Source organism: Cydia pomonella, chromosome 5, assembly GCF_033807575.1.
Source record: "Cydia pomonella isolate Wapato2018A chromosome 5, ilCydPomo1, whole genome shotgun sequence".
NCBI classification, from domain to species: Eukaryota; Metazoa; Arthropoda; class Insecta; order Lepidoptera; family Tortricidae; genus Cydia; species Cydia pomonella.
In genome coordinates this window covers 20929397-21506112 of record NC_084707.1, presented here as the reverse complement: position 1 = coordinate 21506112, position 576716 = coordinate 20929397, and the positions used below count along the sequence as shown (strand labels likewise).

At 36.1% G+C, this 576716-nt stretch overlaps 13 protein-coding genes across 15 annotated transcripts; 4 read left to right on the top strand and 9 right to left on the bottom strand.

The window, feature by feature from the left end:
• Positions 1-27520: 27520 nt before the first annotated feature.
• On the top strand, positions 27521-28165 carry LOC133518238 (uncharacterized). Its single transcript, XM_061851870.1, has one exon. It carries the CDS (start codon positions 27521-27523, stop codon positions 28163-28165), a length of 645 nt encoding a protein of 214 aa, XP_061707854.1.
• Positions 28166-184800: 156635 nt separating this feature from the next.
• On the bottom strand, positions 184801-186848 carry LOC133518332 (chymotrypsin-1-like). Its single transcript, XM_061852002.1, has 3 exons — positions 186084-186848; positions 185509-185654; positions 184801-184989 (listed from the first exon to the last, which is right to left on the bottom strand). The coding sequence occupies exons 1-3, from the start codon at positions 186489-186491 to the stop codon at positions 184818-184820; spliced, it is 726 nt and encodes a 241-aa protein (XP_061707986.1). The 5' UTR covers positions 186492-186848; the 3' UTR covers positions 184801-184817.
• A 19393-nt stretch (positions 186849-206241) lies between these two features.
• Positions 206242-504883, top strand: LOC133518075 (dual specificity calcium/calmodulin-dependent 3',5'-cyclic nucleotide phosphodiesterase 1). Of its 3 annotated transcripts, XM_061851645.1 has the most exons (13): positions 206242-206323; positions 208080-208551; positions 434580-434736; positions 444671-444784; positions 466716-466760; positions 468768-469017; positions 475841-475957; positions 480726-480866; positions 482354-482523; positions 498027-498252; positions 499002-499278; positions 500047-500139; positions 501154-504883. In XM_061851645.1, the coding sequence occupies exons 2-13, from the start codon at positions 208335-208337 to the stop codon at positions 501222-501224; spliced, it is 1878 nt and encodes a 625-aa protein (XP_061707629.1). In that variant the 5' UTR covers positions 206242-206323; positions 208080-208334; the 3' UTR covers positions 501225-504883. The 3 variants fall into 3 exon arrangements, with proteins under 3 accessions (XP_061707629.1, XP_061707631.1, XP_061707632.1); XM_061851648.1 differs by lacking the exons at positions 206242-206323; positions 208080-208551 and adding an exon at positions 425256-425748; XM_061851647.1 differs by lacking the exons at positions 206242-206323; positions 466716-466760 and having other exon boundaries at positions 207926-208551.
• On the bottom strand, positions 266462-271329 carry LOC133518080 (maltase A1-like). Its single transcript, XM_061851654.1, has 9 exons — positions 270710-271329; positions 270251-270430; positions 270012-270169; positions 269344-269925; positions 269158-269265; positions 268918-269068; positions 268509-268704; positions 266852-266989; positions 266462-266596 (listed from the first exon to the last, which is right to left on the bottom strand). The coding sequence occupies exons 1-9, from the start codon at positions 270858-270860 to the stop codon at positions 266527-266529; spliced, it is 1734 nt and encodes a 577-aa protein (XP_061707638.1). The 5' UTR covers positions 270861-271329; the 3' UTR covers positions 266462-266526.
• LOC133518076 (maltase A1-like) lies at positions 271468-278393 on the bottom strand. Its single transcript, XM_061851649.1, has 10 exons — positions 278182-278393; positions 277445-277624; positions 276853-277010; positions 275619-275744; positions 274681-275136; positions 274328-274435; positions 273953-274100; positions 273188-273383; positions 272270-272407; positions 271468-271764 (listed from the first exon to the last, which is right to left on the bottom strand). The coding sequence occupies exons 1-10, from the start codon at positions 278336-278338 to the stop codon at positions 271608-271610; spliced, it is 1824 nt and encodes a 607-aa protein (XP_061707633.1). The 5' UTR covers positions 278339-278393; the 3' UTR covers positions 271468-271607.
• LOC133518077 (maltase A1-like) lies at positions 282579-291424 on the bottom strand. The gene is given in 9 exon segments (XM_061851650.1): positions 282579-282700; positions 283566-283703; positions 285926-286121; positions 287687-287837; positions 289342-289449; positions 289532-290113; positions 290194-290351; positions 290502-290681; positions 290797-291424. Coding segments are annotated over 9 exon segments (1761 nt in total). The 5' UTR covers positions 290978-291424; the 3' UTR covers positions 282579-282633.
• Positions 291986-295349, bottom strand: LOC133518078 (maltase A1-like). Its single transcript, XM_061851652.1, has 10 exons — positions 295169-295349; positions 294905-295084; positions 294641-294798; positions 294430-294555; positions 293886-294341; positions 293686-293793; positions 293461-293611; positions 293155-293350; positions 292810-292947; positions 291986-292149 (listed from the first exon to the last, which is right to left on the bottom strand). Exons 1-10 carry the CDS (start codon positions 295332-295334, stop codon positions 292083-292085), a joined length of 1746 nt encoding a protein of 581 aa, XP_061707636.1. The 5' UTR covers positions 295335-295349; the 3' UTR covers positions 291986-292082.
• LOC133518079 (maltase 2-like) lies at positions 296405-303956 on the bottom strand. Its single transcript, XM_061851653.1, has 12 exons — positions 303879-303956; positions 303387-303562; positions 302814-302993; positions 302067-302224; positions 301543-301668; positions 300585-300841; positions 299215-299416; positions 298726-298833; positions 298498-298648; positions 297964-298159; positions 296913-297050; positions 296405-296539 (listed from the first exon to the last, which is right to left on the bottom strand). Exons 2-12 carry the CDS (start codon positions 303541-303543, stop codon positions 296470-296472), a joined length of 1743 nt encoding a protein of 580 aa, XP_061707637.1. The 5' UTR covers positions 303544-303562; positions 303879-303956; the 3' UTR covers positions 296405-296469.
• Positions 328781-333355, bottom strand: LOC133518073 (uncharacterized). Its single transcript, XM_061851643.1, has 7 exons — positions 333054-333355; positions 332702-332753; positions 331822-331911; positions 331028-331057; positions 330165-330203; positions 329248-329268; positions 328781-328965 (listed from the first exon to the last, which is right to left on the bottom strand). The coding sequence occupies exons 1-7, from the start codon at positions 333081-333083 to the stop codon at positions 328847-328849; spliced, it is 381 nt and encodes a 126-aa protein (XP_061707627.1). The 5' UTR covers positions 333084-333355; the 3' UTR covers positions 328781-328846.
• A 3546-nt stretch (positions 504884-508429) lies between the features above and the next one.
• Positions 508430-510401, bottom strand: LOC133518081 (protein arginine N-methyltransferase 1-like). The gene has a single exon (XM_061851656.1). The coding sequence runs from the start codon at positions 510273-510275 to the stop codon at positions 508716-508718; it is 1560 nt and encodes a 519-aa protein (XP_061707640.1). The 5' UTR covers positions 510276-510401; the 3' UTR covers positions 508430-508715.
• Positions 510402-510405: 4 nt separating this feature from the next.
• Positions 510406-520321, top strand: LOC133518074 (intraflagellar transport protein 80 homolog). Its single transcript, XM_061851644.1, has 14 exons — positions 510406-510645; positions 512316-512483; positions 512785-512891; positions 513675-513853; positions 514148-514237; positions 514426-514563; positions 515062-515186; positions 515507-515755; positions 515843-516003; positions 516385-516594; positions 517434-517578; positions 518720-518873; positions 519396-519536; positions 520221-520321. The coding sequence occupies exons 1-14, from the start codon at positions 510551-510553 to the stop codon at positions 520266-520268; spliced, it is 2010 nt and encodes a 669-aa protein (XP_061707628.1). The 5' UTR covers positions 510406-510550; the 3' UTR covers positions 520269-520321.
• A 136-nt stretch (positions 520322-520457) lies between these two features.
• On the top strand, positions 520458-538253 carry LOC133518082 (carbohydrate sulfotransferase 11). The gene is made up of 4 exons (XM_061851657.1): positions 520458-521026; positions 521538-521795; positions 530993-531197; positions 537569-538253. Exons 1-4 carry the CDS (start codon positions 520766-520768, stop codon positions 537796-537798), a joined length of 954 nt encoding a protein of 317 aa, XP_061707641.1. The 5' UTR covers positions 520458-520765; the 3' UTR covers positions 537799-538253.
• A 10858-nt stretch (positions 538254-549111) lies between these two features.
• On the bottom strand, positions 549112-570301 carry LOC133518071 (protein-glucosylgalactosylhydroxylysine glucosidase). Its single transcript, XM_061851642.1, has 14 exons — positions 569983-570301; positions 561269-561600; positions 559052-559357; positions 558606-558706; positions 557860-557995; positions 557023-557170; positions 555815-555962; positions 555477-555567; positions 555096-555183; positions 554711-554908; positions 551887-552055; positions 551294-551465; positions 550897-551037; positions 549112-549779 (listed from the first exon to the last, which is right to left on the bottom strand). Exons 1-14 carry the CDS (start codon positions 570156-570158, stop codon positions 549679-549681), a joined length of 2307 nt encoding a protein of 768 aa, XP_061707626.1. The 5' UTR covers positions 570159-570301; the 3' UTR covers positions 549112-549678.
• Between the last annotated feature and the right edge of the window lie 6415 nt (positions 570302-576716).

Here is a 576716-nt window from a genome sequence, read left to right as displayed (position 1 = left end):
TCTTTATTCGCAAAGACGAAACGTCGCAAGCCATTGTTCTGAAAGACCTGTCTTCAATTAGTCGACTCTTATAAGTGGCGTCTTTAGTTTATTGTTTACTTTTTTAATTGTAGTGCATGAATTTTAAATTATTATTTTTACCGTGAATAACTTAACTGTGTACTATCAAAATTCTAGAGGGTTGAATACTAAAACCATAGAATTTTTATGCAATGTTTCTGTTAATCAATACGATATCATTTGTATCACTGAAACGTGGCTACAGGATAATATAAGTGATGGTGAGTTGTTCGATGACAGATATAATGTGTACAGGCGTGGACGAAATATTGATAGTCCATCAGCTAAAAAAAACAGGTGGAGGTGTTATGGTTGCTGTAAATAAGAAATTAGTGTCTTACAGAATGTATGAATTTGAAACACAATTAGAAGACTTGTGGATAGCTGTAGAGAACAGATCTAGAGGTTGTGTAACAAAAATATGCTTATGCTGTGTATATCAACCCCCACCAGTAAAATTTAATGATCTGGAGCTGTTCTTTGATAAGGCTTCTGCAAATGTTATTGGTTTTACTGAAGCGTTAATATTAGGAGATTTCAATTTGTCTTCCGTTGATTGGATTGCAAGCAATTCCGATACATCTATGTTACCTGTAAATAATTCTTGTAACGTATACCAAGCACTTATTGAATTCATGGCCTTTTGTGATCTAAAGCAGTATAATAATGTTATGAACATCAATAACAGGTTACTTGATCTTGTGTTTTCAACAAATACAGTCTCTCTAGATCGAAGTAAAAACCCGCTGAGCATTGTTGACTCTTTTCACCCACCGTTGGAAATGTACTTAGATTTAAAACTTGAGATTACCCTTTCTCCTACATTACGTCCAAAATTAAATTTTTATAAAGCAAATTATGATGAAATAATTAAATATTTAAACAATATTGATTGGTGTTTATTGTTAGAGGCACGTCAGGATGTTGATGAAATGGTGCATAAACTATATCAGACATTACAAGTCGCTATAAAAAAGTTTGTTCCATTAACTAGACCTAAAGGAACTAAATACCCAGTCTGGTTTACAAAAAATCTAATTCGGATGTTACATGAAAAAGAAAAAATTCGAAAACGTTATAAAAAATATAAAAATCCATTAGATAAAGTTTCTCTCGATTTGCTTAAGAAACGATGTACCGATCAAACCTTAAACTGTTACAATCAATACTGCAGAAAACTTGAAATGAATATAGCGCAAAACCCAAAAAAATTCTGGTCATTCATCAAACATAAAAGGAAAAACAAATCATCCATACCATCTAATATGAAACTTGGTAACGAACAGGCCTATGACTGCAAAAGTATCTGTGAATTATTTGCGAGAAACTTCTCTTCAATTTACGAATCAAATGTTGATAATTCTGACAACACAAACCTCATACATGAACAATCCGTGTTGACCAATTCATTACACAAAATAATTTTTGATGAAAATATGATCTTAAAAAAAATTAAAGCTTTGGATCTAAATAAGGGACCTGGTCCAGATTGTCTACCACCGATATTCATTTCTAGGTGTGCGGAAGGCCTGATACAACCGCTAAAATTTATATTTAACAAATCTTTGGAAACTGGCATTTTTCCTCAAACATGGAAGGAGACAAAAATAGTCCCGATATTTAAGGATGGCTCGAAATCTGACATAAAAAATTACAGGCCTATTTCTATTTTATCTGTTATGCCTAAAATTTTCGAATCATTGGTCTATCCTTTCTTATATACCCACTTTGCTCAACAACTTACAGATCGACAACACGGATTCGTGCAGTGTAGATCTACTGGCTCAAACTTGGTGGCCTTTGTCGAAAGTCTTACGAAAAATATAGACAAGCGTGTGCAGGTAGATGCTGTGTATACGGACTTCAGTAAGGCTTTCGATAAAGTCGATCATACCATTTTGATAAGTAAATTGGGAGATTATGGCGTTTCAGGGTCACTGTTGTCCTGGTTCGGGTCCTATCTGGCCAATCGCACGCAGTATGTAGCAATTAATGGTGAACAATCCAAGCAATTTTTTGCAACCTCAGGTGTCCCACAGGGATCACACCTAGGTCCATTATTATTTTTAATTTTTATTAACAGCATAGTGACCTGTTGCGTTAATTCCGAACCTTATCTCTACGCCGATGACCTTAAAATTTTCAGACCTATTAAAAATTCTACTGATAGTAGTCTGCTTCAAGACGACTTGGATAGGTTAAGTAATTGGTGCTCCCTGAATAAAATGACGCTGAATGCCAAGAAATGCTTTTACGTCTCTTTTACTCGCAATAAAAATATTGTGCCCACTTGTTACACTATCGGAGGCACGCAACTTGAAAAGGTTGATACAATCCGTGACCTGGGAGTAACAATAGATAGTAAATTGAATTTCAATGCCCATTACACAAACATCATTAAAAAAGCGTCTCGTATGTTAGGTTTTCTATTAAGAAACGCTGGACAGTTTAGGTGTGCTCGTACTAAAGTATTGCTATATAATACATTAGTCAGAAGTAACCTAGAGTACTGCTCCCAGGTTTGGACACCTTATTACGAGGTACATAAGAATCGAATTGAGAAGGTACAGAGACGCTTTTTAACACATTTAGGATATTCTTCTTCCAAAAGCCGTAAACTCACATCATATAGTAAACGACTGAAATTCTTTCGATTTATGTCACTAAGTAACAGGAGAAAAGTGCTAGATTTAATGTTCCTTTATAAATTGGTTAATAGTACGGGGCTGGATTGTCCAGAATTGTTAAGTAAAATTAAAATAACTATTCCTGCTAAGCTACCTCGTCCTGGTTTGTATAAGCTGTTTAGAATTCCATTTGGGAAAACAAATTTAGGTCGTAACTCTGCCCTTTTAAGAATGGCAAAATTATACAATCATATCCCTGGCTCTGCGGGAGTTGACATATTCAACGATAGACCAGAACAGTTTAAAAGAAAGGTGATGAAATATGTTGGCTCACTGGATATCACAAATAATTCGCCACAGATTCACAGATGACTTAAAAATACTTAATAAAATATTTATATAAAATATTTGTATATAAGTAGTTAATAATTGTTATCAACTATTTACCATCATCCTAGTTGTACGAATAGCATTAGTTAATGTAATGTACTGGTACTAATTAATTTAACCGTAAGATTACTGCATGTTCACTGGTAGAAGACACTTATATAAGATGTGGTTACCTATAATTAGATAAGCATCAGTCCTGATTGTCATATAGATTTAAGAGCATGTAAGATGTATTATCTGTTGGTAATCCTAAATAAATAAAAATAAAATAAAATAATAATAATTTAAAAAATCAATATTCTGACTGGAAAAATATAAATATCTACCCAAATATCCCTTGCTGCATAAAATTTTCCGCCACGTTATTTTCCTCTCTTATCTATCCTTTTCTCAGAGTAAAAGAAAATGAATGGAGATAAATCACTGCATATATGAAAAAATCATCCATGTATCCAATTTTAGTATTCCCCAACGAGATGAATGTACAAAGAAGCCCTTTAGCAAAGGTCAAGTGACCTTTCTCACCCTTTTTGGAACGGCAAAGGGAAAATTGGTCATTACTTTGCTTCGGTTAAAACGCTTGCTTTTACACAAATATAAATTATTGTGATTTATAATGATGCAGACATTATACAAAATATATGGATTGAATGAAAGTATAATGTGAGAAAAGCACAAACATTTGTATTTCTGGAGTGCAGGGGCTATCGACCAGATTCAAACAAAGATACGTCAAATGTTAGGTCTAGATACGATATGGATAGTATATGTCAGTATCACTTTTGACACTGATATATCCGATCCACATCGTATCTAGACCAAATTTTTTTACGTATTTTAAAGTTCGAATCGCGCTGTAAATGATATCTTTTAGATATCATTCTGATGTTAGTGTACGTTCGAATTTGTCTGTAAGTCTTTCAATGACAAATTACTCTGAGTATTTTCTCGTATCTTACACTCAAGTACGTAACGAGTATCAAAAAGTGATAGATCGTGTTATTCACGTAGACGCGCAGATTTGTGCAATATGAGTGAAGGTAAGCGTCTTCGTGAATGACACGATGTTTACTTGTATGTTTTTAATATGTAGACACCGTTTGAGTCTAATCAAATTCAAAATTAATTGTTAATAAGCTTGCTAGTTGCTATTGATTCAACCACTTAAAAAACGCAGTGGAAAGTAAGGAGCATTTTGCTCCGGTTAAATTTAATATTTTAATTAATTTGTGAATTCCTTGTTTGACATTCGCAATTAGTATTAATTGGACGTAATTAAAAGGCTACGCGTACTAATTACCCGTGGGGAAAATAGTAATTGATACGACAGAGTTAACGTTTGACTCAAATTACATACCTACGTTAATATAATTAAGTTTAACGGGTGCATATTTTAGACAGATTAGACAGCGATTACGTCTATGTAGCAGTTACTATCACTATCAGATATATGTAAGTGGCCAAGGTGCTCAAAAATAAATAAACATGCACTTTAACGTTTTAATGACCGGTCAGACAGAAATAGTGACCCTGCCTATGAACCCCATGGTCTTGGGTTCAAATCCCGGTAAGGGCATTTATTTGTGTGTCAAAATATTTGATTCTGAGTTTATAGGTGTTTTCTATGTATTTATGTATCTGTTTGACACGATGGTTGACTAGTAGATAATGCCTTTTGGCATTAAGTTCGCCATTTGTACATTTTTCTTTATGTGTGCAATAAAGTTTAAATAAATAAATATAATACTTTATCGTTGTCTGAGTACCCACAACACACGCCTTCTTGAGCTTACTGTGGGACTTAGTCAATCTGTGTAAGAATGTCCTATAACGTTTATTTATTTATTAAACGTCTTGATGATAAATACATGATTTATGATAATTGTACTAACAAATGTTTTAGATATATTTTTTACAACAACTGCTCGTGAAGTCTCTTTTTTTTAACTTTCATTTTATCCACAAGAGTGCAACCAAAGTAATAATACTGACTTGCCGCAAAACTAAGTGGCGCGTTAGGTCATAATGCCATCTCTTTCACTCTTAGTTGGTCTTATCAAGGGTAAAGGAGATAGAATTATGATCTTATTCGCCAGTTAGTTTCGGGCAAGTATAGATTTTTTTTTTTTATCATGTTGGCTGATGGAATTTAGTTTGAAGTGATAAATGTTATTGAATAGCATTCATTTTTATTTGATTTTTCATGTTTTAGTAGGTAGTTTACAGCTAGTATTTTCCACGTATTCGTGTGGTGAAAAAAGTGTTTCACATGGTAGCAAAGTTCGTTTAAATCTTGTGCCTTGAAACCCTCGCAACTCTCAAGATTTCACTTTTTGAACCGCTCGTGGCTCAATTTTGGAACGAGGAGTTCAATTGCAATTTTGTTCTCTTGTAAATCAAATAATTAATTTTATAACAAGCTGTTATTAAACTTATTATAGCTGCGGCTTTACTGAAAAGGGGTACAAGTCCCGAGAAGTACAGATGAAAGGCTATGGAACTAATACCTTTGTTAATCAGCGCTGCGTGAGATTTGTAACCCTTTAGAATAGAATAGAATAGAATAGTTTATTGCATATCACATTACAAGCATGGATGGAATGGAACATATAGGTATACATGTGACACCCTGTAAGGGCACAGCAATATAAGAGGGCTACAGTAGGTAATTAAATTACAATTATTTCGCACATCATTAAAATAATATTACACATACATTCACGCATGATCATTTGATTGTATTATAACATTATTTCCTTACATAAACGAAGCACGGTAATATTTTCATTTACTGACTTTATCAAAATATTCATTAAGATTATAAAAACATCCATTAATTAAAAACAGCTTCAGGTGTTTTTTAAATTGACCTACATTGTCCAGATCTTTGATAGAGTTTGGGAGGTGGTTGTAGATTTTCATAGTCATATAATGTGGGCTACTTGTGACAAGTTTTAATTTTGAAAAAGGCACTTTTAGTTGATTTATGTTGCGATTATTTCTTTTGATTTGAGTTGTATCTTTGAATGAATATAAGTTTAAATGTTTCCTAACGAATTTACATGATTCGAATATGTACATAGATGCAACGGTCAGTATTTCATGTTTAATAAAATAAGGTTTACACGACTCCATTTGATCAATGTTTACTAGAATTCTGATGCACTTTTTTTGCAGAATAAATATTTTTTTCAATATCGCAGCTATTTCCCCAAAGGACCAGGCCATATGATATTCGCGAATACGCATATGCGTAATATGCCGCAAGGGATGTCTGTAGGTCTGTAACTCGCTTTAGATGCTGAAGGGCGTATATAAAAGACGATAATTTTTTTGACAATTTTAGAATATGGTCTTTCCAGCTCATATTTGAGTCTAATTCTATTTTGAATTATTATATTTAAAGTCTATTGGCAATGATGATTTTTGATGTGGTTTAAATTGGATAATTTTAGTTTTATTTATGTTGAGCTGTAGGTTGTGGGATTGCAACCAATTAGTAATTGTATTTAAGGTTGACTGTAATTTATTCTGAGCTTCTAAAGTAGTAGCGCATGGCAATAGTATAGATATGTCATCTGCAAAAAGCGTGCTATGCTCATCAAGTATGTCGGGAAGATCATTTATGTAAATAATAAATAGAACACAGCCTAAGACGCTACCTTGAGGGATAGAGCCCTTTATGGGGACTCTATCAGATCTAATGTGCTGTATTATTGCTCTATCAAAGTCTCTATGCTCTATTTCTACATATTGGGAGCGATCACTCAAATAAGACTTTTTCACTGGTGTCACAGTTAGAATACATATGTGAACCTGAACTAGAACCATATTCTAAGGTTAAATACCGCAATTCAGCAAAGAAAAGAACTTCCTGAAAATATCTATGACGACCGGTTTGGCCTAGTGGGTAGTGACCCTGCCTACGAAGCTGATGGTCCCGGGTTCAAATCCTGGTAAGGGCATTTATTCGTGTGATGAGCATGGATATTTGTTCCTGAGTCATGGGTGTTTTCTATCTATTTAAGTATTTATAAATATTTATATATTATATATATCGTTGTCTAAGTACCCTCAACACAAGCCTTATTGAGCTTACTGTGGGACTTAGTCAATTTGTGTAATAATGTCCTATAATATTTATTTATTTATTTATTTATTTATTTATTTATCTATATAATATCTGTTTCTAGGGTTCCATATACCCAAAGGGTCAAACGGGACCCTATTACCGAGACTTCGCTGTCCGTCCGTCCGTCCGTCCGTCTGTCACCAGGCTGTATCTCATGAACCGTTATAGATAGACAGTTGAAATTTTCACATATGATGTATTTCTGTTACCGCTATAACAACAAATACTAAAAACAGAATTAAATAAATATTTAAGGGGGGCTCCCATACAACAAACATAATTTTTTTTGCCGTTTTTATAAATAATGGTACGGAATCCTTCGTGCGCAAGTCCGACTCGCACTTGGCCGGTTTTTAAGGGTTTCGTAGCTAAAAACCCTTATAGTTTCGCCATGTCCGTCTGTTCGTCCGTCCTCGGCTTTGCTCTGTGATCATAAGTGCTAGAAAGCTGCAATTTGGCATTAGGAGTAGCTTAGGTCCTCTGTTGCTCTGTCGTATTTTAAATGTTTTTCTCGACTGTGTCTCTGTGTTGTTTTTTGCCAGGTGAGGTTGCTGTAATACTATCAACACTATTAAGTTGTCCCCATCACACGTTATATAACATTTTATAACAGCCAATAGGGGAACACCATTAAAGATAAATTTATCAAACTATGAACCAATACGTCACTATCCATCGTGACGGCAGTGAATGGCTACACATTGATTAATGAATAGAAATAAGATGATAAAATGTTATAAAAACGTGTCTAGACGCGAGACTTAAGTATAGGGACAGATTTATGATCACTCATCGTAAACAAGCGTATGCTTGGGTGTGAATCTTAGTCATAGGTACTACCTATGGGTTTCGTATTGATCTTGAATTCACATGGTTAATTGTATTATATCTACTATAATAATCAATGTCTGGGAGACCGAGCTTTGTTCAAAAAACATATAAGCTCAAAAATGCGCGTTCCCCAAAGAAAATACCAACATCGATTTATCGCCGCCGAAAACCCTTATATAGCAAATTTCATCAAAATTTTGTCAATATTGGTAAATTTATAATTTGTGAACAATATGTGATACTTCAGATTTGGAAAAGTGGTAAATTCAATTTGTGTGGAAGTCAACTAAGTCTATTTCTATATACTACTAATATCCTATTGTACATTACTATAGAGGCCGGGTAACGATGGGTTGCAGGCTAAGTAGATATAGATTATTTATAATTTAATTCCAAGTTTGGTGGCACAAGTTGACATTTAAAAACAGAAGAAGGTTGCTTTACAGGCCTAGGTGTGTAAGGCTGTATGTAATTCCTTTACATATCATCTTCACTCATCGCACCGGATACTTAGTATTTCCGGACCTAATTTGAAGTAAGTCATGAGAGCGTTTCATTGCAAGTTTGAGAAAGCAATTTTTTTTTATGCCACTAATGCAAATGTTGCCCTGCCTATATGTAAGCAAACGAGCTACGTAGACGTAGCAATGGCTACGAAACCCGTAGCTAAGGCTTCTACGCCACAAAGACAAGTACTAGGGCAGTATAAAATCAAGAAATCTATGACCGGCGCTTGAAAGTAAAAGCGAGGGGTACTCGCTACTTTAGACTTAGTTAGAACCTGCTAAGGTTGAAATTTGATTGTACGTCAGATTTCCATACCCTTATTATTGTGGTAAATATTAAGCTTGTAAAATCTTTGAACCTTGTAGAATCCGCATAAAATATTCCGGACAGTGTTATGGATTCCAGATAGTAATAAAGTGAGAAAGGATAGCATTTGGGTAACTGAGGCAAGCTCCTATTTTATTTTAGCATAAATAATCGGGAAAAATATTATGCTAAAAAACAAATAAAGCTCAATTATTAACAGCCTACTACCATAAAAATACAGTAAACACAATTACATGTATCCACATAAAAAGAATAATCACTTACTGCTTCGTTTTCTTTGTTCAGTAATTGGCACAAGCCTCGTTAAAACCTCACAAGCTACTTAACCCTAAACAAAAACAAAATTTTATGAGCTTCGTCAAATTCTAACTTGTGTACAGTCAGCATCAAAAGTAGCAGATCAAACAACGCTTCATAAGTATCATTATGTAACAGCTTAACAAAAAGTTGTCTTTAATATAGAACAACTAAGACTGTAAAAAATATACTTTTGAATGTGAATTTTAGAAATGTATCTATATTTGGAAAAGTTATCTGGGATGTTAGATAATTTTGGCGCGTTGTTTCATCCGCTACTATTGATGCTGACTGTACATACTAAATGTATGAGGAATATGATGCTAATTTTGAGTTGTTTCCTTATGTCAGCTGAAGGAATTCGCTCTTAAGTGATGAGTCCATATAATAAGTATGACGTGAGTATAACCACTGGCTGAGGTTTTCGATAGAGGGGTAAGCTCTTAAAGGCGACTCTGGTTGGTTAAATGCTCCAAGAGGTTGAAAGAATGTACATAATACACTAAAGAGGTTCGTGCTCTTTGAAAAAGTGAAATAATATCATCCTATTTGGAAGTATTTGGATTTCGGGCTTCTATCGGGCAACAAACGTCAAACTTTGGCAAGTCTCTGAGTCTGCTATTTTCATAATAAAATATTAATAACTTACCAACTTCCACGAAGAAGAAAGTAATTAATCAAGCGAGTGGGAGAGAATAGAATTTGGTGTTTTTTAATTCAATATCAGAACTTCAAGTGACATGGGTTTGTTTCGGACGATTCAAGTAAAAAATTAAGCAAAAAATAGTTCGGGGTGTTTTCTGTTTTGTAACTGTAATAAAAATATATTTTGTAACAGTGACAAATTTGATTTTACTATTACACGAATTGGACACTACCCGAAGTAAAATAAACGTGTTTGATATCCGAGAAAGAAACCGACTCCATTTACCCAGATGACCCGGGGTAAGTAATTAAATTACTCTTACAGATTCTACCTAGTTAAGAAAGTTACTTTTACTTTTGTATATCAACAAATAAAATACTCATGTTCCGATATTTCAAGGTAAAAGGTAGTTTTTAAACAACAAATAATGAATCAATTGTTTATTTGGCAAAATATTCAACTATTCAAAGTATATACATAAATATTTCAAATGTCACCAACCTTACACGAAGACGTCTCGTTCCGAAGTGTGTCAACTGTCAACCGTGACCGACCGGTTGACGTAGCCATTGGTTCACTATGACGTTAGCTAGCAAAGTGTTGCCAGTGCAATATTAATAGTCACGTTACAGTCGGCCATCCTTCAGGAACGAGCCTCTTCGTTCTAGATTTTATTCTAATTCGATTTTACAAGTACGCTACAATCACAATATTCGCAATTCATCTAAAAATCAGAATCTAATAATTCATCTAAGAAAACATAACGGAATTCATGTCTCAATTGAATATCATATATAATTTCACACTAATCTATTTGATTTATGAATATCACTCCAATTATAGTCATGAAGTAAGAAAGTTGTTCCCCACAACTGCCTCACTGTCATGACTGCGATGTTTGGAACCACTCCTGGGCGGTGAGTTCATACACCAATCATACCCGATTCCAGACACCCTCCCTGAGTGTGGAAGTTACTTCCTTCACAACCACACAATCAATTATGGATATGATTGAGCCACTCCTGGGCGGCGAGTTCATACGCCAATCCTGCCCGACTCAATCATTCCTCTCTATAATCAAGTCACAAATGTTGGCAGTTTGAGCCACTCCTGGGCGGCGAGTTCGTACGCCAATCATGCCCGACTCAAACATTACTTAATTATTATCCTTTGGTTTTACAAATATCACCTTATTATTAAGTATAAATATTACAAGACTTAATCAATAGACATTTGTGGAATTTGAGCCAATCCTGGGCGACAAGTTCATATGCCTATCCTGCCCGACTCAAATAACACTCATTCAAAAATGACTTTCACGATTCAATTAAATTTAAAGGTCGATACGTTACATTTTATCAATTAGTGCATCATATCAATCACAGTTCTATAATTGTCAAGTCCGTATATTTTGCGACAGTGAAGATGGTAAGAATTCATTTCAAATTTGAAAATTTAGATTTAAATAAAAAAAATACTTTTTATCTAATGAACAGAAGAATCACTCGTTATCGCTCCCATCATCCTCACTATCTTCACTTGAAGAGCAAGCAGCGGTATTAAAGCTAAGCCAAGGGAATATTTTATCAATTGCGACAACTGTCTCATACCTAGCTCCCTTTTTGGTTAAAGGAGTATCTTCCACAAGAAAACGATCATTTGGTAAAACTTTTTTTATTCTATAAGGGCCTTTACATTTGGCCTCCAGCTTTTTAGATTGACCTGGTCCCGTCACTACTGCCCTCGCAATTCTAACTAAATCGCCTTCTTTGTATACTGTACTTTGTTTTTTGTTTTTATCATATCGCTCTTTTGTTTTTTTTTTTTGATTTTCTTTTATGTTATCCGAAGCCTGAGACCGAATGTCCTGTATTGTTCTATTGTCTACGTTTTGATCCTCAATATCGTCCGCGATTTCGTTTAATATGCCTTGTGACGGGTTTGTGAGTGTTCTACCAAACAAGAGTTCCGTTGGCGTTTTTCACCCGACTTCTTTTTGACTAATACGATTGGGCTCGCGTAGGGAGATTCGGACTCACGCACTATTCCATGATCCAACATATCACTAACCATGTCCTGAACTAGCTTACGCTCGGAATGAGCTAAACGATACGGTCTATATACTACCGGAGTAGTGTCCTTAAGGTGAATCTCCATCTCAGTTACGTTAGTAAACCCTAAGTCGTGCATTCCGGTTGAGAAACAATCTTTAAACTCACTTAGTAACTCTTCACATTGGCGTTTCTGGCTGTCAGTTAACTGTTCTCCACACTTGGGTCTCACGGATTCCTGAGGGAGCAACTCATTTGAAATATGCAAAACGCTCTTACTACTTCCTACAAATTTGGCACGTGTAATAAGGGTGTTTTCTTTAAAGTGCAACAACGTTGAACTAACATTTTGAATAAAAAGATTGCAGTTAACACCTTTAACTTGGTATTCGCCTGGCATGAGGTAGTATTCTTGCCCAACAGGGCCCCTAACCGACCCATTCACATAAAAATTGCCATGACAAGAAATGTTAGCCTTTACTGGAACAGATATCATTTCACCTACATCTATGGAGACATCACAAGCCGTATGTAATTCAACTTTCAAGTCATCAACATGTTCTGTTCGTTCAAACTTCAATTCTATCGGAGTTTTAATAATCGTCAACGTAGGTCTCTCCGTGTAACTATGGCCAAGTAGGACGTTACATTTCATTAAATGGTCATCTACTATAAATACTTCTACATCCCTTTCTTTAATGCCCTGAACCTCTATATCAGCTAAAGCAAAACCCAATGGTAAGTATGGGACGTTGCCTAGGCCTGTCAGGTAAGGACCCGTAACTTCTTTCCAAGTAATACCCAATTGCAAAGCAGCATTTTTCTGAACAAGAGTAGCCTCACTTCCTAAGTCTACTTGGCACAGTATGGGAATACCGTTTACGTTTATTAGAATCCTATATTTGTCGCTCGTATTTTCAGACACTGAAACTCTAAGAACACTTTTCTCTTTAGGTAGATTTTCTTTCGTTTTTTGTACAATGTAGAGAATCGTGACCAATAAAATTACAAGTAGTACACTTTACTAGGGGTTTGGGACATTTAAAGCTGGGATGTCCCATACTCTGACAATTAAAGCACTTAATAGTTCCCTTTTGGCTATTACTTTTAGATGCGCTACCGTTAACATCACTGAGCTTTGATGAATAAGTATTTGTGTTACCTGGACGCCTATCACGGTTCATATTATTTGCGTTGTCTAATTGGTTTCTATTATTCGATTTTATAGTTTTAAAGAATTCAAGTACATCTTCAGGCTTGTCAAATTTAGCTGCCTGGGCGCCTACACGCACATCTTTGTCATCAATCGCGTAAAGTAAACAGTCCACAGCTTGCTTTCCAAATATCTTACACCTATTTAAAAGATTAATTTTTGCAAAGTAATACATCTCAAATGATTCCCCAGGGCGTACCCGTCGATTAAGCATATCAGTTAATAATTCAGCTAAATTTTCAGTGGCTGGAAATGATTCTCTTAATAATTCTTTCCACTCAGTCCATGTATGCTTAATTGAGGGTAGACCCTGATACCAGGTCTTCGCAAGTCCAGTAAGTTTTGGCAGGGCGTAGTGAATCGTTTGTTTATCGTTCCAATTATAAATTTCTGAGCATTCCTCGACTTTGTCGAGCCATACATTTACTGTCTGCTCTTTTGACATAGGGTCAAACTCAGGTATGACATTATTTAGACTCGAGCCAGAAAACGATTCGCTATGCCCAGTCTTTGATTTTAATAATTTTACAAACTCATCAAATAAACTTGATGTTGATTTATGCTTCTCATTTCTATTTCCATCAAAGTTAGGGCTGCGTTCCTTAGCAGGTGTTGTTAGACAACGATCACGAATATGACGGCGGTTTCGTGGCGAGTTTTTGCTACGGGCTTGGCCACGAGAGGCACGCATCGATGGTAAAGAACGCACTTCACGCTCGTCATTTATTCGTGAACGTTTACAACGTACCTCACTTTCAAGAATCCTGAGCTGTTCTCTTTTCCGTCTGAGCTCCCGCTCTCGCTCTCGCAGTGATTCAGTGCTGTCGACGCTCGAACTTCGGCGACGATTGCGACTGCGGCTAGGCCTCGTCCGCGAAGCGCGATCATCACGACGACTGCGACTGCGACTTGGCCTTGTCAGTGAGTTGCGGGGTCTGCGTAGGCTGCGGCTGCGGGTATGTCGCGCACGCGTACTCCGATCATCACAGCGACTGCGCCCACGGCTGCGTCGCGAACCTCCAGGCCGCTTCCTTTCAGTATCTTCGTCACTCATTTTCTGAAACTCATAGGTTTTATGTGAGCTCTTGAAAATTGAAAATCCTTAACAATTAATTAACAGAGTGAAACACATAAAAGTTCCATTTTTCGGTCTGACATTAGATTAATTTTATGTCTGAATAAGATAATCAATCATGTATTATTATTGTTATGAATATGAGGGTAAGTCACAAAAACACGTTATTGTGAGGTTATCTATTCACCCCATAATATCATGACTATTTCCTTTAAATCCATGTTTATCCAATCCACCTCTATTTATTTTTACGATTAATTGTACATAATGTATATAAATATATTCCTTCTTTCTATTGTTAACTATATTTTTGTATTTTATCGATATTTGAAGTAATAAAAAAAAAAAACTAACAACCGGTTTTCTTTAATCCATCTTCATCTGCTTCAAAATGTATTATTTTTACAATTATAAACACTAAATTCATATAATATTGTTAGTTCTTTAATATTTCACTTATATTTTTGCAATTAACTGACTGTTTAAAAAAAAATTAAACAATGTCGGTAGGATTCCGATTTGAGATCCATATGCATCAGTTCACTAACGGATTATTTTTAAAATAAACGGTACTTAATATGTCTAAATATTAATATTCTTTCTGTTTTCACTCATATTTTTGGTATAGATAACACTTTTATTTATTTATTTGAATTCAATAACGTTCGAGCTAGTGGCGTGGTACGTACGAAAAGTTTATTTATTTTTTTCGCAACGATCCCTACTTCTGATATGTTCCGATATTTCAAGGTAAAAGGTAGTTTTTAAACAACAAATAATGAATCAATTGTTTATTTGGCAAAATATTCAACTATTCAAAGTATATACATAAATATTTCAAATGTCACCAACCTTACACGAAGACGTCTCGTTCCGAAGTGTGTCAACTGTCAACCGTGACCGACCGGTTGACGTAGCCATTGGTTCACTATGACGTTAGCTAGCAAAGTGTTGCCAGTGCAATATTAATAGTCACGTTACACTCAGGTAGTATAATCTTGGACTCTGGTTTCGAAGGGGAAGCTTAAATGAAATACATTGTTCAATTATAACCAGATGTATGTTTAATCTGGCTGAACTATTATTTATAAAAATCTTCTTACCAAAACACAAAACAAGATTAATATCTTATAAAATCCACGATACACAACCGTTAGCTGGTTGTAGAAAAAAAGTGACATTGCCGGGAAATTGAGTATGTACACGGTTTTAAGTAGACGTCTTATACACAGGTTCATGGAAATTATATTAATGTCCACTTTTTGGGACATTTTCTTTGGGTGACCAGATGCCTGCACAAAAACCTTAAGATTATGGATTACCGTTCCAAAAAGGAACGTTTTGGTGAAAACAGAGCAAAGATCAATACCACTCCAGATGTGAATGCAGCATGCTTAAGAGTAAACGCCAGTACGTCAGATGCATATGCAACGGTTCAGCTCCGCTTAGATACGTCAGTGAAACGCCGATGGTAATGTTTGGAAAACAGATTAAAATCATATTAGTGTTAGTTAAGACACAAGTCCTTTGTGTCTTCTGCTTTAAGACTCAAATCAGCTTTTCAACACGATTTGAAACACGATTATTTTTATTTTGTTTGTTGACCTCTTCAACTAACTTAAACACATGCATTGTTTTATGTAAAATTCATGGATTATTAGGTGCACAAAATTAATAATTATTCTTTTACTGTTATTTAGATTAAACTTAAAAACTAAAATTGTTGATTCGGAAGCACGAGTCCTTGCCAAGTTGCGCTTATTTTATTATTATTTTACATTAAAGTGATATCTAAATTGCCATATTGTTTTCATTCGCTTGTGCGTATCACCTGCACCAATATATGTACGGACAAATACAAATGAAATGCACACGCGAATGATAACCAAATGACATTTAGATATCAAAATGTGCGTTATAATTGGCCACTCAAGAACCAATACTAAATTATATGTCAGCTGTCAACTCATCTGCTGCAGCAGTTTTTATGGCTCAGTTTCATTAGTCGATAGGGCCCGCGTGCGATGTGCGGGAGATTTCCATAAAGCATGCCATAGGGCCCGCATACGGGGAACTGTTTTCATTGGTCGATAGAGCCCGCATGCGGGGTGCGTGAGTTTCACTTGTCATTACACCACTTTACCGCCCCCGGGAGTCATGCGCGTGCTGTATATTGACCGAACTATTGACTTATGAGTTTCACTAGTCGTTATACCGCCTGCGGGGAGTCCCCACACTCTTTATATTGACCGTAGTATCGACCAATGAAACTGAGCAATTAGGCTATCACATCGCTTGCGTTATGTACAGTCCCCCAATTTGAATCCTAGGCCACTATAGAACCTTATCGCTTTAACTACTCTATACATGACATGCATCACTCAATGAGCACTGTCGTATAAGTCATTAGTCATTATGATATGGTTCTATAGTGGCCTAGGAATCAAATTGGTTGACCGTACCTGTAACATAAACTCGCTATTGCTATGATTCTGCCGAAAATAAGAATTTCCCAGTAGTTAAGTATTAACTTTCTTTAAGACAGTTTTTATATCTATTTTCTAAATTTAGAAAGCAAGAAAATAGTATCTCGTATTTTAAAATAAGAAATGATAAAATAAAGTCAGTATATTGAAACAAATTAAACTTCTCTTGAGTTCTTTCAGAAAACTAAATAGTGCTTTCTTCGTGGAAACTTCGTCGCTAGAATTAAATGAAAACTAATGTTTCTTTCTATTTTTGACGTGTCTTGAATCGTTTCTTTTTAATTTAAAGCTATTTATATTCGTTGAGTATTTTAGTTTCATAGTCCGTTCATTTAAATCGAAATAAATGACATGTAGTCAAGAAGAACAAGTAGCCAAGGTCTCTCTCTGGTGCCCAGGGCTGGAATTGGAGCAGCGTCCTCTGTTATCGGGACGGTGCTTAAGCACTTGGCCACGGCGACATATGTCGAGTTTTTACAAGTATATGCAAATTCCCGAGGGCTTCTGGCACCCCTTGGCCCTCTTTAAGGTAGAACAGCATAGTGTCTGTTTATTTTTTTATATGATATTGTACAGATACAGAGGTCATACCATAAAACAAATAAACATGAAACGATGAGGCCAAGGGCATAGGCATTTGATGGGACTGGATGGGGGGGGGGGGGGCAGTTTATATAGCCGATGGCCAAGGGGAGGGATGAGGCCTACAGAGATCATACCGTAAAACAAAGAAACATGAAACTATGAGGACTATTCAGATTACCTATTTTCAACTAGAAGATGTGAATGTTGACAGCTGGCAGATCATATTCATAACCGTTTCATAACCAGATTATGGGTCATTTTTTATAATGGTTCTTCGACATTGGCTGTTATAAAATGTTATAAAATATCATGATAGTATTGATAGTCATTTATTAATGTCGTCCCTCTCAAACGATGTTATATAAACAGCCATTGTGGGAACAACATTAAGTAAAATTTGGTGGATACTTATAATTTCTTGTTCTGTACATAATAAGCGCAATTTCACTGTAAGTATGTAGTAAAAAATCTACCACTGATTTACAAAAACGTAATTCGTGACTCAATGGAAAATTAAATACATTTCAATTTCGTATTTATTCCGCTATAGCTCAGAATAACAAGCTCTTCAAACATGCTTATCCAAATCCAACGAAAAAAAAAACAAATAAAAAATCGGCCCTTAGTTTGAATTGCCCTCGATCTCTGTTAGGCCATTATTTAACTTCTCTACCCAAACCGTCTGGTTGTAAGCCAATGCTAATTTATAAAAACAATGTATAACAAACAGATATCCCGAAAAGGAAATCAAATACAACTCTATTACTTTTTGATCTCCAGGTCCTGCCCGCGGGCCAAACAATACCTCAAATACCAGAACCAAAAGGCCGCATGTCCATTATAATGGACAAATTTATACACCCAAACGGCTTCTCAGGTCCGAAATTTTGTTTCATTTTAATTTGCTACTATTTGCTGTAGCGATGATGCGAGATAATGACTACTTACTTTTGAAATATCGCATTGAATTAATAATTGCCTTAAAATAAAAACCGTATTCCGTGAAAAATAGAGCTCATATTTAAAAGCAACGGAAGATACAACAGACGTTTTAAATGAAAGTGTTAAAAATGGAAATCATGTCAATCATCTTTGTTTATTGAATAAAATAATCAATCATCTAGATAGCACAAAAAATATTATGGTGATTTTTACGTTCTCTTGGTAAATTAGAGGATATTTCTTTTACCCTTGAATTATTTTTAAACACATTAATAATAATGTGCTTTTATTGTGAACGCATCTGAGCAAGTTGTTTCTCCGGATATTATTTGCTTTGGTTTTCATTAGGAGCGATTCGATGTAGGTTATATTTACAACTTTAAACCTAACTACATATAAATTAATTCAAAATGAAATATGTTGATTTAATATAGTATACATATACATAATATGTTCATCAAAATAAAACAGCTATACAATACAATAACATATTATTGTTTTATTGTTAAACCAAAAAAAAAAGACTTAAAGGACGATTTAGATATAGAGAGGGCGCAGGGCATTGTCAGTTAAAGCGAACATGCTAGCCCGCAGATTTGCTCGGTGTACAGATAAAGTCAAAATCTCTCTCTTTAAGGCTTACTGTATATCATTGTACACGTCAAGTCTGTGGGTTAGATATACTCACAATGCCTTGCGCATTCAATACAATAATGCTTTTAGGATGCTGTTGAGACTTCCGCGTTTCTGCAGCGCATCGTTCATGTTCGCCGAGGCGCGCACAGACGGTTTTGATGCCGTGTGGCGCAAGAAAACGGCCTCACTGCTTGACAGAGTTCGCGGGATTAGCAACAGCATTCTAAACATGATAGCTAATAAGCTACATTATTGTCCTCTGTTGTGGGCAATGGGGCAGCGGAAAAAGTCGCTATTGTTTATATATTATTTATAGTACGAGTACATTGTGCAACGAGGGAGGTAAGTGAAATTTAGCATACGAGGGTGATTATTCCCGACAGCCGCAGGCTGGAGGGAATTAAAGACCCGAGTTTGCAATATTCTTATCCCCGGAGTCACACACAATATTTTTCAGTACACTTGCTACGAAAAAACTAAAATTTAAACGAAATAATTCTTAAATACGGTGACATATCAAACATTCGTCCGCCATTTTGTAATTTCTTGACAGGTTAGCATCGAGGGCACAGACCTATCCGGCATTCAGCCACGATTAATAATTATGTAAAAATATTTTAAACGGCTGTTAAATTAATCGAATTATTTAATTTTAAACATAAACAAAAATATTAAATTATAAACGTCATAATTTTAATGGTAAAACTCATTTATGCTACTTGGTTTGTATGAAAAAGTGACTTAATTAAAAAAAAAGCTTCCCGCGGGAACAAAATAGGCCTTTGTCCTTCAGTACACCTGCATGAAATAAGAACTTTTTGGAGCAAGTGTGATGAAAAAAAAATTATTAGGTTATTAGCACATATTGAAATATAAATAATACTTACTGGTAAGTTAGCTATATAAATGTATTTATTCCCTTCATATAACCAGCGCCATCTATTAATCGGAGCATAAACTAGCGACGCGCTAGCTAACATATCCCCCTTCGTTGTTATGCCGTATGCGTAGTTCCAAACGCTTCAAATAGGTGGCACTGTTAGCATATGTAAATGTTCTCACATTTTATACTTATTTCATTAACATTTTAGTCAAATAGGTTTTTTACATAATCAGTTAAAACTATTTTAATCTACTTTTATGCTACGATATCATGCGATTTATAAATGAATAAATTAACAAGTTTAGTTTTATACGCACAAAGTCAGCCCTCGTCACAACGGAGGGTGGATACGCGGAACAGCGCGTGCGCGAACTTCCTTGTCTAACCCCTAACATTTTCTTTCTTTCTCTAAGACACCCCTTGCTTAGCTAACTCTTCGTACGTCATGATATCCTAGTACCAAGTAGACATTTTCCGCTCTAATCGGGATTTCCAGAACCTATTAACCATAGGTGAGAATTAGATTTTCCCTTAATCCCAGCCCCTCATCCCTCGTCGGGTTTTCCACCATATCTGAGGGTTGTTGTTCCATCTTCGGGTTTATGTTCGCCTGGTACTTTTTCCCGTAACGCGGAAGCCTCAGCTACGAGTGACCGCTACGAGCTCTCGTAGCTCGTATTACAGCTACGGTTTAAGCTACACGCCTTCTACTTAGTGGCTGTGTATTGGTTAAATTTAAGAGCTTTAGAGCTTTATTAAGAATTGTATTATGTTGTGTGTTTTACATTTAAATTATCGAAAAAAAAAAACAATGCGATCATCTAAGAAACATTGATTAATCCTTTTTCAACATCAATACAAAAGTCTAAATAAAGTTCAAACCTTCTCGGCGCTCAATAGTTGGAATGGCTCTGCCTAGGAAAAAATACAAAAAGACGATAATTTGAACAATAACTTAAAATTATTTTATCATGCGACTAATTACGGCCCGATTCGAAGAATGACATACGATAGCGATAAGTTCTGGTTTAGATAAGTTCTCATTTAGATATCGCTTGTATGTCGTATAAATGACAGAACCAGCTCGATTCGGGCAACCACTGTCACTTTGACGTTAGAAACAGCGGAATTGAAATAAACGCAATAATTTTGACATGTCGTTTAGTTGTCGATCTTTCCAAGATCTTAAACGTAGCTTAATCATTCTTCGAATCGGGCCGTCAGTAATCATGTACCGAATGGCCTACAATTACGTTGTTTTTTTTAACGTTTTTTAATATATAAAACTACAACCATTTAACTGAAACATAACTTACTATCTTCAAAATATTATACTTTTGGTTTTGATACACAAATACCAACGTTTCTAAATATAGACGGACGGACAGTGGAGTCTTAGTAATAGAGTCCCGTATTACCCTTCGGGTACGGAATCCTAAAAAAATAACTAACCACAATAATAATAACATTAATAAAACTTTGAAAAATCTTTGTCAACTTATTTTTGCGCCACCCACTACCAGACTAGTCAAAACCCTGTTGGTATTTCTGATCTTCTCTGAGCTTCTAGTACAAACGCCATCAGATATATGGCGGCCAAGGCTCTCACAAATATCTGAACACGCCTCTATTGTCAAGGCGTTAGAATGCGTGTTCAGATATTTTTGAGCACCTCGTCCGCTCCCATATATCTGATAACGACTATCTTGTTTACAATATTGTTTATAGAAATTTCAAGTTAAAGCTAAGATCATCAATCATGGATGCAAATACTCGGGTCGGCCGTAAGCCCGCATTATCGACGCCAAATGAAGACGGATAGGCTGATGGATAAACAACGAGCGATGGATTGGTAGGCATTTGGCAAAACTTTATCAAAATAGAGTTTAGGTAGGCTTTAGGGCGTCTGCTAGCTGGCGTGGGTACACGGTAATGATGATATAATTTTAGTGAAATTTTCTTAAATATTCTGATACAAACTTTCATGTATGTAATCTTGACGATCCTTAATATTAATTATTTTATATTGAAAATAATTTATAATGCAAATTTGACGACCGGTTTGGCCTAGTGGGTAGTGACCCTGCCTACGAAGCCGATGGTCCCGGGTTTAAATCCTGGTAAGGGCATTTATTTGTGTGATGAGCATGGATATTTTGTTCCTGAGTCATGGGTGTTTTCTATGTATTTAAGTATTTATACATATTTATATATTATATATATCGTTATCTATGTATGTACCCTCAACACAAGCCTTATTGAGCTTACTGTGGGACTTAGTCAATTTGTGTAATAATGTCCTATAATATTTATTTATTTATATAAGAACCTAAGAAATGTTTTTTGCACTTTTTCTACGAGAAGGGCGTATGTGCTTTCAGCTGGGTTTCAAACAATACTTGCCGCATATATTTTAAGGCGCTCTTATAGACAGATTTTAGGTTTTTGAGGGGGTGAAGCAGACGAAGTGGTAAAGCAGGCAGGCGGGCGCCCCGCGCGCCGCGCTCGCAGCAAGCCTACGTCCTTATTCTGACGCCATCCGTATTCTGGTTTGTTAGTTCTGGGATCTTCTCCGGAAATTTATATTGATTATGATTTAAACTTAATGAAATTAAAAAATTGATAATTATATATAATACTAGACTATACCGCGGCAAATTGAGAACCTAGTAAAATGATACCAAATCGTTTTGTGTCGCAATAATATTACTTACTAATTCAGACAAAAGTTACAACTGTCTGCTTTAAATCATATATAGATACCTATTCAAAACTTAGTTGACCTTAAAAATGCAATAGAAGTCAATTTCGGGCAAGTAGTGAAAAAAGGAAGAATACTAGCAAAGCTAAGTAATTTGTGGAAGTGAACGTAAAAAGGTAGCATGTTTTTGCTGGTATTGAGATAACTGAAAACATAAGCATAAGGTTTGCACAAGCATATGTAGCTCCAAAAAGTAGATAAATTATGCTATCTTCTCAAAAAAGAACCATGACTGTAACTGTAACGACTATTTCTATATTATTTTTTGAATTGACGACAATGAAGACGATTATAAATTTTAAATGCAAAAGTCGAGAAAACTGCTATTATTATTTATTATTTAAAGTTTATAATGGCAAAAATGCACTTATACTACTACTACTACTTCGAAGTTATATAGTAATGAGTATAATAGACTGACTTTAATTAATGTCTAATAAAGAATCAGTCTGTTGTCTGTCTACTCTGTCTGTAATCAAATATTACAAGTATATTTGACCCACTGAGGTTTCAGATGAAGTTGAAAATCTGCATACATATGTAAGTAGGGTGACAATGAAATATTATGGTACCATCGAGCTGATCTGATGCATGAGAGAGGAGGTGGCCATAGGAACTCTGTGTCAAAATATCGCAACCAAATTGCGTTTGAGGTTGTTAGAATTGTCTCAATGAGTATTATTTTCCTTTGGAAAGAACTGTTAAGACCTGTTCCGTAAAGTTAATTAACATACAAAACTTTCCGATGAACAAAATTATTTTATCGTCAACTATGTTATTTATCCCTTCAAGTGGTGGCCCACCACTCACGGGTCGATGCGATAGCCAGAAAGCTGTCGGCCAACAGAGGGTGGTTAGTGAGGTGTTGCCATATTTAGTGGCAAAATTAAAGGCTTTGAAGTATATTTACGCTCTTCTAGCGCCCAAAAGTAGCTAGCAAGTTAGACAAGGAAAACATACATACACACGCTTGTTAACGCTTGGTTGCTAAGGACCGTTCATCCGGGATCGAACGCCTAGGTCGAGTTCTGTCTTGATTTTTAAAGAGGTTATTTTGTAAATACACGGTACCCTCGAGGAAACGGAAAGATTTTAACAGTATATTCCGGATCGTATTTAGAGGCAAAAATGTCATATAAACTTTTTTAATTCGCCTAGTTTCAGAGTTAATACCAATTTAAAAAAATATTTGTCGTTGTGTTTTAGTGCATAACGCCTTTTTGATGGCTATATCGCCAGTCGCCACTTTGGGACCTAGTCTAGACTACCTTCTTAACAGATATCAAAGTCACAAGGTACCATTTGAATAGACTAATTTTTACGAAAAAAAATGTACCAATTTATATTAATCCATAAATTTTCCAAGAACATGATCTTAATATGTTTAAAAACATACAAAAAGTAAAAAAAAAAAACAATTTTTTTTTGCGGAATTGACTTAAACTTGTACATGAAATTCTTCTTATGACCTCAGGAATACGTGGTTAAAAAAATTCCGTTTCCTCACGGGCACTTTTTATGACTTAACCTTTGAATTTTAAGCCCTACGTAGAAAATTAATACCTCCAATCATAACTTTGTTTTGTGGTGGTAGTCATTTTTAATAAGGAAACTGGAAAACTGTCACTGTTGCTAGGTTTGATTAGTTAGGTGCATGTGGCGAAATGCATAAACATTACAATAATTTAACAACAACAAGGACAACTTCAACAGAAGGACATGATGTCACGATCCTCAGCATTGAGGGACCAAGAAGAAGAAGACAATAATTTAATTGTTCTAATCGAATAGCGTATTTAGTGCTTATTATTTAATAATAGTGTATACCATATGAAAGTTAATAAACCAGAAATACCAAACAAATTCAACACTTATAACATAAACTATTACAGCCATTTGAGCACTTCCACAAAAACGTGAAATGGTACCTTTCACTAAGCACTATTTAAATCCAGTATATCTCCTGCATCCTGTATGTGTTAAAAATGAAGCTGTTCCAATATAATGAGTTATATAAATTAAACAAGCGGATTAATTTTATTTGTTTACGTTTAAAAATAGGTATTCAATTTGATTATTACTGTAATAGCCATTTAAAATATTATTTTACCTAAATTGATAATTAAAAGTACGAAATAAGTACTACTGAATTTTATACTTAGCAGTGTTTTTTAAAATGTACATGTATTTTACCTTCCTCGTATTAAAAATGAAAAGTAGAGTGTTTCACTCGGGTGCAAGGCACCATTTCATCATTTGGTTAATCGTGGCTGTATGCCGGACAGGTGCGTGTGTAAAACTTGTCAAAAAAGATAATATGACGGATGGATGTCTGAAATGTCACCGTATTTAAGAATCAATTAGCTTAAAAATTAGTTTTTTCTTCGTAAGAGTGATGAAAACATTGTGTGTATAACATATTTGTGTATTTATAGTGTGATTATCCATTTTATGTAACGTCCGCTAAACTAGCACAGGTCCGACGCTGACAGTGGTCACGGGCGTACTGGCGTACTGACGGTATTGCCGCGCAGGGTAACGTTTAGTAGACAAAATGTTGAATTCATAATTATGAATGAAAAATTTAACGCATCGATAAACTGACAAGCAAAATGTTAGAGTTACTTAAAAGCTATTGAATGAAGTAAATTTCATATTGATATTCATCATAGTACTTCTAAAATATCGAAATAAATACAGTTTTAAGCATATTTTCAAAGCAAAAATCTATCGAGAAAAAGATGAGCCATCGTGTTTCTGACAAGCATACGGCTAGTTCAAAGACTGAAGTTATACATACTAGAAAATAATCGATGAAATCCTTGTACAGGCCTGTAAATATCGATTTAAAAATAGCGCATTTTACTATACACCGCGCCTTAACAAGCTTTTATTTAACTTGACATGTTCGTATGTAACTTTTTTTCAATAACTTAAGATATCCGACTTAACTGAAACTTTGCATACATATGTAAATCGGATGACATCAGTGCAATACCATGATGACATGGAGCTGTTCTGATGATGGAGACAAGAGGTGGAAATGGGAACTCTGTGGAACCTAATTGTGTTTGAGGTTTACAAAATTGTCTCGATAAGTATTAGTTGCCTGTGGAAGAAACGTACCGCCAGCGACAAAACCTTGTACCAAAAATTTTTTTTTTGCTAAAAACGTATTATCTATTGTTATTAGGTTGGTTGATTGTATGTGGTGCAAAAGTCCTTATTGTAAAAGTGATTACATATTTCCCCACACTCCTCTATCTCCTGAAGGGGCATGCAGCCCTGGTATTTTAGACCGGGATGCGGAAGGCTTTGCTACGGTTTCCATAGCAGGCGCTACGATGCTACGAGTGCGAGACGTGTCAAGTTTACTACAAGCTAAGTTTTGGAACTATTATTTATAGCTGACAGCTGGACACTTTTGCAACAACAGTTCTGCCTATGAAGATTTCATTCCTTACCTCTATCTTCCATACTGACAGGCCAGGCCAAATCCAACAATATAATTTGATACTGATCTTACATATATACATCCAAGATGAGATGGCTCCAATCTACTTTAGAGGACCTGCTGAATTGCGCTTTATGTCAACCTTCAAACAAAAAATGTCGCTTTGATACTGAAAAATCAGTATCAGATCAATATCAGATCAGTATCAGATAAGTATCAGATCAGTATCAGATCAGTATCAGATCAGTATCAGATCAGTATCAGATCAGTATCAGATCAGTATCAGATGAGTATCTGATCAGTATCATATCAGTATCAAATCAGTATCAAATGAGTATACGATCAGTATCAGATCAGTATCAGATCAAAATCATATCAGTATTATATCAGTATCATATTGGAATGAGATACACGGCCCGATTCGAACTTTCGGATACGACAAAAATTTCCTAAAGATACATTAGTGTCAGTGTCAATAGTGATTTTTTGTTTAAAGAAACGTTACTTATGGCAGTAACATATCTAACCCATATCGTATATTCAGGAAATGTTTGACGTATCTTAAAGTTCGAATCGGGCTGTTAATTACTAAAACTCGAATTGGCCTGTGTATTTCAGTCAGAATACATAAATTGACGCACTAGTGAATTTAGAAACTACATAATTGTACATAACATTCTAGTTTGTATTTATGTTATATTTACTGTGGACAAAAAGCACAGATATGAATGCGTATCTAAGAATTACAAAAATACATAAATATACGTTGTACATTTGCGCTTATTTTCATTCCTTTCTAGCTTTACTTGGTTTCTACTTCCCTGATACATTTGTCCGGGATGCCGAAGACTTTACCACGAGTATCGTAGCAGGCGCGACGCAGACGTGTGCGAGACGGGGCAAGCTTGCTGCGGGCTGAGTCAGACTATCATGCGTTTTCTAATTTTAATAGCAGGATGAAATCAGATCTGTCAGTGTCAAAACCGACATTTCTTCAACCATAACCGTCACTTTTGACAGTGACAGATCAGATCCATATCCAATCCAGATCTTAATTTATATCCTGTTATTAAAATTAGAAATAGCCTATCTGCCCGATTTAAATTTTAAGATACCTCTAAAATGAATTTTCCAAAAGTGACGTTTTTGTATGAAGAAACGCCATTTTTGACACTGATATATCTAATCCATATCGTATCTTTAGGTAATGTTTGACGTGTCTTCAACTTCGAATTGGGCCTTATATATATTGATACCTACTAATTTATCAATTTATTTTTGTTTTGAAACGATTGTGATGATTATCTTGGGGATTAGCGTGAATCACTTCATTTTGCACCAATCAGCGTCGATGTTCAAGGTTCTAATAAAAGAAAATCAAAACGGTAACAATTTTTTTTAATCAAACTCGGGTTCAGTATGCCAGTTGCGTATTAAGAACAATACTCTGAAGAATGTAGTAACCAAAAAAATGTGTGTAATCTAAAATTGTTAGTTTTTACTTGGTTTTGTTTTACAAAGAAACATCATACAAAAGGTGGGTTAAAAACATTATCTACCTTCGAAAAATATTTATAAATTCTAAGCTGATGAATTACAATTAAATATGCTGATGATATGGTGTTGCTGGGGCCGTCGGTGAGGTCAATCAGAGATCTCGTCGCGATTTGTGAAGCCTATGCGACGGAACACGGGCTCAAATATAACTCGGACAAGAGTGAACTGCTTGTTTTTAAGAGCGGGAAAGTGAAGCCAATGAATGTTCCGCCCATTAAGCTGAACGGCAGCGCACTTCAGGTGGTGACCCAATTTAAGTATTTAGGTCATGTAGTCACCGAAGACCTGAAAGATGACAGTGATCTTGAAAGGGAGCGTAGAGCGCTGGCAGTCAGGGGTAACATGATTGCTCGCAGATTTGCTCGATGCTCTAAACTGGTTAAAGTGGCACTTTTCAAGGCATATTGCCAATCTTTTTACGCGAGCAGTCTGTGGGTGACATACACTCGTAAGGCTGCCAGTGTTCTGCGCGTCCAATATAACAACATTTTCAGGATGCTGATGCAGCTGCCCCGATTCTGTAGCGCGTCAAGTATGTTCGCGGAGGCGCACACAGATGGGTTCCACGTAATTATCCGCAAGAAAGTGGCCTCCCTACTCAGTCGCGTTCGAAGCAGCAGCAACAGCATCCTGGGCCTGTTTGCTTATAGGTTTGACTGCCCCATTTATGATAAATGGAGGCAAATAATGCTCGGCCTTGTGTAAAAATTATGTATTATATTTTGAATTATTAATTTGATTATTTTAATTATTTGGTTATTGTGGAATATTATAATTATTATTGTTGTTATGTATTATCTATTCTAATTTATAATTATTAACAATTTCATTGTAATTACTTTTTGTATACGAGTAGGTGCTAACATAATTTAAGGAATTGTAACTAACATTTTTCTTTATGGGCCCCGGCCTGAAATAAACGGATATTTAATTTAATTTAATTTAATTTATTACATAACATTTAATTTGAAATACTCATAATAAGCAACCTTAAGTTAATCTATCATAAAAATATGACATAAAACTACCACAAAAATGCATATTTGGTAAGTACATTAAAATAACATAAAATCAGGATTTCGAGAGCGGTTGTCCAAGGGACAAAAAACCGTAACCATGGCAACGAGTGACACTAAAAAGTTGATCCACTCATAAACAAACAAATAATTAAGACTTATATCGTTTTAGCAGTTTGTTCGAAGAAAATAGCTCGAAAAGTCGGATCTGAGCGAGACTTTTAAAGGTAATTCTCCTCACCCCTGTAACTACCCTTCATTTCTGTGGCCTTGGTACATTTGTACAGAATGCGGAAGGCTTTTGCCACATGTTTCGTAGCAGGGGCTACGCCACAAGGTAGCCCCTACGGGACTTATACGCACTAACTGCACGTGGACGTGGGCCATTTAATTTAAGGTGCAGTAGACTTAGACGTGTTTTTAGATAACAATACGATTGTCGATAACTTAATTTGCAATCTGGAGGGCTAAGATGGTCGGCTCTTTATCATTTGTCACCATAGCTGTCACATTCTAACAAGTATGTAAGCGCGAAAGTGACGGGCACAGTGACAAGTGATAAAAATGGAACCATAATACCGCCCCTGGAGGCCTTCTTCTAGGGACTTCAGTGATTTGAATCCTAGGACTTTCGTTTGATAGAATAAACGCACGAACATACGTGTAACAAAACAATTACAGAATATGGTTTCAGGAAGGCTAAGATGGTCGGCTCTTTATCATTTGTCACCATTCCTTTCACGTTCTAACAAGTATGAAAGCGCGCAAGTGACGGACATAGTGACAAGTTATAAAAATGGAACCATGCTGCCACTGCAGATTAGGTTATATTGAATCTGTTTCTTGTATTATAAAATTTATAAATAGCTTCTTTACGAAAATACAATGCTATGTAATCATATTATAGTGCTTCCAGCTTAAGCTAATAGGTATAACATTTTGATTGAGCTAATATATGACGTGACATGGTTAAAAATTTTGCCTACTTATTCGGCCATTCGCAAAAAAACGTCTTCTGTCACATCTGAAACACTTTCATAGCTCATTTCCTGCATAAGAAAAACCATTGTGTTTAAATCAAAGCTTCTTTTGCTGCCCTCCAAAGCTCCTCCCGTTATATGCGACCCTGGTACATTTGACCGGGATGCGGAAGACTTTTGCCACGAGTTCCGTAGCAGGCGCTACGTTGCCACGTGCGAACCGCTACGAGGCTATGCCAGGGGTAGCGAACTGCAGCTCTGCCGCTGCGGAGGTAGGAGTCGCTAGCGGGTCTTTTAAGCTTCTCGCATTGAATGATGGTCCTTGTGACAGTTTCTTCAAGTTTGTTCTGGTTGAGCTTAATTTCAAAATAATTTAAAAAATATGTTTTATTGTATTTTTTTACCTTATACCTAGTTTAAATATTACACTTCTAAATAAATTAATGTGCTTAACTCATTCAGCACTAATCACGAAACGTTGTTGATTTGCCTCTACAAAAAATTTTCGCTACATATTGGGAAATTAATGTTGCGCTACGATCGCCAAAAACATCTGCTAATAAAGTGACAGCTACTTCATATAAACATGAACTGCCATAGGGACTATAATTAGACGCGATAAGCATAGCCGTGCACCCTTATGGCTCCTTTCTTAAGATTCTATGCAAAGCATCTAATGTGGCCCTCTAAAGCTCCTCCCGTTATATGCGACCCTGGTACATTTGACCGGGATGCGGAAGACTTTTGCCACGAGTTCCGTAGCAGGTGAAAGTGGTGAAACGCTACGAGGCTACGCCTGGGATCGGCAAACCATAGCTATGCTCTGGATTTTTTTAAAGTGCAGTAACGGTTTTTGTTAAGGTGCTCGCATTGGACAGTTTTTTTTTTCAATATTGATGGTCATGAAAAAACAATTAATGACTTTAAAATACATGTCGATATTTTTTATCTTTTACTGCGTTTGTGGTCAGCGCGAGACTGAGGAACAAATATATTCATATTTAATTTTGACAAAATTACAATGTGCATAAAAACTCATCATTAGTACAAAGGTGAACTTATCCCTTTCAGTTAACCACTGAACAATTAAGGGAGAATTTTTGCCAGAATACATTTTAAACTGCATCAACGTGCTAGAATAATATTGAAACCGCATCAGCGATTAAAAAAAAAAAACTTACATTGGTGCTTTAGCACATTCACTACCAGCGACCCGCTAGGCGGGTTTTCTGTTCGTAAGCGTGTTCCCGTGTTATGGGCTACGAACGTAGCGCGTAGCTCATGTTGGCAGTGAATGCCTTAACTACAGGCCAGCAGACAAATTTCTAGCCGATTCTGGTGCCCTGGTACATATCGGCGGGACGCGGAAGTATTTTGCCACGAGTTCCGCGACAGGCACTGAGTTTTTAAAAAACGAGGCTGACTTTATAACTTTTAAAATTCAATTCAATTCAATTGTTTCTCAAGATAGAGACTTCAAAGAGGCCTAGCAACAAGTGCTTTTGAATATCGGGCTATTAATATTTAAATTTCATTTTTACGCTTAAACAACATAATTATTGTTAATTTGCGATGACACAAAACAATTTATTAAAAAATATAACTTCTGTAAAATTTCTTAATAAGTGTTATTTTTTAAATTTTAAAGTGTGGCTTATGTACAATAATATACATATGGTGATAAACTATCAACTATAGTTTCATAGTACTATTATACTAACGTAAAATTGTTATAAATAGCTAGGTAGAAATATCAGCCTGAAGTGCCCCGTACAACCTGTTCTTACTTATGCAACCCTGGTAGGTTTCCCCGTAGCGCGAAAGCCTTCTGACTCAGCGGGTGGCATCGTTTAGAAAGTTTTGTTACACCCCGTATAGTCCAAATAATTTCAATACTTTGCGTTAGATGGCGCTGATATACAAAAATATTTTCAAATTTTATCAAAATCTAGGTGGATTTTAGAAATGGGGTACTGAGGGCAGCTACACATCCCGTGCTGAAATTAACGATTCCTGGCATTTACAGATTCTGGAAAAAAATACTGTTAGCGACAAAATCTTCAACTTTGACAAAGAAAAATTTAAGGCAAACGATCCCACTTCTATCCAGGACCAAAAGTTTCTTGGCACTAGAAACGCTATAAATGTATAAAAATGGTTTACGTACATTTGGTATGAAAAAAAAAAATCATGCCAATCAGTGCTTTTAATCACAATCAACTTATTTGAGGGTGATTTTAAATAATTTATTGTAGGTACAGGTAATGGAATATATTTGGACAAAATTATCCCATTTGTGACTTTTCTAGTGCCCTAAACTAAGTTGGTCTCTAAGATGCTTTTGATATCAGAATTTATGTAGGCTACAAAGTTAAAGGTCTTTTTAATTTTGACGTGCTACGGTTCTCAGTGCCTCATCAAAAGAATCCAACATTTATAACAAATATTTCGTGCGCGAGTTCCCATGTAAAAATGCGCATATTTAGAAGCGATTTTCATAGTTTTTATGCATAAAAAAAAACTAAATATTAAAGTACGTTTTAGACCTATGTTCGTGATTGTCCCTTTAGAACATCCTCAAAATTACTAATGAAATTTTTGATAAACGTATTTTTATCTAAAAAGCAGTACGATTTTTCAAATACTCCGTTCTCTGAAACTACGAAACCTTAACATTAATATTTCGTTTCAGCATTTCGGTATATGAATTTCCATTTTATTTCTATCTGAAATTAAGACCCATTTAAAATTATTTGGGAATTGTAAACATTAAATAGCTTTCAATGAAATACACATATAAATCTACCAATTTAGTCTTACTGTTTTGAAATATATCTTAATTTTATTTTCAGTTAATTTTTTTATTCACCCTCAACGTATAAACCATTTGTACTAAATGGAAGAAAACTTCTCTAACGGCTGCCGCTCTGGTGCTAGTCAGCTAAACGCGGAAGCCTGCTCGCTACGCGTTGCCACACCGTCACCTGAGGGCTTGCCCTTTTAATGACGAATCCTCACCGGCTACGCCTTAAAAAGATATAAGGTATTTTCGTCCTTATCGGGTCTTTGAATTAAGTACAGTAAAGGGTGGAAAAAATCAAAATGACATTTTACTTATTCCATATCATCGCAGGGAATAAAATAATAGTTTTGTATTTTTAACTTTTATAATTCTTGAAACATCATGATCGAATAATAAGTGTATCGTTAACGAATTTTGATACTATTTGACAACATATGAAATTGTTTAAGAATACAACCGGAACATAGATAGTAAAATAGATGAACTATAAATAAATAAATAAATTTTCACGGTATGGTGGCACTAGATGCTCAACGAAAGCCTGTTTCTATGTACGATCCTCCCGTTTCTGTTGCCTTAGTACACTTGCCTGAAACGCGGAAGCCTGACGCTGAAAATCGGCTGGCTATTACTGAAAACCACCTGAAAACAGGCTGGATATTTCTTAGAAGTGCTAAACTTTAGAACTCTTCTCCTAATTTTTGTAGTTCCGTGCCAAATTCATACAGTCACGTCTGAAAATATCGATACGGAAAATGTGCCAAAAATTTCCAAATGGCACTTACACATTTGGCCATTTATACATATTTTTGGCACTATATTTTTGTATCGATATTTTCACACGTGACCGTACAAAGTTAGCTCCAATATTCAAATAACGATGAAGTTTTCTAGCCGCCCAGAGGCCTAAAAGAGGTCTTCCATTCCATTCTATTATGAATCTTTATTTTGACTAATCAAAGATGCATTAAATGTGTCTTGGCATTTTTTGACGTGTGAGCGGCAAGAAGATATAAAAAATGTGGCCTTTCATGCCTAAAGGGTTCATGTACATAAGGACCTTTGTCTGATTATATAATTTTCTTCCACATAGAAACATTTCCGATTTTGCTACATTTTAGCGTATTCAATGTGATTGAATCATTATTCATTAGTATATATGGAATTTTATTTTTATTTGAACACCTCGATCGTTTTGCCTCTACGAAGCATTTACTCAACATACCGGGAAACGTATGTTATCGGCTATGACGTAGCGCTACGACCGAATCTCAAGGGTTAATCTGTTAAACAATGACTTATCGTTACTCTTAAATATTTGTTACTTGGCACAGTGACAACTAATATGAAAGCCGCTAGCAATCTCAAATTATTGTAACCGGATCAATGTATGAAGTAGCACAGAATGCAAATTCCGTTACGGTAAACAGCAAGACTTATTTTCTATTCAATACTAAACACGTTGAACACTTGTGTAATGTAGTAGTGTCTGAACAAGTGTATACGAGTATGTCGGAGTGCTTGTGCACCTTTGTAGGTGTTAGTGCCTGTTAAATCTCAAGAAACTCTTTACGTTTCTGTCACCCTGGTACCGTCTGGTAAAACGCGGAAGCCTGCTGGTTTGAGTGGGTGCTGGATCGCGTAGGCGGTAGGGGCACTTGGATCATATACAGGTTTTGAAACAAGTTTTCACTCCTGAGGACAATGGTATAGGTGAGTAAACCTCCTCACCAGTAGCCAGTAGTAGTAAGTACGAGTGGTGGGGGTAAATAAAGCGATCGCAGCGCATAAGGTGGTAAAAATAGGCACTAACGGAAGGTTGTCTTCAACACTTCATACAAGTTGAAATGGAACTTTAATTTACGATTACTCCTGAGATACTCATTTAAATTGTTTGGTGTAAGGGACTATTTTAATTTGTGTGAAATGCTTAATATAACTATGGTATTTAATTTAATAATTATTAATAGTGTATCCTTGTAAATAGCTTTGCAAATAACACATATTATGAAATCTTTTGTAGAAGATGAGAATGGGTACCTATAGTAAGTTATCCTTAAAGATGATAAATCATTAGATACACTATGATACACTATTAGATACCGCATTGCCGACTTTTTTGTACACCAATCAAAGAGGGCCAATTCTACCATGCATTGTGTTGTTATATCTCAAACGGATTACGCAGCATTTTAGATTAAAGTTCGTAGCCAGCATGATTTTTTTCTGACTTCATTAGCAAATATCGTCATATCTCAACCAATTTAGACAAAACCTTAACAAATTACACGCGTCCCCAAGAATCATTCTATTCACAGATGAAAACCGCATAAAAATTCATTCAGTAGTTTTCACTTAAATTATTACGATTTATTTAACTAAATATTTCTTGCATAACCCTTTACGAGGCCGCAAAGAACCAGCGTATCTTAATACGTACTTTATATACTGTTGCAACCGTATTGAACGCCTGTAAAAAAGTATTTACGAAAGTCGGAGATGTTCCTTTAAACCAGAAATAAAAATGTGGGCTACGGTGATCCCATCGCCTGTATAAGTAATGTCTTGATCAGGCGAAGGGATATATCCCTTTCACATCTTATATCGGTTATCATAGTCAAATTTTAACACCAAATCTCCTACGAAACATTAATATCAATCCTTGAAAGCATTATTTTATGATCTTTATTCAAGGCACGCTTCTAAATCCAATAATGTATTTGACAGCTGCTTAATAATAAAGTGTTCAGGGTGTATCAAAGATACTAGTCGGTACCTAATTCATTTAAGGGCATTTTCGATACGTATTTATTAACACAATCTCACACCTAGACAGGCAATGGGATAAATACTTACCTTATAATTTTTTGGTTTAAGCAACACAATTATTCAATTTTATGATACTATCTACAAGAAGAAATTCTTTAGAGAAAGTCTTTAAAAGGAAATTTTATAGCTAGGTACATGAATTCACTCTAGGTTGAACATAAAAACAGTTTTATTACTTACGTGATTTTTTATGACATAGTTTACTGAAATTAGAGTTCAAGTACTTAAATTTAAACGGCTGCCAAAGATATATTACGCGATTTAGAAGCGTGCTGTGAATGAATATCATAAAATAATATTTTCAGGGATTGACATAATATTTTGTAGGAGATTTGGAGTTAAAAACCTGACTACGGTAACCCATATGTGGGAGAAATATATCCCTTCGCCTGGTAAAGGGTTAATAGTTGTGACAAAATACGGCCCTATAGTTACCTCCGCTGTGTAGCGCTGTCGTCGTTCACGGTCCCAATAGGGAAGAAAATTATTTATTATTAAGCATTACTTATAACCTATATTATATGTGTTTTTCGTGTTCTGTACATAAGCCCATAACGTTTCGAATGTCTACATTATATCTCCTGTACCAAATAACTGTAGTCAATTTGAAACTGACATTTTTATGAACGTGATTCTGTACCCCTAGTGTAACTAAATTCGATTTACAAACGTGACGTACGCGTTTGCGTTTAGTCTCATTTTGTATTGGATTTCGAAAGAGCGCGCCAAGCGGGACGTTTTGGAACCTCAAAATCCTATACAAAATGAGACTTAACGCAAACGCGTTCGTCACGTTATGATGTCGATCAAAGTTACACTAGGGGCACTGTTTCCATTTTATATTTGTATTGCCAACGTTGTTGTCATATCAAAATTCTTACGCGTACGTTTTTAAACAAAACAATGTCGTTACCTCAAACAGCTCAAATTATATTTCCAAGTAAATAAATTGATTGTTTTCGTTTGGCGTTCAATGACCTGAGTTTGTATTTATTAATTAAACAAGTTATTTTGCGACAAATTAATTAAATTAATTACGGACTGCTGTTATTCCCACAGACGGGACTTAAAACCAGGCATTAATTCAGTCTGGTTGATCTGTAAACAAAACTCCGCTGTATATCTTTTAAAATACAGTTTATTTTTCTACGGCTAACTTAAACAGTGTTATGTATCGTTGTCGACACTGTTTATTGACGTTTTGTAAACCTTATTGCAAACATATAAGGGCTAAAAAGGTCAGCAACGAACGTTGCTGTTGGTAATGTAAAAATATTTTTTCCGCCAGTTGTCTCTGGAGAGCTCTCATGGGGCTTATGCATGTATTTTTTTACTTTTTTGACTTCGAGTAAGTGGACATGTGAAGTGACATGTATATTTTGTTGGTGAATAAAAAACGTATGCATATAATGTTATACACATTTGACTATACAATGGGAATTGTAGAAACATTGATTTGTTAAATTATGCTAATAATATTTACATTGGTATTTTGTCTGGAATCACTAGGCTTTTGAATTAAGACTAAATATTTGTATATACTTCAGCACTTTAATCCGTCAATAGCATTACCTACTTAAAGCCTATTGTGACGGGATCAGGGTGACCCGGGACGCAGGCTCTTATTTGAATTTTCATTTAATATAATATATTGTTAAATTTTAAGATGCTATTTAATTTAATTTTATTTTATTTTTATGTAATGTAATTGTATGATGTGTAAATGTATAATGTATATGGAAATAATTTTCTGGATTAAATTAATTTCATTCATTCATTCAAAGCAGTATTCAAATAATAAACTTTAGCAAATAACCGACAGTGTTTTAATATCCGTAATATAATAATTAACAGTATTATATCATATATTTTATTTAAAAAAATGTTATGCTAACTTGGGTAAAGTATTTGATGCAGTCACACAACTTTCTTAAAATTCTCGAATTAAAAAAACTGTATTATATACCTAATTGTTGTATAAAATACATATTTGAAAAATATGCCTTTCGTGTTTTTACCTTTCAAAATTAGCTTTACCTTTACTGAGAATGAATAAAAACACATTTTCTGCCCTCCGGGCGGAAAGCGTCAAGTTTGCTCCCGCTGCGCTAAACGAAGTTGCCGCTTTCCGCCTCCGTCGAGCAGAAAAATAATATGCGCACCACGGGAGGAAACGTAGGACATTCCATCCCGCGTGTTTAACAATTGTACACGCGGCACGCAATTTCCTACTTTTCCTCCCTTGGGACACAAATAACTATTTCTTGCATGCCTATCCTACCAATACGGGTAAAAAGACGAATGAATATTTCACCAATTTACGGTAAAAATTTCAACATAAATCTTCTCGAGAACTCACTATCACGCAACGTGTTTATCCTGGTTCTCACGGATTAGCGAGTATGAGAACGTCATCTTAGCACTAGTATAAGGTGAAATTACTCGTAAAATCCGTAAGAAAAATAAGAAATCAAAAAGTGTTTTATTACTGGCTTATCTTAGCATTCTAAATGCCTACGATCCTACGATCGTCACGTGTTTTGGATGGAGCCCTGTAGACAGGGCTACATTTTGTTGTCAATTTTATTGTACGTTGGAAACAGCAATCCGATTTAAGGCGCGGTGTATAGTAAAATGCGCTATTTTTAAATCGATATTTACAGGCTTGTACAAGAATTTCATCGATTATTTTCTAGTATGTATAACTTCAGTCTTTGAACTAGCCGTATGCTTGTCAGAAACACGATGGCTCATCTTTTTCTCGATAGATTTTTGCTTTGAAAATATGCTTAAAACTGTATTTATTTCGATATTTTAGAAGTACTATGATGAATATCAATATGAAATTTACTTAATTCAATAGCTTTTAAGTAACTCTAACATTTTGCTTGTCAGTTTATCGATGCGTTAAATTTTTCATTCATAATTATGAATTCAACATTTTGTCTACTAAATGTTACCCTGCGCGGCAATACCGTCAGTACGCCAGTACGCCCGTGACCACTGTCAGCGTCGGACCTGTGCTAGTTTAGCGGACGTTACATAAAATGGATAATCACACTATAAATACACAAATATGTTATACACACAATGTTTTCATCACTCTTACGAAGAAAAAACTAATTTTTAAGCTAATTGATTCTTAAATACGGTGACATTTCAGACATCCATCCGTCATATTATCTTTTTTGACAAGTTTTACACACGCACCTGTCCGGCATACAGCCACGATTAACCAAATGATGAAATGGTGCCTTGCACCCGAGTTAAACACTCTACTTTTCATTTTTAATACGAGGAAGGTAAAATACATGTACATTTTAAAAAACACTGCTAAGTATAAAATTCAGTAGTACTTATTTCGTGAGGGGTACCTACTTTTAACTATCAATTTAGGTAAAATAATATTTTAAATGGCTATTACAGTAATAATCAAATTGAATACCTATTTTTAAACGTAAACAAATAAAATTAATCCGCTTGTTTAATTTATATAAGTCATTATATTGGAACAGCTTCATTTTTAACACATACAGGATGCAGGAGATATACTGGATTTAAATATGTGGGATTTAAATAGTGCTTAGTGAAAGGTACCATTTCACGTTTTTGTGGAAGTGCTCAAATGGCTGTAATAGTTTATGTTATAAGTGTTGAATTTGTTTGGTATTTCTGGTTTATTAACTTTCATATGGTATACACTTAAGACTTTATTTACAACATTTATCAACTATTTTATTTTGTAAGGTGAGCAGGAGTGATATTTACCCTTCAAATTCCATTCAAAATTTTGCAAGTACTCGGTTTGGAAGTTCGTATATATTTGTACCTCTCGCCAATATTTTTATTTCACTGGTTAATTATTCTGTAAATTCAAGAATGTCACTAAATTCCATTTTTGATAATGTTAAACATAAAGTCCTTTGTAAAAGTTTGGTATAATACTTTTATACCATGCTATTTCTGTTTTGTATGAAATGAAAACTGGTGACATTTTATTTCTTTTTTCAAGTATAAATTTCGATGACACTCTGCCGTCAATTTCAGGTCTTAGCCAATTTTACCTTCTTCTTTAAAACCTTGGACCTTGTTATGTGATATGCTTTTATTATTTTTCCTGCCAATACAAAATATAAGTGGAAAAATCGATCGAAAGTTTCGCAAAATATATTTTCTTCATTTTTGCATTAGGGTGCTTATGTGAAATATAAAAAAATAAATATATAAAAATAAATAAAATATTTATATATTAAAATAGTTTATTTTGAAATGAATCATTAGTCAAACTTTAAATAATAAATAATAATAGCAGTTTTCTCGACTTTTGCATTTAAAATTTATAATCGTCTTTATTGTCGTCAATTCAAAAAATAATATAGAAATAGTCGTTACAGTTAGAGTCATGGTTCTTTTTTGAGAAGATAGCATAATTTATCTACTTTTTGGAGCTACATATGCTTGTGTATACCTTATGCTTATGTTTTCAGTTATCTCAATACCAGCAAAAACATGCTACCTTTTTACGTTCACTTCCACAAATTACTTAGCTTTGCTAGTATTCTTCCTTTTTTCACTACTTGCCCGAAATTCTATTGCATTTTTAAGGTCAACTAAGTTTTGAATAGGTATCTATATATGATTTAAAGCAGACAGTTGTAACTTTTGTCTGAATTAGTAAGTAATATTATTTCCACACAACGATTTGGTATCATTTTACTAGGTTCTCAATTTGCCGCGGTATACTCTAGTATTATATATAATTATCAAATTTTTAATTTCATTAAGTTTAAATCATAATCAATATAAATTTCCGGAAAAGATCCCAGAACTAACAAACCAGAATACGGATGGCGTCAGAATAAGGACGTAGGCTTGCTGCGAGCGCGGCGCACGGGGCGCCCGCCTGCCTGCTTTACCACTTCGTCTGCTTCACCCCCTCAAAAACCTAAAATCTGTCTATAAGAGCGCCTTAAGCTCTAAGCTGGGTCAATACAGTCCGTTTTAGATTTTCTGGATTTTAAACGAATTTAATGTGTTCGTGCAACACAGTTTGTTGGCACTCGAAATAAAATATTTTTTACTTACCAGTTAAATGTTGTTATCCAAAAGATACCGATGACGGTAGCCGAGATTATTTATCGGATAGAAAATAAAGAACCAGCCAAGAGCATGTCGAGCATTGCTTATTGTAGGGTACCGTAGTGACCCGCTTGTCACAATAGGCTGATTTGAACAGCCCCCGTTCAAATTAGGAATCCTGTGTATAACAAGCAAAAGAGAGTGCCTTAGCAGCACCTTTACTAAGAAGTGACGACTTTTTGCTTTTTGCGTTTTCCTCAAAAATGGCTCAACCTTGCTTTGGCTCAATGGCTCAATGTTCGCTATAGTTTTCATTGAATATATTTACTAAGCTTTACTTGCATGTTTTTTTTTTCATAATGTATGGACTGGATGGTTCAAAACTTGCGAAAATTTTCTCTTTATCAAAAAATGGTTTTTGAAGACGCCTACTCAAGCATGATTTATGTATCCATGCCAAACTGCAGCTTTCTAGCACTAACGGTCACCGAAATCGCGGTCGGACAGACAGACGGACATGGCAAAACTATAAGGATTCCTAGTTGACTACGTAGCTCTAAAAAGTGTAGGTATACATATTTTTTAAGTAAATAAAAACTTTGTCAATTAAAAATAGATTTTTATTACCGAAATAAAGTGTATCGGGACATACATTTATGACAATCTCTTTTATTTACAAAAATTTATCCATTAAAAAGTTTACGTTAAAGAAACTTTTCAGCGTTTTACAAAAATGCTTTTCAGTTTTTCACATTATCTTTTACGTTTAGCTGAATTATTAAGAAAAGTTTGAATGAGCCGAGTTGGGACATTATGTAAAATGTCGTCTCCACGATTGCATAAAGCTTTATTTAAAACACGCCGTTATTGTTAGTGTTTATGTTTTTTATTGTATGTTAGTTGTAAAGTCACCTGCAATAATATGTTATACAACGAAGGCCGCAAAAATATCTAACACGATCTTATTTGTAGACCACAACAGCGTGTCACATATTTTTGCGGGCTTCGAAGAGTAACATATTGTTGCAGGTGACTCTTCAGTATTCGTTGATATTTGTTGCCGCTGGCATAGGCGTAGGCTATGACTGATTACGCAAATATTGTAGGTTATTGTGAGGTCCATGTCCGACGGATGACATTGTCCGTATCACGTATCTAGTCTATAAGGACTTCCAGTTCGAGGCCCATCTTGATAGTTAGCCTTGTGATTAATTCCATTGTTTTTTGCTCATTAATATTGTTTAAAGTGTAATATTGATAGCTTATTATACAGTAAACTATTGTGAAAGATAAAGATAAAGATAAATATAAAAAATGTTTATTGCCCCAACTACCAAAGATACAAAATAAAAATAACATACAACGTGAGATAAAACAAAATACACTTAATTGCACAAAATAAATTATCCAAAAAAAAAACACAAAAAATTTACTATAGCTCTTACCTTTTTACCTATGTGTTTTTTTGGTATAGGCAATGGGTACCTGTCTCAGCTTTATTGCTAGAGATATACCCAGCGCTAATGCATGCGCTGTGCATCGTTAAAGTATGCAGTGAATGGAGAATTAACCTTGAAGCGCGTTTGACCACCATTTTGGAGTCAACGGCCGGTAGTCGACGTGCTTCTTGTAAAGTCCAGCTATCGCTTTACAACCGTATAATTTTAGTCGTATTTAAAGCTCGTAATTTTATTTAATCATTTATTTCAAGTATCTTTAGACTCATAAATATGTTAGTATGCACTTATAGCTATGTTAATATGTACAAACTTATCACTTAATAATTACTAAGACAGCTATGTTTCTAGAAGTACCTAATTAGTGGTTAGACATATTAAGTAATTCTAGAAACATACATATCATCAGAATGCCTCAAATATGGGCAGTCAAACCTCTCGGCAATCGAACGCAGGATTGGGTTAGGGCTGGCCCGCACCCGGCGCACCAGGGATGTGCATCGTTAATACATTGATACTGGCAAAATAGTCCCACTGGACTGAAGCCATAATTTAAAAAGAATGAATGAATCTAGTCTATAGAAGCATCTTCTGCATTTAATCTGTCAAAACATTTTGACTGCCGAACCACTTATAATATTACCTCGCTTTATTTCTCAGCCGGATAAAAACACCGCAAAAGTCAGTCTTCATTCAACACATACCGAAAAATGTCCGTCGAACAAAACCTGCGCTGTTTACAAGAAAATTGAATGCCCGCCCGATGACCGATAAGGTATAAAAATAAACTCCCCGGGCACTCAATCCAATCCCGGGCTCCCGAGATAAGTTGCCGGTCGTTGTTGTTTTAGCCCGGGAATACCGGGATAGAGGTGGCTTTAAACACAACCGCGGGGATTATCCCGGATTCCGGTGTGGAAAGAACGAGGTGGCCTAGTAAAATTTTTAATACAACTTTTCTTATTTGTTTCTGAAAATTTTATATTATACTGCACTATCAGAATTCAGTTTTGCGTTAACCCTTGTTTACATGCAATCTTAGCCTTATCATAATATAAATAATTGGGTACCTGACACATGTTGAATATTATAACAAAATTTTGCTAAATGGATAGAAAATGAGCAATCCAATATAAAAAAGTGGAATTTAAAAATACATATTGAGATTATAAAAAAATTAAAAGTCCAAAGTCAAAGTCAAAAAAAAAAAGAAAATGGTACCATTCGATTCCATACATTTTATTAAGAAATAAATTATATATCAACTCAACACTTAAACACAATATTCAGTCACAGTCAAAATAGCAATTTACTTGATCTTCATCAAGTGCGAGCGTCAGACTTTAACTCTCATTTCTCATCGATTGACTTTATTTACAAAAAACTGTCAAGTAGCCAATTATACCACACGTTTATAATACTCGTAGCTGACGATACAAATACTAGGTTTTTTTTTCTTACTATACACAATATCAGGCAGGTATCAGTCATTCCAGTGACATAGGATACCGCTTTTTTTATAAAAAAAAAAGATATATTTCCCCAGGATGTAACAAAAATAGTGGGGATCGATCCGTTCAAGGGCATATTTTGTTTAGGAAAAAGTAGAAGAAAAAATTTTTGACGCATAAAAGAGTTTAGCCTTTGTATAGAAAATATTTTTTAATTGAGTAAAAAAAAAATCTTCCACTTTTTTCCTAATTAGAACACTATATCGAAAATGCCTTTAAACGGATGTCCACTATTTTTCATAATTCAGGGAATCCTGTTCAGTTTATAGCTTTGCAAGCATTACTGTACCCCTAGTGTAAATTTGATCAACATCATAACGTGACGAACGCGTTTGCGTTAAGTCTCATTTTGTATAGGATTTTGAGTTTCCAAAACGTCCCGCTTGGCGCGCTCTTTCTAAATCCAATACAAAATGAGACTAAACGCAAACGCGTACGTCACGTTTCGAAATCGAATTTATTTACACTAGGGGTACTGTTTGACAAAACCGAGCCCAGTTTACCCCTTTAAAATATTTCATATGCTGTGAGTTATTAAAATACTGTACCGGGTCACTCACTTATATCAAATCGACGATTACTCGACGCTCCGTAATTAGGAGCATCTTTAACGGGGGCACGCGTTGATGGACCGACGCAGACTGCGAGCAATCGTCGACTTAAAATACGTGAGTGACCGAGTCTCACGGAAGTTTTTTTATATAAATTGCTATGAGTTAATTTACACTGTAACGTATAGTATTTTTAAAATACTTTATTTTGCAAGCTTTATTCCATGTAAAAACTAAAAGTTGATAAAAATAAAATACATTACTTTAAGTACCTACTATAAAGATAGAAGGAAGGCATATCGTCCGACACAAGAGCTTTACGGTGTCGTATTTTTGTTTTTTCTTGGCACTTCTTGAAAGCAGTTGCTTTCAGGATGCACTTTTTACTCCTTTCCGGCTTTCTTTCAAACGTTTGAGTGAGCGGGCATTTATTTACACCACTTTACACTTAGAAAAATTTTATATAAGAATTTATTTTTTTAATTGTATCTTAAGCGTGCTGTTCATTGATTTTATGAATAAATTACCTGTTAACTATAAAAATATGAATGCAGTGATTCGTATTCTGATTGTTATAACAAATACAGATCAATATCATAAACTGTAATTACAATCAGAATATACCATAGTGACAAAAATGATCCAATCAATTTTTTTGGTATCTGTTAACCATAATTCTATTTTCATATGTTATTTCATACATATACTGTTATATATTATACATCTGTGAGGTAACCTTTTGAAATGAACTTGCCAAAATGATAATGGGTTTGATAAAGGTTGTTTACTTTCAAAGGCTCATTGTAAATGTATGGATTTGATGTAAATTTTTGATTAACAATTCATCACGTCTGAGTAAGTTAGTACCTAGTTATTTTAAGCAGACGCGAGAGATTGAGCCTGAGAAGATTATGTTTATTTAAATTTTATTTTTTAAGGTTCTCCAGAGAGTGACTAGTATTTTTGTTAGTAAATCACATAAGTTATCTTAAATTAAATTATCATGAGCGCCAGTGCTCTAGCGGTATGAGCGTGCCACTTGCATTCCGGAGGTCGCGGGTTTAATCCCCGGCTTGTACGCTCGAAATAACATTTGATATTTACCAGTCGCTTTTCGGTGAAGGAAAACATCGTGAGGAAACAAGACTAATCCCAAGGCCTAGTTTACCCTCTGGGTTGAAAGGTTAGGTAGCAATCGCCTTCGTAAAAACTAGTGCCTACGCCAATTCTAGGGATTAGTTGCCAAGCGGACCCAAGGTCCCCATGAGCCGTGGCAAAAATGTCGACACAACGCGGGGAAGAAGAAGAAGAAATCTCATAAGTTATCCCTTTCACATACACACAAACTCTCACAAAACCAACAAAACTGTAAAGTCATGGTATACCTACATTATCTACGTACAAAGACACCGCAGACATAAGATTTATAAATTAATTTCCATCCAGCTATTAATATTATTAACCTTAACTTGCCTTTATTTATGATTGTATAATATATAATGCATGTATTTATTTTATTAGTATGTATGTATTATATTGTTTGCGTCTTCATTTTGTTGAATTATATGTATATCGGCACTACCCGTTCAATGTTGTAAGTTCATAGTTTCCTGCTACCCAAAGGTTGTCTGAAAGAGATCGCTTCTTAGCGATAAGACCGCCAGTTGTTACCTAACTTTTAAGTGTTTTTTCATTTCGTGTATTTTTTTAACTGTATGGTGCACAATAAAGAATATTTACTTCCTTACTTATTATTATATTTTGTGGACATCTTTTACTGGCTTATTTTTAGGGCAAAAAACGGAACCCTTATGGATTCGTCATGTCTGTCTGTCTGTCCGTCCGTATGTCACAGCCACTTTTTTCCGAAACTATAAGAATTATACTGTTGAAACTTGGTAAGTAGATATATTCTGTGAACCGCGTTAAGATTTTTACACAAAAATAGAAAAAAAAAACAATAAATTTCGGGGGTCCCCATACTTAGAACTAAACCAAAAAAAAATTTTTTTCGTCAAACCCATACGTGTGTGGGGTATCTATGGATAGGTCTTCAAAAATGATATAGAGGTTTCTAATATCATTTTTTTCTATACTGAATAGTTTGCGCGAGAGACACTTCCAAAGTGGTAAAATGTGTGTCTCCCCCCCCCCTTAACTTCTAAAATAACAGAATGATAAAACTAAAAAAAATATATGATGTACATTATCATGCAAACTTCCACCGAAAATTGGTTTGACCGTGATCTAGTAAGTATTTTTTTTTAATACGTCATAAATGGTTCGGAACCCTTCATGGGCGAGTCCGATTCACACTTGGCCGATTTTTTAGTATGCTGAACGCTTGAATAGCATCTGTTTATGACCAAATATATAAATTAAATAAGATAAAAAATGTATGCACATGACAGAAATGTTAACAAAGGATAGAATCTCAAGGACAGTTCCGAATTACCTAATAGTATTTTATACAATCGTGATATAATAGAGAGCTTTTCAGGCGAGTACTGAGTTTAGGCAACTAAGCTTGCCGAATTGCCTAAGTAACGTACGAGATTCATAAGATTAACTATATCACTATTTTGTATACAATACTTTTTCTACGAGTCATCAAAACATTTTTTTTTGTACTATAAAACTAAAATCTAAATAAGTTATTAATGAAAATTGGTAAGTATCTCAGTAGACAAAAATGTAGTGCAAAAGACATAAACGCGCGTCTATTTAGTCCCGCTCCGCGCCCGTTTAATCTTTTCTATGGGAGCGCGGCGGCATGTGATTGGTGGTTTTTTATAGTTGAATAATTAGTTGACTTGGGAGCCCATACAATGAAAAGTACGCAATTATAGTTTGGCATACGAAACCTTCATTCTACTATTACAGTCCACGAGTAGACAAAGAATATTTCAATACGTTTAAATACGTTTGTATCCAAAGGAAATACACAGCTGTAAAAATCATTTTTCATTTTAACTTCCGTAAAGGAACGTTCAAAGCAACGCAATGTAGTGTAGGAATTTGCACGAGAAAGAGCACTTGAGGTTTGAAACACGTATCCGATGTTTTGAGGGAAGAGGAAACGTTGCTTTGTTTTCCTGTTTACCCTTTTACCGAAGTAAAGAGCATAGTATAATTTATTTACTTCAGTAGAAGCTGAGTCGACGATCTATCACCGCGATTAATTGAAGAAATCCATCAGCTTTTAATGCGCTTTTAAGTTAATGTATAAGCTAGTTGCTGACATCATTTTCTTTCTGTATCCCTCAATAATAATAATAAATCAGGCGGTAGGCGGTAACCATGGACACGGCGCGTATACTACGTCGGTTCCTCTCTCTGCGGCCCTGACCACCGGCTTAGGACCAGCCCCGCAGCTGGTGGCACCACTAGGTTAGGTTTTTTATAATGTGTTTATTTTTTGTAATGTTTTGTATGTATTTTCATATTTTATATCATAATATTGTAAATACCTTACCTAAGATAAAAGAAAAATAAAGATTAATAATAATTCAGTCTCTATACATCCTATTGTTGGGCACAGACCTCCTTTCATGTGCGAGCTTAGCCAGGATTTGAACTCGCGACCTCTGAATTGAAAGTCAGACGTCTCTCGGCCATTACCTATTACCCTCAAACTTCTCAAAACATATTAGTATGCATAATTTTAGAACTACGACAAATCCGTTTAAATTGTTGAAATTTGTCACAATAAATTGGGCAATAATAAATTAAAGAGATAATGACTGTTATTTCTGACTTTTATATTGGTTTAATACAATGGATTCCACATATAAATAGATACCTATTCGATCCTCAAACTAGACCGATTGATGCCATTAATTAATTAAAACTTGTCATTATTTACTTAATTACTGCTTACTGCTAGCCATTCTCCGCTGGCGTTTTGTTTGGTTGCTCTTGGCATAATCCTCTCCCATATCTCTCCACGCTTCTGTCCAGAGCCTATCTTCTTCAGAAAGCTCCAGCCACCTGCCTAAACTCATCTTTCGATCTCATTTTTTGTCTGCCATCATTCCTTTCCCCATCTCTTGGGTACCATGTCTTTTGACCATTTTTCTCTTTTGTCTCAGAGCATATGGCCGGTGCACTTCTACTTTAGTCTTTTCATAGTGTGGTTTAACTTGTCATATAGCCTGTTATGACTGCTGGACAAAATCCGCCTATAGGATCTCCACAATGATATTACTACACTGATACTACTTTTCGCACTCTCCATTGCAAAATCCATTTAATCTAGTATTTTTCTTCAGAAAATATATCACATTGAAGGCATCATAACTAATTTACAAGCCTAGACTAATAGCTCAGTCACGTCTCCTGAGTGACCGGTCGTAAATGTTTTACTAGCTTTGAAGAAATGATATCTTGTTGTACAACTCTCTTAAGGTTGAAATATGTCTAAAGCAATCTTTAATAATAAAAATATATAGACTTGAAATTACGTTTGTATTAAAAGATGTTTATAAAAATACTGTTTTGGTATCTTATCTCCAAAGTACAGCCAAATTCAGTCGATGTAAACGGAATTGGTTAAAATGACATAGAGTTAGAGTAATAACTTAACACGATACGTTATAGTATTTTATGCAACCGTTGTATAAGAAGGGTCAAAAAAGGCGAGTGGTGTGGGTTACACTGTGAGCCGGGGCCGTAGACTACTTCGCGTACATTGCATACTTTTTCTACGACTACTGACTTATAAATAAAATGCAATATTAATTTTAAAAACCTTATAAGCGCGGGATACGTCAAAATGAAACACATTGTCCATGGTGACCTTGTTTTTAATTGACGTTCACTAGACGGTGATAACTGATAACATTTAAAAAATTGTTTTTGTAAGTTGGCAGGAATGCACTTAGTTTGAAAACTGTAAATATTATGTTGGTAGCCATTAATCGCAGTATCGTTTTAGCGATTTTAAAGCACAAATTATATTATGAAGAATAAACGATAAAGAATTTCTTCAAACTATTTGTGTATGTTCTTATATTAGTGTCCATCAATGTATAAATTATCAATGACAGATAACAGTAGAGGAGTAAAAAGTTTGTAAAAGCGTTTTTCGGTCGTATTATAATTTTAAGGTGACAGTTCTAAATTTATCCGTCTAGTGATAAGATGTATGAGCGAAAAATATTTCAGATGAACGTGGCTCAGGGGAGAAATAAAACTTTTGCCATTTGCTTTACTCTCAGTTTATGCATCTTTTTTAGGAGCTTTTCATGAATTTAAAATTGACAGAAATTCAATTGAAAAATTTAAGCACAAATAAGACTAAACACTGAAATAGTTATTTTTCTAAAACAGTAATTCAATCATTTTACATTATTAAAAAAAATCAATTTGCATTGAATCACACAATAAATACGTAAAAAGGCAAGCTGAATAAGACCTATTTTCAAAAATAGATTGTTAAAATACATGAAATCAGAAATCATCGCATTTATTCGTGATAATTTATTATATACAAAAGTATAAGACAACAAGGAAATTTAAACATTTTTTTTTCTACTACGAAATGGTCCCCTCCGGTAATAAATGCTTACCCAAAAGTCAGCGCTGATCTTTCGGCGAGACCTTTTGTGGGTCACGAATGCAGCTATACGACACGGCATAAAACTGAACGCGACTTTGCAGCGGCGAAAGGGATTACATAAAATACATGTAATTCTAAAAGATCAAAAGCAGTTACGTTTCAAAGGCCATCGGACCAATTAGGGTTGAGCACAAACACCATTTAACTAAATTGTGACAAATAACACTTAGCATTGCCGTTTTCCCTGTAAATAGAATTACCACTTGAAAAGGGACGTGATTCTCACACAAAGCCTGCCTCGCGACACGACCAAATTACGTTCAGTGCCAAAAGTTGTCGACCCATGACTTTCTTTGAAGCCGAAATAGAAGTGAGCTTACTATAGCCAGTAAAACTGTGGAGAAATGTGTACTTTGCTTTAAACAACCGGCCTTGTGCGAGTTGAACGCCCCAAGGGTTCCGTACTTCCCACATTTTTAACAATATGTTTTTCTTAAATTCGACTCACGTTTGACTGACGACTTGTAGGTTTTCTTATAAGTTGTTCAGTTGTAAGTTAGGTTAAGTAATTTATCAATTTTCAATGTTAACAAATACTTCAGTACAATACTATAATTGACTTCTTTCGGTCGCCCATTATTGTAAAGCAAAGCATGTTAGACAATAATTTTAGTATTATATGTCGGAACCTTGTATAAAGGAGCGAAATTCTCCTAATACAAGTTATTAACTTAAAAGGAAGATTTGACACACCTTTATACCCAGAGCATGTTATACAAATAAATACATTTGCGTTTTTTTTAATCTACATATTAGGTAAAGAATAATAAAATTTTCTGTTTTTGTTCCATACAGTTTAGGCTCACTATAAGTAATTTCAGATATAAGGGGGAGTGGGGAAGACTGCCTATGTTTTTTAAATAAGTTTTTTTAAAGTAATTAACTTAAAATTATAAAAAATATACTTGAGACGTGTACTAAATTTCAACTTCATTCAGTCCAGCAGTTTGGAGCAAATAGGCCATGACAGGCGATAGTCAGACAGACAGATGCACGAGTGATCCTATACGGGTTCATTTTTTTCTTTTTGAGGTGAGAAACCCTAAAAGCACATTATTCATGTTTATTTTGCAAGGCTACAATATGATTACTTGATACGAATGTTTATTAAAGACGAGATTCTGCTTTGAACATAATTTAGCAAGTCGTATCAGACAGAAAAAAATACGATCTACAAGTTTTGATATTGCTTACCACAAGCATGCATGAGCGTGACTAAAGTAAGCACATATCACTGTTTCCAAAGTATTAAATAAATTGATGTAATATAGATAATCCACCTTATTCTATATCGAATAAGGTACATTTCTTAACTTAAGAATGCGTAAAATACGCCTGATTGTGATGAATTTTCGATATTTTGTCGATATCACCGTTTGGGTTGTAGCAACTTTTTGCTTGTTTTATCGTTGGGGCGATAAATTTTGCCTGACACGACCTTTTAATTTCGTATTCACACGTGTTAACGGAGTTCCTTTTTTTGTAGAGATGATGTAATAAAAGTTTTTTTTGTGATTTTTATAAGTACTTATCTACAAAAACCACCATACTTCGTAATGGGAATTTAGTGCAACAGCAAATTCTACAAGATTGATTTCATTTATATTTTGCCTATACATTCTTTCAAAATTCTAGGTACTAGTTGCGATGGTATGTTTGTTAATTAAAATTACATACCTTAAGTTGTGAAATCAATTAAGATATAATAAAATTAACACATGTAATTTTAATAACAGTTTTGAATGATTTACGGTTAGCTTCAATAGACTCAAATCGACCGGGACATCGACAGCTCGAAAACAATACAAAAGGTAATAACACTAATAACGGTCCATATCCCGGTCAATTTAAGTCTATATATAATTGTAAATGGAAGATTACTAAAAGGATTTTGAATATTCTATGAAAAGATTTTTCTGCCCTCCGGAAAGCGTCAACTTTGCTCCCGCTGCGCTAAACGAGGAATCGTAGGACATTCCATCCCGCGTGTTTGACAATTTTGCACGCGGCACGCAATGTCCTACTTTTCCTTCCTTGGGACACAAATAACTATTGGTATCCTAAACACGTAGTAGGTATGTAACACATTATAATTCGTTTTATCTTTAATATGGGTCTTCAGTTAGGTAATTGAATACTTCAGCTTTCTTGTTACTTATCACCGAAAACCGTCGTTTTCATTTAAAATGTCTCATAAATCAGTAACAACTACAACCAATTCTCATCAAACTTCAACAAGCACTTAAACACAACAAAGAAAGCGTTGCAGCTGCGGCTATAAAAATGTTTCACAAATAATAACCGGTCTCGGTACAAGTGCAAAACTAAGCAACAAATATTTTATCCACGTCCTTGCCCGTGATCTTTTCTGTATAAAGCCATTCATGGGCGGATAAATTGTCTACATCGATTCGGTTGAATTGCCGTCTTTACTGCAATGGGGAACTCGGATAGTGGTGCTACTTATGGCTAGTGTAAATCACCAGTTGGCAATGGCTCTAGCCCAATCAGGATATTGAAATCTCATGTTGCCTTGGCAATGGTTTTGTCGCAGTGATCCATTTTTTCGATATCAATATTTTTAACTAAAAGTAATTTTAAACTTATGTTGGTAAGAGTGTGTCTTTAAGATATTTTAATAGGAACATCAAACCACAATTTAACTAAATGTGACACCCGTGTAAAATAATAATTATTACAGAAGCTTTAAGTTTTTTTTATGTTAGTCAAATAAATAGGTTTGTATACCTACATTTTCGGAATTAGTTAACTGACTTTGTTTTATAATAGAAATACGAGTAGAAAACCTAACATCAATATCGTTTACCTTTTAAAAAACATGGCTATAGATTTTGCAAAGTTGACCAGAAATTTGTTAATCTCTCATAAACTATCGGCCCGATTCGAAGAATGAGATACGATAACGATAATGGATAATGGTTTAGGTAAGTTCTCATTTAGATATCGTTTGTATGTCGTATAATTGACAGAAGCAGCTCGATTCGGGCAACCAATGTCACTTTGACGTTAGAAATATCGTAGATAGATCTTATTGGGATCACAGCAGAATCGAAATGAACGTCAATTTTGACATGTCGTTTAGCTATCGATCTTTTAAAGATCTTTCCAAGATCTTAAACGTGTCTTAATCATTCTTCGAATCGGGCCGTATAACTCGCTACGCCCGTGGTTAATTTTGGAATCTGTCGCTTGCTTGAGTATCATTATCATATCAAAAACAACAACTTTGCCCCGTTGTAAAATAATTTTTTTCGTCTACTTAAATAATAATATCGGTCAAGACATTCAGATTTCCAGCTCCGAGCTATTAAATTTGTTTAATCTCAAGTCTCGGGAGTGCAATGAGCGCATTCGATGCTTAAAACATGATCTCGAACAATGCTCTGACGTCTCCGATACTGCTCGGAATGAGGATGCTGCACTTTGAGATGCGGATTTTAAACGATAAATGGCGAAGAAAGGTTAATAGTTCTTATTTGTATATGTTGTATTTTTAATTGATCTTTTTAAAGTAAGAAGCTATTGTTAAATATTTATAACTAGTTTCTGCACGCGACTTTGTTTGCGTGGAAAAATGATAATTGATTTATATTTTGTCAACTCCCGGGTCTTAAACTATCTAAATAAATGAATATTTAAATAGTTTCAGCGGATGGCGTGAAGAGCGACGGACAGTTAGAGGCGTTTTTCGATTATGATAACAGGTTAGGAATTCGATCTGGATTAGTTATGAATCGGATCTGTCAGTGTCAAAAGTAATTTTTTTTCGACCAAAAACTCACTTTAGTTGACAGATTAGTTCCATAACTAGTCCAGATCTAATTTCATAAACTGTTGTTGAAATCAGAATACGCCTGTTACTTTCGTATTTTTTATATAATTAGGGATTTAAATGATAGGGATATAAGATTAAATGCAACAAGCTAAAGTTATATATGCATTAAAAAAATTGCGATAAGATTTTAATAATATTTAACCGCAACGCCTGGTTTATGAAAATTTCTGCACCTTTCTTTAAATGTGATTTTTTTTAAATTACTAACTATAGATCTTAGTGCCAAATTCGAAAAGTATATTTATACTACTTACTTTATACACGACCTTTTAATTTTTAATGCCTTAATCGAGTTAGTAAAATATTCTTTTCTTCAAATAATATCATATCGAGTTTGATTTAAAAAACGAACGAAATTTTAAGTACGTTTAATTCAATGAGCAGTTTACTGAGTTATAAATATACATGTTAGCAAAAAAAAATTAGTTAAATGGATAAAGCACCTTATTTTTTTATTTTAATTTATACTTAATCCTATTTGCAAAATCTTTTGGAAAACTTAATAATGTCATCATTCATTTTATTCGTACTTACTGGTTTGGACCGCCTTTGACGCTGACTCGCATTATATTTATATGTAGAGCAAAACGTTTCAACCAAATATAAACAGCCTTCAAGTTAATTGAGACAATAATAGCTACAAAGTGACGTTAGTCTTTCTCAAACTGAAGTAGTTCAAGAAAACAATTCTTCATTTCTCGTAGTCTGAGAGTGGGTCGTTGTTGTTCTAAAAAGTGTACAGAAAAATATATATTTCAGCTCGCGAGCACTGTAATTTCTTAGTACGTTTATTTCTTTTTTTTACGATAGTCAATAAAATGTTTGTTTAAAATGTATTTATTGTACAATTTTCATTCTGATAATTAACAGTCCATTCTATAAACAATGATATTTTTACCTAAATTGTTCGTTGAAAATACCCTCAATACTAGTAAAGATTATACTTGGCAGTGTTTTTTTTAATACGCCTATTTTACTTTCCTCGTATTCGAAATGAAAAGTAGAGTGTTTAACTCAGGTGACAGGCACCATTTCAGTCTCGGACTATTGGCCAACTACCTCGACAGCAATGAGTGCCTTTCATCCCTTGGTTAACAATCTGCTATAAAAGTACAACGACTAGCACAGATACTTCGTCTCGTTAAAACCAGTGACATTTTGAAATTCATTGACTCGGACAAACCCGTTTGTTCCCGTTTAAGTTGAATAGGTTAATCATAACATTTGGAAGAGCATAAGAGGCTGAAGTTTTTTTTTTTTTCATTATTCTTAGTTTATATTTTATTGCGTAATATGTATTAAAAAAAGTGGCGCTGGTGGCCTAGCGGTAAGAGCGTGCCACTTGCAATCCGGAGGTCGCGGATTCCAACCCCGGCTCGTACCAATGAGTTTTCGGAACTTAATGTACGAAATATCATTTGATATTTACCAGTCGCTTTTCGGTGAAGGAAAACATCGTGAGGAACCGGACTAATCTCAACAAGGCCTAGCTTACTCTCTGGGTTGGAAGGTCAGATGGCAGTCGCTTTCGTAAAAACTAGTGCCTACGCCAAATCTTGGGATTAGTTATCAAGCGGACCCCAGGCTCCTATGAACCGTGGCAAAATGCCGGGACAATGCGAGGAAGAAAAAAATATGTATGAAAAAAAATCATATCCTATTTTTATTTCAAATTACAAATCTTATAACCTCAAAAGTAGTGATCACTTTTTTCCTCCAATATTAAATCTGTAGGGATAATGGTCGGCTCTTTATCATTTGAAACCATACCTGTCACTTTCTAACGATTATTTAAGTGCAAAAGTGACACATGACATGACAGATGATAAAAATGCGACCATGATACCGCTGCTGAGTAACTATGCTCTGAATTATAGTGACGTTTACATTTTATTAGATATTAGATAGTTTAGATATTAGATATTATAGGAACCCTAGCGGTCCGGAAGAAAAAGTTTATTGATTAAATTACCACTACTTTTGAGTTAAGAGAAATTCTAATCATGAAAAAAAAAACGGAGTTTAGTAATTAGAATTGAGAGACTAATGATTTACAGTAACCTTTATTAAAAATATCCGTTATTTTGTACGAAGAAATAGTGACAGTTGAATACATAAGTATCATGTTTTGTTGAGGCAAATTTGTATGCCAAAATATTTTGGCACGGACGACTTCAGTGTTTCAGTGCTAAATGCGGTAAAATAAATAAGGCATATTTATAACTGGAACTAAAAGTTATTTCAATGGACAATGCGGTCAGTTTTATAGATAATAAATATTAGCGCTTGCATATAAACTTCGTTTTTACAAGCTTGGAAATCAGCTTGTGAAATGATTTCGGATTGAGCTGACATTTTGCATACATATGTAAATCTGATGACCTCTCCGGAAGATCAGCGCTGGCCTTCGGGTCAGCATTATGCTGAGATACGAGCCCATAACGTGGTGAATAATGTCAATATCCTTGAATCTTTTTTTAGTAATACACACGGTGTCTGTGTACTTATATAATAATCATAATCATAATCATAATCATTTATTGTATAATATTAATATTACATGTCAATTATTTACAAAAAGTATTGAATAAAAATAAGAAATAAACATCATTAGAAATTTATAATCGAATAAAAAATAATAATAGATGAAATAATATAATCAATTATAATATACTCTAGGTATGTAATTCATAATTTAAGCCTTCAAAAATTCGTCGATGCTATAAAATGTGTGCTCGATAAGCCAAATTTTTAATTTTTTCTTAAAACAAGCTAGAGAAGGAGCCGAGGTGATTGACATTGGCAACTTGTTATATAATAAATGTGTAATATACACATAATATGCATTATTGATCAAACTAGACGCCTTATCCTACAAAACAACATACTAAGCAAAAAACGTGCGTAATCTTACAGAACCAGCCATTAAAGCACATTTAATGTAGTAAATCGACCTTTTTGCACCTATTACAGCCCGCACTCCGCCCACATAAGACCAAGCCGTATATTGCCAAGACACGCTGCCTCAGCGTAATTTATGCCTTCAGTATATTTTTGGGGATTTATAATCTTGTACTTGCGTACAGATATATTTTTATCTTGAGATATATTTTAGCTTAATATTACAGTTAAATGTTTGTGGAAAGCCGCTTGAGTAATGTTGGATAAAACGTAGTTACTTATTGCCATTTGTGCAAGTGGACATAGGGGATTACCACATCTGTAGCCGATGAATCCAATACACTCTAAAATTGTATTGGATTCACCGGCTACGTCCGTAAACTACGTCCAAAAGAGAGGTATGGGCATTTTGAATGTCATCACGCTTTGTGTGGTAGGGCACACCACAGCGGATGTCATTCCAGATCTGGAGCAGAGCCCAACTGGGGAAATACCTCCACTTTACAGCGCTAGACCCTAGTCAGTGTTGTGTTCCTGCCGGTGAGTAAGTTTGCCAGAGCTCAACGAGGTTGTGGAGTTTTAGGATCGGCAACGCGCATATAACTCTTCTGGAGGTGCAGACGTACATATGCTACGGAGACTGCTAACCATCAGGCGGGCCGTACGCTTGTTTGCCACCGATGTAGTATAAAAAAACTGCGATACACAGTACTGCAGGATACAGTGTATTGGATTCACAGGGTACATCTACTCAACATCAATCCTGGATGTCACTTGAAATTGCTGTTTCTGTTATTTCTTGTATATACTTTTTTATCCGTTATTTTTCATAGAGTGAGACCAAGCGGTGCAAGTGTCAAGTAAACGTCATAATTTTATATAAGTTAGACGTTTGAAGTAACCCGTGCATCGTCTGAGCTATCTAAATCGCTGCCAACTTATCTTGGTCTCACTCTACCACATCTGTTTCGAGGGTGATTTGTACGCAAATGCAAAAGTAACTTGGTATTTCTGTTACCTCTCCACGCTTAAATCGCTGAACCAATTTTGATGATAATTGGTACGGAAATAGTTTGAAGCTACATACTACGGAAGGAAGGACATAGGATAGTTTGTTAGGGTTCCGTACCCAAAGGGTCAAACGGGACCCTATTACTGAGACTCTACTGTCCGTCCGTCCGTCCATGCGTCCGTCAACAGGCAGTATCTCATGAATCGTGATAGTTAGCGTGATATTTCTACAGATTATGTACAACAAATACTAAAAACAGAATAAAATAAATATTTAAGGGGCGTCCCATACTAAAAAGATAATTTTAGATATTGCCCTTAACCCTTCGTGCGCGAGTCCGACTCGCACATGATCGATTTTTATTAATCATCACCATCATCTAACGCGAACAAAGTCGCGAGCTGAAGCTAGTTCCACTTCCAAATATAGGTACATTGCTGACACACACTAAAAAAAAATACTGCGTTTTTGCTTATATTTATAATTCTTTCCTTAAGAACCCAGTTAGGAACCACAATTCGTTTAAAATTTTGATTTAATTTAGGGTTCAAAAAAGGTACAAAAGGGACCCTTACAGTGTGACTCTAGTCTGTCCATCCGTCCGTCTGTCTGTCATATTGCCAAATATCTCGATAACTACTTGAGCTATCGATTTGAAATTTGAAATAGTTATGAACAACCAAGACGCATTGAAAATGTTTTTTACTATTTTTTTTCGTATCATGGGATATCATTTTTTATATTTTTAATCCCTCTTTTCTAACCATTGAATATTCTAGTTATTTTAACGCTAGATAAACTCACACCCATAGCTTCATAACCTAATTCTTCTAACCTAACCTAACCTAACTACTACTAACAACTGGTTCTAATAAGAAAAACTAATTTCCGCAGTGACACAAGGCACACCTAGCTACCTGCATAGCTCCTAACTAATTTAGTTATATTTTACTGTACCCCTAGTGTAAATAAATTCGATTTCGAAACGTGACGTACGCGTTTGCGTTTAGTCTCATTTTGTATGTGATTTAGAAAGAGCGCGCCAAGCGGGACGTTTTGGAAACTCAAAATCCTATACAAAATGACACTTAACGCAAACGCGTTCGTCACGTTATGATGTCGATAAAACTTACACTAGGGGTACTGGTCTCCATAACGTTTCACTTTGCACTTAAAACAAATGAATTTTTCCACGTAACGATGTTATGCTGTTTTTACACAAGTGTTGTCTTTCCACCTGCGACAGCTCTCTTGTTTTTGTGTGTTCTGTGTTGTTAGAATTTTTATGAATAAAGTTTAAGTGCGGAAACTTTGGGTGCATTGTCATATTATAATTTAAAATACATAGGTATCAAAATTGGATTGAGAATATAGAGGTTTGTCCGTGCATGGACCAAGTTGACTATGACAGACGTATTCATATACATTTATTTATAATATTTATGATATAACAGGTCCAACCATGGTACAATTTATTTATTTACTGTAAATTATAAAATAAAATAACATAATTAATAATTAACTAAATATTTATAAATTCGTCAGAAGTATAGAACGTGTGCTTAAGAAGTCAACTTTTTAGTTTTTACTAACTCATTAATGAAGGACAGACGAGTGATCCTATTTCTAAAGTTCCTTTTCGTTGAGGTACGGAACCATAAAAAGGCAATGCAACAGGTATCAGATACATTCAGATACATTAAAAGGAGGCCAATTCAAACTTACATTGATAATAAAATGATGTAATTTTGTTATCATTTGTTTCATGTTCAAACAATTACAAGGGAAATGCACGCGTAAATGACACCATTTAAATATCAAAATTTTCGTTCGAATTGGCCTCAAAGTAATAGCAAAAAGTCGTTGAACCGTATAATACTATTAATGCCTAGGCATAAACTCACTTCTTTGTCTGAAATCCCTTTAAGCCCGCGTCCACACTGTGGACATAAACTGTCGTTATCTGACCATTGCAGTCTTAGCTGAACTTTACTTTGTTTGGTTGGACATTCTTTATTTAAAACCGAGAATTTTCTTTTAAGTTAAAAACTATTGACCAGAAAATTAAAATTTTGCTTCGGACCAGCTGATTCTTACACAAAGGCCGGGAAATATTTAACGTATTTGCTGCCTTCTGAACATAAATAATAGAAAAGGAAGCCGTGTTTCAATTATAGTGTACTTTTATGTCAGAAAATGCGTTAATCATAAATTCCAAACCGTGATGTTTCGAGGTCTATTATTTCATTTCAAAATCGACTTAGAGCATGTCGGGCCATTTTCAGTGTAGAGTTCCGTAGTTACCATTCTGTCAGAATAGGCTAAAAGGGGGCTATTAGTAAGTATCATGTACATTACAATCATAAGGAAGTACCTTCGCAGCGCTTTGTTCGTCTTTTTAGTAAGAAGAGAAGTCATTTAGGAATAACTCAAAAACGGTTGGACCGATCATATTTCTTTAATTATAATTGAAAGTATTTTTAAGCTTTTGTTTGACAATTTTTTCATATTTTTTGACCTACGGATCAAAAGTTAGAGATATTGGTTAAAGAGGCGAGTTTTCAGGCATTGCGGATTACGAGTATTAGCAGGTTTCAGAATGTCCGCTTATTTATTAAATGCTGCCCAACCCAGCTGGATTCTCCTGGAGATCTCCTTCTGCTGCTGTATTCTGTCAAATAACAGAATATGTCAAAGCTTGACCACCTATAGTAATTCGTTTCCAACCTTAATGATTGGAATAGATTTACCGGGAATGTTCATCATAACCTTAGTCTAAGACATATTTATCTTAAGCTTAAGACCTACCTTCAAAGAAGCGTGGTTATAGGCTTTCAATCATGTTTTGATGATCTTCCAGGATCTCGGCAAACAAAACAATGTTGTTGGAAAATCTCAGGTACGACCAAAGACACCATGGATATTGATACTCGTATTGTTCCATGCCAGCGTTTTTATGGCGTTTTGTAGTATCGCCGTCTATGATCATTAAACTAAGACTAAATTATTAATCTTTAAAATATTCTCCTTTAGCTTTTAAATAATTTTAAATATACTGAAGTAAAAAAAACCTGTAAAATTTAGTAACCTAGTAGATATTTGTTAAACTCTAAAAAGTTAAAACATACAATGCCAGTAAAGTGTAACGCCTACACCTTTGAAACCTACGCTTTCCTCGTTTAAATTCCCGGTAAGCCCGTGATCACACTGTGGACATAAAGTGTCGTTATCTGGACATTGCAGTCGCAGCAGGTAGACTTTAGGTTACTAAGTCTCTTTGAAATGTTAGATCTGTACCCCTAGTGTAAATAAATTCGATTTCCAAACGTGACGTACGCGTTTGCGTTTAGTCTCATTTTGTATTGGATTTCGAAAGAGCGCGCCAAGCGGGACGTTTTGGAACCTCAAAATCCTATACAAAATGAGACTTAACGCAAACGCGTTCGTCACGTTATGATGTCGATCAAAGTTACACTAGGGGTACTGTTCTTTTATTACTTAATAGATTTTAATACTTATTGGTTTCTTTCAAAGTGAACAATAAATTAACTTGTAATTTTTTACCTAATTTTGAAATTGAAGCTAGCTTTCTACGTAAAATGCAGCGAAGAAGAATGGCTGCGAATAATATTGGTTTCCCTTTTTACCATAAATAATTTTAAGTGTGTTGGAAGAAATAAAACGGAAATTGTATGCTCATATTTTTTCTATTACTTTCATTTTATTACGTTTATGGATTATAAAATTCTCAAAAAAGTGCGTCTATCAGAAATATATATCGAATATTAACCAGTTAGTTATGCGAATCTCTTCATTTGTCAAATGCCTGTAACTGTGTTTTAAAATTAGTTTAAATAAAAAGTTGAAGTAGTTATTTCAATAATGACCATACTGCATAAATAAAATACGATTCAAATTATTAATCGTATAATAAACGGACATTATGTTTTAATAACAATAATGAATGTACACTTATATCTCAATCTTTAAAGTCAGATGACTTTTAAACTTGTTTAAAAAAATCATTATTGTTCTCCTAATTGACTTTTCGTGTATAAACTCGCGCCAAAGTTGACACCGACTTCGTCAACTCAAATTATCAACGATCTCCTGTCAATTAAAAGTTTCGTGATCAAACACCAAGTTGATCAGTCATCACAATTGTAATTTGGTTGAAATTCTCGTGGAATTTTCAATGTCCACTAAAGTTTTGCTTGTTTTGGTCGAGACTCGTATAAATTTACGATTTAATGGTTTTGGCAAGGCTTACCCATGATTCAGCAGGGACGTGTCCTTTAGGCATATAATTACGATTATGATCCAGATATTACGCTGAAACTTGGACTTGAGATTCAAAATCGAGGTTAAGATTATACGATTATACGGACGTGTTGTGAAATTAATATTTATGATTTTTGTACTATCTATCTATATCCACAATATTTACCTAGTTGTGTGATCAAAGTATCAATTTTGTACAAGTTCATTTATGCCGTTTATCTGTACGTCCGGTCTGGCCTAGTAGGTAGTGACCCTGCCTATGAATGATGGTTCCGGGTTCGAATCCCGGTAAGGGTATTTATTTATGTAATGAACACAGATATTTATTCCTGAGACATGGGTGTTTTCTATGTACATACGTAGATATATCGTCGCCTAATACCAATAATAGAAGCTTTGCCGAATTTGAGGCTAACTCGATCTGTGTAAGATTGTGCCGAAATATTTATTTATTTTAAAACAATAAAATAAATAAATTCAATGCATCATTCAAAATTAAATATCAACCTGAGCTCTGTAATAACGCATGTGGATTATTTGTGAAACATTTTTTTACCACAAAACTTAGCAAGTCACTAGAGTCAGTAAGAACTGACGCTTGATGTAGGAAATATCATCAAAGGATATTGGTATATTTTTTTCGACGCAAACGCTTTCTGGCAGTGAGATTGGGCAGGAAATAACCTATATTTTGTAGCGGTTTATACATACGAATAGATTTTTCATCCATAAAACTTGCATGTTAGTAAAAGCCTCTATAGAAAACGAAACAACACGGCACATTTTTTGGACTTACGTCGCGATTATTTTCATAGCTATTATTTTTTATTACAAACTTTGCTAGAAACCATAATTATGTTTATTTTTAACCGTTTTATCGAATGATGTGCTACACTTTGATTTTTACCGATCCTTTATGTATGAAATGACCCGTAAGCTTATTATTTATGTACTTCTTAACTAAAATATAGCTTATACTTTCGAATAAATTGGCTGTGTCCCACAGACGTACGGACGGACGGGCGGACAGGCGGACATGGCGAAACTATAAGGGTTTTCCGTTTTACTAGCATATGCTGGCACCATATCCACGTATGTGTAATAAATCCGTACCTGCCTTGCATACTCGACTACACGTGCCAAGGATAAGCTTCGACACGATTCGAATTTCACGTCTCAATTACAGGTCTACGCTTTGTGCAGTATTGTATGCGTGAGTGGAACATTTGTCAAATTCAGTTTGGATCTCCTAGATTGCTTAACTTGAATGAGTAGTATTTTCAACATATTTCCTGTTCTGACGAACATTTTAAATTTTAGTTCCGATTGGTTTCAAAATGATACATTAGGTACTCTTAATTATGAAGTTTGTAAAATGTACCATACGCGTTTGGTAAGCGGTTTATCTCACATATGCATGTTTCTATCAAAAGTATAACATTAGGCATAATTTAAATATCAAGGTAAGATTTATTGACCTTATCTGTGTATAATAGAAAAGAAAATACGAAAATGAGTAAGCTCTAATACAATTCATAGCGATAGACTTGTAACTATAATAAGTAACGACAATAAGTGATCACATTATTACCAACAATATTGATTCAGGAGAGAGCATCAGAACGCACTTTTCCACTTAAGGCTACTACGTAATTGTTATCAAAACACGTACCAAAAGTACCAATAAATAGTTTCTAAAATTAGACTTAAATTGACCGGCATATTCAAATTGCATACTCGTGAACAAGATGCATGTAACTGCGTCGAAATATCGGGAGCTCCATAAAAACAATATAAAAGATAATCACGGTTTATATACCGGTCAATTTAAGTCTAGTGAAACTAACCGTGAATCATTAAAAACTGTTAGTTGCTAAAATTACTACTGAAATGGGGACATTATCAAAATACTGCTTCATAAGTTACCTACTTAAACACGTGTTACATACGTAACACTAGACGTAATGACGATTGTCGCAGCATAATTATGGTCTCAAAACAACCAGTACAATTCCGATCTCCAATTATATACACCTGTTACGGTCCTTGAGGTCTTACTGGTTTAGCTGAAGCGCTACTCTCACTGCGCGAAATAAACTTTACAGCCCTGTATGTAAAACAGTATTTGCGGCCTATTTTCACAAGCATAAGGACGATATTTCTAAGCATGAGATAAAATTATTTCACGGCTCATAATGTCATAATACGACTACTAACCAAGTTATCTGCAAAACAACTGCGTAATCAAAGTAGAGATGAAAGTTACTGGGAAAGATAATCGCTTTGTTATTTCGATATAAATTGTGGAAGTTTCTGGAGTGAACTTTAAGTGGAATAGATATGTTTTGTCTTTGTATTCCAGGTGTTCTGGTTCAGTTTAAAGATAGAAGGTGCAGATGTAAAGCTTATCGGATAATGATATAATTGATGATGAATGGTATCCTGTTATTCCTAATCAGAGACTATTCCTAATAAGGCTTTCAGAAGGGATTTCATTTTTCACGGTCCAGCGCGGCCTCCGCCAGCTCCGCTTAGCCGAGGCCAACGTATGCAGCCTTTTCCACTGTGCGCCTCCAGGTTGTACGTGGGTGCCCTTGCCCCCTTTTTTCGGCAATTTTCCAAGTCAGCCCTTGCTGAATAGGTAGATGATTGGCCTTCGTAAAAGATTTGACAAGGATGTATTTAAACAAAATATGTACGCAAAGTTTTAATTGGTGTGTCGCTAAATACATACAACAACAATAATCATATTTCAATGTGAGTTTAACAAAATATTGTTTTAAAATTTAAATTTTTTTTCTGCAAGTTGGCCTCAAGGGCTCTTTTACAAGTCAATACAACATTATAGTAACATCATATAGTGACATGAAAAATACATAACAACATTTATAAATACAACAGCCAATACCTGGGTAAACATTACATTGAATATTTTATTTCATTGTTTTAGGTTATAAGCATTATTATTATTTTTTATTCTTTACTGTATTTTATGTTTTCTTTTACACCTTTTATTATGTGCATTGTATTTTTTGGGTTTCTTGCCTGCCAAATAAAGAATTTAATTTAATTTAATTACATTATAATTATCTTAAAATAAATAATTACTACAATACAATAGAGATGTATAGTCTCTATGGTTAACCCTTAACACTTTTGTCTGTGCTGGATTTCTGAAAGAAAGTACTTATTATGGAATACTTTGTTACTTTTTATTACCCTACCGGACTGGTTATGACTATTAGTGAGAAATTTGCGAGAATAACGACTTTCTTTAAACTTAACTGCATAAACTTCAAAAGTGCAACTGCGTTAGTGCAATTAAAATACTTTGTCAACTCAATGTTGCATTCAAATACAATTGAAAATATAACGGCATTGGGGTTAGCTGTGAGCTTAAATTTAGCTCATCTTACAATTAAATATGTTATCTGTAAGTACAGTCAGCATCAAAAGTAATGGATGAAACAAACGCGCTAAAAAAACGCCACCCTCGAATACTTTTATTTATTTATTTATTTATTTAACAGTGATTCTACAGTTTATGTTCCCAAGAATCTGACAAGGTCTTATCTACATATCGATACCCTAGTTCACACTTGTACAGTCACGTCTGAAAACATCGACACGATCGAAGTGCCAAAAATATGTATACACGACCTTATGGCCCATATATTAAGGTAGTGTATACATATTTTTGACACTTTGTCCGTCTCGATATTTTCAGACGTGACCGTACCTACTAATTACAAGTATAGTGCTATAGTGCTAATACAACAAAACTTTCAGTCTCAATTACAACTAAATTTTCCGCATAATCAGTAGGAGTGTGAACTAGGGTGTCAATATGGAGACATACTTATGTATCTATTTTTGTTAAGCTATTAGAGAATAGTTGATACTTTTGACGCATCATCTGATACGTTTCTTTTGATACTGACTGTACAACCGCCGATCATTACGTCAGTTAGCCCAGGTGCTCAAAAATATCTGATCCCGCCTTTTTCCTGTCTAATGGAGGCATGTTTAGATATTTGTGAGCATTTCGGCAGTGGAATGATGGCGAGTGTCCAAAACGTTATTCGTAATTAAGACTCTCGGTAACTACTGTGTAAAATATCCCACTAAAAACATTTTGGTTTAAGTGCTGCCAAAACTAACAGGCGCGTTAATGTTTTCCTTTGAAAGAGTACCGTTTTCAAATGTAGGTACTACAATAATGAAATAATAATAATCCAGCCTATATATGTCCACTATTGGACATAAGCTTCCTCTCATGTACGACGGGGTTTGGGCTATTAGGCCCACTCTGGCCCAACGCAGCTTGGACATTTCACATACACTTCTTGCAATTTCTCCATGAAAGTGTGCAGGTTACCTCACGATGTTTTCCTTTGCCGAAAAGCTAGTGGTAAATATCAGATGATATTTCGTACACAAAACTCCGAAAAACTCATTAGTACGAGCTAGGATCTGTGTAATGTACCTGCTGTCACGGACTTTAATTGTTAAGCCATTTAGGGTTTACTTTACATTGGAGACGTCATAGCGTTAGTTTTGACAACCAAATTATCTTGAACCGTAGATGGGTCAAAAAGTCTGTGTGTACGAGAGGATTTGGGCTCAATAATCCACACACTTCTTGCCAAACGATGATTTGAAACATCGAGGTCACACGGATCTTTGAATTATAAAAAGCAAACTCCTTATAAATCTCGTTGTTATGCGAATATACAAATACAATATATCTATTTTACTACAGCCTTAATGTAGTCTGCAATAATACTTTGTTAGATTTTACGTCCTTAAAATTCAATCGGAAAAATGGCGTATTCGAGTGCTCCGTGTATCGAAACTCTATAAAACGTCGACAAAGTTTCATCGTGTCGTGTTCGGGACTCATACATTATTTATAACGCTAGGGATGTGAATGGTAATATCCAATCATAATTGTGTTTCAGAATTCAATTACGTACGGTTGATGAAATCGTCCTTACTACTCTATGTACAATTATACTAAAAGACATACTACTTCTGCTAGTCACAAGCCTTCTGTCATTGAACAGTCGCGAACTTTCATTGTTGAGCCAGTTAGGGTTTACTTTACATCGGAGATGTCATAGCGTTAGTTTTGACAACCAAATTATCTTGAACCGTAGATGGGTCAAAAAGTCTGTGTGTACGAGAGGATTTGGGCTCAATAATCCACACACTTCTTGCCAAAGGATGATTTCAAACTTCGAAGTCACACGGATCTTTGAAATTCTTTATCAATGAATACTGTGTTTCTTACGATTTATTTTTCACCTATGTATACTAAGGAAGAAATTGACAACAGTTACTTGTTTTACAAAGGGGTATAGTACAGTTGTTGTTTAACTTCTTATGATAATATTGATACCTGAGCAAGTGAAAGACTCCAAATTGAACTACGAGGTAACAATTTAAAATTTGCATCCAATTACTTTTCCAATCTTGTGGATAAAATACATCTTTTTAAACTCTTTTTTTAACAACAAAGGCAGCCTTTATGAGCTGGTGTTGAGAAAAACATTAATTCATGTTTCCAAATTCAATCGTTTAATATTTAAGTTAATTTTGTATCGTTTAAACTTCAAATCACACCTTCTGTGTATATCTGACTATAATTTATTAGTGTATTACTTTTAAAAGTCGTCTCTCGCCACACAAAAACCCTCACAGATCTTCTCCATGACTGGCTAGACGCTCGTCTAAATATTTCCTACGATCTTGACTTGATCGTCGGTCCACCTCATCCCCATCTCTCTTATACACAAAATGCCCCATTCACTGGCCATGAAATTTTATGCGTCCATTAAAATCATAAAGGAACGGATGACAGGCGACCACATTCGGCCAGGTGATACCGGATATTTTCACACGAATGCAGATTCCTATTCCAAATACAAACAAATTACATTTTGGTACTTTAGTATCACTTATCTGGCCAAATAAGTTTCATCTACAATATGCGTCCCATAATAGAAGTTCTTTTTTTTCATCCTGTTCTTAGTGGTATCCCAGCTTTCGGCAGTACTATTCGTACTTGTCATGTCTTCCTCCACTTTGCTTCCATCATGTATCTCAATCATTAATCTTGGCGACGTTTATTTTTGGTTTACTCAGGGACAAGAAGTATTCAGTAATTTCAAAGCATTTTTTATTATTAGTGATTAGTGGGGGTATTTATTTATTTATTGGGAAACAAACAGCTAAAAATCTTTCATAACATGAATTAATATAACACAAGGCAAAACAGTTTCCACTAGTTAATTAAAGCAGAAAAGCTCGGTATTGTATGCCTTTGAGTGCCACGTCGTACAAATAGTGATCTATTGTTACGGCCCTTTAAAGTTCATTACAGGAAATTCCAGATTTTTCGGGCCGTAATGTTCTGTACCTCATAGGTCTGCAATACGTGCCGCCCTAAGTAGATACTTCTTTTGGACATTAGTGGTCGACAGGAACAGAGAATGTGCATTGCAGTCTCTGACTTCTGGCAGAACCTGCATGTCGCATCTTGTTTCTTTCCAATTTGAAACATGTGTTTGTTCAACTTGTGTCCAGTCAATACTCTAGTCACCGCGCAGGTTTTGTACCTTTTGAGTCCTTTGATTAGACTGGTTCTGGGCCGATCACGGGTGTGTCTGTAAAACATACAAATTGAACCTGTACGACTCTATTTTCGTCAATGGACGTTGTCTCAGTTTATTTTATATAAGTCTGATTTTTCTTCTTCCTATGTCAATGTCTCTTTGTGTAACGCGGTCGAGAACCATGTCGGCTGTCATTTGCATGGGACCACAAGTTTTTATTGGCTGTGCCAGCCAATCTAGTAAAGATTTTCAAGTTTACACTGTCAAGGTAACAATCACAAACATTCCTACAACTCGACGTATCCAAAAAAAATTCTACACGCCTGTCAGTCACTGACAATAAGGTCGTGTTATTAGACTTTTGAAACGTTGGTCTGTAAAGATGTTTGTAAACTCAACCAATCGACCATACCTTTGATTGTGTTTTGATGTGGGGTTAGTTAACATCGTAAACACAAGTAATCGGAGTTTAGATGTTATTGACATGTATAATGAGTGCAATTATTGTTCTGCATAGTTTACTGTTAGTCAACGTTCGATTACGCGATCTGTGGGCAGGGGAGGATATTGCGCGGTGACCGCTGCCCGCATCATCTGCAGCGTATAGGCCAAGAGCTAAGCACCTACGGATTTGTATAAAAACTTTTGCGTCAACGTCTTTGTGGAATAATCATGATAATGATTCATAAAATAAAAACTATTCTTTATCCTTCGAGCCTGAAACCATCACCATAGAAAATTTAATCTTAATCGATTTAGCGGTTTAAGCATGAAGAGGTTACAGACATACACATATAATTACTTTCGCATTTATAATATTAAGTAGTACAAATTGTTATGGTTGTAAATAATGCCTTGGTGAGAATATTTCAATTTTAATTCATTTATTACAATCATGTTCATTACTTACAGGTGTTGAACAATATGCGACCGCGGCCGGCAAATTGTCCCACTTTGTCGCCTCGCTTGCCATAAGGACGCCTTGACAGGTTTTTCGTATTAAGGATCAAGGAAATCTTGTCCTTATCGCAAGCGACAATGTGGGACGTTTTGCCAGCCGCGGTCTCAAATATAGTCGGTACATGATACCCTGTTAGGGCACAGCAAATTTTCTTAAATACCTACTTAATTAACTAAACATCTACATTTGGATAAATATAGTACACATTTATAGAAAATTACTTACTTAATAGATATTATTCTTATAGATACTTTCTATTCTATCTACACTATTTCATTCTCGTTAATATTATAATTTAAATATTTATAAGAGCTGCCGCGAGATCTCTACTGATATGTCCAAAATCCCATATAAAATTCGCACCAGCTGTCACGTTTGAATGTATAACTACGAAATCTAGAAGTTATTTTACACGACTGCCCAAAAAAGGGTGTAACGTGTCCAGGGTTCATGTTTGTAGGTAAGTATATAAGTATGAGTGTTGATCTGTATTTTATTGCAATCTTGCTGAACGTTTAGTCACTGAGCTACAATGCAGACGAAAAGACGGACTAATGGACTTCAAATTTATAAATGTTCCTTGTTGCTACGGAACCCTTATAATCTACAAATTCTTTATCAATTTGTATAGAATTTTTACACAATTTTTTTTTTACAATCGATCACAATATTTTTTTTAGTTTATCAATCATTTTTGGATTTAACTCTCAATTTCTTTCCTTCATTCTTCGAAAGCTCTTAGACTACTTTACTGACGTTATCAACCCTCCCATTTGACGTCCGCTTGTATTGTCTCACCGTTGCCTGCTGCGGGCGTATTGCGATGAAAACGGGGCCTGGCTACAGACAGGGAAGTCATTGTAATTGCTTGTCGAGTATCTGTAAATTGAGACTTTGAATGGTCTAATGTTAAAGCAGTTTGTAATCATATAAGGTGTTTTGGGCTTATTACATAAACAGGATATTTACTACTAAATTAAGCGATACTGATATTAGTCGTATACCAGTATCAATTTTCTAGATATATTATGTACCATGTTTGTTTAATCTCCCGCTGCCGTTCTATAGGTATGGTCTCTAGTTAAGATCTGTGCTATAATCCGGGTTCAGAGCCAAGTTCGGGTTCGGGTTCACGCGTATCTTAAATTGTAAGATATAATTTTAGTGATTTTGTAATAACCCCATATTTTTAAACAAAACTTAATGTTAATGTTTATATCTTATGACGTTAGAGACCAAAAACAAGATCTTGAGGTCACGTTACGGTGGAGTGCTAAGAATTTCATTTGTTTTTGCAATGCTTAAGAGAATAAACGGGTTATTTAACTTGTTGGGACGTCAGTTTATTTCTATTATAATAGCTGAAATTGGTCTGATTGGGATGGGATATTTGCATTTATTGTGATAGAATAAGCTTTAAGTTTAATCGTTTACCGTTGCGGTTTGATATATAAGATATACAATATCCAGCTCATTTCGTCGCAGTCTGATAAATAAGACCAAACTTCGTGTAACTTTGTACCAGCGGCGACACGAGCTCGCTTGATGAAAAATTTTAAGCGGTTAAAAAGTTACCGTATTGTGTTTTGAACACAAATTCCTTCAGTGCCTAGGATTAGGATGCAATAGTAGAAACAGATAGATTTTCCTTAAAATAGCACAAATCGATGTTAGATAAATGAGAACAATTCAAAAATTTCACACGTAGGTTACAATATCCGGATTGTAAGTAAAAATATGTATGTTGATATTACGAGTATTACCCGGAAAAAATCGAATACCCGGTATTCTAGAAAAGATATTATTCTATCCGGTTGTAAACACTCAATATTAGGTAGGTATTATGTCCTCTTGCATAGAATGGTATGTTAGCTCACCTAAATCCGATCACTGGTTATGAATAATTAATTCAAAACGTTTTTTGTTTACAGGTAATAAAAATACATTTCAGGCAGGCCAGGAAAATACTCGGGACCGAACATTCCAGGTAATTCATTAAATATACTTTAACAAATATTTTAGCGGTAAAATTTAAAAAAGATTATTTGTAAAATCGATGTGACTTGTAGCCATAGTGTTTCCAGAAGTACAACCTAGCATAAAATGTTTTGCTTTAAAATTCTAAATTCAATTAAAATTTTAAAATGATTATAGGTATTTTGAATAATGCCGATTTAAAATAGATTATCACTATTCTATCTTGTAGCACTTGGATGAAGTGGTAATACAGCTTTAATGTATAAAGTGTGTGCTTAGCCTTTGGACAAAGCTAAAATGTATATCTGCATTATGTGCATTATTTAGAACCAGTATACAAAGATAAGATAAGATAAAAGGAGCACAATTACCCATTGAGAGCAAACTAGGTAAATTTTACATGTATTACGTGAAATACCAAATTGTTAAATCGATTTTATTGGATAAAAGTTAACTCACGAGTTCAAATTAAATGTACAAGCTGAAGGTAAACTTCGGCGGGCAGTCGAAAACCTATTTAACCCATGTTAGTTTGTTTCTATTAGTTTAAAAACTATTTTCCGGGCTAGTGCTCTTGACCCTAAAGTTTGAACCTTTTGAATTTATTATTTCGTCAGTAATTCAGTACCTATTGAACATTTTGAATGACTACATCATGAATTTATCAGCAAATCCGAGTAGATATCTGTGTAAATGTATAACGGCACGATGAACTTTAAGATACGTCAAATATTAGGTCTAGGTACGATAAGGATCGGATATGTTAATGTCAAAGTAACGTTTCTTCAAACAAACAGAAACGTAACTTTGGACACTGAGAAATCCGATCCACATCCTACCTTATATTTGACATATCTGAAAGTTCGAATCGGGCCGTAAGACAATTTAGCATCAATATTAGGGTGTCCTCCTGGTACATGGCTTTCTTTACGATATGCATATATTTTCTCCGGGATCCCGTCAACAGATCCTGACTTGATAGCTTTGGATCAAACAGGAAACAAGGAAAAAGAAGTTTCGTAATCAGTCTTAAGCTTAAGGTACCGTTCGGATTTTACACCAGCATTATACTGTAGCCAGTATTACAGCGCGACATTACCTTCAACTGCATTGCTGCCACATTTGTCAAAAAACCGGGCAACAACATCGATTTGACATTTGCGGTAGTAATATCGCGCTACAATACTGCTGCAGTTGCCTGCATTACTAGGCTCAAACGCTGTTACTGGGCGCTTAGGGCTAAATTGCGCCTTCGTTTGAACTTCGACTGTGGGCAGAAAACGTCAACATTGTCATTTTATCGAGAAAGTTATATTGCATTTTATGTTTCCTGCAGTAATTGAGTCGACTGCAGCAGTGTTGCAGCGCAACATTACTGCCGCAAATCTCAATGTCCATGTTGCTGTCGGGATTTTTGACATTTGCGGCAGTAATGTCGCGTTGAAATACTGGTGCAATCTGAATCTATAAAAGTCTTATATTCATCGAGTTTTTTTTAATACCACGTCCTTGGGTAACAAGCATACGGCCCGCCTGGTGGTAAACAGTGCTGTAGCCTATGGACGCCTGCAACACCAGTGCTTGCCAGTGCTTGCTTGCGTTGCCGACTCTTTAAAAACCTGTACACTCCATTTTTGAAGAACCCCATACTGTAGCCCTACAGAAAACCTCGGCAAGGAACTCATTCCACAGCCGAAGCAAAGCGGGAGGAAATACCTCTTAAACCTTACAGTTATCGGTGAATATACATAATAATAACATGCATAATGAGTAATCGGAAAACATACATAATACAATTTCTTCCTATGTATTGAGAACCGCTTCATTTATTTTTGAATTCGCTTAAGTACAGAAACCCCCGAGCAAACACCGTTTCTAGAGCCACACATCACATTTTAGTGTCTCAGGTAAATGGGAGGCAAGATTTTCAAACAAGTCAAGCAAGTCCATTAGTGGAACAAAGCAAATTTTATAACGTTATTACGTTGTCAAGCGAATCCACTTCACCTGTGGAAAATTCGGATAAAAAGCTCTTGCAACGTTTTGGAATTTCATTACTTAAGATATCCGTCTAAATTGAAAAATAAGGATAATGATCTTCAAAATGATTTCTTCTTATTCTTACAATCCACGTGCAAATACTCGTGAGTGTTTTTTTTTTAAATATTTATCTTTACTTTTACCAGATTTTGTTTAACTTCCAATAATAGCTGGAGAGCCCGCGATGCCAAATATGTAGTGACTCGAGCGTCTTAGAAACCTATTTGAATCAAAAGATAAGACCTGTGGATGAGACGATAGGAAGAAAAAAATGTTATGTAAAGTTTTCTTTTTCAGCGAGCAGAAAATCCTTTTTTTTTAACGTAATTTTACTGTGCACAATGTATATTTAAGAGTCCTTATAATTGATGGAAAACCAAGGACTCTGGGAGACATCGTAGTTATTCAAACACGTTGAATTTATTTATTTATTTAATTTCTACTGTTATAAATCTGTATTGTATTTGCTGAATAAATGTGTTTTCAAATACGTTGAAGCTCATAAAAATATTACCAATATAATATTACTCTCCGGAAGACATAACCTTGGGTCTTTGAAAATTCAATTTCCCTGTCATAATATGACCAATAAACCCTTTCATGAATGAGGTCCAGAAATTACGACGTCCCAGATTTTTATGAGATATTGAAATGCGAAACTGATTTTTACTACCTTGTTAAAAATAGCTATGGAATATTTATAAAACTGAATGGAACGGAAAGGTAATTTAGAATTTAACCTACTTACTTTTTACTTAATTAAATATTGTCAAAAAATGATTTTATATTAAAAAAATAAAACACTTTCCTTTTTAGGGTTCCGTACCAAAAAGGTACAAAAGGAACCCTGGTACGGAACCCTGATGGTGTGACTCTGTCTGTCCGTCCGTCTGTCACATCGCTAAATATCTCGAGAACAACATAAGCTATCGATTTGAAAATTGGAATAGTTATGAACAACGCTAACCCAGACAATTCGAAATAATTACTTTTTTTTTTATCTATGGAAAATGCCCTAAATGAAATTTCAAAGTCCAGTGACTAGGTCAAGTGGAGTATCATTTGAAAGAGCTCAAATTGTACATTCCAACACATTTTTCTTTTTTTTTTGAAGTAGTGAAAAACAATTTATTTATGGAGGAAAATGTGAAAAAAATACCCCCCCCCCCTCCTTATCTCTGAAATTTACTATAAATTGTACAGGAAAAATATTATCAAACCTCTATCTTGGTAACTTTATTTTTAATTAACAAAAAAATTTCCAAATTCAGTTTGCAATTAAACCACTTTTATGTGTGTTTATTACACTTAAAATTTATATAAGATTACATTAAAGACACTTTTATTCAAATAAGAGCAAAATTTTTGAAATCGGTTCACATGATAGAGAATTATCCTTGAAAAACCAACATATGTGCATTACATCGCGCAAATTAGTTAGACAATTTGCCGATAGATGACCCTGTACACAATTATGCTTAGTATAAGATAAGAACGTCTGATCAAAAGCCTTTCGCCTTTATAGTTACACGAGATTTCAAAGTTTGTACGGAACCCTCGGTGCGCGAGTAAAACGAACTCGCACTTGACCGGTTTCTTATTTATAACTAATAACAAAGATATTTGGAAAATATGCCGTCTAATACTTAGTTACTCCGTTGGCTCCGCGACCTAAAATGAGACTTGGCCTCCGACACAAGACAGCGCCACTTTTCTCGGTCCTGTGCGACTTCTCGCCAATTGTTGACTCGAAGACTGCTGTATAAATAAGCCTAGCTATATTTATACATCGATTATGTAGTTATGTACATTTCGTCGTCTAAAGTCGCAAACCTCGTAACTCTATTTCAAGTACATACAGCTCAAGAAAATTAACCCGAATATGGGCAATCAGGGGAAATAATTCGTGTACTAGTAGTTTTGATAATTGGTTTAGTTCCTTTATACCTTGTGAGACCACAAGGTATAAATATAACTAACTATTTCTCTTGATTATATTAATTTTCTTGAGATTATAAGGATATTTTAGGGACACCTTAGCCTACAATACCTGAAGTTAGCATACAAGACCTCTTAAAACTGTTGGAGGAGTTACCAGGTTAGCGACTTTAGGTAACGATTTGTAAGCCTTATATTTCATCGCGATGTTTTTTCACTCATTTACAAATTTTTTTTAATGCAGATTACTCGTTTACTTGTATTATATGATAATTAAGTATTAAACTATGAAGTAAACAATTTAGCTAACGTGTCGCTGATTGATCGGCCGCAGGCGCGGGTCACGTGAGTCCGTCATCAATCAGGAATTAAGTTCTCGGCGGGATAAACATTTTGGGAAAAAATAATTTTTGTTGCACATTTTTTTGAAGACAGTGTTGATTATTCGGATTTTTACGAATACGAGTACTACACCTACAAATTAAATAGCAGTGGTATTGTGGCTAAGGTATTTTATAAAGTGGAGGTACTTATACAAAATGAGACTTAACGCAAACGCGTACGTCACGTTACGCGTTACGCCATCGAATAAATTTACATTAGGGGTACAGAAAAGAACTATATCCAGTGACTAGATGCAAGCAGGTCTGCATGGTTGCCAATAAACTTTCTCTAAGGACAGTCGTGTATTATGTGACGGACCTACTGTAGGGCTCCGCAATCACACTGTGGCAAATAAATAATAAATAAATATTATAGGACACAAATTGACTGAGCCCCACAGTAAGCTCAAGAAGGCTTGCGTTGTGGGTACCCAGACAACGATATATATAATACTTACAAATACTTAAATAGAAAACACTTATGACTCAGGAACAAATACCTGTGCTCATCACACAAATAAATGCCCTTACCGGGATTCCAACCCGGGACCATCGGTTTCATAGGCAGGATTACTAACCATTAGGCCAGACCGGTTGTCAAACGCCACCCGTTTTTAAACATGTAATCGCCACAGTGTCCATGCTCAATTCGAAGACGGTTGATCTGGCACAATTCCATTTTGTAAGCGGAAAATCAGCCAGACCTTTTGTAGGGCCTTATATATTTTTTACTTTCCATGTAAGCATCGTTATCGATTCGATAGTCACAATATTCAAGCCTGCAAAATTCTTACTTATACATTTAGAGACACGGTTTATTGGGCACAAGCGGCCGGGAAGTGTGCAGTTCCGGTAGGTTCGCTGCTCTGTTTGAGAGTCTTGGATACGGAACATTATAAAAGATACACATCCATACTAATATTATGAATGCGAAAGTGTGTCTGTCTGTCCTCTGCACGCTTAAACCGCTGAACCGATTTAGATGAAATTTGGTATAGAGATAGTTTGAATCCCGGGAAAGGGCAGGGTAGTGTTTATTCCAGAAATAACCCTTTAAGATGTTGAAAAGGGGGATGGAAATTTGTAAGGGGAATCAATAACTGTTGAACCTGAACTGCTGCTGAACTGATGGAGATCGTTTTAGTTATGTGAAAGGATATGCAGTGTTTATTAAAAATAAACTACCCAAATTACTAATTCCACGCATACGAAGTCGCGGGTAAAAGTTAGTATCTAATGAAAATATACCCTTCCTTCCTGGTTACGTTGAACAATAGTCTTTAATATACTATTCCAATGGAAAATACTAAGTACTTATTGTCAAGCAAGATGTAATTGACCAACAATGTATTGTGAACTTATCTAACAATGAAAACATACCCTCCTTGTTACGTCTAAAAATAGTTTTAATGAGCCACTTCAATGAGCAAAATGTACTTATCGTCATCGTCAACAATAAAAAGGAGAGAGGTATGGGCACTCTGAATGTCATCTCGATTTGTGTGGTAGGGCACAGTACAGCGAATGTCATTCCAGATCTAGAGCAGAGCCCAACCTTACAGAAAACCGCAGCTAAATAACACTAGTCGCTACTCAAAGTGTTGTATTCCTGCCGGTGAGTAAGGTTGCCAGAGCTCAACGAGGGTGCAGAGTGTCACGGTCGGCAACGCGTATGTACTTAACTCCTCTGGAGTTGCAGGCGTACTTAGGCTACGGAGGCTGCTTACCATCAAGCAGGCCGTATGCGTATTTGCCACAGATGTAGAATATATAAAAAAGTTGATGTATATTTCTATATTAATAAACAAAACATAAAGATTCCCGGAAATGATCCTATAAGTCTCCATCAAATGTAGACAAACAATTGAATGCAATTCAAGTTCAACAACTCTACGAGCTGAAAGCCAATTCAAACTTAAATTGTGACATCAAAACGATATCGAAATGATATCGGTCGTACGTGCATTTCTCTCGTAGATATCCGTACGCAAAATGGTGGATAAACGCGTTTCAAGATTAATTCACCATTCATTGTTCACTGCCACATTAGTTTGCTGTATAATATGCCATTGATATTACACTTCAAACAATATTAAAATTTAAATGAGGAAAAAACAAAGCTATAAATCACGAGGCTAACTACAAGATGGCGCTCGCACCGGAAGATCTTCTATATATATAGGATTTGAATTCGACCTCGATTAGATGTAGATCGGATCTGTCAGTGTCAAAAAAGACATGAGTTTAAGCAAAAATTCACTTTTGACACTAACAGATCCGATCCATATCTAATCCAGATCAAATTCATATCAACAATAACGATAAGATTGTCGGACCGATTCGAAGAATGAGATACGATAACGATAAGTTCTGGTTTAGATAAGTTAAAGTATAATTGACAGAAGCAGCTCGATTCGGGCAGCCAATGTCACTTTGACGTTAGAAATATGGTAGATAGATCTTATTGGGATCACAGCGGAATCGAAATACACGTCAATTTTGATATGTTGTTTAGTTAACGATCTTTTAAAGATCTTTCCAACATCTTAATTATTCTTTGAATCGGGCCGTGTGATAGATACTTTTGAATTCACCATTTTCACCATTCAGTCATTTACCATTTTCTAATAACACAAAAAGCGGTATGTAAGAGGTAGATTGTTACAAAATACTTGTGAACGCAAACAGGGGCCCATTTCTCGGACGGTATGAACTAATATTATTATTAGTCCACCTACAGATTGTCGATTCGTATGGGTGTCCATGGCAACACATTAATAATATTTTTTTTTTTGTGATATAGGATGCAAATGAGCAGACAAATCCCCTGATGGTAAGCTATTACCGTCGCCCATAGACACCCGCAATACCATAGGGGTTGTAAGTGGGAGTGGCCATTAAGATGGGAATACGCTCTTTTCTTGAAGGTAGGTCATCGGTTATATCATTTTAATGTCATAATGTAAATTGGAACTGGTGAACGCATGGTCGACTGATATCATTTTGATATTATAATGTTAGTTTGAATTGGCCTCTAGGGCTCGTTTAAAGCATGACCCATATGGCCCTGCTCCTGGTAGGTCGCCAAACGGCCGGAATCTACAATGGCCCAATCTGCATAATTATTTGTTTTCCCATAGGGCCTGTTTACACGTTGATTATGTAGTGTTTAGTGCGAGTTCTTATATAAAGTACTTGCGATTACAGTGAAACCTTACGAATCCGGACCTTCTCTAATCCGGTGATCGATTTAACCTGGACTGTCACAATCCAGATCTTCTTCTTTTCTGTTTCGCTCTTGACAGAGTGGTCGTGATCAAGTTGAGGCATCCGCATCTGCAGTAGAGGCGGACACAGCTCTCAACCGGGATGCACTCACAATTTTGGCAGGCACGATTATTTGTTTCTTCCCTGACTAAGGGTGCCTTTGCAATTAAGTACTTTGAAGTAGTAATTTGAAGCTGAAGATTATTTTCTGTAAAGTAATTAACTTCCTATATTTAATTACAGAATTATATTAAGACATATAAAATATTTTTTTTCATTTATTTACTAATTGATTTTTCAACCACAAAGCAATCCCAAAAGATAATCCGGAAACCTTCACCCCGTCCCGGTTTTTTACGTCATGCTCTCCAGAAACCCCACATTGCGTTTTGAAATTTTTAACTATATGAGGAATTGGTACTTACCAGAAAAAAATTGTGCCTCTATAGTTTGGAAGTATAAGCCAAATTAAATCGGGGTTGCTGTAGAGCATCTCTCTAGCAACGCCTACTGAATTCCCACAGAGGCTCCAAATTTGTACTCATGATTTTACAAATGTCATAACGCAACATGGTTGATGGAGAGCATGGCGTGTTTTTTTTTCCGTCCGGATTAGTGTGGTCCAACTGTAGTAGCGAATGTATAAACTCGCATTAAACACTTATCATTTTATAAACAGGCCCTAACTCAGGTACTACTACTTTAAGCCAGGGACTGAAAAGGTACCCTTAAAAGCGGTTTTGACCGGTCTTTTTAAAGGGTACCCGACCGTTAAACTAGCATTTCGGTACCGATATCAACGCTTTGGGTATCCAAATAAGCTTCCGTCCAAACGGTACCGTTAAATAAAAGTACCTTTAAAACAATTTTGAAACGGTACCCGACCGTTGAAATAGCATTACGGAAGCGATATCAATACTTTAGGTATCCAAACAAGCTTCCGTCCAAACGGTACCCTTAGACTTTAAAACAATTTTGAAAGGGTACCCGACCGTTAAAATAGCATTCCGGAAGCGATATCAATACTTTGGGTATCCAAACAAGCTTCCGTCCAAACGGTACCCTTGAGTAAAAGTATCTTGCCACGCGATCGGATACCCCAATACAAACCGGTCACTCAATTTGAATGATCGCCCGCCATCTTGGATTTGGCCATTTAAGCTCAGATTAAGATGAAAACTCAATATCTGAGGATACCAGAGGATCTTTATTATGATTCTCAGGTCAAATTTTTAGAAAATGCACGCCATTTTTGATTTCGGCATTTAAGCTCAGATTCAGATATAAATCGATATCTGAGGATCCCAGAGGATCTTTATTATGATTCTGAGGTCAAATAATTAGAAAACGCACGCCATTTTTGATTACGGCATTTAAGCTCAGATTGAGATGAAAATCGATATCTGAGGATCCCAGAGGACCTTTATTATGATTCCAAGATCAAATTTTTAGAAAACGCACGCCACTTTAAATTCCGGCATTTAAACTCAGATCAAGATGAAAATCGATATCTGAGGATCCCAGAGGACCTTTATTGTGAATCTGAGGTCAAATTTTTAGAAAACCCACGCCATTTTTGATTTCTGCATTTAAGCTCAGATTGAGATGAAAATCGATATCTGAGGATCCCAGAGGACCTTTATTGTGAATCTGAGGTCAAATTTTTAGAAAACGCACGCCATTTTTGATTTCAGCATTTAAGCTCAGATTAAGATGAAAATCGATATCTGAGGATCCCAGAGGACCTTTATTATGATTCCGAGGTCAATTTTTTAGAAAACGCACGCCATTTTAAATTTCGGCATTTAAGCTCAGATTAAGATGAAAATCGATATCTGAGGATCCCAGAGGACCTTTATTGTGAATCTGAGGTCAAATTTGTAGAAAACGCACGCCATTTTTGATTTCGGCATTTAAGCTCAGATTGAGATGAAAATCGATATCTGAGGATCCCAGAAGACCTTTATTATGATTCCGAGGTCAAATTTTTAGAAAACGCACGCCATTTTAAATTTTGGCATTTAAGCTCAGATTAAGATGAAAATCGATATCTGAGGATCCCAGAGGATCTTTATTATGATTCTGAGGTCAAATTTTTAGAAAACGCACGCCATTTTAAATTTCGGCATTTAAGCTCAGATTAAGATGAAAATCGATATCTGAGGATCCCAGAGGACCTTTATTGTGAATCTGAGGTCAAATTTTTAGAAAACGCACGCCATTTTTGATTTCGGCATTTAAGCTCAGATTGAGATGAAAATCGATATCTGAGGATCCCAGAGGACCTTTATTGTGAATCTGAGGTCAAATTTTTAGAAAACGCACGCCATTTTTGATTTCGGCATTTAAGCTCAGATTGAGATGAAAATCGGTATCTGAGGATCCCAGAGGACCTTTATTATGATTCCGAGGTCAAATTTTTAGAAAACGCACGCCATTTTAAATTTCGGCATCTAAGCTCAGATTGAGATGAAAATCGATATCTGAGGATCCCAGAGGACCTTTATTATGATTCCGAGGTCAAATTTTTAGAAAACGCACGCCATTTTAAATTTCGGCATTTAAGCTCAGATTAAGATGAAAATCGATATCTGAGGATCCCAGAGGACCTTTATTGTGAATCTGAGGTCAAATTTTTAGAAAACGCACGCCATTTTTGATTTCGGCATTTAAGCTCAGATTGAGATGAAAATCGATATCTGAGGATCCCAGAGGACCTTTATTGTGAATCTGAGGTCAAATTTTTAGAAAACGCACGCCATTTTTGATTTCGGCATTTAAGCTCAGATTGAGATGAAAATCGATATCTGAGGATCCCAGAGGACCTTTATTATGATTCCGAGGTCAAATTTTTAGAAAACGCACGCCATTTTAAATTTCGGCATTTAAGCTCAGATTGAGATGAAAATCGATATCTGAGGATCCCAGAGGACCTTTATTATGATTCCGAGGTCAAATTTTTAGAAAACGCACGCCATTTTAAATTTTGGCATTTAAGCTCAGATTAAGATGAAAATCGATATCTGAGGATCCCAGAAGACCTTTATTATGATTCTGAGGTCAAATTTTTAGAAAACGCACGCCATTTTAAATTTCGGTGTAATACTAATAATAACACTTCTTTTTACTGTAAAATAATATAGAATGAAGCCTAAAATTTCACTCAGTGCATTAAAGAACCATGTATCATCATAAAGAAACCAGATATTTAAAAAAATGCTCGAATCTCGACGTTAAAGTGTCGATAATTGGGTGTTTTACCTTATCTGAGGATCCCAGAGGACCTTTATTGTGAATCTGAGGTCAAATTTTTAGAAAACGGACGCCATTTTTGATTTCGGCATTTAAGCTCAGATTGAGATGAAAATCGATATCTGAGGATCCCAGAGGACCTTTATTATGATTCCGAAGTCAAATTTTTAGAAAACGCACGCCATTTTTGGTTTCGGCATTTAAGCTCAGATTGAGATGAAAAACGATATCTGAGGATCCCAGAGGACCTTTATTATGATTCCGAGGTCAAATTTTTAGAAAACGCACGCCATTTTAAGTTTCGGCATTTAAGCTCAGATTAAGATGAAAATCGATATCTGAGGATCCCAGAGGACCTTTATTGTGAATCTGAGGTCAAATTTTTAGAAAACGCACGCCATTTTTGATTTCGGCATTTAAGCTCAGATTGAGATGAAAATCGATATCTGAGGATCCCAGAGGACCTTTATTATGATTCCGAGGTCCAATTTTTAGAAAACGCACGCCATTTTAAATTTCGGCATTTAAGCTCAGATTAAGATGAAAATCGATATCTGAGGATCCCAGAGGACCTTTATTGTGAACCTGAGGTCAAATTTTTAGAAAACGCACGCCATTTTTGATTTCGGCATTTAAGCTCAGATTAAGATGAAAATCGATATCTGAGGATCCCAGAGGACCTTTATTGTGAACCTGAGGTCAAATTTTTAGAAAACGCACGCCATTTTTGATTTCGGTATTTAAGCTCAGATTGAGATGAAAATCGATATCTGAGGATCCCAGAGGACCTATATTATGAATATAACATAATTTACTTATACTTTTCACTTTATCTAAATCCACGAATTCCATGGTGAATGTCTTGCACTCGCGTTTCGACTCTGGCCTTGTCGGTGTCAGTCTTCCTCATGGGGCGACACTTAGAAATGTAGTTAACATTAGTTAAGATGGAGGCGATTTATATTAATTGAATCGAGACATATCTAACTTTTGCTTAAAGTCGACTTCCGATTATGCAAACTACGCCACCAGATGTCACTATAAAATTGATACAATTTAAATATGGAAGTCGGGCGTAAGGAATACAATCTCCATGTACCTACCAAAAAATGACCGTCCGTCCGTCACTAGTTAGGTGACAAAACGGCGCACGGTGGGCTGAAAATCCGCCTTCATAGAAATAGAACCCGAAGTCTTAAATTTGAACTTTTTTTTATTGGAATAGCTTTTGTTGGGTTTTATTATGTCCCAAAATTAATCTTTAGTAAGTAGCGTCTAAGAATATATTATTCAAAAATAAAAAATAAAAACTACATTCAAATATACCTTAAACAAAACTACGTAAAGCTAAAAAGGAAATAGATTCAAAACTAAAACTACAACTAAAGTTATAAGTAAAAAATTGGCTCCAGCTGGGTGCCTTGTGGGAAGGTGCCTAGAAGTCTGGCGGCATTGCCGCGCTGGACAGCAATGCCAATGCGTTGTGCGAGGTAAGAGCCAGCCCTCTTGTCACCCGTTGCCTACACGAGGCGCTTCGAAAGCTCTTTAAAAATACAAAAAAAATAAAAAAAATACATCTATTTAAAAAAAAAGTGCACCTCGTAGGATAATTCTAATTATGTGGAAAAATCAAGAATAATTGGTTTTAAAATCATCTGTCAGGATATTACGGTTAAATTTTATTTTCGGAGAAAACTCAATTTTTCTGATACCCTACAAAGATTTTGAAAAAAAAATATATTATTAATTATTTTTCCAACCAAATTAGCCAAGATTAATTTTTGGACATAATAAAACCCAACAAAAGCTATTCCAATAAAAAAAGTTCAAAATTAATACTTCGGTTTCTATTTCTATGAAGGCCGATTTTCAGCCCACCGTGCGGCCGCCATCTTGGATTCCAAAATGGTCATCATTTTCGAAATCTGCACTCCCTAAAACCTATAAAACGATATCCATGACGACTTTTATGACAGAATGCACGGCCGCCATCTTGGATTCCAAAATGGTCATCATTTTCGAAATCTGCACTCCCTAAAACCTATAAAACGATATCCATGACGACTTTTATGACAGAGTGCACGGCCGCCATCTTGGATTCCAAAATGGTCATCATTTTCGAAATCTGCACTCCCTAAAACCTATAAAACCATATCCATGACGACTTTTATGACAGAGTGCACGGCCGCCATCTTGGATTCCAAAATGGTCATCATTTTCGAAATCTGCACTCCCTAAAACCTATAAAACCATATCCATGACGACTTTTATGACAGAGTGCACGGCCGCCATCTTGGATTCCAAAATGGTCATCATTTTCGAAATCTGCACTCCCTAAAACCTATAAAACGATATCCATGACGACTTTTATGACAGAGTGCACGGCCGCCATCTTGGATTCCAAAATGGTCATCATTTTCGAAATCTGCACTCCCTAAAACCTATAAAACGATATCCATGACGACTTTTATGACAGAGTGCACGGCCGCCATCTTGGATTCCAAAATGGTCATCATTTTCGAAATCTACACTCCCTAAAACCTATAAAACGATATCCATGACGACTTTTATGACAGAGTGCACGGCCGCCATCTTGGATTCCAAAATGGTCATCATTTTCGAAATCTGCACTCCCTAAAACCTATAAAACGATATCCATGACGACTTTTATGACAGAGTGCACGGCCGCCATCTTGGATTCCAAAATGGTCATCGTTTTCGAAATCTGCACTCCCTAAAACCTATAAAACGATATCCATGACGACTTTTATGACAGAGTGCACGGCCGCCATCTTGGATTCCAGAATGGTCATCATTTTCGAAATCTGCACTCCCTAAAACCTATAAAACGATATCCATGACGACTTTTATGACAGAGTGCACGGCCGCCATCTTGGATTCCAAAATGGTCATCATTTTCGAAATCTACACTCCCTAAAACCTATAAAACGATATCCATGACGACTTTTATGACAGAGTGCACGGCCGCCATCTTGGATTCCAAAATGGTCATCATTTTCGAAATCTACACTCCCTAAAACCTATAAAACGATATCCATGACGACTTTTATGACAGAATGCACGGCCGCCATCTTGGATTCCAAAATGGTCATCATTTTCGAAATCTACACTCCCTAAAACCTATAAAACGATATCCATGACGACTTTTATGACAGCGTGCACGGCCGCCATCTTGGATTCCAAAATGGTCATCATTTACGAAATCTGCACTCCCTAAAATCTATAAAACGATATCCATGACGACTTTTATGACAGAGTGCACGGCCGCCATCTTGGATTCCAAAATGGTCATCATTTTCGAAATCTGCACTCCCTAAAATCTATAAAACGATATCCATGACGACTTTTATGACAGAGTGCACGGCCGCCATCTTGGATTCCAAAATGGTCATCATTTTCGAAATCTACACTCCCTAAAACCTATAAAACGATATCCATGACGACTTTTATGACAGAATGCACGGCCGCCATCTTGGATTCCAAAATGGTCATCATTTTCGAAATCTACACTCCCTAAAACCTATAAAACGATATCCATGACGACTTTTATGACAGAGTGCACGGCCGCCATCTTGGATTCCAAAATGGTCATCATTTTCGAAATCTACACTCCCTAAAACCTATAAAACGATATCCATGACGACTTTTATGACAGAGTGCACGGCCGCCATCTTGGATTCCAAAATGGTCATCATTTTCGAAATCTACACTCCCTAAAACCTATAAAACGATATCCATGACGACTTTTATGACAGAATGACGGCCGCCATCTTGGATTCCAAAATGGTCATCATTTTCGAAATCTACACTCCCTAAAACCTATAAAACGATATCCATGACGACTTTTATGACAGAGTGCACGGCCGCCATCTTGGATTCCAAAATGGTCATCATTTTCGAAATCTACACTCCCTAAAACCTATAAAACGATATCCATGACGACTTTTATGACAGAGTGCACGGCCGCCATCTTGGATTCCAAAATGGTCATCATTTTCGAAATCTGCACTCCCTAAAACCTATAAAACGATATCCATGACGACTTTTATGACAGAATGCACGGCCGCCATCTTGGATTCCAAAATGGTCATCATTTTCGAAATCTACACTCCCTAAAACCTATAAAACGATATCCATGACGACTTTTATGACAGAGTGCACGGCCGCCATCTTGGATTCCAAAATGGTCATCATTTTCGAAATCTGCACTCCCTAAAATCTATAAAACGATATCCATGACGACTTTTATGACAGAGTGCACGGCCGCCATCTTGGATTCCAAAATGGTCATCATTTTCGAAATCTGCACTCCCTAAAACCTATAAAACGATATCCATGACGACTTAAATGACGAGTGCACGGCCGCCATCTTGGATTCCAAAGTAGAAGTCTACTTGAAACGGTACCGTACGGTACCCTTTCAACTGTAGCGGTACCGTTTGAAAAATGTACCTATTACATTTTATTTATTCGGGTACCCTTATAGTTATATAGTTTTTCAATTGATACCCTTAGTTTAGGTATCGGTCTTGTGCGATTTTATTCGGGTACCGTTAGCTTTGGATACCTATTCAATTGATACCCTTTGTGTAGGTATCGGTCGTTTGCGATTTTATTCGGCTACCGTTACAGTTGTATAGCTTTTCAATTGATACCCTTAGTTTAGGTATCGGTCTTGAGCGATTTTATTCGGGTACCGTTAGCTTTGGATACCTATTCAATTGATACCCTTATCTTAGGTATCGGTCTTTTGCGATTTTATTCGGGTACCCTTAGCTTTGGATACCTATTCAATTGATACCTTTATTTTAGGTTACCGGTCTTTTGCGGTTTTTCAGTCCCTGCTTTAAGCTGACCATCGTTGGACGTTATGTCTTTGCAATAAGATTTAATCATTGTCAATTAACAATGAAAACTGTAGCGGGTCGAATTTGGAACGAAACTAAATGTTATCTTTTGAGTAGAGATAGTGAGACATATTTGGGTCAACAGGTTAACGTAAGGCACGTTTCCTTGACCTGACTTAATTCCATGTAAATTTTAGAAGTGAAAGTTTTAATTTTTTTTTTGTTTGTTAAAAGTACCTACTTAAAATGTTCATACCTTATAAGCGTAAGTCCATGATATTCTCTGAGTTTGTGTTTTTTTAACACAGAGGTTTTTGGTAAAAAAAAAAAAAATACAATATAAACATCGAATCTGCATGAATTAACTTTTCTGCGTTAATTAGTAATATTTTTTATAGTTATTTATTATATTTATTTATCTTAAATATTTTTTTTTTTTTTCAAAATATTCATTTTTGCAACGGCTCATGGGAGCCTGGAGTATGCTTGACAACTTATCCCCAGAATGGCGTAGGTACTAGTTTTTACGAAAGCGACTGCCATCTGACCTTCTAACCCAGAAGGTAAACAAGGCCTTATTGGGATTAGTCCGGCTTCCTCACGATGTTTTCCTTTACTAAAAAACGACTGGTAAATATCAAATGATATTTCATACATAAGTTCCGCAAAACTCATTGGTACGAGCCGGGTTCGAACCCGCGACCTCCTGATTGAAAGTCGTATGCTCTTACCGCTAGACTAGAAATAATTGTAAATTATTAATTTAAAATCCTTTATTTCACACCCTAGCCTATTATGTACCTACTTGACCAAATGTAGGACTAAAACGTAAAATGAACATGATTACAATCGAATAAAATGAGGATGTGATGATAGGAACATCTTGATCTCTAACGCTGTTTTATTCATGTCATTTTTACAGATACCAATAAAGATTAAAACTACATTTTAAATAAATTTAACTACTGCAAGTGATAAAAATTGCATTTAAAATGTAAGGATTTGTCACAAACAATTTATAACAGTTTATTTCTACTCAATCGTTAAACTCCGTCAAACATTACTAGTTCTTCAAGCGCTCCGTAAACATCTTGAAAAGTTTCACATTTCTCAAAGAAAACTCTAAAAAGTTTTTCCGCTAAGTTTATTTTCGTGATAAATTGCGTATCCCGGCTCACATTCACTACTTTTCGTTCTCAAATATCAAGCGCGTCTTCAACATAAATTTTTCACTTAGATTCTCTCACTCTATTCCTTTTTTTTGCAAAGCGAAATAATGAAAACTTTGCGGTCTCGTAAAGACGTGCCTCTTTTGATAAAGCTCTTTGAGTGTCATTGTCATTTTCTATTGTTGTTTATAATTATAGAAATTTGTCAACTTGGTTGTTCGGGTGGTCTCTTTTGCTTTTTGTGTAAATTCTAAATGCAAAGTCATTAGTAACATGAATGTTTTATTTCGGCTAGTTTTAATTCAATTCGTTTTTTTAACGAAAGTGTACAATATTCACAATTATTTGTAATAATCTAATTATTATAGACAAAAATTTTTTATAGGACATTACGAGTATTACACAAATTGACTAAGTCCCGCAGTAAGCTCAATAAGGCTTGTTGGTATAGAACCATACGTCTTTTTAAAATATTACATAGGAAATATCTTAAGGGCTTTGCCCACAAACTATGAGATTACGGGCTTTGAGGATGCTGAAAATGCTTTTAAAATTGCTTGCCCGGGCAAACAATTTCCAGACAACCCAAAATCACAAAGGAGCTGGGATAATATTTACTGTGATTTAACTTACAATACTCTTCTAAACAACTGTACAGGTCCAGATCACGCGAGACTTTTGGCGGTCGGAGCCCGGGAAGCCGGCTACTGGCTACATGCCCATCCTTCACCTAATACTGGTACTTTCTTGGATCCGACCTCCCTAAGACTGGCGACTGGTTTGCGACTCGGGGTTTCGGTATGTATGCCACATATATGCTCTTGTGGCACGGACGTGGACCGACTGGGACACCACGGATTATCTTGTCAAAAAAGTGCAGGTCGTTTTTCAAGACATGCGTCGCTTAATGACATAATTCGTCGATCTCTTGCCACCATCAATGTGCCTGCTCTTCTTGAGCCAACTGGCATTATCAGGGATGATGGCAAGAGACCTGATGGGGTGTCCTTGGTTCCTTGGAGCTTGGGACGGATGTTGGTGTGGGATGCTACCTGCGTAGACACACTGGCACCGTCCCACCTCCAACGGACTAATGTAAAAGCGGGCGCAGCGGCGGAAAGCGCCGAAATTTTGAAACGTAATAAATATAAGAGCCTCGGTAGAGAGTACCATTTTGTACCTTTTGGCGTTGAAACCCTAGGTCCATGGGGTCCCAGCGCGCACAAGTTTTTTGGAGAAATCGCGAAACGTCTGGTTGACGTAACTGGTGACCGAAGAGCTGGCGGCTTCCTCGCACAAGGTATCAGTATTGCGATACAACGAGGAAATGCCGCCAGCATCCTTGGTACAATGCCTCAAGGGCCTATTTTAGATATAAGCTAGTTATAGTAATCATCTGTATATATCCATTATGTATATTGTTCTTGTCAATAAAAATTTTTTATAATTGCCAGTTAAATATTACAAAATAAATATAAATATTGGGGACAATGTCACACAACTCGACCTAGCACCAAACTAAGCAAAGCTTGTATTAAGGGCGACTAAGTACGGGTACTAAGGCGGTAAAAAATTACGTTATAAAATGGGAGATACTTTTGACGCATAGTGTGATCCACTACCTGCGATACTGAATGTACTGTTGTAGCTCTTTCTAGCGTTGTAACTGGCATGATATTAATAAATATTTTAATCAGAAATCTCAGATAGAAGATTAAGTAGGAAAGCGGACTCTAGCGCTAGGCCGGGAAAACGCTAGGTTGAAGAAGAAATATCAAATATCAAACATTTATTCAGCAAATAGGCCACAGGGGCACTTTTACATGTCCATTTTTACAAACAGATAGCTTTTTATACCTTTCACTTCTTATAAAACAATGCTATGTGCTCAATTGCGCAGTATTTGGTGATTGATCACGCGACTAATTATTTGAGATTTTCTAGGCATTAGGGAAAATTCCAGCTATATTCTAAAAGTTCTTTATTTCTAATACCGAGATAATCCTAAACGATCAGTCGGATGATGTGCGTCGTAATGAAATTTACGAGATATACACATTGCGTTATTATTATTATTATAGAGAAGCCATATAACACAATGAAATTATAGTAATCGCAACTTGTACCACGCGACCAAAACAAGCATACGGCCCGCCTGATGGTAAGCAGTCTCCGTAGCCTATGTACGCCTGCAACTTCAGAGGAGTTACATGCGCATAAATGGATGCCGGGGAAAGGCTTTCAATGATTTTATGACCAACTTTTTTTCAAAGTAAAAAGAAAATGCCATCGCTCATATCGTAAAACTTCGCCGTCCAATGATTTCAATGTCTGCTGTCAGAAAGTTTATGCGAAATAATCGATATTAATTCACATTTAATTAACGTTTTTGCGAAGAAACTAAGGTAAAGGTCACATGACGGGCGTAAAACAGGAAATGACAAATAATGGTCTTATAAAACGGCTGTGTATTTAGGATCATGAATTCGGCCGGTACCCCGTGAATCCAATACACTCTAACGTCCATAAACACAGTACTGTAGATATAATCGTAATCCTTCGTAAAATTAAAAAAACTTTTCCTCCAGCAAAATATTGTTAAAAGAGTTCCAAGTTCCATTAACTGGAATTTGTTTACCTTACATTGGATTTAATGTCGGGTGACCATTGCAAATGGACCTTCTCATTCAAAAAATCTTCGAAACTCGCTGACTCTAGTTAAACCCAAGTGTCCTAATTTAATAGCACAATAAATAGAAATAAAGTATTGAACAAGTCTGTACACTCATCCTGCCACAGACAGGACACCAGCCGGCGTCCTTGCCCTTGTTGGCTGCCTCCTGCATGGTCAGATTTTTCACTAATCAAGGGCTAGAACGGCATCTGCTGGGGTCACACGGCCTTGTGCGTAATTATGTATACTTCTTGTCTTCGGTTATTTTAGTCTTCTTATCTACAGGAGGCCTTTTCAGATGATAATTTCTTCGTATCTATTTGTAATGGGTAGGCAATATATCATTATATTGCCTGACATAAGAGTTTTTGAACCGGAAATATCATTGTTATAAATGAGTCGCTTAACTGCAAACTTAGATAAATCGATCTTGCAGATTATTCGATTTTGGTAATAGGATAGATATTTCCTAAAGCTAGGCATACACACTGGGGTATGCCTGCGCAGTTTTATCAAGTCACAGGTAAAACGGAGCGTGTGTGGCATTCGACTGTGCAGTTTCCTATACATCTTTACATGTGCAGTTGAACTGTACAGGCAAAACTGCGCAGGTGTACCCTAGTGAGTATGTCCAGCAATGAATATAATACTCACATGGCCAGCTTCGGAGGGTCGAATGGATTTATGTGATTTTGAAGTTAAGCGACAGAAATATCCATTACAAATAAATGGCATAGAATTACTAGATAGATCTCTAGGTATACATTTTAAGTACTTGGCAATTAGGTTACTTACTGTGTTCCGACGTGCTTTTGTTAATGTTGTTGTGTTTTTCTTAAAGCACCAACCTTTCAAAAATACTTATATTTAAATTATGGATATTTTAATTTTATTTTCTACGTTAACGGGTTACATGGTTGTTTTTGATGACATTTGCAGTACATAAGTAATTATTATACCTTGTGCAATAACGGAGATATGGTCACAATGCGATGTACACTATCGGCCCGATTCGAAGAATTATTAAGACACGTTTAAGATCTTGGAAAGATCGATAAATAAACGACATGTCAATTTTGACGTTTATTTCGATTCCGCTGTGATCTACGATATTTCTAACGTCAAAGTGGTACATTGGTTGCCCCAATCTAGCTGCTTCTGTCAATTATACGACATACAAACGATATCTAAATGAGAACTTATCTAAACCAGAAATTATCGTTATAGTATCTCATTCTTTGAATCGGGCCGTATGTTTTTCATCACATTTATGAGGAACCAAAATAATACCTACAAACCTACAAAACAACATATTACATTCCTATTACGTTACCAAGTAAATCAAGCATACCTCTTTGGTAATTAGGCTGTACTTTAAGGGGCTCCCCGCGGCTTCCATCGATTTTCGACTAGTTTTGTGTCGTTACTCCTTTATTTGCACTACAGATAGAATTATAAGACAAACGGCTATCGGTTCTTTAATCTTTTATCTCCATTTTTGTTTGCCGGATTTTGAAAGAAATTAATACTTATATTTTATGATTTTTATAAACATTTTCTAAACAAACACTATTTTTGTAACTAGATTGCTATGAAGGATCTTATATATATGAGATCTACATATTTGGGTTCTTCTTTGACGTCTCTAAAAATTTGTCAGAGAGTTTAATTATAAATTAATTAACAACAAAGTTATGGCCAGAAAACCAGTTCTTTGGCCTAAAATTCTTCAACTTTGATGCCAAATATCTCGAAAATAATGAACTTTGAAGTAAATATTAGATACTGTATTGCTTACAGCCGTTGCTGCTGTTAATATGATTAGCTACTAAAAACATTAGAAAACTAAGGGATTCAGATCGAAGGTCATTGACGTTACGGACCCCCTTAAAGACCCAACTACAACTAAAACAATTGCAAGACGAGTGTGAGCTACGATTGGCTAAGACGGGGGTTTTTCCTTCCATTTAGTCGGATTACAGCGAGTGTTGAACTTGCGGTTCGTTGATTAAAGGGTCGTTCTCTGACAATAGGATATCTGCGGTTGCCTCTAATTGCCACGAGTCTTTTTCATACATTTAGTTTGGACCGTGGCAATTAGACCGCAAACATATTTTTTGAGAATAACCGAAAGAATGTATTTAATTAAACCGTACTTAGCCCAAACCATTTAACTTTTTCATCGTGTTTTTTTAACGTCCGTTAATTTTGAGAGTGCATTCCTGAGCTTAAATTAAATAACTTTCTCAAAGAAACCGGTATTCTACTTAACTCCATTTTGGAGATAATCAATGATTTATTTTTCTCTGATTACGCCTTTACGAGCGTGTTTATTTTCCTTAGCGCCTGTTTACATATACTTAGCCATACCCCGAAATTTAAGAGGCTGTCAATACCTAAAGCGCGCACACTGTCTATTTCTATCGGAGTAAATGAGATAGCACTGTCGCATGTTACTGGGCCTGGGCAAGGGAATAATAAGAAAAATATTTAAATAAAAAAAGTGGATTATTAGTGTAATATTTTACTCAACCACGGTTTAGAGATAAATGTTTTGAAATTGTGATTTTAATTTCAGACCCATAAGTCAAAACAATAAAGACATAGAACCATTTAATTGGGATTTTAAGACCAATCTTTGCAATCTATCGAGCCGATTTCGTTTAATCATGTATCGAGTACAACCACGGTCTTTGAAATATAATTAATATGAACATATATTTTTCTTACTTGACTAAAACAAATAGTCTTTCTTAAAAAACTGTTTAAGTAACATCAATTTCAAGGACATTGGATGTTGACAGCCTCTTAAGGTAAAAAATAGAAACACCGTGTATGCTTAAAAAACATTATAATAAAAAAAAACTGAAACGGGACTTAATCGCGTGCACTTGTACATTATTAATGTGATATTATCTTATCGTGGATTCTTAATCGGATTGGCACAAAAACAAATTCTGAAAACTTAAGATTTTGTCGTGGACTGTATATTTTTCCCAAAATCTGTAAATGCCAATCTTTAATTTAAATGCAAAGGAATATCTCATAACACCATTTTTACATAGCAGTACTACAGTAGGGCTAAGATGGTCGGCTCTTTATCATTTGTCACCATGCCTGTCACGTTCTAACAAGCAGGCGCGAAAGTAACGATGACGGGCATAGTGACAAGTGATAAAAATGGAACTATGCCGCCACTAGGTCGTCGGTTAGCTGCCGTAAGTGATTAATATAAAAACATTTTATCATGTAGATAGATACTTACCGGGATTCAAACCTGTGATATTCAGATTTGTAGACAGGTTAGTGATAACCGACTTTATCTTTAAAAATAAAATGCCTACAAATTTTCGGTAAACAAATTGTGATAAAAATGATGACTTCCTCGTTATTTATTTTCTTTGCCGTTTTCCAGGTTTCTTGCAGAATTCGCGAAACGTTTGGTTGACGTTACTGGCGAACGAAGAGCTGGCGGCTTTCTCGCACTACCAGGAAATGTCGCCGGCATCCTTGGTACAGTTGTCAATTTGACTTTTAAAATAACCTATGCACCGCCTGGACTATCAAAGTCGTTGCTAACTTATCTTGGTTTGACTCTAGTGATGCCAATAACAAAATTTCGGTTTCTTGTTTCGCGATAGGCCCTTAGAACTCGTATTGTGCTAATAGCACCCCCTACGCAGAGTTTTACCTGATATCTGAGTTAGTAAAAAAATTAATTGTAATACCTAATGTAGTAATAGCTTACCTAATAAATAATAGGTATTTCAAGATTAAAACAAAGCTAATAAAACAATCACTTGTCGCCCGTTCTGCTTCGAAGCATCAATCTTCTCGATAAATGGGGTGCGCAAAGTTTAAAGCAAGTTATTCACTATAAACGTATTGTAGACAATGCCATTGCAATATTGTCTTCATCATGAGCCGATTTTCATTTTGGTGCCGTGTTTTTTGTGGTGAATAGTTGAGTTCCCTATTCTGTAGTATATAACTTATATAAGCGCAATTTCGCCGCATGCCCTAAAAAATCCTAAAGATACTAACATTAAAAAAATTTACACAATTTGGGGTTTCGTGTTTATTCCGCCATTCCAATGAGGAGCTCATGAAACTTATCAATTTTTTTCAACATGTGACGAAAATTAAATCAACAAAAAAAAATGAGCCTTCGTAGTTTTTTCCCAGTTTCACTCTAAAGTAACCCGGTGTCCTTTTAATAACCTAATTCCAAGAACTAGCACATATTGCTGTAACCAAAGAGAATTTAGTTAAGAGGTATATTGTCAAAGTAAATTTTGTAGTCAACTAAATTGACTGCCATCTTCATCAAACTCTTAGAATGACATATGGCTATTTGACCCATGTTCTTTCACTCATAGGTTTTAAATATCAAACGGTGTCGCCATCTACTCGAGTATAGGCCAAAAATATATCGCAATCTACTCGAGCATATTTTTTTCTTGATTTTCCGAGGCACGTTTATTTCTTAGATTTTATATATCGCATACGGAATTATATACATACCTAAGCAACTGTCATCTGACCTTATAATTAACAGTTGGTCCTCGTGGTTGGGTTGGTGGTTGGTTGGCAACGCAGAGACCAACACCAGGAGCGGCATTCAAGCAACAAAAAGTTTATTATTGATATAACAGTGCTAGCAGCGCATTTCACTATGATGTTTGAGTACCGTAGAACCACCTTGGTCCAAAAGCTCTGAATTATGGTAAAAATTTAATTCGAACATCTTGGTTCAGGGTATGGCATTTATTTGAATTTCGTTATTTTTAAGGCTAAATATTTTCAATAAATTAATGAAAAATCACAGTTAACACCAAAAAGAAATCTTATCTGTGCGGTTTAAGAGGAATTTCCTCCCGCGAACGCTTCGGCTGTGGAATGAGCTTCCTGCCGAGGTTTTCCCGAGGGGCTACAGTATGGGGTTCTTCAAAAAAGGAGTGTACAGGTTTTTAAAGGGTCAGCAACGCGCATGTAATGCCTCTGGTGTTGCAGGCGTCCATAGGCTGCGGTGACTGCTTACCATCAGGCGGGCCGTATGCTTGTTTGCCACCGTCGTGATATAAAAAAAAAAATCGATACTTGTACACCAAATGTACGGCGGAGTGATGACAATAAGAGAACAAATTGACATTAATTTGTAACTTCGAATAGGTCTCCACCTACTATATTTACAAAATAAGTGGTCCTAATTCTGCACACAATATATTTTCCTAATCGTGGAGCGATTGGTATGATTGTTAAAGTTTCTACTCGTATATATTATATAAGTACATGTGAGCTTTAAACACGAAGCTGTACTGCGTCGATTGTATATAATAGCGTATTTTAGTTAAAATCTCGTCTCAGTTACGGTCTTCTTGTTTCTAAGTATATCGATGTAACCGTTAAATTATCTAACTCGACAGTTTTAAATAAAAATCGCTTTCAAACCTGTTAAGATATTCCAATATTCTGCAATCGAAAACGAATGTAGAACTGGCTCATCTGGCATGACAATAAGATATAATATTGCATAAAAAGTTTTGAGATTCCGATGCCGGGGTCTTCTGCTCGTATAAGTATGTTTTTTATAACGTCTTATCCTGTACATAACTCGTATAGAGTAACGGGGTTACAAAATTTGTATTATCGTGACTCCTAAACGACTAAATAAAATAAAAACCCAGTTGCTGTTAAAGATCCTTTATAAATCGAACATTAACTAAAGTAATGTAGATATCGTAATCTACAATCAGGTTATATACTTACTGCAGACAGAAACCTTCAATATTTATCATACAATTTGCAAATCACAAACAAAATATCTAGGTTACCATTTCCAAAGATAAAAAAACGGGATCCCGAATATTTTCTTTTTTATTCAAACCTATCTCGCAAACTAGAATCCCTTGGCTTATCAGGAGCCCCAACATTAGATTGATCTTCAAATTTCGTCAACACAACTCAAACAAAACTTGTACGTGCTTAGACTGTTGAGGTACCCGAGCTTTAGACTTGAAAACGCCTAAAGAACGCCTTGAACAAGAGAAGAGATTATAGGCAAGCTTGGGTGAAAGTTATAATCCTGAATCAATCCTTAAGTGTGATAAATCATTAGTAAGGTGCATTGGAATAACTTCAAACGTGTGGTAATTTTGAAAATGGCAAATATAAGTAGGTATAAAATAAGGTAATGTATATAATTTTAGTCTTAAGGACAATATTATTGTGTACCTTTACAGGGGACACCCTGTAAGGAGTTATAAACATAAATCGTACATGACAATGTACCTACCGATTTATGTTTATAACACCTTACTGTATTATGAACATGACTACCAATGAAATAAATAATAAACCAGAAGGAATTCATACCTTACTCGTAGCAATACTTACGCTACGGCAACACTAATCTTGCTTACTGTTGTTACAGTAGAAAGTAGAAATTACAATCAAAAATAGGTAACCTTAGCATTGTCCCTAACCTTTATTTATTTACGCAACTATTTTTAAAATCTGTCTACGAAAATAATTCGCTTCATCAATCAACTCGATTTTAATAATACGAGTACCTACATTACTTCCCTTTCGCTTGATATTTGCAAATATCTATACGTAAGGTTTTGAGTTAACATACCCTTTAAATTACGTTGCGTATAGAATTAAAGTATGGAATCAAATGAATATACTCGAACTTACCGTAATACCTATATATTTCCGTAAACCTTTAATCGTCAAAGCGGTAACCTTAAATACTTCAACCAAAAATTATAACAGGCACAAAACGTTATCATCATTCATTTAATTAAATTCATTAATACTTAATAAGACCGAGATAAGAAAACAAAGCGACTTGCCAAAGTATTGCATTCGCGGCTTTTTGATATTATTATCTACCTTTTACGTCAATTTTATGTGTACCTAAACATAGACAACTTGTGTTGGTTGGGTTGTGAAAATGAAAGAGATAGCGATCCTAACTTTAATGGGAACGCACCTGCATGACTAGACTAGAATGGCGATGAAAATGCAAATATTAACGAAATGGAGGAAGAATATAAAAATGAAATAAGTAAATATCTATTCTTTATCAGTCACTACTATTATGGAAGGTATGGTTCATGAGAAAAGACTTTTATAATCAATACTTTTTATAGACTTGCTAAACTATTTTATAGTATTGGTGACTCCTGTAAAATAATAGTTTATGTTCGAATTATCGTTGGATGGGCAATGGGTTAGAAGTCAATGGCATCACATCTTCATTCAGGTCAGACGTATTATAACATTTCAGACTTTTCACCAAAACTTAAATAAACAAATTCTGCTGACACATAAGACAGTGTAAATAACATTTAAAATAAAACTATACTTAATATTATCTTCAACAACACGACAGTTCTACTATTCTGAAACAGTTATACATTGTCCACAGATAAGTACCTATATTATTATTTTAATATAAGTTTATTCAAAATTCAAAAATGTATTCTGTAAGTAGGTCTCAAGGGCTCTTTTACAAGTCAATACAACATTTATAGTAACATCATATAGTGACATGAAAAATACATAACAACATTTATAAATACAACAGCCAATACCTGGGTAAACATTACATTATAATAATCTTAAAATAAATAATTACTACAATACAATAGAGATGTATAGTCTCTATGGTTAAAAACACATTAAATCTGGAGATGTAAAAGGTGCCCAATGTCAGAGTACTAATACTAATAAGACTTGGAAGTGTAAAGTCTCTCCAAGTGTCAAAATAAAATTTATACTAAATAAATAAATCGCATCTGGTCTGGACTGTTAAGCGAGCAGTCTCATAAACTAATGCTACAAAATACATAACTAGTATGTACCAAGTCAAGTATATTATACGACAGAGATGTATAGTCTCCACGGTTAATCCATTAAGTTTGGAGATGTATAAGGTCCCCACGGTCTGTGAAAGATAGTAATACACAATAATAATGACATTAATAAGATTTGGAGGTGTACTTAAAGAATATGAAATTGAATTTAGATATCTTTTTTGTTTTGACGACCTACCCTCCCTCCATTATGAGGGTGCCCCGGCTTATCGCCAGGGCACCTTCATAATGGAGGGGAGGATCATAAACGCTTAATCCCCCTCCCCCCGACGACGTCTATGGGGCCGTGCAGTGCGGGTTCGGTACCCGCTGGCCCTACTAGTGCTCGAGGCGAGCATGGGCTCTCCGCCCTCGACCCTGCCGCCTGCGACGGAGAGGAGGCGCATCCGCAGATGCTTCTCGCTCCCTCTCCGCCTTCTCCTCCTGCGACATGACTTTTTCGCAGAAGGAGGCCACCGCTTCCCATTTCCTCTCGCTACCCAGCATCGCCACAATTATGCTGTGTAGCGAGAGGTCCGCAACCCCCGTCACCGACCTAAGAGCCACTCTTTCCACGGCCCACCGATTGCACTCTTCTACAGTGTGCTGGGCCGTGTCTTCTACCAATTGACACCAATTACACCAATTGATTAAGCCCTGCCAGCCTAAAATTACCAGGATTTGAAGCTGGGACTATCGGCTTCATAGGCAGGGTCACTACCCACTAGGCCAGACAGGTCGTCAATTTGTGTAATAATGTGCTATAATATTTATTATTCATTTATTTATTTTTGTTTTGATTATAATAAGTTTGGTGGAACGTCTTTTTCTGTTATACAATATGTTTAATCATTGACAAAACAAAATGTCAGGGTGTTTGTGCCTCGAAGTAGGGCTTCCAATCTCGGTATACCGAGATCTCGAAATACCGAGATCCCGCACGATTTTTCACTCCCGCTTACTGCGGGATTAGACATGCGGGATCCGCGGGATTTGCGGGATTGAAAAGTATAACGGGGACACATGCTTTTGCGAGCGCTGTCGCTCGGACACTGACGAGCGAGACGACGGCGGCCGGCGGCGCGGCGCGCGCAACGCACACGGACTACGCATGCGTGAAAACTAACAGCTAAGATGCGTTGCGCGTGGTCGCCCGCCTGGTTAATCGTTCGATTGTTTTTGTTAAGAGAACTTATCTTAATTGATTTCTTATTTAATGTTAGTTTGTTAACTTTTAACCTTTTTTTATCAACAAACGCGGGATCCCTTTATACCGGGATCCCGCACCAGAAAAAAATCTTGGTCCCGCCGATACCGAGATCCCGCAAGGGCATGCGGGATTGGAAGCCCTACCTCGAAGTAATTGCTTCTCATTTGTTTACAAAATGTCTCAATTCTTACACTCCCATTCCTCCAGAGACTAAATACGCCGACTCTCAAACGCCTCTTTTCGTCACATGTGTGAACTCTTTGATCACATCTATTTCTGGTGGCTTATTTCATTTGCTTACGCGAGTCGAACAGAAACACCGAAATTTTGATACCTTTAACGTTAGTTAATTTTTCTATGATACAGGAGGCAAACGAACAGACAAATCGCCTGACGGTAAGCGAATACCATCGCCCATGGACACCAGCTACAGCCGACAATTCGAGTAGCTCTTCGTTGGATGCGGTCCAGAGGCAGAAGTTGGTACTGGGAACAGTATTCGACGTGTGGGTGAACCTGCGCCTTATAAAGCTGTAGGTAGTAGCTCGGTGTGGAATACTGTCTCGATTTGTTGAATACCCCGAGATTGTTTGAGCCGCTTAACTGGATTTCACTCAAGATATCGACGCCAAGGATTCCGATACTGGCTGTGGCAGTCGGGGGACCAAATTATCTTAAAGTGCGGTGACAGGATTATTAAACTCAAACTTTTTTGGCGGTTAATGCTCAAACCTGTGTCTTTGTAGGGTTAAATCGGGCTAAGTTAAGACCCCATTCACAGAGTTATTTGAGGAATGTTCCAATTTCAGACACAATTTTGTTTCGGCTCTCGATGACGTTTTCCCAAGAAATATTGGTACTTTAACCTTATTGCTCAATTACCTAAAGTCTGTTTTATCATCTAATGTTTGAAAACCAGAAGACTACTAGTATATCCTCGAATATTTTGCCTCACGACGTACAGTCATCATTACTATTCACTTAGTACCTTTGCATCAAACATTTATGCAGAGGGGAGGGGGTCACTTTTCTCTGTAGCTAACTGTACTTTATTTGAAGGCACGCCCTTTTGCTCATTTGCCTATTTCATGCCATATGAAAGCAAGGAATTGTCTATTTTTGTGGCGTTTTAATTTTTGGAAGGGTTTTAGTGGGCAACTTTATCCACGTTAAGATCTTCTATTCCTATTTCTATTGCTCTTCTTTATTGATAAAGGTTGGTCCCATTTGTACACCGGTTACCAGATCTTTCGATTCACATTAGCTATTGAAGCAATGAAAATGCACGAAGTATACACGGTGAGCAAAGCATGTCTGTGAAGTTGGCATATCAAAGTCTAGCAGATCACGTTTTTATTGGAGTTCTATTAGCATGCACCATAGTTCTAGAGTTCCTGATACTTTATATCAATAGTTCTGGCGTTTTTGTCATAAAAACCAATACTATGGATTTTTACCAAATGATATGCTAACTTCACACACTAGCATATCATTTAGTTACAAATGGAATAAAAAAAATTGTATTGCCTTGTCACGTGACAACAAAGAGTTCCTGACACAAAAAAGACATCTCTGAGACCATTCCTTACAATTATTAATTATTTTTGAATACAATGATATGCTAACTTCACACGTGTTATGCTGATGTAATTTAACAAGGCACAGACATATATTTGGTTTCAAACGATAGCTCTTGCTCTATTGTTCGTAGAACTCAGGAGTTCTCGAAGTTCTCGGTCCTAAATCAAGCGAGCGAGCCAGAAAAAACTTAATTTTAATAATATTCAATTTTAACAAAATTCATATGAAATATAGAAAAATATATTTAAAAGTTCTAGGTATTATTTGCGTATTTATTTATAGCTGAGAGTCTAATTAAAAAACCAAAAGGATTACCCGGCCCCTGTCTCACATTTATGGTTAAAAAAATATTATCTTTGAAATTTGGATTTTTTCAAAATAGAGACGTGATATGCTGAAACATTTTTAGCAGCATTAGGCTTGATTTTGGTCTCCATTGATAAACGTGCGTCTGAATTGTATAAAACAGAGGAGTTCTAGGCAATTGATAAAGTTTAAATATTAAAAACATAAAATAGTTTGAAATTTCGATTTCGTCAATATTCAGGTGTGATCTGCTGAAACATTTTCAATAGATATAGGCTTGAATTTGGTCTTCAATGATAGCTGTTAGTCAGAAGTATATAAAACAGTGGAGTTCTAGGCAATAAATAGACTATAAAAGTAAAATAAAAAATTAAGTTTGAAATTTCGATTTCGTCATTATTCGGGTTGATCTGCTGAAAGATTTTCAGGAGATATAGGCTTGAATTTGGTCATAAATGATAGCTGTTAGTCAGTAGTATATAAAACAGCGGAGTTCTAGGCAATCGATACACTATAAAAGTACTGACTGAGGCCTTTGATATCGCCCGCTTCCTTTCTTAAGCACATCTATGCTTTTAATATAACTTCCGATAGTGCTTCTTAGTAAGCAAGTTTTAAGGTTACAATTGCTTTGGCTTGCTATGAGAGATAAGAGTTTTAGAAGCTTGTTAGTTGATGTTATCGACGCACAACGGGCTGCCAACGCAAACACGCGATCGAGACAATCGACTGACACGTTTGTATAGAGAATGAAAATGATATTGACGAGTGAATACATCGTTCAAGTTGTTTGATATGAGCTTAAAATTAAAGCTTCCTAATTCTGAACTGTAATAGACCTCGCAAATCCTTTTGGAGGGGCTCCAGTATTTTTGATAAAATCCAAAATCTGACTTGGTTGAAATATATTAACTGTAGAGAATCATACGAAATCATTTTAAACCCAGTTAAACGAATCCCGGTTTCTTGATCTTCGCGCTCGTTAGAAAATTTATTTCACTGTTTATATGATATAATGATTTCCAAACAAAAATAATTTTCAGAATGAAGCAATTAATGGGAGGCCACACTGGTGCGTTGCGTTGCATTGCGTCGCGTCGCAGCGTCGTTTTACATATTCTTTTTTATGACATTATACATTAAATGCGTTGCGGCGACGCGACCTAACGCACCAGTGTGGCCTGGCCCTTAGTCTAGCGTTAATTAGGTAAGTAATATATAAACAACTTAAATAGTTTGAAATCATAGGAGGATCTGTGCCAAACGACTAAAACAAGGTCATAACTTCAGTCTTCAGTACCGCATTGCTCAAGAACGTTGATATCGCTTGACCTAAAATATTTGAAACTTGATTTTTATCTATCATCTATTTTTTTATGACTGTACAAATAAAACGATTTTGAAAAAAAATTAGCTTTAAGAAAATTTGAGAACTCTGAAAGCATACGAGTGTATCAAATCTCACGTGAATGTTGCCCACTGATTTATATGAAGATTTATTACTATTACACGTTTTTTAGTTAGCTAACAGCAAAAAGAACGCCTTTAAAAACTTGAGATAAAATGGTTCAAATATTCCCAGAGGTAACATTAGTCTCGTCCGGGGACGCGTTAAGATTTAAACTGGAATGAAATGTAGGACAGTTAAATGTGACAAACGCTTTAACCCTCCTGTACGTGTTGTTAAGTATACTTAGCAGGTGTAACAGCAGATGTAGCCAAATGGGCCAGGAAGTCAAAATTATTTCTACACGTATCTGTTTTCTTGATTATGAGTTGTCATCGGATATTACTAACTATAAGGGCAAAACCGTGTATAGTTAGTTTTACTGCTGTCCGTACTTACCATACTTGTTAAAATTAATTACCTTTAGCTAAATGTTATTCTCTGATATCTCTCGAGACATTTATACCACTTCTATCTGTTTCTGTTCATATAATCTGTTAACGTAGTATAAACAGAAAGGATCCTACTTCTGTTCAGAACATACTGTCAGACCTTTTACACGTGGAGCCTGTGGACCAATACACACAGAAGACTGTCAATGCCCTTCGAGTACAATATATCAACGGATTCAGGATGTTGTTGGGACTACCGCGCTTCTGTAGTGTATAAGCGATGTTTGCGAAGGCTTGAGTGCGATTGTGCGTAAAAGAGTTGCTTCCCTCTTGCGTCGAATGTGCGACAGTCCGAACAGTCTCCTCATCGCTCGTATGTCTGATCCGGCCAGCAAAAGAATGAAACACTAGAAGTTTATTTATTTGGAGTCCAGATGTAATATTTTTAAGTAAATGTAAGTTGAATGATTATATTAAGTATCAAGAGTCTGTCTCATATTGTTGGTACTAACATAGTTGTAAGTTCGTGTAATACTAATAACTCTCATTCTTCTTCCTCGCGTTGTCCCGGCATATTGCCACGGCTCATGAGAGCCAGGGGTCCGCTTGACAACTAATCCCAATATTTAATATTAATAACTAAATTTGTAGATTTAAATACTAATAACTCTATAGACAATAAAGTCTGGAATTAAAAAAAATATTCTTATAACATGAATAGATATAGACCATGCCCTCCAGAGGCTGAGGTCACCTTTTTAATATATGACATCTATGTAGTAGTGTGATTAATTAAAACGCAAATAAAAAATTACAAAATAATTTGACTTATTCCCTTCTTGTAACAGGATCCTATTATTAACGTTTGAAAGTTTAAGTGTTCAATTACCTTAACACAGACTTAAGAGTTTGAAGGAGTTTCAACCAAGTTACATAGCAGTTTATATGAAAGTTAACATGAACTTCCCTGGAATTAACAGCACATTATCAAGTTTATATCGAAACCCGAGACGTGGGCCGTCGTTAACTATGGAATATATTAACATCGATAATACTTCGTTTAGTAAAAGTTTTACTTCAAATTAAAGTCTTATTTGTTTTACAGTTTATTAGTTTTGTATCACTAATAACCCTTTCTTTTATATTTTTTTTAAATAGGTAAATAAACCTTCAATTTTCTGGTATTTGTTATTTGAAACGCGCTGATAGGTGTGCGAATTTTAAGCTGGAGTGCTTAGAACTAGGGAACTAATCACATTGTTTAATTAAGAGTAGGGCGTAGTAGGTTTAAACCTCAGGTGTACTTCTTTTGTAACTTGTATTATAATTAAAATACTTTTCTCCAATATGCTCGGAAATGTTCACCTTATTGTAGCAAAAATAGTACGGGAAGTTCTTCGTTATGGTCAAATTAAAAAAAAATCAAACCATTATTGTCGTGTTTTAGCGGACGTGATTACTGTATTGTTTTTTACTTTTGAAAAACATGTATCCACTAAGAAAAACGCAAACAGCCAATGATAATAGCCGCGGGTATGCGACGGGAATATGCGACGCGGTTAGCATCATTTCAAGCTATGGGATAGAGTCGTGTAAGACCGTCGTATATAATCGTGCGAATATGTTAATAAAATCAAAGACTATATAACTTTTATATTTTTTTACGGATCTCATGCGTGCAAATACAGCTTATATTGCACAATTATATTGAATGATCGAATATTAAATAAATAAATAAATAAAAAAAATAAAAAGCATTTATTTCGGACAATATAGTTGTGCCACTAACTTAAAAAAAAAAATAAGGAGGGAAATTGTTTTTGACGTTTTCGATGTGAAGGTTTTGGTGTGGCATGTTTGGAGAAAATCACTATATATGCCTCGGTAGGAACAGCAATTCGTGGATTCGTCTTCTTTGTCGGACTCAGCTTGGCGTCGGCCGACAAAATCGTAACTCATCCACGATTTGCTATTTCCCGGCCTCTGCAATAATTCACTATTTTTCTACTCGTCGACTGTATTGGCTGAATTAAGATTTCGTATCCCAAACTATAATTGCGTACTTTTCATGTATGGGCTCCCAACTCAACTATAATATTCATTTGGATACGCAGTAGTTAACTATAAAAAATTGACCAACTATGTGCCACCGCGCTCCCTAGACTAAGAGCCTTAACGGCTGGACTTCGCGCGTTTATGTCTTTTGTACTACATTTTTGTCTACTGAGATATTTACCAATTTTCATTAATTATTTAGGTTTTATAGTAAAAAAAGCATTATTTTAAATGACTCGTAGAAAAAAATATTGTATACAATAGTGTATAATCAAACTTTTCAGTCTCGTACCTTACTTAGACAACCAAGCAGGCTTCGTTACCTAAACACGGTACTCGAATGAAAAAAAAAATCGAGCATTATATCACGATTGTATAAAATACTATTAAATACATATATAAATATATTGATCATGTTCTATCTGTAAAAATAAAACTGTGATTTAGAATACATACACTAAACTTCACAATGAAGCACAAACAAATGAAATACCAAAATAAAAGGCCAATTAACACGTAAGGTTTAGCTGTTAGTGCAGATTGAATGAAAAATAAATAAATGAAATGAAATGTAATTCCTTTAACTTTGCATAACACCATAGCAATTAAACAAAGCTTGGCTACACAAGTATTGTTACAGGTGCCTTTTCTTTCTATTTAATTAAAAGGCTGTATTATAATGAACTTACTTTGTGTAAAACACTTGCAGCAGAACTTAGCTAATGAGCGCCGTTTGAAAAATGACGGGTTCAAGAGTAAAAGAGCCTATCTTCTTAAAAGACGTAGTCAATTGGTTCCTTGTTCTTCTGATCCCGTTATGCTAGCGTTGCATGTTCTGCAGGTAAGACAGGGATAAATCGAGGTTATTAATGATGTAGCTACACGGCGTCTAGAGCCGCACTGAAAGCCATTATTTTTCTTGTCAAGCGCGCTAAGCAATCGAAATCATGTCAAATTAAGCGTCTAAACTCTGTATTTAGCTTATTACCCGTTCTTTAATATTTTGTACAATATGTTGGTACAATATTAAGGAGAATGCAAGTCTTTTATTCAGGGACTATAATTTTATATCCACAACGCAGGCTTCGTCAAATGAACTTAAACTCGTAATCAGCTACAAACTTCATCACAATAAAATGGTAAAATCTGCAACAGGCTTCGTCAACTTACTTTGTATATACTTTTACACTAACAAAACCCTACAAATAAAAAACACCCTCCAACTTACCGCCAGCAGGCAGTGTGCCCAGCAGGCTGGCCGCTTTTTCCCGTTGAATGGCGATGCTGATTCATTGGGCAATAATAAATTACTTTTACGAAAAATTCTAAACTAACCCCCCTAATTCATAAAACTTTACGGGTCTGATTTAGTTAAATTATGTTTTATCCCTTTCTTAGAAATATTTAAGTCAAAATGACAGATAAAAACAAACCATTCATGCCTAATTCAGCCATAACGTGACCATTTAATTTAGCCGTAGTAGCACAGAATTCGGTAGTTGCCCTCAGTGCCCAATAAAAAAAACTGGTAGGTATAATATCTTATCACAGTACCTTTATGCGTAGAAGGGTTCAATCGGAAAACTAGGTTTTATATTCGTTAACGTATGTCCATAGGCGGGAAGCGAACTTAATTGCTGCATATGACCCAGATATACAGAGTCCAGTTTTCGTTAAACTAAAATCAGCAATTAATTTCTACCCAGAAATGAAGCTGCAATTTCAATAAACAATGAACTTTAAAGCTATAAAAAGTCACAAAATCACAAACAATGCATCAGAGCTCCAAGTAAATTGATACAATCGCCCCGAGGGAGAGTCGCGACGATCTAGTTACTAATTAACCCTAACTAGACGTGCTCTAATGATAAGCGCGCTTGAGATCAGTTTCTTTAAATTACGTTACTTGTATTACGTACTGCATTGCAGGCATATCATTGAGTCAATATAAGAACCCTTAGAATGTCTTTACATTACAATTTTAAAGCTCACCTCGTTATTTAAGGAAAAAGCTGTATTATGAGTCTCGTTCCCTCCACTACCCTTAATTTTCAGAACAAATTTCACAACAAAATTATCGTCAGTGACTGTTTTACCACAAACTTTAACCGCAAAAATAATTATTCGTGGTACAAATTCAGATCATTTTGCGACCGTGTCATAATTATACAATTTAAAAAACAAGTCGGCATTATCCGTCAAACAAAACACACATCATCGTGTCATGCCGGTTATATTTAATAATCAAACGAACTTACCTGTGAAGTTTGATTACAATTATGCGAGTATCCAAATCCAAGACAACAAATATAATTTACTAGCAGCAGTACACGTTATCGTGCAGTCCAAGTCACACATTTTAGAGATTATAGTATTTAAAAAACAAGTTCGCACTGTCCCTCTCACTCGCTACGCTGCGTTCCTGCTTCGACATCGCTCCTCCAGTACTCATTATTTCAGAGTTATTTTTGTGTTATTAACAGAGACTATTTTATTTTCATTTTTGGGGATGGGGGGCGGGTCTTTGTTGTCTTGGATTTGGATACTCGCATAATTGTAATCAAACTTCACAGGTAAGTTCGTTTGATTATTAATTATACTTCGTATCCAAATCCAAGACAACAAATATAATTTACTAGCAGATGTTCAGAGCTTTGTATTTAAATTCAAATCCTGAATGCGAAAATAAAATAAAATATCGATATCAAATCAGTATGTTACGAACATACTGATATTATTGATTTTGACTAAAGAGAACAACGTACCACCTAGAAGTTATTAATTTATATCCAATTTAAATAATTATTTATGTATCCACATAGTATAAATGTAAAATGTATGTATAGCATAATAAAATTAAGGAGTGAAATTGCTCTTGGTATTTCATTTCGTTAATATTAAAAAAGTATAAAACTTTCTTTGATTTCACTGTAGTATATTGATAAAGTTGTATATATCTTAATATTCACAAGGTACAACTATTTTTATGTCATTTACAAGCCAGGACGCCATTAAGTGTAAATGTGTTTTCAAGCTTTAGTTGGCTCTAAATAAGTTTTAGATGGGCATTTTCTGTCTGTAACCATATAAACAAACCATTTTGTATAATTTAGAATTTACCAACCATTCTCTGGATGTAATTACAACGGAGACAAACAAGCATACGGCCCGCCTGATGGTAAACAATCACCGTAGCCTATGAATGCCCGCTACTGCAGAGGTATATTACATGCGCGTTACTGACCCTAAAATACAATCTAATTTTATGTTACGACACTTTAAAGTTAATTTTGAATACAGCAATCAATACTTTCCTCGGTAAATAGCCTTTGAGTGAGGTAGATAAAGGAGAATTTTCTTCATTGTAAAGCTACCATAAATATCAAGGCTATATGTAAGTACTTTAAAACTAAGTCTGGACAATTACTAGTAGAGTATCCTGTAGGTATTGAGTGTTTGAAACTTATCACTTTGAAAATATAGATGAACTAATTTTAGTTATTACCACAGATCAAGAAATAGTAATATGATATTATTTATAACTAAATAGCTAATCTCATCTGCTTATGTGTATCTGAACGATGATGGCTACTACGCTAACAAGTGGCAAGGAACTTAGGTAGATTATGTGTTGAGTTATGATATATTTGTGAACAAAATATCTGGCATGACTTGTAACTTGTACTTCATTTTAAGGAGTAACATTTTTTAACGTTACCTACAATAAAACTGTACAGTGTGCATTGCGACGAAAACTATTTAAGCTTTCTTTTACAGCAAGACAATATGACAACCCGAGCATTTACATTTCAGACAATAATAATGTTATTGTTAAAGGATTTCAACCCTTTATTGCGATTATTAATCTAGCTACTTAGCGCAAGCGACTGCAACACGTGGCAGCATAACTCTAGTTGCATGGTTGCACAATTTACAGCGCTTATTTCGCGTCGCGGGATAGTGCATCAACGGCGGTTCACCTCTTGTTTGATGCGGCGATGTTCCCCTGAAGTTTGGAGCTGAGAATCCGTAAGTAAATTGTACCGGATTTATTACATTAGGCTCGTTGATATGGTATATTCTTGTCAGCATATCAAAGCTGATAAAAAAAATAACGTAACGTAAATATGATATTAATATTTACGTGAATTGGAATAATTAGTTGACATGTATTTTAATTTATAATAATTTTGAAATTAATTGTGCCTAAATTGTACCTAATGTGACAGTGTATGATTAATACCAAATAAAATCTATCTATCTATCTATCTGACGTTTGAAGTTATTAGGAGTATATAACAGCGTGATATGAGTACGAATCATAAAGGGTGTAGCAGGATAGCCTAGGAAAAATTGCCCCCAGCGATTTTGGGCCGAAACTGTAATCAAACGAGGCCTTTTGGGGAGGTTATACTCTGCACAAAGTTTCATCCCTCTGTTACCCCCTGGGGGTGAAAAAAACCCGATTAACCCCAAAACTGTTTTAATTATTTTTTCCTAAACTATGAAAGTGACGAATTTCAAATTTCGTACAAATATTAATAAGACTAAAAGCTATGTGCTAAAAAAATATTAACCCCCTAACCATTGAAATTCTTGTAAAAAAAACAAAAATAAAAAAAGAATCAACCTGTATATCAAGTTTGGCTCATGGTACCACACCATTTTTTTTTTCAAAAATGAACCAGTTTATATTCTACATGATACAAAAGTTTCATGGACCTACTCCAGAAGGAACATTGCGAAATTAATATGTATTGGCTCTTTGGTGCGTACTATTCATTGAACTCCCACTAAGAGCCTTGCATTATTAATAAACAATGGCTTGCGATCGGACCGCTGGCGCTGCTCGTGCCCGATTTGAAAAAGGTGGGGATAAAGAAGTATGAATCAAACTCATTTGTATTTATAAAAACATTTGTAGGGTTCCGTAGTCAACTAGGAACCCTTATAGTTTCGCCATGTCCGCCTGCCTGTCTGTCTGTCTGTCTGTCCGAGGCTTTGCTCCGTGATCGTTAGTGCTAGAATGCTGAAATTTGGCATGGATATATAAACCAATAAAGCTGACAAAGTCGTACAATAAAATCTAAAAATTTAATTTTTTTGAGGGTACCTCCCCTACACGTAAAGTGGGGGTGAATTTTTATTTTTTGCTTCAATCCTACAGTGTGGGGTATCGTTGGAAAGGTATTTCAAAACTAATAGGGGTCTTCAACAAACATTTTTTGATAAAGTGAATATATTCGGAGATAATCGCTCCGAAAGAAAAAGAAAATGTGCCCCCCCTCTAACTTTTGAACCATAGGTCCAAAAAAATATGAAAAAAATCGTGGAAGTAGAGCTTAAGAAAGACATTAAATGAAAACTATAGCGGACATGATCAGTTTAGCTGTTTTTGAGTTATCGCAAAAAGTTTCCCCTTCATAGTAAAAATACATACTTTAATTAGGTACTGATTATGAAAATTTGCCTATTTGTTTAACTCACGTGAAAGGTACCGTTTCATCCCTTGGTTAACAATTTACTATACTTTAAGCTCCAGTTTAGCTTATTGTGACGGAAAAGTAACTACGGAACCCTACACTGAGCGTGGCCCGACATGCTCTTGGCCGGTTTTTTTAAATTATTTTGTTTTCGGGTCCGAGACGTTGCGTATTAAGCATGATACGAGTATAATGATTAGTATCTACGAAATAGTACGTTTATTTTAATTTCGCAATGTTCCTTCTGGAGTAGGTCCATGAAACTTTTATATAATATAGAATATAAATTGGTACATTTAAGAAAAAAAAAATGGTGTGTGTACCATGAGCCAAACTTGAGATCCATGTACAAATGAGTTTGATTCATACTTCTTTATCCCCACCTTTTTCAAATCGGGCACGAGCAGCGCCAGCGGTCCGATCGCAAGCCATTGTTTATTAATAATGCAAGGCTCTTAGTGGGAGTTCAATGAATAGTACGCACCAAAGAGCCAATACATATTAATTTCGCAATGTTCCTTCTGGAGTAGGTCCATGAAACTTTTGTATCATGTAGAATATAAACTGGTTCATTTTTGAAAAAAAAAATGGTGTGGTACCATGAGCCAAACTTGATATACAGGTTGATTCTTTTTTTATTTTTGTTTTTTTTACAAGAATTTCAATGGTTAGGGGGTTAATATTTTTTTAGCACATAGCTTTTAGTCTTATTAATATTTGTACGAAATTTGAAATTCGTCACTTTCATAGTTTAGGAAAAAATAATTAAAACAGTTTTGGGGTTAATCGGGTTTTTTTCACCCCCAGGGGGTAACAGAGGGATGAAACTTTGTGCAGAGTATAACCTCCCCAAAAGGCATCGTTTGATTACAGTTTCGGCCCAAAATCGCTGGGGGCAATTTTTCCTAGGCTATCCTGCTACACCCTTTGGGTTAAAGGGTTTACAGATATATTTTTTCCTATATGTTGTTTACATACAGCATTTCTTTGTCTGTAAGGGCAATGACATTGCGTACATTTTGTTTAAGGTATTTTAGGCCGCATTAACACCTATTAAATTACCTCAGCGTAACAAGAACCTCCTTTATATTTCATTATTTTTACAAGTCCTGTAAACTTTAGCTTAACCTTAAATATTTTTGCTCTTTAGTCCCTTATATTTACATGCGTAAAGCTACTTCCAATACTATTAAAGTCTTCAATCATTACATTGGCATCAACACTGTTATAGTAGAGCAACGTTATATATCTTTGACGATATCATTTTGAGATATGTATAATGACCGACTGTAGACCGAAGAGCGAAGTGACCGAAGAGCGTAGCGACCGAAGTGCGAAGCGACCGAAGAGCGAAGCGACCAAAAGGAGCAAAGCAACCGAAGAACCAAATGACCGAAGCATTATAACCTCGACACTTAAAATGAAGCACATATAGCCTCGACGCTGCGGAAATGGAGGCCTCGATACGATTATTGTGGAATTGTATAGTACATATAACTTAAAGTGCGGCATATATCTTCGTCACTGCGACAGCTGCGACAGCGGACCCCTTGACACAATTATTGTGGAGTAATGATAGCATCCTCACTATGACGTGGGGCAAACTTAGCCTCAACACTACGACAGCAGAGCCCTCGACACAATGATTGTGGAGTAATGATAGCCTCCTCACTATTAAAGTGGGGTACATATAGCCTCGACGCTGTGAAAGCGGAGCCCTCGACACAATATTGTGGAGTAATGATAGCCTCTTCACTATTAAAGTGGGGCAAATATGGCTTCAACGCTGTGAAAGCGGAGCCCTCGACACAATGACTGTGGAGTAATGATAGCCTCTTCACTATTAAAGTGGGGCAAATATAGCTTCGACGCTGTGAAAGCGGAGCACTCGACACAATGGTTGTGGAGTAATGATAGCCTCATCACTATTAAAGTGGGGCAAATATAGCTTCAACGCTGTTAAAGCGGAGCCCTCGACACAGTGATTGTGGAGTAATGATAGCCTCATCACTATTAAAGTGGGGCAAATATAGCTTCGACGCTGTTAAAGCGGAGCCCTCGACACAATGGTTGTGGAGTAATGATAGCCTCATCACTATTAAAGTGGGGCAAATATAGCTTCAACGCTGTTAAAGCGGAGCCCTCGACACAATGATTGTGGAGAAATGATAGCCTCTTCACTATTAAAGTGGGGCAAATATAGCTTCAACGCTGTTAAAGCGGAGCCCTCGACACAATGGTTGTGGAGTAATGATAGCCTCATCACTATTAAAGTGGGGCAAATATAGCTTCGACGCTGTTAAAGCGGAGCCCTCGACACAATGGTTGTGGAGTAATGATAGCCTCATCACTATTAAAGTGGGGCAAATATAGCTTCGACGCTGTTAAAGCGGAGCCCTCGACACAATGGTTGTGGAGTAATGATAGCCTCATCACTATTAAAGTGGGGCAAATATAGCTTCGACGCTGTTAAAGCGGAGCCCTCGACACAATGATTGTGGAGTAATGATAGCCTCATCACTATTAAAGTGGGGCAAATATAGCTTCAACGCTGTTAAAGCGGAGCCCTCGACACAATGATTGTGGAGTAATGATAGCCTCATCACTATTAAAGTGGGGCAAATATAGCTTCGACGCTGTGAAAGCGGAGCCCTCGACACAATGGTTGTGGAGTAATGATAGCCTCTTCACTATTAAAGTGGGGCAAATATAACCTCGACGCTGTGAAAGCGGAGCCCTCGGCACAATGATTGTGGAGTAATGATAGCCTCTTCACTATTAAAGTGGGGCAAATATAGTACCATGTCGACATTTATAAGAAAATATTTATTTAATATGTGTTTTAATTTTGAACTATTAATTAATGTGCATTATAAAATTACATTAAAACTTTAATCAACACAGTTAATACCGATTTTCTGTTTGATGAATATCTTGTTGCACAGTAAACCTAAGCTTCTAAGTACTCACGGAAAGGAGAATTATTATTAGACGGAGTCCACAATATTACACAAATCAAGTATATCTTTCCATAATATATTTCATTTTAAAATTATATTATATTATGTTAATCAAAGCTGTCTAATAATAACAAAGCGGGTAACTAACTGATGATCAAATTTAGGAGGCGACCACATCGATTGGACCCAAGACTCGACGATACCGCGATGTCCGATTAAAGCCTACTACCTAATCCGTCATGATCCATACGATAGATTCACTATGGCCCTCATATGGGGCATGGGGCGCACGGTATCGGAGCACGCATACCACGTCCCGTTTGTATACGTCGATTAATGGCATTAAACACTTTAAACTGTCAGTCAGACTAAATAGTCTTCCGATGTCTTATAGATTGTGTATTGATTGACATTACTCCTGTATATTTATACCTATAGGTATCCTCATGAGATGTATGTACATTTGCATAAAGACGCGTTTTGTTATCATTCATAGGCACTTATTACCAATCGGCAAGGATTACCATTGTTATCTGTTTTATTGTATGGTAGGGTAGATCGGACATGGTAAAAGCCGCTTTCGTGAAACGATTACCTACCTAGTATATATTAACTTTATTCAGATATGGTTTGTATATTTAAATCTGTACGCGAAAGCATCTCGTAAAAAAAAAAAAAAAAAAATTGTGAGTGAACATTGCATTTTATGCAATCATAAAATGAAATCTAAATAATATTATATTAGTAAATAATACTATAATAGTACGTATAACAATTATTTAAAGTTCAAATTGTAATCTATTTGTAGCCCCATACTTATTTTTTCCGTAATTTGTTTATTCAAAAAAGAAGGTAGTTGTAGTAAGTGATTTCGTATGAACGTAAAAATTACTTACTTGATTTCTTAGGTAATAAGTTTATTACGCTAAACGAATATACCTACAATTTCAAATTGAAAGTTTAACTGCCATGTAAGTATGGCAAACGAGACTAGACTTGCCGAGCTGAATAAACATCAATTTTTCGTTCGAGGGTACGGCGGTCGGCAGTTCAAATAATGTTTTGATTGTATACTTCTTATTCAGCGCACAATAAACATTAATCGAAACACAATTAGGTACACATATTTAGAGGAACACTATTTTGGCGAAAATACGTGTGACTCGGACTAACACAAAAACATGTAATGAGTACTGGAGGAGCGATGTCGAAGCAGGAACGCAGCGTAGCGAGTGAGAGGGACAGTGCGAACTTGTTTTTTAAATACTATAATCTCTAAAATGTGTGACTTGGACTGCACGATAACGTGTACTGCTGCTAGTAAATTATATTTGTTGTCTTGGATTTGGATACGAAGTATAATTACTCGTATTAGTTTGGTCAAATTGATAAATAGTCAAAACATACTTGGAGTATACGTCAAACGTGCAGGACGACTGTCCTCAGGAGGATAACAGCGCCTTCTAAGTCAGTCAGGAAGCACTCTTTTACGTGACTACTACATACATACACACAACACATATACACACACACACTAACACAAATACATACACCTAAGACACACATAGTATGCATTATACTTATAACATCTAAACACAATTTTCACTCTCTATACCTAATCTCCCTGACCTTGAAGCCTCATGTCGAACACGATGATAATCCCGACTGAACAGGGGTTCACTTAATCGCTTGCCGAGCCAAGGGAATTCCCACTTACCAACCCAAGGACAACCTCTTATTTATTACAACATCCTGGGAGTTCAGGAAATTCAATAGTCTCGTAATTCAACAAGCTTATTTTGGAGACTGTTATTGTAAGTAACAATTACAGACGCTACCAATATATTAACAAATTCATGCTGTGTTAAATAACATTGTGAGTTATTTCGTAAAAACTAAATTAATAATAATTGATTATCAAGCAACAGAAGCCCATAGACACATACTTTGCAGACTAATATACACATTTCCAGCACACCCATGGCACCATAACATATGCCATCTGTAATTAAATAATATTCGATTCTATTATCACAAACTTAGAGAAGATTAAAAATTAGAGAAACCCGTGTTTTAAGATGGAGCATAGACAAACATTTACGTGTGTGCACAAAGTTTGCAAACTTTTACATATTTTTTGCACAGTTTGAAGACTAACACACTATCCTTCACTCTACGGGGTTGTTCTAATACAATGCGACCACACGATTATCGCATGTTCGCGCAAATGTTACTCGTGCGAACGCGCGATAAAACATATTGAACTCGAATAGATGTTCTAATTGACAATCGTGCGAGTCGCTAAACGGTTGAGAATACGAGTACACTTCCAAAGCTATTGCTAACGTTTATGTAGCATCCAAAGAATCCATATCCAAATGACTGCTCTTTGCTATAGTTCTAAAGGCCAAGTTATGCTAGAACGAAGCAGAATGGGAATTATATCCGAGGATTATCAAGGGCGCGGCGCTGTTGGACAACTTATTGATTTAATTAGTAAGCAATATATTTGGCAATATTCCATTGATGCTTAGATGATACATTAACATTGTTAAACAAGCTTAGGGTTTGGTATTGAGCTTAATTGGATTAAATCAGCGGTTTTGACGATTAAGACTCATTAGACTGGGAGTATTAATAAATGTATTATTGACGAATTACTACTAATATAATAATAATAATACGTTGGCGTATTAATATAAATTTAAAAATACTTCATAGAAAACGCACAATTTAAAGCATCATATCTGAACCCTTCTTCTTCTTCTTCCTCGCGTTGTCCCGGCATTTTGCCACGGCTCATGGGAGCCTGGGGTCCGCTTGACAACTAATCCCAAGATTTGGCGTAGGCACTAGTTTTTACGAAAGCGACTGCCATCTGCCCTTCCAACCCAGAGGGTAAACTAGGCCTTGTTGGGATTAGTCCGGTTTCCTCACGATGTTTTCCTTCACCGAAAAGCGACTGGTAAATATCAAATGATATTTCGTACATAAGTTCCGAAAAACTCATTGGTACAAGCCCGGGTTTGAACCCGCGACCTCCGGATTGCAAGTCGCACGCTCTTACCGCTAGGCCACCAGCGCTTATAATAATAATAATACGTTGGCGTATTAATATTATATTTAAAAATACTTCATAGAAAACGCACAATTTAAAGCATCATATCTGAACCCTGAAATTTAAAAACTTCTATTTTAAGAAATGCGGCAAGTAATATCATACTCGTATTATTATATAGGCCCCAAATGTTCTGATACGGTAATCCATAATCCATCAATTTTGACGAAGCGCGTAACGACGTCTTGTTATCTAGGTACAGTCTACATTAAATATATTGGGTTTTGTAACGTTTAAGGCTTGATTGCACTCAAGAGCTTTATTGGAGAAAATACAGTGCGATAATCTATAAAAAAAACTAATAGGACACTTAAAAAAAGAAAGGAAGAAAATAAGGTTTTTCTACTCATTGCCAAAATCTACTTAACTTACAATACATTACAATTGGCTTTACGTAATTTAACCGTACACTGAATTCAAAATTTCAACCCTCCAGTTTACTAATTTAAGTTGTGTGTTGAGCAATCAATCAAGAGGCACAACTCAATCTAGTCAACATTTGTTTGAGCACACTAAATTAGGTTCATTGGCGTCATGTATCGTGTTACAAAATAAAGACGCTGAAAAAAGAAAACGAAGAAAAAAATTCCTTGTTTGGGAATAAAAACCATTGTTTTGTTGATAATGAAATGAAAAGCGTATGTTTTTCATCAATGTATATTTAGAGGCTATGTACGAATTGTACGAGTTTTAATTTGACATGTTTGAAGCCTAGCAAGTCATCTTTGTGCCCTTTGTCTTGCGACACCTTATATTGTAAATTGCCTTTTTTTGACGAATCGGGAATGTATTTAAGCACGGTGTGTGTGGGACTCGCCGCTCCTTCCCCTCTCTTGGCAAGTGTGTGTGGGGGGGTATAATTTGGCCCTACCCACTAGACCCACTCCGACGTTTCACCCTCTTTGCCGTTCCACCACGGCGCCCTCCGGCAGCCCTGGCTTATCGCAATGCATCCTCATAATGGAGGGGCGATCAGAAACGCTTGATCCTCCGCCCCCGACGACGTCTATGGGGTCGTGTAATGCGGGTCCGGTACCCGCTGGCCCTACTAGGGCTCGAGGCAAAAGCATGTGCTCTCCGCCTTCCACCCTACCACCTGTGACGGAGTGGAAGCGCGTCAGCAGTCATTTCTCGCTCCCTCTCCGCTTTCTCTTTCTGCGACATGACTTCTTCGCAGAACAAGTCCACCGCTTCCCATTTCCCCGGGACTGGGTAAATTTCTAATATTAATAAAATACATCCTTTTTAATCTATAACAGATGACCACTAGCTAGCAAAAGATGATCTTGGTTATGTCTTAAGGAAACCTAGAGGTGCAGAGTCTTTATACGCTCGCGTCATGCCTTCCTATCATTAGTAATTGAGCGGCATGCGAATGCGCATCAGTGTGATAACTACGTAGTTAAGACGAAAGGAGACGACCGCCCCGAAACCGCTTTTCCATACAAACGTAATCCCCATTTTCCTCTCTGGATAATAACATTAAAAAAAAAATGTGGCATAATTTGATGTGTTTTAATCATAGCTATGCCTGACCTTTTAATTTTTTTCGATTTTTTCGATATTATAAGAGTTAGGAGCATTTAAATAATTGTATGAAACCTGTTTTTCCCTCTTACCTTTTATAATAATAAAAAAAAAACGAAAAATAAAACAAACAGCCGGATCGTTAGCTGTGACTGAAATACACAAAATATGAGGAAAATGAGGACTGTGTTTGTATGGAGCATCGATTGTCCCCTTTCCTCTTATGGTTGATGATGATGATGAATAATTGTAACCATACGCTGACAGGAAGGCTGTGAGGAGGAAACATCGGATTTAAATTTGTACACATGTTAATGTAAATCGTTTCAATTTTAGCATAGAGATAAAGTCGCAACCAATGCGTCATGAAACTTTTTAGATTTTCCTGACACCACCTTACCGCACGACATTGTCACTACATACGCAACTTACATTCCCTTGAACTACCCATGACAGCCACCTGACAGAAGGCAAAGTTAAATTATTATATGGCTCATAATAATAGCAATCAAGCGTACGTCCACTGATGAGGGTCTGCCTGTGTCTGTCACATGTCCGTGGTGACCAGCGCCTAAATTCTATAGGTACTTACTGTTATATCAATTCAATACCAACATTGGCAAAATAATTGCATAAGCAGAATAAAAAGTCACTAACGATGTGAAAAACAGAAAACGGAATGCAGAAACCTATACGAAGTATAGTATTGAACTAACTGTATAGTAAAAATGAATATTATTAGCTAAAATAACAAAACACCAACGAAATACGACCACAATATACGATTGCGGCATTTTTGTCCCGTCTTAGTTGAAGGTGAAAATAGAAGTTGGCGCTTTTGTGTCCAAGCCAAGGTGACAAACGCTTGCGCTACGATCACGAAACGCTTTGTGTCTCACTTTTACATATGAGCGCGATAGTGACAGTCGCGTTTTGTTCGCTACGGATTATATATATATACGGTTATGCATCCTGATCTCCCGTTTGTCTTTGGTATGATCAAATGAAATCTCTCACTGGCTATTGTTTTACTGGTACAGCTGAGGATCTGCAAAAAAGGCAATTAACACAAACTTAGTACCCTTACAATGGCTACGGTGAAGAATAAGGAACAAGAAGCGTGTTGATGTAGGCTGTTCTAATATTGATGAACAATGATAAAGAAAAATAACACAGACTTCAGAAATACAGACAAGATATTGCGTCCTCTGTAAAGGTGCGACCACACCGCTTCTTAAAAAGCGGTGACACTACGGAATCGCGGTGACGCATCGTAAGCGTATCTTTTTTACCGCATGCTCTATACACCGTTGCTTATAAACGCTGACGGTGCGGAATCGCAATGACGCTTCGTAAAAGTCACGATTTAATGCACGTTTTAGTAAAGTCGTGAAGTTTACGGCTCGTTATTGTAATTCCGAACCGTCACCGTTTTTTAAGCAGCGGTGCGGTAAAAACAGTACGCTTAGGCATCACGTGGGGTGACACTCCTCCTTTCGGCTTTTCTCGGCTCCGTTCAGCTCAGCATTGCTCCGAGCAATTACTAGGGCTGGCACACTTGACGTCCCTGTGCGTGCACGACCACGGATAAGATAATGAATTGAATTTTGACAACCCTAAATGACCGAAAGGGATAGTGCCATACATTAGAAAGCGATAGCAAAGGTTTTGTAGGAAGTGTAATTTCTGTACAGTGGTACTATTATTTATTCTGTGGCGTCACTACCATTCCGTACTGTCCCCGTTTTTTAAGCAGCAGCGTTGCACCTTTTATACGGTAACTGGGAGTTTTTGGTTAATATCAAAAGCATTTTTATCCCCTTTATTTCTTTGGGCACATTTTTAAAGATTTTTTAGGATATTTAAATGAAATTTTTGGTTGTCAGGATCCAAATGACCAAAAATATTAGAAAAAATAAAAATTCTTCGATAAAAAATAAAAGATCGCCCTTGTGCCTAGTGATATTGACCCTTTAACTAGATTAATTATTATTCCAATTTAATTTCAATAAGTCAGTAAGGTTTCCAGAACAGAGCCTTGAACCAGCATCGGATATAGCCCTTCATTCTAATCCAATTTATCGCACATTAAATAATATTAACCACACATAAATTCACGAGACAAGAATCAAATGAAAATGTTGTCTTATGACATATACATTATAAAATATAGATGGGTCGTTAAAACGTAACCGATTTTCTTTAGAAAGGAATTATTTGAAATGGTTCATATTATTATGTACATAGTATAACTCAAATGAATATGTATTATGTATGTACATCAGATTCAATAAAAAAAATGTTTTCGTGTCTTGGTCTCGATCAAAGTACGACTTTTCCGTTTGTGTCGTCTGACTCCAAAAAAGACCAGTAGCCTTATCGCGACTGCTTTTACAGCTACCACCAGTTTTGACTTTAACATATTCACTCGTAACGTAACTTACTTTATATACTTAAATCTTGCTTGCACTAAAATTGCCAGTACGAACGAGATGCATAAGAAGTAAGATACGCGCACGCTAATGAATATGTCAGTGTCAAAAATTAAGGTTCAAATATGTCTATTAATTACTTCTTACGGATTCTATGTAATAAATTATTTATGGCGGTACTGATATTTTGTCTTCGGTACTAATATTCAACGCACATGTATATTTTATTTCGGCGTCTAAAAATCTTATCTATATTTTACAACATTCGTGGTCCCCAATCATTTTATTAACGCGTGGAAAAATCAGCACCTGAGAAAATATTCCCAGTGCCCTTCGCCTGAAATATGCGAAATACGAGCCCGGCTATAAAGTAATGCCGCCCATAACTCTTCATTAGCGGAAGAACTCTTGAAAAAACATTGGCCAGAAACGATTAAATTACCACAAAAGGGAGAGCCGGCTATAAAACTACTCGGCGTGATGGCCACTCAAATCTCGACCATTACGCGAGGAGACAGATTTGTGTAGAGCGTTAAACATTAATATCTATCTCCAAATTGCTTAAATATGATTTAACTTAAGGTAAGTTATGATTTTAGTGCAATTAAAAATAAATAATTTAAAGAGGAAGAAAACACATTTATTTAACTTCACAATTTTGGACCCGGGTATGTCCTTAAACTACGTCCACGAGAGAGGTATGGGCATTGTGAATGTCATCTCGCTCTGTGTGGAAGGGCACAGCACAGCGGATGTCATTCCAGATCTAGAGCAGAGCCCAACTGGGGAAGTACCTCCACCTTACAGAAAATCGCAGCCAAATAACACTAGACCCTACTCATAGTGTTGTGTTCCTGCCGGTGAGTAAGGTTGCCAGAGCTCAACGAGGGTGGGAGGGAGTTAGGGTCGGCAACGCGCATGTAACTCCTCTGGAGTTGCAGGCGTACATAGGCTACGGATACTGCTTACCATCAGGCAGGCCGTATGCTTGTTTGCCACCGACGTAGTATTAAAAAAAAATTGTTAAATAAAATAAAATTAAATTTGAAGATGACCGTTTTTTTTTTTAATTAGTACATTAGAAAAATCTTGAATACATTGTTTTAACCGACTATTTACATTAAAGTTAATCGTCATCATCATATCACGAGTACGCCACGTATCCCGGTCCGGAGCAAATCTCATCCAGAAGTGACCCGCATTCTTCCGAATGTCGTCCACCCAACGAGCCAACAGACGCTAGGCACTCCTTTCTTCTGAAAGCGGCCATCATTCCGTTAAGATTTTGGCCTACCTGCCATCGCTCTGCCTGGCAACATGTCCCACCCAAAAGTTAAAAAAATATTAAATTGGCTTCGAATAAGTATCTCATTAAACATTAGTTCGAGTAACAAGTAGTGTTCATCATTTATATCTTATTGCTTTCAAAATACGAGTAAGGTAATTTTATTTTAACAAATCGATTTACTACTTCTTTATACAAGTCTACAAAACCTAATTTTACTACTTATTTATACTCAGTATTCGTTATCTTTTATATTTTTAAAATGTTAAAAAACTTTTTTGATTTAAAAATTATTAAAATTTACTTTCAAAATAATTCCACCCAAATGTACTTTTCTATTTCTTAAATATTCTTCATCTTAAAAACATCGAAAGGCTTAATTAATCAGTCATTTACTTAATTCATTTCCTACAAAAATAATTATCCTATAAGCTTTTTACGAACGGAGCGCAATGCAGTTAGACCGTAGGGGTCGGGCGCGTGCCGATTCGCCAGACGAGCGTTTAGCCTATCGGGGAAAGCACGGCTCGGAGCTTCATCCCATTGACGTGAAACGAATCGTTCAGTGAGTGAAATCGCACTTACAAGTTTAGTGACAGTGAGTGAAATTGTGCACATGTGACTTTGCGTTAAAAAACTTTTTTATCGGTAAGTTGTCTAACTTTTTTTTTGTTTTAATTAGTATTTGTTTGGACGGCGTGCGATGATGGAATAAATTATGTAAATCGGGTAGTTGGAATGCACTGAGTTATTTGAATTTACATGCATATCAAGCCGGCATTTGTACATGAGTTTATGAGAAAATGTTTGGCGGTTTAATAAAATTACGTAAGAAAATGCGGTCGCCGGCCGGTCGGCAATTTTCTTTAGGAATCTGCATATTAAGTACGTTTTCTTGTTCTATAAAATTTAAATGATGAAGAAACGGTTTTATCTTACATAAGAGTATATTTGGAGCCGTTATGAATATTTTATTTAGAGGTTACTTTAATTTATTTATTTTGATAAGGAAACGCGCATGTGACGCCTCTGAAGTACTCTATGGGCTAAAGCGATTTACATGCGTAATTGTAGTTCTGTTCGCTGCCTGATTTCTAACAATAATATCACTTTTTCCTAATTGTTGTGTATACCTATTTCATAAAAATATAAGACCTTTTCTTAGAACCAAGATGCACTCGTAATTATTACAAAATTGTTTGTATAAAATAACTTTTTCGAGGAACTTATTCACCGAGATAAAAAGATTATTTTGAATAAAAGCTACAATATATTTTAAACAAGCAAATCTTACTGCTCTACATTATTTCTTTGGAGGTACAATTAGCTAAGCTCGTTTTAAGATTTAGCTAAGTATTTTTAATTACATTCTGTCGCGCTGACGTAGGCGGGCTGGGTATTGGTGAAATAAGGACAACTGCGGGGTTACTATAAACATAGATACCTAAATCAGTATGCCTATAATATTTGAAGAGTTCCCTCCATTTATTCGTAGTCCCATTATCAGATCCAGACTAAAACATGTTTTTTTAAATGTAATTCAAAATAATTACTTTCGAGTACCGTTAAAAATCATCAAGAGGGACAGTCCAAATTATTTTAATGAATGACAGTTTGTTTAATTCTAACATTAACTATAAAACGTCCGCAAGACTCAAATGGTGTCGTACATAGATTTTAATTTAAATTAGTCATTCCTGCGAACAATGGTTAGCTTGTGTTCAAATAAGCCATTAACTTATTATGGAGGCAATAAGTAGATAAGGAGAAGTTACCACTTTATATAGATAAGTAAAATATAATATAAATAATTTATTCCTAAGAACAAACACTGAGGATAAAATTTTACAAAACAGAAAAACATATGAAGTACATGATGCCACGAAACGGTCTCATCGTAGCATGATATTGGCAACTTCCAGCGCTGATCTTCCGATGAGACCATCCGGTAGAACAATCACTTCAGGAAAGAACAAAAAAAAACACACAATAGACAAAAATAAAGTTATGGTATACTAACGATTAAATAAATGTATACAAAATATATGCTATGTATAGAAAACAGATGATACGTAAGATTACAGTCACGTCTGAAAATATTGGTACGAAAAATGTGTGAAAAATATGTATACACTATCTTAATATATGGGCAATAAAGTCGTGTATATACATATTTTTGGCACTTTTTTCGTATCGATATTTTCAGACGTGACCATACAACGTGTCGAACGGTCTCATCGTATTATGATATTCGCAACTTCCAGCGCTGATCTTCCGATGAGACCATCCGGTGGAATAATCACTACAGGCAAGAACAAAAATACATACAATAGACAAAAATAAAGTTTTGGTAAACTAACGATTAAATAAATGTATAGAAAATATATGTTATGTATAGAAAACATGATACGTAAGATTACAGTCACGTCTGAAAATATCGGTACGAAAAATTTGCGAAAAATATGTATACACTACCTTAATATATGGGCAATAAAGTAGTATATACATATTTTTTGCACTTTTTTCGTATCGATATTTTCAGACGTGACTGTACAACGTGTATTAAGGGCATTAAACAAGAATTTATGAACAAGTGTGAAGTTTACCACCCGTGGCACATACAATGTTTTTCATCACACTAGAGAGGAAAGAAGTGAAATAAATAAAAATTCTGCCTGATTTCATACGTACATTATAGCGCCAGGTCGAAATTTATGATTTATACGGACCGCGTAACTTACCCTCTAACACCTAACACCTTTACCAGCAAGTCTGACACAGTGAAGAAATAGTAAATCGTTATCCAATGGATGAAATTATATGCCTTTCACCCGAGCTAAACTTTTTATTTCGAATACGAGGAAAATAAAATACATTTGTTCTTTTTAAAACATGATTAAGTATAATTTTTACAACATTTCTTGAGGAAACTTTTTAATTAACCTTTTAGGTAAAAGTATCGTTATTCATGGAATGGGGAGTTAAACATCAGAATGGAAATTGTAAAACAAATCCATTTAAAAGCAATTTTAAATTGCTGATCGTAAAAAACGCACTTGGAAAGTAAAACGCTCTAGGGCAGCAACGTATCATTTTCTGCACACTTTTTAGAACAACAATGACCCTCTTACCATTATGAACATTGAAAAGATATATTTATAACTTTAAATTAACTTGCGCTCATGCTTGACGAAGCATGTAACGGATTACCTTTGTGTTTGATTATGAATAAAATATAAAAATAAAATAAAGCTATTCCGTTCGTTTAATTATAGTAATATGTTAATTACCTCAGCTGTCATATCAGATCGAACCCATCTTGGATTTGCATTATGTATACGCGAACTAGAATTACAAAAAACGAGTTTCGGTGTGTTTAAAGGAGATAAAGGTGTACAATAACTTTAGGTATGTCCAACGGGAGAAATTGGAACCTAATTTCTGTGTCGGTTACTAAATAGTATTATATACAATCGTGATATAATAGGGAGCTTTTAGTCGAGTAACGTTTTTAGGCAACGAAGTTTGCTGAGTTGCCTAAGTAAGGTACGACATTGAAAAGCTTGATTAAATGCTTTCGAGCGGCAATGTATTTCGTACATCGTAATCATTTGTGACAGTTGTGATGTCGCGTCATTAATGTGACGTTTTAAATTAAAACAAATAAAAGTCGGCCTTTTTTTATAAACTCTATGAAAGTGTGTTTATTAAAGCCTAAACTAAGTACCCTTTGATTATGTCTTATCGAAAATACACGCTGTATGTAGAACTCATCCAAGGTCACCGAAAAGCAATCTTATGCCGTTGTTAAATAAGAAAAACAAAAGAACAATCTAATCAAACGGAATCGCCGAACGGTTTTCTCAAGTTTCGATCTCTATTTGAGACTTTTTTCGACCTAGGGTTACTGTAGCCCCTTGATGGATGACAGACATGATGAGATGGCAAGATGGATTGGTTGGTGATGACCCTTGTTTAGTGATGTCCCGTGCCGACGAATATTCCCGGGAACATGCCCGGAAATAATCTTGGATCGATGAAGTACTCCTTCACGTTAGGTCACTATATAGAAAAATATCTCATATGTGCCATATATTCTAGTAGCGATGCATAAAATTCTTTTACGAGATGCTTAATAATATTTAAGTTAAATATAATATTAAATGGAGAAATTTCTTAATCATTCAATAATTTAATATACCATCGATATAATTATCAATACATACTAGGTCTTTATTTTCTTGTGAAGATAAAGTATAAAAAATACCGTATTTTTTTCATGACACATTTTTTTACATCAAAACAACTTATTTTTATCATGGTGACATAAACTATATTAAAATTAGCTATGGCTGTAATTTACTGGCCACAAACTATCGCGAACGTCAAATTGTGGCAGATGATTGACCAGAAACCCATAGGCCAGGATACTTGTAAGGAAATGGCGATGGATGGGACACACGCTCCGGACAACCACCTATCCAAGCAGGGTCCCCGCTGGCAATCGACTAGTAGTAGACGGTCGGGGCGGCCTCGTACCACATGGAGGCGATCAGATGAGAAGGAGGCTGGCTCAACTGGACTCGGCTGGAAGTAGCTGCTCAGATGCTGTAATTAAAAAACAAACATGCCTGTAACAAATAAACATGTAACAAGTTCTATAGTAGGTATCAATCTAAGCTTCCAATTTCAACATTTTTATAAACTGAAATAAATGTCATATACTAAATAAAAAGTGAACAAACCTGCAATGGCGAAGGATGGTTCGGTTTTTGTTTAGTAGTGTGACTACACTAATCAAATATTTAATAAAATGAATAATTTGATTTATTCTCAAAGTTCTACACTCTTGTGTTATTATCTTTGCTATACGGAAATATTGGAAATGGGAATATTTACGAAGCTCATCACTAGTATGTACAGTACATCCAATTCCAAATACAAGGGTCACGTCTTTGGAATTGGATGTTGGCATAACAATTAAGCTAAATTTGAATCGTGTACAATTCGAGATGCTTGTATCTCGAAATACCTTTGCAAATTCGATATTAACGATCGTTTAGCTGTATATTGTATTATTATGTGACAATTAAACGATTGTTTTCTGTAAAGGGGAATCAATAACTATCCATCAATTTTTTATTACACATGATTTGTATTTGTATCTGTTCTGTACCCCTAGTGTAAATATTTTCTACAGCGAAACGTGACGTACACGTTTGCGTTAAGTGTCATTTTGTATGAGATTTTTGACTTTCCAAAACGTCCCGCTTGGCGCGCTGTTCAAAAACCCATACAAAATGAGACTTCACGCAAACGCGTACGTCACGTTTCTCTTTCGACTAAATTTACACTAGGGGTACTGATTGTTAGGGTTTCTACTATGTACGCATCTCCTTGCGAGGGGACTCCCTCTAGTCGCATAACAACTTGTGTCGTATTTTTAATCATTGTGCACTTTATGCACAAAACTGTAAGTCATATAAATCTTCAGTCAGAATTTTTCCTGAGCATAACTGGGGTTTTGTCATAAATGAGTTACGTCATAATTTTTATAGTCATAAATTTAATTCGCATACAATTTTATGTTAGGTTCGTTAGGTATGCACAAAAAATATATGACAACTGCTATGTATGTCATCAAACATTATGGCTACAAACGTATGACACAATATAATATGAATTTTCCTTTTTGTATGCGCAATGATGATTATGACACAAGTTGTTATGCGTATCAAAGACATGACTTAAACTTTTATGCAACCCAACTTGGACCCCATATATAACGATATTCGGCTTAATTTTATAATTGGTATGTTTTTAAAATTATGTTACCTACATACAAATAGACTAGTATTTTATATTATTTCTCTTTTAAACTTTCTCAAGAAAATTTATTAAGATAAGTCTTTATAGGATTATTTTGGCTTTTTTTAATGATAGAGGAGGCAAACGAGCAGGCTTAATACAAATTTAATATATAATAATGTGTCACGTAGATTTTACTGTTATTAGTACTTATTCTTGTGACGCTGTACTTAAGCTTAGGTATTAGATAATATTAGATATTTCTATATTTAATTCAGCGATGATAGTCAAGCCTCTTGTTTTGTCACATTCTATAAATAACCTCTAGTTTTATTATTATTATTCTGAAGCCTTTTTTCTCCTTAAATTACAAAATATTTTCATTTTTGTTTGATTGAATATGTAGTTATGTGTATCTCAGTAAGTTAAGGCCCCTGTCCGGGTATAGGCACAGTTTAGTAGCAGGCTTCTAGTTTAGTAAGCATTAATTAAACAGACTTAATAGTAATCTACTAACTACGGGTTCGAGATTTAATTAATTGCCTTAGAAACTATAACTGTAGCAAGTAATTATCATTAGATTCGCTGAAAGCTAAGCTTACCTACATTTTGTAATGTACTTAATTAAATGAAAAAATACTTTATATATTTGTACGGGTCGTACATCTGAGCTGATATGATTCTTGATGGTTGATTGTAGCCTTAATTGAAACACTGATTTTGGTATATGTATTTATTGATAACCAAGGTACATGAGTACTAGCTAGGAGCACGTATAAACGTAAACTAATTCATAAATCGATGTATGGCGTAATCGCAAATACAGCAATTATTATAAAGTCATTATATTTAATTTTAACGCTGACGCGAAAAATGTGCGATGCTTGCATTGTACAATATTATTAGACCAACCAAATTGTTTAGTACCATAATAATTACAATAATTGAAATAAAACATTTACAATAGTCAAAAGAGTAGGGTGCCGTTCATTTATTACGTATGACGATTTTTGCCAGTTTGACCCCCTCCCCCTAATAATCAATTTTGGTATTATTTTCAACTTTTTCTTTATCATTCATCTTTACATAAAATTTTGATCAGTTTAGATGCTTAAAACTCCCGCTCAAAAAAATTATAATAGGTTTTAGTTAGTTATCATTAAGTGCCTGTAATGTTAACTTTACACATTTATGTTGACCTTAGGTTAGAACTATCAAGACTCAATCCCACCCCCTTGTAAGAAAAAACGAGACATGATTGACCCTCTCTCCTCTAAGGCCCTCCGCGCACGAAGCGTAAGCGTAATAGATGCGTAAGCGTATTGTAATACGCGCGTAGAACGAGAGCGCTACGAGCACGAACAACTTCAAACAAGTCCGCACTCGACGCGTCGTCGTAGTGTTACGTATAATATTTCTGTCGGCTTTACAACAGGCGTAGCGTAATGCAGGACTAAAAAACAAAACTTCTAACGTAATGAAACAATAAAAAAAATCTTCTTCATCCGACGATAAACCGACGAAGACATCTGACGTCAGCGTTGCCATGATTTCAAGTAATGAGATTTCATTTATAAAACGATTACGCTTACGCGACGTTTGGTGCCCAGAATTCTACGCGTCTTATACTCGTAACGTTTTTACGATACGCTTACGGGACGTTTACTCTTACGCTCCGTATGTTGAGGGCCTAAATCGTCTTACTTAATAATTAAATGACGCCCAATGTCATAGAGATACAAGATGCAAGTCCATACATAGGCTTGTCACTTGTCAATTTTAAAAATCATATGGTGTTCGCTGTTATTCTGGAACCATACATGTAGACTCAGACATGTCACTTGATCCCCACTTTAAGTTCCTTACTCGCTTAGCTAACCCGTCACTCGCTTCGCCAAACTCGCTCCGCTTAAAAATGGAAGGCGCCGAAATTCCCAGCAAATTGAATTCGCCTGTAAACTTGAAACTAACTTCGTTTAATGGAGCTGACAGAACCTAGTTAACAGCACCGTCTTGCTGCAAATATTTACTCCCAGTGAGAGATATTGAATTTTATAACTGCTTCTGTTTAAATTCACGCTGCAGCTCTTTGTTTTTCTTTCGAGTGGCGATTTTAAATCGAGTTGAAATGCTTTTTGATTTTATCGTATAAAAATTTAAACCGTTTTGCAATGTTTAAAATAATATCTACTTGATAAACAAAAAAATATAATTTCTTAACTCATTTAGGCTTAGGAAGCTACTGAGCGAAAATAATTAGAGAGCCTAGTCAAGGTGACAATCGCTTAGATTCCGTAGCGAACGAAACGCCGACGTCTCTGTCGCACTAATATGGGAGAGTGATAGAGAGAGATTACCGTATCGTTCGCCATGGAGCGAACAATTGACATTTTGCATACGCACCCAGCTATATGTGAAGAAAAGGTTGATAAAAATATATTTCCTGTAAGATTAATTCTCCAAACGGAAGAATTATTAAGTTTCGGTAAAATAAGCCAAGTTGTTAAAATACAATAGTTGTACGATTGTCAAATTATATGTATAGTAGTTGTACAGTCAAGGTATTAAATATAGATACGGACAAAGTGACTAAATATGTACACACTACCTTAATATACAGGGTGATTCATGAGACGTGAGCAGGACTAAGCCTACACAATCAGTAAATGTTAATGAACCGTTCATCATCATATTTAAGTAAAACAATCTCGCTTTATTTCTGTTATTTAACTTTTTGGGATGGACAAATTTGATAATCTACAATCATGGACACCCTACAACACTTAATTAAGAAAGATGAAACCTCTTTAACCGTTGTGGCAGCAGTTTGATTATGAAGAAAACAAAATGTCACACTTGAGTGAGATACGATTTTTCAAAAGTAACCAGACTCTGATGACATTCAATTTGTCACTTGTTATGGATAAAACAAAGAGGGTGACCATACATGGCGTAAATAAATTAAAACATTTTTTTTGAACAGTAAAAAATAAAAGAACGTTAATCTCACAAATACTGGTACGAAACAGTTACTTATAACTTACTGAATGCTCAAGCTTGATCCTGCTCACGTCTCCTGAATCACCCTGTATACGCAATAAGGTCGTGTATACATAGATACATATCTTTGGCTTTTTGACCGTATCGATATTTAATACCTCGACTGTACAACGTACATGTACCTCGACTCTACAAATGTTCATGGTTACCAAATTTTTTATTTGTCATTTATGTTTATTTTTTCTCAATTGGGATTTCAACAGAACTTTATATTGAGTGTAGCGCAAAATGCTCTTGGCCGGTTTTCAGTATTCAACACAGCACGAATATTGCCTTCATACCATTCCTGTATTAACTTAAAACCTCAAAGCGTGAACCGAGCGGAACACAGCTTACGTTTGGTTGCACAGACCGACAAGCTTCAAATAAAATGAATACGTCAGACAGAGCTACTTCATATTAGACTTTATATGGGCGCCCCACGAGCGGTCTAGCCACAGACATATTATCGGTAGACGTCATGTTTAATGTAGGAGACAATGGGCGTGAGGAGGTTCTTATTTTCTCTCTCTTACCTTGCCATTAAGTCTAGCTAGGGTGCAATAATCTCAGCTACTGATTAGGGATAGATACAATTTTTGTATTCTTCAGTATTTACGTCAGACCACGTAACACACATGTCGTAACGTCAACTAGACTAGCACTTTTAGATATATCACGTTTGAAATATGGAATTAGTTTATGAATGCATTTATTAATACATCATACACGCATCAGGGATTAGTTTCAATAAAAATAACATTTAGCACAGACATTGTTGTTTTTTTGGATTTTATTCCACAGTTTTTTTTTAGATAAAGTCTCCGCGGACGTATTGATAGTAAGCTCCTCTCTAGTTTACGTAGCACCATTGGAGCACCACTGCAAAGCATACAAACGTGCGTTTGCTTAGTCTACACCGTTTTTAAGATATATCTGTGTTTCTAGCTTAGAGATTTAATAGAACCGCCGGTATTGTATTCCGGTGTACAGCCAACGACACAACCTAAATATACCTAGTCAACACCAGATACGCCTCATTTCGGTCTAACCCTGCGTTATATATTCCCATTTGTTACTAGAACACAATCTAGTCGAGTTACCGTTCCATAGAGTTACTAAAGACTTAAGTGTTTGGAGATATAAATATCTTAAGAACATGTTTTTTTACCTGAATTTTTTTTTTCTATACGTTACTGCCTGCAACATAAATATGCGAAGCACGTAATTGTATAAATAGCATGTAAGCAATAATAGCCTATAAATAAGTAATGTTTAGTTTTACCCACTCTCTTTATACTTGTAAACCAAGAATACAACACATCTTCAGCAATGTTTGAGTTTACTTAATCTCCATTCGACCCTCCAACATCAACCTATTCGATGATGATTCTAATATGTTACATCAAAAGTTTAGCTGACTTAGTCAACAATTCATTTTCATGACGCCGACACCCGTACCAGTGTATAGTTTGACAAAACGAGCGGTTATGGGGGAGGCAAGCAGGGCTCCCCTGCAACTCCTTGAAGCTCGCGTGCAGACTGTATGCCTGAATCAACAACTCGCTCGCTCAGTAAGCGATGCTAATAACACTCCTGGGGTTAGGAGGCGTATTGTTTCGTGAGCAGACAGTCTTTGTTCGTGTTGGTAACTAATTTATTGTTTGGGTTTATCTAGGCTTCCACGAGTCGGGAGTACGAGGTTTTAAAAAAAGAAGAGGTTATTTATGGCATGACCCAACCGCCGACGTGGTATTAAAAAAAACTAGGTATTTTCTAATACAAATTCATTTTATTTAAAATTATATACCGCATTATTAATTTCTTAATATAATCATAACTTTATACTCTTAAATCTGATCTTGACCTTGCCGTTTGATAACTTTCCGACTCAACTCTTAATCAATATAACATTCATCCGCCAGGGCCCTCAAAAAGAAATTACACCAGGAAATGAGGTTTTTCCGACAGCAAGTCATTTGAGAACCCCTCACCGGCAAGAGTGATCTGAGCACTGGCTTTCGAGGGCAAGGCAATAATTACACCACTCTGTTACCTTCATTCGTTTTGACGTAATGTTTTTTATTAGATTCACAGAAAGTAGTAGTTAGCTTGAAAAGTCCAAAGGCTTTATTTATACAAACTTAATTAATATATTGCAATTTAATTTTGAAAGATGATAGAGATGTTGGACTAGACTATACATCTCTATTGTATTGTATTAATTATTTATTTTAAGATTATTATTATGTAATGTTTACCCAGGTATTGGCTGTTGTATTTATAAATGTTGTTATGTATTTTTCATGTCACTATATGATGTTACTATAAATGTTGTTTTGACTTGTAAAAGAGCCCTTGAGGCCTACCAATTTTGAATTTTGAATATATGGGGTAAATATTTACAAAACGTGACATTTACTTTACGCCTTATCACGGGCTATTTCGACTGCGTATACGTCGGTCTAATCCATTTTACTCTTTCCTATGTAGAATTTCAAAACTTTCTTACAGTCTTTTAGTTTTTGTTAATAATTAGTCTACGATGAAAGATTTAAGCTTACTTTAAAACTTACAATCTTCTCAGCCAAGTAATTTCAGGGAGGAATGTTAAACAACGCTGAAATTATCTGTTTTGATGTTTAAATTACTGACATTACAGAATAGTCTAATAGAAATCCGTTGAGTAAGCCGTGGCAAATGCCGGGACAACGCGAGGAAGAAGAAGAAACTTACAACCGTCAAAGTTTAAGGCATAATCCATACAAAATATCACATTTACAAGTATAACACCTGTTATAAAAAGATAATTTATGAAAATTAGTCGTACGTTCTAATAATGCTTTAAGCGGTGCTCTCGGTGGTGCTTAAGAATCTCACAAAACAGAATTTAAAAGCCCTAGAACATCGGAGTCTAGAAAATTAATTACATGTCGTAAAATAATATCTTCAGTAATCGAGAATGTAACCGTTTGTTGAAAATGAAACTCGAAAGCCAAGTTAAGTATAGTGAAAGTGCCTAAGAATCATATACTGATTTAACTTTTAAAGAAAAGAGTAACTAATATAAAATGAATGCCCTTTTAATCAGAAAATTAGGCTTTTTATGGCCCTTAACTTTGATACATCCACAGGAGAAACGTGAAGTGTTTTTATGACTCAAATAAGTTTTTAGCAAAAACATCATCTTTGATACACGCTTTTATCGCTGACTGTACTTTTCTTATCACAGGAAACTAATACTCATCGAGACAATTCATAAAACTCCAAACACAATTAGGTTGCGTTGTTTTATCATAGAGTTCCTATGGCCACTACCTGTCTCCATCATCAGATCAGCGCGATGGTACCATATTATTGCATTGTCACCTGATTTACAAATGTATGCAAGTTTCCAGCTAATTCGGGAAGTGGGTCAAATTTAGCTTCCAAGATTTGACCCACACTTAGAAACAAACTTTTACATACTCTTGCACCATCCCACTAACACCGGGTTAACCGGTTAAACCTCGAGTTACCATGGTCACCGTACACCAGAACAATTAGACACAGGGTTAGCGGTTTGAGCTGTTAACGCCGGGTGGGTTGGTGCAATTGGCGCTAACAGGGCAAGTTCAATAAAAACTTGTACCTATTATCATGTCCAAAGCAATGGAACCTGAATTAAATGCATGATGATATCGGCTTGCCAATCTGGACAGATTTATCTTGTATTTTAGGGTTATTTGTATGTGTTGAAAGATAGTTGTCGACGACAAGATTTGAGTTAATAATTATAATTTATGAAGGTTCTCCCTCATCTTAGCGTTTATTCCAGTTGCATCTAACAGCTGACTATTGGTTCATAACCCAGCGACCGTTTTCCTTTCGTTCATCTACACTGCATGTCTTTCAAAATGATCTTATAATCATTGTCCCGCATGTTATCCCTCGCAACGTCCAGTTACATCTTTCCACTTCTATTGGGCCCAGGCGGAGTTGGCAAAGCCAGATGTTTTACTCACGTGACTTGACAATTTTTGCAAGCCGTAGCGTACCAGCAAAAGGGCATATTATAAGTACTAAATTCGTATAAGATTTGATTTATTCACAAATAAATCTAAATAAGGTTCGTTTTAAAGGTTATATTTAGAAGACCAAATAAAATAAAGTACTACAAAGCTAACAACTTTTTAAAATTTCGCGCTAACATTTGTCTCCATCCAAATTTTTTATTGTTCTTGTTGTTTCGTAAGTTTTGACATTGTACATTTATAATTTGGATTTCTAAATATTTAACTACATTCTCTTATTCTAATTATATTGACAGTCTTTATTCGAGCTATAATCTTATTTCATTATTATTGTTATTATTTTATATTTTTATTTTAAATTCTTATTTTCAATGCAAACTTATTCAATATAGGTAAATTTATATCTTCCAACGAACTTCAATAAGTTCGTCTAATCGTCAAATGTATTTGTCTTTCATGAAATAAATCATCTAATCTAATCGAATCTATATAATTAATTTTACCGAGGCTTAAAGCCCAACAGTTTAATTTATGACCCAAAAATCCAGAAAAGCAAAGTTTACCTTTTAAAAACAAAAGTCAAATTGGATATTGGCCTAGTAAACCGTGACACACGTGTTTCATGCTCGAACGAATCGTTACGAGTTTCACGCGCCGCCAATAAATAACTCACATAGTCAACACGTCTCTAACACCATTTCAAAGAGATCAACGGGTACCTAAATATATATGCCAACTGTACAAGTACGTTTTAACATGTCACTATGTTTTTATCGACTTCCAAAATGAAGTAATACATCATATGATGTACCTTTTTTACAAGCTTTTATTAAACTTGAAAGCTAAATTTGACCCACTTCCCGATTTCTGATTGAGCTGAAATTTTGCATACAAACGTAAATCGAATGACAATGCTATTTTTTTTAATACCACAACGGTGGCAAACAAGCATTCGGCCCGCCTGATGGTAAGCAGTCACCGCGGCCTATGGACGCCTGCAACTCCAGAGGTGTTACATGCGCGTTGTCGACCCTTTAAAAACCTGTACACGCCTTTTTTGAAGAACCCCATACTGTAGACCCTCGGAAAGGAGCTCATTTCACAGCCGGAGCGTCCGCGGGAGGAATTTTATAATGACATGGAGCTGATCTGATGATGGAGACAGGAAGTGACTATGGAAACTGATAAAACAACGCAAACTAATTGTGTACGTGGTTGTCAGAATTATATATGTGGAAAGAAAAGTACAGTCAGCGATAAAAACTTGTAGCAGAAATGAAATTTTAACAAAAAAGCTTATTAAAAGCTTACATTATTTGAGAGATAGAATCACCCATATTAATCTCCAATTAACCTTATTTAAAATAGTTGAAATTTCTTTAGTAAAAAAGAAAGAGACTGCGTACCTAATTGCATTTGTTTGTTCATTCTGAAGTTGCAATAAAACAGACATTATACGCAGACGCGTATCCCGTGGGTGTTACCGCAATCAAATGCCGGTGTAAGATTCATGTTTGGCTTACTACGCTTTGGCAGAGACCAAACAAAGCAGTCCCGACGTGACTACAAACTTTGTTCATTTCGCAGTACAAAATATTATGTCGCGACAGAGTTGGATAGCCCTAAGCCGGGTATAAAGGAAGTTCGTATACTCGAGTTCAAATATGTACATTTGCCTATTAGGAGGATACGGGAGCTGAGATTTAAATATTTTAGGTGAATATATATATAGACGGATATTCTCCGTCTCGCTAACGGAAGCGGCTCCTAAAACTTTGTAGTGCGATAAGAGCCACGCCAGGTTAGGTGAAAAATCCTGCGAAAACATCTCAAAAAACGATGTTATGTACTCGATTGTTTCCACCTCCAAAACTTAACTAATGCAACGAAATCTTTAGATCTAAATGGTTATGACATTACTTGTATCAGTTTTGAATACCTTGCTTCTCTTTGCGGCCTAAAATAGTAAATTAGGCCGTTTTTGCGAATATTTGAAATGCACTAGCGCCTTAAGAAACACAAATATCAAAGAAGGCAAAACAGTCCGACACAGATATAAATAATAATAATCTGTGTTAAAAAAATAATTGCTCTAGCTTTAAAAACACGGAGGCAACAGTCGACTACGTTTGTATGGAGAATTGACTACTCCTTAAGGAAAGTGTACATATTCTTTATATATGAGATTACTCATATTTGACACGTGTACCGTTTTAGAAATAAACCCTTGACACCGCTTAGACCTTTACAATAAGATGGTAATTTTGAAAATTTATTACGACATTTTGTGAGATCTGGGGATTTCCTTGCCATCCCTTGCTCACTTTGAATGGCATGTCAATGTGTGTGGCGATATAGACTTGTGCGGTGGAAATTTTATTTTTATTACTTAATATTAAACGGATGGGTATAAAGCGCAATACTAAAAAGGATCATGTTTATGATGCAAAGCCTGCTTTTGTCATGATTCTGAATCGTAAACTAGTCATACTGTAGAAATATTGCTTATTATTATATTGCGCTATGACATGGGGTTCTTCAAGAAGCCGGTATTTAGGGTTCTCAAAGGTTGGCAACGCATAAGTGGCTCCTCTGATGTTTTATGTCCATGGGTGGCGATGACTGCTTCCCATCAGGCGGCTCGTCTGCTCGTTTGCAGCCTAATACAACAAAATATATATATATTATCCCCTTTCCCACTGAACATAGGAAAGTTGGTAGGTAAAGCAAAATAAATATATTTTAAGGTTTAATGTGGAATTAAGCGGTGGTGGCCGAGTGGATATGACGTCTAACTTTCAATCCGGAGGTCGCAGTTTCAAATCCTGGCTCGTACCATTGAGTTTTTCGGAACTTATGTACGAAATATTTTGATATTTACCACTAGCTTTTCGATGAAGAGAAACATCGTGAGGAAATCTGCAGACATCTGTGAACAAATTCAAAGGTGTATGTGAAGTCCCCAATCCGCATTGGGCTAGCGTGGGGACTATAGCCCGAGCCCTCTCGCACATGAGAGGAGGCCTGTGCCCAGCAGTGACACGTAAATAGGCTGAATTATTATTTATTATTATTAATATGGAAATGGATAACATATTAAGTATTGCATTAGCTAATTCTAAGTAAATACGATAGTTTTTATTACATATCAAAATAAGATGGATGTTTTAAGTGTTGTTGTCTGGAAGAGATCGCTTTTTAGCGATAAGACCGCCTGTTGTTACCTGGTTCTATTTTCCTTTAAAATTCATTTGTAGTTTTACATGTATGTAAAATGTATAATTGTTGGTGCAATAAGGAATATTTACTTACTTATAGCAAGAATCGATTAAAATCCAATTTTTCTACTAGTCGACTGTAATGTAACTGTGAATTAAGATTTCGTATATCAAACTGCGTAACTGCATACTTTTCATGTATGGACTTCCAATTCAACTATAATATTCATTTCAATACGTGCCGCCGTGCTCCCATAGAAAAGACTAAACGGGGAACGGGCGGGCGGGGGTTTTCGCGTATTCATAATTCATAATCATTAATTTTCACTTAAAAAGGTGTTACAAAAGTTACATGTCCCTAGCCTTTATATCTTTATGTTTGGCATTTAAGTCTCTTGTACTGCATTTTTGTCTCCTGAGATACTTACAAATTTTCATTCATTACTTTGGATTATATAGTAAAAAAGTATTATTTTAGATGACTGGAAAAAAAGTATTGTATACAATTAGTGAAATAATCAAGCTTTTTAATCTCGTACCTTACTAAGGCAACTCAGCAAGCATCGTTTTCTAAACACAGTACTCGACTGAAAAGCTCTCTATTATATCACGATTGTATAAAATATTATTTCATACTCGTTCATAATCACTGCTATCCTATAATGCATACCAAAATTACCAAACCATTGTAAAGTCAAATAAAAAGTAACAACGGTGGATAAGTAATAAAAATAGTGCAGAATTCGGAATATGTAATGAGTTGGACTATCCGCGCATCCACCGCGCTGAAATCGCGGGCGAAAAAATATTGGATGTGACTTCATAAACACCTTTTTCTTTACCAGGCTAACTTATTGATTCATGACTGTAATATCAGCCCCTGTCCTATTTTTTCGTGCCGCAAACTGACCTGACCAGCCAGTATTAAGGCCCTGTGTTAAAACCTCCATATTAATTTAATTGCCTCCTGGTTCCGTGTTACACGGTTCGTTTATTTTTAACAGTCGACGAATGAAGTTACGTGGATGTAGAAATGTCACGACTTTATCACAACATTCGTAAGGTAAATTAATTAAGCGCCACCGAAAAAGTGACCTGTCTCATGAATTGGACCCGGACGGCAGTTGTATTCTATTAAGTAGTTGATTTGTCAGGTTTCCTTATTTCCTTGCTATTGAAAAGACGGATATTTACTGAATTTTCTTATCCTTTTTCCTACGCTGTTTTATATTATTACCTTATTTTTATTTTTATATTACCCTATTATTATTATATTATCTTTACTCATAAAAATGTCTAAGAGGCTTTTAACGAAATTCATAACCAGTTCAGTCCTCTGTTTCTCTCAGTACCTAATTATCTTCTTAGGAAGTGAAATGGGCAGGTATGGTGCATTCCCATCTGTCCCCGCCGGGTACAGATTGATGGGAATAGGCGCTACTTACGATTCATTTCCATCTGTGCCCGCCATTTGTATAGCGGTGGTCACGTGGGGCGGGCACAGATGGGAATACACCACAGGTATAGGTGTGTACAATATAATCGTTAACTATTTAAATAAGTCGGTAAACGTTATTTTATTAACATTTTTTTTTTTTTACTTGTTTGCCTACCAGTGTTAGCCTAACTTATTCTTTTGAATATTTTCTGGTCTTTCTTCATTTTTATTTAATGCATTATATTTTTACGTCGTCTAAAAATGCAGCCCCTCTCCTAATTTAAAATAAATAGAGAAGCATGGCGGGAAATAATAAAAAAGCCTACACTGATAAGAGTTTACGACTGTGAATAAGAGAAAAAGCAGCGCCTTCGACCCGAATAGTACTAGAATCATTTTACAAAATACAGCATCTTCAGCTCAAATGTCAGAAATATTGGCACCGTTTGATAACTTGAGCAGTTCGGATTTGGCACACCACTTGGCACGCAGGGCTGGGGTGTACTCGATAAAACTGTCTAGTTAAGTTTCTCTTGGCTAAGTTTTCAGTGTTTCCTTTATTTTTGGGATATAGTCAGCATCAAAAGTAACGAATCAGACTACTTGTCAATAGTTCTATGATAGCTCAATGAAAAGATATGATATTCTACTAAATTATGGGAATTGACCGTACATAAGTACGTACGTAAACCTTTAGCTAAGGAGATACTTCTGCGGAAATGGTGCTGGATAGGACATGTTTTACTAAGAAATCAGAAATCATCGCATTTATTCGTGATAAACTATAACATACAAATATAGCATAACAAAATAAAGAATTATTAAACATAGAATAAATAAATAGTTTACCACGAAATGCGCTGGACCGTGAAAAATGGAAATCCCTTCTGAGAGCCCTATGTCACTGATGAGGGATAACACGATACCATCATCATCATCATCAAATAGAACAATTAGACTGTAAGGTATCCCTTACAGTGTTACCGTCCGTTAAGTAGTATCCTACTGTAGAACGCGAACTGAAAACAGTTTATGTATTTGTAAAATAATTCCAGGATGGCAGATACGTCTGGTTCTATTGATGGTGTCTGTATGAGTTTTTACTATGTTTTCCGTTTAAATTCTTACTCAGTTTAACTCTGTGGAATCAGATACGTAATCAAATGTATAACCATCTTAATAAATTTAATAATCAAATCTTAGAGTCCCCGGCAAGCTTGGCCGAATTTCACCTTCCTATACAAACGGAGTTTCGTTTTCATTGTAAAACTAAGTGTTGTATTGTAATGAAACTTTGCACATATAATGACATGAGGTATATAAGATTGAAATTGGTTTATATTGATCCACCTTATAAAACAAAGGAAATAGAGCAAAATTTAATATTGGATGAAAATCTTAATTTCGCTGTATTTTTTAATATTACGGTATCATAGTCTATATAAACTAAATATACATCCTATTGTAAGTACAAAGTTTCAGAGCAATCTAGCTAGTCGTTTTGTATGAAGAACCGAGCTTACTGTGCGGACCCCAGCTGTTAAACTATTCAATTTGATATTCGGTAGGTTGTATATACTTAAGCATTTTCTCATTTATCCTTGTACCTATTTAAATACATAATTGCCTTAGCGCCATTTGCACCATCCCACTAACCCGGCGTTAACCGGTTAAACCGTTAACCCAGTGTCAAATTGTACTAGTAACCATGGTAACTCAAGGTTTAACCAGTTTATACTTTATACGCTATACTTACTTTAAAATTTAAAGTTCCTAGTACTTCGGTGTGATCGGTCCTTTATTTACGAGTACACCTCAAGTGACTTTCAAACGCCAATCCATTTGTCTTTTATGCCTAAGTAGTTAAATAAATTATATACTGAACCAATTCTCATATTTTATTCATATTTCAAAGAACGCTAATTACACTAATGAATGTTTTGAAACTTTATTCAAAAGGTTTTATGTTTACGTTTGTCCTGAATAAAATAATGTTGCTAAATTAAATTGGAAGTAGGTAAGGCGACCAAAAAAAAATGTTTCAACAAAACACCTGGGGCTTATTACTTTTCCTGTTTGAGAGTAAGTTTGTTTTTTTTTTTCTTATTTCTGGGACTGAGATTATAAACAGTTAAGACTACTAGGTAACTGGATATCGCTTTAGAAAATTAAACGACTTTCGTATAGGTACTTATGAAAAATTTTAATAAAATAAAAGTACAAATACAAATAATTTATTTATAACGCCAAGTTACATGTCATGTGCATGATGGTTTTCATATCATTAGGTACATATTCAATTTAATTATTACACATTTAATACTCAGTACGCTACTCTGAGGGATAAGATTTTATTAAAATATTAAAGATTAACAATGAGGAGTGCTAGCGCGATGAGCCAATGTAAGTCTTGGCCTCCAACACAATAGTCCGCCATTTTGCTCGTTCCCGAACGAATTAAATTTTTTTTCGTATGGAATCCATTATTTATAAAAACACATGATTTTAAAAAGGTGAAGCATTACGAGTAATAACTTTATTTCGTGGATTGTATGTTCTTTCCTTTCTCACAATAAAATTGAGGAGTAGTATAAAGCAAACAGATAGAATAATAAAAAAGATAGAAAATCAATTTATTTAGCTTCTTTACGTAAGCTTCTAAACTAAAGCTAGCTTAGTAGCTAGCTATTTTCCTAAAGACCTTTTGTAGAAAGATACCACTGGATCTGGTTTTTAAATTACCCGACTGCATTTTGTAAGTCTCTCTAAATCGTTTTTCTCGCATTTTATTAAATCGCATGTAAATAACCGCAACCGTAATCTTCATTTTATTAAGTTTACGTTTTAAAACACTGTTAAAAGGAAATAAGAGACTAAAAAAATGAGGACTTCTAGTACAAAGAAAAAAAACAGCCAGCAATTCCACCTCGTTAAACAACCATTAATTAGATTTGCAACCACCGAGAATCTCGGAGAAAAGACGAAAGAGTGATTAGTCTCATCTTCTAACAACCGCCGTCAGGAAAAACGTCGTTAAACTGGAGAAACGTATTTAAATTGCTCGCGCGGTTGAAAAACGCGCAGACTACGGTGGGGAGTCATCATTATGCTTTTGAAAATTATGGGGGAAGCAGGGTGCTCAAGGATCAAGTGGCCGGATGAATAGGAGAGATGATAGCCCGTCCTATTGTAACCAGTGTTGTTGAAAGACGTGTATGTACTCGTATGTATTATCCGTAGCTCTATGAATAAATATGAATTTCCGCACTACGAGTATCAGGTGACGTGAAATATAGTGAAAAAGAATAATAAATAAATATTATAGGACATTATTACACAAGTTGACTAAGTCCCACAGTAAGCTCAATAAGGCTTGTGTTGAGGGTACAGTCAAGTGTAAGAATATGGGTGTACACATCTTACTCAAAAATATGTCCCATAGCATCTTATTCCAGTGTAAAAAGAGCTTAGTACCATATTTATGAGACGATTCTTTCGATACATATTTTTGCACTTGACTGTACTTAGACAACGATATACACCGTGTTTTTTTTTGATTTGCGTTAATTTCGAGGGTGCATTCCTGAGCTTAAATTAAGTAACTTTCTCAAAGATACCCATATTCTAACTAACTCCATTTCGGAGATAATCAATCATAATTTTTTATATTATAAGGCCCTTACGAGCGTGTACACTTGCCTTAGGGCCTGTTTACTTATTGATTAGTGTTTAGTGCGAGTTCATACATTTGCTACTAAACGTACGTACTATCTCGGACGATCGATGTTAGAAATGACATTGATATATCAGTTTTCAATTGTTTGGTTGAGTTAAATGTAATGCCCGTGTTAAAACAACGCTATATGTAACATTTAGTTACTTTTTATAAAAATAAAAACAGTAAAAAAAAATATATACATTTTTTTTTTGGAAATTAACTAAGCCATTTAGTTTCCTTAAACGTACTTACCGAAACCCCGGAGTTAACGCAATTCAATAAAAACACGGTGTATATAATATATAAATATTTATAAATACTTAAATACATAGAAAACACCCATGACTCAGGAACAAATATCCATGCTCATCACACGAATAAATGCCCTTACCAGGATTTGAACCCGGGACCATCAGCTTCGTAGGCAGGGCCACTACTCACTAGGCCAAACCGGTCGTCTAAAATGAAAAAGAAACCGGACTAATCCCAATAAGGCTTAGTTTAATGACTGAAAGGTATGATGGCAGTTGCTTTCTTAGACTAGTGCCCGTTCCGATTCCTAGGAGTAGGTCGCCGAGTGGAATCCTGGCTCATCATTTTGATTAGTACTTCATTTTAAGCCCGCAAAGTAAAGATCAATGAAATTACACCAAGAAATCATAGAAATTTTCTTTTCATTCCTTTTGTACATATCTAATTACCTACTTTTTATGTGACTTTGTTAAAGGTGACTTTTCTTTGATGTCTTTGGATCAGCGGGTCTTCCTTTTCAAGTCATATTATGAATGCTTTTAAAACGACGAGTTCTGTAAATAGCATTGATAAGTAAAATTTGAGTGGTAAAATCTACTTGAACGACAATTTAAAATTTTCAAATGTGTAATGATAAAGATAAATATATTTTATTATTCAAGTAGGCATATTACAGTGCGCTTATGAACGTCAAATAAAGCTAGAGCGGCTTTAACCCTACACCTCTGACCCGAGAAGATTTAAATCCGCCCTCAATTAGAGGAGGGTATCCCAATAAGGACCGGCAAGAAACTCGGCGCTCGGTATTAGCGCTTTGTATGTCATGTTATTGCTGTTGTTGTGTGTTTTATATTTTATTTCTTGAAACTCATTTCTTTCGGATAACCTTCCATCCTTTACTTTTCTTACTCAAGGATTGCCTGTAAGATAGCTCTTTATGGATTAAACCCCTGTTATCTGCGTTTACATATACTTATTTTGTTATCTGTGGCTGATTCTATTTAAAGGTCTACGTTTGAGCTGGGGCAAAATTGATTTCGTATGTCCGGATTTTTTCATCTACAGGTCGCAACTCTCAACAGATTTTTGTGAATTTTATGAGCAGGTTCGATGATTAAATATAACTTTTTTTAGATTAAATTTTTGAAAAGTTTTCAATATGACAGAGCCATACATTTATTGAGTTTTAAGCTATGCTTGCTAGGTCAATAGCTCACAAAGTAATCAAATGTTATTTGACGGAAATCCAATAGGTAAGTTCAGGCTTGTTTAAGTAACGCAGAAACCAAACCCGGCACGAGCGCTACGCTCTCATTAACGGATATATTGGAAATCGATTCAGATTAGGTCCATTAAGATAAACTAGGCTGGTCTAGACCAGCTAAAGCTATTAACAACACTCTTAAGGATAACTGATTAGTGTATAATTCATGTATTTGCAGTTTTGCAGTGAGGTCTAAAGTCTCTGACGTCGCTTTCGACTATGTGAGACCAGAGTTAATCCAAGCTCAGTCAATTATTTAAAAAAAAATGCGAAATTAACTCTGTCTGTTTGTCTGTCAGTCAGCTCTTCACGCTTAAACCGTGACCGGACGATGAAGAAAAAGCAGAAGCTAGTATACATATAATTATGTCGAATTACCAATCAATTTTATTGTTTTGCTGGTTGTACAGTCGGGTTCATACAAATATCTTAACAAGCCAACGTTCCAAAAATGTATTCACACGCCTCTAATATACCGACAATAAGATCATGTTTACAGTTCACATCAAGCTCGGTTCTCCATACAAACGTAGTTTCACTCTCATTTCAAAATGACTGCCTAGATTGCTCTGAAATTTTGTACTAACAATAGGATAAGTTATATCTATGCCTGTAATTAGTTTATGTAGCTTCAGATCGTTCCAGAGTTAAAAAATATAGCGAGTTTAAGTATTTTATAAAAAATATTTTTTTGTTCTATTTCATTTGTTTTATAAGCTAGAGCTATATAAACTAATGACATACATAGATATACCATATGTTATTGTATATGCAAAGTTTCAGTATAATACAACACGTAGTTTTTAAATGACAACGAAACTCCATTTATATGGGAAGGTGAATTTCGTCCGAGCGTGCTGCGGACCCTTTATATATTTTTGGAAAGTCGGTTTGTAAAGATATCTGACCATTCGAGCGTACTTTTGACTGAGTAAGCAAAGTATACGCCGCAATTAAGTACAAATCCTTTATATATAGGTACGAGTCATTCATTTAAAATGCTAACAAAGTTATAACTTTCAAATAACCTTTACCTTTAATGCTGTAACCATTTCTGGTCAAATATTCATGATCTCAAAAGTGAACTTCTCAACTTTCCATAACCAAACAGACTTATGTGACCAAAAGACTCCTCATACCAAAAAGCTATTAGTACGAGTACATTAGCCATTCAGATCATATGGATACCATTATTTTGGGTTAACCTGGTATGTACATAATAAATAAGTTAAGGGATGTCCGAAACTTTCTTGTTTGATTTTCACAATCCGGTGAACAATATGTTGGGTCCAAGAGGTCGATTCTAACAGGCGTATTCTAATTTTAGTAACAGGTTATGAACTTACCTTATAGGGAATGATTTCGTGTGTTTATAACTTTATTTGTTGCTAAATAGGTATCAACGTATGAAAAAAATAGGCAGTAAGCTCCAAACGGGCTTAGAAATGTTAAATTTTTTTTTACTGTTTAAACATATTTTTTGGCTAGTGTAAAACAGTCCCGTACCCTAAAATCCAGGTTATGGATATGAATTAGATAAAGGATGGTTGTGGATATGATCTTTCAGTGTGTCTGTGGTGAGTAAGGTTGCCAGAGCTCAACGAGGGGAGGGAGGGGTTAGGGTCGGCAACGCGCATGTAACTCCTCTGGAATTGCAGGCGTACATAGGCTACGGAGACTGTTTACCATCAGGCGGGCAGTATGCTTGTTTGCCACCGACGTAGTATAAAAAAAAAGTGTCTAAGTTGACATTTCGTCAACCAAAAACGTCACTTTGACCTTTTTTGTTTTTTTTTGTACATGATTAAAACTTAAAGGTCAAAACTATGCCGTCATACCTTTGGCCTATGCTCTATTAGATGGCGCCACTTTTGAATATTAAAAAATTGAACACATATCAGTGAAAGAGTAAGGATCAAAGTCGAATGGCGTTCTAAAAGTTTTAATCATGTCTCGAAATCTGGCAATAAGTTTACTGTGGTTACATACTTACAAATTTTACTTTGACAATCCACCTCTATTTCAAATTATCCTTGCTTATACAGTGTTAATTCATAACATGTCATTTTATTAAAATCAAAATACGCCTGTAATTTAACAATTAAATGTTTGATTCGACCTTGACAATCATCTTGGTGATTTGCGATATCGTATCAAAATAAGATCAAACCCGTAACAGGTAGTTAAATCTGAATCGAGCTCCTGGGCAAATATAACGCAGTAAACATTTTTGACCTTTGGTCCCAGGTGTACTAAATTGTCGATACGCAATAAAATTGAAGATTGATTCGGAAAAATACATTTACAGTACATATGGTGCTACTTTACCGCACTAGTGAAAAAGTTAGCATATTACGTTACTATGTCGAACATTTAAAGGGCCATAATTTTAAGTACTGTAAAACGTTGTAAGATACATGTGCGAATAGGTAATTCGCAACTCGTGTCGATTTAAAACACTCCCTTCGGTCGTGTTTTAATTTATCACCACTCGTTTCGAATTTCCTATTTTTCGCACTTGTATCGTAATGTACTATTACAGTACAATATGGTGCTACTTTACCGCCCTAGTGCGGTAACTAGCACTATAACTGCGTATGTCGCAAATTTAAAGGTACTGTAAAACGTACAATGCACGTGCGAAAAGGTCATTCGCAACTCAAGGAATCAAGCCCGCGGTCCGTGGCTTTGCTTCCAAAAGGTGTTGTTAAAAGAAATAAAAGAATTAAAATATATGGTTCTATAGGAAAACCGGTTAGTAGCTCCTAATAGCTTATCTCGAAGAAGGTAAACTCCGGTTGAGTGTGAGCTCCAAACGACACTAGATTAATTACTTTCATTGAATTAATACCAATGGTTTTAATAGACGACCGGTCTAGTGCGTAGTGACCCTGCCTATGAAGCCGATGGTCCCGGGTTCAAATCCTGGTTAGGGCATTTATTTGTGTGATGAACACACATATTTGTTCCTGAGTCATGGACATTTTCTATGTATTATTTATAAATTGTATAAATCGTTTTCTAAGTACCCACAACATAAGCCTTTAATGAGCTTGCTGTGGGACTTAGTCTATTTGTGTAATAATGTCCTATAATAATTTATTTATTTACTAGCATACGTTTCTGGTCCCACTAATATGTAATAGTATTTAGTGTGTTTAAGAGCGTACTTATCGCCGTATCTTAAGGCCGGCAACGCACTTAAGTACACCCCCTTTAGGCTGGTATTGCAGGCGTCCATGAGCGAAGGTAATCGTTTACCATTAGACGAGTCGGCTTTTTTGCCTCCTATATATGGCCCCTATCTATGACTGTTGGTATCCTGAATACCAATAAAATAAAAATAAAATTATTCTATTTTTAGAAATTAATGACATTTTTTTAGGAAATTCCATATATAGTAACTTGATTCTGGTTTATCAGTGTACAGTCACCATCAGATATATCGGAGCGGCCAAGGAGCTCACAAATATCTGAACACGCCTCTATTATCAAGGCGTTAGAGTGCGTGTTCAGATATTTTTAAGCATCTCGGCCGCTCCGATATATCTGATGCAACTATATTATAATTTTGATGAATGTGACAAGATTGTATCATTCCACAGCCTTTTCCCCACTTGATATTACGCCAAAATTGTTTCGGCAATATGGTTGGCGCAGTTTCCGGGGACATTGCCGCGGTAATGTGACGTTTATAGTGCTTCTCTTTTCCCTAATATGATGCTAATAACATTTGAGCGGGTAAACATATCATGAAAATCGTGGAAAATGTTACATTAAATATTATGACTCGCACAAAGATTGCCAATATAATTAATAGAATCAGGCATTACTTTGCAGACAAAGAGTTGACACTCACGTTATCTTTTCGCGGATCAGCAAAGTCATATTTTTGTTTTAATTACTGCCACACACACGACACACACACACACACACACACACACACACACACACACACACACGACACACGCGACACGAGCGACGACGTTAGACATGAGCGAGATGCACTGCAAGTGATATAAAATTGTTATAAAAATTATATTCGCGAAATTTACTTGTAACATAATTTCCAAAAAACTCATTGGTATAAATCAAGGTTCGAACCCATGGCCTTCTGTTCGAAAGTTGCTCAGCCTCCCGCTAAACAAATATATATCATATGTTCGTATTAAAATGGATCTAAAGTAATAGCAACCTATCTTAGATAACACGGTCGTAATTTAAGCCCTTGGTAGATAAGGCTGGGATTCATGTTCTAAGGTCAATATTCCACGGTGAATCTTAACAGCGCTTTGTAGAATTTCCATAGGTTTAGAAAAGCAACATGCAACATCTCACTGAGTTGAATACGCGTTAAGTTCGTGCTAATCGACGCTTTATGAAAATGTTTGTATTAATGGAACCTAATAGGTTATCAAAGAAATGGTTTTGTAGTTGTTGGAGCTTGTAGCGCATTTTTTGGTTTAGCCATACAACTGATGTTATAAAGAGTCTTTACTAGTAATACAATAGTACATTCAGCAAAAATGTATTTAGGGTGGTAAGAAGGGAAAATTACTAACGATTGCCAGAAGCGTGACACCAAAGGCACACACGTTTTTCATTACATTTCCTAAGAAAAAAAATTGAATATACAATTACTTTATTAAGTATATTTTTCTCTTCTATATTAAGTAGATTAGACTAGTGCTATAATTTCAACAAAAGACATATAAATATATCTTAAAGCAAAGTTGAGCCATTGTTTTTCCGATTTTTCTGCTTTTTAGGATTTTGTAGTAACCTAGAAACCCTTATAGTTTAGCCATGTCCGTCTGTCCGTCTTGCTCCCTGATCGTTAGTGCTGGCGCATGGCGCGACAGAACAGTAAAATACAAAACTGCAAAAAAATATATTAGGGTAGGTATAGTCAGCCAGTCAGTCAGAATTTTAGAAATTTATCTATATTTGGAAAAGTTATCCGGTGTATCTCCCATACACTTTTTTTTTGATTTGACTTATCCAACCTATCCAACGATATGCCCACACTTTTCGTTCGTTGGATAGGCTAAGGGAAAGCGAATAAGGGTCTCCAAAAAACATTTTTGATACAGTTAATATATTCGGAAATAATCGCTCCGAAAGAAAAAAAAATGTGTACACTTATACTTGTAATGTACATGATACTTAATAACAGCCCCCGCTTGTCCTATTCTGACAGAATGGTAACTAAGGGTACTGGGTTCTCTTCTTCTTCTTTCCATCCTGTTCTTCTTTACCCCTGCTCGGGCTCGAACCATTTTCTTCCACTGACTCCGGTCCTTCTGGGTTAATTTTAACGAAAGTAACTGCTCATTTGTAACACATAAGACAAACTGGACTTTGTGTGGAGCGGTTCGATACTTTCAGTAAATAATGGCAAAGCTTTTCAAACTCATCAGATGTCAATTCGTGACTTCACTCTACTTTCTTCATAAATTACCCAAAATGTGGATTTGTATTGGAAATGTCACCATAAATCTGAAGTCAAATTGGCTTTTGTGTTTGACTGACTTGACTGATCAATAGTTCTAAGGCCTGTTTACCTGTAACCTTCATTCAATAAAAGTAAAGCGGTATTGACAATCCAGCCTTTAAATCCCAGTTGGGCTTTTACGCGCTCCAAAGATCTAATTTACATCGATTTATCATTTTCCTTTTCAATTGTTTCCACTCAAAAGACTCGTGCTTGAGCGCGGACAAAGGGTTGCTCTTATATTTTGTTCTAATTTTATAAAAGGCATATCTTTCTTCAAATCATTAGACAGTTAAGACTTTAATTGCAAATGAATGAGTATTGGCCGTCTACAATTAATTTTCTTCAATAATGAGCTTAAAAGCTGCCTTTTAGGGTTTCGTACATGAAGTGTGATAAACGGAACTTATTAGCCTCTACTGTCCATCCACTTGGCTGTCTTTTCTTTTGTCTGTCCATCTATGTTATACATAGTTCATCTAATGTAATTGGAATACAGGTATTTTTTCGTCGCTGAACAACAATTTTTTTTTCATTTGTCATGTTCTGGAAATGAGTCGTTGTTGTTCTAAAAATGGTGCAGAAGGTTTAAAGGCCGGCAAAGCACTTACAACCCCTCTGGTGTTGCAGGTGTCCATGGGCGGCGGTAATCGCTTACCATCAGCTGATCCGTTTGCTCGTTTGCCTCCTCTACCATAAAAAAAAAGAAAATGATACGTTTCTGCTCTGGAGCACTGTACTTTCTAAGTATTTTTTTTACAATATGGTTAGTTTTTACAATATCAAATTTTGGTTGTAAATAAATTTGTTGAACAATTTCCATTCTGATAATTAACTACCCATTTCATAAATAACGATATTTTTACCTTAATTGTTAATTAAAAGTACCCTCAAGAGATACTACTGAAGTTTATACTTAGCCGTAATTTTTTTAAATGCACAAGTCATGGATTTTACTTGCCTCGTATTCGAAATCAAAAATAGAGTGTTTAACTCGGGTGAAGGCACCATTTCATGCCTTGGTTAACGATAAAATAAAATAAATACCAACCATAAACGAAAGAACAATACTCTGCGTTTTATCTCATTCATTATATTTTCTTAAAAATAGGGAATAATATTCGGACCGGAGAAAAAAATAATCATAACATAATAAAACTTTACAGAATCCTTCCTGACCGAGTCTGAATCACTCTTAATCGTGTTTTCTTTCTTTTAATTTTACGAACTTTTTGCTAAATCATCACTTTAAATTATTTGCTGTTTCACAAATTTTTTGATCAAAGATAAAAAATCATGCTCGGTTGAACTTTATGATAATATCCGAGATAATTTCATTACTTTCCCTAGTATTTAGTTACCTGGTTAGTTTCTATTTTTAATCAAATTCAGTGTGTTATAAACAGTAATCAGGGTTTTGGATGCCACACCGCGGTATATCAAGTTGTAATAGTAACATGGATGCACCTTTAAACCCGCGAAGTGAAACTGAAAACTGAAACTGCTAGAAAAGAAATGTTATTCAAGAGTAGGTAATATAATGTATTTATGAAATGTACGCAATAAATAAAATAAAATTTAGGTTCTTTTTCCCCGAGTGACAACCAAAACCCCGATCACTGGTCATCAAATAGTGGAAGTTGTTATCTTTAATTTGTTTTTGAACAATGAACCCAGAATATATTTTCATATATCATTCATAAAAATCTCGTATTTGTCCTGTGAATTTATTTTATAGTTATAATATTAGCTTGAAATCAAAGATTTTTTTGATTGTCGACTATGAAATGTTAAATACACTAGTGTCATTCAAGCTTTTCCAAGGTCGCTCACTAGAAAAATGAAAGCGATGAGACTCTAGTGCCATTTTAATTTTGCTGCCGAGTCTCGCGCCACTTCCAAATGTAACTCAAGCTTTTAGTTCAAGAGTTTATTTAAGCAACAGCAAAAACAAGTTTGTCTTGTGAAGAAAGATAGAATGATGTCATTAAAATACTGTCTAGTATCGTGGCGTCGGATATGAGGGACGTTTCCTGCCTTCAAAGGAAAAACTAGAAACGAAACACTTTAGGGAGCGCTTTGACATTTCTGGGAAAATGTCTCGTCGAGATAAAGATTTTACCTATTCAATTTTGCGTGACATTATTATTTGGGGCACATTCGGAAATGTGAAGTATAATAATATTTATATATAAATAAGTTAAGTATGGCATTACTGTGTAGCGCGCAGTTTTATAACTTGTGTTGCGATGCTCTAATACTGATATCGTATTGATAGCTGTGTTTTTAAAATATTGTTATGGGTTCTCATGTCAATGTCGCAGCCAACTGGTTAAACTAGCCACAGTCAGCCAGCCAGGTCCTTGATAGCAACGTTTAACCATATGGCTGAATTTCGTGTAGTAATTTAGTCCAAATGGACTTTGATGAATTTGACGTTCGGTTAGGTTAGTATTTTACTGTAAATTTATTTATTATTTATTTATTTTATCGCATGTTATTTAATTTCTTTGAGTTTTTTAGGTTACATACGCCAAGTTATTCAACGTTGAGTTATTTTCTATGGACTAATAGTTAGCTGGTTAATTAGCTATTCTAGGCGACTAATTAGCTGGCTAATTTAACCAGATGGCTGAGACATCAATATCGACATGAATACCTTTTGCTTATATCCGTAGGGAGAGTCATTCAACTGTGTTATTCTGAGCAAATTATCGTTTGGCATTATCGATATTTTAAATTCATACTCGATCACATTTATCTTTATAGCTCATGTACAGTTTTCTAGGAAGTTGAATTAGAATAATGTAGCCCAATGGTAAATTATAACTAAAATGCGCTCGATAGTCACTTTTTTTAAATAATGCATCCTTTTTGAGACGTTAATTAAATACATGGCTAGGTTTGTGTATACATTTGAGTTTAAAAAAATGTATTGTCTCAACACTTGGAAAACGACCGCCGCACGGTGAGCTGAAAGTTGGTACAAAAATCTAAGCATGTCCAAAAATTAGAAATAATTGGTATTGTAAGCAACTGCGAGGATATCAGGGTCTACCTTTTATTCTAATTTTTTCATACCCTCCTCCATATTTATTTATCAAAATCTCGCCCAAATTCACTAATATTCATTTTGGGATATAATTATAGCTAAATAAAGCTTCATCAATAAAAAAAACCAAACACTTTAAAAATTGAGTTTCTGTCTCTATGTAAGCCGATTTTCTGTTCACCGTGCGACCTGCAATAGTAGTGAGCAATACCAACATTTAATTAAAAAGTTAACCAACTTAGATCATGTAAATAGAAGCAAGGAATAAAGATTTACTGCTTTTCAGGCATCCAAAAAGCTGAGCCTTCAGATCCGGAAGATTCGTATCTACGATATGTCTAGATATTCTGGTCGGTTTGTAATTAATGTAAATGAGATATTGACTCATTTGCAGGAACTGTGCTGTGTGGTTAAGGATGTAGGTATTTTAAATAAACATTTTTGAGTGAAGTGTTTTTAAAAATGCTCCAATCAAGCTAGCTCAATAAGGTTTCTGATGTGCATACCTGAGCAAATACTAATGATTAACTTACCTACATGCATTGAACGGGGTGCAAGCCCAGGACCTCCAGTGTCGTAAGCAGGGTCACTTATATCAAATGAGCCATAATCATAGCACCAGGTCTATAGCTGCAGGTAAGTATGCTGATCTCAGAGTAAGAAATTACTATGGAGACAGGCTCATCGAGAAGCGCTTACCATACTTACTCAACGCCTTACCTGCAACTATCAGACAGGAGAAAAATAAAAATAAATTTAAAAGAGCTTACCTTACCTTGATAGCATTTAACACATAACTATCCAATTTTTGCCTCTACACTTAATTAGACTTTATGATTATCATGTACCTAACCTAGTATAGCCCCACGGATCCCACAGTCAAACTTTTCAAACAGTTTTGTGGGACGTTGTATTTAATATTAAGTCAGTATCCACTGTATTTTATAGAAATAATAATAATAATAATGAATAAATAAACTACCTAGTCTATGCCAGGCCTGGAGGCCGTCACAAATGATGAATTAATTTTTCAAATAAACAAACATTTATTCAGCAAATAGGCCACATGGGCACTTTTACATGACAATTTCTTACAATAAATAACAAAATACAATTGAAAATATGCAATGAATTAAATATTAGATACTTTATTAGAGATGTATACAGTCTCTAATTTTCGAGTAACAAAAAAAAAATGATAAAAATTACAAACAATAAATACTAAAATTCTTTAGAGATGTAAGTCTCTAAGTGTCTAGAGATAAATGCAGTGAAACATTGAGCAAGCGTAATTATTATAACATTACTGCGGATTAAATACACATACTATATATGTTATATAGGAAATATATAACACCTTTTAAAAATGTGAAACTATTTAACGAACTTACGTTTCGGATATCTTAGGAGTTATTTTTATGATATTTTGGTTTCATCTCCCTCGCGTATTCTCGGAATTTATGCCACGGCTCATGGGAGCCTGTGGGGTTCGCTGGGCAACTAATACCTAGATTTCGCGTAGGTATTGGTTTTAAGCGACTGCCATCTGACCTTCCAACCCAGGTCTTATTGGGATTAGGCCGGTTTCCTCACGATGTTTTCCTTTATCGAAAAGCGACTGGTATATCGTAGGTACATAAAGTTCCGAAAAACACATTGGTATGGCCCGGGGTTTGAACTAAATATACCTAGAAAAGGAAGAACGTGACACGTGTACCTATTAAAATACCTTTTGGGTATTAAACATCTTGTATTATCAGATAACAGAAACATCTGCAAACGACACTACAGTGCTTAGGAATATGATATGGTGGATAAATTCGCTGCCAACGGGTAAGTCTCGGTAGCTCAGTCGGTAGAGCGGCTGTTATCCCGGAGTCGTGAATTCGAGTCTCGCCCGACAAAAGGAGTTTTCCAATTTTCCTTATTATCAAACACAAACTGTTAGATTTATAGAATATTAAATTATTTTTTTACAAGCAGAAACGTCTGCGAACGATGCTATTAAGCTTAGAATAAATTTAAAAGTGGAAAAATTACTGTCTTGTGTGAGAATTGAACTCACGGCCTCTGGATCGATACTCCAGCGCTCTGCCATCTGAGCCACCAAGACCTCATATTTCTAATAGTTTCTGATTTAATTTAGTAGTGGAAAAAAAAATATTTCTGAAGGAAAATGTGGAAAAAAAACATTTTCATTTATCTCCGAAGTTTACCGAAGAAAAATTATCATTTTTTTACATAATATTAACATTACTATAAATTTTACAGGAAAAATATAAACAGACCTCTATCTTGATATTTTTTTTTTAATTAACAAAAAGCATTCCCGAATTTAGTTTGCAATTTAACCAACTTTTTCAAATAAAAGAATAATGTTTGAAATCAGTTCACATGATAGAGAATTATCGTCGAAAAACCAACATACGTGCATTACAGGGCACAAAATAGTTAGATAATTTGCCGCTAGATGGCGCTGTACACACTCCTTTATAGTTACACGAGATAATTCAAAGTTTGTACGGAACCCTCGGTGTGCGAGTAAGACGAAATCGCGCTTGACCGTTTTTTTCTTTACTACCTACCGATTACAGTTCACAACTTTTTGCAATAGTACGTGGGTAGGCTCCAAACTGCGCTGCTTTTCGTTGTTAATTGGTTGAAAGTGGGATAAACAAGAAGGAACGGCCACTGTATAAAAATCTTATATAACAGCGAATCTAATGAGATCACATACAGGGGTGTTGATTAAGAATAACAAACGCAAACTGTAAATTAGTCCAACGAGGCGAGTGATTAGGTCAATATGACTTGGAACTCCTGTAGCCGTCTAAGAAGTGTAACGTTCTTACGGCAGATGTCGCTAGGGTCCCCTAGACCCATATGGTGGAAAATTTGCTGCCTATGGATGAGGTCTTGGTGGCTCAGATGGCAGAGCGCTGGAGTATCAATCCAGAAGCCGTGAGTCCAAGTCTCACCCAAGACAGTAATTTTTCTACTTTTAAATTTATTATAGAATATTGTTAAATACCCTAAATTTCAACACGCTTCAAAGGTTTATCTCATCTCGCTGATAGCATTCAAGACGAAGACAAGTAATTTATACGTCAAAAGCAGTCCGTTCGCAACATTCCGTGCGAGTGATAGCTCAAGTTCGCCCGACATCCCTTGCAATCTCGATTTTCACTTGTAGTCTACGCCGAATTACAATGGTGGCTACATTTCGGTAAGGTCCTATGTCTTTCAATGTGGAATGTACGTTAGATTGCTTTGGAACTAGATTGGTTATGCGTTGTACCGGTATCAGGTTTATGTTAAGCCGCAAATGGATGAAATAACCGCAAATATCCATCACGCGTTTATTATGAGCGACTATAAAACAAATCAATTGAACTTCGAAGCCCGAAGCCGAAAGCGAGGTCCTAATTAGCACGAATTTGTAATTCCTGTGCCGCCCGTGGCACACAATGTTTGTCATCATACTGGTGAGGAAAAAAAATGTCTGCCTAATTAATGGCTGGAATCGAACCAGCGTCCTCTGCTATCGCGGCAGGTGCCTGAGCCACTCGGCCACCGGGGTCACGGCAGCATTGATCGAATTTTTCAAGTATATGCATTTCTTACTGAAGGCTTATGGCACCCCCTAGCCATCCCTAAGGTAGAACAGTATGGTTCATACCTTCTAACTGGATCAAATCAGGTGATACAGAGCTAGCGAGAGAGATAGCGCTGCCAATCAATACTATTAGAAGTATTAGAACAAATTAAATTATTTTCAAAAAAAAAATTAATTTGTTTATATTTGAAGTAGAAACACTACTATATAAATTATAAACTGAAATAAAAGTCAGATACTAAGAAAAAGTGACCAACGCCCCCAGTGCCCCAGGCTGGAATCGAAACAACGTCCTCTGCTATCGCGGCAGGTGCCTGAGCCACTCGGCCACCGGGGGGGTCACGGCAGCATTGATCGAATTTTTCAATTTTTTTTCTGAAAATAATTTAATTTATTCTAATACTTCTAATAGTATTACGTTACTATGTCGAATATTGAAATGGCCATATGTACTGTAAAACGTTGTACGATACATGTGCGAATAGGTAATTCGCAATTTCCTATTTTTCGCACGTGTATCGTAATGTACTACGAGTATTATAAGCAAGTTATGATGAAAAATATTTGAAAAGTGATATACTCACCTTCGAGGGTCGGCATCTGTAGTGTTGCTCGCCGTGTTTATACGAGTGCCCTGAAAAATAAGTGTTATGTTGTTACGTATTTTATTATCGTTGAGCCTCACAGGATTTTTGTTCACATAGTAGTATATAATATAACACCGATAATTTATGTTTCTGGCGTTTTAAACTACACTATTCAAAACGAAAATGATTTAATGAAATCTTTTCAGAGAGTTGTCAATCAAACTTTCAATCAGAGTTGTAGAAATAGACTGTAAATTCATAATTAAGCTGTTAAAATTTTTGACTTGACTTCGATTTCAATCCCAAACTCAAACCGTCTAAACATTAATTAACAAGATGAATCCAATCAAAATACAAATCGAGAAATCGTTTCCATTCACATAAACGCTTATACTGCGTATATTTTAGATACGGCCGTATATTCTAATTGGAGGTTTTTTTTTTTTTTAATACTACGTCGGTGGTAAACAAGCATACGGCCTGCCTGATGGTAAGCAGTATCCGTAGCCTATGTACGCATGCAACTCCAGAGGAGTTACATGCGCGTTGCCGACCCTAACACCCTCCCACCCCTCGTTGAGCTCTGGCAACCAAATATATATTTGTATGCTGGCACATACATAGTATACGTATTACGATTCATATGTGACAGCCATTTGAATTTGTTATGTTTTTCTACAACTGCCTGAACGGAAACTAGTGTTTGACTATTTACTCCACTATTCTGCTAAATAACCTAAAGTAGGATTCTTTTAATAATTGTAAGGGAAGTTAGTACACCCAAATGAATTTACTTTCATATGTTTTACTACAAAATTACAATGTTTATTTTTCCTTTAAATAATTCATCATACAATCTATCATCACTTTGTTTTTATTCATAATGTCTCACATACTCAACTTTACAACCATCACAAGGTGTGACTATATTCGCAATATATACACCGTGTTTTTTTTTTTATTTGCGTTAATTTCGAGGGTGCATTCCTGAGCTTAAATTAAGTAACTTTCTCAAAGACACCGATATTCTAATTAACTCCATTTCGGAGATAATCAATCATTAATTTTTATCTTATAAGGCCCTTACGAGCATGTACACTTACCTTAGGGCCTGTTTACTTATTGATTAGTGTTTAGTGCGAGTTCATACATATGCTACTAAACGTAAGTACTATCTCGGACGATCGACGTTCGAAATGACATTGATATGTCACAGTTTTCAATTGTTTGGTTGAGTTAAATGTAATGCCCGTGTTACAACAACGCTATATGCAACATTTAGTTACTTTTTATAAAAATGAAAATAGTAAAAAAAAGTTTTTTTTTTTAAATTAACTATGCCATTTAGTTTCCTTAAACGTACTTACCGATACCCCGAAGTTAACGAAATTCAATAAAAACACGGTGTATATCGCTTGAAAAGTTTCACGATGTCTAGATACGATATGGATCGGATAAGTCAGTGTCAAAAGTGACGTTTTTGCTTGATGATAGTTAAATCTGATGTTAAAGTTACATTACCTGTTTTGTATGCAATAAGCCATCAAAATCTCATTCATGATTATGACATGTTCCCACACACTTTTGCGGTTTAAGCCTTTGAATGACGTGCCTCTAATATTGACATAATGAAATGGATACAGCTAAGCCAGACACATTTTACGGCTGATAGCGTAATAAAATGATGACTAATAATGATGTAGACAAATATGGTCATTCAATATGATATCAGTGTTATAGGATTGTAATCCTAGATTTGTTTTCTTTTATTTGGTGCTTCGGAAATAAATTTAGAAGGTATTTTTTAGAGCTACTACTATTGGATCAGATAAATATATTTAAAAACTGGTTGGACTGAGTCGAAGGGACGAAGCTGGCATCTAGGTGCTCCTGCCCAAAGGCGACATCTGTACTCCATATGGGGTCTGACTAGCGATTTATATAGCAGAAGTCTTTGCCCCGCAGTAAAGCATTGTGGGCTTTATGTGATGCAACGATCTACCAATTATGGGTACAACATACTTACCTATAATTACTATATATTTTATTTTTATGTATATAAAGGGTCAGTCGCCTCTTAGCATTTGACATTTCTGTCTTAACGTCGCAACCAATACTAATCAAATAGTCAAAAATTCAAGATATAGTATATTTAGTAGGTACTGTATATTTCAGGCATCTTATTGGCTGATATTTAATCATTGCTGCTATTTTTAACACTTATCTGCAAATTTTGTTTATGTTGTTACATATTTTTTGTGTTTTGTTCCAGGTAAGTTATTCTTCAGGTTTCAACTCTAACTTTATGGGATACTACTACTAAAAATACCTTCATATAATTTTTGTTATTAGTAAGGTAAGTGAAAAACATCTACATCTACTAGTCGTGCCCACAGCGCCAAGGACACCTATAGGTGTTATGGCGGACGCTGTCAAGTAACCTTCACACTTTTGACTACGATTTACATTAGCTCCCTTGCGCCCGGGATCGTGGCGTTTGAGTGATGTTTGTGTTTATGATATCAAGCGTTCAAAGGGTTAAAGCGAAGCAATGAATCGTTTTTCATTCGAAATCACACCTTGAAGAACTTTTAGCCAATGCAGACGTCTTTGTGGATACGCTTTTAACCTCTTGTTTGTATGACCGAATTTTTCGTGACCGATTTTTTCTGCTATATACAAGACAATCGACATCCGAACATACGATTTTTGACCACCACACACATAATAAAATGAATAGTTACATATAACGATTACCACGTTTTCAGCGATAAAAGGTTGTGTGTTATTAAAGCCTTTACAAATAGTTTTGACTGTCTAAACAGACAAATAACTCAATACATATATAAGTAATGAAGAAGAGCCGATCGCACAAATTGCCCTTATACATGCTGGCCTTATTCATTGATTATTCAATAGGTGATTGCTGTGCGCTTCGGTGATAGAAAACATATGAAAAATAGCTTTTTGTTAGTACAGTCGAGGTCAAAGATATTATGTTTCATTTTTTGCCTTATTACAAAGAAGTAAGATGTAATAGTGTAAACATATCTTTGACCTCAACTTTTTAGTTACTAGACTATCAAGTTAGTATCTGAATGGGTAAGGATTTTTTTTATCAATACAACTTTTCGTGAAATAATAAAACATAAGCATTTTTACCGCCAGATAGAGCTACGAGTACTACTACTACGACCTATGGTACCTAAACTTTGCAGAAAAAGTATAAAAACTAAAAATGTGCTATTTGAACTTCTAATAGTTATTTGTTTTACAAGGGGACAAAGTTGTTGTTTTACCCCTCGTTACCCGACCCGAGCAAGTGAAAGATACCAAAATTGAAAAGTGGAATCTTGAGCGTTGCGACGGTTTCAAGCCATGAGGGTTAAACAAACTTTGCCACCGAGGGAAACACAAGATTTTTTCTCCACACCAACGCGAGACATTACCAATTGTAAAACATCACAAATCAATACCAAATGAATGATGTTAAATATTTATCATTTAAAGTCATCACTTAAAAGTCAATTCCATCAGCCAAAATGAAAAAAACCACTCAAAATTTGCATTTAATGACTTTGCCACTCTTGTAGATAAAATGCAACTTTCTCATAAGATTTGAAGTATCAAGAGAGCTTTTACCAGCTTGTGTCTTGAAAATATATCTATTTGATAGTTCAGTTAGTTATAAAGTACCTACGTACTTGCAAATAATATTAATTCATTTCTAAACTTTAAATAGTATAAAATAAATATAAAGCTCGACTCGGTATCCCCTTTAATAAAATATTATTCGCGTCAAATTTTATTTAAACTTCAGTCGGTTTCGTGTAACAGAATTATGCGGTAAATATAAAATTTCTCTTAGAAGTTAAAATGTCCGGGAGATATTGGAAGCTGCACCAGAACATGTCACACGCTTTGATAGTTTTATGCATATTTTAAAAGATAAAATCATTTTTGGTTATGAAATTTAACATATTTTATAATATATCAGGCATATGAAATTTAATTTTCATAAGTAATGCGTGTTTTTTTTATTATCGGAGAATTTGTGTCAAAAATCGGTACTACGCTATACTTATATATAAAAATAAAACCATACTTTAAATTAAGTTTAATTTACCTACTTTTTTAAACAATTGCTTTAAAAACAAGAAACGATAAATAAACAAGTAACGTTAAGGAACGATAGTGTTCAAGTAAACATGCGCATCTATTTTAACTTAATGACATAATAAATTTATTTATTATATAGGTTGATTAAAAAAACTGGCGCGATATTTTTCTGAAATGTATATAAAATCCGCTCCAACTTTCATGAATTTATAAAGGACAATATATTCTTACATTCACGTACAAATATGATTTTTTTCAATAAATATCCGAGACAAACGTCGATGAATAAGAAAAGTGCCAATAAATATATCAGATGACTATGAATGTCGGCGTCGAGTCGCAGCCGGTGTCGATCAAAACGCAATCTGTCCTCGGGGACTTACTTGTTCGGGATGTATTGAACTGGTAAACGAAAAAATGTTTCCCGATACCTATGGGAAGTTAAGGGACGCTGTCGGGAATAATGAAAGAGTTGTCTTTGAAGCTCCGGTAATACAGGGCGTATATTGACAACGTAAGAGACAGCGGGCTTTGCGGTGTGTCCGTGTGTGGTGTATGCAGTGAGATGTCCGTGTATGTTGTGTATGACCATATTTTTTAGTTTTTAGAATACTTGTAAAAATACACATGATTTTCCTTTTCGGTCTGCTTGCGTCCCGTCCTGCATCAAATATCAAACATTTATTCAGCAAATAGGCCACAGGGGCACTTTTACATGTCCATTTTTACAAACAATAAAAATTACAAACAACAATTACAAATATGGAATCGATGAAATAATAAATACTTTATTAGAGATGTATACTGTCTCTAAATGTCAAATTACACAAAAAAACTATGATAAAAATATTTATTTATTTATTTATTTAATCTTTATTGCACAAAAGAAAACCTTATAGTACAAAAGGCGGACTTAATGCCATGAGGCATTCTCTACCAGTCAACCTTTAACTTTAATATAAACCCAACAAATACTAAAATTCTTTAGAGATGTATGTCTCTATAAAGTTACATACTTATAACATAACATGTAGCCCGTGTGAGCTTAAACATACCGGTCTCCACAAACAGCACCCGTTCACGAGTATGACGCGTATCTCAGCCATCGACTATGGTGTTCCGTGGGTCCCACTCAGTAACCATTTTGGCCCACTTTTCCGGGTGCATGCGGCAGACATGTCCAGCCCAGTCCCACTTAAGCTGCTGGCGGGATAACTTGGAGGCATTCGAAATTCGAACTTAAAATATAAGTACACAACTTTTAAATTGCTTCAATTTTATCTCACGAGATCAACTTCTTCCCACCGTGTACGGAATTATGACCTTAATAACTCGTTAAACACTGCCAATATATACCTAACTCTAATAAACTTTCTCGCAAATAAAATAAGGAAAAAATACGCCAAGAATTCCTACCACGCATGACAAATATAGTAACTAAAATACTTAACCCCATTTAATTATTTACCATATTCTCGAGTTAAAATTGGTCCTAAGTAATATAACTAACGACATACAGAATCTCTATTACAATATATACAAACATATTTTAGCGCACACCACAATAATTGTATATTTACAAAAAATGATGTAGGTATTTGTGTTACATTTAACGATTTACGTTCACCCTTTGGTACTAAAATCGTAGCTTTGAGAAATCCAATAGTCGTAAAAAGGGGTATGTTATGTGATGGTAATAAAATTGCCACTTTTGTGTTTGACCGCGGCCCGGAACTGATAGGCGATATACCGAGATTTCACGCCTCCGCGTTGCCTGATCTAATTTTAGATGTGGGATGAGCTGATAAGTGAGTTCTGTTTATTATATTACAGTATAGTTTAAAAATTAGTTTATTTAAAGCACCTACTTTATATTGAGCTCGATACATTATTTGGTTTCACAGGAAATTAGCGTTGTGAAATGTGCTGTAGTTAGCTCAAATCACAAAATATAAAGTGATAAGTAACCTATTTACAAGCTTTAATTTAAACTGCAATTTTTGTTTGTATGTCTGGGTCAAATCTTACAGTAAATTCAACTCACTTCCTCAATTGTCAATTGAATTGGAACTTTACATAAATATTTAAGGTGTGAATGCAATATCATGATACCATCGAGCTGATCTGATGATAGGCACAGGAGATGGCCATAGGGACTCTGTGCCATAGGGATAACACAATGCAATATATTGGAATTGTCTCAGTGAATATTAGTTGCCTGTTGAAAGAAGAATACCGCCGCCGACAAAAACTTCCACTTATCAAAATTGAAATTTTTGACAAAAACTTATTACGTTTCATTTCAATGCAAAATAAACTCATGCTTTATGTGATAAATAGGCTATGTTTCTAAACTACGATACTACAATTTGACTAATAATAGCAATCTCTTTATTCATTCAAATATTAATCGTAATCAACTCGCGAAACAAGAAGAAAGACTCATTGTAAAAGTTTCATTCAAAAAGTTAAAAGTATACGAGTAATTACCAGGCATGCCGACTAAATTAATAATCAAGTCCTAAATTATTTAAAAATGCAAGGAAATTATTACTAAAAGTCATAAAAAGAGACTAAAGATTTAAGCCGCGGCTCGGAACTTGAGTACTTAATGATAGAATGACTTAATTATTGAGTCTGGGAATCCTTGAGCTCGTTTTAATTGCCGAGGGCTGGAAGAAGAGGAAAAGAGTTATTGTAGAAGGGTTTAAAAATAATAAACATTTGCGAGTTTTTCAGTGGATTGATTTTGTAAAAAATATGCAATTGAGTATTTCTTACATCATTATAACATAGTAATCGATATTACAATACGATAGTACATTAAAATAAAAGTGCAAAATATAGAAAATTCACAACGAGTGGCGATTAATTAAAAGTTTTTGCATGTATATTGTACAACGTTTCACAGTACGTATGGCTCTTAGAACTTCACTGGTCAAATTCTTTTAACATACTAGTAATGATTACAATTGCTATTGAAATATCTGTAGATAATTTCAATTGTAGATGTAGAGTATAGAGATATGGGTTCAGAAAGCTCACGGAAGACAATTTAAACTTACATTTTAACCTTAAAATTATATAATTTTCTTATCATGCCGTTGGCCCGCGCCAATGATTACAATAAAGGTCATAATTTAAATATCAAAATTTACCTACGTTCCTTTGTTCAAATTGGCATCCTTGTTATAGCTACACATTTCCACGTTGCAATAAAATACTTTGCTCCTTAAATACCTTCTTATTTCTGTATTTGACGGTTAATGCTCCTTTCCGTGATGAAATAATAACGTAAAGGAATAAAATTATGCGGGTTCAGATTCGTATTTATCAATCTAGTTAAGGATTTGATCTTGTTTCGATACGGCCATGGAGATACGCTAATTGGTGCATGCGAAATGAAGTGAAAGCCGTGCGTGAGTGGCGAGCCAATTACCAAGACGATCGTTAATGACATATCAAAACCAATTCAAATCCATAACAATTTGTAGCGGGCTGAAAATATGCTAGCTGTTCATGTTACTTAAGAATTATATGTAAGTGAGACGATTTATTATTAAATATTTTTCTGGTCTTTTACAGTAATTTTCTTGTTCTTCTTTTTCTTCTGCTGCCATGCCCTAGCGGGCGTCAATGGCCACCTTGGCAAAGTTTCAATTCTTGGCCAGTTTTATTAGCGTGGCCGCGTCCTTGATGTTTGTCCATTGTTTGTAGTTGAGGAGCTAGTTCAACCTCCTTCTTCCCCTTCCCCGTTTTCTTTATATTTTTCCTTCTATCATAACTTTCAACAGATTATACTTTTCATGTCAACTATGGCTAGTTCCTATCTCCAAATTAGTAGTATTCTACGTAAGTAATCTTCTTACGAATCGTAAATATATTTCATCGTAGATTTGTAGTTCCACCTTGTTTTATCCCTTCGACAGGAACCTGTGATGTTTTATTAATTGACATATCTCGAGAATTATTGACGGAGGACCTCTCTCGACCAGCACTAAAGTTCTTGGAGTTATTCTTCAAAATGATGAATGCTTAGTTCTTTAATATTCATGGCGGCTTCAGATATGCAAATGTAAGGGTTTGTGTCAAACGTAAGCAGATATACTTGTAGTTTGTGTCATCCACGATGACGCGCAGATTTGTCAAATCTAGCCTTTAATAACATAACACTACGAGTCAAGTCAAGCGTCGTCGTGAATGACACGATCTATAGCTTATACAAAATTCCCTCTGTGGTCCTCATGAAAGGGAATTCACATTTTTTGCTCATTGATGAGGTTGAATATACGTAGAACGCAACTCTTTCAACATTTTAAGTTACTAAGTTTTACTTTTACTGAAACCAAAAGCGACAAGTGCAATTGTCTGTAAACGAAACATTTTTTAAGAATCTTTGGTGATGTTTCAGGGTTACAGCACATAAATAAATATTTATTTTCTTGGAATATGCTACTTCTACTATACTCACAAATAGAATTTGTATGAAGGAGGTAATCCCTGAGATAGGCTGATCTGAAAATATACGAGATAAAATTTCGCATCTTCTCTATATAGTACTAAAAATACCTACTCCTTTCATTGTTAGGGATAGGTACATCATTGTGATGTTTTTTTTTTGTTATGAATGGTTCCTGTTTATTCACAAACTGCATGTAATAAATAACAAAACTGTCTCCCGTTAGCGCAATTGAATGAAAAATGGTGGTGAATGTCGGATTAAACTTTTCCACGTTTTCAATTATTTTACCGAGGTTCCGTTTTCGTAAGGTAACTATTATTTTACTTATATTTTATTAGCAAAATTCTTATTACAAGCTTCTTATTATATCTATCACATATTAAATGATTTACGACGTGATATTTCGGTAACTGTTAATTTATAGGTAAATGAGGTATTTATGATTAACATTGCTTATATTCTATTATTAAAATTCGATATTATAATTAATTGTGAATTTTAAAATCTCGAAGTTTTTTCGGGACCGTTTTTAACTGACACTAATCATGATGAAACAGTAATTTACATATAAGTATATAATATAGTATATTCACTCATAAAATATTCACGTATTTTGTAAATTTATTAAGCAGGGTAGGTACCAACAAATTATTCTACCATATACCGCAAAAAATGACAACTAAAATTGACTTTGTAGAACATGTTGCAAATTTTTGCTAATATATGAACACGCACCATCAGCCGCAACTTACTTTGTAATAGTCCATGAAATAGATATGAACACAACCATGCTAGAATTTTATGGAACATTAGAACCATGTGGTTCCTATTAGGTACTTTGAACAAGGCTACCTTTTATTGCATTCGCACACGAAAATGATCATTATGTCGTAAATCATTAAGGTTAATTTAGCTTGAAAACTAGAAGCAGTTATCGGGTTAACTGCTAATGATGTTTGTTTAGTGTTAAAACTTAGTATGGCCTGTGGCTTTAGTAACTTAGAGTGTGTTCGGCAAAACTGGCTTGTTCGGGGCATAACTAATAGTAATTTAGCAGTATTTATTGTAAATAATTCATCATATTTTCAAATCTAATAAGTAAAAGGCGTCACGTGTATTGCGCTTGGTGAGTTCCTCCAGGAAAAAGCTATTTTTTTAATCCATGTTTAGTTTAAATAGTTATGATAACGGATAGAATCGCAATGCGTTACTTCGTTCACACATTATATTAATGTTGAGAGCGTACCAAAAACCAAATATAAATAAATATGTTATGTATAAGTAAATGTATGTTTAGCAAAATTTACAAAGAGTCAACGAAAATTCGCAAAATGTAGAGAGTACCAAATGGGTTTTCATACCCTTTTTTCGCATGGATGAATCTATATTCTGTATGTCTGGGCTGTGAAACCATCTGACTGGAAGAAATAATCTCTGAAAGAATATAAGGTTACACCATTCGTGGATTCACATGGAAAGGAATCATGTCATTCTGTGCACAATTAAGATTTTTGACTTTGTGGAATTCTTATTAAAAAAATAAAACCTATTATTTTAGTACCAAATTGTTTGTTAATTGATAATTATACATACATCTGTTCTGTGTAAGAAAAAAGACGTGCCTCTAGTTTGACTAGTTTTACTAAACTTTTGAGAGCTATTGTCGTACAATCAAGGGCGCAATACCCCTTCAATCTACATTAGCTGTCAAATTCAAACCACGATCTTACATTCTACACACATCTCATACAATAATTGTTAAATATTACCTACATACAAGGAATATTTAAATAATTATTATTGCATAATAAAAACAGTTATCTGTATTTAAAAAAAACATGAATACTTTAACATTATGACCATCGATTTTTTTTATTCATATTAACTTCCTCGAATACTTCGAAATACCTATTACATATTCCTTTTATACTTTTTAAAAGCGAGATTAACTGAACTCGGTAGGCACTCAAAGAGATCTTTAAATGTTGTCGGAGAAGTTATAAATGTACGCAATGCATACTGAGCTTTCATATGGAGCATATGGAATACCACTAAAATGTGGAATATGTTGCTTGTCCTTTGTTTCCAACTCCGTATACTTTGTATTTAATAAATACGCAAATATTTGTGTATGTTGGTATTATTTAGCGAATTATTGTATCCATAGTAACACTCAATGCAACGTTCCAATAACAAGGTCTTTTTTGGAAATCTACGTACTATCCTGTATTTATAAACAGGCTCCTTTAGATTTAAAAATTTAAAGTTCTTTGAGTACTTCTATATCTATAGAAGGTCTATGAAAAACATCAAACAAAAAACTTTAAGCATCACAGTGGGGGGTAAGTTTTTATAATTTTATTGTTTAGTATCATATAGGTACTTATGAAGGCTGTTCACGAAACCTGCTGTGGATATATATATATATATATATATATATATATATATATATATATATATATATATATATATATATATATATATATATTGTAAGATAGGTGCATAATACATATAATGACGAAGCGTGTTGTGGATATTTTTTTCTTGTTTACGTATATTTATATTGAAGAAGCTTGTTGTGTCGTCGTGGATCTTGGATCTGTCTTGATATAATGTTACATTATGTTTAAAAAAAAAAGTAAATGATTGGTACTAAGCATTAGTATCTTTCAGAAACTGTTAATATTATGACGTGATGTTTACCCATATATTAGCAGTTGTATTTATAAATTTTGTTTTGATATTTTTATTTTTATAAATGTCGTATTGACTTGTTAAAGAGCCCTTAGGGTCTTGTTACAGAATCCATTTTTGTTTTCTTTTTATTATGAACTTATATTGTAATAGAAATACTTTACGCGGCAAAATATATAGATAAAAAGAGGAAGAAAAAATAAATTTATATATAACATTACATTACATGACACATATTAGCCACTAAACGGTCCCGACTCAGCATGGTGTTAGCCTGGATGGGCCAACACTGGTCCTCCGTCGGGACCATTAACTAGTGAAGTAAGGATAGTACACAACATTAAAAAAAAACCGGGCAAGTGCGAATCGGACTCGCGCACTAAGGGTTCCGTACCATTATTTATAAAAATGGCAAAAAAATATGTTTGTTGTATGGGAGCCCCCCTTAAATATTTATTTTATTCTGTTTTTAGTATAAGTTGTTATAGCGGCAACAGAAATACATCATCTGTGAAAATTTCAACTGTCTAGCTATCACGGTTCATGAGATACAGCCTGGTGACAGACGGACGGACGGACAGCGAAGTCTCAGTAATACGGTCCCGTCTGACCCTTTGGGTACGGAACCCTAAAAAGAATAATAAATACTAGCAATAAAACAAACAATATTGAAATAAAATGATGTTGAATTACGATCTGTTCCAGTAGCAATCACCAGAAACATTAACATTATTGGCTGTATCATACTTAAGCGCCAATATTAGTTCGGTTAACGAGAGTTGTTGAGAACTCATGAATTTTAAACGGCGATATTTAAAAACTTAGGAACTGCCATTAAGTACATGTAACTGGCACGGTCATTCTGGTAGTTAATATTAATTATATGGTACCTAACGTCTATATACAAAGCGTCATATTTTAATTTTTATTTGAAAATATGTTTCCATGATTTTACAGACGTATCCAATCCGCCATGATATAAATAAATAAATAAATAATAATAAATATTATAGGACATTATTACACAAATTGACTAAGTCCCACAGTAAGCTCAATAAGGCTTGTATTGAGGGTACTTAAACAACGATATATATAATATAAAAATATGTATAAATACATAGAAAACACCCATGACTCAGGAACAAATATTTATCCATGCTCATCACACGAATAAATGCCCTTACCACGATTTGAACCCGGGACCATCAGCATCATAGGCAGGGTCACTACCCACTAGGGCAAACCGGTCGTCGATGACCGATATGATATAACGAGCACATTCTATTTTAACCCGACTACAGTAAATCAAAAAGGACAGATGACCGCTGGCTTAGCGGGTAGTGACCCTGCCTATAAAGCCGATGGTCCCGGGCTCGAAACCCGGTAAGGGCATTTATTTATGTGATGAATACAGATATTTGTTCCTGATTCATGTGTGCTTTCTATGTAAGTATATAAGTATGTGTTTCTCTATACGCTTATCTATATTGACGCCTAGTACACATACAGCTTTGCCTAGTTTGGGGCTAGTTCGATCTGTGTAAGATTGTCCCTAAATATTTATTTTATTTACAGGAGATGATTCTAGGTTTGGGTGGGGTTTATATTTGTGTCCTATGACATATATCAAATATCAAAACTACAGAGTCTATTTTAATGATTTCGTCACACGTCAAGTAAACGAGATTACCTGTCATATATCAAAAGTGCGACTGAAATCGCAATAATATCAGTACTGCCACCAATTGGACACTGACATATTCGCTAGCCTAGCGTGTTCGTAACTTACTTTCTTTTCTACGCATCTCGCTTGTACTTCCATATTAGTGCGAGCAAGATGTATAGAAAGTAACTTACGCAGACGTTAGCGAATATATCAGTTTGACACTGCTATGGCAGTCATTGTAAGGCTATAACTGCGAAAATCGAAGTTCGCTAATTGCAGGCATCTTTCTCTGTTACTCTAATTAAGCCTTTATTGGAGTAAAAGAGAAAGATCCCCGCAATTTGTGAATTAAGGTTTTCCTGGTTAGCCCTCAGGTTGGAAATATTCAATTCAAAATAGTGATTTACGATACAAGTGCAGAAAATAAGAAAAACGCAACGAGTGGTGATAAATTAAAACACGACCGAAAGGAGTGTTTTAAATCGACATGAGTTGCGAATTACCTATTTTGCACGTGTATCGTACAACGTTTTACAGTACATATGGCTCTTTAAAGTTTCGACACATGCACGGAAAGTGCTAATTCCTGCACGCTTGCGGGAAAGTAGCACCATATGTACTGTAAATAATATTTTATTGCGTAAATTATTTGCTTTTGTAATAGTATATTCCGTGATACAGCTTTTCGTAGTTTACAGTCCACTAAATTTGCGTTTTGGTACCTATAAGTACATTCAAGCAGTCGGCAGCCGCTAAAGGTGGTCAAGTTTTTAATTTATTGTCTACCTCTTTTGCACTCATGAAACGTTCATTTGTTAAACATTATGGCTTCTACTTTGCACACTCAGTAATCTCTTAGGCAGTGTCTTACCTTACCTGAACGAATAACTCGCGAACGCGAAGCGGCGCGGCGCGGCGCGGGTGAATTCAATCCTTTGATACCTATGGAAGTGTCCTATGTGGGCGATCTCCGAATGCCGTTGGGCCGCCGCGCCGCGCCGCGTTGCATTCGCGAGTCATCGTCCACGTAAGCAGCTGCGTTAGCGTAAGCGTCATTCTAGGTTTCTGGATTTTTTTGACAATTGTTTCATTATTTTTGGCTGGCAGATATAATATACCTAAAATTGATTTTTCAAAAATATTTTTAAACAGATCCACCAGCCTGATTTTTCAAGATATTATGACATCTATACTTTTATTTGATATATAGGGATTTCTGTTAGTTTTTTTAAACCTCATTTCATACTACCACTTGTTTGACACTCGCGGCGGGTAACCTATTGGAATCAAAAAAAGAATCTGTGACTGATACAAACCATTACAGTCAGTTGACATTTCGTTTTGTAAACACCCCTCCATTAGAACAAAGATCACGTACTGCGTGACGTGCGTTGGCAAAATTCCTTGCCATAATATGCGAAAGTGATATGTGAACACTATGCATATAAATAACGTGGGATGAGAAACGCTCTTCCGCGCACATTTTGAGTATCCATTTTTATAATAGGTACATCGGTGGCAAATAAGCATACGGTGCCTCTTATGGTAAGCAGTCAGCTTAGCCTATGGACGCCTTAAGCTCCAGAGGTGTTACGTGCGCGTTGCCGAACTCAACACTCTGCTCCCCACTCCCTGGCAACTTTACTCACCGGCGGGAACACAACACTATGAGTGTTATTTGGCTGTGGTTTCCTGTAAGGCGGAGGTACTCGTACTTCCATAGTTGGATTACACTTTAGATCTAAAATGACATCTGCTGTGCTGTGCCCTACCGCACAAAACGAGATTCACAGTGCCCATACCTCTCTTTTGGACGTAGTTTAAGGACATACCCGGGTCTATTTTGTGATATGATATCATCTGGTTATAATTAAATTCAGATTGACATTTAATTAATTATCCACGTCACGATTGAACGACTCGGTTTCGTTTTAAAGGTTGAGATAAATAAGATTGAAAATATAATTAAACACATTACACTAAGTTAAAATTAAAAATAATAATAATAAATAAAAAGAAACTATAATTGCAATTATGTCAAGTCAAATGATATGGTTTTTTACGGACTTTTATTTAACAAAGAACTCGAATTTATTTATATAGCTACATAAACCCTATCTATAATATAATGCTCCTCTCTTTAAAAAAAATTTCTATCCTAGCGTCCAAGTGCCAAATATGCGATTTTTGAGTTCAAATTTAAACTCTATAAAATTTCTAATATTGGGTTCCATAGCCGCCAGGCAGATGTCACTGTTATGCACAAATATACTACTTAGATGCCTATATCATCATCGTTAAACGACAAAAGGGTAGCTCGAATAATATGGAATATTAAATGCCATTCATAAAGTTTTACTATGTCATTGGTTTTTCGCCTATCATTATCAGTTTTCGATTCAAAGGTCGCAAACAATGGTTGCACTGGGCTTGACTTAATGTTGCACAGTGCATTGTCACACAGTGACACAGCTACTTTCATATCTTATTAAATGTGGACTGATGAAACTTTTTTTAAGTCATCTCCTTTGAGCTTGGGATTTTTACAATATGGCGAAAGATAATAATTATAATATTGCGTGTGTATATTATATAAAAAATTAACTTGTTTTTTATTCCTGTAGATGAAACAATTTTCTATTTTTTTTATACTACGTCGGTGGCAAACAAGCATACCGCCCGCCTGGTGGTAAGCAGTCTCCGTAGCCTATGTACGCCAGCAACTCCAAACGAGTTACATGCGCGTTGCCGACCGTAATAACCCTCCCTCCCCTCGTTGAGCTCTGTTGTTAAATACGAAATATATTATTTTGTAATGTAAGGTAATGATTTGCACACATTACATATTCATTATCTTTGTATAAGACTACAAACCATTACCTCTATGCATCGGAAAAGGTATTGAAACTTCAATAATAGCTCAATAAGTCCAGGTTACCTAATCATTTTGTTCCACATGGTTTAGCAGGAGTAATGATTTGGGGTCACTGAAGCAGATATTTTCAACTATAAGTCTACTCGGATTTATTCAATAAACTGGCTACTATATTAACTAACCCACTAGATTATAACTTTAATATGGCGCAACAAGAGGAGACCGGTCTCTGTTGTTATCGGACGAACAAAGAATAGGCAGATTTTTACTGACAAATAAGCTAAAGAAGGGGCTGCTTATTTATAATGACGTAGGAAAATGTTCTTATGTGTAGCTAATGGATATAAAAATGATTTCAAAAATACTGGGAGCCTGCATGCATGCATGAACTGTAGGGGGCAGCACAGGAGCCCCTTGTTTATTGTTTATAACGTAAATAAATAAAAAAAAACAAATAAAATTATCAAGGGTACGTATGTGAACAGTAGGGGACAGCACCCCCTTATAAATGTGAAGTTTCAATGTCAATCATAAGTACATAGGTATTCTTTTTAAGTCCAACACGAAATGTTTCTATTACTAATGTTGATATTAAATACTTGTCACTTATAACCTTCCATAAATTTTCACTAGACAAAGTCTAAATGTCATTATATAATATGTAAGTAATGTCACAAAATAAAAATCATTTTTTGATAAATTGTTCAGTACTAAGTACTCGTAGTAATTCGGTTTCATTCCATCAAACGACTTGACCTGTTTAATGAAGATACGCAAAAACAAGCACCTACGTAACAATAACAACTGATAATGTAAATAATCAAATGAAGCTGGAGAGTTGCTTCGATCTGAACGGAGTTTATCCAAATAACGGAGTTTAATATACAGTCGCGAGAATAAATGCTCCTCGTCATTTCCTTATGGATCGTTGATTTTTAGATGTTAAACTCATTACTATGTACTCAATTATTATGTATTCAATAGATTGTCGCATATTCTGGACATAATATATCGTTTTATCTACTAGTTAGCTATGTTTTTAATTGGATGTAGTTAAAATATTACTATACATCACAAATATTAAAGCAGATATTTAGTCGTCACAGAATGAGTTTAAGAGTTACATTCTAGTTATTTCTGGAAGTATGGCAGAATATCTTGGTCGCACCACTATATAAGTATAAAAGGGATTTATTTATCAATCGAATGGCTATTACAATACGTTCTACATTCACTACTTAATTTACAATCGAAATCTATTTTTTTCCGAGCAGGTATCTAAGTAATGGCTGCACTCGTTATGGTTTTAAAATTTTCCGTGGGCCAATCATACTTTATTAGTGGGAACTCAAAGACAATATGCCGAACAGTTTGCTTTGGGCATCCGCATTCGCAGCATTCCTGGTCGCTCCAACCCCATTTTTTCTGCAGGCAGGCACAGTGACCGATTCCTGTTCTCAGGCGGTTGAGCAAGAGCATGCTTCAGACACGGCACGATTCATTAAACCCAGATGCGTTGCCCACTGAGAGTTGCTGATGCGGTTATCACTGAGAGCACTCTTGGTGGATGAGCAGGGCCCGTGGGTTTCTGGACTTCAACCTTATGCACCTGGACTAGCCTAGTCTCTGTTCAGATGCAGTTCCGGTAGTTAACGGGTTTTGTCAATTTCTCTGAGCAAGTAGAGGAAGGGCAATGCCACTTAGAGCCGGGAGCCTGTGCACGAGGATAGGCTTCATGCATCTCGTGATGAGGGGCATTGTAGCGTCTAACTGCGTATGAAAGACACTTGTTTAGGCACTGTTGAGTCAAGTGGTAGCGCATTATTCCACTGTATAGTACATAAGCGCCAAAGCGGATATTCGAAGGCAGCTAGCAGACGCTTACCATGTTGTCCCAGTTTTGCTGAATGTTATAGTAGTGCTATTATATAGTATTGTTCAAACTAGATGAGTTAAGGAGTCATCTGCATATAATTTTATACCTAAAAACGCCAAATTTTGCAAAATTGTATTGAATTTACACCTGTCACACCTGGCGTACCCATCGAGTTTGAAAAATACTATAATGATAATGATGTTAAAATATGTCACGAACATACATTTGTAAGTTTTATAGACGTCTAAGTTGTCCTTCTATCTTATTTTGTCTTATCTTATAGGTATTATTCAAATTCTCGGTTTACCTGCTAAAATTAATTTATGTACATACCTTTTTCGTAACACGTGATCTACTTTTGTGCGCGAGTGCGTGAACGCACGATTGAGCGCCGCCACGTCACGCAATGTTTACTCGATAGTGTGTTTGCGCGGACGTCTATTTCAGGATATCCTTTCCTACCTACAATACTTTATAAACGACTTTTTGATTTTGGTATTTGTTTAATGAAATGGAAAAAAATATGGTAATTAAAACGAACTTTAATCTTAAGAAAAAGCATTTAATTTCTTTTTCCTAAAGAGTTTCACAATTTGTAAAAATAAGAAAAAAACTGCTTGATAGAAAAAAAGTGGTACCTTAGTGATTGAGGAGGTGTGTTAGGGAACTTTGTAGGTATAAAAGTTGCTATACCACAAAACAAAATATACAAGTAAAATGAATAATATATAGGCATAAACATACATGCATATTTTAAAGTTTAATATGTTTATTTTAAGCTTTATTGCACAAATACAAATAAAAAGTACAATAGACGGACTTAATGGCTTGAGGCATTCTCTGCCAACCAACCACTGAAATGATATCGATATAATTAATATTATAAATTTGCAAATAGGAATATAATAAACTGGACAATGTCAATATGGCAGATATCTTAGGCCCGGAAGCATATTCCATAACAATTTCAATGAAAAAGTTTATTGTCGAATGGCTCTCAAATATTCCATTTTGTACTTCGACGAACTGCTCATTTCATGTTGTCATGAATAAAATATGCCAAGGAAGCTGCCAAGAACTCGTTGTTCATTTATATCAAAGGTTCAGGCCTGAAGTTCCAGCAAGTTGCGTAATTACGACGGCGAAGTTACGTGGATACGAACGCTAACTTTGATTTCTCGTTCGACTTATAACTGTGTTTGAAATGAGATTATTCAGTTTTTTTTTTATCACAGCTTCTTGTAAGAGAGGTTGTCTGTGTTTCTTCCCAAAAGTCCCTACGTGTGAGAGATCATAAGTAGGTTACAATTTTTTTTTGATACGGTATAGGTTAATGGGTTTTACTGATATTCAAATACATAATAAAAAATATTATCTTTATAAAATATGTATTATTTCACTTTAAAGCGTAATAATAAGTAACCTAATGCAGGGCCCTCTGCGTCTGGCTTTCCTTAGCCGTTTGTCCAGAGTGGAGCTGCGAGAACTGCGTTCTTAAGAGTAAATTTGGAAACATAAGTATCGTTGCTATGGTTAAAGTCAAGTGACATCCCCTCACTGCCATCACTCCTCACACTAGTGTTGGCCTTGAGGCATAGGTGAAGTAATACCCTAAAGCATACCTACCAAGTTTCGAACGTAACACTACCACCATTCGAGTGAAATGTCACGCTCTTCAAATCGTGGTGGATAATTTTCAAGTTTATTCGCTATTCAATTTATGTTTTAGTAAAATATATGTTTTCCTTTTTTAATTGTAGCGTTATGCTAAAAGCACCTTATTAATTAACCAAAGATACATTTTTAAAGACATATTTATGATGAATTCCTTTGAAGTTTTAATTTTGACGATAACAGAAAACAAGTTTTGCGCATCCAAGCACCACATAAAACAACTCAGAATCGCCAAGGCAAAAAAGCTGCTAAAATTAGTAGTTTTGACCGAAATTTCGACGAAATTCTTGTTTAATTGTTAGAGAACGTTTAAATATTCATAGCTTACATTATTCGCAGCGTCAAAATCCTAATTAGTTCGTAAATAAATTCTGAATACGGAATTGATTTGAATAAGTTCACGATTCCATAAATTTGTGTGAAATTATGTTAACAGGACACGTTTGTAAAACTTATTCTTTATTACTCTTGGTACTTTTAATATTTTATTATTGTAGTATTTTGGGCCTTATTAAGTGCCGCTTCGAACAAGCAGGGATTTATTGTGGCTTTAAGTTCATTATTAATGCCTTGAACCCGGGAAATTCCATTTTCTTTGGGCCGTAATGTTGCAATACGTGCCACCTTAAGTAGGTACCCTTTTTTTGACATAAGTGGTCCGCAGGAACAGATAATGTGCATTTCTTTCAAATTTGAAACATGTGTGTATCAATGCGCAGCATTTTTATCTTTTGAGCCCTAGAAGCTTCCTTCCTTAACAGTTTTGCTCTTGAACCCTTTATTTAGAGCTTTCGAGTGTTCTTGTCCTCTGACAAGCTTCCACCAATAGATTTCTCTGTTTTTTTTTTTATATTTGTTAAGCAGAGATTAGGCCGACCTAGTTAAGTGTAGCTGCACCCTTTCTAGCAAGTTTATCCGCTTCTTTGTTTCCATCAATGTGGAAGTGCCCTGCTATCCATGTCGGATAACTTTGTTGGAGCTAACTGGACATGGTTTTCAATTTGACTCTAGAGATTCTAGTGCTAGCAGAGCAGCCTGGCTGTCTGAGTTGATGTAGAAATGTTGGTGTCTTAGGTTTCTATCCAGGTTGATCTCCGCACACTTGTTAATGGCAAAGACTTCTTCCTGGAAGATTCAGGCTTGTCCGCCCATACTGACGCTAGCTCTGACCTTAAGTTTAACTAGGTACTATTCTTAACCCCCTCGCTCACCCTTACAACGTTTAAATCCTGGGATAAAATTTGCGTTTCCTTATCTATTTGAATGCAATATGTCTCCCAAATAAAACATAAGAATTACAGTCCAAATCTGACTTCATTACATTTTATAATAATCGAGTGACGCCACCAACGCGAATATGGTGACTAGCATTTTTGGGCTTAGATTTCAATTTGTAGAAATAAATTAATAATAGGTCTAGAAGCCAAAATAAACCGTAAAAGATTCGTTAAAATACAGCAAACAAAACAGTGAAAGATAAAACATATTTAAAAAGGGTGAATTCCTGCAAGTTTTCCCCTGAACCTATTCCAAGCACGCCAAATAATTAATTGATCAAAGAAACCGTTTCGATTAAGCTCGAGTGTAGTTAATTTATCTTTCGTCCGCTTTCTTTCTACTCTAAAATGTGGGGTTTTAATTAAATTTTAATGGACAGTCCGTTAAGATACTACTTCTACTTCTCTTTTGTATGTACCTAATTTAGGATAACAAAGTAAATTATGAAGTTAGTGACATTTGTCATGAAACCTTTCATATGTTGAAAAAAAAAAACTTTTTCGTCTCGACACTAGTATGTTTGTCTAAAATATACCCCTTTATCAGACCCATATCCGGAAAGTGCTCTAGCGAGTAATTGCTATGAAACCAATTGAACCTACATGGAAGTATGTCAGATTACTGATATCCTCTCAGCAAATTACTTTGATTTCCGATGAAGAACATAGAATGATTTTTCCACAGACGAACAGGCCACTGTTCAGGACATTGTTGACACACTGATATTCAATCAGATGTCCATCTGATATCAGTGTACGTTGTGATGTTTCGCAGACAAAAAACATTCGCACAAGGGACATTCTAACACAAATTGACTAAGTTCCACGGTAAGCCAAGAAGGCTCATGTTGTGAGTACTCAGACAAGATTATATATAATATACAAATACTTAAATACATAGAAAACGTCCATGACTCTGGAACAAATATCCTTGCTCATCACACAAATGTCCTTACCGGGATTTGAACCCAGAACCATCGGCTTTATAGGCCGGGTCACTACCCACTAGGCCAGACCGGTCGTCAAAATACATGTACCTACGTACAAGTACGAGCGAAATTCACAATAACTGAATGACATCAGTTAGATTCGTGTTATGTTTCGCAGACAAAAATATAACATTTATTTACAATATTACCGCGTGTAACTTGAAAATACCTAAGAGGGTTATATTACAAACTAGACATTTCATATACTAGTAAATGTTCTCGATAAAATTTTGTTCACGTCCAAGGCAGCCGTGTAGGAGACAATAGGGCCCGCAAAGCGGCCGTTCGTGCATTCCACATAATAATGTGCCCCCGGTATGTTACAGGCTTAAGAGCGGTTTCTAGTTTGATTATCAACTAAGTGCTGGTAAAATGCAGTTGTATCGAAAGTAGCGGATAGAACAAAAAACCGGCCAATTGCGAGGCGGACTCGCGCACCGAGGGTTCCGTACAAACCTGTAGGTATATATTATTATATGATGTAACTAAAAATTTACGGTTGTCGAAAATTTTCCTTTATCTGTGTTATAAAACGTTGCTTCGTACAAAATTTCAAGATTTTTAGTTCACGGGAAGTACCCTGTAGGTTTTGATTCCCTTGCGAGTGTCAAAAATTTGCGGAAATTTGCGGCATAAACGGCTGTATCTTTTGATTGCGTTGGCTTAGATGTTTGATTTTTTCACAGCTCCAAGGGACGGTAGACCTGAGTATTTAATATAAATTGCAGCTTGATAGCTCCACGCGTTCCTGAGAAAAAGGGTCTTGACAGAGAGACCAACGGACAGCCAAGTGGAACGGAAACTTAATATACAAAAAATATCAGCTGCTATTCTCTAATCTTAAAAAAAAAATTGTTTTACAAGGGGACAAAGTTGTTGTTTAACCCCTCGTGCAGTGATGCAGCAAGCAAAAGATTTTTAAATTGAATCTCGATCGTAAAGAGTGGAATCTTGAGCGTTGCGAGGGTTAGAGTTAAACATTGTTTGCGACCAAGTGAAAAAAAAGTTTAAATGTAAAAATGGTAGACAGTATTAGTTGCCTGTGGAAAAAAACTACAGTCGGCGAAAAAAGCTTGCAGCAAAAATGAGTTTTTTGCCAAATAATTATTTACCGTCTAAATAAAAAGATGCAGTGAAAAGTAAAAATAAAATTAAACCAACGATAGCGAAATCGTTTGTCTTAAAGCAAGACAAATAGCTGGATAAGAAGCGTTCACTCCTAATGAGATAATAAATGGGCCTTCGCGAAGGTGCAGAAAAACTCGACGCTTTTCGCTCTTCATATAGATGACAACTTGGACGGGAGAAAGTTTTAATGTGGCTAACGATCGGATAGAAGTTGCTGATGATTTGTAGTTATGAGTTTGGAAATGTCCGTTATTAGCAAAAATTACGTGTCAAAGAAGAAGGCATTGTATATATTTGATAAGAGCGATTTGTACAGACCTTGATACGTTACACATGACAATAAAAAAAAATCTTTTATTTCAGACAAAGTCCATATACACATTAAAATTACAAATCAAATTAAGAATCACAATTACAAATTAGAATAACAATGATGTTTTAAGACATGAATGACGTATTGAAACAGAAAAAAATAAAGGCAATCAAATTTTATATTCAAGTCACAAACCAAACTTGTTGCACAAAATCTTAAATAAATCCAGTTTACCGTTTTGCAATGATATTCAAAGTCAACAGATTACAGAATATAGAGGGTAATTTAGTTACACACCAGAGACGGCGACTTCTTAACCAACCCTTAGGGATTTTCTTTGGACAATAACCTGACAAGGACCCGTACACAAGGAGATCCAAATGCACAAATGGAATGGGGATGGCAACCTATTTAAAGTGGCCCTGACCTTGGTGATGCCCAAAAAATGGAAACATGGTCGCCCTAAACTTACTTTACGCCGTTCCGTGGAGCAAGAGTTGGATGTATTGGGGATTGGTTGGGAGGAGGTTACCCAAGCAGCCCAGGACCGAAGTCAGTGGATAAAATGGTTCGAGCCCTACAGGGAGTAACAGGGGATAACAGGATGGAAAGAAGAGAAGAAGAAGAAGGATTTTCAAGCAAACATATATTTTCGACGGCAAACAAGCAACTAAATGCCTGATAGTAAGCTGTTACCTACCATAGCTTCAGAGGTGTTATATATATTTAGAGATACATGCTACTGACACTAGTGATTTTTTTAAACTTTTAATTTAACAACATTCCTGATCGATTGAGCTAAAATTCAGTACAAGTGAACAAGTTTCGATAACGATGCAATAATATGATGCCGTCCAGGCTAGTCGTCTTTTGAATTCACTGCCTCTACTGGACTGTCAAAGTGACACATAACGAGTGAACACTGTGTTGTTTAGTCTCTTATTAAATAAATAGAAATACATGTCTAAACGTATCAGTATCTGACAAAATATATAAATTACCTTTGGTGCAACACTCAAGATCCGTTTGGAGACCGAAAAAGCACTCTGGTAAATATAAATGATATCAAAGTCCGTTATTATAAAAACTACGCACACATGTAAATATTTTCAAAATAACAGAAGATTTTATCTAATTCAAGAAAAAAACACGGTATCTACATCAGCTGACTTGACAACAAACGTCAACTGGAGATTTGTCACTCAACACTCAGACAAACTCTAAGTAGGTTTTCTTTCAAGCGGATGTTACGTAAGCATTTGATAAAGCAAGAGTTCGTATAATATTCTTCAATATTATATTTATATATATAGTATGTATGTATCTATCTGTGTATTATATTTATTTTATAGTGTGTATGTATGTTTGTATTTATGTAATATAATATGTAGTTTATAAGTATATTAGTATGCGCTTCTTTTAAATTCATAGTTTTTTTTCTCTCTTCGCACTAATTGTAAGTGTTTCTGTTTGACCCTATGGTTGACTGGTAGAGACTGCGGTTTGGCATTAATACCATTTGTACATTGTTGTATATATTTTGTGCAATCAAATTTAAATAAATAAATACATAATATGCTATTATATAAGCTGATTTTGATAATGCCGTGGGAAGATAGCCGAAAAAAAAATACATAATATGCTATTATAGAAGCTGATACTGATAATGCCGTGGGAAGATAGCCGAAAAAAAAATACATAATATGCTATTATAGAAGCTGATTCTGATAATGCCGTGGGAAGATGGCCGAAAAAAATCTTAAGACGAAAGAGGAGGACCTGCGTGAAATCTTCTTTTCATATAAACTTAGTCCTCATTTTTCTCTCTGGAATTAACGGACCTAGCTACCTACGGGCATAGCTATAGTTAATATGCATAAGATTATGCAGAAATATTTTCCATAATGTCAATATCCAGAGAGGAAAATGGGAACTACGTTATTATAGAGAACCGCTCATCCCCTTTCCTCTTAAATAACTTATCTTTATCAAGTTTGGGCTTATTCGAAAGGTTTTGAGGAGAAGTTGATAAATATACATAAGGACATAAGGTATTGTCAGCAATACAAGCGTATTAAATAAAATTCCAGGAATTCGTATTTAATCACTATGAAAGTTTGATTGGTCCCATTAATCTTATCTTAATCTAGATTATGGAACATAAAACTGTGTCTTAGATTAAGCCTTGACTATTGTCGGATCTATTCCCCACCCTTTTCGGTAGCTAAAGGAGAGAAAATAAAGGATTTGATTGCGTACTCCGACCTACTGCAAAATTTATTTCTTCACCGCGGCGGCGACGGTTCTATCCAAGGGTCGGGCACAGCTGCGGGAGAACAGCTTCATCAGTACCAAATTGATTTGTACTCAGGAAATATCTGAGGTTGCGTTCAATTACTATACACCTTTATTTACGCAACCAGAGTGTTAAATTTTATTTGAAATCGCAGCAACATGCACGCACATTTATAAGGGTAAATTAAAATTTGTAGCTACTTATTAATGAAGTTAAACGAAATTGTGTCAGGTTTTAAGGGCCCGGTAGGTTCGTGTTCTTCTCTCACTCTTTATATTATGTTTTGAAATTAATGCTTTGTTTTTTAAAAAATAATAATGAGTATCAAGCGGCTCAAGCATAAAATAGAACATTGTTAGAAATAATTTTCATATGTTGCGTTTATGTGCAACATTTATTTCAATTTGTTAAAGTACATTTTAGACCTGTGTTGGTGATTCTTTTTATCGAGCGAAAGTCAAAAACTCACGATTCGAATCGCTAAAGTTCCCAGAGGAAGGTCTGAAGATTGCTTGTATTAGCAACCGTTGTTTCAGGCAACCGTTTTGTGATCAAAAAAAGCGCTATGACTTCAAAATCTCAATTCTTGAGCATACTGCACCTGTCAAACCTGTCAAATGAATATCTATCAGGCGCTAAATAACAATAGCCAAATCATAATCAACCAAAGTATAAACTCACAGCGATGTTTTTATGGTTCCGTAGCAAAAATGGTAGAAAACCAACACTTATTAACAACCACAAATTTTTAATATTCTGTCGAACGTAGCTCATTCCTTTGTCATCGCAACAACTGTCTGCATTTTACAAAAATAACGCAGCTGTTCTACTTGTTATGTGCATAGTTAGATGGAAGATGATTATGTGAAGAGACGTCTGCAATTTTATCTCAACTGAGAGATCCATTTAAAAAGATGGGTGTTTATGTACGGACGTGTTTTGCTTACATTACGTCTACGCTTATGAAAATCGTGACAAAGAACTTTATTGCAAAAATGGTTGATAAATACATCAAAAGTACTTTTATAGTTTATTCGAAACAATGCGACGCGCGTACATGCGTATGTGACGTTTATAATTATGTGACAGTTACAGGTAATAAGTTTAACTAAAAATCAAGTTTACTTAAATGTTACGGGAAATACTAGAAGGTTAAGTAAACTTAGGTTTACCTGGGTATACCTAGTATTACCCAAGCCTCTTGGGTTAAGCCCGAAAATTAAATCAACTTTAATTTAAATATTTCCATATTCATGTTTTTCTTTCAATATTTCCATATTTAGTTTTAACAGGTCTTATACCCCATTCCTTCTTCATCTAGCGGACATAGGACAATAAGTAAATATCCCATTCCTTCTAGGATCAGATACAAAAATAATTGGTACCTACTTAATAGTGCAACTTTAGGAAATCATTGAAAAGGTTTAGGATCTATGAATATGTGAGATCACAGAATAAGAGATTTCCCTTTTCGTTGAAGACTAGAAAATTCTAATCTTATGTTATATTATGTACTTCGTCGAGACAATTATGTTGAAAATTAAACAACAAACACGTAAGATACGCATCTACTCTATCGGAAATGAAATTAACCTTCCAAAATTCAAAACGTAATTTTAGACATTAATGAAAAATGACTTTATATTTTATATTTATTTGTTTAGGGTAGAGCATAGATAAACTAATTCGCATGACTGACCATAGAGAAAACAACCTCCTGCACGGAGATGGCACATGTAGAAGAATGGTTAAATTAGGGTTAGATGGGTATCTATAAACAAACAATGTTTTATTGCATTTGGTCACTACAATACAATTTTCTCGCATTCTCTTTTATCCATTGGTAGAAGTAACCCGTGTCCGTGTAAACCGTGTTAGTTTTTGAAACGTCCGGTCGATTGAAAGACACAATTCCGATCTGAATGTAACCACGAACTACTAAAGCACTGCCTGAGTCACCCCTGAAAAATAAAATAATAAGTTTTTGGCAAAAAAATATTTTTGGTACAAGCTTTTATCGCTGACTGTACTTTTTTCCACAGGCAACTAATACTCGTCGAGCCAATCTTAAAACCCCAAACACAATTAGGTTGCGTTGTTTTATCACAGAGTTCCTATGACCACCTCCTATCTCCATCATCAGCTCAGCATCAGTTATTTCGTTAGGATCGAAAAGCTATTCTTCCGTCTTAAGTGATGTTGTTACGCCTGCCCGCGTAGCCAACATGTCAATCATTAACGCTCCGTAACACACAACGCAACTGATACTGTCGCAATGATATGAAAGAGTGGTAAGAGCGCTGAATTGGTTAACCTCTCAGCTCGCATAGGGTTCCGTACCAAAAAGGTACAAAAGGAACCCTTATGGTGCGACTCTGTCCATCCGTCCGTCGGTCTGTCTGTCACAACGCTAAATACCACCATTTAAGTTATCGGGTGCGATAAATAAATTTTAACAATTTTTTCTTAAAACAACTTACTCCTCTGGGTGCCCATTTTTTTCCTTATGCTCTCCACAGATAGTGCCTCGAGGCACACGTTTTAAGCCAATAAGGACACAGGCTTTGCGCTTATACACCTTCTGACTGACGTGCTTGAGGAAATTGCTGACAAAGCTGCCACCTACCTGAAAAAATGATAATAAGATTATGGCAAAACTTTCATTTATACATACAAGCTGTTATCGCTGACTGTTTTTTCTTTCCACAGGGAATTCCTATCGAAGCAATTCTAACAACCCCAAACACAATTTGCGTTGTTTTATCACAGAGTTCCCAGCATGGCCACCTCCAGTCTCTATCACCAGATCAGCTCCATGTCATCATAATATTGCACTGCTACCCAATTTATATGTATGCAAAATTTCAACCCAATCGGAAATCGGGAAGTGGGTCAAATTTAGCTTCTATGATTTGACCCACACTGACATACATATATACTAACAGGGAAAGTTAAATAAAAGCTTGTAAAAACCAATAGTGTTATTGTTATGGTGTTATTCTCAAAGAGATATACACCTACAATACATTTAGTGTGTGCCAACTTTAAATCTTACCTCTGTTACACCCCAACCAGCAACGGCTGCCATCTCATCGTAAGGCGGATCCGGCAGTAAAAGTACTCTAGCGACGTTCCTTCCAAAATTAAGATCCTTCTTCAACCTCAATAAAGCTATATCGTTCCAAATAAACTTGCTGTGGTAATCTTCATGGATAGTGAATTTTAACACTGCGTATTGACTACCTTTTTGCCTTGTATTGTGTCCCACAAAGGCAATATATTCCTCTGGGTTTGTATGTTCATAAACGCAATGTGCTGCAGTTAGTAGAAGAACTTGATTCAATATGGACGCACCACAGGTATAAATGTGTATAGCTAGAAATGCCGAATGCGGAAATTGGGTGATCATTGAATATGTGCCTAGGACTATGTTGGCTGACATATTTGATTGCGTTGAAGCCATTGCATTGCCGATTACTGAAATCCACTTAAAATGTTCAATGATCTGAACAAAGTATTAGTACATTACGATAAGTCATGCGTTATTGATTGCTAATGAGTTTTAATTTAAAGGTAATTGTAATTACTTTGTGTAATACGAGCTTGTAAATGGTCATTTCTCCATACAAACGGTATACTCGACTGTTTCCTCCGTAGTTTTTGAAGCAAGAGCAATGATTTTTTCAATACAGATTAATATTATCAATATCTGTTTCGGACTGTTTTGTTTTTTTTTTGTTATGTTTGTTTTTAAGGTGTTAGGGCCCAATAGCGGCCTAATTGACTATGCCGCAAAAAGAGGCGTGGTATTCAAAACAGGTATCAGGTTCACTGTTAAATAATGCCTAATGGTGTCAAGTCTGTCACTGTAAGGTTTTTTTCTTTTGTGAAATAAAGGTTAAATAAATAAATAAATAAAATTTCTCATAATAAGAGAAATATCATCATAAATCATATAGGAAAAAATATTCAGTTAACTAAGAGTTCATTCTCTAAAAGTAGGTATATAATGAAACTTCAGTTAACTACCAAACTCTAATAAACACGTTACACATCCTATTAAACCCATGATAATGTAATAATGCTGCGAGGATCCCTAGCCGACCAAACACTCGATTTCCATTTTTGGCCAAAGAAGTTTGTTCAGGCCCCTTGGGACGTCCATTAAGTTTTTTTTCTAACAAAATCTTTTTGATATGCGCTGATTTTACTAAGTATTTTAGTCCTTTTCTGTGATTAGTTACCTATACCTAAGAGGGTTATATTGAATAATAAGCATTTTATATACTATTAAATGTTCTGGATAATTTTTTTCACGTCCAAGGCAATTGTATAGGAAATAATAGGGCCCGCAAAGCGGCCGTTCGTGCATTCCACATAATAATATACCCCCGGTATGTTACAGGCTTTAAGCCGGTCTTGAATATTGATTATCAACTTTACAGTACAGTACATACACATACAGTACAGGACAGTACACAAAGTACAGTGTACATTATAAAGCATTACTTTTTACTGGTACAGTTGCACCAAAAGTAGCGAATAGAAGAACGTAACAAAATAATCCAATATCCCCTAATCTTTAAAAAAAAAACGGAAAATAACTAAATCTTCACAGGTAGCGTTTCGAAATATCTTACACACCGCAAAAAAAAATTATATTAATATCTTTGCAGCTACAAAAAAAAGTAATTTTAATTGTAAATTACCCTTAAAACGTAAAACTTCTGAAAAATTACCGAACATAAAACGCAGAAGGTAAATATAAAAAGTTTACCATCATATTTTTCATGAGTTTTTGGCTTACGTAAAGGCCTGGATTTATTAGTCTTTGAGCTAATGCTAAACCAGGGCACCGATATTAGGTATATCCATAAATTATACCTATACTTGATAAGGATATTTCCAACTTAAACACAAAATATTATAATGACTGCATTTAATTTCAAGAGGATTAAATTATTAACCGAGAGAACGCGAAGCAATCGAAGCAAAGCTTTGTTGTTGAAAATCGCAGCCAAATAACACTAGACCCTACTCATAGTGTTGTGTTCCTGCCGGTGAGTAAGGTTGCCAGAGCTCAACGAGGAGTGGGCAACGCGCATGTAACTCCTCTGGAGTTGCAGGCGTACATAGGCTACGGATACTGCTTACCATCAGGGGGAACCCGTATACCGGACCTGCATACCGTATGCTTGTTTGCCACCGAAGTAGTATAAAAAAAAAAAGCGCGGACGGAGAATATCCGTTTCTCGGACAAAAATTCTTTCTGTATACGTGCATAATGACGTAACGTGACGTACGCGTTTGCGTTAAGTCTCATTTTGTATGGGATTTTGAGTTTCCAAAACATTCCGCTTGGCGCGCTGTTTCCAAATCCCATACTAAATGAGACTTAACGCAAACGCGTACGTCACGTTACGAAATCGAATAAATATACACTAGGGGCTCTGGTGTCCGGCTGTTCTCCTTTGCGGGTCGCGTATTTACTCATAAAATTGTGTGGTTTCAAAATGAGGAGCCATGGCAATTCGCGAAGTCTACAGCCCACAGAGCCACTAGCTTTAAATTACTTAGGAGGACCCTTCAGAATTTTTAAAGTAAACCTCAAATTATATTGTGTGACTTTATTAGACAGTTAAAAGTAAAAATAAAAAAATAAACCACCGATAGTGAAATCGTTTGTCTTAAAGCAAGTCTAATAGCCGGATAAGAAGACTCCTAATGAGATAATAAATGGGCCTTCGCAAAGGTGCAGAAAAACTCGACGCTTTTGGCTCTTCATATAGTTGACAACTTGGACGGGAGAAAGTTTTAATGTGGCTAATGATCGGATAGAAGTTGCTAATGATTTGAAGTTATGAGTTTGGGAGTGTCCGTAATCCGCAAACGTGACGTTTCCAAGAAGAAGGCACCGCATCACTTTAAATACCGCAATTTAAAGAGTGAGCGTGATTTACTGTAATACGAGTATGTATTGTATTATATATAACAATGATTCCCTATCAATTTGCAGACCACTATCATCAAAATTTGCAGAAGTCTCATAAAAATTGGGGTTGGTACTAATACTAGCTTACATACCAAATGTCATCTTCCTAGAACTGCAGAAAGTACCCTAGAATTTTGATGATCATCAGTTAGTGAGTAAGTGACGAAACCGCGGATTTTTAGATATCAATAAAATCAAAGTATAGAACCATGCAATGGAAACTGTATACGTGTAATATGTCCACTATCGCCATCATATCCCGAGAATTTTGTTTGACTGGTATAATCTAATCCCAAGTTATGAGGGTTCAAAAAAAGGCAAAGCGCTTCGATAAAAGGGAGATAGTGCCCTTGCGCTTCGCTTGGCTGGACTTCCGTGCCCCCAGATAGATATACGATACACATCCACCTTATTCGTTTGAAAATAAAATGATCACCATCATTTAAGAGCATGGCTCTTGTCAGTGGAGTAGACGCCAATTTTCATGGTCCTTGTCCGAGTTCTTTAGGTCCCTAAGGACATCTTCGTCATCTTTTCCTCTTAGTTGCTGCGTGTAGCTTGCTCGACTATTCTCTATGGTCCTCAGTAGGTTCTCTTCTCTCGAACAATTCGCAACACTTCCTCGTTCGTTTTTTCGACCCTCTGAGTTACGTGCCTGAGGAAATTACCGCTAAAAAAACCACCTATCTGGAAAAAACGTCCATTATTGCACTAGCATGTCGAATTCTCGAAGAGAAGTAAAACAATAAAGATATTTGTAAAGTCTGGCACAAGAATGTTACTTACCTACTTATACAAAAAATTTGCATACATATGTAAGTCGGGTGACAATGTAATATATGTTACGGTACCATCGAACTGATCCAATGATGGAGACAGGAGGTGGGCATAGGAACTCTGGGACTCAAACAACGCAACCTAATTGTGTTTGGGGTTTTTAGAATTGGCTTGATGAGTATTAGTGGACTGTGGAAAGAAAAGGACAGTCAGCGATATGTAAAAGCTTGTACCAAAAATTTAATTTTTGACACAAACTTTTTTATGACATTTCTTGTTTTTATAAGATCTAGGTTACTTTAAAAAGCGCTAAAACGGCCAAATAAATGCGTCGTAAATAGACGGCAATAATGAATGCAAAAATCAAAATGGTCACATACAGATAATTCCTTACTCATTCCATTCCCAAAATTTTGTTCACGAAATCTCGATTTCTGAGATTTTTACTCAGGATTTTTCGCTTAAGCTGCAATTGACCTTATCGTACTAATTTTAAGAGCGGTCCCCGTCAATGCGATGAAAATATTTAACAGAAATTCTCAAATCTGAGAAGGGGCTTAGGTGGTATTTCCTCTTAAAGACGTATTAAAAGTTGTTTTTGTTTTTTCATGTACCTTAACATTTTAATGAAATCATTTTTTTCTTGTTTCAGGTAAGACTGAAAACCGAACGAAAATGTAGACTTTATACTGTAGTGTTTCTAGTGCTGTGAAAAAACCCAAAATGAACAAAAAGTCGGTCAGTTCGCCACCAGGCGACCAGACGTGCGGGCAAGTGAGCAGCAGTGAAGAGGCGACACCGGATTACTCGCCCGAGCTGTCGTTCGACGAGTTGAGGAACAAGTTCGACACTAGCGCCACGGTGGCGAGGCGGGACATTACTTCGAACCCTGCCTCGCATAATAGCGCGATGAGGCAGGTTGTGAGCGGAAAGCTGTTCAAGAAATGTAAGAGCGCGACCTTTCAGATAGATGGCGCTACATACACTATCGGTGAGTTTGGAAATGTAAAACTGTATAGTTTTTATTTCCTAAAGATAAGAGAAATCAGATATTTTTGGGTAAATAAGTTATTTACATCAATCATAATCGGGTAAACATTAGTAAATATTTGGGTAAACAAAATACACAACAATTATTAAGAGCTTAAAATTTAATGTAACTGAATTGAACAATTAAGTCACAGTTATTAAATTGAATACTAAAGACCTATTAGATCGATACATATATCAATCATATTCACAATACAATATTTTTTTTTTGTAATCCATATCTTAATAAAATATAGAATAGGGAACATACTACTTAATCAAATTACAGGTAGACATTATGTATTTGGCCTTATTTCTTTAAAGTAATCTCAACCTAACGATCATAGGAAGACGTACGACTTAAACAGTTTGAATTTTATATGCAACGTTAAAACTATTTAAAATAACTTTTATACACTTAAAATTTAAGATTATATCATTTCATAGGGTACGCATTAATGACGTACTAAAAATGTTCTACGTAAGTCGTCTTTTCTTTTTTTAAATAATAGTCAGAATGTGGTTGGCAGCATCTAAATAAAACTGCTCCCTGCGTGTAGGCCCTAGGCGAAAAACGAAAATCTAAATTTCATTATCTGCCTCTCTATCACACTGCATATTCGAGCGATAGAGAGCGATAGCGAAAATCAGATTCTTCGTATTATCGTACCTACTTGAATTTAAGTAAATCATAATTATATGAAAATAAGATATTTCATTCAGATTCAGTAAAACAATTTAAATAAAATATTACATTTAATATTATTAGTAAAATTGCCTATTAATTACGAAGTTAATACTTAATTAGAGATCAAAATATTTCAAGTAGCAGACGATCCATAACTTTGGAACAAAATTAATTAACTCTCGAATATTCTGTATCGAAGGAAAAATGTTATTAAACTTTGAATGAAAAATAAACAACTGAAATATTTCGCACCGAGGAAGTCAGAATTACTTCGGTCTTATTTAAAGTTTATATAATCTCAATAACTATATTTACATTTTGTTTTATAATTGTTATCTTTAACTCTTTCTTGCACTGCGTACATATTTTTGTTATCTACGATAAAATTAACTTGAATAATTCACGGCCCATTTTTTCTTAGGCATTTTTTTTATTGGATCCTTAGTGGTTTTGTATGAAAGTTATGAGGTTATCTATTTAGATTCATGACATCTTTACTGACGTATTCGTGACCGTGTGGGATTATTTTTACTTGACTAGTTAGGATACTTAAGGCAGAATCTGCTGCGATTTTTTTGTAACTTTTCATCACTGAGCACTCAATTTCAATTTTGGTTTAGAGCGTCGCTGTTGAAATACGTCCTTCTTTATTATCGTCATTATCATCTGTGAAATTAATACGATATCGACTATATTTTTTAATACCTACTTCAAACAGTCGCTCGACATAATAGTGTGTGAGTAGGCTTCATTATAGGATAATATTCTAATATTATAGGATAATCATTCATTTGAAGCCTGGTATTCATTTGTTTTCCAATAGGATCACATTGGAAGTCGTTTAAAATACTAACCCGAGAAATTTCTCGGGTTAAAATTATAAAAACGTTGACATGCGATTTTAACACTGCCAGCATTCCTGAAATACATATCAAACCGTACCTCAAAAATAGACAAAAGGTCATGTATACAAATAATAAACGTATTTTTCGCTGCGTGCGTAATTGGCACACTACAGAAACTTTCATAATATATGTATATTCATATTATACATTTTATTTTGAATCGAATTTAAATGAAGTTTCGAGGTAATTGCTCACATACTGACTTGATGGAAGAGGTCTTTCCTACTTCCGTCCAGTCTTTTGCGGGTACGGTTTTTTGCAGGATCCAGTTTTCTGTAGTATGGGTGCAGGATCCCGCAAACAGAATGCTCGTGTGAACATTACTATGTTAGCACGTACACGGGATCCTGCAGAAAACCTTACCCACAAAAGACTGGACGTAAGTAGGAAAGATCTCTAAAATTGACATTGCTACGTGATTTTCGAAACATTCAGTTGGCATTAGTCTGCCAGTCTGGCAGTCTGCGGTAACCAAATTCATATTTCACATTGTTTCATTTCAGGGTGGTTATTTGGTTTGGAATTGGATAAGTCAGATTAAGTTATTATGCTAAATAAACATAACAACCGTATGCCAAATATCGTAGGTGTTCTATTTTATCATTCGCCAAAATGAAATTACGAGAAATATTGTTTGGAAACTGAAAATAACTATACGATACAATGTACTAATACCTTAGTAAACCCCGTGAAATCGTTTCGCGTTTTAAATTCTTATTTTATCATTCAAAGGCAATCGAAATTCTGCAGACACACTTTAGTAACTAATATCTCTGTCTGCGGTCCACGAATTTTGTGAAATGCAAAAGAGATATGATTTTAAATAGTTAACTTGGAAGCATAATCACTGTAGTCTAGGAAATACTTTTAACAATTCCCTTTGATTGTTTTGTACACAATAAGTTTAATTTATTTTCAGTTGTATATCGTTACCCTTAATATTAACAGTATATTTTTAGAATAAAATAGTTAGTGATATCTCGGGAGGATCTATCTACTAGCAAAAAGTAATTAATATTTAAATCAAAGTCCCTATCGAATGCAATTTTTATAATAAGCAATGTCCCACTATTTTCTAATACATCATAATTCCATCCTTATCACAACAAGAGGACTATACACTCTTATTAATCTAAATGATCCTGAGTGGGATTTGGAATACAGTTCTATCAGACTATGGCCTTGTTCAAAATGGCAGCGCTTAGCACCAATACCTAGGCTAGTAAGTCGTTATGCTATTGAAATTGTTAGGGTTGTACACAAAATGTTCAATTCAACCAAAGTCACCTACAGGTCCCCTAAGCCGGGAGTCAACAAACGCTGACCTAATTCCAAAACTAAACAATCTGAGTATTATATACCTAATGCTGGTCTATAGACCCTTTTATTCAATACCTATTTATTACCAAGGAGTTTGTTATGACTTATTATAAAATTTGTTTCAACAAGTTCCACAGTAAAATTGCAGTAAGTGATAAAGATAAAGATAAAAGATAAAGATATATTTATTTGCAAAATGTAGTGGTAAACATAGTTGGTCTGTAAGTAATTTTAAGTGCGTACATTTTACTTAATGAAGCATGCAAACTTTCCTGCAGTGCAGTGCAGCAGTGCAGTGCTGAGTTTACTTGCGTATTCTCATTAAAACAGTTGTTTACAATACAACCGTACCTTCCTAATAAACAAGAGTGCTGATTTTTATTAAGTACAAAAATTATACAGGTAAAATTTCCCCACAAAACTGGTCGCGAGAGTACTGTCTGCATAATATCATTGGAAATAACCATTAGGTACCACTTGTCTAAAACCTACCATGCTATACCTACTACACTTGTCTAAAATTCATATTCATAACGTCGACACTTGAGTCTGGCTAAGCCGGCGAAATACTCGGTATAAAGCTCCAGGTCGTGTATTTTATTTGGTCGAGTGAGTCAATTGCTCATGCCAATGTAATGCGAGGTCGAGATCAGTAAAAACTATTCGAAGTCAGAGAGCGCTCATGTACTGGTTTGTCCAAGCGATCGAGCCGCATAGCATGCGATTAGAACAAATCCCCAGGTAAAGGAAAGAAAATAGAAATAAACGTAGGGAAATTCCACGTTCGCGAGTTTATCTAGTGTTACGATAAAACAAATTGCCTACACCAACGGCAGTTGATACAGCGACAGTGGACTTAGGGGTAAATTCTAATTGGAATATCACACCAGCGCAGCGCTGTTGCAGACAAAAGTGTCAATTATCCGGGAATCGCGATTCGCAGGAATACTCATACTCATACACATAGTTTATAGATAATGTAAATTAGAGGTCAGGCTTGCATGACCAATATACATTAAAGGTAGATAAATATACAAGATTCAAAAATTTGAGAAATAAAGAAATTCAAACAACAAGTCAATTACTTATTACGACAATATTATTTTTATTTATTTAAATTTTTGAGTTTAGCCTTGAATATCACCAGGCTAGGCGCATCAATTTTGGATGCTGGTACTACGTATTCTTGCAAGAAAAGGACAAATTATTAAGTACCTTACCTTTCATATGTGGTCAAAAATTGTGGATCAAATCTTGGTTGTACTGTATGAGCATGTAGCAGAAAAGAATGCAAAATGATTCCTAAAGATTCGGTCAGGATCCATATGATACACAGAGAAGAGGTTAATATTAAATTTGAATTGCAGTCGACAGCACTGCACATGTAATATAGATTTAACATTACAGAGCATCTTGCTCGTACTTATATACCATCAGGCCTACAAAATGCATGGCGAATTTATCAATGAACTCATTCATAATTTCACCATGCAAATTCGCAGCCCACTATACGTAGTATAAGAAAGATGTTAGCTGAATAAAGTTCCAATGTCAAGTTTACAATGGTCTGACGCCTTCAGTTATCATCCGCTTGGTCAAACAATTTAGTTTGATTTGAGTTATGGGACTTTCAGAGTCCTGTCACAATAACAATTTATCATAACTTTAGTGCTAATTGTCATCGTGATAAGGGCTATCCGTATTATCCGTAATTCAATCTGTTTCAGCCAGTTCTGTGAATCGAAATTAAAAGGGTACTTAGTGTTAATAAAATGATTTAGTAAATGGACGAAATGAATTAGTGGATGGAAAGTGCAAGTGTAATTTTAATACTTAGTCAAACTTTTATGAAATTACGATGTTTTCTTAATAGTGGCACGGGCTGGGATATCAAAATCGCTGCCAACTTAGCTTAGTTCAGACCAAGCTAAGTTGGAAGATAGAGTATATAAAAACCACTGAACCTAATTGCATCTAAATAGAAGAGGCAACAGACAAAGTTCCTTTCATATTAATGATACATATTAGAGGGGATTTTATTATTACGAATAGTTTTGAAGATTGATTTCCTCTTGAACTTATCATTTCCACTTCGGCATGCTTGAGACGTTTGGCAACTTAAACCCAAGAATTAACGCAGTTGTTTGCAAAAAGTCTATTATCTGGCCTTCAAAACCATAGGGAAGAGAAGGTTACTAACTAGGTTCTTGGATGGCGAAGCTTTCTTATCCTCAGACCTGCTGTTATTTTCTCCGCTACATCCAGGTACAGACGAAATGTGTTACTGACACGCGAACTCTGTTGGCTTGCCGACGTTGATCCAATTAAATGAGGAACGAATATAAAATGTGGAAAGCCACGGTATACTTACACGACCAACTTACCTTGACCTCGTATAGATATTCCTTTCAAACTGTAATAAAGGTCTATGTTTTTCGGGCGTGTGTACAGTGGTGTATCGATTTACTGTTGTCGGGAAATGCATTGGTTACGATAATGGAAACAGAATTGTCCACTGGCCATGTATGGGTGATGGATGGTTTGTTTACGAAAACTTTATGACATAATTTTCCTACGAGTATGAATGAGGTGTATTGGGTTAGCTTCAATAACGGGGCACTTTTGAAAATAACAAATATTATACTTTACTAGAAGCATTTTCTGCTATACGAATTGTCGACTGCCAGCGTATTTCAGATCGGCTTGACTCCTTGGCGCTGCGTAGAGATGTGGCCTCGCTCTGCATTTTCTATCGCATGTAAAACGGGGAGTGCTCCGAAGAATCGTTCGGATTAATCCCTGCCGCTTCTTTTCGCCATCGCCCGATGCGACAACATTTCCATCCTCACCACTTAGATGGTTAGCAGTCCTCAACTGTGCGTTTCTCCAGAAACTTCCTGCCTCGCACAGCTAAACTGTGGAATGAACTGTCGTCTGCGGTATTTCCGGACTTCAAGAAAAGAGCGTACTCCTATATTAAATGCCGGCAACGCACTTACAACCCCTCTGTTGTTGCAGGTGTCCATGGGCGGTGGTAATCGCTGACCATTCACTTCATCATCACTTGATCCTTCTGCTCGTTTGCCTCCTGTATCATAAAAAAATACCAACAGTAATCCAGATGTATAGATTACTACTGCAGTACTCTGAGAGATTAATCTGGGCTACTGCAGTATTAGCGTGTCGCCAAAGTATGAAGTATAACACTTCGAACTCTCGCGTTTTGTACACATTAATGTCATTAATGGGTCTAACGAGATTAAATTTCATTATTTTAACTTTTATCTGACGTATCAGCCAGTGGGGCTAAGATGGTCGGCGCTTTATTATTTGACACCATGCCTGTCACGTTCTATCTTATATGTAAGTGCGAAAGTGACGCATGACATGACAGGTGATACAAATGCGACCATGATACCGCTGCAGGTTGCACAAGCTGTCACGGAAGACTGACGTCCCAGCAAGATGTCAATGGAGATATTGGTAAACAACACTAAATTACCCGATATTAGTTTAAATAAATGTTCGGGGTAGATATAAATTGATCTGCCCGTTTTTGTTGAAAGTATAGACACAAATATGAAGTGTTCTAAGTGTGAAGTTGTTCTGCTTGCTTGAATAGAAAACTACATAGTTTTCTATTCAAGCAAGCTGAACAATATACTCATTTTTACATAAAAATGAGTATATTTTGAGATACAAATCATGGTTATTGCAATATTATACTATGTTTAAATAAACAAATATTAAGGACAACCTTACCACAACTGTCCCAGCTCCACAAGTAATCCCAAAAGGCTTATGTTGTCAATATACATATGTACATACATATAGGTTGTAACTATCTAGGTACAATGACTTAAACTATCATTCCCTTGTCCGAAAAATCTGAAGCATAAAATCGTCATCGAAAACCTATATAAATAGGTACCTCTTTTTTACATTAGACAGCTAATAATAGTAATTTTAAGTTGAACCTCAAAAAGTTTCACACACTCCACCGCCGCTAACAAAATATTTTCGTTTTGTTTCATGAAACTAGTTACTTATGGAAATAATGGATTAATGTTAGCTAGTTGGTTTTTGTTAGCGATAGAATGAATACACGCGTATCTCCGTCGGTAAACCAGAATAACGGCCCGATTCGAAATTCAAAGTTTAAGACAAGTTAAATACTAGGTCTAGATACGAAATGGATCAATGCGACGTTAGTGTATGAAAAAACTTCACTTTTGACACGGACATATCCGATTCATGTCGTTTCTAATAGTTTTAATTAAAGTTCGAATCGGACCGTACCTAAATGTGATTTTCAAACCCCGTCATCAATGTTTCAATTCATTGTTAATCAAGGTTGGCAAGCAAATATATCTACACACATACAGCAATAAGATTTTTTAGTGAAATAAAATTTTACCTATACACATGAATCTTAACATACAATATTTTCTTCAAAGCCTCGCCAAACTGCATGACGGTTTGTAGGCGAAAATAAACTATTTAATTATTTACCTTACATACTAAACTTAATTATTTAATTATGTTAGTAACACTAAACTATCCTAAAAAAACAACATTTGCGAGGCTTTAACTAAATGAAACCCTGTTTAATAGATATAAATGTTGAATTCAAAATTAAGAGAGCTGCGAAATTTTTTTTTAAAAGTACCTATATAAAGAACTAAAATAATTTATCTCCGCCACCCGACCCCAAATAAGCCTTATATATTTTTTAAATTATACTTAAACTTATTCCCAATCCTAAATTATGATTTATGTCATCCATGCTAGTTAAGTAAGGAGTTATGTGCTAAAAGCGAATATGGGATATTATTTATTTTTGCCGGCCCTTATTTTTAATAGACTGACCGCAACATTGAATAGCTACGAAACGGGTGCCACAGGTGCGCGTCACACAGCCAATAAGTGCGCTCTGATTGGATGCTGACATACTTTGTGTTTTTTTCCCATTGGTTTTTATTTATAAGAACACTAATAGCGGTAAGAGCGTGCGAATTTGAATTCGGAGCTTGCGGGTTCGAACCTCGCCTCTTACCAATGAGTTTTTAGGAACTTGTCTACGATATATCATTTGATTTTCACCAGCTGCTTTCAGTGCAGAAAAACGTGAGCAAATGGAATTAATTCCTATAAAGCCCAGTTTACGTCTACCCCATTTCTTGGGATAAGTTGCCAAGCGGACTCTAGGCTCCCATGAGCCGGGACAAAAAGCCGGGATAACGCGAGGAAGATGATGAGAAATAGGTTTGTTAAGTACTTATTTGGTCTAGACCTTTCACAGTTTCGCAATTGAGTCGGAGTTCTAGTAACCAATCGGAATAGAAGTCCTGCTTCTCGTTAGTTAGATGGTAAGCGAACGTTTCGCGACCCTAATGACGCATTCAGGTTGATCGCGTTTCTCCGACACCATAGAGAAATAAGTAAGCATAAATAAATAAATAAATATTATAGGAGATTATTACACAAATTGACTAAGCCCCACAGTAAGCTCAATAAGGCATAGAGTGGCTCACTCCATACATCCGTTTTCTTACCAAATCGCTTATTATTTTCGTCGTCGACATCTAGCCTTAAGTAGCGGATTTATCAGCACCGCTCCTTGAGACTAGATGTCACTAGTGTCGGGACTGACGAAAAGTGTATTGCTCAACAATTTACAAGTAATATTATAAGCAGGTGTTGAAAATAGAGTTCTGGTTAATCCGGTTATAATATTAGCTGAAAATTGTAGCATTAGACTTTTCGTTCGTTGCAACATCTATTTGTCAAGTAGTAGTACTGATAAATTCACTACTTGACAATTAGGGCAGATAAATTCACTACTATTGTCGACTACGAAAATAATAACCGTTTAGGTAATAAAACTAGTGTATGGAGTGAGCACTCTATGCTTACTTATTTCTCTATGCCGACACGAAGAGAACAACTTAAAAGCTATGATCGTGTTTATAACTGCAATTTGGAGCGAAACGAGTGATCGACTGATAGCTCGTAGAAAGGGACTGTTCTTGATAGTATCACGTGTTAGGAAATGTGACGTCGGAAAGTTCCCATCAATATATGTGTAGAACTACTTACTTACTTATAGGTCAATTTCTAAGTTTGACGCTTGATTTGTTACTCGTATTTATAAGCAAAACCTATATGCCGTTAGACTGCAAGTATTTATTTCAATTGCAATTTTAGTGGAGGTTTTTAAACTTCGAATACTTTCTCAACATTACTGTACCAACAATTAAATACCTAACATATGTAATTACCTAACTTCTATCAAAAACGTTACTGCTGGGTCTTTACGTTTGCCACTTGAGCGCTGTTATTATTTAACGGTTCCTTGCAATTTTGGCCAAATCTACGATACATCACTGTTTTCCTGAGTTAATACCTCCTCAATAACCTGTGTAAGGATCATTATTTATAAATAGCTTATATTTTGACTATTATTACTTTTATTTATGACAAGCTTATAAGCTAAGAGAGTATCAATTGACTCTTTCTTGTCACTGGTTCCCGCCATTTTGAATTGTTATAAAAAGACGGGTACACAGTGACAAGCGGCCAGTTCGAGTACAGACAAGTTATAGTGAAGACGTCTTGGAATACTTCTTGTAAATTGGTTGTTATAATGTTTGTACATATGTGATACCAACGGCTCATAAATGCACCGATAATGAGAGTTACCAGGAAGGTCAGGAGGGCGTCATCATCATCATCATATCAGCCCTTTACCGCCCACTGCTGAGCATAGGCCTATCTTCCAGTACGCCACTTGTCCCGGTCCTGAGTTAATCTCATCCAAAAGTGACCCGCAATCTTCCGAATGTCGTCCACCCAACGAGCCAAGGGACGCCAGGGGCTTCTTTCATCCGAAAGCGGCCACCATTCCGTTGACATTTTAGTCCACCTGCCATCACTCTCAGAAGAGCGATTCATAGTTAACGATTTTCTTTATTTTTTAGCTCTCAGCGTGAGCGATCACAACGTCGTATCAAAATAAGATCAACACTGTAACAAGTTGTTAACACAGAATCGGGCTCTAGGATTAATTGCTTTAAATTAGGTTAAGAGCACTGCGAAATGAGTAAATTACGAGTAGAGCTGAAACCATTGCCATTTTATAATTAGGTACGCGTCATTTCATATCAAATGCATTTTGTAATGTCGTCAGATACGTTACACTCTCAATACTCTTAAAGCTCTACATTTCATTCTACCCCCATAATGGACATTAAAAGTGGTATTTTGTAATCGTGTTTATAAACTATCTGTGTATGAAACTGTATCTATCGACGTACAAATCTGAGTAACAGTTACAAATTACAAACGCACATATTTTTTCGCCACACCAACTGGTAAAGGCCTCTTGATTGTTCAAAAATTAATGAGAAAGTTGTATTTTATCCACATATGGGATAAAGTAATCAGATTTTGATTTGTTTCCGTATGTTAGCTAGTAGAATTGACTTTTAAATTATGATTTTGAATAACTTTTTTATATTACGTTCATTTGAATTTTGTATTAATTTAATAGTCAGTAGTTTCCTCGCGTTGGTGTGGTGAAAATTTTTGTGTTTCACTCAGACACAAAGTTTGTTTAACGCTCGTGCTTTGAAACCATCGCAACGCTCCAGATTCCACTCTTGGTTCAATTATGGAATTTTTTGTTTGCTCGGGTATCAATATTAGCACGAGCGGTTAAACAACAATTTGCCCCCTTGCAAAACAAATAACTATTATTTTACGATTTATATTGTCAGCGTGGTAATGTAAATTTTTATGTTCTGATATATTTTTGTAATTCAAAAGACGTATCTTAAATAATATGATGTGTAAATACGATTGATTTGGTTTTCTTCTTCAGCGTCAGTAAATTCATTATATTTTTAAGTAGAACGCGGATGTGGGGCAACACGACGGTTCTTCGGTCTGCGGTCGCGGCACGCATTGCCTCCCTCCGCATTGCCCTCGGTATTGAAACGTATTTCACAGAAAACCATGGGTACAATACAAACCGTTACTGTCGCTGCGGTCAACCGCGACCGCAAACAGCATTGCTGCCATAATTCGAACGGCACCTTAATAGGCAATCGTTGGATTGGATATCACATTAGATAAGCATGATTGACAAATCAATCAATCAATTACGGTTTATTATAATCGAGGAATAATGCATGTGCAATATGCAATTAGAAACTAGTTTGACTATTGCATTTCAGGAATTAAGGAGAATGAAGGCTTAATTTTCAATTGAGTAATTAGGTTGCACAATGAAATAAACGGGCTTGTAATGGGTACAGTCAGCATCAAAAAGTAGCATTTTCAGATAGTTTAATCAAAAAAGATATTGGTCTGTATATAGAACAATTAAACTGTTGGAAATACTTTTGAACGCGAAGTATCGAGAAGGGTTTATCTTTATTTACCGAGCGTTAGCGAAGCTTTATATCTGTCTAAATGTTCTCTTCTACCGATTCTCGTGTAATTTTGTGAGCAAATTTGATGATTGAATAGTTTGTTGATACCGTTTTTGGAAAAAAAATGGCGGTGTCATACATTTTATTTAGTTTTAAGCTATGCTTACAAGGTCTACAGCTGACAGAGAAAAGTATTCTAGCGTAATTTTAGCGCGCTGTGTAATTCTTACCTAATGTACAATCTTTTGAAACATGGTATGGAATGGTATGGTGGTAAACATTTTGGTATGCGCGAGTCGGAATTGTGCCACAATTTTGACAACTCCAAAAATTTGACAACTCCAAACCAAAGTTGCCAAATATATATTAACCCTCATTTATATGGTAACAAAGGTGTTTTACGAACTATTTGTCCACGTTGGCTGTCACTGTTTACTTGATGCAGACTGTTCCATCACATATTTTCATTGATTTGGTTTCATTGCACCTAAATATCAAATAACTTCAATGTGGTGTTAAATAAAAAAAATCTATGTCTATGTCTATGTCTAAATGCCATTTTCTTTATGCGTCCTAAACTGAAATGATGATTGAAAGTATTGTATGTAACTATACATACCTAATTAGGCATCAAAACACTCGTGTGATCTTTATTGTAACACATTTCATTCGTTTCATAAATCCACACTCGTATTTGAATGCCTTTCATTATGTATCGGTCATATAAACTACTATTACAAACAAAAATGCTTACCATTTAGCGATTGGTCTGCACGCTTCCCTCCTATATCATTAAAACCGGACAAGTGCGAGTCGGACTTGCCCACCGAAAGTTCCGTTGGAAAATATTTTTTATTTTTTACAAATTTATAGCTTTCAGATTTTTCCCTGTATTTGTAGTGATGGCTAAAATTACTTGTCATATTTCTTAATTCTAAGTAACGGGAAGTAACCTATAAATTTTATTCCCTAGGAAGTGCAATTGTAGATGGATAGTTTAATGGTGAAATTTATAAGCTTGATAATTAGTGTTTAAGGCTGTAAAATTTGCACGCCGTTATTCAGCTGAATTTTGTGACCCATAAAACCTTTGTAACACCTGTTAACTACCATTTTTTACGCAAATAAATGATAAATGAAATGAAGTGTCGAAATGTAAGTTTTTTCCGGCAAAAACGGCCGTAAGTATCATTTTTTTTACAGCTTCAAGGAACTGTAAACCTGAGTCGGTAAATGGTTTTAATTTCAACTCGATCTCGATACCTCTACGTGTTCCCGAGACAAAGGATCTTGACATTATAAACGGACGGACAACAAAGTGATCCTAAACAGGTTCCGTTTTTCCTTTTGAGGCACGGAACCCTAAAAAACAATATTATATGTAATTGAGAGGCAAAATTGCGCCTATATATGGGCTTCGAGCTTCATCAATGCCTTATGATACGGAATCTGTGAGTAAAGTATGCTCAGAAGCCCCGTCGGCCATAAATTCTAAATCTTGTGCTAGATTGCACCTCAGAGAAATATGATTTAATGTTTTCGCTGCTACTTTGCCACAAAGGAACACAAGAAGGGCGTTATTCTACATTGTTTTATGACTGCTTTCGGCATTGAAATAGTTGTGATATGTTCGTCATATGTATATCTACTTTCACTGTGGAGTATACATATCGTGTAGTGAAATATATATTACTTAAGCATCAGATAGTTATTTTTATATTAAGAAGGTACCTACTTGACCTTTTTCAAAAGCATTGGTTCAAATTAGTATATTTACATTATTCATTATTTCAGGAGTAACAAAGTAAATTTAATTACTTTTTGTCTAAACATCACTATAGTACCTACCTTGATATATTTTTTTAATGATCATAAACAATTTTCTAATTTAATTTGCAATTTAAACCCCTTTGCTGGTGCTTATTATACTTAAAATTTCTATGAAATTACACAAAAAAAAACCTCTTTTCTAAATAAACAAAACTTGTTGAAATCGGTTCACATGATAAAGAATTCTCCTTGAAAAACCAACATACATACAGGTCGCGCAAATTAGTTCGGCAATTTGCCGATAGACGGCGCTGTACACAATTATGCTTAGTATACTTCTGGTCAAAAGTCTTATCTGCTTATAGTAAAATGAGATAATAGAAAGTTTGTACGGAACCATCTGTGCGCGAGTTAAACGAACTTGCACTTGACCAGTTTTTTTTTTTCTTATCATTACAAGTATTCTCGCGGAACCCCTACAGAGGATTTGTGGAGCACTAGGGTTCTCCCTATGGCTGGCCTAGTGTTCCATAGCGTAAAAATGAATATTTGTCAGTGAAATTTGAACCCATAATGCAAGAAAGAAACATGATTTAGTTATGTTTGAAAATCGAACGAAATAAAACAAGTGCGGCTCTGTTCTAATTGTAAATTATTTGAATTTCATCGAACTTAATAAATCCTATGGGTAGAACCTTGAGTCTAAGGAGGATACATGTCATTACAGTTTATAGCGACTGTAGTATTCCGTTTTGAACTCACCGACACCATTTTATTCACTTTTTAACGAGCTTGAAGACTCGATAAAAATCAATCATCACAATTCAATAATAGATTCATAGACCTGAATCAAGATCAATCAATCAATTTTACATTAACAATACGGGTGCAAACAGTTTCAAGTATCTAGACGTAGAAACTTGTGATCGATACTCTTTTTATACCTATGTTATGTAAGCTGATTATTATTCAAATGAGATCGCATATATTAATGATCCCAATCCATCAATGTGCCGAGAGGGCCTTATTTATACCTATTACTTACTCTGATAACTTATGGAAATGCGTATCTCAAAACAAGGTGATATTTTTAATATTTAGATTCAATATATCGACTTCAAACTCTTATTCGCTATAATGCACCTACATAATAGATATAAAATTATATTTAAAAAATCAGAGAATGTTTACAAAATATAAACATATTTATCAAAAAAAAACCAGGAAATAAAAAATAATAAATGTCAAAACAAGAATTTGATTGTAGTATCTATCTGTATGGTCCCTTTTCGAATCTACAAAACAACTAAGCTAGCAGAATACGTTATTCGGAAAACATTTAATGTCATAGAAGAAATATAGATACCTACCTAGATATCAAATATGTTTCATATTGAAAGAAAAGACCTAATTATTTATTATGTACACTCCAAATTTTGCAACATAGTAACGAATAGGTTCAAAAGTAGGTATGCACAAAATCAACGAATGCTATGATTTACGGCTCTATTGAAAGTAGTAACTGGTAACATAAAAAACTTTAGAACTTATTTATTTAATCTTTATTGCACCATACATGAAGGTGCAAATGGCGAAATGGAATGATAGGAACTTAAGAACCGGCAAGGGCATTTATTTGTATGATGAGCATAGATATTTGTTCCTGAGTCATGGGTGTTTTCTATTTGTGTATTATATATATCGTTGTCTGAGTACCCTAAACACAAGCCTTCTTGAGTGTACAGTGGGGCTTAGTCAATTTGTGTAAGAATGTCCAATATTTATTTCCTTTTAATTTAAGACCAAGAAACCATTTAAAATTTTGCTTCAGGTAGGTACGTATCCTCGTAAGTCCCAGAGTGATTTTTGCAATTTTGAATTTGGAACCTTCTTTTATTCCATTATAGTTCAAAATTCGATGGTGTTGTTCTTTTAAAATGATATTGGGACTTATGAGGGCATAGAATTCTAATTATGCACTACCTATGGCAAAAAGTTTGCACCTGGTTGCAATTTAGTATGACAGGTGTAATTATTGATCATAGTCAACAATTTTTATAGGTTTGTCTAGCAACAAACAATCTACGCAGGATAAAAAACTTAATCCAAACGCAAATTCAATTAATTCTGCCGCAGCCAATAATACAAAACGTTTAGCTGGCTCGAGTTTCCCAATAGGGCATTAGCTAGCGGACGTTGGGCAACCCCCGTTTTGAATTCGGACCTTCGAATATCAGCAATCAGCAATCAGCTACCTGTGGCGGCAGGAACCATGTGTCCGAGGCGACAGTCGCGCGCAGCCTTCCACGCGTAACGGTCGCGTCGCGGTATAGCGGCGTAAAACGCCCCGAAAGCACCGGTCTCCGTCCGCTACAAGCGGTACGTTTCTGGCTGAAAATTTAAATCTGGAGCGTTTTGAAAAAAATAAAAACATTAAAAAATTAAAATCCAACACGCGAAATTAAAACACGTACCTTGACAGCTCATTCGTGCAGAAGGGACCACCTGTTGGTCCCGATTTGGCAAATTCCAGTGGACAACGTCACAATCTGTTTACAAATGGGGGGTCACCCCCCACCCCCGGCTAGCTATGACGCAATGTTTTATGGACGCCCGGCGTACGCGTAACTATGGCGGAAAAACAACACTCGTCGACTTGAAAATAGATTTCCGTGTTCCCACCTGTGTATGGCTGAATGCCCGTACCATAGTCAAGTGAATTACGAGCTGTTTGAAAAAAAGAACGTTCCTGGGCAAACAAACGTTCGAAATTATGTTGCGTTGTTGCCGAGAATATTCTGTTCTCCGTTTGAATTCGGCGCTAACCGATCTTAATTAGACGGCAAATTAACGTGTGGTGTAATTATTGAGACGCCGCTAACTTTGTCAAGACCTTGAGAAAATATACAAAGGATTCTTTTTATTTTTAAGATTGAAAGTCTTTTGACCGTTTCGTAAATGTATAATTTGAGTAAGAATAAATAGCTTTCCCCGCTTTTCAAAGAAAATTAAACATGTTATTTACCCAGCATGCTAACGGCGGTCAACGAGCGGTGCTACCGGCAGCACGGGTTCCAGTTTTTGAAGTCTGAAAAAACAAGCTTTTACATCGATTAATATTTCAAAACTCACTTTACCATTTTTCTTTTGAACTCTTTCATGAAATTTATCCTTTGTCCGCTCTGACAGCCCGGTTCAAAACACAATCTTACTTACATTAAGTTCTCTAAGCTTCGTTTCCAAGGAATGTGTTTTATGTTTTTATTTAATTCCTCTTTCTCTCTCTATACTTCCCAACTCAAACAACGTTGTTTACTATTATAAAAAATAGGATCTGAGTTTCATAGAAAATCTTATTAAACAACAACAATGCTTTTCCCACAAACCCTTATTATCTAAAGCTTCAGTTTTCCCATTTGCATTTGATTCAATTATAACAATATGGATACTGGTGACAATACAAGTGAGTTAAATACTCCTAAATTTGTCACCAAAGTCACACATTATTAACAAATTTGTGAATCATACATATTTTAATCAGAATTACTTACACTAGAAATTTGTACTATCTATTGTATCTGCCATCATTAGAATAACCTACATAAAGAGATTACCGTAAGACGATTAACGCGATGAAGTCATGATCATCCATTTATAACGCTAATTTAATCGACTGATTAAACGACTCCGAAAGGGCTCGAGATGACATCGATTGGCACTCGATTTACTTGTCCCGTTTTAGACGGTTATGTCCCGTCCTGTTTATGTCAAACATGGTCCTTCTTTTGATATGACGCGTGAAAATGCTGAAATGAAATGCTGAACTTTGAAAGCAATTTAAATGTTGAGGAATGACGGTTTTCGTAATTACCAAACGTCAAGCGTCAAGTTTCTTATTAGATCTTTCTTCAATTATAATACGAAATTAACAACTAAAAGTTTGTGTTAAACATTACAGAAACTGGTTGAAGCCAAGAATTGCTGTTTAAATGTTGATTAATATTAACTCACGATTTTATCAAACAAGATTACAACATTATCAATTAATAACGCTCTATATTTATCTTTCGCCATTATTAACAAAAAGTATACTATCACTTATAGCTAATAATTTCTTGATTTATGACCCCCGCAGCGAGGCAATGAAAATGTCGAAATTACCCGCGATATTTACGACGTCTAGCTGTTACATATCAAAACATACAGTGTCGAAACTCTAAACATATCCAAATCACTAGGTTGAGTGATTGATCATCAAAAAAATACGGTTGTGCGGACCAGAGTTTGGTGACGAATTAGTATAGTGAAGTGCTGAATTTGGTGAAGTGAGTGAGATGTTTTTAAGTGAAAACGCCTAAGATGTTATTGAGTGGAGATAGCGTGTGATGTAATGATGCGTCGAGGTAAAGCGCTGCTTGAAGGCAGCAGGCAGGGCTCGGTCGACGGCGGGAGTAGTGTCAGTGACAAGGAGCTGGTTCATAAGTGCCACAGCGATCCAGGCGGGGGCAGAGCCCTAGGGGCAGCACCTAGGGCAGTCAGGCATCGATCCGCGTCGGGCGCGGCGAGGAAATGCGTCCTGACGCTCGATGGATACTCGTATGTCATTGGTAAGTGCTCGTCACACGGATTATGCGTGCATGTCAGATTTAATCAAAACACCGTTTATAAGTAGATGATGGAGCTGATAGCGTGGGCTTGCCTACAAAACTGACCTTAATAAGGCCTATAGATTACGAATGGGTTCGATTAAACAGTAGTTCTGATGACTCCGATGAAATCTTCGAAAAAAGTCAGTGTAAATACATTTTCATTTGAATATGTTTCTAAATTTAAGGTAAATAAAGTGATTACGTAAACCGTAAATAAATAATAACGAAACGCAACAGCATAAAGTTAGAAGCATCAAAATTACGTAGGTCATTAAAAATCCAAAGTATGTAAGCCACTAATCAGAACTCCATTCAAACAGGAAAATTAGGCTGAAGTCGACTCCGATTGGTGTATCAAGGGAGCTTCGTAAACTTCAATGTGCTCAACGTAAATTATTCAGTAGTAGGTAGCAGTCCCTGCATGCATTGGCAGACCGCACTGAAATCGGCAAAGGCGCCATTTGCTTTTGAGCCGCTGGGCCGGGATCAGTGTACTTACATGACATTTGCATGAATTATTTTGAATCAATTAGAAAATTTTACCATATTATTCTTGGTAAATCAAACATGGATTTATGTTGCTGGAACAGTATGCAATTGGAAAGCAAAAGAAAGAAACAGATGCATTATTGAATATGTCAGCTCACGACCAGTCGTTGTAAAGGCCTTTGTCTTCGTGTTTGATTTTAAGTATTATATTATGCATAGTTACTTTGGCTACTGGTTGAACATTAATAGCTAAAGTGCATTTTGAAATCAACTGAAATAACAAACACGTGTATTCAAAATCCGGACCGTCGGCATGTATAACGTCCAAATAATGTTTAACGTTTTTCATAGTAAAATGTGTCGTTGTTAGTATGAATCTACCTGTCGTAAAGACTAGATTACTTGTACACAAATAAATTTCAATCCCCGCTCATCCCGTAGTAATTAAAATTTGTGTGCATGCTTACTGGCTGAGATTCCAAACACACGGATGCTTGAGTTGTCACGCACTGCTCCGGATTACTATTTCGTGTTAAACGACAATACCCCTAGGGTAAAGGCACCTATTACCGTGGTAGTTAAGGAACTTTTCAAAAGAGATCCAAAAATTAAGGGTATCAATGCTGTCTAACAGCCAGGAATATTTTTTTTTCATCAGAGCATTTAATGAACTTTTCGTTTCACACGTTTTTGGATTCATTTTGGGTTATTATATGTATTAAAATATTTTTTGAAGCCAAAATAACCAAATCTTCTATTACCGTGGCAAGGGACAGGCTGTGATTCTATTATCGCGAATTGAGCTTTAATTACCGAGGGTACAATTGGCATGATTTTTCTGCACTCGTTAATAGAAACCAAACTCAAAATTCGAAACCTAATACCGAGGGTTAAAACAATAATAACGACGTGGGTTCTGTATATTATTTTTGTGTCATTAAGTTTAATAATGACACAAAAATAAAAAATAAAACTATAGGAGTATGTTTAAAAATAAGAGATATATTCGAAGAGATTATAATTACACTTTGGCACAATCAAATACTATTAAATAGTTAACTTACCAAGTACCCACGAGTACCTGTATAACAAGTTATAAGTTGAATGTTTTACATGTAAAACAACAAAAATTACTATTAGTAAAGTTTTACTAAGGACGTATATGACAAATAGGCCTGCCTGTTATTAAATAAAGTAATTTTTAAATGCTATAAAGATTGATAAGAATTTGTCTTACTGACATAATTAGCTGCACAAAAAAAAAAAAACAAGTAAGTAACATTTTCTCATAAGGCACAGCGTAAATTATAGTCGAAATTTTATAAGCTGGACGTTTACCACCTGAGTGACAGTTTACCACAGTGAAATGGTAAACGTGCACCTTATAAAATTTCGACTATATATAAAAACATGAATTTTTTTATTTCTAATATTTTTGATAAGGTAATTAAGTTAAATAAAGTCTCTCACATATTATGTGTTATAATTTACCCGTTTATAACTAACAAATCACAGCACTTTTCTTATTGCTGATTCTTAAAGCTAAAAAAAATCATGTGTGAGATTTTGGACTACTGTATAAATAAAATTATATAAAAAAAAATCTAATCGGAATTGTCCGGCAGTTGGGTACCCTTCCTTGTCAGAGTAAGAACTGAATCAGAAAACAGAAGAATTTAAATCTGATAATGATAACTGAAGTCTAAATTTTATCAACGAAATCTGTACTTGCGGTACCCTAATTGCGATATTTCAATACAATACCAAATAGTCACTCGGTAATAGATAACTCTTTAAGAGCCTATTACCGACCCATTCGATATTTCTCTGGGTCGGTAATAGATTTCTATACATTCTATTACCGAGGGTAATCTGATCATACCATCGGTAATAGGCTTAATTTGGAGTTTAATCAAACCTAATTCCGACCCATAAAAAGAATAAAACACAGATGGTTATTCAAATCAAATCAAACACGTATATTACAAGCTTCTTGTAAAGACAAAATCACATAACTGGCAAGTAAATTTTAGGTTTTAACTCAAAATAAAAAAAGTTGACAGATTAAGGGTTTCCATAGAAACAAGGAAATCGGTGCTGAAGTTTTTGTTAAAAATTAAGGGTTAGTTGAATACTTTCCATACCACGGAAATAGCTCTTTAATAGCGTGAATAGATCAAGATTGGAATAAATAAAATAAATTATAAAATTGATAATTTGTACCAAAACTAAAGAGTAAATAACAAAACTACCACTTTTTCTATTACCGTGGCATACCACGGAATTACTTACCATAGAAGTAATTGGCGCCTATCACCGCTGTATTTTATTTTCAATTTTAAACGTATTTCCCGGTCAAAAACTAAGTTAAAAGTAATTCAAAATCGTGTAGAAAACAATACACAACCTCTTAAAAGGCATTGCACTAGTTTTTTTGCCATAACTATTACGTAAAACACTAAGTAAGATTGGAGTGCACTTACCTGTGGTGTCACGCGTCTGTATGGAACAACCGGTTCTTGCGCCGCCGTCGCACAAACTGACGAATCGCGAGTTTTTTGTTACACTCACACAAATGCACACTAATGGGCACAATAGACCAATGAATGAGCTTGTTTTGTGTATTCTTTATTTCTTAGGGAATAGATCTATTTGCTTGCAAAATGCGTATTTGTAAACACCGCGGTGTTAGACGTCGATTTTGATACCCGCGTTAATAGCCGCCGTTACCCTAGTGTAAATTTTATCGACATCATAACGTGACGAACGCCTTTGCGTTAAGTCTCATTTCAAAATCATTTTGTATAGGATTTTGAGTTTCCAAAACGTCCCGCTTGGCGCGCTCTTTCTAAATCAAATACAAAATGAGACTAAATGCAAACGCGTACGTCACGTTTCAAAATCTAATTTATTTACACTAGGGGTACAGATATCCACTGGTAATGATACCGCTGTCCGAGTTCCTGTGAATTTGACAATATCGAAATCTTACCTTATTTGAAATCATTCCACGTTGCCTAGCCTCGCCTCCTTTCTTTCCCAGCAGCAAGTTCAAAAATATATTTAGACGAATGTAACTAAGTATCTAAACTGTTTAAGGTCGCTAAATTCGTATGCGCTTATTTTGAATTCTCTGTCACTCACAATGGGCTCCATAAAAGGGCACGAGGGCACAATAAAGTGGTTATGCTTCGTAAACATTTTTATCTTACTATTTTGTATGATAAGATCCAATTCTTGAAACCCGTACTCACTAGTCCTCCGCTAAATTTGTTAACAAATTAAGAGAAAAGTGAAGAAAGTACCTACTTGATTTTACCTTATACATTTAGTGTTTTGCGTTTTTCTACGCTATATCGGGCCACGTCACGGGATCGACGTATTTCCAATTCGTGTGTTTTGCGGTTTAAGCATCACGTGAGGGACATTTAATTTTCCTAGCTCAAAGTATATTCGACATACAACTAGAAGTAGACAAAAATACCTGTTCGGTATAACTATCCATAATATCAGTGTCCAGAGAGGAAAATGGGGACTACGTTTGTATGGAGAAGCAGCCGTCCCCTTTCCTCTTAACAACTGTTCCTTCGTATACCTACGTGTACCTATAAAATAAAATAACACTCATCAGTATGTACATTCAGTTATCAAAAGTATTGGTCATTTGAGTTTTAATTGCTTTATAATCTCATATTCTATCAGTTTTCCATTCAAATTTTTTCCATTCAAAATATACTGTGTTTCCTCAAAGACTATGCAAAATATAATTACAAATAGAGAAATAGACACTTATTTTAATTCCATTTTGTATTGTAACAACAAAATGTAATTTTTCTTCTTCATTATTAAAAAAGTAAGGCTCGCGTTAGTTCCGAACTCCTACAGCCATCTAGCTAAGGATTAGCGTACTAGCTAACGCGCGATCGAACACTATGGGTCGGAATTGCCAGCTTCAAATCCGGAAGAAACATTGCGCTTCCCCGCATTCCTGTGTTTTTTTCATAGAACCTATTTAATTATAGTGGTTTTTCTTTAACATTATGTTATTTCTGCGCAGTTGTTTAGTTCTTTTTAAATAAAACCGAAGGAACCATAAACGATCGTTTTGTCTGTGGAGTCATGTAGTGTTTGCACGAGCCTAATTCGGACTTGGCAACCCCGTCGGCCTATCTGTCACTCAAGATGTCGGAAAGGAAGGGAGATCTTCTTTTTGTTCGATTCGAGCCGGGATCGGCTATACCCTTTGAGATCGGGCTCCATCGCCCATTTGAGTAAGTGTTATAGTGGTTGCGTTGTTTATTTTGTAAGAATAAAGTGCCTTTTTTAATGTAGGTTGCGTATTTTCAGCCCCGGCATAACATGCTAACCTTAAATTTGTTGCTGCGTTGAAGAGCGATACATCGCGTGCCCCGGGTGTTGACATAAGCTGCATAATTTCCATGCAAGCCTTTTATCCACCAACGGGTAAGTTTTGCATTTTTTTTAAACCTTTAGGTAAGGTTTCGTGTAAATCGAAATTCGTGTCGGGCATTGTTGAATCGTGTTAGTGTTCCAAACTTGAAATCAAGGCGATCTCCGCCCTACAGTATTAATTGGGATTCAATCCCAGCCGTAATCAGGTGACTTGCCCTAACGAGTATACAATAATTTCAGGGTTCACGGCGGGGCGCTAACTACCTGGCTAACTCGCGCGGTCTCCGACCACCTGCCTCATGCACCGGTAACCCCAAATAATACCAGCGGTAGTGAGCTGTCGCTGACCTTTTGTAACCATCCGTCCAGGCCTACACAGAACGTGGCGGCTGGGGTACAATTCCCGATGTTGGAGGTTAGACCCATCCTTTATTAACTATATGACATTTGGACCAGATCGACTGGCCCTGGCGCCCATATACATCTCCTGTATTTTCTAAATTTAGTTCCTCGGATCGCTGTTTCTACCAAAATCTAAATAAAAGAGTTCGTTAACCCCGATTTGTTCCCTGAAGCTTTAGTTTAAAAAAAGAATTAATAAGTACTGTAGAGTCTGTGCAATCTATGCTAGCCGGTTATTATTAAGAAACTTGTCTTACTATTAAGAAACCTTATATATATATAAATATAGGATTACCTCAACTGCAACTTCTTGCAGTATTGTTGCCGGGTTCTTCCAACCTCAGTGATTTCAATAAAAGCTTAGTTACTGACTATTGTAGTTTACATTTTATATTATTCCTTTAGGTTTTTTTTACCCCAAAATATTACTTGTAACAGTGGCAGCCCACGTGGGACATTATTAGCGAACCTCTTTGGTCACATTGTGTTAGCTAAAGGGAGTTTTGGTAGAAACAGTGCAGCTTGTATCCTCATAAATTAATTACATACGTTTTTTAAATTTAAATTTAAAATATTAGTGCATAACTGTGTTAGGTTATACTGTTGACCACATGTGGTATGATTATAGGTTAAGTTATATACATGTGTGGGTTTATTATTACTTATGTTGTAATGTTTAGCACAGGGTGTTAAAATCCTTAATTAATTTGTTGCTCTGGATATTACATTAATAATATAATTAATTAACAGTTTGCAGTTACTGTATTACTTAAGTTATTTTATAATAGACTAAGTCTATGTAGCATATAAAAATTATTATTGTGGTTACCGGGTTTCAAGTGTATGAGTGTTGAACTAGTTTCAACGTAACTTAATTACAATTTAAAAATTAAATTGCATGCTTACAGAGTATCACCAACCAAGGTATTTTAATGATAAGGGACAGTCGTGTACCAAAGTGTTAAGACTTGTTTTTTTAAATTTTTATTTAATTTTGCTTTCCTCTGTGGGAGGTTACTGTACCTTTTAGTAGTAAACAATTGTAACATTGTTCATAATGGAGGACCGTCCTATTAATTATAATTTGTTACACAAAGATGAGTTGGAATATGAAGTGTCAGTAAGGGATGTCACTCCCGCTGAAGATGTGAAGGGTTTGAGGGAACAAATTAGGAAGCTAGCAAAAGAGTTACCGTCAGATGATATTGAGGAATTTGTTGGGCAGATCGCCCAGGAACTTACCATTATCCAGGATAAATTGGGCGAACTGGAGAAATTAACCACAGCCGCCAAGACCCCCATAACTTTGAAATCTCTTAACCGGGTACAGGCTTTAGGGCATCATTTGTACCATCGATTAACTCGGATTCATCCGGAGGGGTCCACAGATGTTACCTTACATTCAGGGTTAATGGAGAGACTTATGAGAATCCTTTCAAAATTAGATAATATGTTATCAGTATTTGTGTCGACTCATTCCAATGTTGGCTTTGATGATGCTGTTGAGGGGTCGGTGAACCCTGTTCAACCTGAGACTTCATCGATGGCTTCTGCAACTTCGTGCTTTAATAAATATCAGACCGTTAGCTCTTTAAATCTTAAATTTAATGGTCGGACGTGTGTGAAGGCTTTTTTACAGCGGGTCGAGGAGTTAGCAGCTTCGCGTCGTATTACGGAAGTTAGGCTTTTCGCTTCAGCGGTAGAATTATTTGATGGCGACGCACTAATGTGGTACCGCGGTATACGCGCAGAGGTGTCTACGTGGGAGCAATTGAAGACCGCCATGATTGATGAATTTTTGCCATTCGATTATGACAGGCGCTTACTTAAAGAAATTAGGAATCGTACTCAGGGTTCTAATGAGAACATTTCTACATACATTAGCATTATGCAGAACTATTTTAGCCGTTTGAATAGTGAATTGTCGGATCAGGAGAAATTTGACATAGTTTCGATTAATGTTCGTCCGGAGTATACGGTACCTTTGGCCATCCAGTCGGTTACTACCTTAAAGGATTTGAAGAGGGTGTGTCGCGTGCTGGAGGACAGCTGGCAGCGGGCCAATGCTTTTGTGGAGCCTCCCAGACCCTCGTCGTCTACCTTGGCCGCAGACTTGAGTTGTAAAACCTCTTCGCGTCCTAAAGTTGAGGCAGCTAATCCTCTGGAGAAGCCGTTCTGTGTTCGTTGTCGTGTAGATACGCACAGTCTAAGGGAGTGTAAGTCTAAACGTGTAGTTTGTTTCAAATGTGGTAGGGCGGGGGTGTCTTACCCGGATTGTTCCAATTGTTTCCCTCGGGCTTCTACTTCTACCTCGCCAGATACAGGCACGATGCCTGGGGTTTCAAAAAACTAATTGTTCCGGACCGCCGTATATCGAGTCCCTACGATTGGGAGCGTGGGAACTCATGTAATCTTGTCGATTTTGGTGAAGATAATCTTGGGGTTAATCCAGACTGTCCTGATTACCCCCTTATAGTAAGTACTTTGATGTCTCTTCCCGTTTCGGTGGTTCGGAGTCGGTATATTATAAATAAAGACGAGCGACCGCACATGTCGGTAGGAATTTTAGGTCGTTCTTTTCGTGGCCTCCTGGATACGGGGGCAGGGATCAGTATCATAGGTTCGAATTCGCATAAGGACTTTTTGTCATTGGGAGCTCAGTTGGTTTCTGCCACGGATAATACCCATATTATAGCTGCGAATAAAACTCGTTCAAGAATAATCGGGTGTATGTACTTGATTGTTAAAGCTAAAAATTTAACACGCGAAATTAAATTTTATGTGATACCGGACGTCGGTGCGCGCATGATTTTCGGTGTTAACTTCTTTAAGGCGTTTAACATCGCACCGGAATTGTTTCGCCGGTATGGGAACCAAACTTCGGACCCTACCGTAGATGAGGTCGTACCCGAAAAACACCTTTGCTCCTTTCAGGAGTTGACCCATGATCAACGTGCTATCGCGGACGGGATTATTCGTAGTTTCGAGGGTATTTCGTTTGAGAGGAAAGGTTTGGGGCGTACGCACTTACTCACCCATACCATAGATACCGGTGATAGTCCTCCAATTAAACAACGTTATTATCCAATCTCGCCACATCGTCTGGTAGAGCTTAACCGTCAATTGGATGAGATGCTAGAGCAGGACGTAGTTGAACCTAGTACTAGTGCTTGGAATAATCCTACCCTTTTTACAGCTAAGTCTAATGGGGAGTTACGCTTTTGCTTGGATAGTCGCAAGTTAAATTCTGTAAGTAAACGCGATGCGTATCCGTTACCGTATATATCACGTATTCTGGATCAGTTGAGGGACGCGAAGTTTCTGTCCTCAATCGACTTAAAGAGCGCGTTTTGGCAGATTCCTTTAGATGAGGCCTCGCGCGAACGAACGGCCTTCACGGTGCCTAAACGCGGCTTGTTTCAATTTAAGGTTATGTGTTTCGGGTTGACTGGAGCACCTGGTACCCAACAGCGTCTAATGGATAAGTTGTTTGGACCCGAATTTAATGATAGGCTTTTTGTGTACTTGGATGACATCATCATTGTTAGTCAGACGTTTGAGGAACATATTTCGTTATTAACTCGTGTGTTGGACCGTTTGTCAGCCGCTAACTTAACTATTAATTTTGGCAAGTCCCAGTTCTTCCGGAAGGAACTTAAATACCTCGGCTATGTAGTGGACGAGCGTGGACTACATACCGATCCTTCCAAAATCCAAGCTATCATAGATTACCCGGTTCCTACCAACCGTAAAGAAGTGAAAATGTTTGTAAGTACCGCGTCCTATTATCGTAGATTCATTAAAAATTTCAGTGACCTCGCGGCCCCCTTAAATGCTTTAACAAGTACTCGGAAGAATGCGCCTCCTTTCGCGTGGACGAAGGAAGCTCAATATTCCTTTCAAAAACTCAAGTCGGCCTTAGTTACGGCACCGATATTATCGTGCCCGGATTTTTCGAAGCCCTTCCTTCTACATTGTGATGCGTCTGGGTACGGTGTGGCCGGAACCTTGACCCAACTAATGTCGGACGGGCTGGAGCATCCAATAGCTTACGCGAGCCGCTCGTTAAACCGCGCCGAACGTAATTATTCCGCAACCGAGCGCGAGGCACTAGCCGTCGTTTTCAGCATAGAGCATTTTTCGGCCATATCTGGAAGGCGGACCCCGGTTTAAGGTGATTACCGATCATTCCAGTTTAAAGTGGTTCTTTAATTTAACTAATCCGACGGGCAGATTAGCACGTTGGGGTTGTAGGTTATCCCCTTATGACTTTGAAATCATACATCGTAAAGGTAAAGAACATGTAGTACCAGACGCTTTATCCCGTAGTGTACCCGTGATGGAAATTCATACGTGTGAGTGGTATAATAGGATCTTTAAGCGATGTCAGGTTTTCCCAGGCTCTTGTCCGAATTACGCGATTCAAAACAATAAACTTATGCGTTACTGTAAAAGTAAATTTAATCTTTCGGGGGAGTTCGACTGGAAGGTGGTCGTACCATCGAGTCAACGTCAAGATTTAATTAGAACATGTCACAACGAGGAGCTTTCCCATTTGGGAGTTTTTAAAACATACAAGCGATTAACGCTACTCTATTATTGGCCTTCAATGTACCAGGATGTAGCTAAATTCATTCGAGGGTGTGAGGTTTGTGCTACGTATAAAAACTCACAACAGCCTCCTATAGGCACCATGGGACATCCTAAGAACTGTTCGCGTCCATTCGACACACTTAGTATCGATTTAGTGGGTCCACTACCTCGTTCCCGGGCAGGCTATACTTACATTCTGTCGGTATTATGTTGCTTTTCGAAATACGTGATGTTTTTCCCCCTTAGGCGTGCGGTAGGAAAGACTATTGCCCAGCGTCTAGAGGATGAGGTGTTTCTCAAGCACGGCGTGCCGCGCACAGTGATTGCGGATAATGCTACGCAATTCACTGGCAGCGAGCTTAAAGCTTTGTTTCAGAAATATTTTATTCCCCAAATTCACTACACCCCGCGTTATTGCCCTCAGGTTAACGCCGTAGAACGCTACCATAAAACCCTGATGACGTCCGTCTCTATCATGGTCCAGAATGATCATCGAGCTTGGGATGTAGCTTTGCCGAAGGTTCAGTTTGCCATGAATTCCACCACTAGTGAAACAGTTCGTTATCCCCCCTTCTTTCTGGTTCATGGTAGGGAGGCTGTTGCTTGCGGTAAAGTCTATGGAGATTGCCAAACTTCGAAGTTAAACCTATCAATTGACTCTCCAGACCGGTACGCGGAATCTTTAGGCGGCTTGAGAGAAGTTTTCGATCGGGTTAAGTTATTGTTAATTAAAGCTCATGATAGAGGGGCGCGTTATTATAATAGGGGTCGTCAGTCGGTTGAATTTAGTGAGGGTGAGGTTGTTATGAAAAGAACTTTTCCTTTGAGTGACGCTGGTAAATTCTTTATGGCTAAGCTTGCTCCTAAGTATGCGAAGTGCCGAGTAATTCGTAAACTCTCGAATTTAGTATACGAGTTAGAAGATTTTTATACGGGTAAAAATTTGGGGTTCTGGCATGCCCGGAATCTTAAAAAGTTTGTTCCGTGATCAATTTAACTGGCTATAAGCTGTCTATCCACAGCGTGTGTTGGCAGTGCAGGGCGAAGTCCCTGATTTCGCTCTGCAGGGACAGCATTCCTGTGAAGAGTGTCAACCGGTAGTTCTGTGGCTCCTAAGCCGAACTATCGGACACTACTATTAATTATTTTCCCTGGTGATAGACTGTTACCTCACAGTTATTACCGTAGGTTATTCATTTAACCTAACTGGCTATATGCCATATTCCGTCGTATACCCTGGACGCGCAGCCCGCAACTCAGGTCGCTCACTGCGCCGCCAAGATATATAGCGATGCGACGCATTAGGAAGGAAGCTTCGAGCTTCTCCTACCTGCGTTAAGTTTTACTTAGGTTAAGCTCCCTCTTAAGGGAGAGTAGGAGTAATTGTTATAGTTTGTATTTGATAACTGGTTTACAGCCAACTGTGTTTATCATTTTATAGTTTAGTGCGTGGGTTCGATTATGATGGTTGTTTTCCCTTCTGCCTTACATTGTGTAACTGTTCATTTGGGAGCTGTTGAAACCTGCGGTTTGTTTTGCGAGCTGGGGACCAGCTCAAAATTTTGCCGGACTCAAAATTTTCTTCGGGAAGGGGAGCACTGTAACAACAAAATGTAATTTTTCTTCTTCATTATTAAAAAAGTAAGGCTCGCGTTAGTTCCGAACTCCTACAGCCATCTAGCTAAGGATTAGCGTACTAGCTAACGCGCGATCGAACACTATGGGTCGGAATTGCCAGCTTCAAATCCGGAAGAAACATTGCGCTTCCCCGCATTCCTGTGTTTTTTTCATAGAACCTATTTAATTATAGTGGTTTTTCTTTAACATTATGTTATTTCTGCGCAGTTGTTTAGTTCTTTTTAAATAAAACCGAAGGAACCATAAACGATCGTTTTGTCTGTGGAGTCATGTAGTGTTTGCACGAGCCTAATTCGGACTTGGCAACCCCGTCGGCCTATCTGTCACTCAAGATGTCGGAAAGGAAGGGAGATCTTCTTTTTGTTCGATTCGAGCCGGGATCGGCTATACCCTTTGAGATCGGGCTCCATCGCCCATTTGAGTAAGTGTTATAGTGGTTGCGTTGTTTATTTTGTAAGAATAAAGTGCCTTTTTTAATGTAGGTTGCGTATTTTCAGCCCCGGCATAACATGCTAACCTTAAATTTGTTGCTGCGTTGAAGAGCGATACATCGCGTGCCCCGGGTGTTGACATAAGCTGCATAATTTCCATGCAAGCCTTTTATCCACCAACGGGTAAGTTTTGCATTTTTTTTAAACCTTTAGGTAAGGTTTCGTGTAAATCGAAATTCGTGTCGGGCATTGTTGAATCGTGTTAGTGTTCCAAACTTGAAATCAAGGCGATCTCCGCCCTACAGTATTAATTGGGATTCAATCCCAGCCGTAATCAGGTGACTTGCCCTAACGAGTATACAATAATTTCAGGGTTCACGGCGGGGCGCTAACTACCTGGCTAACTCGCGCGGTCTCCGACCACCTGCCTCATGCACCGGTAACCCCAAATAATACCAGCGGTAGTGAGCTGTCGCTGACCTTTTGTAACCATCCGTCCAGGCCTACACAGAACGTGGCGGCTGGGGTACAATTCCCGATGTTGGAGGTTAGACCCATCCTTTATTAACTATATGACATTTGGACCAGATCGACTGGCCCTGGCGCCCATATACATCTCCTGTATTTTCTAAATTTAGTTCCTCGGATCGCTGTTTCTACCAAAATCTAAATAAAAGAGTTCGTTAACCCCGATTTGTTCCCTGAAGCTTTAGTTTAAAAAAAGAATTAATAAGTACTGTAGAGTCTGTGCAATCTATGCTAGCCGGTTATTATTAAGAAACTTGTCTTACTATTAAGAAACCTTATATATATATAAATATAGGATTACCTCAACTGCAACTTCTTGCAGTATTGTTGCCGGGTTCTTCCAACCTCAGTGATTTCAATAAAAGCTTAGTTACTGACTATTGTAGTTTACATTTTATATTATTCCTTTAGGTTTTTTTTACCCCAAAATATTACTTGTAACAGTATTAAGAGTGCATACAAGTAGTAAAATTTATGGTTAAGTACATATTTACCTACGGAAACACTGACCGTGTTTTGCTGACCTTAATTAAAAGTTTAAGTTATGTAAGCCAAGAACGGTATAGTTTGTATATACGTTAATTGCACGCTTTCTAAACTTAATTAAGAGGGTAGGTACAAAATCGGGCAAGTTTGGTCACAGAAAACATAGCAGCAGAAGTGTGACCACACACCCATACATATGAAACAGACATCTTCTTCTTCTGCCGTGCGTTATACCTTTATGAGCCGGCCCTCCTCGTTTTACGGTGCCAAGCCTCCTCGTTTTAGGGTTATCTGCTTGACCAGGTGAGTTCGTTCTAGATCATTAGCAACGGTTGTCGACCACGTGGCGTGCGGTTGCCCATATAAAACAGACATTGATTATAAATAATGAGGTTTTTTGCCAGCATCATTTAAAACATAATCATTAGGGTGTTTCATTTTTCTGAATTTTCGATGTTCACCTGACTTCGCTCGAATTCTTAACCCTGATAAAAAAATATTAGGAGCAAAAAAAATCGGTCAATGTTTAGACGTTGCATCTTTAAGTACATACGCAAAAATAATGCACAATAACTGAATGACATCAGTTAGATGTTCGATGTCATTGTACGTTTGAATTGGCCTGTTTATCATATTAAACTTTAAATTAAGAAGGCCTTTTTTAAGTCAAACATCTGCACAAAGCATTATCTGTACTATTGTTTACAGTACCCCTAGTGTAAATATTTTCGACAGCGAAACGTGACGTACGCGTTTGCGTTAAGTGTCATTTTGTATGAGATTTTTGACTTTCCAAAACGTCCCGCTTGGCGCGCTGTTCAAAAACCCATACAAAATGAGACTTAACGCAAACGCGTACGTCACGTTTCGCTATCGACAAAATTTACACTAGGGGTACTGGTCTTAAGATAATTATCCGGACAAACTCGTGCTACGGGCAAGTTTGGTATTGTTGAATCGAGAATTTCATCGGCCGAGATAAAACCAAGTGGCCAATTCTGTACTTATTGAAAATTTGACATGGGTTTCAGCTTGTTTTGATATGACATCAAGACGTACGCCGCTGCACCAATCAGCTCGCACCCCGAAATGCTATCAGGACCAGATCCCAATAACTTTACAAGTGTACAAGTTGACGATATTGTTAAATTGAAATTGAAAATCGTTTATTTCAGGGCTGTCATTATATTACATTTAAAAGTATAACAAGTATAAGTATAAGTATTTTAACTTCAATTTAGTTTAAATTATATTTAAACTATAAATTAACTTAACTTAAATTGAATTCAATCCAATTACATTTACAAAAAGATAAACATAAATATTTATGAAAATAATTTCAAATGCTTTCGTCATATCATATTAACAAGTCTACAATGTACAAATATTTCGCATGTGAACTCGTAAGGACTAAACGCAAGCGGCGCACAGCAAATCATGCACAATAGTAGAATGTTGGAGGTTTAGAGCGATAGTGTCAAGATTATTTTCAGTCGCTTGTAAGTTGTAATTGTAAGTTTTGTGGGTTTGATCACAGGTGTTGTCCTTAGGCACCTCGCGTTCCATATAATTCCTGCGCGTAAAATGTCTGATGACACGATTGACACAGCTCGAGTTCGTATCAAAATGAAATGAAAACTATAATAAATTGTCAAAACAGAATGGGCCTCTGAGAATTTCGTCGGCTGAGGTAAAACCAAGTTTGGCTAAACTTACACTGGATACGGGTCGGGCTATCTTCGAGACATGACAGGTTTGTTTGAGGGTTTCCGAAACAAATGGAAACTCAAATGGAGTCTTATAAGCTTGCCGCTGTTTCGTTTAAGGTGTCAGCAAAATTTAAATTGTTACCCACGGCTCCATAGCAGTGTTGGCCGAATGTTAATTAGAATTGTAAATATTGAAGATTATCCATTACATATTGAACCGCAAACCGTAATGAACGGTTACAGTTTACGGCTCAATCTGTTATGGTTGTTAATTTTCAATATTTTCAATTCTAATTAACGTTCGGCCAACACTGCTCCATAGAGTAATACTTAGGAACACACGATTGGCATGTTAGCTAAGCGGGCTGGACCTATAGATACATAAAAAAGAAATCCAAAATATTTAAAACAAATATTTAAATATTTTGGATTTCTTTTTTATGTACCTGTAGGTCCAGCCCGCTTAGCCAATATGCCAATCGTTAAAGCTCTGTAGCGAACGCAACGCAACTGTCACTGTCGCATTAATATGGAAGATTTATTTATTTATTTATCGTATGGCGTTTACATACTGGTGAAGTTTTCGGTGTCTCTTTCCAGTGTGCGCTGCGAGATTCAGAAGGAACAGTGCAGCTGCCAAGTTGTTATTCTTTTAGCACCACCCGGAGGTCACGTGTAGGGTATTTTAGGGTGCTTCCTACGGACGTAAAGCAACATCGACCTCCAAGTGATAGAGAGAGATGACTATGCTACGCTACGGAGTGCTAACGATTGGCATGTTGGCTACGCGGGCAGATATAGGTACTGGAGGTCTTGGTCAGTTTTTCTCTCGTAAATGACAACAGGTATATTACACATTTACATTTTAATTTTAAGCACAAACATGTTGTGCCTTAAACATACCTATACATATGTATTGTATGATTTGTAAAATATTTATTTATTTATCTATGCCAAAACGACACATTACAAATGAAATGAAGACTTTTTCCGATATGGGAATTGTATTTATAACTTTATATCCCAGCTCTTCTAAATTTGAAAACTTTTCGTTCAAAACTTATGCTGCTGGCTCGTAACTTCGCTTCACAACGGTCTTGGCATAGTTCCTTACTCATTTAGATTCCTTGAGTCCTTCTAAGTTAACTTTTCACCAACTTGACAGAACAAAGTGAGGGACTGTCATTAAAAACGTCAAATTGTCATAGAGATTTGTCATTGCAAATGCCAGACTCTATTGATCTTACGAAAAATATAAAAAAGTAATTTTCTTTATATAGACATATAATATAACTAAGATATTTATTTAGTTATTACTATCACTAAACATTAATTTTATATGAGTTATTAGTTTAATGATATGATGGTCCCGGATTCAAATCCTGATAAGGGCATTTATTTGTCTGATGAGCATGGATATTAGTTCTTGAGTCATTGGTGTTTTCTATCTTTTTTAAGTATTGTTATATAATATATATAGTTGTCCAAGTACCCATAATACAAGCCTGAGCTTACTGTTGGAATTAGCGATTTGTGTTATAAAGTCCTATAATATATATTCATTTATTTAATGACTAAGGCACCAACTAAGTACCTATCATGTTGAAATTCTATTTACTTACCTACTCTTAATTATTTAGGCCTAAAAAGTGGTTGTACAACAATACAACATAAACATGCCTACATAATACCGTCGTTAAGATCAACAAAATAAATAAAATTTGTATTTTACCGATAATTAATATAACGATGGTATTACGTAGGCATATTAAAGTCATCAAACTATATTTATATTGTATTGTAGTACGTTAATTGTTGACCTTAGTAATTAATAGTTTGTTCATTTTAATATGTAGTACCTATTCAATACAGTCATATCGTGCTAAATTGTACTTAGGATTGTTACGAGTACGATAAATAGAGGTAAGTTTGTCATGGGGATAAGTGAGGCTGGCTTTCACTGCTTACACATTGATAAGTTTTATTGTGAGTACATTTATTTGTTACTTGCGTTAAGCATTAAGCCCCAATGTGAAAGCCAGCCACACTTATCCCGCTGCCACACTTACCCGTATTGACCTTATAGTATTAAGTAGGCACTATGTTTTCTTTTTTTTTCTTAATTCTTATACGTATTAGATTGCTTAAACCCTTACTTCATCATTTCATCTTCCTTGCGTTGTCCATTTTGCCATGGCTCATTGGAGCCTGGAGTCCGCTTGGCAACTAATCCACGAAAGCGACTGCTTTCAACCCAGAGGATAAACTAGGCCTTATTGGGATTAGTCCGGTTTCCTCACCGATGATTCACCGAAAAGCGACTGGTAAATATCAAATGTTATTTCGTACATAAGTTCCGAAAAACTCATTGGTACAAGCCGGGGTTTGAACCCGCGACCTCCGAATTGCAAGTCGCACGCTCTTACCAGTTATCTGCCATATATGGCTGCGTATGCGGTAAAGGGTTAAGCCAGCTATTCTTACTAATGACTATAATACAAGATAACGTCAAAGGACATATATGACAAAGGCTATATAAGATGCGAAGAATTTGCCATTTATTCCCGTTGCTTTCTAAGCACGTAACCTTTGACTTTGTCTGTCATTTCTGACTTTTGTATTGCTTTTATGCAATTGATCCCTATATACCAATGATCCCCAAAACAAACCTGATCGACTAATGTCATTAATAAAAACTTCTCATTTGGCTTATTAAAGAGCGTACTTATTCCTCTCTTCAGAGCTACAGACTCGGCGAGTGGTTAGAATATGCCAGTAAGCTTTTGATCTTCCCCGATCATTAATTACTAAGGATTCGAGTCTTGATTACCAAGATGTATGTCGGTTAAGGAAAAGAATATAGTTCGTGTCATCCACGATGACGCGTAGATTTGTCTAATCTAACCGTTAATAACATAACATTACGAGTCACGGCACGCGTGAATGACACGATCTGTATTGGAAAATTTTGTGGTTCTTATGTAGGTAACTTTAATTATACCTAAAGGCCAATTGAAATTTATATTGTGACATCAAAATTATATCTAATTGAAATCAGTCGAGTCGCCTGTGCGTTGCGCTCACGCCAATATATTTACAGACTAGAGATGCACCGTATATTCGGTTACTATCCGGAATCCGGCCTATCCGGTCCATATTTTAATATCCGACCGGATACGGAATAGTAAATTTGCCTGATTTTGAAGTAAACATATTTAATGAAAAACAATCACGGCTTTTATTAACTTGCTATGTATGTGGGTCAAATCTTACAAGTTAAATTTGACCCATTTCCCGGTTTCTGATGAAGCTGAAAATTTACATACATGTGTAAGTACGGTGACAGTGCAATATTATGGTACCATCGAGCTGATCTGATGATAAAGACAGGAGGTAGCCATAGGAACTCTGTAATAAAACAACGCAACCTTATTGTGGTTGGAGTTTTTAGAATTGTCTCGTTGGGTATTAGTTGCCTGTGGGAAGAAAAGTATAGTCAGCGATAAAAGCTTGTACCTAAAATGTTTTTTTTTTTTTTGCTAGAACCTATTTTAAAATACACAAGTAACACATCCAAAGTATTATATTTGTTTATAGCAAAATACGCGAGCGCACGTGAACTATAAACGAAGTTACTCCGTAATGAATTAATAAAACTATGACTAACTCTACGGATATTCGGCCTACCGACGGTAAGGCCGAATATCCGGTATCCGGCCAAACAACTATCCGTTGCAACTCTAGTACACGCCTCTATTGTCAAGGTGTTTAGAGTGAGTGTTCAGATATTTGTGAGCATCTTGACCGCTCCGATATATCTGATGGCGACTGTACGAGCGAAATGCCGCGCGATTGACATCATTTAGGTATCAGATTAATGTCACGATGTAAGTTAGAATTAGCCTCCTAGTGCGATTTACGATTGACGTAGGCATAAGGCATAATAGATACGTATAATAATAAATTTGTTCAATTTATGAATACTATTTCAATAATTTTACGACAGGCATGTTTATTTATCAAATAACAAATTGCCTGCTATAAAATAGCACAGTTTACTATACTATTTTATTGACTTTTAATCTATTTTTATTGTTTCTAAATTGACAACTATGTCAATTATCTGCAATAAACTGTACTATTTTATTTACTTGTAAACTACCTTTACTGTTTTCCATACATGAATCGTATTTTTTTAAATTATGATGAAAAATACGTTAAACCAATTATTGCAATACTTATTTATGAACCCTAACATTACACCCTAATGCAAACTGTTAACTTTTTAAGAACTTGCATTCTATATTAAATACATGGCTTTATTAACTACAGAGTGCAATGAATTCACTCGATCCACCAAATACCCCAATCAGTCTAAATTGGACTTTAATGTAGCAGCAAAAAACTCAATGCAATGATGTGCAGTATATATAGGCAGCAAAAAAACTTTACTTTTGTAAACCACGATAAGACAAACGTGGTAAACTATCTTGCAATCAGTACCCCTAGTGTAAATAAATTCGATTTCGAAACGTGACATACGCGTTTGCGTTTAGCCTCATTTTGTATTGGATTTAGAAAGAGCGCGCCAAGCGGGACGTTTTGGAAACTCAAAATCCTATACAAAATGAGACTTAACGCAAACGCGTTCGTCACGTTATGATGTCGATCAAATTTACACTAGGGGTACGGACTATTTTTAAGTGGACATCTCTAAATTACCTTACAAAATTCGGTCGACATAAAGACTCATTCCGATGTATATCAATCAATCTCGCCTTAAGCCTTCAACTGATGTGCAGTAAAATAATATTTTATACAATCGTGATATAATAGAGAGCCTTGCAGTCGAATACCGTGTTTAGGCAACGAAGCTTGCTGAGTTGCCTAAGTAAGGTACGAGATTGAAGAGCTTGTTTATATCACTACTATGTACAATACTTTTTCTACGAGTCATGTAAAATAATACTTTTTTACTATAAACCCTAAATAATTAATGAAAATTGGTCAGTATCTCAGAAGACAAAAATGTAGACATAAAAAGATATGTCAAGTATGTTTCCCTTTTTTGTTATGCAAAAAAACGAACTATAAATAGCATATGATAAGAGCTGAGAAAAAATGCATAACAAGGAACCATATTAATACTTAAACTTACAAATTCAAAAATTATTCATTTTAATGAGTAGAATCAATCTCGAAATGTATATTCTTAAGTGTAGTTTATTTAAGAGCCTCAATATGAGCCAAAACCTATTCCACTCTGGAATATCGCTGGGAGTTAGCGATGTTTTGCTGTTGACGCCTGACAGATCATATCAATAACAGTGACAGAACAAGAAATTATTAATATTACGAGAATTTAGTTTTGATCTTATTTGACCTTGAAGTTTGCTCGCGCTTACTGGTGCATGCGGAATGAAGTAGAAGGCGTGCGTGAGATGCGCGCCAACCACAAAGACGATCGTCCAGGTCGTGTCAAAATCAGTCCAAAACCATATCAAATTGCTAAATTTGAATCGACCTCCCAGACTGTGTTTTTAGCTTATCGTAAAAGTTCTATAATTTTCAAGTAGTAATTACTCGTACTCCGCGACATCGCTTATTCCGGGCGGGAACGATGACGTCATTGCGATAATGTTATCAGATAGCGTGATGAAGCATTAATCGAATGTGTTTGTAGCTCTGTGTCTGATACTGGCTGGTTGTCTGATCTTGTTTATTGATGTCACAATGATGGGGAAAGCTTTCATATGTCAAGTCGATGCTAACATTCATTTCGGCATGCAGCGTAATCGATTCTGCTCAAATGATTTGCTTCAATCAAATTGATATTTCTATAAACTGGAACATAACGACATTCAAATCAAGAATTAAATTTGAATACGACTTTTGAGATTTAATGAATGTAATCCTTTTTTTGCAGGCTTCGTTAACATATGTACGTAAACAAGCAAAAAACATCCATAACACGCTTCGTCAACATATTATATACCTATCCAACGAAAAATATAGTATAATCATAATCATATTCATTTATTTGTATTAATAATACTTTGTCAGTGTTACAAATTCATTAGGCACAGTCAAAAGATTTAATTTGTGACCCATTTCCTACCTTCTCACAGTGACATGAGGTATGAGGTCTCTAGCAACTTTCATGTTGTTTCTCAAACTGACAGTACGAAATGGTTCACAAATTAAATCTTTATACTGTACATAGATATGCAAGATGTCAAACATAAATATGTCAAATTGTAGTTATTCAAAATTACTTATAGTTGTCATCTTTGGTAAAATGTGTGCCCCCCCCCCCCCTCCTGTAACTTCTAAAATAAGAGAATGATAAAACTAAAAAAATATACCATGCAAACTTCCACCGAAAATTGGTTTGAACGAGATCTAGTGAGTAGTTTTTTTTAATACGTGATAAATGGTACGGAACCCTTCATGGGCGAGTCCGACTCGCACTTGGCCGCTTTTTTATACTCGTTGGAATCTTATTATAAAATTTGACTTGCATCATCTTTATCACAGTGCAGATTTTCTTAATCTATGTTTCAAATAATTAATAGAATCAGGCGTTACTTTGCGGAAATCCATGCTAATTAAAACAAAAAATATTACTTTGCTTATCCGCGAGAAAATTACGTGTTAGTCAATCAGTGCTAACCCGTTATACTTACTTGCGTATTTTTACATGCAATTAATGTTCCCACCCTCCCACCGCAAAAATAAATACGCAAATAAATATAACAACCCACCACCAACAGTACAAAACTCGACACGTGTTTCGCCTCTCTACGAGGCATCCTCAGGAGATGCTGGAGATGTTGACGGTCTGACACCCGACAACTGACTGCAGACTGCACTGTTTGCAGTCAGTTGTCGGGTGTCAGACCGTCAACATCTCCAGCATCTCCTGAGGATGCCTCGTAGAGAGGCGAAACACGTGTCGAGTTTTGTACTTTTGGTGGTGGGTTGTGCGTATTTATTTTTGCGGTGGGAGGGTGGGAACATTAATTGCATGTAAAAATACGCAAGTAAGTATAACGGGTTAGCACTGATTGACTAACACGTAATTTTCTCGCGGATAAGCAAAGTAATATTTTTTGTTTTAATTAATCTATGTTTCGCCAATTCTAGGTCATGTCGCGTATCCTGGAAGGGTTTCACCACCACCACCTACCTTCCGCTCTGATTTTCACCCGGACCAATAGTGTCAAAATTCCTAGCGATATTCCCTCGCTGAACAGCCAGTGATATTTGTTGGACCAGGGAAAAACCAGAGCGAGGGTCGCAACTCCTTTCTCTCAGTCGTCGCCCTATATTCTTAATCAAGGCTATATTTTGCACAAAATGCAATACCTACATTGAGATCATTAATTAGTATTACGTGTGTGCATTTATTTTTATTTTATTTTATTTATTTAACACAGTGCAAGCTCACAGTACTACACCAATTCGCTTACACACTAGAAAAAATAGATGTCAGGAAAATAAAAACATACAAACAGATAACATGTCAAGAAAAATAAAATTTACATAGTCAGTCAATTAATTACAATATTTAGCATATATACAATGTCAAGGAAGATCAAATTTACAAATTCAGCCAATTAATTACAATAATTCAAATTCAAAAAGTGTCTAGCAATATTACATAGGTACACTAAACTATTGGCAAACACGTCGGCATCTGCGTACTGAGCGAGCATTGAATGCAGACTCGATAGAGCGCGTGAGGTAGGAGCGTGAATATCATGCTATAAAATTTTGAAAACTTAGTGTGCCACAAGAGGCCAGCCTCTTTGCGCTGCTAAAGCAAAGACGCTTACGTTGGCTGGGGCATGTGCATCGAATGCAACCTTCTCGTTTGCCGCGGCGTGTTTTACTTGGCGCCATAGCTGATGCCAAGAGAAGCGTCGGTCGGCCTATGTTACGGCATAAGGACTGCGCCAAGCGAGACATGCACGCCTTTAACATAAATGCCTGTTCATAAATGGGAGGAGCTTGCCGAGGACAGAGATAAGTGGCGCAAACTGGTGTTCGACGGACGAAAAATCCATGATGAGGCTTGGTCTATGACACTTGCAAGTAAGCGAGCCAAGCATCATCAGCCCGACACCTGTTCGCCACCGACACACTACACCTGCCTGGCTTGTGGTCGTGTTTACCGCTCCCGTATTGGCCTACACAGCCATGAAAAGCGCTGCCGCCCTACCTGACACTGTTTGAATAGTCTGTAATAGACTCAAAGGCCAATGATGATGATGAGTGTGCCACAGCGCCGGTAGCGGAGCAGATCTGGGGCTTCAACTTCCGATAGGTACTTAGAGCCTCAAAAATAGAGCAATCTTCTGATAAATGCGATATACTGCCTACATTACGCAAGTCGACCGACCACACATACACTTGTACAAATTGAGGTTCAAAAATTGCCTTTTGTTCGAACTGTCAAATCCAGTACTGTAGCAACCTGTCCAAATATTTATATGCCATTCAATAAGAAAATCGACATCAAGTAATTTAAACACACGCCAATAAAATTGGAATTTCGATAAATTATGAAGGACATAATGTCAATTAATAAATTGTAAACTCTCCAGGCAAACGATATTTTTCATTATTTCAACAGAAAGACATCCACTAAGGTATCTTGCAAGGATTACTCCAACGATCCCACATGCTCTGCCTACGGTCTTCTGCTATCTTGACCCTGATCGTCGATCCACCGTGGTAGGATATTCCCCACTTTGACTGTCGGTACGGTCGCCAGGTGCCATCATCAGATATATCGAAGCGATCCAGGTGCTCAAAAACATCTAAATACGCAAACTAACGCCTTGGCAGTAAAACGTGTTCATATTATTTGTACGCACCATAGACGCTCCGCTATATCTGATAAATAGCAGCTGTACGTGATTACCAGTCAAGAACATTTTTTCCCCTACTGCTTATAAGTGTTAGGTTCCCATTACTGAGGGCCTAACGTAGTTCGTTCGACATGTTGCCTCTCTGTCGACCTTGTAAATTCGTACGTAAGTGTGACAGGGAGGTAACAGGTCGAACGTGGTTCGCGGCAAGCCCTCTGTTCTCTTAGGTCGGACGGAGAGCTGTACCTATTAGGTTACGCGTAATATTTATTTCTCGGCGTTGCTATAATTTTGCGTTACGCGTTAAATAAATTTGAATTTACGTGGGTGTCGAATTGGTTGTCTATTTGTATGTCAAAGAGTTTTATGTAAATTATTTTCATTTGCAATTAAAATATTTTAGCTATGAATACTATGGGGTGCCTATATAATCTATTTTTCCGTTTATATATTTTTAAAACAAAACTCTTGTTATTTAGTATTCAAGGTTGAATTTGAATACATAGCAGATTACAATAAAATGAAACATACGACAAATGACACGATTCCTACCCAAATAAATTTCTTACTCACGATCAATATATCAATTCCATGATCCGTTGTATGTTAAAAGTATTATTATTAATTTAGCACGTAACGCTATTATAGCCTCTAAAGGCCCACCATACAAAAAAAACTGAATGTAAATTTTGAATATATCGAAAAAGTAGACATACATAATATTATTCTTCGTATAATGGTTATAGGATATAATTACCTATACAATTCATCTTATATACACTGCCATATTTATTATTTATTACATACAATTAAACATAATTATTTGTTCTAACTAGTGACATTAGGTACTAAATACATTATATAATTATATGTCGAACTCAATAGAAATGAAAGGCTCCCAGAAAAGTGTAAACAGTGACCCCACACAAACGTATATCTAGTGTAATACAAAAAGTAGGTCAGGTTAGATTAGAACTTCAACCCCGTTTAAAAAGTAATGTTTTGATTGTATAAAGTACATTATAAAATTTCATTATATTATATTAGAATAGACATAGATTAGGTTTAGATTAAATCATAATATTACAATATCGACGTATAACTGGCAATAATTACATCATACAAAAGTAATGATATATGTAATGGAATTATGGCAAGTGTATGATAGTTTTATCACAATTATATTAAACTTTACACACCCTGTTAAATTGGCTGAATGTTAGGAGTAAAGGATTGGAAAATTCTTCTATACCTATGGACATAAGTTGTAACAAGAATGAACTGCCATCTGAAATGAAGTTTGTCCGTCGAAGTCGAGGTATCTTCGCTAAGTATAATTCCCCTTCTAACGAATCCCCTATCAGTATAGGTACACATATTCTCATATGAGTAACTTCTCGGCTCCGAGAGTCTTGGACGCGAAGTCCCTTGGGAAGTAGGACTATAACAGAGGTAATTTAATATCTTTTCTACAGAGTTGAAAGATAGATGTAGGGTCGCTAAGACAAAATTGTGATTTCAACTGCTTATCTGTCAAATTTGTGATCCTTTCCCAAGATTTTGACTATACAGTATAGATATGCCCCCTTATTCATAAACGTGCTAGGGTTATCTGAAACTTCAAACTTCTATGAAATTATAACGTTTACTTAACACTTGCAACGTCCAGGCTATCAAAATCGCTGTCAGCTTATCTTGGTCTAACTCAACAAGCCTTCATTAACTTATTTATGTTTTATCCCTTTCTTACAATTACATAAGTCAGTGACAAAGACAATAAAAAATGAAGTGTATAAAGACATGATTATTAGCTACTAGGTGCTTGTTGCGTGTATAATATGAATAAGGGGGATATTCTTTAGTGAGGTACAGTCAGCAAAGTTATTAGCTTGACATCCCTGCATACACATTTGTATAGTATTGTTCTGGCGTCTATGATACGATAGTTGATATGATAGTTGTATGTTATGACGTACGTCTTTATTTAAATGGGATTAGATAATATCTCAATCGATTAAAAAAACATTAATGGTGTGTTAATTACCGTAATTGACATTCTTTCATATGTGACGTAATAGACCATATTACTTTAATCAAGCAATTTAAGTATTAGCTGTATTTAATACGTGACTTTACTGTTTTACTCAACGAATACTAATGAAAGGGTAATGATTATAGTCTAAGATACGTTTTATGGAATATCTACACTCATCTGTTTGTTATTTGTGATAAGTAATAATCGGTTATGTTCGTATATCTTCTTATTAATATTTTTCATTGTAGCGTCGAGAAAATATTGCAATGAATGAGGTTGTGTTGTGATTCTCGACCGCCCGAACAGAAATATGTTTTTTATTTAATAGAGGATATGCAGGCGTTAGACCATGATCTCACCTGATGGTAAGTGATGATGCGGTTTACGATGGAGCACGCTTACCTATGAGATACCTATATACTCTAGCCTTGAAGAGATCCAGATTGTACTCATGCGGAAACGGACTCGGGCAGGGAATTCCACTCCTTGGCAGTTCGCATAATTAATGTTGAAGCGAAATGCTCAAATGTCATTGTGTCAGTGTGATCATTGTCAAGAAGACGTTGTTATTCAAGTTCAGTTTAGTAGGAAGAAATTTGGTTAGTGGTAGGCGTGTGATCATATATATATTCCTGGTCAGGCTTTAGTACAGTCTTTTTGGGAGTAAAAATGGTTTATACAGTGGGTTTAGTTGCGTCTGACATGCTCTGAGGGGTGAATATGTAGGTCATACTGATTAACTTTTACTATGGGACTAACCCCAACACCACAAAAAAAACTGTTTATCATGCATAACTTTTTTTTCGCGATTTAAATAAGATTTATCAACCTAACTTAATGCTATTGTCGTCATAATGCATATTTTAGTTCTCTTTTATTTGACCAAAATATATTCGTCATAAACTTATAATTTTCATAGTTACAATGGTTTCTAAAAAAAACTACGCTTTGAAAACAACATGAATCTAAGTTAACCATGATATATGCTTTACACGTGCCTATTAACCATGCAACAATGATGGTAACACCAAGGTTCACCTGTCAGATCATCTAACGCTATTATTTGCGCTGCATGTATGAGATAAATGACATTAAATTGTAATGCCTCTGGTGAATTTTGCAACGCTACGCTGGCATTGAATGGCACGATTTGAGAGCGGCGAGCGGACTGACATTTCAATTAAGTGTTACGCTGAAATACGTCCTTTATGCACGTAAAATCTATTTCATCAGGCTCATATATACATTTATAAATTGAACTTTGTATTACTAAAACGCCTACTACCGTCGCAGCAGTTAGGGTAGTGCAAGAATATTATGGAGAGCCTTGGAAAGGCTTTTATGTAACGACGTTTGTCCAGAGTTGTTATACGATCTTACGACTTACATATATACGTCAATGACATCAAATTATGTATTATGTATTTTTATTTTTATCGTAGCTGTATTTCGTTCCAAAGATTTTGTTGATGTGATTAACAGCTGGGTTGTCTTAAATAGCCGTATACGGCACAAAGTTATGAAGAATGACGACAAGGGGACAAAATTGTTGATTGTAAAATCAACAACTCTCAGCTCTTGCTAATATGGACACACGAGCAAGCGAAATATTTCTAAATTACTCGCTAGGCTAATAGTGGTTCGAAAAATCAAATCCAGAGCGTTGCGATGGTTTCAAGGCACGAGGGTTAAACTAATTTTGCCTCCAAGTGAAGCCTAACACTTTTCACCACACCAACCCCAAGAAAATTATTAACTGTAAGATATTAAACAAAATCAAATCCAAATGAACGTCATTGAATATTTTTCATTCAAAAATCAATTCTCCCAGTTAACATAAGGAAACAACTCAACATTTGGATCAGATTACTTTGCCACATGTGGATAAAATGCAACTTTCTCGTCAATTTTTGAACAATCAAGAGAGCCTTTACCTTAGCCTTTGTGGTGAAAAATATTTTATCACTTGCACCGTAGCACAAACTAGGCGCGGTCCCGCGATCAATTGCTATAATACCACTAAATCTAATGTCCCCTAACCCATGAGCTAGCAAACAACCGCGCTGCTCCACCGTATTCAGCCGGACTACCGGCTTAATGGTGTTGTGGCAGATTATTAGTGGATATGAAATATGTGTCAAGCAATATTTGTAATTATGAATAATGTCTTACGTCTGATCAATTAGTGCTTTACTAAAAGTTTGTAATGATAGCATTAGAAATACCAAACATATGGCCCTGCACTAAAAGTGATATGACATACATTATAAATTTGTACATTATTAATGTCCATATTTGTATGTATATATGTATGTATATACTTTATTGTACATAGAAATAAAAACTATCCCTGTATCTCTTCCAGTTAACCTTTGAGGAAATGAGTAGAACAGAAGTAACGATTGATCGAGTGATTTGTCTGTTGCATACAAATATGTAATATATAGTAGATTGTTAACCAAGGGATGAAAGGCAGTCATTTCTGTCGAGGTAGTTTGCCAATAGTTCGAGACTGAAATGGTGCCTTTCCCCGAGTTAAGCACTCGGCTTTTCATTTCTCATACGATATTCATTCATCATTCTAATACGATAAAGGTAAAAAAAACATGACTAAGTATAAACTTTTATGGTATTTCTTGAGAGTACTTTCAATTAACAATTTAGGTAAAAGTATCGTGATTCATAGAATGGGGAGTTAAGAGTCCTTATTCCTACAGACGAGCGTATTTTGTAAAATGCTTCCTTTTTCATTCAAGATTACGATGTAACTATTAGTATTTATTCAAAAACTGGTAACGTACTTAAATAATCGTTTCCTAAACTAGCGGCTCCAACAGTTCAAATTTTCATTTTCTCTTTTAAAACTCTTTTTTAATGAGTTTTTTTGGGAGTCTTTTCCAAATTTTGCAGTGAGATGTGGCGGTTTGGTTCTCAATTTTGCTGTAAACAAGAATCATTTGGTACATGAATGACTACAATTTGATTCAACATATCTCGTACTAGGGGCTGGAATGATTAACAATCGAAGATTCATTTGAAAAAACTGATAAAATACCTTCCGAGTTTTCTTCATTTTTTTGGCGAAAACAGGGTTTTATTATATTTTTTTTCCGCAAATTGTACGCATATTTTGCTTTAAAAATAATATTATAGCAAACTGTAACTTTATGTTAACCTATAAAAAAAAAATCATAACTCTGGGACCTACATTGCCGTAAATTTATATTTTTTTAAAACACGTATAAATCACGCAGCACGGACGCCACGCTCTCAGTCCGCGCGGAGCGCGCTTAGAGGACGGACCTGTGCTCGATTGTAAGGCATTCGTTGCGCTCGTAATCAGCTACGGAGTTCCGAGAAGTGCTATATACTGCGATTAGAAAATCTTAATAAAAGTTCATTTTTTACACTATGCTTAACAACAGACTCTCGCTTATTGATGGATTTTCAGTGGTCCTTTTTTAGGGTTCCGTAGCCAAATGGCAAAAAACGGAACCCTTATAGATTCGTCATGTCCGTCTGTCTGTCCGATTCTGTCACAGCCACTTTTTTCCGAAACTATAAAAGCTATACTGTTCAAACTTGGTAACTAGATGTATTCTATGAACCGCATTATGATGTTCACACAAAAATAGAAAAAAAAAACAATAAATTTTGGGGGTTCCCCATACTTAGAACTGAAACTCAAAAAATCTTTTTTCATCAAACTCATACGTGTGGGGTATCTATGGATAGGTCTTTAAAAATGATATTGAGGTTTCTAATATCATTTTTTTCTAAACTGAAAAGTTTGCGCGAGAGACACTTCCAAAGTGGTAAAAAGTGTGTCCCCCCCCCCCGTAACTTCTAAAATAACAGAATGAAAAATCTAAAAAAAATATATGATATACATTGCCATGCAAACTTCCACCGAAAATTGGTTCGAACGAGATCTAGTAAGTAGTTTTTTTTTAATACGTCATAAAAATTTAAAAAAAAAATTTTTTTCATCAAACCCATACGTGTGGGGTATCTATGGATAGGTCTTCAAAAATGATATTTAGGTTTCTAATATCATTTTTTTCTAAACTGAATAGTTTGCGCGAGAGACACTTCCAAAGTGAAAAAATGTGTGTCCCCCCCCCTGTAACTTCTAAAATAACAGAATGAAAAATCTAAAAAAAATATATGATATACATTTCCATGCAAACTTCCACCGAAAATTGGTTCGAACGAGATCTAGTAAGTAGTTTTTTTTTAATACGTCATAAAAATTTAAAAAAAAATTTTTTTTCATCAAACCCATACGTGTGGGGTATCTATGGATAGGTCTTCAAAAATGATATTTAGGTTTCTAATATAATTTTTTTCTAAACTGAATAGTTTGCGCGAGAGACACTTCCAAAGTGAAAAAATGTGTCCCCCCCCCCCCTGTAACTTCTAAAATAACAGAATGAAAAATCTAAAAAAAATATATGATATACATATATTGCAAACTTCCACCGAAAATTGGTTTGAACGAGATCTAGTGAATAGTTTTTTTTTAATACGTCAATAAATTAAAAAAAAAAAAATTTCATCAAACCCATACGTGTGGGGTATCTATGGATAGGTCTTCAAAAATGATATTTAGGTTCCTTACATCATTTTTTTCTAAACTGAATAGTTTGCGCGAGACAGTTCCAAAGTGGTAAAATGTGTGTCCAAAGTGGTAAAATGTTGAACAAGATCTAGCAAGTAGATTTTTTTTTAATACGTCTTAAATGGTACGGAACCCTTCATGCGCGAGTCCGACTCGCACTTGGCCGCTTTTTTATACTACGTCGGTGGCAAACAAGCTTACGGACCGCCTGATGGTAAGCAGTATCCGTAGCCTATGTACGCCTGCAACTCCAGAGGAGTTACATGCGCGTTGCCGACCCTAACCCCTCCCTCCTCTCGTTGAGCTCTGGCAACCTTACTCACCGGCAGGAACACAACACTATGAGTAGGGTCTAGTGTTATTTGGCGGCGATTTTCTGAAAAACGCATTTTTACTTGAAATTACGTTAGGGTTTCCATTATTATTTTTGACCCGGATGAAGTCCAAGTTCTCATGATGGAGTCAGGAGTTGGTCACCAGAACTCCTAATCTACTCATTATAATCCCATCGTGTTTGGGCTCAAAAGATTTGCCCTGACGAGCACCATCAATCTAGATAAAGTCCAGGGTCTCATGATGGAGTAAGGAGTTGGTCACTAGAACTCCTAATCTACTCATTATAATTCCATCGTCTTTGGGCTCAAAAGATTTGCCCTGACGAGCACCATAGATCTAGATGAGGTCCAGGGTCTCATGATGGAGTCAGGAGTTGGTCACCAGAACTCCTAATCTACTCATCATAACCTCATCGTGTTTGGGCTCAATAGAGTTGCCCTGACGAGCACCATCAATCTAGATGAGGTCCAGGGTCTCATGATTGAGTCAGGAGTTGGTCATTAGAACTCCTAATCTACTCATCATAACTCCATCGTGTTTGGGCTCAATAGATTTGCCCTGACCAACACCATCGATCTAGATGAGGTCCAGGGTCTCATGATAGAGTCAGGAGTTGGTCACCAGAACTCCTAATCTACTCATCATAACTCCATCGTGTTTGGGCTCAATAGATTCGCCCTGACGAGCACCATCGATCTAAATGAGGTTCAGGGTCTCATGATGGAGTCAGGAGTTGGTCACCAGAACTCCTAATCTACTCATCATAACTCCATCGTGTTTGGGCTCAATAGATTTGCCCTGATGAACACCATCGATCTAGATGAGGTCCAGGGTCTCATGATGGAGTCAGGAGTTGGTCACCAGAACTCCTAAACTACTCATCATAACCTCATCGTGTTTGGGCTCAATAGATTTGCCCTGACGAGCACCATCAATCTAGATAAAGTCCAGGGTCTCATGATGGAGTCAGGAGTTGGTCACTAGAACTCCTAATCTACTCATTATAATTCCATCGTGTTTGGGCTCAAAAGATTTGCCCTGACGAGCACCATCGATCTAGATGAGGTCCGGGGTCTCATGCTGGAGTCAGGAGTTGGTCACCAGAACTCCTAATCTACTCATAATAACTCCATCGTGTTTGGGCTCAAAAGATTTGCCCTGACGAACACCATCGACCTAGATGAGGTCCAGGGTCTCATGATGGAGTCAGAATTATAATGAGTAGATTAGGAGTTCTAGTGACCGACTCCTGACTCCATCATGAGACCGCGGACTTCAACTAGATTGATGGTGCTTGTCGGGGTAAATCTATTGAGCCCAAACACGATGGATCTATAATGAGTAGATTAGGAGTTCTAGGGTGAATCAACTTTTTTTGTTTTGTTATCCTGTCCAGTTGTCCAAGGGACAACAGTGGCACAGTTTGTTTGAAGAGACGTTGTATGCCGTTCTATTAACATGCTTAGTAGGGGGCCCATTATGGACATTGGTTATAACGACCACAAAAACGCAAGTTTGATACATTTAAGTACCATAAAATCAGTATTTCAATGAACTTTTGTCCCCTGGACAACTAATCGTAACCATGGCAACGAGTGACGCTAAAAAGTTGATTCTCCCTCTAGCACCAACTCCTGACTCCATCATGAGACCCTGGACTTCATTTAGATCGATGGTACTCGTCAGGGTAAATCTATTGAGCCCAAACACGATGGAATTATAATTAGTAGATTAGGAGTTCTAGTGACCAACTCCTGACTCCATCATGAGACCCTGAACTTCATCTAGATTGATGGTGCTCATCAGGGCAAATCTATTGAGCCCATACACGATGAAGTTATGATGAGTAGATTAGGAGTTCTGGGGAGTTCTGGTGACCAACTCCTGACTCCGTCATGAGACCCTGGACCTCATCTAGATCGATGGTGTTCGTCAGGGCAAATCTTTTGAGCCCAAACACGATGGAATTATAATGAATAGATTAGGAATTCAGAGGGCCTACCGCGAACCACGTTCGACGAGTTACCTCCCTATCACACTTACGTACGAATTTACAAGTGCGACAGAGAGGCAACACGTCGAACGTGGTTCGCGGTAGGCCTTCTGGTGACCAACTCCTGACTCCATCATGAGAACCTGGATGGACTTCATTCGGGTCAAAAATAATAATACAAACCCTAACGTGATTTCAAATTAAACTGAAACTCTATAGCACTAATGTGCGCAAACGATTGGCATCTTGACTAGGCAGCATGGGTGCGTAGCCACCATGCCAAACGTTTACGATACGACAAGGAAACACTATCTGTCTCTCTATCGCACTAATATGTGCAATCGATTGGCTTCTTGGCTAGGTATCATGGGTGCGTAGCCAACATGCCAATCGTTTACGATACGACAACGAAACACTACTGTCTCTCTATCGCACTAATATACGCAAAAGATTGGTATTTTGGCTAGGCACCAAGCAAGTGTGTGGCCAACATGCCAATCGTTTACGATACGACAACGAAACACTATCTGTCTTTCTATCGCACTAACATGCGCAAACGATTGTCATGTCTAGGCGCCATGGGTGCATAGCCAACATGACAATCTTTTACGTCACGACAACGAAACACTATCTGTCTCTCTATCGCACTAATATACTTTATTTATACCTGCAGTCATTTCCTAACTTTTTCATTTTCCATTGGTGTGAAAGAGACAGAATAAAGAGCAAGGGTTGTAGTACACTCTGTAGTCTGTACACTTAGTAGTAGTGTACATAAAAACAAAACTACTGTGCATATAAAATAAAATAAAGAGTGCCCATATGATATCATATAACACTAAAATTAATGTTGCTTGAAATTATATTGAAAACTATCAAGATTATTCTAGTCTGCATTGAAACGCGCGTCGCGTTGCCGGCGCTCGCGTACCGAGCGCCAACGCCATCTATCGAGCGTTATTTCGTGAAATCGGAGAATGCTCCAAGGAATAAGGGCTCTTAAATATTAGAATGGAAATTGTACAAGAAATACATTCAATATTAAATCCAGTTAATTGTTTATCGTAATATAAGCGAAAAAAACGCACTGGAAAAATAAAATGTTCTAGTACAGAAGTTAACGCATCATTTTCTGCACACTTTTTAGAACAACAACCACCCACTTTCAGAGCATGATAAATGAAAAAGAAATGTTGGCAATGTTAACGACTTTGTCATGCTGAATGCTGCATCAATCAAAAATCTACAAATTCTCAACATATTGCCAACACGTCCAAATATAGATTCAAAAACATTGCAAACAGGTATTCGCAAAAAGTCTGTAAACAACTTGTGGTCGTTTTTAGTAATAACGCTTTAAATACTATTTTTATGTGATAACCGATAGCCTGACATCAACACCGGACATAAATAACATAGGACATAAACATTAGAAAATAATAGTATTAAATGGTTTTCGATTTAATAAAAAAGCATTAACAAAAAATCATCCCACCTAATAAGATTGAAATGTAAGTAGTTTTATTTTATGACTAGTTTAGTTTTAATTTTATACCTTGTTGGTAAAACCCTGTGATTAAGCATTTAATACCTAATATAACTGTATTAATATGAATTTTAATTAAAGATAATAAGTATATCAGATTATGATATGACTATATTTATGTCATGTTCCTATGTTCGTAGGTTCGCAAGGTGTACTAAAGAAGCTAAGGTTACCCTTTTTAAGGCGTATTGTCAATCGTTTTACACTTGCAGCCTATGGATTAACTACACACTACGGGCTCTCAGCGCCCTACGCGTCCAATATAATAATAGCTTTAGGATGCTGTTGGGGCTGCCGCGCCATTGCAGTGCATCGGGAATGTTTTGCGAGAGACGTACGGACGGCTTCCATGCCATAATGCGCAAGCGCGTTGCGTCCTTGGTGAGGCGCCTGCGCGGCAGCCCGAATAGCCTCCTTCAGATGGTGGCAGAGCGCCTAGACGGCCCTTTCCAGCTTCATTGGGATAAGCTGCACAGGGCGTCTAACTGATTTATTAGTTTTTATCAATTGTATGTTATTCGTTTTAGTTTTTAATTTTATGTGTGCAAGTAATTAAGTAAGTATTGTAATTTTAATGTATATTTGTTTTTATTAATTTATATTTTGTCTAAATAATTTTATCAAAATTGCTATAATATTAATGATTGTGTAATTATGGATCGCATGTATCTGAAATAAAGAAAATTTATTTATTTATATTTTAGTATTTGAGTGTCAAAATTCGCCACAAAAAAAAAACATGAACATAACGTATTGTTTCACATAAAGTATGGTACATTTAAATGGTTTGTTTATTCTCTTCACGATATTGTCTTCTAAAATTAAAGTTTCGGCATTCAAATCAAAATGTATAACGTTATGACCGACAAACAGCGGTATACCTATCGTAAACTTCAGCTAATATTGGCTCACATTTTGATTGGTCTGGTATTAAAATCAGGAGTTTATTACGGATGCTAAATGTGTAAGCCTAACATTAAATAAATATAATAATAAATATTATAGGACATTATTACAGAAATTGACTAAGTCCCACAGTAAGCTCAATAAGGCTTGTGTTGAGGGTACTTAGACAACGATATATATAATATATAAATATTTATAAATACTTAAATACATAGAAAACACCCATGACTCAGGAACATATATCCATGCTCATCACACGAATAAATGCCCTTACCAGGATTTGAACCCGGGACCATCGGCTTCATAGGCAGAGTCACTACCCACTAGGCCAGACCGGTCGTCATAACTATCCCTAATAATATTATTAACATGAAAACTTTTTATCAATGCTTTTTCTTGTTCTAAATAATAACCTTTAGCTGTTCTGACTTCAACAGTTATTAAACTTACAATCAAAATGTTCTTACTTAATCCTTGTTTACCGACAGGTGACGTTTACACAATAAAAATATAATTACGAACTACCTGCAAGTCGACACTCCGTTGTGAAGTGCCGGGCCGAGCAGATGGATCGCAAAGCATACGATCAAAATCTGTTTACATTTTTGTCTTTCTTTATGATTCAGTATTAGTATTAGTCGCGGCCGGCCAGGCTTTAAAGTAAAATCATTGAAACTCTGGTACCTATTGCGTCTAACTAAATAAATTAAGCCTTACTAAATAATATAAATAAAGCAGTACTTATATAAACAAACCAAATACATAGGCACTGTATCAATTAAATGAATATCAAAGTAAAGAGTATTTCAAAGCAAAGCATTTAATTTCATCAACAAATGACAGGTGAATATTTCTATGTTTTCAATAAAATTTAATTTCGAGTAAACAACCTTTGTTTGTGTTTGGAGCTTAATTTCATAAAATTAAGTGGTTTACGCTATGTTTTTGTACTTATTTTATCATGCTGGGTATTATTGTTTTACTATTTTAAGTCCTCAACATTTTGCAGGTCAAATTCATTGGAGCTAGTGCGAGAATTGCCCAGGATCTAGTAATCCTTATTCATACTTGTTTCCTGGAAATTGATATATATTAATCCGATAGGTATCAATAATATTAGAAGCATTAAAAGCAACAGGTACTAGAGCGTAAAAGCATAGTTTAATAGTTTTGGTTTCATTATAATGATTATTAAAGGAATCTTATACAAAATTGATATTGTGTTAACAATTGTTAATACCTACATACATTCAATCACTCTTTGTTTCATGTCTGTTCCGCCAAAACTGTTGAATTTAAGAAATGCCTGTATGGATTTTTGGTACAAAAATCATTCAGGCATTTCTTAAATTCTTATTCGGTAATGGAATATTTACTGGACACATTTTAAATTTAAGATGTTTTAGTTTAGTTTTAAGTATTTTTTAACATTTAAGATTTTTTTTTTTGATATCATGTTACTATTAATGCATGCTCCATTACAACTTGATTTTAGAGTTTGTATGCCAAATGGCAAAAAAGAGTATTTATACATTAAGATAGCATAATATACATGCAAAACTTAAATTAAACATCAGAAGCTAGGAGTTAGTCCTTGAAACACAGGACTTGACAAAAAAATTCAACCCATAACTATAAAGCAACACGATCCATTTAATTTGATCTAAGATTAACCATATTTATTACGAATCTCGAGGTCAAGGTATATTAGTTTATTCACAGTTGAGTTCAATTGTTATGTAAATAAGTTAGTCATTTGCGGTAAGTGCGGCGAAATGTGAACGCAGCGTTGGCCGTGCACGTGCACGTATTCCCGTGGGTCACGAGAGGGCAAATAAGGTTTACGGACAAACAAAGTAACTTGGGTAACGTGACCTCCGGATTCTTAACGTTTCATGTGTGTGGTGGTCAAAAATCGTAGATCGAACCTTTTGCTGTATAGAGCGAAAAACATTTTTGAAAAATATCTATATCTATTTCTTACATCTATATCTTTGGTTTACGCAATATACTAAAACAAAACTAGGAACAATCAACAGGTAAACTACGAAACTAATCTCATTGATCCAGAAACTCGTTTACATTATAAAAACAATGCTTAGAGTCAAACCAAGATAAGTCTGCAGCGATTTTGGCAGCCTAGACAGTGCAAGTCTTATTTTAAACGTCAAACGTCTATGAAATTATGACGTTTACTTAACACTTGCACAGGCTGGGTTATCAAAATCACTGCCAAATTACACACAAGGTATTAATTAAAATAGAGAATCTAGATCTGAGTACGGCACATGTAGCCGACTGCAGCGTAGCAAATAGAGGGAGTCCAGCCGACAGGCTAGAGCAGGAGGCAGGTTATGTTGGAGGACACTCTATCATCTTCATGATATTGTTGGGGCCGGCAGGTACCCGGTGCACCAGGGATGCGGCCCTTTTACGGATAGTGACATAGAAGTAATCGACCCTGGCTTTGGTGGACATCCCTGATGCGCTACAGAAGCGCGGAAGTCATCAACACACGGAATGCGTTATAAAAGATGCCCACGAGGAACCCGAGAGATTTTAGCCACGCATTTCTGAGGTGAAAAGAAGGATTTTTTTTTATTAGAGTTTAGGTCAATTTCACAAAAAAAAATTGTTTATTATTTTCTTTTTTTTTGTATGTATTTGTAAAACTGAAACCCAAAAAGAATGTTAACTGTTTTTTTTTTGTAAAAACTATTTTAGGTTTTTAAAAAGTTAGGTTTAGGTGTAGCCCAAATTTTTATCGGTAGCCACGCGCATGTAAAAACCATGGCGTTGCAGGCGTCCATTAGATACGTTGACCATTTAGCATCAAGCGGGCCGTATGTTTGTCTGGCCCCGATGAAGTATAAAAGAGTTTAGTATTTTTTTGTGGAAACCTGAGGCTATTTACGATTATACTGGTTAGCCTTAGCCCTTGACTCGCCCGTGCTCGGTATGCGATAATGAAACCTGCGCGGGCGCCGACGTATAAATGTCCCGCGTAATTTATAGATCGCCTTCGGAATGGAATCGTTAGCGAGTTGATTCTAGTTTACGTAATGTCGAGTAAGAGCAAATGCAAAGGATATACGTACATCTATAGATATTAAAGTTGGATATACGTAGGGCACAGCACAGCGGATGTCATTGTAGATCTAGAGCAGAGCCCAACCTTACAGAAAACCGCAGCCAAATAAAACTAGACCCTACTCATAGTGTTGTGTTCCTGCCGGTCAGTAAGGTTGCCAGAGCTCAACGAGGGGAGGGAGGGTTGTTAGGGCCGGCAACGCGCATGTAACTCCTCTGGAGTTGCAGGCGTACATAGGCTACGGAAGCTGCTTACCATCAGGCGGGCCGTATGCTTGTTTGCCAGCGACGTAGTATAAAAAAAATTGTTTAAGAAAAACAAATTCTTACTAAATTATTCTCAATTCGCACAATAGCTTAAAAATTTCCAACTTGAGGTGCTATATGTTCAGAGAGCGGAGTTTTTAAAATTGTACTAATTTTTTAGATAACAATACGGTTGCTAAAAATTTAATTAGTATTCTTGAAGATTTTTTCTAGGGACTTTAACGATTCGAGTCCTGATTCTTTTTATTTCGCTCTATAGAAAAAAATCACGAACATCGGTCTAAAACGCACGTAAAAATTATAACAAATGAATGCACGAAAGCTAAAAATAATTATGAAAATTGCTTCTAAAAGAGCACAATTTAATTTTTTTAAACTTACAACTAATTAAAATTCAAAAACATGATATCCGCGGTCCCGAATACGCACATCTATCTCGCTCACGCTTATTACGCTCAGTGAGTGTGAAAGAAAAACATGAACTTACGGGGCCATTAAACTAAATTACAATTTTATTCGCAAATATGTTGCTGTTGAACAAGCAATTGTTGTAATAGAAAGGTTAAGAGGATAATAGAGGATGGTTTCTTCGTACAAAATGTAGTCCCCATTTTCCTTTCTGGACATTGACATTATATACTATATATTTTTTACATAAATGGATGTTTGATCATAGCCATGTTTTTTACTACTTTTTTCCAAGCTGCTCATTTTATCAAGAATATTGACTGTGACGTCACCCTCGTCGGCATTGCAACAGTAACGTTGGTGGCATTTCGAATGCAACCTGAGGGTCTACCGCGAACCACGTTCGACGTGATGGCTCTCTGTCGCACTCGTAAATTTGTAGATAAGCGCGACAGGGAGGCAACACGTCGAACGTGGTTCGCGGTAGGCCCTCTCTATGTTTAAAAAAACCGACCACCGGTCGACGACCGGACGACGGATGACGACCAGTCTGGCCTAGTAATGACCCTGCGTAGTTAATTTAATAAGAATGTCCTTTAATATTTATTATTTATTTATTATATTAATAACACTTTTTATATTAACGGAATAGTAGCGGCGCATCTGTTCTTTAGTCTACTTCAAAAGGAAATACGTACTCGTTCGTACAGTTCCTCACACGAGAGTCCTTTTAACTTTCAACACACTTGACGAGCACTTGATACGGAAGTTTTAATGAGCTGGGAACTAGAAACATTCACTGGCGTGACCATGTGGGGAACAGTTGAATGATGTTGAGTTTCTTTACGTTTGAATGAAAATAGTTTGGAATTTAAACGATAATTAATCATGTTCATGTGCAATTCAGGAATTATAAAACAAATCCTGTAGCCCTAAATGTAGAACACGGAGGCACTATTATACAAAACATAGATAGTGCCAATTTCTTAGGCGTATCTGTAGACTCACACCTAAACTGGAAATCTCACATTGAAAAATTAAACAAAAGAATTTCCAGCGAGTGTTATGCTCTTTCCGTTTTATCTAGTACTTGCTCAGAAGACATAGTAAAGAAAGCCTACTATGGAAATGTTTACCCTCTCTTAAATTATGGTGTTATTTACTGGGGTAATTCTGTCAATGTTAAAACAACATTCAAGCTACAAAAGAAGTGCATACGCGTTATATACCGCCTCTACAACAAAGAATCCATCAGATATATTTTTAAAGATAACAAATTCCTTACCTTAACTGGTCTTTACATCCTTGAACTGTGTTCGTTTGTCTCGTCCAATAAACATTACTTCAACTTCTGGTCAGCACGGCGTGATAATTTACGGCCTCAATATCAGTACAATATATTGCTCCCGAGGGTTAATAACGCAACTTATTGCAAGAGTACATTTTATCTCGGCCATCAAAGTTTATAACCATTTACCCAATAGTCTTAAGGTGTTAAGCGGACAATCATTTAAACGACAGCTAAAGCAGTGGCTAATAGATCAAGTTTTTTACGATTTAAAGGAGTATTTTTTATTTAAGTCCGTGTAATTTTAGATGTACTTAATATAAATTTAAGGGACCTGTATATATATAATTGTGTAATATTGTATACCCGAAAAGGGTAGCCGTTGTGACTCTGTATCATTTTAACATCTTGTTTGACACGGTAAACAATAAACAAATTCTTCTTCTTCTTCTTCTTCTTCTTTTAAGTTAACTGGAAGAGATCCCTTAAAGGGATAAGTTCGCCTTTGTACTAATGATGAGTGTTTTATTTTCATTTCTGTACAATAGTTTTACGGCTACTACCACTACTGCTGCTAAACTTTATTGCGCAAAACACAAAAGTAATGTACAAATGGCGGACTTAATGCCTAATGACATTCTCGACCAAACAGTGACATGTAAAAATGGTGCAAGGAGAAAAGTCGAAAGATATAAGAACTAGAATACACAAATAATAATACTAGAATTTATATAATTAATAGGTATACTTCTCATATGACGACCGGTCTGACCTAGTGGGTAGTGACCGTGCCTACGAAGCCGATGGTTCCGAGTTCAAATCCTGGTAAGGGCATTTATTCGTGTTATGAGCATGGATATTTGTTCCTGAGTCATGGGTGTTTTCTATGTATAAATATTTATATATTATTGTTAATAATAATTATGAATTTTATGTACCTATTCATCAAAATTTTATAGAGAAATGTTCTTTTTTGAGAATATAAAAATATTCTTTAACTCGATATATATCGATATTTAACCGATATATATCGTTGTCTAAGTACCCTCAACACAAGCCTTATTGAGCTTACTGTGGGACTTAGTCAATTTGTGTAATAATATCCTATAATATTTATTTATTTTACATATTTCATACATACTCATATAATGTAAAATTGATAGACGTTACTCGTTACTCGAACTCGAACTTTTGTTTTAGCAGATATTTACGAAGATATATAAAATAAATTCTGTCTCCGTCCTATCTTTTCCCGAAGTTTAAAATATAAAAAATTAAGCCTTATTAAGATTTCAAATTCATTTACATTATAGCTACTATCAAGAAGGGAAGACAGCACGTCACCACTTCAGTTACGAGTATGTCATGCGCAACTGTTGAGAAAGATCAGAAGTAGAAATCACATAGAAATGAATATATTAGGTAAATTGTAGTATTTATATAGCCTAGATTCTGCTCCTATAGTAGTTTTTCCCCTGTATTAAGATACAAGGCGTTTGTTTCATACTTACCTACTTATAAGATCGAGTCGAGAAAATCCCCTATACGTACACTAAAAGCCTGATGTTACATTTTTGAAGTTCCCTGCAAACATTCTACGTGTGTCTTGCCCCGTAATCAAACAATTAAAATCTTTTGCGTTGTAATTTTACCCCGGCCTAGATGAAACCAGACGGCAGTGTTTGATGTACGCTCCGCATAAAATTGTCGTAAATTATCATAATTTAGTAGTTCTGCTTCGGTTGAAGAGTTCTGTCTTGGGCAGGGCAAAAAGAGAAACATTAGGAATGCGGCACACAAGATAACGTTAAAGAAAACCGTGAAGGAGTCCTCGTACTTGAAGGATCAGTACCCCTAGTGTAAATTTTATCGACATCATAACGTGACGAACGCGTTTGCGTTAAGTCTCATTTTGTATAGGATTTTGAGTTTCCAAAACGTCCCGCTTGGCGCGCTCTTTCTAAATCCAATATGATGAAAAATGAGACTAAACGCAAACGCGTACGTCACGTTTCGAAATCGAATTTATTTACACTAGGGGTACTGTACCCCTAGTGTAAATATTTTCGACAGCGAAACGTGACGTACGCGTTTGCGTTAAGTGTCATTTTGTATGAGATTTTTGACTTTCCAAAACGTCCCGCTTGGCGCGCTGTTCAAAAACCCATACAAAATGAGACTTAACGCAAACGCGTACGTCACGTTTCGCTATCGACTAAATTTACACTAGGGGTACTGATAGTTGGATGACTGTTACTAGAGGGTTGGTTTTACTTTGTATAAAAGAAAAGGATTTTTTAACCCGACGGTATACTCGTTAGGTATAAATGCCGGATAAAATCATAAAAAGTTAATAATTCATTTATCACGAGTCTCCGGCAAGCTCGGCCGGATTTCACCTTTCCATACAAACGTAGTTTCGTTCTCATTTTAAAACTACGTGTTAGATTGTAATGAAACTTTGAACATATAATGACATGAGACTGAAATTAGTTTTTAGAATCCCACCTTATTAAAAAAAATTGAGCAAAAGAAAAAAGTTTTGTATGAAAATCTTCAATTCTCTGTATTTTAACAATGGTATCTGAGGCCAAATAAACTAATCACAATCTCAAAACCCCTGGAAGAACATAACACGGTATTCCAAGCTGAATGTGTGGGAATAATAGAAGCTTGCAATGCCATAACAAGACGACAGGTGAAACACGAAAATATACTAATACTGTCAGACAGTAAATCAGTACTACAAGCGCTATGCAGCGACAAACTTAATTCAGAGCTCATACTCGAATGTCATCGAAGCCTCACGGAAGTGAGCAAAGAAGGCAACAAAGTAACAATTCAATGGATAAAGGGGCATAGTGGATCAAGAGGAAACGATGCAGCGGACGAACTGGCCAGGAAAGGCTCAGAAACGCCGGCATATGGACCCGAGCCCATCATACCCCTACCAATATCCTATATACACAACCAGCTAGACCTACATCACAGACAACTGCACAATAAATACTGGAATGAAATGGACACATGCAGGCAGACTAAGGATTTTCTACTGGAACTGAACCACAAACTCACCAAAATACTATTGAAAACACCTCGACACCAACTACGTAAAATAGTAGGATTAAATACAGGACATAACACACTTAACAAACACCTACACAATATGGGTAAAACAGACAGCCCCATGTGCAGAGCGTGCATGGAAGAAGAAGAAACAACAAAAAATATTCTCCTAGACTGCAAACAGGTAGAAGTATACAGGAACAAATACCTAGGGACTCCGTGCACACTAGGAGAGGCAATTAGCAACCTGAAAACTTTGCTAGGCTTCGTGGAGGAGCTGGGGTGGTTAGAGTAGCGCTACCTCGTTTCACGCAAAATAGGCACAATGGTTGTCGATTTGCGGAAAATGTCCAGAAGCACTAACTAACTAACTAACTAATCACAACCATAGATCACAAAGTAAATAGCGGCGCGCGCCGGAACAGAGAGTTCGCTCAGTACAAAGTGCCATTTTCGCCGCGTGCACACAGACGTGACATTTACAGGCGTTCTCGGGCACTCTCGGGCAGAGCTTAGTCGGGCTGTGCGTGCGTTGCTCACTTGACGTCCCCGCCGCTACGTAGGTACCTACTGTCATGTACGACAAAATGCAGTTTCTAAGGAATGTAAACATGATAAGATGTATGTATAAACGAATCGATGTATGTGTCTGTAAACTTATATTACCTACTCCTTTTTAAAATTCGAAATTAATACAAAAGCAACCCTAGTGAGTCGGGAAAGTTTAGCTATGTATTTTCAAGAACGGCGGGAACGGACTTTCTGTTTATTTTTTATTTTGTGCCTAGATATAGCTTATCGTATCGTAAGTATAAAGTTTCAGAGCAAGCTAGTCGTTTTAAAATTAGAGCGTAACTACGTTCGTATGGAGAACCGAACTTCCTGGGCACCCTTGAAGAAAATTTGTATTTTTATTTAAAAACCAGATATTAAAGGTAAACGTTTTTTTTATCTGAAAATTCGCTGCTAAAATACCTAAACTACCTATCCTTAAGCTCATGAGTTCATGACTTTCTCTCAAAGTGCACGATAAGTAAATGAAATCATTTAGATTTGGTTCTATGTCAGTGTATATTCGAAATGGCCTCTTAATATATGTATTTATAACTTTTGTTTACAAATAACAGTATATTGACGATCGATTATATATCTAGTCAAAAACATAGAAACCATTAGATTCACAAATCAAACCCGATAACACCTAAAGTAATCCATAACTAAATACAAAGCGCTAATCACCGATCGGCACACCAAAGAACTTCCATATTAGACAACTCTGTTATTGCCACAGCTAGACTACTCAAACGATCGCTTCCTGTTAGCCAATTTGTACGGCAGAACCAATCTTAACACATTCGCTGATATGTAAGTAACTCGCAAACCTTATTTGGACTCTCAACCTCCATGCTGTGTTATAATTATAACTTACAACTTTTAGTAGGGTAGCGTTTATTTCTAAAACTAGGTTTTATTCCCCGAGGCAAAAAGAAAGTGGTGTTATTAACCAATGAATGTGAAGTTATTATACCTAATTTTATAGCCAACGGGATGAAGATGCACTGTGACGGCAAGAGACATGTGAACATGAGTATGTGTTGTCTCAATTTATTAAAAAGTACTTTACATACATAAAAGTGTCGGACACAACGGGAATGTAACTAATCTCGAAGCGAATTGCTAAAACAGGGGCTGGAGTAAAAAAAGTTATGGATATCTAGGTTCAAGCTTGAGGCGAGTTAGCGCTAAGCTTTGGGAACAACAGCCAGTAGCAAACGGCTGGTTACATCAAAGCGGTAGTAATTACTCTATCATGCCCATGCAGTGGTAGTGACATCTGCTTAAACCAACGTTAATTAAATTTGTTGCTTTGTGCAGACACAACATTATTCGTTGTAAATATGTAGTTGATTCATAAGACATCGTTTCTGTTAGATTCTTCTGAACGAAACCTCCGAGTTTTTGAGATTTTATACTATGCTATGCTATGGGCGGAAACATATAGGAATATAGGGGCAAGCGTGGCTCCTGTACAAATTGTACAATGCCTTGAAGCTTTTATGCAGAATGTACAGCCACGGACTTTAATTGATGATCCATTGTGAGTTTACTTTACAATTGACATTTCATACCGTTAGTACCTATTGACAATATTATATATATTGTCAATAGGTACCAACGGTATGGTATATAAATAAGTATAAAGTCTATGACTACGTCGTCAAACAATAATATTTATAGAATTTGGTCGGGTTTAGGCAGATAACTTTAGGCTGCTAACTTCACATGCTTCACACCCGTCTGTGTAAAGACATAATTGAAGCTCCACCGATGATCAGTTAAGAATTTTGCTGTTTTTACCAACCAAAGACTATAGTGTTTTTACCAACGAAAGGTTGACTGGTAGAGAATGTTTCATGGCATTAAGTCCGCCTTTTGTACTATAAGGTTTTCTTTTGTGCAATAAAGATTAAATAAATAAAGACTTGTCACTGCACCAATATGCTGCGGCAAGTTCCAGTATGGCCCGTAATTATATCTAAACGAGCATTAAATAAATGCAAGTCACATCGCTTAGCTACTCGCCTGTCAGGTTGTATGCAAGTTATTCTTAAGCGTCGCGGCAAGTGCCCCCGCGGCACAGGTATTGTTGGGCGGTGTTTGACGTGATCCGTCACACTATTGTGCACCGCCGACTTGTTCTGATGCAAGCGAAGCGCAGTAAACTAGAAACAGTAGTCATACTGCAGAAGAACGAAAACATACTGTAATAGGTACCTATCTTTTTTCCTTTGTAATGTTCTCTCTTTATAGACTTTATTTTATGTCCGTGCCCAGGAATCTCTTAATTCAACATTGACCAGATTGCTAAAGTTTTTTAAACTTTCAGACAGAGGGTACAAAACTTTGTGGCGGCACGCTCGCATCAAATGTAGCTATTTGAGATCAATTTTAAATGCCCGCGTTCTATCTGATTAAAATAAGTTTCAAATTTTATTAATTTTTGAGCAGTAGTTGTTTATAGTTGTCAACAAGGTACTTTGTAAAAACTAGTTTTGATTAAAAAAAAAGTATATTTAACGATTTCAATTAATATAACTAATTTTGACTGTATTCATAGTGAAAAGCGTTTTAACTAAAAACTTTACTACTGCACTCGTACTTTTAAAAATACTCAGACACTAATTGACTATCAAATTGCAAGTCCCTCGTAATAACTAAGCAAAAGCGTCTGAGTTTGTAATGTCATAGTAAGTACCTACTCGTACTTATTTCATTTATATAAGATTTTATTTAACTTACAATGTTAATATAGTACGTTTGCATGTTCGGGTCGAATCTTGCAAGCTAAATTAGACCCACTTACTCGTACAATGGTAATGATGCGATTGAGCTGAAACACTTCATACATATTTTAGTTGGGCGACAATGCAATATTATGGTATCATCAAGGTGATCTGAAGGTGTACACAGAAGGTGGCCATAGGAAGCCTGTGATAAAACAATGCAACCTAATTGATTTTAGGTTTCTTAGAATTTTCTCGACGAATATCAATTGCCTGTTGACAGCAAAGTCCTCCTTCCTTCCTTGCCGTATCCGGCAATGGCGACCCCATCAACAATTCTTATCCGGATTATGAAATGCCCTTATGTGGCTCGCAAAACCAAACTTTGTTTTGAAGATGCGGTCACACGATGCGCAATGGAGTTGTCCAGTCGAGTTGCGGGTGTATGTGTAGGAGGGCTTAGGTCGCGTCTTGCGGATATGACCCCTTCATGTACCCGACTGGATTTCTGCAGGGGCACTTAGGCTACGATTCACTAGAGCTGCGTAGAAATCTAGGACTAGCATGCTTTATAGTTAAGGTTTTGAGGGGTAAGATAGATAGTGTTGGCCTCCTAGAAAGGTTTCTAAAACTTTCTGTACCTGATGCGTACTGTAGTAGACGGAGGCGACCGCCCCTACTGGCCATAGTGCGCACGCGTACTCGTCTGCGCCTGCACTCCCCCGTATTGCGTGCAACTGCGCTCGCTAACTCCTTACTCACGGCCCTACCAGAGTGTGATCTGTTTGCAACAGGGATAGGAAGGCTAATATCTGAGTGGAAGGGAATGCTTGAAAGGATGCACGACAGATATTCGTAGATGTAAGTTAGTTTTTAATTAATAAATAAGTAGTTTTTAAGTAATGAATCTACGTAACGCTTTGGCGTAAGCTGTAATGTTAATGTTAATGTTATAACTTGATTCAATAAATAAATGACGCTTAGCATCTAGGTCTTCCAGACGCTGCTGCTCAATTGAGCTACTTTCTTTTGAACACTAGAACGCCATTCCGATCTTTGCAATGCAATGCCCTCCCAGCAGTCAGTCGGTATCCCGCAAGCGACGAGGTGGCGTTTGAGAACGTCTTTATGTCGCAGGTATTGGCCCCCCTGCTTCCGCTTTCCACAAGAGAGCTCCGAGTAGAAAATTGCTTTGGGCAGTCTCTCATTCTCCATACGCACGACATGGCCACACCACCTTAGCTGATGCTTCATGATCAGTGCTTCCATACCAGGCATCCCGACGCGACGTAAAACTTCCGTGTTCGGTACCTTGTCTTGCCACTTTATACGTAGAATTGAGCGCAGACAACGTAGGTGGAAGGTGTCCAGTTTTTTCATATCTGATTTATAGCTGCACCACGTTTCTGAGGCATAAAGCAGAGTGGGTATGATGATAGCTTTGTAAACCATAATTTTTGTGGACAACTTCAAATCGTGCGACCTCCAAACACGGTTGCTGAGCTTGCCAAATGCAGCAGCTGCATTGGCTATGCGTGATGGTATTTCAGACGCTAAGGTGTTGTCATTGCGGAGTTGGCTTCCTAAGTACCTGAAGCGTGGCACTTCTTCAAGAGCTTTGTTATCCAGATTGATACTGGAGTATTCCATGTGACAGCCCCTAGGTGGTTGTACAAGAATTTGCGTTTTTTTTTTTGCGCTTTTTTTTTCTCTTCTTGGTACACAATCTACCTCGACTACTTACGACTCGCACTTGCCCTGCAAAACAAATCATATTTTTGTTTTTTATTAATAATATTTATGCTAATTGACTTACTGATTTAAAATTCTGTGTTCTGTTTTAGATACCCGATACTTTATTCACGTGTGGCATTTTGCCGCCCATTGCAACGACCGGTCTGACGGCCCCGATTGTACTATGTTGAACAAAATGCATTACATTACTTATTAAACTATGGCTTATAAGTCTTTTTTACCTTTGTTACATTTTTCTTGTAACCTGCTTAGATTAAGTGTCCTATCTGAGGAATTGTATTAAATCAATTTAATAAACTAAGCAAATTTGTTTTCTATGTATAGCTTTAACTAATGTTCGACTATCTACTGTATAACTATGTAACAAATTTCCAACCTAAATCGCAAATTGTGTTGGGAGATACTCGTTTTACCATTGTATAGCAAACTAATTCGTAGTTACGAACATCTACGCTGAACTTAAGTATGTCAGTCAACTATATAAATTATATTTCGTCACTTCATTTTTCAAATATAATTTTATATTAACGATGTAGTTTCCCTATTGCACAGGTAGCATCGCACACATTTAAGAGTAACTATTTTGATTAAAACTGTCAAAACAACCTTCCCCCACTTTCGCTTACCGCTTACACCGGTGCGGCAGCCACTTCGCTCTTCATTCTTTATTTGTCAAAATAAGAATTTAGCGGTGAATACAGAGCCAAGAAAAGTTACTTGGATTTAAAAAACATCATTATTAAAAAAAAACACATTATTTTGCAACTATTTCTTTGGTGAAAGATGCGCCTGAAATTGATGGTTCAGAATATCTAAAAACAACAATAGTTTCCAAAATTTTCGAGTTATTTATTTTCTGCTAAGAGCAGCCGCATTAAATTAAGCCCTTTTTAAAATAATTCAGAGTTCTTGTATGACTAAGACGTTGTGCCGACTCGCCTAACAAGCTTTTTATGTGTGAATGAATGCCTCATTAAAATTATCTTTGTTGTTATTATTGCGATTTTGGTCACGGTCTAGTGAAACCTGTTTTGGTGAATATATTTAATGATATTAAGAGACCGGCAGATAGTATCCTATTAAGGCATTAACATGCATTAAATATGTATATCTACTTATAAACGCTTAAGTGACCAATTAATCAACAAAGCATGTTTATCAAATGCAAAAATAGATACTTGGAAAATTACTGTTTATGGTTTTACAAAAATACGTAATAAACTAAAAATACATAGTAAATTGACGTACCTACTTATTTAAAAGGTTTTTGACATTTCCACCGACATAAATAACCAGATAAGTATTAAGGCCGAATTCGAACAATGATTAAAACACGTTTTTTTACTACTCCTCTACTGTTATCTGTCATTTATGCATTCATTAACACGAATATAAGAACATACATAAAAGATTTCAAGAAAAGTCTATATTGTCTATTCCTCATAAAAGCTCTTGTGCTTTTATACGCTATAACGTTACTGCGATTAATGACTACCAACAGTACCAACCTAACAAAACCAAAACGAATACAGTTTTAAACTAAGTGCATTGCTGCCAACTTACAAAATATTCATTTGGTTGCATAGTAAAAATAATTACTTCATAAGTCAGAAACACGCATGTGACACCCGTAATATAGCGACACCCATAGACTACGAAGACCGCTTAGCGTTGCTTGTTAGTCTCCGTAGGCTACGGTGGCCAAAATTGAGAAAAAACTGTCCATAAAATTAATTTAGCAAGTAGCAAGTACCAGGGCCTCATGAGTTACGAGGAGGTGTCGCTGACCGGCTGGCCGCGGCCCGGGGCGGGCCGGGCGCGTAACAAGGTATGCTCGCGCGTCTTGGCTATATACTTTTGCTGTAATTTGTTTACCTAAATTAAGATTTATTTTTGTTGACTCGTAGGAAAAATATTGTATGCAACGTTGCATAAGTAGGTCAAAAAATTCTCGTGGCGTATTCCTTTACAATGTTCGCCTACGCCTTCAGCTCCGGCTCACATTGTAACTCACGCCACTCGCCTTTTTTGACCCTTCTTATACAACTGTTGCATAAAATACTATTAAGATCTTGGAACGATAATTAAATAATCGATAACTTAACGACATGTCAAAATTGACGTTTATTTCGATTTCGCTGTGATCCCAATAATATCCATCTACGATATTTCTAACGTCAAAATGACATTGGTTGCCCGAATCGAGCTGCTTCTGTCAATTATACGACATACAAACGATATCTAAATGAGAACTTATCTAAACCAGAACTAATCGTATCTCATTCTTCGATTCGGGCCGTTTATGCATTCTGCAGTACAATGTATACTATAAAATAAAATACAAAATACTCTTTGTTGCTCACCTATATGGAAAAGAACATGACTTACAAATTAAGCACATAACTATGGAGTGTGGAATTAAGAGGAGTGACATCTCTTATGGTAGAACTGTTGCAAAAGTGTCCAGCTGTCAGCTATAAATAATAGTTCCAAATCCCTCCAGAGTAGCGCTAGAGTAGCTAAGAACCTAGGCGTTATTGTCGGAGTGAAGTGCGCTGTCTTCGTCAACAAGTCTTTCAGGTCGATCCTTCGCGTTTTCTGACCAAAAACAATTCGAAATGAAGACCTTTGAAGTATATGCCGGCAAACACCCATTGACGAAAATAATGCGACACGGAAATGGAGATGTATAGCACATTCTATTAGAAGAAGGGAAACGAATAATGCTACCATAGCTTTCGCGTGGAAACCGCCGGACGGAAGCCGTGGCTCCGGGCGTCCTGTACACTCTTGGCAACGGTCCGTCCTAAGAGAGCTACGAGCGGTCGGGTTGAGCTGGAGGGGGCCAGAAGGCGAGCTGAAGATAGGAAGGCGTGGCGCGAGCTTGTGAAGGCCCTTTGCATCTCTGGGGTGCTTTAGGACAACAACAACTTTTTGGTACATGAAGATTTCTTTCCTTACCTCCACCTTCCATACACATAATTTAAACTAATGGTAGAAAACAGGCGGTCTTATCGCTAAGGAGCAATCAAACTTAAACAAATCAACGTTGCTCCATACTAACGTAGTCCCCATTTTTCTCCTTGGGTAATGACAAGGAGAATAAAAAAAATACACATGTTAAAATTATAATTTTATACAATCTGATGCCTATATTAACTACTCGTAATATCCCTTGTATTTTTCGAGGTTTTTAGGGTTCCGTACCCAAAGGTAAAACGAGACCCTATTACTAAAACTCCGCTGTCCCTCCGTCCGTCTGTCACCAGGCTGTATCTCATGAACCGTGATAGCTAGACAGTTGAAATTTTCACAGATGATGTTTTTCTGTTGCCGCTATAACAACAAATACTAAAAAGTACGGAACCCTCGGTGAGCGAGTCCGACTCGCACTTGTCCGGTTTTTTATTTATTATTATATTATAACACTGAGGAGTGAATCCTAGCTATGGTTAATAATATGTACAGTCAGCATCAAAAGTAACGGATGAAACAACGCGCCAAAAGTATCTGATTTTCCGGATAACTTTTCCAAATATAGATAAATTTCTAAAATTCACGCTCGAAAGTATATCTTTTACAGTCTTTGTTGCTCTATATTAAAGACATCACTTTTTGTTAAGCTGTTACAGAATGATCCCCTACTTTTGATGCTGACTGTACATGAAAACAGTTGAACATGTTAATATCCAGAGAGGGAAAATGGGGACTATGTTTATATGGAGAAACAGTCGTCCACTTTCCTCATAATGCAGTTTTTATATCACAACCTTTAAGATGCGGGCAATAAAGAAACATTATTACACGTGCAATAAGAGAACAATGTGAAATTGTATAATAAGGTTAATTTAGTTAATTGGTGCTATCAAAGTGAATTTTTGCGGGCCGACCGTCTGGCCACCCAGATATTTATTGCAGACTATAAATAATTTTATTTCGTTTTAATTTAATTTGTTTTACAATTAAATTTAGAGTAGCTTCTACCCGCAACTTTGTATACGTAGAATGAAAACTCTTAGATAGATAGATAAAACTTTATTTGTTTCCACAACATACATGGTAAGTAGGTATAGACAAAAATAACATGCAGCTTAGAATTATTCTTAAAAACTAGTTTACAATTCTTGAAACAATAGAAATACAAAACCATGTGTCGTGGCAGAGAATAGGCGCTGGCTCAGCATGATGACGCGGCAAGCCACATCGCTGATATTCTGCCAGGACCTTACAAAAAACAAAAAGACTGTACAACACTTAATTCTTATTAATCTAACTTAATTATGCTCATGTTGTGTTGTGTGTGTAATGGCGTGTGCTTTTGTGTGTTCGATATAGTAGGTACATTATTGAGATTCAATTTTCATGTTACAATTTGACCCTAAGATTTTGTAAAATTTGAATTCAAATGAGACTACTTCATCTAGGGAGGGAGTTTCAGCCTCGAAGTTTTTGATGGTTTAAGAGGTGTAATCTTGATATTTAATTTTAAAATTGGATTTATTTTTTAAATGACGAATTGGGGGAGGAATGTTTTTCCAACATTTTGTTGCACGGTAGCGGAAACTCCCTCTAAAAGCAGCGGACTTGTGTTTAAGGACTTGTAGCACGGCTGCTCGTGCGCTCTTATGAAATATATCCTATTTATTTGTTTAATACTACGTCGGTGGCAAATAAGCATACGATCCGCTTGATGGTAAGCAGTCTCCTTAGCCTCTGTACGTCTGCAACTGCAGAGAGTTACATGCTCGTTGCCGACCCTAACACTCAGCACCCTCGTTGAGCTTTGGCAACCTTACTCACCGGCAGGAACACGACCTACTCATTTAGGTCAATATCTCCGTTACGTGGACGGGGTGGCTCCTAAAATGAGTGCGATAAAGACAACTGCAGCTTAGGCGAAATACCCTGCGCATAAATCTCAGAAATTGAGGTTTCGTTCTTTAGGAACGGAACGAACTTTTGGAAATGGAAAAAGAATAAAATTATCTGTGTGTGACTGTTTCATTTTTGCGTTTATTTTTGCCGATGTTTTATGCTAGACATCTGTTTACGGCGCATTTTTTGGGAAGTTTCAGCGCTGTTTGAAGTAATCTAGTTCTTATAAAAACCAGAATATTAAAAAATCCAGAGAAGAAAATGTAGAGAACGTTTTTATGGAAAGACGAGTGTAATGTTTAAAAGTTACATACTTACATAAAGTCACTAGAAAAGTTTTGCAATAGACAAATATGAAACAAAGAGGTGGCCTATCACATATACTTTATAAAACTATATTTCCATAGACAATGATTGGCTGGAAAATATTTACTTTCTTTTTAAATTTACTTATAAAAAAATCTTAAATTTGTATTAAATGAAAATGTTGTATAAAATATTTCGCACTCGCCGACGTTTTCAAAGTTTAAAACTATTTTTAATAAGTAAATTTAAAAATAAAGTAAATGTTTACCGCCCAAACATTATCTATGGAAATATAGTTTTAAAACATATATGTGATATGCCACCTCATTGTTTCATATTTGTCTATTGCAAAACTTATCTAGTGACCTACGTACAATGTTTAGAAACCTGTTATATTATGACTACTTTGCCGTAATATGATTATCATTCCTACCCGTATATATTTATACCATCATGCCAATCTCGCAACAACAGACACACACGTAAATAATATTACTTTTAAAAGCGTATTTTTCACTGCAAGAAGAAACACGGAGCGCTGCACAATTTAATTTAACAGCGGGTTTTGTTATTAAATAACGCGGAGGTGCGACCTCTGCTGGCATTTTCCAGTTTATCTCCTCGCAAAACATTTCATCTCGACTGTAAAATTCACTTTTGGAGAGGCTGACCCCTGGATCGATTAAAATATAATCAGAAAAAGCGGGAAGTTGTGTGCTGTATGTGGTCCGAGCGCTGGAGGCCTAGCATGCGTAGCTGACGTGCCAATCGTTAACGCTCTGAGGCGTAGCGTAAGTCAACTCTCTCTATCACACTACTCACACTAGCTAGACACAAAGCGTTGCGTTGTCGAAGCGATAGCGATTGTCGCCTTGGCTATAGGCCGGCTGTTCAGATTTATATAGATCATATCCATAACCTTTTCATAACAAGCTAATAGAATTCAAATCTCCCTCCAGGGGTATGGGAAGTAAGCCTTTCAACAATTTATTGGAGATTGTGGGCAGTGGGTATTGGCGTAATATATATAAGCCATATCAGCCGTAAACACGTGCATGTATTTGAGTTGCTAAAATGACGATGATAAAAACCAGGATTGATAAAATTCGCAACGACCTAGGTGCTTCGGAAGTTTGGGCATCAATAAAATGCAAAATATGCTTTTGGCAGGGTTGACAACGTATTCTTAAAAAATAATAATGATTGGGGCATTAAAATTCTAGAGTTGCAAGTACGGACCAAAAAGCATTGCTTAGAAATGCCTCTAACTTTGTGGATGAAATAATAATTATTTATTGAGGGTTGCTAGGAGCTGCTGGAATTTGGTGAACTCATTGTGGACAAGAAGAACGCGTTTAGAAGTGGATGAATTGAGCTAATAGACAGTGACTTGCTGTTGACATATATGAGGTCACATCAAAGAAATTATTATTTGTTTTGGACCCGGCTACATCCTTATACTACGTCCAAAAGAGGGGTATGGTCATCTCGCTTTGTGGGGATAGACACAGCACATCGGATGTCATTCCAGATCTAGAGCAGAGCCCAACTGGGGAAGTACCGCCACCTTAAAGAAAACCACAGCCAAAGAGTGTTGCGTTCCTGCCGGTGAATAAAGTTGCCATAGCTGAACGAAGGTGCGGGATGTCAGGGTCGGCAACACGCATGTAACTGCTTCCCATCAAGCAAGCCTTATGCTTGTTTGCCACCACTTTAGTATAAAAAAACTGAATTTGACACTATGAGGTGAAAGGTCTCCGGTTGAAGAATTTCATACAGTTTAAAGAGAAAGAGGATACACTTACAGTGGTTAATATAAGACCATGTGCCAGGCAGTTGTGAATGTATACCAGTTGTGGGTCAAAGTCGAGGCTGTTAAACTAGAACGTAGTACTTGACAGAGAGCTAAATGTTTTAGAAAAGTGTAATGGGAGCTTTTTATTTCTCTAGAGTTGGTTTCCACTTGACTTCAAAAATAAGTTTTTAATTAGACTTTTTTACTCGTATGCTCTGTAGGTTTAAAAGTAGATTATACGTTTTATAAATTTTGTACTCTTATAGCTTTATTATTAATATTTCATAAGAGCTGTTATTTGTGGAACTCAGTTTTGGCAGCCTTCAGATTTCAGGTGAACTTTTAATTAAGTTAAAATTTGTATTATATGTCTCGAACAAAAACAATTTGATTAATTAATAAAAAGCTATTCGATAAACAAATAGGCAGCAATCAGACTATCATAGGAATTATCATATATATGGGATCCTATATGAAAGCAATGCTACAATTATGATCATGTTGTTAATTAAATAGCAACAATTTTAACAAACTGGCGTGTATGATCATAATTAAAGGATTGCTTCTAAGTAGGATCCCATATATAAGATCATTTCTATGATAGTTTAATTGCAAATTTTGAAGATTTGTGTGATCATAGTCACTAGATTAAATATGTAACTTTCTTGTGACATTGCTATTTTTTCTTCATAAATTGCTAGAAAATGATAATGACAATGGTAATCAAAGGACACATGCTTTGTTTTGATAGTTCACAAAAGACCGCTGGATTGACAATCGCAACGTTTGCAACAAACGTACCGTTGTGTGCATTGCACAGCCGTGGCGGGCTCGATTGGACGGCTGTTAATGCATGAAATTCTGTTTAAGCTGCGTTGTTTATGCCTACACACTGTATTTTCGCAAATGGTATACTATACACCGTGTTTTTTTCCGTTAATTTCAAGGGTACGTTCCTGAGCTTAAATTAAGTAACTTTCTCAAAGACATTAACTCAATTTCGGAGAAAATCAATAATTTATTTTTATCTTATAAGGCCCTTACGAGCGTATACACTTGCCTTAGGGCCTGTTTACATATTGATTATTGTTTAGTACGATTTAATACATTTGCTACTAAACGTAAGTACTACCTCGGACGATCGATGTTTGAAATGTCAATGATATGTGATAGTTTTCAATTGTTTGGTTGAGTTAAATTAAATGTAATGCCTATGTTACAACAACGCTATTTGCAACATTTAATTACTTTTTATTAAAAATTCAAAACTAAAAAAAGAATTTTTTTTTTCTTGAAAATTACCCATGCCATTTAGTTTCCTTGGACGTACTCATGCACCGAAATTAACGGAATTCAATAAAAACACGGTGTATAAAAGAAAAACTTAAAAAGTGAAGCATGTAGCTACACCATTTAGTATTGTCGGTGTATTATATGTTAAATATGTCAATTTTTTATTAAAATTGATCTTTTTCTTCATAAATTGCTAGAAATAGATAATGACCATGTCAATCAAAGGGCACATCAAAACATATTTTGATAGCCCACAGAAGGCCACCGGATTTACAATCGCCAGTGTTGGCCGAACGTTAATTAGAATTGAACATATTAATAGAATTGAACGTTACGGTTTACGGTTCAATTTGTACTGGCTAGTTTTTAATATTTTCAATTCTAATTAACTTTCAGCCAACACCGACAATCGCATCGTTTACATTGTAACAAACATAGCTTTTTATGCATTGCACAGCCGTGGCGAGCTCGATTGGACGGCTGTTGATGTATGCAATTCTATTAGGGTCGCGTTGTTTATGTCTATACACTGGGCTGTATTTGCGCAAATGGTACTATACGAGTATAAGAAAAATTTAAATGAAGCATGTAGCTGTACTACTTAGTTGTATAGTGTTAGTGTATATAGAATACATAGTATGTACAATGGAATTTGTGAAATAACGTTTAATTTGCAAACTTCTTATTTACTTGGCTTAATCTTAAGCAGAAATATAGGTATAAAATATTATACATACTACATTTCTGTTCTCTTTCTGTGTGTGTAAAATAAAGTAATTTTGCATTTTTAATAATTCATAAATGAAAAACAATTGTTTTTGTTTTGTTTCCTTCAATTTTCAAACATTTATTTCAGTTTTACCTGGACGATGTAAGTCCATACAAAAAGAGAACCAGCAGTAATCTTAAATCCAAAGGTGTTGCAAATTCATTTATTGTAGAAGACAATTTACACAATACAGCAAACTTTAGGAAGTTCCAAATGGTTGTGACGGGTCGTTGAGTGATACTTACCCATGTTTTTGAGTTCTTCAGGTATTGGTAGTTTAAAAGGCCTCTTTATGTACATGCAGCTGCAAAACCAATGGCCATGTTAAGAATAAATTCCATTGATAATGCAAAGCAATTTTGCAGCTTGCTACCACAGCCCTCAACTCGCCGTACAATTAGACGATTCAAAATAACGATGCGTTTTAAATAATCGATTAGGATTTCCAGTTGAATTCCTGTCAGGATTTTACATTCCGGTACCATCCGCCTGTTTGATTGGTTTTCCATTTTGATTTACATTGAAATACGGAATAGGTCTGAATATTGGTTAATTATTTGTTGTTTATATGACATTAAATCATGATTGTTTGGATTCAAAACATGCATATAATCTTTTAAAATGAAGTCGAAGACGTATATATTTGTGTAGTTAAATAAAAGCCTTTGAATGTAAATAAACATTTTCTCGTTTATTTAAACTTAGTTATATTATAATCAAGTTCGCCTGAAGTATTCATGATTTAACTTTGACGACGAAAGACTCACTCCCGACCACTTCCACAGCAGTTGCCTCGAGCACGTCCCTGTAAAATACATATTTTTGTTGTTATTTGTAAAATACCTTTAAATGATTCCGTATTATTTTTAATCCCCTAAACCCCCAAGAAAATTAACAAATTTTAACAGAGAGTGTCATATTAAAATACTCGTTTACATATCTGTTAAATTATTGTTATAATTACGCAACAGCCAGATTTGCCAAATATTTCACTAATCCGTTGCAATTTTTTTAAACATTGATTTTGATTTCGAAGTTTTTATATTCATACTAAACTTACCCAGTATCCTTTGGTGATTGGATACTAGCGAGGACGACCTCCAATTCCCCGGTAACATTCTCGAAATAGCTTAAGTCAATAGTGTAAGATTCATCTCTGAAGTTGACGAGGATCACGTAGATCTCTCCATTGTACCACCTGTTGAGATAGTTATCGATAAAGTACTTGTGATAAATACTGAAGCAGGCTTAGTTTGTCAATGTCGAGCTTACTTTATATCTGAGGATATTCTTATGGAAAAGATAATGGCCCCCCATACAAACAGATGGCTTAGCAAATATCATATAGAGGTGTATAATCATAAAAAAACTATCATACACTTGCTATAATGCCACTTGGTATAACATTAATTGGCATAACGTAATTTTTATTATACGTTGTTTTTGGTATATTTAAATTAAATCTAAGTCTTAATGAAAATAATGCCTATTTAAATATATGTTTTATCTAGTATAAATACACATTGTATAATGCCTTTAGTTAATATTTTTTAAAACTAAATTTTTTATACAATTTCAATAACTTTAAAGACATATTGTATAGCACGTATTGACCCGTTGTTTGTAAAATAATTCTCCAGGGTCGCAGCTTTAACCTAACATAACTTACTTTTTAGTAGATATTCGATTCTGTGGGGATCGCAATTCTAACCTAACCTACTTTTAGTCAGACATCTATTCGGTTCTGCGAGATTGAAGTTTTAACCTAATCTAACAGACTTTACTCAGCATCTTAATATAATTATATCATATCACTAGATATAACTTATATGTTTTATAGTATGTGATAATTCATCATCATCATTGGCCTTTAGCATCAATTAAATGATGGTTTAAACAGCGCCCATAACATTGCGGCACTTACGTAAATGACTAGTAAGTCCAATTCGAAATAATTATAGCAGTGCACCCTATGACTATTTTATCAAGAATAACATTATCCATATCGTTGATTAGTTAATAAAAGTATACGATATATTACATTATTCCAAATAACGGTATATTTGAATATAATAATATATAAAAGTAATTATATAAGAATTAATGCACCCATCATATATTATAGACCTATCTTGTAGCTAGCGACACCTAAAAATTCATTTTGTGGAAGCCCGATGAGTTTATCTACTGTTGAAATGACCAATTCCAATTTAGGCAAAATATACATATGATGACCTTCCTGCACACATGCCTAAGTTCAACCTAAAGTGGGTGATAGACGTGCAAGTAAGTTCGCGAACTTATGGCTCGACCACCTTTTAATCTCGTTTGTTACCCTCAGTACGCGTACTTTAAACCCGCCGAATAACTTCGTTGGCGATTCGACATATTTGAAACTTTGCTCGAGACCTGCCTCCGCTCGCACGTCTGTCACCACCGCGAGCCGCGAGCAGCCATTTTCTCAAACAAAATTCCCTCTGTTGACAACATAGCGAAGGTCGACGCCGGTAAAACGCGTGAAGCTAAAATGAGCCAGCTCCAACGTGTCACCGACGTCGCGCCGAGTAAGTTCACGAACCTAAAAATTGCGTACTTTAAGTTCGTACGGCTATCACTAGCTTAAATAGAATTATGGTTCAGTTCGCCTGCCTCTGTTAATGACATTTATCGTTATTGGAACAAAAAATCGTTACATTATTTGAAATAGAGAAAAGTACCTTCGGAAAGCGAAGACATCTTCATTCAGCGCGGCTGACTCATATCTGCCGTATCTGAACGTGGGTTCGGTGCGAAGTTGTGCCAACGCCTTATATAAGTTCAAATGTGACCTCGTAATATCACGCTGAATTTCTACGTTCAAGTTTTCGTAGCCCTCAGCAACTGGCAGCCAAGTCTTATCTGCCGTCGAAAATCCTATCGAAAGATATTAAAACATTACATATATAAACAACAATTTATATTATCATTTTATCTCATATTTCGATTTGCCTCGACATGGATACCAAGAATAGGATATAGGGATTACAGTTCCGTTATCGTTACACAATATCTGTCTCAATATCTATTTGTTTTGTCTATCGTTTATTTTAAAGACACAGATTTCTGTAACTTTATGTATCGATATACCAGCATTTTTCTCTGAGCTCCACTGGAAAGGCGTCCTTTCGGGATCTCTTGACGCTTGCCAGTAATTGATGGGATCATCTGTGTTGCATCCACTTGGATCTACTGTGTCCTCCCAGCTGACGTAACCATCTACCATTCCAATTTCTTCACCCTGTTACAAAAGTTAAAGGATAAATAAAATGAAAATAATTCAATTCCAAATATTGTTATTAAAATCATGAATACATAACTATTTCTTACCATATAAGTCACGGCAACGCCTGGCAATAATAGAACAAGCATGTTCATTCCATCTACTACCTTCGGGCTGTATCTAGAAGCTACTCTATTATTGTCGTGATTACCCGTCTGCAATTTAACGATTCGTTATTTTTATTCCATTACACACAATTTTAAATGAAAAATTCAGATATCTGTCACACTTACCACCCAGTTAGCTAACTTATCAAGAGGTTTAAAGGTTAAAAATTTGTCAACAGCATACTTGATCTCAGCAGCAGTAGATTCACCGTTGACGTCAGAAATCAATGCAAAGTTAAATGGCATATGAGCTCCCTCACGGTCACCTTCGCCAAAGTACTTCATTGTTTTCTGAGGACTTGCGTAGATTTCAACCATCATTACTCTGGAAAAGTCATCTTTAGACTTATATTCTTCATAAACATCACGCCACTGGTAAACCATGTCGTAAGTTTCTTCTTGATCTGTTGTGTATATGTGGTTCAAGTAACTGTAACTTAGTGGGTCGTCCAAGCTGTTTCCTGAAATAGGTTCATCTGGGTATTTACCACCGAATTCTTCTTTGTCTACTTCAAACAGATGCGCAATGGCGTCAATTCTAAATCCAGCTACGCCTTTGTTAAACCAGAAACGAATGACATTTTTCATCTCCTCGACCACGTCAGGATTGCGGTAGTTGAAGTCTGGTTGACCGATGACAAATTGATGAAGGTAATATTTTCCTACTTCCTCCCTGTACTCCCAGGCACTTTTACGGAACACGCTAAGCTATAAAAAAATATTTCAATAGAGTTAGTACCTACTACATATAAAATTTAGAATATAAATGAATAGTTGAATAAATAAAATTGTACCCAATTGTTCGGCGGTTGCAGATCTCCATTTTCATCAACTATTCCGTCCTCCCAAACAAAGTAATCAAAATATTTCTCGTCACCCTGCAGGGCTTTTTCAAACCATTCACTTTCGTTACTGCCATGGTTAGGTACCAAGTCCAAAATGATTTTAATATCTGTAAACCAAATTCCCTGACAAAATATATGCTTTAAATCATTATTATTTATTTAGATGTGAATTATATTAGCGACAGTACCTAATTCATTCGCCTTGGCGATCAGTCTTTCAAAATCCTCCATAGTTCCATACTCATCGTGTACATCATAAAAGTCAGAGATGTCATACCCGAAGTCGTACATTGGGGACGAGAACATAGGCGAGAGCCAAGTTGCACCGACACCTATTTCCTTCAAATATTCCAGCTTAGAGGTAATTCCTGAAAAAGGGTCAATATGTATATTGCACACCACAAGCCTCATTGAGCTTACCTTGGGACTTTAGTCAATTTGTGTAATAATGTCATAGAATTTGACATATCTCACAGATGGTTTAGATGCCAGTGATATTCGATGTTTTCAAATTCGATTTAAATGATAAAATATGAACATTATTGATCAGCACAATAACTATCCATAAATAGACACAATAGACATAGTTTATAACTACAAAAAAGTAAGTAACGACAAACTGAATAATTTATTAATATTCCACTTACCATTTAAATCCCCAATGCCATCCCCATCACTATCCATGAAAGATCTCGGATATATCTGGTAGAAGATGGTTGTCTCCCACCATTCTTTCTCCCTCTCTGTGCCCCCCTGAGCTAGAACCAATAGTAAAGGCAAAAGAAACACCGACTTCATCTCGGCTTATTTTCTTTTAACTCTGTTACATCCAGTAAGTTCAAACTTTATATACTCTTTTGATATCTACTTCGTACAGATAAAGATTATTCTCAAGAGATTATTGAAACTATCAAGACACCTGCAGCCATGGGATTAAGTACATGTTTTGTATTTTTGTAAGCAATATTTGCGTGAGTATCACACAACTGAATTTTAGTTAAGTATTTTTTTTGCGCTGCAGATGAGAAATAAGACGAAAACTTACATCGATTAGTTAAAAAGATTTTGGTCGATTCTATTTTGTAACAAAATACTGTTATCTTATTTGTCATTGTTATTTGTAATACTTTTTTTGGAATTAAATAACTAAGCTTTGATTTGATTCCTTTAAGAGTAAAAAAACTTACTTAAATTTTGTCATTCTTAGTTTGAAATATAATAACAATAAAAAATAAGACAATAACAAACTGCACAACTTATTACATATTAAGCTCTATGCCACTAATTAATTCTTTTAAACAGGTAACTACATCGACCATTTAGATGAAAAGGAGAGAAGTTAAACTATGTTTTTTCCTATTATAATTAATATATTCTTTACTATACCATATTATATATTTGAAAATGAATAATAATAAAATTTAATTTATTCACACATGTTTATCTTATTAAGTACAAATGTTTTACTTATTTTATGGCATAATACGAGTAAGTATACACTTTTATACAATGATTGGACTGATTCAGCCAAGTAAAGTTAAATTACTAATTGTTAGTATTTGAATACAAATAAACTAGTAAATATACAAAGCACAATGAAACAATGCTCAGACTTTTCAGCTCCGCGGCACCACTGGTTTCTGCCTTCCACACAACAGCTTCATATCCAGCTAACGGGACTGAAGAGGCGGAGAAAACCTCTCTGAAATGATTAAAATGAGATTTTACATATATATCCGAAACTGTACAATTACAGGTATTTTTGTTGATATCGGATATAAAGAACATGTGACATAGGAAATTATTACCAGCAATAAGGAGTAAGATTATTAATACTTATCAGACTATCAAGAGCTACTTACAGCGCTTTGAGTGCTTATTGTGTATTATTCATACCTCGTGTTAACTGAAGAGTGGTCATGATATAATTATGTTTTGTTACACGGTTTTACTTGCAGTGACGTACAAAATTATTATGCTGATTATGCTGATAAGATGAAGTTTGAAAGGTGTTCAAACCAAATATCAACAAATCCAACTTTTGAGTTTTTTTTAACTCATTAGAAATTTTATAAAAAGGAAATAAAAGCACAGTCAGGAAGAAATCTCGTAAAAAAACTAAAAAGCAAAAGCGTTTACCAAATGTAAGACTAAGACTATCCTGCCTGCGATTCATACTTTGATCATTGAAAAAAATAAGCACCAACCCTTCGTTCTTATTCGAATCCACGCTCCTTATCACAACAGTGACGTCACCCTCGACGTTTTCAAAGTGTGTCAGGTTCACGTCGTGCGCCGTGTCTCGCATATTCACTACCACAAGGTAAACCTCTCCGTTGTACCACCTGTAAACATCGTTAGTGGTCACCATGCTATTCCAACCAATCGATATTGACCTTTATCGTCTTGCCCTAGAATTTCCTATTAGAACATTGGGTAGAGAATAACTTAAGTCATTTTGAAATATATACTTATATAAATCTTATCCAATTATGAGCTGACCTAAGAGCATTGTGATGGTAAATCTGAGTCAGGTAATATGATTAATAAATTAATTTCTTATGGGCAATAAATTTAAATGCCTACATAGTGAATTAACAAACTCTTATGGCCAATACTCGGTAGAAAACTAAGTATAAATAATTAATAGTAACTTTTACGCAAATCGACCTAGTCCAGCATTAAAGCTTGTATTGTGGGTACTAGGCGACAAAATAAATATAATAGATACCTACATATAAATAAATACTTAAATACATTCATGTTGTACAAATATCTGAGATAAACTCACAATTAAATGCTCTTAGAGTCATACAAAGATAAGTTGGCAGCCATTTTGATAGCCCAGACGGTGCAAGTATTAAGTTAACGTCATTTTTTCACAGAAGTTTGAAGTCAGGGCTATCAAAATTGCTGCCAACTTAGCTTAGTCTGACTCTACTAGGATTTCAACCCAAGAAATAAAGAGCACATTAATCTAACTGCGTGACACTAGGCTCCTAAAGAAATGAAATTATACTATATTACGTAATTATTAACGAAAATATACTATATTACGAAATTATTACGAAATTATACTATATTACGTAATTATTAACTAACAAATACATAAATGAAACAGTTACCTTTTAAAAGCGAAGACATCTTCGTTCAAAGCAAGTGATTCAAAGCGTCCATGTCGGAAGACTCTGTCCAGCCGTAGGTTTGCTAGGGCTTGGTAGTTCTTTAAATGTGACCTAGTGGCTGCCTTTTGGGCTTCCACGTTTAATGTTCTGTAGTTGCTGGCTACTGGCAACCAAGTTGTACTAGCGTTAGAAAAACCTGATGAAGACAAATTTACTAATTACAGACTCGTGAAAGATTAATTATTCGTACATACGCGCTAATTATGGTTCAAGAATAGAATATGTGTTGAAAAAGGGATAGTTTGATAACACACCGTCACAACGATAAGATCAGAGATTAACTTTGTGAACTATGCCAAAACACTTGGCAGAATGGTATAAAAAAACCATCATCACCGAAGGAGACTGTGGACTTCGTGAATAGCTCGTGGTACCGCGGCGTTTGGGCACGCCCAGTAGGACCTAGTCTAAAATCCACAGGAGAGGAAGAAAAACGAAAATACAGTAACGCCTGTGAGAAACGTCCCGCAATATTCATCCCTCTCATCATATTCGTCGACCGCATCATTTCCTTGGCTTCCACGATGAGACACTCAACACCCAATAACCAACGTGGACCTACACATCAACATACACCTGTTTAATTGACTCTTTATGTTCCATGTTTAACTTATTTTTCATTTGGATTAACAAATATTTTTGCCCCCAACATGAGTTAGACTGTATCTTTAATTATTTATACCTACGATATCTTATATCAAATACCTGCATTTGCCTGTGCATTCCATTGCATAGGTGTTCTTTCCGGATCTCTGGAATATCTCATGTAGTTTTCCGGATCGGTGTTACATCCAGCAGGATCAACTGTTTGTTCCCAGGTAACTTCACCATTCAAGAGGCCTATTTCTTCACCCTGTATTATAAAAACAGCATTAAAATGACTCCTTCATAAAGTTACGTCCCTTATTTCTTCACTACAAGTAAAAGCATCACCGAACTTATTTTCCTATTATATTACACGACAAACAAAACCTCCTCCCGCATTATTCTTCTAAATTCCCATTTATTACCTGACCAACAAAAACAAATAAAGCAGTACTTTCGCAGTAATAAGTATTAATAAAATTGTTAATTACTTACCATATAAGTAATTCCGACTCCAGGAAGAAGCAACACAATCATGTTTATGCCATCGACAAGTGTGGCTCCGTATCTACTTGCCATTCGATGGTTGTCGTGATTACCAACCTGAAATATCAAATTTCATAAGCAAAAAGAATCAAATTCATTTTATTGTCAACCAGGTGCTGCTTTAATAAAATACAACGTGCGAACGCAATCCCGGCTACTGTTTACAAATAATTCGACAATAGTTTTTTTTGTTATATTACATCGACGGTAAACAAGCATACGGTCCGCTTGATGGTTAGCGGTCACCGTAGTCTATGGACACCTGAAACTTGTAAATTTTTAGCGTAAATTCTGGTACATACCACCCAATTTGCATCTTTATCAAGAGGTTTATACGTCAAGAACTTATCAATAGCCCTTTTAATATCAGGAGCGGAGGAAGCTGCATTCACGTCAGTTATCAAATCAAAATTAAATGGCATCTGTGCACCGTTTCTTCCCCCTACTCCGAAATACTTCACAACATCCTGAATACTAGCGTATACTTCCGTCATCATGCTCCTTGACATGCCATCTTGGGCTTTAAACTCATCAAGAATATCTCTCCAATCATAGATAATGTAGTAAGTTTCGTTTTGGTTCTTAGTATAAATATGGTTTAACGAATCATGGTCATCTAATTCCACACCCACAGCTCCAGATAAGGGTTCGTCAGGATACTTTCCACCGAATTTTTCCTTGTCGACTTCAAATAAAGTGTTTGCTGCGTCTACTCTGAATCCAGCTACTCCTTTTCCTAGCCAATGACGGACAACATTCTAAAACGCAACAATAAAATATAACAATGTTTTTTAATTTAACCACTAAGTATCTTCCTTTATTTGTACGTAAGTACATTGTGTTTTTATTTGAATAACAATTAATATATTTATTTTGTAAATTTTTAGTTAACTAACTTCTATAAATAACGAGGTATTTACGTATATATTGCTTTTTGTTTCAGGTAAGCAGATAGATGTCAACTTAAGATGAGTTGGTTCAAAAGTCTCATTCTGTACAAGTAAGTATACATAGTTTGAAATTCTTGGAACGAATGGGCTTGGTAGTGCAATTTAAAGAACATTCCACAAGAGACAATTCCTGGTAGAAGCGGCGGCAATATAATAATATCTACATAATTAAAAATCTTAATAAAATTGAATATTCAACGGATAATATTCGTCAAAACGTTGGTGCACTTAGACCAATTCAAGAAGTCGAATAAGCCTGACTGTTTTAACTTTCAAAAAAGTTTACTCACGTTCATCTCTGCGACCAGCTCAGGGTTTCGGTAGTTAAGATCTGGCTGACCGATAACAAACTGATGTAAATAGTATTTTCCCGTTTCTGCTCTATACTCCCAGGCGCTTCCATGGAAATGGCTAAGCTGAACAAAAAAAAAAATCTTATTAATCAGGCAATCCAAATGTCGTATAAATCAATTACATTTGGCTTCATTCATTTAGCGAATATATTAAGTTGTATAAGGCGTCAAGATCATCAAATCAAAAGTCACTTAAAACAACTCATTTTTATACACCATCATCACCAATTAATCCCGACAGATTTAAAGGTGTATTCTTGACCGCATTTAGAGACTAAAATGTCATACAAAATTTTCTGGAATTATTTTAGATATAATGATAATTTTCGTGACAATTTGTTTCTGTTATAACTTAGTAAAAAAAGGACTTTCTGCTGTGACGCTGACGCTGCTACTATATGACTTGATTTAGACATACCTACTGACAGATAGGTATTAAAGTTTTATAGTAAACTCGTAATTTTTATCTGTAAATAAAAAATACTTATTCTTTGTATAGTGTTCGGTATCAAGGTGTTTTAAAATTTAATTTCGACAAAAAAATATTTTTTTCGGCTGATTCGGCCAATACCCATATGACATTTTTTGCTCTTTATGACCTCAGGAATGCGTTGTTAAAATCTGCTGGGTTTAATTCGCCCACTGTGTATATTATGGAAATAATAAATCAAATATAAGGTTTTGATCAAATGCAAGTTCCACGAAACAAATTTCACGGAAACTGGATTACATTTGCAAGGGCAGATTCGAATCGAAATCTTGCCTACACCAATTCTTGCAATAAGTTACAAAGCGGACGCCAGTCTCCCATGAGCCGTGGCAAAATGCCGGGTCAACACGAGGAAGATGATACTAGGACCAAAAATCTTACTACATTAAAGTTGCCTCGATATAATAAATCACGAAAACATCTTTTTTTATTAATTTCAGTTACATATCACAGCAAAACTATTTCAGTATAAAATATTTAAGTAGCGATATAAATAGCCAAGGGTTGTGATGAGCATTATTTTTAATAGAAGTATATTTTTAAAGTAATTGTAGTAAAACTTTAAAAAGCTCGATGGCATTAAATATTTTCTGTTGCAAGTTTCTCACGGCGCGACATATCTTTTGTTCCCTTCTGATTTGCTGGGTTTACGCCCCCTGATAAGCTAATCCGATTTCTTACCCAATTGTTGGGAGGTTGTAGGTTTCCATTCTCATCGATGACACCATCTTCCCAGACAAAATAGTTGTAGTACTTTGAATCGCCTTCCAGTGCTTTTTTGAACCATTCGCTTTCATTGGATGAATGGTTAGGTACAAGATCTAATACGACCTTGATTCCTAAGAAAACATTGCTGTATTATATTTTTTTGGTCTCTTAGATAAGTCATAAACATGTTATGTTGTTTATTACAATATTCATTTAATTATAATCATCGATAATGTTTTTTATGCAGAATTTTGGAATATCTATAAGTATTTGCTTGATAGTACATATCCTTTTACTTAAATATCAACTAAACATACACAAATGTCTCTGTTTGACCCAATGGTTGACTGGTAGAGAATGCGTTTTGACATTAAGTTCGCCATTTGTACATTTTTCTTTGTGTGCAATAAAGTTTAAATAAATAAATAAACTTAAACTATGGCACTAAAATCGTTTAAGCCCCATTTGCGCTGCAAAGTGTATGTCCAAAATAGCAAAATATAATACGCGTAACTCCGTGTGAACTGCGCAATGGTCGGCATATAATTTTAGTATGTACACATACCAAGTTCTGTAGCCCTTGCTGTGAGGGCTTCGAAGTCAGCCATAGTGCCATATTCATCATGAATTGCGTAGAAATCCGCGATGTCATAACCAAAGTCGTACATAGGCGACTGAAATATCGGCGACAGCCAAATGGCGCCAACTCCAAGTTCCTTAATGTATTCTAATTTTGATGTGATACCTAAAATGTAAAATGAAATATTGTAAGTTATTAAAAACGTGGACGATAGGTAATTTCAGATCTATAAAATATGCTTCTTACTATTTTTGGAACTTGTTAGGTATTTTTTTCTGCTTTAGATAGAAGGAATGCGTACTACATTGATGACTTACTTACACAATGGAGGCCAAAGCAAAATTATATTTAGATATCAAAATGATGCCATTTCGTTATCATTTGCTCGTACTTGTTCGCATATATACAGACGTGAGCGAGACACAGGGGCGAGTGTTAACAAAATAACATCGTGTTGACATAAATATGTAAGTTCAAACTGGCCTCACGCATAAAAATAAAATATATGAAAATTATTAAACTAGGACGATTTATTTATACTTCAGAATAAGTCCGTAGAATGATGTTCTGTTATAGTTCGAAAAAACAAAATGTAAGTAGTTAAGTAATAACATAAGTAGTTACACAATTGTCTTAGGTTTAGTGCCTGTAAAAATAGTTGTGTGGGAAAAAAAACTGGAATATAAAAACGTTATATGTTTGTATATTAAAATTAAACATACCATTAAGATCACCAATGCCATCACCATTGCTGTCAGCGTACGACCGAGGATAAATCTGGTAGAAAATGGTACTCTGCCACCAATCAACTTCACCCTCTTCAATGGGGTCACTAAAACTAAACGCTACCAAAAATGGCAGCAATAATACCACTTTCATGGTGTCCTAGAGCCAGTCTTAGTTACAATAAGATCCGTCACTCACTACTACTATCGAGTAAAATAAGACATATTTATATTATGGCTGAGTGCAATTATACCGCAATCTATTCTTTATCTTTCTTTGACACTTGAACCGAGTACCTACTTAGTAATTATCAAGAAAATTGTTGACGAGGATCTATACAGTTGTTGCTTACAATAGTACGTGTTGCATTTTTTTGGGAAGACGTTACTGACTCGCGCTGCGGCTATTGGGTTTTGGATTTGACATCGAACTTCAAACACGCTTTTGAGAACTATCGATTTACAAGAAATCATAACTTTGCAAATTGAACGACAGATTTGGTAAAATTTAAAATCAACTGCTTTTTTTTTTTTTTATACTACGTCGGTGGCAAACAAGCATACGGCCTGCCTGATGGTAAGCAGTCTCCGTAGCCTATGTATGTATGTGCTTGTGCGGCCAGCTTCATTTGTTACTGCATTAATCGCAAATTTATGCTAAATTGTTTTTTTTGTAATAATTCTGTATACGCTATATTAATCGTACTAGCTCTAGCGACTGGGTGTAGATGTGTTGTGATTATACCGAGCCATCACTTGTTTAGTGCATTTTGCTATTTCGAATGTCATTGTGAACAAATACTTTAATTTATACAATCTATAAGAATGTTTTTTTTTTTTGTTGTTTAAGGTGCAGTAAGTTCAGATCCTTCTCCGAACAGCTCGCTAAGGCCGTGCGTGCGTGAAACCGCGGATATCATTGTTTTTTTTTAACTAATAAAAGACTGAACGTGTAAACGCACTATACGCCTCAATTTAGTACCTAGTTATTAAAATATAACATCTCATTATTTCCGACCCCAACCATAAACATTACTCGTAACTAACCTATCGCAATAACCCCAACGCGTCTAATATAACTCTAAACCTAAAACTTCAGTTATGATTAAAATTTAATCACATTAAATACATACAATAAAGTTGCCATTATAAATCTCTAGATCGATTGTAGATTATGTAAACAAAACTGTTATGAGGCATCTTTTGTAATACCAAAGAGGATTAAATACTTGAATGCTCAGAACGATGCGCCTGATAACATTGATATGTTTGTTACCAGAAGTGAACACTGGAATGATTTCTTAGATGTCCTTGATAAGATATTATAATATGTACTTACCTCCTAAGACCCAGAACCAATAATTTGTTTTTTGAATTTGGAACCCTTAGTTACATAATAAAAGTTCAAAATAGATTTTGGAATATGAACAAAAATTTATACTCAGGGTCTTAGGAGGGTATAGGCTATTTGGCTTTGGTTTCATTGCACCTAAATATCAGAATGCCATTTTCTTTACTTGTCCCAAATTACAAAACAACTTCATTCCAAAATTCTTAAATAACAAAATGTTTTCTTCTTAAAACAGCCAAAAATCTTACTGATTTTTATTTATATCGTCCAAGTCTCAAAATACCTAAATGTCAAAAAGTATGTTTCATGAAATGCCAAATTTCCGATGGTAGGTACTTCTTTTTAAAATATTATATTCAGTTTACCTATACCTTCGTCTTAGGTGCAATTTTATAAATTATGTAGTCTTAATAATTGCATGCAAATTCTGAAAGTTTTTTTTTTTGTAACATAAAACCATTATTTTTGAAAAGTATTACAAAATGGAACTGATAAGGGTATTTACTTTAGATTTTTTAAATAAATACTATGTTGAAGCATAGCCATGATTCTTAGACGCTTTTTTTGTCTACTCACTTCAATTATTCTCTCTGTATTCATACGCTGTATCCATCAAAAATCCACATTTCACAATAATAATATCAATAGTGAAGAGTCTCAACCATCAGCTAAAGAAAGTCGTTGGGTGGCTGGATCAAGGGTCAGAAGCAGATGGTGGTAATCTTGGACACGGCGCGTATAGTACGTTGGTTCCTCTCTCTGCGGCCCTGGCCACCGGCAGCTTGGGCCCTGCCCCGCTGCTGGCGGTACTCTAAGTTAGGTTTTGTATATTATGTTTATGTGTTATTTTTTTATTGATTTTGTACGTGTTTCATGTTATACACAGCCTAACTTAAGAAGAAAAATAAATAAATAATATCAATAGTACAAGTAAGAGTAGGTATGGCGTATGTCCCTTCCACCCAGTGGTTTAATGAAATCAGTTTCTTTGGAAGCTTTGTGATGTAAAAACGTCGCAAATGGAATCCCTTTGAACATGGGACATATTTTGGTCAACCTTGGAATGGAAGGGACGCGTTAATGTATTTCAAAGGTACTTATGGTTGAAGTATGTCTACTAACCAAATACGGACGAATACTGTTAGCTGTAAGGGTTTGGTGTACATAAATAAAATATATATAGGTACAGTTTGAACAACTAATTCCTACTTTAAAATCATGAAGGTAATAAATTAATAATTACCACAAAGCGATATACATTTACTGTGGCGGCAACTGCATTATATTCGGACGTTTTCGGGCGGGGGCGACTGCCGGCCGCCCGCCGCGGACGGCGTCTGGTCAAGCAGACCACAGCCTAAGCCTAACATAGTTGTGTTACGATTACGATATATTTGGTGGTCACTATCTATTTGTAGACTGTACACTTTAATTAGGTTGTCCTGACGTTTCGAACGTTCTTGGTTGTAGGCAGAGTGGTTTTTAGCTTAAACTATCGACTCACCCCGGCTTCATACAGGTAAAACCTTAACAAACCTTCAAGAATCAGTCTATTGATAGGTGAAAACCGCATGAAAATCTGTTCAGTTATGTTTGAGTTTATCGCGAACATACATACATACAAAAAGACAGACGCAGCGGAGGACTTTGTTTTGCAAGGTATAGTGATACTCGTAATGAGTGACGCTCGTTGTTTGTTTAATTTAATATAATATAGTAGAACCTTGATAACTTACTCCTCGCGTAACAATCTTTATTATGTAAATAAAGTTTTGTGTTTCCTTCGGTTCCTTCCCAACCAAAACCTTTTTTTCTTAGAGTACGAAACCTCTATAACTTAAATGAATAATTCGGGCATTGAACCTCAGTAACATCAACTTAAAGTTGTATTTTGGCCACCTCTATTACTTATAATATTTATCAGTGATTAATTTTCAACAGATATTTCTATTACTCGTTTAAAGATATAAACGTAATCCGCAAAAACGTCAAAGTCGAGCAGATAGTAGGTGAGCCAAATATCATGGGTGTCACAAAGGCGCAAAGGCTTCGGTGGCTCGGTCGTCTAGAGCGAATGGGAGCCGATCTGGCGGTGAAAAGAGCGTTTGAGGGAAAACCGACAGCAAGCCGCCCGGCCGGTCGTCCTAGGTATTGATGGGCGGATGTGGTGGACACGGATCTGCGTGGTTGGAGACTGGCGAGAAACTGCACAGGACCGGGATCAGTGGCGAGCAGTCGTAATTGGAGGCCTAGACATACTTTGGGTCACTGCGCCAGAGTAAGTAATTAAGTTTAAAGGTGTAAGATATGATTTTATTATGGTTTCGCTACATGAAAGTTATGAATGTCGCCTGAGCATTTCAAATAGCAATTTCATTCAGAAAATGAAACACTAAACTTGCGGTAGTGTTACAATTTACTGTATTTTACTTGTATGGATTCACATTGCACTTTCCCGATATCGAAAGCCATAATAATATAATAATAATAATAAATATTAATAATAAATATTATAGGACATTTTTACACAAATTGACTAAGTCCCACAGTAAGCTCAATAAGGCTTGTGTTGAGGGTACTTAGACAACGATATATATAATATATAAATATTTATAAATACTTAAATACATAGAAAACACCCATGACTCAGGAACAAATATCCATGCTCATCACACGAATAAATACCCTTACCAGGATTTGAACCCGGGACCATCGGCTTCGTAGGCAGGGTCACTACCCACTAGGCCAGACCGGTCGTCAAAAGTTAAACTAGCGTATCAATATGCAACTCGAGTTTATTCGTACTAATTCAAGTTAACATTGCAACTATTATTGGATTTTCATGTGATAAAATTATTGCCGATTCCCTTTTGTTTTGAAATAAGATTGTTCAGTTTGAAAATTAATGAATTACTGACAGAATTGTACATATTGCATCATAAATGCTATTTGAGAGTTTTTTTATTTAAATAACTTAAGTGAATGTTGCATCATAATAGCTATTTGAGAGTATATTTATTTAAATAAGTTATGCTTAAGGTAATATATCATGAATACAAAACATATTTTGTTCCAAATATTTGAAATGAATTTTCTTCTTATCTAACTTTTAGCACCAAGGATTCTCTTCCGACCACTCTCACGTTAGTTGCTTCTATAATGTCACTGAAAGCAGAAAAAAAATTTAATATGGCAGGAAATATTTACTTTACCCTTTGTCTTGGCAAGGCATCATATCATCAATTAAATAAGAAGAATAAGAAGTTAAGGGAAAAGTGTGGACTGAACGAAGATGTAGTGTCAAAAATTGAGAAAGGTATGTTGAGATGGTTTGGACACGTGGAAAGAATGAGTGAAAGAAGGTTAACAAAAAGAGTGTATAAGGGAGCAGTAGAAGAGGGAGCTGGAAAGGGTAGACCTCGGCGGAAGGAAGCGAAAGAGGTATGTCAGGATCGTAGCAAGTGGAAATCCGTGGTCTCTGCCTACCCCTTCGGGAAATAGGCGTGATTATATATATGTATGTATGTATGTATGTATGTATGTAATCGATTAAATCAATAAAAAAGATAAGGCCCGATCTCACGAGTTTTATTGAATATGTCAAGAAAAGGGTTAAAAGTTTCTCAAGAAAATCAACATATCTATGTTGATAAATAATATGATAATACGGGTCAAGGCATGCGTCGTTGTAACTGACACGATAGTATCTTATTTATGAATGTACCAATTGTTATAGACTTTAGAATAAGGGAACAGAAAGGTGTTTCTGGAGATCTCTCCAGAAACACCTTTCTGGATTCATAAATAAGATACTATCGTGTCAGTTACAACGACGCATGCCTTGACCCGTATTATCATATTATTTAAGTTCAAATTTGAAAAATCTGCGCGTCATCGTGGATGACACGAACTATATCCATCGTTCTCATGTCATTAGACCAAAGTGATTCCATAAGAGCTCCGTGAACAAAGTTTTGTACGGAGCTCTAAAAATATTTTTTTTTTATAGTTACGTGAATAAAGCACTAACCCGTTGCTTCTCTGTGAGTGATCATTGGCTATAATGACCTCAAGATCACCAACGACGTTCTCGAAGTAACTTAAGTCAACAGTGTAGACTTCATCTCTAAAGTTGACAATAATTACGAATGTCTCACCATCGTGCGACCTAAAAGAAGGTTCATGAGAATACATTGTTTTGCCAATAATTTCATTCTTGATACAAGCTTTTATTGCTGATATAATATTGCATTGTCACCCAAATTACATAATGTATGTAAAGATTCAGCTCAAACGAATAACGGGAGCTGGGTCTTATTTAACTAGCAAGATTTGACCCGAAAATACAACATATAAATACGAATGAAAGCTTGTAAAATTTACATCGCCGCTTTAGAGTAAAGGGAACGGCCGCTGTTCCATATAAACGTCATCCCTATTTTCCCCTCTGGATATTGATTTATGGTAATATTTTTACATAATTTTATTAACCATAGCTATGCCCCCTCCGTTTGACTTTATTCTATTTCATGATCATTGCAAAAAATTGTAGCGAAAAACTGATTTCATACAAATTTAGAAATGCTCCGAACTCTTACAATAAATTAAAAATTGAAAAAAAATACGAACGTATAGGCATTGCCGTTGTTGACATACAATAAATTGTGTCAAAATATTTTCAATAATGTTAATATCCAGGGCAGGGACTCAGGGGACACAGAAGGGAGGGGACAGGAGGAGAGGGGGGGTGAGGACTACGTTTCTATGAAAAGCTAGGTCCTCCGTTATCGTCTTTAGATAAAACTTGATTCAACCGTCAACGTAATCTTAACTGATACCCCAGATACAACATAGTAACAATAATATCAGAAACAATTACCTGTCGGAATGTTACTTTATTTGTTTCATGATCATCATACATACATAGAACTTTCCCTAGTAAAAATGAGTGATTGACAAAATGTGACATTGATTTCTATCGATGTTACCTAACAATATTACAGAAGATTTAATATCTTGTTTGATGTATTAGTGGTTTTCTATGATTTTTGGTTTTTCATTTAATGTACTAAATAAGAAGTTATGTAGTAAGGAAAATAAGTATCGATTTGCAATTATTTTTTAACTCTCGATAAGTTTCACAATGTTATTAGCTCTAATATTTATTACTTACCTTTTATTTTACTTTTTGACTTACCGATTACAGATTTATCGATGTTTTATATTGTCAAGCACTCATTTTTGTCGGGAAAAGTTATGTCTGTTGTTGATAATTATGTAATCATATTGCCAATTAAATATAAAACCATTTATAGTTATCACAATGATATAGCATTTTAACAAAATAAACAACTAAGATGTTTTGTTTCATTTGATTCGAACATTTCATTTTAAGCTTTACCTGCTGGTGCTTGTTAGCTACAGTTTTATGATTATTTTGGAGCTGGTGTTATCTTTTTTAGGGTTCCGTAGCCAAATGGCAAAAAACGGAACCCTTATAGATTCGTCATGTCCGTCTGTCTGTCCGATTTTGTCACAGCCACTTTTTTCCGAAACTATAGAAGCTATACTGTTCAAACTTAGTAAGTAGATGTATTCTATGAACCGCATTATGATGTTTACACAAAAATAGAAAAAAAAACAATAAATTTTGGGGGTTCCCCATACTTAGAACTGAAACTCAAAAAATCTTTTTTCATCAAACCCATACGTGTGGGGTATCTATGGATAGGTCTTTAAAAATGATATTGAGGTTTCTAATATCATTTTTTTCTAAACTGAAAAGTTTGCGCGAGAGACACTTTCAAAGTGGTAAAAAGTGTGTCCCCCCCCCCCATAACTTCTAAAATAACAATGAAAAATCTAAAAAAAATATATGATATACATTGCCATGCAAACTTCCACCGAAAATTGGCTCGAACGAGATCTAGTAAGTAGTTTTTTTTTAATACGTCATAAAAATTTAAAAAAAAAATTTTTTTTCATCAAACCCATACGTGTGGGGTATCTAGGGATAGGTCTTCAAAAATGATATTTAGGTTTCTAATATCATTTTTTTCGAAACGGAATAGTTTGCGCGAGAGACACTTCCAAAGTGAAAAAATGTGTGTCCCCCCCCCCTGTAACATCTAAAAAACCAGAATAAAAAATCTAAAAAAAATATATGATATACATTACCATGCAAACTTCCACCGAAAATTGGTTTGAACCAGATCTAGTAAGTAGTTTTTTTAATACGTCATAAATGGTACGGAACCCTTCATGGGCGAGTCCGACTCGCACTTGGCCGCTTTTTTTCATAATAAATTTTTCTTTATTACAAATAAATTTACCAATAAATTATCCATTTTATAAAAATAAAGTTATTTTTAGTTAATATCGGTACGTTACCTTCTGAAAGCAAACACATCGCTGTTCAAAGCAACCGACTCAAATCTTCCAAATCTAAACACGGGTTCTCTACGAAGACGAGCAAGTTTCTTGTAAATATTCAGATGTGACCGCTCGATTCCCAGCTGTGCCTCAACGTTCAGGTTTTCATAGCCTTCTGCGACTGGTAGCCATGTCTTATTTGCAGTGGAGAAACCTTCAAAAAAGTTTTAATTCCTTAGGGCCGGTTAGGGTTGGAAGCGGTGGTGGCCGAGTGGATATGACGTCTGACTTTCAATCCGGAGGTCACGGGTTCGAATCCTGGCTGGTAACAATGAGTTTTTGGGAACTTATGTACGAAATATAATTTCATATTTACCACTAGTTTTTCGGTGAAGGAAAATATCGTGAGGAAACCTGCATACATCTGTGAAGAAATTCAAAGGTGGATGTTAAGTCCCCAATCCGCATTGGGCTATCGTGGGGACTATAGCCGAAGCCCTCTCGCGCATGAGAGGAGGCCTGTGCCCAGCAGTGGGACGTATATAGGCTGAATAATAATTCTTATTATTATTAGGGCCGGTTGCACCAAACCGTCTATCACCGTTAAGAGGAAAAGCGACGGCCGTTTCTCCATACAAACGAAGTCCCCATTTTCCTCTCTGATTATTGACATTATGGAAAATACTTTTACATAATTTGGTGGATGTATATTAACCATACTATGCCCTTACATTTGACTTTTTTCGGTGTTTCGATTATTGTAAAAATTAAGAGCCAAAAACAGATTTCATACAATATTTTAAACGCTTCTAACTCTTATAACAATTAAGAAATAAAAATAAATCAGTTTAAATACAACAAATTATGTCAAAGTGTTTTAGATCATGTTAATATCCAGATAGTAAAAGGAGAACTACGTTAGTATGAAAAGACGATTTCGCGCGGGTCCTCCATTTTCGTCTTAAAGCGTTCGCTAAATATTATTGTAAAAGAATTTCCATAGTTTACTGCACAGGCCGCGCAGCCAACGTGCAAATCGTTAACACCTTTCTCTATTAAGAGGCTGTCAACACCCAATGTCCTTGAAATTGATGTTACTTAAACAGTTTTTTAAGAAAGACTATTTGTTTTAGTCAAGTAAGAAAAATATATGTTCATATAAATTATATTTCAAAGACCGTGGTTGTACTCGATACATGATTGAACAAAATCGGCTCGATAGAAAATAATTGCAAAGATTGGTCTTAAAATCACAATTAAACGGTTCTATGTCTTTATTGTTTTGACTTATGGGACTGCAATTAAAATCACAATTTCAAAACATTTATATCTAAACCGTGGTTGAGTAAAATATTACACTAATAATCCACTTTTTTTTATTTAAATATTTTTCTTATTATTCCCTTGCCCAGGCCCAGTAACATGCGACAGTGCTATCTCATTTACTCCGATTGAAATAGACAGTGTGCGCGCTTTAGGTATTGACAGCCTCTTAATGTCGTACTAATGTGGAAGAGTGATAGAGAGAGATGACTACGCTACGCTACGGAGCGTTAACGATTTGCACGTTGGCTACGCGGCCAGTAATATTGATCAGTCTGGCAAGTGTGGTTAGTGCAACTGACCCTTAGTGTTACATTAACATACCCTGCGTAATAATTAAAGTAAACAGTACAAACTGTGTAGCCTACATATTTGTTCCAGTTTTCGACTTTTTTTTAATATTCATGATAATTATTTAATAAATCTTAGCCATTATTATTTTTCTAAAACACATACCAGCATTTTTGCCAGAGTTCCACTGAAATGGAGTTCTATTTGGATCACGAGAATATCTCCAGTAATTAATTGGATCGTCAGAATTGCAGCCCCCTGGGTCCACTGTGTCTTCCCAGCTGACATAACCATCTACCATTCCGATTTCCTCGCCCTTATAAAATAAAACGAGGTGTCAAATTATAATAATCAGAGCCCGTACATTTCATGCCGTTGACGCAAAATAGTACATTACGATACAAGTGCGAAAAATAGGAAATTCGAAACGAGTGGCGATAAATTAAAACACGACCGAAGGGAGTGTTTTAAATCGACACGAGTTGCGAATTACCTATTCGCACATGTATCGTACAACGTTTTACAGTACATATGGCCCTTTAAATGTTCGACACAGTAACGTAATATGCTACTTCTCGCACTAGTGCTATAAAGTAGCCCCATATGTACTGTAAATAGGCCGTAGGCCCGACGTGAGCTTGTCAAGACACTTTTACTATTGGGTCGTGTTTAAGCTCCAACTTCCCCGCTGGCGAGCCTCGAAGGGGACGCTTCGGGCCTTCGGCCCTACGCGGAGCTCGGCCTTCGGCCTTCGCTAGCCTCGACGCTTCGCCGTCGGGCCTTCGGCCCGCCGGCTTCGCTTATTAAGACAGTTGACTTGTTGCCGTTTCGCTTTATAATTTTTTCCGTTATTTTTGTTGTTATTAATATAAAGAAGATTTGTTTTCCAAAGGGGAAAAGTAATGCGGTTGTATTTCCGCTTTGGGCCGCACTCTCGCAGCTCGGCCTTCGGCCTCGCGTGCTTGGGCAATCCAATGGGACGCTCCGTGCCTTCGGCCCTACGCGGAGCTCGGCCTTCGGCCTTCGCTGGGTTTCGAAGCTCAGCGTCGGGCCTTCGGCCCACCGCTTCGCTTATTAAAACAGTTAACTTGTAACCGGTTCGCTCTATAAATGCACTTTTCCCGTTATTTTTAGTATAAAGAATATTTGTTTTCCAAAGGGGAAAGGTAATGCAGTTTTGTTGCTTTGGGCCGCACTCTCGCAGCTCGGCCTTCGGCCTTTACAGTACATATGGGGCTACTTTATAGCACTAGTGCGAGAAGTAGCATATTACGTTACTGTGTCGAACATTTAAAGGGCCATATGTACTGTAAAACGTTGTACGATACATGTGCGAATAGGTAATTCGCAACTCGTGTCGATTTAAAACACTCCCTTCGGTCGTGTTTTAATTTATCGCCACTCGTTTCGAATTTCCTATTTTTCGCACTTGTATCGTAATGTACTATTTTATATTCAGGAAGTTTTTTCATAACACTATAAATTTTGATACCTAATCTATTGCCGCGTAGAAAAACTACTTACGTACGTTACGTACTTGTTACGTAAAAAGCAGTGTTCAGTTATTAATCTAAATTATTTATTATTTAATAACATAACAATTAACAATCTATAATTTAGTTGAGTAACAATAAGATGAAAGTCAGTTAAACGTTTATGTACTGATTATCAAGTATATATATATCAGTTAACTAAAGAGGTGGACAAATACTCTATGTAGTGTGACGTCATTTTGCCGTTAACGACATAACATGTACGGGCGCTGGTAATAAATATGTAATTTTATCGGTTTGTATTAACTGTAATAATAATTGCCTTACCATATATGTTACACTAATTCCTGGAAGTAACATTGACAGCATATTCATTGAATCTACTAACTCAGGACTGTATCTAGACGCAACTCTACTTTGATCATGGTTTCCAATCTAAAATTCCAGATGATATTGTTATTTTAATTGCAATTCCATCATGAGATTATGCATTCATTTATAATTAAAAAAAACATACCACCCAGTTAGCCAATTTATCAATAGGTTTAAAAGTTAAATATTTATCAATAGCATATTTAATTTCATTTGCAGTAGATTTTCCATTGACATCAGTAATTAGGGCAAAGTTAAAGGGAATATGAGCTCCATTGCGGCCACCTTCGCCAAAATACTTCATTGTATCCTGCGGCGTTGAATATACTTCAATCATCATTACTCTACTAAATCCATCTTTTGCATGGTATTCGTCGTAAATATCACGCCATTGATAAACCATGTCATAAGATTCAGGCTGGTTTTTCGTATAAATGTGATTCAGGTAAGCATGATTGAGTGGATCATCAAGGCTTTTACCAGACAGAGGTTCGTCAGGATACTTCCCACCATGTTTATCCTTGTCTACTTCAAACAGATGGTTAATTGCCCCTACTCTAAATCCTGCTATACCTTTATCAAGCCAGAAGCGAATAATATTCTTCATCTCCTCAACTACGTTAGGATTTCGATAGTTAAAATCTGGTTGAGCAGTGGTGATCTGATGGAGGTAAAATTTACCAGTTTCTTTTCTATATTCCCAAGCACTTTTGCGAAAGACACTAATCTGTGAAAATTGTTAACTAATGTATTCGTATCGTCGTATTGTATATCTAATTGATGGATTTTAACACAATATACATTTACCCAATTATTTGGTGGATGCAGTTTTCCGTTTTCATGAACTACTCCGTCTTCTCATACAAAGTAATCGAAATATTTCTTATCGCCTTCAAGAGCCTTTTGAAACCATAAACTTTCATTGCTGCCGTGGTTTGGTGCCAGGTCTAAGATGATCCTAATATCTTAAAAAAATGAAAATATAAAAACAATATACTTCACCTTATATAAAACGAAACAAATTTAACCATATAAAATAAAAACAGAATAATTACAATCAATTAAATGTTTTGAAGACGAGTAAAAACTGATTAAATATATGTATTGTATCTTACCAAATTCTTTTGCTTTGAACATAAGTTTGTCGAAATCTTCCATAGTACCATACTCGTTATGGATGCTGTAGAAATCAGATATATCATACCCAAAATCGTACATAGGCGATTTAAAGAAAGGTGAAATCCATACGGCATCAACTCCTAACTCCTTTATGTATTCCAATTTAGATGCGATTCCTCGGTTAAACAAATAATATGAAATTAATAGGTACTACGAATTATTGTTTATTATTAGAGTTTAGTGTTTTTGTTATCTTATTATCAGATGATACAGAATTAATGACACACTTACCATTTAAATCACCTATTCCATCGCCATCACTATCCATAAATGATCTTGGGCAGATCTGGTAAAAAATTGTTTTCTCCCACCATTCTAACTCCTTTTTTGAACTTGTTAGATTAACAAACAATAACGGTAAAAAGGTAACTAACAGTATGGGTAAAAATAAAATTTCCTTCATTTCTATCATAAAGTTTGAAGGAGAAGGAATGTACTTACACTGAGTTTACTCTCGTATCATGACGAATTATATCTACAAGTTTATTATCAAGATTAAGATACCGTCTCGTCAGTTAAACTCTTGAAGGTATTCTTTTCATGAAATGCAAGTAATCGTAAACTGAATGTTGTCAATTTTTTTGTTCGGGCGAAAAAAATAATTAAGAGTATACAAAAATCCATCTAAGCTAAGCCAACTCTGCACCAACCTAGCAAGCGACAGAGTGCGGAAGCGCCACCATAATATCGTTGCCACACTTTTGCTGTTTTAACTTACCTATATGGAATCTAGAAGTTCTCATTTGTAGTCACAAACTTTAATTGTTGAGCCACAGGGTGTTTACTTTAAATTGGACATTCATACCGGTAGTATACAGAACCAAATTAGTTTGAACCCTTAATAATTAAAGACCGTGACTATTATTATATGTATATACTTTATATATACACCTGTTTTAATATACTTTTTTTTGTTCTACTAAAACAGTACTTTTTTTAAATTTGGCAAATTTAATATTTCAGAAAAGCTCTAAAGTCTGATTATGTATATAATACTACTTTTTTTTAACTTGTCTGTTTTTCATCCTCTTAAGTCTAAACTAAAGTAGGTAAAAATCATTTGTATATTTACATTACATATGGGGCTACTTTTTAGCACTAGTGCGAGAAGTAGCATATTACGTTACTGTGTCGAACATTTAAAGGGCCATATGTACTGTAAAACGTTGTACGATACATGTGCGAATAGGTAATTCGCAACTCGTGTCGATTTAAAACACTCCCTTCGGTCGTGTTTTAATTTATCGCCACTCGTTTCGAATTTCCTATTTTTCGCACTTGTATCGTAATGTACTATAGTATTATTAATATTTAAATAAAAATTGCAAACAAAAGTTTGTCCTTTTCGAATAATAAATAAGGGATTCAATCGCGACCACTTGTGTAAGTGGTGACTTAAGTAAGTTTAAAATAATAACAGTTTTTAAATTTAATATTTCTCACTTTTATTATTTAACAAACTTATTAAAAATAAAATTAAAAATTTCAATACCTAAAATCATGATAATATATATTATTTATTTCTTTTTGAGGACAAGCGCTTCGTAACCAGCAATAGGCACTGCATTAGCTTCGAATTGATCTCTGAAACGAAAATTATACAAAAATAATAATTTATTCCATATAAAATTAAAAGCGATTAAGATTTTTTGTAACAAAATGCTGTCTAAATGTCTAGATTCCTCTTCCAGTCAGCAGCTAACGAATATGAAATTGACTTTGGAACAATCTCGATCTCGCGTAATAACAATCAATTAATGAAACTTTCTCAGACTAAAACTTGCAAATTTTCAATAACAAAGTTTGAAGAGCGATGACAAATGGCCCGATTCTAACTTCAAGACACGTCGAACATTTGCTAAAGATACGATATATATTAGATATGTCAGTGTTCCAAGTGATGTTTCTTCAAACAAAAAAAACGTCACTTTTGACACTGACATATCCAATCCATATCGTATCTTTAGGAAATTTTTGACGGATCTAAAAGTTCGAAATTCGAATCCGGCCGCAAGTGATAATATCGCATAAGTTATCAAGTCATTAATTAATTTATAACCACTCGAAATAACTGAGTTTTTACAAGCTTGTATTTAAATTGCAATGTAGATCGTGTCATTCACGACGACGCGTGCCTTGATTCGAATTGACATGTTTTTAAAGGTTAGATTTGACAAATCTGCGCGTCGTCATGGATGACATATGAACTGACATTGTACGGTTTCTACTACTATTACTACTCACCCTTCATTTTTATCCGAGTCTATGCTTCTAAGCACAACTACGAGGTCTTTTTCTACATTTTCAAAGTATGTCAGATCCAATAGATATTCTGAGTCTTTCGTGTTCACGACTACGATGTAGACTTCTTTATCATACCACCTGGAAAATAAGGTGTGTTAAACAAACATATGAAGACAAATCTATCTTTAAGTAAATCATAACCATTTCGTGTCGTAAATAAATGAAAAAACCAACTCATACAAATTGGCGCATTTTCAAAGTTTAAATACTAGTAGGTTTTTGAGTAAATCTCAGTATTAAAGACAATAAAATCATTTTTGAAAGTTAAGACAAATTTTAAATCACCTTCTGAAAGCTAAAACATCCTGGTTCAAAGCCAGTGACTCGTAGTGTCCATATCTGAATACAGGGTCTTGTCGTAAAGCAGCCAGAGCCTGGTAGACCTTCAGATGAGACCTCTCAGCTGCTCTTTGCACTTCCACGTTCAACGTCTCATAACCATCGGCTACTGGCAACCAGGTCTTGTCAGCAGTGGAAAATCCTGAGTAAAGATAACAAGATTTCATTAAGCAGCAAAGGAGTCTGGATAAAGATTAAACTTGTTTTGCCTAGTTAGACATTTGATATGAAATATACCCACACTTAACTCACCTGCATTTTTCTCAGCGCTCCATTGGAATGGAGTCCTCTCAGGGTCTCTAGACCACTTCCCGTAGTTGATAGGATCATTAGGATTGCATCCAGCAGGATCAACGGTGTCCTCCCAGCTAACATAGCCATCAACAAGACCAAGTTCTTCGCCCTGCAACAGTTTGTGGTGTTAATGAAAAATATTTCAGTAAATTTCATGTACGAAATCTTTAAATGACAAGTTACCATATATGTTACTCCCACTCCAGGCAGAAGCAAGATTATCATGTTAAGACCATCCACCAACTGAGGATGATATCTGCTTGCCATACGGTTGTTATCATGATTTCCAATCTAAAAAATTGCAATAAAGTTTAGTGATCCAATTACGTACAAATAATTCGTGGAAATATACAGATTGCTTGAGTAGGCAAAGTGAAACTTACCACCCAGTTAGCATCTTTGTCAACAGGCTTGTATGTCAAAAACTTATCGATAGCTCTTTTGATATCATTTGCAGACGATGACCCATCAACATCCGTTATCAGATCGAAGTTAAAAGGTATTTGAGCTCCCTCTCTCTTCTCTTCTCCATAATACCTTACAACATCTTGAATTTTTGCGTATACTTCAGTCATCATTATTCTGGTCAACCCATCCTTAACTTTATATTCGTCAAGAATATCTCTCCAATCGTAAACAACGTAATAAGTTTCATTTTGGTCCTTTGTATAGATATGATCGAGCGAATCATGATCATTTAAAGCAACTCCAAAAGCTCCTGACAGCGGTTCATCGGGATATTTGCCACCCCATAAATTTTTATCAACCTCAAATAGACAATTCACAGCATCAACTCTGAATCCGGCAACTCCTTTTTCGATCCAAAAACGGATAACATTCTGAAATAAAAGTGTAATTTTTTTTTTTACTAGTTATGTGTTAAAATTACCTAATTACAGTGATTTTGTTTACTTTTTATTTTCTTACATTCATTTCTTCGATGACATCAGGGTTTCTATAGTTAAGATCAGGTTGGCCCACTACAAATTGGTGCAGGTAATATTTTCCAACTTCTTCCTTGTATTCCCAGGCGCTATTGTGGAAGTGGCTCAGCTAAAATCGATATTATATTTTAATTTAAACGCTATTAGTTTTTGATTTGTCATTTATAGACATTAATTATGATATGTTTACCTACCCAGTTATTTGGTGGTTGCATGTTTCCATCCTCATCAATAACTCCATCTTCCCAAATATAGTAATTGTAGTATTTTTCATCACCTTGCAGAGCTTTTTGAAACCATACACTTTCATTAGACGAGTGGTTAGGCACGAGATCTAATACAACTTTGATTCCTAAAAAACGGGTATTTTTTAAATACTTTTTAAAGAAATGTTTTAACAACGTATGTCACCATATTTACTTATTAAATAATAAGCTGAAATAGAATTCGTCTCATACCTAGTTCTCCAGCTTTTGCAGTAAGGGCTTCGAAGTCCTCCATGGTACCATATTCGTCGTGAACTGCGTAGAAGTCAGATATGTCGTATCCAAAGTCGTACATGGGTGACTGGAACATAGGTGATAACCAAATAGCTCCAACGCCAATTTCTTTGATATATTCCAGTTTTGATGTGATACCTGAAACATTTAATTAAATAAAATTAAATGAAAGGTCAAAAAATAAGTCACAACTAAGAATTTTTATAACTTTAACCATCATACCGTTTAGGTCACCGATGCCATCACCATCACTGTCAGCGAACGACCGAGGATAGATTTGGTAAAAAATAGCTTTCTGCCACCAATCTTGTTCTGGTTCGTATTTTCTATCAATAGCATTGCTAGCACAAAGCGCCACCAAAAGTGGCAGCAAAAATATTACTCTCATTTTTCAAATACTTATGAAAACGAAACTGGCGTTTAACTGTTGCGTATCTGGGTTCGTGTGTGGCTTATATTGTTGTTCAGAAGTAGAACCCCCTTGAGGCACTTCATAATCTCTGTTATATCTTTTATCATTGACACCTTGAACTATCTCATGATAACATTTTCAAAAGTCCGGCTTCGGTGAATTGGTAAACAAAATTTACCTAAAAACATCTTATATAACGTGATCAGGGATATCTCCGTAGGCTAAACGTTTTGATTATTGTATCATTCAGATAAATGTGGCAATATCAAGTACTTCTGCTAAGTTTGGATTAAAATGACAGTATAGATCAATCATATGCAATTCTTCAAAAATGTACTTATTTAGCATCCACATCCATACAAATATATAATTTAACATTTTTGTTGCTCACAATAAAAAAAAAAACAGTGACTCTGTTAGTAAAACCTCACCATATATTATAAGCTTAACAATAAAAAAATATCTCAGCGAACTCAAAATTGTGTGTGCCATATACCCTATTAGCAATTAAGTATTTGTGTCGATTTCCACCACCAAAGGAAACGACAGAAAAATTATATGTAACTAATAAACCTCACGAGAATCGGTTGATAAATTTGGCCTACAGAGAACATCCGGACTTACGAAAATATTATTGCTCAAGCTGAAATGGAGACTTTCGCTAACGCTCCGTTAATAAGTATGTTATATTCTGTCTTTGTCTATATTTTCTATTTGCAGAAAATGAATCCAATGAAAATAGTTTTAAATGTATTACAAGAACTATATTTACAACATAAAATGTCATTTATCCGCAGTCATTTAACACTTTTATCTTCACAGAATAGATTTAATGTAAACGGTTTCATAGCACGAAGTCTTAGACAAAATACATCTTACTATACCTACTTATACTACTAGTAGTAGTGGCACATAGAAATTCTACTGGCAAGCAGTAAATAATCTTGACGCAAATAATTCAAATGTTTTACTTTAATCAATAAGAGCCCTTCTTTCTTGAACATCTTAGTTATTTAAAATATGTACAATAATTTTAGACTCTGTAATGGAGAGATAAAATATTTTAATTAATTATTCGTATATTTGGAATTATCATCATTGTTCAAAAAAATTATGCCATCATCCGTAGGACCAAAGCTTCATCAGAAACTAATTCCACGTAATCCGCATTAACATGGTCACTGAAATAAAAAAAGGAAATGTTGACAGCCAAAGATGAATTTTTGTATCAATTATAAACAAAATAAACAAAAGTGTAAAGAACAAACCTTTTTTTCCTTGTGTATAGACCAACGGATGCTCTTTAATGCTAATTAGCATCTAATAGATACTGGGTATGAAAATTTTGTAGCCAAAGTAAATTTACTACCATCTTTTGATATTTAACAATTTAACATATATCAGTGAAAGAATAATGATCAAAATCAAATGGCGTTCTAAAAGTGTTAATCATGTGTCGAAAAATGGTAGTAAATTTACTGTTGCTGCAAAGTTTTCTTTGACAATCCACCTCTTTTTCAAATTTTATAGAAATTGTATAGAAATATTACTCACTTAATAGATCTGGATGACAGTATACTGCAAGCTTCGACCTCCATTTGTCCGAAAACTAGATCAAACATTGTTAAATTGACAACATTGAGTGACCGTCCTAAGTTCATGATTACAACGTAAGTGTCATCCTGATACCATCTGTGAAAATAATGTTCGTATCAATTCTTCAGGTCCTCTGAGAAAAATCAATGACATAATATTGGCACATGAAATATACTTTTGTTCGAAAACATAAGTTTTTGGCGAACATTTCATTTTTGGTACCAGCTTTTGTCACTGACTGTACTTTTCCACCACTGTACCACGATTCTAAAAACTCCAACACAATAAGGTTGCGTTTTTTAAACACAGAGTTACTATGGCCACCTCCTGACTCCATCATCAGATCAGCTCGATGGTACCATTGCATTTTCACCTAACTTACATTATGTATGCAATATTTCAGCAAATTCGAAAGTGGGAGTTCGGAAATTGGAAAGTGGGTTCAATTTTACATCAACAAAATCACATACTTACGTGAGATACTCGTAACAGGGCAAGTTAAATACTCGTAAAAGCTTGTAAAAACAAAGTATAGGACACCAACTCAATTTTCATGGTTTTAAGACTGTAATGGATGGCGACAAGGCAGATCTAATTTTGAATTTGATGTCTTTAAAATCTGTTAAAGTCATGTACAGTCAGCATTAAAAGTAGCGGATCAAATAACGTTTCATAAGTATCTACCATTCTGTAACAGCTTGACATACAGTGATGTCTTTAATATAGAACAACTAAGACTGTAAAAGATATACTTTTGAGCACGAATTTTAGAAATTTATCTATATTTGGAAAAGTTATCCGGAATATCAGATACTTTTGGCGCGTTGTTTCATCCGCTACTTTTGATGCTGACTATACGTGTGTATGATTCATGAAACGAATGTTTGTTCCTATTCCACTTAACAGATAAGTGTCGACATTGTCAGGAAACTCCCCAAGCGTAGTTGTTAACATGAAAAGTATATCATGAGATTACCAAATTTAATCACATTGATAGCTGATAACCAACCTCTTGAATCCGAACACGTCGTGACTGAGTGCCTGGCTCTCAAACCGGCCTGCACGGAAGGCTGGACGTTTACGAAGGATTGAGAGCGTCTTGTAGACCAAGTAATGGGATTGGGCTGCTGATTGCTGGACCTCAACGTTAAGGGTCTCATAACCATCACCTATTGGTAGCCAAGTCTCATGGCCTTTGGTGAATCCTGAATCAATGAGAAACCTTTAAGACGTTTACTACCACTAGCCATGTTTCATCTGATTTCAATTTATGCTGAACTTAACATAAGGTAAAAAAAAAGAAAAAATTTCAATGGCACCAAATTATCTTGCAGAAAAAAGACAAGCCAGCTTATAACTATTTGAAGTCCGTTATAAGAAATGCATGGAATATCAAAAGAAGCATGGAAGTTCAAAAGGGCCGGTTCTAAACTTTTATTATTATTTCATACACGGATTATCAACAATTATGAAACGTGTATTGTATGCAACAATATTATTAAGTACTACTAGATAGTGTTTACAAAATTAAACGTAAAAGTACCAGCTTTACGCTCGGAGCTCCACTGATACGGCGTGCGCGCACCATCCCTTGTAACATCAACGAAGTTGATAGGATCGTCCGTATTGCAAGCAAGGGGGTCCTTAGTTTGGACCCAAGGCACATTCCCACTCGGCATCCCTATTTCTTCCCCCTTAAGAGATTAAACATAAAAATAGTAAGTATTAAATATATTTTCCTTCCTGAAAGTAAATTTCTGTGTATAATTACCATATATGTTATCGAAGCCCCAGGAAGCAAGAGAACAAGCATGTTAAAGGCATCCACTAGCTCTGGTCTCAAGCGCGTGGCTACTCTTGCTCTGTCTTGATTACCACTCTGAAATAAGTCTTTATATAGGTATTTTACTTATTTTTACAATAATAATGAAATTCAATAAAAAAAACGGCAAGTTAAACGGGGGTTACACATAAACATAGTAAACATATGTTTACCATGTTTAAGTGTTGCAAAAAAAGTGTTAAACCAATAGGTAAATTGATTTTATTTGCAATGGCGAACGCTTAAAGATAAAAAAGCACTAGGCGTTTTACTTTCTGCACCATCTCGGTATGATATCTGCGTCATCTCGGTATGATATCTGTGTCATCTCGGTATGATATCTGCGTCATCTCAGTATGATATCTGCGTCATCTCGGTTCGAATTTGAAAACATGCTGATTCTGAGGCGTGTACAACGTTGAAAAATTACCAACTTACCATCCAGTTGGCTGGTTTGTTTTGCGGTTTATACGTCATCCATCGGTCAATGACAAATTTTAAATCCCTTGCGTCAGATTCTTTACGGAAATCGTCTATAAGACCAAAATTTACCGGAATATGGGCGCCCAAATTATTGCCTTCGCCGTAATATCTCACCAAGTTCTTTATGTTTGCCGGCGAGGATTCTGTCAACAGTACCCTGTACGCAAACAATATGAAACTTAACTAATTGAATTTTCATTTCATGTAGATAGGACTCTTTATCTAAAGATTTTCACGCTTACGAGTATCTACACTTAAAAGAAGCTCCGGGTTTGATTGACTAATTTATCCCAATAATTGAGATACTCAGGTAACCTAACCTGGTTGTATGAATTAGAGGGGATATTAATAATATCTATATAATTTATATTATGAATGTAGTTTCATAGTTAAGTTCTTTAAACATTTATTTTAGACTATTAAAACAACATACACCAAGCATGTAAGCAAATTAATTTTAAAAGTACATACCTATTGATTGTTATTTTTGTGCCATAAATTCAGAAAACCAAAATGTTATTTCAATCGTTAAGTCATAGTTAAACCAACAAGTGAATATATAAGTACTAAAGGTGGGTTATTTGGAATGATTAATATAAAAAGAACCCCAATATTGCTAAAAAGGCAAATTCATACATTTTAGCCCATTTCTCGAAGTTTAAGCTCCTCTATACCATCGGCAATGATGGGCGATTACAAAATGGGTGGCGATTGTCACTATCATTGTGCAGCTGCCGACACAATCCTGCGTCGTACCTACATTTGGTAATTGTCATCTCTGTCTGAGATGGATGTCGAAACAGTAGTAGCTGCCAACTTGATTCAAACAATATATTATATATAAAATTATGATAAGACAACTAAAACTAAACCTAACTAAAAAATCCCTAAAAACTACCTTCTAAGCCTAGGCCCCTCGGCAAGGTGCCCATCACGCAGGCAGCGTTCCCGCGCTGTATTGCGATAGCAATCCTCTGCGCGAGAAAGCTGCAAGGCAGGCAACAGGGGAATCTCACGCCGGCAGCATTCTCGCGCAGAGGATTGCTATCGCAATACAGCTGCCAATATTTGATATTCGCATATAACCTGCACCGAACGGACATTCGAACTGAACAGATATGGAACAGATCAGAAGTAGGCACGTGCACGCATTTTCCTATGATGTTTGCTCGAAAACCCGACAAAATGGCCATTACTTCACACGATCGTGATCGCCTGTAATCGCCGTCATTGCCGATGGTGTAGATAAGCCATGATCTACATAATTTACCTCATAGGCTTAGGGTTAAAAAAGAAAAAACAAATTAAGTAATTAATAGTAATACCTTGTAACATTATCTCTCAAAGTTATGCTGTCGAAAACCTCTCTGAACTGCGATACTACATCATACGATTCTTTCAAGTCTTTAGTATAGATGTGGTTCAGATATTTATAGTCATGTTCTTCAAGCCCCACTTTGCCTGATTTGGGTTCGTCGGGAAATCTTCCACCAAAACTATCCTTGTCAACTTCCAACAAATGATTTACGGAACTCATCTTCATCCCGGCTACCCCTTTTTCTAGCCAAAATTTTATTATGTTCTGTAAAAATCAGATAAATTAGGCACTTTTTAGGATTCTACAATCTCCACAAATACAAATAATAATAGACTACTTTTAATTATTTAATTGCAAATTGTAAAGATGATCATTGTTTATAAAAGTGAGTTAAGGTCACCTAGTTAAAATATTGTCAGATTTTTTTTGTCTAAATCAATTGAATTTTAAAAGAATGGAATTTTTTAGATTGGCTATATTCATTTACTTTAACAAGAAATTGCATTACAGAGTTAATAAATAATAAATAAATATTATAGGGACATTCTTACGCAAATTGACTAAGTCCCACGGTAAGTCAAGAAGGCTTGTTGTGTTGTGGATAGTCAGACAATGATATACCTATATAATTTACAAATACTTAATTACATAGAAAACATCCATGACTCAGGAACAAATATCTGTGCTCATCACAAATAAATGCCCTTACCGGGATTCGAACCCAGGACCATTGACCCACTAGGCCAGACCGGTCGTCATAGTTAATTCATGTAAATTTACATATATTTCATATTTATTTATTTATAATATCATTCATATTACATGTCAATTTATTATTAGGTACAGTATTATATTATAATTATTTATCCACGTAGTACGTGATTTATTCAACATATGATATACTATGTATAGGTAGTATATTATATACGTACGTACGTATACGTACTCTAAAAATGTTTTTTTACCTTCATCTCATCAACAACGACAGGGTTTCGGTAGTTCAGATCTGGCTGATGTTTCCCGAACTGATGCAGATAATACTGGCCTCTATTTGGCACGTATTCCCAAGCACTTTTCCTGAACATGCTTATCTTAACAAACCAACAGAATAAATTAAGAATTCTTTAAAGAACCGTATCTTACATCAAATATTTTATTATACCATCCTGAGCAAATACGTGAAATATTTTTAATTTGTAAAAATTGTTTGGTAAACTTATTTCAGTCCTGGGTGTAAAAAGTAAGTCCTCTTACTTTATAATTGACTCTAAAAACTAAGTCATCTAACTTTTTAGAGTCAATTATTATCCGTTCCTTTTTGGGTGCACTTTTACTAATACTCAATAAGACAAACCTCTATAAAGTAAAAACGTTCGATTACGTTCTGGTCATTAGTATACCAGTAAAAAAATATACATATACATTTTAAAAATCTTAAATATGGTTACCCCAATACCAGATATCAATCAAATCAAACAAAACAGCATACCCAGTTGTTAGGAGGGCGACGTCGGCCGACGCTGTCCAAATAGCCTTCCCCCCAGACATACCAGTCGAAGTAATACTCGTCTCTGCCGACTGCTCTATGGAACCAGTCACTTTCGTTGCTGGTATGGTTAGGGATAAAGTCCAGAAGGACCTTAATATCTGGAAATTTTGTATTTTTTTTACATTTATTACTTTTAATACAATTATTATGATTGTATTATAAGAGCACAAAAAAGGAGACCCTCAATTTGAGAATGAAACAATCCTGTCTCATGCGGTATTCAAGCGTATGTATGTCGCTATGACCAGCGGGCGGGCTTGTGTGGGCCAGCATACGACTCACCTACTGTGTAACATTTTGAATATGTCATGACCGCTACCAGGTGATTGTTTTTTGCTGCACTGTTCGCTTTTTGTTTTACTAACTCTTGGTTTTAAATCTTAAATGTAACTAACTATTATGGACCATTGTTGTCTGTTGAATGAATAAATTGAATGGATAAGAATTATAAGAGCATTTCGATTGTCTGGCCTCAGCAGACGAACAGACATGGTCAATGTAATTGACTGTCAAAAACTATAGCACTCTCAAATACGAGTGCGTTACTATCGTTTGATGTCTGCTTGATTCAATGTGTGGACTTTAGACATAATCGGTGAGGACGTTTTTTGAAATAAAACCACATTGTCAATATTCTGGATAAGAATAAACAATTAATAATTAATTGTGCGATAATAAGAAACTTACTCATTTTTTGTGCTTCTCTCAAAAGTTCTTCAAAGTCGTCGTTGGATCCGTAGTCGGAATGGATCGAGTAGTAATCGGACACGTCGAAACCAAAGTCGTTGAGTGGAGACTTGAAGATTGGGGACAGACATATCGCATCGATATTCAATTCCTTTAGGTGTTGTAAGCGGGATATAATGCCTGTAATTAATTGATATTAGTTAAGGTCAATATTTTATTCAAAATCTATGCAACAGGGTGTAAAGTAATTCAGTATAAAGTGAATATATTTTTTCGTGAATTATTTTAATTTAAACTAAAAACATCCGAATACTCAAAATTATGTTATTTAAGAGTACATTCAACTTTTTGCTTTAATAATACCACACATTTATTGATAACATAAAATATGTAGATGACAAAAAATCCTGTTCCCGAGTTTGACAGCCAAAGAACATGGCGCTATATGTTTAAAGCAAACAAAATTACTGCATAATTTATAATAATAGCACTCTCTATATTAACTGTCAAATTCGAAGTTCGAATTTTTAGACATCGATAAATCTATTGTAATAGGTATTTTATCAAGTTTACCTCTAATATCACCGATCCCATCGCCATCGGTGTCAAGAAACGAACGGGTATAGATCTGGTATATGAGGGCAGTCTCCCACCAGTCTTGCTTGAATGCGACTTCTTGACCGCCGCGAGCAACCGATACGGTCGCCACGATAGTCACCAGTTGCCACATTGCTGTTATTGGAATCAAGCTAAAAGGATATAAATAAGATTTTTAGGTACAAACGAAAAATATAATGTTTTATAAATAAGAAGCGTTTCTTATTCTACGAAAATTCTCAAGTTAAACAACTAGCTGGAGTTAAAAAATCTATTAGTTATTGCACAAAGTATAAATAAGATTTTAAACTATATTATTACACTCCATAATTAAAAAAAAAATGACGATTATTAGTACAATAAATAGCTCTTTAAATAAGCCAAACATTTAAAGTACACAATAAGAAAAGTAGGTAATGCTTTTCCTTGTTAAAAGAGAATTCTCGTATAATTAATAAAAACTCAAACCTCAAAACATTCCTTTTATGTTATCAGAAAAATTTGCTTTTTCAGAAAAAAAAAAATTAAAACTAGTATCATGCGCTTGCACTTCCTTGTCACTGACTGTAAATGATTCCGAAGTCCATATCCTCTTTATATAGACTGACATTGCTTGTTTTAATAACAGTTATAAGTTTAATAACAGTTGTACTTTTGCTGCATATAAACAATGGAGATTTCAATACGACGATCTCATAACTTGAAAGTGGTAATAGAAAGTAATAAGAGTAAAATGGGAACTTGGATGTATCATGTTTAAAATAATGATAATAAAACTATCATACACTTGCCATAATGCCATTTCATATATTATTACTTGATATAATGTACCTATAATATGTCTTTTCCATCACGAAACTATGGTGTTCCGGACCTTTAGGAGGCGTGCGTGGAGCAGAAGCCAACACGTAGAAGCCCTTTTAACACCTTAATGAAATGAAAGGGGTACACCGAGCGGATGCTGCCCTTGCCCGTGTCAAGGGACGCAAGCAGAGGCAGCACCCGCCAGGGTGTAAGGACTATTTGAGAGTTGATGGAATTTAAAATGAACTAGGCTATTGGGTGAAAGCGATGGATTAAATACTGGGCTATGGGATAAAAAAACCGGACGCCTGCCTAATAAAATGGTATTCAATTTTATTTCTGGCGGACGGTGACTCGCCCCCACAAGATGGGCCCCCACAAAAGCGACATCTAGGATGGGTCAAGGGCAACACCGGTGTGAGCAGCTCAGGGGTGTTGAGAGGTGTACGCCGCTCTCTACCCAGTGGCTGCTCGCACCAACTCGCGTCTTATACGTTTCACTTCCACCCTGGAGCTTATAGCTCTAACGACTCCACTCTGGCCGGCCGGCTAAGGCAAGCTAGAGGCAGAGAATCCTATCCCACCCAGCATACCTTGAGGGTAACAGAACTCCCCAGGAGCAACCGGGTACGTGGGGTCGCTACTCCCCAACAGCTCGCCACAAGCTGCCCTGCCTTGGCTGATTGCTCTGGTAAAACCAGCGGGCGATGTATAATCCACTGTTCTGGAAATCTTTTATTTTTAGTGAGTCCTACAAATATCAGTCACTACATCCCACATGTCACTGATTATAACAAATCTGTTTTAGAGTATGTGATAATTATGGCAGTGCATATTAGACGAAGTGTAAATATAGATATACCCTATAATACCAATAATAACATTATGTATGTCGTTGATCAGGTAATATTATAGTAGTATGCCTTTGAGAGCGCTGGTGGCCTAGCGGTAAGAGCGTGCGACTTGCAATCCGGAGATCGCGGGTTCAAATCCCGGCTCGTACCAATGAGTTTTTCGGAACGTATGTACGAAATATCATTTGATATTTACCAGACACTTTTCGGTGAAAGAAAACATCGTGAGGAAACCGGACTAATCCCAACAAGGCCTAGTTTACCCTCTGGGTTGGAAGGTCAGATGGCAGTCGCTTTCGTAAAAACTACCCACGCCGCCTACCTACGCCGCCTACGCCGGGGATTAGTTGTCAAGTGGACCCCAGGCACCCCAGGCTCCCATGAGCCGTGGCAAAATGCCAGGACAATGCGAGGAAAAAGAAAAAAGAAGAGTAGTATGCCATTTATTGCGTTATTTAAAATGAAGATATATCAAAGTATAATATAAAAAAATAAATAAATAAAAATGTAGTGGTCCCAGGGAATTTCGTTTTTATTGCATGATCTTTCACCTTAGTGAAAAACTACTCGTAGTCGTAAATAATTAAGGGGAGTATGAAATTCTAAAAGTTTCTTAATTGCATGTGATCCTTATTGATTAATATCATTAACGAATTGTTTTTTTTTTTTTCAGGTAAGCTGTTTTTGCCATTATTTTTAAGGCGCTTGTTGGTAAGTTTTATGAGATCGCTTATTATTGTCGATGATTATTTTATATATGAGATAAGAATTCGGTGCCATTCAGAACATTGTAATGTTACAAAAGGTACACGACATCCAAAGAGACGTACTTAGTACAAAGAAGAATGTAAAACATATGTCCAACCTCCGATGGAAAAAACAGTGTTAAAATTTAAGTTTATCTGTCAGAAGCATTGTAGCTCCCCAACGAAAAAACTATTTGAGTGGGTTTTTAGGATTTCGTAGTCACCCAAAAACCCTGTCGTTCCTTCCGTCCGCGGCTTTGCTCCGTGATCGTTAGTGCTAGAAAGCAGCAATTTGACAGGAATATATTAATCATGCATGGCGTCAGAACGGTAAAATAAAATTGTTTTGGGTACCACCCATACAAAACGATTATTTTAGATTTTTCTTTTGCTTTGACCCAATAGTGCGGGATATTTTTGGATAGGTCTTTCAAAACGAATAAGGGTCTCCAAAAACCATTTTTCAATCGCTCCGAAAAAAATGTCCCCCCCCCCCTTTCCTCTAATTTTTGAACCATTAGTAAAAAAAAAAAAAAATATCATGAAATAAAAGTTTAACAAATACTTCCAGTGAAAACTATAGCGAACATGATCGGTCCAGCCGTTTTTGAGTTATTGCAAAAAATATCTTCTCTTCTTAATAAAAAGACGTACAAAGCACTGCGAAGGTAGGTACTCACTTAAAAAAAACTTATTTAACTTAAAAAATAACTTGTAATGAACATGATACGTTTGGCCTGTTCTGATAGAATGGTAATTACGAAATCCTGAACTGAGCATGGCCCTTGACCGATTTTTATAAATCAAAAGTGTCCTATTTTTCAACTAACTAAATTGTGCTTTTAAGGTTAGGCTATGCGATTATGATAATCCCACCGCTTGACATGTAAAACTCTAATACTCGACATTACATTTCCATTTCAAGTTCATCCTTGTAAAACCCCGCTTACACAATCTTCCCGACAACCCAAACCACATCAAACTACCCTCGGCTGATTACCATTCCGGGCCAGAAAGGGTCATGGAATGTAGCCCTTTGTTTTTATAAAATATTTTGTACTATTACGCTAGACTTTTTAGGATGCTCCATATATTACCCGCCTCTTTGCTAAATTGGATCTCTTTAACCCGATTCTGCTAAAGTGCTGGATTTAAATGTGAAAGGGTATTTTGTATGGGTATTTTTTTGTGTCTTGACCTTTATATTGATTGTTTTATTTCTCTATCGAGAATAATTAATAGCTATTTAATATAATGTCTGGAAAAACCGCTCTACTGATAACCGCCTGTTGTATATATACCTCTGTGTTATATAAATAATAGTTATCAGGATACCTGCGAGTGCGAGTTTCATTAAGATCGTTGAAATAAACGGATTAGACCTAAACCTTTTATTATTATATTTTATCAATTGAAACTTTTTCTGAGGCGGTTATACGGTCGTATTTTTATCGCCCGTCACCATTACTGTCACGTTCTAACAAGTACGTAAGTGTGAAAGTGACAGGCATAGTGACAAGCGATCAAAATGCAACCATGCTGCCACCATTGGTGAAAGAATGCCAATAAAATTGTTCGCAGATATTTAAAAAAAAGGAACCGTGCTGCTTGTTAGTGACAATTTTATCAAAATACATAAACATTTTCCTTTCGTCAACGTAAATACGTATTGAAACAAGCAAAGCTAACGACTCTGACCTTTGAGACTAGAATATTTTATTCAATGCACTACCATTTTGCAGCACCTAAGTAATACAATAATGTTACCTTTTACGAGTATTCAACAGGGTTGTCACGTCTCAGTGCATTTTCAATTGTACAATGTGTATCTTTGATATAACCGCAAACGTAAAAACTAGACGTAGGTTTTAGTGCTATAAAACGATTCTAAAAGGTTTTTTTTAATTAAGTCTTAACTAATCATCTCAGTCTTAATAGTACACACTGCTGGGCAAAAAGCACCCCCCTCCCCAAGGATCTCGACAACGAACGGTTATTTGCTGCCATCAACCAACAGTTTCCGACGACTACCAGACTACCAGAACATTTTTTTTGAGCAGCAATGTATTTCGTACATCATAGTCATTTGTGACAGTTGTCACGGCGCGTCATTAAATGTGACGTTTTGAGTTAAAACAAAGTAGTGACATTGCTTGCTGTATCATTATATATATATATATATACTTTACCCTTTGGTTATGCGGTCGTTTAAAAAATACACGCTGTCTATCTAATTATTCTTGTAATCGTTGGTAATAGGTTGGTGAATTTGGAAATACATTTAGCAATAACAATTTTGTTGTATTTTTACTATTCAAGCTTTCTTTTTGAACTATTGAATATACGACAGGTTATTATAGGTTGGCTTTATAACAGTCCCTACGCTATCCCAATATGTACTATCAATGGCGTGCCTAGAGTTTCAGGTCAGTCAAGCCGAAAGATATGTTTCAACAATCTCCACTCTTCGCACTCAAATGCATTTGCTAGCGTGTCGAGGCGAACTAACTGATGGCAAAGGTACACTACTAGATATAATTTTACAAACATATCAGCAATTATATTCGTATCGACGCCAGTGTCAGACGTATTTTGCTTGGAAATCACCACAAAATAACAGGATGACCAAAAAATATGTTAATTTTTTTTTACTGCGGTATATGTATTGTTGATAATTTTAGAAAACGATACAAATTATATAAATTTTGCTTAGATAAATATTATACAATTGACGAATATTTGGCATCTGTAAATCAATAAAGAATTTTCTATAATGATTATGTATATTGTTAAATCTTAGGTAGAAATGAAACCATGTATATTATGATGATATTATTATTGTATAACTTACCTACAGCTTAAATTTGTATATATTTAGTTATAGTACCTAGCTAATAAGAAAAATTTGCATGCTTCTTCAAGTAAAATGTACGCATTTCAAATTACTGTCCACCTATGTTCATCACTACATTTATGCAAATAAGTATAATATCTTTATCTTTATCTGTGTATCAAGGCTATTTTGAAGATAATGCGTACTATTGTAGTTAAAGGATTGTAGATAAAAATTTTATACTATTGTTAACGTATTCATGGGTTATGCTGTATGTGTTGAAAAATTTTCGTATTTTAAACTGTTATGTGAATGTGGTTCTTTTGTTGTTAATGTTTATTTATAAGTCATTTTTTGCTTGCCATTAATTGCGACATGAAACCTTACTTAATATAAACACTCGTTAAGAGCAGGCCTTCTTAAGATGTCTTGCAAACGATGTTGGCATCGTTACTGACGTCATACACTTCGAGCGACGTCATTGTGATGCAAACAAGGCTTGACGACATTTATGGAAACATTTCAACGGCCGTAAAACTTACACTCAGAAATGGAAACGTGTCGTATTGAATTTTCATACTTACAAGTATATTTAAACTATAAAAATAGCTGACAGCATATATTTACTAAATAATTGTAGAGGGTTAACCAATGGCCCTACCGCTATTCATAGTGTTGTGTTCCTGCCGGTGAGTAAGGTTGCCACAGCTCAACAATGGCAACGTGCATGTAACTCTGGAGTTGCAGGCGTACATAGGCTACGGAGACTGCTTACCATCAGGCGGGCCGTATGTTTGTTTGCCACCGATGAAGTATTTAAAAAAAAGGATGAAAGGCGTGAGAGCGCCGATAGTTCGAGATTAAAATGGTGCCTTTTAGCCGAGTTAAATACTCTAATCTACTTTTCATTTCGAATCGAATAAAGTAAAATATGTACATGTGTATTAATAAAAATAAGTAATATGTAAATGAGTATAAACTAGCTTCAATAGGGGGCTTTTATTAGGGTAACAATTTAAGTAAATGTCAGAAAGGAAACTGTCCAACAAATCTGTTCAAAACCAAATGATAATTGCTGATAGTAAAAAAAAAAAACGAAAAAACGTACTTGGAATGTTAAATGCTCCAGTGCAGGAACTTTCAGAGCATGATAAATGAAAAGACTTTAAGTCCATTTTTAAGGTTAAATTCGCATGGCAAGTACAGATGCATTCAGCTGCTTACTGTGGCGACATTACTGCTGCGTTTCTCAAGAATATTATGTTCTTGAGTTATGGTTGCAATATTATTATATGCATGTAAGTATAAAATCATTCAAAAATTTTTTTTGGTTCGCTCAGTTTAAGGCTAGGCAGGCTAGGTTGTATACGTAGCATGTCTCCAATTATATATTTATTTATCTATAATATAAAAACGAAATCTATTTTAAAAATCTAAATCACCATTTAAATAGCCAGTTAATAGTACCTACTTACTTTTGTAGTATTTACGCCAGTATGTCGTCAGGTTAGAAATGGTGGTCTTTTTTTGAAATTTATAAGATGACAAAGTCGAAGTCTAATTGGTTGGCTTTAAATAAAAATGCCCAATACTTATTGGATACCTAAAACGACACAGTAACAGGCCCGTAAAAGTACACCGAAATAGTATTACGTTACGTCCATCAATCCATTACGGGATGTCACACGATGGATTTAACGCCTTTGTACAACCGGTTCACGAGCAAATTGAATGAAGCTAAATGCGACCTCAGCTGAGGGCTTCGAGCGATACAGAGAACTCTAAAAATGTAGACTGTAGGGTAAGCGTAATTGGGCCTACGCGCCCACGAAGCCGTCACCATGAGGTCGCGGTGAACCGCCCTTAGGCCTAGTTAATGCTAACTTATAATTTAATTTTTTATTGTCTTATTTATTTAATTTATATTTATCACTTGTCGATTTTATTTTCATTTTATTGTACACATGGAAAATTATTTCTGGAATAAAACAGTTTCATTCAATTTAATTCATTATCTGTTAAAAGACGAGCAAGCGAGTGCTATAAGAATAAAGTTTTGACAGAACGTGATCAAATTACTTACTTACTTAAATTAGTAAGTACTGTAAGATATATGAATTAAGGAAAAAAATCGCTTAGTTAACTGGCAATTTTTAGTGGCGCGCAACTAACCCATCTGATGCGATCGGTTGAGCTAAACATTGGAGCTAACGCAAATTTGTAGTTTAAATATTGAATTGTGACACATTTTTGCAATAGCCAATGCCGGGTAAAAAATTACACGGAAATAGGATTATTAAGTATTCGCAAGGGCAAACTCCAACCATAAAATAACTACATTAAAGTTGGCTCGATAGAAAAAATCGTGGTTTAATTGTCAAACTTTTATTAACTGTAATTGTACGTACCCTGCAGACCACAACAATATAATTTAAGTATAAAATAGCTAGTGATAAGCATCTACAAAATAAAGAGGAACACAATTGGGATACAGAAATCAAGAAGTATGATTTAACAGTCTTCATGTTTTACATGTCACCGCTTGAAGGGTTCGAGTTGTCTTTTACGACCTGCCTATCCGGGTCACTGGGACACGAAATATGAGGATTATTTCCCTTTAAGATTTGGCTGAGAAAACTTGGTTTTACCAATACGTAATCGTGATTTGTCGAATGTTTTTTCCCTCTTTGCCATAAAAAGGCCGTTTGTAGGCGATAATTAAGTTAAACTTGTTTCAGGTTTTTGAAATACAAGTTAAAATGGCTCTTACAACTTTACTTTTCTGTTTTTGTTCAACTTGGCGTGGCATTTACATGCTCTCAGATTAGTTTAATTGATATCTCACAATTTTACTGCTGAAATAGGTATCAGGGGACCGATTTTTTAATTCCGAGTGCTCGATTTCATCACTCAATATGGAATCGAGTGGTATTGACCACTCGTTTTTAATTCTATTAGAACTTAAATGCCTACTAGTGGAGATAGTATTGAACGAAATACACGAAATCGAGCGGTCGAAATTCAATGCCATACATGAAGCGGAGAAAAATGGGAATGATTTATATGAAAACACCTATTTCCACCTGTGCCCTGTGGGGCCAAATGGGAATACACTGAATATTTAGGAATTCAAGTTTGGCATTGAAATCTAATTTACGCAACGATTTTTAAGGCAGCGTGCTAAGGCAGGGAGTAAATTTTTAATGCGTATTGTCAGTAACTTTTTTATTTTGTTTACTACGCGCAATTTTTACCGTATTTTGGTATAATGATTACTTCAAGGATATTAATTAGGGCACAGCATTTTAGGTACGGCTGTTGACAAGTCTTAGAGAGAGAACACCACTGTTGATCGATGGTATCGATAAATCGAGATGTTTTTGTCTTTATTACATAATAGGTACGTCAATTACTTTTCAATGATCGGTGATGAAAAAAATTCGAAATATCGGACCCCCCAAATGGTTTCATTTGATTCATTTGGAATGAGTATAATTACGAAAACCTTTATATTTTATAACGAATTCATTAGCTAAGTAGGCATTTGCTCGCAAGTGTTATGTTATTTAGATACATTGACATATGTCAGTAGTCGCACGCGAAATTCCGGGCATAATAATATATGCAAAAAATAAATCATTATTTTCCGGTCGCTTATACATGAATGAAGACCGAGCTGCAGGAGGACACTCAACTGGCCTCGCACAAGATTTTTCACTTTTTCACAGGAATAGACAAAATGAAAATCGTTGATAGAAAACGTCTATCGACACAACACCAACATGAATAATATATGGAAATGGTCACATGACCTATCATAGCATCTGTCATCCCAATATACGTTTGGCGTTTGTCGACGTATACGATGGTTATCTTTTTAAAATAGACTTTGGGTGTACGTCAGTGGCAGCATGGTTCCATTTTTTATCGCTTGTCACTATGCCCGTCACTTTCACACTTACATACTTGTTAGAACGTGACAGGCATGGTGACAAATGTTAAAGAGCCGACCATCTTAGCCCTACTGCAGCAGGATTCTCATTACGGCAGCCAAAAGAACGCTCTTCACAGATAATGGAGTGTGAATGGGTACGCTTGTTAGGCACCCGTCGCTAAACAAAAGACTGCCAAGACTTTGTGCGTTCATAAATACTGAATTATGTTGCCTTAAGTTATTGAGTATTAAGCAAAGAGAATTGAGTATAAAGGCGTATTGTCAAAGTACATTTTGTAGTCTACTAAATTTACTGCCATCTTTCGACACAGGACTAAAACTCTTAGAATGACGTGTTTTCATATGTGTTAAATATCAAACGATTATATGCCAAAGGTATATCGCCATCTATATTCGAGAATAAATTTTTCTAGATTTTCGAGGCTTGTTTTTTCTTAGACTTTCAATTTATATGGAGTTATCATATATTTTTGGTATTAGCTAGAATATAAGGGTATTGAGAATCGCTCTAGCTACTCGTATCTCGTTAAAAATAATGTACGAGACAGGGATATAAATTAGTCATCTTATCAACAATATGTACTACGATATAAAACTCCGTTGCTTGTTGTAGGGTGTGCGATGTGTATTTAAATCGTCAAATGTTTGAACTTTTTTGTTAGATATCGTAACGTACCGAGATCAGTACCCCTAGTGTAAATTTATTCGATATCGAAACGTGACGTACGCATTTGCGTTAAGTCTCATTTTGTATGGGATTTTGAGTTTCCAAAACGTCCCGCTTGGTGCGCTGTTTCTAAATCCCTTACCTTACTTAACGCCAACGCCGTACGTCACGTCACGCTATCAAATAAATGTACACTAGGGGTACTAAATCTGTATATTTAAACGTATAGACAGGGATACACTAGGGGACAAATTAATGTTCTGCCACACGTGTCGCCAGCGACGTCCAGAGAAGTGGCGCGACTAGAGCGGAGGCCTTTTTCCAGAAATGGCACATCTTATAGGTTTTAAAAATCTGATCAAGTATGAGAAAGAACAGTATAAGTGTTACCATTAATTGACCAACACATTAAACCCACTTTAAATCACTGAGAACAATTGCAAGAAGGCAAGCACAAAACTGGTATTTTTGGAGATCCTATAAGGAACAGTCAACCAATTTGAATCCTAGGCCAGTATAGAACCTTGTCGCTGTAACTACTCTATACATGACATGCATCACTCAATAAGCACTGTCGTAGAAGTCATTATGACATGGTTCTATAGTGGCCTAGGAATCAAATTGGTTGACCGTACATACATACATATAATCACGCCTACTTCCCGGAGGGGTAGGCAGAGACCACGGATTTCCACTTGCTACGATCGTAACATATCTCTTTCGCTTCCGTCCTTTAATAAAAATCCTCATACACACTCGCCGGTTTTGGATGCTCTTGACCTGGACCTTCTTCCTCCTTCCTTCTTTTTCGGTCCTTTAAGGTGTTTGTCCTGTAGTAGGTTTTATGGCTTCTTTTTTCTAAGCTTATGTTTTAAAACCAATTTTTCAAATACCGGCGTTGGCTTTAGTAATAATTGGATTGTTAGTAAAGCTATATTCGTAATATTTTATTTCAAAGAGTTCCAACTCTCATACCAAATCATCACACACGTGTGATAGGCTGTTAGTACTCGTATAGCAGTCAAATTAACTTCTTGTTTCAAGTGGTTACCACGTAATTACGTTAGAGCAGGGTCGCATTAACCGCAACTCCTGCCTTTGGGGATTACAGCGGTTCTCTTTATGGTAATTGACTAGGACCTTATGAAAAAAGGATTAAAGGCGATTGTTGGCTGGCTAGATTACGGTATGCAAGAGTTATCAGCTGAGCCTTTACTTTTAATTTTCTTTAATATGTTGTGTTCTACATTACATCGATATATATATGAAGTCGATTAATGAGAAGTTCCTATTTTAACAGTTCAAAAATTACATGATAATTCCGACCTCTGGTTATCAGCTACTGACCGATACGATCGAATGATGTTTAAAGATATCATCGTTTTCTTAAAATCGCATCTTCAATCACATCGAAATGAATAGTACCATAATATTTGCCTTGGACATTTTAGCCTAATGGGTTTATTGATAAAAAATGTTTATTAATAAATAAATAAGTACTCAGTAAAATATACGCCGCTTTCATATTGTATTTTTTACGCATTTAGGTACGATTAACTACTCGTATTTTGACTTGTTAATTTGTTAAACTTAGCAACTAATCACATTTGTAAATTTCACTAATTTATCGCCACTTAAAGCAAAGAGTTTAATAAAAAATTGCCAGCATGCGTAAGCCCTAAGCAAAGGTCAGACGAGCTTCATACGGCAACGTTAACGCAGCGGTAATTTGAGGTAATTGTTCCCCGTCCCAAGCGGCTCTCAAGTCTTATCACTGCTGCCGGAGCATTATTGTGAAATATTTTTCGAGAGCTGGTTAAAAGACAATTTGTTCGCTAATTTGATTCGATGTCGTGGTCGACAAACCGTAGACAATCTGGCAGATTTAAGAGGATAGAATTGCTTAGCGATACTAGCGAAATTACGGTATTTTTTCTATGAAATTCCATTTAAATTATAGAATATTGTGTTATATTAGCTGCAGCAGTGACCATAATTGCACCGACCTAATAATTTGATTACGAAATACGTTGGACACCATTAGGCATTAGATGAAAGCAGCGTATACCAGTCATTATGAAGACCTCGGGAGATTTTTGCCCTTCAGTGGCAAAAAATGTATTACTAATGAATAATGCCATCAGGTGACATCGAGTACCAACGTCGTCATTTCAGAGTTATTTTTGGAATTACAAAAGATATCCGGATCCTTTTGTATACGTCGGTGGCCAATCGTAAAATCAAGCAGATTATGAAATTTCTAGGCATATCGTGAAATGTGAAAATCATTGTCTCGTTCCCTGAGTCGACGGAGTCCTATTATGCGGGGCTCTTATTGCTGGACAGTTTGCCCTTCGGGCATCTAAATCAACCTAACGAACTGTCCTACCTATCTATTGGTTTAATTTGATTGTCGTCAAAATATTAAACAGGAACTTTACGACAGGCCTGATTTGCAATTACAAGAATTTTCCAAAGTTTTTACGAACTGCCCTCTGACCACCAAACCAAACAGGAATATTCTGGGACATATACCTGGAAGGACAGCCTGGTTAAGGCCCAAAATATTCACAATGTTTTTCGTTACCATTATTTCATACAAAATATGCAAAATTATCCCTGAAATTCCAATAACATGCTCTCCCTCCATTTTGAAGCAGAACGATAAAAGGTTTCCAAGGTTCCCGGAAAAGCAAATTAGCATTGTTTTGCTATTAGAGACTTACGCTTGTAAACAGTTTTCATAAACAACTGAGTGCTTTCAACGGGGTCTATTGCATATTTTTGTAGGAAAGAATTCGTTTTTACAGTTAACTTCTTATGCAGCTATTCAATTATCGATAATTTTATGAAAATGTAAAGTATAATTATAAGGGTCGGCAACGCGCATGTAACACCTCTGGAGTTGCAGGCGTCCATAGGCTGCGATGACTGCTTACCATCAGGCGGGCCGTATGCTTGTTTGCCACCGTCGTGGTATAAAAAAATAAAAATAAGGACGTGTCACGTTTAGGTATACGAGTAGTCGAGCCCATACACATGTATACATTGTCTTCACCTTAATACTTTGCACCTCTATTTCCTACAATTATGTAGGTGGTGTGTTAACTTGCCCGAAATGCGCTTGGAAATTTAGTAGGAAGGTACGTGAACCATCTAAATGCGCACCAGAATGTTTCCACTCTCTCTCATCTCTGTTTCCAGCTACACTTTGTTAACAGTAATTAAGAATGTATACTCCAGAACACTCAGTCGCGGTGGCCGAAATCGGTCAGGAGTATCATCATCATCAATACTTTGCAATAAATATGGTGTACATTTCATTACATTAGAAGAACGCTTTTTGTATAGTTTATTATACTTTGAAACCGAAGAAGTAATTCGTTAGGGATAAAGTATTGTAAACAATAGTGATATAATCAAGCTTTTCAATCTTGTACCTCTCAGCAAGCTTCGTTGCCTAAACACGGTACTCGACTGAAGCTCTCATTATATCACGATTGTATAAAATACTATTTTCCTAAACATACATTAGGCTCAAATCGGTAGCTCTTAAGATTTTCTATCATTGGTTTTTGTTTCATCCTTACTGAACGTGACACTCAAAGTATTTCGGGTCCGTCTTACCCATCGATAACATGAATATGCCCCCACAACTGACTCACACGTCACTGAACTTAGACCCAAGTCAATCAATACATTGATGTTATGTTGTATAATACATAACACACTACAGTTTTCAACGACCGGTTTGACCTAATGGGTAAACTATAGTAACCCTGCTTATGAAGCCGATGGTCCCGGGTTCCAAGTAAGAGCGTTTGTGATGAACACAGATATTAGTTCCTACGGGGGTGGGGCTACGTCGATTTGTGTAAGATTGTCCCCAATTTTTTTTAGTTTACTTCGCTTTAACAGAAATATGACGCGTTGAGGCCTGTAATGTTAGATAGGTAACGCTGAAAATTGTGATGGTATCTTTATAAGAAGAATCTTGGGTCAATTTATGTAAAGGGTTAGTAAAGTGCCGTGCTGATTCAAGAAGTGCTATACGTAGAAGAATAGTACTAATATATAACCTTTAGAAGTCAGAATGATCAGACAACTCGGTCACGCTAACTGCATCGATTTAAACTACCCACGTTAGTGGAATTTTAAATGCTGTGTACCCACTGTTCTAGGGTTGAAAAGAATCTACTGAAACGATAGGCAAACCTATCGTATAAGTAGATTTTATTCATTTTTAAATGAAATCATCTATTCTGATGTCAACTTACGTTCGAATTGGCCTTATTGCTAGACCACTAGCGTTTTTGCTGAGTATTATTTATGTCAGTTATTTCCTTCGCCTAAACTTAGCATAAATAAACTCAGCTGTCTCATTGTCAGCACTCTGCCGTGTCGAGTGGATGTTCGTGCCACTATCAACCCCCAACCCTCTATATTTAGCAACCCTCAGGGAATGTTAGCGATGGAACTATTTCATCAACCTATTTTTGCTAAAAAGGCCGAAACTTTCTGAACTTTCGAAAGCTATACAAGTATTTTGATGCTCAAGTTTAATACTTACATGTGTATATGTCATCGGGAAAATCCTTTATAAAAAAACGCGTTTTCTCTAGTTAATACTAGCTAGAACCAGACCAAGCTAAGTTAGCAACGATTTTGATAACTCAGCCTGTGCAAGTGTTAAGTAAACGTCATAATTTCATAGAAGTTTTGCGTTTAAAATAAAACTTGCACTGTTTCGGCTGTCAAAATCGCTGCCATCTTAGCGTGGTATGCCTATATCCGATTGTGACTACATCTACATTTTACTTGTAAGTCCGTTGAGTAAAAATAAAATAAAATAAATAATAAATAAAATAAAAATAAATATTATAGGACATTATTACTATTATTGTGATAAGCATGGATATTTGTTCCTGAGTCATGGGTGTTTTCTATGTATTTAAGTATTTATAAATATTTATATATTATATATATCGTTGTCTAAGTACCCTCAACACAAGCTTGAGCTTATTGTGGGACTTAGTAAATTTGTGTAATAATGTCCTATAATATTTATTTATTTATTTTTAATTGACTAAGTCCCACAGTAAGCTCAATAAGGCTTGTGTTGAGGGTACTTAGACAATGATATATATAATTTATAAATACTTAAATACATAGAAAACACCCATGACTCAGGAACAAATATCCATCCTCATCACACGAATAAATGCCCTTAGCAGGATTTGAACCCGGGACCATCGGCTTAGTAGGCAGGGTCACTACCCACTAGGACAAACTGGTCGTCAAAATAGTTAATTACTTACAATATATAAAACTATTACAGATATTATGAGTTGTAGATATACAGAACGTACTCGTACTCGTAGATACAGAGTGATTTTGTAATGTCTAACCATATTCTCAGGGAATCACTTTTTACTATGGGGTCAACCCTAAAATCGCGAAACAAAATCCATAGAAAATATTGACATTTACGGTTTGCCGAAATGTATGAGACGGCAGATTTTATTTCGGAATTTCGGAATTGACCCATTGTAAAAGTTATTCAGAGTGATCTACATATTTACCCCTCAGCGGTGGCAGCATGGTTCCATTTGTATCACTTGTCACTAAACCCGTCACTTTCGCGCCAACATACTTGTTAGAACAGGCATGGTGACAAATGATAAAGAGCCGATCATCTTAGCCCTACAGCTCGATGGTACCATAATATTGCATGGGTGACAATCTTATGCATGCAAATTTACACACAAATTTTACTTCAGGACAAATTTAACTTGCAAGATTTGACCCGTACAAACATAGTTACAACATAGATAATTGCAAGATAAATACAAGCTTGTTAAAATAGCCTTTTTGCTAAAGTGGCACCTTTCCAAAAGTAGTCTACTTCTTCCCCACAACAGTTACAAATCCAAATAATTAGCTCAGTAGGATTGTACAATTTTTGAAGCAACTTTTAAAGTTGTGTCTACATAGAATATAGGTTAGTGAAATATATAATGTAAGAAATGAAAATATTTATTCTCTTTATAGACCTTTGTGAAGGGAACAAATAAATAATGCATGGAACGACTACGCGCGCAACTCATCGTTTGTTGTTCTTAATTATCTTTTGAAAGGCTTATGCATTGTACATGACTTATACAGCCCTCGTATTTATTATGCAGTGAATTTAGCACCTACATCATAGAGTATGCAAAATGACTATAAGCATTTACTCAAACGTTTATGTCAGAAATATGAGAATGGTACAATTACATATTTTATTTAAATTCGGACACTTTTACGACAAGTCAAATTATTTTAGTAAGGTATATTCGGTTAAATCTGAATAATTAAAATTCTGCAGTTTTTCGAGTTACCCGAATACACATTACCCCCTTTTATTCTTTGTTTACAATCTCAATACGGACACACAACTAGTTGCGTTAGACTGCACAATTAGCTCAATTCGTGAGTCGTGAGTGACACCGTAAAGGATGAAATGCTGAAAAATTTACATAATTAAGCGTCGCTAAGAAGCTGTGATTAGTCTTAAATTTAGTGATTCATTTGTGTTAAGAAAATTAACCGTGTAAATTATATTGTATTTATTGTACTTCATTCATACAGATATGAAGTCTATAGCATAAACTTACACACTTTTATGCATAGAAATAGAAATGGCTTAGTTGTCGTAACACAATGGAATAAATTAAGTTTATACTTTTTCACATGTTTTTTTTTGGAATTCACTCATTACGAATTAGTCTCAAAATAAGCTGGATATAGAGCATAGTACTAGTTCTGTACGTATAACTTCTACTCGCTCTATTTTCTTTCTATTATAATTTCTAGTAATTGAATGTTCATACCAAATGACATGTTATTGAAGCGTATATTTTTAAAATGAGAGCGAAACTATGGCACCTGCCTTTATCTATGTTTGAAAACATGAAAAAATGGGCAGATGGTGACTTATTCACTTTTTATATGGTTCCTCGAAACTGGCTCGAAATTGGGATCAAATTAGGTTATTAATAGGCTGTTACCATCACAATACCCCTCCAAGATAATAACCTCTTACGTCACGTAACGTAATGTCATCCAAAGTTACGAACACAAACTGAAAACAACAATGTAAATAATAAATTTGACACCTAACCTTTTTCCTACTCGTCGACTGTAATAGATGAATTAAGGCTTCGTATACCAAACTGAAATCTCATGTTTTTTTCACTATGGGATCCCGACTCAACTAATATAATTATTCCTATCGAAGCGCTTTAGTCAACTATAATAAATTTGACCAATTGAATAAAATACTATTTCAATATACTTATAATTTAAATTTTATTTCCACGGTATGATGATGTCGAGTTACAATCTACGTTTTAAATTATATGGAGTTTGTAAAACTTACAGGAAGATAGCAGACATTTTCAAGAAAGACAAAGGCTGTATTATGCAGAATTGCTCGAAGGGTGCGCTGTCTGGGATTTCGAGAGGTTTCGGGTAGCATTCATGAAAGCCCGCATGTCAGTTTACATTATTTCATGAAATGGATATGCAATGAGCGTCTGAAGTTCTTTTTCAAGCACCAGCTTTGATATTTATGAAGTTTTTCGATCGAAATGTAATGACTAACAGCAGACTACAGCAAGCTCGATTCTCCATACAAACGTAGTTACGTTTTCATTTTAAAACGAATAGCTAGATTTCTCTGAAACTTTGTACGTACAATAAGATAAGGTGTATCTATGCCTGTAATTAGTTTAGTCAGATACCGATCGATATATATATACAATTTGGAGAACTTTGTTAAAATTATAAAGCGGATAGAATAACACATATTATCATCAGCTCAAATTCATGATAGTAGTGATGTTTAACAATAGGACGCTGAAAATAATTACAGAAACGAGTACCTAACTGAAACATAGATAAACACATATAAATTTGATAAAAATGAAATTGTTTAGTTACAGAAATAATTTTCCATATGTTAATTAAACTAAAGTAATTAAGCTGAAATCATACAATTAATAAATATAAAATGAATATGATATGATAATGCGTTAATTTTATGATAGGTGTTTTCTATCATAAAATTAACGCATTATCATAACTGGCTACCGTTTACAACTACCGAACAAAAGATTTTCCACTTCCATTGTTAAATTTTCATTTACGTCCTTGCATTCTGAAACCGTTCTCGGTTCTAGAAACGTCACGATTCGCTTCATTACCACAAACTAGCGCCGCGGCGTGAATAAAACATTGAAGGAGCGTTATTGCGATCGCTCACTAAAGCAAGATTTAGACTAGTAAGAACTTGCATGCAATTTTCATTACATTGCGGTATCTGATCAAACTTTTGAATGCAGCTTACCTTAGTAATTGGCAATATAACGTAAACCGCATGCAAGTTCTTGCTAGTCTAGGCCTTGCTTTAGACCAAATTTGGACTAGCAAGAACTTGCATGCAATTTTCATTACACTGCGGTATCTGATCAAATTTTTGAATGCAGCTTACCTTAGTAATCGGCAATATAACGTAAACTGCATGCAAGTTCTTGCTAGTCTACGCCTTGCTTTAAACCAGGTTTAGACTAGCAAGAACTTGCTAGTCTACGCCTCGCTTTAAGCAAGGTTCAGACTAGCAAGATCTTGCATGCAATTTTTTGACCAAAAGACGTGTAATGACACTGCGGTATCTGATCAAACTTTTGAATGCAGTTTACCTTAGTAATCGGCAATATAACGTAAACTGCATGCAAGTTCTTGCTAGTCTACACCTTGCTTTAAACGAGGTTTATACTAGCAAGAACTTGCTAGTCTACGCTTCGCTTTAAGCGAGGTTCAGACTAGCAAGAACTTGCATGCAATTTTCATTACATTGCGGTATCTGATCAATTTTTGAATGCAGCTTACCAAAGTAGTCGGCAATGTAACGTAAATTGCATGCAAGTTATTGCTAGTCTAAGCCTTGCCTTAGCGGAGGGTACGGCATAGGTACTTTTAACCCTGCAGTTACTAACATATGGTTGCGAGAGAAAACCGCATCCCGTTATCAATGTTCATTAAAAATAAGGGTTGACAAAAACAGGTACCCTTAATTCGCCTTTAGTACATAACTTCACCTTCAAATTTATTCCATATCGAAATTGGTGAATTACTTAACGCCCATGATACAATTTAAGTTGAATTAAGATTAATGGTAGTTGATACGTATATGGAAGCATCCGTATTTAAGGACCTGTATGCAATTTTAGTTTGTTATTGATCCCATGTATATTTTTCTGTATTATAAATAAAATAAATAGTAAAGGTGAAGTTATGTATTAAACGCGAATTTAGGGTACGTTTCTTTGCCAAACCTTATTTTCAAAGGATCATAACATTGATAACGGGCTTTGGTAATTCATTTTTTATTACACACCCTTTACGGTCGTCATCTTTCGGGGCAGATTTGCTTCTTTTAAGTTATCAAACTTGACATTTTTCTTTTTTAAAGTATTGCTAAATCTTTTCTCTATCGATCGGTTGGTCTTAGCTAAAAAGGTTTTGAGCCTACTCCGAATTTTTTCAAAGGAATTTCCAGGATTTATAGAAACGTCCTTAAATGGCTAAACCTCGGGACTACATAATACGTATAGTGGAAACGTAGCAAATATGCTGGCGGTGTTACCCCATTGTACAGCTAGGAATATAAATTTCGAATGCAATTCATGGTTACGGTTACAAAAGTTTGCCTATATGCCCAAATTGCTCGGTAAGCAAAGGAAACCAAGTTAAAGTGGACGCTTAAAACGGTAGGTATCTGGAATATGGAATTTTGTTATGACGCTCACTTTTCGTCTAGTGTCTTATACCGCACAAACACCTTCATTGGTATAAAACTATGCTTACACATTTCTGAGTGAGTCGGTGATCAAAGCCTAGTGACTGATAAAATATTTCATACCTTGCTTTGTTTGTATAAGGTATTTTTTGAAGTGAAAACTTTTTTAGCGGCGCTGTGCACTTTTTATGATGGGGAAAAAATGTTCAAGGGTCACGTGACCGCCAGATTGAAAATTCGTAAGACGGACACGTGACATCATGGTGACGTGCAAATTGAATGTCATCGAAGCCTGGTTACTTTTGAAAAATCGTATTTCATTCAAGTGTGAAATTTTATTTTCTTCATAATAAAAGTGCTGTCATAACGGTTAAAGAGGTTTAATCTTTTTAATTGTGTTGTATTGCATCTTTTGTTTTGTTGGGTGTCCATGATTGTAGATACTCAAATTTTTCCTTACCAAAAAGTTAAATAACAGAAAAGAAGCGTGATTGTTTTACTTAATATAATGGTGAACGATTCATTAACATTTACTGATTGTGTACGCTCACGTCTCATGAATTACTCTGTATATGTATTAACACTAAAATTCGCTAAAAATTTGTTTACGTAGGTATAATAGAGAATTATAAAACTGCTACTCAATTTGTCCAAAATATCAAAAATGCACAACGTTAATATTCAAGTTTTCACTTCTGCCGGCACTCCCGGAGTGCAACCCGTTGTTTTTTTTATATACAGATTTCAGATTTACATCTTGAACCTAAGATAGATTTATAGATTTATTTTTACATTTTCACTGAGTTTTAGTCTTAACGGTTGACTACTTATACGGTGTATAAAAGAATCTCCTGCGAGTCAGTCACACTTACATAAGTACTTACTTTATACTAGGCTAATCTTTTTTTCTAACAAAAGAACTTATTTGACCTGCCAGCCCGATTCCCTTCTGCTAAAGCTAAATAAACTTTATCGATAAATATAATCTACGGCGACGTTAAGCTGGCCAGGCTTGCCCGCAATAGTTACTTGTTAGCAAGTTATTGTTCAACTCAAGCTAGAAGCAATGTGGTTGGAAGTTTTCGAATAAAACAACGGAACAAGAATTCGGTCTTTTCTAGGGTTCAAACAAACTGAAAAAACCTCAGGATTTTCAACAGTCCTACCGTTATACACCAACAGAAATACCTAGTAATTTCTGTGTTTAACAGACTGATTTAAATTCAACTAATTTTTTAAAACATTTTCTAACCTTGCCTGCTACGGGCAGAATACTTACCTGGTAGTCAACCTAACATTTTAAATTGTCTTGCGTACCTTCAATGTTCAAGATTTGGAAAAAAAAAATAACAAATATAAACAATAATAATTTCAGTTCCCAACGGACGAATAATTTACGACTTATATTCTATGAATGAGGGTCTTATTCACATATTTGTGTAAGCAACTCTAGTCTGTGCCCCGAAAATTTAACAACGAAAATGTAACTCCAAACTTACCAACAGAATAGTAAATTAGCTTTCAGGGTGCGCGAGGATTATGCTGTAAGTTGTGACACAAGCCCAAGCTTAAAATATAATTGTTTCGTAGGTAATATATACTTCTCAATTTCGTCTGACGTTCCTATAATCAAAGATAACTCCGTATAAAAAATAATGAATTGAATCAGGCGTTACTTTTCGGAAATCCATACTAATTCAAACAATAAATAACATCTCCAGCATCTCCAGAGGATGCCTCTTAGAGAGGCGAAACACGTATCGAGTTTTGTACTCCTTTCGAGTTTTATTTGGCCGACCATTCTAGACAGCACATTCAGCTGTGGAACGTCAGACCGTCAACATCTCCAGAGGCAAAACACGTGTCGAGTTTTGTACTTTTGGTGGTGGGTTCTTATATTTATTTGCGTATTTACTTTTGCGGTGGGAGGGTGGGAACATTAATTGCATGTAAAAATACGCAAGCAAGTATAACAGCATAAGTTATCACTGATTGACTATCACGTTATGTTTTCGCGGATTAGCAAAGCATTTTTTTTTTGTTTTAACTCCGTTTAAGATATTCTATGAATAAAAACTTGCATCGAAAAAAAAAAAAATGTATGCTCGAATAGCTGGCGAAAAAACCTTTGGTCTATACTCGAGTAGATGGTGACACCAATTGATGTTTGACACATATCAATGAAAGAACATGAGTCAAATAGCCATATGTTATTCTAAGAGTTTTAGTCCTGTATCGAAAGATAAATATAGTTGACTACAAAATGTACTTTGATAAAACGCCTCTATACTAAATTCTCAGTTACAACGTTTTCAGTCTGCTTGAAATGGTCTGCTGACGAAGGCAGATCTTTAACCTCCTACCGACTCGTATTTTTAAGTTGAACTGTATACCAGATATGTACTAGGGGTGTTCTATGTCCTTTGGGTAGGACAAATGTAGGCATAAGATTATAAGTATTTTCCGTACGGAACGGAACTGAATATGGAATACTCAGATAGATGGTATCTTGTTACGTTAAAGGCTTTTGCCTTTCTCGTAATTTTAGAATAGTAGTCAGTAGTCATATGACACGCAAGGTGCTGGATATGTTCCCCACACAATCGCGACGAGGTAGACTCCGACTGACATGGCTGGCAACAGTGAAGAGGGATATGGAAGAAGCCCAAATCGCACCTGACATAACCCAGGACCGCGAAGCCTGGCGAAATGTAACTAGGAGAGCCGACCCCAAATAATGGGAAAAGGACAAGGAGAAGAAGAAAAAATCTGTAGACATTGCGGAAGAAGTAGGCGTCTGTGGGTTTGCACATAACAATGGCATGAAGATTTCCATAATATTTTAGCCGTATCAATTATTAACTAAATAAAATAAAATAATAAATTGAGATATAACATGACTTGAACGCTGATATTTTATTTGACTAGTGTATTTATAAGAAAATTGTGCTGGCCAATTGGGAAGTCAAGATTCCAAATCGTAATTCACAAATATCTATACATACTGTGAAGGATATTCAAGTTGTTTACGAACCTCCTAACCAACCCTGAGGGTTAGGCCCAAGGTGACAATGGTTAATACAAAATACTAATTGAAACTTACACAATGTATGGAAATAGTCACGTGATATAGCATGTGTCATTGCGATATTTTTTATTTTCGTTTGTCGTCTGTCTATGTACGCTTGTTATTTTGGCTAGGCCCCCTGGGCATTAAAGTTCCCTTGATCTATACTTATTGAAGAGGGTAAATATGATAATATATTCATAATACAAATTGGTTCCCTGATCTGTAATTATTTTGAATTTACGTTGTTCCCGTCACAATTTTTCCATTGCCTATCTATGCCATCTATCCTGCTCACAGCAAAGATTTTAAAAGTAAAGATAGGCCCATTCATATAATTTCGACCGAACATTCTCGTTCGATGTGCCTCGGCGGAATGCTACAACGCGATTGATTGATGAGTTCGCATCACTCGCGCGATTGGTCGCAACTAGTTGCGTTGGAGTGCATGTTTGGCTTACGTTCGGTGTCTTTGACACCGCTGTGGTGTTGACACAATTTTTGGTGCCTATAAGGCCCATCTTTACGAAGGAAGTCAGTGGCTTACAAATGTTTTCAACTCCAGCAGTAATTATCGGTCATCGATATCCTTGTAATGTGAGCTAGCAGCGACGCAAACGGCCACAAATTATGGTTTGATTTTAAATACTCTTCAAAGCACAAAGAACAGTACCCCTAGTGTAAATATTTTCGACAGCGAAACGTGACGTACGCGTTTGCGTTAAGTGTCATTTTGTATGAGATTTTTGACTTTCCAAAACGTCCCGCTTGGCGCGCTGTTCAAAAACCCATACAAAATGAGACTTAACGCAAACGCGTACGTCACGTTTCGCTATCGACTAAATTTACACTAGGGGTACAGGACCTATTTTTTTTAAAGTAAATATTTATAAAGACTTAACAATTTTTTTTTCTGCTAACTTATGACCGCTTGCCATGGTATACATGCCTTAGTCGTATACATGCCTTAATAGACATCAACGCAAACAGAGAATTTTTATTGCTTAAGTGACCTTAATGTTCTAAACATTTCACCCCATTCATTTCAAATATCGTGATTGAAATCCTTAAATATTAACAGTCGAAAAAAACTTGATAAGCACACATCCAATTGAACTTACATTTACTTCAAATATCAAATATCAAACATTTATTCAGCAAATAGGCCACAGGGGCACTTTTACATGTCCATTTTTACAAACAATAAATTAAAAAAAAAAAAAAAAAAAAAAACAAAACAATTACAAATATCGAATCTATGAAATAATAAATACTTTATTAGAGATGTATACTGTCTCTAAATGTCAAATTACACAAAAAAAAACTATGATAAAATAATAAAATCATAAAATACTAAAATTCTTTAGAGATGTATAAGTCTCTAAGTGTCAGAAATAAAATATAAAAAATATATTAAATTATCCTTAGAGATGTAGAGGGTCGCCAAGGCTTGAATTTTTATATAAATAATTAAAAGACAAAAAAATTAAAACAGACAAGAACCGAATGAAGTGTCTCACGTTAATGTCACTCAAAAGTAAAGTTACATACTTTAACATAACCTGTACCCCGTGTAAGCTTAAACAGACCGGTCTCCACAAACTTTATTTTCAAGACATGTTTGCACTGACAATCCTACCCAAAGCAGTTTCCAGTACGTGAATCTGCCATTAAAATGCAATACTGTCACGTACAGGGTTCATAGCGTTATTGGATCTCGAAGCAACTCTGTGAAAATTTTAAAAGCAAATGTAGAATATCGTTACTTGGTCCATGGAATCTATGTTTCAATTTTACTTTCTGCTACTATAAACGTTGTTTTGTAAATATATATTTTTTATTTATATAAGATAGAACTGTCTGTGCTGATATTTTTATTTATAATTTTCTTCAACAAGAAACATTAGTTTTGACAATAAAAGATCACATCCATAACAAAGCCGGATCAAATTCTTGACCTGTTATTAAATCCAAGATTCTCTCAAAAGAATTAAAATCTACGATAATTATGTCACTTAAGCAGCATGGTCACGATGTGCTTAAAATGTATTGAATATAGGTCTTAAGCGAGTCTATTTGACTCCTTTCTGATATCGATACGGCGTTTCTGAATCGTCAAAGGCAACAGAAGAGTTTATCGAGTTTCAACTGCCTTTTGCGGCTACAGCACTCTGGTGTCGAACCCCAGGGAATATGATGAACACTAAGAATCTCTAGACCATACAATAAGGAGAGGAGAAATGAAGGAATCTGAAGATTTGAGACTTTTAGCATAAGATCCGGCCAATCAATGACCCATGGTTGAGGATTACAATATTTAAAAGACGATTGTTTAAAAAACTGTATATTCGTTTGGCATACTAAGAATCTTAGTTTGCCAACAGTTAATTATTTTTGTGCTTGAAACTATTACGTCTGCGATTTTTCTTTGAGTTCAAAAATGGATTTTACACTTGAAGGCAGTAATTTAAAAACCCAGATTCTAGAAAAAGTGAGCTCTGAGAATACGAGTAACTGAGCCTTTTCACCTGCAATGTTGATGATGAAGGCGTCTTTTAAATGTGTTTTCTTTTGTCGTTACATGTCATGAAATAAAATACTAATTACTTATAAGAGAAGAGTTTTAAATAAACCACCAAGGAGACAAGATAAATACAGTTATGTCTTATCTACAAAATGATGTAAAGATTGGCATCATCTCGTCGCGACGATTTTCGTTGGATTCCCTGCAGTCCGAATTTTTTCAAGTGAGTTAAAAGCTTATTTAACCCTTTTAACTGATCTTCGTCTGAAAAAAACAAGTACTCACGAAACAACATTAATTTATAGTAGCATTGATATTACACAAGGTCATGGAAATTATAACTCTCGCTCATAATTATTATGGCAACTGTATGTTTCTAAATATAAATACACGAATGTCGAGTAACATTAGGTCTCAATACATTTTTTCAATTTTAATATATGGTATTTATTACATTATACAAAATAACGACATATCAATTAATGTGACAAATACAAACTAGTGTACAGTTATAAATATAACATACGAAATGCTTAAAATACTTACCATCTTTTTTAATCATATCATCTGAAAACAAATAAAACAATTGTAAAAACACTAGTAAAACAAATAATCGCTCTTAAAATAGATGCAAATTAAATAAAAAACACAATGTTTTTGCAATAGACCGCGAGCCAGGAACAGATTTCCATATGTAGTGGTTAACACCTATGTATAATCAACCCTCGTGGACGTCAGCTGCCGCTCCGTTGGTGGGTTGAAGAATGACAGTATAAACACGTAAAAAAAATGTCATCGTCTCCCGTTTCATATTTTGTTAGACGATAGTTTAGATGCTATTGTGAATTTAAGAAATTGTCAGCCGGTTGTATCGCGGTAGAAAGAAAGTCAGCTAGTCGCATGAACATGTAAAAAATTAGCGGTTTGAATTTTGAAACTTTGCCTGTACAAAGTTTCAAAATTAATTCCATCAGGCGTTTCAATAAATGTATTACGCATTACGCATACTTTGCGGACATAAGTGGTAAGCCGCGTATTTTTACATATTTATGTGACTAGCTGACGGTCTTTTCTCCGCGATACAACTGGCTGAGGGTTTTTTTTTTAATTTAAAATAGCATCTATACTATCATCTGACACAATATCAATCAGGAGGCGATGACTAAATTTTTTTTTACGTGTATATGTCATCTGTTGACGGTCTTTCCGCCGCACTATTTTTTTTAAATTCATTATAGCATCTAAACTATATCTGACAAGTATCCAGAATCAGGAGGGGGTGACTGACGATATATGCTCCTGGACCGCGGTCTGTAATGATTAGTATTTTAATCATGTTACAAAAAACTGATACACAAGACAACCACCAATTTAGTACTTTAAAGACATTCCTGAAACTTCAGCCTGACTTCATAATCTAAATACAAAAAGGTTATTGACATTTAATTTAAAAAAATACTTACTCATTTGTTTTTTAGCATTTTTAATTATTGTGTCTTGTTCTGCGAAAGAATTGTAAAATGAATGTAAGTACATATAGACCTATACCTATTTTATATTAGGACATTTCTATTCAAAATTGTGCCTCTTAAAAATTTTCAAATTCCAAATCCACGTTGAATTTGATATTTTAGATTTTTTATTAATATCCACTCAAAATGGAGTATTGCTGTCAACTTTGGGCAGGAGCACCTGCATGCCTGCTTGGATCATTCGACTCAGTCCAAATGGTGCGCTATACGAATCGTCGACGATTCCAATCTCACAAGCGGTACTGAACCTTTAAGTCTAAGGAGAGACTTTGCCTCCTTGTGTGTATTCTACTTCTTGTACAATGGACTGTGCTCTGAAGAATTGTTTGAAATGATGCCAACTTTCTATCACCGCACCGTTCGCTGTCGGCAGGATGTTCATCCTCACACCCTAAAACCTAAATGGTCGCGTACTGTGCGGTTTAAGAGGAGTTTCCTTTCGTGGACGCTTCGGCTGTAGAATGAGCTTCCTGCCGAGGTTTTCCCGAGGGGCTACAGTATGGGGTTGTTCAAAAAAGGAGTGTACAGGGTTTTAAAGCATCGAAAACACGCATGCAATATCTCTGGTGTTGCAGGCGTCTATAGGCTACGGTGACTGCCTACCATCAGGCGGGCTGTATGCTTGTTTACCACCTACAAAAAAAAATCACGAGCTCATTGGACTCCGCAGCAGCAACAGAAGCATAGGGGGTCCGGTCCGTCCGACTAAGGTATATATTCTTAGAAATAGGTAAGTGCAAAGTGCAAATTTCAATACCTATGTGTTTGTGTTTATCACAAGTAATTTTTCTTACCCATCTGCGTAATGTAGTAATGTGCTATAGCTGTAAAGAATATTATTATTTAGTCGAATTTAAACTGTCGTGAGACATACTAAAATTAAACTAATTCCACGGATTCCACTCACGTATTTTTATTCACTCGCGCGACATGTTTCGGACAGGCATGTTTTGTTTATTCTTTGGAAGGTAACGGCCCGATTCGAAAAATTATTAAGACACGTTTAAGATCTTGGAAAGATTTTTAAAAGATCCATAACTAAACGACATGTCAAAATTGACGTTCATTTCGATTCCGCTGTGGTCCCAATAAGATCTATCTACGATATTTCTAACGTCAAAATGATATTGGTTGCCTGAATCGAGCTGCTTCTGACAATTATACGACATACAAACGATATCTAAATGAGAATTTATTTAAACCAGACCTTATCGTTATTGTATTTCATTCTTCAAATGGGGTCGTAAGTATAAACTTTGTGATTTCAAGTACAATTAAAATAACTATATGTTTTAATTCACTTGTGGACAAAATGGTAAATGTATACTTTAACTTTATATCTGTATTTTATTGTTAAGACCAATGTAGCAAAATCACACAGTAGAAATGACTGGATAGGAACGGAATTGGCATAAATAAAGTTTAAGGCCTTAGGATAGACATACTAGGCTACTATTTCTAAGACTAGAGACTACATGTGTATAGCCGAATATACAGACGCACATCAATATACGATAGCTAGAAAACTGTATTCATTAGAAAGATATAGGTAATCCAAAACCTTAGGCACAATGGTAACCAAAACTACCTTGTTGAGTTTCCATAGACTCTTCCGATAAGTTAATGTCTTGAAGCATTTTCTGCAAATCCACTTCTTTCGGTTCAGATTCAGAGGAAGCTGAAATTGAACAAGCTCTGCTTATGTTTTCTTAAACTACGCCAGTGGCAAACAAGTCCGTAGCCCATGAAAACTCAGGGTTTCATATTCACGTTTCTGGGGGTCTAACAAATGGTATTTAATCTACTTAAAAATTGCTTAAAAAATGAAAATCTAAACTGAAAAAAAATGGAAAAAGTCCCGTTTCGATCGCGTTTGTCAATGTACGATCGAAATCTTGGCTACGCCCTCTGACCCTTTACGCGCCTCAAAAATAGATGGACTAAAAACTGAATGCAAGAAAGAAAAAAATACATGACACGGAAAGAACATGAAAAAGTATAATTTATCTTGGTACTTGCGATTCCCCTACTCTGTGACTGTAGTGAATCATATACCAAGGCTGGTAATGAGATTGTGAGTTGCAAGTCTCTAATGACTGCGGTACTCCCTCACCATCAGATGGGCCGTTTTCTTTGCCACCGTTATATAAAATAATCTGCCTCAAAACTTATGGCTATGTAAGGACTCGATTTGCGGTTGACGCCGTACGTTTCGTACTTTATTTAAAGAAATATTTCAGTGGTTATTTTACAACGTGACGCGATACGCAGCGTACGGCAATAACCGGGGACTCAAAGGCCAATTCGGACTTTAGTTATTCGATCTGTTTCCGACATTATACTGATCTGTGCGAGTGTCCAAAGTCACATTACTTCAACCAAAAACGTCGCTTTTGAGACTGCCAGATCGTTATCATATTGGAAACAGATCAAATAAATCGGACTGGCCTGTAAATCTCTAAACTCACAACTGTCACTGTTACGTGGCATCGCGAATACAAATGGCCAGGTGATCTGCAACTGAAATAAAAAGCTTAATATTGCAAATAATTTAAGGTCGTGGGGGTAAAAAGAATGTGTTATTTTTTCGGTGCTCCAAAAGAGTGTCCTTCATGCCTGTTTATTTCTGTTGTTCTATCAGAACTTTCAATACAAAAATCAGAAATGGCATACAATTTAATCGCTTAATTTTTGTATTTAAAACAGACTTAGGTCAATCAACGAACAGAAAATATATCATTTGTGCTTTATGGTACAATAAAAAAAAAAAAATATTAAATTATAAGATATTAATAGTAACATTTAATCATTTGTACTTACTACACAAAAGAGGCACGTATTCAATATCATTTTCAGAGGTTTAATACCAGACGCTGATTAATATTGACGGCTCTTTATGCGGATTTATTAAACCCTTATGGCAGTTACTTCACTCTAATTAATTAAAAGTTGAATTGCTAACACAGCGTTCTTATCACTTGAAAGCACAGTGTAAATATATCAGTAGGGCAGTATGTATTTTAGAATAGAAGTATGTATTTATAGAAGGAAAGAATTGTAGAATTTGCAGAAAAACTGCATGTACTGGTGTCACAGTAATTATCTGAGCAAAAACGACATTCATGAACGAAGTCGCGAGCTGATAATTATAATAAATACTATAAATATAGCACCTATTAATACAGATTTAACTTAAAGATATACCTATACTTGAAACCGCATTTATGTATAATTTTACATTTATGCATAATTATTAATTCACACTAATATTCAAACGCCCAAACATATGAATAGTTACCCATCTCATCGTCGAAAACTTTAAAGCCGATTATTAAACTCCCGGAAAATCGTTAGGGTCGCCAACGCGCATGTAACTCCTCTGGATTTGCAGGCGTACATAGGTTATGGAGACTGCTTACCATCAGGCGGGCCGTATGCTTGTTTGCCACCGGCGTAGTATTAAAAAAAAAAGATGTTACCCAAATACATGATTCGGCATGCATGATGTGCTCATAATAAATGCTGCTGCATAAGGAGCATAAAATAATTAAATAACTCAGGCTATTTCAGGGTTTAAAAAAAACCGGTTACGAGCCCTGGCCTGGTACACTACTGGTTTTCGACAAACTTCGGGCAAACATATTGCGGCGAAATTGCGACATGTTACCCTAATTCATATATAAAATAATATAATTAAATAGAACGACTAGTGCAGCAAGATGACTTAATGTTGATGCTGATAGAACTGCGCATTCTAAAGCAAGACAATAAAAACAGTTTTACTGCCATTTTATACTCTCGTTACTGCTTATACTGACACATAAAGCAATGAATACTCATCTAGGTTGTAAATAAGTATTAAAATAATGTGCTTCACTCTTTTATTTTGGTTAGTAGCATAAATTTTATTTAAAACCATGTAGATTAAAGAATGCTTTAAAGCATTAAGTCCGCCATTTGTACAATTTTATGTCGTTTAATAAATGGGAAATAAATAAAATAATTCTCGTAAACTCTATTGATTGCTTTAGTATGTACGATTCCCACCGACCGGCTGACTGCGGCTGAGTCGGGCCGCGCCGGAGCGCAGTTTCAATGCGTCTATAGATAAATTATATGTGGCAGAAGCGACCGAGTCCGTCCGGAGCCGGTCGCGTCCGCGAGGAGCCGACCGGCTAGAGGCCATACTAATATGAAATACGCGCCTACTCCGCCCGTTTGGTGGGAAAAGTACTTTAGTGTATTCATTCTCTTGGTAATGGACATAAGTTCAATAATATAAACGATCAGTTATTAAGAGGTTAGATAAGTACACTTTGCTTATGTAGTTCTTATAAAATATCGAAATTATAGCAAGTACGAGCGAATAAGTGCACTGATGCACAGTCGAATGCTACACATGCTCCGTTTACCTGTGCAGTTGATAACACTGCGCAGGCATACCCTAGTGTGTATAGCCAGCTTTACGTCAGAGCCTCAGGTGGCCTAAACGTAATTGGGCATGCAGAGATGCACACATTGATGTGAGAAGAAGCCTTGGGCCACGTGCAGTAATGGTATGGAAATCAGTTGCCATAGGGTAGACCGGGGAACGTTTATTCAGGTCAATTATTCCTAGTACCTATCTAAGTATATCCTAATTACATATAATAATCGACTGTTAATACTATCATTTTTACCTTTCACCTAGTTGCCTATTCTCACTGATTATGAAACATACCTGTATTAAACATCAGGAAACAAACAGAACGAAAAACGGAGCTGATGGAGTTTTAATTGGACTTTGAGCTTGTATATATATTATGTAGATTGGCCTAAGTATCCATCACTGCGCAAACTTATAAACAATATGCCTGCCTTCGTTAGTGATCCGGCAATTATAAATACCAACCAGTCCGAAATCAGCTCTCTTCCTCAAGTTATAAGGTTGAAAGCTGTCTGCCCATGCCATTGAGACTGCTTGCTTATTGTCGAGATGCCGATGCTTCGTATTTACATTTCCATTCGTCGTTTCCCGGTTCCGGAACAACAGGTGACATTTATCGGGAATCGTGAACGTAAGTAAATAACGCTGTGTTTACATGTGACCGGAGTGATTTACCTATTAGCTATACGAGGTGATTTCCTCGAGTATAAAATCAGTTTCTGCAATAAATTAAAGTCTAGACCTGAGCTGCGCGATTTTGCTAATTCTGAACACACTTTTTTTATAATCACTGTAATATTATCTAATATTATATAATAAAGTAAAACCGAATAGTGCTCGCAATAATAAATAACAAAATATGGACTTCTTATCGGTGTAGCTTTACCTTATAAATTAAAAATATATATATATATATTAATCGTTAGTACCCGACTGCGTCAAGAGGATGGTAATGTTTTTCGAGCGTATGTTATGTATGTCCATTTCTTTGGCACGCCCAGCCCAAACGGCTGGACAGTTTTTGATATATGAGGTGTCGTTGAATTCATCAGAAGTGTGGTAGTGACATAGGCTATATACATTTTGAAAATGGTGCCTTCAAATGAAAAAAGGAGGGGGATTGTTTTTTTAATACCAAAGCCATATCAGTATCAAATAAAAGCTAGTGAAAATACCATTTCAAAAATATATTTGAGTAGTCGCGTTTTTTGTTTTTATAATAATAATTCCTCTTGTTTGTTACAATTCTTACAAGTTGTACATAGTGACGAAGTCAAAACAATAAGAATATCTAAAACGTGGACACATAAATAGTTACTAACAAAATACCAAAGTATTCCAACTTTCATCCCGACTTATAAAATCATCGTCGATAACTTGGTAACAACCTCGCTCACCTCCTCAAAACTCGATTAAGGTTCACGTTTTGGTATGCAAATAGGATAAAATATGGCACTCTACGGGCCCGGTGTAATATAGGGCTGAGTGTATTTTTCGGTACCTTACTGGTTCATATAACGGTTTTGTTTAATATTAACATTTTCTATAAATCGATGACAAATTCATACAAATCTAATGCGTACCTACACAGTCCTAAATTTTAACAAACAACGATCGCATTAACATCTAATAGGATAGATGAAACTGGTTCGGATGTTCCTCCATTTTTACCATTGCAAAAACAAATATCGTCTGTTACAGGGGTCTGAAGAATTTGGTCGAGGACCGCGAAAACTGGCGTCTACTTCACCGACAAGAGCCTTACTCTTAAATTAAGAGAGAAAGACTTCTGCAATGACAGTCCCTCATTTTGTTTTATTCAAATTGATGCAAAGGTAGCTTAGACGGACTCTACCAAGTTTCAAACCAATATGAAACGGTTACGGTTTCACGTTAGACAGGGCTCAGCCCTAAAGTAAGATGTGAATTCGAACCAATATTTACACGTACTCGGCCGGCAACATGCCGGATGAATTTATATCCCTTATTAAAATGTATATATATCGTACATGTTTGAATGAGTATGGCTGAAATATTTATTTTGCAGACCGCCTGTGTTGTCACCTCTGTCTTCATGTATTATGTGTGTCTCTGTAAATGTTATGAATGTATCGTATTGTTTTATGGGTACGATATTTCATCATGTGAACGATTCGTGATTTGTAAACAGTTATATAATATGTAATTTGGACCCGGGTACGTCCTTAAACTACGTCCAAAATAGAGGTATGGGCATTGTGAATGTCATCTTGCTTTGTGTGGTATGGTATAGCGCAGCGGATGTCATTCCAGAACTAGAGCAGAGTCCAACTGGGGAAGTACCTTACAGAAAACCGCAGCCAAATAACACTAGGCCCTACTTATAGTGTTGTGTTCTTGCCGGTGAGTAAGGTTGTCAGAGCTCAACCGGGGTGCGGAGTGTTAGGGTCGGTAACGCGCATGTAACTCCTCTGGAGTTGCAGGCGTACATAGGCTGCGGAGACTGCTTACCATCAGGCGGACCGTATGCATGTTTGCCACCGACGTAGTATTAAAAAATCATTACTTTTTTTTGTGATTTTTTCTGCGTGAAATGATCATGATGATTAATAATTATCCCGGCTTCGTCTCGAGATTTAAATTTACCATGTAGTAGCTCCGCTACGCGCTATTCCACTCGGAGCTACTACATGGTAAATTTGAATCTCTTCGACGAAGCCGGGATAATTAAGATCGAACTTCACTTCAGGTAAGTTCGTTTGATCATCTAAAAATATCCTGTGTCCTTGCTCGGACTTCATACCAAATTTAATCTAAATCGGTTTAGTTTTCCGAATATTACATAGAATTATTCAACACTAAGACAGCAAATTACGTTCAATTGTATTGTAAGTTATTCAGCATTAATTAGGGGATTATGTAGGTGATACCTATAAGAAACCATTTAGTGTGAAGTGTTTTTTTGTAACCTGAATACATAATAATAAGGCTACAAAGCGGCGTACACCTCACAGCACCCTTAAGCCGCTCACACGAGTGTTGCTCCTGGCCATCTTCACGACGGCAGTTTCAGGGGCCCATCTAGTGGGCGGCAAGTCACCGTCTGCCTCGATAACTAGTGAAAATTTTGTTATGGCAGGTGCCTCCGGTCTCTGCAGTAACCCAGTCTCATTGTCCACCCAAACTTCAAACCATAAACCGATCAAAAGACCGGGATTTACATGCCCGTGAAATCCTTGGAGGCTACAATAAACATTTTTCACACATATTGTCTTTTTAGAAAATATGTTCTCTCTTAGAAAAACAATTATAACGCTTCAACCCTCGCTTAGCATAATTAAAAGTGTATCGTTTATTATAAATACAGATAAAAGCTGGTCTAACTGTTGCTTTTTTATTATTTTGTATTACTATGTTCTTGGCGTATGATCTGTGGGTATTTTTACCATATCTGATATAAGAAGGTTTTATATTTTTATTTTTATTTTAGGGACTTTATGATGCTTTCAATATAGTCTAGCAAATATATTTCGGACAAGCCTATACCGAGCTTAATTTGAGACTAAATATTTCACCAACTCCTTGGTACGATTTAAAGAAACAAAAGGTTAATATGCTGCCAAAACATGTTACCAAGTGTCCTCTTCATGATTGCTTAATTGAGCATCTGCAGAATAAATGTGGTGAATTTTTATTTATACTTAAAAACAGTTTTTCACGCAACATTTTGGATGCAAGCGAAATGAGGGACACAGCTAAAAAAATCAGCTAAAAACCAAAGCATATCGGACATTCATGGCGTTGAACCATCGCTAGAGCGGGTCGATAGAAACGCTCCATTATAGTTATATTGGTTGTCAAAGTCGGAGTTGTGGTAAGTAACATACCACACAGAAAAAAAAACTTATTTTCACATTAAAACAAATGATTAGACTAAGCCCAGATGTTTCGCTTTACGAATCAAGTGTAATTTTTTTTGTGTAATGTCTTCTTGGTCGCAAACCGTAATTTTTTTTTTGTATTTGTCCGAAATCGTTATTGTTACTCGGGAGGATTGGGTAAATTTTGTCTAAACCATATGCTTTACGTCGAGCTCCCAGAAAGAAATGTGTACCTTAATAAAGCACTAATTAAACAAATGTACAGAAAACAGCAGCCAAATAACAGTAGACACTACTCATAGTGTTGTGTTCCTGCCGGTGAGTAAGGTTGCCAGAGCTCAATGAGGGGGGGCGGGTTTAGGGTCGGCAACGCGCATGTAACTCCTCTGGAGTTGCAGGCGTACATAGGCTACGGAGGCTGCTTACCATCAGGCGGGCCGTATGCTTGCTTGCCACCGACGTAGTATAAAAAAAAAGTGTGATTTTTACATAAACATGTAATACCAAAAAAACGGCTTAGTAAAGTTGTATTTATAATAAACGATACAGCCTTTAATTGAGCTTTCAAGAACTTTGCGTGGAAGTAAATAAAATGAGCAAGCTCAACCGAAAATTTGGTTATGCTGATACGAAACTAATAGAATTAACATTGGAATGTAGGTAAAAGTTTTGGAATGTAGGTAAATTCCAAAAGGGTAAGCGATACGAAGCTCTGAGTTTTACACTTGATTTGTATTTTGAACTTTTTTTTTTATACTAAATACGTCGGTGGAAACCGGCATACGGACCGCCTGATGGTAAGCAGTCTCCGTAGCCTATGTACGCCTGCAACTCCAGAGGAGTTATGGCTGCGGTTTTTTGTAAGGTGGAGGTACTTCCCCAGTTGGGCTCCGCTCTAGATCAGGAATGACATCCGCTGCACTGTGCCCTACCACACAAAGCGAGACGTACTTTTGGACGTAGTTTAAGGACGTACCCGGGTAAATTGCAAAAAAAAGAACAATAATTAGTTTTGAATGTTATTAAGTCTCCGATTAAATGCCAATACCATGCTAAACATTAAACGAATGAAAAATAAAGCCAGAACGTGCTTTTTTTTTGCAACACGAAATTTTACAATAATAAATAGCAACACGGCTTAGTTTTTATTGCACTAGTCAGATTAATCCAATGAAAGTCGATAACTAACTGAACAACTACAAACTACACACTAGATTACCCCATCGACAATGTCAACACCATCATTCATTTTCATATAACCGCCTACCACTCAACTCAACTGTATTGCAGTATAACTAATCTAAAAATTTAATATTGGATAGTGCAAATACGATACAATTTCGCATTAAATAGGTTATCGAATTTGAAAAATCATTTTTTCAACTCGTAGACTGTAATGGTTGAATTAAAATTTCGTATACCAATTTATAATTGCGTACTTTTCATGTATGGGCTCCCAACTCAATACAACATTATTTTCAATATACTGTAGTCAACAGAAAAAAATTAATAATCACGTGCCTATGGGGCTCGTGCGTTTATGTTTTTTGTACTACATTTTTTTCTACTGAGATACTTACCAATATCATAAATTATTTTGGTATAATAGTAAAAAAAGTATTATTTTAGATGACATTTCGCAAAATTATTGTATACAATAGTAATATTATCACGCTACCTTCTGAGGTGTTTCCCTTGCGCTATAACATGGGGTTCTTCAAGAAGCAGGTATTTAGGGTTCTCAAAGGTTGGCAACGCATAAGTAGCTCCTCCGATGATGCTTATGTCCATGGGCGGCGATGACTGCTTCCCATCAGGCGGCTCGTCTGCTCGTTTGCGGCCTATTACATAAGCTTTTTAGTCAGGTACCGTGTTTAGGCAACGCAGCTTGCTGAGTTGCCTAAGTAAGGTAAAAATTACGAGATTGAAAAACTTTATTTTATATCACGATTGTATAAAATACTATAAATGAGTAGGTACGCAGCGCGCGGTTATCGTGACTACTACTGCTCATGCACTGCTAATGCGACATGCAAACTAGACGACAAACATGACGAAATATGTCGGGCGAGTGACCAAAAATAGTTAAACCGTAAAATTATTACCGTTAGTATGACTCACGTCAGTTTACATTCGATTTAAGTCCTTACGCATAGGCCTTTACAGTTTGGTGCATATCCAGGATCGATACGGGGTTTTGCACTCTATACGGCGGCATGCACTTGTTTTGTAATGCGGTGACATGTCAACATGGTGTCGCGGCTGGGTATTAAAATGATATAATGTTATGACGTAATCTAGTTTTATTTAATTGGTTTGCCAGCGGGTTTTCTCGTAAACATTGTGAGTTGCGGTCGATCAAAATGCATAACGTTGCTGATATTAAACAGTAATGAGTTTAATTTGTTGCCATACACCTTTAACGTATTTTTATGGCCAACCCTTAATGTGTCTGAATTATTTATAGTAGTACGCCCTGTACAGCTAAAACTGCTAGTCAAAATGGTTTTTAATGTGAGGGATGTCGTTAGGTTCATCTTAGTAATTGAAGCTATATAACCGTATCAGCTAATTTATTCGTTGCTGTTTTGACGACCTGTCTGGCCTAGTGGGTAGTGACCCTGCCTATGAAGCCGATGATCTCGGGTTCAAATCCTGGTAAGTAATTTATTCGTTTGATGAGCATGGATATTAGTTCCTCAGTCATGGAAGTTTCTATGTATTTAAGTATTTATAAATATGTATATATTATATATATCGTTGTCTCAGTACCCGCAACACAAGCCTTATTGAGCTTACCATGGGACTTAGTCAATTTGTGTAATAATGTCCTATAATATTTATTTATTTATTAGTTTTATTTTAATGTTAAAACATAATTATTTTAGTCTTAATACGGTATGTATCTATTAACTTCTAGGTACACACATATCAAATCTTGCCAAGAAGGGCTATGTTAAAACAAATTCAAAAATAAAGTTCGTGAAACCGATTTTGTCCCTTGTAATATCATTGTATTAAAATTGAATCGTCCTTTTTTTATTATATCACATTGTCGCTCAGCAGTTCAGAAACAAATCAACGTCCAAGTCTAGACGGCAGGAGTAAATCGAACGACTTTTTCAGTCCCAAGTGGCTATTGTGAATGGAACGTCTTTTACAGCTTCGAGTTCTCGGAATTATAAAAAGACAGTCGTTACTTATCGTCAGTATCTGTTTTCACAGTAGGGTCTGGCACAAAAATACCGAAGTAAGTTAATTATTTCGAGGATTTTTCTTACTTATACGTCTTTTACAAAATGGCATTATAAATACATCTATGATCATTTAACTAATACAAAACGTATTATCTTTAAAATATATTCCTTTATCTTCGATACACAAACACAAACGTTTGTTAAAATTATCAACAATCTGCCGCCGGAAATAAAATAAAAACTATTTTTAAGCCACGCTGTATAAAATTAGTATTATTATTGTAAATTAAAATGTCAAATGTAAAACGTAATGAATTAATTAAAGTAACAAGTAAAATATAACAAATAAAAGATTTAAAAACAAGTATCAATCTTTTTTAGGCAAAAAAGTCCACTGGACTAAAATTTAATTAATTAGACAACAGATTCTTCACAAATATATATTAAAATGTAACATTATGTGTTACTTGATTACACATAATTATAACGTTAAGCAGATTTAGTTACAATTCTTCTCTTAAATAATTGACAAATAGTTTATCGAGAAGTGTTTTTTAAAAATGGAATTTAAAAACCATACGAAAATAATTAAAACACAATCCTCCTTTACCTTTTAAAATACAATCCTCAATGATTACCTCTAGAATCATCTTCTAATGGGTCGAAGTAAAACTACTTTAAAGAAGCAGCGGTACAAAGACAATAGAAAAGAAGATATTTTATCGTCTGGAAATATTATCAGTATTGGATACGAAAGCTACAATTTCCGTCCGCACAAAATAAACAACAGAACAGATTTGTCCAACCCCAATCCATAAAAGACTTTCGCAATGTATGTCACCTGTAGCTAGCGACCGTAACCGAAGACAAACCCGGGGACGCGTGACACCGATACAAAACGCGTTGGGATCGACCCGCGTTTACTTCGTAATTGACTTTTGCAATTGTTTCTAATGAGGTTAACGGAAACTTTGTTAAGGAGAAGAGCAGTGTCTGGGGTTAGCCTGTATTTCTACGTGTATTCGAGAACATTTTATTGGAAAGATACCCGATATAGTTTGATGACCTATATTGTTATTTCCTTAATTCATTTTATGTCTCATTATCTATACCTTTATAATGCAAAGATGTTTTTTAAGCTAGGTTATCTTTAATATTAAAATCAGAGAAAAAATATACACATACATAAAGGACATAAAAAACTTTGTCCAAGCTGCCGGTGGTTCAGACTGCAGAGAGGAACCGACTATATCTCACTGACCCTTGATCCAGCTACCTAGCGAAGTATCTCTCTTAGTGTTGGTCGTGACTCTTCGCTATGAGACCGTTATAAATTTAAGAGTTTTTCTTCTTCTCCTTCCGCGAGTGCGCCCACTGCTGGGCATACGTCTCACCAATTTTCCTCCAAGCATTTTCTGCCTCTCTCCTCCGCCTGCAATGTTTTTAATTATCGTTTTTATGTTTGTTAACTAATCGCGCGTAAACATCTAAACGGGTTTGCATTAAATTCGGCACACAGAAATTGAAACCTGGTTTTCTCACGATAACGCATTTCCAATATGCCTAATCGTCATCAACAGTGCATCGACGGTTTTTGACCAGTGTGGTGAGCCTCTATATCATAATTATATGATAACGATGGTGAAACCTTTCTTAAGGCTTATTAAATTTAGAGTGTTTCAAATTTTTACACCTAAAATTTACAGGAATATCGAATTGTAGAATTTTTTGTAGATAATAGAAGTATCTAATTTCATTTGATACTTTGCTTGTATTTTAAGCTAACCATCCTAAATATTCCGGCAGAAACAAATTACTTCCAAAAGCGAGAAATTCATAGCACGGAATTTCCACGGTAGCTAATTATGCCGCTTTACCGCTTCTGACACTTTCATATACGTAACCAGCCGTAGCAACATGGTTAGATATGAGTTTATTACTTTATTAGATGAAGTCATTTCGTAGACAGATAGAATTCTTTTGTTATTTTGTCCCGGAAACATCAAAGAATAAGTTTTATTTTATTCAATGGTCTCCTAACCTATTAGTCGATAGTGATTCCGCCTACGAAGCAGGAGGTCTCGGTTTCGAATCCTGGTGAGGGCATTTATTTGTGTGATGAACACAGATATTTGTTTCTGAGTAATGGGTATTTTCTATGCATATAAGTATATGTATTTATCTATATACGTATGGATATCGTCGCCTAGTACCAATAGTACAATCTTAGCTTAGTTTGGGGCTAGGTCGATCTGTGTAAGATTGTCCCCAAATATAAATATAAAACATATAGGTACGAGTATAAATAAATATAAAGTAAAATTTTGCTTAGTTTGGGTAGCCCCAAACTAAGCAAAGCTTGCACTATGGGTCCTAGGTGATGATATCCATACGTATATAGATACTTACTTAGATGTACTTATATGCATAGCAAATACCTATTACTCAGAAACAAATATCTGTGTGCATCACACAAGTAAATGCCCTCACCAGGATTCGAAACCGAGACCTCCTGCTTCGTAGGCGGAATCACTATCGATTAATAGGTTGTACTGTGTAAAATAGCTCCTCAATATTTTATATTTGATTTCATTATGTGCACAATATTTTGAAATAAATGAAAATGAATGTGACCAAATCACGTCAATAATGCACATGAATACCACATTATCCTGCACCATAATAGCCACAATTTTATTGTTTCATCTGTTGATTAAACATTAATTAACTTCAGCGATGCTCAAATTTCTGGCATTTTGTGTAAAACAAATAGGTGTGTTATAACTACTATTATTATCCCTATATAACCTAATATAATCTCAACTGAAATTTAATTTCGCTTTAGCTGTTCTATACAGGGATTTTTTGTTGGTTTATTAGACAAAATTAAAATATAGTAAATTATTTCTATTATAATAACATAATTCCATTTAAGCATTATAGATAGGTATATTAGGTAGGTATTTACCTAAAGTGTTGTGATCTAAATATAGATAAAAAAAATAATGTAGGTAATTTATGTTATTAAGTATTAGACAATTTCCTAATATAGGTTTTTAACCCGTTGAGACATAAACAAAAATCTTGACATCTTATGACTCTTTTGCTTGATTATACTAGCCTGCCTCTCTAAGGCCCACATGAAGGATATGGTGGAAATTTTCACTGTCAATGAGTAAGTCTCGGTAGCTCAGCTGGTGGAGCGGCGGCATGGGGTTTTTCCAATTCTCCTTTATTTATAAGCATTGCAACAGTTGCCTTTTACTATGTACAGTACCGGCCAATGATACCACCATCCTTGTTGACCTGCATGTTTTTACAGTAAAACTTTATGTAAATGATTTCCACCACACTACTTTTAGGTAGTCTATACTCTGTATCTTTAGGTATTTAAATAAAAGTAAACAAAATATACCCTCAAATAGTTTGAAACATGACATGATCAAATAATGTTAGTTAAAGTCAGGTTGTTCAGTGACAGATCCAGACGGTTCTGTATTTGGTTGGCTAACCAATAAATGTTATAACTACCCGAAAATGAACAAATTGTTTGTTTACTTTTATTTAAATACCTACAGATACAAAGACTACTACCTAAAAGTAGTGAGGTAGAAAGAGGTAGAAAGAACTACCTTTGTGCGGGCTATGAGAAAAATTGGTCTTATGTAATGTAATGTTTTTTTCATAGAGCTTTATTTTTTTAATTTTTAGTCATTTTTGTTTTGTTAGTTTTTTAGAGCCTTTTTAGTAATATGCTGAGTATTCTATTGTAATTCACAATTCACAGTATTTTATTGCAGTATTCATCATATATTTGTATTCGATTACTAGTAAAATATGCACTTTACAAACTAACCTATATTGTTTACCTACTCTGTACATATGCATACAAATAAACGCAAAGGTGATATATTATTGGCCGGTACTGTATGTACCAACTAAAACTTTATTTTATGCACTGAATATCATACTAATTAATATATTATCATTTGTTTCAGGTAAGTTCAACTGAACAAGTATCTTACGCTTCGTGTAAGTGTGGCAGAATTTGTTTAGTGGGTCAAAATTATTTTCGTTTATTTGTTTTTTGTCCCATAAGACATAAAATAATAATAAAATAGTACTCGACTTGTTTATTTATTTGATAGAAGACACAAATACAAGCGTGATATAGTTGTCACAAACAAGACAACGAATCGAGTTTTGACCCTAGTCCTATTTTATAGGTCTACTAATTACTCATATCTCAGTTAGTTGGTAAAAAAGTTGCGAGGTGATTTTCTTTCAGAGGGTAACTGAGTTTGGTCGTAAAACTAGTTTATATAGGAGAGAACGGGATAATCCCGGACAGCGGTTAATTGCGCACGTTCATATTTTGGGCTATACGGCGCACCTTACACCCCGTGACCACCTTCAGAGAATTTAACTTTACACATTTGATGTTCGTGATGATACATCGTGACGGAGGCTGTGACTCTGCTTCAAGCTAAGTGTCATCAGATATTTTCTCAAGGTTTCATGTAATTTTCATATATTTTGATGATTTTGAACTACCTGTGCCTTTAAACTCCGTTCGCGTGGTCTTTAAAGCTAAAGGGATCGGAACCGGTTTTTTGTAAATATTTCGAAATAACCATATATTTCGGTTTATTTTATACTCCAATGTAGGAGTCAGTTATGCTTTTAGATAACGAATTCGTATTATTATTTGCGAAATTAGAAATGAAATAAGATAAATATTTATTTACAATAACAATATGCATAATGGATATATACAGATGATTACTATAATAACTAGCTTATATCTAAATAGGCCCTTGAGGCATTGTACCAAGGATGCTGGCGGCATTTCCTCGTTGTATTGCAATACTGATACGTTGTGCGAGGAAGCCGCCAGCTCTTCGGTCACCAGTTACGTCAACCAGACGTTTCGCGATCTCTCGATTTCGACCCCATGGACCTAAAGTTTCAACGCCAAATGGTACAAAATGGTTCTCTCTACCGAGGCTCTTATATTTATTACGTTTCAAAATTTTGGCGCTTTCCGCCGCTGCGCCCGCTTTTACATTAGTCCGTTGGAGGTGGGACGGTGCCAGTGTGTCTACGCAGGTAGCATCCCACACTAACATCCGTCCCAAGCTCCAAGGAACCAAGGACACCCCATCAGGCCTCTTGCCATCATCCCTGATAATGCCAGCGGCTCAAGAAGAGCAGGCACACTGATGGTGGCAAGAAATGAAATAATAAACAGAGAACGAAAATATACCGTTTTCGTTCCCATAAAAAATACCGGTTTCCGATCTCTGACGCCGGCTCTAACCCTTCACCTCTGACCCGAGAAGATTTAAATCCCGCCTAAATTGTAGGAGGTTATCCCAATATGGGACCGGCAAGAAACTCGGCGGGACACATCTTTTCAAAACATTACATCTTACATACGTGCGCACAAATAAATGCAAATAATCAAATCATATCAATATTAAAACTCATTCCCTCGAAAGGTACAAGGTACAATACAATCGTAGCCGATTTGATGGACTTTCCGGTAGGTATGTAGTAGAGGCGAAATAAACATATGGTGTGATTAGCGCGCTGCGCTACATTATTAGCTGGATGAGTTAATAAATTAAATCAAAATATATTTATTTCACGAAAAGAACATAATACAAAAAAAATACAGGTATCCCCACACTAAGCACAATCTGTATAGTAGAAATCTAGATCTCAGAGAAAATCGAAATGATGCGGCTCTTAAATTAACAGGATCTAGTTTTATTATAATAGACTTAGAAAATATATTTATGTGTGTTGATATTTTCATTACGCAGGTACATTCTGGCATAGTTTCCCGCTGTCAAAGTCTTCGTTGCTGTAAAATGTAGTTATTAAATAAATTCTGACAATTTGCAATTTGTGGTTTTCCAGCAGCTAAAGGTCCTTATGATTCATCTGGAATAAAGACTATTTTATCAGTATTTCTAGTGGAATTTCAGATGAAAAAGCCACATTTAAGCTCAGACAGTATAGAATGTTAACAATTCTACGTGAACGTGAGACTAAAATTCTACGTGAACGTGAGACTAAAACGAAGCTAATATATCTACCACCTCAATTATCTAGTGTTATTAAAACTGCGAAGTGCCTTTCGAAAATCTTCCAATTTCTAAAACAATTATTGCTGCTATTCTCTATTCAAAACTCGAGCGTTGTTAACGCATAACTGAAACTTGTCCAATTTATGTTGCCACATTATTTTAGAGCGACGAGCCGGCGTGTTATTTATCCATGGCCCCGGGCTGCGGATTACCCGCCACTATGTAGTACGAGTATGCGTGTGGCTTTTATATTATCTGTTAGTGATGTGACAACGCGCTCAACGTGTGTTTTGAGCTTAAAAAATTTCAACCATAAAACAAATATCGAATATAGCAAAAACTATTTGACATTTTGTGAAACCAAGGCAGATGCTTTTACTTTATCGGTTTTAATAAATTTGATCTATAGGGACGACTCGATCTATTGCGCTTTGCGCTTTCGGCTTTTGCTTGCATTGGTTTTCAAGACTACTAAGAGGAAAAAAACTGCGGAGCGGAGGAGGAAGAATGCGCTTAAAAAAAAGACTGATAAAAGCTTTAATTGATATAGGCTTCACACATTATCTATCTTTAAGCTCACAATTACCCTGCCTGTCGCTATACTGTCAGTGAACGCGTTAAGCATGTTATTAACAATATTATTACTTAAACTACTTATTCATGTTCATAATCCCGTAACATCTCATTTTATTTGTTAACACTTCAACCCGATTTGGAGCGATGAGTTGATATACAATATACTCGTAAGTTTTCATATTTTAAGAGGTTAAAAGCAATACCAAAAATTACCTATAGACGGGCCAGAATATAGTTCGTGTCACCCACGATGACGCGCACATTTGTCAAATCTAACCTTTAATAACATGACAATGTGAGTTACGGCACGCGTCTTTGTGAAAGACACGATCTATACTTGGTGTGCGGACATTGCTTGGATGTCAACCGATCAGCAAATGAAATCAAAAGTTCAGAACAACAAAAACTTTTTTTACTGTTGGTTCAGGAGTACAGTCAAATACAAAGAAAAAGATTTTTGATAAAATACCTTATATCAGTAGGTACCAAATACTTACCCTCTCGGTCATCTTTGACGAGAAATATGCAAAAAATACTAATGTGCTTTACAAGTTCCCCTTAAGCTTAACAACTGTTTTCCCTTCCAATAATGATATGTACATGTTATTCCGCCGATGTGACACACAATTTTCTCGGATGTTCCCGCCACGCACCGAGCGCCCCGACGTGAATAATAATCACTTTTGGCCGTAATTCAGAAACGCACTAACATATACGATATATGCGTTAGATTGACTGCATATTACTCGTCGTATCTTTTTTCTAGCAAGTCAAGCTAAGGTATCATATTGGCGAGAGCACGACCCAAATAAAATTCATATTATATTAGGATTTTATTTGTATATCTGAATGCAGACTCCGGTTGTGGCCCACTTCGAGATTTCATCCAATACCATTTATTTTTATTAAGCGTCTGTGAATATTTTTTTTTTCAATATTGACTCGATGTTTGTTAACCGATACTGACAAGATTTAAAGAATAAGAATATTATTCTGACTTGCTCGACTATCTTTTATGTCAGGGGCGTATTTACTTTTTAAATTAAATCGAAAGCATAGGAAGTTTTTATTTCAGTAAATTTTATTCCAGGGTAACGATAACACTGTGGACATTTTATCAAAGTTTTCCAATAATTTTCAGCTAAATATATCTACTTCTTTTCGTTAGTTCTCGATTTAATAAAAAAGATTCTACTTCTAAGCAGAATGAAAACTAGGACATGTTGTTAAACGAAATGTTTTTCACGCGCGATTTCACGAACCGTCTTTTATAATTTCGACTCCCTAACTTAATGCCTTTACTTGGATAAATATCTTGAATCGCATGCTTAAGCATCAGCCCAACGTAATCACATTACTCTTGTCTCACATATCACAAAGCTCTCTTATTACGTAAGATCGCAACAGCCGCAATTTCCTCTTAAGATGGGCTCTTATGCATTTGAATATACGAAGACAATGATATCTCCGAGCATGCATCATACCATTCATCCTTCCTATGCTATGTGTAGCGTATATCTCTGTTACGTTATTTCATTGCTTAAACGTCGAATGAGCTGAGGCTTATATAGTATGAACTCGATATAGATACGTTTATCTGTTAGACTATAGGTGCACTGAGACGTAGCGCATGAGAAATTATATTGAGACATTGATAATTATCAATCTCGTCTAAATCTGTTTTTGATATAATTGTGAATCATTAAACAAAGTACTAAATGCTCAGAGTATTTTTAATCGATAAATGTTGACAGAATAAGTCATGTCTTGATCTAAACTGAAGATACAATCGTATCAAAGCCAAGATGTGAGAAAAGTAAAAAAAAAACATGATATATTGAAAAAGATAATTCACCTATCAGCTAGTAAACATCCTGCTACTCCTGGATATATGCCTCAAATCTTTACAACGACCAGTCCTTTTTTTTTTTTTTTTTTTTTTCACGCAGGGGTAAATGCATTTACGCATCTCACCCCCTGGCTGGGGAGGCCAACTTGGGGGGTGGTATGTGGGACTCGCTCCTCCCGGTACTCCCTCTGTTAAACAGAGGGAGGGGAAGAGAATACCCACTAACATCCCCTGCGGCGTTGCCCGCTCTACCGTTATTGGGGGACGCCACGGGGTCGCGAGACCATTCTACCGTGCCGTCCCCCCGGTTGCCCTAGTTAATATAACGGGGACACCCTCGATCCAGAGGAGGGAAGGATCGGCAACGCACTGATCCTTCCTCCAGACGTGTAAGGCCCTATATTGTGGATCCCCAGCCCACAGGCCCTACTGGGGGATTAGGCGATTAATATACTGTAACCGCCTTCTCCCCATCCGTCTACGCCGGAGTGGGTGCGCATTTGCTCGCTCCTCGCGCTCCCGCTCCGCTACCTCTTTTTTCTGCAGCACTATGTCGCAGAATTTTGTGACAGCATCCCACGATCTCTCGCTGCTCAGCATACACGACACCACACTGTGCAGAGAGAGATCATCCACCCCCAATATCGCCACCATTTCGTGGCGCTCTAAGGCCCAACTAGGGCAATCCGCAAGGGTGTGCTGGGCAGTATCATCCTCTTCGCCACAGTGATGGCAGACTGTTGACGGCTCCTGCTGAATTTGATGCAGATAATGACCAAAACAGCCCTGTCCGGTCATTACCTGCACCAGCCTATATGTTAGGTTCCCCTTTTTCCGGTCTAGCCAGTTGTCGAATGACGGGAGAAGCGCCCCTATGGTGCGGGTACCATATGGAGCGTCCTCCAGCTGGTCTTTCCACCGGTCCCGCTCCCTTTTGGCTGCCGCGTTTCGCCGTGCATCTATCTCTTGTGGAGCCAGACGATCGTCATTATTTCTGGCCCATACCCTTTCTCTGTATCGCTCCGCCAAGAGCCTCGCGTCGAGCTCCCATGGTAAAGTGCCCGCGAGAGCGCATGCAGCGTCATACGCCACCGTGCGGTAGCTCCTGACCATTCTCTGGGCTATTATCCTCTGTGGTCTTCGGAGGAGCGCCTTTGCTCTGCCTTTTAGGCGCTCTGCCCATATCGGCGCCCCATATAGCGCCATACTTCGCACCACCATTACGAAGAGGCGCCGGCATAGAGCTTGAGGCCCTCCCACGTTTGGCAGCAGGCGGCCCAATGCAGATGCTGTGCCGACGAGCCGAGGAGTCAATTGTGAGAAATGCTCCTCAAAGTCCCACTTGCGGTCCAGAATAAGACCCAAATATTTTATGTGGGCTTTAACCTGGACCGCTTCTTCCCCTATGGGGAGCGCCTCGTTGGGTCGTACTGGCCAGCCCCTTCCTCCGAAGATCACCGCGTCCGTCTTAGACAGTGCCACCTTTAGCCCCAAGAGGCTTATTCTCCCTATTGTCAGCTCTGTAGCAACTGCTGCCCGCCTCAGAGTCTCATTATATTCCTTCCCCCTCACGGCTACCATAGTATCATCAGCATAGCAAATGGTTACCATGCGGGGTAGTTGTGCACCTCGTATCGCCCAGTCAAAGCCGACGTTCCAAAGAAGGGGTCCCAGCACTGACCCCTGAGGAACGCCGCACTCCATTTTGCGCTCTTTTAGGCCGTCCGCTCCTTGATAGAGCACTACTCTTTCAAAAAGGTAGTGTCCTATAATTTTCTGCAGATAGGGAGGCACTTGGTGGTAACGGAGTGCCTCCTTAATTACCTCATAAGGGAGGGAGCCAAAAGCGTTTGCAATATCCAAAGACACCGCTATTGCGCCCTCTCCTTTACCCGCTGCCTGATCACTGAAGGCTTTCAGTGTACTTACTGCGTCGATCGTCGACCGCCCCTCCCGGAACCCGAATTGCCTGACACTTATGTTCGGGCCCGTGTCCTCTAAGTGCTTGATTACGCGCCTGGCAATAATGCGTTCAAGCATTTTTCCTGTCTCATCCAGGAGGACAATGGGGCGGTACCCTGAAGGAGAGTCAGCTGGGCGACCCTCCTTCCGCAGCAGGCACAACTTTCCCTCTTTCCAGCATTTGGGAAATATCCCTTCCCTAAGGCAGTCATCGAAAATGTCCCGCAAACGTGGTCCCAAGTGTTTCAAAGCCATAGGGATGACTTTTCCTGGCACGCCATCTGGCCCTGGGGCCTTCTTGCATGCTTTGAGGCGGATGGCTGCCCCTAGAATTTCCGCGTCCGTCACCTCAGGGACATCCCCAACCGGGATTTCGCGGGTCGGAACTGACATTGCTGGAGGAGTGAATTCCGTTGCCGCTGGGAAGAGGCCGTCTATGACTCTCGAGAGGAGTTCCGGCTCTAAGGAATCCATGGGGGGGGAATGTTTCATTTTATTCCGTACTATTATATATGGCCGCCCCCATGGGTTCCTATCCAGCGTACAGATGAACTCCTCGCGAGCTTCATCCTTCCTCTTGGCTATCGCAGTCTTGAGAGCCTTTTTTGCAGTTGTCAAGGCAGCATGTAGCAATTCCTCCTCTTCGATCGTATGCCGGCGACGTCTACAGCGAGTATATTTGCGCCTGGCAGCATTGGCAGTGGTTCGGAGGGCAGCTATCTCGTCAGACCACCAATATACTTGTTGTTTGCTAGGCAGCCGCTTCGCTCTGACCATGCTAGCGTCGCACACTCTAGTGAGCGATGTACGGAAACGAACTACCCTCTCTTCCACCCCTATTTGATCTGGTGGAGTAGCACACCATGCTTCAATTATTGCAGCCTCTTCTGCCAGCTCTCTGTCCAGGCTAGCTAGCGACCACCTTGGTAGCCTGTTATTCATGCGTCGCGGGGCAGGAGACGGGGCCATTAGCGAAGGAGAGAGCCTCATCCGTATGTATACGTGATCAGAGAGGGTCTCCACCTCCTCCATAACACGCCAGTCCCTAATCCTACAGTTTTGACCAGATATTGTAGATCTACCTAGATGGGAACCTTCTCACAAAGAATCACCCCACTTTCTGCCCTTTAATAATTAAGGTTGTCCTATTTGATTCCATTTATGCCTATTTAGAAAGTAAATTGTATATACAGATGTCAAACACAATGAAAAAATTAACGATGATCAACTCTAGCCAACGTGAGAGTCGAACCCACATCTTTGGATTGCCGGTCCAATGATATCTCCGATGATTGGACCAGCAACGAAACAGTACGATCCACAATAAAAAATATATATTTATATTTATTTAGAAAGTATTCAATAACGTGGACTATTTCGGTGATAGTAATCGTGCGGATCTCTTCAATTCTAATTCAGCCTCGATACGAAACTCCAAAACATAACTCGCTCCATTGCCCTCTGAGCGGCCTGAAAATACAGACCAATTATTATCCTTTTATTGTGAGCAGGTATCCCAGTGTTTCATATTCGAATTTAAAGCAGCTGTTTTAGGAAACCCACAGACACAACAGTTTAAATGAAATCTGCTTTGATATTTTTATTTCATTATACTTGAAGGTAAAACCAGTTAGATAAACCCACCGTTGTACTGACCAAATATATCAAACCTTTATATTTCATTCCAAGAATTCGAATAAGACTAAAATACAGATAGAGGATAATGAAACCTAATTAACCTACAAATGTACCCAAGAACGATGAAAATTCATTATTGCTTTGTGAAGAGTGTTTTCTCTCGGATGTACTCGTATTTTGAATGTAAATATTTTTTCTTGTAACAATCAATCAGTGGTGGTTGAGTGATTCAGTAACATTACTGTTAAAGGTAAAAATATAGATAATTTATTTTTCAAGTAGAAGCTTAATGAGCTTATGAACGTCAAATAAAGCTACGACGGATCTAACCCTAGACCTCTGACCTCCTGCGGGGGTGCATAATAAATAAATAAATAAAAATTCCCCCCAATGATTTACCGTTGATGAAAGGTAGAAGACAGATATAAAAAAATGTACTTTAGTTACTTTCTGAGAGGTAAATAAATCGACAGCTGGACGTAGGCTTGGTATAGTGCCTCGTAGCCGATACTAACTCCTAATTAAAAATAGAACAGTTTTGCCATCTTAGATCATTAAGCAAATTAGAAAAAAAACTAGAATAGGTATAAAATAAAACATTTTTTTTTTTTCATTTTTTCAATAAATAAATACAGAAAACAATAATTAAAATAACGGAGAATAGGACAACAAGCGATTTTTTTACTCTTTTGTTTCAGACCTTTAAAGTATAATTTCATGACCAAATGTAGACTCTTTAGAAGTCTGTTTATATTCTATAAAACCAATATATCATCTGTTGGCGTCTAGGGACGACATCAAATATCCATTTCTACACTCATAACTCAATTATTTCTAAATATTTATATATTATTTGAAATCTTTATGAAATATAGGTTTTTTTTTCTAAGATGATAGCTGATTAGGTAGGTACGTAAAACGAAATAGTAGATTGCACCACATGGGAGCAAAATGACATATTTACGGCGTGGGCGTACACTGAATCATGTACGAAGCGAAAACATCTAAAATAGAATCCTGAGCGTAGTGAGGGATACAAGTGTTAACGCCCAAAGTGGAAAAGAAATTGTTCCCATGATACACATACTATTGTTCACATTACATATGAGAAAATTATTGTGTTTTAAATTTAAAAAAAAAATTGTTTGCAAAAAAGTAAGAAATTGTGTCCCAGAACAGAAAAGTGCCTCTTTGTTCCCTTCTAGCAGGGAAGAACAAGACCTTTTCCAAATAGGTGATGTGAAAAATAAGTTGAAAATGAATCATGATCATAAATATCATAATATACGCAAATTCAAGAATAGCTTAAGAAATTACCGATACTGCAACTCGAAACCAGATCTATTTTATAAAATAAAAGATACCTACATAAACCTCACTTTGGTTAATGAGGATTTATTCAACGAAGACTAACTTTGTGGATTATTGTGATGATGATTATTGTGTATTTGTTCAATTTGAATACATTTTGAATAGTTTGATACCATATATCCTTATTTCTCTGCCGCTTGTTCAATTCAAAACCTTTCTTTCAAAACTTGTGAAGGATATAAAACGCACTAGGTCTTGAGTAATTGATTTATTTGTGAATTAAGTACATGATAATATTAAGTCCGACGACCGACGCTCACGTTGGCGCGGGAAGCTCTCTTGACAGCCGCGCCCATGACAGCTGGGCTGTCAGTTAGGGCACGTTTACAAACCCGGACAATATAAATATTAACAACTAGTATCAAAATAGAAATAGTTTGATGACAGACGGTGTTTTCCAAATAATAATGATATAAATTATCTTACATTTCTAACACTTGTCATGTCTAAATTGTTTAGTCCAATAGATATATTACCTTTTTAACCAATAATAACGTATGTATGTCAATATAATTATGACAATATAGTTGTTGCAACAAAATTATAATTACTACTAAACTTTTCTATAGTAGAACTTGATTATAAATAATATTAGAAAAAGTTATCTCCCCAATCCGCCACGAAGATATCACCTAATTTTCCTGCTTTAAGTAATAATACAAAATGAAGACAGGACTTTATTTGAACGATAATTGTTTCGAAAGCTGCTACAGAGGCTTTTCCCGAGCACTTCAAAGTAATTTAAAAGTAATTTCACTGCCTTGTGTTTTAAAAATGCAATAATGTGAGGGAAAATGTCACAACTCTGAAGGAAGTTAGAGAAGACGCCCGAGCATAAACAAATGCGATACAATGAATGATGTATTATATCATTGGGAGTTGATATTAAAACAAATTGTGTAGACACGTTAAATATATAAAAACTCACATATTTTAAGTTGAAAATCGCTCGCCGCGGCGCGCGTCGGCGTCGGCGCGGAGGACAGGGACGGCAGGGAACGCGAGAAACTACCCTCGTTTTGAGAATAATTGTCAAATGACGGATTGCACACAACACTCACTACATTATTCGCCAAAGTTTCGTTTACACTGACCACTGACGTAGACTCTAAACAGTTTTCCATCTAGGAGGCACTGCCCAAGCATAATCACTGTTAAAACTCAGATGACTATTCGACTGTGACAATTTGTATGGTACTACACAAATTTTAGCTTAAAAGTAATGTTACTCTTAAATAGATACGCAAAAGTCATGTTAGATAAACATAACAAAATATTTTTTTTTAAATAATGATTACTTCATCACGGAGTTTTTTTTTCTAACTAGATCTTAACAATTTTCGAAATTATTATTATGCCTTAGAATCATAGGGGGAGTCCAAGAGACTTGCCCAGATGGGAGACTTGACCAAATTGTACATATTAAAAGTGCTAATATCGAAATATTTCCTTTTTGGCATGCATGTGCCATGCTGGGCTCAAGTATCTATTTACCGGATTCCCCCTTCGTAATTTACAAATACAATGATTGGTAAAATTATCTAAAACATTGGCCAAACGTTTGGCCAATTCCATGACCTATATTCCCGGGACGTCCGTCGCTCCGACGTGATGTCACCGTTATGATGCTCCATTTATTACTTTTAATAATATTTTTATGAAGAATGCTCAAAGAGAACGCATCTGGATTATGCTTTTCAGTGTGTGCGAGTTTAATAGTCGAGTTTCTATATTTGCAATATTCTGATCATGAATAGTCGAGTTTCTATATTTGCAATATTCTGATCTGATAGGAGGTATTTGGGTCATACATATGACATGTTATTGTAGGCCTAACTCGTTTGCGTTTTTCCTGTAGACATCGCATAGTTAAGAGAACCAAGCTATTTTTTGTACTCTTTACAGGTGGGATACATTTTTTCTAGACCTTACTTGAGACTCAAATTAAAAAAGGTGATATCTTTTTATATAATTTATACCCGTATCGTTAACTTTTGATGTTTTGTCCACAAAAGTGATAAATTTTCTGAAAATTGTTTGATCCATTTATTTATTTATTTACACGAGCTATTCGTTTACAGGAGAGCAAAAAAAATATATTTCGAAAAGTTTTTTATTTAGGAAATATTCAAATTATCTATCTGTAATTTATTTAAGTATGTTAACAATTTATAGTACCATACAAATATTTTGAATATAGTGGTAATCATGAAATAAAAGCATTTTTATTATTACCATACTTATCCGTTTTTGATGGGTAAATGTACTAGTTAAAGAGTTAAACGTACAATGTATGACATGACACGAAGTTTTGGATTCACAATTTTTGTGATAATTTTCTGTTAACAGAGTGTAAATTATAGTAAAATGCGCATATGGCACAACATTTTTGTTTTTTTTTTAATAACTGATTAACATCAATTATAGCATATTTTTTGTTATTTTAGCAATTGTTAAAACACGATTTTGCTCAAAATGGATATGGCACAAACGTATTCTCAGCCAACGTGTAAGGTATTAAATCATTATTGATTACAATAAATTACAAGATCTTAAATAAAAATAGGCCCTAATTTCAATAGAATAATAAAAACTGAAGTAATTAAAGGTAACAAACATTTCCTTGTACTCGTTTCATAATTTAATGGAAACGAAAAAATAATTAAAGAAAACTTAAACAAAGGAGACTAACAAGAAAATCCCTCTTACAGCTCTAAGAATATTTCTCCATTTCCACACCGAACGTTTTCCACTGCGATTAGCAGTAATTTAAAAGAACTAGACAGCCTGAGAGCATTTCCAGGTCACCTTCTATTTCAATTCCGAATTACCGATAAAAACAATACAGCGTTCTAGCGTACCTATAATACCTAGATCCTGCAAAGTTACTTGCACACCAGCACAATAGAAACTGTAATTGATTTTCTAAGAATAATTAAATTTTTAAGGTTCCCCGAGATAACAAGGAAGTCAAGGAACCAAGTTCAACCACCTGTCTGTCCGTCCCATAGTCCTAAAAAAATTTGAGTAAGTCGGGCCGTGCTTAAGTCCTTAGTGTAGGGTTTCGTAGTTACCTATTTACTTACTCATTTTTGAAATAACTCAAAAACGGTTAAACCGATCATCTTTGCTATAGTTTTCATTAAAAGTATTTACTAAGCTTTTACATCACAATTTTTTTTTTCATATTTTTTGGACCAAAGTCAAAGGGGGGGGGGGACATATATTTTTTTCTTTCGTAGCGATATTTCCTAATATATTAGGAAATAGTTGTTGGAGACCCGTATTCGTTTTAAAAGACTTATCCAACGATACCCACACTATTGGGTCAAAGCATTAAAAAATATATATATATAATTTTGTATGGGATGTACTCTAAAAACAAAATCTTTACGTTTTTATTTTACCTTTCTGTTGCCATGCATGATTTATTTATCCATGCCAAATTGCAGCTTTCTAGCACTAACGATCATGGAGCAAAGCCGCGGACGGACGGACAGACGGACATGGTGAAACTATAAGGGTTTCTAGGTGACTACGAAACCCTAAAAAGGACAAGGGATAAGTAAAAACTATGTCTATTCTTCAGACCATTATTATAGTTTTTCTACGCTTAATAAGTAACCCGTATAATCGTCCTTTTTCTCCCTTTTTATTGATTTAGTCTCTCTTGATGTAACATGATTTTTCCGCTCTCACTATCCTGTAAAAATTAGGTTACGTATGCAGTGACCTTTAACCCTATTACGCGTAACTGGTTTTCTTCTCTCATGTTAAGGTCCTCTCTGTCTATTTTTGTCTAGGCGGTATAGGGAGCGGTTGAAAAAAAAATGGAATTTTTTGATTTAGTCCAGGTTGTACTTCGATTTAAATCACTAAGCATAAGTGAGGGTAAGAGCGGCATTCTGACAATTCTGATCTTCATTTAATATTGATTTAATACCCAATATAAGCGGAAGCTGGATGCACAGCGAGTAATTTCAATTTAAGTATATATTTCGTGGAGTGTACTACAACAATATAATTATGTTGGTGAAGACGCTCCTTTAGGTACTTCAGTCAGGTACGAAGCTGCAATAAAAACTAACTATTGTTGCCACAGAAATAATAGAACTTCCGAGTTTAGTTAGAAAGTTGTTCGACAATAGGATATAAGTTTCCACAATAGAATGCGCTAACTCGCTCTGTGACTACAGCACCTAGTACTCGTATCTATAGATTGAAAATATGAAGAACGACGTCTGGAATGATGTGTAGAAGATTTAAATATATAGGGAAAGATAAATAGAAAATATTTCAAAATGATGTGCAATCGACGTATTTCCTTTATAATAAAGTTTTACGAAGCGTAAGGCTTTTTTGTTCAAGTCCATCACCGAATGTGAAACTGACTTCAGTTTTTTAGTTAGTCTTTCATATCCCGTACCAACACTACCTACAAATGTACTGATTATCTGATGCCCTTAACGAACTGTATGAAAAGTTGAGACAAAATGCTATTTATATTATACAATAAGATAGTTTATTATCCAAAAATATATATTATGAGTTAGGATCTCTCACGAAGAAGAATAATCTTATGTAAGTTCAATCTGAAAATCAAGAAAGGCGATGCTGGAAGAGACGTAAATTCAGTCAGTGTACACCAAAAACTATCTCTTGTACAAAATGAACAACCAACCACCTTTGCCCACTATATTTATATATTTTCTTAAATTTGGTTTGTTGTTAAAAACTAGCCAAGTCAAATCCTATATAATTTCAGGATTTTCTACACATCACAAAACCTGCCACCCATATAGATCTCAATTATTTTGTCGGCGAGTCAACAACGACACATATTGTTAATATTGAACTTGGCTCTCATTTTACATTTACATTTTTCTTGGGACACGATTTAAATCTAGACCATTAGAATACTAATATGTTATAATGATATTCTTGGATGTTCGGTTAGTTTAAATTATCCAAAACATTGGCTTAAATAGCTCGCTGCACCATTATCTATGATTAATTGATTATAGCAGCGTAATGTACCCAGCTCATACACATCAGGTACGTGTTCAGGTTTCTCATGTGGAACTTTATAAACGTACCGTTCGGATTCAGACTATGCCAGCATTACTGCAGAAATATTAAAGCGTGATATTACTACCGACTGCATTTCTGTTGCAAAAATATCAAAAATCCGGGCAGCAACTTCGATAATTAATTCTTCTTCCGCTTCTACGGAAATCCATAGTAATTAAAACAAAAATAATATTTTGCTAATCCGCGAAACAATAACGTGCTAGTCAATCAGAGCTAGCCCGTTACACTTACTTGCGTATTTTTACATGCAATTAATGTTCCCACTCTCCCTCAGGAGAATCAGGAGATGTTGACAGTCTAGTGTCCGGCAACGGAGTCTTGTATTTTTTGTGATGTTTGTTATATTTATTTGCGTATTTATTTTTGCGGTGGGAGGGTGCTAACATTAATTACACGTAAAAATACGCAAGTAAGTATAACGAGTTAGCACTGATTGACTAGCACGTTATTTTTTCGCGGATTAGCAAAGTAATATTTTTGTTTTAATTTTTTAGCAACATCGATGTTGACATTTGCACCAGTAATGCTGTCGGCAGCAATGTCGCAGTGAAACACTGCAGCAGTAATGCTTTGTTGCTTTAGCTGTATATGCCTATACAGCTTTTAAACATATATTTAATAAGGTACCAACCTACTATCAGAACACTTACGTATATAAGTTATTTCAGTTAGTTTTCGGAGCTAACTATGCCGCATTTGTAATTGAAATAATGTTGATGTCAAATTAGTATCGTGTTTTAATTTTCTTAATACGTACCTAGGGCAGCGTAATTCAGCAGGTGCATCCGTGTTTCGAATACGTTTGTCAATTTACTCGTATGTAACAATTTAAGGGTGCAGTTTCAACGGTTACTACATGTAGGTTACACTAAACTTCATTCTGAGAACATGTGATTTGCCCGTGAAATTACACTTACACGGACGAGAATATAACTAACATGGAGAATATTCTAGGGTAGGAATAAAACTAATAAGCTTCTTGGAACTTGTGTGTAAACCATCATTCGATATTTACCTGTTGCTTTTCGATGTAGCAAAACATCATTAGGAAACCTGCATATACATGTAAAAAAATGCCTATTAGATAACGGTTAACAGATAACAGTTATTTTATTTAAGGAAATGACGAAGCCTATTGTGAATATCGTCATTGGTATGAATGGGACGAAGCTTGTTGCTGATTTGCATTTGTGGGCACCTGGCGAATAAATGAACAAATAAAATATGACGAATAAATGACAGTGAGTGAATGAACATGGATTTCATGATCATAGGAACAAAATGTTTCATACTAAACTGAACTGTCACCCTATACATTAGAATAACAGCGCCCTCTTGACAATGGTCATATATTTCTGGTCGTGCTTTACAACGTATTGCACTTTAAATAGTAATATAAAAATTCAAACATGCTTTCAACAAAATTCCACAATCGTGTTTCAACAATAAATGTATCCTAGCCTATTTCCGGATAGGCAAATAACTGGCCGAGCACAGCCAATTCAAAGTCTCAGGTGAACCAGAATAAGTTTATTGTCCCAACCACACATAAATATTGTGCATTTAAATGTCTTATGACTCAAACGAACCTAGCCGCTGCCATACAATTGAAGTTACATTCTCATTAAAAATGTTTAGCCACGATAACGACTTTTATTTATAGGTAACACAACAAAAATAAAAAAAAGAATAACTTAAATATAACTTTAAAAAATGGTCCAGTAGTTTCGGGGCAAACGGACTGTGACAGACGGACAGACAGACAGACAGACAAACAAACAAACAGACGCACGAGTGATACTATAAGGGTTCATTTTGAGGTACAGAACCCTAAAAACTACATAAAACTAAAAAAAGGGGAAAGATTAAATCTAAAATTACAACTAAAATTATAAATAGAAAACTGGTTCCAGCTTGCCTTACCTTGTGGCAAGGTGCCTAGAAGGCATTGTCACGCGCTGGACGACAATGTCAATGAGGGGTGCGAGGTAAGAGCCAGCCCTCCTGTCATCCGTCGCCTCCACTAGGCGCTTCGCCAATTCATTGAAATGCTGTGGGAGCCATGTCCTCGCGGCCGAATGTTTCCACTCCAAACGGCACAAACATACAGCCAGAATCAATGGCTGCATATTTGCGCCGCTTGAGGTGTTCAGCCGCGTTGGTGGCAGCACCAGCTCTGTTTGACGACGTTCCTGGAAGATGGGACGGCGCTAGAGTACCCTCGCATGTGATATCCCAAACTAAAGGCCGTCCAATCTTCCAGGGAACGAGGGTCATGCCTTCCGGTATTTTCCCATCGTCGCGATAACTACGATTACTGTTCCTGCTACGTTTTAAAATGAGAGCAAAACTTCAATTGTATGGGAGCGGTTTTTGGCGGAGAGTTCATGTCATTCTTAATACCATCACCTCAGAACTCTGCTTATCCGCAGTTGTGTAGCTAATAGGGATGCATAGGCCAGGTCGACCAGACAAGGTGTCATACAATTCCTTGCTGTCACAAATGAGTTGTTAGCTTACGCTCTCACTCTCACAAGCCCGCTCTCTCAATTAGCATCATCATCATCATCATATCGCCTTTCAACTGCTGGACATGGCCTTCTTCAAGGACCAGTCATATGTCGTCCAATAATTCCTGGTGTTCTTTATCTCACTAGTCCACCTTGTTAGGAGCCTTCTCTTACTGTTTCCCCCAGTTCATCTCCAAGAGTTTTCTCAAATCTTTTATGCCCAAGCAGCCTACGATTTTACGAGCATTGTCCCGCCCACTGAGTTATTTCGACTAACTTGGTCTCTTCATTTTTTATTTGATTCCATTTAGTGTACTTACTACGAATCTCGTGGTCACGTGTTCCTGGTTCTTCAGAAGTTCGAGTATAGACAGCGAAAACATAGGGTAGACCGGGTCACGGGGAAACCTCGTAATTTGGCCCCCGATCACGTCTCGCTTTGGCACGTGACTCGCCCTGTCTCTTTATTGTGCTATAAACATTAGTAGGAAAGATTAACACATGTGTAAGGTATTATGTACTTCGGTTATTGGGTGCTGTATAATGGAACAATACACTGATTATGGTGGTAACATTGCTTAAAAAATAAAGGCATTTTTAATGAGTTAGTCCCACTTATATGGTTGACCGGATTTACTGTGCTCCTGACGACTGGATTACAAAATTTTCCAGCTTAAATTTAACTCTGTCATATTGACAAGGAGTCGATAATTAATTTGGGCTATATACCTACTATGTGTAGGACGCCGGTCGTCAGAAGGTTTTAATAAACTCACGTTGAACATTACGCGTAGTTGCAAATGTTGCAATCCCTTATAGACAGACTACAGTGTAGTAATCAATTAATATTCATCTAGTCTAATTGATAGAACACTATAGTCCGCCAAAGTTCTACAGATCGATAAGAAAACAAAGTGTTATTTTAGTTTTATTGCTTGCTTTTTAGTATTTATTAGGTATTATAGCGGCAACAGAAATACATTATCTGTAAAAAATTTAACTGTCTAACTATCACGGTTCATGAGATACAGCCTGGTGACAGACGGACAGACAGCGGAGTCTCAGTAATAGGGTCCCGTTTTACCCTTTGGGTACGGAACCTAAAAATAAAGATTGAGTTTGAACTGGAAGACTACCCGTCTAAACTGAATATCTATATAATCTGTATCAGGGTAAGCAATTAAACTGGACAGGTCAGCACGTTCAATTTGTGCCAACTTATAATTGCATTAAATCAAACGGGCAGGCTTGAGATGAAAACTAATCAAACTATTAATAATAAGCCAATGACGGGGCCTATAAGGTATAAGTTTGAACAATCTTATTGGATGGATTAATACTTTTAATAACTATGAAATATATATATATTATATGTCGGTGATTTTGCATGAGGAAATGTATTTCTTGATGTACTCGTATTCCAATTGGGTATAACTGGAATCATCAGTACAATATCTACTTGGTTTCGTTATTCATGTACCGTACCGACTTATATTTATATGTATTATAACAGTATGTGTTTATACAGCATGTATTTTTGATACGACCACATAATCAAAGGGCAGTTAGTTTAGGCTGTAATTAACACAGTTTCATAGTTTTTGTAAAAAATGGACGACTTTTATTAATGTATAACTACTTTGTTTTAACTTAAAACGTCTCATTAATGACGCGACGTCACAACTGTCACAAATGATCATGATTTACGAACAACATTTCCCCTCGAAAAAAAAAAAATGGTCTGGTAGTGAAGACTTAACTAAAAACATCTTTCAGAATTGTTTTATAGCACTAAAATCTACGTCTAGTTTAAGTTTGAGGTTATATCAAAAATACGCACTGTATTACGAAACCGAATTACAACCATGACAGTTTACGTGCTAGAAAATGGCCATAACAATAGTTTTATATCAATGAAACAATAACAATTAAACGTCAAACAATTTCCTCAAAATAAAAGACATGCGAACGCATCGCCGGCTAAAACAATTTACCCCATACCTCCCATTTGTTTTTATTGTTAACAATTTGACTGAACGAGCCGCGAGTACAATCGGAACTCAATTCGCGTGAGGTCTAATTCGAGTATGTACAGTTGGATGCAAAAGTTTTATGGAATTGGAAATTTTTCGTTTGAATATAAAAGTTTATGCAATTAAACGCTAGCGTCCAGCGTCTGCAATATTTAGGTTAGGCTCTAATCATAAAAGTGATAAAAGCCACCCCACACTAGCGTCCCTTGAGCGTCGGCGTCTATTTAGCGCTATGGAAAATGGCGTCGCTGCACAGTTGCGTCAACGTTGCGTCGAGCAGCAGCCATACAGTTGACTAGAAGCCAACACTCGAGAGAGGCTAGTGGACGCTCTAAGACAATAAAACGACCGGTCTGGCTTAATCGGTAGTGACCCTGCCTATGAAGCCGATGGTCCCGGGTGCGAATCCCGGTAATGGCATTTCTTTGTGTGATAAACACAGATATTTGTTCCTGAGTCATTGGTGTTTTCTATGTATATAAGTATGTATTTATCTATATAAGTATGTATTTATCTATATAAGTATGTATATATAGTCGCCTAGTACCCATAGTACAAGCTTTGCTTAGTTTGGGGCGATCTGTGTAAGATGTCCCCTAATTTTATTTATTTATAATGTAAGGTGGGGCAAGAGAAACAGTTGTTGGGAAAATAAACAAAGATACTTTAATATTACAAATAAATAAAAATTATAATACCTAAAATAAAACTAATGCATAAATAAAATTAATTTAAAAATACTTACGTAGAACGACTTTCCTCATACGGTTTCTCTTGCCGCGAGCAAAATAAACTATATTTCTCGTACCAGTTTTACCTCGTTAATTTTGGCAATTTTGAACATACGCTGGACATTAAACTGTAATGCTCAAAAATAACTAAAGCTACGCGTGGTGTCCGAAAACAGTATACAGAATCCAGATACTGACTAGCATCAAAGGGTCCATATTGGGTTGCATAAAAGTTTAAATCATATTTTTGATACGCATAACAACTTGTGTCATAAATGTCATAATCATCATTGCGCGTACAAATGAAAAGTCATATTATATTGTGTCGTACATTTTTAGTCATAATATTTGATGGCATACATAGCATTTGTCATATATTTTTTGTGCATACCTAACGAAGCTAACCTAAAATTTTATGCGAATTAAATTTATGACATAAATAACTCATTCATGACAAAAACCTAGTTATGCTCAGGAAAAATTCTGACTACAGATTTTTATGACTCACAATTTTATGCATAAAGTGGTCTGACAATTAAAAATATGACAAAAGTTGTTATGCGAGCAGATTAGAGGGAGTCCCAGCATCAAATGTAGACCGCCCGAGTACATTTTTATATCCAACATTTTGACGAAGTGAACCCGTGGATCCAAAGGTTTTTTGTCACGATAAAACTTTAAAAAAAAACACTTACATAACCGCTGCTTTCTCGTCTGAGTGTACAACGCATGCCGCACCTCTCTTATCGGGTGTCCAGCTGATAAGCCACGCCCTTGTTACGTTGACTGTACCACGCCCGTCATCAGACAACAGTAATCGTATTATGGAAATTGAACACTCTACAACAATGTTTATGTTGTTCCTTACGTAAGGGCATTACGTGGCTTTTCATTCAACTATAATTGACGTTTACTAAGGAAAATATCTACATTTTTTTTTAGGGTTCCGAACCAAAAAGATACAAAAGGAACCCTTATGGTGGCGACTCTGTCCGTCCGTCTGTCACAACGCTAAATATGTCCAGAACCTGGTCCATATTGGGTTGCATACAAGTTTTAAGTCATATCTTTGATACGCATAACAACTTGTATCATAAACATCATTGCGCATACATATGAAAAGTCATATTATATCCAACATGGCTGTGTCCGGGTGACGTATCACCATTTGACGGCATGTTAAGGGAAACGGCAGAGACTATCGTGAATGTATCTTTTTCAAATGAACAGTGGACTCAAGCGTCTCTGCCGATACGTCACGGTGGTCTCGGTTTGCGGTGTGCGGGGGATGTGGGCTTGCCAGCCTTCCTAGCGTCGGCACATGGAGTTGGTGACCTAGTCTTTAAAATGTAGATGATGTTGTGATATCGCTTTTTAGCGATAAGTCCGCCTGTTGTTACCTACTTACATATGTCCTTTTTTTTGTATGTAACATGTATATTTCTTTGTAGTGCACAATAAAGTATTTTATTATTATTATTATTATTATTATTGTCATGGAGACAGGGTTATCATTCTGTTTGTCGATGATGCACTGGCAAGGTAGACAGCACGTTACCCAACGGCGTCGCTGCCCGAGGCTCCAAAAGTACAGGGACTTTGGGACGATATGGGGGCCAAGGACTCTCTTGCCCGGCTTATGGGGGTAGCCTCGGGGGTGAATTTGGCCAGGTTGAAGTCGGTGTCGAGAGTCGAAGCGGGAGCGTGGTTGCAGGCTTTGCCTGCTCCTCATCTGGGAACACTCATGGACAACGACTCATTGCGGGTGGCAGTAGCTCTCCGCCTGGGCTGCGATGTTTGTGTGCCTCATAAATGCATCTGCGGTTCCATGGTGGAGGCAAATGGCCATAACGCATTGAGTTTCTGTCGTTGTTCGGGAAGATTTCCGCGTCACCACGCTCACAATGACATTGTGAGGAGTGCTCTAATATCCGCCAACATCCCCTGTGTCTTGGAGCCTCCGGGTCTCTGCCGCGCAGATGGTAAAAGGCCGGACGGCTTGACTTTGGTGACGTGGCAGAGGGGAAAGTGCTTCCTGTGGGACGCCACGTACGTTAGTACGTTCGCAGCCTCACATCTCGACCGAACTGTGCGAACAGCTGGTGCCGCTGCAGATTTTGCCGCGGTCAAGAAGCGGATAAGTATGCGGCCCTGGGCGGTAACTATTATTTTGTACCCCTTGCGTTCGAGACGACTGGGTGCTAGGGGTCGGAGGCTATTACCTTCGTTAGGGAAGTGGGACGTCGAATTAGGGAGATGGTTGAATTAACGAGAGTCGACTGTATTAGTACTTAAAACCTAGGAATAATTATCTATATCTATTTATATATACATCTATATAAACAATTTTTCTTGTCAGCTGAGTACGGCACACGTAGCCGACGGCAGCGTAACAAATAGGGGGAATCCAGCCTGTCCCCTATCATCTCCAATACTGAAGATAATTTAATAGTACATTACGATACAGGTGCGAAAAATAAAAAAATCGCAATGAGTGGCGATACAATTTTAATCTTCGCAAATGTATCGTACAACGTTTTACAATAGGTACATATGGCAACGAGGTGGGGTAAGTGAAATTTTGGATACGAGGGTGATTATTCCTGACAGCCGCAGGCTGGAGGGAATTACAGACCCGAGTTTGCAATATTCTTACCCCCGAAGTTACACACATTGCTTCCATACATTATTTTGGTACACGGCGGGAAGAAGTTGATAAATCGAGATATGAAATTGAAGAAATTTGATCTTAAAATATAACTGCATAAGGTTCAAATTTCTTCAATTTTATATTTCTAGTTATCAATTTCTTCCCGCCGTGTACGTATTTAAGCTTCGATTGACGTATTCTATTAATAATAAAGTCAGACCAAGATAAGTTGGTAGCGAGTTTGATAGCCCAGACGGTGAAAGTGTCAAGTAAACGTCATAATTTTATAGAAGTTTGACGTTTAGATTAACCCGATGACTTTAGTAATCTTGGTCCCAGCTAGGCCCTCCAGTTATATATGCCTGTGTGTGGGTTCAGACTCGAGAGATACACATGACACCACACACACAGGCATACTGTGGAACTAGTGTGTATAAGATGATGATCTTCCTCGCGTTGTTCCGGCATTTTGTCACGGCTCATGGAAGCCTGGAGTCCGCTTTGCAACTAAAATTGAAAGAATTGGCGTAGGCACTAGTTTTTACGAAAGCGTCTGCCATATGACCTTCCAATCTAGTGGGTAAACTAGGCCTTATTGGGATTAGTCCGGTTTCGACGCGATGTTTTTCCTTCATCGAAAAGCGACCGGTAAATATCAAGTGATATTTCGTACATAAGTTCCGAAAAACTCATTGGTGCGTACCGGGGTTTGAACCCGCGATCTCTGGATTGCGAGTCGCACGCTCTTACCGCTAGGCCACCAGCGCTTTCACTAGGTAGTGAATAAGATAGCCTTATAATATTTTATATTATTTTTGTACGCGCGCTCTGCCTTACCTCTCTATAAGTTCCACATCTACTTTTCAAAAGAGCAACGGACGGAAGAGTAACGAATAATAACGGCAGCAAAAGTCGAGAGAGATTGCTAAAAATATAGCGGTAAAATAAAAGTTTCAGCAGAAACCTTTTGAAATTGGCTGTCGGAATAAATCATACAATAAATTACGAGGTGATTTCAAAATTATCAGCAATCTTATTGTTGCGCCTGAAATCGAAAACTGATTTGATCTTACGGGCAAATTGCTTATTTTATCTCGTCACTTATGAAAATCTAAAATTGGTTCACTTTGTATTATATTGTTTATTGTATTCACACAAAGTGCTTCATTTTCATTGCTCTGTAGTGCACTGTTAAAGACAAAAGTTAATAAGTGCTAATAACAAGTTTGTCATATTTTAAACTATTGGAATTTTGTAGAACTGTAGCGAGCTGCAAAATTGCATCGACACATTATGAATAGAACTCAGCTAGATGTATATTGCACTTTATGTTTTACGCTCCACCTTGCTTTACCCCTTTTTTTAAGACCACAATTTTTCTAACCTCAAAGTAGTGATAATTAACTTTTTCTTCCGAAATGATGGGGTTCCTATAATAACTAATATTGCGGTACAATAATATGTAGTAACTCAATAATTAAGTACATCATTAAGTGAGGAAAAAAGCTAGCACTACTTTTGAAGTTAATAGTTATTAGGTAGGTATCTTTAATGCCCAAAAGAGTGTTGAAGACAGAAAATATTAGTCTAAGTTAGTGCTCCAATGCTGAGCAAAGGCCTACCCTCGTTTCCTCCACTCGACCCTGTTGTTTCTATTTTCCCACGAATTCCGATAGAATGCATCCAAATTGTCCTGCCATCTCCTTCTTAGTCTGCCTGACAATATGGTCATAATATTATCATAGATATTTCAAGCGACAAGTGTACACATAGCATAAACAAACGCAAAAACTTTAAACAACATTTTCATATTACATTACCCTTAGGACTGCACATAACATACGGTTAAAATTTTTGCACGAGTATTCGCTCTAGTTGAAAGAACCCTTTGTTTTTTCAGCGAAATAAAATAACAGTAAATTTATGACACAATTCACTTTAGAGAACCTAGGAGATTACTTTAAAGTTGAAGTAGGAAGAGTATATTATTTAAAAAATTAGTATTAAGTAATATAAAAAAATGTTATAATCTTTTATCGCTTACTGTACTTTTCTTTCCACAGGCAACTAGTTATATACTCATCGAGACAATTCTAACAACCCCAAATACAATTAGTTTGTGTTGTTTTACCACAGAGTTCCCATGGCCACCTCATGTCTCCATCATAGGCTCCATTTTATATATTTCATTGTCATCCGATTTACTTAGGTATGCAAAATTTCAGCTCAATGGAAAATCGGGAAGTGGGTCAAATTTAGATTCAAGGATTTTGACCCACACTAACTTACATACATACCTACATACTAACAGGCCAAGTTAAATAACAGCTTGGAATTATACCCAATCCATAAATATACCTAATGCCAAAAGCAACAAAGCGTAGAATAGAACGTAGTATCAATAGTAAATTATATACTTTTATTGATTTATGATGACTTATTTAATTAAATAATATCTGGGAGATTGAGCTTTGCTCGGAAAACATAAAAATTTCCCAGAGATGAAACCTAGCTAGATCGATTTTTCGCCCCCGAAAAACCCCCATATAGCAAATTTCATCGAAATCATTAGAGCCGTTTCTGAGATCCCCGAAGTATATAAATATATATATATACAAAAATTGCTTGATTAAAGGTATAAGATAATATTTTTTTTTTTTTTTTAATTTATTGAATAAACAAACAATTTACAGTCTAGAATTTAATACAAGACCCATCGTTGGCAAAACCTTGAGGAGGTTTGTGTGCCGATGGGGAGTTCAGAGAACAATACATATATTAATGTCTTATGTCTAATTAAAAAAAAAGAAAACATGTAGGATTCTTAGTATAAGTAGCTTGGTGTCGTTTGATGTCAATAAGTGCGTTTAATTACATTTTTATATGTTTACCATTTAAGTACTTTACACGAACATCTTCTGGCAAATCGTTTAATATTTTAGGTAATATTTATGTATACAGCCTAGTGCCATATATGTTATTATATTTGGGTTTACAATATTTGTTTTGTCTCTGTAGACTTCTTAGTTTGGTACATCTTTTGTTTACTTTTAGTTTAGTAACATAGTGATATTCTTCACTTAGTATGTGCTAGTTTACACTTATTTTGACCGGAAGTACATTACAGTATTTGAAAATATAAATTACGTTTGAAATAGGGATCAGATCAGGGGCCAGTATAATGGGTCCATGCCACAGGCCGACGGGGGTGTTTTCATTTCGAGTGGTTTTTTTTTAAATAGATTAGTTTAATTTTTATACTATTTGGTAGGTAGGAGGCTGTGGTGGCCTAATGGTATATGACGTCCGACTTTCAATCCGGAGGTCGCGGGCTTAAATCCTGGCTCGTACCAATGAGTTCTTCGGAACTTCTGTACGGAATATTTATTGGTACCTACTTATTTAATTTGATAATTAATTTTAATTTTAAGTTGCCTTGTGGTGAATAAATAATGCACTTTACATACGACACGTAAATATAATGCATATATTCTCGTACATTTTTGCGTACTAATTTACTGCTGGTTATTTGACTATTAATTAATCGCTAACATAATTATTTTGTAAAGGCTTAATTTATAATAAACTTGGACGGTTTCACGAAATAATTTTTGGTTAAAGTATATAGTCAATATATATTTCAGGTCAATATACATAAGTAGCCTCATTTTTCTACCTATATTGAGTTGTATTTAAGCTTAGAATAAATTTGAAAGTGGAAAAATTACGGTCTTGGGTGAGACTTGAACTCACGGCCTCTGGAAAATTAATTGAGCTGTATTTGTTTTGATAGAAAATGTAAGTTAAACAGGTTAAAAGTACCTACCTAGTTTAATTACACATGACTTGTCTTGTAGTGTAGGGAAAAGTTAAACGAACTTGATCACACAACTGGTTATCGTTACAGTAGACCTACTAATAACGGCCGTATTCAAATTGATACGATACGATCTGTCAGTGTCAAAAGTGTCATTTATTCAACCTAAAATGTATTATATATAAAAAATTGTTTTCACCACAACAGTTGGTGTGGTAAAGGCCCTTTTGGTTTGTTCAAAAACGAATGAGAAAGTTGCATTGTATCCACATGTAGGGCAAAGTAATAGCTAGTAGAATTGATTGATAATTTTTTTATTGCTTTCATTTGGATTTGATTTTATTTGAATTTTTTGTATTTTATAGTTAGTAGTTTCCTCGTGTGGTGTGGTGAAAAATGTTGTGTTTCACTCGGAGGCAAAGTTTGTTTAACCCTTGTGCATTGAAACCCTCGCAACGCTCAAGATTCCACTTCTCGAACCACTCGCTACGCTCGTGGTTCAATTTTGAAATCTTTCGCTTGCTCGGGTATCAATATTACCACGAGCGCTTAAACAACAACCTTGCCCCCTTGTAAAACAAATAACTATTTCAGTGCCGTTCTATCATAAAGTCTACCAGCCATTTGCCACAAACACAAACCTTAAAATTAACAAGAAACTCTCAAAGCGACAGTAATTCATTAATTGCCATAACGAAGGACGCCAGGCGACAGCCACCTGTAGAATCTATTTGTTATGAAAAGTTAATGGGGGCCTGACAAATTGAGACAACTTCCCTGGTGGGGCGAGGTTGCTAGGGCAGACGGGCGGAAAAACGCCTGAATAAACTTCCTTTACACATTTACTTTGACTGTAAGTTTTGCATTGTTTGCCTAGGTATTGAAGATAAAGTTTTCACTTGAGACGGGTGTTACACGTGGGAGGTATGAAAAAATATAAAACTCTTAAAACTTTAAGTCCAAAATAAAGAAAACCATTCATTAATCCGAAAAAATATCATCCTTTTAATTAGAAAAAAGCAAATATTTATAAAATTAGGTACCGCTTACAGTTGATTGCTAATTATGGATTTAATAATCTATTTTTAATCGTTACAGACTTATTACAGAGCCCACCCATCGCCTATAGTTTTCTAACAACAAGTGTTAGTGTATAGGTAAAAAACTTAAGTAAGTCACCTGTTGTATGTAGTTGTGACGTGTTATAATAGACATTTTTTGTCTGTGTGTGTTTTAAACATGTAATGTCTATTCGAACACGTCACAACTACATACAACAGGTGACTTACTTAAGTTTTTTACCTATACTACTCGTTATAGTAAAAATTTGATCCTACGGCTTTCGATTTAAAAGCAATTTAAAAATAGTGAGTGTAAAAACAAAAGACCGTGAGAACAAATACACTGGACATTTTTAACCGCTGTAAACCTCCCGCCTACTCTGCCCGGGTCCCGTTACCTCGTAATCAAGTCGGGCCCGGCGGAGATTAATTTTTAAACGCGCCTAATCCGATGTCAGCTTTAAATTTCACGTCCGACTTACTTGTCGTCGGAAAAACGCCTTTGACTTTCATTTGAATTTGGAACTCAACTTTTTTATTCGGGTATTGAGATGGCCAGTTCGATTTGGCTAATTGGTTTTTATTGGTGTATGTTTTTTGTGTTGTGAGAGACGTATATGCCTTCGAATTTTGTTTGCATTTTAAACCTTCATTTCTATAGGCACCTATCTCAGTTTTTTACCTACTTACGAAACTTTGCTTTGTCCAAAAGTACCACTTTGCTAATGCGATTTGTTTATTATAATTAGTATTTTTTGTTTTGTAGTTAATTGACAGCTAGTTCAATATTATTCGAAGATTTTGTAACTGTGAGTATAAGTTGCGGATGTCTTGGATCAAACTTAAGACAGCTGTCAAATACTTCCTGTGATACGATCAGAAATTAAATCAATGCGCAAAAAGCTTGATGTTATCTGTGGTGTCGAATATATCAGAATAAGCAACCATGTGTTAAAATTTTGACATGTTAGGCGCAAAGACCTTCGAGCAACACCAGCTTCCGATACGTTGCAAGGGAGGAGACCAAGCGATATCTTAATTTACAAATCATGTCATTTTTTTGCGGAGTACACGTGCACACAGTCGCACTTCTCACTCACTACATACTAAAATCTAATCTGTAATGTTGACAAATACATAGAAAATGACACACGTCAAAGACAACTTTTGCACACCTCGATTATTTTTGTGTACGAACGAGTAACAACACCGGTTGAGCATCTGCTTCGGTAGAGGGGAAATAGTGCAAATGCGGACTCCCTTCCCGTGTTGCTTGAAGGCAAACTCACAAGTTAAAGGTGACGTTTCCATATCAACTGCAGTTGAATTACTGTTGCGGTGCCGTTGTTGCCGCTGCTGAATCTGTCAACTTCCTTGATAAACTCAGCATTACTGCCGTGATTATGACGTTCATTCCGTCACTCATTTTATCAACGAAATTGTCAGATACAGCGCCGGCAATAATGCCATTGTAATAAGTAATGCAGCTGCAGAATTGACACCCGATAGTAAATTTATCAGCTCACAAGATTACTTTTCAGTGTCAAAAGTAACGTTTTTGGTTGAAAAAATGACACTTTTGGCACTGACGGATCAGTATCATATCGGAAACAGATCGAATACGCCTGATCGTTTTTCTGACATAGCTGCTGTTGCAAAATTGTTCATATTACAATGTCCATGAGTAAAATTATAGAATCTCGATCCATATTTTAGGGTTTAGGGAATTCAGAACTTTTAAACCTATAAGTAATATAATCTTATCATAGAAGTCTCCCTTTTCTTATGACGTACTTAACATTATTGCGCATTCAAAAAGTTGTCCGTTTATCAAAATATCCATACAAATTATCAAAACAAATCCTTTTCCTCTTTATACATATCAAGGGGAGTAATATTAAACCCAAACTGCATGCCTTTTCTGGTCGAGCGCGCGACGTGTAACGTCGGTGCCCTGTGAAAAAGATCCTCAAAAATTGGATCAAAACATATCGAGCGTTTATTACACTTAATAATACGTGAGTAAACCGTTTAGAATAACTTTGAAGTATCACGGGAATTTTATAATTAAAATTGAAGCGGGCTAAATTGAGAGAATCTCGGCAAAATTCCGACCCAATCGGAGAAGGGCGATACCTACGAAATGAATAACAACGAGATGAGAAAGGAGCTTGTAACTAACACACTCGTTCTCGGCCTGTCTCGGGTTTACTTGACGAGTGTGTATGGAACAGAGTCAGCGTGTCACAAAAAGATAGGACTAATTTTGCTTCTAAGCTTCGTGTAGTAATATGCTTGTCTTAAAATACCCAAGCGGGGGCAACGTGAGTACTTATATAAGCCTCGTCGCTAATAAACATAATACACCTCCGCCAGACCCTAACCCCTTCCGATCCCGCGGCCCACCAATGCCATTACCGCCCTAATAACCCCTTTGACACGATCTCATTCATTATACGGAATTCTCATTGATTATCTAGTAAATAGTAAATTTAGCTTGATGTGACGGGATCTCCGACGTTATCTTGATTGTTAGAAGATTGAGTTAGAATTGTGGGGAACTTCTAGGATTAGTGGTTGTGCTCCTAATTTTTTGGTACAATTTGCGGCAACTTACTGCGTTTGACGAGCAGTGAAGCGCTGTCCGTTTTACTAGTTGACTGACCTACGTTTGAACGTACACTGTCTTTCCAATTGCTTGCTACTATTCTACCTCATTGCTCTGCCCACGTGTGAAATCGGTATTATATAGTTTGGCCAGAAAAGGCAGAAATTATACAATACAATTGACATTTTTCATTTGTGGTGAACAGAGAGTATGGAAATAAACATGATTCTAAAATTAAAAATAAGTTTATCTACACATATCATAAACCCTCTATGATGCCTTCAAAATCCGTAAATAATGGTCAACATAACGATAAACTGTACCCCTAGTGTAAATAAATTCGATTTCGAAACGTGACGTAACGCGTTTGCGTTTAGTCTCATTTTGTATTGGATTTAGAAAGAGCGCGCCAAGCGGGACGTTTTGGAAACTCAAAATCATATACAAAATGAGACTTAACGCAAACGCGTACGTCACGTTATGATGTCGATCAAATTTACACTAGGGGTACTGTTTTGTTACAACAAATTTCTCATCTGTTATCACATTATCATGTAGTTATAGCTTCATAACTATATGTATATCTTAGAAACCATAGAGTATTCTTTAAAAAATACCCTCAACAGCATTTTTTTCTTCAAATAACAACATCAAGGTACCAGGCAAACATGAAAAGCACGTAGTATTGTGTTTCAAACAAATGATGAGTAGCCTGGAGAGGGCTCCGGTAAAGGTCTGCGCACTTGACCTGCCGTCTGTCAGGTCGATTGCGGTAAACATCGCGCGCCGCCGCGCTGCGCTAACTCTTTGTGCTTAATTAGAGTGCCAGCGGTGTTTTGGCGATTAGTATTCTACTTCATGTTAATTTACATAATTCTTTTAAATTTCAGAAGAAAATGAAAACCTAATCGACTTTGTTAAGCGTCCAACCTGAATATATTAAATTAATTATTGTTTGACCGTTGTAGGCAGTGATTGATATTAACAGAACTTCCGTGAAACTCAGACATAGTAAATATATTAAAACAATTGACATAAACATGTCAAGAGAAATTTCCGACTGAGCCCTTCTCAGATTTGAGATTTTTAGGTAAATAACTCCGTCGCGATGACGGAAGCGGCCGCTCCCGAAAATTTTAAATAAAAAATATTACTTATAGGACATTATCACACAAATTGACTAAGTCCAATAAGGCGCTGTAGGGTACAATAATGACACAATAAGCTCAATAAGACTTATGTTGAGGGTACTTAGACAACGATATATATAACATATAAACATTTATAAATACTTAAATACATAGAAAACACCCATGACTCAGGAACAAATATACATGCTCATCACACGAATAAATAAATGCCCTTATCAGGATTTAAACCCGGGACCATCAGCTTCGTAGGCAGGATCACTACCCACTAGGCCAAACCGGTCGTCGGTCGGTCGAATTTGTGCGAAAAAGACAACTGCAGCTTATGCGAAAACCGTAAAAATCTCAGAAATCGCGGTTTCGCTCTCGACGTTTCCCTCCCCCAAACCTTAACCAATAGTAATGAAATTTTTGGAACTAAATAAGGAATAAATTATCTGTATCTGGCCGTTTTTATTTTTGCGATTATTGTTGCCGATTTTGTATGCTAGGCGACGGTTTACGGCGCATTTTTGGCATTTTTCGCGCAGTTTAAAAGTTTTTATAAAAACTAGAATATAAAAAAAGCAAAATGTATAGACACAGGTATAATAATATTGAACTTATATTCAAATAATATTCATCTTAGGCCAAAATCCAGAGAGGGAAATGTCAAGAACGTTTGATTAGAAAAAACACCACTAAGATTTCCGCTTAAAGCTCGTTATAGAATACTTTTTTTTATACTACGTCGATGGTAAACCTTCATATGGCCCGCCTGATGGTAAACAGTCTCCGTAGCCTATGGACGCCGGCAACTCCAGATGAGTTACATGCGCTATGCCGACCCTAACACTCCGCACCCTCGTTGGGATCATTTAATATGTTTGTAACATTCTCAATTTGAGATTCAATAAAGTAATCTATTATTTTTAGTTAAGTTTAACCGAAAGAGGATTGAACTGTCATAGGGATCATTATTCGACGCGATAGTTAGATTGACATTCAATATCAGGTACAGACAAAAGATTTAATTTGTGACCCATTTCGTACCTTGCCACAGAGACAATACTGTACCGTTGTTGTTTACTCTCAATTCAATTAGTTTTATGGTATCTATCAGGCAATTCGTCTGCTCGATTGTCTCCTATATCATTATATTTGTCTTCCTCGCGTTTTCCCGGCATTTTTGCCACGGCTCATGGGAGCCTTGGGTCCGCTTGGCAGCTAATCTCAGTATAGGCGTAGGCACTGGTTTATGCGAAAGCGACCTGCCTGACCTTCCTACCCAGAGGGTAAACTAGGCCTTATTGGGATTAGTCCGGTTTCCTTACGATGTTTACCTTCCCCGAAAAGCGACTGGTAAGTATCAAATGATACTTCGTACATAAGTTCCGAAAAACTCATTGGTACAAGCCAAGTCCACATTGCAAGTCGCACGCTCCACCAGCGTTTAAAGAAAAAAATCTAATTTAAATTGGATACACAAGCAAAAAACAAGCAAATTGGGTACATCAAGTTACGAGTACGTTGTGGCAAAAAGTTTCAATTTTACCAAGCGGTTAAAAAAGTAGAACAAAGTTAAATTAGAGTCGTCCTTAATTAACTTTACTAACCTATCTCAGTAATTATTAGTACAATGTTTTGAGATAGCAAAGAGGTATTCAGAAATACACTTTGTATCTTAGTTTATTTTTTTGTATACCTACGTAATAAAGCTGCTGTCTATTGTTTGTATTTCAAAAGTCATGATAGTTATTTCTCAGTACCCCTAGTGTAAATAAATTCGATTTCGAAACGTGACGTACGCGTTTGCGTTTAGTCTCATTTTGTATTGGATTTAGAAAGAGCGCGCCAAGCGGGACGTTTTGGAAACTCAAAATCCTATACAAAATGAGTCTTAACGCAAACGCGTTCGTCACGTTATGATGTCGATCAAATTTACACTAGGGGTACTGAACAAGAACGTATTAATTAGTGATACAAAGAAAAGTATTTTTACAGTATATATGGTGCTACTTTACCGCACTAGTGCGAAAATTAGCATATTACGTTACTGTGTCGAACATTTTAAAGGGCCATATGTACTGTAAAACGTTGTACGATACAAGTGCGAATAGGTAATTCGCCACTCGTGTCGATTTAAAACACTCCCTTCGGTCGTGTTTTAATTTATCGCCACTCGTTTCAAATTTCCTATTTTTCGCACTTGTATCGTGATGTACTATTACAGTACATATGGTTCTACTTTTCCGCACTAATGCGTAAATTAGCACATTATGTAACTATGTCGAAAATTTAAAGGATCATATGTACCTACTGTATAACGCTGTACGATTACATGTGCAAATAGGTAATTCTCAACTCGTGTCGATTTAAAACACTTCCTTCGGTCGAGTTTTAATTTATCTCCACTCGTTATGAATTTCCTATTTTTCTAACTTGTATCGTATCTAAATAACTATTTCTCATACTCTGAAAGTGGGTCGTTAATGTTCTAAAAAGTGTGCAGAAAATGATAAGTGAGAGCACTGGACTTTCTATGTATGTTTTTTTCTCTTTTTTACGATAAGCAACTAAATTTTTGGTTTTAAATGGATTTTTTGTACAATTTCCATGCAGCTAATTAACTCCCCATTCCATAACTAACGATAGGTATTTTTACCTACATTGATAACTGAAGTTTATACTTAGGTAGTCGTTTTTTTTAATGCACATGTATTTTACTTTCCTCGTTTTTGAAATGAAAAGTAAAGGGTTTAACTGGGGTGAAATGCACCGTTTCATCCCTTGGTTAACAATTTACTATTTCGTCACACTTGCTCGTATAGTCTGTCAGTTTTTTTTAAGATCAAGTATGCCATAGTAAATGTATAACGAATTTGATCTTAGAAATCGGTCAGGTTATAAAGGATCGTTATTACACGTAAGCGATACGGTCCATAAATCCTAAATTTCGACCTAGAGTGTAATGGACGTCCGAAATTCCCTTTATTTCCTCACAAGTGTAATGAAAAACATTGTGTGTGCCAGCGGCGGTACAGGAATGACGAACTCGGTTAATTAAGCCCCTCAATTCACACTCGTTCGCAAATTCTTGATTGCTGCCCTTAATACACAATGTACAATTACGAATACGAATACAAATAGCAGCTAGAAGCAAATTTCATGCTAATAGTTTTGTGTCAAAATAGTTACAATGAATGGTGCGTTTTAGCAAAGGTTTTTAGACGTATGTTTGTGATTTTTTTTAATTCCGAAAGTTGTTTCATTAGGTTTCGAATCAATGCAGTTACTTAAAGAAAGGCGTCAAGATTGCTATCGATCCCTATAATATTTATTTATATTTTTATAGCAATTGTATTATGATCTTAAAAAGCGATTTTTGCAAAACCTCTGCGACTGAACCCACTTTACCTAAATGTAATAGTCATCACAATGTACAATTTTCGTAATTTTTCACCTGACCTATTAAAATAAATATGGATAATGTAAACATATTTACAGCAAAATAAATATAGTGAATATCACTTTTAACTTAATTTAAACAATATCTTTCAGCTTCCAACTGCCGTGTCTTCGCGTTCCATGCACCTTAGTTAGATTATAGATTATTTTATGTTATAAATTGAATTATTTATCTATTTTTAACGAGTTGCCTTTTTATGTATATATCGCTCTACTCGATATTAAACTAATACATGTCTGACTTTACCTGTTTATATTTTTATATATTTTTAGATATTCCCAACCCACTCACTTCCGCTTTGAAATTTTTCCGTGCATTAGTTTCTAACTTGTGTTAAATATTAATACTTGCTAAATCACTGTCTGACACTGCCTTTACTGTTCCGAGCTATCTTCTTGCCCTGGGCTCCACGGAAGACCAGCGCTGTAGCATATATATGTTAGAGCATATGCTGAGTGGTGTCCAATTGTAGCCTCTATTACAGCATCATCACTGTAACTATTGCATGTTAGTATAAGTTACAAGTAGTTATAACTGTTTAGTGTATTAGATCTTCTTTCTCACTTTTTTTGTTTTCTAATGTGGTGCTGTTTGTAGATTGTTTTGCAATAAACGTTTTTCTATTCTATTCTATTCTATAATATAATTTTTATTGTAAAGTTTAAAACAGACGCTTTGTTGTTATTATTGTATTTAACACGGTGATGACGATAATACAGCTGTAATAATGAATATTATAGTTGAGTTGGGAGCCCATACATGAAAAGTACCCAATTATAGTTTGGTATACGAAATCTTAATTCAACCATTATAGTCGACGAGTAGAAAAAAACATATATTTAATTCGAAGGGTATCTTAAACGGGAGCTTGTTTTAGTTCCAGAGGGCCTACCGCGAAACACGTTCGACGTGTTGCCCTCTCTGTACCCACTTACGTACGAAATTACAAGTGCGACAAAGAGGCAACACGTAGAACGTGGTTCGCGGTAGCCCTCAGTATCCAACGGTCATCCGTATCCGCAGCGCGGGCCGTTGGTACAGTCAGCGTCAAATACTCTGTAACAGTCAAAGTGGCCAAATAGTTCGTTACATATACTAATATATGGTGTACCGAAACTATTTGGCACTTTGGTTGCTACAAAGTATTTGACGCTGACCTGTACCTACTACCAACAGTAATAATAAAAAACATTGTTGATGTCTGTATAGAAATACGAGATAAAAATAAATGTATTTTCGACATTTCCCCTCACGACCCTCTGATTTACTATGACTTTTATAAATATTGAGACTCTAAAATTGTTTATTTCAATTAGATACTTTGGCTAATTAGTTCAAGTTAATTACAAACTCTATTTGTTTTCCAATATTCGCTAAGTACAATCTTGATTTATTGTTTACAATTTCCATTACCCTTGTTTACTGTTGTCATTTAGATTGTTTATCCAAGAAACAAAATTGTTTTAGTATTTTTAGCCATCTAAGTAATTTACTTTATGTAGGTAAATATTTATTTGTTTTTGCATAAAAGGTGAGGTTCTTTTAATCCACTCATTATCAAATTTAATATGCCTTAGGGCTTGGATGGTTTACTATTTCACACAAGTTTAGTTAGTTGAGAAAACTTGAAATCTATCGGCTCTGTCTAATTTATGAAAAAAAATCTTTATCTATACCTAGCACTGACATCTGCTATGAATCGTCACAGTAATCTATAACAAGATAAGTGGTGTTTGTGATCAAATTATAGATCCTTTTTTTATATCTGCGTGTTGATATTCATACTATTAGCACTTTTAGCTGCTGACCTCGCGTTAAGCTTAGAAAATGTAAAAGTGAAAAATACTTAGTTCGTTGAGTCGAGTCGTTATCACAGATTTACAGTGAACTTTTAAGGTTGCCAGAGCTCAACGAGAGGCGGGAGGGGGTTAGGGTCGGCAATGCGTATGTAACTCCTCTGGAGTTGCAGGCGTACATAGGCTACGGATACTGCTTACCATCAGGCGGGCCGTATGCTTGTTTGCCGCCACCGACGTAGTATAAAAAAAAAGTGAATTCACAACGGTCTTAAGGGCCATAGATGCTATTGGCGCTTAAGTCTTGTATGCCTATTTTCGCATTCTGAAAAAAAAATAAAAAACTGGATCGACAATAAAAACTATTGAATCATAGAATCTGTACCCCTAGTGTAAATTTGATCGACATTATAACGTGACGAACGCGTTTGCGTTAAGTCTCATTTTGTATAGGATTTTGAGTTTCCAAAACGTCCCGCTTGGCGCGCTCTTTCTAAATCCAATACAAAATGAGACTAAACGCAAACGCGTACGTCACGTTTCGAAATCGAATTTATTTACACTAGGGGTACTGGTCACAAAACTTCTCGAGAATCGGTTAAGAATTGCAACCTGTAGAGGAGATCTGTACCCCTAGTGTACATTTATTCTATAGCGAAACGTGACGTACACGTTTGCATTAAGTCTCATTTTGTATGGGATTTAGAAACAGCGCGCCAAGCGGGACGTTTTGGAAACTCAAAATCCCTTTCAAAATGACACTTAACGCAAACGCGTACGTCACGTTTCGCTATCGAATAAATGTACACTAGGGGCGCTGGACATACGAAAGCAAAATGTCAGAGTTCAAACGGAGACCTTCGCTAACGCTTTGGTCAATTATAGTTTTTTTGTAACTGTTGTCATCTAATTCTATTTATCACTGCAAATACTTGTGTACCGTTTACTTTTATCATTTATACAACACACATTGAAAGCTCGAACCATTCCATTTCCGCCCCTCCGAGCGATCTGTGTTCCGGCCCACAATTCACCTTTGTGTTATTTTAGGCTAAGGGCTATTTTGTGAGATAACAACAACTTTTGCCCCTTTATTTTGTATGTGTAGCTGATAATGTTGGCTAGATTTTCATTACACAATTTCCTCGTGTGATTGAACATTTACTGCTTTGAAATTATCATTTGGGACCATTTTAAATATGTCACGGACCTTGTCACTATGTAATATTTTAATTGATTTAGGAGCTCCATTACATATGTAATTCATTACATATTATTCATTACATATATAAAAGACGAGCCCTCTAATGAAATATTTAAGAGCCGTTTGAGAAACTTTTTATTGGATAACCCATTGTATTCTATAAAAGAGTTTTATGACATTACCAATTAGATTTATTTAAATAGTAAGCATATTGTCGACATCTGTATTTTAAGATTTACTATAATTTACTTCTTTGTTAGCTTAATAACGACCCTAATGGTGACATTATTTCTTATGCTGACATTATTTCTGTAACTGTTACTATTTATTTTCTACCTTAATGACGATCTGTTCTTGGTGAATTTATTTATACAATTGAAATTTAAAAACTTTAGTAATTTTAAATGAATTATTAATTGTCACATGTTTTTTCTATGTATATAAAGTAAGACAAACCGACAATCACAATATAAATTCCTAAGAATTTACCACGCGTAGTTTTAAGTGAAATTGTATATTGTGAGATAAATAAATCATATCATATCATATCATATGCTCCAAGACGACCGATCTGGCCTAGTGGGTAGTGAAGGGTCACTACCCACTAGGCCACATCGGTCGTACGAAGCGGCAGGGGCCTATGAAACCGATGGTTCCGGGTTCAAATCCTAGTAAGGACATTTATTCGTGTGATGAGCATGGATATTTGTGTTGAGTCATGGGTTTTGTCTATGTATTTAAGTATTAATAAATATGTATATATTATATATAGGTATATCGTTGTCTAGGTACCCTCAACACAAACCTTATTGAGCTTACTGTGGGACTTAGTCAATTCGTGTAATAATGTCCTATAATATTTATTTACTTATTTATATACAAATATTATTAAACTAAATACACCAATCATCATCAAGTTAAATATTTAATACATTAAACACGGGAAACAGAAATAGGTTACGTACGAGGAGCTCAAGGTTACACAAAGACTTTCGGCAATCGTTCACTCTCGCATTCTTAGCTACTACGGTCACGTTCGGCGCAGAGAAGACGACGCCATGGAAAGGCTGGTTGTTCAGGACAGAGTGGATGGCACAAGACCCAGATTGCGGCCCTAAATGCGATGGACCGACCAAGTGAAAGCTCTCACCGGGTCACCTTTGAATCTGTGCGTGCGGCAGGCAATAAATAGAGAAGCATGGCGGGAAACAGCGAAAAATTCCGTATAACGACCGCAATTGACCACTACTACTCTGACAAGAGTATACAATTAAGGAGAAGATGTACGAATAACTTCACTACGACTCCGTCAGTGGCGTGATGTTCATCTGTCGATCCAGGCGACGCTATAGTGATGTGACCATCTGCAACACCGACCGTTAGGTATAGTTGTGCCGTTCTCGAGAATGTTCTCCGTTTACTATAGGAAATGTTCTCGCTAGGCTGCACTCACGAAAGCTACATTTGTTTACGGTCATCAATATTGTTACAAAGACATATTTTCCTAAGTCACGGCTAATCTATCATATGACCACTTAAATTACCTTACGTGTACCTATTTGACAGAAGCATTTATTATTTATTCGCCGTTGTCATGCCTACTTTCACAAAAGTAGTTTGTCGCAATGTCATGATATATAATTAAAACAACTCTAATTTACCTCCGCCTCCATGTTGATTAATAATTGATATTCGCCAGTCTTGTCGCGTGTCAGCGTACCTTTATACGACCCTAACTTAATCCCACTGTGGATTTGTAACACGGAATAGATAATAGTACCTACAGTTAATGTCTCACTTAGATATCCAAATATAATTGTATTTAACGTTCAGAAGGCTTAGATACTGACTAACAAAACCAGACCAAACCAGCACAATAGACCGTAGGAGCATAATATCGTCAGTCATCCCCTCCCGGCTGATACTCTGTCAGATGATAGTATAGATGCTATCATGAATTAAAAAAACGCTCAGCCGGTTGTATCGCGGTGGATAGTGAGTTGATGACATGAACATGTAATTCAAGCATGTAAAGCATTCAAAGTTTTAAAACGGTCATGCTCGAACACCAATTAAGCCAAGAATGCCTCAAACTTGAGACAAACTGCATTTAATCATTCCAGACGTGTAAAAGTATTTACCATCTTTTTCGCAACCGCCATTTCGTACTCATTTTTATTGATTTACGTAGTTTTTATCATAGTTCTCAATATGTGATGTCGTACATTACTAATTGTAGCTAGTGTGTATTCATTTCACCTATAAACCGTTGTAACATGCGAACTACGGCCCTTGTTTTGTTGTTTTTGCTCAACGCGTCTTAATCCGTGCTGTATTGTAGCAGATGGCGCCAGCTGCTCGACATTTATGTCAAATTTAGTTGCGTTCGCGTTGCAGATTTTATCGCTATCATTTCTTAAATTTTTTTATTTACATATTATTTAACTGTGATCTGTTATTTCTTTCCAATTTGTTTGTTTTATTGCTATTGTTTATTATTCTTTTTTTTACGTTGTGTACTTTCCGTGCTTCACTCGTTTATGGCCCCGGCGGAAGACCAGGCTAACACCATGCTGAGTCGGGACCATTTCGTGGCTAATATGTGTCATGCAATGTATGTTATACGTTGTAATGTTATATATATGTTTATTTTTGTTCCTCTTTCTATGTGTATATTTTTGCCATGAATAAACTATTTCTGTTTCTATTTCTAATTATTAATTTAATTTACAATAGCATCTGAACTATCAACTGACAAAGTATGAAATGGGAGGCGATGACAATTATTTTTACGTGTTTCGGTGGCTGCCGTTTTTCAATCCACCAACGGAGCGGCAGCTCACGTCCACTAGGGTTCGACCTATACTATACGAGTTTTCGCCCATTTATGTCATTTAATCACCACATTATCATTGCTTTCCTTAATAAAAACAACTAACTCGATTCGTTTATGCTTTGCACGATACAATGCAATGAAATTTTTCTGGTGCCATGTAGCATATTTCAATGTATCTTGCCACTTTTTCACAATTTTTTACTTCTTTTGCAAATTTTTTAAACGTTTTACCTGCTTTTGGCTACGTTTGTGGTTTAGCATAAGTAACCACAATGAGAAAACTATCGCCGCTCTCCCCCACCATGGTGATCTTGGCTATAGCTGCTGGTCCCCGCACCGATGACTTAGTCACTAAGGAATCGGTGCGGGCATCAGGAAGGCACTAAAGCTTAGTGGGAAGTCAAAGAAGGGCATGTTAACGACATACCTACTCCCGATAAACTGTGAGAACATAAAAAACAACGCCACAAGCCAGACCTAAGACCTAACAAATTACGATCTCCTTAATACATGAAACATTCTTCACAACCCTTTTAAGGTCGCGACGAACATGTTACGTTTTGTGTTAGTCGTAAATATCGACTGCTTACTTTCTAAAGCGCGTATCTTTAACACACTGATCTCAAAATTGAACTTTATTTCACTCGGAATAAGATTGGAAGTAGAATGATAGAAAGGTTCATATGATCTCTTGAAAGTATTTCGGGTGTTCTTGCAAGGCCGATTGGCTACTTTATTTCGTTGAGATGGCTCCATTACGAGGTTGAAATCGAGACGGCCTCAGCTTCAGCAATCTAGTCTTTTTTAGAGAAATTCTTTGTTCGTTACAACAAAAGTGAGTTAGGAATAAGGTAAATTAGTTTTTTTACAAGCGTTTTGCCTGAAAGAAGTTTAATAAAGTCAAAGTGCTTTCCATGTTCTACGCTTGTTTAGCTTCATTACATTTTTTATGTTGGTAAGTTTTTCATGTCTTTCGAGACTCATTTTATTGCCCTTCTTTTCAACGTATTTATTTTTGCTGAAATAAAAATTAAATATACTAATTATTTCAACTAAAATTTTGCTTGTTTTTAAAAATACAGAATAACAGTTACCATACCTACGGCTCTGCGTTACCACTAAATCTGTGCGTGGATGCGTAGCGAGGGATGTGTATGTTACAAACCAATAGGAACAGTTTCATTGACATATCATCGGAGCAAACAAAACAACAAAGTAAAAGTAAAAGTAAAGTATTCAAAACAAGTGTGAAGGATGTGAGCGAGGGATGTGTTGCATCTTCCCTTCGCTCAGCTACTCGCACATCTCTGGGTGAAAACAGTCATATCGTTCCACATCCTCGCTACGCATTTCTGGCATCGGTCAGCTACCTCCCCACATCTCTGATGAAAACATCTCACATCGTTCCACAACCTCCCTACGCAGTCTCGCATCGCTCATGTACCTCGCCACATCTCTGGTGAAAACATTCACATCATTCCACATCCCTCGTGACGCATTCTCGCATCGCTCAGCGACCCTCGCCACAACTCTAGTGAAACATTCACATCGTACCACATCCACATCCTCACTACGCATTGTTGCAACTCTCAGCTACCTCGCACATCTCTGGTGATAACATTCACATCGTACCCATCCTCACTACGCATTCTCGCCATCGCTCAGCTACCTCCCCACACCTCTGATGAAAACATGCACACCGTTCACATACTCGCTATACATTCTCACATCGCCTCAGCTACCTCGTACAGCTTTGATGTAAACACAACCACAATAGCGTTGTTGTCCAGAATGAACTTTATTAATTTGGATTTTGAGCAGAAGTAGATTTATAAACATATTATTCTGTGCTAGACTTCTTTCTGGAAGAGATCACTTTTCTAGCGATAAGGCCGCCAGTTGTTTACCTCTTCTTAATATGCTGTATTATTTGTACTGTTTGTGTACTGAGGTGTGCAATAAAGAGTATTTGTGTTGTATTGTATATTATATATATAACACAAGTGCAGCAAGTTGACGTCAGTTTCATAAAGCGGAGTGAGTTTGAGCACGAATGAGTTTCATATGAAACTTAATTCCACTACGCATAAAGTTGTGTAGTTCCACTAGTTTCTAAGCACTTCAAGGATTTCCAGTGAATATTATGAACTCTAAAATAGACGGACGTAGTGACGTCGTTCCCAAAGCCAAAGTTTAATTGTCGGTACGTGCAGGTGAAATCCTTCTACAAACAAACAAATATACGAAAATTGAATAAGTCCCACATTAAGCTCAATAAGTCTTGTATTGTGGATACTTAGACAGCGGTGTATACAATGTATATTGTGTATATTTTATTTAATCTCAACCTTAAACTAGGCGTAGGTTTTAACGCTATAAAATGATTCTGAAAGATGTTTTAATTACCTGACCATAATTATTTTTGTAAAATTTTCGACTGGCATTTTTTTTGTACATTATAGTCACTTGTGACAGTGTGACGTCGCGTCGTAAAATGTGAGGTTTTGATTTAAAACAAAGTAGTGATACATTGCTTGTCTGAATGATTTTATATGGAAAATATAAGTCATCTGTTTTCTATAAAACCAATGAAAGTGTGTTCATCAAAGCCTAAACTAACTAGCCTTCTAGGTTATGCGATCGTATCAAAAATACATTCTGTATACAAACATAATAATGTATATTCTTTGTCCAATCTTCAATGCCAATATTCGCGCTTTATGCGCATTCAACAATGTTGAACCAAAAAAAAAACATTAAAAAAAAATTAAATTCCATGTATTTAGAACATGTTTTAAAATATTCTCCTTATTCAAATATGGAACATCAACTTGCCACAACATCAAATAGCAAGCATATAATTTCATTTCTTTTTTCTTTTACTAGTATGTTTAGAATTTAGAAGTTAGTATCTTAGAAGGGAAATCACGTCAGCCCCATAAGGGCGATGGACTTAATACGGAATTTGTGAGGCAACGGCCCCACGCACCAAAATGGACCATTTGGCTGGAACCTTCTAAAATGTAATCTCAGACGCCCGAGGCGCAAGCAGGTTGCGTGTTCATGTTGCTGAATTTAGAATAAATTCGGATACCCTAAATCACACAAGTAGGTATGTTCATTACTAGAACTATCGTTACTACGTTTACACCTTCAATACATAATTAATGTATCAATGCACATTTTAGAAAAAGGTCACATTTGCAACCTAATTACAAAAAAACTAATTTTGAAACTGCTGCGATTATGACGTTCAATCCGTCACTCATTTTATCAAGTAAATTGTCAGGTAGGTACAGTCGCGACATCAACACCACAGCAGTAATGTCGCTAACAGTAATGCAGCTGCATTTGTTAACCAAAACGTCACCTTTACTCGCCTGCTCGCTAATCTAAATAATAAATTACTGCAGCGAGTTTCACCCTTTTGTATATCCGACCTTTGAGACCTCTTGGTATTTGTTTCTGAATTCTGTGGAAGTATTTGGTATTCTCTTTGATAAAGTGTAAAGAAGATACTTTGAGAAAATGTACATATTTGCAGTCGGGTTTAATTTCGTTTTTTTTTTTTTCTATTAGGTATCAATCAATCGGCCAGAATGATTTCTGAAACTACACCTGAATTTTTCCCTGAATATAATGCAAACTATAAAATTTGAAGTGGTTAGAGTCCTCAAAAATAAAATTGTTTCCAAGGCGGTGTATTGTGTTCAAATATTGAAATCCGCAGGTGTTGGTACACACAAGTAATATTATTATTACTAAAGTGGAACCTTCGATTGTATCTACGAACGACATATCAAGATAAATGCCAAAAATCGTTTTTAAAAATGGTGCGGATGGACCTCTCTAAAGAGGTCTTTAAAAGTTTTGTTCATCTTAAAGATGTTTCGAGCTACAGAGGTAAAACATATGTATAATTCATAAGAGAGGTAAATTATGCAAACGCGTATTTTAGTCTTATTATTTTCTTCGAATAATAGAGATTTGTTAGTAAATATACTTCGAGATATAGAGGTGATAAAATAATACGACGATTTTTTCGAGTTATAAAGGTAATTCAAATTACAGTTTTCGAGATATAGAGGGTGCTATTCATGCATAAAAAATGCTATCCTCTTCCCTTCTAAGCCTTATATTCGGCTTATATACTTCAAGATATAGAGGTGATAAAATAATACGACGATTTTTTCGAGTTATAAAGGTAATTCAAATTACAGTTTACGAGATATAGAGGGTGCTATTCATGCATAAAAATGCTATTCTCTTCCCTTCTAAGCCTTATATTCGGCTTAGAAGGAAGAGAATATCATTTTTTTTCCGTGTTCACGAAGATTTCATGGTCACAGACTTTAATTGTTGATCCATTTAAGTTTCAACCTAATTTGGTCGTCCATACTAATAGTAGGTATGATATGTCCAATATAAAGTAAGCCCTAAATGGCTCTGACTGTACCTTGTGAATGGCTACTATTCTAAAGCTTTACAACTTACACACGGTAGAGTTTTGAGTAGAACCATTTCAAAATATATTCAGGCTTCTGCAGCTGCAAATATTTTCTGGGATTAGCGTATCGATGATATTTTATTACTACGATTGTCTGCAAACGATGAACCATTGAACCAAATGGAGTAAAGAAATGTATATTTTTATTGGTTTCATGGTCGAATTCACTGTATGTATAATACAGGTACTAATTCTATTTGTTTAAGATGCCGGTGTGTTTAATCGTGTTTAGAATTAAATGAAATATATTTAGCAATTTGCAAACAAAACAAAACAAAATGTACTGTGCATAGCCCCCAGCCACTGACTAACGAAGTAGCTATTCAATGCGAGTTATTCATCTCGCCTGAGGCGGTGAAATGTATCTATCTATCGTGATTTGTGCTGCATTTGGAAATTTTCGGCGCTGTATTTTCCAAAACTTCTTGTCCATTACTACAAGAGTCGGAAGAACTCGAGTCTTTCAAGTAGAAAGAAAGAAAGAAAATACGTTTATTTAACGCTACAACACATTACATTTGGAAAAAGAAGAACACACAGAGAAAAAAACATTGGAGCTAAAATAGGATCCCCACTCAGCATAATGCCGCGGCAATCCGTGGCGCTGGTTTCAGTGGGGACCTGACTTAAAACTATACTATGATAGTCGCGGCACATACGCCAACGAAACAGAAAAAACAGACATAATAAAGGAACACAAATTAAAAAAAAAGTATACATACTAAAAAAACATTATTAAATTGAAATTAAAAACACACTTATATTGTTTAAAAAAAAATACGTAAGAAAAAACTGTAACCTAAAAAAATTAAAACTACCTACAAAAACAATTATTTTATTATATTAATATTAAATACCGTCGATGACAATGACGGTAGACAATAATAAATGTGTTTAAAAAGTACTTAATGCCGCCACACCAACCCAACCCAAGGAATTGTACAAAAGTGTTCTTCTTCTTTCTTCTCAGCCCCTTTTCAATCTTAGAGATGTAGGCGTTCTTTAATTTTTGCCTTCTAGGTCTAAGTTTAAAGAACTCCATTCGTTAAATGTTAAGGGTCGCCACTTTCCCGAATGAAAGTCGAGGGAGGCGATGGCTGAGATACGCGTCATACTCGTGAACGGGTGTTGTTTGTGGAGACCGGTCTGTTTAAGCTTACACGGGCTACATGTTATGTTATAAGTATGTAACTTTACTTTTGAGTGGCATTATCGTGAGACACTTCATTGGGTCTTGTCTGTTTATCTAATATAATTTCTTGTTTTTTAATTATTTATATAAGAATTCAACCCTTTACATGTCTAAGGAAAATCTAATGTTTTTTTATATATGTTATATATGTACTAAATATGGGGTAGATTTACTATTATCACTTTGAGGGTAAGCCCATAATAAATCAGTTGTGTCGTTGACTTGGAGTTTACTTTCGTCTCGTACTCATAAAACCCTTAAATATTACTGGCGACGAGAACAAAGGACTATTTTCATTAAAAATAGTGTTTAAAACGTGTGCCGTGATTAGTAAATATGCCGATCGGCAAAATTGAACCTTTTGACTTAGCGAGTAAAAAGTGGCTGGCGTACATTAGGCGTGTTAAGCAATTTATAACCTTAAATGAAATAAAGGAGGAACTACAAGTAGCCACCTTAGTGACGTTAGTTGGGGAAGCTACATATAGTTTGATGTGCGATTTGTGTGCGCCGGATGACCTGAGACAAAACTTTCACCGATCTAGTAAAAATAGTCGGCGACCATCTCGAACCTAAGCGCTCCGAAATTGCGGAGCGACACGTATTTCGTCAACGAAGACAGAAGCCTGGCGAACCTATAGGCGAGTACTTGCAGGCCCTAAAACATCTTGCCAGTACGTGCAATTTTGGTAGCGGCTTAGAAGAAAACTTGAGGGACCAATTTGTATCTGGCTTATCGGATGACGATATGAGGTCCCGTCTATTCGCGGAGGCCACGTTGACGTACAAGCGAGCGGTGGAATTGGCTTTGGCGCTCGAGGCGGCGGAGAGACACGCGCAGGCGAGTAGCTCGGGCTGCGGAGCGAGTGCAGCCACCGCGGGACACGGCGCCGGCGAGGCGCTGCACCGGGTGGAGGCGCGCGGCGGCGGCGCGCGCGCGCCGAGCGGCGGCGGCGGCGGCGGCGGCGGCGGCGGCGGCGGCGGCGGCGGCGGCGGGCGCGCCGCGGGCCCCGGCCGTGCAGGTTGGCGGTGCGGTCGACCTCATCGGGCGGAAGGGTGTCGGTTTAGAAATTACTCGTGTGACAGCTGTGGCCAGAAGGGCCATCTCAAGACGATGTGCAAAACGGGTCCTCAAACCCCGAGCGGGACGGCGCCGGGTCGTGGACTTCATTATCTTGACAGCGATGAAGAGTCGGAGTGTGATTTTTATAATCTAAAAGTGAGCGGGAAAGATGACAAACCATATTTAGTGCCGATGTTGGTGAATGGAGTGAGTTTGACCTTGGAACTGGACACAGGAAGTAAGTTATCCGCGATTAATACTGATTGTTATGAACGGTATTTTAAAAATGAACCATTGCAGGTTAGTGATTTGTGTTTACGTTCTTACAACGGAACCCCAATAAGGCCCGTTGGTTACCTTCTTGTCAAAGGGGTTTTGGGTGAACATGTTTCGGACAACCTAAAGCTGTGGGTAATTAAAAATGGCGGACCTCCTTTGCTAGGTCGTTCGTGGCTGAGACGTTTACAAATCAGTATAGTTGAAATTCACGATTTAATTTTGCATTTATCGGAAAGTAATTTAGTTGATGATTTGCGGCAAAGGTTTCCGACCGTATTCACACCAGGGTTAGGCACTTGTACTAAAAAAATGTCACTTAAATTATCAAACACGGATCCTGTGTTTATTAAAGCGAGGTCATTGCCCTTAGCGTTACGTAAGCCGGTGGAGCGGGAACTCGAACGACTCGTGTCAGAGGGTACGATTTATAAAGTCGATTATTCAGATTTTGGTACACCCATTGTACCAGTAATTAAAAAATCGGGCGAGATTCGTATTTGCGGCGACTACAAAGTGACTGTTAACCCTAAGTTGGTACAGGACCCGTACCCGCTGCCACGAATCGAGGAGTTGTTCGCCGCGTTGAGTGGGGGCGAGCAATACAGTAAGATTGACCTTACAAACGCGTACCAACAATTACTGTTGGATGAGGAATCTCAACCGTTCACTGCCATTACTACCCATATAGGTACATTTGTATATAGACGCACTCCATTTGGTTTGAGCTGTATTCCAGAGAAATTTCAGAAGTTTATGGAGGAGACACTCAGGGGGCTGCGGGGGGTCGCGGTTTTCCTTGATGACATCGCGGTAACCGGGCGCGACAGGGACGAGCATATTGCTAACCTGACGGCGCTGTTCGAAAGATTGCGTGATGTAGGTCTCAGGATTAAATTAGAAAAATGTTCATTTATGCAAGATAGCATTGTTTACGTAGGGTTTATTATAGATAAACAAGGTTTGCATCCCGACCCCGACAAGATAAAGGCTATTGTGGAGGCGCCTGCACCGAATGACGTCACGCAGCTAAGATCATTCTTGGGGTTAATTAACTATTATGCGAAGTTTATACCTAACCTTAGCTCAACGCTTTATCCGCTACATCGGTTGCTACGTAAAGGACGTACCTTGGGTTTGGTCGACAGATTGCAATAAAGCATTTTTACATGTCAAGAATGTCGTAGCTGGCAGAGGCGTACTGGTGCATTATGACCCCGACCTTCCGCTAGTGTTAGCCGTTGACAGCAGCTCGTACGGTCTCGGCAGCGTACTGTCACACCGTTTCCCGGACGGCTCGGAGCTGAGCGAGTAAATATGGCGCAGGATCGGGCTGGACAGCACCGGCCGGGCGCTGAACGACACGTGCAGCCCGGGGACACGGTGCTGGCGCGTGACTACCGCCGGCAATCAGGTAAGTGGGCCGAGGCAGTCGTCACAGAGCGTCAAGATCCGCTCTCATATACAGTACGTCTCTCCGACGGACACGAGTGGAAACGCCACATCGATCAGCTGTTGCCGATTCAATCGGCGAGAAATCGTTATTCGTTATCTAAATTCGAGCCACAGTCAGTTGTCAACAACGATGAGGACAACGGGTTGCCAGCACCTTCGAACAGTAAGTCTAGTCCTACCGACAATGATGTCAGCGAGGAGTCGGATGAGTATCAGGACCCGTCAGAGGAGCCTCCTTCGGCGAGCGCGCAAGAGGAGTGCCAGTCAGGCGGAATGGGACCTAATTCCACCTCCGAGGCGGTATCCACCGATTTACCTATGTCCGAAGGTAACATCGTTAAAAAACGGCCTATGCGTAGCTGTGTAAAGATAGTAAAAGGCAAATATAAAGTGTAAATTCATTTAGATCACGCGATCCAATTTACACATTTTTTTTTGTATCGTTTAGATACTGATAGGTTTGAGTCTATCGTTTTTTTTTATGTAGGAATAGTTACTGATATGGGTAATTCGGCATTTACTGAGCAAGTATAATTAGAGTAATAACAAACAGTATTGAGTTAGGACAGCCCGAGATCCCACTCATCACTTCGGCTACTTAATGCTAGACCTTACGAAATAAATCATAAGGTATTTGTAACTCGTTAGTTAACAACTCTTATTAACAATTAAAATGATGTTTTTGTGTTTGTGTAAAAAAAAAACTAGCTATATATACCTAAGTAATTCTATATTCTGTGCGCCGACTGAGGTTGTATGTTAAATACAAAAAAAAAAAAAAAATACAATTGTAGTTAAGCACTAAGTCGATTAAGTTATGGTAACGATGTTACATTATTGTTTGTAATACTACTCTTGACATTAACTGGGACTTGTTAGATGTAAGGATCATGTAAAAAAAAAAAAAAAACTTTTTTGTAAGTATATTTTTTTTTCTGTAACAGGGGGAGGTGTTATATATGTACTAAATATGGGGTAGATTTACTATTATCACTTTGAGGGTAAGCCCATAATAAATCAGTTGTGTCGTTGACTTGGAGTTTACTTTCGTCTCGTACTCATAAAAACCCTTAAATATTACTATATATATATTGTATCTCTGACTTAGAGACTTTTACATCTCAATTGCCAGAATTGTTCAGATTGCCATCCTATTTGTGCCCAAAATTCTCCTGAGGCCGCGAACTTACAATCTCTTGGCAGTCCCAACCACACGCGCTGTAGCGCACAGAAACTCTCAGGCCGTGCGGGCACTAAGACTCTTGAACTCGCTTCTGTCATGGGCACCAGAATGTCATATTTTTGCAACTCCCTGGGCAAATATATGTCGGACATGTCAGATGTATTGTGAAACTCTAAATATCACTTGATATTATTATGTTCCTGTTATTTCTTGTATATACTTTGTCTTCTATCAATTAATTTGTATAGTGTCTTAGTTTTCACTGTAATGCTGTACAAATTTTGTATGTAATAATAAATAAATATAAATCTCTAAAGAATTTCAGTAGTTTTTGTTTTTTTTTTCATCATAGTTTTTTTTTTCGATATTTAGAGACTGTAACAAGTCTAATAAAGTGTCTTATATTTCATTGATTCCATATTTGTAATTGTAATTTGTTATTTTGATTGATTGTAAAAATTTGACATGTGACAAAAGTGCCCCTGTGGCCTATTTGCTGAATAAATGTTTGATTGATTGATTGATATTACGCGACTCCACGCTTAAAAAACATCCGAGTCTTTTAAGTCTCGAGTCGAGTCTTTTATATTGAAAGAATTTTATATATCAATATACATTTTATCACTACTGTAAATATAATATAAATGTTATCAATCCACATCGCAGGCAGTTCTTTATTTAGTTTTTTAAGTGCAACTTAAAAGGACTCGAGTATTCGAATAAAGACTTCTTCAAACATTTTATAGGTTTTATCTACGAGTAACATAAAGGAAAATTGTAATATTTAAATGATTTGTGCATAACCTATGAATTTTATGTGGAGACAATGCCTTTTAGAAAACTTTTTAACATCATTTGAGAGTTCTCTTTAAAGGGCTCAAGTCTTTACAAAAAGCTTAAGTCTCGATAAGGACTTAATGACTTTGAAAAACTGAGTGAAGTCTTACAGCAGAGGACTCATAGAACTTGAGTCTTAACCAACACTGATTACTACATTTATACACCACGTGCAAACAACCACGCATTCATTCCACCCGATGACCTCTATTTAATTTTAATATGTCAAATGTCCGATAAGGGCATAATTCCGAATAAGGCCCCAGAAATATAAAATTCCCGCTCCTGTCAGCGATCTGGGGAACACCGCCGATAATGACTTTGAACCAATTTACGATCTTTCTACCGTCACAGATCACTTAGGCACTGGATGAAGCATACTTATTAGGGCTCCTCTATACGATGGCCCAGTGAGATAGCAATATCACGTGCTCCCTCTAACGCATAAATGCGTCCCTAGGACTGCCCTACGCTGGGCCATCATGTAGAGGAGCCATTAGACGTCCTACGCCCATTACTTAATACTAATTCAGTATAAAAGCGAACCATTTTACAACCATTTTAGTTAAGAGTTGTACTAACAATTTGTACGCGCGTAAGTTAAAAATACCAAGCTGAAGCAGTGTGACTCGTGGCATTGGTTACAAGTTCAAAAGTGACTTTCAGTATTTTTTATAACCGCCAATACTCTGTCATATTATAGTCTGTTTTTTTCTACTCCAGCACTTCTATTTGTCAGTTAAATGACTGCCAGTGATATCTACATCAAGCCGGCGCTTGTATATAGGATCATAACATTCATAACATAACTGCTTAGCAATCATCTAATGAATATTCATACAATATACCACAACTGTTGTTTTTATTTTAATGCTAACTTCTAGGCAAAGATCTACAAACCAAATTGATTTACTATTGTATAGGCTGACTTAAGACGGCTGTCTTCAAAAAATATTGTGTGCAACAACGGTGCATAACTAGGTCTTATTATATATCTTTTGCGCAATATTTTATTTTGTTTTGCATTTGGCCTTATTACACTATGATTAAGATAGTATATATTCAATTCCTGAGATATCACTGGTCATGTAAAACAACACGATATTGTTCGGGAAATAGTCTGTGTCCACGGTTTAACGGCTCCTCGTAAAGTCGAGATTCGCGTAGCACGTTCGGATCATTAAGTCGTTTTTACAGTTAGGTGACAGTCAGAGATTTTGCGAGTGTGCATGAGCAATGTAATTTAGCTGCAAACATTCGTGGCGATGAATTTGATCAGATTAGCCCTACCTAGTAGGTAATACCTATGAATAATATTTTTCTTTAACTTAAGTAAAAAATTATGTACATTTTACCTACGGTAGGTACAATGTACATCATTTTTTACGGTAGGTAACCTACCTAAAGCCCCGCTTGAGTTTGTAAATAACTTGACAAGTTGGCATGATTAATACTTAAAATGTCTGATCTAAGCGAATGTTTTTGTAAACCTTCGTTATTAACGACTACACTTCACTATTAAGCATCAAAAGAATTTTACATAACTTATATATAATATAAGGTGACTGTGGGCAAGACCGGCATACTTTATTTATTTTTTACATTGGAGTATTCTAGCTCCGTTAATTATTCACTTACGTGACCGCTTGTAATCACATACGATGAAGAATTTCATAAATAATAGTTAAGCTATAGTGACAGATCATTTTAATAATAAATTAAGCCAAAACAATAGTGTTTTTAAAAATTCGGCGAGTAGACGGACTTCCCGTGTAGTTTAAGGTAAGTCCGTCTAGTAACGATATCAGCCATACTATGGGTGCTTATGTGTTCGTATTCGAATCCTTACAAAAAATAAAACAAGACAATGAGAAGTGTACTCTAAGCTTGTTAATATAGGGTTTAGATTCGAAATAAACACAATTTTTCTTATTAAAAGGTAAGTCCGGCATATATTACGAAAATGGGGTGGTAAACCTTTTTTGGAAAATAATTATACGTACTTATTTTTTGGACTTCTCAAATAAAATACCAATAGTCATTTTAAATTTACGGAGATCAAATAGGGTTACATAAATAAACTCATAATAGTAGCAATTTTAGTATAGTAATAATTTTTAGTTTTAGTAGTTAGTGTCCACATGCATGGCTTAGTCATGTCATGGGAAAACCATTTTCACATGCCATATGGCAGAACATATTAGGGGTCAACAATGTAAATTTATAACATCTACTGTACTGTATCATATGTTCTTGTAAAAAAAAAAATTAAACTACGAACACCGTTTAAGTTAAAATCAAATAGTGATTGGCAAATCAACCTCCATAACACAAGTAGGTACCCTACATACGTAAATTTTCAGGATAAGTAAGGCGAAGAACCCACGTCACATAGCGGCGTGGCACGCGCGGTACAGCGTGTCGTGATCACGGTGTAGGCAAAACGCCTAAACCACGATAAGTACAATAAATGTTCCGAAATAAAAAATACGTACGGACTGATATGGCTGCAATGATTTTAATCTTCAAAACTGTCAAGAAAATATGACTACAACCGTATTCTAAAATTCAAGAGGACTAAAAATGGTAATAATATGTGTCATAGGTATAATAATATAACATATGAAGGCGATGATCATGGGTTCGAATCCCGGTAGGGGCATTTGCTTGTATAATCTACACAGATATTTGTTCTTCCAGTCATGTTTGTTTTTTATGTATTTATCTATATAAGTTTGTATATGTCGTCGCCTAGCACTAATAGTAAAAGCTAAGCTATGCTTAGTTTGCTGCCAATATTTATTTATTTATTTACTTAATAGGTATTTTCTTATTTGTATTTTCGGTTACATAGTGCTGAGGATGAAGAACACATTTCTTTAGTAGTTTCGAGATTAAAATTGTTAATAAACACAAAACACAAACATCATGCGCAATGTTGTAAAGATGCATATCTGTAGTAACCTTATAAAATCGTAATAAATAATATTGAAGCCATTTAACAGTTGGTAACCTCTGATTCAAGGAAAGTCCGGCATATGACGGACTTGCCTGGTGCATAGTAGACGGACTTTCCAACTTAGCAAAATTTTAATGTGATGAATGATGGAACGTATAGTTACAAAACTAAGCCAATATCTGATAATTTAAACACATAATAAAGATTGCCGGGTCTTATATTACTTACGTAGTCAATTTCTGGTGCAAAATCTTGGCACAAACTATTTTTAACAATTTTATTTGCAGAGACTGTCACACTATCACTTCGAGTTCCATACACGTAATGACTTGTTTTCGCGGATCGCTCTGAAGTTTGTTGTCACAGCGCCATCTGTTTTAGAGTGAGGGAACTAGCGCGAAAAATTGACTTATAAACTCGACGCCAAAGCGGCAAACGCTTTCTAATTCAAAAGTTATAATGTGTTGACGGACTTGCCTTGTAGACGGTCTTGCCCACAGTGACCTTACCTAAGTTTACCGATATAAATGTAACATAGAATTCAGATTCAAAACCTTTTTCGAGCGAGCGTCAAACCAATTCAACTTTAAAATTGATATCTAATTCCATTCAAAACTAATAGAAATGGCACGGTAACCCTTTTTGACAGGAATATCTATTTTAGTGAGTTTTATAAGCTCTGTCCTTTGCATAAAATATCTTTAGGCTATATTTTATCTTTTAAACATATATTTATCAGTAACGTACAAGACATGGAGTCTTGGGTTAGATAATTAAAGAACTCTGGGTTTCTTGTTAATCTTGAGAATGTGAGTTAGGTATTTATTTAATACATGAAATAATATGTATTCCTATCTATAAGGACTACAGTAAAATGTAGGTGCGTGTGTTTAGTCAAAAAACCCATAATAAATAAAAGCATGATTTGAAATGAGGATATTTTTTTTATATTTTTGTGGTTTATTGTTTCACTTTTTACATCTATATTACTATACTGATTGTGCCCTTCCCTTAGTTTGGCATAATTATTGAAAATCATAAAATAATGACAAACATATTAATAACAATATAGGAAATTTCGGTTTCAGAGTTATTTAAAACTCTGAAACCGTTAACTTTTCAGGAATTTCCTTAGGTTATCCTATAGATAGGTTAGGTTAGGTATGTTTTATGGCAATCCTGAAAAGTTACGCGTTTCTGAGAAAAAACAAATTATGGCTAGCGAAAATGCGCACAAACAATACATTATGACATAAAACTTTATGGGAAACAATAAAGACCCCTGTCGGTGTCTCATACACTTTTTCTAGTGCTTAGCCGGGTGCCAAAAAAGCTGAACATGCACTATACACGAAAATCTGTGCAGATATTTCTGAGCTCCTTGTCCGCTTCCATGTATCTGACGACTGTACTGTACAATAGGTTAATCCAACTCACCTATAAACCTACCCTGGCTGCGGGTCGCATAAATCTCGCCCGCTCGTTATGGGCCATACCTACGAGCCGAGAAACAGGGTTGCTTGTATTCTCATATACAGTCATATACCTGTTTCCACAAGCGAGTCGTTTGTAATACAATACAATACAATATATTTTTGATGACCGGTTTGGCCTAGTGTATAGTGACCCTGCCTACGAAGCCGATAGTCCCGGGTTTAAATCCTGGTAAGGCCATTTATTCGTGTGATGAGCATGGATATTTGTTCCTGAGTCATGGGTGTTTTCTATGTATTTTTAAGTATTTATATATATTTATACCTATATTATATATATCGTTGTCTAAGTACCCTCTACGCAAGCCTTATTGAGCTTACTGTGGGATTTGTGGGACTTACTCAATTTGTGTAATAATGTCCTATAATATTTATTTCGATATCAAAATATGCCATGCGTCTGGGAGCTTATTATATATATTTATATAATCATCGACCAAATGAAACGTGACCGAGCGATCGTAACAAGAAGTATCCATTGAATTATCATGTGCTAGCATACTAGAAGCATCGACAACATAATCGACCACTAAGTAGCTCGTCGAGCTGTTCACATGAAGTCTTAAGAGACGTGTGCAGTCCGCTCCCATGTATCTGGCGACCGTACTATAATAGCTTAATCCAACAACTCACCTATAACCTACCCTGGCCGCGGGTCGCATAAATCTCGTCCGCACGTTATGGGCTATACGAGCCGAGAAACAACGGCTTTTGTGTTCTCATGCACAAGCGAATCATTCGAACCAGTGAAATGTGACCCGAGGGCCAAGAACAAGTAGCAATCGTTTGTAGAAAAAGAAAATCGAAACTTATAGACGCCTGCAACTCTAGAGGTGTTACTTGGGCATTGCCGACCCTAACACTCCGCACCCTTATTGAGCTTTGGCAACCTTACTCACCGGCAGGAACACAACACCATGAGGAGGTACTTCCCCAGTCGGGCTCTGCGCTAGATGTGGAATAACATCCGCTGTGCGAGATGACATTCACAGTGCCCATACCTCTCTTTTGGACGTGGTTTAAGGACATAGGTACCTCCGGGTCCGGGTCGTTTGCGGTCCAGGGGGCAACCAAGTGACAATCGTTTTTAGAAAACGTCTATCAAAGTAGGACTTAGTCGCATGCACTTTTATTGTCTGCCCTGACTTATCGAAGGTGACACTCCGTTCTTGGTCGCAGGTAGAGCGACTAAGAACGGAGTTTCACGTTAGGCCGGCGCGCCGCGGCGTAGAATTGTATTTTAAATGCACGGTTTTGGCGAACTAACCGCATTTGGTCTTGATTAGGCTAAGCGTATGCTGTGACGCAGGTGACGCAGTTCCACGCAGCGCAGGGCAGAGCCGATTTTGTAAAGTATGGAAGGTCTTTTAGCTACGCACGCTGCGGCGCAGGAACATGCCACACGACACTAACGATCTGGATGTTTTTTTACAGGCTTACCTACTTACATTAAAATATCATCATTATCACCATGATAATGCATAAGCCTCTCTTCGTGTACGCCACTTATCCCGATCCCAGGATAGTCATATGCAGAAATGCCCCGCGATATTCGGAATGCCGTCTACCCAACGTTCTTTTATCCAAAAGCGGCCACCAATTTAACATTTTGGTTCACCTGCCATCACTCTCCCTGCCATAATCCTCGATTGAGTCCTGTTTCCATTTAAATTATGTGCACCACCTGCCACTTTTGCGCGGCAATCAACTGGAATGGGAATACGGGTAACAACGGATTCTGGGTCGTAGGTACCTCTCGATTTTATATGCATTGTGCGTTTTCCTATTCTATAAAGGACTGCTATTGTAAAAAAGGATTTGATTTGGGATTTTAAAGAGAGACTTTTTTAATCTGACATAGAATTCGTTAGGTATTTTAATGAATTGCGATCAAATGATATGGAAAAAACATAGGATAATATAAGATAACAAGCACATGATATTATTTATTTCAATAGAACTTGCAGCCAAAGCCAATTGTTTATTTCGACCGGCTTGCTTAAATACTCAATAAATTAAATCACCTTATGCTTGGCCATAACGACTTACCTATGTCACAAATAATTAATAATTGATAGTAAAAATTTACTTACAGTATTTACATGTACTTCCACATAATTTGCTTTCTTCGTACAAATTATATACAAGCTATCTCTGATCCAAGTGAAGCCGGCTGACATGCTTTGCAACGTCCAATTATCCAATTAGTACGCACAAACAAATTCAAATTGAGTTACACTAGAGCAAACATGATTAACTAAGACGTATCTCTTGTGTTATTAGAATATTTGGAAACAAATGCCGACGAAAACGTGACATAATAAATCATTTATGTAGTTAATGTGCCAACTTAGCACTTAGGTAAGCTGGTTGGCTTAGCAGTAATTACGTGGTGATTTTCTGTTATAAGATGGCGACTTATCTGTCTTTTTGATTTATGTATTTGTAAGAAAGGGATAAAACATAATTTAACTAATTCAGGCTCGTACAATTTTATGAATAATGGGTTAAAATTTAAGTATTTATTTATGTTTACTGAGCATAGACACAAATTATTCGCATACAGCGATTTTTTACTGTCAGCCTTCAAACACGCCTTAGCCAACCATAGTAACTTGTCACAACCACTTTTACGTATATCTATTAGCTGAATTATTTTTCGGTGGAATCTATCATACCTATCCTACTGTAAAATATGTGTACGAGTATGGTAACTATTTTTAAACAAAACACGGTGAATCAGCTTAAAAACCCCCTACTCATGCACTACACAAAACAATTGTATTACTTCTCGATAAATCCTTTTCAATTGCCCACAGTAATCATTGCAATAAATACTCATTCACAGTACAGTACAACAGAACAAATGACACGCGGGACATATTTAATAAAGTTTATTGGTATTGTGAGGTAGTAATAAATATCACACACGCAGATGGGATGGTACTCGTAAAGCTTCGCGCTGAGGATCGATCCTTGCGGAACTCTGAGGACGCAAGAAGTAAGATCTAAACCTATTTCCTTTTTGTAGCAATGATAGGTAAAAATTCCTTATCACTATAGAACAAAGTCCTCGACACGTCTGTCTTTCTGTATGTCTGTATGTTCGCGATAATCTCAAAAATTTTCATGCAGTTTTCACCTATCAATAGATTCATTTTTAAGGAAGGTTTAAGTGTATACGTTTTTAAAGTTTTCTACTACCCGTGAGAAGCCGAGAATCGCTAGACTCGCTAGTAAATGTGAAAAAGTGACTTTTAAACTGCCATTTTATTTCCATTAATGTGACGCACATGCCAACATCATTGGTTAACAGTGGCAAATACAGTGTGTATTTTTAATACAGCCGCAAATTGAAATAAAACGTTGGTTTAAATGCTAGGAAATGATTTTCAACGTTTTTTTTTTTTAATTATAGATTTATTTAATCGAGGTACTAGTTAAAACAGATCTCTACTATGTACCCAGAATATGATATTGATGAAAACTGTCTACGTTTTCATCAAGGATGTCACGAATGTCGCATTCTTCAAATTCGCGAATGCGAATGCGAATCCGAATATCTAGGAGACGAATGTCTGAATGCGAATGCGAATGCGAATTTAGGGAATATGTAGTTGTTATTATCATTCCTAATTAGAAAAAAATATGTGTTAATAGGTACACAAAACATATGTAACTTTAGAACGGAACGGGATGTTATGTACGGCCCGAACGATACGTTCTGGTTTAGATAAGTTCTCATTTACATATCGTTTGTATGTCGTATAATTGACAGAAGCAGCTCGATTGAGGCAACCAATGTCACTTTGACGTTAGAAATATCGTAAATAAATCTTATTGGGATCACAGCGGAATCGAAATAAACGTCAATTTGATACGTCGTTTAGTTATAGATCTTTTAAAGATCTTAAACGTTTCTTAATCATTCTTTGAATCGGGCCGAAAGTGTTGAGAAATGCTGTCTACAGATCAAAATGCATGACTTGAAAACAGTTTGGGCGCACTGCCTATGCGCGAGTCGACAAGACAGGACACGACCTGCGCACATTCGCAAAACATTCGCTTAATTTGATGCGAATGTCTAAACTTATGCGAATATTCACAGATAGACATCCCTAGTTTTCGTATAGTTATGTTCATCTTCATAACTTACTTTATGAGCTACGCACGCTGTCGCTTGTCCTACAGGCCTTATTGTTAGATTTTTATTGTCACTTTTATAGTCACGAAGCAATCGTGCGACGAGGAGCATAAACCTATTCTAGCTCTCCCGTTAATGTCCTGAAATCTGAGCTGTACTCGGAGCGTTATTGAGTACTTATTCATTTCATATACGAATAAATTTGTTGGAATCAAATCTTTCCTTGGAAATGAGAAAATGAAAATACATAAGTTAGATGAGTTTCTTAGACGTATTTTAACTTTTGCGGTAGACGATTTAGAACTTCCTTAAATATACGGTTTCTGAGGTAAATGAGGTTTTGATAGGATAGGTTTAACCTTCGATTTCATGAATAGGATACGCTAGCGGCCAATATATCTTAAGCACATATGGGTTCAAAACAATTCCACAACAAGGTATAATTGTATTTACTCTATTTTCAGGCCGAAAAAGCGCTGGTGGCCTAGCGGTAAGAGCGTGCGAGTTGCAATCCGGAGGTCGCGGATTCAAACCCCAGCTCGTACGGTCACGTCTGAAAATATCGATACGAAAAAAGTATCAAAAATATGTATACACGACTTTATTGCCCACATATTAAGGTAGTGTATACATATTTTTGGCACATTTTTCGTATCAATATTTTCAGACGTGACTGCACCAAGGAGTTTTTTGGGACTTATGTACAAAATATCATTTGACATTTACCAGTCGCTTTTCGATGAAGGAAAACGTCGTAGTTTACCGTTTGGATTGGAAGGTCAGAAGGCAGTCGCTTGCGTAAAAACCAGAGCCTACGCCAATTATTGCGATTAGTTGCCAAGCGGACCCCAAGCTCCCATGAGCTGTGGCAAAAAACTGGGACAACGCGAGGAATAAGACTAGTAAGGCTCTAATTTACATTCTTGTAAGGTTTTTTTTAATGCCCGTTTCCGGAATTTGAAGGTGTCTCACTTTTTATGTAATGGCATTAAGGTTCAAAATTCCGTGACTGCTCTCGTACTGTATCCTACTACAGAGTGTTTATTTACTCACCTGCAATAATTTACGGGGTGAATACGTATATAAGTCATACTGAGCAACTATACAACTATCACGAAAAAATATTGGCTGTTTCATACATTTTGGCTGTCTGAGCTTGACATTTTATATGGGAGAGTAAATTTTTTTTCGCGATTTGGGGTTTGGTCCCATAGTAAAAGTTTTTCAGTATGGCCTATATATTGTGGCCTATATATACAGACCGTAAAATATTGTGGGTGACTAAATAAACACCCTGTATAACTACTACAATGAAGAGTTTATCTTCTATTTATAAGATTGTCTGTCCATAAGTATATAAGTACACAATAGGTACTTTATTTTCTTGAAATGTGTGATTAACTACCAGGAAAATATAAATCTTCGTCAAAAATACATTACCTGCGTACGTCGATATAATTCGTATTAACTACCTGTATTATTCTAATCGCTGGCCGATCCCAAAGAGTTGATCAGTCAAACCGACCAATATCAAGCGCCTCTACGCTGTAGTTTTTAAATGTGACATTATGTATGAAAAGGGACCTTATCGTCGGTGGCGCTTACGCCATTATCAACGATGCTCCCATATTATAAACAACGCCGCGCTGCGCAGTGCAGCGTAAGCGCCATCGACAATAAGGTCCCTTTTCATAGATAATGTCACAAATAAGGATTGTGTGTTAAAGTTAACTACGATAATAATTTACTAAATTAGTATTTTATACAATCGTAATATAATAGAGAGCTTTTCAGTCAAGTACCGTGTTTAGGCAACGAAGCTTGCTGAGTTGCCTAAGTAAGGTACGATATTGAAAAGCTTGATTATGTCACTATTGTTGTATTTTATTGTATTGTTATAGTATAACACAATACTCGATTGAATTTCTTCTTCGAAATGAATTTTATTATTGAGTGGGAGGTCATACAAGAAAAGTATGCGATTATGGTTTGGTATACGAAATATCAATTCAATCATTACAGTCGACGAGTAGACAAAAAAATCACATGTTTTTAAGGCGCTTTTAGACAGCGAGACAACTCGCATTGTCTTAATGAGCCTTTAAGAGGATATTTGAAACTATGTGAGACTTTATTATAATTTATATCGACCGAAGAAACAATCCACCAGTTTTTATATCTATCGCATGCGCATAATATTGCCATCCCGCTCGCACAAACCCTCCTCCAATGGAGAGGGCATTTAAATCTTCTCGGTACAGAGGTGTAGGGTTAGAGCCGTAGCTTTATTTGACGTTCATAAGCGCATTGTAATATGCCTACTTGAATAATAAAACATTTTTATCTTTATCTTTATCAATGTCATTGACCGCCGGCATCATATGCCGGACAGCAATATAATTGCTAAACGTGTGGGATAGAGGCAGGAACAGGCGGGTTAATGTACTAAATTCTTCGTGCTTAGCGTCCTTACTTTACCTAATTTCGACGACCGGTCTAGCCTAGTGGGTAGTGACCCAACCTATGAAAACGATGGGTTCGAATCCCGGTAAGGGCATTTATTTGCGTGATGGGCACAGATATTTGCTCCCGCGTCTTGGGTGTTTTCTATGAATATGAGTATTTGTATATTATTATTATATATATCGTTCGGTTGTCTGAGTACCCATAACACAAGTTTTCTTGAGCTTACCGTGGGACTTGGCGAATTTGTGTAAGAATGTCCCTATAATATTTATTTATTATTTATCTATTTAATAACATGTTATTTCCGCTTTGTAGCGAACGGTGTTTCTATCAAGTAGGTCGCTGGCCGTAAATGTGTCAACAGACGTAACACTGGTTGACCCAAGAAACCGACTTGCTCTCCTCCGACCAATCAGAATACGAGGCCATAATGTATTAGTTGGTTCAGCGAAGCTCGGCTGCTTCGTAAATTATTCCCCACTGAATCAACGTACGTTTTCCTCCACAAACTACGGTAATACTTTTCCCCTTCCTTATATAACAAATAAATGTTAATAACTTGTTAACATCCGACACGTGTCAAGAGGGAAGTATACCACGTACAATCGCCATCAGATATATCGGAGCGACCGAGGTGCTCAAAAATATCTGAACACGCCATTTTTTTGCCATTTGGCTACGGAACCCTAAAAAACACGATGTATAATGTGTTACCTTCATTCATAAGGAAAATCCTTTCTATCATACATGATATATGTAGTTGTAGGTACATTGTACATTGTATGTGTACACCGTTTACAAAATTGCTTATTATAAATACCACAGCCTACGCGTAACTTGTCATTTTCAATTATAATTGGTTTAATTTAATCTTCATGTAATTAAATTATAAATAGGCAGGATTATATTCAAAGATAAGTATTGTGTAGTCTTCAAACCTTAGGTGCGTTATATTACAAATTTGAAATATGAAATGTATATTTGAACACACGTATGTAAGAGGAGTTTTAGTTAAGCGTTTGCCTAAATCAGTCAGAGCTCGATCAGAACCCCTAGTGTAAATTTAATCGATAGCGTGACGTGACGTACGCGTTTGCGTTAAGTTTGCGATACTCAAAATCACATACAAAATGAGACTTAAAGCAAAAGCGTACGTCACGTCACGCTATCGAATAAATTTACACTACGGGTACAGTAGAAACGGTGTAGTCGTTGCTCCGATCGAAGATTCTCTACAACGGATTTTAATATGTCAAGCATTTATTCGACTTAAATAAAACCTGTTGAAAATAATTTTAATATGTTCAAATCTCACGGGACTTTTATAGTTGAAAAAGCTTTTACCTCTAAAGCTTTAACATGACCTAAATAGGTATTAGCTAAAACATTACCTCCCAAACATTCGGCGAAAATCACTTACATTCTACTCGGGTATTCAAAATGATGTCTTATTTAATATCTAATATTTCATTCCAATATGTAAATTGAACTTTAACTCGTTTGAAGTAAGATTCAAATTTGAATTTCATTTCAAAACATGCTTAAAAATTCAAGCTGGCTCTTAGCTATTTCAGTTTGGCCGTTTACGTAGAAGAGGTATTAATTAACTCCTAGTTTACAGAGGCAGTGAGGTTCATAAACACGGCCGGTAAATGTTTGCATTGGACTCGAAAGTCTTTGAGGTTACAATACAACTAAAATGAAAGCCTGTAAGATTGAGGCTTGCTCGGTTTATTTTGGACGTCTGCTGACTTACAGCTGGGAAACAAATCAAATTATTTCATTGATAATTTTTTGATTAGTCACGCGACTATAACAATATAATTTTCATCACACTTGCTCGAAAAAGATCTTATATCATGCAGGTATACTGAAGGACAAATACATGTATTGTTCCCCGGGAGTTATGGATTGAGAAGAAAAAATCGTGTCACTAATTCATATGAAGCACGTAGGTATAAATGAGTTTTACTTTTAAAATACTGACGGTTATAATTATTTTTTATTGATTATGTAAAAACATATTTAAATTTATTAACTTAATAGCCGTTTAAAATATTTTTACAGACTTTTCAATCGTGGCTGAGACATGAATGTTTGAAATGTCACCATATTAAAGAATTATATCGCTTAAAATTTAGTTTTTTCTTCGCAAGTGTGGTGAATAACATTGTGTGTAACTTGGGGGGTAATAATACTGCAAACTCGAGAGACTGCAAAGACCTCGTTTGCAAAATTTTAATTAATAAATTAATTATAAAATTTTATACGATTTTATTAGACAGGCGTCCGGTTTTATATCCGATAGCCCAGTAATTATTTAGTCTATTGCTTTCACCCAATAGCCTAGTTCAGGTGAGATTCTACCAACTCTCAATAGTCCTTATACTCTAGCGTGGCGGGTGATGCTTCTGCGTGCGTCCCTTGGCACGGGCAAGAGCAGTATCCGCTCGTTGTACCGCTTACATTTCATTAAAGGAAGGTTTCAGCTCCACGCACGCCACCCAAAGGTTCGGAACAGCATGTTGGCGACACCTGTCGGCGTGCCTGTGAAACTTTGCTCCGGCATCGAGCGCAGGTGCAAAGGCAGCGTTTCCGGCCTCAACCTGCTAGTACCTGCTGACTTCCTTCAAGCTACGAGGCAGCTACCTGGGCGGGGCGGTTTGGTGTATAAAAACCATTGAGCACGTGGCTGCGCTGGCAGTTCTGTTCCTGACGCCTCCGAGTGAAGTACTATTCACGGTTAAATTCGGTATCATTTTGGTTTGATTTATGGCTTGACGTACGTATCCCTGATTGTTTAAACAATTAGGTATCATATGTTTTTCATATTAAAATATGTAAATATCTTAGAATGTGTGTAAATTCCGTTTGTTAAATAATGTGTATATTCCCACCTAATGATTTCGTGTAATTACTCAATAAATATAATAAAGTTTATGTTCTGTGTTCTCATGTTTATTTTATTCTAGATAACAGTAGAATAGATCACATCAGAAGTGCCGGCAGAATGAGGAAACATAAGAAAACTCGTTCGCCTTCGCCCTCATCGTCCTCATCATCATCAAGGACGCCGTCTCCGCCTCGCCGGAAAAAGAAGAAGGTACCGAAATCAGACGATGGCGAATTTGTGAGTACATCCAGTGCGATTTCACTCAATAGTATGATACCTGAATTTGACCCTATTAAGGACAATGTCGACGCGTGGTTAAATATAATCGAATCATATACTCATACGTTTGCATGGAGCGATAGAATGACGCGTTATCAGGCTCTTAATAAACTAAGAGGTTCGGCTAAAATTTGGTACGACTCGTTGTTGCGAACTAGTTTTGAGTGGACAAATTGGAATTGGCATACGTGGCGTAGTAAAATCTGGACAACATTTCAAATTAAACGAAACATGTTTGAATGTTTAAAAGAAATAATTGAGCGTAAACCTAACGAAGAGCAATCTCTTTATGAGTTTTTCTTCGAGCAAAAGGGCAAGATTGACAGGCTGTCGTTGAATTTTACGGAACACGATATTATATCAATAATTTTAGGCAATATGCGTGATAGCACTATAAGTAGTTCAATAGAGGCGGCGAATTTCAATACATGCGAGAGTCTAGCTAGTTTTTTGCACAGTCGTAAATATAGAAGCAAACCGGTCTCAAAGCAAACGATACCCGGACATAATAAACAAATTGATATGCGAAATAAATCAGTTTCACCGCATTTGAGTATAGGGCAAACGGCTTCGTCTTCTGTAGACCAAACTTCCGATTCTGTGAAGACCGGACAGCCTCAAAATCGCATCAAATGTTTTTGTTGTGGTGGAGCGCATAAAAGAAATCAATGCGAGGTTAAATGTGAATTTTGTGGTAAAAAAGGTCACACGGAATCAGTTTGCTTTAGTAAAAAGAATCAGAAGGTTGCAAAGCAGGAGACAAAGTTTATTGGAAGTGCCGAATCAAATACTAAATTTTTCAAAAAGGTGACAATCAATAAGAAATTCGAGCATGAAGCTTTTATTGATCCTGGCAGTAGTTGTAGCCTGATTAGTCAAACATTGGTTAATAAATATGCATTGACGACCACCGTATTGGATCCACCAATAACATTGCACGGATTTTCAAAAGATATTAGTAAGACAGTGTACAAGTCTATTAAAGTCTCCTTAAAATTAGATAGCCTTGATTTAGAGAACATAAATATGTACATTATGGACGATTTGTCTGACTGTGATATTTTAATAGGTCGCAATGTTACTGAACGTCCAGATATTATGTATTCACGTATTGGAAATGTATTGACATACAGTTATCAAAAATCTTTTGATAATTTTTGCAATGTGATAAGTGAGACCCAAATCGATTCTGATTCACATCATAATGAGTTAGTGCAATTATTCCATAAGTATAGTGAATGTGTCGCGAATAGTATCAAAGATTTAGGTCAAGTTGACAACCACGAGATGGTGATCGAATTGAATGACACCAAACCTATTCAATATAGGCCATATCGGAGTTCACATGGCAATAGAAAAATTATTCGCGAAATGGTTGACGAATTACTAGAAAGTGGCATAATTCGAGAAAGTAATTCCGCCTATGCTAGCCCCGTGTTATTAGTGGACAAGAAAAATGGCGAAAAAAGGTTATGTGTTGACTACAGGGCCCTGAATAAAATAACGGTTAAAAATAAATATCCTATGCCACGAATAGAAGACCTTATTGACCGGTTACAAGGTTGTAAATATTTTACTAGTCTAGATCTCAAAAGTGGTTACTATCAAATCAAAATGAGTGCAGATTCGATTCAAAAAAGTGCTTTTATAACCGAGGACGGTCATTATGAATTTTTAAAACTCCCATTCGGGCTCTGCAATGGGCCGTCGTGCTTCCAACAAATGATGAACAAAGTATTGGGAAATTTGCGTTTTGGTAAAATAATTATTTATTTGGATGATGTCTTGCTAATAAGTGAAACCCCAGAAGAGAATTTGGCTTTGCTAGAATCGGTCCTAAAAATATTTAAAGAGCATAATTTAAAATTAAATTTAAAAAAATGTCATTTCCTAAAAACTGAAATCGATTTTTTGGGATATAAAGTACAGTACAATACTATAAAACCTAGTGAAAAGAAAGCGGCGGCTGTTAAAGACTTCCCTCAACCAAAAACTGTTCATCAATTACGTCAATTTCTAGGGCTAATTAGTTATTTTCGCAAATTTATAAAAAATTGTGCCCTGTTATCTAGTCCTCTCACAAAATTGTTGAAAAAAGATAGTATTTGGTCCTGGGAAAGTAGTCAACAACAAGCTTTTAAAACGTTGAAAAGTGCACTATTGTCTCAAAATATACTGACTATTTATGATCCGAATAAAGAATGTATACTTTACACGGACGCTAGCAGAGACGGAATTGCAGGCATTTTAATGCAAGTAACTGAAGGAGAGAAACCGGTGCATTATTATAGTCGTCAAACGTCTAGCGATGAAAAGAAGTATCATTCGTTCGAATTAGAATTATTGGCTATTATTGCGTCTTTACAAAAATTTCGACTTTATTTATTAGGCTCCCCTTTCAAAATTATTACTGATTGCAACGCTGTACGTTTTGCAATGACTAAGAAAGAGATTGTGCCACGGATTGCACGATGGGTACTTTCTACTCAAGAATTTAGTTTCGATATATTACATAGAGATGGTAACAGAATGCAACATGTAGATGCGCTCAGCCGCAACCCCGTGCAATCTGGGGAACAATCCGAGTCGGAACTAATTATGTCAATTACTGAAGCCGATTGGTTGTTAACTGTACAATTGCAAGATCCCGAAATAGTCAGAATAAAGAAAATTCTTGAATCAGGAGAGGCCGATATAAATAAAAATGTTTTCAGTAATTACGAGCTTTTGGGTGGTAAAGTGTACAAACGAACTGGTCAAGGTCGTCGTTGGGTCGTGCCTAAGCAGTGTATTTGGCAGATTATCAAATGTAACCACGACGACCTTGGTCATTTTGTCGTAGATAAAACTGTAGAACGCATTAAGGATAAGTATTGGTTCCATAAAATTCGACGCACGGTAAAAAAATACATTAGCAATTGCCTAAATTGTATATACAATAAAAATAAAACGGGTCCAAAAGAAGGTCAACTGCATCCTTTACCAAAGTACGCTAGACCATATCACACATTGCATTTGGATCATGTAGGACCTTTCGTAAAAACTACAGAAAATAATAAATATTTATTAATTATGGTAGATTCGTTCACTAAGTTTGTCTTTATATTTGCTGTGCCTAACACTGACAGTGCTAATGCTATTAATGAATTGGATAATCTTTCGAAAATCTTTGGTTACCCAAAACGGCTAATCACAGATGCAGGGTCTTGTTTTACGTCATATAGTTTTAAACAATATTGTAGTAGCAAGAATATAAGATTACATACGATAGCCACTGGTATGCCACGTTCCAATGGCCAAGCGGAACGCTTTGTTAAGACAATTTTAGACTCAATGAGAGCCATGGGTGCCGATTTGTCCGATGATAATTGGGACAAATGTGTAAAACCTTTGCAACTAGGCTTAAATAGTACTGTACAAAAAACTACAAAAGCCGTGCCTAGCGAAATTTTTTTCGGTTACCGTTTACGTACGGATGCAGACACTTTAGCACCTAATAGCGATAACGAGTCTGACATAGATGTTACTAAATTACGCAAATTAGTGGACGAAAATATCAAATTGAGCTCCATGCAACAAAAAGAAAGATTCGATAAAACACGCAAAAAGGCACGACAATACCAAGAAGGTGATTTAGTCCTTACTAAAATACAAAGCCAATCTAATGATGGTCATAGTACGAAGTTGTTACCAATTTTTAAAGGACCATTCCAAGTGGTCAAGGTCTTGGGAAAAGACAGGTATCAGGTGGAGGATGTACGAGGCGCTGAACGTAGTAATAAGCGATACACTGGAACAGCGGCAGCAGAAAACATGAAACCCTGGATACACATTGATGACTGGGATATAGCAAATGAGTAGCAGTGTTGGCGAGGTAAATATTTTATTCTTTATGTAATTGTAGCTACACATGTCCTTTCCTTATTGCGAGCCCTGGTAAAATGCATTTGGTTAATAGACAGTAACTTAGTATGCAGATAAATATATACTTTACCAATATTAAGTCTCAATAAGCGTTAATTTATCAGAATATGCTAATATATAAAAAAAAAAATGTTTTGTTCCTAGGGATATGACTAATTTAATATTAAGTTATGATAACTTACTATTAAATTGGTAAAGTTACACTAAAGGACGTGTGCAAGGTTTGATAATATAATGAGCCGGTAAACACCTAAGTTGCGAGAGTGGACACGAGCACAAGTAGTTCATATAAAGGAACATGCTGCTAGAAAGACACTATAATGTGACTGGTGTGGTGATTATAAATTAAACCAGCGCCTTCCTATTGGTGTGATAAGCAGCGGTATTTGCTATCAAAACTATAGTTTTATTTTTTTTATATAGCATTTTACCGGACTCGTGTAGTGCCCGAGGCGGGCACAACCGTCACATGGCCGTGTTGGCGACACCTGTCGGCGTGCCTGTGAAACTTTGCTCCGGCATCGAGCGCAGGTGCAAAGGCAGCGTTTCCGGCCTCAACCTGCTAGTACCTGCTGACTTCCTTCAAGCTACGAGGCAGCTACCTGGGCGGGGCGGTTTGGTGTATCAAAACCATTGAGCACGTGGCTGCGCTGGCAGTTCTGTTCCTGACGCCTCCGAGTGAAGTACTATTCACGGTTAAATTCGGTATCATTTTGGTTTGATTTATGGCTTGACGTACGTATCCCTGATTGTTTAAACAATTAGGTATCATATGTTTTTCATATTAAAATATGTAAATATCTTAGAATGTGTGTAAATTCCGTTTGTTAAATAATGTGTATATTCCCACCTAATGATTTCGTGTAATTACTCAATAAATATAATAAAGTTTATGTTCTGTGTTCTCATGTTTATTTTATTCTAGATAACAGTAGAATAGATCACAAGCATTGTTCCGTGATGAGAAAGACATACATGCAATTAAGAAACAATAAAAAATAGAAATGTTTTTGAGATATGCGTTCGTTTAAATGAATATCTTAGAATATGTGAAGGGTTATAATACTCATGTCTAATGTTAAGTACCTACTCAAGACCACAGATATACCAATATTTCTTCATCTTACATCGTTGACTGTCGTCCAAAGCCTCATTTCCCAACATACATCAAAAGTTGAGAGCTTAATAATACCGAGATCTAATGGAAGGCGGGATTACATCAAAATCAATATTCCCATAAGATTACCAGCCGTCCAATTTAATCTGACATGTATCTTCATTCTTATTACTAAGTAGGAGAGGCTATTTTTCACTGGCACTATGTATTGGATATCAATGAAGATTAGACCTGATAAGCCGTTGAGTCGCTGTTTCAACATTATTTTCATAAGCGTGACAGAGCTTCAGTAATTTTAAACTTATTAAAGTATTTTTTATACCTATAGCTTGGGAACGGCTTCAGCTGTCATCTAGATTCAATTTTGCGTTTTAGGGTTCTTCGTCTTTCGATTACATAACTATTAAATTAATAAGTTTTTGGCAAAAATATAATTATTGGTACAATCACGTCTGAAAATATGGATACGATCGATTTTAAAGTTCGACCGGAAATCCCGTTAAGATTATAAATTGTACGAAGATGACAGCTGTCACCATACCGAAGCTACTTATATCTTAGGTATGTGAAAATGGACTAAATTTCTCTTCTTCACGGATATAAAATAAAATATGGTAATTCGAATTTTGAGTCAATACAAGTAAACAAAAGCAGCTCGTGACAGGGACTTGAATAGAGACCGTGGGGCCCTGGGGCTCTGAGGCCCGCCGCCTGATTGCAGAACTGGGTCAGCGTCTTCGGGAGAGGGGCTGCGACCCCCGCTCTGGATTGTACCTGGTTCAACAGATCTCAATTGCAGTCCAGCGAGGAAATGCTGCAGGCATCATGGATACTTTTGAGCCAGGTACGATGCAGGGTGGAGGCGCATATTAGGTTACTTACTAGTTTTTAGTTAGCTCTTTTTATTTAGTATTTTGTATTTATAATTAATATAGATGTTTGTTCGATTATGTACCCATTAATACATTTTAGGACTTATAAATATTGATGTCATGTAAATACCTATACAACGTGTATTTTTGATGCGATCGCATAGCCAAAGGGTAGTTAGTTTAGACTTTAATGGACACCCTTTCATAGGTTTTATAGTAAACAGACGACTTTTATTTTTCCATATAAAATAATTCCGCAAGCAATGTAACACTAATTTCTTTTAACTCAAAACGTTGCATTTAATGACGCGACGTCACAACTGTCACAAGTCAACCAATTACAGTTAGAAGTTAGAACCTTGTCGCTTTTACTACTAGATACTTGACACGCATCACTCAATAAGCACTGTCGTAGAAGTCATTATGGCATGGTTCTATAGTGGCCTAGGAATCAAATTGGTTGACTGTACAAAATACATTGCTGCTCGAAAAAAAAAATACTCTGGTAGTTAAAACTAAATTTAAAAAAATCTGAATCGTTTTAAGCATTAAAACTTACGTTTAGTTTAAGTTTGCGGTTATATACAACATTTCCTATTCAATGCTAATTTAAATATTTTTTGTTACAGGTAAACACCAGATTTATACAACAAACACTTTTCTTTCTTTTTTGTAAGTAAACAAGATCCGTTCTTTATCTCTTCATTTATGTTTATTGAAAATTCTTTGTTATAACTTCAGAAGAAATGAGATCAAACTCTGTTAAGTACGTACCTATTGCTTTTCGAGGTAAATATTTGTGTGAATTTTGTTGAATGTTAAAATCCTATACTTTCTGAGAAACGTGCTTATTCAGAAACGTAAATTATAAATTTAAAAGTGGAAAAATTACTGCCTTGGTCGTGATACAGAGGCCGTGAGTTCAAGTCTCACCAAATTAAATTTATTCTAAGCTTAATAGCATCGTTCGCAGACGTTCCTGCTTGTTAAAAATTTATTTACGTAAAATATAATCCTAATTCGATTTCAATGTCACTAAAGGACGCTCGCATAGATGTAATTTTTTTATATTATTACAAATTGTAGTTACCCATATGATAGTTAGGGTTGTCATACGTCCCGTATGTACGGGACTGTCACCGTCTTGAAGTATCGCTTCCCGTATTTTACCCGTTCAGTTTTTGTCCCGTGCATCAATACCGTTGTAGAATACGTATATAAATGGTCACAATCGTCTCTGTTTAACCATTTATGTATTTGCACCCCCCTAACGCCATTACTACCCCATTGTCCCGTATCCGTTCCGAATAATTATGGCGACTCTGCCTATAGTGCGAATAACAGCAATTTCCTCCGACAGCATAACTCGACATGTGTGAAACTAATGTCCATAATCTTTTTTAATGAACCAACCTAGAGATTGCATTATATGTTAACGTAGTGGCACCACTGGCACCAATGACCGACAGGAACCCAATAACCGGGGATATCACCGCGAAAATCGAAGTTCGTCAATTTCGGGCATTTTTCTCTGTCACTCTAATTACGTCTTAGTGAGAGTAAAATAGAAAGGTCCCCGCAATTTGCGAATTTCGGTTTTCGCGGTATGTCCCCAGGAGCTGCACAGTGTTGCCATATTTAGAAATCGGTCTCCTACTCTTATTTTCTTGGATAAAAATTAAAATTTTGGTTATTTGTACCACTACGTTACCTAATTATGAAAACAATTACAACTTATGGAAGTATTGTAACAGAAATTCTTATATGTTTTTTTTACTTAGTCGCCTTTACTAGTTATATCAGTAAACCACACTTTTAAGACCTCCTATTTTATGAACTGTACCGCGGCGCGTACTATGGTGTAAGTGACTTGTCTCAGTAAACAATATTCCGTTTATAAAATGACGTGATTCTCATCTATATATATATATATATATATACGTCACTTTATTTCCAAAACTAATGTGAATACCTATCAGCGTGAAATTTCAGTGACAGGTAAATATGAATATTTTTATCAGAAATATGTAAAACACAGAAAGTCGGAAAATTAACACTTGTCTCAGTATATTACGTTCTATTTATTTCTGTTCGCAATGGTATGACCAAAACGTAGTGATCTTTGGTATGACTTCTGGCTAGACCAAGATAGAAATACTTGTATCCTATTTTACTATCCTCAATACGAAGTATAATCCTTTCCAAGGTTGTCCGAGGTACAAATTCGCATTTTCTTTTCGACTGTTTGCATTATTGCTCAAAAGTCAGTCGCCTGTGCTAGTGACTCTTATGCGCACAGCTGAAGCTTAGATGCTATTTCGTTTATAAAGAAATTTGGATTGTCATGTACAACTCTTCTTCCTCCTGCCCTTATCCCACGTTATGAGGGGTCGGCACAACATGTTCTTCTCTTCCATTCTCCTCTATCTTTCGTCACCTCAGCACTCACTCCTTTCTTTCTCATATCCTCTTTCACACAATCCATCCATCGTTTACACGTAATTAATCCAATACCTGCAAAGAAAGGTACTACGTTTGTTCTTGCCATGTTATCCTAATAAGGATCAATTGGCTCTTCTTCACACTTACACATTATAATAAAATAATATAATAAATAGGGTCCAATGTGAAGATCAGGCACACCTAGGTACCTCTGACTCGTAAAGGTTTTTTAATTCAGATCCAGATCCATTTCAAAACTATAATTACTAATATGTCACAACTATCCAAGTAGCCCACATTGTCCCACTGCTGGGCAAAGGCCTCCCTCTTATTCTTCCACGTGTCTCTATCCTCGGAAGTCTCCCACCAGTCTCTGTCAAAGGCGTCAAGTTCGTCCCGCCATCTCCGACGAGGTCTACCGTGACGCCTTACAACCTGTGGGACCCAACAGGTGGCTGTTTTGGCCCACAGGTCATCCGGCATACGGCAGACGTGCCCTGCCCAGTCCCATTTTAGCTTAGCGGCAGTTTCACCTACATCAGTTATTGCAGCTTTGGATGATTACCTCACCCCGCCGAGGCAGGCGGATCATCACCCGAATCTCAGACCGATTAGCAACGACGTGTCATTATGTATATGTCAGCGGCCGATCGTAAGATCACGCAGATCGTAATGTTCAGTGTAATGTTTTGACGGTAGTCACATTAAACCAATAGATAGGTAGGATAGGTTCGTTAGTTTGCTTCAGATGCCCGAAGAGCGGGGCTTCGTCGACTCAGGGAACAAGACAAAGATTTTCACGTTCCACGATATGCCTAGGAATTATAAGAAGCAGATAAGGAGTTGCAATATGGATTAACTCAATTATCGATACTTTTGCCGAATAAATATTGGAACTCTCCACCTGTTATTAAATTTTGCCCCCATAATTCGGATCTGTTTCTTATTTCAGTGATAAGTATACAGATATGTTGTGCACACTAAGCTTTTATTTCGGTACTAAGTATGGCGTGTGCTTGTACCAGTAGCAATAATTGCTCAAAAATTGCTCTTTCTTATATACATACTGTGACATCGTAAGAAATTATTTCAAATATAAAAATTCAATCATGTTCTATCCATCCAATACTTTAATATGAAATATTGTTTTCCCAATTCTGATATAAAATGTATCAGATCAAACCGACAACGTCGCAGGCAGGCAATTCGTTTCGTATCGGTGGTCCAATGTTTCAATAAAATTGGGTTTTGGCTTCGCGGTCTGGATCTATACCTATATATAAAAGTATACTTGTAGTTAACACGCTTTTATCCTCTTTACAATAAATTATTAATTCATTTTTCTCAGAAAATTCCTGAAGGTCATTTTAAAATTGAATTGACCTGGGCATGATGAGAATCGCACATTGACAAACGCTGATCGAGCAGAAAAAATTCATCAGGATGACAGATGTTACAAAGTGTCACGTGACTTTTTCCATGCGTTATTTAAGTTACAATTGGGGTTTTCTATCGACGATTGTCATTGGCTAAGCCCCCAGATGAGATATATAAATATCAGCTTCTTCTCAAGTCTTCAATTTCATTTGAAGTGCTTCTCAATGTTCAAGTTTTGTTATAACCAGATAAAGGAAAATTATGTTTATGGAATTACGGCACAAAATATTTACAGTAATAATACGATAGATAGTGCCGAAGAGAAAATCAGTTTGTGATTGGTCCAGTTTCCTCGCGACTAGAATTCACACGAAATACTGATAATAAACGTGCTGAAACAATATTTTTGTGCTATTGTTTTTATATTAAATCCTTTTGTCTAAAGTTTAAATGTTCTTGTTGTTGTCCGTTGTTCCAGTTTTAAGTGTTGGTATTAAGCCGGTAATGCTGGAAGTTCTGCCTTTTACAGCTGGCGCGGCAGCAAACTAGTTTGCAACTTGTGTCACATATAAGGCGTTTTAAAAATAACTGAATATTTATTTTTACTCGTAATTTCGGCTTACACAGAGTTTTGAAGGCTTATAATCCAACCAAAACTTCGTTTTTATTACATTTCTAAAGACATAATACAAAACAAGTTTGGCTCCGTTACTTAATTTATGTTGTCTTAACTTTAAGGGTACAACTTTGTAAACTATTAAAAAAATCTGTTGACTTTACCAAAAAGATTTTTGAGCATTCCATCAAACAACGTAACTTTCCAAAGAGAATATTAAAATTTTAATATCCTTACAAAAATGTTACAATGTCAACTTTCCATGAATTTCAAAGGAATGTAACTTTTTATCTCTTGGACTGACTTATTTAATTTCAAGTTTCAAGGACCAAGACCAAAAAGGATACATGTCAATGAATATTGTCAAAAGACTTACGTCTTTATTCTTATCATAACAGAGTTCAAGACTCTACCCAAACGCAACCCAACGGATCACAAACTTTGCCATTCTTTAGGTCTTGAATATTAAGAAGTTCTATAGATCATCGTGGGCAGATGTAATTTGAGTCTAATGTAAAATATCATTGAGTTGAAATTCTAATAAATCTTAACCTTAGACCAATACCTACCATAAGTTTGGGTCCTCGAAGTTTTCACACTAGAGGATTGGGTACGGAGTACATATTGAGTGTGTTTGCATTTGGTAAATGTGCTTTAAGTCGTCGTATATACACTTTAACTTACTTATGTCGTAATCAGATTGTAGAATCGGCAAGTTCATGAGATTTGGCCGTTTATTTCATAAAACGGTTGCAATTTATGAAATTGCTGATCACATTATGACTTTATGACATGGCTTGATCTGATTGATGATTAATCTTTGTTTAACAATAAAAACATAAAAGTACCTACACATTTTGGGGTCCTGACTTGAGTTTGCACGACGGATCTGAAATGTGTGGAAACAACCGTCCATAATTTCATATTTCGAATCTGGATTGCAAACCCAACTCCTGACATTAAGACATTAAAAATATATAGCCAAAATGTACCTGACTGTATCTTTAACCAATACGTAGGTATGGCCAATTCTATAACTAACTACAACATTATACATCCTTTATGATTCAACAATTATCTTGCCCCATGTTGTCATGTAGATTTGAAAATAGGTTAGGGTTTGTTTATTCAATTAAAAGGTAAATCAATGAGGTATCTTGGCAAATAGTTGTCCATGTAAGGAACCTGAACACGATGGTATTTTTTTTCTGCGTCGGTAATCTTTAGCAACTTTAGTTCGTCCTTCGATTTTATTCCTGAGAAGAAAACTTCTCATAAAGTACAACTAATAAAACAAATATCTCAATTCTTGGTTCTGACATAGTTTCTATTAGTTTCCAACTGAACTTTCTCCATTTCGCCGAATGTTTGAAAAGAGATTTCGCAACTCGTTTGTGGGAGAGGTTTAAGGTTTACACTAGTTTAAATAAATCCATATCAGGAGTCAGGCACTTGTTTTTTTATTATTGATGAGGAATTCATAGTTGTCCTTGAATTAATCCTTGATAGTTTTAGTTAAAAACAAAAAAAACATTTTTTTTTTAGTTAAATGTAAGGTGAAGGGGCGAAGTGCGCCTACATCGCCTATTTCTATCAGCAGGCGCACTTATGCAAATGACATCTAAAAAATTTTTGGCGGGCGCCGGATTCTGCATTGTGAAAGATAATTTGAATAATACTAATTTAGTAAACTATTAAATAAATATTTATTATTTGTTGCCCGAAAATGACAACATTTGCATAATGAAACAATTTACAATTGAACGAGAGCCACTAATTCATTTTATCAGTAACATTTCCATGACGTACTAATTTAAAAACTCAATCATAATAAATAATAAATAAATAAATATTATAGGACATTATTAAACAAATTGACTACGTCCTACAATAAACTCAATGAGGCTTGTGTTGTGGGTACTTAGACGACGATATACATAATATATAAATACTTAACTACTTACATAGAAAACACCCAAGACTCAGGAACAAATATCCGTACTTATCACACAAATAAATGCCCTTACTAGGATTTGAACCCGAGACCATCGACTTCATAGGCAGGGTCACTACCCACTAAGCCAGACCGGTTGTCCATGGTATATACTTTTTATTAATATAATTCTGATTTAGAGGTTTCTAATTGTATGATTTTTTTTGTAAACTGAATAGTTTGTGCGAAAGACGCTTCCAAAGTGGCAAAATGTGTGCCCCCCCCCCCCCCCATGTAACTTCTAAAATAAGAGAATGATAAAACTAAAAAAATATATGATGTACATTACCATGCAAACTTCCACCAAAATTGGTTTGAACGAGATCTAGTAAGTAGTTTTTTTTAATACGTCATATTTTTTTTTTCATCAAACCCATACGTGTGGGGTATCTATGGATAGGTCTTCAAAAATGATATTGAGGTTTCTATTACTAAGACTCCGCTGTCCGTCCATCCGTCTGTCACCAGGCTGTATCTCATGAACCGTGATAGCTAGACAGTTGAAATTTCACAGATGATGTATTTCTATTGCCGCTATAACAACAAATACTAAACGCGCACGATGAAAAATACTAAACGGTTAAAAGGTTAAAAATGACCCGTTGTCATTTCTCTTATGTGTATTTGAACTAAAATGGCACGTTTAGCCTGTTCCTACGATATATTATGTTTGCTCTGAGGAGACTTTAGATTCAACAGAGAAAGTTTAATAGTTTTAAGAGTGTAGTAGACGACCGCTTCTCCATACAAACGTAGTCCCCATTTTTCTTCGCTGGATATTGACATTTTTACACAATTTTATCTGTGTTAAATACGGCTATGACTCTTCGTTACACTTTTTTATTTATTATTTTGAGTTAGGAGTGAAATACAAATTCTATGCAAATTAACAGCTACCAGTTATTACAATAATTGAAAAAAACCGGGCAAGTGGGAGTCGGACTCGCGCACGAAGGGTTCCGTACCATTATTTATAAAAACGGCAATAAAATATGTTTGTTGTATGGGAGCCCCCCTTAAATATTTATTTTATTCTGTTTTTAGTATTTGTTGTTACAGCGGCAACAGAAATATATCATCTGTGAAAATTTAAACTGTCTAGCTATCACGGTTCATGAGATACAGCCTGGTGACAGGCGGACGGACGGACGGACGGACAGCGAAGTCTCAGTAATAGGTTCCAGTTTGACCCTTTGGGTACGGAACCCTAAAAATCGAAAAACGAACACCTTCGTAGCTGTATTTAATATATATTGTTCGTAGGTTTATCAAATTATGTAAAAATACTTTCTATACGAGTAATGTTAATTCCAAAATAGAGGACTAGGAATACGTTTCTTCGTCTTAAAAGGGAAGAGGACGGCCGATTCTCCGTACAAATGTAGTCCCCATTTTCCTCTCTGGATATTTATATTTTGGAAAATATTTTTATATAAATTGATGTACATTAACCATAGCTATGCCCCTACGTTTGAGTATTTTCGAAATTTGTATTATTATAAAAATTAAGAGCGAAAAACAGATAACATATACGAAATGTTAAATGCGTCTAACTCCTATAATAATTAAAAATTTGAAAAAAATCTAACGTAGGGTTATAAAAAAAATAAAAATAATAAAAATAAAAAAGCCTTTAATTTCTCGAACACAAAAAAAAATAAAAATAATACTTATAACGTAGGGACATAGCTGTGGTTGATATACAACAAATTGCGCAAAAACATTTTCAATAATGTTAAAATCCACAGAGGAAAATGAGGACAACGTTTGTACGAAAACACGAAACGCGGTTTCTCCACTTTCGACTTAAGGGCAAAGTTTAACAGGCTGAGATTGCTCTTATACAATTAAATTTAAATCAACTTTTGAATGGTGGATAACGACATATCCACTGTTATATACCTTTATAACTTTAGGAAACTGTTCGGACGAACGATAAGGGGGTGTTTTATTTGCGAATAACTCGATTACCGGCAATGCGAACAGTCAGCGATCAACATCGTTCGTCTTACATTTATTCACATAGTTACGAAACGTATTTGTTATAGGGCGTATAATATAGAATGTCAATGACTTATTTCGCAACCTATTTTGTATTATACTTACCGAGTATCACAACCTCCATAAGGGACAGTTGCACTAACCACAGTTGACGAACTGACCAAATTCACTTAGCCCTATGAAACTTCTCATACAATAAAATTTTACGAACTCTTTAACGGTGAAAAATCTTATGGTGCAACCGACCCTAATACTCCTGACCTGCTAGCATGAGTTGCGTTCTCGCGCGGAGTCCATACTTGGAGTCGAGCAAGATGTATGGGGTATCGCGCAAAAGCAACTCGTGCTAGCAGGTCTTAAAATGTAACCTATACTTCCCACGCTCAATCCAAAATGTGTCCTATGTTAATATCCATATGGTTGGTGTTGCAGTGGCGAGTCCGCCGGGCGGCGCGGGCGCACCGCGGGAGGAGGCGCCGCGCCCCCCTCCGCCCCCCGCACCGCGCAACGGCACCCCTAGTAAGCACGGTCTATTAGGAACAGGTGGTTATCATGATGTTTCTTGTCAAAATTGATCAGCATTAGGTAAAAAAACGGTATAAAATCAGATTTTTTTCTTACTTACTTTTAGAAAATGTCATTATAAATGAAAACTACCATTATTTCACTAAGAAAAATGTGTTATATTCAAGTATCAACCTGTAGCTATGAGACAAACAAAAGGTTTTTTTTTTAAATTAATAACGATGTGCCGCAGTAAAAATTATATAAACGTATTTGGGTGAATCAAATTTTAGAATACTGATTTGGTGTCTCCAGACTCCCTAGCACAGAAAAAGATTTTTCAAAAACTATGTTGTTTTTTTATTTACTTTTTTGTTTACAAGGCCATTATTAGATTCATAAGTAAAGAATTAACACATTAAAATTAACAACTTGATCAGATAAAAGTTACATTTTGTACGGTAGGTAACGCAGCAGAAAAAAGATTGAGGTATACAGCTCACAGAGCCACTAGTCTAACTTGGTCTACAGATTTACAAAGGGTAGGTCCTGCGGTGATTTAGAAAAACCTGTAGAAAATTAATTATTTTGAAAATCTCACAACCACAAGAATCAGTATAGATTTGCGACCTGTAGACGAAAACATCTGGACATACGAAAGCATTTTTGCCCAAGCTGAAACGCAGATCGTCGCTAACGCTAGGTCAAAAAAAACTAAAGTCAAAATCATGATAGCCACCTACAACGTGCACGTTATTCTGCCGCATACCTCCTCTGATCTTGCACTTTTGCATTCGCAAGTTACCAACCTTATAATTTCGTGATTTATTGTTTCGATTGTGAATTATGTTTTTATTAAGTTCTATGGCAGATTTTGATGTTTTGATGGGAGTGAATAAAATGATACAAATATTTTTATTCATTAACTTTTGGTTCCAAAAAAATTTTGGTTTGACCTGGGTGCGTAGCCAACATGCCAATCGATTACGCTCCGTAGCGAGGACGCGCAACTGTCACTGTCGCACTAATATGGAAGAGTGACAGAGAGACACAAGGCGTTTCTTTATCGTAGCGCAAACGATTGTCACCTTAGCTAGGCACCCGAAACTGTCCTGTAAAAACACGGAATAATTATATTATGAGCCAAACGATACAATAACTTTGATAGAGCTTCTATCAAAGATTATTTAAAAATATTTTTAAATTTTTAAAGAGACATCCGACACAGGTTTAATTAAGCTAAAAATAATCACTTTGAAGGAACACGTAAATTATTGTTTTTTTTTTCTTCATAATATTGCAAATGAAAATCATTCATACACTGCAATTTATAGTAACAAACAATTACGATTTTATTATGATACGTGACGTTTTAAAATCCCATCAAGATACTAAAAGTCTGAGAATATCTGTTTTGACTATGCTTGACCGTAGCATGGCCACTTTTAAATTATCGATGTTGTCTTCGATATTGTTGCAGCAATTGCAGCGTTTTCTCAGTCGTTTATTGGCATGTTGTTATTTTATTTTGTGTAATTTTTCTGTTAAAAAGCGGGACTCGTTCTTCAAATAAGTACTTGATTATATTTGATGCTCGAATACCGCTCGGAACGACGAATATGCCTTGATAGAACTACTTTTATTTTATTACTGTTTTTAATTTTTAATTTGACAAAAGACCCTGTGTGCAATTTGCTAAGGGATCGAATATGGGTGACCTTGTAATGCATAACGACAGATTTTTGACACAATAATAAAGCAGTCAAGTGGCGGGACCCCGATAGGTGGTCAGCGCAGTTTAAGAGGATTTTAATAAATCGTCGATTTAATTTTATAGATGAGTGACAGTATACATATATTAAATAATATATCGTTGGAATCAGTTTAAATAGGCTTAAGTAGTTGTGTCAAAGATGAACTGTAAAGTTGCACCACAACGCCACCATGTCCAATTGTATAACATGCATATGTTGTGTCCTGCTGCTGGGGCGCCATGCAAGGGAGATTCTAGCCCTCGACCAACCACATTGTCCTCGTTGCGAGGCTGAAGGCTGAGCTGCAGGCAGATAAAGTTAGGAAACGACCCAAAGACTAAGTATCTATCCGACGGGGCAAAGACCTGAAAGCATTTCTTATAGGCTACGCAATAAATAAAAGCCGAGTTCCTCATAAAGCCGAAGATGCAGAGCGCGAGGCGCGATTTTGTTAGAGCCAAAGGAGTGCAAGCGTATAGATGATGTGCGAGTTTTAAAGCCCTAGGAAACCGCAGGGCGCGTTCTACGTAGTACTAAAATACCGAAATGCGAACTTTGAGGCTGAAGGATGAGTTACTGCAGAGCCGCCTAATTCTTAGTCTTATAAAAATAAAAGACCTGGCGGTCGAGTTCGGCGCCCTGTGAAGTTTGAAGAAAGTATACCAGCAAGTTACGCTTCCAAGCTCTGAAAGCTGTTGAGCTGAAATCATATCATATTGATTAAATTCTACAGCTCTGCTCTCCTGCAGGTCTGTCTTCGGACTTGATTGGAATTTTGATTTTCTCTCGAAAGCCTCGCTTTGGACCTCGTACTGAAGCTCCAATCCGACGCTCCGGGTAGTCAGTTTTATGCAGAGTTTGGTCTTTGGCCTTTTTTTTTAAAGCACAGCCCTCTGTCCTTGTCCGAGTTCAGTTCTTCTGAAGCTCGTCTTTTGGCCCCCCATGAACGCGCCCCGCAGAAAAGCTAACAGCCTCGCGTTTGGTTCGACTCTAAGCTATGCTTTCCCGACTTTGGTGTTCGGCCTGCATGGAAACGGGAAAGCACCAAGGTCGGAAAAGCTTTGGGCTTTCGTACCTGGGTCGTTTTAAAGTTTTCCAAAAAAAATCGACTTAGAAGAAAGAAAGTAAAAAGACGTACAAATGCTGTGATGGTACTCCCTTTTGTTTGTTATGGTATTCATTAACAGCTCCCGTTCAGGTCAACCTAATATTGTGATGCGACGGACGGGTAACTACGGAACCTAAGACTGAGCATGGCCCGCCACGCTGTGGGCTGAAATTCGGGTCTCATTGACCTAGAAACTAAAGTTGTTATTATAATATTTTTTTTTTATTGAAATAGGTTTTGCCCAGCATTGTAATGGTAACTTTTGAATTTGGGACGAGTCGGCATAAAGTGTTGATTTATGATTTTTTTTATGTATAGAGCGTGAACAAAAACTCAATGTAATTCAAGAACCGCAAAAACTACCGTCATATCCTCGCAGATGGTTATTATACCACGAATTATTTGTGATATTTTGGCATATTGGCGTTTTTTTATCGTTGTAATTTTAAGATTTTTTTTATTGAAATGGGTTTAAACGAGCAATTTTATGCTAACCTATGTATTTCAGAACATTTAATATGAAAATGATCAAGTTATATATTTTTTAATGTATAAGGGTAAATAATTCTAGAACAAGATATCTCGGAAACTGCGGACGATATTACGGTTTATTTTGCGATTTTTGAAGTAAATTGGTTATTTGCTCCTGCTTCATAATTTTTTTTCTAAAAAAATAATTTTACTATTTTATGCCAAATCGTCCCAAATTCAAAAGTTACTATAACAATTCTGGGCAAAACCTATTTCAAAACTTCAAAAAAAAAAATAACAACTTTGGTTTCTATGCCAATGAGAGCCGAATTTCAGCCCACAGTGCGCCATGCTCTTGGCCTGTTTTTACTATTTTTAAACGACTTCAAAATTTCAAAAGGAGGAGCTTATCAATTCGGTTGTATTTTTTTTTTTTAATGTTTGTTGCTCCATAACTCCGTCATTTCAGAACCGATTTTAAAAATAATTTTTTGTTTGAATTTATATATATAGATTGGTCTCGTTTTTATCAAAGCTCACTTCTGATGATGGGATCCATAAGGAATCGAGGGAACTCCTCAAATGTTAAAGGCATATATATAGTATTTTCATCAACAAATCAAGTATTTACATTTGTAGAAGTGACATTTGATGAAGTGGAACTGCTGATGATGAACAGAATAAAACTCTTCAACGATACATAGTTCACGTTTGGCAATTTGTTCTCTTTGCATGTTTGTCAAGCAGTTAGGTTTTTAAGGCACATTTTTATATTTCTATCCTATTTAGTTTTTTTAATAATTATCTGGTGCTTTATTTTATGCATGGTGTGAAATATTTATTTTAAATACAGTCGAATGCCCTTTTGCGGGTATCTTACCAGTCCACCACAGGGCAAATCTGAAATATGTCAAGGTAGGTGCAGTGACAAAAAAAAACATGTTGCCACCTTTTCTACATAATTAGGCGTAGGGCACTGTCTTTTTAATTTAATTGTATGAAATCCAAAATCAACAATAAGTAATCGTTCTTTCACCGGTCTATCATTGAAGTCGGTTTTTTTTTTCTTAAAAATTATTTATAACTGCAATTTGGGTAAAACGGTTTAAACAAGGGTGCCAAAACTCAATCTCGCTCTATCCTGATCAAGTGCTCGGGCCGGCGCTGTTTTGATCCAACCAGTCACGGGTTGACCGCCACTTGTCTTGAAGGGTTAACTGACAATTCAAAAAAATGCCTCCAAATTCTCAGGTACTATTTATTTTTTGACAATTACCAACTTATGTACTATTGTTGTTAATTACGGTAAACTTTGGTTGCTTAGAATTAAGGAGTAATATTGATAGTCGATTCTTAAGAATTAGGGAGATGATTTTTTGCTTAAGAATTTAATGGTGTGCTTTCAACCTTAACAGGAACAACAACCTTAAAGAATCAAAATAGGTTACCCCAGTTTACCGGTATTTCCAATCCACTGTTACTTATACTCCTCACAATAAACCTCAAAACCCCACATTACCTAATTTAGTTAAGAAACGTCCAAAAACCACAAAACTCGTCGGATTCATTGTCCTATTATTTTCCCCAGCGTAATCCGAACTCGAAAATTAACAATCAGGCCTTAATCTACCGAGACACAAAGGTACATTATAACCGCGGGCTGAAAGCCTTTTGATCAGCAGAGATTATAATTTTGACAATTTCTAAAAAGGTCCAGGGGCAAAACTGCCTATGAACCTAAGCCTAAAGCCTAAATACTTTACGAATTGTTAGGTAAAAAAATATTTTTTGACACAGGGTTACGCATATTTTAATTTGTCTTCTCATAGTATTTACATTCAACATATTACATCTTCCGTTTATATATGGCCAATAGTACTATATATGCTTATATCCTTGGTTTGGTTACATATTAATTATCCGAGCAAAAGAGGTCTTTGTTTCAGTTTGAGCAAAAATGTTTTCGTATGTCCGGATGTTGTCTACAAGCCGCTTTTCTCTATCAATTCTCATGAATTTTTTTGAGCACCTTCGATAGTTAAATATAATTCTTTTTTGAAATGGCACTCATAGAGCCGCTAGTTATTTTAGTAAAGTGAATATGATAATTAACTGTCTGCTAGATTGAAATCTCTTATTATAATAATTTTTAGGCTATTATCTCGGAAAACAGCATTTTCTAATATGTACTGTAGTATTAAGCAATATTACAATTTTATTTATATTACTACTAATTAATATATGATCTATAATGTTCTAACGAACGGACAAACATTTCCTGAACACCTAGTGTAATTTTTTTCGATAGCGTGACGTGACGTCCGCGTTTGCGTTAAGTCTCATTTTGTATGGGATTTAGAAACAGCGCGCCCAGCGGGACGTTTTGGAAACTCAAAATCCCATACAAAATGAGATTTAACGCAAACACGTACGTCACGTCTCGCTATCGAATAAATTTACACTAGGGGTACTGAAAATGATAGCCGAGCGGTTAGATTCTGGTATTTTGGGACGATATATCGAATTGCATGTTCACAAACGTGCAGTTCGGTAGATCAGCCAAAATAATTAGCAATCCAAAGTGTGTAAGTTACCTAGTTTCATTTAATGTAATTTATTGTACTGTAACGTAACATAGGCTGTAAGTTGACACTAACAAATATGGACTGTATTAATTGTCTGAGAAATTGTTTTTACATTCTATTCATTCTAAATAATACTTAAACGTTGTGTCCGTAGCCAATCAGCAAAGAAAATGAAAAGAGTACACGGCTTCCTACCCAATTGAAGCATACTAGAGCGTCAATAGGACAGTGTACAGTACCACTTATCAAATCATTTTGAAACTTACATCTCTGTGATAAGATTCCAATTCGTGTAGATACTTTCAAGTGGACCGTACGGGGACGTCAATAGAAAGTAAACGAGTAGCAATCTGCAACGGACGCAAAAAGGCAAGTGTCTTGCTCAAAGTGAATGGCGGGCCGGGCTGAATGGGTACAGAGTATGAAAGCTGCATAGATGGACTGTGCGGGAAGCCTATTCGATTTTTACAAATTGGTTCGAGCGAGATGCACTGCAAATTGGTCACTTGCAGTGCATCTCGCTTGTACGATATTGATGCTGTAAGTGATGCTAAAATGTGATCAGAATTAACACAATACATGTATAAAGTTAGAATGCCTCCTAAAATTGGTGTTATTTTCTTTAGTTTTTTTTTCTTGTTAGCCGATTTGAGTGTCCCACTGCTGAGCAAAGGCTCACCCTTAATCTCCACGACTCCCGATTTCGTGTTTCCTGCGGCATTAAGGAAGTTTTTTATAATTCCATTTTTTTTATTGTTTTTAAGTATCTTCCGTCATTCTCCCTATTCCGAATTCCATTATGTTATATCCAATTTGAGTTAACTATTTAAATTTAAGCTGTGATAATATGAATAGTAATTGATGCTGTGTGCTGTGTAGAACGTCACTGTATTTAGGATTTTTAGCACATTTCTATAGATTTTTAAACGTATGTTTTACAAAATCGTCAACAAGATTCCTGATACCAAAGCCTTTGAATTTATTCAGATTCAAAACTGAATAATTATCTGCCAAATATTTGTTTCTCTTTTTGTTAGCGACATATGTTGGGATATTACCGGATTGATGATGATAACGAATACTTGCACCAATATTTTAACTTTATTCGTTTGTTACAAATATAAATAACAACCAATATAAAATAAATATTCCTAGGCTTCTTCACTATAACTTATCCGTACTCAGATTGGCCATTTGTCACTGCATACCCGCTTTTTTACCCGCTGGTAGGAACCAGTGACAAGTAAGAGTCGATTGATACTCTTCTATAAGGTAATCATAAATTAAATATAAATGTAAGAATAATTAAATTATAAGCTATTCATAAATAATGATCCCTAGACTTATTGTAAAGATAACAAAGCATTTTTCTGCTTTCATGTGACGTTTTAATAATAAAACAAGAAATAATTATAGCCGTGAATAAAGCTTTGCAACTTGCTTTTGTTTTATGTTGCGACGAGACCTGTACCCCTAGTGTAATTTTAGTCGATAGCGAAACGTGACGTACGCGTTTGCGTTAAGTCTCATTTTGTATGGGTTTTTGAACAGCGCGCCAAGCGGGACGTTTTGGAAAGTCAAAAATCTCATACAAAATGACACTTAACGCAAACGCGTACGTCACGTTTCGCTGTCGAAAATATTTACACTAGGGGTACTGTACTGCTAAAATTTCACGTATTTTTTACACGAGCTCTTTTCTCATAACTCTAGAAATTTATTTTGACGTATATTAGTCGTTTGCAAATCGCATGTTGCACGAAACAGAGGTAACAATAAAAACAAACAGCTTTTAAAATCGTAACACAGAAGCAGAATACATATTTTCCTTTGCCTTATTGTTTGTATAGTTTTACACTTATTTCCTGCAATTTATCCACATTTTATGCGTGTTACAAACTTTATTTATGAACAAAGTTAATCCCGTAGTGTAGTGGTTCATTAGCCGTTACCTATAGGTATTCAAATGCCTGATGCCTTACAAATTTTACAAGCTTTTACTCGTATTTAACTTGTCCTGTTAGTATGTATGTTATTTTGTTAGTGTGAAATCTTGGAAGCTAAATTTGACCCATTTCCCTATTTCCGTTTGAGCTGAAAATTTGCAGACATATGTAAGTCGGGTGACAATGCACTATTATGGTACCATCTTGCTGATCTGATGATGGAGCCAGGAGGTGGCCGTAGGAACTCTGTAATGAAACAACGCAACATAATTGTGTTTGGTGTTAATAAGTATTAGTTGCCCTCGGTAAGAAAAGTACAGTCAGCTTGTAGTAAAAATGATTTTTTTGCCAAAAACTTATTATTTAAATTGTGCTTATCTAAACCGGGGAGCTTTAACGTAGGTGTAACTAAGCTATCAAAGCTAATTTATAACTCTTTGACGCGGCCGATCACTAATTAGTAAGAAATAGTCTGACCGAAACATTATTTTTTGCCAAAACGGTTTTGCTCTAGTTTCGGATTTCGGCTCGGATTTTTATACCGTAACCGGAACTTTTTTATACCGATGTTTATACCGTAACATAGAAATAAAGATGTTAAAAATAATCACGTCTCACAATAAGGACGTTTCCTGTATTTCAAATAAATTATTTCACACCATGCAAATAAAGCACCAGATATCTAAATATTAGAAAAACATAGACAGCAGTTATTTTTAAACACAATTTCTATTTAATAAATTGGGTAGAAATATAAAAAAGGTGAGACCGTGACGTCATTATATTAGTTTTCATATAAATTCTATAATAGCAAATCGATATGACAGTTCTTAAAAAGTAACTAATTTGACTAGTAGGAGAACACCCTATTCGCGCAATATGAATTCTAATGTCTCTAGTTTTTCCTTTCCATTAGCTAGCCAACAGCAAAGCATTAATCATAAAAAATAGTCAGCTAACGTTGTGTTCCTTTTGTCAACAGAACAAGGTGGCCTCACGATAGTGCGGCGCTCCTCAAGCCGCCACAAGAGCGAAAGCTGCCCCACGCCCACTGACGAACAATTAGACCAGATCAGTCTGGACACTGAGCACTTGCCCGCCGTCGACACGCCTGACGCATGCGACAAGGCCGCACTTAGGTAAGCCAGTCATTCTCTTTCTTACTAATGTTCATACCTAATACTAACTGACCTGTCTCACTATCACTGATGAACAGTTAGATCAACTAAATCTGGACACTGAGCACTTGCCCGCCGGCGACACGCCTGATGCATGCGACAAGGCCGCCCTTAGTTAAGCCAGTCATTCTCTCTCTTACTATTGGAGTTTCATACCTACTAACTGACCTGTCTCACTCCCACTGACGAAACAGTTAGATCAACTAAATCTGGACACTGAGCAAATGCCCGCCGGTGTAACGCTTGATGCATGCAACAAGGCCGCTTGCATAGGTAAGCCAGCCATTCTCTTTCTTACTAACTACCACTTCATACGTACTAACTGACCTATCTTACTCTCACCGACGAACAGACCAGGTCAGTCTGGACACTGAGCACTTGCCCGCCGTCGACACGCCTGACGCATGCGACAAGACTGTACTTAACTAAGCCAGTCATTCTCTCTCTTACTAATGTAGTTTCATACTTACTAACTAACCTGTCTCACTCCAACTGACGAACAGATCTAACTGTTCGTCAGTTGGACACATGCCCGCCGTCGACACGCCTGACACATCACACGGACAAGGCTGCACTTAGGTAAGCTAGTCATTCTCTTTCTTACTAATGGACTTTTCATACCTACTAACTGACCTGTCTCACTCCCACTAACGAACAGTTAGACTAGCTGAGTCTGGACACTTGCCCGCCGTCGACACGCCTGACACATGCGACAGGCCGCACTTAGGTAAGCTAGTCATTCTCTTTTTTACTAATGGACTTTCATACCAGCTAACTGACCTGCTGTCTCACTCCCATTGATGAACAACTAGACCAGATCAGTCTGGACACTGAGCACATGCCCGCCGTCGACACGCCGGACGCATGCGAGACGGCCACACTTAGGTAAGGCTCTTCTCTTTCTTAAACTAAAATTATGTCACTCTCATTGACGAACACTTAGATCTCTACCATAAGCACTTTATTGTCGTTGATACGCCTGACGTATGCAACAAGGCTGCACTTAGGTATGGCAATCCTTCTAGTTCACATCGCACTGGAGCTAGTTTTCATCTACTATCTAAATTGCCCACTTTTGATACGTCCGGCGCATGCGACAATGTGGCATTTAGGTGCATTTATGTATATATTTTTTAATGAAACAAGTAATACACACTTCCCAAGCCCACATTGATATTTCATCTGAGTACTCATCATATAAATTTAATAAAAACCCCGTTTACACTCCTAAATAATATTAAAGGAAAAAACCAGCAAACCATGAATGTCACAAATCATACGTCAGGATATTGGGCTGATGAAAAATTCCACGGATATCGGTTTACATTTGTTCGGGCTGAAGGGTGCCGGATATTTTCATTCAATCCAATTGCTTCCGAGTCAATTATTCCGATTGATTTGATAGGAAGGCGAGATTTTCCGGCTAGGGTGGTAACTTATTGGACGTTAAAAACTTTATGGTAGGGTTTGGTAAATTGAATTAAAACATGTCAGGCAAAGAAAGATAAAGAAAAATTTTCCAAGTAGGCGTAGGTATTACAATGCGCTTATGAACGTCAAATAAAGCTGCGCCGGCTGTAACCCTATACCTCTAACCGGAGAAAATTTAAATCCCTCCTAAATTGGGCGGGTATCCCAATATTCCCAATATGGGACCGGCAAGAAACTCGGTGTGACACATACTTATTTTCTAAACATTTCATCTTATAATTAACATGCATTAAATAATTGAAAATACAATTTAAATTTACCATATAATTTATGAAAGAACAAACCGTTGGTATGTTTCTTTATAAAAAAATAGAGGTAAGGTGAATGAAAAAATTTAAATATCGATTTTCCTTATAGCTTATGGGCTTAAAATAGGCATCAACATTTGAGCACTGTGTGTGTGATCAAGTATTGATGCTATCGTTCAGTATTATAATGGTGCAGGGTTGATTAAAAATATTTCATTACACAATTTTCTGGCTATGTGGCTATTAAGTACCCAAATCCTGTTTATTTTGGATGTTTTCCTTTATACACCGTGTTTTATCGAATTGCGTTAACTTCGGGGTACTGGTAAGTCCGTTTAAGGAAACTGCAGGACATAGTTAATTTTCCAAAAAAAAAAATTTTTTTTTTTTTTTACATTTTTTTGTCATAAAAAGTAATTAAATGTTACATATAGCGTTGTTGTTGCACGGGCATTACATTTATCTCAATCAAACAATTGAAAACTGTGACATGTCAATGTCATTTCGAACATCGATCGTCCGAGATAGTACTTACGTTTATTAGCAAATGTATTAACCCGTACTAAACACTAATCAATATGTGAACGGGCCCTAAGGTAAGTGTACACACTCGTAAGGGCTTTATAAGATAAAAATAAAATATTGATTATCTCCGAAATGGAGTTAATTAGAATACGGCGTCTTTGAGAAAGTTACTTAATTTAAGCTCAGCAATGCACCCTAGAAATTAACGCAAATAAAAAAAAACACGGTGTATATATGAAGAATAAAAAAAATATGCCTTTTCACACACAATAACAAAAAAATTACGAATATCTTCAAAGATCGATTCATTGAAATACGCCTTGTATATTCTGTCATTATCTAACATATTATAGTAATAACGATAACGATATACTACCACACAAAGATGATTATCTATCCACTCACCCAGTCCATTCGCAGACAAATTATATCATTTAGTACTTAAATTGGTCTAGTTGTATCTAGACACACTAGTATATTGCCTACGGCTCAGTTTCCAATTATTATAAGTACTTACTGTAATTCCATTTCTCTCAATTACTCGGTAATTTCCTGACGATTCCACAGACAAATTTACAGTACCTAGTAAGTCACTTCAATATAACATAATAGGACATTTCCAAGAAAATTGCCTCCGTAATAAATTCATTGAGAATATTTTGATTAATATTTCGTAGTTGAGCAATCATATAGACTCGTTTTTTTTCATCGTAGTCGTAATCAGACTAAAGGTACCGTTTCAATGAATAATAAATAAATGAATAATCATCATCATTATCATTTTAACCTTCAATTTGAACTTCGAACACTGCTGAGCATAGGCCTCTCTTCGTATACGCTACTTATCCCTGTCCTGGGCTGGTCCCATCCAAAAGTGCCCCGAAGAAATAAATATTATATGATATTATCTGTCACACTAATATACACCCACAGTAGGCTTGTGTTTTGGATGCTTAGACAACGATATATGCAACATATATTTTATATAATTGTATAAATACTTAAGCGCTATAGCTTATTAGTAAGCGGTGGTGGCCGAGTGGATATGACGTCCGACTTTCAATCCGGAGGTCGTGGGTTCAAATCCTGGCTCGTACCAATGAGTTTTTCGGAACTTATGTACGAAATATCATTTGATATTTACCACTTGCTTTTCGGTGAAGGAAAACATCGTGAGGAAACCTGCATGCATCTGCGAAGAAATTCAAAGGTGTATGTGAAGTCCCCAATCCGCATTGGGCTAGCGTGGGGACTATAGCCCGAGCCCTCTCGCGCATGAGAGGAGGCCTGTGCCCAGCAGTGGGACGTATATAGGCTAAATTATTATTATTATTATTATATAAATACTTAAATACATAGAAAACACCTATGACTCAAGAACAAATATTTGTGCCCATCACACAAATAAATATCCTTGCCAGGATTTGAACCCGGGACCAACTGGCTTCTTAGGCACGGACACTAGTGCGTCCTTTCTAAAGTATTTTCGAGAAAAATCGTCTGATAAAAATCAAGTTCCCCAACTTTAGTTACAAAGCCACTAATTTTTTAAAGACTTAACAGAGAGACATCTATAAGCGATATTATAAGTTTTTAAATCAGACCGGCTAGCATGAGTTGCGTTCTCGCGCACTACTCCAATACATCCTGTGCGACTTCAAGATTGCACTCGCGCGCGAGAACATAACTCATGCTAGACGGTCAGGTAAAGCTGGCCATTTACACTAGGGTATGACAATGACAGTGCAGTTTTATCAACTGCACAGGTAAAACGGAGCATGTGTGGCATTCGACTGTGCAGTTTCCTACACAGCTTTACCTGGCCAGTTGAACTGTACAGGCAAAACTGCGCAGGCATACCCTGGTGTAAACGGCCAGCTTTAAGGTAAAATGGAAAAAAATCATCTCACACGGGTCTTGCAAGCTTCGGTAGGTAAGTTGGTTAGAGCGATCGGACCGATATTCCAAAAGGTGACTATTAATCGGGCGACATTGCCGGCAGAGGCTGTACAAATCAGCGCTGGTGGCCTAGCGGTAAGAGCATGCGACTAGCAATCCGGAGGTCGCGGGTTCAAACCCCGGCTCGTACCAATGAGTTTTTCGGAATTTATGTCCGAAGTATCATTTGATATTTACCACTCTCTTTTCGGTGAAGGAAAACATCGTGAGGAAACCGGACTTATCCCAATAAGGCCTAGTTTACCCTCTGGGTTGGAAGGTCGGATGGCAGTCGCTTTCGTAAAAACTAGTGCCTACGCCAATTCTCGGGATTAGTTGCCAAGCGGACCCCAGGCTCCCATGAGCTGGCAAAATGCCGGGACAATGCGAGGAAGAAGCTGTACAAATGAGCGAGAGTTGAGACGTCCTCTCATGAATTATGATTGATTAAGACATCCTAGAACATTAGCGAACATGTATCTCACGATAGCATTACTAAATCTAATTGTGACGCGTAAGTATTCTGTCTGATTGTAGTAACAGGTAATTAGTTTGATGTTAGCAAATTTGCATTAGAAGTACGATACTTCATCTCCATTCCTGGACCTTCCATAATGGAACGGGAAAGGTCTCTTGATGCTTCAAAAAATTGCACAAATCAAACCACAACTAGGCTAGGAAAAAACACCTTCCACGGATCTCTAGGTACTATCACTCGTAAAAGTGAGGTTAAATTAGGTTCAATTAATAATTACATATAGCTACGTTAAACACTAGAAAAGTATCAAAATTATGTTAAATTATCCTTAATAAAATAAATGTGATACTGTGCAAATAAGACTAGCAGAAGTGGCAAAATCTTAATTTGGGCGCCAGAAACAAAATTCGGTACCATCTGGTACCTTGTCATAGTGACTATCAATATGAAAGTCGCTAGAGACCTCATACTATTGTCACTGTGACAAGGTAATAAATGGTACTGAAATTAAATTCCTCGATCGTTCTTAAGTAAAAGCTATGTTTCCATTTGAGCGTCCCTCAACATACGTGATAGTCTGTGTACATATAAATCTGTCTGTATGTGCATTTGTGGGCGTGGGTTCGAATCCCACTTCTGAAATATTATAAATATATCCGATTGCTCTAATTATAAAATGGAAGTCCCTCTTTAACTTTGCTCAAGCCATTGCCATCAAGATGTCGTCTCTTTGACTTCCCTAATCCAAGTGAACGAGTCTGTACAAAACTCTCCTTAGCTTCCGCTTACCCCTACCACTTCCTAAATAAGTCCAGGTAAGCCATGAAACATTACCCATCACTCTCACATTCATTTAGGTATTTTCGGAATGTTGCCAACGTAAAATTCATATTTGCTTACACTATTTATTAATATTATTAAGAAATCATGACATAGTCATCAATAAAAGTTTAACAATAAGAGGGATTTCCTTTTATCGTAGGCGTCTCATATGCTAGAACATTTGTTCACGGCCAAGGCCGTGGATCCAAATTAACCGCTGTCCAGAAAACAATAGGGCCCGCAAAGCGGCCCTTCGTGCATTCCAACTAGTGATGTGCCCTCGGGTATGTTCCTGGATAATGGGAATGTTCAGAATTTATTATTAAACCCCGTTATCAATGTTGTAGTTCATTGAAAATAAGGTTTGGCAAAATTCATTTATTCATTCTTTCAAAATTATGGCTTCAGTCCAGTAATACTATTTCTCCAGTATTAGGACATTTAGGAGCTTTAAATACGACGAAAATTGTACTGTTAGTACAAGACAGTGTACAGTGCTTTTAGTAGCTCTTGTAAGGTGGACTATATAATTGAGTTTGCTTCGCTTTAATTAGCATTGAATCATAATTCCGCTATAAATAGTATCATGTTATTCATGAGCATATTCAACATTTAGGATTTGGAATAAGTTTTATTATAATTCACCTAATAAAAAATATTAGCCGAAGCTGACGACGTTTTTTTCGACAACGTACCAAACAAAAAAGCATACGATAGGTTGCTTAGATAGGTTATATTAGATTTTTTATACACCGTGTTTTTTTTTAATTTCCGTTAATTTCAAGGGTGCATCCCAGAGCTTAAATTAAGTAACTTTCTCAAAGACACCGGTATTCTAATTAACTCCATTTCTGAGATAATCAATATTTAATTTTTATCTTATAAGGCCCTTACGAGCGTGTACACTTACCTTAGGGCCTGTTTACATATTGATTTAATTGATTAGTGTTTAGTATGAGATAACACATTTGCTACTAAACGTAAATACTATTTCGGACGATTGATGTTCGAAATGACAGTGATATGTCATAGTTTTCAATTGTTTGGTTGAGTTAAATGTAATGCCCATATTACAACAACGCTATATGCAACATTTGATTACTTTTTTAAAAATAATAATAATAATAAAATAAAAAGTTTTTTTGAAAATTAACTATGCCATTTAGTTTCCCTCCTGATACCCCGAAGTTAACGGAATTCAATAAAAACACGGTGTACCTATACATATACATCTTATTAGACTTTATTTAGAGCATGATCCCGGGAGCAGCTGTACTGGTACATCACTAATTCCTCCATATCGATTGAGTCCCGCAAATGAAAACGAATAGTATGGATTGTTTTCTTCTTACTTTTATTGCTGGCCTGGTTTTATTAGACAATTCAAGTTTATTACCGTTTGCGGTTCTTTTTGAAGGGCTCGGAATATCCTGGCGTTTACTACCTATGTTTGAGTCTTGTATAGTACTCGTATTGTATTGCTTTTTAATTTTTAATTCCAGTAATTGTGAAGTAGGGAAATATACAAGCTATACGACATGTCTAGAAACTCACTAGAAGTCGCTAGAAAATACGAGAGCCAAAAATTTCGTAGGCGCCTAGGTTACACCCATACCTATATATTTTTTTAACTTCGCTGGCTACGTAAATATTTTCTTTTATTTACTATGTCGGTGGCAAACAAGCATACGGCCCGCCTGATGGTAAACAGTCTCCGTAGCCTATATACGCCTGCAACTCCAGAGGCGTTACATGCGCGTTGCCAACCCTAACACTCCGCATGCTTGTTGAGCTATGGCAACCTTACTAACCGGCAGAAACACAACACTATGAGTAGGGTCTAGTGTTATTTGACTGCGGTTTTCCGTAAGGTGGAGGTACTTCTCCAGTTGAGCTCTGCTCTAGATCTGGAATGACATCCGCTGTGCTGTGTCCTAACACACAAAGCGAGATGACACTCACAGTGCCCATACGTCTCAAAATATAAACTTTATTATTTCTTATCAAGCAGATACATAAGGCGTGTGAATAAAAGTAAGGAATGGTAAATTTCACACGCTTCTGGTAAGCTTCGGAAGAACGGTTGGTTACGAGCGATTGGACCGGTGTACCAAAAGGTTGCAAGTTCGAACCTTGCCTGAAGCGGTGATATTTTTCCATTTTTAGGGTTTCGTATCGTACCCAAAGGGTAAATCAGGACCCTATTACTAAAACTCCGCAGTCCGTCTGTCTGTCCATCTGTCACCAGGCTGTATCTCATGAACCGTGACCTAGACAGTTGAAATGTTCACAGAGGATGTATTTCTGCTGCCGCTATAATAACAAATACTAAAAAGTACTGAACCCTCGGTGGGCGAGTCCGACTCGCACTTGTCCAATGTTTATTTTTCCTTCAATTTAAAAATTCACTTAAGTTTATCTAGTTATCTCTAGTACCAAATTATTATCAAAAAATAATCAAAAAAATTGTAATTAACAATAGGTATCTGGATTCTAGTTATCTAAATAAAGAACTTTATTATTATTAGGTATCATTCCTTTATTCATTTATGGTCTTGGATTAGGTCATTTATAATATCAATATAAAAGTAAAATATAAAAACACCTATAATATAAACACATTCTAAAAAAACCTAACCTAATGTGCCACCGGTAGCGGGGCAAGGCCCAAGCTGCCGATGATCAGGGCTGCAGAGAGAGGAACCGTCGGACTATCCGCGCCGTATCCAAGATCACCGCCTTCTGTATCTGACCCTTGATCCAACCACCTAGCGAGAGTCTCTCAAGGTGTTGGTCGAGACTCTTCGCTATGAGACCGTTCGCTGAAACGACTATAGGAACAATGATCATCGAAGCAACATCCAAAATGGCGGTTATCTAGTGAACCAAGTCTATCAAGCACCTAATTATTGGCCCCGTAATTTTTCTCAATACTGCCAACCCTGCCAAACATTGCGCGGCTTGAAAAACAGTGGTTCTCTGCTAAGTAGCTATGTGTACATATCTTAATAATGAGATTAATGAGAGCGAGCACGTTCGCTGTGAATCCCCCGAGTAGATCCGTTACATGTATGCTTAATTAATTGCGATGTTAACAAATTGCCATAGTGAGCTTGACAATCCATGTGACATATCTCAATGCTTGTTTTATCTTAAACAGTGTAAATTAAATACGGGCGAATATTTAAACTGTGAAGAAGTATATTGAGATAGCTTTTGCTTAGAAATACAAATGAAAATATTAACAATTTGGCCCGCAATGTAAATTAACACACAAGTTGCGAGATACGGTCAATGCTTGTTGACAGCAAAGAGAATTTGAAATAGAGGTGAATTGTCAAAGAAAAAATTGTAGCCACAGTAAATTTGATGATGATTAGAGCCTTTAGAACGACATTTGACTTTGATCCATATTCTTTCACAGATTTGTGTTAAATTTGTGTGGGGCCACTTTTTGATTATTTAACAACTGAGAGTTACTATAAAAAAACCTCGTATCATGTAATGTCATGTCATGATGTTTCGTAATATTGGCAGTACATTGCTGCTCGGTTAATATTCAAAAAATATTGAGGCACCATAATTAAGTGTAACAAAAAAAAAACTTCTTGATTAGTGATTATACAGTCAAATTCTATGCCTGGTTTGATTTTATGTCCGTATTGGATTTACATAAGGGGGGGAAAGTCACATCATAACGGAGTGGGAAATCCGTTAAATAAGGCCGAATTAAATAAGGCTTCCTTCACACTGAGGCGGAAATGAGCGGGGATGAGAGGAGAAGCACGGGAGTCAAACAATAGCATTGGTTGCAAAGTTGGGACGCCCGGTCTGGCCTAGTGGGTAGTGACTCTGCCTATGAAGCCGTTGGTCCCGGGTTCGAATCCTGATAAGGGCATTTATTTGTGTGATGAACACAGATATTTGTTCCTGAGTCATGGTTGTTTTCTATGTATTTATAAGTATGTATTTATCTATATACGTAATTACCTAATTACTTATGTATATCACAGACTGAGCTTGGCTCTCTTGGATCTCAATTGTTTTATCGGCGAGTCAACAACAACATATTCTTAATATTATTTATTGACCTGTAAAACATTGACTTTTGTCAATAAATTTCTTGTATCTTGTATTATTGTACTTGTCTCTCATTTCACATTTAAGTTTTTATTGGAATTAACCTTAAAGCATCCCGAAAAGGTTTACGATGAAGCAGCGTGCACGATAGACGTGGCGTTATTTGTTTTGCCCCACATGTGGATAAAATGCAACCTTCTCATTAGTTTTTGAACAATCAGGAGGGACTTTACCAGTTGCTCTGGTGAAAACGTATTTACTTACCGTATATGAGCTGAATTTTACTAACTTTTTGTCTTTTCTTTGTCCACAGATTACGCTATCTCCTTAGACAATTAAATAGAGGCGAAATATCAGCAGAAACACTACAAAAAAACCTACAGTATGCGGCCAGAGTGCTCGAAGCTGTGTACATAGATGAAACCAAGTACGTATAACTTCGCTTTTTTTTCTTTTAATTGTTATAGGCATACATTTTGAACTACTGTGCCCTGAAAAGTCTAAGAACAAGGAATAATGTATATTTTTTTACATTACTTAAGGGTAGTACATTATTACTGCAAACGTGCAAGGTATATCATGTACGAGACCTAAGTCCATTGAGTCGATGTATGGCGCATGGCACACTGCATACAATTCGCACGTCTCTCCGATGTTAGAGCTAAACAACGCTATGCGCGTATTATAGCGACGTGCAAATCGGGTGCAGTGTGCCATTCGCCTATCAATTAGATATTTTTATTAAATCTGGTTCGTCAAAAAGCATAAATTGCAACCATGTGGATGGTTTATTTATAGAAACCTAAGCCACACAAATCAAAGGATATTTACAGGGCACAGTAATAAAACCATAGTTATAAATTGAGAATCCCTCTCATAATTTTTATGTTTCAGATTTGTAGCCGTCTACATATATAAAACATCGATATGCTAACAATGCTATTTATATATGTACATTTCAATCTCATTCACACTGTCACGCCAATTCCATTTACCTTATGATATTCGACGTAGAAAATGTCTGAACATTTTTATTCTTTTGATATCTGCTTGATTCTATCGAGCCTAATACTTGGAGGATTTAACAACTGGAGTCGGTTTTAAGAGCTTAGAGCTCTGTCGAAAACCTCGACCAATGGTCATATGTATTGTATTGTATGGACTAATGTTTATCTGACATGGCTATTTGTACGGTACAAATTGCCATACATTTGAGCCCCTCCCCGCTAAAGTCGGCAGACTGTTTTGTATACAATAGGGAGTCTTCTGCCGCCAGAATGCAGCGCGCTCTTAAACCATAGAGTAACTTATACATACTGTGCCTTAAACTGTTTTTGGACAAGTTTTCACAGATAATAAAATATGACATTGATGCATCAAGGCGATTTATTTAGTTATCTGCCTCTTCATCGCTCGAATATGGTGGAGAGGTTAGATAACGAAATTTCGATTATCTTGTTTCGCGGTAGACCCTCAGATTGTGATGGATTGTGGTAGTGGCGCCCCCTACGCGGAGTTTCGCGTAACATTCCCTATTACTCGTACTGACAAAGCGTCTCCAGTTGTTAAATCCTCCGAGAGCCTATACTCATACCACCTACAATCTTTTGTCGATGGAATGCCCAATATTCCCATTTTATATGGAGAACGGTAGCCTTCTGGCATCTTTGGATCGCAAGCGCGAGCGAAAATAATTGGGAACAGAACCCGTCCCGCCATCAATAGATTTTTGCGAAGTCTTTTTAAAATATTCGTATTGTTGAAGATATTCTTGTGCGACCTCGAGATTGAATAGTATTGTAAAACGAAACAGATATCTTATTTGAGTTTACAACTTGCGAATAATCCAAATAGGTACACATTGATAACAAGATATACAGTTGTATTTTTGATACGACCGCATAACTTATTTAAGGCTTTAATGAACACACTTTCATAGGTTTTATAAAAAACAGGCGACTTTTATTTTTCCATATAAATTAATTCAACAAGCAATGTATCACTACTTTGTTTTAACTCAAAACGTCACATTTAATGACGCGGCGTCACAATTGTCACAAGTGCCTATGACGTATGAAACACATTGCCGCTCGAAAAAAAATCTAAAAATTAATTATGCTCTGGTATTTGAGACTGAATTGAAAAAAATCTTTCAGAATCGTTTTATAGCACTAAAACCTACGCCTATTTTACTTTTACAGTTATAACAAAGATACACATTGTATACAAATTGCGACTATATTCGCATGGCTGGCCTAGTGACTTGAGGTTTCTCCTATTTTCTCGAATTTTAGGACATTTATTTGTATCAAATATTTGGTTTTTAAAGTATGTATAGTTTTTATTCAATTAAATAGGTAAGTATACATAGATGCATCTGACCTATACCTGGGGCCCTAGCCAATATGATAATAGTTTGCGCTACAACAACAAATTTTGAAATTAAAGTAAAAATGGAAAAATTAAATTAAATACACCTCTGATAGGACTCGAACCTGTGACCATTGGATCACCGGTCCAGTCGCTTATAAGCAATCTGTAATAACGCTCGGTCAGTAAAATTACGATAGTGTTTCGTTGTCATAGGACGATTGTCATCTTGGCTAGGTCCCCTGAGATAGCCTCCGCCCCGCAACGAGCGTGTGTAATAAAAGGATTGGTTCTGAAACGTCAGTGGCATGGAATGAAAAAAATTCAAATGTTTGAAAAATACTATGATATTTAAGTACCCTATATTTATAAAACTTAATATGCCCCAGTAGATAAACTCTCTGCCATGTCCCTTTCTCACAAATGCAAACGTCAAAATGAAAAAAAAAGACAAACAAATTAATGATATATTTGAGGTTTTTAAAAAAAACCTACGTTTATTTAGGATCGGTTGCACCAAACTGTCAGTCACCATTAAGAGGGAGTATACCACGTGATCGAAGTAGTGGTAGTAGTAAACTCTTTATTGTATAAAAATACATATTAAAAGTAACATATAATTAGTAAGAAGTTGAGGGATCTCGTCCAGTTAACCTTTGAGTAGATGAGAGAAGCGTAGAAGCAAATGCAGCAAAATGTACAACAAGGTACCAGAAAGACAAAGGATATAAATACATACATAATTTATAGGATAAACGTGTATTACAACAAAAAGGAATGGGAAAAATACACCTTAAAAATTGGAAAGAAGTAGAAAAATATAATATAATTTTCATATTTGCAGAACAGCCAGACCTATAAACGTAAAGTATATATTATTATGCTGAAGCGATCAATATCAAAATTAAAGTGATTTGTTAAGATTTATTTAGTGAAAACCGTTTTCTCCCGAAATGGAATTTCATAGGAAAATTACCATCAATTCGTTATATTCAAAAAGCTATACTTCCCTCTTAAAGCGATCGCTAAATTTTATTGTTTCAAAGTTCCATAGTAAACTGCCGCGGCGCGCCCGGTGACGTTGATCAGTCTGTCAAGTGCGGTTGGTTCAACTGGCACTTAGACGTGAAAACGAAGGCGATGTGGTGAAAAATAAGCCCTAGGCGGTAAGTTGTTCGTAAACCACACGTTCATGATACAGGCTGTTCTAAAACCAGCGATATAATAGCTTACGCGGCGCGGCATCTTCCATATCCGACGTAAAGTGCTTCCTCCGTATTGTACAGTCGCCTGCAATAAATATGTGGCTCTTCGAAGGCCGCAAAAATATGTGACACGCTCTTTTGGCTCAACAAGTAAGATCGTATCAGATATTTTTGCGGCGTTGGTTGTGTAACATATTATTGCAGTTCAGCCACCTGCAGGGCTGCAGACGTTTTCGCACTAGTACATTACTATAGAGGCCGAGAAACAAAGGGTTGCAGGCCAAGTAAATATAGCTAGGGATACGCCGCCGGCAACCTCGTTTCTCGCCGAGATTCGTGTAGTGTGTTTCTCAAACTTGCGATGAAAAAAAAATGTAGTAATTTTTTTATTCGTAGGTTTACATAGCTAAAAGCAAATTACGAATCTACTACTATTTGATAGTTGAATGCCATGTCGTTGTGTCAGAATTTGACATTTTTAAATACAATCAGGTTTCTTTACAGGCCTAGGTGTGTAAGGCTGTATGAAATTTCTTTACATATCTTCACTCATCGCACCGGATGCATAGTATTTCCGGAGCTAATTTGTAGTGTCATATCAACATTTCATTCCAAGTTTGAGAAAAATAAGTTTATTTTAGAATTTTTGAAGTGGGTAATTGTTTTAAAGAATTCTATTCATGGACATGAACTATCGTCCGTTCGAACTTTTTAGTTTGTCCAACTTTTCCGGTGAAATTTAATGGGGGAAAAATACATTTCATACGATTCGCAGACGACATCGCAGCATTTGTAGAATCTTCAGCTAATATAATAATGGTAACAATGGACACAGTATTTAAGGAATTAGGCTTAAAAATAAACATAAAGAAAACTAAAACTATTACAACTACAAAACGCAAAACTAATCATCCTCCAATTGTTCTCAACAACACCCCAATTCAGCAAGTAAAAAGTTCTAAATATTTAGGCAGCATAATTACCAGGGATTCTAGGTGCACACCGGACATCGTTGCAGGGATTGCTATGGCAAAAAAAGCTTTCAACCAGAAGAGACAATTGTTGAAATCCCGTCTGTCATGCAGAAACAAGAAACTGCTGATAAAGGTGTACATCTAGAGTATAGCCCTCTATGGAAGTGAAACGTGGACAATTACCCTAAGAGACAGGAAGAGAATGGAAGCATTTGAAATGTGGTGCTGGAGACGAATGGAAGGCATTAGTTGGAGAGACAAGATAAAGAATGAAGAGGTGCTACAAACAGTGAGTGAAAGAAGAGCTATTCTACACACTATAGAAAACAGACGCGGAAAAATGATTGGACATCTAATACGACACGATCACTTCCTTAAAACTATCCTGGAGGGGCGGATAGCACGCAAGCGAGGTAGAGGAAAACCCAGACGCAGTTACGTAGACCAAGCGAAAGAAAAAGTAGGGGCCGTGTCGTATCAAAAAGTCAAAGAGTTGGCGCAAGATAGGAAAAGCTGGAAGATACTCCACCGACAAGAGAATAACTCTTAAGTTCATGATGATGAACTTTTCCGATCCCACTTTTCACGTAAAGTTTTGTGACAAAAATACACTTTTTTGTTACGGCTACTTTTAGCCTGCACTGTTCAAACTTTGGGTGTCGTAGAAGTTTATTAGTATTAAGTAAGTTTTTTACGTTACAAACTACTCAGTGTACAGAAACAAAAGTTTACGGAAATTGGTCTTCGAGCAACTTTTAACATTGAATTCTGTAATGCTGTGCTGACCAATCCTGAGTTTAATCTGAGCAAGAAAAATTACCTCATAAGTCTTATAAAGCATGTATAGCATGTATTATCCTTAATTACCTTATTATTGAGCGGCATAATCGCTATGCGACTAAGCTCCTAAGATTACGAATAAAAAAATAAATCACTTAGCAGAGCTACTTCACCCTTTCTTTGAGGCTCAGAAAACTTTATTGAACGCTGGACCAATAAGTAAATATTGACGCTATGAACAGTCGCGCGTCGTTACATACCGACATAAATTTTTTGAATATGGTCAGTGTCAGGTATCAACTGTCAGGCTGGCGAAATAGACGATTGGGACGTAAAAAGTCATATCATGTATCTTTTTTATTAATACTAAGCATAAACATTGCATGCATATAAAAAATCTTGATACATTTGCTAGACAAATGCAGGTTAGATTTGTCACAATAAAGATTCACATTATAAGTAGAAGTAGAACGGTAGACGAAACGGTTATTGGATACAGTTTATTTAGATATTGTTATTGAAACGAAGTTCCTTATCGAACGGTTGGCGGATGGGGACCAAGAAAAAAAGAGTATGATTTTTCCGTCACGGCCCTCTTTTGTTTAATTAATTTTTAAAAAGCAGAAACGTCTGCGAACGATGCTATTAAGCTTAGAATAAATTTAAAAGTGGAAAAATTACTGCCTTGGGTGAGACTTGAACTCATGGCCACTGCACCGATACTCCAGCGCTCTGCCATCTGAGCCACCAAGACCTCATCCATAGGCAGCAAATTTTCCCACCATATGGGTCTAGGGGACCCTAGCGACATCTACCGTAAGAACATTATACTTCTTAGAAGCTTAATAGCAACTAGCTTAGAAACAGGTGGTGACAGCCACGATCCGGGTTCGATCCCCGGACGTGTATGCAGATATTTATTTTCTTTTGCACTTGTATTTTATATTTTGGATTAACTAAGCTCGAGCTTAGCGTATCAGTTCCAGCTTGTTTCTCACGTTTAGTTGTTCTCCCTGCCTGTAAGTCGCATTATGAACTGATTTATAAAATTTTGTGAGCAGTTTCAATAACTATTATTTTATAGATTATGTTTTTTTTTATTAATACGTAATATATACTACGTTTATCAATAATAATGTACTTCGTTCCAACCGAGTATTCCACGATGTACACAATTTTTTATAACCTTATTAATTTATTGGTACTTTAAATTGAACCACGCGTCTTTAAACTCGCATTTATTTATGTTGACTGTACTGTAGGAAATCATTTTATCCAGTACGCCACAGCTTCGTCGGTCGCGGTATCCTTTCACGTCTAGATCTAGATCTATTTTCAGACTTCACCAGACCTTACGTTTGGCACAAGATTTATTGCTATGAGACCTACATTCAAACAAAAACCAGATTAGTTTGTTGTACGTTTGTATCTATATTTTTAACTAGTACATAGAGTAATTCATTAAAAAAGACTTTAAAAAGATTTCAGCTTGGGAATATTTATGAATTCTAGTTAATGTTGTCGCAGCAGAAATGATAATATTAATAAATTAAAAAAGAACGGGACGATAATTTACATACAGGTAGCAATAATGTATCGGCGAACGGTACGTGCATCGAAATTTTCTTCGTTGTCTTGTTTTTCCCCCAAAAAATGTGACGGAGTGGAGCTTTTTGTATGAGATTTTGTTTTAAAAATTTCTCATGTAAAATATAATGTACAGTACAAGGGTGACAGAGTGGTTAAGGAGTGGTTCAGAAAAAAAGTAGCAGCACATTATGTGGATTTTTCATTTTATTTAGTGATAATTTTTAAGTACAGTTTTTTTGTGTAGTAGAACATTGTTGTAGAGTTTTTTTTGTATTTTTGTATCCGTACGTACTATTTACAATTAAATACAATCGTATTAAAAATAAAAGGGCGAATTGAAGTGTTCGCCTTATTATATTATATGTCTCCTAAGACTTTTTGAACAGCGTCTTCTGAGAGAATTTATAAGGTGTTTCTTATAAACATGGTTTTTTCTTTAAGTTTGATAAGCTACTTAATACATTATTAAATTATCTTATGTTCGATATTGCACTTTTTATATTTGACTTCACTTAGGTAGGTAGTAGAGGTAGTTACATGGAATTTCCATTTTTGTGTATTTACGATTTTTACAGAAATTTGTCTCCCATAGAAAAACCTCTGTCAAGAGGTTAGGTTGGAGAGACTTCCTGACTACTATAATTTACTCGTAATACGATATTCTTAAAAGTATACAACTAGTTGTGAAAATTGAAATTCAGTTGTAGCATTGTGGAAAACGCCAGGTGAAGATTGTCAAATTGTGTTTTTGAAAAAGTTACGAAGTACATTGCAATTAAAATGAGAAAACCCAAACAATCTGACATTTTCTCAATATGATTTTCTTAATTAGTAAAAAATAAAAATATATATTAGATAATTCACTGCCACGTTTTTACTGAACTACTCTTTATATCATATCATTTATAATGTTTTAAAAATAAGAAATTTATTCAGGGACCATCATCATTCATCATTTATCATTTATTAAATGCCAACCATGGTATTACAAGGTGTTTATATATAATAATAACATCTTGAAGTACAGCATGGACCCTCAGAAACAATATAAAGAAAATAACGTTGACCCACGTATTAGCTTCTGTATTCATATTACTACGGCGTAGAGCCTCTACATCTACAAGCTACGGCGCGGCGTAGAGATTCCATACGGTGCCAGGAGGCAATCAAATTGGGACATTCCATGACCTGTCCCGTACCAACGATTTTTACTTCGTATATTACGCAACATTTAAATTCGATGATTGGTTATTTTACTGGGCATTTTTTACATCCATTGTAACAGAAAAAAGCTCCTATAGGTACCTGAAAATTTGCGTTTGTCGAACAACATCTTAGAATTTTTCTATTCAAAATTGCATTTTAATGTCAAATGATATCAAAATGATGTTATTTAGTTTATCATTCGCTCGTGCGTCTTGCTCGCGTTTGTGCGGACAAGTGTGAGCGAAATGCACACGTGTATGATAACAAAATTACACCATTTAAATGTCATTTTTACGTCAAAATGTGAGTTCGAATTGGCCTCCATTTGTTTCTGAATATACGACACTATATCGCGTTATAAAGTATGTAGTGCTAAAATTTAGTTTTATGTAGGTATTCTTAATTTCGTTGACACCTGAAAAATGTTACGTGAACAGTTTGTGTACTATGTTTTACAGAAAAAAACTAAAAAAAAAAATACTTTCATTATTCAATAATGGCAATTTTATCTTAACTAATGGACACTAGTAAATGCTAATAATTACTGAATCCCTTTAACGTCATATAAAAGCGTCCATTAAAAACTAATATCTAATTCAGGGCTTTCAATATTAAGTTTCGAAAAGAAAAAGGCAGAAAGATGGTTCGTACTAAAAGATAAACAAAAGAATTCCGTGGTTCGAAAAGAGAATAAATCAACTGCTTACTTTTATTTGGCCTTATAACTATTTTCCATCATTACGAATTTTGAACTCTGTGTGTTACAGTTTAAGATTGCTTTTAAATTGTCAAGGGTAGTGAGATACGGTGGAAAAAAGGCAATTAGTTGAAATTGGAGTGGGAAATGGTAATCAAAGCCGATACTGAAGTAAATAAATGAGCCTGGTTGTTTGCCTGATTAGCAATGGCCTTGGTAAGTTCAATGCCAGGTTGCCAACACAATTTGTTAAATGGACACTGTGATTCATGTTTGGAACAGGTATTTAATTGGCTATCAGACGAAAATGTGAAGGTTATTTAATGGGCTATTGATAAGTATTTTTTTGTTTCCATAAAAGTCTTTAGTCCTCCAAATACAGTACATTGAATCACAAACTTAAATATGCTTCTTCAGCAATTTCATTTCTGTAGTAATTAGTACTTTTCAGATAGTCATTTTTTGTTATCAATTTGTAATAGCTCCTCTACACGATGGCCCAGCGCGGGACCAGCGAGATGGCCATGCGATGGTTGAGAGCACGCACTATGGAATGGGCCATGTGTAGATGCGTACGCACCATCGGTGGCCCACTACCTTTGATCTGCGGATGCAAAATCGACACCGTGGCCATCCCATCTCCATTCCGTCACGCAATAAGCCATCCGACACCACTACCCTCTGGCCAATCATAGCGGGCCAGTGTGATGGCCCATCGTGTAGAGGAGCCATAATGGATATGATCTGTTAGCTATGAAAAGTGAAATTTGTGGTGAATGGATGATTGATTGTGGTTAATTGGTAATTTCATTAGTGAGAAACAGAAGAAATGCGATTTCCTTTCTGTCAGGCAAAATTAACTTAAGTAGAGTAGAGTAGAGAGTAGTATAGTACTTGCGCTAAACAATATTTGCTGTATTTATAAGTACAGTGTATAAATTAAATATCGACAAACCTTTAAACGGTGCTAAGAAGTTTAGAAGTATAATATATAATAACTTAATATACTAAAATAATAACTTTTGTTAATGAAAGAAAGAAGAAACAAAGAAAAATCATTTATTAGCACTACAACATAACCTTATAAACTAACTAGAAATATTTACACAAAAATAAGAGTTGCGCTAAATGGTCCTCACTCAGCTTGGTGGTACGATATGAGCTACATGGCACACCGCAATGCTAATTTTCAGTAAGGTCCAGAAGATAAATAAATAAATAAATATTATAGGACATTCTTACACAAATTGACTAAGTCCCACAGTAAGCTCAATAAGGCTTGTGTTGAGGGTACATAGACAACGATATATATAATTATTTATAAATACTTAAATACATAGAAAACACCCATGACTCAGAAACAAATATCCATGCTCATCACACGAATAAATGCCCTTACCAGGATTTGAACCCGGGACCATCGGCTTCGTAGGCAGGGTCACTACCCACTAGGCCAAACTGGTCGTCAATATATAGTAGATGGACTAGGTAGCGCTCAGTAAATAGATTATGGACACAATGTACAAAAGTAAGTAAAACTTGATTAAAATAAAAAATAGAATAAAATAAAATAAAATTAGCCTATAAGTCGTCTGGATGTTTATGAATGTTTATGCGATCGGTGTCTGTGTATGTGTGTGTGTACACGGTTGCCTAAATGTTGCATTTTTGCTTAGCCAGTATAAATTATTATTTTAAAGGTGAATACGGTATCAATGAAAATATTAACCAACTTTTTATTATGTCTCTTAATGTTTGCAGTACATTGCTGCTCGACAAATTGTTATAGCAAATGATGGGGTCATATGTAAGTGTAACTAAAAAAACTTCTTAATTCATGATTACACGGGTAAATTCTATGTCTGGTTTGATTTATTGCCCGTATTAAATAAATAAATATATTATTTATATTATTTTGAATATAGTTTTCAACCTAAGCGAAAATTCTTCTTTTATAAAAAGTAAGGATTTGGCACCTTGTGAAAAATAACAAGCGCTGAATTTGCCCTCTGTTCGTGGAAAAATTTGACCTTCTATTAGCAAATTTGCTGCGTTAGCCTCAAACTTAGAAGAAAAAGCAATTTTCCCACCTCCATTTCGTGATATTTTTAACCTTCTTATTTCGAGTTATATCGATAAACGTCAAAAGGAAACATCAAGCTCAACCTTCTTTGTACACGTTACGTGGATACACAATTTGACAACCGGCTTAATAGGTAAAATATTTGATAATTTACCTCACGAGAGCTTAATAAGGATTTTGCGTACCTAATGCACACATTGGCCTCTCTCTCATACACGGTGCGAGTGAACGAAATGAAAATCGAAATTAGAATTTATAATTGTGAACAACAATTTGTGTTCGTGTTACGTTGAAGTGGGGTATTACAGGAAGTTATTATATATTTAGATTACCATCGCTCGACAAAGTTATTATAAACTCAATAAAATGTAGGTATAGAAAAATAAAATGATCAGGAAGACATCCTAGTCTACTCGACAAGTTCAAAATGGTAAAAAATTGAATTTTGATTGATGTATACAAAAATGTATTCGAAATGTTTATTAGCACACAAAAAATTTCAAAAGTTGTAGACAAATAACATGGAAAAATAGCCATTTCCTTTTTCGCTAATATCTCAAAAAACACTACCTACTACTACTATACTTATACTATACTTACTTTTGTTATACTTAGGAAATCTTAAAAAAAAAACTAAACAAAATTATTAAAAAAAAATAATAAAATTTTATTACAGACGATGAAAGGGTCTAGCAAGCTAAGCTAAGAAGATTGGCCCCCGCAAGGGATTTGGTTGTAATTTAAGGTGCAGTAGTGGCAGGTCCTAAGAACACTGTATGCGTAATATCAGCCTTCGATCTTCTTTTGTTTCAGATTTATCCACGAAAATGTCAAAAAATCAAGGTAATTTTTAAACTGTTATTGCAGCTTAACCAAGCAAGGGATAGCAACCAAATAAATTCAGAATTAAGGAACATAAAATGGGGTGCATAATGCATATTTTTACAGACATTTATTTCCTTGAACTTGGATAAAAAAAAAATGTTTTTTTTTTTCTGCTCCATTTTTTTGCCACTTCTCGCGGAGACACAACTATCAAAAAAATTACTTGAAAAGCCACAATTGTTAACTACGTGTCCATTTAAAAACATTTTGAAAAATAACGGTGCGTCATGTCAAAAAAAAAAAACAATTACGAAGATATGTTTACTATATCATATTATATCAATAGAGTAGTACCTACTCGTACTACCTAGTGGCAAATGTGTCTGTAGTATAACTTCCTCTTTCGTTCATTATGAAATAATTAATTGACACATTTTCTAGCTATTTCTTATGAAATTTTAATAATGTCTGAAAGAAGGTGTAAATGTTGTAATATATATTTACGCAAAACAAATGGAACTAAAAAAGTGATAAAGAACGCTGCAAAAATTGATTGGTTTAGGTATTAATAATTTTTTTTTTTAATTTATGCAAATAAGAAACGAAGTGGGTACATAAAAGTATTGGATGTAAAGTCATTGACAAAAACATTTTTTATTACCATTTCATATTAACAAATAACTCGGTACAGCAAACAGAACAATACAATTCTTCCATTTTTACAGAGTCATACTCTTCATCGTCCCAAGTACCTATAACTAAATTCGATTCTACAATATTCACATTTTCTCTTCGTTTCTTATTTGCATAAATTAAAAAATAAAATTAATAATACCTAAAGCAATCAATTTTTGCAGCGTTCTTTATCACTTTTTTAGTTCCATTTGTTTTGCGTAAACATATATTACAACATTTACACCTTCATTCAGACATTATTAAAATTGCATAAGAAATAGCTAGAAAATGTGTCAATTAATTATTTCATAATGAACGAAAGAGGAAGTTATACTACAGACACATTTGCCACTAGGTAGTAGGTACTACTATATTGATATAATATGATGTAGTAAACTTATGTTCGTAATTTTTTTTTTTTTAGTATCACGCACCATGATTTTTCAAAATGTTTTTAAATGGTTACATAGTTAACAATTGAATTGAATTGAAATAAATAAATATTATACGACATTATTACACAAATTGACTAAGTCCCACAGTAAGCTTATCACGTAATTTTTTTGATAGTTGTGACTCCGCGAAATCTGGCAAAAAAATGGAGCAGAAAAAAATTACATTATTTTTTTCATCCAAGTTCAAGGAAATGAATGTCTGTAAAAATATGCATTATGAACCCCATTTTATGCTCCTTAATTCTGAATTTATTTGGGTGCTCTCACTTGCTTGGTTTAGCTGCGATAACAGTTTAAAAATTACCTTGACTTTTTGACATTTTCGTGGATAAGTCTGAAACAAAAGAATATCGAAGGCTGATATTACGCATACAGTGTTCTTAGGACCTGCCACTACTGCACCTCAAATTAGAACCAAATCCCTTGCGGGGGCCAATGTTCTTAGCTTAGCTTGCTAGACCCTTTTCAATCAAAAAGTCTTTACTTGCAGAACTGTATCTCCATTATTTATACTTTTCATTCAACGCTAAACAGGTCTACGCGCGTAATTTTTTTCGTCACATCAGATATTTTTTATAGGCATTAGTTGTCCATTTAAAAAAATTAATAAATGTAAGCATATTTCGAACATGTAAGATAATTTATTGCCGATGGAAAGGAATCTTAAAATTATTTTTTCAATAAGTCGGGCAATTGTTAATTAACAACATTTTCTTTATTGTAAACTAGAAAAATGTTTGTATAATGATCGTATTTTTTTTTGCTACGTAGTGTCCTTCATATAATGCTGAACAAAACCACGTTAAAAAAGTTTTGAAATAATTAATAGTTTGGTTATAATATTGTTTTGTATTTTACAATTTTCTCTTGATTTTTAATTCTTTTGTTAGTTTTCACAATTACTCTAAGATTTATTTTAAACAAATTATTAATTTTATGACTTGATCTTGTTAAGTATGTATATAAGAAGTGCTCCACGAGGCGAGATATTTTTATGCCAAATACTTCAACATTTTTTTAGATTTACAATAAAGGCGAAAGTTCGAGACAAATGTGTTAATTACCGATTGTCTAACTTGTTGAAAAAATAACTTTAAGATAAATTTCTAATAGTGTTACATTCTTTGAGATGTTTAAAATACACCTTTTTTAAATTTTTAAATGTATATCTATTACCTTTAAAATAATATTGAATTTTACGTACTCGCTTTTTCAAGCCATGCACATGTCCGGAAAATGAGGCGCGGAGGGCTATGTTTAGCGTTGAATAAAAAGTATAAATAATGGAGATACAGTTCTACAATTCAGGACTTTTTAATTGGCAATTTCCTTTTCTTTAATAAAAGTATATTGAAATTTCTTAAATATTAATAATTTATGAGATATTGGCGAATAAATCAATATCTTATTTTTTCTGCCTTTTTCGGTATATCATTTTGAAATTTTGTGAGTGCTAAATAACCCTTTGAATACGTTGGTCACTAGATAAGTTTTGCAATAGAGAAATATTATTATTATTTTTATTATTGTTGCATTTATTTACAAGCAACATGGCTCATGAAAGCTTTGAAACATAGTGATTACAATTAAAATACAAACTTAAAATTAATATGAACCAATTAGGTGGCCTATCGCATATATTTTATAAAACTATATTTCCATAGACAATGTTTGGCCGGAAAACATTTACTTTATTTTTAATATTACTTATTTAAAAAAAAGATTTTAACTTTGAACACGTCGGCGTGGACTAAGGACGATTTACGCATATTTTATACATTTTCATTTCATACAAAGTTAAAAAAAAATTAAAAAGAAAGTAAATCTTTTCCAGCCAATCATTGTCTATGGTAATATAATTTTAAAAAGTATATGTGATAGGCCACCCCTTTGCTTCATATTTGTCTATTGCAAAACTTATCTAGTGACCTATGTAAATTTTTCTATACATCATTTAAAATCCAATGAGGTGTCACACGTATTTTAGTATCTCTTTGTCACCATTTTGAACTTTGTCAAGTAGACTATCGGGCACAATAATAAATAATAAATAAATAAATAATAAATAAATTTTATTGGCATTAAGGTAAGTACATTTTAGTGTTGAAGTCCCTGACTTCTGAGCTAGGTAAAAACCTGTGTTACAGAAGTCAAATTTACAAAGTACGTTTAAGTAAGTTTTAAAAGTACAATATTTCCATAGACATTTAAACCTATCATAGCATATGCACAATGCTCTGCTGGCCAGCGATTAATTGTTATTTGTCACTAATAAATCCGCAACACGCACAAAACTAAAACAATCCACGCATCTCCCTCGCACTTCGCGTTGAAATACTTAGTAGGAAAGGAATGAAAGGCACCCATGTCTGTCGAGGAAGTTTAACAGTCCGAAACTGAAATGGTGCCTCTCACCCGAGTTAAACACTCTTCATTTCAATAGCTACGAGCAAAGTAAAATATATATGCATTTAAAAAAAGTGTAAACTTCAGTAGTATTTGTTAGGGATACTTTCAAAACAATTTAGGCAAAAATATCGTTATTTATGGAATGGGGAGTTAATTATCAGAATAGAAATTGTACAACAAATCCATTAAAAAGCAAAATTTAAATTCCTTATCGTAAAAAAACGGACTTAGAAAGTGCAGTGCTCTAGAGCAGAGACGTATCATTTACTGCACAATTTTTTGAACTGCAATATCCCACTTTCAGAGCATGCGTAATGAAAAATTATTTAAATTTGAAATCGGGAATCTGCCACTGGATACCCTGTTTAACCATTAAGGCCCACTTGCACCATTCCACTAACGCGGGGTTAACCGGTTAAACCTGGAGTTACCATGTTTACCAGTATAATTTGACACTAGGTTAACGGTTTAACCCTTTAACCCTGGGTTAGTGGGATGGTGCAAGTAGGGTTAAGTTATTTAAAATGCTTGGTAGGTATATTTATTACTATAACTGTATTTCATTCCTTTATAAAGCTAACGCGGTCATATTGAAACATTTAGGTAAAGTGTACGACTGAATTATAAATCGAGACAATGTATGTAAAGTTATTCTACAGTGCAGAACCTGGATTCCTGACAAGCATTATTATTTATTTATTATTATTTATTATTTATTTATTATTTATTTCCAAAATAGTTGTACAGCATAACAGTATATACTAAGTCACCGCAAAACTACAAACAAATTGAAACAAAAATAAGTTAACTAATAATATTATGTAGGTACAATTACTAATTAGGCATCGACAGTTTCTAGGCAGGTTACCACACTAAGATATAACAACCACATTCAAACAGTTGAAGGACGTATAATTATAATGAGAGAGACGGATTATAATTATAATGCATATTATAGTACTTAACTCAGTCGGATTGTAAGATATTTACAGGTTGGTTATCTAAGAGATGGTAATTAGCTTATTTTGGGTCCAATTCTAGTTACAGTAATTTTTTTAAGCGGAAGACCTCGATATTTAACGTTTAAAAAGTGCTTAGGTTCTTGCGCCTAAGAATATAGCGACATAACATTTTTTTTTTTTCTTATTTTGAATCAATAGTCCTCATTATTGTGGGTTGAAATGACCGCAAGGTTATTATTTAAAAAAAACTAGTATGTAAAGTACCAGTCAAATCAATTTCTTTTTTCGAACTATCAAAACGATTTGCCGCTATATATGAAACACAGAATAAGTGACAGTACTTTCCGTTTTATTAAATAGAAATTGTTTCAAAAAATAACCGCGATTTACATCTTACCACCAAGTACAACACTCGACACGTGTTTTGCCTCTCAACGAGACATCATCAGGAGACGGTCATGTTGACAGTCTGGCGTCCGGACGGTATGTGTAAAAATACGCAAGTAAGTATAACGGGTTAGCACTGATTGACTAGCACGTTATTATTTCTCGGATAAGCAAAGTAATATTTTTCATTCAATTAAAATTGGTTTTCCGCAAAGTAACGTCTGATTCTATAATTATTTAAAATTGAGATCATTAAAAATATAAAAAATCAAAACTGCTTATTAACAGATATACAGAAAATAATGTAAATGTACCATTGGTATGTAAATGTACCATTGGTATAAACGAAATGTTTCATGCGAAATATGAATTATTCGTTCCTTATTCGGTTAAACATTCATTCGGTCATATATTGCGGCGAATGAATGCAAATACGTTGTTAAATTAAGACTGAAGTTTAAATTTCAAACGTAATGGTAGCAACTTAATATATGAAAATCATCCGCTTAAAGTATGTTAAGTGTCTCATAATGCAAAAACAACCTTTCAAAAAGTGGCTGTGACATAAACGGACAGTCAGACGGACATGACGAATCTATAAGGGTTCCGTTTTTTGCCATTTGGCTACTACAACCCTAAAAATCGGTCAAGAGCATGTTGGGCCATGCTTAGTGTAGGGTTCCGTAATTGCCATTCTATCAGAATAGGCTAAACGGGCGCTGTTTGTAAGTATCTTGTACATTAGGTACAAGCATAAGGGAGTACCTTCGCAGCACTTTGTACGTCTTTTTACTAAGAATAGAAGACTTTTTGCAATAATTCAAAAACGGCAAGACCGATCATGTTCGCTATAATTTATATTGATTTATTTTTTCATATTTTTGTACCCATGGTTCAAAATTTAGAGGGGACACATTTTTTTTGTTTCCGAGCTATTATTTCCGAAAATATTCACTGGATCAAATAAGGGTTGTTAGAGACCCATATTCCTTTTGAAAGACCTATCCAACCATACCCCACGCCATTGGGTTAGAATGATTTTTTTGTTTTCAAAAAAAAGATTTTAAATGGGAGGTACCCTAATTTTTTTTATTGTTTTTATTTTACCGTTCTGTCACCATGTATCTATACCAAATTGCAGGTTTCTAACACTAACGATCACCGAGCAAAGCCGCGGATGGACAGACAGACGGAAATTGCGAAACTACGAGTATAAAGGTTGACTACGGAACCCTAATAAAAACGAGAATATGCGGATCGTGGCATTAACAGTAAAGTAGGGAAAAAACAAAAAAGGGATATCTGAACTGAATTTTATCACAATAGGTATCTATTGAAAGGCATCCATGGTAGTGCTCTCAGGAATCTCTAAATACAACAGCTGAAGAATTCTAAATTATTTGGGTATTCTAATTATGATAGAATTAAAACCATGTTGTATAAAATGTATGTGAATAATGGAAATGCTTGCTCTAAATCATTTTGACAGAAATTTAGTCATTTGTTAAAAGGTACTGTACCCCTAGTGTAACTTTGATCGACATCATAACGTGACGAACGCGTTTGCGTTAAGTCTCATTTTGTATAGGATTTTGAGTTTACAAAACGTCCCGCTTGGCGCGCTCTTTCTAAATCCAATACAAAATGAGACTAAACGCAAACGCGTACGTCACGTTTCGAAATCGAATTTATTTACACTAGGGGTACTGGACTGACGAATGTTTCTATAAAATTTCGTCAGATAATATTTAAAAATATAAACTCCAAAAATACTTACAGGTTGTTTAGAACAGATCAAACAAAGGTCAATTAGCCTTAATGAGCATTTTATTGACTGAAGTTTTTATAAAAAGTTTAAGCCACTGACATTCTACAGTTGAAATTGTTCAGTTTCCGCAGCACTAATAGATTAAATAAGTATTTTTGGAAAATGTCAAAACGACAATCAATGTAAAGCCTGACCAGTAATATATGATCACGCGCCATATTGCGGAATTTCATTGGAACTAAATTTTTCATACTAAATGACATTGATCATATAGTTCTGGTCGGGCTTTATCATAATATCTTATTTTAGACTACTGTAAAGGTTTGCCACCTTTACAGCCTTTTTAGTCAACAAACGGTGACTGGTAGTTTGTTTATTCGAATATAGAACTGGCTGTCAGATGGAAAGGATGAGCTATGGAGTGTGGAATTAAAAGGAGTGAATCTCTTATGGTAGAACTGTTGCAAAAGTGTCCAGCTGTCAGCTATAAATAATAGTGCCAAATCTCTCCAGAGTAGCGCTAATAGACTAGCTAAGAACCTAGGCGTTATTGACGGAGTGAAGTGCGCTGTCTATGATATGTTTTTTTATTTATTTCTAGTATTCTAGGTATTGTAGCGCCACCTATTTAAGGTTTTTTTATGACCTTCCATAAGATGGTCGGGCATTCTGGCAATGGCAGCTAGAGAGCAAACTAGGCGAGGCGTACGTAGCTGATAATTAATAATACCTGTTATATTCAGGAACTCAGGATTTGATTACACGCTCATTTTTTATTGAGTCATCTTAACTGATACTAGAAATGAAGCCAAATCAAATTCCTTTGTTTTCCAGAGAAATTCAAAATCAATATCAATGTTAGTATTACGCAGCAATAACATTACCACAGATAATAAATTTGTAGTAATAAAACAGTTTATCTTTAAGCTGGCCATAATTTTCGGTTTTTAAGCCCATCATAGATTTCTATTCATAGATTTACAGAGGATTATTGTTATGAGTATACTTAGATAAAACGTTAAATAACATCCTGGTCATAGTAAAGTAATCCAACACAAAAAAGTTATTCCGTTTTCCCATTTTGATAAGCTGAATTTTCTTATCCCAGATTTCAGTTATTCAATACAGTTACTGCAGTATTATTTTCTTTTATGTAAACGAATCGGCAATGGAATGTCCACTCCATGAATTTATGGTCCTACAATTTCATGCATAGAACGGAGTGCGGTGCCCATATTAGCATATGAATGCTCCTGAGCGAGAACTCAATAGTGGCCTGATTTAAAACTACGACAGGGCGTGCTAGACATTTCTAGCACCTTATCAGGGTACCGCACAGGGTTACCTATCTCATCTCCGAAAACTTTAAAACCGATTATTAGAACCACGAAATTTAAATTTGACCGAACGCTTTTTTCTAAAACCGTTGAATTTTTATAGGGCCACTAATCTAACCTAACCTAACCCAATGGCTTCTACAGGATGCCTTTTTCAAAAGTTTGATAAATATAACGGATTCGAAAAAAAAACGCGTTCGGTCAATGAAAATTTGGCAAATGAAACATCGGGCAAACATATTTCGCAGTTGCGACATGTTACCCGAAAGAACTGTACCGACTACTACGTGATATTGTGATAGGTATAACTGGACAAATCTTAGACATAACCTGATCTGACCTATTTGACGATCGGCCGCCGACATGTATGTACAGATATCACGTTTATTTTTAATCTTTGTAAATGTCAAGGTTTTTAAAACATATTTATTTTATTATATATGACGTCTTTTTTAACATTCCAATGCCGTATCACGCAGGTATTCCTGTTCTGCATTTCTATTGACTACGATACGACCATAGATCCAACTGCGTTAAAATGCCAGAGAATCCTGAAATTCTCGTTTAATTTTGTGCACATAGAGAAGCATTTGCTGACCTAGTTCCTATACAGGTATCATTCGTTTCACAGAAACTATGAATATGAAGCTAGAAAACACATATTCAAGTTTTAAAGCAACTTGCGAATAGTATTATTAGTGATCCTCCTGTATATGTTAGTATAGTTTACAAAAATGTTTGTCTTAATTATTATTTAAAACATGGCTATAAGATAATATTGCTGAGAATACCGAAAAAAATAAGAATAACTTATGTACAATTAACTCTTATTGAGCGGTAACGTTATTATTCAGCACGACAAATGATTTTTCTCAGTCATTAGTCCAAGCGCGGTACCTATGTAAGATTTATATATGGACATTTTCGCGCGCTACGTTAACAAGGCTTCCATTGACAAAGGGAGCCTTCATTACCTTGTTATTTAGCAAAGTCACCAGGCAGCTAACATTTACGTTTCACCCTTTGTACCACGTCCTTTGTCATTTTGTTCAAACTACAGACCTGGTACAAAATAGGCTCGACTCTAATCAAGCAGATGTTTAAGACTATTAACCAAAACAGTCGCACTATGCTTGGACATTCAATACGTTTCATCGCTTCATCCAATCGTATCATTTCTTTCTTTGTAAATATGGCCGACAGTTCACGCGTTCACGCATAGGGTGTAATAATAGTTTGCACGGCGCACGCGCGCGTCGCTAGTGATGATGTGTAACGCAGGGATAGGAGAGGAGAGGAGCAGCCGCGCGTGCAGCCCGCCCCCCTCCACACGCGCCGCCTGAGGACCCCCTGCTGGGCCAGATGCTCAGTAGAGAAACCGAACGAAGCAAAGTTAATACTGACACAGCGCCTACAACGGCCAAGTAGTCGCGCCTCCCTTCTGTCCACTCTGTGCGATTAGGTCTTTCTGTTATGTTCAAGCTTCAGTATTTTCGAATTGTCTCAGCCTCCTGACCTGTTAGTTTAGACTGTCTTCCCAATTTTTCAAGCCAATTTGGAGTTGTTCCAAGTTGGTGGTGGTTCTGTTGCGTTTTATTCATAGGTTAATTTTTACTTCATTGTCATGGAATTTGAGGATGGGTTAAACCAAGAGAATTTATCAACTAACTTTATTTGTATCTCTGGTTTTTGCTCTTTCTCAAGTAGATATAGAAACTTGTTTCTGTTAGATTAGATTAAGAACCTTCGTGTGTCGTCTTGGAACTTACTTGACTTGTCTGACTCCGTCTACTTCTTGAGACTGATCCTCCTCCAGCATGTCTCCTCCTTAACAGTCTAGGTGATCAATGACGCATCCTAGAACTGTAGCTTTTAATCGTTGTGTTCAAAGGAAATCCTTACATACTTATGCATTCCTACATAAATACTTCACCTGGTTCTCAGCTTCTATTTTTTTTTGTAGACGCATCCTTGCTTTCATTTATTTCATCACTTATGTAATCAGTCATAAGTACTTAGTAACATATTATTATTAATCTAACTAATATAATATAATCTATTTATTTATTTCAAGTAATTTACAAGTAAAAAATGGAAATGATTTTTTTTTCCAATACTGATTCCAAATATCTCCATTTTAATAATTAAATACTACGGAAAATAACATTTTAGTGACTATCAATTTTAATTTGAAATTGGATACAATTTTTTGTTTTGTGAATATGTTTTAAAAGAGACGCATTTTTGTGTTATATAGTTCATGATGCCATTTGCCTTGCCCATAAACTTCCACGCTTTGTTTTTGCCTTTCGCATCAATTTTTTTTTTTTTTAATTAGTGATATAGAATCCTACTACGCAAGTTTGTACAAACTTAAAACTTTTTTCAATTGCAAGGTAAGACCGCGTCGTATTTCAAAAAATTGGCAGACGACTTATTTTTATTATTTTATTCGGAAAACCAACAGCTTAAGTAAACTAAAACTAGGTGAACATAAATATGTATCAGAGAAGCCAATTACAGGTTTCGCTTAGCGTGGAACTAGGTGATAGGCAAGTGGTTGATGAACGATACTCGTCACTGTCCCATCCCGGTGTGCTCCCGACTGTCCCATTGACGCCATGTTTTATTTTAGACCGGCCGTGGCGCGGCAGCAGTCGGCCCCAACCCTGGTGTTTAGGTGTGTCGATGTTTCCTCATACTAATGCTCCCACCGCTTCTTAAAAAATTACACTTTTTATTAGATATTCAATACTTAAAATTTAAGACGCGGTGGGAATAACCCTGTAAATAATCCTTGAGCATCCTTGAAAAACTGCTTGGTTTGTTGTTTCGTTCGTGTGAGACGTTGCTTTCCTTTATTAATATTGTAAGCTTAATTAGCATACCAACATAAATAATGACAGATTTATAAGTTAAATAGAACATTAAAGAATTACTCACGCTATAGACCGGCCCAGGTCCGGGCCAAGGCGTCCGACACTTACTTTTCTATACAGAACATCACGTGACCACCGATCTCCCATCATAGAAAACTAAATGTCGGACGCCTCGGCCCGGACTCGGACCGTTCTAGCGTGAGTCATTAATTCAAAAATGTTTTAGTGCAGAGAAAAATACTGGAAATCTGATAAAATCGAGTCGGTTCGCCAGTCGGTTTTTCCTTTTACCAAATAAAACCGTGCTAGCCTCTTTCCATTTCAATAGTGCCTGCTTTATTCGCTGACTCCTTTGTGAATGCTATACTGATTGGATTTTGTGAATTTAATCCCAACAATGAAAGTTCATGAACAGATATTTAAACTAAATAAAATTAATAATATCTTATTGATACCTATAAGTATGTAAAACAAATCGTCGCAAAAAATTAATAATGCTGTATCCCCAATATCAAAACTTTGCGCCATTGCGCCAGAGCGAAAAAAAAATCGAGCAAAAATAAATCATAGCTTCTTAACGGTAAAATGGATTTTGACTGCCTTTGGAAAATATACGTAAATAAATAATATTTCTCAAATGGAAAAGAGTAATTTGATAAAAAAGTTATTTTACCTTCAATTTTTATACAGTAAAATGTATGATTATATTCTAATCTGCAATTCTAAATGTAAATAAGCAATTGTATTTCAAAGTCAATGTCATTTCAAGACTAATCAGATTTATATCATAATATAATAACTGAACACACTTACAAGTATTTTTTTTATTTTTTAGGAATTCATACAGATATGTTAGGTTTTACAATGGAAAGCAATGTAACAATGCGATATTCTTGAGCACGCTGCATGCCCCCTAGCAAAGCAAGTCTGAAACTCGCATGTCCTTATATTTACTCTGAACTTGACTCGTCTCTCACTTTTACTGAAACTTTACATACTTCAGCAGAAGATTTGAGTTCCTAAGAGCTCCCTGTTGATCTTACAGGTTTATACTCTGGTATAAATGGAACTTAGGACGTTATAAGTCCAGAAAAATTGTGAAAAAGTTGTTTTTTCAATGGAAGGAAGCAGCCTATTGTGGATTTTTATCTACGAAGATTTCCAACAGCCTAGTTAACAAATTGCTTTGTTAAAATGGAGTGAAATTGACACATAAATAGATTGATAATCACTTATTTTTAACAGGTTTTATCTTCCTTTATATTTAATATACTTATATCCTATTAGTCGCTTACAAACAATTTTATCAGCATTATAATTTTTACGAATAATAAATTAGTGGAGATTAATAATAGAGGTAGCCAATTTTATTTATTAAAAAAACTAGTGATCAATAAAATTAGTGTAGGATTTGAAGTATATAATGCACTGGTAATTTATACTTATTGCAATAAAAACTGTTTTGTATAAACACTTAAAAACGTAAGTACAAGACTATAACCAGTCTCATCTGCTAAATATGTTGTATTCCAATGCCGTTTGCAACTTAAAGCTTACAGCTCTTTGTAAATTAACCAAACATTGAAGCAACGCGACTGGCAAAGGCCAGTCATTTTCCAATATCAATGATGTAGTTGAAAGCGGCGTTAATACCTAGCCATGTATCGCCTGCAAATCCCGGTTTTAATGGATTACTGGGATCCAATAATGGCTAAAGTTGATTTATGACGCTCGGTTCTGTTTTGGCAGAATCTAATGTAATCAAATCAGTTTTACTTACTAGTGCTGATCACGAATTCTGTGCGCAGGAGATTGGCGGACGAAGATGATGAGCTGTCGGAGGTGCAGCCGGACGCCGTGCCGCCGGAGGTGCGGGAGTGGCTGGCGTCGACGTTCACGCGGCAGCTGGCGACGGCCAAACGGAAGTCTGATGAGAAGCCCAAGTTTCGGTCGGTGGCGCACGCGATTCGCGCCGGGATATTCGTGGACAGGATATACAGGCGGGTGACGAGCACAGCGCTTATGCAGTTCCCACAAGACGTCGTAAGAGTGCTGAAGGTAAGTTTTATGTGTTATTTTTAAAACAAAATTTCTGTGAGATACAGACATTTTATTAAAACCGGTCATTCGCGTATTTAAAGTTTTGTCTAAAATTTTTATCTTACAGAATATTTTCCAGTCACCTTATTTTGATTAGGTCGGCATTTTTTTTTCTGAATATTGGCATTTATGTACACTATCGAGTAGTTGAGTACAAGCTCTTGCACAATGTTTCAACGTGTTACGAGGAAAGTAACACTATGGAAAATATTTTTACATTATGGAAAATATTTTTACACAATTTGATGTTAATTAACCAAAGTTACGCCCATTTGCTTATCTTTCTTCGTTTTTATTTTAATTAGTGTCCGAGTTAAAAGCGAAAACAAATACATCCATTTTTTGGATGCTCCTAACGACGGCAAGCGTCCACTTTCCTCGTAATAGATACGCTGCGTGTTCAACTGTATATCTTAGAGCTGTGCATAATTTAGCATCCTAACCAAGTAACCGCGATTAAGATGAATGTATCCCTCGGGTTATATGGCTAGGATACTATGTTCGGGATTTTACCTATAGTTACTCAGTTCAGTAAACTTGACCATAATTCTGACTGAGATTTAAGAAGAGCAAAGGATGATAATCCTGACCTATAATAATAATAATAAATTATTAATTTACTAGTGAAAACATTGTTATGGCAGGTGTCCGGACGTCTTTGTAATAACCCAGTCTCATTGTCCTCCCAAACTTCAATCCATAGACCGTTATACTGTTCACTTTTACTACAATACTCGTAGTCCCAATGCCTGCTGCGACCGGTTCATGGGTGTCTATTTTTGGGCCTATGAACGGGTTCAAGCAGACGTTCTAAATGACATTAAAGCTCTCCAAGGTACCTCTACGTGTTGGATCGCTATCCCCATGCAAGCCTATCTAAATACCGGGATTTATAGGCCCGTGAAATCCAAGGAGATACAAAAATAATAAATAATAATAATAAAATAAAAAAATATATTATAGGACATTATTACACAAATTGACTAAGTCCCACAGTAAGCTCAATAAGGCTTGTGTTGTGGGTACATTTATAAATACTTAAATATGTACATGGAAAACACCCATTACTCAGGAACAAATATCCGTGCTCATCACACAAATAAATAGCCTCACTACCCACTAGGCCAGACTGGTCGTCAACCTATACGTCAATCAAATCAAATAATTAGATTTGAAATTACCGTGCGCCGCCAAATGACAGTACTTCCCACAGAATAGTATCCCTACGGTATAATTATGATATGACGCCTTGGATCAAAAACCCCTTGTTTACTTCTGGACAATCTTAAGTCCTCAAATCATGCTAACAAGTCTGCTTACCATTAAAATATTAGCATGAGGCTACACGTATTAACCTCCTTCGCACAACAAATTCTAATTTCAAATCTCATTTCAGAGACGATGTAATAAAATGTAAACAGCCCTACTTTATGTCACAAAGTGGCACAGATGCGATTATCGGTAAAGCTAAGACCGAAAATTTTACTTTGCCAAACGAATTACATTAACTTTATTCGCAAACACGCTAAATGACATATTGAAATTAGATTGTAATCGAAATGTGTTATTTTATGCTTTACCAAGGGCACATACATTTTCAAAATGTGCTATTAATTTGATATTCATATGATATTACCGACAATACCATCACTGTTTTGATAGTCACACACTTTACAGATCACACCACCAGGCCCCTGTTTCACTACGCTGACAATTGTCAACTGACATTGACAATTCACCGTACATCGGTGTACCTACAAGTAAATATTACCTTACCAACCAAAAAATGTACATGGGTTCAGTCAAGTGTACAAATATGAGCGCATATAACAGACACTTGGCTGTAGAAGAGTTTGACAGTGCCAGGTGTCAATTGTCATGTTGGTGAAATAGGCGCCAAAACAGACCGACCATATATATTTATATATATTTATACGATTTAGAATTAAGACATGTTAAAATTGATTATGAGCCTTGTAGCTTGAAATAAATGTTTTTTTTTTTGTAATGATGCAAAGAAATATGTGAAGTTCATAATGACATAACATTGCGATTATATTATTTCATGTTGAATCGGGCCTCGCCGTCTTTATTGCATACTTGAGTGTTTTTTTTTCGCTGAAGAAAAATGTTTATTAAGTACCAGAGAAGGGACCGAATATTGCATATAGGGAATTTGCTTATTTATTATTCAGATTCAGGTTGTATATGAATTGTATAGGTCAGTGTCAAAAATTCTTCAAACAAAAGGGTCACTTTTGACTCTGACAGATCCGATTCATATCGTATCTTTAGCAAATTTTTAACGTATCTCAAAGTTCGAATCAGGTCGAATATATTGAGCACATCGTGCCCTTAAAAGTAGAATTTTCATAATCGTCCCCTAAAACGCACGTTTCCAATGTCCCTTAGCATTCCCAAAACGCATCGCGATTAGAGACGTGCGCCGAATCCGGCGCCTGTAGAATATTCAATTAGGAGCCAGACTTGGGTTTAATTACAGCAAATCATTCATATTTAGCCTGTATACATTAATACCCTTTTGCAAATTAAGATGAAAGCATAAACAGGCCAAAGGTTTTTGATGTCGAAAAGATTTTGTAGGGAAAGTGTTATATTACGTACAACCAAATAGAAACTTTACTTAAGAGCTATTAAAACCTGTTAAAATATTTAACTATAATACTATCAAGAATGTTTTTACTCTGTTGAAGAATATTTAAATTACTTTAGACATTTTTGTTTCACTCGGTGGCAAAACTTGGTTAACCTTCGTTCTTTGAAACCCTCGCAACACTCAAGATTCCACATTTCAAACCACTCGCTACGCTCGTGGCTTAATTTTGGAATCTTTCGCTTACTCGGGTATCAATATTAGCACGAGCATTAAACAACAACTTTTCCCCCTTGAACAAATAACTATTGTATCACTGGCACAAAAGTGGAAAATAGTACTTATATTTCCACATTTCAACCTAAAACCGGCTCAAAGCAAGTACAAACATCGTTATATTTGAAAACCTTTTTGTCCAACTTGTTCAAGGGTCCCTCGGGGTATTGTTTCAAACCTAAACATTACTAAGCCTTGGGGATGTTTACTATTTTCTAGACATGTTACTAAAAGCGGCATTTAGAGCTCGAATGGTCCTAAATACAGAACTTTGTTAATATTGTGTACGTATTTAAATACCTATGTGTATTATGCTTATTCATGATATTATATTATTATGAATAAAATTGGCAATTGTTTGTTTAAGTTCGTAGTTTTCTATCGGCGAGTAATATTTTTACATGAATATGCTAGCCGCCACCTACCACTTCTGATAATGATAATAATCTTAATCATAATCATCTTCTTTCCATCCTGGGGTGTAGGGCTCGAAGCAGTTTCTTCCACTGACTCCAGTCCTGGGCAGCTTGGGTAACCTCCTCCCGCCCCATCCCCAATACACCCAACTCTTGCTCCACGGAACGGCGTAAAGCAAATTTAGGGCGACCATGTTTCCGTTTTCCGGGCATCTTCCAGATCAGGGCCACTTTGGATAGGTGGGTGTCAGGCTTCCTGAGGATATGCCCAATCCAATGCCATTAGCGCGTCTGGATCTTCTTGTGTAAGGGTGCTTGCCCGGTAATTCTCCATAAGTGAGCGTTTGTGATCCAGTTAGGCCAAAAGATGCGTAGAATCATAATCATTTTTATTTGTAATACCAATTTATACGAAAGCGCGTAAGCGGGCTATGGGTAAGTACGGAAGCGGGAGAAATATGAGGTCCTTGCGAACTATTTATTTGTCCCGCTTGCTGTAGAAACCGCCGTGTGCTGGTGTGCCGAGGCCAAGGCCTTTTTCGAGGAAGTGGGGAGACGCATGCTGTATGTAAATATATTATTATAGGACATTATTACACAAATTGACTAAATCCCACAGTAAGCTCAATAAGGCTTGTGTTGAGGGTACTTAGATAACGATATATATAATATATAAATATTTATAAATACTTAAATACATAGAAAACACCCATGACTCAGGAACAAATATCCATGCTCATCACACGAATAAATGCCCTTACCAGGATTTGAACCCGGGACCATCGGCTTCGTAGGCAGGGTCACTACCCACTAGGCCAAACTGGTCGTCATGCCATGTCATATCCATAGCCGTTCAACGTGGCAACGCGGCGAGTGTTATGGGTACTTTTGCGTCGGGGGGGGGTGAATTTGTAGTGTAGGGCGTTATTTAGGTTAGGTTAGTAGTAAGTACCTAATGTCATGAACTCTTTAGTAGTTCAATTTCTAGTTTTAGTTTAGTCTCAATTGTTAGATTAAAAATGTTTCGTTGTTAATGTCTTCATTTAATTTTTCTTTATTTATACGATATAATAATCAACATTATGGATAAATTTATAACTATTTACATTTTACATATAGGTCATCCAGGTTTCATATAAACGTCACAAAACAAAACGCACGCCGTGACCGCACACTCGCATCATTATTCACACAAATGTTTTGTTCATTTGCCTCGCTCCCAACTTCTAACCTAACTCCCTTTGTTCTTCGGTGCTGACTTTTGTTGAAGTTGCCTTTTGTTTAACGATTAATGAAATTATAATCGCAACTCGACAATGAGCGTTCATTAAAACTGAGTAAATGTTCGCGAAGACTAATTAATACCTACGGGTATTTATTTGTTGTGTCAGTGTGTTTTAATTGACTTGGTAACAAGACGAGTCTCGGTGTTTAACATAAAATAACAGTTATCGTGAAAGAGATAATATAGGTAAAGAGAGCCCTCTTGAATCATTTTAAGGAAACTAATTTCGAAGCACTATCTCTTATTTGGATCCGAATATAACTATGTATATGTGCGTGCTGTGAAGGTTGGAAACCGAGATACTTAAGTCCTACATAATATTAGATCTACTTGGGCACCAATTTATTTCTTTTGAAACATTTTCTTCATAATATTCTACTTTGGCGGTTTACAAGTCAAATTTTTGTTCGATTTCTTGAAACTTATAATAGTTTTTTGTTTACAAGATATCAAACAACATATTGACTTGTAAGCCGCCAAAGTAGAATATTATGAAGAAAATGTTTCAAAAGAAAGAAATTCAAATAAAAAAACATACTTCATAGTAAAGCAAGTATATGTTTATAGCTTTCAAATTGGTATTCAAGATAGTAATGGACTAGGCGTTGTAGTACTTGCAGCTTCTGATTCTCTTTGGAATTGTTCTTCTTTTTTCATTTTTGTATACAAAACTGCATTAGCTTCGTCTCATGTGACTTGTGTCTCAGTCTGACCTAGAACTCTTTCATGTGCGCATAACTGCTTGCCTAGTTCTCAACTGAGAGTTTCTTCGTTGATCTTAACATCCAACTGGACTCGAATTCAAGATATTCCGGAAGTAGGTGTCTAGGATCATGCACTTGCACATTAGGAGAATTCGCGGATATTTCGCCTCGCTCTGTAGCTCCTTAAACAGTTCGCTCCAGATATTATTGTAAATAAATATACACATAAGTGAAATTAGTCGTGATGAATTTCAGGCATAAGTCGTATGTCTTGTCTACGCACGTACCTCCATAGATGCACTCTAGTTCATCTTACTTAGCGGAATCAAATCGCACAAATCTTTGCAGTGTCATCGCCCATCGGATATGTTTGTCGTAAAGAAAATTTTAATTGCGCTTTAAATATTAGACTTTATCATAGCCTTTTGATCGCTAGTTGTAATGAACGCCAAGGATGGTATTTTATTCTTGCCTTCAAGCATTGCCTTGAGCACTATTACATTTTGAAACGTCCATTTTGTAACATTAGGACTATTGGAATTATTTCCCTATTTGAATTCTACTCGTGTTTAATGCTTCCTCCAATTTTACTCTGCTCTAAACTTTAAAATAATAAGAAAGAACATATCAATCATATCTCTGTTTATATTTTCCTTTTGAAAGTACACAACAGTTGCTAGGTAATGGCTAGGTAACAACATTATGAATAAAGATAGGTCTTGACATACGAGGTATATGCAACCTACTCAATGGTCGCCATCGGAAGTCAACTTTACGCAAAGGTAGTCGGATCCCATTAATAAAAATCGCCGCCATCTTTACTAATGTTAACAACATTTATAAGTATCGCCCCCCTGCATCTGGCTCACGCACTAGTCACATAATGCTCATTCTAAAACTTAAAATTAAGATCGTATTGAGTTGGACTTTCTCTGGCTTTTCTTTAACTTCTTAAGTGCTGCTGCTCAAAAAAGATTACAAAAATCCTTAAACTACTAATCTGCCAAACTGCAGTTCAGTTTCTTTCCCCTTACGTGGACATTGCAGAGGTTATGCTTAAAGGTATAGATACAGTTGATATTACTCTTGGGCTGAAACATGTTCCCATACTTAAGGCTAGTTCCACCAACTAACAATTAGCGAACTGATCAACGTCACTCAGCAGTGAACTATGAAATTGTCCATACAATAAAATTGCATTCTCCTTACGGTGACAAATGGTGCAGCCGACACTTAATGCTGCATTACTGAAAACTATCAGATTAGTCCATCAGATTGTCCATAGTACTAGTAAAGATGGACGCAAAATTCAAACTCATTCACACTTACAAAAGTATCAAATTATGAAAGTAGGCAAGCTTAAGAACCACGAACTTAGGTGCAGATACCTTACAAAAACATTTAGCGTGATATGTTTTAAATCATGATTTAATCGTTATGTTACTAAATAGACTTAGTAAGTAAAATCTACTATCCTTTGACGCAGACGCTGGACGAGTGGTCATTCGACGTGTTCGCGCTGTTCGAGGCGGCCGCGGGCGCGCCGCTCAAGTACCTGGGCTACGAGCTGCTCAACCGATACGGGATGATACACAAGTTTAAAGTAAGTCAATAAGGTCTAGTTTCCGTTGCACGCCCTTTTCACGCCAAGAGAAGAAGTCTTGATGAGTCGCGACTGGAGTATATTGGATTGGAATCAACGTAGTATAGATTTGTACTATCGCGCCCTATTCGAAGACAATGCAGAGGTTAGCCAGAAAGGGAGATTAAATAAATAAAATAACCAGCCGAAAATCATCTACTACTGGAAAATGTCTTCCCCAATGTTCCTGAAATCAGCCTATTAATTTATCTTGGCAGTGCAACTTTGAAAAAGTCCGCAATAACATGAATTCCCATTTTTTTCGGTACTCGGTCGCAACCCGAGGATCCTTCTGCCCAGTGACCATCGAGGGCACTAACAAAGTGGACCATTTTTCAATAGTTATTTAAGTTTTTCTGTCTTTGCAAAATCGCCGAAACCCGTTTGATTTATATATTTTTTATAAATTACATTTACTAACAGGCATTGCTGTACTGGGTCGTCATATTCCGACATTCCATAAGTAACAGAAATTAAAACCTCACCCAACTAACTTACAAATTAATTAAATGAAATAAGTATATTTTAAATACTTACTTTAAAGACTTTCAAATGGTCCTATTTCTTCCAAAGCTCGTTAAGAGAAGTTAAACCAACACTCCGTTTTATTTAAGTCAGACATGAGTCTTCAATTTAATCAGCACAATCTCGAGGCTTCTCATTGGTCCACCGTGACATTTACAAAGTTTTTGTCGTCGTTGCGGGCTGCTGAAGTTAAATAAAACTAGGGGAGTTTCGGTTTTCGGTAACGAATACTTGGGCACGTATTGAGTACATGACTAAGCAAAAATTACAGTGTATTCTGGAATCTTGTGATACGAGTACTAGGTATTTTATTGCAATGTTTAAATTAATGATTAAACTACCTCCCAAGTGTTTATGGCCCAAAACTAACTCGAATATCTTTGTTATTTTCATAAAGGGAAGAGAAACTGAGACCAAACTGTAAATAACATTGTTATTGAAATTAAATATTTATTACAGACGTGGTCCATATTTTGTCAGTATAATCATACATTTAGGTACAATAGTTCCATACAAGGTGTAACAAACATAGTGGAGATCCGTTCCGAATAGCATATTCGGTATCTTGTTCTAATCAAGAAAAAAAAAGAAAAAAAAATTGTCGCAAAAAAATTTTGGCCTTTGTATGGCTGGCCGAGTTGGAGGACCTGCACCATAGAAAAATTTTCGCATCTAAAAAATTGTTTATCGACTTTTATCGACAACACGATACCGAATATACCCTTATACGGATCCCCACCATTTTTATTACACCTTGCATGTGATATTCATATTATGTTAGTTATTACAAAAATGACACAAATATAATACAACATAAAAATTAATTAAGAAATACTACCTGCCAGACTTATAGCCGGTCTATCATGAAGCTGCATCTAGTGCCTCTGAAAAGGGCAGTCTAGCCCACTGTCAACTACGGACAGGATTCCATTGGTACTGCCGCAAACACGCTGCGTCAGGGATCGCTTACGAATAGTCGCTTGAAAACTATCTGATCGGGTTTGCATAAGCAAACAATACATATTTGACGTGGTACAATGTGATTGATACTTTATTACGCGGTGAACCAAGTGTGATGAATTTGTCTAACGACCTTCAACAAGGATTTTTCGCCGAAGGGTGTCAAGTTTCGGCGGGTCCGCGGCCGGCTCCCTGACACTGTGGGGTTGCGTAATGCATCGCAACCATAATGTGATTTGTAGTATTTAATTTTAAAATTATATTTTTATAATATATATGTTAGGGCCCATAGATATTTTTATAATATCTATGGGCCACTAGTTGCTTGAAATAAATATTTTTCATTAATTAATTCAGTACCTATTGGTCTATAGTTGGATGGTTTTACGGTTCCCTATAGAGTTTCTAATAAAATTAATCTTCAAGAAAAAAGTAAAACTGACTGCAAAAAGGTTAAAATAAGATATTATTCCGTTATATATGCGCTAGCGACTGATACATACGTTTGTAGGTGCCAACTGGGTGCCAAGCCAAATCTTAAAATCGAAAATACCCATTCAAATCGAATGCCTACACTGGTGTAGTTTGATAAGAAAGAAAGGACCAGTATAATTATAACCCGTATTATAACTAGGTATTTGGTTTGTCACCGACTTCAGACATATTTATTTGTATAATTCTAGAACACAGCTTATTCAACCACACTGCAATTGATAAAATTATGCTCGAAAATGTTGAATACGCTGACACATTATTTCTCAACACAAACTGATTAGGGATTTTCCTAAATTCTTAAGAGGAGATACCTCATTTGCCCGTAGATTACAGTGACTTTGCCGTTACCCATTCGTCTAAATTATCTCAGCTTCGAGGACCTTTTTATTTCCTTATCCTTAATGGATAAATAGGCGGTGTTAGTTGCGAATTTTCTTTTTTTTCCTTTGTTGCTACGTCAGGTCAGATAGATTGCCTTGCATATTTTATAAGTGTGGATAAAATATACATAACACGCTATTTAACTTATAAAATATCTTGATTTTTTTAAAGCAAAATCAATTTCTTTATTTATAGTTATGCCAAAAGTTACCCATATTTGTAAACGCGCCTTGGCCATATCTAAATCTGTAAGAAAAACGATATAATATTACCCCAGGCGGCAATTTGCACGTAAAAATAACTTTTCGAAACTCCAAAGACTTAAATGTAGGCTGAACGAGTATGTTTAATATGTACATAACGTCGTATCTAACACGTTGTTTAAGTAAATTTCTGTCATTATGAAACGGGAGTTTGAAATTCCCATCACTGACGAAAGTTCAGACAAACTTTTAATAGAACCAAGATAACTTAACAGCTTCGGATTCTTTAGAATTCAGGAATGTCGGCGGAGTACGTGCGCTTGTCTAAGTATATTTTGCTAGGATAATATATAAGTTAATAAGAGGTGGACGTGATCCACGAAGTTTAGAACTGTAATTATTTTTGCACCGGGAAAACAAATTAGTTTGGGAACTTTAGTGGAAGTTTAATTGGTAAAAATGTCAAAATTGTGAGGAGAAATATGAGTAGGTGTGTGGGTGGGACAGGTTTCTCTGCGGAAAGTAACGGTAAAGGCACTCTTAAACTTTCTCCGCTCTGAACTATTCAGGCGCGGATACAAGATTTGGCTTAGGGGGGGGCCATTTTGAGAAAATCATATATTTTTGCACAGAAAATAAAATTTACTCAATTTAGTAATGTGAGAGCCAGGGTTTTAGGTAGGTTATAGGTAGGGGTATCCGCGCCTGGAACTATTAATTTATCTGAAAAAAAAGATATATTTGCTTTTAGACAGAGTGAAGCGAAGATCTCCGTTTCAGCTTGGACTTGGACAAAAATGACTTTGTATGTCTGTCCAGATATCATCCTTTACATAGGTCGCATTAATTGGTTACTTGACAGATTTTTGTAAATAATGTCAATCGATCTTAATTTTCCTGAGGATCAAATGTCTATATAGGACTCATGGCATTTAAGCAACACAAAGGTCAGAAGAGAGTTAAAGTCTGCACTCGACGATTGAGACGCCTTTAACAATAAGTAATGTGACGTCACATTACATTAGTCTGTCCTAAATGTATGGAAGATCAAGAAAATTGCTATCCCTGAAATATTGCGCTTATGTATACAGTTGTTATACAATTTATTTATAAATAAAATGCAGGGAATCGAGCAGTACCTATTTATTTTTCTTTTTGAAAGTTACAAAAATATATATTTTTTAAACATTGGAATCTTGTATTTTTTTATAATCTCAATGTCTTTTTAAATTCCATGGATGGCATTTTCTATCCATTTAGCAAAATTTTGTTATAATATTCAACTTGTGTCGAGCACCCCAATTGTCAATCTTTTGTGTTTATTTTTAACAAAACAATTAATAAAGCAGTAAATGAAAAAAAAAACGTCTTTATCTGATAAATCTTATATGGCAATTTAGTCTAATGCATCGTAGAAATCCAATAATCCAGCCATCTGCATTGAGCTATTAGGTTAAGCTCCGTAATTTTACTTTTATTAATACCTACTTTGTCTGGCAGAAAATAGGGTTTTTAACCTTAAATTGGCTTGGGGGACTAAATTTATCAATGCACATAGGTATTTGGTTAATGTTAAATACACATATTGTAGAGGTAGATAGGTATATGCATATGCATATGCATAGATTGGTATTTTAGGTTCAATCATAAATTGTTACTCAAATAGAACGATGTGTAAAAACACAAAAGTATAGTGTACCTAGTATATACAACATTGTTTCAATACCATATACAATTTCAACAATTTTTCGATGTATTTGCCAATTTTAGTGGTGTTTATTACTAGCATAACTCGCGTTCTGTATTCTTGCACTCTTCTAAAAAGAGAACCGAGCGGTCTACGAGTAGTATCATATTCGAATCAGAGAGAGCCAGATAACGAAATCTATATCTTCTATATTCCCAGAAGGCCCTCAACAGAGGAATGTACGTCACGTCTGAAAATATCGATACGGACACAGTGCCAAAAATATGTATACATGACCAATAAGGCCTACATATCAAGGAACTAGTTTTGGCACTGTCCGTATCGATATTTTTAGACGTGACTGTACTTATATTTGTGGTAATAAATTCTTCTTATCTTATCTTATTTTAGGTTGGCAATCATTGTTATGATTATGTTTAAAATTTCACTTATTTTACCGTATTTTTTTATTTCACAGGTCCCTCCAACGATTCTAGAAAGCTTCCTCAGCAGGATAGAAGAGGGCTACTGCAAGTTCAACAACCCCTACCACAACAACTTACATGCAGCAGATGTCGCCCAAACCGTGCACTACATGCTATGCCAGACGGGACTTATGGTAAGCACTAACTTCAGCAAGCAACACTACAAACCAAGACCCTTCAATGATCCTAGAGAACTCCGACAAGGTACAACTACTACCACAACAACTCACATGAAAGATAACTGGGCTGATGGTAAGTGCTTATGGGGCGTTTGATCTGGTCCCTCCAACGATGTTGGTGCTTCCTCTTGATAAACACTTCTTTAGAAAGCCTCCTGGCTAGTGGGAGATTTACTACCATAACAACCTACATGTAGTAGACATCGCGCAAATCGTACCTATACTACATGTTTTTCCATACAGTAGTTATAGTTAGTGAATGCTCTGAATTCAAAAGCTGGCCGATTTCGTTACATCTGGACCATCGCCTTATACACCTGCGATGTTGACACTGAGACAAAGAGATAGAGAAAGATTGGAAAGCTTCGAAATATGGCGTTGGCGGAGAATGGAAGGGATTAGTTGGACAGAAAAAATATCAAATGTGAGGGTTCTACATAAGAGAAAGAGAAAAGAAATAAATATAATAAAGGCAATAGAAAATAGAAGAGGAGTACTAATTGGATATCTGATTCAACACGAACTTTTCCCTAAGAACATCATAGAAGGAAAAATACAGGGAAAGAGAAGAGGAAGACCGAGAAAAATTATTTCAACCAAATTTAAAAAAAAGGTTCAAGTCGTGTCATACCAGAAGGTTAAGAAGTTGGCAGAGGACCGGACGAGTTTGGAGATTGCTCCACCAACAAGAGCACGGCTCTTACATATGAAGAAGAAGACATTTTTATTACCTTTGGTGGGTATGATAGAGTTCTCTACTCTGTACAATATAAGCGCATATTCAACATAATGAGAATTTGGAAGAGACTCCCTTCAACCCAGCCAAAGAACATCCACGTGTAAAGTAAAAAAAATCGACAACAAAATAATGATCGGCTATAATATTGAATTCAGAGCATAGTCACTAACCATGTCCTATTTGGAAAAGCATGTTGTGCACGGAAGATCTTAGGCGGTAGCGTGCCTCGTTGTTCCAGAGGCCTCCTGCAAGAACTAGAGCAGTTTTATTTACTTACTTAGCACAAAACAGAGGCTACGCAAACATCTGCCACCCGCAGCCTTGCAATGGTTAAGGCCACCGCTGCCGCTGCTCAACAAGTTACGGCGCGACTCGTAAGGGAGAGAAGAACTATCAGCTTCTTCATTAACACAATGTGTAACTTCTTACAACGAAACAAGATAAAATTAAAAACTCATCTAAGAAATTGTCTAACTTGCCGTGAAATAGTATCCACGACTGATAACTTTTCGTGCATCTACAACTAAATATACTGTCGACAGTAGTTAAGGGTAATAAACGAACAAATTTATCAACAACGACTGGATAAATTATTGACGTATTAACACCAATAGTTTCCTCTTTAGATGTTGACAAATCACAATGAAAAAAAATATAACATCTATAAACCGCTTTATGATTAATAGAATTCGTATTTTTCCAGAACTGGCTATCAGATTTAGAAATCTTCGCCACGCTGGTGGCGGCGGTGATCCACGACTTCGAGCACACCGGCACCACGAACAACTTCCACGTGATGTCCGGCTCCGATACGGCGTTGCTTTACAACGACCGCGCCGTGCTCGAGAACCACCACATCAGCGCCGCCTTCAGGTACATGATACAGTCTATATCATAACATCATAATCATCGTCATGTCAGTCGCAGGACGTCTGTAACTGGGAATAAGCTTTTCTGAAAGTGACCAGCCGTACACTGCCCTCTCTGTAATCTTACGACAAACGTTGAGCCACCTTGTTAGAGATGAGTCATCTCATTCGTGGTCACCCCTCAACATATTTTACCCTAACGCGCCATTACGCGTAAGAGTGTGTGACTACGATCCTACCTCTCGGTCTTACATACTGGCTATAAGATCTCACCAATGCCACACACATTATTTCACCTGGTAAAGAATACTTATATCATCATCAGATCACCATATGAGCCAAAAGACGTCCATCGTCCAATGCTGTAAATTCGTTCCCCTCAATAACCTCCATAGCAACTGCCCTGCCATGCGGTGTTAATAATAAATAGCCTTCAGGTACAAGTTTCACCTGATACTGTACCGAGAGACGGGCTGGGGAGAAACATGCAAACAGATTGATTTTCATAGATCATTGTCTTAAACCAAGATTTTTATAACACGTCACTGCAGAACGTACATATATTAGGTTTTTTCAACACATACTCGTAACGAACCTAAAATGCTTGATTGAGCCTAGTTCCGACCGATTTATTTTATGAACTATCACGTACTATTTTTCCCTAAATTCCTACTTCTCTAACAGACCTGAGAAGGTACAATTCGATATGTAAAAAAACATGTCTATTCCTCTATTATTTCTCGAAAACGCTCCGATGAAAATAGACATGTAGCAGTCACGTGGAGTTTCCGGTTCGTTAGGGTGGAGTTATCTTATGTCATATCGCAAACGTAGACATACATATTTTATAAGTATATTATAGTTACACCTACCTTTTTGCTTGACAACATGATATAGGTGAATGACATCTCGCTTTGTGTGGTAGGGCACAGCACAGCTGATGTCATTCCAGATCTAGAGCAGAGCCAAACTGGGGAAGTACCTCCACCTAACAGAAAGCCGCAGCCAAATAACAATAGACCCTACTAATAGTGTTGTGTTCCTGCCGGTGAGTAAAGTTGCCAGAGCTCCACGAGGGTGCGGAGTGTTAGAGTCGGCAACGCGCATGTAACTCCTATGGAGTACATCCGTACATAGGCTACGGAAACAGCTTACCATTAGGCGAGCGGTATGCTTGTTTGCCACCGACATAGTATAAAAAAATAGGTATTAATACATATGTGTGTGGCCTAGTTTATTTAGTTTTTTAAGATGTTATGATTTTAAGCAGCAAAGTTGCTTAGCAAAAAAAAATGGTATTATTACTTAGGTAAATGTTATCTTAAAATGTTGGGTATGTATCATTATTTATTTATTCAAACTTTATTGCATAAAATACAAAAATGTACAAATGGCGGACTTAATGCCTAAAGGCATTATCTGCCAGTCAACCATATTTTTAAACATGACTTATCTTTGCAACTATTTTCCCTTATACCATTTTTCCCACGGCTCATGGGAGCCTGGGGTCTGCTTGGCAACTAATCCCAAGAATTGGCTTAGGCACTAGTTTTTACGAAAGCAACTGCCATCTGACCTTCCGGGTCCTCCCGTCCGGTTTCCTCACGATGTTTTCCTTCACCGAAAAGCGACTGCTCAATATAAATATATTTCGTACATAAGTTCCGAAAAACTCATTGATACGAGCCGGAGTTTGAACCCGCAACCTTCGGATTGCAAGTCGCACGCTCGTACCGCTAGGCCACCAGCGCTTCTTATACCAGAAAAGATGAATACTGAAAATCATAGATTTTTCATAATACACATCTCCAACATTGAATCAACTTGTGAAAATCGGAGTAAAACTTATATCTAGTTTTCCATTATTGTCGGAGGATCAGGCAGCAAAAGCTTTCATATAAAAATATTCCTTGTCTGTAGGTAGTAGGTACCTTTTTAGGATGCAAGCGGAAAACGGTGACAGAAAATGGTCGCTGGAATCTTTAACTTCTACGTTCTGAATGAATCGTTTTTGCTTACTGGGGGAGTTGCATATGAAACAGATGAGAAAGTAGCATTTTATCCACAAGAGTGGAAAAGTAATTTTTTTGAGTTGTTTCCTCATGTTGGCTGGTGGAATCGAATTAAAGTAGTGTAAATTTGAAAAAAAAAAATGTTTTTTACTCGGCAACAAACTTTGTTTAACCCTCGTGCCTTTAACATTCGCATCGCTCAAATTTCCACTTTTCAAACCAGTCGCTTTTTCGACAGAGTTTTTTATTTTTTCGCTTGGGTTCAAGTAAATATCAATATTAGCACGAGGGGTTAAACAATAACTTTGCCCCCTTGTAAAACAAACAACTATTTATCTCTGAAGTTTTGCTCTTTTCGAGACGAGCTACGCCCTGATTATAATATCTCAACTAATTAGTAATCAATCACCTTAAGGACAATTCCTAGCTGAGCAACTTTTCAAATCTCGAATTGTTGAAGCTATAAGCTATGTTTCTGTCGCGCTGCGGTGGGCGGGAGTGCGTGTGTGCGATAAGGACAACTGCAGCTCGGACTAAAATTCCCACGCAAAAAACTCAAAAATCGAGGTTTCGCTCTCGACTGTTTCCTCCTCTAAACGCATAATCAAAGGATGGTTAGGTTTTATAAATAAAACCGGACTAGTGCGAGTCGGACTCGCCCACCGAGGGTTCCGTACCATTATTTATAAAAATGGCAATAAAATATGTTTGTTGTAAGGGAGCCCCCCTTAAATATTTATTTTATTCTGTTTTTAGTATTTGTTGTTATAGCGGCAACAGAAATACATCATCTGTGAAAATGTCAACTGTCTAGCTATCACGGTTCATGAGATACAGCCTGGTGACAGACGGACGGACGGACGGACGGACAGCGGAGTCTTAGTAATAGGGTTTTACCCTTTGGGTACGGAACCCTAAAAATGGACGACTTTTATTTTCCCATATAAAATAATTCAGCAAGCAATGTATAACTATTCACTACTTTGTTTTAACTCAAAACCTTGCATTTAATAACGCAACGTCACAACTGTCACAAGTGACCATGATGTATACTATATACATAGCCGCTGAATATTTTTTCAAAAATGAATTATGCTCTGGTAGTTAAAATTAAATTTAAAAAATATTTCAGAATTTATTTATAGCACTAACACCTACGACTACTTTAAGTATGCGCTTATATCAAACATAAACTCTGCATATGTAGTAAATAAAGATTATATTTAGAGAACAAATTACATTATTTCATTATTTTAATTATGATATGGGTTTTTTTAAGTTCAGTAGAAGAGATAGCTGCAAGTTAAAGATACCGTTATTATTATGGCCTCAACTACCGGAGGAATTGGTCACTTTTCCTTTAATATATATTATTATAGAATAGAATAGAATAATCATTTCTTTTAGTATAAGTACACAGCTATACAATACATACAGAGAAAGAAAGAGAAAAAAAAGACTTATATGACATAATATATTTCAGTTAAGGCGCGAAATATCATTACAATTGGCTCGTAAATGCCTCATTTCATTGAGTTTAATGCTGATTTATTTCACAACTAAAACTATAGTGTATTCTGTCTAAATTAAATTAAAAACGAAAATATTTTAGTTTTTATACAGTGTGTAAATTCAATACGGGGTTATATTTAAACTTCAGTTAGCATAGAATCTAAGAAATATATGAGGATAGGCTTAAAAATACAATGAAAATATTAACCATAGCAAAAGCCACACAATAGTTACGAAATACGAGCTTTTCAAAGTAACTGTCAACGTTTGTTGGCAGTTACTATAAAACAAATCGAATCTCGTAATGTCACGTCATGTTACGTCTCGTAATATTTGCAGTACAGCTCGGTAAACCTCCAAAATATAATTATCTTAAAAAACATCTTAATTAACGATTACACGGGTAAATTCTATATCTTGTTTAATTTATCGCCCTTTATTTCACAAACTGTATTTGACCGACATCGACGATTCGGAAAATGCACTATGATTGTAAATAATTAAAACAGCATTTGTAAGGGCCGCTACAGACGGACTGCAACTCGACTGCAACGTATGGGAACTGCGTGAGTTGGTCTTATTCTATATTTTATTTTATTTTATTTGCTATAGTAACGTGAAAGAGCAGTCAAAATGTGCGTTGAATTACTTTTTTACGGCTCTGGATTTTTGCTCGAAGATTTTGTGATCCACGCTAGTGAAATGAAAATTATTTTGTCATCGCATCCAAGCTGTAAAGAATGTCGTTTTTCCCGCCTCGCCTGTCTTGAAGCAATCTCGTTTCACATTAAATAAACACTAACTATCCTGTCGTTAAAATTTACATTTTAATCAAACCCCTCTTGTAAGAACGGATGCAGAGTGCAATTCTTAATTGAATTTCCGCAAGGGTTCAATTATTTTTCTGGTGACTTGTACTAGGTACCAAATAAAAAGATTTTGTGTATTGTTTGTTTACAACATCTATAGATAATTCGCGATCACGTAGAACTCCCTCCGCGCATGGAATTGTGTACGTGAGTCCTAACTTTTTGAAAAGAGCCACCCTACACTAGCGTCTTTTGGGCGTCGGCGTCTAGTCAGCGCTATGGAAAATGGCATCGCTGCACAGTTGCGTCACCGTCAACGTTGCGTCGCCGACGATCGGCAGACGCTAGTCTTGGGTGGTCTGCCTTTTATTTATATATTTTTTAAACATTGTCTAAAAAAACACTTTTTTCGTTACTAGTTTGCTGTGAAGGATTTTATATGAACGAAATCTACACATTTGGATTCGTCTTTAACGTCTGTAAAAACTGGCCAGAGATTTTAATTTTAAACTAATTAGCACAAAAGTTATGGACAGCAAACCAGTTTTTTGGCCTAAAATTGTTCAACTTTTATGCCAATGATCTCGAAGATCTCGAACTTTAAATAAATAAATAAATATTATAGGACATTATTACACAAATTGACTAAGTCCCACAGTAAGCTCAATGAGGCTTGTGTTGAGGGTACTTAGACAACGATATATATATAATATATAAATATTTATAAATACTTAAATACATAGAAAACACCCATGACTCAGGAACAAATATCGATGCTCATCACACGAATAAATGCCCTTACCAGGATTTGAACCCGGGACCATCGGCTTCATAGGCAGGGTCACTACCCACTAGGCCAGACCGGTCGTCACTTTGAAGTAAATGGGGTATACTATATTGCTTACTGCCGTTACTGTTAATATGTATGATAAGCTACAAAAAACATTAGAAAACTAAGGGATTCAGATCGAAGGTCATTGGCGTTAAGGACCCCCTTAAAAACGGGTCACTCACGTATTTTAAGTCGAAAAACGCTCGACGTTTCACTTCGTACCGAGAAGTCACGTCAGGACGAAGGCTTGCGGTACGAAGTGAAACATGTCGAGCATTTTTCGACTTGAAATACGTGAGTGACCAGTTTTTAATATATCTAATACGTCTGTGTCTCACGGAAGTTTCGTATTAAAATGTTATTGCCTAGGGCGAGACTTGAACTCGTGACACCGGGATACCAGCCCACTACTCTACCAATTAAGCTATCGAAATTTACTTGTCGACGGGGATTTTTTCCGCTACCGCAAACTATACTTAGTACGAGAGAGATCCAATAGAATTTAGCCACGCCATAATATTCATTAAATAGAATACGGACGTATATGCAAACTTATACTAGTGTTTGTAATTACAATTAGCTAACGTGCCCCGGAGAGCGGTCGAAACTAATCACTTACCTGCCTGCAATATAAGTGGCGAATGTACAGTCTTAGCGTGCTCATGTTTGAAATTAAATATGTAGGAGATACGTGATAAGGAATATCTGCCCTCATCTGTTATTTATTGGTTATAAGAAATAAATTATAGAAAATATTCACATTAACACATTCCAAATAAGTTGCCTAGTAAAGTTGCGTACTACAGAGTTTTGTATATCGGCCCGATTCGAAGAATGATTAAGAAACGTTTAAGATCTTGGAGAGATCTTTAAAAGATCGATAACTAAATGACATATAAAAATTGACGTTTATTTTGATTCCGCTGTGATCCCAATAAGATCTATCTACGATATTTCTAACGTCAAAGTGACATTGGTTGCCCGAAACGAGCTGCTACTGTCAATTATACGACATACAAAAGACATCTAAATGAGAACTTATCTAAACCAGAACTTATCGTTATCGTATCTCATTCTTCGAATCGGGCCGTATATCAAATTCAAGCTTATTTTATGTGTGAAATCAGACTGTAATGAGTTGCCTTATTAAAAAATTGGTCAAGTCCACGGTTCATCTAAAATCTAGGCTACTATGGACTGGTCCAACTTTTTAAAGGCAACGTAGTACAGTCTGATTATATATAAAATGAGCTTTCATTTCATATTAAATACGATTAAATAACAAAACAAAAATGTACAAAAAAAATCAGTCCGTACGCAATTTTACTAGGCAACCTATCTGCAATGTGTCAATGTGAATATTATCTCATTATCTCTTATTTATTTCTTATCACAAATAAATAACAGATGAGGGTAAATATTTCTTATAAATAACGCATCTTAGACCAAAAACGGTGTTAGTGTACACCTATTCTACATATTGTTTATACATACCTATACCTCAAAGCATCGAGAATAGTCCCAACTTGTGCCCAGCCGGGGGCGAGAAACTCATCTGATTAACGCATTCATTAACAAAAAATAATAACCATGCCATTCATAATGCAATAGTACTCAAAACCTGGGGAAATTTTGAGGCATGCCTTGTTTGACCTATTTTATCATTATTTCTAAAATGAGACTTACAAAAAAACACTTCCAAACAAGGCTGGGAGCGATCACTAGTATATGGGAAAAACGATTATTCAGTTCATCGATATAGGAACTTCCTACCTGTCATTAAATTTTGTCCCCTAAAATACGAGGTCAGATAATAAGCCTCAATTAGTTAAAATACCTTCCATCTCATTATAAGACACAAATATCAAAGTGAACCATGAGGACAAGCTATTAACTTAGGTATAGATCATGCCATTCACCAAGACGCGTGCCTTCACTCGTAATGTCATGTTATTAAAGGTTACATTTGACAAATGTGCGCGTCATCGTGAATGGCTCGAACTAAAATTATATGGTTCGCTTTTTTTCTGTAAGTTAAGGTAACTATCTTCTCTTGTCATAAAACTTCTCATATCAATCTTGGAAAATCAATAAAGATATCCATTTTTCATTTCAAACTTTTTTCTCTAACCATTCTAAGGTCAGTATTAAATAAAATTCTGCAGCAAAAACGCGAAACGATCATTCTTGTTGCTTGGAGTATTTAACAACTGGTGACGCCCCTCTGTCAAAACCTTGGCCAATGTTCATAAGTATTGTATGGACTGACGTTTATCTGACGTACGTAAAGTTCAAATAGCCATTCATTTGATGTGCCCGTCTTCCGCAAAAATCGGCAGACTGTTTTGTACAGAATATTACAGACAAGGTGTCTACAGTTGTTTAATCCTCTCCTACATTCGTTCAGTACAATATCACAAGTCTGACGGTTCGGTCTATCACGGTAAATAATTAGATTCGCCTATGAAACTCGTGGTATCACAGATGGTTTAAGCAATTACATGTTACCTCAAATGTAGGCATATTCGGCAAAGATCGTGTAAGATATAACTACCTATAATAAGTCTAGACGGCAAACCTTTACTATTCTACTTAATAATTATGAATATTTAAAGAAACAAATTTAAAGAATGGGAAATACTACGCAAAACTCTACCTAGGGGGCGCCAGTACCACAATCCATCATAATCTGAGGATCTACCGCGGGACAAGAAAATCGAAATTTCTTCCCTCTCTATCACTCTTGCATATTCTAGCGATAAAGAGGCACTTAACTAAATTTCTATTTTCGCGTTTCCATTTAGGCCCTTTGTAGGTAAACAAACCGCCTTAATGCATCAATGTCATATTTTATTATCTGTGAAATCTTGTCAAAATAGGTTAAGGCACAGTATGTATAAGATACTCTATGGTTTACGACAGGTGCTAGTGCTGCACTCTGGCGGCAGAATATTGCAATAATACCCCATATTGAAGATGATATGACCTTATGCGGGATATGAACAGGTCATTACTACAGCTCTACAGACTTTTGCCCCTATTCATAAAACTTATCAAATCTCTCTATAAATATGTCTCTTTCATTCTCGACACAAACATCACAATGATAGATCATATGGGGATAAATGATTATTAGTTATGAATAACCTTAATACCGTCGTGCGTGTCGCTAAGGAGCATGCATTAGCCCAAATGGTATCCTCATCGATTGATGCTCTCCACAATACGTTGTGAATGCGATATTTATAGGTGCTTTTGAATCGTTGAAGCTTAAGAAATCTTCTTCCTCACGCTGTCCCAGCATTTTGCCACGGCCCATGGGAGCCTAGGGTCCGTTTGGAAACTAATCCCTAGAATTGGCGTAGGCACTAGTTTTTACGAAAGCGACTGCCATCTGACCTTCCAACCCAGAGGGTAAACTGGGCCTTATTAGGAATTAGTCAGGTCCGGTCGTATGTAGATTCCGAAAAACCATTGACGAGCCGGGGTTTGAACGCATGATCTTACCGGTAGGCCACCAGCGCTTTTTCTAAACGTTGGAGCTTAATAAATATGCTTCGTAAATTATACTGTAAATGAATAATAATTATCTTAGGTATGTCTGAAAATAAATCTTCATTCATCAGAGATCCAACTTACCAAGTCATTGGTAGATTGTACTGTACTTAACGTGTGAAGGTTAGCTGCCTGTTTGCAGTATTAATATTTGATTTCATTTTATTTTACTAAACTTCAGTATGTTTATGAATAATCAAAGCGTCTACTCAAATAATTTATTCATTTTCAAGCCAAATAATTCTTATCTGAAAACATGAAGAGTAAGCGAATGCCTTCATTTTTATGCCATTTTCTAACCGATGTAAATTTAATGCCACTTTAACAACTTTCTGATTTGATCAGCACAAAATTCTGACGAATGTAGCGCGCGTAAATAATGCTGCCTTGACACTTCATTTGAGTGGAGACGCGGGCAATTTATATTATAATTCGAGATTCGTAGTAAAAGATAGGGCCAGTGCACAGTGACATTTATATCTAACACTGTGCAATGATTTATAACTTAAGGTAGGTTATAGGCGTTCCAAAATTGAAGCGCTTACCTTGTGACGAATTGTACAAGTTGACTTTAGTCGCGGCTGGGCAAGCGAGACATGCGCGCGTGCTAACGAGCTCCCGCTCACCGAAAGAAAAAGAGACAACCTTATGTTTTACAAGGAAAATGGCAAAGATGGATGGAATGCGAAAATTAATCAAAAATATATGTTTCTTTGTAGGCATAATTAGAAATAAATGTGGAAGTATTTTTTGTGCTACTCAGGTATCTATAGTTATATAATATCAATAGACGCTGTGACGTCATTTCAGCAGAAAATTCCTTTGCCAACGAGGAAGCTGCTCGTTATCAACCATTTTCTTGCTCAATAGATGTAGATTCTCATTGTCAGTATTCACCCGGAAGAAGCGGTAAAAATTTAGTATTTGAATGTTGACTGATAATAATAGTGCTAAAACTATAGGGAGCGTGCATGAACTGTAGGAGGCAGCACAGGAGCCGTCAGATTTTTGGCGCGAGGCGTAAATGTGATGCTTTTTGTTTCGATGTAGCCCACAAGATGGCAGAACCTACTACGCACAAAAAAACACGTGACGTGTACATGTGCATGTTTATGGTTCCGATTCAGGCCACAAGATGGCAGACCGTCCAACGCGCACGGTCCCTATATCTTTGAACAGTCAAAGGAAATACTCAATTTTACTTACTTACTTGACTGGCGCGATGATCCAAAATGCATTGACATAAATGTACTATGTACTAGACACGCTATCGACAACAACTTGTGTCCGTCATTTTCGGCGTTTAACGTCTGTCACTAAGCTTAAGAATAATAGCTAGTCAGAAGCGAAACTGTTATGACAACTTTTCATTTTCTGCCTGTACGTACTGTAAAGAATCTAGATAAAATTTATTTATTTCCATTAAAGTGTAATGATTTTTGTTTCTTTTGTGACACTGCCGATATTAAAATATAAAAATAGTTATTAAACCTTTTGTGTTTAATTCTCGTACTCATAGCAATTTTGATCAAATCGCGCTTATAACATAATATATTCTTTAAATATAATTAAAACAATTCAAAAAATTACAAGATGACAATTAATTTATCATTTTTGTGTATATATTCTACAAACAATATGGTAGATTATCATTAGTACCTCCATGTTACATCTGCGAAATGTAATCTATGCGCCAAAGAAAATGGCGTACCATCGCTAGTGTTTAAAGTGACGTTTCAAAATAATCTAAATAAGCTTAAAACAAAACTATTTTCACGGTGGATTGTTATTATATTGTTTTTATTATGTTGTATTACATGTATTACATTTATAACGCATAAAGTCGTTTTCAATTTATATTATTTTTTTATTTTCGTTACATGTGGGGCATCTCGCCAGTAGTCGGAAACGTACTAAACGCAATGAAGTGCCGGCACTTCAGTGAGGTGTGGAATCATTTTGTTGGAGATGCCGACTTTAGTACTATACCTCAATGCCCAAATGAGTCGTGGCCTCCAACGCCATTTTTCTCGGCCCAGAGCGGATTCACGCTAGCTTTCGCTTTACTTGCTTCTCGCTAATAATCTACTCTATATTTCTCTCCAGTTAAGCCCGCCGCTTTACGATAACCAATTTTCTATAAAACCGCCATCGGCGAACAGGCAAGTGCGAGCAGGCCCTAATTCACCCGAAGGACGGATTGATGGATGGTGACAGCAGGGCAAACCGACGGAGATAGGGCACTGAGGCGTTCGAGTATCGTATTAGCACGTAATAAGTACGGTGGCGAGCGACATCGCACTATTTTGTGAATAATGTTCTACTTATCACTAAAGACATGAGCTCAATACTCTAAGCCCTCTGTGTTTATGCAGAAATAACCTGTCTCCAACTAATGATATATGTAAAAAGTTGATTTCATTTGCATGCATTGTTTAACAGACAAATTAATAAAATAAATAATCGTATTATCAAGATCTGGGAGTTAGACACTGGGAGTCGAAAAACTGGCAAATATTGGCTTCCATAATTTCCATATGCCTTCTTTTATTGACAGAAACAGAAACAGAAAAGTAATTAGAAAACATAGGCGCTTACCTACTCTAAAACATTATACAAATTTTTCATGTCCATTATATACACATACGAGGGGAGGTCCAAATGCTCAATGAATGGTGGAGATAGGGGTAGGGATGGCCATAATTTATATACGAACTCATCGGGAGAATATTTAACAATTATCAGGCTCATTATTTTACAAAATATCGTTGAGTGAACAAGGCAATACGGAAAAATACTGCAAGCATGGAAAAATACTGAAAGTTGAGTATCGAACAATTCGAGCGATAATCAAGTGAGATCATACAAGCAAAATCTCCTTAGAATATCATGAGTAAGACGTCAGCAGTTTACGCAGATCATTGCCCTAAAAACCACGGTTTACGAATGGCATGGTATTCATAAACTCCTGTTGAGAGCCGGTTGTTAAGCGTCACTTATACACGGCGGTTAATTGTCTTAAAAACATTGCTTCCTCCCCTAAAACGTCGACTAACATCAATTTAAAAATGGCCTCTGAAACACGTTTGCTTTCGCAGATATCCTTAGCACACTTTTTTTCTTTGCAAAAAGCTTTTTTATTTTAGGGAAATAGGTAATAAACTGCCTGGTTCCATTAGGTAAAATTACAACGTTAAAGAGTCTACGGAATACTTATCGTCACAGTGAAGTGTCCTAAGTTTGCGTAAAATGGGTTGTTTGAAATTGAGATTTTTTTAAGATTTGAAGAAAAGTACCTAGTACTCGTAATATTAAAGGTGCTGTTTTTCGTATGAAAATAGAGCAATTCGCTATAAGGTTGTCTCAAGTTCAATGACTGTAATAGTCATAGAGGTACAATAAGTAAGTATAGAGTTTACAAAATTTCACGAGATTCAGCTGAGAATGGTCTCTGGAACAACTTGCGATCCACGGGCATTCGTGGATCGCAAGTTGTTCCAGAGACTTAAACTTAAGGGGAAAATCTACAGGACGATCGTGAGACGTGCGACGAAAGTGACGGATGAAAGAAGAGTGCACGCAGCGGAAATGAGAATGTTGAGATGGATGTGTGGAGTGACGAGAAAGGATCGGATTAAGAATGAGTATATAAGGGGAAGTTTGAAAGTAGCAGAGTAGCACCGGTAGCGGAGAAGATAAGGAGTGGTAGGTTAGCGTGGTATGGGCATTTAATGAGGAGGGATGAATGCCATATAGGAAAAAGAATGTTAGGAATGAATGTTGATGGACAGAGAGCGGATGGTAGACCCAAAAAACGATGGATGGATTGTGTGAAAGAGAATATGAGAAAGAAAGGAGTGAGTGCTGAGGTGACGAAAGATAGAGGAGAATGGAAGAGAAGAACATGTTGTGCCGACCCCACATAACGTGGGATAAGGGCAGGAGGAAGAAGAAGAGAGTTAAGAATTGCGAGCTGTAGAAGAGAACATCCGGACATGAGAAAGCAAATTGCCCGAGTCAAAACGTAGACCTTCGCTAACGCTTTGGTCAAAAACGAAAAAGATAATAGAACTTTAATAATTCAACGTTTAACTTTACTTTGATCTATGTCGATTTATAAAGAGTTTGTTCCCATCTAATCGAATTTTAGGAGTTTTCATTTGTTGAGTTTTAACTGTCTAAAATTGTATGTATATGAAGTAAAATATTACTTCCCTTTTTAGATTTTCCTTTTCACCTCCAAGTACATCATCATCATAAATTTAAGAGCTTCGCTCTTGTAGGAGAAATATTCTTCAGGTATATCTTTCTTTGGCCTCTTTCTTGACAACCTGATACGACACGACGTTCACTTTTTCTTTCACTTGATCCCCCTTCCCCTTCTTAAATTTCCTCTTTCTCCTTCCTTCGATTTTCCCTTTTTATGAATTGACCATGTACAATATTATTATTCTCATATTATAGGTTTCTTCCTGAGGTTGCTTACAAATTGTTGTCGATATTCCGCAATATTTTGCACTTTTATTTAATAACTGAGGGTTCCAAATTCAAATACAAAATTTATGTTTCTGGATCTCAGGAGGCTGGTACTTACATACAACTGTATCCCCAAATATGAGCTTTAATCCCGAGATATTATCCTATGCAAAGTAAAATCCAAAGTTTTGGGTTTAACTGAGTCAAAGATATTCTCACAGGAATTCATTATGGAGATTACAGTGTTATTTGAAATGCTAACATAAAGTTTGTAAGATTAAGGTAAGGAAATGTAGTTGATGGGTTATTCTGCATACAATTTAGATTTTTGACAATGATTTCGTTCTTTGTTTCGGGTTTTATTACAAGATTTTATTTAACTTGCCCTGTTAGTTAGTGTGGAATACATTTTGGAAGTTAATTCTGTTTGACCCACTTTCCAATTTCCGATTGAGCTGAAATTTTGCATATGTAGGTACATTAGGTACATATGTAAATCGGATGACAATACAATATTATGATGATGCCATAGAGATTAGATTAGATTTATTTTGATGGTGGGGACAGGAGGTGGCCAGGGGAACTCTGTAATAAAACAACGCAAACTAACTGTGATTTTAGGGTTGTTAGAATTGTCTTGATGAGTATTAATTGCCTGTGGAAAAAAAGTACATTCAGCGATAAAAGCTTGTACAAATAAAAACCGGCAAAGTGCAAGTTCGTTTTACTCGCGCACCGAGGGTTCCGTACATACATCGAATTATCTCGTATAACTATAAAGGCAAAAGACTTTGATCAGAAGTACCTATACTAAGTATATTTGTGTGCAAAAATTGTTCTTATATTTGAATAAAACGTGAATTTAATGTAATCGCATAGAAATTTCAAGTGTAATAAACACACGTAAAGTTGGTTAAATTGCAAAGTGAAATGGTTTTTGTAAATTAAAAAAGTTACCAAGATTATATTTTTCCTGTATTAATAGTAATGTCAATCTTGTGTAAAAATTGTATGTGGGGGGCGATGGTATTTTTTCACATTTTCCTACATAAATAAATTTTGTTAGTTTATAAAAATAAAATTAAATAAATTATACTTTCAATGTGGTGGGTTTGGGTTGGCGTTGATCGTAACTATTCCAAATTGTAAGTTTAAGTGGCTCTCGAGATATTTAGTGTTGTGACGGACGGACGGACGGACAGAGTCGCACCATAAGGGATCCTTTTTGTAGCTTTTTTGTACGAAAGCCTAAAAATGATTTTTGCCAAAAACTTACAAATGATATTTTTAGGCCATTCATATCTGATGAATTTAACTGTGAACTTAATGGTTTTTTTTTTACATTTGGATACCGTAAACTTACTTAAAATTACCTGCCATTCTCAACATTGGCTGGCTTGGAAAACGGTGATACTTTACAAAACAGCTGTCTATATCTTATTAGGTACTAATGATGTGAGAATTGCGGCCATTATTCAGAATTAGACATATTGTAAAAAATAAAGATTTTTTAGGAAATTTACGGCAAGTACGTTTATTTTTTTCTGACTCTCGTACCCGTGTCGGAGGACTAGTGGAGATATACACTTTTCTTGTAAAATACAGAGAGTCGTATAGAAGCCTAGTCAGCAACAGTCACTTTTTTGTCATATTTTGGTCATGTCTCGGACTTTGTTGAAGCAATTAAGGCCCCTAAAACTATGGCTATTTGTTAATAGGTAAAACACCCTTTCACGATAAAAATCAATTCCATTATTTACCCTTATTTGCCTGCAATAGGCAGATTTCGAAATTAACTCTCCCGGAAAAAGGCACGGAAATCAGACCCGCCGGCTAGAAACTATCCGGAACCAAGCTGATCATTTATGTAAACAATCTCAGCTGTTACTAAGTGGCAAGTTGCTCTCGACGGGTTACAGCGAAACTTAGTTTCTGTGGTATATTCAGTTGGCACACAATTTGTTATTGGTATTTTAGTAAATACTGGTAATACGGTGGCAAACAAAGCTCTTAAAGCCTTCAAAGTATAGTATACTTACCTACAAAATTTTATAATTTAAGGACACCTACTCAGATTTGGACTAGGCTGACGCTGCACATATGAAGTGATTTTCAAGGACAAAGTATTAAAATTGCTAAGAAAGTATGATTACGGTTTTCAACACTTGTCACATCTGAGTCGATGCAGAGTTAGATTAGTCAGGTCCTAGTATTTTTCCGAGCTCTGTCTTAAATTTGCAGATTTATGTACCAGCAGCGTGTGTAAAATTTTGCAAGCTGTATAATTGACAATATTGATTTCTCCTTCCAGGCTAATAAAAGACGAGGAATGCAACATCCTTCAGAACCTGTCCCGCGACGAGTTTCGCGAGTTCCGCACCCTCGTCATCGACATGGTGCTGGCAACCGACATGAGCTTCCACTTCCAGCAGCTGAAGAATATGCGCTCATTACTGACGCTGGCCGAGCCTACGGTGGACAAGTCGAAGGCTGCATCGCTGGTGTTGCATTGCTGTGATATTTCGCATCCTGCCAAGGTATTACATCGATATTCAATAGTTGAACAACATGCGCTCATTACTTACACAGGCTGGGCCAACGGTGGACTCGACTAAGGTAACGTCGCGGGTGTATTTAGCATCCTGCCAAGGTATTTACACCTAGATATATAACTTCCAAATTCAGCAGTTGAACAACATGATCTGATTTCTGACGATGGCTGAGTCTACGCTGGACAATTCGAAGGCTGCGTCGCTGTTGTTGCATTGCTGTGATATTTCGCTACCTGCCAAGGTATACACGGTATCTATATATAAGTTACGCGTAACCCGCGCCCGTAGTCCGCGGGCTGCCCTTGTTGGTGTTTCCATTGCCATTATATACGCATCTTCTATTTCTTATAATTAAATTATATCTATGTCGGGATTGTGTAACTTTTTCTTGACCTGGCATTCGTTCGACCTGAGTTTGCTTATGAGTAAAATCTACTCCCTGCTTTTACGAAGTTACCCCCCTATTCATAAAACTTTATAAGCCTCAATTAGTTAATTTATATTTTATCCTTTTCTTACGAACACATAAGTCAAAATGACAGATAAGACATACGACTAATAATAGCTAAATGAGGTGGTATGTTTATGATTAAGAATAGCGCCATTAGTCTCTACAGGCTCTCAAGACACTAACTGCAACCAATCTTGATTTCCCATATGGGTTTCTTCAAAAAATGTGCATGTCTGTATTGACCAGACTCACCGAACTAATCTTATTCAACAATAATTTCCAGAGATGGGACCTCCACCACCGGTGGACGATGAGCCTCCTCGATGAGTTCTTCCTCCAAGGCGACAAGGAACGCGAACTAGGGCTGCCTTTCAGCCCCCTTTGCGACCGGAACAACACATTGGTCGCGGAATCCCAAATCGGCTTCATAGAATTTATTGTAGAGCCCAGCATGGGGGTGTGTGCTGATATGTTGGAGTGCATTCTTGGGCCTCTGCACTCTAGCAGCAAAACTGGCACTAGTCAAGAACCGATTAGTGAAGATGCTCCGGGGAAAATCGGTACGTCTAAAATACTAACTAATATAACAACGTAGGCTGGATGGCCTGGATTTTGAGATAAGGACAACACATGAGTGGCAAAATCTAAGATCGTCTTCATAGAGTTTATTGTAGAGCCAAGCATGGGGGTGTGTGCATCAGCACAAATACCAATGTTGGAATACATCCTAGGGCCTCTGCACTCTAGTAGCAGGACTAGCGCTAGTAAAAAAGCGATTGCTTAGGATGCTCCGGAGAAGATCAGTAGGTCCAACGCGCTAACAAATTTTATGATGGCTATGAAAGCAACTCTGCAATTTCATTCGTTTTTGAAAATAAAATAACGTCAGTCATATCAGTGACAGTCTCATTTATAACTAAATTTAGCATTTCATTATTGTCAGAGTTTTGAAATATTGGGCTTGATGACACTCACCTGCTGCCTTTTAGATATTATTAATTTATGGAAAACATTTACAATATCACTTTATCTAGCCTCCGGACTACCGGCGTACATAGGCCCCAATTAACTTTTGACTCTTTGTCAACTTGACAGTTACATTTCAGCTGGCTAATTTTGAAACCCGGTTGTCAGGAGCCTAGATAAAGTGATATTGAAAATATTTTCTATTATTAACGTATACATATCAAATGATTAAAGTTGTTTCGCATAAAAAGACAATCTCTTAACATGATGACAATAAAAGAGACGAAAATATCACATTCATAAAATGAGGATTATTTAATTTGCTGTATTTATGTGTTACATTTATATGTTCCTCGTTTCAGTTAACGAGACCAGCACAAAGTTCAAGATCCGAAAGCCGTGGGTCACCTGCCTTAGTGACAACAAGAAAATCTGGAAGGAGCAAGCTGCTAAAGGTAATTCCTAAATTAAATTTCGAAAGGCCCCTAGAAAATGATTGTCTGGCTACCGAAATATTACACAAATATTTTGGCGGGAAATTAAAAAAAATTGGGCTGGTCACACTTTGTGTAGTAGGAGTTATAGTGTTGATACTAGAACATATTTTTGATTTTCTGTGCACACGTAAGGTACCTAAGGAAATCTGTTAAATATACGTTGTCGTGCACTCAAAGTCAGCTCACAATAATTTCTACCACTATGTAAAATATAAAGACATATATAGACATGTTTTGCCAAGATATTTTTATATATTTTATATTGTTAAATCAAATTACTGCTGACCAGTCACTTCACTCCACAGATTTCTTCTATATATTGGTTTTCAGTAACTCGTTACGTTCCAATGTTTGGATTTTATTGATATTTTCCAGTAGGTACTTAAAGTACCAAAATAGTAATAGAGCACCAACCTACTAAATTGTTTACGACTCGTAAACATAGCAGTTTTTCGCTATGTAAAGCGTTGTAACGCTTCACGTCAACTTCGCAAATTGTCGTAATTATTTACGAACTTAAATAGTAGTTTGCGGACCGGACCGCACTCGGTATAGTTTTATTAATATTATTTAAAATAAACCTCTTATAAACCGCGAACAATTTGAATGAATGACATAAATTGACAACAGGCCTTTAGGTTGAAAAATCTGTCAACAATATTTGGCTAGCCAGACTCTAGTAACAGTTATTGAACTATTTGGTTCCCCTCAAAAACCTAAGCTAGAGGGAAAATGATTAAATAATTCCAGTTTTGACTTATGTAGCCCAGAGCATCATCCCACTATGCAGCTGACCCACTTTTTCAGTAGAAAAAGGCGCGAAAATTATTTTTTCTATGGGAAGTCAACCCAACGCGCCTACATTTTTTAAATTTGCCACCTTTTTCTACAGGCAAAATGGGTGAGCCAGAGTATATGTATATGCATAGAGTTAGGTAAACAAAAAAATTATGGCGTTGTAAATATTTCCAGATGCAGAGGCCCGAGCCAAAGCCGAAGAAGAAGCCAACAACCCCCCAGCTCCTGCGCCGACAGAAGAATAATATTTAGCCACATTTGTAAATAGCGTTAAATCTAACTGTTACAACATGTTCTCTTCGCTCTTGAAGAAAACTTAAATTTCCGTTGTTTGTGTGTAAAAATGCTTGCAGTAATTAAACGTCGCTGCGTTCGAAATTTAAATAAATATCCTGGCAACATTCGCTTCTTTTGCGTTTGCGAGCTGCGTTTTTTGCATTTAAAAAACTAAGCCTGCCGTTGTAGTATGGTCACATTTTTATTGCCTGTCGCGGTCGAACAAGTATGTAAGTGCGAAAGTGACAAGCATAGTGACAGGTGATAAAAAAAAATCCATGCTACCGCAACGCATGTGTCCGCAACAGAGCACCTTGAAAACATCAACGTATCTCTTTCCAATTTCCACGAAGTGACTGATACCTCGTACTACTGAAAAAAGCGCCAAATTCAGAAAATGCACGTTTTATCGGCGTACCACGCCTATATTATTAACTCAGCACTAGTGATACGGTTTGTTGGCCAAACTGTAAAAACTACAAAATATAATAATGCCGCCAACATAACAGCAACGGATATTTATTTATAATTCGAATTCTATATGTTAACGTGTTTCGTTACGCACAAATTTTGAATTGAAAGCACAATGTGAAAAGCCTGAGTGTACATTCAATTTGGAAGACACCATAGTGAGCCAAATTCGATACGGCGGGCCGAATGGCGCTAGCCAGTAGTTTATAAATTCATTATTAATTATTCGCGGTTAAGATTTTCTTTAGGTTTAGCCTGACGAATGGATTCTGAATTTTCCCAATGTCAAGTGCCCATTGTGACTTGGTAGTGTTTCTAATACTTCTATGGTAACGGTCCTTCAATACATGAATCGGTACCAATAAATAACAAACTAGTAGGTAATGATGGTTATTATTCCTCTGCACTGGGTGACCATAATAACAGAAAAACTCCCGCACCTCCCGCCAAAGGAGCAGGGCTCATCCTCACTTCAAGAATACACACACACCACCAATAAGCGGGCATCTCGCTTGTTTCTTCTTAGAACGTGTATAATGTGGAATGACTTGCCTCCTGTGGTATTTCCTTTGCGCTACAACATGGGATTCTTCAATTTAGCCTGTCAATGTAATTGTCATTTTACTCGTAGCTAAGCTAGGCCTGGAAATTCTAGTTTACCATTAAAGAGTCGGTAACGCGCTCATAACATTGACGCTCATTGTCGAAGAAATCGCGACACGGAAATGGATAGGACATGCTATTCGAAGACGGGAAACGAATAACGCTACCATAGCTTTCGGTTGGAAACCGCCGGACGGAAACCGTGGCTCCGGGCGCCCTGTACACTCTTGGCAATGGTCCGTCCTAAGAGAGCTACGAGCGGTCGGGTTGAGCTGGAGCGAGGCCAGAAGGCGAGCTGAAGATAGGAAGGCATGGCGCGAGATTGTGAAGGCCCTTTGCACCTCTGAGGTGCTTTAGGACATCAACAACAACAACAACAACAACGCGCTCATCTGGGTGTTAACGCTCTGATGTAGTGAACGAAACGCAACTGTCACTGTCGCACTGATATGGAAGTGGAATGGTAGAAAGAGATGACTACGCTTACGTTACGGAGCTTTAATGATGGCACGTTGGTTAAGCACCCTGGAGCTGCATGCCTCCATAGCATAATATCTATACGGTGTCCGCTTATTATCTGGAGAACCGTGGGTTTATTTGCCACCGCCTCGGTGTAAACTAAGCATATTATCCTAATATGTTTTTATCTAATTTTGCATAAACGAACCATTATGATCGATCGAAAACAATGCTATTAGGGATTAAGTATGTTAGTTTGAAGGGAACTACTTACCCCTTTATGTAATTTCGAATATCTTACCTGCTTTGTTCCAATGAGTACTTGACAATATAAAATTATTTCGTTCAATTTATTAATTTATATGGTACGCCAATAGAATAATTTCTATGTTCATTAATAATGATTGTACAGTAGTCATAGCTAAATGTTTAACGGACTGATCGTGCTGAAATGATATCCAATAAAACAATCGAGAGTAATCCCCTAAATAGTTATCATTACGCTAGCTCCACACTCAAAGCGCGAACTGCGACTGGAAGCTGCGAACAGGGGAGTAATAAAAAAATGCCAATAATATACGAACCTGCTGTGCCATATACTGTCACGGACTTTAATTGTCGAGCCAGTTAGGGTTTACTTTACATTGGAGATGTCATAGCGTTAGTATTGACACCCAAATTTGCTTGAATCGTAGATGGGTCAACAATTACCTAAGGTTTTTTTTTTATCTGTCTCCTGTACGGCTATGTATAGATTAAACTTTCATCAGGCGAGACATAAATAACAAGTCTAGTAAGCAAGCCGTTTTTACCGTGTCGTAAGTTTTTATCGTTTGATGTAAGTGTGTACTCATCCTATTAACATTCAACTATAATTATAGTCGCAGGATAATTGTTTACGGGGTTGTATACAATAATCCCCTTGTTTCACTGGGTATTACGGAATGTAGCCAAATAACGAACAGTCTCCTATAGATATAAAAACACCTTCACATTCCAACAAGTTCGATTAGTTTCTTTGCATTTACACATTTTACGATTTAAGTACATTACAATTTATTAAACATAAAAATAGTTAGCAATTAATGTATGTGTATAAAAAATGCTGGTAAAGGAGCAACTCATTTCTTTTTAAATTTTATTGTCGCATGTACAGACGATAAGGTGAAATTGTCGCAACATTATTAGAACTATAGTCATAACAAAACATCGGAAGGTCAAATCTATATTTAGGACAAGTGCATTAATGACCCAATGACATTTGGTCAGTGCCCTAAGATAAGGACTGAATAAATGTTTAAATTTTAGACCTGAAAATTAGCCTTTTGACCCGTTATTTGTACATTTTGCTGTCCTAAAAATAGATCGTTTGGCATTACGATGATAAGACATAAATAAATAATGTCTATATAATATATACTTATTATAATATATGTAGCTTAACTAGTATAATCTTATCCCATACTATATGAAAAATACGCTTATTAATTTTAATGTTTCCGATTAAATTGGAGAATTGATATTCCTGACCAAATGTTATTTAAAAAGAAATCATTTTTTTAAATAATATTAACTTTCTCAATAGATATTTATATAGGTAGATAATATATGTAGATAGTATATTATTTAGTTAAATAATAATTGTCCCCGATAGTCACAAGTTTACTATAAAATTCTGATTTTCATATATAAGTGTCTATTAGACAAATGTGTAAGTTTGAATTGCGTTCCAGCAGTGGACCTGTGGAATTTCTAAAACACAGCCATTCCTAAAAAGTGAAAGGCCCTTCCACTGCCGTGACTAGCTTGTCCCTTTCCTTACTGAGAAATAAAATGTGTTTATTTGCTTAACATTATGTATCTACAGAAATAGTGCGATATAGGTCATCGCACTGGGGCAACTGCAACGTTCCACTATGGGCGCACTTGAGGCGACTGGCCGTATGTATGAAAAATTTATCGTAATGGTTTGCGAATCGCATACGCAATAAGAAAAGTTTTGAAATGAACGTACATATGAAAATCTGGATAACAACAGTGACATCCAGAATCCGATTTTGATCAGCATTTGAGATCCCTTCGTATCTATTAGCGTATTGCATAGACATCTCGTTGCAGGGCTGATATTCATACAAGTGTGATGTTGAATTGCATATAGCTGTAATAGAGTTCGAGGTGAAAATATACTAGGAACGAGCTCACAACCTAAACAATACATTTCGTGAATTAAATACCACCTCAACTCTCATAAACGTTTATCCCTGTGTTCAGTTCCTCTTGAAAATGTGGATTAACTTACTATTGTAAATAATCCGGTATTTCCTTATAATGTATATTTTTCTCCCTCAAGAGAAAATGGACAAACGGACATGAATTCTTATATATTTAATGATGTTATTGCCATTAATTCTGTACATTTTAATCCTGGAAGTGAATTCTCGAGAACTTGGAAATTTCTACTAATACATAAATGCTTACTGAAATAAATGAAATAATATACGTATATTATAGATAGATTTACTTGTACCTATTGCGGTATATACTGGGTGCTCGGAAGCTGATTGACAAATAAAATGGTCCTTATTTCTAAAATTGCACGACTTTACTTAAGTTTGTCATCTTATTAGCCTAAATAGCCAGAATGAAGTAATTTAGGATAAGCGACAATAATCAGATGGAGCAACCGCATAATATTGCTACAAATTTTTCTTAAGTGTAGACAAGTTAAATTAGGTATACATACATCCGAGAATTCACTTTAGACCGCTTAGGATACCTAACTTGCGTTGTCGCGCGTGACTCCATACTTGAAGGCGTTTGACATATGGAGTTACGTGCGACAACGCATATCATGCTAAAGCGCTTCACACCTTTTTTAATTCATAATAAATTGATATGCAGATATCTCTACTGTGTCTAACGTATACCTAGCTGCGTCCCTATCGTCAGTTACTGAAATAAGTAAGGTGTGTGAAGCGCTTAAGCGGTCTGGAGGATACACAGAATAAGCAGTCACTTATGCATAATGAAATAATGAATGAATTAGACTGAATGGCACAAGGTTTACGCAATTAGGCGGCCACGGCGTAGGTAGACAAACTTGAATTTAAAATGGTAAATTTAAGGAGGACCCAGAGTAAATGTACCGTCCTTCCATTAGTCTCTCTAAAGGCATGGGATAAGTCGTGTTATTTGAAATGTTTTATTTATAAGCCTCCACATTCTTTCGTAGAATTCGGTGCGAAAACCTAAACCCATGAAAGGCTATTATATACTTAGTATAAAGTTACAATTAAATCACTTAAGTCAGCGGGACTTCCATACCTACCGCCGCACTTGTCACCGTTACAACTCTTCTCTTTCTAACTGGACCTATACAAATTAATTAATTAAAAATCTCTATTCCACATGATATCTATGAAATATTTATACCATTTGCATGGGATTCCTAGTGAGGTTTTTTCTTTTTCTATTCTACATTTTTTATATGCCGTAGTAGATTGCCTTTATATTTTTTTAAAACAAATCCTTAATGTTATACTTCCCCCTAACGGTTTTCTAAAAGCACCAACATTTCAGTTAAAACGGCAAATGAAGCAACAGAATGCCAGCGTTTTCACGCGTGAATGTGGAGGCAGCATTATAATCGTCCCGACTCACAAATGCCACAATATCACGATTTAAAAAATTCGAACTTAATACCTAAAGTTAGTTAGGTTTATCTATTATCAGAGGCCTAGTTTTTCAGGTACATGGGACCACTCTCATTGAATATCAAGTCAAAAACCATAATCAGAATACATTTTTAGGTCCCTAAAGGTAGAATAAAGATTGCAAGAATGGTAAGGATTTAGATTTAACCAACTGGTGACGCTTATTGTAGTAAATTATTAACAATAGATCTTTTATATATTTATTATCTAAAAAGATTTAGATTTATCAAAAATCTGTATATTGTGTACGGTAGTGTACTTATAAATAGTATTTATTTAACGTAAGATTAATCAAATATTACTTAGAATGTGGTTTATTAACGCCATTCTGATTGGGAATATAGCTTTATGAAAATGTAGTTTAGAATATTGAGCCTTATGGACATACCTAATAGTTGAATGTTGTTTCTGTAAAAAATAGCTTGCGACATCACTCGGAGTTTACTGCAATTAAAAAAATAATTGTTTTCTCTAAAGTAATGTTTAATGGAAAAAAATATAACGATTTATTTCTCAATAATTACTATATCTTCTGGAAAGCAAATTATGAGAATATAATACTTAGAGAAACATTATTTAGAAATATCCTAACCAGCTCGCTCCACTTAGAATTAGAACGTGAATCGCGTACGGATAATAGCCGCGACCCAATGAGAGGATGATAAACACCTACCGCGAAAACCGAAATTCGCAAATGGCGGGGATCTTTCTCTTTTACTCTTGCTAAGACGTAATTAGAGTGATAGAGAAAAATGCCCACAATTTGCGAATTTTGGTTTTCGCAGTAGGCCACCACTACCGCTCTCAACAAAAAATCGACAATCCGTGTGCGAAAAATGACCTGTGTATCCGCAGGATCACCATCCATATATTGTCCGTGAAGACCGCGTGATTCGCCCGCTAAAGCGGTCTTCTCATTAGATGTGAATTCGCAAGTCGCTCCGGTGTGAGAGTGAGACATCGCTATATATTTAGAAAGCGCTGCCAAGCTCATACACCGAAGCGACGTGCGAATTCGCACCAGTATCATAAACGCATAAGTGTGGGCTGGGCTTAACAAAATAAAAACGTGTTTATGTTTACATAGCGAAATCGATGAGAAACTAACTTGTAATAGATATGTGCTTGGATAACTCTCAGTCCAAGGTATTGTTATCAAGTTACCTATAGAGTTCGAAAGCATTGTGATTGGAATTTAAAATTCACCTGTATATAAGAACGCCTTTGCGAATTGCAATTTTAACTTTACCAGACAGTATAGATAAGACTAAATAATGCATTCAGCCTAATGACAGCCTATAGCACAGCTTATTAAATGTACCTAACTGTATTAACTATATAAAAAAAATTAAGGAACCCTCACATTTGCATGTAACGTTTAATCCAACTCAGAAACAACGTGAATGTGTGGCACTGGCACAGAAGATACAATTTAAAAAAAAACTAACTCCAAAGTCGACAGAGCTAGACCAAGATAAGTCTGCACCGATTTTGAAAGCCCCGATTGTGCAAGTGTTATTTTAAACGTCAAACTTCTATGAAATTATGACGTGTAAATAACACTTGACACAGTCTGTGCTGTCAAAATCGCTGCAGAGTTATCTTGGTCTAAGTCTATCATGATAATTTCAAAGTCGAAGATGGCTGTTACAAAATGTTAATTAAAATTGATTTGTCTTGACGCACTTTAACACTCCTAACATTTTGCATAATTGTGCATAAACTTGTGCATTAAATGTTGATAAAATATTGTATACCTGACAGTCTTATTAACTATTTGTCTACTGTAGCACCTCTATGTACATTTAATGTGAAATCTCAATTTATGTGTGATTATTTTCCTAAATAAATAATTCTTTTTCTACATTTATGTAAATAGGAATAAAACACCTGTATGTGTATAATATATGTAAAATAAAAATAAAGAATTTCGTAGAAAATGACTATATTTCATTCATAATCAAATAATCATAGATCTTGTTGGCAGGAGTTATACATTTTAAATGCAACAAATTTATCAGCAGCATTTCATTATTATTCTAATAACATTTAATTTTACCAAAAAATATATATATGCAAGCATTAATATGCATTTCTAGTTTTGTAAAAACCTTGAGGAACTGCTGTTTAATATATACAATCAGATAATAAACATTTTATACTTAAAAGTAAAAAGTATGCAGTCATTGCTATAGCTATACAAAATAAAAAGGTCTAGCTTAAAATATACTTATGGATTTTACCAAATACATCTATTTGCACAGACAAAGCTCTGACATCAGTTTTTTGTCGATTACAAATAATTGTGCCGTCAATAACGTCTCCTTTCTTGACTTCTTTACAATCTCTGAAATAAAACACTGTCTGTTTCCAATGTGTAGCCGTTGTACGTGGGCCGGTAGAAAATGAAACTTTACTGGGAAGATCAAAGAAAGTATCAAAATAACCAACAAGAGATGTCAATGACCCATCCTTCAAAATCGGAAGTTTAAAAGTTGAGGTGAAATCCATGACATCTGTATTACATGTGTTTATATCAATATCTTTGACCACACATGGCTCTGATAAAATGTATTTTGATCCAACAACATCCACACTGGCTTCCCTGACTACTTCAGACTTCATACAATTCATTTTATATCCGTACACATCGGACCAGAAATCTATCAACTTTTTATGTGTGTCCACATCTCCGTTGGCTACAAGACTAATATTGCATCTGTTAGGTAATAGTAAACCTCCCGGTTTCAGGCAGTTGTCCCTTGCATATATAACACTATCTAACATGCCTTCGAAAAGCAAGAAATAGCCCATCCATTCAGAAACAATTATATCAACTTTTTCATCAAGCTTTGTGTTCTCCAATCTTCCTTTTACTACTTTTATTGTTTCATGTAAATTATTTTCTCTTATAATATCCATCGCATGGTAAACAACTTCAGATTGATCCAATGCATACACTTTTTTAGCACCAGCTGTTGCTGAAAACATGGAGAGAATACCTGTGCCGCATCCCAAGTCAAGAACAACTTTATCCTTCAATGTTTCTTTATTGCTTAATATTGCATCTCTATAGCTTTCGGTTCGTACTTTGTCTGAGAGCATATCATAGTGAATACCGAAGTGTGCATAAGTATTGAAGTAACCTTCATCATCTTCCAAAGGCACTTTAGAAACACAGTCAACAATCATAGCACTTTCTCCATTAGAATTAGTTGAGCCAACATCCACAATAGTTTTCATTGATGCCTGCATCTTGCCGATGTCTTCTTTAGCCATTTGCAAATGGGTTTTGCTTTCGTTGAGTTGTTGAGTCAAAACTTGTATTGTTCTTTGAAGCTCTAGGAAATGGCTTTGGGTTAGTGTGACTAAGCCATTTTCGACGTTCGCGTGGTAGGATTGGGGAGAACTAGGCGCGTCGGCCAGCGATTCGAAGTCAAACATCAACCATTCGTCGTTTTCCACTGGCTTTAGGTATTTATCGTCATCCCACAAAGCGTCTGCAGCATTCATTAAGGCATCAGCTGTCGGCTTGTGCGTCTTGATATAGTTAATTAACTTGATGTAAGAATAGCAGTCCATGTTAAATTTTGCTTTCAATGTGTTTAAATTAAAGTTGTGTGCACTCTCGCAGTGTTTTACGGCGTCCTCGATGGACGCAGAAACATTGGCACAATATAAACAAGTCACCGAAGCGCTGCTGGTTTCCATCTCCTGCCATTCATCTTCTTCGAAGTGCTCTTCATCACTACTTAGATCTGGTACGTCAGCCATGGTGATTTTAATAAACAATCAGCAGTAAAACGGTATATTTAATTTAATACAAAAGTAGCGTGGAAACCATGTGCTAATGCTAAACTGACATTGACATTGTAAAATTGTCATTCTGACATTGACAGCTGGGTTCAAAGGCGTTTTTTGAACTAGGCTTACCTCAAGCGTAAAGCTAGCGTGGATAGACTTTCTCGTAACCATAGTTACTAAATAGACTAAAAAGCATAACAAAGGCTTCTCAATTTCGTGATAAGCGATAACTATCAGTTATCAGAATGAAATTAAAACTTTCTTCGTTTAAAGAACCAAAACATGTTGGGGTTGTAGTCAGTGTTAGTTGGAATAACACAGAAGACGTATTTTCTTGCGGGTAAGTAATCAGTTTGTACCTAAACAAATAATTGTAATTATTTTCATATCTATATTACTAACAAGAGCGCATGAGTGCCGGTTTATTGGTGCGAACTGTGAAGATCAAGTTTAAGTTTTTGATCGAGACCACAAGATGAAATATCCTACATTGTAGCCGTAGCCGACGAGGTGGTGGAGTACGTTCTTCGGAAGACTGGCTACACGCTGAGGGTACACCAGTTTCAGTCGCGTCACTATGTGCACTTCAGTTCATTTGTGGTGCGCGTGCCGCGGCCGCTACAGGACACTATCGCAAGCGCGGACTTCTGGCCTAAGGGTGTGGTGTTTCGGCGGTTCCGGGGCAACCTGCCGAATCTTACGCCAAGTCAGACGACGCTACGGAGCCACGCTGTTACGTCGTCGCCCAAATCCAATGTTTAAATTGTATTTGTTTTATCTCGTATCTCTGTATTTTTTTATATGTTTTGTAGTTCGCAGTGCCTTAGTAGTAATTTAGTAATACTGTAATGCTGTATAACTAATTTGAATAATAATAAAATAAATAAGGCGGTGATCTTGGACACGACGCGTATAGTACGTCGGTTCCTCTCTCTGCGGCCCTGACCACCGGCAGCTTGGGCCCTGCCCCGCTGCTGGCGGCACCCTAGGTTAGGTTTTTTATAATGTGTTTATATGTATTTTGTATTGTTTTGTAAGTGTTTTTATATTTTACTTTTATATTCATATTATAAAAAAAACCTAATCTAAGATATGCAATGAATAAAGAAAATAAATAAATAAATTATTATTAATTCTGTGCTGTAGCACAAGGGAGCGCTCGTGAACTACAGGATGCTTATTTAGTCACCTGCAATAATTTACGGGGTGAATAATGTCATACTGAGCAACTTTTAATATGAGACCGACCCCGAGATAGCGAAAAAAAATTGGCTGTTTTATACATATTGGCTGTCTGACATTGACATTTTCTATGGGAGAGTAAATATTTTTTTCGCGATTTCGAGTTTAGTCCTATAGTAAAAGTTGCTCAGTATGAGCTATATATTCAGCCCGTAAATTATTGCAGGTGACTAAATAAACATCCTGTATAGAGCAGCATCTGCTTATTGGCCTGAAGTGCCAATGTCAAGTCAAAATAAAATTTTCAATTTAGGTCACAAGGTAGCAGACCCTACAACCCTCCCTATAGGTTCAACACAGTCATCTTGTAACAATTTTCATCATAGGAGAGGCCTGAAAATGAGCCCGATTCAGATTTAACGACTTGTTGCGGTTTTGATCTTGTTTTGGTACGAACTTGAAAATCGCTCACGATGATTGGTGCATGCAGAATGAAGTGAATTTCGTGCGTGAGATGCGCCCCAATCATCAAGTCATGGTTATCATACGACCTTGATCTATAACAAGTTGATAAATCTGAATCTGAAGACTCATGGAGAGAAGTCTCCATAAAATATTTTAAAGCAATTTGTTGAATCTGATTACTAAATACATAATAATATACTTAATACGACGCTATTGTTGGTCCCTAATCTCACAATTGCGATTATTCTTCATTTAACAATAAAAACTGTTAAGAGGCGATGACCGAAAATGATTGCTTTGTACTTTTGTACTCGGTTATTATACCGGTTTCTAAAGCATTAACGTACCTAATTATGGTTCTAGGGACGACCACAAACTATTGAAATGGAATTTAGTGAACAGCGAATGCATGGTGGTCACGACGTTTCCCGACGATTTCTACCCGACTGGCATGCACCTATTCCCAAAAATCAACCAAGGGGCAAATAAACATCAACACGATGTTATATTAGTTGGTTCTGCTGACGGAAAGTAAGTAGCCTACTAAAGAAAGTACCTAAATCGATGAAACTATACTTTACGTTATAATTTTTTTACATTACCTCGCTATTAAATGTATCAAGGCTAACTTGTATATGCCTCGCATCAAACTTTTCGTTGTTCGAGAGAGTAGTTTCATAAAAATCTTAACTTAAATAGGTAGGTATATTAAAAGATAACCCCTATTCTTAGGAGTTTTGTCTGCAAAATCTAAGGGTCAATCAATACATTTTTTGTCGAAAAATTATCCAATGTTATCAAGTCAATAATTATGGTTTAATTTGATTACTAGATTCAACATAGTAAATCATAACGGCCGCATAGAAAAAAGTGTCGCCGCCCATCAAGGCGCCTGCCTTGTCGCACAGTGGAGCCCCGACGGAGCCAGTCTTTTGACAGGTATAATAAACACCCCTATAATGGAACAGGCACCAGTAATGGGATGGTATAGACAAATCCTGTAAAACAAGTATTTACCGTCAGTTTTTAATCGCTGGCAACATTTTACCATAAACAAAAGCCAAAGAGCTGCTTAAGTTTAACTTTTCATCGATAGGTATTTGTTAGTTTGAAAATAAATGGCGCCATACATCCCATGACTGGAGCAAAAAACCACAGTTTTAATTGGTTAATAATATTGAAACCAATTGCAGTAGCTTCCATTAAATATATAGAAAATATAAAGGACGAATTGGACATTCAACTTTTAAAGCGTCAAGCGGTAGAAATATTACAGCTGTCGGTGAAATATAAAAAATACTCCAAATTTTCTCTTAAATGTCCCATGATTGGTGCCGTTAACATATGCAACTATGCCCCTGTTAAATGATAGTGCCTTAACGAGGCATTTCCTTTACCATCGATCATCAGGTTTTTCTAAATTAACCTGCAATATAAAAATAAATGTTGTAAGCTAGCCAAGTCTCTAAGTCGGGAGATACTAAACTACAATAAAAAACAACAATCCAATTACAAAAATCAGTCTAATGACTTAGGTATTTATATTTATATAAAATATGTTATCTCGCTTTTTGAAATACAAGCATGTAGTATTGACTTAAAATAACCTATTAAACTGTATAGTTCATGTCATCCACGACGACTCGCAGATTTGTCAAATCTAACCTATACGAGTCAAGGCACGCGTCTTCGTCAATGACAGGATCAATACTTTTATTTTAGCCGGCGAAGATGGTTTTGTTAAAATATGGTCTCGCAACGGGCTTCTTCGTTCAACTCTAGTGCAGTCGGACGTGTCATGTTATAGCGCCGTCTGGAGCCCAGATAGTGGCGCCATTTTATATACTAAAGGAGATTTTCTTGCTATAAAATATTTGAACTCTGGCTCGAAGATGACAAAGGTAAAATCTCTTCACAAGTTGTAGTTTTGTACACTCTGATGGGAACCAAGTATCCTTCATGCATTGCATGCAAACTTTGACTGTTTCAATTTTTTGAGAAACTTATAAAAATAAATAGTTCATTTATGGTTATACTGAACTGTTAATAATGTATTTGATCTTATGGTCGTTTAAATACTTCGACACTCATTCATAACATCTAATTAATACGACATTCAAAGAAGACGATCACAATATCAATGAATCAATGGACTCGTTTGTCCTCGTCTGACTAATCAATTGACTGTGTTGCAGTGGAAAGCACATGAGGGCATAGTATTATGCGTAACATGGAATGCCAATAACAACCTCATCATATCTGGTGGAGAAGACGGGTTCTTTAAGGTTTGTAAGTTTATACAATGTGGATTTTTTATGATAGGAACAATTATTAGACCGCATTAAAACTACACTTTAAAATCCTCGAACCAATACTACAAAAAACGACAGCTGATTTTGTTATTGCCCGCGGAGCTTTGGCTATTACATGTTCTCACAAAAAGATAATATTCATGTTTGGGTTTTTATTTCAGATTTGGGACACGTTTGGCCAGCAAATTTCAGTCAGTGTAAAACATGATCAGCCCATTACGAGTGTAAGTTGGGCTCCGGCGGGAGACCTTTTTGTAATTGGTAGCTACAACCTGATAAGGCTATGTAATGCTAATGGGGTAAGTTGAATATGTGACTATTGCACTAGTTAACTCGTCAATTTGTAGAATTCTAGAATTGGAACGGTTCCAAAGGTTGTTTTAACATGTTAACAGTAACAGTCCCTATACAAAATGTTTTAATTTTCTTGTAAGTTCAAGTAAATTACTTCAATCACACGTATCCACCACACACGCACACACCATCAGGTATGGGCCATCAGGTACGCACTCGGACAAGTACTTTCTGAATGCTGCTGAAATACAAAAGAAAGCCTGATTAAAAAATATAAAAAATATCACTATATTCGTTTTGTTTAGGAGTTTTTGTCGTATCTTAGTGACCAATATGTAGGGCACGGTCTTGTGGAGTTAGTTCGTCGTGACCCGTATATGTAGCACTGAACTGTGAAGGTGTTGACTCCTCAAAGAAATCGTAATCCTCTTAGAGTTAATTTTTTACGGTTTGGTATCAAAAAGAATTGAATAATTTAACAATATTTGTGTAATTGTTTGCAGTGGTCCCATTGCCTAGATCGTCCTTCGACAGGTAGTATTTATAGCCTCGCCTGGTCATCTGATGGTACACAGTTAGCAGCTGCTTGCGCTAATAGCCAAGTGCTTTTTGCACACATAATTGACAGGTGCGATTATTAACAAAATTGTATCTGGTTATATTTTTGTTCTGACACTTTTGTGTTTACTGTGGATATATCAATATATCAGAGAATTAGGATTTTCAGGTTTAAATAAAATTTCGGAATTTTCTTTAAATTATCTTTTTTTTTGTAAGAATATTCTGCAGTAGAGTGCCGTTACACAAATATAAATACTTAGGTATGATAATATTGAGGAATGCCAGTTTCAATTTAAATAATAACGGTTATTTCTTTTATTTTTAGATCATAAAATGTATAAATTACCTTAATAAAACTCAATCATTCTAGATAATTTTTCTTTTTAGAGAATACACGTGGAAGACTTATGCCTGCACACAAACCGGTCGCAAAGTCATTGCTATCAAAGACATCACAACCGACCAAAGTGATCAGCTCGACTACCCCGACAGAGTAATACAGATAGCTCTAGGTTTCAACCATCTTGTGATTGCCACAGTAAAACAATGCTTCATACACAAACTGACCTCGTGGAATACACCAGTGACGTTCGATTTGAAAGAAGGCACTATAAGCATGATTTTGCTAGCGGAAAAGTAAATATTAAAATGCCTTTACATCTTCACAAATTATTTTGTCAATTTGTCTTTATACTGAGAATGTTTAATGATCTTCTATTTCAGATGTTTATGCATAGTTGAGCGTACTGGAGTGTCCATCTACAGCTACATGGGACGACTATTAGCAAGTCCGCGATGGGGTGCCCGTCCTGATACTTTAGGACGCTCTGCCCTATCATTGGGTCCAGATGCTCTTGCAGCTATTGATCAGACTGACAGGAAATGTGAGAATGTAGCACTTTGTGTCAATTCGCGATGTCATGTCTTAACTTATGATGTCGTACAGTTGCCAATCAAATATATCGGATCGTTGGAGTATTTGTTCAGATATTTTCGAGCACGCTGACCGCTGCGATATGCTTATATATGATAATTCTTATTATGGGTTCATATGAGAAACTGAGATCATAAAGGGCCTTTATGTTCATAAACGTGTATTAACTAGGCTTTAAATTGGCAGAAGTAGCGTATATTCAGATTCCCTTTAGGTAATCCGTTAGTTCGTCTGTATAGCAGTCCTTGGGTATTTGAAGAAAACGATGAAGTTAATTATTTGATGTTCTTGATATTATCGCCTCTTCTTAGGTCAAACTAACTGTTTTCAGTGATCCACGTTTTTGATCTGCCAACTGGGCTTATCGTACGCAGTTCTACGGACAACACTACCACGAAGCTGACCCATAAAATGACGGTGTCAACCATAGCTCTCAGTCAAACGGGACCCATTTCTGAGAGGCAGTTAGCATTGTTAGACTACAATAGAGACCTGTACGTCGCCACTGTCAAAGATAACAAACCAAAGTTTGTTAAATTGGGTAAGTAACTGAGGGATGCAAATTAAATATTTAATCAAGTAATTATGATTAATATCCTTTTCTAGACAATAATCATGTGTCCTCAGGCTACGTTTCCACCTCAGAAGCACCGCACACCGCAGAAGCGGCCGTGTTTCATATGCAAGGTAGCTGAGCGGTGCGAGGATGCGTAGCGAGGGTGTGTAGCGAGCTCTTTTCAAATAAGCAAGCGGGGTGCGATAATAGTTTTTTTGCTCGCGTGTGTACCTCGCAATATACTCCTCGCATACATCCTTCTCTTGTTTTGAATGTACAAATACCTCCCTCCGCTGAGCTGTTTATACTAGAGCTGCGTTGAGTGAGGATAGGTAAATGAAGTGTTTCTATTGGTTTATAACAAACACATCCCTCGCCACGCATCGTCGCACATATTTGGTGGAAACGCAGCCTTTAATGATCTATTATGTCTGAGCTATAAGCTTCTTACCCGTCTCGTCTAGCTGGTTCATCAGGTTTTGCTGTAGTCTCAAGGTTCAATACCCACCTATAAATTTATCGGGATATTTTGACATAATTGAGATTTAGGAATTTGCTCAACTGACTTCAGCTAAACTGTCATAAATTACCAATTTTCAACACTTAATTGCAAACGAACTAGTTCAGACTATTTAATTTTGTAGATACTCACAGTAACATGTACATATATTATAATTATAAAGATATATAGAAAAAATTCTATCTCTAAATTCCTAATAGATTAGATATGAACGATAAAACTACTTTCTGTTATTTTTCATAATTACTTCTGAATTTTAAAAAGATATACATACTATATCTAATAACGAGTGTTTCTTTGAAAGGGTCTCAGATCCTAAGTATAGCGTGGAGTGCTGAGACGGAACTACTTGTTGGACTACGGGCTAGTTCTGCCGTAGCCTGGTGCTGCCCCAAGGCCGCCACCCAGCCAGATTGGCTAGCACTGACAACTGTTAATAAGGAGATCAGGTAAGTTACGTTTGGATATGTTCACTATACTTCATTTTTATAGCCTTAGGAAAAGGGTAGACAATCTTGACGTGTATTTTTATAAAATAAATTTTAGCAAATACGTTACTCATTTACATTCTTTTGGTTTCATACGTAATATTTACTATCTTTTAAGCTTTAAGCGTATTTCAATAAAAAAGACACGTCAAAATCTTTTTTACCCATTTTTTAATGCAAAAAAGAAGTATTATAATGATGGATGATTTTAGTTGAATTGAAACTGTAAATTGTGTTTCCACCACTAGTATGATATGACCATATAGTTTGCATTTAAGTAAGTAGGTACAAAGTACAAACGCAGGACTACATACAAGCTAAACAGTTTTATGCGCCTAATTAAATTTAATACTTATAATGGCGCGCGTTTCATTGAAACTGTTTCAGGGTTACTAACAATTATACTCGGTTTTAGTGTTTTTAGAGCGTGTAATGTCATGTTATAATGTGTTGGCTACTTCCTTCCTAATTCAATTCCGTAACATAAGTTATTCTTTTGTTTGCAAACTCATGAGTTATATTTATGCAAATATTTCATAAGAAATATATAGGCCCATATAATGTAGTATGTATTTTATAGACCCATATAATAGGCGCGTGGATTCATATAATTCTGAGCGAACATGTGTGCACCAACGAACATCATCAAACGCGATTATGGCACCAACAAACTGGCCCACTTCGTAGTGCCCGTAAGGCCCGTTTTTACGAAGTAATGTATCAGTCAATGTATTTATGTTAATGAATTACTATCCAAAAGATCCAGTGGTATTTCTTATCACTCAATTCGTAGCAACCTTACTAGGGGAAGTATTATATGTATTTGCTATATCATATTATCTACCTCATCTACTTGTAAGTGGTGTTACGCTACTGGTGAGTTAGATCATCAGAACTCTTGTACTGAGCACGCACTATATCCACGCCCAGGGTCTTATAAATTTTCATATCGATATACATACCTTGCGTTACAGCATATCGATAGGCCACGGCAACCGGTAACCCAAGTGTGCTGTACACTCATTTGCTATGATAATATTGTTAAAAGTATCCCGATATAGGAAATATACTATTTATCTAATATTTTACACTATGTCTATAGTGATCTGGGTCGCAACCCGACGGTAATGAGCGTAGAGGACGGCGTCGCACGGATCTGTCGCGGCAACGGCTCGCTGCTGCACGTTTCTTTAGCAACTTTCCCGGAAAAGTTGCTCAAACACGTCGCTGCTAATATGTGGCAAGCGGCTTTACAGGTAAATTATATAGGTTTACTATACATTTTAAGTTCTTATACGTATCTTTAATCATACTGTCCTAGCTTAATGATTATGTTACTGGCCTTTTAAACTTCTAATCAGGCTGATGATGCTTCAATCACGGATAGAATGGTTGTGTTCTTCTTTTCATGTGTCACTCTTGCGCTTACATAATTGTAAGTTTACTGGCGAAAAAAAAACACGAACATTATGGGCCAGTAGGTTTGTGATGATTATTAATTGAACACGCTTATTGATTTTACCACAAGCATTGGGAACTTTTGGCTTTTTTTTTCTTTGGGTGATTTACTTACTTTAAAACTTGTAAAATAAGGCGCTTGACGCATGTGTAGGTACAGTTTAACTACAAGTCTAAACATATTAATTTCTATGTAGAGCCAAAACTGAATTATTATTTAGGGGCAATATTCTGTATCAAGTAGTAAAGCTAGCAACGAGTACACTTAGTGTAATAACAATAACATAACAATCTCAAATAAAACCGTTTTATTTTTAAAGCTGTGCCGGACGGTGGAAGATGACACTTTATGGGCGTGCCTAGCTGTACTTGCTTGGCAACATCATCAACTGAGTGTAGCGGAAGAGGCATTTTCGCTTATAAGACAGTACCATCAAGTGTGCTATATACAACATCTAAGGGTAAAGATAACTTTATTTATTTTTCAAATCAGGTGACGGCAAGTGCTACAACTAGTCTTATCTGGGTCAGTGACATTTGTGAGCATTATAATTTATAACATACAGTACCCGCCAAAAATAAATCACCTTTGTGTTTTTAAGGAAAAACTTTTTTTAATAATTATATTCTAAACTATTTTTACTTAACTACTTCATGAAGTAGATTGTATGTAGATTCTTTGGGCGGGCAATGAGAAAACCCGGCCACAGATAAAGGTTGTTATTCAAGTTTTTGTTGTTTTTAATTAAAGAACACTATATGACAGTATTCCTATAATCGCATATAAACGTGAAATTGACACTGAAATAACATAAAAAAACTAACTATAACCGGGAGATGTACACAAACCCACTCGACCTTGAGTACTGCGAGGACCGTTCGGATACGATGTCACGAGGGCGACATAATGTCGTACTCGAAATGGCTTCACTAGGGATGTACAGACTAGGCATCTATGCTAATTATAAATCTATGACTATAAATATGTTCACACAAAAAAACATAAAGGTATAAAGGTGATATATTTTTGGCCGGTACTGTATATAACTCGCCACATTTTAGGCGCACGTTAAACTTCAAAGGATTAAATTTAAATGGAAAGCCAATTTATAAATTAATCAATTTATTTATTTATTTTGTTACAGAACACAATTCCAGAACGATTGACATCCAATGAAATATCGGCAAAGTAATAAAATAATATGTAATTCGTTAGATATTAAATAAACAGTGGTTGCAAAAATTATGTTTTTGGGAATCTATTTTTAATTGACCCTTTATTGAAAAACGCTTCAAGCCAGAGTGTTCGAAGTTTGAACCTTCCTTCTATCTCTGTTAGATAAGGCTTACTACTAATCTACTTTCCTGCTCTGTGAAGCCGGTTGTTTCCTCCCACCTCACAGCGCACCGCGGCACGCTTCTTCATTCAGTAGAACTGTCAAAGTTGCATGTTGTGGATGTGTATAGTCCGTCCGAATAACATTAAACTTTTCGTAAAAATAAACTAAAATGAAACTTCTGAACCAAGCTGGTTTTATAACAAAAACACTGTCTGACTATTCGTCGCAAACCTAAAACTAGTGCCATTCTATCGGTTTCTATCACTAGAGTGCGTGCCCCACATTTTAAAACGACGAAAGTTGTTACTTAGAAAGAAAAGTGTGATGTTCATTTTAATTTGTTGTGAAAAATGCGTGTCGTGATTAGTTTGTTGTTAATAAACTTTTTCTTGTGTGTGTGCGGGGATGATAATGAGATTTCAAATGAGATAGAAACGAAAAATCATTCGTTAGAGTTGACCCAGTCCTTGAACTTAGCAAGACAGGAGTTAATACAAGATACATGTTCGCGTTTCCCTCCACGATGGAGCCTAGATGACTTGCCACCGAGCCGTTTGGAACACATTTTAGTCGACGAACATCGAAAACTTCTCTATTGCTACGTCCCAAAGGTGAGTTCAAGGCAAACTAGTCTAGTATTTACTTATTTTGATTCAACTTAAAAGTTCTTGGATAGATGTCCGTTGCCCTTGGGGACATTTCCATGGAATCTACCTATTTTAGTCATAAATATATGACTCATAACATAACATAAGCTGCTATATTATAAGAGTTATGTGCTTGAACAGTATTCTTATCTATTTCTCAATAGTAAATAAAAATATTTCAGTTATCATCTTCAACCGTACATTATATAGCTTGACCTTTCAACCAATTTATAAACAAAAATACTGAAAAACATATTCCGGACTTGGCATTCAAACTCTGTGTATAAGATGTTAAGGTAAAAAATTTAAAAACCTTTAAATCAGCCAGGTCTAATAATTAAATTTAAAATGAGAAAAGCGTGAAAGTGTAAAAAAACTTTTTAGTATTCACTTACTGAAGGCTAAGCAGGGCTAAGTTTTCACACATTCTGCCATAGGTAAATGAAAAAAAACTTACAAAACTTTTCTTTTAAAGGTAGCCTGTACAAATTGGAAGAGAGTACTCATGATACTGGCCGGCAAATGGAACAATACGAATGTCCTGTCTATACCGGGCAGCCTAGCCCACTCTCCGGGCATGTTCAGAAACCTCAGCTCCGTGTCAAAACAGGACAGAGATTACATGCTAGAGAGTTATCACAAGATGATTATAGTCCGGAATCCCTTTGAGAGGTTGCTGTCGGCTTATAGGAATAAGTTGGAAGGAGATACGCCTAGTGCTAAGTATTTTCAGGTTTGTTGTATTTTCTTAACTAAAAATCTTTTTCAGGGACCATCATTTTATATCCGCAACGCAAGCTTCGTCAGGTAAACACAAACGCATGCGGCGGCCGAACCGCAATAAGCGGTTAAATTAAGTCAATAGAAAATGCTTCATAACCTTTTAAAAACCCTATCAAAACCCTAACCCCATAATATTTGGTTTTTTAGGCTTCACCCAGTTGAAACGCTTACCCTGTAAACAAGTTAAGTCGAACAAACCCCAACCCAAATAAATGGTTAATAATTTTCGAACGGCTTAAGCCCCAAAAGCGCTTAAGGTAAAGAAGGGGTTTCTGGCCCCTGAATGGCGGACTTAACTAAGGTATTTTCTACCAGTCAGTTGTAGAGTGGTCATGAGCTTATAATATGAAGACACAAGTCGAGACTACTATGATAATTATACTAGTTTTGGTTTGTTTATTTTATTTCCTAACTTCAGCTATGCATTTATGTTCATGGAATTAAATGCCAAAAGTTAAATCCACGGGTAAAGGTTTGGGTAAAGGTACCTTATGGCGGTCGGTGCTTAACGACGCTTCAATACCAATGCGGTGCTACGCGACATAAGCGCTAACCGCCATAAGATACCTTAATCCGTGGAACGTCACACTCACAAATACAGCTTTAGTTTGTCATTGATTGTTTTTATAGATTTGATAAACTTACTGCTTTAACACAAGTCTACTTTCATACCCAGTTTTTCCAGTAGTATGTTTCTTGCAATATAAACTTAATGTTCATTGTAATAAAGAAGGTAGAGAATCCTATACACATCACATTCAAAATAAGTTAGAGACATTGTACTTCTGAAGTTTAAGAGCTGTAATTTTTAATGTTGCTAAGAAGAAGTTTTTCAAAAGTTTCAAGAGTTTAAGTCCAGAACTTTCTAAGTCAAAAATGCTAAAAAAAAATTTAAAATTGCATTATTTGAAAGTTATTAATGTTTTAAAGTTATTTAAACAGCTACTAACTTGTATGATGGCACTTCATTTAAATTGATAAGCGCCTATTGTCTCCAAATGAGGCCTGGCCGTCTGTAACGATGATTGATAACCATTTGTTGTCCAAACACGAATGATTCTGATGGGTACCTATAATTAGTTTGACTTTATTATTGAAACTACTGGAGATAAAGGGGCCCACTGATTAACAGTCCGCCGGACGGTATCGGTCTGTCAGTTGTTCGGAGCTGTCAACTGTTTTGTTCTAACTGACAGACCGATACCGTCCGATGGACTGTTAATCAGTGGGCCCCTTAACAATGTTGGTACGTTTCAAAAATTGGCGTTTAAGAATTATTATTTTCGTCAGTTTTCGATAAAGTTTGGTGGATAAAGTTTCCTTTTCTGTAATAAGCGCAATTTTACCGTATGTCCTAAATCTTCCTCTTAATTACGGAAAGCATGATATTTTCGAAACTCAACGAAAATTCTTGTGGAAGCAATTTGTGATTTTCGTATTTATCCCGCCCGAATGCCGAAACCACAGCTAAACACTATCCAAATCGAACAAAAAAATCGATGACAACCGATTTCCGGTCAAACAAGTTTGTCAGTGGTTTTCTATGGGACGATACCACTACATAAAAAAAATGCCGTTTTTAGATATCCATACCTAAAAAGTAAAACGGGACCCTATTACTAAGACTCCGCTGTCCGTCCGTCTGTCTGTCTGTCCGTCATGAACCGTGATAGTTGGACAGTTAAAATTTTCACAGATGATGTATTTCTGTTGCCGCTATAACAACAAATACTAAAAAGTACGGAACCCTCGGTGGGCAAGTCCGACTCGCACTTTGCCTGTTTTATTCTACTGACGGAAATGGCTTGACAAACTATAAATAGATATCTTTGGCACTTTTAATGTTCGCGGAATATACACTCGGGAGCAAAAAAATCGACTCAAGTCACATTTTTTAGTTTTTTTCAATTTTTCTGAAAACGTTGAATATTTCAGTGAAAATGAAATTGCAGTATTATTGTTTATTAATTAAGCTATCAAAAACATTAACAACTGTTGAAATCGGTTTGGTAAATTTCAGGTTATTGTTATTTTTGTAGAAAACAACATTTTACCTGCTTTGATTATGCACGAGTTGCGCACCTTTGAGGGCCATAAAAACCGGTGTATCCGGTTATTTCTTATCAGTCTCTTATCAGAAGTTGACCTGTGCACATCTCCCGCAATCATTCCCTGGAATTACCTGCAAGAAAATGGACACGACAGAAACTGAAGCCGGCCAAGTTATCGTCTTGCTCAATCAAGGCCTTACGCAGCGTGCAGTTGCTGAACAGCTGAATTTAAGTCAGTCTGCAGTTTCCAGAGTCAACCAAAAATTCATTCGGACTGGAAACCTTGCTCGCAAACCTGGATCTGGCCGTCCCAGGTGCACATCGAGGAGAGAGGACCACTTCATCGTTACGGCCAGTCTTCGTGATCGACAGCGTACCGGCGTTGACATCCAGCAGCAGCTGATGCAGATCCGAGAGCAACCAGTCAGCAAGTGGACAGTTCGTCGAAGACTTAAGGAAGCCAACCTTACCCCAAAAAGGCCTGCCACAGGGCCCAAACTGACAGGGAGGCACCGGGACGCTCGTATGGATTTCGTAACCACTTACGAAAATTGGACGTACGAACAATGGAGCCGCGTACTCTTCAGCAATGAGTGCAGGGTGTGTCTCCATGGCAGTGACAGAAGAAGACGGGTGTACCGAAGACCTGGAGAACGATTTGCGCAGTGCTGCATCTCCGAGACGGTCGCCTACGGAGGGGGATCTGTCATGATGTGGGCGGGGATATCCAAGGAGGGGAGGACCGAGCTGGTTTTCATTCCTGGTGGGGGCCGCGGACGTGGTTTGAACGCAGATCGTTACATCACAGATATCCTGCAAGATCATGTCGTCCCCTATGCAGGATTTTATGAGGAGGGGTTCCATCTCATGCAAGATAACGCCCCTTGTCATACCGCAAGAGTCACGCGGGCATACCTTGCTGAGGTTGGCATCCCCACCCTTGCATGGCCACCTCTGAGTCCGAACTTGAACCCCATCGAGCACTTGTGGGATTATTTAAAAAGGAAGGTTCGAGCCCGGGATCCCGCTCCTGAGACGATTTTGGCCCTGAAAGAGGCTTTGGTCGAGGAATGGGGAGCTTGTCCGCAGGATACCATCAGGAAGCTGATAAGATCCATGAAGAACCGGATTGCATCAAGGAGGCCCAAGGCGGAAATACAAAATATTAAACAGGAAAAATTGAATGGTTTTCTCTCTACGAAATTGCTTTCATTCCCATTTTCAGGACGTTAATTGAACGTGATTTTACCCATATTTTACCCCATTTTGCTAAAATCGCTCAGATTTCAGTATCTGAAATAATACTTCAGGAATTTTGTGTTTTTTAAAAAGGTAAATATAGCAGCTTTTTAATGGTTCTATTACTTTAAGAATACGCGAATTAGTTTCGGAGATATTTCGTTTTTAAATCCAACACAGATTTGAGTCGATTTTTTTGCTCCTAAGTGTACATGGGGTCAAATCGAAAGATCCCTTACGGTTCTGTATCATTGGCCTTTGTTTGATCCTTAATGAGCACGATACTCGTATTGACCGTATTGTATTGTCGTCTAGTATCCACAACAACACACTTTTTTTTAGCTTTCGGGGGCTAGGTTGACGGCTCCTCTACACGATGGCCCTGCGTAGGCCAGTCCAAGGCAAGGCAAGGCAAGGGGGGGTGCATTTATGCATTAGAGGGAGTAAGTGATATTGCATTCCACTGCATATATAGCGGCGTCCCTTAGACTGGCCTACGCTGGGCCATTGTGTAGAGGAGCCCTGAGATGCGTAAAATTGCCCTATAATATTTATTTATAACTTATTCTGTGCTATTTGTATAAATTATAAAAGCAGGCAGCTACTACACCAGAATGACCTGTTTGTAGATCCTGTCATTCACGACGACGCGTGCTTTAACTCGTATTGTAAGTGCCTACTGTTAAGGGTTAGATTTGACAAATCTGTGCGTCATCGTGGATGCCACGAACTATATTACCTAACTATAGATGTATAGGTAAGTAAGGAAATCTTAGATAACGAGCAACATGTAGATATAGCAATCTTCACACTTTTATGATCACAAATGCGTAGCTTATTAAAACTTTCACTGGCTATCTACCTCTATGTAAAATTATTAAAATTAAAATGCATTCTAAACCTAGTTAGAGGCCGTCGCATAGTAACGATGTTTGTCGGCATCGAATCAAAATGAAACAATGGGACTACCGCGAACCACGTTCTACGTGTTGCGTCTCTGTCGCACTTGTAAATTCGTACGTTGATTTCATATATTCTTAGAATCGACTTTAAAGGCCCTTTCATTTAATACCACGCACGATAGGTTTCTGAACTTTTTTCCCATACAAAAAAATGACGTCAGAACTCCTCCATTTTTTTTGGTTCTACGGGTCAAATTGATTCAAATATGATTTTCATGCTTTTAACACAATTTGCAGCGTTTTTTAGTGTACCGCTAACACTAATAAAGATGCAGCGGTGATGGCCCAGATCAGATGCCATCATCATTTTTTATAAAGATTTATAAAATGGAATATTATTTATTATCAGGCAACTAAGATCCATAAATACATATCTAATAAATTAACATAGGTACATACAATAATAAAAATCTTAACAGCTAAATATAATTGCGGCGACAGTTTTCCGTTGCGTGTACCTAAATACTATAGTCGACGCAATGAATAAACGCTTATATATAAGAATCTAAGGCTTCATTTAAACTACAGGTCTTAGCTTCAATTAAAATATAAGCCAAGTTTCTTGCCGGTCCCATATTGTGATACCCTCCTACAATTTAGGAGGGATTTAAATCTCCTAGGGTCAGGAGTGTAGGGTTAGAGCCGGCGTACCTTTATTGGACGTTCATTAGCGCATTGTAATATGCCTACTTGGAAAATAAACTATCTTTATTATTATAGGGGTCAATTTATAACTGTCAATATCAAACCTTACATTAATTCGACTATATTTAAACAGTCTCGGCAACATTGCAAAAACTTTTCGTTTGTCACAAAGTTTGTTTGCATCTCCTGCCCCGAAACCCTTTGAACACGAAGACTTATTTTAGAATCTTCAATTTGCTGAAATTGCTTAGAACCACCCACTCACCCAAACGAACTAGGTGCTCTTGCATTTGCGTAAATAATCTGTACGTATTTCATCGCACTATTTAGAAATAATGTAGGCCTCTACATTTTAGTTCAAGCTAACATTACATTATCCCACATTACCTATGGGCTTATGACCAGTAGTTACGTTATTGAAATATTTATGTTGCAAGGAAAATATCGTCCACACAGTTTCATTCTCAACCTTATTGCAAGCATATAAGGTTCACCAAAGGTCGGCTAAGGGCGTTGCTGTTAGTGCCACGGTTATGCAGTGCAAGTAAATTAGTAGGTATAGCTGCGGGGCGGTAAAGCTGGTTGTGAGACACATTTCTTCATACAAAGCGACTAATTATTTCTATACTATTAAACCAGCAAATATTTGTAAATATATTGACAAGTGTTTTCGGTCTTGAAAACGATTTTATATTTCATGTTTCAATTGTTTTTAAGTTTCTGCAGAACTAGTTCTTAAGTAGAACTAAAAAGTAATATTTTATATATTTTTGGCACTCTTCTCTCTTCAGACGAGATAGGTGTACTCTGTACTGTACAGTATATAGGATAAGCCAAGTTGTTCAGAAATATCTAGACAAAGCCTTTATTACTAAGAAGTTAAAGTTCATGTTCAGATATTTTTGACCATCATGACCGCTCCGATACATCTGATGGCGACTGTACCTTACAACAGTTACAACGTTATGCTAACAATAAGTATTGGAATTATAGTTTAAATTGTGATATTAGTTTCATGACGTCTGGTACTAGTATTACTTACGTTGTTTACATTTCAAACGGAAATACGCCAGGTACGTTGTATTGACTATCCTCGTATCTTTTAGCGTTAGTGACGTAGTCTAGCTGCAGACAAAATTACTGTTTTTTCTTCAAATTATTGTTTAAACGCAAGACGTAAGCAATAGCTTCATTGAAATTATTTTGTACCTAATAACGCATTTTTCAACCGTTAGGAATTTTTGGAAATTTCATAGGATTTTTTGTGAGCAGGTCCAATAATTATATTATGTATGTATATATGTATGTCACTGTATTGCACTGTATTAACATAAAACAGACAAAACAAAACAAAAAAAATGTTATATATATTATAGGTTTCTTTGGCGATATAGTTTTTATTTTTTAATGAATGAACTATACGTTTATTCAGTTAATGCTATGCAAAGAAAGACTCACCAATTCTGCAGCTCACAGAGCGACTAAATTAATAATAACGGAATAAAAACTTACAATAATATGGTATGGACATCCACAAAACAATCTAATAGGGCTCACTGATTAACAGTCCGCCGGACGGTAGCGGTCTGTCAGTTAGAACAAAAAGTTGACAGATCCAAACACCTGACAAGCCGATACCGTCCGGGGGACTGTTAATCAGTGCCCCTTAAGGCCGCAGAACTCAGAGTGAAGTTAAGAAATGGTTATTACCTAGTCATGTCAAAAGTCAGGTTTTAGAGGTCATCGAACTATCAACAAGATGTGAGCCTGGTTCCAAATACATACTTACTTGATGCTTATATAGTTTTATCTGAGGCTTATGGCATACCTATTAAATGTATCATGGGTTTTTTCTGAGCGTGGTGAGAAAAGAAAAAAAAAACTTTGTTCATATATTGTTTTATTTCGTATATATTTATATTTGTCAATTAACATCCCTTAATAAGCAACAGGAAGTAGTTTCTTATAATTTAAATATGATGCATATTCTTTTCTACCTATAATATTTATAAAACCACTATAAGATTATCGGCTATATTATTCAAATATATAAAATACGTACATGTGTCAACGTCATTCTCCCAAAACAAACTATTTTAACATCTTAGAACACGAGTCGTCTCGAACCGAACTCGAAATTTAAAAATAAAACAAAATAAAAAAAACTTTATTGCCACACAACAAAATTTACAATTTCTGTGAAAATAGCTAAAAAATACTAAATAACTTGAACTAATTAACTTAAATTAACATAATAATTACAACTTAAATCTATAATGTGGCAAAGGGTGCCAGTCTCAGCATGTGCAGTGCCAGAGGGCTCTGCGCTGATTTTCAGACTGGTCCCGGGAGAGATTGGGGTCGGTCACTACTAGCATAATGTACCTTTCTTAGGTACAGCTCTATATTGACATCTTTGTGTATTTGTGTGTTCCTGTACTATGGTTTATTAATGTACGTGTATGAGTATGTGGGGCTGGTATGTAGAAATAGTGTAGGTAAGAATGTACTTTGTAATGTGTGTATTATGTTTTGTCTTTACATACAGATAAAAGAAAAAAAGAAGATTACATTCAATAAATATAAAAATAATAAAATGAAAATCATTTATCAAAACCAAAAAAATTATAAATAATAAATATATATATAAATATAATATTTGGAGCTACAACTTATTTTGTATATTTAATAGATGTGTACGGACTAAACGCTTATATTTTAAGAACGTTAAAGGTTCTCGCAAGGGGGGAGGTAGGTCATTCCAGACTTTACTAGCGGCAAATTTGAAACTCCCCCTGAAGGACGCAGTTTTATGCGGTGGGATTATCAGTTTCGTGCATTTTCTCAGCGTCCTTGAGCGCGTATCCTTTACCCATTTTATTTTATCAAACAGATAGCGGGGTTTTTCAAAATCTAACACCTTCCGAACAGCGCAAGCCAAATGCAGTCGTCTTCGATTTTCCATATTTAAAACTTATTTATTTATTTACTTTTACTCGTTTCCTTAGATTGATAATCTTTTAAATTATTTTACTTAGAATTGATAAACACAAGTTAGACAGGAAATGCGAATCGTAGCGGAACTGTGAAATGCGAACCCAGTTTGCAAATAGACCAGATTTATTCATTTGTGGTCCGCTTTTAATATCGTACGGTTTTTGAGAATCTTGAACTTTGTGCACAAACCCATAGAACAATAAATTTAGTAGATTAATAAAGTCCGGTTTTTGTAAAGGTCTGTAAGACTAATCAGATATCTCTACTAATATTACTAATGCGAAAGTCTGTCTGTCTGTATGCTTTTGATCACGCTGAGGTGAAATTTGCTATGGATATCGAGATAGTTTGAGGCCCGGGGAAGGATATAATATAAGGTAATAGCGTTGATCAATCATCATCATTCCGCGCTGACTAAATCGCGGGCAGAAGCTAGTCAGTTTATAACTAAGCATTGACAAAACCAAACACAGACATACAACTTGTGGCGGTGGGAGAGCAGCTGTCGGCGGCTGCTGACCGCCACACAACACATTTTTTTTTTTTTTATTTATTTATTTAGAAACCAAACAGTCGTATAAACATATCAACAATGCAATACAAACGATGTACCACAACAAAAGGAAAATACAACAAAAAGACCTGGAGGTTCATAAATTATAAATTATGTTAACTGAAATAAATATAGTTATATAGCTACTTAATGCAAATTTTTGAATCTGATAGAAAAAATAACTGATATCTGTACTTATATATTAAAATAACTTACTTTTAACTATATCTTTTAGACTAGCCAACGAATTTTGAAAACAATCTACTTCGAATAGATTTTGATTATAGTAACTAGGAACTCGTCTGAAAAAGGTATGCCTGGAATAGTTTTTGACGGAGAAACTAATATGAAACAGCGATCGAGGGCGTAAGGGGTGATGCGGACAACTGAAAGTGACTAATCTTAGTGGATTAGGACAATTAATAATATTTTTTAGAATTTTAAACAAAAACATAACGTCTAAGTATATCCTACGGTTAAAAAGAGAAGGTACACCAAAATGTTTCGCCGCCAACGTTGAATTTACAAAATAAGTACCTGTTCTATAACTTAAAGATTTTAAGAAAATGTTTTGAATTCTCTCCAAACGGTCAATATGGACTTATTTTATCATTGGATCCTAGCATATTCAGTGAACTTGATCATCTTTTACCTACATAATACATCCTGAGCAACATTTTCAACAATTTCTCTCTTCCAGGACCGCGTCGGCCGTCGCATCATCAGAACCTACCGCCAGAATCCAAGCAACGAGTCCTTAGAACTCGGGAATGACGTCACGTTTAAGGAGTTTGCTCTGTTCCTGACCAACCGGTCAGAGGAGCTCGCAGATGTAGTCAACAATGAGCACTGGCAACCCATTACAAGCCTGTGCCATCCGTGTCTCATCAAATATACTTTAGTTGGTGAGTTCTTATAACATTTACATGTAAGCGTAATGGTAAAGTTAGCTTAGCCGGTCAGAGAGCTGGCAGAGATGAACGAGTTAATTAAAGCTCGGCTATGACATCACATTCAAGGAATGCGCTCTGTTCCTGACCAACCGGTCAGAGGAGCTCGCAGATGTAGTCAACAATGAGCACTGGCAACCCATTACAAGCCTGTGCCATCCGTGTCTCATCAAATATACTTTAGTTGGTGAGTTCTTATAACATTTACATATAAGCGTAATGGTAAAGTTAGCTTAGCCGGTCAGAGAGCTGGCAGAGATGAACGAGTTAATTAAAGCTCGGCTATGACATCACATTCAAGGAATGCGCTCTGTTCCTGACCAACCGGTCAGAGGAGCTCGCAGATGTAGTCAACAATGAGCACTGGCAACCCATTACAAGCCTGTGCCATTCGGTTGTCATCAAATATATTTTAGTTGGTGAGTTCTTATAAAATTTCCATGTAAGCATTGTAAGCGTAGCGGTAAAGCCAGCTTAGCCGGTCAGAGAGCTGGCAGGGGTTTATATTGGCTCCCATAAAATACAAGTGCAGATTGTGTTGACCCGTAACGTTTTCGTACCATAAATATAATCATAAATATAAAGAAACATAATTTAAGAGTCTTTATATCAGCGAAGTAGGAAAACGTAAATTGTAAACATAAATAAAATATCATTTTCATTATACACGGCGCTGAGTGTCCTCTTAAGGTTTATTGCCTCTTATCATCAAATGATACTTTTGACCGTCATGTATAAATAAATAATAAATAAATATTAACAGACAATCTTACACTCTGGGTCCTGGCGATATATATGTATAATAGATAGATGTAGATAAATACTTAAATACATAGAAAACATCCATAACTCAAGGAACAAATGTCTGTGATGAACACAGGAATAAATGCCCTTACCAGGATTTGAACCCGGGACCCCCTGCTTCGTAGGCAGGCGCAGGGTAATCAATGTAATCATGTCTCTTCTCACTAGTTAAACTTTCCGAGGCGCTTGCGTTAAACATGTAAATGAGACTTTAAACTTGCGAAGTAAATGTTTGTAATTTGACACTTGGGGTCCCGTTGCCGAGACTATCATAACATTCATACTTGACACTTGTGAAAGTACAAAATGTGCATTGTCCACTGAACTCGCAAGTCGCAATGACGTCATACGTTTTATGCTAAGTCGGATCCAGACGTTACTAAGCGAAAAATATATATTTGCAACTGGAAAAATAATGGCTTTTTGAGCTCGCAACGCCCGTGGTTCCGCCATCTAGGGAAAAAATACTGAATCTACACAAAATCATTTAATTAACAAACATGTTCAGACACGAAATTTCGCCAGAATCGTTTGGAAAATACCACCTGTAATGCCGGGGCCACACTAACGGAAAACGCCGTTGATTATCGCGATTTTGAACGTTTTTCATACGGCCACACTGGGATTATCGCAATAATCAATGGCGTTTTCCGTTAGTGTGGCCCAGGCATGAAGAAAAGACGCTTACCACAAGAATTTTCGTACAGTGACCCGCCTGTTGCTATCTCTATTGCTGAGGGCCTACCGCGAACCACGTTCGACGTGTTACTTCTCTGTCGCACTTGTAAATTTGTACGTAAGTGTGACAGGGAGGCAACACGTCGAACGTGGTTCGCGGTAGGCCCTCTGTCCCGCCCACGCCGGCTGTCAATATCACTGTGCCAACGTGCATGATAGCAATATACCTAATTTATGCGCGTGCATTGGATAGCAACAGGCGGGTCAATGTACGAAAATACTTGTGGTAAGAAAAGACTTTCTTTATAGGAGAACAGTCGGACAGACGTACGAAAGGTTTTGTGCCCTAGCTGAAGCAAGTGCATCGTACTCGACCGGTCAATTAAAAGATAGACAATATTTTAGCTAAAGTACCCCTTATTTTTTTTATGGTACGCACGAATCTGCAAAAACCTGTTATATTATTATGTTTGTTTTATAGCATTTTGTAATTAATAAAATTTATTATCCTTTATCTTTTTATAACTGACACCATTTTTTCACGCGTTTTTCGTAATCGCTCCTCTACTTGCGTCACACACGACGTATTACTTACCTGACCCTATATTCACATGTAAGCGTTCCACTCAACAAAACTAACGTATTGCGACCTGTGGTACGTAACAATTATTGTTATCCGGTGGTCACTTTTACAGTGGTTGCCTAGGGCAAACGCTAGCGGTCGGTCAGCGATTTGAATACAGTGACCTTTCGATGTAAATCTCCAAATAACTTGTTTATATTTTACGACCAATGTTTATTTTATAAATATATGTTTACACATTTGCACCTTATTCCATCGTAATAGGGCGAATAATGTGTACATAATTTTGAAGACTGTACAATGTAAACGTATGTAGGGTTAAATTTATTTTTATCCGATTTCTTTTACCGTATGTCACAATGATGCAAGTAGATGTGTGACCCAATATTCGGAGTCGCTTTGGTAATTAGTTTCAATTGAGACCAATAGAGACGTTTATTTGGTTTTTTGTGAGACAAACTAGTAGCTCTGTGAGCTGTAGACATCGCTGACCCCCAAGGCACCGGCATTTTGAAATTTGTTAAAAAACTGTCGTAAAAAAAACTATAATTATCGAACCTACTCACCAGGTTTCACGATTTTACACAAATCAAATTTAGTAAGCCCCACAGTAAACTTAATCCGCTAACTCAATAAGGCTGGAATTGTAAGTGCGTACTAGACTAATCGACAAATTAGAAATCTGATAACACTGATATCGTAGAATCCGTAGACATGGATGATAAGAAAAAGAATTTGCATGTATATCATTACAAGCAGACATAAAAGAGTCCATTGTATGTGTACCAATCTGAAATCCTCACATCTAATAAAACCAAGCTATCCATGTCGAACAGAACTTGATTTACTACTTACGGCGCGCGTCAACGGTACTGACGTAATATCGCCTGATGCCATTGCTTAAAAAATAACTAGATTTTACGACTTTACCATACGCTGTGACTGGTGTCTCAATTAACACGTTGTTCTCCATCAACGTATATTAATTAAATGTTTGGCGTCGGTAGAATTCTTTGGGCATCAATGTACATATACAATACGAGAGATCGTAGAATTGTTAACGCGTTTAAAAACAAGACCAAAGTTATCTCATAAGTGTTCCGTGGACAAAGTTATGTACCCACGGAACACTAATAATTTTTAAGAAAAAAAAACCGTCTTCAATGAGGGAGACCGATGAAAGCACGATTATTGTTGATTTTGGATTTCATACAATGAAATGTTGGAGTTATGGAGTAACAAACATTTAAAAAAAACGAAAAAAAAAATATACACCCGAATTGATAACCTCCTCCTTTTGAAATCTTGAAGTCAGTTAAAAATGTAAAACGTATATATAATTGTATGTAATGTAGTCGGATCATACTTGCTATAATTTATAAATATCTCTACTAATATTTTAAATGCGATTATAACTGCCTGTCTGTTACCTCTTCACCTGAAACTAAATCAGAAATGTGCCCGCGGCCGGCGGCCGGCTCGTCGTTTGCCATAAGGGCGTGATTTACGTGTATCTTTATACGAATAACCTCCTCCTTATGGAAAGCGACAAAGTGGGACGTTTTGCCGGCGGCGGTCACACATTTAGTATGTAGATGATTTGAGACCCGGGGAAGGACATAGGGTAGTCATCATCAATCATCATTATACACGTGGGCAGAAGCGAGAATAAAATAAACTACTTATTGAATGCGTTAAAATTCTTTGCGTTGTCTTGTTTCTGATCATTCTGTCACGCTTCTATCAAATAAATAAAAAAAGTTGAGTGCTATTACACAAAACTAAAAATCAAAACTATAAAATTTTGACCCTAATAATTACTTATTGAAATCTGCACCTCTAGTGTAAATTTATTTGATGGCGTAACGTGACGTACGCGTTTGCGTTAAGTCTCATTTTGTATGGGATTTTGAGAATCCAAAACGTTCCGCTTGGCGCGTTGTGTCTAAATCCCATGCTAAATGAGACTTAACGTTTCGAAATCGAATAAATTTACACTAGGGGTTGTGTATCATCAAATCTACGAGTATATTAGATACTCAATTTAGAGAAAATAGCGCTTTTAAAAAATAGAGAAAAATCCCTTTTACTTGTAGTATAATCCTCGCTTTTTAATGTATAGTAACAAGAATTATTTAAATTCTGCGAATGTATAAGTTGCATGAAAGAGCTCAGCTTTATGCAAATTGCAACTGGTGATCCTGACCCCGTGACTCCATTTTATAGCATAAAGACTTCTTAATCCTTGCGTCGAGACGTTTATTTATACTAATCAAGCCATTATTTATCATTACTTAGGTATTTTACTTTTTTTACTTACTTATGTGCTAAAAATGTTTATGATTGTTACAAGTAAGGGGTCATCTATTAATTACATCACACGTTTAGGGGGAGGGAGGGGGGAGTCACAAACTTTGTACCGTCACTTCATCAGTAACCGAAAATATATGTAATTTTTTTAATTCGCTGACTTTTTGGAAGGATAATCGTTATAAAATTACTAATATTTCTTGAACATTTTTTTTTTGTTGATATATTAATGATACATTCATACCTAATTCGAATTGCCGATTGCGTTAAAAAAAAACAAAAATGTGACTTCACAACAGGGGGGTAGGGGTTTTCCCATATGTGTATATGTGACTAAGTGTGACAAGGAGGGGGGAGGGGTAAAAAAAAAACCTAGAAATTCGTGTGATGTGATTAATGGACGACCTGTTATTTATTACTTATTATCGAATTATTTTTATTATTTCTGATAACTTATTATGGCAAATGCGTGAGTATTTCTAAATATTTGGAGATTTTTTAATATGTCTGAAGGTATATTTCAGTAGTTTGCAAGGTTATTTTGACCTAGTTGTGTAATATAAGACTATATAGGTACAATAAAGTATATGCAACGAATAATTATTATAATTATTTACATATGTAATGTAAACCAGGGATCGGAAACCGGTATTTTTTGTATGGGAACGAAAACGGTATTTTTTCGTTCTTTGTTAATTATTTCCTTTCTAATTGGGCAATCTAATAATACGAAGTCGTTATCTAAAAACACTACCGAGTCCTATATTTGGAGTATAAAATAAACCGAAATATATGTTTATTTCAAAGTTTTTCCAAAAAACCGGTTCCGATCCCTGATGTAGACAGCTACAGATTGACAGGTTATTTGCTGAACCAACATACGTAACATAACTTACTCACGAATTGTGTACAGAATGTAACACTTTAAACTCTCGTGTTTCGTACACATATTTAATGTCATTAACGGCTCTAAAGGGTCTAAACGTAAAATAATTAAACTTATCAGGCGTTATATTTACACGTATAAAATGTACTTCTATATAGCAACAAGGAGGCCAATTCAAACATACATTTTTATATCATAATGATGTTATTTGTTATTTAGGTACGACCGAATTACGAAAATTTAGGTAATAAATCCTTGCGTTTTCCTGTGATAGTATATATATGACGAGATTTTTACCAAGGTGCATAACAATGAGGAACTTTACCCGATATTTCGTATTCGAACCACGTCTCTTTCCGAAAAGTATTCAGACTGCGAAGTCCTGTTTTATCAGTGACATCACGATTCAAATCTCTCGGTTCATTCGTTAACGACCGATTCCAACGCTTTGGAGACATTTTTTTGTTGTTTTTTTTGGAGTTTATTTGTTCAGAACGCAAAAGAAGACTGTGCTAGGAATTTATTTTTTGTACGTCTGCCAAAAGCGAAGCTATGATCAAATGATTTATGTTTGTTTGTGTAGCCTTGTGTATGTGAAGCCTTACATTTACCTCACGTTTGCCTCGTGTTAGGGTAGTGTACCAAAATGCATATTGTCTTTGACAATCTGTGACGCTGTTGTTTTGACAATCTGTTGTCATCGTCTAGTAATAGCGTTTCATTTCAAACTCACTGTATATAGCTGTATGTAGTGTGTGTATGTAGCTATGCATTTTTTATCATTCCATCCACAATCCACATAAAAAAAGGATACGCTGATACCATACGTACTATTAACCCTTAGATGCATGAAGTACTGACAACCAAAATCACTTTAAATTAAGAATTCTTATCGTCATAACAAAGTCTTACTTTCAAGAGAACTTGTTTGGCCCTTGCCTTGTCTGGTATCAATATTGATGGATTTGGATGCTTGGGTTTTAACCTTTGAGTTCTAGTTAACGTGTGAACTCCGTGCCACATTTTTTTGTATTATTACTGCAATATTTTTTATATTATTTCCAGGTAAATACGAGACGTTGTTAGACGACTCGCTCCTCGCACTCCACACCATCAACGCAGCCAAAGTGGAGTTCCCTCGCCTCGCTCGCACCTCGGGCACGGCCGAAAAACTACGCAAGTACTTCTCACAGCTAGACTTGCCACTCATTAGGAAGCTGTACAAGTTGTACAAGTACGACTATAAAATATTCGACTATGATTTGGACAGTATAGTCGGGTTTGATTTAGGATAGCGATAATAAATTACTTTGTGTTTTATGGCTTAAGTGAAATTTGCAAAATATTTGTTTATGTACAGTCAGCGTCAAATACTTTGCAGCAGTCAAAGTGGCCAAATAGTTCGGTACACTATACTAAATATATGGTGTACCGAACTATTTGGCTACTTTGGTTGCTACAAAGTATTTGACGCTGACTGTACAGTAAGCGCCTCAACTTAAAGAGTGTTATGAACTCTCCGCCGAAAAGCGGCTCCCATACAATCGAAGTTATGTTCTTATTTAAAAACAAAGTGAAATAATGAGACTTTGTTAAACGACTCGCTCCTCGCCCTCCACACCATCAATGCAGCACACGTGGAGTTCCCTCGCCTCGCGCGCACCTCGGCCACGGCCGATAAACTACGCAAGTACTTCTCACAGCCAGACTTGCCACTCATTAGGAATAGGAAGTTGTACAAGTACGACTATAAAATATTTGATTGGGTAGATAGGGATAGTATAGTCGGGTTTGCTTTAAGATAGTGAATTAATTTGTGTTTAATGGCTTAAGTAAAATGTGTCAAGTCTTACGAAACATTTGCTTAGTAAGCAGAATCTGTACAGGTACGACTATAATATTATAATACATACCTACCTAGGGAAGGAAAGCAAGAAATGTCTCCGATTGAGCTTCGTTTAGGGCAGCGGGTCAAAAGTTGACGCTTTCCGGCCGGACGGCAGAAACATATTGTGTATGGCTTTGTTATATTAGTCAAGTTTGATTTAGGATAGCTCTTTTGTGTTTTTAGCATGGCTCTTAACTTATCCCAATTTAGGAAGGTGTAAAAACTTCAAAATTATGTCTGAAATTGGCTACTAATTATAATTATCACCACATAATGTATATTCATTACTTAGTGTTATTTAATATGTAAAGTCTTACAACCTTTCTCCCTTTATAGGTGATTGTACAAGTTCGACTATACAATTTTCAATAACTGCATCGTGCTCTTGCAGGGCTGCAAGTAGGACCTACTTGTTTCAAGACCTATCTATGATAAGTTGGATTTGTCTTGTTGATATGATATTGTATCTGAGCAACCTTATATGTTGAATAATTTAATACAATTATATAACTTACACAATCTATCTGGCTCAACTAATCTACCTCTTTTTTCTCTGTAGGCAACAAACATGACAAAGCAGGATAGTATTAATATGTGTCATATGTGTGACAGTTTAGTTTTATATAGGAACTTAACCTTTGCGTCGGCACGTCAATGAAGAAAGAAAGAAAGAAATATTTATTTGCTTAAACATGGTAATTGCATACAGATGTCAAAAGTAAATTAATTTAGTATCACGTGTAATAAAGTGTCATCAACGCCACGTCAAAAATTGCACCACCAAAACTACGAATGATATGAAGTCGTAGCGTGTGGGGAACGAAATGTACTGACTTTATATCAAGTTAATGGCGGCGAAAAGGTAGGATAAATTTGAGGAAGCAGATCTCACCTCTCTTACTGCATGGAGTTATCCTCTGGCCGCCCACGAATCAAAACATACCAAGACAAATGCAATTCTGATTGCTCAGAATTAAGATTCAAAATACAATGGAATGGAAGACTGTGAACCAGTGGCACTTGACTATAACCAGTTGGTTTTCCCATACTAGTACCTAGTAATTATATTAACGTAAAAAACGTATATTTGTATTCAAATCTTAAGACTTACCAGTTCATTATGTTCACTTTCTTTTCCTTGTCCATATACACTGAAACATATATCAGACACGCATGGATACAACTAAATGTAGTCATAAACATGTCATTAATTGACATTGTAATTTTTACACCGCATAATGTACGCGTCAGTTATTCAGCCTCCATTGCATTCAATCATGATTTTATTGAATCTGCAGCTGTAGGTCGCATTTTTATCACTTGTCACTATGCTTGTCACGTTCTAACACGTATGTAAGTGGGTAATTCCACGAGCTTGTAACGTCAGTTACCAATTCTTTCGTGTGTTCTTACATTAACTAAGCAAATTTAAGTATCCAGATATCTACCTGTAGTGCTACGCCAGACATACGGACACTTAAATTTGCTTAATTAATGTAAGAACACACGAAAGAATTGGTAACAGACGTTACAGTCTCGTGTAATTACCCAAGTGCGAAAGTGATGGGCATAGTGATAAGTGATAAAGATGCGACCGTGCTACAGCCGCTGATTTGTAAAGTAGCCAACCGTAGATAGCTAATGAATTTAGTGCATTCGTTCTTCGTCTTGTAAATAATTGATATCTACAGAGCAACTGTAAAGAGCTGGCGGAAATTGTTTGTGAAAATGTTAACAGTTCTTGTGAATTGACCTGGGCTGGCAGCATGGTTCCATTTTTATCACTTGTGACTATGCCCGTCACTTTCGCGCTTACATGCCTGTTAGAACTTGACAGGCATGGCGAAAAATCATAAAACGCCAACCATCTTAGCCCTACAGTAAGGCTAATATGGTCGGCTCTTTATCATTTGTCACCATGACTGCCACGTTCTAACAAGTATATAAGCGCAAAAGTGACGGGCATAGTGACAAGTGATAAAAATGGAACCATAATACCGCCGCTGGTTGGCATATTTGATTCAAGAAAGTGTCAAAACGTTAAGTCTAATGTAGTAGTTTAAATATCTAATGTTAAAAGGGCTTTTAAATGATATTTAACAACGCCATTTTTGTGAGGCGCGTTGTGAAATTAGCCATAATTTATAATATTTGCACTGAGGTTGATACTCGTAGATATAACAATACCTATTTGATAACGCCAAAGTGAACAAATAAAGACACATAATGGTCACCTTTTATGCTAACCACGGCGCATTCGAAATGTCAAATAGGGGGCCTATTATTCATTTATAAATTTTAGATTAAACTACAAACCACGCTTATCCATCTGATTCAAAAGTTTTGTTTTTGCCTAAATCATGTCTGACGACCGGTCTGGCCTAGCGGGTAAGTGAGTCTATGAAGCCGATGGTCTGGGGTTCGAATTTCGGTAAGGACATTTATTTGTGTGATGAGCACAGATATTTGTTCCTGAGTCATGGACATTTTCTATGTATCTAAGTATTTGTGTATTATATATATTGTTGTCTGAGTACCCACAACACAAGCCTTCTTGAGCTTATCGTGGGATTTAGACAATTTGTGTAAGAATATCCCTATAATGTTGAATTATTTATTCCTGAGTCATGGATATTTTCTATGTATCTAAGTATTTGTGTATTATATATATCGTTGTCTGAGTACCCACAACAAGCCTTCTTGAGCTTACCGTGGGACAGTCAATTTGTGTAAGAATATCCCTATAATATTGAATTATATATTTATTTTAATAATTTACCTATGCTTACCTAATATATTTCGTAGGCAATGGTTCGCACATTTTTTAAATGTTGTAAAGAATGTAAAGTAACCAAAATATTTGGCTTCGCGGCTGTGTTGCTACGTAGGTTGTATAATAAATTAGGTAAGGTTTTATGTTGTTTATATTTTATCACGCCTAAAACAATACGTTGGGGCATTTAAAAGTACCTAGATGAATCTTAAAGCCCAAACCAAAATATTCACATTCTAACACCGTACTTTGGCAGTCTAACTTTTAGTTTAGCTGAAATACGTCTAGATATAAGTATATGGTTTTTATGTACGTTGGAAGCAGTGTTGGCCGAATGTTAATTAGAATTGACCATATTGAAAATTAACCATTACAAATTGAACCGTAAACCGTAACGGACTGTTACAATTTACGGTTCAATTTGTAATGGTTATGTTTCAATATGGTCAATTCTAATTAACATTCGGCCAGCACTGGTTGGAAGTACATTTTACATTTACATCTCAAGCGTAAACAAATATAATCTAGTCCAGATTTAGAACTAGGATGAAATTTAGCATACTTTGAGAGTGGCGGGAAGTGGTTGTTTTATAAATATTATTAGACTAAATAATTGTTATAATTATAGTGACCTTTAGGTATACGATTTTCTTTAGAATACAAGTGTAGTTTGTTGAATTGCAGTACATTCCTAGAGTCTGTCAAAACTAACTCACCAATTTGGCAGTGACGGAGAAGCCGTCACACATCATGGCATATTTTCAATTGTTTTCATGAATTTATCATTGAGATTTATGGTGGTTAAGTCCTTACCCTTAGACGGATTCTATTGTATATCTCTTATACGTGTTTGAGTACATTTATTTATACCAATACTTAGTAGAAAGTAAGATTAAATATTTGTCAGTGCCTTTGAAGCAGTCAAAAGTATATACCTACTGAGCTACTGATAAGATGTTCATATTGAATTTGTATAATATTAAATTAGGTTAAAATATAAGATTACCTCTTAGTACATTGTAATTGTTATTGTTAACAAAAGTTATCTTTGTTTGCATATTGATGTATCGTAAAGTATGTATGGAAAAATTTGGATATTTTCGGTACTGTTTATAGTAATCTGTCATTTTGGACACTTTAAAAGCTTATCACTATCGCTTTGGCATTGGGGCATACCGATAATATAATTTATATTATGATTTAATTAAAAAGGAAAATAATGAATACCGACCTAAATTATTAGTCTCCCCAGTTTCCCAAATTGTATTATGTGGTATTGGCCTGGAACCCGATAAATATAAATGATTATTATAGGTAGGTACCTATATTATTTAAGAATGCCGGTTTCATAGAAAACCACATTCTATTAATTAAAATACGCATATAAGTATAAACAGTCTCAATGAAAACTTTTTGGGTTCTTATGTGTACGTAGTATGTAAGGGCGAAGTGTTAAAAATGATTTATTATGTACCATACCAAAGAAAATTTGAAATAGAGGTGTATTGTCGGAGAAAAAAATATATTAAACTTTAAGAACGCCATTTGACTGTGATGCTTATTCTTTTACTGATATGAGTTAAACTTGTTAAATATCATAAAGTGGCGCCATCTAATAGATCAAGTGCCAAAGGTTCGTTTTGAGCAATGGCGCCAATTTTTGATATTTAACAAATTTTACACATATCACTGATAAGGATCACAGTTAAATGCCGTTCTAAAAGTTTTAAGTATGTGTCGAAAGATAGCAGTAAATTTACGTCGGTACAAAGTTTTTTTTGACAAATCACCTCTATTTTAAATTCTGTTTGACCGTACCTAAGCATTTACGAGAAGGCGGAGTAGGTAGGTCTACAATTAAATCTGCTGGTTTACGCAAATCGAAAATGTTGCGCTCTCAACTAATTTGGTAGTAGGTACCTAACTTTCTTAATATATTAATCAATGATATGCGGTGTTTGCACATCTGACCTTGCATTTGCTGATACACCTGTTATTGGACTCGTTTAGTTTAAGTATTTCGTAACTGCACATGTGTGCTCTGGTTTATCTATCGATGTGATGTAATTATCATACCTGTTTGTATAATTTCGATATGTTTTGGGGATTCTATGATTTAGATATAATAGAGCTAGACACTGTCAATAAGATTATAATTATAAAATAATATTTTAGCCTATATACGTCCCACTGCTGGGCACAGGCCACCTCTCATGCGCGTGAGGGTTGGGAGCATAGTCCCCACGCGGGCCCAATGTTGGGGACTTCACAACCTTTGAATATCTTTGAATGATATGAATTTTCGTTTCATTACAATTTTCATATTTGAATTTAAACTGTCGTGAGACATACTGATATTAAACTAATTTTACGGTTTACACTCACGTGTCTTTAGTAACTCACGCGACATGATTCTGAGAGCAAACGAACTCTCAAGAACAAACGAACGCTGCTCGCACTGTTAGTGCTTGAGAAAGAAGACGTAGTAACGAGTAAGCCCTCCGAAACATGTCGCGTGAGTGACTAAAAACAGGGCTACTTTCTCAAGCACTAACGAACGCTGCTCGCACTGTTAGTGCTTGAGAAAAGAAGACTACGAGTAGGCTCTCCGAAACATGTCGCGTGAGTGACTGAAAACACGTGAGTGTAAACCGCAAACTTAGTTTATTTTTCATATTATTCCATTCATGATAATTATTGTTTTAAAATGATGCTGCCAAGTTTCACGGCTGTAGGTACAGTCAAGATAAATATTGATACGGACACAGTGCCAAAAATATGTACACACTATCTTTATGTTGGAGCAATGAGGTCGTGTATACATACATATTTTTACCACTTCCTAGCGAGATTTAATATTGACACAGCTATTATATTATAACAATATGTATTATCATGGATATCATATTATTCTATGCTTGCCCTGTTTTCGCACTTGCAGTAGGTACTTATTTGTTTATAGTACATATCGTGCTACTCTCCCGCACTAGTGCGGGCATGAGCACTTTCCGTGCCTTTGTTGAAAGTTTAAAGAGCCATATTTACTGTTAAACGTTGTACGATACACGTGCTGATACACTCGATGCGAATTTCCTACTTCCCGCACGTGTATGGTAAATAACTATTTTAGCAGTCAAATGCATTGGGTTTATTTAAAAAAAAACGGAATTAAATTATTTATTCGACTCCGGTTTTAATGTAAGAAAGAAAAGGGTTGTTAAAAATGCTTAACAGAATATGCTAGAATTTGTATATTGTGAATATGTTTGATGTTGCAGTGTTCTACTGTACCTACAGTCAGAAGTAGCTAAGTGGGTAAGGTGTTGACAATGGTTTAAACTAGAGATGTGCCGACTACGGTTTTGGCCGACTAGCCGACTAGCCGACTAGTCGGCAGTCAGGTGGCCGATTAGTCGGCCGACTAGTCGGCGTAGCCGACTATGGTCTTCGCCTAAGTTCGGGCGTAATCGGGAACGTTCGGGTCGCCTGATTCGCTGCCGCACGTGGTTGCGTTTTCATGTTTTGACTAGTTTTGTTTACCTTTCCGATTCACTTGTTGCTCCGGTGTGTTATTATTAGAAAAACATACAAAACGAATCGTAATTGTTGTTTAAAAGTTTAACATAAACAAGTAGTGATCTTTATAAACATTATGTCTAAAAGAAAATCACGCGTGTGGACATTTTTTGACGATGTTGAAGGTGATTCAAGTAAAGTAATCAATGCCAAGTACTTATTTCGTGAGGTGGACTGGTACCAATCGGCAAACACTTCGAGTATGGTGGTTTTTTATTTTATTTCCTTATTTTTTTGGAAGATCTAGGCAGCCGACTATTCGGCTCATTTTGCCGACTAGTCGCCGACTAGTCGCCGACTATAAATGTAGCCGGATAGTCGGCTTTCCCGACTAGTCGGCGACTAGTCGGCACATCTCTAGTTTAAACACGACGTATTTATTCATTTTCCTTCTTAGGGTTTTTTTAATATGTATACCGGGTTTTTTGCTATAACACGAGCAAATAAATAAAATGTAGGCTGTACTCCTCAAACAAACGAACATTTGTTCAGCGACTAAAATCTTTAGACTTCCTATTTTTCATACAAATTAAATATTAATTTCAATGTACGCTGTCACCAGTGTAATTGACGTTTCTTGTCACGCTTTAACCCTTTGAACGCTAACACAATATAACTCATAAACACAAACATCACTCAAACTCAAAGTTCCCGGGCGTTCCTTGAAAGTGTGAAGGTTACTTTGACAGCGTCCGCCATAACTCCTATAGTTGTCCTTGGTGCTGTGAGCACGACTTAACGACGATTTTAGGTGTTCTTGGTGTTCAATAGGTTAAACATAACAAAATTTGCGTTTTAGAATAAAATTTAGTGTTCTAAAAATCAAAATATGTTATTTTTAAAAGTTGCTGAGCAAACGGCAAGAAAGCTGAGCATAACGTATAGTTTAAATTTTTGCTCGTGTTACAAGCCACATCCGTTATAGAGTTTGCCCAGCGAGTGGCTGCACAAAAAAAAAGCGGCAAATTCAAAAAATCTTTAACTGGTAACACGAAGCATAGTGCAAAAAAAGTAATTTGATACTTGGTAATTCATACGTAATTAATTTTTGTTTTGATTAGTGACAGACTGAAGTCTGCAACGTAGCAGACTGTAAATTTAATACAGTAAACAGACTGAGGATATCGTTGCAATGCAATTAAAACCCTGGCCTCTAATTTAGCCCACTTAAAAATTAAAAATATGATTGAATAGTTATCATTATTATCAGAGATACTAAAAAACGATAAGTTATAGAAAATGATACTTTGTTGTTACAAATAAATTTCAGGCCTGACCATTAAACGGCACCCTTTAGATCTCATTTCTTTGGTCGTTGAAGTCAACAACCAAGGCATATGTCATAATATAACTTAACTTAATATAACTTGGTTCTCATATGACATTTATATTTTTGATAGGATTAAAAATTACTTCATTTGTGTTTTATTTTGAAGTTTTGAACTCGGGTTAATTACAGGCGATTATTTATTAAGCATAAATATTTCCCTTGTGCTATTAAAGTAAACCTTCACAAGGGAAATATTTATGCTTCCCATTAGTAATAATAAAAAAGTGACATATTGTATAATGGAGCTGAACTGAAGGTAGTAAGGTGAAAGAAAACACAATCTAGTTTCAATCTAGTTTTAATATTGTTAGTTTATAAAGAAGGTGCCTATTTATTTAAGATTCATAATCAAAATCGGATTCAAGAAATTCAATGCCTGACAGAGAACTGTCACTGTCATTGTCACTTTCCCGAACTTCTATTATGAATGGAGCTAGTTCAGTGTCTGTAATGTTGTCCTTAGACTTGTATTTTCGTTCCACATTTATTACATGGTCTGTACATTTTTTCCAATCTTCCGGGGTAATCATTGCAAAACATTCCCGGATCAAGTTTTCCGTATCTGAACCCGGTAGCCCCACATTTCTGCTGGCTATTTTTCGCTTTGTGAGGCTCCATATCAACTCAATAGCGTTTAGATCGCAATGGTATGGAGGCAATTTAAGGACCTCATGCCCATGCTGCTTCAATAACTCCTCTGCTGCATATATGGGACCAATTTTATTTTCCTCGACAAGGCACATCAATTCTTCCTTTTTGAAACACTCTTCATATGGGATATTATTTTCCCTTAGCCATTTTTGAATGTCAGCCTTTAAACTGTGCATGGTTGGAGGCTTATTTATTTGTGTTACATGGTAACTGGCATTGTCCATAACAATTATACTGGGCTCAGACAAATTTGGGATTAACATTTCTCGTAGCCACTTTAAAAAATTTGAACTGTTCATGTCATCATGATAGTCAGCTGCTTTGGATTTTGTGCTAAAAACAAGCAAAGCATTTGGCACAAATCCTTGCTCTGATCCAGCATGCACTATAATATGCCGCTTACCCGAGGAAATTTTTTCAACTAAACCGGAAATTGAAGGCCCTTGCCATGACTTCTTTGGTCTATAATTTTGATGGACATATGTCTCATCAAGATACACAATTTTTTTTCCTTCTTGCCGTTTTTTATGTATAGCTCTAAGAAACCTTTGCCTCCACCCAGATATTTCAAACTTTTCCATGAGGATGGAGCGCTCTTCTTTATTTTTTTTAAACTCAAATCCGTTCTCGTGTAGTATTTTCCTCAGTGTTTCACAACATCCTGAGAATCCTATAGATTCTTTCAAATCCGCATGTAAGGCTCTTAGAGTAGGTACCTGCTTTTTGACGCAATAAAACTCGTTAATTTTATTACGAATGGCTGACACATCAAAATTGTCTAAATTTGACACAGTTGGTGGCCGGGGTCGTTTTTTCCCTGGCGTATTCCATTGGCCTTGGTTAATAGAGCCCTCTTTTTTAATTGTGCGTAGTGTATGAATGCTTACACCTGAAAAAAAAACAGTTTTAACAATAGGAATTTTAACAAAAGAACACTAAAATATTAATAAACCTAGATGTGAAAATATAGATTATTTATATTACCTGTCATAGTAGACACTTTCTCTAAATAACTTGATTCTGATGCGTTATTATCAATAACATTCTTCAGTTCTCTTGCTAGCTTTTCAATAGTTTCTCTAACATTTTCGTCATCTACGCCCGCTGTAATATAAATAAATCATAAGTTTAGTAATACAAACAAATGTTCCTATCTCGTAAATTAAAATGTGCTACAAGAAGCATCAACATTGTTTGATAATGACTTACCTGTCGCCTGAATGATTTCGTCCAATATTCGCTTCTTTTCTAGTAATCTCTCATTTTCGTCGTGTCGAACTTGATTATAGTTACTGATTATCGTAAATAATATGCTCCTCACACTGCTTCTAATCGGTTTAGCCATTATAATACGATATAAACTTCCGTAACGAAGGAACTAACATGAGAATCTAGGTTATGTGTAAACTCGTTTGACAATATTTCTGACACTTTTGACAGCTAAAATTATTGCCATATATAGAATTCTCTAAAAACGCTTGTGCAGCGACTCGCTGGTCAAACTCTACCTATACGGAGACTATAAAAATCCGTATCTGCAAAAAAAATGTTAGGAGAATAAGAGCTCTGACAATGGGGAATGTTCTGAAGAACTTTTTGAATTGGTGCCACCGTCGCGTTTTTATCACCGCACCTCCCGCCAAAGAAACAAAGTTTATCCTCACTTTCTCGACACGTGGTAAACCAAGAACAAGCGGGCATCTCGCTCGTTTTTGCCCAGAACGTGCAAGTTGTGCAATGAGCTACCTTCTGAGGTGTTTCCCTTGCACTATGACATGGGGTTCTTCAAGAAGCAGGTATTTAGGGTTCTCAAAGGTTGGCAACGCATAAGTGGCTCCTCCGATGTTGCTTATGTCCATGGGCGGCGATGACTGCTTCCCATCAGGCGGCTCGTCTGCTAGTTTGCAGCCTATTACATAAAAAAAGAGCGTTTACGGATGAATTCTAAAACTTTACCCGCTTAACTACTTCTCATGCTGACTGTAGGTAATTTGTGTTTGTATAGTTGATGTAATATAGAAGTAATAGTATTTGGCTTAAATGTTTATAGTTAGTGTCATCCACGATGACGCGTAGATTTGTCAAATCTAATCTTTAATATTATGACAATACGGGACAAGACACGCGTCATCGTGAATGACACGATCATATCGTCTAAGTACTCATTAAATGGTGCTATGTGTTTATACATTATTATAATTGCACTGTTTGTAATTTCAATATACTTAATTGATCATTAGTGATACAACGGTGATAGACATTAATGATATAATGATGTTGTTATATATGTTAATTATTCTAATCTCGCACGAGTTTGTGTACTATGAGATTGTAAATATTTTTTGATAAAATGTACACTCGAATTAAAAAATATTTTCACAATCGAAATAAAACAAACATTTTATTTGATGTTTTTTATTATTTTGTATCTGTTCCATGTTTTGTTACATTTTGGTATTTGGGCACCACGTAATTGGTCTTTTACATATCAAATGATAAGAGAAATTCCAAAAAAAATCTAGCGATACCGGTAAAGACTTTTCGAAAATGTCACAAGCAATAGATGTATCTACAATTTTTTTTTTTCGAAAATTTACTATCACAAACAAAGAAATATTAATCTTAAGTAATATTGGTGTTTTCTGCTTTTTTTACCTTTCATAACCGCTGGTATGTGATTTCATATAACGTGTTCATGTTCAAGCCAATGATCATTGGTATACTTGGGGCTTTATCCACCTACTATACGCATTTTCTCTTACGGTCCGATTCAAACTAAAAATAAATAAATATCGATATGATATGTCAGTGTCAAGTGACCTTTCTACAAACAATAACGTCACTTTTGACTGACATATCCGATCCATATCGTACCTAGACTTAATATGACGTATCTGAAAGTTCGAATCGGGTCGTTATTTTGCTCCTTATACTAAATTCTGATAACTTAATGTAGTCTATGGTCTCAAGTGGCTTCTACCGATGACGTCAGCCGGCAGCTTGCAGTCCTTCCAGGGCACGGAGCGGATCGTGAACGGACCGTCTCCCATTAAGGTTACTGAAAAAGTAACAGGGGTGTTCATTAGTTATTGACATACACCGCACTCGTGGGGGCATTTTGTTTTTATTGTTTTTAAGGGATAACAAACAACTAAACAAATACAATCGACAAATGGTGTTACATTATAAGTGTTGTTTTTATGTACAGCCAAACAACGTTATCCACAAGTTACTTATACACATAAAGTTGTAGAAGGTAGAACAGATATACAATTTTACTATGCTTATAATAGTTTAAATGTATCTCTGGCCAAACACGGCAATTACAAATTAAATTAGTATACATTAATCTATATTAAACAATCTATATAAGGCTTTTCTATATTTAGCGGTGGGCAGGTGGAATATATCTATCGAAGTAAAGTTTTGATTGTAGGAAGCAAGGAGCCGTCGAAGCGGATCACGAAAGCCGGCGTTAGTGCGGCAAGGGCTCTCGGCAAATAATCTGTACGCACGCGTCTCACGACGGTTTGCGTTTCTAGGAACCACATATTTTGCGGGCATATAAGTAAGGTTTACAAATAAAACAATAACTTTGAGAGTTGTCAAATCAAGGTATTTGTACTTAGTATTTGTAACCTGGTATTTAATCACAATGACGCACGATAGAGATTTTTACACATTATGTAGACGATTCAAGATTAATTTAGATGTTAGGATATTATGATGATGATAACGGTTAAAATATTTACTAGGTAAGCTACAAATATTATGTAAAACTCTGTGTAGGTACATGTAATTGGTACAGTAATGGTAAAATTATTTTTTCTGTAAATAGGGTGACCAGATCTAATTTACGGTTTTACGGGGAAACGGCATTGAAAATACGCGATTCGAGATTAAAATACAGAAAAAGCCATTTTTTTTTACACAATATCAACATTATTTTGTTTTATTACTAAAATTTGACATAAGTAATCAATTTAATAACAATAACCAATGCAATTGCAAATTTCTTAATTAAAAAAACAGTATTAAATCGGATCGCGCAATGTTCATCAGATTATCTGCGGCTCTAATTGCTTAAGTTATCACTTAAACGAACGATATTGTAATACCTACATAAGAAGGCGGCTATATCGGTCGGGTTACCTAGTTTACGCTACGTTACTTACAGGTCATTTTCGCAGCTAATGTGATGTTGTTCTTTCCATCATCATACTTCAGTGGCCAGTTGTCATCGACGGAGGCGATGAACAACGTCGTCAGCGTCTCTTGAATGTCTATGGTTAGGTTGGCGCCGAGGTACTTAAGACCTGGAAGAACGACATTTTAGACATTTTTTTATGTGATAGTCAGCAAACGAGTGACGGGATGTGGTCACCGTCGCCAATGAACATAAGTAACATCGAAGGAACCACTTAAGCGTTGCCGACCCTTGTGAACCCTGAATACCCACTTCTTGAAGTTCATAATGTACGCACGTAGGTTTGTGTGTGTAGGTGTGTTTGTGGCAGATGTGTAACATCATCAATCGAATGGGTGTAGATAAATACCTAATTAAAACCTTACCTCTTATCCTAAGTCTTGTAGTATCAGGTGGCAATTGGGGCTTGTCGATGACCAGCCTGTCGAGGTGTATGCTCACGCCGCCGTACCCAAACGCGATTGCTTGCAGAAACCCGCCCATGCCGGTGAAGAAATTTGTTGCGCCGATATTGGGGCGCCGGTTCTCGCTCCACACCTGATGATACGAAAAGAGGTTTGCTCATATCATCGGCGAAGAAAGACATTCCTGTTTTCTCTTGCCCATTTTTGTCTCAATTCGAAGAATTTTCCACCGCTACGAATTGCGATAGAACTCTGTTAATACTTGAAGTTGGAAGTGAATGATTTATAAGAAATTTATTATTTAAGCGCCCTTGTCTTTGAAGATTTTGCCTGTAGCCAACTGTAGCTCACTCGCATAGACCTCGTAAAGTTTCGTTGAAAAATGTATCCCAACCGCTTCAACTCAGTGCCAGTTAAACACTTTCTCATTTTATAAGGCTCTCTCGCATACCTAATCTTCACAGCTTTTGTTGACTTTCATTAGCTTCGTGCTTCGTATGGATCATGAGTAGTTTCATCTCGCCGCATAGGTGGCTTAATACAACATGACGTACCTTGAAAGGCTCCCTCACGTAATCTTCATAGCTCTTGTTGAACATAGTCGCAGCTTTCCCTACGTCCCCTTGTCGCAGAAGCCCTATTGCGTGCATGCCCCACGTCATTGCTGGTCCGCTCTCGCGCGTTACCGATTCGTAGTATGAGAGGTCGTTTGCTCGTGTTGTTCTGGAAGATAATTTAATGAGTTTTAATCCGGCCACTATGACGTCAAATGAAAATATGAGGATTTATTTAATATTTGATGTTGGGTCAAATCTTGCAAGCTTTAGCTGAAACTTCACAATCTTCACATACATAATATGTAAGTAGGGTGACAAGGACAATGCAATATTATAGTACCATTGAGCTGATCTGATAATGGACACATGAGGTGGCCATAGGAACTCTGTAATAAAAATCTTCTGTTATTACGACTGTGCTGAAACTATACCTATCCACCCAACTAGCAAAAGAGTCTCAGGTTGCGCACTTTATAAGACTGATGAGCTTATAGAGCTCTTATTATTGTTTTGGAACATATCATCACTCTTATATTAGTCTTAGACAAGCTAGTACCGGCTTTAGTAAGGTCAGTCTTATTACCTAGTCTTATATATGTATATAAGAGCATTTTATAATACTATTATAAACCTCTTGCTCTTACAAGAACATTTACGAAGTCTCATTGAACTTGAGAGTGCCTGGTCTTATATCCCCTTTCTCTAAGTTCATTTGATTTTATATTAGACTTTATAAATGCTATTGTAAGAATGTAAGACTAATATCAACATAGTATAATACTATTATAAGCCTCTTGGTCCTACAATAACATTTACGAAGTCTTATTGAACTTGAGAGTGCCTGGTCTTATATCCCCTTTCTCTAAGTTCATTTGATTTTATATTAGACTTTATATATGCTATTGTAAGAATGTAAGACTAATATCAACATAGTATAATACTATTATAAGCCTCTTGGTCCTACAATAACATTTACGAAGTCTCATTGAACTTGAGAGTACCTAGTCTTATATCCCCATTCTCTAAGTTCATTTGATTTTATATTATACTTTCTAAATGCTATTGTAAGAATGTAAGACTAATATCAACATAGCATAAGAACACTGTAAGTACGTACTTTTCTGATCTTATTTAAAGCTATAAACAAGCATAATAAGATCAACAGCAGCACTTTAGTAAGATATTAGAGTGATATAGGATAAAGATACTTATATCACAAAAGACAAGATCAATATAAGATCGTTTGATCTTAAATCGATTTTGGGAACACTTGTAAGTATGATATTTAATTAATTTTTTTTGTAATTTAAAGTAAGAGTGTAATTTTAAATAGGTATGGATTACGACAACTGGAAAAAACGTTCGAGAAGTGATGGTTATCGGCGGAAAATTCAGAAGTACAAAAAAATCATAAGTAAATCAAATACACATACAGCTCCTGCCAAGACAAGGTAGTGTTGGTGAAAATATTAGTGAGGGTTCTGTAGGTTCTGCTTGCATGAAAGATGTAGAGGTTGAGGACAAAGTTTCAGTATGTGAAATTAATGATTTTAGTGAAAAAGAATCTTCGACCGATGACGAAACAGATTATGAGAAAGATTTTGCCTTAAAAAGTGAATTACAAAAATGGGCGTTAAAATTTAATATCCCTCATGCAGCAGTAAATGGATTGCTAATTATTTTAAACAGAAGACTAAATAATGTTCTACCAAAGGACGCAAGGACACTGCTTAACACAAACAAAGAGATTGTGCAAATTAATGAGTTGTCTCCTGGAATGTATTGGCATAGTAGCTTAATAACAAGACTTGTATATTGTGTTTCTTCCCAAGGCCATGTTAAATGTTTTAACATGCGGAAGTCTTTCTTCATCAAGTAATGGTCTATATCCATAAATACAACCATTTTGCATCACCAATCTTGTCACTTAAATAAAAAAAAACATTTAGTTTATTAGTATGTGTCAAGTGATCTAGTAAGGATAAACAAATGTATTTAGGGTTTTAGTAAGTAAACCGAGGAACCCTAATTAATTCAACATGGCCATATCATTTGTATTCTGAATGCAGAATTTAGTGTAAATAATCTTATAATAGTCTAATAGTGCGCTTTAAAAATACACCTACAGCTATGGCTGACTATCAGTACAAATAAAGAAATAAAATAATTATAAACGGATACAAATACCATATTTGATCAGGCGCATGAAGTTTGAAGTGGAAAACAGGGTCTACTTTACAGTAAATAATATTTTCCCACGTGATTACATACCGTAAAACATAAACACACACGATGATAACGAGCACGTTATTATATTTAAACATAATTCATAAACAGATAAATACTTACACTAACATATTTATGTCACGCTGCTGCATTTAATTTCACTCGTACACTTATACTTCCCAAATAGAATGTTTCAACTCTCTGTGTGATCTTACAAAAAATCTAAATAAGCTTATTAAGGCTCATAAGATTCTAACGTTGGACCAATATAAGCCTATGTAGGCTTACAAGATACTTACGTAAAAGCGATATTAGCCTAAGGTAGCTTAAATAAGTTTTGGAAAGATTACTGTAAATGCAAGCAGCATTCAATTAGACTGATATTAGAACGATATCAAAATAAATACGCTTATAATTTGTGCCCAAATCCGGGCTTATACGATGCTATAAGATCAATATAAGAGCGAAAAAATTGTAGTCTTGAGACTATTCTAAGCGTGTTTTTGCTAGTTGGGTTGTTATCTTGCGAGTCCGAGGTTAATAGGACTATTCGAAAATTATTTATTAACTGGAGCTATCAAACGAATTGTTATACCTGTTCATTGGATATTGTAGCGGGAAACCCAGCAGCACAGCGTCTGCCTGTTTAATACTTTGCCCTCTTCTATAGCCCTCGTATTGTGGATGGTAGTCATGGTCTGGATCGTAAGGCAGAGCCAGGCTCCAAGCGATGTCTGCCCACTTTTCTGCGTGGTCTGTGATGAAGTAAGACTTGCAGAGACAAGAAACATATCTGGAAAGAGTGAGGTGAAGTTTAGTCTTATCGATTTTACAAAATCATGTACTTAGTAGTATCACATTCGGAGCTTTATAGCAACTGCAATGGAAGCAAAAGGCGATTGAAATCTAAAACGGCTCCAAGAAAATGATAGTTGTGATATTTTGTCAGTTTTACCCTATTATAAGTATTAAGTACTTACTGAGCTAAATAAAGTGAGTAACCAGCAACGACGTTAGTGAACACTGAGTTTCTAACGTCAGCGTGGTCTTCATCTGGACCCATAACATCTGTAAAATGATTTTAAGAATTAATTAACGGCCTTGGTACGTTAAGCGCTGGTGCTAGCGGTAAGAGCGTGCGAGTCATTAGAGGTTTTCGGAAGTTATGTATCATTTGATATTTACCAGTCGCTTATCGGTATCCCTCTGGGTTGGAAGATCAGATGGCAGTCGCTTTCATAAAAACAAGTGCCTACGCAAATTTTAATCCCAAGAATTCCCAGGCTCCCATGGCAATGCGAGGAAGAAGAATCAACGACCTTATGAAGAACATCAATTAGAAGGACTATAGGTACTCTCACTTGAAATATCGAAGAGCCCTGTGGTAAAGTTGATCACAGCCCGGGATGCCCAAAAGTCGGCGATGCGAGTCACGATATCGCATCCACCATGCTGAAAAATGAAAAATATTTTCTTCTCAGCATCTTTGTCGTCAGTGAAACTCACGGCTATTTTGCTTTTGTCTAATTTCTTGAGTATTTAAAAGGTCTTTAAATACCAAGCCAAAGACAACCGTGATATGGTATATTTCCTAAAGATCTTCTATTGGATGTGTTTTGTATGATTAAATCTAAAGCCTAAATCTTGCTCAGAAGCCCCAGAACACAACAGACGATAATTTAATAAAATCAAGACACACCTTCAACCAATGCTCGTCCCGTGTGACGGCGAGATACTGTCGCGCTGCAAAAGCGATGCACCCCGAGACGTGCTGCTCAAACTCTGCCACTGCGGGGCAGCATGGCTGCGTCACTTCACTGCCCGTGTACGCACTCTCCCACGGGAATCTGGACAAATGATCAGTGTTTTCATTAATCATGATCAGATCGGTTTTTTTTGGCTATTGAATCATCATCAGATCAGTTAGGTAGGTATGAGTATAACTCTTGAACATGATGTTGGCCAGAATGTAGTTATAGTTATGGGCATCGTGTTGCAATTATGATATGATATACCCAAATGGTATTGAAAAAACACAAATGGGTATAGTCGAAGACATATTATTTGCACCGATCAATGTTATCGCGAATGTTTAAAATAGGGTAATAAAATAAAACAATTAGCATCCGGGTTACTTGAGCTATACAATCTTGATCACAGTTACTTTCCTACATTTTCATTTGTAAATTTTCCTAGTATTCCATTTTTCAAATTCATAGACTATTATTTTTTTACATAAAAGTTTTATGTTAAGAAACATTACATTCAAATTAAATACAAATTGTGTCAAGAAAGATTAATTTACAGAAATACAAAATATAATAACTCGATATTTCCATTATATGGATGGGACCTGCGGCAAAGCACTTCACACCTCTTTCGTAAAGATAATATTTTCTGACCAATCGGTGCAAATTATATTTCGTTAACTATGAAATTGCAGATGCATTCAACTGCACCATAACACTTTTCGTTACATTTACTTTAAAAGTTTTTTTGACGATTTCGCATCCAGGCACGATGGTAAAAAGATTATCGCCTTTATGGCTGTTCTGAAACTAGTAAATCGCTGAAATACTCTCGTCTTAAGCATTTTTGCAGCCTATTAGAAGAAGACATTAAGCTGAACACATTCACATATATCTAAGGACAGGGCCTTACGGGCATTAAGAATGGTGCTAGTTCAGCAGTATCATTCACGAATTCGAGCCAATCGTGCAGTCTAAGGCAACTAGTTATGACCAATCGCGAGCGTGATGCGAACTCATAAACCAATATGGCGTTGTGGCGTTAGACTGCACGATTGGCTTGAATTCGTGTGCGTGACACCGCTGCACTGGCCCCATTCATATTGCCCGTAAGGCCCGTCCTTAGATATATGTCAATGGCTGAACAGATATTAGGTACCTGTAACCCTTGTGGCCAGTTTCTTGGGCGAGGCGCTCGGCCACGGGAGCCGTGTCTAGCCGGTACTGCAGCAGTAAGTTTGCATATCGAGGGTACAGGAGGAGGATGGTTGGGAACATCCACGTTTCCGTGTCCCAGAAGTTGTGGCCTGCAAATTATACCATGAAATAAATTTTCAGAGTTGCTATTAGATACATATTTATACAAACAGGTTTGGGATAGGTTATTTCCTGCTGATATGATAAGGGTCTTTGCCTTTTTCATTACTTATTGAGCTATTTGTTGTGTTTTCCCCAGGTTTCCGTAATGATTTCAAACATTTATCCTCGTAACACCCTCCGTACAATATTTTCCTATTTTTCGAGTCCGTTGTAACTAGACAAACGATCTCGTTGAAATTGATAAAACAAAAGAAATGCTACGTTATTTGGTTTATGAAAGATTCAACTTAGATTGAAACGGAGTGTAATACAGTCAACCAAATTGATTCCTAGGCGACAGAACCTTCTCGCTTTAACTACTAGATACAGTAGATACATGACACTTAATACTCGTAAGCATTATCGTAGAAGATAAACAAATTGATTCATTAAGACATGCTTCTGTAGTGGCCTAGGAACCAAATTGGTTGAATGTACAGTCACCATCAGATATATCGTAGAGGCCAAGGTGCTCACAAATATCTGACACATCTTTATTGTCTTGGCATTAGAGCGCGTGTTCATATATTTTTGAACACCTCAGCCGCTTCGATATATCTGATGGCGAACATTGTACAGCCTTACGAGGTTAACCTCGTAAAGTAACTATACATTTTCAGATTGCAGATAGCATTACCTTCGTAGTCTTCAAATGTGCCGCCTCGAGCAAGGCCAGTGGGGCTGAGACCGAAATACCGATCCTGGGGGTGGCTGGTGGACTCGGAAGGCAGTGCGCTCAGGAAATAATACCAAATGCCGCTTACTATCTTCGACTGAAAAGTGGGAAAAGTAAACAAGTCAGTATTATATTTGAAATGTACAGGTACAAAACGTAAAAAAAAAAGTTTGGTTGTAAACAAACGTAGCCAAAATTGCAAAAGCGGAACCCTTATAGTTTCGTCATGTCCGTCTGTCTATTGGTATGTCACAGCCATGTTACTCGTTTTTTTAATCAAAATACAAAAAAGCCTTCCTAAAGTGCGAAGCGTATCCTGCAGTCTAAGCCCTGGGAGCTCGCTGGCCCCCACACCCCGGCGCCGGCTCACAGGCCTCACAGCCCTAAAACAGTTAGGCCCTCAGCAAGCCGCGTAGAAAGAGAACAATGCGAGCACGAACAAGTCCGCACACGAGGCGTCTTCATCGCTATGAAGACGCTTCGTGTCGCTACGCTTAGCGAAAGTCGTATTGACGATGAATCTAGTGTAAAAAACAAAGCGTAAACTAATTAGATTTTACTTTTAAGACCATTACGCTTACGCGATGATGCGTGCGCTGAACTCTACTCATCGCGTACTCGTAACGTTTTTGCGATACGCTTACGCTCCATGTGCTGAGGGCCTTACTTACCGTTCATTCGCAATCGCACATCGCAACGCAACTTACCAACTGCAAGTTGCCTTCGATGTCCATGCTCGCTTGCGCGTACAACGCGTGCCACGCATCCACGTGCCTCTGGTACAGCACCTTCGTGTCTTCCTGTAATACTATGCAGACTTTACTATTTGAGTCTTATATCATGTCTCCAAGACATTTGTCATGTCTAAAGGTCTTGCCAAACTAATAGATTGTTCAAAACAATTTATGTAAAACCAAAGAACTTGAAGGGTTCAACTATTAGAAGTTAAAATTTGTCCTTTTTTGAAGTTATATAATATCTATCAACTTGTTTTGTATATACATATAACACCTACATGGAACTATAGGTAAATACCTATAGGCCTTTAATGATATTTAAGAATTCTTCTTAGCATATCCAAAACGAGCATTGTTATTTGCAAGTCTGAACACTCAAAACCTGATAAAAACAAAAGGAAACCATTTACACCAACCTTTAAGCAGCTCTTCTCTAGCGACAGTCCTGTTTTTATCCACAGTCATCGCAAATGTAAACACCTTGGAACCGTGCTGAGGCACGACCAAATGATCCGGTACTGACGTCCAATACACGCACACATTCACAGGCAAAGGCTGATAGTCCAGGTCCTCTGATTCCTTAGTCTTCCCGCAGCTAGACTTGATTGTTCGTCCGTGGAATACCTCGGGAACTGGTGATTCGAAATTGATGTCGTCACTGGTTTCAGAGCCTGGCATTAGTTTCACGGCAATCCATATGTCGCGATGAGTGAGGTTTGGATCTGAAACAAGCGCCTGGTGAAATAATATAGCATGCGTCTTTTTGGTATCATTATTAGTCTATACTGAGAAGGCGTTCCATTAGTCGGCGCGTGATTATTGATTCTTTAGACGTCAAGAGCGCCTTAAATCATAACGCACACAGGCGGATTTTCCTAAATTTCTGGCCAAAACTAATGGATTGAATTAAAAGTTAGAAACGCTTTAGGAATCAAATAAAAACATATTTAATTAAACTACAGCTTTATTTAAGGTCAATTCACTGTTTCTATATTTATTTTATTAGTTTTTTTCTTACATGTCCAGTAAATACTTAAGTTCTCTTGGATAATCATTTACTTTTGAATCCTTCTTGTAATGTTTTCGTGAAATATCTGTTATGTAAGGATCAGATGATACAAGAAGGTTATTAAACACATCCTCTACATTTTGGATCCGACTAAATTTTCTCGAATAACTTTCTCTGTACATTTTTATGTCTTTATTTCTGGATTCTTGAGCTCTTCTGAAAGTAACCCCAAAGGCACTATACAATTTTTCATTATTTCATGGCCATGAAATAAGATTTTATGTACAGTTGTTGGTAGGGGGTACCATGGATAATGTTTGATAAAGACAACAGCTGTCTTGCAGCAATAAATTTTAAATTTATTTGGATTAACTAGAAACGTACTTGTAAGTGCCAAAAGGATTATAAGAAAGCGATATATAATATTTTTGTTTGTGCCAGTAATTTCACCTGAATCTTCGAAACAATGAAAAAATTGTTTGTAGTCGAATACGAACTTAGGTAATAATTGTTTTGAGTCATTTGTGAGACCATCCTCAACACCTAAGAAACTTGCTACTTGGTTAAAAAGATTGTTAAGTTTTTCATTATTATCTTTCGAATTGCACGTTCTATAATATTCAAGCAATTGTCGACGACTTATAATGATATTCTCAGAAGATGAACCTAAAAACAAAGAAAAAATAAACAAAAACTGTTTTAGTGATTTTTACTTCCAACTGATAATTGTCTAATAAAAAACAGATTAGCACGTATTAGCAACCTAAACTATCAAAATAGTTTAGCTAATATGTTTGTCTTTACTATAATATTCATTCAGTAGTCAGATTCTATTGAATATTGAACTTTATACACTAATATAAGTAACCAACAGGTAAAAATTCGATTGTAAATTAACTTTTTTTTTCCTGTGTATAAACAAACTGAAAAGTATGAACATTCATGTTAAATATATAGTTACATACCTCCAGCTTCACAATCCATTATATAAATCACACCAAACAACTTCAAAACAATAGAATATGTCATATAAATACACTTAGTTTTAACAAGTAATTAACCTTTGGTCAGAAGTCGATACTTCGTTAATGTGGGTAGTTATGAAAACGTTCGTTTAAATTGTTATGAGGGTTGTCATTCAATCTTAGGAACGATACAGATACAAAAAATAAAGTCACGTGACTATTATCGTTGATTTGGTACATTGGACTTTTGGCCAGAAATTTAGGAAAATCCGCCTGTGTGTAACGCTAAGAACTATGGAAGGTAGAGGTAAGGAATGCAATCTCCATAGGCAGAACTGATGCAAAAGTGTCCAGTTGTCAGCTATAAATAATAGTTCCAAATCTCTCCAGAGTAGCGCTAGAGTAGCTAAGAACCTAGGCGTTATTGACGGAGTGAAGTGCGCTGTTTATGAATTGTTTTTTTTTTTCAAGTATTCCAGGTATTATAGATTCCATTGCTTACCTTCCATACTAAGAACTCTTAGGTATAAGTAATTATGGCATACATTGCTCATGCTGATAAATAATGCAAACTACGTGGGCATGTTACAGCCGACGCAATGTATATTTGCACCTTTAGAATTGCTGAACTGAACTTGATGAAAATTGTTGTCACTTACCGGCATACGTCTTCGACGTAACTTCTATCTGATTAACAATGGCTCTAGTATAGAACCTATGCGCGAATATCCTCTGCGTTACCACGGACCGGTCCCTATCGACTCTCACAGTAAACACACCATCTCTTGTATTCAAACTATACACAGGGGCGAATGGTCGGTGAGTCAGCGTCGAGTTGAGTCGCACGTTCGCCCAAGCGGGGATCCGGGCTCTGTGGCTCTCGCCTTTGCGGCCATTGTAGAGGCCGTTGAGGTAGACGGTGTCGGAGAATATGTTGGTGGCTATGTGCCCGTTGCCTATGGAAGGCATGAAGCGATCTTCGGATGGCAGGCTGTGAAATGAACGTGATTTTGCTATGAACTGCACATCGATAACTTACTAGAGAATACTACTTGGACTAAGACAAGAGAAATCGATTGTAGGTTTGGAAATTTCATCTATAGGTAACTCAAGATAAAAAGATTCATTGGCTCTGTCTACGCGTAAAAATTGTTGCGTAGATACCTCACATTATCGTGTATAGTCGCCATCGCCATCAGATATAGCGGAGCGGCCGAGGTGCTCAAAAATATCTGAACACGCTCTCTAGCGCTTTAACAATAGAGGCGTGTTCAGATTGGGAGTGGCCAAGGTGCTCACAAATATCTGAACACGCCTCTATTAATTGAAAAATTTATAAAGATATTTAATTGTACAGTCCGCATCAATAGTAGACATTATGTGCTAAAGGTAATAGCTACAGCTAGCTGTGTGCTAGGTCTACATAGGAATTACTATGTTAAATAATTTCGAATACCAACTGTTGACGTATACGACCACTATAGTTTCATATAATATTTTTTGTAAAACTATTGGGTCATACATTTTATTGTATGCTTCACTTGTTCGCATCTTTCCTGTAAACATCACAAAATAAAGAGTATAAAAGCTAAGCGGGATACAATTTTTCACAAAAGTGATATACTTATGTATAATAATAAATATTATAGGGACATTCTTAGACAAATTGACTTAGTTGCACGGTAAGCCAAGAAGACTTGTGTTGTTGCACGGTAAGCCAAGGGCATTTATTTGTGTGATGAGCACAGATATTTGTTCCTGAGTCATGGATGTTTTCTATATTGAAGTATTTGTATATTATGAGTACCCATAATATACAAATACTTCAATATATAGAAAACATCCATGACACAGGAACAAAAATATCTGTGCTCATCACACAAGTAAATGCCCTTACCGGGATTCGAACCCAGGACCATCGGCTTCATACGCAGGGTCACTACTCACTAGGCCAGACCGGTCCTCAATGTATTTGGGTCGTTAATAACAGAAGAGACCTTATTCTCAAATATGTTTGAAGTTGTAGGGTACAAGATCTTTTTGGCGCATTTAGCCGCTGCAGTATTTTATGTATTTTAGTCATATCTATTAAATGAAAAAAGTTAGTTATAAAAGTTAGGAACGGAAATCAGGTTTCATACAAATTTTTAAATGCTCCTACTTCTTATTATATTGAAAAAAAAAACGAAAATATCAAACGGGCATGCTTAAAAGCTATGATTAAAACACATCAAATTGTGTAAAAATATTTTCAATAATCTTAATATCCAGAAAGGAAAATGAGGACTACGTTTGTATGGAAAGGCGGTTTCAGGGCGGTCGTCCCCTTTCATCTTAACTGTTATTGTACAGTAACCTACAATAATATCTTATCTTATGGCTCTACAAATAAGATCGAGATATTTTTGCGGCCTTTGTTGTGTATGATATGTATTATTGCAATTGACTGTACACGTTAATTCTACCTATTAAAACTATTCTCAGAAGAGATATAACTTTAAATAAAATGTAATACTATACGATTACGTGCAAATGTGCATAGCTTATCTACTGTGCAAATCAAATACAGTTATTAGACCCAAGTTTCTGCGAAAGCTACAATTTAGTAGAAAACCGGAACGGTATGGGTGTTTGCTACTATTATATTTACAGGCGCCGCAAATAAACATAAGTTTATTTAAAACTGCAATTCTCAGTAAATGTGTGTAAAATTAAGCAATTTAAATAGGACGAGATTGTAGAAAAGCTTTTGCCTGTAAACATTTATTATATTTTTATTAATATTCCTACACTTTTAGGTTAAACCATGGTTCCATTTTTATCGCTTGTCACTATACCAGTCACTTTCGCACTTACATGCTTGTTAGAACGTGACAGGCATGGTGACAGCGATAAAAATACTGCCGTGCCATCACTGCAGTGGCACCGTGGTTCCATTTTTATCGCTTGTCACTATGCCCGTCATTTTCGCACTTACATACTTGTTAGAACGTGACAAGCATGGTGACAAACGATAAACAGCCGACCATCATAGCCCTACTGAACATGCAATACACACAACTGTCAAGTTATCATCATATAATATGACATACTATTCTTTCGATAATGTTTGGCAATTCTGTCTTAAAAACAATAGATGACGGGACGTCCCCAATAACCCTGATAGTGTGTCGATATCAAGTTAGGTATCACTTTGTCGGTGAATAAACAGTTACACGCGGGAAAATATTATGATTATAAATTATCCTTATACTTAGTTCTTGTTTATTTTCGAATCGAAATATATTTCAAATCGAATTATCATGTACGGCTCAATTAATAGAATTAGATACTTATAAAAAAGATAATTTGAAATAGAAGTGGATTGTCAAAGACTGTAGCCACACTAAATCCATCTTTCGACATTTGATTAAAACACTTAGAACGCCATCATGGCGCCATCGCTCGAAACGATGCCGCCATGCCTTTTATTTGGCCTATGCTCTTTTACATAGCGTTACTTTTTAACAAATTTAACACATATCAGTGAAAGAATAAGAATCAAAGTCAAATGGTGTTCTAAAAGTTTTAATCTTGAGTCGAAAGATGGCTGTAAATTTACTATGGCTACAAAGTTTAGGTACTTTGAAAATCCACCTCTATTTCAAATTCTGTTTTCTTATAATTATAACCAACGCCTTTCAAACCCAAAAGTTGTCGTTTTGTAAAAACCCACAGATTTTACCTACAACATTAGTTATAGAATCACCCATAACCATATCTCATGACTGAATCTTGAATATCCTTATGTTCTATTTTTTACAGTCGACGTAATCCCCATTCAAATTTTAAATAAAAAAATTAGTGCCTATTGAGCATCTAAATCATGTACGGCTCAATTAATAGAATTAGATACTTATAAAAAAGATAATTTGAAATAGAAGTGGATTGTCAAAGACTGTAGCCACACTAAATCCATCTTTCGACATTTGATTAAAACACTTAGAACGCCATCATGGCGCCATCGCTCGAAACGATGCCGCCATGCCTTTTATTTGGCCTATGCTCTATTACATAGCGTTACTTTTTAACAAATTTAACACATATCAGTGAAAGAATAAGAATCAAAGTCAAATGGTGTTCTAAAAGTTTTAATCTTGAGTCGAAAGATGGCTGTAAATTTACTATGGCTACAAAGTTTAGGTACTTTGAAAATCCACCTCTATTTCAAATTCTGTTTTCTTATAATTATAACCAACGCCTTTCAAACCCAAAAGTTGTCGTTTTGTAAAAACCCACAGATTTTACCTACAACATTAGTTATAGAATCACCCATAACCATATCTCATGACTGAATCTTGAATATCCTTATGTTCTATTTTTTACAGTCGACGTAATCCCCATTCAAATTTTAAATAAAAAAATTAGTGCCTATTGAGCATCTAAATCATGTACGGCTCAATTAATAGAATTAGATACTTATAAAAAAGATAATTTGAAATAGAAGTGGATTGTCAAAGACTGTAGCCACACTAAATCCATCTTTCGACCTTTGATTAAAACACTTAGAACGCCATCATGGCGACATCGCTCGAAACGATTCCGCCATGCCTTTTATTTGGCCTATGCTCTATTACATAGCGTTACTTTTTAACAAATTTAACACATATCAGTGAAAGAATAAGAATCAAAGTCAAATGGTGTTCTAAAAGTTTTAATCTTGAGTCGAAAGATGGCTGTAAATTTACTATGGCTACAAAGTTTAGGTACTTACTTTGAAAATCCACCTCTATTTCAAATTCTGTTTTCTTATAATTATAACCAACGCCTTTCAAACCCAAAAGTTGTCGTTTTGTAAAAACCCACAGATTTTACCTACAACATTAGTTATAGAATCACCCATAACCATATCTCATAACTGAATCTTGAATATCCTTATGTTCTATTTTTTACAGTCGACGTAATCCCCATTAAAATATTAAATAAAAAAGTATGTAGTGCCTATTGAGCATCTAAATCCAAGTTAAGTAAATACTTTAGCCTGTGGATTAAATTAGTCTCCTAAAACGTTTGAATGGAAATTTGGTGACTCGTAATAGCTTCACCTGTATTCGGTGTGTGAGCTAGATTGACTAATCTAAGGTTATAGCGGAAGTCTAATTTAAGCCTTTGATGGCATCCTCCTACGTCATAAAAGTTTTCTGATGGAGATAAATGTGTCTATTACCTTCTATAAACTGAGTAGAACGACTGTTGATGATACCTATATTTAGTCTGGAGATAAATTTACCTATCAAGTCTTACTATAATTCGGTCTGTAGCTTATAAGTTATGCTTTTTGTGAATTCAGTCGCAGAGCCCTTTTGAATGTGTATCTATATAAAATCCGCAATTATCCTCCTTGCTTCGTCTTAAAGATTATAAACAAAATGTAGTTTCGCGTAATGCATGGCCTAATTTGAGGAAACAGAAAGAGATATGGCATTACCATCGCTTGATGCATCAATAATCACTACACCTACGGCTGCACCTGTACACAGGCACACACCTTGACCTTGATTATAGTAAAAGAATCGAATATATGTCGTATTTCAAAACCTGAAAAAAGTTGTCAATTAAAGTGAACATTATAATCGACATTAGCACATTAAAATGGTCCATTGTCTCCTGCCTTGAAATTCTGGATAGGATAACATGCATAAAATTACGTTGTATAATGTATAGAGTAAGTACTAACTATAATTTATAAGTCGTATTTGTACTAACAAAAAAAGCGGCCAAGTGCGAGTCGGACTCGCCCATGAAGGGTTCCGTACCATTTATGATGTATTAAAAAAACTACTTACTAGATCTGGTTCAAACCAATTTTCGTTGGAAGTTTGCATGGTAATGTATATCATATATTTTTTTTAGATTTTTCATTCCGTTACTTTAGAAGTTACAGGGGGGGGGACACACTTTTGTTCACTTTGGAAGTGTCTCTCGCGCAAACTATTCAGTTTAGAAAAAAATGATATTAGAAACCTAAATATCATTTTTGAAGACCTATCCTTAGATACCCCACACGTATGGGTTTGATGAAAAAAATTTTTTTTTAAATTTTTATGACGTATTAAAAAAAAACTACTTACTAGATCTCGTTCGAACCAATTTTCGGTGGAAGTTTGCATGGCAATGTATATCATATATTTTTTTTAGATTTTTCATTCTGTTATTTTAGAAGTTACGGGGGGGGGGACACACTTTTTACCACTTTGGAAGTGTCTCTCGCGCAAACTATTCAGTTTAGAAAAAAATGATATTAGAAACCTCAATATCATTTTTAAAGACCTATCCATAGATATTCCACACGTATGGGTTTGATGAAAAAAGATTTTTTGAGTTTCAGTTCTAAGTATGGGGAACCCCCAAAATTTATTGTTTTTTTTCTATTTTTGTGTAAACATCATAATGCGGTTCATAGAATACATCTACTTACCAAGATTGAACAGTATAGCTTTTATAGTTTCGGAAAAAAGTGGCTGTGACAGAATCGGACAGACAGACGGACATGACGAATCTATAAGGGTTCCGTTTTTTGCCATTTGGCTACGGAACCCTAAAAATGATCTTTGGTACTTGAATAAAATTAACTTGAATTGAAATTGGCTACTTGACAGTTTTTTGTAAATAATGTCAAACGATCTTGATTTTCCTGAGGATCAAATGTCTATATGGGACTCATGGCATTTAAGCAACACGAAGATCAGAAATGAGAGTTAAAGTCTGACGCCCGCACTCTACGATTGAAACGCCTCTAACAAAATGATAATGTGATGTGACGTCACATCATATAAGTCTGTCCTAAATGCATGGAAGATCAAGGAAATTGCCATTTTGACTCTGAAATATTGCGTATGTATAGTTGTCATACAAATTATTTTTCATTAAAATGTATGGAATCGTATGGTACCATTTTTTTTTCTATTTTTGGAAGACAAAAAAAATATTTTTTTAGACTTTGGAGCCTTGTATTTTTTTATAATCTCAATATAATTTTTTGAATTCCACATTTCTATAATGGGTGGCTCATTTTCTAACCATTTAACTAAATTTTGTTACAATATACTGGCAACTAAAGCAAAATACCTGGGAGACCGAGCTTTGCTCGTAAAACATACATGATGTTTATTTTGTGACTTGCAATAATTAACGGGGTGAATATTGTATAGCTCAACTTTTAGTATGGGACCAACCCCAAAATCTCGACAAAAAAAAATTGGCTCTTTCATACATTTTGTCTGTCTGACCTTGACATTTGCTATGGAAGATTACATTTTTTTTCGTGATTTAGGCATTGGTCCCATCCCATCTAGGTATATATTCAGCCCGAAAATTATCGTAGGTGACTAAATAAACATCCTATATAACAACTCAAAAATGCGCGTTCTCCCAGATATATGAGCGGAAAAATGATTGGACCTTTAATACGACACGATCACTTCCTTAACACTATCCTGGAGGGGCGGATAGCACGCAAGGGAGGTAGAGGAAAACTATCCTGGAGGGGCGGATAGCACGCAAGCGAGATAGAGGAAAACTATCCTGGAGGAGCGGATAGCACGCAAGCGAGGTAGAGGAAAACTATCCTGGAGGGCCGCATAGCACGCAAGCGAGGTAGAGGAAAACTATCCTGGAGGGGCGGATAGCACGCAAGCGAGGTAGAGGAAAACTATCCTGGAGGGGCGGATAGCACGTAAGCGAGGTAGAGGAAAACCCAGACGCAGTTACTTAGACCAAGCGAAAGAAAAAGTAGGGGTCGTGTCGTATCAAAAAGTCAAAGAGTTGGCGCAAGATAGGAAAAGCTGGAAGATACTCCACCGACAAGAGAATAACAAAAAAAAATCATGATGATGATAGATCCCCCGAAAATCGCCATATAATAAATTTCATTAAACCATTGGAGCCGTTTCCGATATCCCCGAAATATACATATACATATGATTATATTTATATACAAGAATTGCACGTTTAAAGATAAACGATGTAGATTGTAGATGCCAAAATACAAATTAAACACGAATATCTTTTGACGCGCCGCCAGTAATATCCACACAACAATATTAAGCGAATTCGATGCAAACCCTAAATAGGTATAAAATATGATACGATAAATAAATTCCAGCACGTGACTCACTTTGTCCATCATCATTATATACATTATCTCTGCTCATTTTAATGTGTTGCGGCCATTTTTATTCTAATGTCACATTACTTTAAGTGGACGAAGAGATTCAAATGTTCTTAATTTGATGATATTTCTTATACCAACATTAAAGTAACTTGAAGTTTTAATAAAGATTGGATGCCATTAAAATTAGTAAAGAAAGATAAAATATTCGCCGCTCAAGTTATTTTTTTTAAATATTATGAAACTGTTATTCATTTTTAGTGCATTCATTCGTTAGTTATAACTTATAGAACTGTAAAAAAATGTGTTGTGTAGGTATTTTGACGAGTAAACTTAACGATGGTGCGGGGTGTTAGGGTCGAAAATGCGCATGTAACACCTCAGAAGTTGCAGGCGTCCATAAGCTACGGTAACCGCTTTCCATCAGGCGGGCCGTATGCTTGTTTGCCACCGACGTAGTATTAAAAAATTGTTCAAAGCACTTGGGCCCAGTCAGGTAAGACTATACTATACTTGCCGCAAAACTAATGCCATCTCTTTCACTCTGGGCTGGTCTTAACAAGCGTAAAGGAGATAGAATTATGATCTCAGTTGCCAGTTAGTTTTGCGGCAACCAACCGCTGGTGAATTTGTAATACATAATAACAAGCAAAGGGGGTATCTTTGCAACACTGCTCTGATACGTCTATTTACTAAGAAGGGGGAAGATTTTTTGCGAAAACTCATAAATGGGTTAATCGATCATATTTGTTATAGTTTTCATTTTTAACCGTCGTTTAGCTTTAGGTATTTTCATATTTTTTGAACAATGGGTTTCTTGTGTTAGAGGGGGAGACACATATTTTCCTTCCTAAGCGATTATATCCAAAAATATCTATATAGCCAAAGAAAAGACCATATTCGTTGTGAAAGACCTATACGACGCCACCTTGCACCATAGGAATAAAGCGAATAAAAAAAAACAGCGCCGCTTTGCGCATGGATACCCAAAATATTTATTCTATTTTTAATTTTACCATTTTTTCGGCGCGATTAGTTTATATACCTACATACGTACCCATGCCTCAGCTTGCTAGCACTAATGGCCAGTGAGCTAACCCGCGGGCGGACAGACAGACAGACGGAATGGCGAAACTATAAGGGTTCCTAATTGACAACGGAACCCGGAATAGGTTTTCACTATGAATACTATTTTTTTAAGTATTGTGTACCGAATTAACGTACCTATGAGTAGAAAAAATATACGGGTCATCACTAACATCCTCTGCTTCCTCTGGGCCATTTTCCACCATACTAGAGCCGGCGCCTTTTGTGGTCAATACTACCACCACAACGGCCGCTAAAGCCAAAACGCCCAGCATCGCCGCCACCTGCTTGTTACGCGCCAAAAAGTTCCACATCCAAATGTAAGAACACCACAGATCAGAAAAAAAAAACACTTGTATTAGCGCGGCAGTTTGTTTTTAAATTACTTTTTTAATTTATCAAGTGATGGACCGCGGAGCGCTCTCGTGTGTCAGCGGCCGAGAGCGCAGCGATATTATGCGACCTGTATGACATGACACACTTTGATTCTATTAAAAAGATAACATAGTGTATTTAACAGGGTCGTCACAAACGGAACTGACTTTATCCTGCGGATATTTGTATTCTTCATAAACCGAAAAACCGACCAATCGAATTAAATTGAAAAATAATAAATCTTTCTTAATTTTTTTTTGTGTCATATACAATTGTTTTGGATTTCAAAATAGATTTCGAGCTTTTTTATTTAATTCTTGGTAAGCATGTATATAGAAGCGTATATGTGTACAAGTCTTCCTCGCAGTATAATGATGAATTTATTACCTATTTATTCACAATTACCTACTTCGAGTAGATAAATAGGTACCTTCCAGCTCTTAAAATTTCAATAATCCGGCAGTTCGATGGTCCGGCACGCCCAGTAATCCGGCACTAAACTAAAATATGGTTGCAACTGATCATTCTATGCTCAAATTTACTATTTGCGCTTGCATTATCACTATTGAATATCTTTATAAATAAATAAATTTTACTCCAGATAACAGTAAAATTTTCTTTGAATTTAGTATATTGCTTGGACATACCAAAAAACACATCAATCAAATAATCAGATTTGCTCTAACTTCCAGTTATCCGAATTTTCCAGTAATCCGGCCCGCTTGTGTCAGCATTAGTGCCGGGTTAGTGAGATTGTACCTCAGGTCTACATTCACTTGAAGCTGTAAAAAAATTTATCGTAAAAAAGATGCGGCCGATTTGCCGCAAAAAACGTAAAATTCGACACTCAATGTAATCAAAATTTATAGGGTATTTCCCGTTGACCTAGAACTATAAAATTTAAGGAATAATATTGTCTTTTATTACAAATATAGGGAAAATACTGAAAAGTATACATTTGTAAAAAATAAAGAAAAAAGCAAAAAAAAAAATTGTTCAATTTGTACGAAACCCTCGGTGGGCGAGTCGCACTTGTTAATTCAATAATGGCCTCTAGAAACATTTTCGACACACTGAATTCTATGCTCCTACTTAGCTGTTGTTGGGAGTTCTGTAGAACTTAACATAAGTATCGTATTCGTTTATATTTGTCTATGATTGACAACCCTCGACGGGGTCGTCTCATCTAGCCACATAATCCAATTGTCGTTTCCTGATTGCATTAACTGGACCATCTTCTTGACCGGTGGCCAAAAGTTGAACTAATTTATCTCCATATTAATTTCACAATTACGTATTCAAGACAGCGCCACACTTAACTGTTTGGGTAAGTTGGGAAGGAATTGTAAGAAATATTTATGCATATGGCAATGGAACGTGCTGAGATCAATGACCTTTTTAATTAGGTAGATACTTACGTCAAATTCGGCGATATCCTATACCAAACTACAGTTAGTATTATGGCATTACACCACATAATCGCGTAAAGATATAACATTTAGGTACATACAGTAATATGTATTACAATAGTACATTACGATACAAGTGCGAAAAATAGGAAATTCAAAACGAGTGGCGATAAATTAAAACACGACCGAAGGGAGTGTTTTAAATCGACACGAGTTGCGAATTACCTATCCGCACATGTATCGTACAACGTTTTACAGTACATATGACCATTTAAATGTTCGACACAGTAACGTAATATGCTAATTTTCGCACTAGTGCGGTAAAGTAGCACCATATGTACTGTAAAGATAAGTTATTTCAACCTATTTGACTTTATTTTCAATAGGTGCCTTAATTTTGAATATTGATTTCATCTACTAAAATGTACAGGTGTGTCCAAACAGGCTTTTCCAAATATTTTAGGATTATAAAGAAATCCCCTAGATATAGGTACACCGCGTTTTTATTGAATTCCGTTAACTTCGGGGTATCGGTAAGTACGTTCAAGGAAACTCAATGGCATAGTCAATGTAAATTTTTTTTTTTTTTTTTTTATTCTTATAAAAAGTAATTAAATGTTGCATATAGGGTTGTTGTAACACGGGCATTACATCTAACTCAACCAAACAATTGAAAACTGTGAAATATGTAGCAAATGTATGAACTCGTACTAAACACTAATCAATATGTAAACAGGCCCTAATGCAAGTGTACACGCTCGTAAGGGCCTTATAAGATAAAAATTAATTAGTAATTATCTCCGAAATGGAGTTAATTAGAATACCGGTGTCTTAGAGAAAGTTACTTAATTTAAGCTCAGGGATGCACCCTTGAAATTAACGGAATTAAAAAAAACCACGGTGTATAACATAAGTTAGAGAAACTACTTACTACTACTTATTACTTACTTAGTACAACCCAATTTTTTTGATTATATTAGTTCTTCAATCAATTGTTTTTATAATTATCTTGGTACTCACGAAAGGAAGGACCCGGCTCCCATATTTTAGATTAAGTATTATCTAAGTGATAAGGATATTTGGTATATCATTTAGAGATTTTTTATGTTCTTTCAGATATCAGGTGATGTATTACAGTACAATACTGTACAGTGGATAGAGTGTAGCAGTACCACCATAAACACCAGATTTCCATGAAAATATAGGCCACATGAGTTGTGCTGTGCGAGTTGCGGAAAGTTCCCAAAAAGTTGGAAAATTTCTCGGGAACTTTCACTTTGGAAGTGAAAAAATTTCGATCCTCATACAAAAAATTTGATGTTCTGAAATTTATCATGTAGAAGTTTCGCAGTTATAGAAACTTTTCGACAGCACGTCAGTAGTTTAGACCGGCAGGTCAATTTGAACGTACATCTAACCGATATAAGAATACTTGACGAGAGACCTGGACGCATATCTCAACGACTGGCCGGAGATTGCTCAAAACCTTTTCTCAGCAGTGAGACACCGTATAGTTCTAAAATTTAATGATAATTCGCGCGTTCATTTCGTTCAGATTTAGACAGTTAAAGATATGATATAAATTTTCTAGAGTATCGGCTCTAAAACAAATCAATTTGGAAAAACTCTTGCCACGAAACACGATATAATGCAGCTACCTAACAAACTGGAACATCACACCTATCACTGCCTGTGTTAATTCAAAATTGATCGATGTTCGATGGGCGGCGCCGGCGCGTGGCTGCGCGAGCGCACCAGACCGTCTAGTTATGCTCTGCTACCTCTGTTTCAATGGATTTCGACTGCCTAAATATAATGTAAGTTTGTTTAAACATATACAATTTGTCACCTTGTTTACTATCGACCTGTCCCGAAATTTGGACTGAACTGACTGATCATTCAGTGCTCAGGCATAAAATAAAATATTTTAATTCTGTATTTTTTGCCTAATAGTACATTCAGAAAGAAGTAGGTAGATAACGCGTCTGGAGAAGTTCAACATGTAGATTTTCTAAAAAGGTTGCGCTATGTTGTACGGAAGCCATCGCTTTTTGGGACAAACACAAAACTTTTCTGTAAGTAGTCATACCCAAAAGTTAAGGGTTTATGGGTTAATTTTGTTATTAACCCTTATCCACATGAAAAGGTACTCCTTTTATTCAGATAAGTGCTGATAAAATCATTACCAACATGCCCACAAGCTGTTAAGTATGGTCCACAGGAGAGAAAACTTGTGTGTTCGTCAGAACTGTACAGAACTGTACTTTTGGGCATGTCTATAGGAACACAGTTTTGTGTTTGACTCCTTTGCTATCTTTTTTTCTGGGACTAGGTCGCAGGATGACAATCGGTGATAGAAAACACCAATCAAAATTGAACAATGTATGGAAATAATTGCGTGACTTCTCTTAGCATCTGTCATGCTGATACATTTTCTCTTTTCGTTTGTCGATGTCCAATTGTTATTTTGGCTAGACCGTGTAGTTACGCTCCGCTACCTATATTTCGATGGATTTCGACTGCCTAAACATAAGTTTAAATATCATCTTCCTCGCATTGTCCTCCATTTTTATTTTAATAATACCTATATGTTAAATGTTTTAATGCTTGTTGTGTGCTTAATTGGTGTACATTTTGTTTTTATTTTTTATTCTTCCTTACAAACTTTCACCCCCAATCCTTAATTTTCTTTTTATCATAAACTTGAACCATGAACCTATTGCATAAATCAATGTAAAATATTTCAGATTAATATTTTCAGTACTTTAGGATCTACATGTGTTTGCATAAAATACTTTTATTCCATAATATTCCATACATTCATATCATATAATACTCTACCTTATTCGTCTTACTTCCGGACATCATACAACCTAAACCAATGAAAAGTATACTAACTATACACACTACATTAATTTACTATTGTAATGTAGCTACCTAATTTATAATAAAAAATAACCTAAAAGTCTTAAAAACCTTTCTAAATCAGTATAAACCATTTCGCAATCTAAAACCATACTATTTCTTATTTAAAAAGTCACTGAAGGAACTAAGAACGTTCTAATTGTCGAGCAGTGAGATATGATTGCTCAAAAAACAATGTCATTATCTCGCATGCGCAGCGAAGCGGGGCGCCCTCGCTACCATCGCCAAGCCATCGGAAATACCAGCATTACTTAAGCCTTGAGTTCGATTAAAAGTGTTAGTAAGTAGGTCCGATGTAAACTGGTTTTATGAATGGGAATGCAGACCCAGCGAAGCGAGGCGCCCTCCCCGTTCCGCCGTTCGCGTCGGTCATACACCTTGCAAGACAATGAGCCAATGTTGGGGCCAATGTTGGCGGATGTGTGATAAGGTTTGATTGTATCTTGGACTGGTCTGATTATTTAGGAACAGCACCAACCAGGGGACTAATCGACGTCAGTCAGTCAGTAGTGAATTATGAAACTATGTATAAGTACAACAAAATTTAGGGAACGCTTTAACGGCGGCGTTAATGCAACCGACGTTTGGTAAGGCGACATTTTAAATGAATTAAATAATGTAGACTTGGGAAGACCCAAGAAGACTCTAACATCAAGTAGTATACTTATCGAAAATCCGGAATTATTTTTTAATTAACTTCTTAAAAAGTCTAATGATCAAGGGGCAATTTATCGACAATCGTCGATAAAAAATAAAGAAATCAATAAATATTGGGTATTCTTCCATAAATTGACTAAGCTCCACAGTAAGCTCAAGAAGGCTTGTGTTGTGGGTACTCAGACAAGAAATTTAATGTATAAATACTCGTACTTACATACATAGAAAACACCCATAACTCAGCAACACATATCCGTGCTCTTCACATGTATAAATGCCCTTACCGGGATTCGAACCCAGAACCATCGGCTTCATAGGCAGTGTCACTACCTCACTATACCCACTAGGCTACCAGTCGTCGTCGATAGATAACGCCAAACGGAACTTAAATAATATATGTTTTTTTTTTTAATACTACGTCGGTGGCAAACAAGCATACGGCCCGCCTGATGGTAAGCAGTCTCCGTAGCCTATGTACGCCTGCAACTCCAGAGGAGTCACATGCGCGTTACCGACCCAAGAATTCCGCCCCCCCCCCCCTCGTTGAGCTCTGGCAACCTTACTCACCGGCAGGAACACATCACTATGAGTAGGGTCTAGTGTTATTTGGCTGCGGTTTTCAGTAAGGTGGAGGTACTTCCCCAGTTGGGCTCCGCTCTAGATCTGGAATGATATCCGCTGTGCTGTGCCCTACCACACAAAGCGAGATGACATTCACAATGCCCATACCTCTCTTTTGGACGTAGTTTAAGGACGTACCCGGGTCCAATAGTCACGTTTCTTCTTATCGTCTGGCGTTTGTCATTTTGGCTAGGCCCTCTGATCAGCCCAAAGAAAGTTTCCAACGTCTAGGCAAAAGTTTTCCCCTTATCTGCATAGTCTTTACAGTGACAGGCTGTGCGCCACCCTCATAGGTAAATTAAATAGTATCAAATAAGTACCTTGTCGGTGGCTTTGCTTCAGGCTTCGTCTTCTGGTTCGTGCTTGCCAGTCTCGCACCCTCTCTGTCTTAGCGGCCATCGGTTTTACGAGCAATATGTCCTGACAATAATTCAAATCAAGTAACTGACTATTTCTGAGCTATGTCGACCACCTCAGCTCACACTGCGAATCTCTACAAAAACGCTGAACAATATGCTCGAGTGTCCATACCATATCTTTAAAGAGTACAGATCTTAGTGTCGTATGTCCTCGCCAAAAAAATTGATAGACAACCAATCAGTGGTAAACTTCTCCTACTTTTAAAACATTGCTCCATGAAATGTATGATGATTTCGTCAAAGTTAAAAGTGTATTCATAGATCATGTTGTTTGGTAGTTGGATTTTGTAAAGTGATAGCTGGACTTTACAAATAGCCACGATGGATTGCCGGGTTTTGGCTAAATAATGGTTAAACGCGTTTCAAGACTAATATTCTTCATTAACTGCATGATTCCACTTTAATTCGCTGAATAATAAGCTATCAATATTACACTTTGAACAATATTTATGAGTTAAACAAAAAA

What these genes read in the sequence shown, in the direction of transcription:
- LOC133518238 (XM_061851870.1), top strand. Translation starts at nt 27,521, where the DNA reads ATGGTGTTGCTGGGGCCGTCGGTGAGGTCAATCAGAGATCTCGTCGCG.
- LOC133518332 (XM_061852002.1), bottom strand. Translation starts at nt 186,491, where the DNA reads ATGGCTTCAACGCAATCAAATATGTCAGCCAACATAGTCCTAGGCACA. An exon ending in CTGGTTGGGGTGTAACAGAG is followed by an intron (nt 185,655 to 186,083) that starts GTAAGATTTAAA and finishes TCATTTTTTCAG; the next exon opens with GTAGGTGGCAGCTTTGTCAG. An exon ending in AAAAATGGGCACCCAGAGGA is followed by an intron (nt 184,990 to 185,508) that starts GTAAGTTGTTTT and finishes TTTATTTTTCAG; the next exon opens with GGGTGACTCAGGCAGTGCTT.
- LOC133518075 (XM_061851645.1), top strand. Translation starts at nt 208,335, where the DNA reads ATGATGCGTCGAGGTAAAGCGCTGCTTGAAGGCAGCAGGCAGGGCTCG. An exon ending in GGATGATACACAAGTTTAAA is followed by an intron (nt 475,958 to 480,725) that starts GTAAGTCAATAA and finishes TTTATTTCACAG; the next exon opens with GTCCCTCCAACGATTCTAGA. An exon ending in AGATGCTCCGGGGAAAATCG is followed by an intron (nt 499,279 to 500,046) that starts GTACGTCTAAAA and finishes TCCTCGTTTCAG; the next exon opens with TTAACGAGACCAGCACAAAG.
- LOC133518080 (XM_061851654.1), bottom strand. Translation starts at nt 270,860, where the DNA reads ATGAAGTCGGTGTTTCTTTTGCCTTTACTATTGGTTCTAGCTCAGGGG. An exon ending in GATGTCTTCGCTTTCCGAAG is followed by an intron (nt 266,990 to 268,508) that starts GTACTTTTCTCT and finishes CTATCTCAACAG; the next exon opens with GTGGTACAATGGAGAGATCT. An exon ending in CAATCACCAAAGGATACTGG is followed by an intron (nt 266,597 to 266,851) that starts GTAAGTTTAGTA and finishes TGTATTTTACAG; the next exon opens with GGACGTGCTCGAGGCAACTG.
- LOC133518076 (XM_061851649.1), bottom strand. Translation starts at nt 278,338, where the DNA reads ATGAAAGTGGTATTATTGCTGCCATTTTTGGTAGCGTTTAGTTTTAGT. An exon ending in AGCAAGGGCTACAGAACTTG is followed by an intron (nt 277,011 to 277,444) that starts GTATGTGTACAT and finishes ATGTTTTCTTAG; the next exon opens with GAATCAAGGTCGTATTAGAT. An exon ending in GAGTCGGAATTACTTATATG is followed by an intron (nt 274,101 to 274,327) that starts GTAAGTAATTAA and finishes TTTATAATACAG; the next exon opens with GGTGAAGAAATAGGCCTCTT.
- LOC133518078 (XM_061851652.1), bottom strand. Translation starts at nt 295,334, where the DNA reads ATGAGAGTAATATTTTTGCTGCCACTTTTGGTGGCGCTTTGTGCTAGC. An exon ending in GATGTTTTAGCTTTCAGAAG is followed by an intron (nt 292,948 to 293,154) that starts GTGATTTAAAAT and finishes CTTATTTTCCAG; the next exon opens with GTGGTATGATAAAGAAGTCT. An exon ending in GACTCGGATAAAAATGAAGG is followed by an intron (nt 292,150 to 292,809) that starts GTGAGTAGTAAT and finishes TTTTCGTTTCAG; the next exon opens with AGATCAATTCGAAGCTAATG.
- LOC133518079 (XM_061851653.1), bottom strand. Translation starts at nt 303,543, where the DNA reads ATGTGGCAACTGGTGACTATCGTGGCGACCGTATCGGTTGCTCGCGGC. An exon ending in TGGGATCGGTGATATTAGAG is followed by an intron (nt 302,994 to 303,386) that starts GTAAACTTGATA and finishes AATTAATTACAG; the next exon opens with GCATTATATCCCGCTTACAA. An exon ending in TCGTTGTTGATGAGATGAAG is followed by an intron (nt 300,842 to 301,542) that starts GTAAAAAAACAT and finishes TGATTTTTACAG; the next exon opens with AACATAATAAAATTTTGGCT.
- LOC133518073 (XM_061851643.1), bottom strand. Translation starts at nt 333,083, where the DNA reads ATGATATTGAATACGTGCCTCTTTTGTGTA. An exon ending in ATACGTGCCTCTTTTGTGTA is followed by an intron (nt 332,754 to 333,053) that starts GTAAGTACAAAT and finishes TTTTTATTTCAG; the next exon opens with TTGCAGATCACCTGGCCATT. An exon ending in TGATATGATTAAAAAAGATG is followed by an intron (nt 328,966 to 329,247) that starts GTAAGTATTTTA and finishes TGTTTTTTTCAG; the next exon opens with ACGAAGATCAGTTAAAAGGG.
- LOC133518081 (XM_061851656.1), bottom strand. Translation starts at nt 510,275, where the DNA reads ATGGCTGACGTACCAGATCTAAGTAGTGATGAAGAGCACTTCGAAGAA.
- LOC133518074 (XM_061851644.1), top strand. Translation starts at nt 510,551, where the DNA reads ATGAAATTAAAACTTTCTTCGTTTAAAGAACCAAAACATGTTGGGGTT. An exon ending in TTTGCACACATAATTGACAG is followed by an intron (nt 515,187 to 515,506) that starts GTGCGATTATTA and finishes TTTTCTTTTTAG; the next exon opens with AGAATACACGTGGAAGACTT. An exon ending in TGATCAGACTGACAGGAAAT is followed by an intron (nt 516,004 to 516,384) that starts GTGAGAATGTAG and finishes AACTGTTTTCAG; the next exon opens with TGATCCACGTTTTTGATCTG.
- LOC133518082 (XM_061851657.1), top strand. Translation starts at nt 520,766, where the DNA reads ATGCGTGTCGTGATTAGTTTGTTGTTAATAAACTTTTTCTTGTGTGTG. An exon ending in CTAGTGCTAAGTATTTTCAG is followed by an intron (nt 521,796 to 530,992) that starts GTTTGTTGTATT and finishes TCTCTCTTCCAG; the next exon opens with GACCGCGTCGGCCGTCGCAT. An exon ending in CATCAAATATACTTTAGTTG is followed by an intron (nt 531,198 to 537,568) that starts GTGAGTTCTTAT and finishes TATTATTTCCAG; the next exon opens with GTAAATACGAGACGTTGTTA.
- LOC133518071 (XM_061851642.1), bottom strand. Translation starts at nt 570,158, where the DNA reads ATGTGGAACTTTTTGGCGCGTAACAAGCAGGTGGCGGCGATGCTGGGC. An exon ending in TATATTTTTTCTACTCATAG is followed by an intron (nt 561,601 to 569,982) that starts GTACGTTAATTC and finishes TTCATTTCACAG; the next exon opens with CCTGCCATCCGAAGATCGCT. An exon ending in TCGAAGGCAACTTGCAGTTG is followed by an intron (nt 557,996 to 558,605) that starts GTAAGTTGCGTT and finishes CCCACTTTTCAG; the next exon opens with TCGAAGATAGTAAGCGGCAT.